Consider the following 576,716-nt stretch of genomic DNA (forward strand, 5'->3'; position numbering starts at 1 on the left):
AGGGTTTTATTTACAGAAATTCCTTATTAAGTTGAAAAAGTTCCCCGCGATTTCTACTTCACTGAGAACTTTTATCATGAATGGATGTGTGTGTTGCCAAATTCTTTTTCTCGCTCAGTGGAAATAACCATATGATTTTTCTTTTTCAGCCTGTTGTTATGTTGAATCACATTAATCAATTTTGAAATGCTGGAACAACTTTACGTACTTGGAATAAAAGTTCCACTTGGTTATGGTGTGTAATTCTTTTTATACGTTGTTAAATTTGTTAAAATTACTAATATTTTGCTGAGGGTTTTTTAATCTGTGCTTTTGAGAGATGTTGGTCTATTGTTTTAATTTTTGTGACGCCTTTATTTAGTTTTGTTCTCAGAGTCATGCTGGCCTCATGTAATGTATTAGGAAGTGTTCCTGCAACTTCTATTTTCTGAAGAGATTCTGGAGAACTGGAATCATTTCTTTCTTAAATGTTTGGTTGAATTCATTGGTGAAGCAATCCAGCCTGATGTTTTCTTTTTCAAAAGTTTTAAATTATTGTGGTTAAATTTTATTCATAGATACAGAGGTGTCTACATCTTTATAGGTTGTTTGTTTCTCCTTGTATGAGTTTTGGTTCTTTATACCAAAGAATTGACCAATTTTATATAACTTATGAAATTTGTGGACACAGAGATAGTATTCCTTATTCTCTTTTTAATGTCCAGTGAGATCAGTATTTACAGCCACTTTTTCATTTCTGATATTGGTAATTTGTGACTTCTCTCCTTTTTTCTTCATTAGCCTGGCTAGTGATTTATCAATTTGGTTGATCTTTTAAAAAAAAAATAGCCTTCAGGTTTCTGTATTATTTTCCTGTTTTCAATTTCCTTAACTTCCATTCTAATTTTAAAATTTCTCTTCCTCTTCTTCACTATGCTTATATTGTTTTTTAAATACCTAGTTTCCTGAGGTGGAAGCTAAATTATTGATTTTAAATCTTTCTTCTCTTTGAATATGTATATATTTTGTGTTACACATTTTCCTTAATTACAACTTTTACTGCATGCTGCAAATTTTGATAACATGCATTTTCGTTTCATTTAGTTCATAATATTTAAAAATTTATCTCGAGACTCCCTTTTTGGTGTATGTGTTGTGCAGAAGTATGTTTAATTCCCAAACATCTGGGGATTGTCCAGCTATTTTTCTGTTACTGATTTTTAATTTTATATTACTATCTGCACACGTACTTTGTATGATTTAGATTATTTTACATTTGTTAAAGTGTATTCTGTGGTCCAACATGTGCTCTGTCTTAGTAAATGTACTATGTGAGCTTGAGAAGAATGTGTATTCTGTTGTTATTGAGTGGGATGTTCAGTGAATGTCAGTTAGATCAAGTTGATTGATGATGCTGTTCAAGTCATTTACAGCCTTACTGATTTTCTGCCTGTTTGATCTATTAATTACCAGTGAGGATAAAGTGTTAACGTCTCCAGCTATAACAATGGATGTATCTATTTCTCCTTTCTGTTTTTAAGGCATGTATTTTGGTGTTCTGTTGTTAGATACATACAACTTCGGGATTCTTAGAAAGTTGTTTTATTGAAGAATTGACCCTATTACCACTATGTAATGTCCTTTTTTATCACTGATAATTTTCCTTGATCTAAACTCAACTTTATCTAAAATTAATATAACTACTTTAACTTACTTTTGATTACTGTTAGCAAGATATATCTTTTCCACTCTTTACTTTTAACCTATATGAATTTTTATATTTAAGATGGATTTCTTATACACAATGCAGTCAGACCTCATTTTATCAAAAATTCCATTCTGATAACCTCTATTTTAACTGGTGTATTTTACTTCAACCATATTTAAAGTGATTATTGAGATAAATTAATTCCATCATGTTTGTAATGTTTTCTATTCGTTGTGTTTGTTCTTTCTTTCTTTATTTATTTTTGGCCTCTTTAGTTTTAATTAAGCATTTAATACATTTTCATTTTATCTACTCTTTTTTTTTAAAAAGGGTGGTTGTCCAATATTTTTAAACTAATTTAAGTTTGCCTTCAAGTAACACTCTACCACTTTATCTGCAATGCGTATATTTTATAACAGAGCGCACTCATTCCTTAGTATCCATGAGGGCTGTGTTCCAAGACCTCCTCCCTCCCAACAAATACCAAAATCTTCAGCTTCTCAAGTTTCTTGTATAAAATGGCATAGTATTTGAATATAACCTATGCATTTCCTCCCATATACTTTAAATCATCTCCAGATTACGTATAATACTTAATACAATGTAAATGCTATGTAAATAGTTGTAAATTCAATGTAAATTATATGTAAATAGTTGCCAGCATGTGGCAATTTCAAATTTTGCTTTTTGAACTTTCTGAATTTTTTTTTTTCAAATAGTTTCGATCTGTGGTTGCATCCACACATATGGAACCCACAGATAATTCCTAATTGCTCACTCTCATACTTTTTGGTACGGCTGTCATTCATTTAATTCATCTATATGCTGTCATCACCTGATACGTTAACTATTATTGATTTAAATGGAGTTAGAGTAAGTTAAGCATAAAAAATTAAAAATTTTAATCTACTTTCCCCTATAATTTCTCTGATGTTCTTCTTTTCTTTATGTTGATCAAAGTTTCTGACCTATGTTCTTTTTCTTTTCACTGAAGCCTTTGTAGGGCAATTTGTCTAGCTGTAAATTCTGTCCATTTTTATTTGTCTGAGAAAGACTATTTGTCCTTTGCCTTCTAAGAATAACGCCACTGAAATAGAACTCTAGGTTGGTGGGTTTTTATTTTTTCTTTCATCACTTTAAATAGTTCACTCTGCTCTCTTCTTGTTTGCATTGTTCTAATGAGAAGTCCACTGTAATTTTTTTGGGGGGGCAGTATTTCTGATTTTTATTTTCCACACTTTTATTGATGTATTATTGACAAATAAAAATATATATTTAAGATGTAGAACATGATGTTTTGATATACACATACATTTTGAAATGACTACCACAATCAGGCTAAGTAACATATCCATTATCTCACGTAATTACCATTGTTTTTTGTGGTGAAAACATTTAAGACGCCCATGTTAACAGATTTCAAGTGTATAGTATGTTATTATTAATTATATGACTAGTTATGTATATACATGTATATATGTATAGATAATGTATGCGGTATATTAGGAAGCCAGAACTTAACTCATTTTACAACTAAAAGTTTGTGCTCATGACCAATACCTCCACATTTCCTCCATCATCATTCTACCCCTGTTTCTATGAGTTTGGCTTTTTTACATTTCACCTATACCTGAGATCATGCAATATTTATCCATCCTTCTGTGTCTACCTTATTTCACATAACGTGTTCTCCAGATTTATCCATGTTGCTGCAAATGGCAGAAGTTTCTTTTTTCCTCAAGGCTGAATACTATTCACATATATTTACATATGTATATTATATATTCTTTTTTTAATCTATTCATCAACACTTAGGTTGTTTCCATTTCTTGGCTATTGTGAATAATGCTGCACAGATATCTCTTTGAGATCCAGGTTTTCATTCTTTGGATATAGACCCAGAAGTTGGATTGCTGGATCACATGGTTATTCTATATTTAATTTTTTGAGAAACCTCTATACTGTCTTCTGTAATGGTTGTACCAATTTACATTCCCATCAACAGTGCACAAGGGATCTCTTTTCCCAGCATCCTTACCAACACTTACTATTTTTGACTTTTTGAAAATAGCCATCCTAGCTGGTGTAAGGTGACATCTCATTATGATTTTGGTGTGCATTTTACTGATGATTAGTGATGTAGAACACATTTTAATGTACCTGTTGACCATTCATATGTCTTCTTTTGAAGAATACCAATTCAGATCCTTTGCTAATTTTTTAAAATCAGTTATTTGTGGCTTTTGTTTTTTTTGTTTTGTTTTTTTTTTTTTTGCTTTTGAGTTGTATAAGTTCCCTATATATTTTGGATATTAACCCCTTTTAATATACATGGTTGGTAAATATTTTCTCCCATTCCATTGGTTGCCTTTTCTTTTCTTTTTTCTTTTTCTTTCTTTTTTTTTTTTTTTGATGGTTTCCTTTGCTGCAAAGAAACATTTTAGTTTGATATAATTCCACTTGTTAATTTTTGATTTTACTGCCTTTGTTTTGATGTCACATGCAAAAAATCATCTCCAAGATTAATGTCAATAAGATCTTCCCCTATGTTTTAATCTAGTTGTTTTATGACTTCACATCTTACATATCTTTAATATATTTTGAGTTAATTTTTGCTCATGATGTAAAATAAGGGTCCAATTCAATTATTCTGCATGTGGATATGCAGTTTTTGCAGCAACATTTATTGAAGAAATTTTCTTTACCCATTGTGTTTTCCTGGCACCTTTATCAAAGATTAGTTGACCATACATGCATGGGTTAATTTCTGCATTCTATATTCTGTTCCACTGGTCTGTGTTTGTTTTCATATCAGTACCATTCTCTTGATTTCTGTGACTTTATAATATAGTTTGAAATAAAACGTGTGATGCCTCCAGTTTAGTTCTCCTTGCTCAATACTGGCTTAGCTGTTTGGGGTCTTTGTGGTTTTACATAAATTTTATAATTGGTTTTTCTATTTTTGTGAAATATGCTATTGGAATTTTGATGGGAATTGCAATTGAGCCATTTGAGTATTATACATTTTTTAAGAATATTAATTCCTCTGTTAACATGATTGATTAGAAATCTGAAAACTTTCAAATCCCAAATGTTCTTCATGTGATTTTCTTTTTCTTGCAAGCTTTTGAAATTTCCTTCATGTATTGTAGTGTAACTCAGTGGTCTTTTTAAATCTGGAAACTCATTTTTTCAGCTCTGGAATTTTTATTATATTATTGACCTTACAAAATCCTCCTTTGTTTTTGTTCTTAAATTCTTCTAGATTGATCCTCTGGCTTTCTTATATTTTAATCTTAATTTCCATTTTGCAATATAGTCACTGGGAGATAGAAATGATTTACCAGAATGTTATTCCTCAAACTTGCTTATGAGGGTAATGGTTTAAATGAACTTGACCCCATTGTTTATTTTTATATACTTAACTTTTCAGTTATGTGGCCAACTGGGATGTTTTTGTTTCTTTTCTTTTGCTAGCTCTACAGTAGTTTCATACTTCTCATCTTGAAGTGAAGGGCTTGCTAAGAGTTTAAGTGCAAAATTCATTGCAGTAGAATAACTCAAAATTCACCTGTGAAAAGAAAACCCAGTTCTTGCCTAGTATGTGTTTCTCTTCCTTGTGTGTCTCCATTCCCTTCTCAGGGACACTTCATTTCTGGTCACTAACTGTATGAAGGTTTTGCCTCAAACCAAGCAATGCTCCGGCTGTCCTAAATTTAATTAAATTCTAACATTATCTACCCAGAGATAACAATTCTGCAAGTTGAGGGTTCAGTCCTACAAGACTGTACCCTCTCCCCTCACTTCAGATGCCGATCACAAGCCCAGGTTGTTACCTGTACTTCTGACCAAAAGGCTTTAAACCAAAGATTCCCATGACCCCTTCCTCAGGTTTGATTAATTTGCTAGAGTGGTTCACAAAATTCGGAGAAACATTTTATTTATTGGATCATTGGTTTATTATAAAAAAATATCTTTAACTCAGGAATAGCCTGAGTTATGGAGGGGATGCGTAGGGCATGGGGAAAGGCTGGAGCTTCCATACCCTCTTGGATTGCACCATTCTCCTCCCATCTTCATGAGTTCACAAACCCAGAAGTTCTCTGAACCTTGTCTTTTGGGGTTATTATGGAAGCTTCATTACACAGGCATGATTAATGAAATCATTGGCCATTGACAACTGATTCAGCCCTCAGCCCCTTGCCCTGCCCCAGAGGTCAGGGATGGGACTGAAATTTCCAACCCTCTAATCACTTCTTTGGCTCCATTGGCAACCAGCTCCCATCCTTAAATGCTTAAAAAACAGTCACCTTGTTAACATAATAGAAGACACATTTATCATTCTCCACACTTAGGGAAATTCCAAGGTTTTGGGAGCTGTGAGCCAGGAACAGTGGACAAAGACCAAATATATATGAGAAATATATTTTAATCATCAAAAAAAATGAATGGACAAATATATGTTTCCTATAAGCCACAATATCACACCAAGATATATGTTCACATCCATTTTTTTCCTTCAAAGCAGTGAAGTAAATTGGGTTGTTAGAAGTAAGGGCAAAGTGCAATGTAATATAAATTTAGAAAGTAGGTCAGGTCCTACATCTGTGTCAGGAATAAAAAATGAATCTAAAATTCAGAAAGGGAATATTCAGTAATTGACACAAAGAGAGAGCTCCCTCAAGTCAAAGTCATTTGTCATTTGGTTATGGAATTCAGGAACTCTAATCAACAGCATAAACTCCAGGGATGGTAACTCCAGCCTGTTCACTGTAGAATTTACAAGTGATAATAAGATTTCAGAAATACAGTCTGTAAGAGGGAAAAAGAGAGAGAAGAGAGAGAGCATGGAGCAATGGGGAAATCATTGGATTTGAAATGGAGTTTAATTCCGGTTCAGCTCTTGTGACCAAGGGCCAGGCAGACATAATATCTACTTGTGGCTCACAATCTGTCATAAAATGTGAGAATGAAATAAAATATGTGACATCTTGGAGAAGGGTATGTTTTATAAAAATTTAACAACTCTTCTGACTAACGAACTATTTCAATTTACAGTAGAATCTATGATACATTTTAATTGCATATTATTATAATAAAAAGGCATTATTTTCTTTGTCAGTTTTTTTTCAAATTAGAAAGCTGTCACGAAATAAAAATGAAGGATCTTGAAGTACATATAATAAAAAAAATTGTACCTTTTGGTCCATTAAACGTAACAAAATTTAGCTGAGAGTTTATGACGACCTGCTGTACATAGAAGAGAGCTGATGTCCTCAAAGGCTGCAGTGACTTTTTCAGGAATAGTTGGTAAAATATACGGTGAGTTTAACAAATTGAAACCTTAGGATGTTATTCATTGTGCTCTCGCTTGTCTATGGTCATGTAATCTTACCCAAGACAAGTAATAGATAGTACATGAACTCTGAAGATTTTTTTCTTGAAATAGTTCAGAAATAAAGGGAGTGTTGTTAGAAAATGGAAAATATTATTAGAAAGAATGTAAAGATTTCTTTTATGACTAATGCCCACTTGACTGGTATCATCAAGATGCTATATGGCTGCTAACAGACTGGCGAGGCAAACCCTGGGGAACAGTTCTATCTCTAAGAACTTATAATAGACGGTGAGTTAACCAGGACCTTCTGAACCATTCTCCAAGCAGAACATTATATTTAGAATATTAACGCATCTGTGATCTACACCTCTGGATCTTCCCATTTACTGTCGCCTCTGGAAAGTGTTCTTCCTTTCTTTTAACTCAATCTTTGCACCTTGAAAACCTCAGCATGTGTCATTCCTCAGATAAGCCTTTACTAATGCTATTTTTTATGTAAGTGTTGAGTCTCTGTGTTCTCATATCATCATCTGCATAGTACGATATTTATTACACTCAGAAAGTTGTGGGTCATTAATCTATGTCTTCTCCTGGACTATATGATTGTGTTTTCCCAGTTGCTAGCACAACAGTTGCTATGCTAGCCGTCCTCACTAGAGCAATAAAGTAAAAGGAAACAGTATGGAATTTATAGTTGAAAGACCTGGATTTGAGCCCCAGCTCAGTTTACTTCTAGCCACTGTACTTTGGGGAAATCAATAAATCTCTCAGATGGGGACAATAATAACTCTGTTACATGCTTTCTAAGATGTAAATGCGAGGTTATGTGAAGTAACATCACCGTTGTTACTGTTCTACAAAAGGAAAGACCTGTCAGCTCTTCTTGATCGTGTGGTACCAGATAAATGACATCAAATGCCTTTATATTTAAAAATCGCAAATCCCACTACAAGCTACAAATTTTAGTTTCTCAACTAAAATTACATTATTAATAATAATACTCAGAAGTATAAGAACTCCTTATAAACAGCCCAGGGAAAAGGGCATGCTTGGATGTTGGACGCAGAGGTATAGGGCAAGAATGGAATTAATCTGCAGTGTCACTGAAGAGGGGGAAGGAGAAAGAAAAGACGTGAGTGTATAAGCTTGATTTTACCAGTTCTTAAATGAATAATTAGAAAACACTCTCCTATAAAATGTACGAGTAAAGGAATTCTCACTCAGAAATCAGAAGAATAGGTGTTGTTGAAAAGCTAACATTCACAGAGAAACTGGTTTTGATGGTTTCTCTTAATGGTGATTGTCGATTAAAAACACCCAAGAACTATTAAAGAAGATGAAATAAATTATGGTGCATGGATTTTCCTTCCTTTTGAAATAAAATTATTTTGTCATTATGCTAAGAAGTCCTGAGTAAAAGCCATTGGGTATGTAGTCAGAGGGTCTGAAAGTCACTCCTGTGTAGAAGTAAAAAAAAAAAAAAAAGATGAATGACATTTATTTTATTTATATGAAAAGCCAAGTCAAGATTTCTTCTCTGGGATAGATGGAGAATTTCGTAGGAGACCAATGTTTCCACTGAAACCAACTAGAAAAGTCAGATAAAATTTTAAAAATTTAAAGATTTAACATGTCAGAGAATCACAAAACTGTGAGGACTACAGAGTAAAATTCAAGGAAGAGGAAACATTTAGATGGTGAAGTCAGGATGTTCAGCTCTTGCTGGGGACGTCTTCTGATTCTGGGCATGAGCTCGGAGTCTGGGCTCAGCCTAGGTTGTGAACTACTTCTGGGTTATAAAATAAGCAGCGGAGATTGGAGCAGTCACGAAGGGTTTGAGCAACAGACTTAGAGATGTGAAGGTCCTCAAACAGATGGCCAGTTTTCCCTTTAACACATCTGCTGAACTGCAAATCTACATAGGGTAGGAGACTAAAGAGCTAAGCCCAAATCCCAGAACAACCGAGTGGAATTTACCACAGCTTCCTGCTATTTAGAAAACAAACGCTTATGAGGGACAGGAAACCTAAAGGCAAGGGATGAGAACTGAGAACCCCCTAAAGAGTGGTGAACTGACATAGATGCGAGGCTCCAACTTCTATCTCCCTGCGGGCACTTGCAGACCTGATCCAGCTGAATCTTAGAACTCAGGCTTGACCTCTGAAAGAGGACCACTGCTGTAGACGGAGAAACCAGCAGAGCTTTTGTCATTTTCTCAGAACTGGAGTGATAAAATTAGAAACTGGAAGGACTTTAAACACAGCTGGTCTCCTCCTCAAGACAAGTGTCAAAGTGTGATGCTGTGTGGGATAGAAGGCTAAAGAGCTACGCTGAAAACCCCCAGAAATTAGAGCAGAAATTCCTGCAGTTTTTTATTGCTGAGGAGACAAAGATTTACAGTGATCTCAGTTGAAAGTCCTGAGCGGCCATGCCTTAGAAACAGGTACAAAACAGAAGCTGACTGAGTCTTAACACAACGGCAACTCAATGTTGGCCGAGAGAAGTCTGTGATTAGATTAACTCCTTCTAACTATTTAGCAAAGGGAAAGGGAAACCTCTCTAATGGTAGATAAAATAATTTGAAGCATCTACAAGTTTTTACCCAAGTATGTGGCATTCAATAAAACATTATTAAACATGTGACGAGGTAGTATATAGAGGGCCAAACCCTAAGACACAAAATAGACCCTAGAGGCAAACCAGCAAGTAGTCCCAGATATTGGAGTTAGCAGATGAGTTCTTTAAAATAAATCTGATTAGGGTGTTCAAGAAAACAGAGGGAAAGAGGGAAAACAGAAAGAATGCAGGATTTTAACATGGAATTGGAATCCATATAGAAAATCAAATGGATGCTATTGAACTGAAAAATAATCTCTGAACTGGTGATTTTAACAGCAAACTGAGCATAACAGAAGACAGAACAGCGACTAGGAAAAAGCTAATAGAAAAATAATATCCAAAACGAAGCTCAGAGAGAAAAATGAGCTCAAAAAATTGAACAAAGTATAAACAACACATGGGTCATGCTCAAAAAGCATAACATATACGTAGCTGGCATTCAAGAGAGAGAGGAAAGAAAATGAAAAGTAAGCAGTTTTAAAAGAGATACCAGCTGAAAAATTTCTGAAAGTGGTGAAAAACATCTGCCCATGTCTTTAAGCAGCTCAGGGAAAGCCAGATTAATACATATAAATTTTTAAATATCTAGGCACATCATAATCAGATTGTTGAAGACCAAAGAGAAAGAGAAAATCTTAAAAGAAGTTGAGAAAAAGGCATTTTATCTTTAAGGTATCAACTGACAGGTTGGTTTTTTACAGAACTGATAGCAGTCAGAAGAAGATGTAATGATACCTTCAAAATGCTGAAACCCAAATAATCACCAATCTAGAATTCTATACCCAGCAAATATATCCTTCAAAGATGGATTTAAAAATAGAAACATATTCAGAATAAAGCTGAGTGAACGGCAGGCTTATATTTAAAAAAAAATTCAATAGTGTTCTATAGGAATGATGAATGATTCCAATGAAAATATGGCAGTGCATGGAAGAATGAGAAGCACCGGAAAGAGTAAATATGTGGATAAATAGGGAGGAATGTTGTTTGCAGTAAGGAATATCTGAATGTCTTATAGATTTAAAAATGTATATAGAATTAAAATGTGTGACAAAAATAACATGAAAGGCATGAGAAATAAAGTTAAGTGTTATAAAGTTCTAGCATTACTGCAAAGTGGTAAAAGTAATATTTATGCTATCCTGTACTAATTCAAGAATGCCTGCTATAATATGTGGAGTGACCACTAAAAGAGTAATAAAACTAATGAAAAATTGACAAGGTAATGGGGTGAAAGGGAATAGTAAAAATCACATTTGAAAAAGATGAGGTATAAAAAATGGGAAAAAAGGAAAAGAAAACATGTGGATCAAATAGAAAACAATTAAAGTAGTCAATATAAGTACAATGAAATACATAAATAAGTAAATTAATGAAATAAATATATTTAACCAGATTAAACAGAAAGGTGTTAAATGAATTAAAATAAACAACCATGCTCCATGCAAATACTTCATACAAGAAAGCTGTAGTGGCTTTGTTAATTTCAAAATAGACTTTAAGAAATATTGCTAAAAATAAAGAGGTCTGTTTCATAATAATGTAGGGGGAAATCTGTCAGAAAGATGTTAAAATTTTAAATCTGCATGCCTCCAATCATGTATGTTCAAAAATTAGCAAAATTTAAAGGAGAAATTGACAAATCCAAAGTGCAAGACACAGCCTTTAACAAACTTATCTCTATAGTTTATAGAACAATTAAACAAAACTCAGTAAAGGAGTAGAAGATCTGAACAACACAATTAATAGATCTATTCTGATGGATCTGTACAGAATACCCCAATCAATCACAACAGAATTCACATTATTTTCAAGTGCACATAAGGCATTTACTAAAATTATCATATGCTACCCTTGAAGAAAGCTTTAACAAATCTCAAAGGATTATTATTATTCAGACTATGATATCTAATCCCCAGTGGAAATAAGCTACAAATAAATAATAGAAAACATACCTTGAAAATCTCCAACCTTTTGTAAATTAAACAATGCATGTCTAAGTAATTTATGGGTCAAAGAAGAAATTACAACTGAAATTAGAGAATATTTTGAATGAGATTACAGCAAAAATACAGTATTTAGAAAGTAACTTGTGAGATTCAACTTAAGTAGGGCTCAGAGGCAAATAGTTTTCTTTTATTAGAAAAGAAAGAAGCTAGTAAATTTAGAAAACAGGAAAACTGAATTAAATAAGATAGAAAAGAATAAGGTGAACAGTAGATATTAATAAAATGTAAAAATGTAGAAAGACAAAAAACAACAAAGACAAAAGTTGACTCAAAAAAAAAGTAGCACATTGGTAGCAACCTACAAGGAGTGATCAACCAAAAAGGAAGAAAGGAAGAAGGGCATTCAGGGAGAAGAAACACAAATTACAAGTAGGAAGAATAAACATCACCATGTATCCTACAGACATTAAAGTGATAAGAGGATGTTAGAAACAACTTTTTGCCAATAAGTTTGACAATTTAGATGAAATAGAGAAATTCCTTAAGAAAAAATTACTCAGACTGAACGTAATGGGGAAAATATCTCTAGTCTAATATTTAGTAAAGAAATTGAACCCATTGTTAAATACTTCCAAGCACAAAAAACAAAAACAACAATAAAAACTAAAAAAAATGCATATGTAATTTCTCCAATGAACATTCCAAATATTTAAAGGAAAAAATGCCCACCAATCGTAAAAAGTTATTCCAAGGAATAAGAAACAAAGGGAACATTTCCCTAATCTTTTTGAGGCCAATATAAACTTGAATCCAAAATTTGATGATTACATTGCACAGCAATCTTTCTCATGGACATAGATGCAAAAATTCTTAACAAAATTTTGGCATAGTGAATCCAGCAATGTATACATGATGATACATCTTGATTAAACTAATATTAATCCAGGAATATAAGCCTAAACTAAAATTTTAAAGTCAGCCAATTCAGTAATTCTCCAGATTAACAGGAAAATAACATGTGTAGGAAAATCACATTGTCTTTTCCCTTGATGCAGAAAAACTGTTGAGAAAATTCAACCCCATTCATGGATTAAAAAAAAGAAAAAAAAAAAGGAAACCTTTCAGCAAACTAAAAATAGAAAAAGCATTTTCCTATTCTGGTAAAGACAGATGAATTTCTCATTATATTGAGGTAAAAAAAAAGCCAACGATGAAGAATGCATACAGTGTAATTCTATTATATAAAATTTGAAAGCAAGGAAGAGTAATTTATGCTGTTACAAATCAGAATAGTGGTTACCATTTGTCTTAGTCTGCTTGGGCTGCCATACAAAATAGTATACATTGGGTGCCTTAAATGACAGAAATTTGTTTTGTTCTGGAGGCTGAGAAGTCCAAGATCCAGGTGTCAGAAAGATAAGCCTCTTCTCTTGGCTTGTAGGTGGCCGCCATCTTGCCGTCTGCTCACATGACCTCTTTTGAGTGCATATGTGGGCAGAGGGATCGAGGTCTTTGGTGTCTCTTCTTGTGAGGGCACTAATCCCTCCATGGGGGCCCCACCTTCATCGTCTCATCTAACCCAAATTACCCTAAACCCCATCTCCAAACACCATCACATTAAAGGCTAGGGCTTTAACCAATACATCTTGAGAAGATATAACATTGTTCACAACGTCATTGTTCAAGAGAAACTAGTGACTGAAGTGATGGTCAAGTTCTGATTCTTGAAGTCATCACTGCTTTCATGGATGGGATCACTGTAAAAATACAACCACTTACACATTCAAAGTCTGTGCACATTTTTGATGTATGTACTGTATTTAAAAAGAATTGCTCAGAAAGCATTACATGATGTCCTACTGTGTATGTTATAACTGCATGGTTTCTCACCTCTTTTAAGATTCAGGGAATGTGCCAAGATAATCTATCTCAACTTTGAACATTTTTCCCATCCTAATATTTATTTTGCATTTCTCAAAAAATTATCCAGCCTTCCAAATATGAAGCCTTTTTTTAACATGATTTATGAAAACTCAACACAAACAATAAATCTATTTACAGATTACAATGTTAAAAATTAACAAAGCAAAACAAAACAGAACAGAACTTAGCAGGAACCGAACTTTCAGTTGTCCTTTCTGCCAAATTCTAAATCACTCTGTTTCACGTCCCGAATCCCCGGAGTGCTCATAGTATTGTGGGGAAAGATAACTGAAGCCAGGTGACTGGGCTTGAGGTGTGATACTTCTCTTGTCCAGCTTTCCCTGGAGAATTGTAAGTAACTGCTGCTTTTATTGTCTTTTAAGGGGAAAGCCATGACTAGTGCAAATTTGTCCTTGGCCAGTTTGCATAAACATAAGAGAGAGAAATGGATGGAAAGTCTATCTGGGGCTGCTAACCAAGTGATTTTAAAACTGTAGTTCCCATAGAGAGCTGTAATTTTATTTTTCCTCTCAAGGAAGGCTCTCACCCCTTATAAACTAGCTACTGGTCTGGGGCTGTAGAAATCTGTCCCATTTCATAGCGGCTGACTCATGCAGTGTCAGAATGAAATTGTATTTATGTTGTCTCATTTTTAAAACAGTTGTTTATAAGCTTTGTGACAAGGGCTGCTAAATAAGTCCTCCTGCTTGGAATTAAAATAAAATGCAGCGAGAGAGGCAATTTTCTTTTTCTTAATGACTGTGCAGCCCATGAGTTTAAAATAACTCAGTCTATTAATCACTGATCAGATTTTCCAAATTGCCAAGTAAATATTTACCAGGGTGCGAATCCTGTATAATTGTGCAGATACCCATCATCCTTTGGGGAATACAAAATAATAAACCGTCATTAATATCTGCTTTAGAACAATGCTTTAACTCTTGCATTGCCAACGATGGTTTGTTTGCTATAGTTTGTTTGCATCTTTCGAAGTGATTCCCTCCTCAACAGCTGCCACTTTCTGCCTCGTCATTTACTCCCAGATGTTGGCTAAATCTTTCTCACTGGTCCTAATTTGCTTTCCTTTGCCCCCGGTCCCCCCTTTCCTCCCCCACCTCCATCTCCCAAGTCTGTCTTTATAAAATTCAGGTTTGAGCATGCCACTCTTTTCGTTAAAATCCTTCCACACCTCCTCATTACTTTCAGAGGAAAACTCAAAGCCTGGACTGGAATATAAGAACATGCAATCCTTGGCCTTTACCTGTTTACCGAGCTGAATGACCTTGGCCAGTTCATCATGATCTCCGCATCTCTGTTCACTCCTTTGCAAAACTGGCATAGTGAAGTTTCTACCTCACAGGGCCCTGGTGAAGATTAAATGAGATAAGGCATTTAACAGACTTAACCCAGTGCCCTGCAGGGAGGACGTGAGCAAGACGTTGGCTGCATAATTATAATTGTATAACAAGAATAATAATTATTAACTTCAGCTGTGCCCACCACATATAATGCTTTCAGTCTTACCAAACCTTGCTGGTTGCCACATCAGAAGTGCCTCTTTCATTTCCCCATGCTCACCTCCCAATAGCCAATTTACCCGGTACAATTCAGGCACCAATTCTAATGTGTGTGTGTGTTTGGTTTTTTGTTTTTGTTTTTGTTTTTACACACCAAGCAATTAACTCAGTTCGCTGAGGATGCTAACTGGGTGTCTCATAACCTCAAGCCCTATTCTGACACTATCTACCTGGAGACAGAGTAAGCAAGAGGCAAGTCCCACAAGTCTGCCTCCAGTTTGGATGCTAATCGTAAGTCCAGGTTCATACCTGTGCTTCTGACTTCCTATCAATTAGAGGTTTCCACACTCCATCCTTGGGTTTGATTAATCTGCAAGAAAGGCTCACAGAACTGAGGAAACCAGTTTACTCACTAGATTACAGGTTTATTACAAAGAATATTAAAGCTAGCAGCCAGATGAGTTCATACACAGGATGAGGTCTGGGAGAGTCCTGAGCTTGCGAGTTTCTGTCTCCATGGAGTTGGGGTGAATCACCTCTGGGTACACGGATATGTTCACCAACTTGGAAGCTCTCCAAACTGTGTCCTTTTTGGTTTTTAAGGAAACTTCATTACATGAGCGGCATTGATTGAATCATTGGACATTGGTGATTGCCACCTCCTTCCCCTCCCTGGAGGTCAGAGATGTGAGGCTGAAAGTTCCAACCCTCTTATCACAGATTGACTCCCTTGGCAACCAGCCCCATTTTTAGGTGTTTTTCAAAAGTCAAAACATTGTACAGAGTATTTCTGTTGCATGTGCCTTTCACTTGGCTTCCTTTATCTTTTCTGCACCATTCACGACGTACCTGCAGATTCTTCAAGGAGACGATCAAAGCATGTTATTGAAGATGGGGAAATAGAAACTGAGTTTAAATGTCTGTGGTTTTCTTAGGTGAAATTCCGGCACTAATTGCATTCTTTTTGTGTGTGTTTAAGAGGTTTATTTATTTACTTTTGGCTGTCTCTGTATTTTGCATCCTTTAATGGAACACAATGTTCCAAAGTGGCTCTTTTCTCCACAGCTTGACAGAGCCCTGTTCCCCTGTCACTGTCCTGGGGCACGCTGACAAGCACACCCTAGGATGTAGTCATCGCTCTGCTGGGATATAAAGAGCCAGATGGGAGAGTTCTCAGTCTTCAGTTCTAATGGATGGAATGGCTGTGAGCTGCACCGCAGTATTCGAGCTGAGGGGCTCTTTCCTGGGATGTGCAGGTGAGAATTTAAAGTGACCATAGCAGGAGTTGGGATGCATCTGAAGTTGTCCCTGGGTAACCCGACAGTGACACTGACAAACTTTTTCAATGAGGCCCAGAGCGCCTGGCATTTTTAAGTCATTGCTGCAAGGGAAGGCAAGTTTAATTACTGCAGACAAAATAAATCAGAAGGATCTCATTGGAAATGCAGGCACGCCAGACAGCCTTAACTGCGGTCGTCCCAGCCATCTGCCAATAAGGGTAATTTGTTTTAGCTTCTCAAGGAACAGGCTGCAGAGTCTGAGGGGAAATGGGAGCTGAAATGCCTGCACACTCTCTGTCTTTAAGGAAGCGATGGAGGCAACGCTGACGAGGTAGTGGGGAAGTGTATTCAGTTCCGGTACCTGGATACCCTCTCCGACCCTCTCATCTCCACCCACACAGCCTAGTTTCCAGCTACTGGAAACTTTAATTTTCACTGTACCTTCTATTTTATTTTGTTTTGTTTTGTTTTATTTTATTTGGGGGAGTGGGTAATTAGGTTTATTTATTTATTTTTAATGGAGGTACTGGGGATTGAACCCAAGACATCATGCATGCTAGGCATGCGCTCTGCTGCTGAGCTACACCCTCCCCCTCTTCACTGTCTCGTAAGCATGCTCATCACACCTGTGCACAAGCGATGACTGACTCTACCCCCACCTGCAATGCCCGTCCCCAACTTACCTGTCACTTCTGTAGCGTCCACGGGGCTGCGTAGGTCCTTCTGCCCCTGACGCATTGTGCCTTTATATTTGTACGTCTCCTTAATGAACCATAAACACCTTGATGCATACCTATTTCCCATTCTTATGAAGAATCTGAGTGAATCACTGAGGCAGGAGGTTGGGTCCTGCATCTCTCTCCATCGCTGGCAGACTGGCGGACTCTCTCTTCAGATGTGACCTTGCCCGAGTGATCTGCCTGCAGGATGGCTAAGGGGGCTTTTTGGGGTAGAGAACTAACCATCCTTTAATTGCTTAATTCTTCATCCTTTTTATCTAGGAAAAGGAGCAACTGGCTAGACGAGGCAAGGTGTGCGTTCAGGAGAATATAAGTCAGGAATAAGTTTTGATTGTTTCGTGATCTCGTAATCAGACTGTTTGTGTTAGTTTCAGGGAGGAACTTTTCCTTCCTCGATAAGCTACGTAACTTCATCTTCAATTCTGTGATAGGGTCCTCGGATTTTTAGCCACGAAACAATATAGCCATGATAATATTAATAGCTAACATTTGTTGAGTTCTTTGTTCCATACAGTTCTAAGACATTTGCATGTGTTAAACCAATATTCAAACAACCTACTATTATCGCCACTCTACAGGTGAGAGATGGAGGCACAGATGGGTTAACTACCTTACCCCTTTCAGTGGAGTTAAGAGGCAGTAGGTGTAATTCCCAATTTCTGGCTCAAAGCTGTATCCTCACTTCTAGCCCTGAGCACTCATCTGGAGCCCTCTGGACTTCCTGAATTTTCCTGGTTTACTGTGCAGCTGGACTAAGTCTGTTTCTCGAGTGTAATAATTTTGGCATGTAGCTTCCATCTTAAGTACAGAGTGATAGATGTGAAATCCGGAATTCAAGTTCCAGCTCCAGCTGTACCTCAGACTTCCTTGGTAGCCATTTCCAAACTGGAGTTTCAGCAGCTCTTGTCACACTTAGCCAGCACTTACAGGAGACTTTTAGTCATCTCGGCAACTGTGCCAGGGATCCCAAACCACCCTCAGGTTCAGTGATTTGCTAGAAGGACTCCCAGAGCTCAGTAAAGCTGTCATATTCGTGGTTAAAATTCATCACAAAATGAAATCATACAGATTAAAATAAGCAAAGGAAAAAGGTGCACAGTGCAGCGTCTAGGAGAAGCCAGGCTCAAGTTTTCTCGCAGTGGATATGGACAGGACTTAATTCTCCCAGCAGGGATATGGGACAATACATCTGAAGTACTGTCAGCGGGGAAGTTCAGCTACACTTTAGAGTCTAGGGTTTTTATGTTCGGTCAGACCCATAGGCATAGAGTGCCTGCAAGACTGACCTTAACTAACTCAGCCTCTAGCTTCCTCCTACTCCCCAGAGGTCAAACTGATGCAGTTTGGTCCAAGACCCCATGCAGATAAAAACATGTGTTCATCATAAATCACCTTGTTGGCATAAATCTGCTTATCTCCAGTCCCCAGGTACACAAAGATACTCTTATCATAGGCACTTAGAGGTTATCTCTCAGAGGCTAGTAAGGGCCAGTCCTTTCTCGGAACGTATATGCAGGATTTGAGTATCCCAAACTCACTAAATTAACCCTTGACCGCAAAACAATAGAACCACATCTACCTCGAACAGTAGAAAAATTTCACGGTCTAGCGTCTTCCAAATGTGTTCCACAAAAGCACATGCTGGAATACAAAAGCCTAATACTTTTGCATTCATATATATTTCTCAGATTATAGAACATTTAAAAAGATGAGTCATCTGATTTTGGCCACTTTTAGCTGAATATCACATAAAAATTTATTGTTTGCTTGTGGCTCATTATTAACGGCATGGGAGTCAATTTCTAGAACATTCTGAAGTGAGTAGCATTGCTTGCCACTTTATTAAATGACCTTCAGCCACTGTGTTCTTTGTTCCTCAGGCCTGTATTTTGCTCTGCATCTCTCTTTCTCATCACTGTCAGGGTTTAGCATAATTTCTCACTGCTCTGTATAAGCCTTCTTTTAGATTTAACACCTTTCACATTTTCTGGTTGTAGTGAATCAGGGACTCTAGAATCAAGGTCACTTGACTAGACTCTAAACTGAGAATATGTAGGTTCTAAGTAAGAGGCTTAGAGTCACCGCGTGCTCTGTGTCATATGGAAGGTAGGTGCTTAAAGGCCTTTCTTCCTCCAGAAGGTTCTTGGCTGTATTATTATTAGATAGATGCAATTAAATGAGCTAAGTCATTGGGGAAGATGAACTGTTCATGTGTACACTTAATTATGCTTTCTTATCTCTAAAAGGTATATAAGTGCACTGTAAGATTTATTTTATAATACATATGTTTGTAGACATCTCTGGTACAAGTACATTTTAGGATGGCCTTCCAAATCAGCAAGCAAAAGATTGATTAATCAATAAATGATAGTTGGGTAAAAGGCTAGGAATTTCAACACAGTAAATGTGGTTCCCTCCTTCTCAACTTGTCAGAAAATAAATCCAAGATTGATTAAAAGTGTAACTAGAAACCCAAGAATAAAACAGTAGCAAATATTTCATGAACATTATAGTGTCTCAGTGTGGCACTATGAGAAAAACTCTGCTGAAAAATGATGATAGTTTTGACCATGGAAGAGAAAAAAATCAACCATTTTAGCAAATAACAGTTACAATAAAGTTAAAAATAAAACTGACAAACCATAAAGTATAGAAATTATTCTTAAACTGTATGATAAAAAAAAAATTCAGTGTCCGTAGTGTATGGTTTCCAGGGGTCGTGATGGGGGGAGATGAATGGGTGAGGCACAGGGGACTTCTGGGCCAGTGAAAATTCTCTGTGCGATATCATAATGATGGATACATGTGACTATACAATTGAGCAAACCCATGAAATGTGCAAGCGCAAGCTCCAGTCTGAGCTATGGACTCTGGATGATTATATATTTATAGGTTTATCAGTTTCAATAAATATACCACTCTGTTGGCGGACAGGGATAATGGGGGGCTATGCACGTGTGGGAGCAGGGAGTATGTGCAAAATCTCTGTACCTTCCCCTCAATTTTGCTATGAACCTAAAGCTGCTCTTAAGAAAAAGTCTTAAAAAATACTGTGTATACGTGTATGTGTATGTAGGCAGATTAGATAGATATATAATTAGATGGGTTAAAATTTGCATAAAGGATGATATGATAAACAAGTGATAGTTTATTGCAATAACTGTGTTTATAAATTAAATTTTGCATAGGGGATTAAAAGCATTTTGGCTTTCTTGAGACAGCTTTGTGTTTTTCTCAATTTGTACAAAGATCAGCTGAGGATTAGGGGGAAAATGGCACATTTGGGTGTACAATTTTGCCAAAATAAGTAAGTTTGAGGCTATCTGCATTTTGGAACCCTTCCTGGGGATCCAGAAATACCCAATTATAAACATTATCTTAAGAAAGAATGTGATTCTATTGCTTTGTAGCTGCTTCTTGTTTCTCACCAGCTCATTGCAAATCACATGCGCCCCTAACTCAGGGGAGGCTGACTCAGAGGAGTCTCACTGTTCAGAGCAGGAGGGTGCAGACTTTCATTTTCCAAGAACTCAGCAGCCTTCCTTAACTGATTGTATCTGGTTAGCGGTAGAAAATTTACTGTTTCTATTTTAGCTGTTCTGAGAAAGACATTAGAGGGTTTCAGCTAGAGTGTGCCTATGAATATTCATAGACAGTCCGCTTCTCTATCAGAAACCACACCCACATCGCTGCAGTATGTGCGGCGTGAGCAAGGGCACCCTCCAGGATTCAGAGGGTGGCAGGAGAGCTCGCCAGCAGGCTGCCTGCAGAATGCCTGCTCAGGTCTGCTTTGCTGCATTGACTTTCAAAGCTACGCCTTTCTGATTAACTTTCCCGTCTCCTAGAAAGGGTTTTAAGCTTCTTTTATTTGTGTTGCATGAGTTGACTAATCACAAAACCCTCGTAAGATTAAAATTGCCATTTGCTGAAATCAGAGATTGATATGTAGCTTTAAAAAGAGTATATATATTTCTGTATTATTTTGGGACGTACAGTGAGGTGACATTTTGCATATATACATGGTAATGAATGTGGAAACGTGGTTAGATGTATAGACAAATATGATGGTTCTCCTAAGCGTTTCAATGAGACTATCATTTTGAATTTGAATTTGATATATGAACCAGGGGGCATATATAAGAGAGATGATATGTGAGTAAATACTGGCCACTTGCCTAAGATCCCAAAGCTAGCTGGCTAAACCCAGTGTACACGTTTTATTCATATATATCATGTACGCATATCTACACTATGTAACACAAGTGTCAGTTGGAACCTTCCCATCCCTGTGGGAAGTGGGGAGCCCCCTGCACAAAATTTTTTGACTGTTCTTGTGGGCTAGTCTCTCATGGCCTCTCTATTTCATACATTGTCTTTTAATTGTACTAAGCAAGCCAAAGTGGAAATCAATAGATCTTTGAGAAATGACTGCCTCTCCTCCCCACCCCATGCTTGTAAATCCACAACCATAAAGACATCAGTGGACTGTGGACTCACGGAAGTTTTCATCTGGGGACAAGAGCTTAAAGCTGAGCATAGAACATCAAATCTCTTTACAGCATCTTTCTTTCCTAACGTTCCTGCCAAGGCGTATCTCTCAGATCTTGCTACGCATCCTGCCTTTCTTTATGTGTTCTCTTTTTCTGCCTATTTTTCTCTCAGAAATTTCAGTTTTTCTTTTTTAACGTGCAGCGTAATCTGGCAAACTTGCCTACCCCAAATGTGCTTATTCTAAATTGTCAACGTGCTCTCTCAAAACAAGGCTCTTCTCATTACTGTAATATACCCAGTCGGTATTGTGTAACATAAAACATGCCTTTTTATTGGACACACGTTACTTTTTCTTAAGCATCAGTGCATCAAGTTTCCATTTTCAGTTTGCCTCCCGCCATGGTGCTTTTCCTGTATGCATACCTTTCCTTCTCCAGTATTTCAAACTCCTGTTTTTATTACCAGGATTTGCAAATTCCCATCTCAGCGTTACCTCCTCCTGTGCTGCAGACCCACACACAGATCTGCACAGTGGACGTCTAGATTTGCAAGTCCCTCAAGTGCCTTAAATTGAACATATTCAAAGCAAATCTCTGTCCCACCAGCAATTGGCCATTTTTCTTTGTGCTCCTAATACCACCACTATCATGATCACTTTATCACTCAACCCAGAGATCTGGAAGCCATTATTAAATTCTCCCTTTTCCTTATAATGAATATTGGAATACTAAGAGAAATCCATCCTCTAAAATGTATAGTTTCCTTTCCAGGCTCATTAGCCCCCCTTGAGATCATTATTTTTTCTCTTAGGCTTTGGAAACTACCAAATTTGCCAACTTCCATTCGGTCTGTGCCTATTCCAATCTATCCTCTTCCACTTGCGCCAGAGAACTCTTTCTAAACTACAGATCTGACTTTCTCTCCCCTCCCACCGTCAAAGGTCAAGTCCAAGTACAGGAAGTATTCAAGTACAATGTCCCTCACGTCTGGCTCCAGGTGACTACCAGCCTTATCTAGATCTGTTTCCCTCCAGACTCCCAATGTGGGGTCCAGCTTCTTCCTACACTTCTCAGTGAGCTGTCACATTTGATGGTTTACGTTTCTGCATATCTGTGTAAGTGTCGTTGCTTTTGCCTTAAAAAACCTTCCCCAATCTTTTTTTTTTTATTCCTAACTGGTAAGTGCCTCGCCTTCCTTCTAGATCCAAACCAAAAGAATCTTCCTCTGAGAAGCTCTTCTTGACCCCTGTTCCTTTCCCTCCCATCAGTTCCTTCTCCACGCCTGTGTTTGCACAGCACTTTCTGTATCCCTTTATTAAAGCATATGCTATATTAATTGTAATGATTAATTTAAACCTTGATTTCCCCACTAGAGCGGGAGCTCCCAAGTCAGGATTGTATCATATTCAAATATTTTCCCCTCCTTATTTAGCGCAGTGCCTACAGCAAGCTCAGTGGATGCATATTGTTGAATTAAGCAGTGGGTGATTCTTATTTAAATCTTGATATTTGGAGGCAAAGGGATTTCAGAAGGGTTCTTGAGAAGATCTGTTTTTGTGACCAAGGCTCACTCCCGAGACTTTAGTCAGGCTCCTCTGAGCCCTTTCTTTGACTGGGCATTGCTCTGCCTGGTAGAGTTTTAGCGAGAATCCTGCAAAGTCAATTTAGCAAAAATCTCCCCGTCCTTCCTGTCTTCTCTTAGTAATTTTCCACCCACTGACCCCTTAGATCTTCTCATTGACTATAAATCCAGCGCTGTCTTCTTGTATTCAGAATTGAGCCCTGTCTGTCTCCTCTGCTGGGATAATCCTGAAGCCTACTGCAACAGTCCCGAATAAAGTCCTCCGTGATATTTTAACTAGGGTCAGAAAACGTTTTTCTTTAACATATGCCACGTTGTTCCCTATGAGAGTGCTACCCTCTGCACATAAATGAAGATGTCTGACCAGTACGCTGATTCTTCCAGACCATTGTTTTTTATTCTACATAACTAAGCTTAATTAAATACGTTCTTCCCAACCTACATCATGGTTAATTCACGTCCGGAGAGTAACTTACTTGTATGCCAGAATCTGACTCTCTATATTCAGGATAATTTAATATCTCGTTAGCACATATATATGTTCATACAAGCATATGAAAGACTGGTTTTATAAAGAGTGCAAAAGAATATGTACACCGAAGTAATTGTTGACCACCGAGATTCTCTAAATCAAATAAAAATGCTAACAAAAGAAAATCACCAAGTGTCTAAATAATACTCAGCATTCGTTGTATGCTACTCTTCCCTATTTCCCTGATCAATGTAATATCCTTAAGCAGCTGTACACTGAACAGTGGCAGTGATGTTGACACTGATTAAAAGCTAGAAGTCTCTTCTGGGAATATATAAATTGCTGTATTTTTAGGAACAATCTTAATATTTGTAATTGCAGTCTAGCGTTTCTTAAATATTAAAATAAGCCATGCCTACCTTAAGTCAGAAGTTAAACAGCATGTTTCCTGGGCACTTTGTTCAATATTTTTTCAGCTAGAGGCTGAGACTATGGGGGAAAAATCCAGAGCAAGTTCTTGTCCTCAAGGAGTTTATGTTGTAGTGCCAGAGAAAGATAATAAACGAAAAAATATTATAAAGTCTACCAGATGGTGGTAAGAAATGTGGAGAAAGATACAGCACTGTAAAACAGATGAGGCTTCTGTAGAGGATGCTAATTTATATGGAGTGGTCTGAGAAAAGGCTTCTAAGAGGGTAATAATAGAGGAAAACACATGGGGAGAGAGAGAGAGAAATCATCCCGTTCAAACCCTGTACAAACACCCAATGCAAAGGTGGGGTGGGACGGTTGGATGTATTCAAGGAGCAGATGAAGGCGGTGGTGGGAGAGAAGGCAGACAGGAGGTGGTGGGGCCAGATCATTGTAGAGCCTCTGGCTTTTATTTTTGAGTAAGATGGGACCACTGGAGGGTTTGGAGGAGAGGAGTGACACGGTTGACTTCTTTTTAACAACAGTCACTCAAATTGTTGTGTGAACAATAGACTTTATGAGGACAGAGGCACAAGCGAAGAAATAGTGAGGATGTGATGACAATAATCCAGAGGGAAAATGACAGAAGTTTTGACCAGCGTTGTAGCAAAAGAAATAGTGAATGGAGGCTGGGTTGTGGCTGTCTGTTGAAGACAGGTCTGCAGGATTTGCTGATTGAGTCACAGTTGGGTGAAGAAAAAAAAAAAAAAAGGAAACAAGGCTGCCTTCGTGGTGTTTTTTTTTTCCTTAACAACATGACAAATAAGATTACCACTTACCAAGATAGGAGTGGTGGTTTTGGAAGGTGGGGGTTGGGTAGTGAGGATATCAGGAGTTTGCTTTTGAATGTGTTCAAGATCTATAACCGGCACTGTCTCTTAGGAAGGGAATCTGTTGCATTTTTTTGTTGCCAAGGTGGCAAGAGACTTAAGGCTGCAGTTGTGCTACGCGGTGGGTTGTGCACCTGGATGGTCAGACGTTGTACCGTGAGGTGGGCCACGTGCCTCCAAACCTAGTGAAGCTGAAGGTGGAAGTTAATGTCCCAATGCTACAGACAGCCTTTCTATATTTCACAAAGATAAAAGTGGTTTTCTAGTTAGATAATTAAGCCTCAGGGCAGTTTGGCTTGGATAGAACTCTGCCCGAATAAAGCCTGCATCTTTCTCCCTGGCATTACAGCTCAGGCTGCTTTCGCAGCTCTGGGGATTCTTCAACATATGGAAGTACCACGTCTAGCCAGGAGTCTTTCTGTGCTTGCTTATAAAGGGTGCTAATATTGCCTCAAAAATAAGAAATCACCGGGGTGGAGGGGTATAGCTCAAGTGGTAGAGTGCATGCTTAGCATTCACGAGGTCTTGGGTTCAATCCCCAGGACTGCTCCCAAAATAAATAAACCTAACTACCTCCTCATGCAAAAAGAAAAATAAAATAAAAAATAAAAAGTCATCGATGTTGTTCTGCCTGAAAATGGTAGGCAAGTCTGCAAGTTGAGGTAGACATTCACATCTTTTAGAACTCTTGCGTATACAGTATTTAATTAGGTGTCCTTGTGTGCAAAAAGTCTGTGATGTAGGTTGGACTAGCACAGTTGTCGTTGCCAGCTAAGAAATCAAAAAAAAAAATGAAGAAGAAGAATGGGAAAACTAAAATCTAGAAGTAGTAACTAGCAGCACAGGGTGCAAAGGTGATTTTATCAGAGCTGAGATGAAGAAAAGGTGTCTGAACTCCTGGTGCAGCATTCTTTCCACCACAGCACACAAATATGATCACTGAGCATTTCACTGCATTTCTTAATCTCTTACGTAGGTTTTCTTTTGGACCCAGCAGAAGTCCCTGCGGTCTAGTTTATGTATGAGTGTTGTTGGGAAATAATTCAGGGGACGCTATTGGCAAGTTGAGGAGGGACTTGCTTTTATTGAGTGATCATAAAATACCTTATATAAGCAATTGGCGACTGTCCAGTTCTTTCTGGTTGCAGTGAAACTTATCCTTCAACTCCTGGAAACAGGAATTTCAGACTCAACCAGTGAAGTGCAAGAAAATAGCATTACCTCATCAAAACAACGTTTCATTGGCTGTTCACTTTCCAAGTTGCTTAAAGATATTTTCTAATACTTTAACACTTGTGTTTATGAATCCTGCACATTGTAGTGCTGGAGATAACTCTTGATACAAAAAACATTCTATGTGATGTACATACGACATATGGTAGGATTAAAGAAGCAAATGCCACGTATTTCCATTAAAAACATATTACAATTCTAATGGTCAATTTGAGTCTAAAAAAGAAACCTAAATTTTGTTTTTTGCTGAATCATAATATCTCTATTTGCATGCTAGAAAAATATCAGTCCTTGAAAAAAAAGAGCAAAGAGAATCGCAAATGGGTGGTCTGCCACACGTACCACAGCCCGTAGCTTCTGAAATATCCAGTACTTTCCATGGATTATACTTTCTCATGCATTTGTCCTTGGCAAGTTGGGGGGTTAGTGTCGGGTTTAGGTGCTGGAGAGGGGAGGAGAAATTTATGTACGTGGGAAAAAATGATGGATAGAGCTAAGGGATAGAAGCAGCTTTAAAGAGATCCCGGGATGGGAGACTCGTATCATGTTTATATGAGCAGATACTTGCTCTTCTCTGTTATAGGAACTCCGTCCCCATCACCTTTCTTCCCAATCCTGCTGACCCTTTGGGCAAAAGTAGAACCCCATGTCTGCTGTTTATAGCAGTTCTGACTAGTGCTACCTCATGCCTTGACCTATACTAGCATTGTGACCTAGTACATTGTCATCTAACAATTCTTATCTTGTGTTGTCAATGAGATTGTGAATCCTATGTGATCAAGATTTACGAGTTACAATTTTGGGGGATTTACAATTTCTCTCTCAGAGCCTAGAACAATAAAGATCTGAAGATTGATTAATATAGTGATGATTTGGGTCAGAACTTGGGAGTAAGAACCTGAAAACGAGCATAATTCTTAATAGCTAATAAGGTGAGGAAAGTTCATTCCAGAAAAAAAGATCCGAGTGTTTTGCCTCTTTGGCTGTTCACAGACCTAGTTGCTCAGAGTTCGAAGGTGGCTGAAGGTGTGATGATCTTGGAAAAGAGCTAGACTTGACCCCTAGCTCTGCCACTCTCTGTATTGTAATTTCAGATAATCTATTTAAATTACATGGGCTTCAGTTTCCTTGTCTGTAAAACCAGGAGACAAGGAACGAGGGTTCACAGCTGTAAGGATTACAAGGAGTTGCACAGATCCCTCCACCTTGCCATCTTCTCTCCCATCTCCCCTTTACCCTGGGTAGGATTTATTCATTCTGGGTGATGAGAAAGAGAACTTTGTTCTTAGCAGGACTTTTTTGGTATCACTTCCTTCTTTACTCATTCCTGCTCAGCCATGAGATGCTGAAACCTTTTACTTGTGGCTTAAGTACCTTCTAAGTAAGTGTCTAGCCAGCCACCATCAAGACAGAAAGGAGTAAGTCAACAGCATCCAACGTCTGAGTTACTGGACTAAACTTGCTGTCGTTTCTCTGCTTCACCTCTGATAAACCTTGAGCATCTGAACATCACAGGGCTACAGCCTTCAGCTTTACCTCTGAAGGTTACCTCTTAATTCCAAATGGCTGTGTCTTGCCTTCCTGTTCAACCCTTTCAGTTCCACGATGAAATACGAGTCCTAAACTCTAACCTCGCCGTTGATGCTGGCACCTTCCTCTCCTCCAGAATGAGCTGTGCTATCGTCTCAAAGTATGGGGACTCGTGTCAGGAACCACTGGCTTGACTCGATTCTATGTTATCACTGCTGATAGTAACCTATGTGTCTTGATCTCTTGGGGAGCTTTATTTCGGATCACTGGGCAGCCAATTAGCATTCATGTCCTTCAAGACTGGTTGATGCATTCACTCTTTCGGCTTTTCCTTCATTCTCTCATCCATTTTCTGAGTGTATAATTCGACTTCAGATCCTTCCCTAGACTCTAGGATGCAGAGTTAAAAACACTAGAGTTAGTCTCATTGGTCTTGATCTGACCATGTCTCAGTGTCACCTCATACTGCACTTATCCCAGCATGACTCATAGCTGAGCCTGGATTATCCTTAAATGCTACCTTATACTATACTATTCATAGGAAAAGATGTTCAAGTAGGAAATGAAGAAGATGCTGTTAGCAGATCCAAATGCATATTGAATAGTTTGGTTATTTCCTGAAGTCTTTAATTCACCTCGGAGCAAATAAGCAAATGGTCTTTTCTAAGTAGAACTATTTACATTAAAAACAAAACAACAGGTTAGAAACAGAAACATCTTTAGAAGTACTTTAAGGTAACAAACTGTACTTGCCTAGGGAAGAGGCAGAGCATGGAACAAAACAAATTTAATGCAGGACACTGTCTTCTCAACATAATCTAATCTTAATCTTAATAATGGGCCGATTTGTTATAGTCCTAATACAGTAAATGGAAATGATCAAAATCTTTCCAAGTATTTCTTGCTTTTATTAAAAGAAAATCAATACCCAGCCTTCCATCAAATTGCAATGAAGGAAGCCAATATGTAGACTTTACAGAGTCTGCCAGAAATATCTATTTTAAATGACCTAATGCAAGGACAAATACCCTCATGTTTTTGTGACTCTCCAGTGCTTGATCCAGTGGCAGCCGGACTCCCGATCTCTCAGCCAGCTCCAGCAAGGACACGCGCTGCCAATGGCAGCTGCTTCTCTCCGGTTAGTCTTGGGATTAAGTCATACACTTCAGTTTGAATTTCAATGATCTATGGAGTCTCTTTTTCTGCCAGGTTGACCTTGGGTTTTGTATGTGGAGTTAAGTGCACACCACAGCCCGACTTGCAAGCCGGCCCCTAAGACCCCAACGTGACTTCCATGTTAGAGTTTTCTCTCTGGGAATTGTTAGCTTCTATCTGAAGGGTTTTTTTTTCCCCCTTGTATCCTATCTAGTCTCCATGATTAAGATTCTCTTGTTCTATGTAGTTTTTCAGTTCATTTACTTTTGCCACAAATGTTGATTGAACAATTACACTGTGCCAGCTAGGTACTGGATTGCAGCAGGAGCAAAGTGAGATTCCCCTACCCTCACGGGGTCCACAGTCTATTGCGGTGACAGATACTTAACAAGACGTTACTATAAAATGCAGTGAGTGTTAATGGGAGGCGTGTAATTCCTATCTCCTCGAGGGGTTCAATCTTGAGTTCTGCTTGACAAGGACACTTCCTAGAATCATAAGAACAGCTTACCTGATTGCCCAGAGTCCTGACCCCCTCTCCTTCGATTTCCCCACACTGTGCCCACCCTACCTGATTCTATCCCTCACCACTGATCACTCAGGGACTCAAAACTGAGTCCTGTTTTACGACTTCACCGTGCTTGGAGCTGCCTGGTTATCTCTCTGGCTGGCCTCAATGGCAAGGCTGGTTACTTCCGGAAGAGCTTTGGCATTTTGCCTCTGTGTCTTACTCTCCCACCCAGCTTTACAGGCAGGGGTCCCAGAATTCTGTGCATTATTGGCCGGTTAGGCTGTAAAGAGCTCTGCAAATATATATTTATGCGAACTTTGGTTTAGAACTGACTTTGTTGGTTAAACCATGTCAATGCCTTAAAATACAATGTTAATGTTTCTTTAAGGGAACTTGCGATCTCTAACAGAGTCTGATTCGTTTTCAGGCCATTGTTATACTTTATACTTCCTTAATGAGGTATGAACTATTTTCTCATGTGCAAAATGAAAATAATGAGTGTTGAGTTGAGGATCAAAAAGAGATAATGCATGGGAAAGTACTTTTAACTGCAATATACCATACTGATGTAAAATATTTTTACAATTACTTGCTAAGGGACACCCTGATACAGTGGAAAGAAGTGTTACAACCATCAAGATTGTTTGCTTACACCCGAGAGAGTAAAATTTATTCTTCTTTTGGGTACCAGTCTTCTCTTCTATTAAATGAATGACTTTCCAACATTAATATCGATTTCATGATACTATTTTTTAAATTTTATTTTATTGAGTTATAGGCAGTTTACAAGGTTGTGTCAAATTCCAGTGTGGAGCACAATTTTTCAGTTATACATGAACATACATATATTCATTGTTGCATTCTTTTTCACATTGTCTCATTCTTTTTCACCATTAGCTACCACAAAATCTTGTATATATTTCCCTGTGCTATACAGTATAATCTTGTTTATCTGTTCCATATATGCTTGTCAATATCTACAAGTTTTGAACTCCCAGTCTGTCCCTTCCCACCCTCCTCCCTCCTGGCAACCACAAGTTTGTATTCTATGTCTATGAGTCTGTTTCTGTTTTGTATTTATGTTCGTTTGTCTTTTTCTATTCTTTTTTTTTTAGATTCCACATATGAGTGATCACATATGGTCTTTTTCTTTCTCTTTCTGGCTTACTTCACTTAGAATGACATTCTCCAGGGACATCCATGTAGCTGCAAATGGTGTTATTTTGTCATTTTTATGGCTGAATAGTATTCCAACTTCATGATACTATTGTATCTTCCTGACACTTAAATATTTCAGTAAGATCAATTAATAGACAAATCCACTATCAACAAACATTTATTCTACAAAGAGAAGGTACAAGGAAGCATACTGAGTGCTTGGGGCATACAGAGATTTCACATCTTATCATGATTACTGAGGAACGTCTCCAAATTGGAAGTGAAGCAGCATATGTGGAAAGGTCAGAATGCAGTTATGTATTAAGTAAGAAAAAGATACCAGAAGTGAAGGATGGGAATAAACTTTTACCGGAAACCAGTGGTTTTCCATTACTTAATCCTCATCATAACTGCACGATTTATATGGGTTTCCCTGTTTTGCAGATGAAATATATGAGACTGAAATAACGTTCCTAATTTAACCAAGCTGAAACAGCTAGTAACTAGCAACCACACCTGTCAATTTTGTAACAAATTGTAGGTTTGTTTCACTCAGTCGAAGGCTTTGGGGGTTCAGAAACTGCAAGTTCCTTACCGCAAATCTGCCACCTGAATTGGGAAGCTTTTGAGAGTGAAAGGGGTACTGTTAATAGTTACTCTGAAACAAAATAACATAAAACAGGAATGACCTAGGCAAACTGGGATGTATGACCATCTTACCTACCATGTTTTATTCAAACTAGTTCACTGGGGGAAAAAAAAAGATACAGGGATAATTTAGAGCAGGATTGAAGGCAGATGCTCCAGTCAACAAAATGATGGAAGGGCCATCTCTTCGCTCTCCCACCATCTTCAGCTGTGGTCTCAGACCTCCAAGGGCTTGAGTTTAATATTCTTAACCTGCATGGCCTTGATAGCTTACAATGCTTCTTCCTTCAGAAACCCAGCAGGGATTTGCTTGAAACTTGCAGGGAGTTAATACTTCAACAATGATTTTGGGGTCACAGGATGGATCCCCAAATGAACCTGCGAGCTTGCATAGTTACCACTGTCCCTTACTTCGCGGTAGCTGCCTAATACTTGTTACATCAAACCAGAGGCATTTAAGAGTCACCAACTGGCCTAGCTTTGAATATCCACTTTCTCTCTCTAGTGTTTGATACTTGGCAAGTTACTTGTCTTTGCTTGAGTTTTCTCCTCAGTGAAAAAGATCATCGCAGGGCCTGTGTGACACAGCATGGCTGCCAAAAGTATTAGCTGCTTTTAGTATCAGTATTAGAAAATGAGAATGATCATTTCTTTCTACCAAGCAGAGGACGGGGTAAATAGCTCAATAAGTATGATTTACTGATGCTCGGCAAAGAGAAGCATTGGATTTGAAGTTGTTGAGACTTGGTTTCAGGTCCCAGAAACCTGGAATGAATGTTTGGGGACAAGTCACGTTACCTTTCTGAGTCTATAAATTGGAGCTAATGTTTACCTTCAGAGTGATGTCTCCCTCACAGGGTCATTTTGAGCTTCAAAATAAAATATTTTATGTTCTACAAAGTGCTACTTAAAAACTAAATGATTATGAGTTGTAATCCTTACAAGTTTTATTACAAATGATTTAAGAATTTATTCAATAAAATGTATATGGCACTTGGAAACTTTCAAGTATTTTTAAGTATAAAATAGTCTTAACTCTTTTATCACCTGTAACTTAACAGGTGACTTATTGGCAGTGCTGAATTAAGGTCTTAAACAAAATCCCATCATTAACAGTTCTGGATGCAATGAACTATGTCCAGAGTTCGCCTTTTGGACAAAAGAGTTGTCAGGAGAGCAACTGGATACAATCTGTTCGGTCATTTCCAAGGCTTTGAAGGAGAACAGACTGCATCCTCTGAAATACGTGGTCCACATTCCAAAGTTGAAGCATATTGTATATTAAAAAATACAAGGATGAAAACAGTACCAGGATTAGGGCTAGCTCTGCTCGGAAGAGGTTTGTGGTGCATTGCAGAGAAATATGAGTAGCAGTGCTGAATCCAATTATAGAAATCAGCTTCAATTTCTACTTGCTTCCTTGGTTAAGCAGCCAAGGAAACCAAGGGAACCAGAGTTCAACAGTGGGCCAGAAGCGATCCTTGGGGCAATTTTCCAGGGAAAGTTGATTAATCAAGTGAGAGAAGAAGGCTTCATCACAGCTTTAAATTGCTATAAAAATCAGATTAAATGGAGAATGTCCCAAGTGAAAAATCTGGTTAAAGAAAATAACAAAAAAAAATGTAATTTTATGTAAAATCTGTATTCTAGAAGGACATGCTGAGAATAATGTTCACTGTCGTTGAAAGAGATGTGAGTGCTTCAATCAGCTTTCCCAGGGCTTGTGTGGACGCTGCGTGCTCGATGTTATAATGTCATTACCCTGTTCATTTTCTCCATCAGGCAAGGCAGTTCCATCTTCCAGTGGGAGAAACGGATTACGTTCCACTATCCTAAGCTCACAGACTGGCCATTTCCAGGCTTGTTCTTTCTCGCTAGTAAACCCCACCATCATTCAAATCTGTCGAGCAGAGAAATTTTATAAAATGCACTTAAAACTTAAGTGCTTGAAAGAGCTCACGGTTGCCTAGCAACAGAGCTTCCAGAGGTAGGCAGTGCGGCGGGCTGAAGAGGTCTCTAGAGAAGAGAGGAAAGCTTCCAGCTGTGGCTTGCCTGCTGCATTAAGTGGGGAAAGCATTGTGGCTCTTGAGGGAACTCACGGAGAAAATGACGTGTTTGAGCTAGATGATCGCTCGAGTTCCTTAGTTTTATTGATGGTTGGGTGAGCTGTCAAGTTATTATATTCTCAGACCCCTGAGACCTGGCACCTGGGTTTAGATCCTGGTTTTATCCTCCATGACAGCATCTTTGACCATTTCCGGCCAAACTCCTTACTTACCTAACTCTGTGTAAGATACTGTCCTGTCGACATATGGTTCTTTTTGCCTGATTTACTTAAGGAACAAATATTTCTTGAGCAAGAGTAGTATGTAAGGCACTGTGCTTGAGCTAAGGGAGTAAGCATGAGTAAATCACAAACTCCACCTTCTTGAAGCTTGTAGTCGTGCAGAGGGTGCGAAAATGTACACAAATATCTGTAAAACACATGGAGAGGTCCATGAAACTTGGAGTGACGCTAGAAGTTACCTAAACAAGAGTCTTTTATTTGGCTCCTAAGACTCCCTAGAGATGTAAAATGCTTTTATTTTACGAAAAAGGTTATATTGTGGTGCATTCTGGGAAGCCTTCTGCACCTTCCATATCTTGACGAAAGAGGACCTTAAGGCTCAAGTTAAACAAGTTGCTCCAAGTCACATAGCTAGGAAGTGGCAAAGGTAGGAGTCAAACTGAGGCTTTCTGGTTACACATTTAGTATTTTTATGCAAATCAGGCCCATAATGCAAGAAGGAAATTGGAAAATTGAAAGTTGCACACAAGAGATATAAAAATAGGGTCCTGGTCTTTGAAAGGAGGGAGAAGTTGCATCAGGAAGGAATGAGGGGAAAAACTTCGTGGAAGTGGTGACACTTGAACTGGACATGATGGGTCTCTGCCTTGGTAGGAAGGACATTCTTGGCAGAGGAAATGTAATGGACAAAGGAAACAAAATATGGTTTGTAAGACCATATGGTTCAGGGACCTTGGTTTCATTCAGAAGGCAGTTGAGGAATGTTAACTTTTTTTGAGCCAAAGGGTGGTATTATCATATTTATGGTCTTGAAGGAGTTATATTTACCACAGGTATAAAATGCCTTTGCAAAGACCAGTTGGGTGGCTGCTAAAATTGTCCAGGGAAAGAAAGGAGGGTGTCAAACAGGATTGTCAGGGTAGGGAGGAGAAAATGAACTCAGTGATTTTAGAAGCAGAAAGAATGATTTTGTGGGATGAGGTGAGGAAATGCTCAAGTGACACATTGCATCAGGCCAGGCTGACAGGAGGGGACCAATGTCAGGGCTATGATAGATTCTGGCATCATCAGCCCACAGGAAAGTGTTACTGGAATGAAGGTGGATAGGCGGGCAAGGGAAAGATCATGTATTATTTATAAACCTGTAGTCTGCAAGTGAAGTAGCAGGGATTTTAATTGTAGGGATCATATTTTCATATTTTAATAACAGTTAATTACCATATAATATACATTCAGAAAAGTGCACAGATATTAAATGTGAAAATGTCTTTTCACAGAGCAAATGCAATAGGACATTATCTGCATTCCAGAAAATGCTCTCCTGTCCCCCCTCAGTCTCCTCCTCTTCACCCCAGAATTAACTGCTTTTCCCACTTAGTTTTGCCCTCTACATAAACACAATCATCTACTATGTACTCTTCTATCTGTGGCTTCTTTTACTCAAAATTATGCCTGAAAATTCACCTATAATATTTCAGGTAGTGGTAAATCATATTTTTTCATTTCCGCATAGCATTGTATTGTGTGAATACAACATAGTTAGACATTCTGTTGAAATGAATTACTTGAAATTAAAAATAACAACTTGAATTGTTAAATTAAAAAATAGCTTGAAATGAACAATAATCACTTGAAATTAAAAATAATACTGCTATGACATCCTTGTACATATTTTCAGATGCATGATATGCCTGTATTTTATTGGGCACAAACTTGAGAGTGTTGTTTCTGGATCTTAAAATACACACACACACATACACAGAAACATCTTAAGTATAACGCCAAAGACATTTCCAAAGTAATTACACCAGTTTAGATTCTCACCAACAGTGGGTGTGAGACTTCTGGTGGCTTTATCTCCTCATTGACAATTGCTTTATCAAGCCTTTTAAATTAGTCATGTCTGGAGAGTAACTTATTTCATCGTGGTTTCAATTTGTATTTCTTTGATGGCCAATGAAGCTGAGCACCTTTGTATATGTTTGTTGTTTGGCAATTTGTTTATCCTTGTTGGTGAATGCCTCTTTAGTGTTCTTGCCTGATATTCATTGTTATCTGTCTTATGCAAATTGATAAGTTGGAGTCCTTGATTTATTTATGATGCAAATATTCTTACATTTTATGTTTTGCAAGTATCTTTTCCCAGTCTGTGACTTGTGTTTTGACATACTTAATGGTATATTTTTTAAATTAAAAATATTTTTATATATATTTTTATTCAAGTATAGTCAGTTTACAATGTTGTGTTAATTTCTGGTGTACAGCACAGTGCTTCAGTCATACAGGAACATACATATATTCATTTTCATATTCTTTTTCACCATAAGTTACTACAAGATATTGAATATAGTTCCCTGTGCTATACAGTATGACCTTGTTGTTTATCTATTTTATATGTAGTAGTCAGTATCTGCAAATCTTGAACTCCCAATTTATCCCTTCACACCTTCTTCCCCCCAAGAAACCATGTTTGTTTTCTATGTCTGTGAGTCTGTTTCTGTTTTGTAAATAAGTTTGCTTGTCTTTTTTTTTTTTTCAAGATTCCACATATAAGTGATATCATACGCTATTTTTCTTTCTCTTTCTGGCTTACTTTACTTAGAATGACATTCTCCAAGTCCATCCATGTTGCTGCAAATGGCATTATTTTATTCTTTTTTATGGCTGAGTAGTATTTCATTGTATAAACGTACCACAGCTTCTTTATCCAGTCCTCTGTCAATGGACATTTAGGTTGTTTCTATGTCTTGACTAATGGTATATTTTGATCCAAAATTGTTCATTTTATTCCATTCATCCAGCTTTCCTTTATCATTCATCATTTCGTGTGTGTTTGTCCTTCTTAAGACATCTTTCTCTTCCTCGATATTATAAAGAGATTTTTATACATTATCTTCTCTATTATTTCAAAATTAGGTCTACAGTCTATCAGCAATTGATTTTTGTGTATGGAGTGAGATAGAGGTAAATATTCACCTTTTCCCAGAAGGATATCAAAGGACCTGGATGTATTCAATGAGACAACCACTTCACCACTGCTCTGACAATATAAGTGTGGATCTGCTTCTGAACCCTTAGTTTCTTTGTATTACTGTTTTTTCCCTATCCCTCTATATTTATAGACTGTCTTAATTCTTGTAGCTTCATAAAAATCTTGATGTCTTAATTACTGTGGCTTTATAAAATGCCAAATACCTGGAAGTATAAGTTCTCTGATTTTGCTCTTCTTCAAGTTGATCTGAGCCATTTTCCAATTCTTTGCATTTCCAGAGGCAAAATAATATTTAAAGTTAGCTGCTCTCTTCCATCCACACCTACACACCACACATACACACAGACACACACACACACAAATGCAAGGATTTTGTGTTTTATCAAATCTCTAGGTCAGTGTAGAAAGAATATAAATCTTTAAAAATATTGAGTCTTCCATAGAATACAAACTTGTGGTTGCCAAGGGGGAGGGGTGGGAAGGTATAAACTGGGAGTTCAAAATTTGTAGATACTGACAGGCATATGAAGAATAGATAAACAAGATTATACTGTATAGCACAGGGAAATATATACAAGATCTTGTGGTAGCTCACAGAGAAAAAAAAATGTGACAATGAATATATGCATGTTCATGTGTAACTGAAAAATTGTGCTCTACACTGGAATTTGAAACAACATTGTAAAATGACTATAACTCAGTAAAAAATGTTTAAAAAAATAACATATGTGGCCAATTAAAAACATATATATTGAGTCTGCAAAACTATGAACATGATAATGCCTCTCCATTTATTAGATCTTATGAAGACATCAAGATTACCTGTGTGTTTTAAAGACAAAATTAGAAAGTTTATTGCCTTATTCCTTTGGAAACAATTCCTTTTCCTCAGTAGAATGTGAAATTAAGACAGTTAAACCTCTAGTTACGTGTGAGACCATAGAACCTGAGCTAGTGCTGCCCGGGGGCAGCGGGGCGGGGGTGGGGGGGGGCTGTAGTGAGTTTGCATGAGGAGGAAGGTGCCGGCAAGTTAATGACCTCAAAGACAATGCTTATAGTAAACATCTTATGCCCCAGATATTCTAGTCAAAAAGAATGCAAACAGTAAGCTGCATTCCAACAAGAGAATTAGATAGCAAACCTGCCTTGGAGTTCTCTTTCCCACTTGTAAGAAGATGCCTTTCAAATTCCTGAGTTAATGAGTAATGCATTGCGTTTTATGAAAGAGCAACATTAAAATGCTTTGATTTGTTTGTCCTCCAGGACAGGAGAGCAACCCGGGGAATCGGGGTTGTGTAAGATGTTTATTCTTGCTCTTCGATTATGAATCATTGCCTTCACTTTCCCTGGCTCTGCACTGGACATTTCAGTATTCATAAATATCTTGAATAGAATATTATGGAAGAGAATAAAATAAGGGATCAGAAAGTTAACGAAGCTATTTTTAACTCAGTAATATTGATGTCATGTACCGACATTTTCTACGTGCAGGCTCTGTCCTAATTTTTTTTACGTATATTAACTCCTTTAATCATTATAACAACCTTATAAAGTGGGCACTATTCTTTTTTACATTTGAGGAAAGTGAGGCACAGAGCAGTTACAGAACCTGACCGGGTTTACATGGGTAAGGAACGTAGTTAAGATTCAAACACGGGATTTATGAGCTCAATCTAGACTGTTAACCAAACTGTGCTGCTCCTTAGCGACGCTGTGTGCTTCAGGCAATCAGAAGACCAAATCCTAAATTCTTCAATAAACCTAACTTCAATATCATCTATGAATTAGATACTGCTGTGCTCCACATCTGATAAATGTGAATAAGACACATGGTCAGTAGGGTAGAGAGATATATGCCCCAAACTACAGAGGTGGAAATCGGTACCCAGATTCAGATCTTGTGTCTAAGATTATGCCAAAGAAAATCAGTGCTGAACTAGAAGCAACTTCAGATTTTTCTAGCACCTGCCTTAGACTTTAGTCCCAGCCCCACAGATTTTAGCCACAATGTTTCCCAGAAGAATTTTCTTCCTGCAGCCTTTTCATACCTGCTCGTAAAATCCCTTTATGACGATTCCATTTCTTGTTTTCCTTTCTGCTTATGATCTAAATCGTCTTCCCCAGCCTCTCTTATTTCTGTCGCTGGAGGTAGGCGGGAAGACGAACTCCCACATCTTAGTTCAGCCCTGCAGCGCCTGAGTTCGCTTGAATATGCTGTTCTCAGCTGTTCAGTTCTGGGAACTCTGAGGCTGGAGTTTCTGGAGGTTTGTCATTCCTAAGTAGAGGTCAGTGCTGTGTAAGCCAGACTAGCATCTCTGGCCGTGTCCATGTAAATTTATGCAGCATACTCAGTAGAACCAAAGGAAATGGATGGGAAGGCGGTCACTGTGTTGACCACTGGATAGGAATGCTGTAACACAGTGGCACTGTCTCCCGCTCCCCGCCCCAGTGGATCTGTGATGGTAGGTGGCTGAAGGCTGTGGCTCATTAGATGACACAGAGTCATTGATTTCCAGTGGTGGTAATGAGACTTCCATAAATCACAAACATGAGTTTCTGTGACTCCCAAATCTATCTTTGTAACATGTTTCATTTTTTTTTCTTTTAAACAGAGAGACCTGTATTTTAGTGAATAGTTCTCAGCGGCAATTCTGTACCAATTGTGGACTAGAAACTGATGAGTTTATCAACCTAGGACATTAACAAAACCCAGGAAACTTTAAAAGTTGTAACCCTTCCCTGCCTCTGAGGCCATCGAAGTCCAGAACCATCACTGCTCAGGCCTGCTGCTTCTTCCTTTTTATTTTTTTTAACCACTATGACTTGCAAAAATCCCGTATAAAAAATTTCCCCATCGAGCAAGCAATAAAAAAGGATGCAAAGCTTTTGGGAAATGCAAAATGCTCTATAAATTCCAGCACAGTTCTGTTCATTGTAAACCCAGACCGATAAACATATGATAATGACCTTGCATGAAAGAAAATATTACTTTTGCTTAATTCAGGGGCAGAATTGATGCATTCAATTAGGGACAGAATTGGTGCAGTGTAAAAAGCATGAATTTGGGCTCAGAGAGACCGAAGTTTGCTTTCAGCTTTGCCACTTTCAGGATATGGGACCCGGACAGATGAACCTCTCAGAGCTTCAGCTTTCTAATCTACATAATAAAGACAATCACACACACGCATACACACACTCACACCCATCAGAGTTTTGTGAGAGCTGAATGAGATAAATAACAGGCAAAGTGTCCAGCAGAATGTCTGTCTTACAGTTTTCCTATTGTTTTAGATGCTAAGTCACCAGGGTGAGCAGTGTTCAATCCAAGACAGGCCAGCAAGTGGTGTGCCCAGCAAAGTCGCTGCAAAGGAGGAGGAAACACTACTGGTGTCTCCTTCTTTCTCATCCTAGTGGCTCTGTTTGGAATAAACATCCATGCGGACCAATAGTGTTGAACGAACGGATGAAACATTTCCTAAAATTGCTGCATAATGGGTCATTGTAAGTTCATTAATAATGAGGGAATTACGCTGAAGAAGGTATCAAAGAAGCATGGGATAGCAGAAGCAGCCCAGAACAAGGGCCGGGTGCTGAGGGACCCAGCTGCCTCCCGTTGTTGGCTGGCCGGTCACCTGGCCTCCGTGGGTGTCAGTTTCCTCCCCGGAAAAATAAGGCACGTGGCCCAATGACATTTGATAGCCTTGAGCCACTTTTTGAATCTGTGAAATGGAATTCCTTCATGAAAGAGAGATTTTCTGCAGCTCAGCAAATAAGCCAGCTGCTAAAGAAGAGCTCTAAGCTCTCAGAGCAGGAGAGAACTCTCTAACATCTCCTGAATGGGAACTTAGCGTCAGCCCGTCTCTGGATCACTGGCTGCTGGCAAAGCCCTGAGCTGTCACTGAGGAGTAAGGAACAAGGACCTTCTTCCAAATGGGAATGTTGCCTGTAGATAGAGCAACATTTTTCTAACAGCATCATTAATAGAGTTATTCCAGACCTTGACGATTTTACAACAAAGTGAAAAAGTGGAAAAAAAAAAAAGAGAGAGAGAAAGAAAAGGAACATTTCTTGGCTTCAACATCCTCTTTGACAAATGAGAGAGTGGAACAAGGCGATTTTAAAAGCATCTTCCATTTCTAAATCGTTTGTGTTTATTCTATATACATAATGAAATTGTTGATAATCTCACAGTTGTATTTGGACACTACACAGATTTAAGGGCAACGAAAATGACTTTTCTGCACAAAAATATAAAATGATTTCAGTGCCTAGATAAATTTCAAGTTCCTTGAACCTAGAATTCAAATCCTTGACAACATAGAATGTATCACTTCAACATGATATATGTCCCAGGGTGACTTTCAACATACATTATTTTGTATCTCTCTCTCTATATATATATGCAATTATAATATATGCAATTTTAGAAGATCAGTAGTATTTCTTGCTACAATTATCTATTCCTTAAATCTTTTTAAAAACTCCTTGAATAAGGAATTGGAGTTTTATTTTTTAATTCTTATTAATGCCTTGCATATAGGAGGAGCTGGAGTATATGAAAATACAAATGAATATATGACATCAAATCTTTTTTCAAACACACAGAATGAAGGAGCAAAAACATAAGGAAACACAATGAAAGTGTCAGGAAAGTGGATAGTCTTTAACTAGAAGCTTAATTTATATCAGAGAAATATAGGACTGGTTGCACGCAGACAGGGACTTAGTTCTGCAGCCTGTGTGTTGAAAATACTTGGGAGAAAATTGAACCTACTGGGTTGAGCATATTTAGATTCACGCAGGCAATTTCTTCTCAGTAATATCAGGTGAGAAGCACGTGAAAGGCATTGATTATTGAAGGTGTTGCAGCCTAATTTAATCCCCGGTGCTGTGTGATCGTGAGTAAACTTCTTCACACCCCGGGCTTAAAAAAACTGATATTAACATGAGGAAATGCAACAAACACAGGACAGAGCTCGACCCTTCTTAAATGTTTAGAAACCTGTGAGTTTCTCCCCCCTCCAACTAATTTTGTATTTCTTATCCTTCTTTGTGAGATTAAAAAGAAAAAGTCATGTGCAGCCATTTCGATGATCAAAAAGCACAGACCACCACATGACCTGTGATCTTACTGGAGTCCGGGCCAAACGGACGTGGCTTGCAGCCTGTCCTGGACATTTCCATCTCTTCGCCCTCTCCTACCGCACTGCTTCTTCCAGACTGCGAATCAAGCAACGTGGCATAACAGATGTAGCGTGAGCCTAAAGAATTATTATCAACTCATGTTTTAAGGAATGGAAATTAGGGAAACTTTCCTGGGTGGCAATCACTTTGGGGTGGGTTTCTGGACACTTTGACAGCTGTGCAGTTTCCAAGCTCAGAATTGCGTCCCAGGCCTATTTATCTGCCACCTCTCCGCTCCTGAGCAAAGATTTAGCAAAGCACCATAACTCTCTTAACTGAAGATTTCAGAATTTTTAAATGGGCCATTAGAGAAGAACTGGCTTGGCTTCTACTGGTTCCTGTATCTTCCTGAAAGTCTAATATGGTAATTCCAAAGACAGCACCATCACAGCTCCAAAATCCTATTAAATTAACCCAAATCACTAAAGCAGAATTCCTCCCAGTGGTCTGGTCATGCTTAGCTTATAGCTTCAATGTTTTCTCGTTGCTGACTACATCTAATTTAAATACTTCCACCTAGCTTTCAAATTCTTTTTATTTTAATATATACATATATTTTTATTGAAGGATAGTTTACTCAATTTCTTTTATTCAGTGCCTGCATCTACCCATTCAACCCCATCTTCCCTTGCTCCCCGGTACCGGCTGCCCACAATCTATTAATGGTCTACCTCCCCTACCTCGTTATCTTTACATCAATGTTACCTTCCCCTGATGCACTTAAGCTCTTTAGTCTCAAATCCTTTTTTTTTGTCTATCAAGCTCAAGTTGGTCTTATCTTGTCCATAAAAGCTTTTCTGATTAATCCAACCTCTGTCATTATGAATTTCTTCCTTTGCCCACTAACATCCTTACCCGCCCACCGTGCACACTTCTATAATCGAAGTTTTGCTTACATAAGTTAATGCCCTCTAAGCAAAGCCTTTCCTCTTTAAGCCCCCATCACCCATGTGTCTTTGTACCCAAGGGGTGCTGTGAATAGGAGGGGAGCCTAATGAGGAGAATGGAGAGAATGATTTAATTTTTTTTTTTTAGCCTGTTTCTTAAGTGTGGGAACTGAGTTTCATGAGATTTGGTGGAACTATTTGACATAACTAGATAAAGGCTGATCTGCTTTAGGGCGCATGTCATTGCACGTGGCACCAATGAGGAAAAAGGATGAACATTCTCCCTCTCTCCGCATGAAACTAAGCAGAATTTTGACACTGGAGCCAACAGGGTCTAAGCAGATCACAGATGTGAGTCTCAAGTGGGGGTGATCGAGGTGTGCCAGTGAAAAAAGTAGCAAGAGGAGGCTTTGCTATTTTAGACAAAGGTGTGATTAGGGTTTCAGGAGAGTCAAAAAAGACGGAAGAGCATCTAAGGTGTACTTAGTGTCTTCCCAAGCTGTTTCTTTTTTATAAAACTAGGATTTCTGGTATTAAATATTCAACACAGAAGCCACATTTCAGTGACAATGGTCAAATATCCTCGTCCTAAGTGCTTCTCCCCCAGGAGCACGCGGGGTGGGCTGGGAGCTCTGAGTCGCTTTCTTCTTCGGAGAGGAGGGGCAGTGGGGGCTGAAAATGCCCTTAACGACCCACCGTCCCCGCTGACAGCGGACGGTGATGCGATGCCCGCGTTACAGAGGAAGGTTATTTGTTCCGGTTCTGACTCTGTTTTCTGACATCACCAAGCCGTTTCTATGCTGAGAATGGAGATGGGGAATCAGGCATTCTTCTATCTTAAAAGCACATTTTTCTTTCTAAATTACAAAAAGTCAACTCCATTGGTCTTAACTAGTAATTTATGTAAACTTATAAAGAAGAATTTAATAATCTCCCTGCCTCTTTTATTTTTCTCTTTCTCGCAATAACCAAAGTTTAGAGCCTGAAAGACAGTCTTTCAGGCTCAAGTCCCCCCCGCCCACATGTAAGGTAGTTCACTCTGTGATCCTGGTCTAAGGTTAGTGCTTGCCACTTAACACAGGATTTTTTTTCTTGGCATGTTAGCCTTTATTCCCACGCCGACATAAGTGCCTTGAGAACAAGGATGATTTAAAGTAACTTTTGTTTCCTATCAGATACATCCTCACCTCCCAAGCCAGCCCAGCCTACACGGCACCAGGGTGCACTGCAGACCATGTACCAGGCTTTCCTACCACACTCTGGTTACCAGTGGAAATAATGAAATTGCCTTGATTATCATTGGCTTTATAAAAAACAACCTAACTAAACTAAGACAAAACTTGTATTTCTAGAATCTTGCCAAAATGCAACTGCCTTAAGGAGCAACCTTGTACCCCCTGCAACTATGAGAGAAAATTATATACTTAACAATATGCATAGATGCAAAATTTGGTAAGAAAAAGGGAAGGATTTTAACCACGGAATGCAAGTATTAGCATCATTGCCTTAGTGGATGTTAAAGTTTTTCTTGTGATGCAGCTACTCCTCTGCTAAAAACCGCTTCTACGTATGCATGTGTGCATCCTCTGACTCTGCAAATAAAAATTATTCTCAGTGATAAGAAGAAAATTGCACTGTCATCTTCTAAGTACCATATTGTAATGCAAGACAGTCTGATCACCACCCCATCTAATTAAAGTAGTAAATCACTTCAGAAAATCCTTGCATTGTTATTGAGGACTTGATTATTACAGTGCTGTATTAGCAGAGCCCCAAAGCAAAGAGGTCAGTAAAGCCATTACCCAGAATAAACAAGCCTTCAGTGCTAGGCTTCGTCAGGAGCAGGATGCTTGTCAAGTCGGTCAGACTGCCAGGGATGCTGTCATCCAGGGATGCTGTCTCAGCCCTGCAGCAAAGCAGGGTTTTGTCTCCATCACTCGCAGGCTGGTAATCTCAACTACTTCTTTAATTGAGGGCGGCTAACAGACGCTGTGCACTGACTTTCACAGTAAGAGAACAATTGACCTTTGTGTGTGTGTGTATATGTGTTTGCTCAGTTCTGGAGTCGTCCTTTCAAAGGACAGTCTGATGTTCTTCCCTCTCCATCCTCCTGCCTGGACGAACTCACACAAGCCTAGCTGCGAGCACGGGCTCCCATCTCCCTACTTATTCCCGACCACCTCCATTCCCACCCCTTCCAGCCAGTTCTCCCCAGACTGCCTGGCTCTCCAGCTCCAGCTGATTTCAGTGTGTGGGCTCTGGACGCTTCCTCTATTGTGGTTTAAGGACCCACTCTGCACAGGTCTCTTTGGCTCAGACTCTTTTGTCTCTTAGTCTCAATTTCACATCGTACTTCTGGGAGGGTGGTGATGGGAGAGTCTCAGTGCTTGTTGATTCAAGCCTGGATACACTTCCCCTCACGCCTGAGTGCTCCACTAGGGGAAACCCACTTGAAATATAGGGGAAAAGATCATTGTGAAGGTCAGAGAAATGGCACCTTTTGATGTTTTCAGTTAGAAAATAAAAAAAAATTAAATTTTCATCAAAACTGTTTAAGTTAATTACTCATTTATACAAACCAGAACTCTCATTTCTAAATTAGATTACGGGGTCTTATGATGGATAGCTGTCTTATCTCCTTTAAAAGTATTTTTTTAAATGAAAAACACAGATAGTTTAAAATAGCAAATAATAATACTCAAAATGTACAACGGAAGACAGGAGTCTTTGCTGCACACTTTGCCATCCTGGCTCCCCCTCACCACGCACTGAGCATCCATCCTGGGCGTTCTTTCCACTACCAGCCACCTCCGCCTTCTAAATAAGTCACTTGGGCTTCCATTTGTATATTTGACAGTTTTAGGAATTTTCTTACATCTTCCAACTAAGAATAAAGATTTACCACTCTTTTGCCTCCTTTGTCTTACCACTTATTTCCTAATCTTTTCAAAATTGTTACAGCACAGTTGCCTTAAATGTTGCTCGTATTTGAACAGCACAGTGGATGTGATTGTCTTTCTTTCCTCATGTCTGTTTTTTTTTTTCTTTTGGAGTTAAAATCGCTCCATTAAAATTGTTTGTGTTAAGCTCTCCAGGAAAGGGTTTTTTGACCTTGGAACTACTGATGGAGCGCTAAAGGGCAGGAGGCTGCCCTGAGCATCGCGGTGTGTTTGGACGCATCACTGGCCTCATCCTGCTAGACGCCAGTAGCATCCCGGTCTGGCTGCAGTTACCACAAATGTCTCTGGACACTGCCAGATGTTCCCGAAGGACAAAAGCTCCCAATCTGGGAACCACTGCTCCAGGAGAACTGGAAACCCGTCTTGCAATGGTCACTATGTACTCAACCAGGTCCATTTTTTGCATTTTTGTTTATTTCCTCTTGCAGACATCTCTTCTGAAGCTTTCTATCCCTTGTACTCCTCAGGACAGCGGTCATCCTGGGACCTCCCTTCACCCACATCTGGTTTTGCTTTTCTACTGTGTTGAATCATCTGTTCCCCAAATCTTTTGTCTTCTTATTCCTTGACTCTCTTACATTTTGAAGCGCCTCCTCTACTAACTTCCGGTAGGTGAAGAACAGGTAAAAATGTTGAGAACGTGCATGGATCAACGCCTTCAAATATCGAGGGAAGACGGTTTTTCTGCCTTCATACTTGATAATGAAGTTAGCTGAGTTTAGACTTCCAGTGTGAAAAACATTTCCCTCGATATTTGAAGGCATTGATCCAGATTCGTTTTCCCCATTTCCTCCTAACCTCCTGTACTGTGTTGAGAACATAATGACATCCCTGACTTTTCATCTTCCCCTTATAACCTGCATTTTCCCTCTGGAAGTTTTAGGAGTTCTTCTCTTTAAAACTGGGGATTTGAAATTTCACTGCACTATACCTTCCAGGGTGGTAATTTTTAACTGGAAACTCACATACTTCAGTTTCTATATTCTTTTCTTTTTTATTTACCATCCCCTTCTTTTCCCCAATACTGGAAAATATCTAGCCATCATTTTATAAATAATGTCCCTCTGTTCTCCCCACAGCTACTTCTGGCCTACAGTTAGATACAGGTTTAATCTTTTCACTTTCTCCTGCAATCTTTAAACTATTCTTTCATTTCCCACCCCGACTATATCTCACAATGCTGCACTCTGGATAATTTCTTTAAAACTGTCATCAAGCTCACTAATTCTCTCTTTGATTATAGCCAATATTCTGCTCATCACATCCATTTCATTGTTTTTTTTATATTCTGTTTTTCTTATTGAAGTGCAGTCAAATACAATGTGTCAATTTCTGGTATACAGAGCACAATGCCCCAGTCATATATATATGTGTGTGTGTGTATATATATATATATATTCATTTTCACATTTTTTATTAAAGGTTATTATAAGATACTGAACATAGTTCCCTGTGCTATACAGAAGAAACTTTTTTTAAAATTTATTTTTGTGCCTAGTGGGTAACATTTGTAAATCTCAAACTCCCAAATGTATCCCTTTTAGTTATAATTTATCTATTTTTAAATCTACAGGCTATTTTTATTTCTTATTCTATTTTTTTCTGGTCATCTTTTAACTCTGTAAGTAGAGTAAATGTACTAATTTTATATTTTGAATCTTCATCCCAACACTGATTATATTTGTGAATTTTAATCTGCTGTTTATTTTTTCTACTGTTTCTTCTTGCTCCTAATGATTTAATTCCAATTCTGTTTTGTAGTTTTCTAACATGTGGTATGCTGCTCATTGGATCCTTACTATGAGATAAAAATTGAAGTTGTGATTAAAGTGGCATTATTTTGCTTATATCTCTGAATTCATGCTGCTCATTATTTCTGGACTCTTGAGAATTTCCCTTGCTTTTTAAAATTTTTATTTATTTATTTTTTAATCAATGCAGCAATGAATCCAAAAATGTTAAAAAAAAGTTTTCCAGAACTTTTTGGTATTCTGTAGTATACTTCCAGTTCACCTTCTGATTAACACTATATTCCCTATGTTGAAAGATTGAAGTGGAGACATAGAAGATGCAAAAGACGCTAAACGCTGGAATTGTTCAGATGGAGAGATAAGAACTTTATGTTGCATAGAACCAGTTAAAAGTGTCCATCAAATAGAATGTCTCTTCTTTTCTGCCTCCCTCCCTTTCTATGCTTTTACTGGGCCTTGGAGTAAGTTGTGTTCTGGGCTTAGGAAGAAGAATCAGAGGATCTGTGGAGTTTGGGGGAGAACCTGGGGTGTAGCTTTGTAGTCTCTCCTGATCCAGCAGTGAGTCTGAGGCTGGGCAGGGGCCGCACATGTATCTAGGGAAACTGGGTCCTAATCCCCAGAATTCTCAGCATCTCAGTTATTTTCCACTAGTTACCTAACTCCACTGAGCTTTATTTTCATTACCTGTAAGAAAGTAACACACTTATTTGGAATCTAAACTTGTGTTTGATGAGCCTGTCTTGCATTCAACCCTGTGTTACTGGTCCAGGGTGCTGCTCGCGGGTCGTCAGCCTCCAGCAGACTCGTTGAGTAAACTGAATAAATATTTTTAAGTCACCATTTTGGGGGGAGAGGGGTGAAAACTTTTCTGGGTCATTTCCCCCAGTTCTCTCCTATTATCCTGTTAATTCACTATACATAATAGACAATTAAAAAGTGCCTCCAACTTAGCTTCTTATCACCTCCAGTCTAGCCTGGTTCTCCCCCTTCCATCCTCTTTCTTGGTGAAGGAGCCAGCGAGGCTTCACCTGCACAAGACAGAACCCTAGAAGCCAACATCAGCTTTTCCCTCTACCTCGTCCCTGTTCCCTCGCTCAGTAAGAAAAAGGTTTTGTGAAGCATCCTCGTCTCTCAGCCCCTGCCATCCCCAGTCTCTGTGCCGCTCGGTACCTGGACAGTGCAGTAGTTCCTCTCTAATCCATCCTCCATAATGATGATTGACTTTGTTTCCCCTCAAAGACAAGTTTGATCTTGCCACTTTTATTTAAATCCCTTTAATAAGTCCCATGGCCTTTAAGATAAACTCAGCACAGGACACTCTCTGCAGCCTGCCTTCCACCTGCCAGTGAAGGGGTGGGGAGGGGACAGGGCACAGCCACTGAAGGAAGGACACAGCAGTGGAGGACCAGACAAACTGGTTAGAACCAAGGTGGCGGAAGACTCGACTTCCAGGTGACCTTGAGCCTCACGGCGCACCCACAGGCACCATGACAGTTCTCAGGCTGACCATGAAAGGGCAAAAGCAGGCCAGTGGGGGAGTGTTTTCTGGAAGTCCTTGCCCCTTCCCCAAAGTGGTTGGCATGATCCTCCTACTCTTTAGCACGTGAAATTACGGAGCCCATAAAACCCAACAGCACACCTCGTGGTCGCTCTCTCTCTTGCCTTCCGAGACGGCCCACGTCCTGCCTATGGAGTGTGCATCTCCTAAGCTGTTTTCCCTTCTGAGTGAGACAGATCACACTCTGTCCATGGAGTGTGCATCTTTCTTAATAAACTTGCTTTCCCTTTACCACGGCTTGCTCTTGAATTCTTTCCTGCGCGAGGCAAGAACCCATTCTCCCCCAACACCATGACATCACGCTTTCCTCTGCATCCTACACAGCTGTCCTAACCGCTCACTATAAACAGACTCCCTACACGCCAGTGTCCACAGACCCTCCCTTTCCCCCTGGAATGCTCATTCTCTGCTTGGCAAACCTTTGCACATTTGTGAAGATCTGGGTAAAAATTTGCCTCTCCGAAGGCTGCTTCATTCTACCGAACGGTGCACGCCTCCTCTTCCCCTGGGCAGTCCCCTAACTGCCTCCCTCCTTTGCGCCTCCCATCACATTTTTTTATGACCATCCATTTAGAAGTCTGTTTTGCTTTCCCTTGAGGCTTGGGTTTCTGAGAGCTGAGCTCCATACATCTGTACATCCCCATGTTCCTAGAACAACAGCAAGTGCACAATGAACACGCGACGAATGATGGAGTAAGTGGATAATTAAACAAGCAGAACCTAAATGGTATCAACCCAGATTTGTTATTTATTTGGTGTTTCTTATTCCATTTTTTCCCCTCTGAAATCTGCAAGTATCGTTGGTCTCTGTTTCTAGTTTTTGCTGGTTTGCTTTTAGAAGAGTCATCGAAGGAGGGTGTGGAGAGGAGGATCCTAATGAAATAGATTATATTTTGGCTGCTCTGTGACGTTGTGTAGTCCTGCCTTTGCATCATTCTTCTGCGTGTTCTCTCGAGTGAACCCAGGAGGGGGAGTGTGGTGTGAGACTTGGCTTGTGCCTGACAGCTCATTTCTGAAGGTGGGCTATTGAGTGGCCGTGTCCGGCTGGTGACGTTTCCAGCATAGGAACCTGTTAAATCACCAAGGCAGCATTAATGAGACAGAGTGGACTGATTTCTATTCTGAATTGCTTGGCAGTGCCTCAGTACTGAGGCATCAGATTTGCTCAATGTGCTACTTGGAAGATTATTTCTTCCTTCCCTCAGCAGCCTTTTTAAGACTGTGGTTGACAACACTGTCTTACTCTCTGGTCCCTCTTCAGAGACAGCCTCACGCACGTTTCTGAGATCAAACTCATCTCCAGCTACTTTCCCCGGTGGACCTGAAGTAGCAGGTCCCTGAGCCAGGACCTCAGGTTTCTTCTTTTTTTAATTTCACCATTCCTGAGTCATCAACATAAACTTTTCTTTCAAGAGGCTGATCCTACTAAGGTGAGCGAGTGGAAGAGCTTAAATGTGGATGAGAATGAATTTCAAATGCTGGCTGATTCTCATCATCTGCATTTTTGTATCCAGTGGTTTCTTTTCTGAGTCCTGTTGGAATAGCAACAGACCTCTGAATATTTCCTTCCCCCGAATCATTGCTTTGAAGAACCTGGAGAAGATGTGAAGGTGAATGGTATCTGCTGCTTCATGGCAAAAATCCGGGCCCACACACTGCACTTCATTGGCCAAGCCTCAGAGCCATCACCTTTCCCAGGAATAAACTCTTAGGTCATTCAGTGGCCACCTGTGATGTCATTGTCACACTGGTGCGTCATTGGTCAGTCTCAGCCCCGGAATGGGTCACAGTTCAGATCGTGGCTTTGGTCAGAGGCCTATGATCGGATTTCCATTTTGCCATTTACAGCTTATCCTTAATTCCTTGTCTGCAAAATAATGCCCATCACAGAGTTTTGCAGTGGACATCAAATGAGAAGTGTGTAAGTGGCTAGCAGGTGCCTGAGACTGAAAGGGTGCTGTGCAGGTGCCCTCTCTTCCCCTGGCTGTTGCAGGTGACCCCTCCCCTGGTGCAGTCTTTATTTTGTTAAAGCAAGAAGCAGCCTTCGCCAGAGGGCTCTGCTTCTTTATTGACGCCTGCCGTCCCCTGACCCTCCGGCTGCTACAAAGTGTTAATAATTCTGCTGGTTTCCCTTCCCTGCACACAGATGGGGGGGAGGGGGCAGCATCAGACAGCTTTCCCAAGCTCAGCTGAACTCCAGCATCACCCAGGCAGAGCCCTGTTCTGTCGAGAAAGCATCTTCCAGAACCTGAAGTAGCTGTAAAGTGCATAGAAGATTCCAGGATCACAAGCGCCCCCTAGGGAGTGGCGGGGAAAGGTGTTCAAGCATCCCTGAAACACAGCGCCCCCGTGGACAACAGCATCTCCACGAGGGTCTGGCTAAATCGCGAGGTGCCTGCCGCCTGGCTTCCCTTCTCCCTCCTTGCTGTGTAAACAATTCGTAATCATAGCTCCTGTGGCTGCAAAGGTTGGGAATGTTTGGTAGATGGAACATGAGAACGGGAGTGAGCTATATTAATACCCTTTACATGAGTCTGAATCGGGGGGAGGCCTGTGCTTCTTCCCTAGCAAAATTATATTTCCCCCAGCAGCGTGGTAGCGATCGAAGGCATACTCTCTGAAGCTAAGACTTTCCGGGTTGATGTCCCAAGTATGTTATTTGATCAGCTCTCTCTCTTTTTTTGGCAGATTACTTGACTTATGATCTTGATTTTCTTAAACTGTAAAATGATGATATTAACATTTGTTAACTCACAGAGTCAAGTTCAATAAAAATAATACATACTGAGTGCTTAGAATAACACTTAACAAACAGCGTGCACTCAGTAAATGCTGTTTTCTCTCCTTGTAGCAAATCTCTGGTATCCACGAGCAAGAGCACTGGCTTTTGAATCCACTGATGTAAGACTTTGTTAGCCTGCTCCTGTGCAGTTCCTTCCCTGAGAGCACTCCTGTGATGCTAAAGGCCTTGTTCTCTATGTCTGTCATCCCCCGAGACCCCGGAGGTTTAAAGTTATATGTAACTTCTTTTCTTAGCAATCAATACCCATTACGTGTAGCTCACGATTACAGCTTTTCCTGGAGAAAGATGTTAATGGAGTCTGTCAAGACCACGAGGCAGCCACTTCCTTACATAACGGCTTGCGAGTTTCCTAAAAGCCCGACCTTCAGCTCGAAAGTGATCAGGAAGCTTCCAATAAGCCCAGGAGTCTCACCAACACTTCTCACTCCTGGGTGATGATCCATTGTCCTCAAGGGTCCGCCACAAAGCCACGTAAGCCTCACCGGCCGCGCCTTTTCCTGACACTTACTGTCCATTATGCGTTCTGGGGAAAGAGGGAGCTTTTTAAGTTCCCATGGCAGCGATGGCTAATCTGCTGGCCTTCGATTAAAAAAAAAAAAAAGATAATATACAATTTAACAACAGAAGCAAAATCTAGACACTAACAGTGGTCTTTGGGAGACTGGGTTATTTGGGGCTCTTGTCAACCTCGAGAAGACTGGATTTCAGAACTGAGAGTAAATAGGATGTATCTTTGCAGTTTAAAAATCTCCAGTCAAAGCTTTCAGGCTGCCGGTTTCCCTTTTGTTCAGGGATATGGTCCCTGTTTTTTACCTCAATTCATCACCCCTGGCAGAAAGGGAAGTGTGTCTTGCAAAATTCACCCAGGTACTTTCTTAATAATCAGGAGCAGGACTTTAACAAATTTCTTAGTAAGTTTATTTAGAGTCATGATCTAGACGGCCGATGTCTGTCTGACAAAGGGACGGAATCCTCCTGTTTTTTGTCTGCTCGGAGATTTAGTTTGCTATGTCGTCACCTAGTGGCCATTCTAGGAATTTACTGATAAATTGTCAGACTAAACTGCCACACGTTTGCACAGTGATCAGGCGGTTATGACCTTTATAACGACTTCCCAGTTTCAGCCCATCAGTGTGTGTGTGTTTTAATCCCATAACCACTTGTCTGTACCGATGCCTTGAGAAAAAAGCAAAATGGCTATTTGGAGCCGGTGGCATTTGAGAATACAGTCAGTCCTCTGTCTTCACGGGTTCCATCCGCATCCAGGGATTCAACCAACTACGGATGAAAAAAAAAAAGTAGAAATTACTTAAAGTGCACGGGAAAATGTGCATAGGTTATGTGCAAATACTTAGCCATTTTGGGTAAGGGACTTGAGCACCGGAGAATTTTGTATGTTCCGGGGTCCTGGAATCAACCCTCTGTGGATACCAAGACAAGACTGTAATGGATGCTGTATTGGGGGTGCTGGTTTGGTTTTGTTTTATTTTGGGTCACCGTCGCTGCATTCCTGGCAGAACTGATGTAAAAATATACTTGAGATTCCCTGACACCGTATCATTTATAGAATATATTGTAACAAATACAGACACTGATTTACTTTTTTGGAGAACTTTTAAAAGGACTTGCGGGAAATTAAACTGCCCTCCACCCCTTGCAATTACAGCTGCTAATGTCTCTGCTCAGTTGGACTTTTTCTGTTTCTGTTTTATGCCGTTTGCTATGAGTTTCCCTGGTTCTGCATCACTCAGTGGTCAGAGATTCGGGCAGAGGTTTTGTTCAAATGCTGGGAGCCCGTAAACCCCTGCCTTTCAGCCATGGAGCTGCGTGTGGGTCGGGGAACACAGTCAAAGTTCAGTAGGTTTCACTCCTCTCTGGATTTTCATCTGTGGTGCTCTCTCTCGGGTACTCAGCCCCAGGCAGCTGGGGAGAAGTGAGGGGCTCGTCCAACCTGCCCTGTTCCTCTCACGCCCACGTCCCCCTCCTCCCATTTCGGGCTGGTCCACTCTCACCCTCTCTGTGACTACCACCTCAGCTTTGCAAAGATGCACCTTGGTCCTATTTGTTTCCTGTAGGCACTTTGGCTGGTAAATGATTTGAGTTCCTGCTCCCCAACCCAAAGCAGCCCACTGAATGTCTTCAAAGAAATGTCAGTACAAACTCAGATTAAGGTCTTGGAAGGCGCAGTGCATATGATGGGTTCTGAAGCTCCAGCCCCGTAAGCTTCCAGATAAACCTGGAATCATGCGCAGAGGGCATGTGACCCAGCTGTGGGGGACACCCGGCTCCCCAAGACACAGCAGCCCAGGACTGTGGCGCACTCAGGCTACGTTTAGGTGAGTACCCGCATCAGGAAGGGTTACTTATTTGTGGCAGGGCAGCAAGGCGTTTGCGGGGGCCGAATAGGAGGCAGAGATGCTTAGACAGTGGGTCTAGACAGTAGGTTAGCAGGTGTGTCCGTTCCCAACAGGAGTCCTGCGAACAGTTGTAGTTTCAAGGGAAAGGATTCAAATCCTGGATAGTGACAAGAGTCAGAAAGATTAGGGCTGTGAATTCATAAGTGGCTTTATAACCAGGGAAAGAACCGGACCTGCGAGGGGACCACTTGTAGGGGTGGCTGTGAAGATGCTCCCTAATTGGTCGACAGTATTGGAAGAAGAGGATCTGGAAGATGTCGAGCAGCATTTGAAAGGAGGGTAGGGAGGGTCTCTAAGGCCTGGGGCAGGGGGACCCATGGCAAATACTACCTGAAATTAAAAGGAGGCTGACTATCAAAGGACCCCGGGGGTTATTTGAAGAACAGGGAGGTAGATGTAGGAGTCTAGAGTGATTGTTTCGGCAGGAAGCAACGAAGCAAGAAGACTTAGGGAATTCCAGACATATTCATAATTGGAGACAGAGAAGAAATTTGAAAATAAAAAATCACAAGAAATGCGTAGTCAGCTGAACATGGAGCCCAAGGTAGAGGAAGTAAGTGGTGATGGGGAGTTTTCCCAAGAAATACGGGAACAATAAGAAAAATGACAAATCCAGAAAGTGATTTTTTCATAGGGGGAATGAGATACCACCAAAATGTATAGCTTCATCAACACGTGTTGTCGTCCAGGCAAACAGGGACCATCCCTTCATTCTTGGACATCAGAGGGTTATTGTGTGGTTTTAATACGGAAATTCTCTTTTTTTTCAAAAATTTACATAAAATGTCTCAATTAGCATATTTTGCTTCAAGCGTGCATGTATCAGGATTCTTTCCCAAAGGTGTGGTTTTAATTGGAACAGCAGATGCTTATTGAAAGCAGACTGGGTTTAAAGTGCTGAGTCACGGCTGCCCTCGGCAGAGCTCAGTCTCTCCTCCCACCTGACTGTCAGCAAAGCAACAAAATTCCCAAGAACAGCCGGCTTTCGTCCTTGACTTGCAGCCTTTATTTAACTGGATCAGAACATTTGCACTTAGCATGTGGAAGTTTTATTTCAGTAAATGAAGACAATAACTGCATATAGCTTTAACAAAAAAGAAAACAGAGAACACAAGAGAGCATGTTGAGAAGCATCTGCATGAGAAACCGAAAAATGCTGAAATCGTTCCCAGGACAACCCCAGGCATCGTAATCCACTGACGGGGAGAGGAGGGGACAGGACAGCGCAGACAGGGCACATTCCGCGTTCAAACCCGTATACTGTAAGGACCTCAAAGCCCTTTGTGGGGATTGTGAGCGTTTCTTCTCTGCTGGCGTTAGTTTTCTGAAATTCTTGTAAGCCTCTGACATTTCTGTCAAGTGCTTAAGGAATTCTAAACGTTTCAGAACTCGGAATGAAATACTAGGCGTTGGGGATTACCAGGAACGTTTCACGTCCGCTGTTGTCACCGTCGCAAAAGTTGAAGAACGATTTTGTAGTTACGGTGACATTTATTCCACTGCCTTCACCAACAGGAAATGAGCAAGACAACCATCTACCTTTTCATTAACTAGTGGGGTCTGATGTTTCCTGCACGGACTTTCTTGTCATTTCTGCAGGAGAGAATTTCACTTAAACCATATTTAATGGTGATTATGTCAGGTTCAAATTAAGGTGAGCACTTTCCTGCTCCCAAAGAGATAACCTGTTATAAGAGATGTTTTTCTTCTTGAGGCTCAGGGGGGTAATTTGCTATCCTCCAAGTTTTGACTTCTTTTTTTAAAACTAATGAGATGAATAATTTGTAAGAAAATACTAGAGCAAGGAAACTTTTATTTTTGTATTAAGCTAAAGAGCATTGGGAAAACGACACGGTATTTTTTGATCGCATATGCCTACGCCACAGGTTGTGAATTCTACGGGTAAATATTACAGAATGATGCTGTTCCTCTTTGAAATTGTCTGCCTGGATAGAAAGAACATTTGAAAAACTACCAGTTAACAGTGCAGCGAATATGCAGAGAAGGTTGTGGAAATCTTGTATCCAGAATCTTCACCCCAGCCTTGCACAGCCATTTTGAATATCCAACTTCAAGCTCTAAATAAAAACAGATGGTTAAGAACAAGTTGTTTTCTGTAAAATCTATAAGCATGTGATAGTTCAGATACTCATTTATATCTATGAATTACGGTAGCCTGCCTGGATTCTGTTGTATATACTCCACGTAGCCACAGTTTCCCCAGATCTCCTCAGCTAATTAAGCAGTTATTATAAAATGGAAAGCTTATCACACGGAAAGAACATCATTCTGTTCTTCATTATGGGAAGTCAAATAGTTTGCTTGCACGAAGAAGCATCTCCCTCTGCTCTCCAGGATGAGGCAGGTTCATCCTTGCAGAATGGAAGGACCTGCAGAAATGTCTTTCTTTCTCCACCGCAACAGGGAGAGTGTACGGGGCAGGATTTCTTGTAAGGATGCTTTGTAGGGGAAAGTGTCATATAAGCTAGTACATTGCAGGAAGTCGACAGAAGTCGATGAATGGATGAAGGAAGGAATGAGTACAAAAATTCTGAAATGCAGCCAAACAGTGCTCGTTTTTGTCTCCCTTTGGCAAAAATTCACAATTTTGGGGTGCATTTTCTAACAGAGGCATAATAATTCAAAAGTGAAATCATCCCTCAAGTACAGCCTGTTACGGTTTTGTAAGTGGAAACTTTGCCATCATGAAAAGACTGTTCCATGAGAAAGGACACCTTTTCAGCAAAGACCTGGGACCCGCCCCAAGATGAAGAGCTCTGTGAGGCGGAAAGGAGGCTTAGAAGTAATAGATATTCGAGGAAGAAGAAACCAAAAAGGGTATATTATGTTGGAGACCAAGGACAAATAATGTTGCAAGGCGGGGAATATGACTCTTTCATTTTGTTGTTTTTTCAGCTTCATTGGGGTATAATTGCAAATAAAATTATAATGTGCATATATACATATATATATATGTATGTAAAGAAATACCTTTTCTGTGATTACCAGTACTATTCTGTCCTTTAAAATATCTCATGAGAACCCAAGTGTTACGTGTACTCTAGCCAAGAAAAGTTTGAGAAAGAGGCTTTGTTTTTGTTGTTATTCCTAATCTGCATTCAGACTCTAACACTGTTGAATACTAGCTTGCTCCTGCGGTCAGGCTGAAGACTCGTGGTCTAGAACAGTCACTGATGAATTACCTGTTAGAAATTTAAGCGTATCAGAGAAAACATTTCAACCATCCAAATCTTTTGAAATAAGATCTTGCCAATCAATGAGTAGGTAAAGAACACAAAAGGATGCTAGCTTTTGAAAAATTTAAAACGGAAGCAGGGAGGGGAGGATATAGCTCAGTGGTAGTGTGTGTGCTTAACATGCATGAGGTCCTGGGTTCAATCCCTGGTACCTCCACTTAAATAAATAAACAAATAAATAAATAAAATGGAGGGAACCATCTGTCCCGGGAACCTACCACTTTGGCACTTTGGTTGGGATCGGTGACTCCTCGTGGCTCTTTACTTGCAGGTTTCTATAATAAATAGATTTTGTTGTGTCAGGAACAGAACCAGATACCACACATAGACACATGTACATGCGCAGACCACCTCTTCTTGATCCATGAAAAGTCTTAGTTTGTAAATTGTTATGGGATGGGGAGGGGGGCGGGGTAGGACAGTTCCGGTTGAGTGAAGGTTTCTCAGAAACTGTTTTTCCTTGTTAGCCTTATTGTGATGCTCTCCAGCAGTGTATTTGGTGAGAGATTTCCAAACATTTTTCAAGCACTAGAGCTTCCACTCAAAAAGATCTCAGTTGGAATCTCAGTAAAACCAATGTTTGAAAATGGGCTATGCTGTCGAGCAGGGCCTGGGGAGACAGGCCCGTTCAGTGTCCCCCTCCCCCGCCCGACTGTGCAGCACATCCTGAGATCCTCTTGTGTGATCAGAGGCTTCTGTGCAGAACCACAGTTTGAAAACCATCTTAATCACACCCTTTGGGCCATTAGTAAAGAAAGCATAATGAGAATTGCTGATTTTAACAAAGATACAGTTGAGACTCGGTGCTCTCCACGCCTAGTTCTGAGGAAGAAGTGTTCACGGTGCCCTTGAGGATATGTAGACAAGGCCCCAGTGCTTAGGGAGATCTTAGACACCCTGTAATAGCTCCTGCTTTTGGCTCAGCCTCTAAGGCATGTGTGTGCTAAGTTACCTAAGTCGCTTCTGTTCCATCAATATTGATTCAGGGAACACACCTCCTAGTGGGAAGCCCTCCGCCGATGGAGGCCCCCGAGAAGCCATCACTGGGTTCGACCCCTGAGAACCTGGGTGAGAGAAGAGTGAGGCACCTGCTTCAGGAGCAACATTTAAGGGACACAGATAAGCTCTGTGGTCACAATGTCACATGTTAATGTGTTGTTTAAAAAAAAAATTGGTACCGTTCCCAAGAATTTATGATGAACATTTTAAAGAAAGACAGTATCCAACAGGGCAAACTTCGATCAATCACCGCGCTCTTTCTCACCCTAACCCCAGTGCTGCTGAGAAGGAGGACGCTCTTATTTCTGCCTCAGATCAGAGAGCTGTGTAATATTATTGGACCTTTTCGAGGAACCAGTGAGCGTCAGTGCGGCACCAAGATTATTACTGAGATGGACACAGACCAACACAACCGACAGAAGGGAGCCGCGGGACCGTACCAGCGTGACGTAGTGCGGGCTTGAAAACCTGCCTGGAAGTCCCTCCAAGGGCTCGGCAGTTCTTTGCTAGTGAGAAAAGGCACTATTAACCTGCATTTAGTGCTCAAGCAAATAGGACTATTTTCCAAGCCTACAAAATAAACGTTCCTCTCTAGAATACTGTCCTAGGAAATCTACAGATATTGAAACGCTCAGAGACAGTGTTCTTCGCTGGGTGGTGCTCCTGTGATGGACGAGCCTAAGCACTTGTCGATAAAACAAGCACACCTATGGGAGAGGGAGTGTTTCTTTATGTGGTTTGATGTGCGTAGCACAAGGCTAGTCTATCACTCTCCAACCCTAACGTCCCTGATTGTCCAAATCCCAGGAAGTCCACAACCAGCTCCATCCCTTTGGACCTTCGTGGTCTTTGACGGTTTCCAGAACTTCCTACTGTAATACTGATGGTCCTGGCTGAGCGACCCTCTCTGGAGTGCTTTCCTTTATCCCCGTGATGTCAGTACAATTAGAAAGTAAGGTTCAGAGGAAACAAGACCTAGGAGAGGCCCTGGTGTGAGAGCAAAAACTAACTAAGCATTATTCATGTAACAGGGGAAAAACACCAAATGCAGACCTTCCCCAAGCCACAGGTTTGCTGAAAACCAGCCTTAACTAACGTATCAAATAGGCCTCAGCTAAATCATCATTATTTATATAATTTTATACCAAATAATACAAACAACCTAAAAAAGATTCAAGGTTCCAAACTCTCCTATACAATCTACATTTATAATATATTATGGTATACTGTGAATTAAATTCATTCATATATTTAACAAATATTTATCAAACTCCTCGTCCAAGTTCCCTCATTTAACCAAAAGAGTCAAAAGCCCTTAAGGATTTTATTCTCTAGACGTGTAACAAGCACGCCGAGGGCCGTATCTGAACCTCTGGTTGGCTTTGGTGTTTGCTATCATTGATCACACCCTCAGACCCCCTTCACCTGACCCTCTTCTCTCAGAGCACAACTGTTCTGCATATTAATTGCAAGAAAATGTACTTAGGAAAGTAACTTCGACAGCACATGAAGCACAGGAGATAATTAACACGTATCAATGCTAAATATATACCAAACACTGTGCTAAGTGCATTTACATGCAGTTTCTCATTTAAACCTGATATTAGCATCCTCTGTTTTCGTATCATCAGAAAATCTCACGGTAAGCTTAGAAAATGATCACACAATATTTTCTGTTCATTTGAGTGGACAATGAAGACTATTTCTTGGGGTCACTACTGGCATAATAATAAGTACTACTGGGTAAACATGATAAACCATCATATAATCAGGGAAAAATTAACTGTCCCCCTCGAGGTAATTGATAAGACGTTCAGTAGAAGCCTTGCTGTTACATGTGTTTCTGGGGGAAGCCGGGGAGCACGCTCTGTAATATTGTGCAATAAAAAACGCAGGGCTTCTGAAACATGTAGCGTTGGGGCAAAGTATTCAAAACGCCTGGAGCTGTGCAGTGAGACCACCACCAACCACAAAAGTCCTGACTGTAAGAGATTAGCACTATTGTATGTTCACTGGCATTTGCGTCTAACAATGGTGAGTTCACGCATCCTTCGAGACTTAGGTCCTGGTGGACATTCCCATTGATATAATCTTATTGTGACTGCGTTCTTCATTGGTTTAACACTTTTTTAAAAAGGGAATGCCATTGTAGTTTCTTAGCACTCACGTTTTATTTTTTCCCAGTGAGCTGAATGCACTGGAAACCATAGCTAAAGGCACTAAACAAGCCACTCCTTGCAGGGACTCCTACAGGATTGTCAGCTTTTTTCTTAGGTTTTCACACATGGCTATGGGTGTTATTTTAATAAACTCTTCCTTGAATGTGAAATATACACAAAGAAACGGACAAAGTGGAAGTGCTGAGTTGGATGAATTTTCACAAATGGGCATGTCCGGGCAGCCAACCCCTCCCTAGAGCAAAACTTTTATAAAACTTGGCCAGCTTTTCTGAAGATCCTCTCTTCCCTGCGGTAATAACGACCCTGACTTCCAGGACCATAGATTCGTTTTGTCAGTTGGAACTTATATGAGTTGAATCGTTCAGTTTGCTTTTGGGTTTGGTGTGTTGTCTAACGGTACGTTTGCGACAGTCCATACATACAATGGTATGTTGTAGATGTCAGTAGTTTGTCCATCTTTCCTTCCCTGCAGCGTTCCATTGTTTCAATATATCGTGAATTGTTCCCCCCCTTTCACTGTGATTAGACATTTGTATTGTTTTCATCTTTTGCAAATAATGCTGTTGGAACATTATTGTGGATGATCTCTGATACACCCACGTATGCATTCCTGTTGGGTGTATTCATATGGCAATACGATATTCATATGGCAAAAACTGTTGGATTACAGGGAATGCCTAGGGTCAGTTTTAGTACAGAGTATCAATTTTACCCACCAGTTGTTCCATTTAAACTTTCATTAGCATTTATGAGAGTTTTCACTGTCTGTGTCTCCACTAATCACTGGCATTGTTCTCCTTTATTTATTTTAGTCATTTCATGGGAAAATACAATACAGATAAGAACGTGCATACAAAACAAGATCATGGCTTAAGGAACCATTTAACGCAAATATTCTTGCACTCACTGCATTGGTGAAGAAATAAAACTTGGTCATTTCGAGCTAGCTATCATTATTGCCACCCACTTCCTCCCCCCAAATCAGCTACTTTCCATCCTTAAACTAATGACCTCCTCCTTGCATATGATTATGTTTTGAACCTCAAATATTTATCTCTCATCACTGTAACTTGGTCTTGTACTTTTTTAATTTTAATTTTATTTTACAAGGAAAAGATTTTCCCAACACTTTTCTGATACTAATTTTTAAGATAATTTTATTTTATATCTAGAACGTATTTGGTATGACCCTGCTTCTTTTCAATTTATTAAGACTTGTTTTATAACCCAGACTATGGTTTATGTTAGTACATTTTTCTCGTGGAGCACATTTAATCTTTTATTTAACCAACACATTTGCTCTGATATAGTGTCTTGGTTTCCCTGGTTTCCTGCCTTCCTTTCCTTCCCCACGTGTTGACAGAGATTGTTGGTATTATCTTAGACTTTATCTTAGACTGTTCTTTTGCATCTCCGACCTCACTTAGCTTAGGGGATAATTCCATTTCAAACACACACATGACTACTTTTTATATTGGTTAATGAACTCCTGCAAATGCAACTTTCTTACATGTAGAGGGTGGATATCAGGTAAGATGGGCTCGGTCCTTGTCTGCTGCTCAAAGTATCCTTTGTTCTCCACTCCCAGCATCTCTCCAGGTGGGCTGCCGAGAAGGAAAATGAACATTGACATCAGCTGTGGGATAAGCCTGTGGTTTAATATCCAATCATCTAGGAGATTTTTTAAAAGACCAATACTCATGTTCCACCCTACAACAATTAAATCTGAGGGAGGAACCCAAATTAGTAAATTTGTGTGTGTGTGTGAAACATCCCCTGTGCTTCCAATGTGCCGCAAAGTTTGGGAGCCACTGGGAGAAACATTCGAATGAGAACAAAGTGTGTGAAATCTTGACTTACTACTCCTATTCCTTGGTCTTCAGTAAAAGGCTTATCCTTCCCCTGTCAAGCATCCTCCATGACCACAAAGCTTACACAGTACCCGTAATGGTCCCTTCAATGCATAGAAGATACAGACATACCTTTGAACGTGCATCGACTTAATACATTTTTTGTAACGAATTAATAACGTGACAACCACAACACTGGTAAAAACCAGGATGAGCACAACCACGAGGATGGAGATATCTGCAACGGTAAAGGACACGTGCTTCAGCCAGGACATCAAGGCTGGGACAGTGGAATGTTAGCATTTAACTGAGCGATTACAATCCTGCTTCTTCCTTCTTTAAAAGACTTTAATTCCCCCTCCTCCAGTTATTAAATAAACTAAAAAGCCAAAACATTGTACAAATTATTAGCAGATGACACTCCATCCAAGACTCCATTGTGTTCAAAAAAGTCACAATGAGCAGGAAAGTTTGATTGCAAGTTACTCACTGACTATAGAAAAGGCCTTACTGCATTATGGGTGCTTAGAAGAGCTAATCCAAATGTAACTAAAAGATACATTAATTCTAAGAAAGCGGGCGATTGTAGTAAATTCAAACTTGGATATTTAAATATGCAAAATAACAAAAAGACCATACAAATCCATACAGAAATACAATATATATGTAGTAGACTTTTAGCGTGTAAGCAAAAAACGTTCTCACTGGCTAGGCTTTTTAGATCTGCAAGATGTTATATTAACCGAGGATGCTCACTGGTAACATTTAAGGTTTCCTCCCAGTCCACAGGTGCCTTCTCTTCCTCACACTGGCACTCAAGTTCACCGCCATCCACCTGGAAGAGCCGTCAGTCGTATTACTTACCAAATGACTAACATATAAGTTGTTGTTTTGCACCTGATTTAGCTGAGTGTTAGCACTACATCAAATGCACACACACAAAAATACCCACACCCACACACACATGAATTTTTAATTGATTATTGATTAACTAGGCTGTTTACCAAAATCAATGTTGGGAAAAATAAGCAAACGAAAGACAAGGAGGAGGTATCTCTGAAGATGGCCTCTGAACAAGAGAATGATTCTGACAAATTCAAAACCAGGTGAGCCAGATGGTTTGACTTATCTTTCCAGAAGCCATCAATATTATTAAATGAAGAGCCCCTGCTAGAGTTGGACGTATCATAGCCAAGGAGGAGACTCCTCCCAGGCTTAGTAACAGCGAGATAATATTAACATGGGAAAAAAAAGTGATGCCAAGATGTTTAGTTCATCAAAGAGCATCGTGTAATGGTTAAGAACAGAGAGTCTTAATTGAGTGAAAAAAAAAGGTTTTTATTGTTTTTTCTCAAAAGCTTTAAGCTAATGTTGATATTGGTGAAATTTAACTGTAAATTATGATAGATCCAACTTTAAACTTTAGGTTTAGATTTCATAGGTGCATAATTACTGGGTTTCTAGGTTACCAGCTCAATGATAAGACATATACTTGTAATACTGGCATCATCTACGTGTATAATACTTGGTTTGGCTCTTTGGATCTGTATTATTGATGATACATGAAAAAAATGGATCTCAAATGCATATTTGATTTAAAAATCACTGTCTATACATATTTACATATGCACCCACACATACACAGGCTCAGGAAAGGAGTCTTATGTAACTAAATGACTGGCAAGACCTTAATTTAAAAAGAAGTCAAACCTTACAGCATTTTCGTTGCACTGAGATGAGCAGTTGGTTGAACTGTAGACCTTCTCAATCTCCACACATTCGCCATTGCTGCACACCTAGAAATGGAGTAACCGATATGAATTAGAATTCCTTGCTCTTAGAATTTGCATCATTTTTTCTACTCTGAAAAACCACATGTAGAATCTTCTGTGGGAGAAGAAATACTCTATGGATGTTCAATCGATATTTGAAAATAATGTAGTGTACATTCAACCACTGATATACACAAACCCATTAATTATTAGAATGTCTAAGTCCTTACTAATTCTTCAGATGTTAATCTATCAAAGATTCTCCCCTTGTCATGGCAGTAATTTCTCCTATCATTTCTGTCAGGTTTTCTGCTGATTTGATAAGGATCAATGTTTGTCATGTCACAGTTGCTGGCTGGGCATTTTGTTAATGGCAATTAATCTCCTTATTTATACTTATTACCACCATTTCTAAATTTTGCTTTATTTTTTTGGTAAGTTTTATGACCGAATTAGTGTTGTTTTTGTTGCTTGTGGTGATCGTATGGCTTATCTTTGCCCCATTATTTAATTGTTAGCCATTATGTTTATTCTTACCTATTTCTTTTAAAAAAGGCTTATGTCCAGAAATGTTTTCCCAATTCTATTGAGGTATAATTGACAAATAGCAATTGGTTATGTTTCAAGTGTATATCATGATAACTTATCTACTTAGACATCGTGAAACGATTACCAAAAACAACCTGATTAATACATCCAGCACCGCAAATATCTTTTTTGTGATGAGAACACCCAAACCCTGCTCTCTCAGCCAATTTCAAGCACACATTACAGTATTACTGACTAGAGTCACCATGCTGTGCGGTAGATCTCCAGAATTTACTCACTTTAAAACAGAAATGTGTACCCTTTAACCAGCATCTCCCTGTTTTACCTCATCTGTGTCCAGCACAGTCACTGGCACCATGGCATGTGCCCAGGAAATATGTCTGATCGAATCAAATAAGTGCAGATTGCATGGTTACTTCATAGTCCAATCAGTTCAAAGACAATTAAGTCTAAAGCGAACTGTGGTTACCAGGAGTGAAAGGGGCAGGGAAGGATTAAGAGTTCGGGATTAACAGACACATGTGACTGTATATGAAATAGATAAACAACAAGGACCTACTGTATAGCACAGGGCACTCTATTCAGCTTCTTGTAATGAGCCATAATAGAAAAGAAACTGAAAAAATATATATGTATATATGTATACATATAAATGAATCACCTTGCTGTACACTTGAAACTAACATTATAAATCGACTATACTTCAATAAAAAAAGGATAAAAAATTAAGTCTATAATTTCATTAAGCATCTACTGTAAGATACTAAATAAGTACATTAATATCATTACATAATTTATATAACAAATATGAAGCAAAATGAACCTTTATTATAGTGTATGGCTACTCTGCTCAATTTAAAAAAATATTGCCAATTTTTTTTTTCTGCTCTCCCATGTATAGGCCCTCTGGAACCAATAATAGGACCCAGTGAGGTTTTAGGGCAGCCAAACCAAGAAGTTTTAATAAAACAAAGGGCTTTCATCTTACCATTCCCTCTCTACACTTCGTTCCAGGAGCAACCAGACCGAAATCCTTAGAATTATGGTATAAAAAAAAGGTTTTGCATTCAGTGCCATTCTGCTTCAGAGGCTTCTTAAGGTGGTAGATCTTTTCTTCTCCAAGGACAGAAGCGTGCTGCCCACCTGTGCAGAATATCTTTCCGCATTTGACATCTCTGAAGGAAAGGAAGAGCGGTCTCATGCATGGGACCAGAAACAGAACTTCGGAGACTAGGCTGGCAGGGAAGGGGCCTGGTCACGTTTTTCTAGACCCAGACATGTCAGAGGCCAGGCGGGGAGCGCAGAGTAAACTGCTGGACAGTCAAAGTCCTGACTGTGGGCACTGAGATGCGTAGGGAGAGAGGTGAACTCACTGTATTTCTTCATGATTGCTTGTAATTCTCACAAACCAGGACTAGCTCAAGTTCACAGAAGAGGCTTTCTTATTAGAAACTCGAATTAGCCCACCTTTCATCAGGACATTAAGATTTCTTTCTTATTTCCTGCGTGCAGCACATCAGTTGATTCTCACCACAAACCCATGGATTTGTTATCATCACAACCCCCTTACGCAGATTAGGCAGCAGCTGGAAGTCAGGGAGGGGAAGTGACTGCCCGGTTTGAGTTAGGATATTTAGAAAGCAGACTTGACCTTGACTATAGGTTTTTATTGTTGTTGTTTTCAGTCCAAATCCTGTTTGGGGGCGCACAGAAAGCCTTGCCAAACGCCAGGAGCAAACCCGGAAGCATGGCTCCGCGCGGGCTTCGAAAATCAGATCTAACTTTCAGTTCTCCCATCCTGTCTTCCAGTGTCAGCGTCTACCTTTCTTTCTTTCTTTTTTTTTTTTTTAACATTTTTTATTGATTTATAATCATTTTACAATGTTGTGTCAAATTCCAGTGTTCAGCACAATTTTTCAGTCATTCATGGACATATACACACTCATTGTCACATTTTTTTTTCTGTGAGTTATCATAACATTTTGTGTATATTTCCCTGTGCTATGCAGTGTAATCTTGTTTATCTATTCTACAATTTTGAAATCCCAGTCTATCCCTTCCCGCCCTCTACCCCCCTACCTTTCTTGCTTTTTATGGCTTTATTTCTTTCCTTCTTTCTTCCTTTTCTCCCCTTTTCTACTTATTGCCTCCTTTCTCCTGTTTGCTTTTTTTTTTGTAGCTTCTTTCTTCCTGAGAATCTTACATCTTCCCCCTTTCTTCCTTCTATTCTGTTACTTTCAGTTACAAAACACGGAACATAAACACCAGTTAATTTCACAGGCATGTGTGCTCACTGCCTGGTTACTTCCTTTTCTTCCTAATCTCCTCCGTAAAAAAGAGGTTGGCAGCTGCCAGAACAAGAGCTGCTCTGATTTTGCAAGACACTTACTTTTCTTCACAGGGAATCAATGTCTGTTCCTTGTTTTTGCAGTATCCAAATTTATTTCCTTTTTTATTCATCTTGTAGCACATACCGGGACTGTCTTTTGCATCTGTATGGTATGAGAAAAGGAAACGGTATGAGAAAAGGAAAACAATGAACCCAAGAATATTACACATCATAAAATGCCTGACTTGTCTGTGGTAACTGGGACTTCCACTATCATGCCGTGGTGACGCAGGATGGGGTAAATAATTTAAAAACTAGCCTACTGCCTTTGGAGGATGTTTTAGGAAGGAATATGGGTATAAAAAAAGTAACAAACAGACCTTAACCTACATACTGAACTAGTCAATTAATATTACAGGTAATATCAATTAACATTAAAATTATTATTCAGAAGGATGGCAGGTAATAGCTTGGAAGGAGGCCACAAACGGCATTATCTCCAGTCTTGCCCCCAAATTCCTAAAGACCAATCAATAACAGAGAAATAATGACTGTTATCTTCACCAGGCATTCCCTGTAATGGTCCCTCACCATTATCGAATAATTCAGAGCATTGGTCATCCCGGGTGGGACATCTCCCCATGAAGCAGTAGCCCTTTGCCTTCTTGCAGGGAAATCCATTTACTTGGAACTGGTCCTTAGGACACCCAGAAGAGTGGCCAGTACACACTTCAGGAAAATCGCATTCGTCTTTTGCTGGTCTGCATATAGACCCTGCTTTTTTCATCTGTGGAAGGAAAACGAAGCCATTGACTCCTGGACACACTTAGGTGGGGAAGGTTCAGGAAGTAGGAGGAAGTAAGTAGGCTGACCCATTTAATTTATCCAGAAAAGGCTTTGAGCATGGACCAGGACTTCCTTCTCCATTCCATGGAGAATTGTTACCATTATTGACTTTTATGTAATTTTAGGACTCACAAGCCGGTGTTTTGAAATTTGATGTTAGAACAGCACTGGGGCAGAGTTGGAATGGACATAAAATAGAGACACGAGCATGTGCTCTGTTCATCTTGTCTTCATCTCTTGCTTAGGACGTCCCTTTCCTCCGTCCCCAGCCCACCACACACACAGCTGGGAGCCGCTGACTCTAACGAGGAATCCTCACTCCCAAGAAATCAGATCTCTCCAGATGAACTAAAATAACACCTTGGCTGTCATTGCTGGAGGGCACTATGTAGAAATACTCTCTCGTTCAGCCATTCAAGATGCATGTAATTGTGCTGGGGTTTTGGAAAGATTTGGAGATGAATAACACACACTTCCGTTCCTTTGTTCAGTTCACAATCCAGTGGTTTGGAAGAAGTGCCCATAAACCCCTGAAGAGAGGCATTTGGGTTTCTAGTCATCCTTCCGGGGATACTAGTCCCTGTCGCTTTCCAATTCCCATAGAACCCTTTTCCCCTTTTAGTTCACTGTTGCTGGAATGTCAGTTTTCCCCCAGCCAAGGTTAAATCGGTTGGTGATGGTTTACGAAAGAATAGTGTCATATAAATGTCACCTAACTCCACTCCTGAAAGTCCAAGCACTGCTCACCTGCTTCTCCACCCTCCAGACCAAAGCACTGCCCAGAGCTCAGAAGTCAGAGCATCTCAGAGAAGGCTCTTCTGGGCACCAGTAAGCGTGGCCCCAGTCTGGGATTAGTGGTGTCAGGTCATTCGGTGGTCAGACATCTCTCTGGTCCTAAGGATACTGAGCGAACTGAAACCAGAGAAACCCAGTCCCAGCAAAGGATCTCACCTGACAAGAGTCACAGCATTCTCCTTCCGCACAAGTGAATCCTGGCTTCAGCAGACACTTGAGTGCATCGCAGCAAGGATTAGCACACTCCTAGCAATAATGGAAAATTAAAGATCAGAAGTGGTCTGTAGCTTGGCTCCTGTTTGAAGAGTTGATGTGGTGTGCTTCTGTGTAACTTAGCCTTAACTGATTTTCACAGTGACATCCAACTGCATGGTCCTGAGCTATGATGTGTGTACACAGACTCCTGCTTGCAGCTGGTGTTTGGGACTCTTTTCCTTCCCTTGTGGCTGCTCCGAACTCCACAGCTGATGAATTCGCACTGCGAGCATACAAAGTCCAAAGCTGGTGACCTTTCCTTTTCCGGATGACTTCCGTTCTCTGGAAGGGTCCTGCTGCTTCTCATGTGGAAGGTTTGCTCTGAGATAATACAACTTCTGAAGATCTGATTTTATATTTCCCTCAAGACATTAAGTATTTCAGGCTGCCCTTTGGCTTTTTATTTTTAATGCCTCATTAGATGATAATAGCAAAGTGGGCATTTAGATCCTATCTGTTCATTGAAACTAAAGCTCCAAAACCCTTGTCTGCGTCTTGTCACGTAAGGTACTTCATGTGTTAGAACCAAACTGGAGAACCATTCCAAGGACTGCACGTGGGCAAAAGCATCAGTTTCCAGAGTTAAGATTCTCTTCCCCTTTAAGGAGACATTTGAAGACTAGAAGCTCTAACTTCTCGACATGTCAGGGTGCTCATGCAGTCTTTTAGCTGCATGATCCTCTTTGACTTCTGTTGAATCGCATGCTGTCTACAGCATGGCTACAAAACTGTGGTCCTTGGGCCAGTAACAGCAGCATAGCCTTGTAGGTTGGCAGGAACAGGATCTCAGATCCACCCCAGACCTACTGAATCAGCATCTACATTTTAACAGCATGCCCAGGTGATTTATAAGCGCTTGATAATTTGAGAAGCAGTTATCTAGGACACAGACCTGTACCCTGAACTCTTGAAAGAAATAGCTTCCATGCCAGAGAAAAGCAGATTAAGAATTAATTAATTTAACACAGCCTCAAAGGCTTATTGTAAATGTTCCAGAGATTGTAACTATGTGTAAATTTAGGAGGTTTCTGCTCAGCTAAGTTTTCTAATAATGTGATCCAACGAACTGGGATCTCGGCTAGCCTCAAAAGGCCTTGAGTAAAACCCAATTGACTGATTATGCGCGTTTCCTAGAAAACATTCCTACGGTGTGTGAGAAATCAGACTTAAGGACACCCATGGGCTCTTCTCACAGGAACTGCCAATTAATATATAAACCAGGCTAACGCGATGCTGTGGACCGAGGGCAAGATCATTACACACAATTCAGGACTCGGTAAGAAGCCTTGCAGTGAGGCAGTACCAACGGCTTGTTTCCAAATTTAAAAAAAAAAAACAGTTTTTAAAGCTTTACAAGGAATGTCATGGTTGATTAATGGCTGCGTCTCCACCTAGGTTCGGGCAAAGCATAAACTTTGCAATTTAAAGACCACATCATGAGCCAGTACCTGCACAGGGCCACAGTCACACTCCTCTCCATCATCCAAATTCTTGTTTCCACAGTAGGGGTAATCACTTAGCTTCTCAGAAAACGGGACGTTGAACATGCACGTTGGCTTGTGCTCCTCCAGGTGCTGCAGGTACTGGGTTCTGCTGCAGGTGCTGAATTTTAGTGCAGGGATGCTAGGGGTGGGACGAGTGAAAAGCGAACATTAATCACATCAAGGCATAGCGGTAGGAGAGCTGCGAAAGTTAGCAAGAAGTGAGGACAAAAAAAATATAAACGCTGGACTCGAAGTCCATTTACTTTCCTTACTCTTGCCTTACTGCTATAGCAGAGTAGTAACTGGGCTGTTTATTATACAAAATGTCTTCTTGAAACGCAGCCAACACGTGCTCTGGTAGCGAAAACTCTCAGAGTATATATCTTCCAGAACATCCTTCTTGAAGCCCACGATTTCCACTCACTGTGTCTGCTGCTCCCACGTCACGTTTTATTTGTTCCCCTTAAAATAATCTATATATTCGTCTATCATCCACGCAGGATGCCTCCTCAGAACAGTGACTGAATCACGTTTCAAATTTTTAAAAAATAAGGACCGATTTTTAAAAAACATTTTAGTCTACTGAAAAAACAGAGCTTGATATTTAAGGAAAAATCATACAAATATATTTACTATATAAATATTTAAAATCATCACCTAATACATAGAAAGTCAATAGTTTCATCTTTGAAACATGTACCTTATACATAGTAAAAAAATAATAATAACACAGTGCCTGGCACAAAGTAGCTCTCTCCAAACATTTTGGGGGAAAAAAAATCAATACTATCTTACACATCCCAGGAATGTGACCTACTTCTTTTTAAACTGAACCTCACCTCTCTCCCATCTTTTGTTTTGACTCCCTCGCCATTATTATTACTATTATTATTTTGTTTTAATTGAAGTACCGTCGGTTACAATGTGTCAGTTTCTGGTGTGCAGCACAGTGTCCCAGTCATGCATATAAGTACATATATATATTCATATATAAGTACATATATTTCATATTTTTTTCATTAAGGGTTATTAGAAGATATTGAACATAGTGCTTTACAGAAGGGAATTTTTTTATTAATCTATTTTTATACATAGTCCTTGCCATTCTTATTGATACTGTGATTGGATACAGATGGACTTTTAAAGTCTCGGAGACATTCAAATGGGATGATGGGCACCCCTCCAAGAGATTACTAATTATGTAGACAATGATGTAAAATCAGACATCAGCTAATTGCGTTCTCACCCTATGCCAGTCACTGCCCTCGGGTACTTCAGCTACTTTAACTCATGAATATACAGAAGCACTGATCATCGCCTACCATCACTTTTCTTGCTATGAACAATGCACTGTTTGTACTTCCCATAAAGGAGTTCAAAGACGTGCAGGGCTCAGGACCTGACCACACATGACTCACAGCACGAAGAGGGAATGCTGGGCATTCATTCATTCTGTAATAATTGATGGAGTACCTACTACGTGTCTTGGACTTTTCTGGACAGTGTTGATAGGACAGTGAACAAAACAGACAAAACCTTCTGACCTCATGAAGCTCCTCTTCCGGTGGGGGACTGAAATAATTCACAAGCTGAATTTTATGTAGGACACAGACCACGTTAGATGGTGATACGTACTAAGGAGGAAAAACAAAGCAAAGTGGGAGGAGGTGGATAACGGCAGGAGGTCTGTGTGAGGGGACTAGACTGAAAGATTGGAGCAGGTGGCCGGGAAAGTTTTGCTGAGAACAATTGAGTAGAGATTTGAAGGAGGACCTGAGAGCTTATCTCAAAGATGATGAAATAAGGCAGGGAGAGTGTGTTCCTCTCCTGAGCACCTTGCCATAAGACTCATTGAGTGTCATGCACTTTTGCAATATGTCCTGATGGAGTCTTAGAATTTCTGTCCCCATATCAAAAGGAGAGACACTACCAACCAGGCAGATTCAGCCCCAAATAGGAAAGTCCTTACCATGCCTGGTTTTATAACAGACCTTCCAGGTATGTGAGGAAAATTCCACATAATAACAACGTACACCCACAATATTGAGTTTTAATCTAAAGCCACTCCCCCAACATTTAAACACATCCTCTGTGCTCTCTGAGCCTCACCTGGCACCACTGTCCATCACGCATTTTCCCAAAGTACAGGGACACAGGTCATCGTCATGCTGCATCCCAAGGTTATGTCCCAACTGATGTGCCATTCTGTTTGCAACTACGTTTAGGTCGGGCAGAAGGTCCTGATACCAAAAAAGGTGTGCATGAGAAAATGCTGTCAGTTAGCACACAGTAGTACACAACTTGCTTTGAGCTGGTGGCTAAGACACCTGGATTCTAGCTTCTGGTTAACTAGCATTTTATCTGAAAGGTCGTGGATTTAGTTATTTTTTGCTCTTGCACCTTAACTTATTTAATTATATAATGAGGTTGGACAAATAACCTTCTGAATGTCTCAAACTCTAACATTTTGAAATGTTTTGTGTGCGTGGTGCAGTGATAGTCAGTGCTGGACTTACAGAGACTCATCCTTACGTGTGGCTAAAATGTATTGAAGTCCTACAGCATAAACTAAACATTATTGATTGTCTTCTATGACTAGATATTCAACTGAATTTGTTTCTTCAAAAATAAAAATACGTGTGGTTCAGGGTTTCGATTTATTCTCACACTGGGCAATAATGTTACATAATCACCAGGAGGGCGTTCCCACTATGAAGAAAGGCAGAAACTCAGTGAAGTAAAACCCAAGGTAGAGTGGACTGTTGTCTCTGTTCCTAGCTGCATTTCATGTTTTAATCTCTATATTAATGACAGCAATTAATTTCCAAAGAGGGGTGTGGTAGCAGGTTACTCTGAAGGTAACACACCCCTAATTTGGTCATTTCATCTTAGTCTTACGCAGTTTAAAATGTGTCCTGGATGGGTTATAATGTCATAACTGGAGTGGACAGCCTCGATGAGATTCATCTGACTCCATTATGCAAAATCCATGTGTCTCAAATACCGGGGGCAAAGAGATAATTATAAAAAGAACCCCAGGAATACTAGATCAGGCAGTCATCTCAGTAAGTTTTTAAGTTCAAGGTCTCGCAAGATGGGCGGAGCATAGCAACAACTAGGCAGAGATACTCCAGGAAATAAACCCAAACCTTGATGCTTTAAAGGATATCTGAGATAGAGTTGTTTGGCATTTCCTAGGAGCATGGCGATTTGGGAAGAGATCGGGTAAACAAGCAGTTTGTAGGTCTTCTCGCCATCCCGACAGGATACTCGAAGTGGTTTATGCACTTTCTTATCAGCACAAGAACAATTATCTTCACTTGCTAAACCAGACATCAAATTTTGTGCACATCGCATGTCCTTCTATGTAACGATATTTAATATGCAAAAGAGCTTTTCTAGTCTTTGCATGTTAATCCATATGTGATGTTCTTTTCCACTCTGAACAGCACTGTTTTTAACCTTCAACATTTGTCTGTAGTTTTTATAAAATATTTCCCATTCAATAAAGGAAACATAACAGTTTCATTGGGACATATCTTGGTGGGAATATATGATGGAACGCATCTGTGGTCCCTTTCGATAGGACATGGAGAATTACAGAAATTTAAAGTAAACTTTTTGATTAAGTAATGTAACATAAAAGTAAAACACAGCCCACCTTAACGACACTGGAGGAATAATAGGGCAGGCACATGCCCCCTAGATAGGACGTTCCTTGCACAGGTGTGTAGAGCCACTTCCCACTATAAACAAGATGCAAATAAGCTCTAGTTTAATTAACACAAAGACTGAATTGCAGTGAACCCCCACAGTGCCTTTGCACACAAAAGTGCCCTTTATTTTTTCTGGAATTCTGGAATTGAGGATGACCTTAGCTGCTTTTAAGCTCATTTTAAACACGTGCTATTTTAGAGACACTGAAAAAGGGAATGCAATCTTAAGCTGAAATCATAAAAAAAGTACTTTCTGAAAACAAAACAAAACAAAACAGAAAACAAGGTTAGAGTCCATTCAACGTGACTTTAGTCAGCTTTAAATAAAACCACTTAAAAGACCAAAAAAAAAAAAAAAGGTTAAAAGTGCTCAGAGGAGAAAATGCAACATAGTGAATGAATTCAATACAATGATTAATTTGCTGTGATTAAAGATTAAAAAAATTATTAAACCACAGCAACTCATAGAGGATTTGATAGCTATAATCAAACATTTGAAACACTTGTCGTGTGAAAACAGGTCTATCCTCGATTACCTAAAAAGACAGGTGTCGATATGTATATTAAAGGGGTCCAAATTTGATATGCTTTCAGGAAGAACATTTAGAGTTGGACCACTTTAAAGAGAGGTACCGTGGGCTGGAGGACCCTACTTAGAGCACAACAGAGAGGCTTCAGATACAAAAAAGGTGGTCAGGCTAGATGACCTTTCAGTCTTTAACTTTTCTGATCAAGAAGATATGCTGTATTTCTTTCTTCACTATTGAAATATTTCTGTCCCTATATTTTAAAGTCTTGGTATTTGACTACCCATTTTGGAAGAACGTAGCATTCTGGTCTTCCTAGAATGTGGAGATCTTGGGAGAACATCACCTTTGGAGATGAAGCACTAAAGAAAGTACAGTCTAGATTCTGACTTTGCTCATGGTGACTTAACCAAAAGTCACACCACGGCAATGCTATATACGGTATCTAATCCCTTCCAGATCTGTGTGAATATAGAGGGTAGACATATAAGGAACCCAACTACAGGTTCCAATTAGACATTTCGTACCATCTCCCCCAACCCCATCCCTGTTTGCAGACATACAGTTGGTATGTGAAGCTACTGCTCAGAATAAGAGACACTGACGGAAGTAAAAGACCGTCTACTTAAACTAAGTTAAATATTCCTAGACTGATTTATTAAGGATTTTAAGACATACATCCAAGGAATAAGCAAGGGGCTACGTCCACTAGGAAGGTCATGGTGATATTTTACTTTACCCCCTGCCCCCTGTAATTTGGGGGGCATACTAGTACATGAATTTCTGAAGCTAAGCCAGGGAAAACTTCCCTTGGAGGTATGTGTTATGGGCCATCCTGGAAGTGAAAATCAGAAATAATATTTGGAAGTCTAGTTCACTCATCTACCTGCCAAAGGCTTGGACTGACCTCTGACTTGGAAGCGTCCCGGTTCAGAGTTCAGACTGAAAGTTAATATTTAGGTAATGCTCTTAGAAAGCTCATTTGCAGGCTGTGTTTGTAGACCTTAGCAGACTCTCTGGTACTGTAGGTAGCTGAAGCAGGTTGAGTGGGTACCACTCTTATACAGTAGCTTTAAGGACGTCCAAAGGGATGCTAGAACACTCCATTGCTCCAAAGTTGCTCTTCCATAATTTCACACCCCTTAGGATGACAGGACTGTGTGAAACACGAAGCTGAGTCAGATCAGCTCCATAATAATTTATTTTTTCCCTGTAGGCTGAATAGGGTGCTAGGTATTTTGAAAACAAAAATGATTAACCCCCCCCCTTAAGAAATTAATGACCTTGTAGTCTAGGTAAATCCAACCCTTTACTTGGGAATATTAAAGCTGTGGCAGGTTTAATTTAGCAGATTCATTATCTGTTATCTTGAATATAGATGCTCTTGAAGAGCTGGTCACCAGATGGGGATATTTTGTTGAGGGAGGAGGACCAGAAAATGAAGAGCTTTCTCAGAAAAGTAGGCTTTAGTGGAGAACTGAAATTGCATAACATGAAAGGCTGAAGGGAGTCAGTACTGGATGCTAAATCAAGCAAGTGGATTCTAAACGTGCTTTGCTAACCTAATGGCGTTTGAACCCTAGCCAGGAATATGGGTATTTTAGGGTTATCTTTTCTGGTAGTAATCATTATTAGAAAGAAAGATTATTTACAAGTGCATTTGGAAATTTTCTATGTACCTGCACATAGCATTTTGTCTCTCTGTACCATCCAAAAGTCAATTGCTTTAAAAAGTATCTTGGTGGTTATTCATTTGGTTTCTTTTCTTTTTTTTAGTAATCCACCTAAGATAGGCAGAAAGATAAAGCAGCTACATACCTGAGTAACATAACATGATCAAAATTCTTCCTTTTTTTAAGGATCAGTTTTTGCCAGGCGGAAAAACGCAATAAGGTAGTTTCTATATTTGAGTCTATTTCTATCTTGTCTTCGTTTGTCCATATTTCAAGGCCAACCAACATCACATGAATGTCCAAGGTTTTATAAAGCTGTTTGAAGGAGAAATAATTTTTCACAATGTCAAGTTGTGGAAAGACCCTTTATCATGACTACATTCCTTTACATAAAAAAGTAATTTTAACGCACGAAGTACGTAAGCAAAAGTTCAGGCCTCATTTTATGAACAGTTCTGTACTGAAATGGAATGTAGGGTGAATTCTGCAGAATATTGGGTGACTTGCTATGACCAACAAAGAAACTTGACTAAAAATATCTGATTCCCCTTGAACTATCACAAGCTTTACAGGGACTAAGCTCAGGCTGTGTTTAGAATAAATAATTTAGTAAAGCTTTGAGATGATATCTGACCAAAAACGTGAGTTTATGAACAGTGGCACACAATGGAACGAATGCTCTTTACTCATCTCTCTATTTTAGGTCATGAGTTGGTTCTGTAGAAGGTTCTAGAGAGGTAATATTGTTTTCAAAACCCAGCAGCTTAGCTATCATGTTTGCTCCCTGTGTTTGAGTTCTGGAACTACTCTGTTGTATAAGAAATCCTATCAGTGATTCCTCAAAGCAGACAGAAACAGCCGTAGCCCGAGCCTTCTCACTTCCGTTTCCAACTGCTTTTGTAAACACCTAGTTGATAGATATTTTGATGCCAGGACAAGAGAAGACAGTTTAAGCAAACATTATGGAGATTTTGAGACAAAGAACTATGTGTTACATCAAGTTTATACTTCATAACAGCCAGTGTGAAGTAGATTGAAAAAATGAATGAATGACAAACTATGAATGATAAACTATGCACACTGAGTTAAAAACAGAAACAGAGAAGTCACTCAACAAGTATGAATAGAGAATGTTACTGGTTATGAAGAAGCTTAATATTGCACATCATTTCTATAACAATAACCTTGTGTTAATTTTTCACTTTTCTTAACCGGTATAATAAGAATATGAACATTGAATTCCAGGTGTCCACATGAGAACCCAAAAAGGTCCTTTAGTAACCATGAGAACTAGCTTCTTATAATGTCATATAAAATTAAAACTTTAGTTAAATCATTATCTCGTACTTGTACTAAATGTCCATTCCTTTTGGCTCTGATTTTATTGTGGAATAAACCTTATGAGTTAGGTCCCCCAGAGCAAGTTTTTTTTTTAACCTTGGCCCTTTTGGACTCTGTGTATTCATGAGTGGGCTTTCGGTTCATAAAACTGGATGCCAGTGTAAATGGGGACAAAAAATTGTCATTCTATGCATGTATTTTCTTCTAGTGAGAAAATATGCTATAAAATAAAGCCATGGTTTATCTACAGAATGCTTGCGTGGGTTTGGATATACATATTCGAAAGGCTGTCAAGAGTTAGTTCACTCTTCTTAGGAGAGAAGGAACTTTGGAATTTCTGAGATAAAAGGGGTGAAGACATCATGACAGTAAAGGGAGAAAGGATGCAGTGAAATAAGTTGGAGTTTGGGTTCTGTAGCGGTTAAAGGGCCAGTAAGAGGAGCTCTGATGGGAAAGGTCAGGCACTTTCTCACTGTGTTGCTTTAAATTGTTTGTGGTGTGAGCCCCCAGTCTGAACTGAAAGTCTTTTGTAATAAAAGTTCAGCAATGTGTAACAGTTTTGGAGATGGAAACCCAAGGAAAGAGGTTGAATCTTGTATTTGGATAAAGGCTGGTGTAGTAATAAAGACGATTGCAAAATATAAGAAACAGGAGAAGCAGAGCTTGAACTGAGAGATGGGCGCATAGAACAGAGCACCCCCAGAGCAAAGCCGGTACTCGGCTTGGATGCTCTCCACTGATGCCCAGGCAGGGGGATTCGTTTAGAAGCAAGCCTGGGGTAGCTTTCGGCCTCTCCAAACCAGAGAGCCTGTCTGGGAAACTGAGAGTGCCCTGGGGCATCTCCTTCCCATCCCGACCCAGCAAGGAGGCTGAGACAGCCCCACTCACTGTGGGGACTACTTTGCAGCCCTATCTGCCCAGCAGGGCTGGTGAAAACACCTGACAGCTGGGTGGCCCAGCAGTGCTGGAGCTGAGAGAAGGGTGGACAGAGACGAAAGTCTACAAGCAAAGCCAGTGATCCTGCTCGGCTGGGAAACCTGGAGGGTGGGTCAGCTGGAGTGAAGACAACAAACAAAGAGCTCCATCAGTTTTACAGAGCTGCCTTCTCCGGCTGTGCCCAGGCAGGGTACCTAATTTGTACCTTCAGTCCTTGCTGAATAGAGACTTCAGGCCGTCCAACCAGGAGTTCTAACCACGGGAAGCCACAGAGCCCACTCTACAGAAATGAGTACAGTGAAACTTGAACAGAGAGGTCACCCTGTGGCTTCCCCCATGTCTGCAAAGCAAAACTGGGTGGCCTCACCTAGCCAGGGATTCAGTGCACATTCAGGGCTGATTCAGAACCCCAAAGATTATAGTAAACAACTAGAAACAGATCAGATGTCCCTTAGCTGGTGAATGAAAAAACACTGACCTAGAGCAGTTTTTTCTTACAGTGTCTTTCTTCTTTAAAAAGATGTGTACAATTCACAGTATTGCTTCGCTGAATAGGCTATAGCTCATTCCACGTTAGACAAATGAACCCTCTTAGTGTGTTTTACTGAAATATTTACTGAAATAATTGGGCAATAAATTATAGCTTGAAAGACTTTTTTTTGCTATTCAGGGTCATGGAACAATGATTTAAGATAGTAGATTAGATTTATTTGTGATGGGCATTCAAATCTTTGTACCTTGCTTTATAAGTTTTGTGATTAGTGACCGACATTTGAAACTTATTTAAATATTAAATGTCACTTACTTAGAAACCAAAAACTCAGAACTATGATTTATTTATTTCTGTGACTTTTTTGAAAATCGAATTTTGCTAATTAGTTCTACTTGGTGAATGTTTGTGTTTTGGGCTGTCTCAATGTCAGGATTACCACAAAAATCCTGCAGAGGTCTGTCCTAAAAGTTTCTTTCCATTGTGTTTTTAGTTCGATTCAAACTGTATCATATCTTACCATGCTGACAAAATTGACCATTCCCCAAACTCGACTCCTCAGTTTATCGAGAGGATGATTATTCCTGTGATACTGGAAATATAAACATCAGATCAACATTTATCAATCATGAGTTGAATCAAAATTCAACACAATTATTCCCATCATGAGCAATTTCAAAGAAAAAAAATAATTGGCTTTCCTTTCAGTGAGCTCAAATATCTGGGCAACTTCTGCAAAAATACTTCTCTTGTTAATATAAAATGACTAGATAGAGCAGTTTCTAAAGACATGCTTCAGCTTGGCATTACTTTAAAGTTTTCTTTATAACTCTGTTCCCTTTTCACATCATAGTATATTGCACTACGTTGATTTATTAAACCAACCGATAAGCATCTTTTAGAGTCCATGTGTATCATGTTGATGAAACAGAACTTATTCAAACTCCATGGCAACCATTATATTGAAAAAAAAAAAAGGCAACTTTATCAGTCCTCCTGTGTCCATGTTGGTCATGATCATCCTGGAACCAGAAATGTGATGGAAGCAGGCAAGAAATTGTGGTTCCCCATTTTCTCCAGGAAAAGGTTAAGAGGACAAAGCAGAGTCTTCGCTCCAGCTTATTTAGTCTTTTGTTTCCTTTTTACAGATGGAGTCTCTGCTTGGGCTTGTTCTCAGCATTAGCAATTTAGACCTAATAAAACACACTTGAAAATAACATAAGATATCCTGCCGGAATAAATGCAAGTGGTCAAGCTTCTTTCGTAATAAAATAAAAAGAGACATGCCTTTTCTGAATCCTGTGAGTATCCTTTAGAAACATTCCATTGCTCTGCTGTCATCTTAAATGTCTAAATACCTCAAAGATATTACATCAGAATCCTTCCTACTTTCGTGTCCCACTCACTCCGCGACCTACTACTCATTGATTGAACGCCACTATTCCATTGAAACTATCCCTGATAGGTCTATAAATGTCCTCTTAATTATCAAATCCAGTGAATTACTAGAATAAACTTCCATTGTTATGCATACTTTTTTTGATACGTGCTGGACTGGGTTTGCAAGTATTTTTAGGAAATTTTGAAGACGTATTGGTAAGTGAACTTGGCTTGTAATTTTACTTTCTCGTCTGGATTTGTTATCCACGTCCTCATAGTTACAATGATGACCCTTAAGGAGTCACTCTGCCAGGTACTTACACACGTGTGTGGGTCTCTCCAACACCGGTTCCAGGCTTGGCCATGCTGGACTTACTTTGGCTCATGAGATGTTAACAAACTTCCTATAGGCAGAAGCCTGAAAAGCTCTTGTGCATTGAAGCCTGGACTCTCTCTTGATGTTTTGACGCCCGGCTGTGATGTGAAAACCACAGGCTTGCTTACTGGAGACACGTGGGCCAAACCCAACAGTACATACCAGACAAGTGGCAGAGGCCACTTTACACCAGCCAGCCAGCCCAGTGGCGCCTCCACATGGTCACCACTGCAACTGCATAAATGACCCACCCTAAGTTTTGGGTAGTTTGTTACACAGCAGTAGATAACTAATACGAAGGTTATAATAACTGTATAAAATGTGTGAAGAATGTTTCTCTTTTCCTATTCTTCAAGAGAATTCGTAGAAGATAGGGTTGTCTGTTATAACAAATTTTGGTAAAATTTGTCTTTAAACTCATCTGAGCCTAGTGTCTTTATTCGTTACTAGATTGTGGATTACCTTTTTAATTTAAAAATTTTGTTATACTCTTTTTGGGCTTTCCTACTTTTTCTCAAGTCAGTTTGGTAATGTTACACTACATGCTTCTACTCATAAATTTATTGGCACCAGGTTGTACATATATTTTTAATAATATGTAACCTTTATTTATAGTTTTATTTATTTACAGTTATATTTTTCTTTTATTTCTAATTTTATTTGTACTTCTTTTTTTTCTTTAATAAATAGTGTCAGAAGCTTTTCTATTTCATTTATCTTTTCAAGGGACCAGCATTTGGCGTTGTTTCATTCTAGATTGTGACTTTTATTAATTTTACTCACAGTTAAAATTATTTTTTTCCTTCTATCTTTTCTGGTTTTAGTTTGTGTTTCATGTTTTCAGTTTTCCAGTTAGGTTCTTAGTTTATAAAATTAATAATAAATAAATAGTAAATAAAATTTCTTAAGCAAAATTTTTTAAATAAAAGTTTTAATAAATAAAATTTATTTTTTAATAGAAATGTTTATCTACATGTATCCTTCTAACTACTGCTATGCCATCTGCATCTAAAAAATTTTGTCTATACTAATATTTTCTTTTTGCTCTTATAAATATCTCATAATGTCACATTTGACTTCTGTAGTAAATTAATATTTGACAATGTATTTTGCTTTTAGTTTCCAAACTGGTGATTTTTTTAGAAGTTTAGTTTAACAATTTTTTTTATCATAACTTATCATTTGGTTGTGGCTAGAAAGAAAAAGAAGTGGTCTTTATCACATCTATTTTTAAATTCCAATTTTTTTTTTACTTCCTTTGTGGTCAAATATCAGTTTAATTTTGGAAAATGTTTTGTTTGCATTTGAAGAGAATGCATATTGTCTATTTTGCGGGTGTAGGATATCCTATGAATTGATTAGATCAAATCTGTATTTATGTGGTTCAAATCTTTTCTATGTTAAATTTATTCTGAATTAACCTAAAATTTTCTGATAGAGAAGTTAAAAAAAAACAAAACAAAAAAACCCTTCTTACCCTGTAACCTCATTATTTTTTGTTGTCTGTTTCTCCATACCCTGCTGTAAAGTGTGTAATCTGAAACAGCACTGCCTCATTCCCCGGTCCTGGAGGACCTCCTTTCCATTATATTGCTTGAGTCTTCCTCATGTGATTAGTTTCATCTTGGACTGTGATTATAGCGTCTTTCTGACGTGGGGTCTAGCAATTTCCCAAATTACTAACCAGCTTTTGTGCTGGAAGCTTGGCTTGGCATTGCTGTATCTGAAGAAGAGCAGAACGTTGTGCCCACCTCAGCGCATGAGCAGGCTTCACAGCCTTTTGCTTTCTCATGCACAGCATGTTCCCTGCCCAGCAGTGCGGGCAGGCAGAACGCTTCCTTTCCCTTTGCAGTTTCAATAGAGAGCTTTTCCAGTTCTCTTTCCAGGGATGGGGCAGCCCTGGGCTTTACGCAATCTGTTCTACGTCTTGTGTGTCTCCAAGCCCTTTGGATTTTACTTACTGTTTTGGCAGATCCTCTCCCTCATTTTTAGCACTTGGAGATTTCCTGTGTTTTCTTTTGAACTCAAGCATAGATTGTGAACATACTTTCACTTTTTTGTAAGTTGTTCATTATTTCCATATGTTCATAATGGGGGCGCAGATTCTACTTTAGCTCAGTCCGCTGTACCACCAAAGGACCTCATCATCTCTTATGTGTGTCTGTTTTGGGGAAGCTAAAAAACAGGATGTTGAACCTGGAATGGAATCCTGATTAAAATACTATTTTCTCTTTCTTAAAATCACAACTATAGTTTTATAAGGCTGAATGGAGGGCAAATGTTTATCTGAAAACTTACCACGTTATTGTCAGCAACAATGAACAGTTCAATATACTTTTCTTTATGAATGCTCTGGAAATGCAGGGAAAACTGAATGAATTATGGTTAATATTTTTTATCTTCACGTTTGAAGTTAAAATCTCCAAGGTAAGAAATGTTAATATGATTGATACAGGAAGGTGAGGTTCAGAAGTATGTCTAATAATTCTAGAATTTTCTCTAAATAAAACCCACTCTATTAGGAAGACATGGGACCCCGTGCATCAGCTTTTAGTAAGCCTGAAACAATGTTCCATACTTTATTATCCTTCCATTCTTTGTTTAGTCTGTCAGGTTAAATATGAGTTGTAAATAAAGAATTATGAATCCAGTTTTTAACATTTAATTCTTTTTTTCATTTACAAAGTAAATGCTTACTAGGTAAGCTCATTTAAAAACCGACCCATCTACAGTTGAGAGCAAGGCTTAGGACTTTCTCACAGAACTGACTGTCTTCCTTCTACTCTTTTGTCTGCCAACCCCCCGCTTTGTGGCAGTCTCAATTCAAAGGAAATGTGTGAAAGTTGCTAATTACAGATGTTTCATTTTGTGAAATGCCAGTACCAGGAAGTGTTCAGCTGTCAGTGCCGTGCCCTCAGGTTACATGCATATTCTCTGAGTGTAAGGCAGAGACGTGTTGTTCAAATTTTTCACTCGATCATTCTTTTCTGAACTGAGCAATCATTGATTGACTAATTGATTCAATTAAAACAAATCTGTTAGGCACCTAGTAAATTTCAGACGCAGTCTGGACCATGGAGGTGTGAAAAAGATGACCACTCATAGATCTTAAAGGCTACATCTATTGGGAATTTAAGATACTATAAACCAGTATAGGAAAGCTTAAAACACAGAGGACTGCCACTGTGCAATCATTCCACTAGACGTCCCATCTTAGTAATCAGAATATTTGGCTTGATGAGAGGGGGGGGAAACTGACTTATCGTCAGCAACTCCCTCCACTGCCCCCAAACGTAGCAGGAAATACAAGGAAAGGAAAGACAGTATCTAGGAGGAATTTCAAGATGTAAATTTCATTCTTTCCAACCACATAGGGTCCTAATGCTATAAATCTATAGGTAGGGTGGTAAATATCTTCCTTCTTTGAAATTGGTGAGACAAACTGAGTTTTACTATAGTGAATGAGCTCTTTCTAAACAGATAACAAAAACGAAGGTTGGACACTTCAGATTTCAGACAATGAAGAGTCAGACTTGGCACATACATTTCATTATTTGGGCTCATAATCTGTCTCTTGAGATCAGAAAGAAATTAAGAGGGACTTTATCTGGGATAGAGATGACTTAAAAACAAAGCACTCACTTCCATTTTGGAGTCTTCCGTGGATTTAGCCTTACCCTCTGGAACAGCTGTCCTGGTAAAATTGAGCTCTGTACAAGAATGATTGACAGCATACAGCATCTTGGGGTCATATCTGAACACCAGATGTTCACCTTCGTCTGAATATTTCACTGGTTCGATGAGGAACCTTTGGTCATACACCCTGAAGAACCCCCTGCGGAAATTGGGCATACGATGTATATTCAAGGTCTATTCCATTTTACCACCACATTACTACACAGCATTATTCAGATTCCTTTTATGGACTTTGCCTTTTTAAGAAAGGGAAACTGTAAGGTCAAAGCCTTATGAGCATGTAGCCAGGTGTTCTGAGTGACAGAGAGATGGGATGGCATGTGGCCTTTGACTCAATAAATTTTCTGAGAGTCAGCTCATATGGATTTTCAGAAGTCTGACGGCCCAATCTCTACTCTGAAGCTTTGTTAGAGCAACAATTCCCACCTGGGGTTGAGGACCCCTGGCAAGGCTCAGAGTTCTGGCAGAGATTTTGTGAATGTTTATGTCCATCATGCATTAACCATAGAGTCAATATGCGAAAGTACAGACACTATTATGGGGTAATTTTGTCATTAAAGAGTTTCTCATTCTTCAGAATACTGGGAACCACCCAAACAAAGTTCTCATAAGTGAAGACGCAAGTTTCTTGTTCTTCCACGTCTTCCTCCCCACATCTCTCTCCTTTGTCCTTGAGTCCAAGACCTAGAGAGGACTTACAGAGGCTTCCCTTGTGACTTTTTTACTTTCTAGAGACTGGAAACGTCACCTAATTTAGCAACAAGCTGTGCGGCGTTGTGGTGTGTTGGGTGGGAATTCACAGCACTAGGAGTCAGGAGGCCTGGTTTGGGGACCAAGTTCAACCACTGGCAAACTGAATGCTCAGGAGCAAGTCTCTGACTGTGGTGTCCCGATCTGCACCACGAAAGGACAGGCTGGATGATTTCCAGTGGTCTCCAACTCTGAGTCCCTCGATCACGTACTGAAAAACCTGTCTTGCTTAAGGCTGTGAACTAGATGTCTTTGTGTCGAAAATGAACGTTAACAATGGACCAGGATGAATATACACAAAATGTTATGATAAATCACAGAGAAAAAAATGTGACAATGAGTGTGTATATGTCCATGAATGACTGAAAAATTGTGCTGAACACTGGAATTTGACACAACATTGTAAAATGATTATAAATCAATAAAAAATGTTAAAAAAATGGACCAGGATGGACAGTAATGCTGAAAATATAGCTTCTTTCCATTAACTTTTCTATTAATTTTCTATTAATTTTCCTATTAATTTTAGTTCTTAAAAAAAAGAAGTGAATGAATGCCTTTGAAATGTCATGGGAAAACAGATAAAGGAAGAAAAATCAGGTGCCTCACCTCAGACCTTTACATGTGCTGATACTGGCAGCGGAATCTAATTCATGTATGATGGATCCTTGGTAGAAACAGTGATCCTAAAATAGATGAAGAGAACAGTGACATAAGTACATATATCAATACTCCATAAATACTAATATCTACATCTTTTATGTTCACAATATATCATTATTTCATTTTCGCAGATTACACACATTCATTTATTCATTCGTTCATGCATCCATTCATTGAATTATCTCACTGGAGGATTTTGAAACGACTTTAGAATGCTTTTATTTTAATTGCATGATTACTTTGTGTAAAGCAGAGTATGGATTCCTCCCTCACAGACTTAACAGTCTGTTACCGGATGATGCGAGCTGCAGAAATGTGATCCTTTTTCTTGGAAATATTACTCCTTTAATCTGTCTTAAAATCTCTATCGAACTACCCCTCCTGTGCTGCTATTATAAATTTTCACCAGTTGCCTATGAAATCAAGTCGGAGTTTTTGATCATCACAAAAATCAGGTCTCACCCTCCACCCAGGTGCCCTCATGCTTTTCGCTCCTGCCTTCCTGCTTCAATCAAGTTGGTATCTTTATCACTCCCTGCTTGGTGCTTTGTCCATGTGATTCCATCAAGTAATTACTCTTTGCATCAATTCCATCTGTGCACTTCCTGCCATGTGTGACACTCTCCACGGCCCTGGACCTCAGACCCTCAGAGACTAACACCCACTCCCTGCAAGTAAGTTACCCAGTTTTCCCCTAGTTCTAGTTTACAAAGATTGCATGATGACTTAGATTTCATAGTTGACAGCTGCCTTAAAGAGAGGGAATACGTTTTTAAAAGTATATACTTGGTGAAAAAAAATCATCCTTGGCTAGAAGACTGCAGTGGGGATGTTCTAAGAAAGGAGAACACAGTTATAAAAATAGAACTTGTATCCACTGGAATAATGTTGAGGATAAATGAACCATGATTCATTTGGAGGATGAAGGAGAGGATGCTTCTGGTGCATCAAAGGGACTGGGCAGGGGATGCGACTCACAAGAGGGTCAGTTAGCTGGAGATTTTTAAATTGTTTCATGTCCTTAGGTTTAATCCTTTTGCTTTATTGTTCCTCCAGACTTAACACCCTTTGGGGTACATAGGAGTCAGTGCGGTAAAGGAAAAAACATCTGCTGATGTATCACTGATTTGCTTGTTAGGCAGTGGTCAGCCTTCTTTAGAGTTCAGAGGGCCACAGTCTCTATTCTAGGATCCTTCAGTGACGGTGGGCAATGCAGGATTAATTTCTGATGTAACCCGTCCTGAAGCTGCCTGCAAAGCTAGGGCGGGGTGTCACAGTCACACAAGGAAGTAATAGTTTGAGAGAAGAGACGTAGTAAGGTTCCGTAAGATACCGTGGTCTGAGGATGCTGGGTGATCGCCTCCCCTTTTTTGGAGTAGTACGTCTCACTGTAATTTGAGGCTAGGAACTCCCTGGAAAAGAGGGCAGAGAGGTCGAGAGATTTGCGCATTCTAATACAGTTAACAGATAAAACCTATTGTGTGAGAGAGAAGCCTCCAGGCGGCTTTCAATTCTCACCAAGATCCTCTTATGCTAATAACAGATAAGCAGAATCAATTCCACACACAGGAAAGCCTTTCTACCAAGATTTCATGGTTTGGTAAAGACTGTCGAAGAGACAGAAAATGATTCTGGCAGTTTTAGCAAGGCATCATTTTGAGAAGTACCTAGAGAAATTAGTATCTAAGTAAAAATGCAGAAATTAATGCAAACATTTGTGATATGTGCCTCATATAGAAATATGTATATCATATATATAATTTAAATATATAGCAGTTGTGTTAACACATGTCTACATGTATTATATATATATGATATACACATCATATGTATCATGAATATATTCGATACATACAACTACAGTTGACTTATATATCATATATACACATGATACATATGTCTTAACACATTAATTCAGCACCCATATATTTAGATAAAGACAATATGTATTAGCTACAGTAAATTTAGAAAACATAGAAAAGTACAAAACGATTGTCTTGAAATCTCACCATCAAGCAACATCCACTGCAAATATTTGCACATAATTCCTTATAGTCTTTTCTTGGCACAAGTGTTATCCTTTTGACAACATTCCGAGTAATCAAAAGAGCACCCTGCTTTCCCACATCCCCCGTATCAAACCCTGTGGGTACCTTCTGCCTGGGAACTAGCATTGCGTATTTCAACTGCCTCAGGACGTGAGTCCTCCAGCGGAGCAGAGGCATAAGAAAGGAAATGACTGGCTTTCCTTTTCCCCTGAAATGTCGACTTTGACAACTCACGGCAGAAACACTAGTCTTGAAAGTCTGCTCTGTTGAGCCTTCTCACTGTTAACACATAATAAGACTCTGTTTACTTGTTTTTGATGGTTTTCATCAGTATTTCATAGTTTTCAGTGTACAAGTCTTGTATATATTTCTCAGATGTATAACTGAACGTTTTATTCCCTGTTTTGAGTGATTGCAAATAGTGTTTTATTTTTTAGCATTCTTTTCTTATTGACATATAGTTGATTTACAATATTGTGTTAGTTTCTGGTGTACAGCATAGTAAATCAGTTATATATACGTGTATATATATATATATATATATATATATATATATATACACTTTTTTCGATACAGGTTAATATAACCTGTTGAACATAGTTCCCTGTGCTATGCAGTAGGACCTTCTTGAATTTTAGTTTCCACGTGTTTGTTGCTAACATATAGAAATTTAATTGTCTTCTGTATGATATATTCTGTGGCCTTGCTGAGCTCGTTAGTTCTAGGTGGCGTTTTTGTTTGCTTGTTTGTGTGTTTGGTAGATTCCCTGGGGTCTTCTATGCAAACCACAATCGTATCAAGTAGGAAATTGTTCTTTCTTTTACTATTCCAACCTATAGGCCTTATATTCCCTTTTCTTGCCTTGTTGCTCTGACTGGACCGTCTGGTAATGCGTGGTGGAATAGCAGTGGTGAGGCTGCACATACTTGCCTGGTTCCTGATTTTAGGAGAAAAACATTCAGCCTTTCATCATTAAGTATGACGTTAGCTCTAGGGTTCTATAAATATTCTTTATCAAGTTGAGGACATTGCCCTATATTCCTAGTTTTCTGCAATTTAATTATAAAGGAATGTTGAATTTTGTCAAAAGCGTTCCTCTACATCAATTGACGTGATATGTGATTGTACTTAGTGGAAAGAATAGGGAAAAATATGTCTTCTTGGTTTGTTTGGAAGTGAAAATCCATAGCCTGATTTTTTTTTTAATAAATCAAAATACATTAATTTTAAGAACTTATGTAGAATTATTTGGAATTCCATCCTTTAATAATTAGGTCTAATATCATTGTGCTGGGCCAGTAGACAATTGTCAGTTATGCTTAATGTTATTTTAAGTCTAAAAAAATGTGTATAACATAATCACAACACATTTATAATCATGTAGTATTTTTGCCATTGGTAGGACCCATTCAATCTAAGGACTAACCAAGATAACAACTGGACACCAGTGTTTCCCTCAAATGAAATATTTAAAAAAAAAAAAGAAGTACTTTGTGTGAATATTGAAAAGTAACATACGGTGTTTATCTTCACCTCAAATATTTTAAAACTGAGAAATCATTGTTAGCTTGAGGGCCATATACGAATAGGAAGTAGGTCAAATTTGGTTCACTGGTCGTTATTTGCCCACCCCTCAAAGGTCATCATGACTGTCTTTAAGTGTACCTGTGAGCTACTTTAAAGAAGGGACCTTTTTTTTTTAAATGTATGTTTCTCTGGTTCCTAAGACAGTATCTGACCTTTTAGCAGTGTTTAATAAGTAAGTACTGCTAAGAATAACGTAGCTGTAATGAAATTTGAGCTGCCATTCAAAAGACACTTCTCAGTTCGAGTTCAACAAAGTATTCAGTCTCCTCAGAGGAACACACAGAATACAAAGCCTTTACCCCATTTCATTTAAATTGTTCAGAACGCAATCTAAATTTATTCAACATATGAAGAAACAGGAAAATTTGAACTGTTGTTAACAGATAAGATAATCAACAAGAGATCTACCTCAAGATAATCCAGAGATTGAAATTTCAAGTGAGGATTTTAAAGCAGGTGTTATGTGACTGTGTTCAACAGGTAAAATAAAATATGCTTGAAATGTATGAAAAGATATGAAATGTCACCAGAGAAAAAAGAAATTGAAAATATTATAATTGAAAAGTATTCTGAATGAGAAGTTTCACAGTCTTGAGTTTAAAATAAGAATGGAGTTGATAGAGAAGGGTTAGCAAACTTGATGATAGATCGCAGAAGGATAATAGAAGATCACAGAAGGAATCAGTGAAATAAACAATAGAAATAATTAACAAATCCAAATTTTAGTTACTAGGAAAGATCAACAAATTGATAAACTTCTTTCGATTTGTCAAGAATAATAGATGGAACTTAAATTACAGTATTAGAAATTATAAAAGGGTTATCATCAAAGGTACTATGACATTAAAAGAATAATAAGAGATTATGAAATTTTTTATACCCAAACATTGACAACTTTCATGAAATATACATTTTCCTTGTAAATGACAGTTTAAAACTGACACAAAATGAAACAGAAAATCTGAACAACCCTCTCTTAATAAAATTGAATTTGTAGTCGTAAAACCTCTTCCCCACACAAACACACAAAAAAATCCTCAAGGCGCAGATTGTTTCATTCATGAATTCTATCAAACTTTCTAAAACTAACAAACATCAATCAGTGTAAATTACCATATGGACATGTCAACAGATGCAAACAAAACACTTTCAGCAAACTTCTCAGACAAGTATCTTAATCTAATAAAGTACCCCAATGACAAAGCCACTGGCAATATTATATTAATCATTCAATATTAACACTTTCCCCTTAAGATGAGGCATAAAGTGAGGGTGCCAACACGTACTATTTCTGCTCAGATTGTACTGGAGCTCCTAGCCATCGCAATAAAGTTTAGGAATAAAAGGAATAATGACTAGAAAGAAAGAAAGAAAGCAGCCAACGTTTGCAGATGAAAATCTCTAAGAAACCTGTGCAACCATCAGTAAATTCATAGTTAAGGATTGAAAAGTAGATAAACAGGATAAAACAGACAGCACAGAAATAGTCATTTGATTTTGGGCAAAAATGCAAAAGCAACCCAATCCAAAGAAAGACAGTTCAACAAAAGACACTGGAATGACTGGCTGTGAATACGGAAAACCAAGAACTTTGACCCGCCTGTAAATTAAACACACACACACACACACACACACACAAATTCAAGATAATAATAGACTGAAACTAAAAGCTAAAACCATGAAAACTTTAGAAGAAAACAGGTCACAGAAAGCAATTACCATAAAGGAAGAACTGACAAATTAAAATGTCTTCAAAATTATAAAATTTCACTCTTTAAAAGGCACAGTTAAGAAAATGAATGGAAAAGTCACAGGATGAATGTTCACAGATTTAGGAGGCTCTGTGATAGGCACTGAATTCATTTCCTTCATGGAGCCGAGGGAACGAGGGTGACGCTACCTGTTGGAAGTATCAACTTCAGATCAAAATGCTTTGCATGTCTGCAGTTCTGTAACAGACCACTCCAGGGTGATGAGCAGAATGAAAGATGGCCTTGAAGCCTGGGCAGCACGGGGAAATTTTGAAAGCAGGCAGATCCAAGCAAGTATATTAGCATCATAATGTGTGTTATGACCCTGGACAAGTTATTATTTCAGTGAATCTATGATTCTTCTGCAGTAAAATGGAAATAAAATAATATCTGCTTCATATGGCTATTGTAGGGATTAAGAGCTAACTTTGAGGAAAGGCACATAAGAATTACTCAATAAACATTCGCTTCCTTCCACCCGAGAATGTTAGAATGTGCAGATACTGAATAAATTATCAACATAGTTTGTTACTAGGTTTATTATAGTTCTGCATATTTGTCCAGTGGGATACTCAGAGTGGAAGGAGGGTTTCTTGTTTGTTTGTTTTGTCTTTTTGTTTGTCTTTAGCGAATAGGCCAGAGCCTCAATTCATCAACAGAGTTATCCTTCTGTCTTACTTAACGTCTGACAGTCCTTCACGATTTTAACGTTTAGGGCTGGGAGGCAAAGCGTTGTGTGTAGGAATGGCTCAAAGAACAGCGGAAATTCAGCAACAGCAGAAACAAAGGTCATGAAGGGAGTCAATGAAGAAAATGAAAGGCATTCTAATTATTTATCTTACACAAAATAACTTGATGAATTAAACTCTTCCCAGTCCTTAGCTTACTCTCCAACAGAACGTGGTATGGTATCTGTTTTCAATAACTTAGAAGTCACTTTAAAACCTATGGTTTTTCAAATTTCTTTTGTTTCACTGACTCACAAAGAAGTAAGGCTTGAACTCTCAGAGTGAAAACAAGAAGTTCAAAGAGCTCCAGGTATCCCAAATAAGGAGTCGTTTAGGACCTGGAGAACAGTGTCTGCAATTGTTGTCAAGCTGTTGAAATGAGATGGGCTTATATCAGAGGAGTAAGAATTCGGATTATGCACAGATAAGAAGGACTCGAAGAATTCACTTCACCAGAAGTTTTTTTATGGGATCCTGTAGACTCATACATCTGCAAGGTGTTGAATCATAATAGAACTTACCTTGATTTTAGAAGGTGAAGAATTAGAGTTTTTCTGTTTAGTCTGATTTCATACAACAATTCTTCTTCGTAAGTTTCCTGAAAAACAGCATCCATCATGTGATGTGAGCATGTGCTCCTTTACTGTGCGTTGCTAGCGTGGTGGGTGGAGGGGAAAAATCCCAGACTTTTCACAGTCTACCCAGCAGCCCAGACGTCCTTCCAAGGCAAAATAGTAAATACTGATAAAGCTGAATTTATCTGGAGGATTTTGCTTTCAAGTTATTTTTAATTAAAAATTTTAGTGGCTTTTTTTCCTAGTTATAAAATAAAATGGGAAAAAATGTACATTTCCCCCATATCCAGAAATATACAAGTTATTCTATGGCCCTGAAGTTCCACCCCCCACCCCCATGGATTTTTCTGTTCGTGTATTTTTACCAGCTTTGTGTGTGCTGTTTTATAGTATACAATTTCACATAAAAAAAAATGACCATGAGCACTTCTCATTCCAATAAATGTTCTTTTACGGTATGTATTTTATGATGCAAAGGCACAGTGTGAACTTATTTAATCAACATCTATATTAGAAATTTCATTTGGAGCATTCTCTATGGTTAGAATTGCATTGTCCACAGCATAGAAAAACTGCAAAGCTTTTGGTAAGTATTGCCAGATAATGCTGAAGAAAAGAAGTAGAAACTTAGAATTTTACCCAAAATTTATAGTGGTTCTTGTTTCTTTGCCTTAGACATTGCCACTAATAACAGTCTCTCAAATAAGGAAATGATAACCTATTGGGATAAATTGTCTTCTTTGATGATCATTGGAATTAATCTTTTCTTTTTGTTTATTTAGTTATTTTCACATTTGCATAGGAATTACTGATTTATGTCCTGTCACCATTTTCTTTCGTGGTATTTTATTGCTTTATGATTCCTAACAATTCTTTATAATTTAAGGATTCATAGTTATTAGTCATCTATCTTGGACATTTCTTTAGTTTGTTGTTTATTCATTTACTCAACAGCTGCTATTTCAAAGACAGTGATTATATACAAAGTACAATGGTGCACAGGATAGAGGTGCTCGTGTGGAAGACACAGATGAGCAAAGAAGAAAATCAAGCAAATGTAACTGAGTATTACAAGCATCATAGTATGAGAAATGCAGTGACCATGTCAGGGACATTGAAAGGATAAGTCAAGGGCAAGAAATAGCACATGCAAAGGTCCTGAGGTAGGAAGAAGCTTGGCACGTTTGAGGAACAAAGAGAAGCTCAATGTTGCCAGAAAATCAAGCATAAGTTGAAGAGAAGAGAGAAATGAAAAGTTAGGAAGAAGCCAAATCATACGTAGTCTACTAAGTCACTTAAGAGGATTAGAACTTTATCTTCAGTGTAAAAAGAAGCAAAAGGTCTAGGGAGAAAAGTGCAGAAGTACGTATGATATTTTAGATGGCTTACTTATTATGGATAATGGAGCAGGAGAACTCATGGCTGTAGGCAGAGGGAGTAGTAAAAAGTAGATAATTTCAAAGGATATTTACATGCTAGAATCTACAAGGCTTAGTGATTGATAAGGGAGGCAAAAGAGAAGAGTCTACATTCACCTCAGGTTTCTGGTTGGTTTAATTGTGTCACTGACTGGAAGGGGTGTCTTTTGAAGAGGGGCAGCTTGGACGGAGAGTCGAGGGCAAGTTTGTATTTGTTGAATGCGAGGAATCCATTAGTTTGGGCTTTTTCGATTTCAAGTTTAATGTACAATTAGGACTTTATTATAAAGACACAGAATTCACAGGTGGGCAGGCAAAAAACTAGGTGCTCAGTCAAATGCAAAGGGATGAATCACATTTACCATTTACTGTGCACGTCGGGATGTGTGTCAGTGTGACTAACAAGATAGTTTAATGGGACTTTTTTGAAATTTGAATGTTTGAATATGGATCTTAGATTAGCTAATATTAAGAAAGTATCATTAATATTGTCCAGTGTGTTCATTATTGTTTTTAATCTTGTCAATATTGCTTTTAATAAACAGAATTTTCCATTTTAGTTTCATTTCTGAATTCTATTTATTTTTATTTAATTTTTAAATTAATTTTTATTTTAGAATCATTCTGGATTTAGAGAACAGTTGGAAAGATAAGACAGAAAATTCCCACGGGCCAAATCAGGTTTCCCTATTGTTGACCTCTTCCTTTGCTGTGGTGTATTTGTCCCAACTAACGAACCAAGGTTGACATTATCAATTAAAGTCTGCATTTATCCACATTTCCATCGTTCGGGTCAAATGTCCTTTTGCTGTTTTAGGATTCCATCCGAGACCCCACATCACATTTAGCTGCCATATCTCCTTAGGCTCCCCAAGGCTGGGGTAGCTTCTCAGCTTCTTCTTCTGTCTGATGACCTTGACTCTGAAGAGTACTGGTCAGACACTGGTCAGGCATTTTGCAGGCTCTCCCTCAACTTAGATTTTTCTGATGTTTCTCTCGTGCCTAGACTGGGGTTATGGAAACTTGCTAGAACACGACAAAGTCAAGCGCCCTTTTCATCGCATCACATCAAGAGTACATCCTGTCACCATGACTTATCTCTGATGTTACCAGGGTTACCTAACGGGGGTAGCTCTTGTCAGCTTTCTCCAACATACAGTTACACTTTTTCCTCCTTCCATACAATTGTACTCTTTGGAAGGGAGTCACTGTGCACAGACCATACTTAATGTGTGGGAAGTCATGTTCCACCCCCTGGGGAAGGGAGTGTCTACATCAAGTCTCGGATTCTTCTCTATGGGACATTTGTCTATTCTCCCCCATTTATTTACTTGTTCAATCATTTATTTATATCAATATGGGCTCATGGATGTTAATTTATACTTTGTGGTATGATCAAACCTATGGTATTGACTTGGTGACTCCGATTCTCCCTTCTTTGGCCATGGGGAGATCTCTCAGTTGGCCTCTGTTCTTTCGACACATTCCCATCAATGTGAGTTTGAGTTTATCTGTTTTGAGAACTTTCTTACTTTCTAGGACTACAGGATGCTCCAAACTCACTGTGTAAATTTCCTGCCCCAGTCCAGGCTCACCTCGTATATTCATACTGAGACTTTTCACATAATCTTAAGCCAATGACAGACGCTGGAAGAGCCCACCAGCTTTTGTACGATGGGTGGCAGAAATCTGGTTTTGAATTCTTAGCTGAGTACCAATGTCCAACCAGTAAAAGTTTTGAAAAAGTGAGAAAAAAATTGGAGATCAAGAGAAAAAAAAATTTGCAAGGAGATTAGTAGAGATAAATGGTTAGACATTATTTCTAAACAGCACCAGATGGAGAGTTGCATTTTTAAAAAATCATCTCAAGCCATGGGAAAGAGGCCTCCATGGGGCCATTTGGAAAGTTGAAAGGTGTCTTACTTATGACCGAGAAACCTAAAAAGTGAGAGCCTGGAGGGCTGGCTCCTCTAATGGTGGAGGGAAGACAAGTCATTGCGTTAGGGAGGGTCTCCTCTCTCAAAGGAGTATTGGGGTGTAGCGACAGTCAGTATTCTCCATGGGTCAGATTAAAAACCTAAGGCTCAAAATGCAAGTGGTTGATAACAACTATCTAAGAACAGTCACTGAATGTCTTTTACAACAGTAGGAATAGAAAATAACCTAATTTTGGTTTCCTCCCTATTCGGTATATTATATATTTTCTATATACATATTTATTATTTTTAGAAATAAAATTTTAAATATTTAAAAATTTTAACACCTGAGTAAACACTCTTCGGAGCAATAGATCAATCAGGTCTTTCTGTCCCTGTGAAAGTTGTCCAGCTTTGCTGTAGGATCTCGGAGGCCTGTGTATCAGTTCCCTGGGAAGGCAAAGTGCTCAGAGATGACGTTCCACGGGCACCAGCTCAGAACAAATGAGGCTGCTTTACATCAGCCTGGAAAGCTGTCAGTGGAACTCCTCACTCAAACTGGAAGATTTTTAAGTGCCCCCCTCTAAAACCTAAGTTTTATGCTTTTTTGTTTCCTAATCCATCAAGGGATCGCGTTCTCGCCCAACCTCCACCCCCACCCATCCAAGCCCATGCTGCAAACTATACAGGCGTCAGAAAAATCGAGACTCCTCCTTTGTCTGCCTCTGATTGGAGACCGAGGCTGCTTTCTGCAAGCCTGTGAAAGCAATGCCTCTTCCTTATTAAACCAAAGCCTGTACCTGTATGTCAACATCATGGGTGTGCCAAACATCTCGCTTCTGGATCAGGGGAAGCCTTTTAGGATAAACCAGTTGTTGACCCTCTACTCCAAGAATTATCTTTTCTAAAAGGAAACATAAGGGGGAAAATACATCTGGCATGAACATTCACCCACAGTAACTGGATAACAGAGTTATTCTTGTAGAGTTCACTTCGTCCCAGTTAGCAGTCATTACCACAGCATCCCCACTTGACAGGTAAGGAAATTGAGACTGATATTTCCAGATGAGGAAAATAGAAGCAAAACTGGAAAGGAAGCGACGAAGCCAGCGTCCTTCAACTTCTCTCTTTTTACCTTGTTCTGCAATTACCACCTTTGTCATCTTTTTCTTCTCACGTTTGTCTCTGGATCCTGTCGAAGCCCACACTGGAATGGTCTATTGCAATGTCAGTTACTGATTTTATCTCCAAGGGACACTTACATTTGAAGTCTTAAGTCTCATAGTTAAATAGAAGACTTTCCTCTGTTAAAGGGATTTTCGGTACTTTTGAATCAGCGCTGAGCATGATCGTCTACATATTACGAATCAAGTTGGTAGCCATCTGTAGGTGAGCCTTGCCATCCCCAGTACCGAGCGATAAAGAAGAAAGAGCATAGGTTTTGGAAGCTGCTTTTTTACTAGTTTTATTAGTAGTATGGCTGTAAATAGACTCTCCCTGATCTGTAGCCATTAGTCTCAATTTCCTCATCTGTGATGTGGAGGTGATAATACAGAACTTTAAGCATGCTAATATTCAAGGTAGCCGATGGCTAACACAGTGTCGTCCACCTTGCAGATACACAGTAAGTCCATTTCTTCCTCCTCCTCACTGTCCATCAGAGTATTTAAGAATGATACAGCATTTCATAGACTCGTAGAATCTCAAGATGAGCCATAACCTAGTCCAAGTCCTATGAGATATTCTCAGCAAAATCGTCCATGGATATTAATGTTTCTATCATTTACAATTTGTGATGAGAGGGACATTGCCTCATAAAACCCTCGTAAAAAGATTAAGACATACCTTTAATCTGAGAAATGAGCACAACCATGAAAAATAAACTCCCAAGAAACATTCTGAATGATTCTGGCCGAAGAGGGACACATGCGCTTGAGAAGAGACGTGCACAGTTCTCGGTCCTTGCTTCCACCGCGAGGATGAAGCCGCTTGCAGCCAGACAGGCAGTTTTGATGCAGCACAAGGAAGTGTTCCTTGATGGTGTTACATAACTTGCGAGATGCTTGAGGCTAAAACCTGGACGATGGACAGCATGTGCTAATTAAAGGCAACCACAGAGAAGGTGGTGGTGGAGGAGGCGGGCTGGGCAGAGATCCCTCCCTCATGCCTAATATAAATATGATTCCAGAGGTATTAAAAATCCAAAAGTGAAAAAAGATCAGGTATGTCTTGGAAAAAACATTACTGAAGGATGTTTGTATAAACTTTGGTTGAAGAAGGTCTTTCTATGCTGAATGCCACATGTACGAACTGTCAAGGAAAATTTGATTAAGAAAAACCAGATAGAAATATTGAGAAATTTTTTTTCTAGCTAAACAAAGGTCTGGGCCATGTGGGCCATGGGGAGATCCATGAGAACCCAGAGAGTCACTGGGACAAGAGGGGGGAATGAAGGAAAATAACTACCTCTTTTTTCTTCCCAGCTTTATTGAGATGTAATTGACTATAGCACTGTATAAGTTTAAGGTTATTAATGATCTGAGTATAGTAATGAAATGATAATCACAAAATGTAAACAATAAGTTTAATTCACATCTGTCATCTCATATAGATACCCCCCAAAATGTTTTATCCTGCGATAAGAACTCTCAGGACCTACTGTTTTAACAACTTTCAAATTGTTCAACTGTCCTGTTCGCCACAGTCCTTGTGTTGTAAATTACAGCCCTGGTACTTACTTACTTATCTCATAACTAGAAGTTTGTACCTTTTTGACCTCTTTCATCCAAACTTATTTATGAAAACTTCTTTACGCCATAAATTGCAAATTAATTTAAATCGAAAGGCAAACAAAAAATCCAGGAATGTATGCCACATATATGATAAAAGGTGAGGGTATATATCCTTATAATATAGGACTCTTTCAAACGAATACTAGAAGGAAAACATTAATGGGCAGATCTGCACAAAGCTCTCCCTATGCCTGCGTTCTCTTGTTATATGAGAACAGCCACCTATCTGCGGTAGAATCCTTTTCTGTGTATGGGATTCTGTCCCCTCCCCAGTCTCACAGGATTGATTATCCTTCTAATATTCCCATTAACAGAACCATCTGTGGTCACTGGAAGCTTCCTTTGTTATTTAAATAACCTCAAGTCTCTCCCTTTCCGCAGGCCCCCAGCATCACCCTCTTTTTCATTCCCTTTGTAGTTCAACGTCTCACACAGTTTATCTGTATTTTTTGTGGCAACCTTCTCATCTCCCAAAACGAGGAAAACAGTGTGAAACTCAGCCGTTGCAGCGAGGATTAAACGGTAATTTAACTGAATCACTTAAAAGCAGTGCCTGCTGCGTATCAAAAGCTAGATAAGCGTTGATTTTTGAAGACCTATATAAATGTTGATCTTTGTTTTTATTACTTTTCTGAACCCACTGTATCCATTTTTCACCTTCCTTTCCTTCTCCAAGCTTCAGATTTTCTCTGATTGCCTCCCTTTACCGCAACGTGCCTCGTTGCTTTCTCCCGTCTAAGAGTCTCTGCAGACACTGGTCTCTCTGCCTCTGTCTGCTCTTTGTGGCCAGAATAATTCCTCCTCCTTCAGTTCTCAGTTCAAAGGTCACCTGCTCAAGAAAGTCTCCGCTAATGCCAGAGTTTAGAGCCAGTTTCTTCTTGGAACAAGATTCTCTTCTTTTCTGAAAACTTACTTCAGTCGATCACAAACTTATTTGCCCACTTATTTGATTGTCTGCCTCCCGCAGCACACATTAATCTCCGGAAAGCAAAGCCTTTTTCTGACTCTGGTACCACAAATCCAGCAGCGCCTTGCACGCAGACGCCATATTCAATATAAATCGGCTGAATGCAATAAAAGCTACTTTGCAACGTGATTATTACCTGGTTACATCCTCAAGTGTTTCTAAGAATTCTGACCATAATTGAAACAACTTTGATCCACATGATCACCCAGACTGGGAGAATTTCTGATAATCTTTCAGATCAATACAAGAGACAGTTGAAGACAGATGGGCGTTACTCAGTGTATTTGACGCGTCACCAAACAAACACTCATCCACATAGCAAGTGGGATTTTTCCAGCTTCACTCACCGTGACACTTAAGGAGCATATTTTGAATTAGGTGACAGGTAGGAACTATACTGAGCTCGCCTTTATCACTGTCAAAATTGTGGAAAATAGAATAAACAAATTTAAAAATGCCAGTTGTGGAATCTCGATTATTTACAGTGTCAGGTTAAATGATGAGCCTTAAAGGTGTTTGTCTGATGCCTTTAGTTATGGCTGAGCTAACGTCCAGGCATGTCTAAAATATTAGCGACACAGCATTACCCACGGTTAGTCAGCCCGCATGAAAAAGCCAAGGGCTTTCAAGGAAAGAAGAGTTTTTGTAATTTACTCAAGCTTCATAATCAGTAAGTGGGAAGTAGACATTAAAATAAAATTTCTGCCTGGCTTTGTGTTCTTTTTATGATACACTAGCGCTTTTTTGGAGGAGAAAACAAGCCTTATTTTTTTCTCATAATTGCTCTGTAATCAGTCATTCAAACTTGGAGAATTTTATACCTCAATTCTGAAATCTACGAAGTGACGAGTGTGGAAGAGAGCGATCTTATAATATCACTAGTTTATAATTTATTCTCACTCTCAGGTCACAGCTCTCTGTGTTTAAATTTACATCATCACTAAATTATATAAAGCTTAAAAAACAAACAAACAAACAAAAAACCAATGACCCGGAAAGCAGAATTCAATGTCAAAGTGGCTCTGTGAAGTGCAAATATCAGACAAAAGCAGATTTTCAAAGATTAGACAAATATGAGAACGTTCTGTTCCCTCTTTATTTCTCTGCTGCAAATTAGTGGAGCGACCTCTCCTAGAAGGTTCTCGAATCTACCCGCATCTTGGTTTCCAGGAGGGGTTTTGAGGTTGTGTCTCATCCTTATCGTCATGAGGGTCAACCTTTCAACAACAGCCAATCAGGAGTGTGTGTCTGGGAGGCCTCCCCGCTGTGTCTGGAGCATGTCTGCCATCTCCTGTTGCCTCCCTGACAATCCAGGTACCCCTCCAGGCTTGCCCTCCGGGGCCTCCTTCTCTCTGTGTCCTCCTCAATCCTGCTCCCTCTCTCCTAGCTGGCAACTTGGAGAGCCATCCCTCACCCCTTCTTAAGGACCTAGCAGTGTGAGTTCACAACAGTAGAGGCCTGGGAAGGATAAAAGATGGTCAAGAATATATTCTAAGTCAGAAACAAGAGGCTGCCCACTCCGCAGGCTCAAAATGCTTATTCATGTAACTTCTTTGCACAGAGAAACATGAAAAAAAAAAAAAAAGCCAGTGAACTGAAGTGAGTGAAGAGAATGAAGTGAATAAAAAAATATATCTTATTCAAACTATAATAGTAACGGCAAAAGATTCACCCAGAAATCCTGGAATAAAGATTAACATTTTCTGCCTGACCTTAAAGGACGTATCATTATAAAGTACTTCAACAGCACATTAATTAAAGGGAACTTGCAATTCTTTTTGTAGAAGCTAATGTCAGCCCATTAACTGTGTTTTAAGTGCGTTGAATAGAACACTAGATTCAAAATCAGGAACTCTGTGTTTGCTTGTGACTAATTCTGCTAACTTTGGCAAATCACTTATTTTCTGGGCTCCAGTGCCTTATTTATAAATTGGGAATGTTAGGTTATTTGATCTCTAAGATCTTTTTTTAACATCAGGATGCTATGTGCCCATATTTTACTGAATATTTTTCTGCTTTTCTAAGACCTTCTCCATTATAAGTAGAAATTTTGACTTGCCAGAATAGTGACAAATTTGGGCTTTTGATCACTATTATATTTTCCACAAATTTATTAATTAAGATGTATAGTAAATGTCATGTAAATGGAACAAGAGCCATAAAAATTGACTTACTTTGCCACTCAGAGGGACAGGATTATTCCTGGAGAATGGCAAACCCAGAGTAAAAAGAATGTGTAGTCATTTCATCTCTTAATTCTGATAATCACGTTACTTAGCTCGTGACATAGAACAAATTACTTAATATTCCTTGAGCTTTGGGTTTCCCTCGTGGTGAACTAAAGATAATCATGCTTTCTTTTTTTTTAACATTTTTTATTGATTTATAATCATTTTACAATGTTGTGTTGATAATCATGCTTTCTACACAAGATCACGGTGTAGATTAAGATAATTAATAATAATGCATAACTCATATATGACCCCCAATTTGAAGGGTTGACATTATTTCTCACCTTCAATTTAACTGTTTCTTAAGAACTTTTGGAAATACGCTAACTTCAGTAAGGTCAAAATGGTTTAAACAACGTGCACTTAAAGTCAGATGGTGACAGGGTATGAAATGATATGCAATTCGATTTTCTCTGGCTGGATAAGGAAGCCCCAGGTCCTTGGTGACCCACTTCCCAAGTCCCACTCCTACATAATTATGTCACACCACCTCCTCACTCCTCAACAAGCTGTAATTTTCATTTTTAAACAAATTATAGTAACCCTCCTGATCTCTGATGTCCTTCCAGCAACCTCAGTGTTTTTCTGATCCCTTTATAACAAAATCCTCTCAAGGAGTTATTCATAATCAGTTTCCAGTCCTTCATTCTCTCTTTAAGCCACTCCAATCAGGGACAAGAGACAATCTCTTTTTGTTCCCACTGCTCTACTGAAATCACTCATCAAGGTCACCAGTGGTCTCCAGATTTTAAATTCAATGGTTAGTTCTCAGTCCTGATTTTATTTCTTGGTCCTTATTCGATTTGTCATTTGACCATCTCCTTTTTTGATACACGTTCCTTACTGGAAAGGAAACAGCCCTACTTTTTCTCTGTCGTTAGATGCTCCTTTTTTTCACTTTTATTCACTCATTTCTCCGGGTATCCCAGACCTTTAAACACTGGAGGGTCTCAGGGCTCACTCTTCGAACTTCTTCTCTTTTCTGTCTATACTTAGGCCCTCAGAGATCCCAACAAAGCACATCTTAAAAACAATTGTTATGCTGTTGATGGCCAAATTTCTATGTCCCAGGAATACCTCCGTGACTTCCACCATCTATTTGGCACCTCCATTTTGATGTCGCTAGTGGCAGTCGCATGTTTAATATATACAGAAACACATCTCTTGATCTTCATCCCCAGGACTGCTCCTCCATCTTCCTCATCTCAGGAAATGACGATGATGTCAATGATTACAGCTGCTCAAGCCAAAGACCATGATGTTGTCCTGGGAACCTCTTTCCCTCACACTCCATACGCAATCTGTCAGGAAACCCTGCTGGTGCATCTTTCAGGATATGCTCTGAACCTAACCTCTTCTCATCCTTTCTGCTGCTACCACTCCGGGGAAAATCCACAATTGTCTCTTAACCTGGATTTTACAATAACCCCCTGATTAGTGGTCTCACTGTTTCTATCCTTGCCTCTCCCTCATAACTATTTCCCAAAAGTAGCTAGTGATTCTTTTAAAATGGATCAATGCCATGCCAGTTCCGCTGTTCACAGCCCTCCGATGGCTCGCCATCTAACAGGGAGTGGAAGCTGAATTCCATATGATGACCTCCAAGTCCCTGCACGCTCTGGTGCCCTGTTCCTCCTGGACCCCATCAGTTGCTCTTCCTCTCTTCAGCTGCTCTGTCCTTCTCCCTGGACCCAGAACAAATATGCCGGACCATTGTCACTTCAGGGCCACATCCCAACAGCTCCCTCCCTCACCTCTTCTAGTTCTTTCCTCAGACAGCACCTTGTCACTGAGACCTTCTCTGCCCGCTCTATTTTAATTGCATCTCTCTTCCTACGAACATCTAGGCGCTCCGTATGCCCCTTCCCCACCTGGTCCATGAAGGCATCTTAGCACCTGGTCAATGAAGACTTTCATTTATGGACTGGTTTCTCATCCTCTACCTGCACCAGCATGTAATGTACAGATCTTGTCTGTTGTTCGGTGCTGTGCCCCCAACGCCTAGAAGTGTGCCTGGCATGTCAGAGAGTCTCAATAATTTTTTGTGTGTAAATTAGCCATTTATTTCAGGACATTGTCCTCATAAGTATCATACCCAACCACTGTTTGCATCATATTTTAAGATCATCACCAAAAAAAGTGTAGGGACCTTACTGCCAACCAACTGGCCATTCGGCTGGATGGCCTGTCCGGGCCGTGGCACCCCTGCCCCTTTTACTGGCACGCCTGGCTGAGTTCTCCCACATGCTGACCCTCCTTTCATCTTCCTACAGTTTCAGCTGAACCATCTTTTTCAAGGTTAATTAAACAGAACTCAGACCACACTTGTCAGTCCTTTGTGGCTTAATCAAATTCTTCACTCCATACCACCCTTCACCTCCAACTTGACAAATATAATAAACCCTTCTCGGGGGTAAGGGGCCACCCCCGTCCACCTTTCCTGAACCTAACACACCAAGTACCACATTTTTCATGACATCCCGGACTCCTAAAACCCCGCCTACCTCTGCTCTCCAGCCTGCATGTTGGTACGTGAGCACCTTCGAGTGAATCCTTTTTCTCTGCTTGTTAACGGTAGACTAGACATAGGGAAATCTCCAGTATTTGAATAAGTTTATTAAAATACTTATTTGTTGGTTTGCATCTTAATTAAGTGGTATGTCTGAACTTACTCTCTGCCTGTCACTGCTCTCAAATAGTTGCAATGCCGGAAATGATCGGTTTTCACTTTATCTTCTGAAATACGTACAAGTCCTTTGGAGACAGAGACCACGGTGAGCATTTATGTCCCCTGCAGAGTCAAAAGCACCAGACCTTGCACGTTGTTGGCACTCAGTAAATAGTAATTTAAGAAGCTGATTATAATTTATCATGATGTTATTGTTACGCTCCATTTACAGAACAGATGATACATTTTATGGATTTACCGTGACTGAACAAAAACTCCCCAATAATTCTCATCTTCCTGAAAATCTGAGCTACTCTGGGTCTCTGTATAGCTAACCCCAGGCTGTTTAAAAGCCCCAGAGTCACCTGTGACTGAGAGCTATTCACGGGCCATCAACGACCAAGAGCTGAGCTCATATGACTATTTCTAATCGCTTGGGTATCCATCCTGCCTTCCTTCTGCAAATGGGAAAGGCTGATACCATCTCTACAGGCTGCCCCTTCCAGCTCTGTGGGTGGCTTTCGCCCACGTCGTACCTTCCGGCGCCGCTTGACCTTGACGTGCCTGTCCAGAAGCGCTCCATTAATGATGGAGCAGAGGCCGGGAATGGCCCTCAGGCCTGTGCCAGAAACTCCCCACGGCCAAGGTCGCCCCCTCACAGAGAGAGAGAGAGAGCGAAGAGACGGAGGGCATGCTGGCACCCAGACCTCCTGTAGCTCAGGATGCCCGGTCCCGATTCGGCCACGAGACTGACCCCACTGCTTGATGCTGAAGTCAGTATAAGTGATGCCGAAGAACGGAGTCCTCAAAAGATGCACTGAAAGAACATGTCCAGGCCCTGAGCTCCCCTCCCGAGAGGCAGACAGAGCTGCGGGAGGTCAGCAGCGCTCAGGCGGTCCGTCCGAGGTCGCGCAAAGACAAAAACCACTTCTGTGGCTGAGATTTGCCACAATGGACTTCCGTGTGCTGAGTTCTCACTGTGTCTCACCCTCCCTGCTAGAACGTCTCCGTCTCTAACAAACCTCCAAGAGACGGCCGCGGGGAAGCGTGCTTCATCCAGTGCCTCTGCGCCCTGGGCCTCAGCCACAACGTGCGGGTAATTTCACAGACGAGCGAGCCAGTCTCCCTTTCCGATTTCATACAGCCGGTAAGTGGCAGAGTAAGAATGTCAGCCACGTCTATCCCCTGCAAAGCCAGCGCTTTTCAGGATACCACACTGAACGAAAATCCCAAGCATCTATCTCTTGTCAAGATTTATGGTTCAAAGCAGTTAGCAATCCCATGTGGGACGGAGGGCACAGCTCAAGCGGTAGAGCGCGTGCCCAGCACGCGTGAGGTCCTGGGTTCAATCCACAGTTCTTCCTCTAAAAATGAATACGCCTAATTACCCACCGCCTCCCCAACCCCGGTCAAAATAAAACAATTAAAAAAAAAAAAAGCAACCCCATTTGGGTGACAGGAACATACAGAGGTAACTGGAAATAGATAATTCTTAAGAAACAAAAGTCTCATTAGCATTAAAAATCAGTATGTGTCCTAGACATACCTTTTTCCTAAAATTAGCTCTGATTCCATTAGGGTTGTTAAATATTAAAGGTCCCTTCTAGCTCTGAAATGCTCTCTTCCTAATAAAGAAACCTGACTTCAACAACGTACCCCGGGCAAAGAACACTTCATCTGAAAAGAGTAAAATCAAAAAAAAAAAAAATTTAAGTCAACCTAATGAGTTCTCTCCTATTTTGCAACAAAATATGTTGGTTCTCTCATTTCTGTGAAGCTTAGTTTAATTTCCGAAGTGGAAATTAAAAACAAAAAACAAAAAACGAAGTCACATTTTTTTTGGAGTAAAAATAATGGCTTTATTCTGCTAATTTGTCTTCTGGGTGTGTACACGGACAGGACAGTATGAGTAGGTATTTTATTCGAAAGAGAGAGTCAATTAACTAGGAGATTAGATGATCTCTGGGATTTACTAAAAAAAAAAAAAAAGGCAATTTCAAGGACTTTTCCTCGAGCTGTTTTCTCCTACTTTTGCAGTTCATATAAGTTTATGATCTAGCCATTACGTATCTGAAGAACGCAGAGAAAATCGTTTCGTGCTTCTGCACAAGGGTTTTCCGAATAAATTCTGCAGAAATTTCATACTCTGGTCTAAAAGCAAGCCTTGAGAATTTAATCTACACCAGTTAATCTACACTCCAGAGACATGTACCTAATTCCATGGGTATCATCTACTTTTCGAAGGAAAATGAGACCTGGGACTTGGAGACGCAACTGCAGGTCATCAGAGCCTGACAGCCTGTGGCACATCTGCCTTTGGCGTGATGTTTATACTCCGAAAGACTAGAGTGAAAACTCAGAATCTTTTCCATCCTGTCTTTAAGGAAGAGAGAGAAAGCCAACGGTGAGACAGCTGAGAACACCCATTTTCCCCCCATTCCTTGCTTAGGAAGTATCTGGCCACTCAATTAACTTTCCCACCTCCTTTTCATTGTGTTGTCTCAGGGTAAGACGGGAACAAAGGAGACAATACAGCTGCTATTAACAATACTAGGAACACATCTCTCTCTGATCCAGAATAGCTCTTATTCACACGGAGGTTAAAATTCATCAGGATGAATATTTAAAAACCCAAAGGTCTACTTTTTGTTCTCTATCTACTTCAAACTGACGTTTTCATCTTTGAATATTATGTATGATTATGTGTTCCCTTAACATTGTTTTTGTAACTGTGCAGTGTAGAAGTAAGTAGGTTGACACAGGAGGATCCAGGCAATACGCTTTGATACTCGTATTTACTAGCTTATGAGTGAGAAGTATCAATTAAGGGAGATATATGATTTTAAAAAGCTAATTTAAATCTGAGGGTAACAGACAAATATTTGACTGTACTAATTGGAGACCTCATTAATTTTCTTAAGGCAATGCATGCAAATGTGCCAATTCTCCATAGAGTTAAAAGCAAATGCTTTTCAGGAAGAGAGACTCCAGGCACACATTATCAAAGTAATTTAGTAAAACAAAACATTCTCACATACATTACAATGGCTTATGTCAAAGACATTAAAATGTCGCAGTATATGGCTGACATGTATATAGCTCTATACTTCTAAAAATACGCACCTCATAGATTATCTCTTGTAATCCTGGTGACACTGATGCAGGAAAACGGATGTGGGGCATGAGGAGGGCCGAGTCCCAGGTCTCGGCTGAGCCCCTGGGATGTGCCCCACCAGGTGTGGGTCCTTGGCTTCGCGCAGGAAAGAATTCAAGTGCGAGCCACCGTTGAGTAAAGATAGATTTATTTAGAGAGATACACACTGCATAGGGTGTAAGGCAAGAGAAAGGCCAGGAGAGAGGTGTGGGAACTGGGTGTCAGGTTAATACAAAAGTAGGTGCGCACTCCCTGGACAGAGTGCGGGCCCATCTCCAAAGGGGAGAGAGCGCAAAGGGCCACTAGGCGTGGTGTTGTCACTTTTTATGGTCTCAATAGCTTCACACGCCTCCAGGTGGGATCAATCCAGCTGCCCTGGAGAAGGGGCTGGGATTCCCAGGAGTTGGGCCACCGCCCATTCTTTGGCCTTTTGCAGTCAGCCTCGAGGCTGTCACGGCGCCTGCGGGCATGTTGCTTGATCACGCTGTTACAATGAGCATGTAATGGAGCTCAAGGTCTACTGGAAGTTAAACCTCTTAATCCTTAAGGCCCACTAGGAGGTGAATCTTCCACCATTTTGGTGTTAAATTGCTGTCATTCCTTGAGTGGCTGTGCCCTGCCCTCTTCCATCCTGTCTCAACGCTTTGTGAATTAGTAAGATAGAAATTATCCTTATGCCGTAAGCTATGAATAAGGAAGCTTAGAAAAAGTGACCAAGGCATTCAAACCAAAGTATCTAGAATTCCCGTAAAACAAACAGAACATGTTTACAGGCATTGCTTCTTTACAGGCACATCATTTTACTGTATTTCATTATATTGTGCTTCACAGATACTGTACTTGCTACAAATTGAAGGTTAGTGGCAATCCTGCATAGAGCAAGCCTGCCAGTGACATTTTTTTCAACAGCATTTGCTCACTTCTTGTCTGTGTCACATTTTGGTAATTGCAATATTTCAAACTTTTTCAGCATCATTCTGTTTGTTAGGGTGATCTGTAATCAGTGATCTTTGATGTTATTGCCACGAGAAGTCTCAGATAATGGTTAGTGTTTTTCAGCAATAAAATATTTTTTCATTAAGATATATACTTTTTTTTAGATTTAATGCTATTGCACATTTAATAGACCACATTATAGTATAAATGTAACTTTTATACGCACTGGGAAATCAAAAAATTCAGATTCAGCAGGCAGAACACCAACCAAGACATAGTTGAACTCAACAATCAACAGAATAGAGTTGACACATATAGAATCCTTCAACCAACAACAGCAGAACACACATTTTCCTCAAGCTCACACCTGACATTCACCGAGAGAGACCATGTTCTAGGCCATAAAACACACCTTAACAAAGTCAACAAAACAGAAATCATACAATGTCTGCTCACAGGACACGGACTAGAAATCACTAGCAGTAAGAGAGGGCAGCTCAGTGATTGTTCAGGACCTGGGTGGGCTTGGAGACGGATCGAGAGGAACGGGTAATGGAAATGTTCTGTACCTTGATTGTGGTTGTGCTGACAGTTGTCAAAATTCATTGAAATATATCCTTAAGTAAGTACGTTTTATTGTATGTAAATTACACCTCTGTAAACCTGTATTTAAGACATAGGGACAAACGTAGAAAGGGAACTAGAAACTAGAGAAGGATAACTTCCATATGCGCAAAGGATGGGTGGATGTCTGCAAACATCTGTCCATCTAGTGGTCACTGTCCCTCATCACCAAATCGTCAGGGGAAAAAAAAATTCGAGAGACACAGAGACAGACCCGGGGCTGCTTATAGTGTTTCAACACAAAATGCCACCTGCTTAATACTGGAATTTCAGTGGTCAGGATAAATGAGCCATTATTTGCTCACTGTCTCCTAGAGGTTTTCATATTCTAGCTACGGTCATTTCCCTTCTACAGGAAAGGCCAGCTAGGGACTGAAGAATAAGTTCTTTGTTTCCGACAGCAGGTGTCACAATTGCCTAACAAAAGGGAAGCAAACTGGAAGGTTTCTTACTGCCAAGGAGAAAGGCACTTGACATGTGGCTTTAAAGTACACGCAGCCAGTGTCATTAACACGCTGTGAATGATTGACATGGTCATGATAAATGACATGGTCCATTCCCGCCATTGACAAGCAGTGTACTGGTAAACTACAGCACTGATTTAGTAATAGTCATTGAGGGGGAAAAGGAACACTGCCTCATCAAATGTGTGTGTGTGTGTGTGTAGGGGTAAAATATAGACTCTCTCTCTCTCTCTCTCTCTCTCCCTATATATATATATATAAAATATACATCTATGCAGTATCCCAACTTCACAAGTGTTAGAATGTGAAAGCCTGTTACCCATAGCACCAAGGAAATACGGTAACTAACCACTATTTGCAGGTGGCTGGTGAGTCCCATCCCCACCACCGCTTCCCACTTTTTCTCTCAGACACCTGCCCGGTTCAGTTTCCCTCGCAGAGTCTAATTCTGGAGGGTGCCTACCGAGTCCCAGCACACCTGCTGGCTGATGCTTTAAGGAAACAACAGAGAATTTTGAGGCCACGGGGCTTGGGGGTGGTGGTGCGCACGGGTATTTGCTGATGGACACAGAAGATGGAGCCCTCCTTTCCATTTGCATTTTTGGGGTAGTTAAGAGGGAAATATAGAATTCTCTCTGCTTCTGTTTTGTAAATAAGTTCTCAATAGCTCATGATAACCTATATAAAAAAGAATATATATGTATACCTGCATCACTATGCTGCACATCAGAAACTAACACAACATTGCAAATCAACTATACTTCAATAAAAAAAAAAATCTCTCTGCTGTCTGTAATAGGACCCTGCAGCAAGTGCCTGCTGTTTTGGGTTGTTTGTTTGTTTGTTTGTGTGTTTACTTGGCCCACAGTAGGAGCTTAAAAAATACAGGAAAATAAGCCAGCTAACAGTCTCTGCCCAGTGACCACATGACCATCTCCACCCTGACGACAGACCGCGAGACACTCTATCTCCCAGCGCCCAGTGGAAGCGTTTCTCTTTCTTGGCCCACATTCTTAGGGAAGCCTTTGCTGGGCCCACTGACGTCCTTCAAAGTCCAGGGACCCCCATTTCTGGGCTCTTTGTCTGCCTGTGATCCCTCAACAGATAAAGCACATTCATTACTGGACGTGTTTCCCCTAACAGACGAATAGCCCCAGGCAATGCTATTATCAGAGCCATAAACCCCACCGCCCTTCAGGGACCCCAACCCTCCCACCTCACCTGCCACCAATCAGAGCCTTGCGCACCAGCCAATCAGGCACCTTGCCACCCGACCTTATAAAACACCCCAATAGCCGGCCCTCTGCGCTCACGCAGGCACCCCTCGTCTCTGTGGCCCACTGTTGTCCATGACAGTGTGCCCCTAATAAACTCCTTTCTATCCCCATACTTTATCTGGTAAATTCTTTTACCATCCCTGCGAGTCACCATGTCACCAACCAGCCCCCGTGGCATTGTGTCCACAGCAGCCTTTATCTCCGAATATTGTGTTTGTATTTCTCTGTTGTTTTTTTTTTAAGTAAATTAGCCCCTAGTTTTTCGTATAATACTTCTCTGTGGAACTGGGTTTCTTCTCTCTTCCACAGTCACACGTTCACATATGCTTGACCAGCACATCCCGAGACTGCAGCAAAGGCCTTCTCTGAGGGTCATAGGATTTACTAGGTCAACGGAGCATTTTGACAAGGGCTCCGCTGCTGTTCACATTGTGGCCACACGAGGGCGCACAAAGCCCTAGCTATGGTCCACGGCGGGGGAAGGTCGGCTCTGAGTCCACAAAAAGTGGCCCTGCCTGAGCCTCTCTCTAAGCTTCCAGACTGCAGACTAAAGCCTTCTCGCCAGATCCTGGGGCCCTCCGCTCTGTTCAGCAGCGCTCACTGGTCCCAGACCTTCTGATGCGGGAGAAAAGTAGAAGAGACCGAGGTTCAAAGATGGGGGAAGGCAAGAATCCTCGTCGCAGGAGGCCCAGCAGACCGCCTCCTTGGAGAGTCCCTCCCTCCCCCCCGGCCGTGTCACCAGGGCCTCGGGGCTGAGCAAATCCGCTGTGTGGTCCCTGTCACCCGGAGGAACTTGGCTCCTTGTCAGAGCGTTCCTGGGAAAGCATCTCCTGCGGAGACTTTAGTGGCTTTTCTGGAAACTTACAGGGAGGGGCCTTGCAGATGGTTCTTAAACGGGATTTTTAGGGAAGAGCAAGGACCCGAAATTGAGGAAGAATATTTAATAGGTGATACAATGGCATCCTCCGCGTGGAAATAAAAGCGGAGGGCAAGGGAACTGGGCCGGGTACAGGAAGATGTGCACAGTCCTCTGGGCGGGCGTTTGTCCAAAGAGCAGAGCGCCACACCGTGGCAAGACGGCGGTACTGACGCTTGCTTTTTATACCGCTGTTCACTTCTTCCCAGTATTAAGTCCACAGTCAAGTTAGCTTTTTCAAAAAGCACTGTGGTTAGCTCAGCTAAGGGAAACTCAAGAAAGAAGCTATTATTTTTCATGACGGAAGATTTGTGTGCAACAGGGAAGGAGTACCTCTATCAGGAATGGTCGTGGGGGCTCACGAGACGGAAGGTGAGCCCAGCCCGGGGGCACAGCTAGGGGCTGTGTGCAGAATATTTGAAGAGTCATGCCTGTTTCCTGGAGGGCGGATGCAGTTCCTTATACGCGTCCCCTCTAAAGCTGACTTAACTGCGTGGTTCTAATTTGACGAACAGCACTGACCTTTCCAACTTGATTCTCCCTCTCAGTTTCTTCCTGTCTGTCCACAGAGACATTATCACCTACCCTCCACCCTAATTCTCGCTGCCTTCTCAGGGCCCGTGGACTTTGCAGAACCTGAGTAGACGGCACTATTTTTACCCCCAAGATGGGGGGGGGGCTCTCTTCCTCTTACAGGTTATCTTTTCTTGATGATTGTCGTTTGCCAATGAAGATGCCAAAATCCCGATTAATTTGACTTCAGAAATCGAAAGTTCTGTCAATTTGAGGCTGTCACCAGGTGGCAGTAGACTTGGAGAAAGCAGAATAACTGTAGCTCTAATATTGTGATATTTTGGTATTTGATGGTCAAAATGAAGCATGATTTTATAGTGACCTGGACCGGAGCGGTAGCCACCTAGAAAGGGTGTTTTTGGATCCATCCATTGAAGAGTAGATTTCTTCTCATTCTCCACCCTCACTACCCCTCGCCCCCGCCCCCCAACCTTGCCTTTTCTCTTCTGGTGAGCTTTTTCCGAACGTCTGTTTTTAAGCCTCCATTTCTCTCTCAGAATTTGTTGACTAAGTGTGTGATCACAAGGAAGACAGAGAAAGGCGATGTAAAAACTGATTCCAACATTTCAAGACTTCCTGAAACATGTGTTTGAAAAAGAGGCTTTTTGGAGGAAATAGTGGCACATCCAGTCTCCAGTGTTGCATTTGAGATGGAAGCTGGGCTGCCGGCTCTGAGTCCCGGTGGCCTGCGGCTCAGAAGGCGGGTCCACGCACACTCGTGCCAAGGGTTCAGCGGAGTTGAACTGAGATTTGACACCTTCTAACTTAGCAGAAAGGGAAAAAAAAAAAAGGCTAACAGTGCACTTTTCGGAGTAGAAGTAGGTAAGGGAGAAGGGGTGTGATTATAGCATCATGCGTTATAAGCGAGAAGGGTTTCAAAGAGAGATTTGTAGTGTCCTCAGGTGCAAACAGTAAGACACAGATCAGAGAAAGCGGGTGTCATCTGGTGGTGAGGAGGCTGTCGGTGTCTTTGGGAAGAGGAGACTTAGTTGTGCACTAGGGTCAGAAACACGATATCCAGGAGCTGTGGAAGGACAAGGTGGTGGGGAAATGAGGCAGTGATTTAGACTCTTCTTTCTAGGTGTTACCTGAAATGGAGAAAATGTTCAGGGGACGTTCAGGATGGAGAACAATTTCTTTGAGATCAAGGAAACCACGACGCGCTACAAGTCAATGGTCATTGAAAGAGGGGAGCAAAACCCCAATACTACTGATCTGTATTGTTTATACAATGTGTCAATATTAACATTAGTATCTTATTTTTAAATGATTAAGAATTCATAAAAATAGAGCAGTGAAACTAAATATTTAATGCATGTCAAATGCACCCACAAATGTTGCAAAATGTTCTTTGGACACTGCTGGTTCCCTGCTTCCTTCAACTTCAGGGAACCCTCCATGCTGCCACCTCTGATGTAGCTGCTCAGGGAAGGTGTCATGCCCTTTGGGCCACATTTAGCAGCTCCTTCTCTCTGGGCAGGGGCTCAGAGTTACCCGCAGTTTAATTTCTTTCCTTACTCTCAGTCAGACCTGGAAGGAAGACTCTTCTCTCTGCCTTCACCATGAAAAGTAGCTGCTTGCCAAGGGTGATTCTCCCTTTGGATCTCTGTTAAGCAGCCCCGTTTTTAGAGGAGGGGAGAGTGGAGGAAAAGGTAAGAGGCGACTGGAAACAAAAGAGCAGCTTGGAGAGCTTGGGATGAGGTGTTAGAAATGGGGGCGGGCGCAGGAACGGGGCAGGGTTGGAGCAGTGACTGAAGAGAAGGCCAAGAATGATGAAGGGGGAAGCTGTTTGCTAAAGCCTCTTAAGGAGAAGGGGTCAGTGAAGCGGGGGTTCTCTGATGAAGCCAGCTTGGGAGCAGTCCAGAAGGGGGTGCACAGAAGAACAGAACTTGGGTGGAAGAGTTTACATCAGAAACAAGGAAAAGTCATCCTCCGAGGGCAACACTGGAGAAGGAGCAGATGGCCCAGGTGCCCGGGAGACCTGTCCTGGGAGACAGTGAAGCCAAGTTCCCCAAAACCGAGTTCCCCTGCTGAGTTTGTCATTAACTTCTCTGTCCAGAACTTGATCCCCACCCCCCCATTTTTATTTTTTGCCCCAGGATTTCCCTCAGGATTGAGGAGTATCAAAGAAAAGGTGAGGGGTGGAGAACTGAAACCGAGCAGGACCCTTTGGGGACGAAAGCCCCTCCGTGTCCACCGTTCCTTGTTTGTAGAGAAAGGCTTTAGTCTCCAAGGCCTTTGCCAGATTCCAAAGAACAGACTCAAGTCATTGCTAATCAGGGAGGGGAAGGAATGCAGAAACAAAGGAAAAGTGGTCAGGCAAGAAAAGCGCTGATAACTCCACCACAGTTCAGTGATGTGACCCAGTCCTAGCTCCTTCTCAGGGGAGCACATAATAATCGGATGCAATCTCTGAGTTGTCCTGCAGAAAATATGACCCCTGCCCAGGGAGACGGTGGTGACAGCAAGCTGACCACAAGCACGTAGACCTCAGACTGGTTAGAACCAGCAGTCTGATGATGATTCCTGAAACATCACCCTGTTGCCTTCCCACCAGCCAATCAGAAGAAAGTGCACAAGCTGCAACCCTCACCCTAAAAGCTGCCTTTAAAATCTCACCCCTGAAAGCCATGAAATGGCGACTGATGGAACTCCTGCGGGGTAATAACATCGAGAGGGAGGAAAAGGTCTAAAAAGTTAGAAGAAGGTGCAGGCAGGGGAGCCAGTCACATCACAGGAATGGGCAAAAAAGGGGGTGTGTGAGAAAAGAAGGCAGAGACACTCATAGCAGGCAAGTGCCAGTTTCAGAATCTTAGCAGGAAGTCACTTCTAATAGATGGCATCCAAGGCATTTGAGACGCACCGAAGGATTGCTCAAAGAGGTGGGATGAAGATGGACTTCAGTGGTCCTTAAAGAAGTCTGAAATGCACAAAGTTAAAGATGTCTGAGCGGTCGTTTCTGTTGCTTTTAAGAAGCAGAATGTAACACATTAAGGAAGTGGACACGGGGGACAGCTTCTTAATTCTCTGACATAGATGGAAGGCTGTTGGAAATGTCTAGAGCCCTGAGAGGTACATTGAGTGATGCTGTGAACAACACAAAAAAGGAAGTGGATTGAGATGGGACAGATGTAGAAATGGAACAGGGAAGAACAAATCTGAGTGCACGTTAGGGCTCTTCCAGCTCTAACCCTGTGCCCCGTTTCCTGGGCTTAGCCACGCTGGTTCTGCACCTTTTGTAAAAGAATGCTGCCTAGAGCCTGATGTATACAGGGCAGCCCGTTCTCAAGGTCTGACCTTGAAGGGCAGAACACTTCCGTTCACACAGAGATTAAAAAGTTGCGGAACAGGGAAGTGGTTGTGGCTGGTTGCTGCAGACTTCTTCTTCTTCTTCTTTTTATTTTTTTTAACATTTTTAATTGATTTATAATCATTTTACAATGTTGTGTCAAATTCCAGTGTAGAGCACAATTTTTCAGTTATACATGAACATGTATATATTCATTGTCACATGCAGACTTCTTGATATTGGAATGCTTTGTTCTTGCAACACTCCCCTTTCTAGTATAAAAGGGGCCTGAATTCTGACTTGAGGAAGGTGCTTCTCCGGGACATTGGTCTGCCATTTCTTCAGTCTGCTGGCTTTCCAAATACAGTTGTTATTCCTTGCCCCCAACTCCTCGTGTCCTGATTTACTGGCCTGCCGTGCAGTGAGCAGAACTGAGACAGGAGGGAAGGGGGCAGGGCACAGCCGTTAAAAGAATGGCACAACTAGCACCAAGGTGGTGGAAGATTCAACTCCCAGTAGACCTTGAACTTCAACACACACTCACTGAAATACAGCAGCATGCAGGTGCCAGGACGGTTTCAAGGCTGACCATAAAACGTCAAAAAGGGTGTGTGATGGCCCTGGGCATCCCAGCCCCTTCCCCACAGTAGTTGGAATATCCCCCCACTTGTTAGCATCTGAAGTTACTGAGCCCACAAAAACTAACAGCAACGCACCTCGTGGCCTCCTGCTCCCTCGCCTTCCAAGATGCCCTGTCTATGGAGTGTGTGTTGACTTTTACTTTACACTGAGCACCCAATCCCCACACCTCGTGGCCTTTCCCTCGCCTTCTAAAACAGCCTGCCCTCTGTCTATGGAATATGTATCTCTCTGAATAAATCTACCTTCACTCGGCTGTGGCTCACTCTTGAATTCTTTCCTGCGTGAAGTCAAGAGCCCACATTTGGCGGGGCGCATCCCAGGGACTCAACCAAGACCTGGGACACGGCCATCTGTGTATATTCACGTATAGGGAATAAATGTAAATTATATTATGTATGTTCTGTTTCTCTGGAGAGCTCTGATATAAGTTTTAATGTCATTTATTTAATTGTAAGTGTATACAGGACAGCTTTTAGTAATGGCTGCTCATACTATTCCAGATAATTCAACAAGCGATACTCACGAACCAGCGCTGGCCACTGGCTATAATCCTTGCAGCAGCAAGCAGTTTTACTACAAGAACCTTCTATCTGAGCATAAAGTAGGGAGAAATGTGCCTAAAGAAACCTTTCTTCCTTGGACGATGTCAGTGGAAGTTTGTATCAGACCAGTGGACAAGTGGAGATGCTGACAGGTCAGGCCACGGCTATCGGAGATACCAGCCATCTAGCTTCATGGTAACACTGGTAATGCCAAACCCACCGTCAGTACGAGGGCAGTGCAGGGGGAGACAGGCAGCACCGGTAAGCAGGGCGTTCTGGAAGGCTCTTTGTGCCAAAGCCCCATCTTTAGAAGCATGTCTGAGTTCCTGTTTTCCCGGCATAAGGATTCAGTGGAAATGTGAGCAACTGCTTTGAGTTATTGTTTAAAAGTATTTAAAGAAACTTGAAAAAAAAAATGCCTGGTCTTGTGTGACAGGCCTCAGGTCACTTCATTTTGGGCATTCAACGATGACACGAGTTTTCTCATCTCCATCGCCAGGCCTGGCTCTCTGTGCCAATACTGTCCATGACCAGAGGGAAAATTGCCTAATTACGTGAGGCTGTAACACCTAACACAGACCTACAACCAGGCTCGAAAACAGTCATTTTTTGAAAATGACCATGCAGAAAATCTTCAAAAAGTTGTGTTTTTATTCATTGACATTGTGGTTCATTAAATCAATAGATGAATAAGGCATTTCTTGGCGCTAAAACATACACGGTACAGACTTCTCAAAATTGACATTAAACGGGTTGGTGAAAGGATTATACGTGATAAAATAAAAAGCGTTTAATTGATCCTGAAGTGATACAGAGCAACACTACACGTCTAAGAGTCAGGTGCGCGGAACACTGAGGAGTCATAAATGACACATGAACTCGGATTTCCTTTCTTCCACTGAAGACTTTGCTCATCCAAGGGTCTTATTTTGAACTGTTTCAGTCAAAGTCTAACTTCTTTTTTTTCTCCAAGGAGCAGAGCTGAACACCAGCTTTATGATCCTTAAAGATACATGAATGATCAGGCTTAGAAGACAGGCAACTTCTCTAGGCACACCTATTTACCTATTGGCTGGAGTGGTAAAAAAAATATAGGATAAGAAATGACAAGTAAAAAATAAAATATATGTAAGGACAAAGGTGAGCATTTGCAAGGTTCCTGGTGTGTTTAGATTTCTTGAATCTTGTCCTGGCAAGTAGCATCTCAATGATGTAGATGTTTTTGTTTGATGCGCTGTCTGATCAAAATTTAAAAAAAAGTTTGGAAGCCATGGTTACTATAAAAGTATAAAATACTATGTAATACTGATGAATATTTTATAGGCTTTAAATGATCCTGACAACCCTGCTGAGAGACAACAGCGTTAGCTCCATTTTACAGGTGAGAAAACTAATGAAGCAACTTGGCTTAAAGTGCCATGGCTAGTTTTGAGCAGAACTAAGGAGTTTCCTGAATCCAAGTCCACGTTTCTTTCCATGATACTAAATCACCAATCTTGCCCCGTACTGGGGCGTGTCCTCCTATCATTCCAAGACTCTCAAGAGTTGATTTTTGTCTGATGCTGTGCTTCCTGGTCTGTGAGGTAAGTTAGAAGATGGGCCTAATTGCCAGCATCATCTACAGACTGGACCACCACAGGGCTTCGGCTGTGTGAACCAGTGCCTGGTGGAGAATGAGGATGCTTCTCATCTTATGACCTCACTGGTCCTTTCCTTGAAAAAGTGACGGTCCGTGGTCTCGGAGTCCGTTAGGCCCTTTATAACCTCTCTGCAGGTTCCATGCCAGAAAAGATGCAGGAAATTCAGGAAAGGTGAGGGGTGGGGAGAATGGCCCCTTTCGTGAAGTTTATCCTGAGCCTTTTCCCTGTTTATAATTTCTTGTTGTTGTTGCTGTCTTTAGATTTGGAAACTGTTTTTCCACTGAAAGGAATGTATCTGGAAAAGTTGGGTTTTCTAGCTCAGCTCATGTAGGAGTGTGCAAAAGACAAACATAGTATGTGGATTATGGCTTACTGAGGCAGTTTAAAAAGAATAAAATTGTCAAATCTTGTTGAGCATTCTTTCTTTTTGAATTGAAATATAGGTAGTTACAATGAGCCAGTTTCTGCTGTGCAGCGTAATGTCCCAGTCATGCACATACATACATAGATTTGTTTCTGTATGCTTTTCCATTAAAAGTTATTACAAGATATTGAATATAGTTCCCTGTGTTATACAGAAGAAATTTGTTTTATTATCTGTTTTTATATATAGTGGTTATCACTTGCAAATCTCATACTGCCAGATGTTATTTTCTGACTGCGAATTTCAACAATCAGCATTTAAACAAGAATAAAATTTGCTCATCAGTTGAAGCCTTCCTTAATAAACATTTCTGTCTGCTCCCATTACTTTGTATTAAACTCATCACTGCCTAATCTCAGGGATGACAAAGTAGCCACTTTGTCATTGGGAAATTAATATACACACAACTCCGAGTTATTTATGTTCATAATGGTGGCTTTTTGCATTTCTGAAATTCAGTCACTTAACAAAACATAAAATAAATTGTGTTGTAGTGTACTGTAGAACACAGTGGCACATCTTTCTTGAATCAAAAGTGAGTAAATAGTTGAGGACAAATAAAGAGAAAAAAGGTCTTTCTTACGTGTTATGGTTCAGTGTCATTTCCACAATCGGCTTCAGGTTTTGACGTACAGGTTGTGGCCTCACAGCAAGGACTGGTACATTCCTTTAAAGCACACACAATGGAAAAGTGGGTTCAAGTAGACTAGGTACACAGAATTCTGGTACAAGATGGCAATGAAATTTCACTTCTTAAACTAAATTACTCTGCTATACAAATGCCAGTGCAAGTGACCGAGGAGATTTAATAGTAGGAAAAAAATGCTGAATCATGAAAACTTCCTCTAAAAAGAACACAAACAGAATTACCCAAGAATCACCCCCAAACAAACTTGGCCTAGACTGTACTAGGTGTAAGTTAATGTAAAAGTTCAAGGGAGAACATTTCTATACTATTCAAACTGCTTGTCGATGGAGGAAAAAAGTTTAAATCCTCAATTCATTTTTCCAGGCTGGCATAATTCTCTTGAGAACTGGAAATGACTACATACACACATATACTGTTTTCATTTATGAATATACATTATAAAAATTTGAATAAAATAGTGGTAAAACACTAGCTTAGTAATACAAAAACTCTCCATTATAACTATGCAGGGTTTTTTTTTTTCCCACTAAAAATGCAAGGGTGTCTCAATTGTACAGAGTAAAGTATATAATTCATCATATTAAGAAATGGAGAGGAACTGTACTTCAATTAAAAAAAAAGAGAGATGGAGAGGAGAAAATGACTTATATTACTGTGATAGGTGGAAAAAATTAGTACATATTAGGTAGCCATTATTTAATTATTTAAGCATATATAAGTGAACTATGAACAGAATTATGCATCACCATGATAAAGAAAATCTGATGAATATCAGAAATATACCCAATAAAATAAAACTTAAGACAAGAATTATGTATAGACTATATTTTTATGTAAATTCTGACAAATGTTATGAGACAAAAAATATGTGAAAGTATAATAATTGGAAAGTATAATCACATTTTCATTGCTTATACGTGATACAATTTTTGACCTGGGAAAAGGAGAGGATTAACTCTAAAATAGTAGAGGGGTCGCTAAGATAGCTGTTTAAGTTAATAATAAAATAACATCAAAAAAAGTGATGAATTAAAAACGAAATAAAAAAGAAAATGCTACACATATTGATAGCAAAAAGAAACACTGAGAATACTTCAAAGTGAATGTTCAAGCTTCACGTACAAGAGCTACATGAAGGATTTTACATATAATAACCTCCCTGTAAAACCTTAATGGCGACTCATCTTTTAAGACGATACTTAATATTGTGAAAATGCCAGTGGTTTTCAGAGTGAAATATGAATGGAATGCCCTTCAGTCAGAATCTCAGTTGTATTTGTGAGCAAATTAATGGGAAAAAAAATACCAAGAGTTGTGTGGAAGAATGAACACTGAAGAACTGCTATACAGACAGTGCAAAAAATAAATAAATAAATAAACAATAGAGAAACTTTCCCTTAAAGATATTAAAGTGCATTAAATAGTTACAAGCATTGAAATAGCAGGATGGTTATGTGATAATATCTAGACAGAAAGTTATTATTTTTATAATCTAGAAAAAAACCTAAATATGCACATAAAATGATAAACAATACATAAGATCATAGAAAACTGGGTTTTTCACTGAAGGATACTATATAAGGTATATATACTAATTTTTGGATAAGAGAACAGTAAAACCTCAGTTGTTTGTAAACTTGAAGTCTCTAACTCTCTAACTGCACTCAACTACAGAAGAAGAAAATTAACAAGATATGGAAACAATATACGAGCTTGGTGATACACTTAGAGAATATGAGATGTTATACATCATATAGACAGTAGTTTCTCTCTCTCCTTCCCTTCCTCTTGTGTGTGTGTCAATATGTACCGAATACATGCCATTTACTGCTGAAATCAGAAGTACACAGGATTGTGAGCAGCTTTAATTATCTTCCACCCAAGAAAACATACAGGAATGTAAGGAAGTAAGAACGAGATGAATATAGGTCTAAAGTATCAAATTATTTGTAGAAGTCCATATCTCATTATAATTAACAGAACATTTGCAATATTCTTTGCAAATGATTAAGTTGCATCATATAACCTTCTAATATAATCAGGTAGCTTAAAAGTTCTGAATTAATAAACTCAGGCAGAGGGAGATTACACGCCTTCCCCATTGTTACAGAGCCTCTTAAAGTAATGGATAAATCTTGGGTTGCAGCAGGTTTCACCAATTACTAGCTTTGTATCCTTGGATCTAGTTACTTAACTTTTCTGAGTCTCACTTCTTTTCTAAATTGGGAAAATAATAAACCTATTTTGTAGGTTTGTTGTAATAAAGGAGATTGTGATTATAAATGCATTTTGCGGACTGACATGTAAAAAGTCCCTTCAAATAATAACTCATTTTCTTAGCCTTAAAAGTAAAAGAAGATTGCTAAGAAAATAGAATGCTTGCTTTTAGAAACCTAATATAGGATTGCCAGGAAACATCCTATCAGAGACATTCTTTAGAGTACAATGATGCCTTGAAGGGGTCAGATTTTTATAAAGATTTGCAGAAGTCTAGTAATTATCTTAGATATTCTATGTTAACCCACTTTCTATAGGTTTTTGTAAGTTTTTTTTTTCTCCTTGTGTTTTATCTACTGCCTCATTTACCCAGACTTGGTAAGAGAGAGCCAGCTCTCTCTCTATGGAGAGAACTTAATTCTAGATCTTTGTTGTTACTCAATAAGTGATCAACTGTGACTCTATGTGACTTAGGAACTTCCAATATATCTCAGACGATCAAGGGTGACATGTTAATAGTTAATGATTTAGTTCTTCACACTGAACTTCATACAATCGTGTCATAAGCGTATCCTAGCTTTTAAAATGTCTTTCAAAGGATGACTAAAATCAGTACCAAAAACAAGTGCAAGTCTACTTTTTCTATGATGCTAAGTTTGTCTTTAAAAAGAATTTCCAAAAGAACATTTTAAAAGTTGAAAAGAAAGAAAAGAGCATAATTCTCTGCCACAATAACCCTCCAGTGAACTGTTTTAAGCCGTGGATCTTTTCGTACCTTAGGAGAGCCACAGTCACAGCCTTCTCCTGCTTCCAGGACTCGGTTCCCACACTCTGGCTTTATTATCATATTTTTAGGAACCTGTGCTTGCAGCAGGCACCTTGGTTTTTTAGAGAACATGTATTTTTTAAAATGTGAGCGGCTGGTTGTACTGAAATCCTTTGGGAATTTTGAACTGCAAACAGAAGAAAAATCAAAAATAACCATGATACAGAGTGATAAATGAACATGAGACTCTGACTTGTCCAACTATGTTACCTGGTTCAATGAAAATTTCAAATTTAGCATCTCTTTAAATATGGAGAGCAATAGAGAATGCATACTATGCTATTTGGAAAATTCTTTATCTAGACACCCAGTTGTAGGGCTGGAGGAACTTAAATTCCTGTGTGGATTCAGTGCTGTCTTAGATGGCAGCAGTGATGAGCCTGGTCATTTGCTGTCATTCAGTCATCTCGCCATGGAGGGCTGAGAGGTAAGCGATAATAACAATGAACTAGTGAAAGGAAATAATTGCAGACTTAGAAGTTCTATGGATGTGTTTATCTTCCTGTTCATGAGCACTTCAAACGCAAGGTGCGTTTTATTCTTTTTTTTATCCCAAGTCCTCGCAAAGTGCCTGGAATTAAAAGGCAATTAATAATAACTTAGAAATGAATTGATTGATTGGTGATGGAGATAGGTAAGGGTGCTGCCATCACCTTAATTAGATAAACATTTTTAGAAAATAAAGTATTTAAAACTAAAATTGTTTTAAGTTGCAATAACATGATCACCATACTTATAAACTCTATTTGGCATATTTGGAAATCATAAATAAGGAGATAGCTGGTAAATCCTGTGCATCACGAAGCTGGATGGTGAATTAGTGGGGAACACAGCCCTAGGTAAAAAACAAACAAACAAAACAAACAAACAAACAAACAAAAGCCATCCAATGATATAGAGTGCATGTGAATTCTTTAAGATTTAAGAGGTATTTTTTTCTCGAGGGCGACAAGGCCTCACCTCAGATACTGATTCATCACACAACTCCCAGAGGGACACTTGGTGTCATATGGAACATCGGGCATACCAAGGACATGCCCCAACTCGTGTGACATCACTGCAACAAGAGCCACATTGTTCTTTCCCTTAGCCTGGAACAAAATGGAAATATCTATTACTTCTTATTTTATTGTTACTTATTAATTATTGCCAATATTCAGAATTACCAAAAAAAAACCAACCACCAGGTTGACAGATGAAAAATAATGAATCATTGAGCTTCTTTCCCTGTCCTTGGTTACTGTAAGATGTTGAATAAATGTTTGAAATGATTGGCTCCTGGGAATCTCACAAGTGAGCCAGTGCTCAATCATTATTTGCTGAGATAATGATGAATTCTTGCTAACCGTGGTTAAATCAGCGTAACTACATTGTTCATGGGAAGTACTGAAAGGCACTATATTATGTAGGCAAAGACCTTCGAAAACTATTGTCATGATGCCTGTGACATTGGTTTGGCTGCACAACGTGCACTTTGTCTGACCTCCTCAGCTATGGATACTAGATATAGTTGATCTGAAGTTGCCTCAGGCCATTGAGGGCACCTGGAGTTTCCTTCTGTTCCGATCTTCCTGTTCTGATTCTCCAACAGGGACTAAAGATTGAAACCTCTGGGAGGGTCAGTGTAAAGAGATCGTCTATGCCATAATTCAAGGAATCCTCAATGTAGCGATCTACCAGCAGGTTCTGCTTGTATTTACTGACTTAGCAAATGTACATTTTGCTAACTCTGAATAAGACACTGTACATGCCTTCGTCAAAGTTAGAGAACTTTGGGGGGCCTTACTGTATGTTTACAAACCTCAACAACAGCAACCGATGATGGGGCACACAAGGAGTTCGAGGCCGCCATTCCCGAGATTCGATGGTTGAAGCCAATTCCACTGTGTGAAAGGTACAGGTACACTGTCACAATCTTGAGTTTGGGGAACCATCCGCTTTTGCCAACTATGTTTTAGATTTCCCTTGTTCCCCTACCCTTTTTATATTCACTTAGCCCCAGAAAAGCTTCTGCTATTCTATAGCTTTATGATGACCACAGATGGCTGTCTCACATCCAAGAGTCCATTTGAGTCATCTGACACGGGTCTCCAACAATCTGACAGGCTGTTAGTAGAATCAGGGAGAGAGAACTGAACAGAAATCTCTGCCAAGAAACCTTTGGGATCACTATCTCCTCTGCCAAAACAGGCCTGGCCCTGGCCAGCGTGTGCTCACCTGAGTAGCTGAGCATGGTCGTGGGTCTCCATTTTCCCCAGGTTAGAACGATGCCAATTCAGGAAGTTGTTAAAGGTGGTACCCATGACGGGTACCACCTTTATCTTATCACTGTCAGACCAGATCTCCATCCCTACCAGGGTCACTTGAATGTCTATGGTTTTATAAATCTGTGGGAAGAATATTTTTCTTCATGAAAATGTTTGGGATTTCTTTAGTACTTCTATATATCTTGCTAGTGATGGATAAATGTATCCCACTTTGAAAATGGAATTCCTAGAAGTTGCCTTTGCTGCGGTATACGTGATTTTTACCTTGCTGTTGGTCCTTGTCTGCTAAATTTCCCAGACCCACTGACCTTAGCGATCGTGACTCTCCCAACTTCTTACCTGGTAAAAACATAGGGAAGCCCTAGGTTCCTAAGTGAAAATATGTTTATAGGACAAATATCTTACCACATTGAGTAGGTTCATCACATCAAACAGAAAGCTTCTTATCAAAGTTATATTCCTATTGTACATGTTATACTGTCAAATACAAAAGACAAAGTATAATTAAAATCACAAATTAAAGTGAGAAAGCTGACGGAGCAGGATTTTACATTTTAAGAGAACTTACACATTTCCCTTCATGTGAATAAATGTCTATTCATTCCATGTCTACTTTATATAAGAATTTGCGTTTCAACAAATTCTATTTCAAAAATTTTTCGGTAAGAGAAAAATTAGGCATTCATGTAAAATTCCAATTCAAATTAAGTTGAATACATCAAATTAATAATTTCAATGGTTTTAAACCAAATGAATATTCTTCAAATTTGACTATAAAGCAGTATTGGTTAGTTAGAAACATAGGTTCTAGTATTTTTATATATAAATGTAATTTGTAAAGTCTGTATGTTTTATGTTGACTTTATATTTACATATTATAGTGAGAATTTTTTAAAAAAATGAATAATCCATTCTTTCTTGTTTTTTAGTTATTGTGGTTATTTTACTGTAACTATCTGGCATTCAGTTTATTTCCAACACCTGAATATTTTGGCAGCAGATGGATATTAAAGGGGGTGGATGAGTGAAAACTACTGCTGGCAAGGCAGTGACAACGGACAACAGAATCAGGTGGGCAGGCTTTGTAGCTTCAGCTAAAATAGTTTACTGCTTGTGTTCTCTTGATCAGGAAACATAAAAGTTGACTTAACTGGCCAAGAAGCATGCATATTTCATACTCACAAAGGCATTATCCAACACCAAAAAGAGATCAAGGTATTTCTCAGCCTGCAGAAATTCTTCTTTCTTTAGAAAGAGTGAAAGAACATTGTTAATAATAGCTTCATCCTAAAAGAGTAAAAATCTAACAGAGATTTTTTTTTTCTTCAGAGGATAATTAAATTGAGAAGAAGTAAATAAAGGATGGTTTCTACTCATACGAGGCATGGCTGAGCACACGAGTGTGTTACACACCATTGCTGAGACAGGTGACCCAAGTGATGTTAGGAAAACCTCGCTCACCTCCGGATTTCTGGGTGACCTAGAGGTTCGAATCAGGCCCTGTTTCCTGCCAACATTTCTTACACCACAGGTGTGATCAGCTGGGTCTAGCTCCTCCTGGTTATTCACGAGGATGGCATGTTCTGCTTGGTCGGTGCCTTTCAGAGGCTTTATCGTATATTTTTTATTGTGATGTGTGAAGTATCCCCTGTGAGATACAGAGACTTATATTTCAGGATTCTCCGCCACGAACAGTCACGTATACTGAGCTGAGTGGACAGACACCCCTCCCTCAATCCCACGCTCGCAAAGCCACTGTCCGACACCAAAAAGAGGTCTAGGTATTTCTCAGCCTGAAGGAAGTTCTCTTTTTCAGAAAGAGTGAGAGAAAGTAGAATGTTCGGCAAAGGTAGACATTTCCATTCACAGACTTTGCAGCTAACTTTTGCTAATTTAAGTTATAATCAACATTTGTCCATCTTAAAATGGAGGCTCCTTTAATCACCCAGAGAATTCTGAACAAGAAGCTAAAGTAAAGCTACTCCAGAGAAGCTGGAATTTACACCGTGAGCTTATTAGCGAATATTTATCCAGAGTTTATTTATGAATTTAGCAAATATTTCTTGGCAGGTCCCAAGGATCTAATGGAGAACATAGTAAAGGACTGTTTAGATACCAAGAACCTTGGAAGAGAGAAAGAATGTTAGACAGATCAGTGAGAAGAACAGGCCGGAACCAGCAGTAACTTAAAGATCTTCTCTTCTTAGAAGGAAAAGTGGTTCAGAAATATAAAGCGAGTCCATATGGTGAAATATTAGGAAGCTAACACAGCTGTTAAAAAATTACATCTATGAAGATATTTTATGATATGGGAAAAGGCTTATGATGTCATGTGGTAGGAACCATGTTGGGAGAAAAATTATATGTATTTTATTTCATATTTCAATCAGGTAAGAGATACATTTGTCTAGATGCATAAAAGGCTACAACCTTGACAAGCCATTAATAATAGTGGTACTCAGAGGGATAATTTTGCAGTGGATAATTTCTTATCTGTGCTTTCTCATGCTTTCCAACTTTTCCCTAATTGGCAAGAAACACCTTAGTAAACAGAAATACCACACACACACACACACAAACACACACACACACACACACACACACAAACATCTAAAAGTTATGTTCAGGGCAGAATCTTTAAGAAAACAAAACAGAATGGGTTCGGGGTGGCGGGAGTGGTGGGAAGATAAACACGGAAATGGCTCTAGACAGCAAGCTCCAGGGTGTGGTGCTTGTTTAAAAATCGCTAAGGCTAACTTTTACTAGAACAGCAGATGATGAAATGATTACAAGGATGATACATTCTTCTTCACTTACCCACATATAGTCAGTATTTATCAATGCTGAAAATTTTACCAAGATTGTCAGATGACATGGTGTCCGGGAAGACTCAATTCTGTGTGACAAAATGGTGCTGGATGTGTAATATTTTTGCAAGTGGTTCTCACCTCAACCCATCACAAGTACTAATGCTGGCAATGGAGTCCTTTTCATTTAGGATGTGTCCTTTATAGTAGCAGTGTTCCTAAGGTTGGGGGGAAAAAAGTTTTTTTTTAAACTACAAAGATAAATGTATCACAGTTGTGGTGAAAGCTGTCATCTTGAATATGTAGGAAGGTTCTTTAAGCAGTGGGTGTGGCCAGACCAGCTCCCAGAAACAAAAAATAGTGAGAACTTCAGCGGGTTTATGAACGGATCCACCCCTGACCTTGGCAACTTTCCGTATTTGATGGCTGAGCTGTTTTTCTGACGCTAATTCACACTAAAGAAAAGTCCAGGGCGTTTGAACCTAAGTGGACCATGGCAAAGGTAGATGCTGCGTTTGGGAAGCAGCCAGTTTCCCGTGGGATCTGCAGCATTCCCCAAGAGCTCTCAGGTGTGAGGGCCAACTTTTGAGAAGTTGGTTCCCTTGTGCAAGCTCCACTGTGCATCAAATATCAATAAAATGAAGTATTCCTTTTTCTAGATTCTAGAGTCCCCTAGAGGCCACACTACCACTCCTGAGCCCCTCAGATTAACTGGTCCAAGTCATCATTTTAATTGGTGTATGAGTGGAATCTCTTAATCAGCATCAAAACACAGAGAAATGTCTACAACTAGAGCCTCAGACATGGTTGATGTTCCCATATACACGAAGTAGGGGGTCACTCATGTAGAATGATCCAAGAACGTGAATGGATAAACTCTTGTTCAGAATAAACTGCCTTGTCTCAAGGTCTGAAATCCCATCTGTGTCTTTCTTCCCTTCTCCCCTTCTCAAGAAACTTTGCCATCATAAGCATTTACTTATAGACAACTTGGAAAAGATACCACATTAAGATATCATTGGCCATTCACACTTAAGTATGAATTAACTTATCAGATACTTTCCCCAGAGGTCAATGTTAGCAAAAACCCAGACGCCCATGAAATTTTTGTCATGAGTTTTGATGTCAGAAGGGAACAAAGCCATTCTGTGGCAGAAGTCTTGTCTATTTTTTAGAGACACAGATGTTTGGGGTACCACGGAGGGTGGGTCTGAGAAACTCACTTAGCTTGGTAATCCTCCTTGACTGAACTTTTTATATTTTCTTCTTGTTCTTCCCTTGGCCTTGCTTCTCCTATGTCTGATATCCTTGGCATTATATGATTATATGATGATGGTTTAACCAGATTAAAAAACACACGCTAATTAAATAATTGATATTCCATTGCTGATCTCAGGATACATGCATATATCGTTGGAAAACAGTAAACAGCAACATGACATTTCAAGTACCGAGGGGAGCACTCTTCTAGCCTATTGACAAGATGGTCTAGGGGAAAGCAGACTTTCGGTTGTTTCTAAAAATGTAACACTTGGAAGCCTCCTATTATTGTTCCTATCTTTTTAAAAAGCTATGATTTTTTTCATCTGCTGTCTCATTGGTCACAGATGAACATCTTGCTCTCAAGTCCTTTGTTTTTTTTTTAAGTTTCCCTTGGACCTATGAACCTCAGAATACAAGCAGTAGATCCCAGGAAGACTCAGATAGCAGTCAGAACGCACCATGTTCTGCGGGCTGGTGGTGATCTCCTCTCCGCCGGGTGAGTAAAATGTTTCAGTGTAGTCTGGCCCCAGGAGATACCTGGAGAGAGCAGAAAATTGCAGGATACTCTCACGATGGTAATAAAGGCTAACATTCCTGATCTGATCTTTAGCACTAAAGGAGTGATCATGTCTATAGTGAGAATGAGCTGATATTCTGATCCACTGGTCCTTTTCCAACATTGGAAATCTGCTCCTGCAGGAAATCAAAGCCTCAGTTCTACCTGTTGGATCTAAGGAAGGAACTGCCTTCAAATATCGTTCTGATAGAGAAATCAGACAGGGATTTTTCTAATGTCAGTGGATTCCTTTGGGATTCTTAGCATCAAGGACACAGCCTCCGCGGGATCTCTGAAGGGTGTTGGGCCACAAATATGCATCAAGGACCAGTGCATTCAGGGAGAAGTTGCTATGAAGCTTGGTGGAGCCCCATCCCCTGGGATCTATCTCAAGGCTGAGTGCATTGAATAAGCCTTAGAAATATATCCCTTATAAAAGTAATGGGAAGTCACATCAAAGGTTTGAGTTTATCAAATTAAATATTAGAAATTATTTTCAGTAAATTCCAAGGAGCAGCAAGGAAGGAAGTCATTTGTGCAGTGTTCTTTCGTATACACTTGGCATAAAATTTTCTAGGGAAACATTAAACTTCTTAGATAATATTAGCACAAACTATAAGCATCTAACACTCCCTATGCTTCACGTCTTCTATCTCAATTTACACTATATAAACTCTAAAAAAGATTTCTTTTTCCACATTCTCTTAGTATAATGCAGTGATTAGACTTGCAGGAAATACAACTTACTTGGCTTTTTGTAGGTAAAGAATGATTTCTTCTCCATTTAATGTAATCTGATACCGAAGTTCAGGCTCATATCTTTCCTAAAAATATTTAATAATATAGTGATGATATATATTTCTGAGTCTATCTACAATAATTATAATATAATGCTACATGCAGTACATATAGAATAATAATTACAAATGCATGTAGGATACAAGTAGTTCTTTTATGCTTTTATAATATGAAAAAGAAAACATAAATTGCACATGAAGATGGGTTTCCAAAAAGGGCAATAACATAGTGGTAATACTAACAGATTAAAATTAACTCTAATTTGGGGGATAGAGACATATCATTTGCTCCAATGTAAGATATTCTGTTCTGTGTATTCTAATGGATTACTGATAAGGTAATAATAAGACATACATTTTTATTACTTTAAAACCAAACCAAATACACTAAAGAAAAGCAACCAGAAGCCTACTACAAATTAAAATTGAAAATTATAAAATGAGTAAAATTTTTGCAAAAAATGGAAGTATATCAGAAACTATAAAGATAATAAATATATTTAATCCATTGAAATATCTTGTTAATTAACGAGATAATTTGATTTCTCCATCATAGACAAAATCACAGAGGAAAAGGCAATTTAGTGGGGGGAATGGGCAAGGGTAGGGAGAAGACAGGGGTTTGGTGAGCTTGTCAAGGAACTTCTCCTAGAAATGACTGTCCTTCTTGCCCTCCTTTTATTTTTTTATTCTTGGTACAAACTTGGAGAAATGTCCAAGCTGCTTTATCCAAATGAGGCAGTTAACTTCGTTCCTGCTGCTTCATTGTAAACTCATTTTGAGAAATCCTACGTTCTCTCCTGGGCAAAGGAGAGCTGTTGTATATATGAGCTTCAAGATTATTAGATGTTGACTGTGACATTACTTCTATTAGTAAAAGGGTCCTTCTCTGTCTCTAGATGTTTGTAAAATCTCATGGCCATTCACATTGCTTACCTCTCTGCCATGATTCTCCACCTCGTTGTTCTGCGTCTCCTTTGTGTGTATATGTAGTTTTGTAGGACGAACTACTTCATAGGGCTCCAATTCAGGTGGTTGTGTTATGGCTATTGCTAGAGAAAGAGAGAGAATATTGATATAAAATATCTAAAGGTTTTGTTGGTTGGTTTGTTGAAATTGCGTAGCAGACTGAATTTCCATTGAGAAGGTAAACTTTGAGAAGAACGAAGTTCCAGTTCTCCACTTCAGCTTTGAAAACAAAGAACTTTTCTTTTGATTTCTCACCCTATTCTGGAAAGATGTGACCTCGATGAAATAATTCTTTGGCGCTTACCTTGAGTCTGAATGACAAGCCAGAGGACAGAGAGCCGGACCAAAGACATCCTGGCTACTCCAGGGAGCTGGGAAGTCCCACACAATGTGAAGATGTGGTCTGTCCAGTTGTCCAGTTTTATCTTCCTCTACTTCTCTTTAGAAATTGAAAAAAAAAACAAACCCTCAAACCTTCTTGGTAAGATTAGGAAATGTTTCTTAATGGTGTTGGGAAACCGCCAAGAGATTGCAGTGTCAAGATCATGAGAATGTTCCTCATTTACAAGAGGTGTTTATGCCTGTGGTTACAGCTTGCTAAGGATTCACATCTGGACAGCTGCTTTGCCCTGGTGCTCCTATGGTGCTGGGAAAGTACCCACTGAGACTGGGATGGCTGTGTGCTATTTGCATACTCATGAAATTCAGCCACCACTCATGCTGTTCAGGAGCCTTATAGACATTGATCCATAAATGTAGAAAATGGATCAGTAGTCTGTACATATTTTGAAAAACTGGCACAGAGAACACAATCTATAAAATAAGCCCCATGCAAAGTCTTGTAACCTCTCTGACCCTCAGTTCCCTTAGCTGTGAAAAGGGGATGTTGATAACAGTACTTGCCCTAAGCGTCTTTCAAAATTCATGTAAGGTAATACACACACATGCACGCACACACAGAAAACTAAGAAAATGTGCAAATGTAAATTCTCTTAACAGTGTTAGCGTCAACCAAATCATACTACATATAAAGTAGCTTTGAAGTGCACTATGAGCTCTCCTTCAGGAAAATAAGAATATTTTTCTGATTATAAAAATAATACATTTTCATAGTCATAAATATCAAACAAGTATATTGAGGAAAAAAATGTTGGTCACCTACCCAGTGGCCCAATATCCAAGAAGTGACTTCTGTTCACATTTTGACAATTTTATTTTCATCTCTTCTGGATGCACTAGTAAAAGGGAAGAAAAGAACAAAAATTAAATTTTATAAACATCAGTTCTTACTGTGTAAAAGGTTGTGGGAACCTGTTATTTTTGACCTAGCATTATAGCATAAGCATTTTCATGCTATTAAGTTGTAATATTAAATAAAATATTAAATATAATATTCTATATGTAATATATTATTAAAATATTAACAATATTTTAATGACTTTAGAATATTCCCTTGTGCGTATACATCATGTTTATCTCTGTGTGCATTTATTTCTTTGAATTTCTGATTTCTTCTCTTGGGCAATTTACTAGAAATGGTATTATTTAGCTAAAAAGGTAAATCAATTTGACATTGACCTGGGACTTCTCAGAGAACTAGCTCCAAATTACACGTCCATTTGTATTTTTCCCAGTCTAAAAACTTAAGCTCTTTAACTCTTGAGTTTACTTTTTACTGATATATTTGGGAGTTTGCTAGCATCAGACTGTCAGTTTTACAGTTACCTCTCTGTATCTATACTTCTTTTTGTTCTTCTACCTTCTTTTGAGACATGTAAGTTTCCTCTACAATTTTATATTTCTTGTGTTGGTCCAGAAGATCAGCATTCCATGTGCATCCCATAGTAGTTACCATTAAAATGTAACAGAATGCAATCTTAATTAACATCTCTGCCATCAAATAATACAAGACCCTGGAATAGTGTAACTCTTGTCAGCATCCCCCTCCTTCCCTACATGTTGCTGTCAGGTATTTTAGTTCTACTGTCATGTTCATCCCCACTGTAGTCATTGTCATTACGTTTGTGTCTTATACAGATGATTTTACTTGACATTACTTACATGGATACCACCTTCTTTGCTCACGGGTCCTTTTAGGATGAATCTTTACAAGAATATTTCTTTGTGAAACATGTGCTTTGACAAATCCTTTATTAAAGTTTTCTCAGAGTAAACACTACTGTGTTTTTAAATTTTTTTTTTCTGAGAGCATATTTATTTCACCCTATTATTTCATGGTAGTTTAGTGGGGAACACAGTGTTAGGATGACAATTAATGTCTCAGCATGTGGGAGCTCTTTTACTGTCTTTCTGGCAAATATTGTTGCTGCTGAAAATTCTTTCAGTCCATTAAATGGAAATTAATTTTGTTATTTATACAACTAGCATTGCAAGGTAAGTTAAATATTTATTGAGATCACATTACATTTGAGTTTAGACTAAATTAATACTACATTTCTAGGCAGTTCAAGATAACCCTGTTACTATCCTTACGATTGTGATATTCCTGCAATAAAGTCTAATAACTGACATAAATTTACAAATAGATACAGCTTATAAATGGTAAACATTATGACTGAGGTTTGTGCGTTATATTCAGGTAGACTTTAGAACACATCATTTGATAGGTGGAGAGAGTCAGATAATGTTAACTGGAAAAGAAACAGGGGAATGAGTATTCCGGTGAGAGAAAATGGTATGAGCAAAGCCATGGGTAGGTAGAAAATCATATGTTTGTAGAACTGTAATATGTTCTCCATGACTTGAATCTAACAGAAAAAGCAACAGGTAGAGGACATAAAGCTCTTGACATCGGAGAAATATTTAGCTCATAAAATTGTCACCCTTGTTAAATGATTGGATATACCAACTAAGGAATATAGAAAAATCTGGAATGAGTTCTAAGGTGCAGCTTGAGCAACTGTATGAATCGTAGAAATGTCATCTTCCAATTTGGTCAGTGGATGGGAGTTGAACTTATTTGTATCCCTTAAAGGCAGGGTATGTATCTTTTCTGGTGTACCCTTCAGGGCACAGCACCTTGAAGGTAACAGATGTTCAAAAAATTTCATGTTCACTGGAAGAAGCTTGTGAACTGAACCAACTGCCTGAGACACTGATGCTGTTTATTGGACAGCTGAGTATCAGTTTATAAATTAAAACTGTGGCAGTAACAGGGAAGAGGCTGTTTACTTGATGCATCTGGAGGGAACGAGGAATGAAACAAATATGTATCTGGACGAACACAATATCCGAGGGTTTACTAAACATAGGACTTAACTTATGGTCATAAAACTAAGTAACCATGACCAGCATCCTGACCTTGGAGAATTTTGTTCCCATAAATTTTACAACTTAAAATTCTGGAATGTTTCCTAATCAAGTATATCTGATGTTTGGGGAGGATGTTGAAATAGCGTCTAACCAGAAATGAAAATAGAACAGCAACATGGACAGAAATTACAATAATCTCTTAAAACGTAGATATTTTCCCATACATTCTTTTATTTGGTCATCATAATAGAGCGAAGGAGTCAGGGCAAAGATTATGATCCCCATTTTATAGATGACTCAAAAAGTGGCTTGATTTAAGTCATCCAGAAGGTCTGTCACTGAGGTAGCAGACGAGGTGCTTGAAAAATATTTCAAATATTGTATTGTGGGAGAGACCCAGGATGGTTTCAGTTGCTTCAGGGAAGAAGCCGATTGTGAAAATATGAGAGGACAGGAATTAGTGGGTTGAGTGAGATTTGAGATGAGAAGAGAGGGTTTTGAATAATTATTGAAAACAATGGAAGGGGAGCTGACTAAGGAAAAGTACAAAGATCGTTTAGTTAGTATTAATGAAATAAGGCTATAAATCATAGAAAGAATTAGATGTGTGAGTTTCACACTGGAGAATGGGTTAAGTACCTAAGTTATCTGAAATCACAGTAAGGCTTCATAACCACTAGGGTTAAAGCTGCCTGGTGGTAAGATCCAAGAACTATAATGCTAGTATAATTTTCAGTCTTTTAATACTGAAAGTTCTAAAATGATGGCAGAATTAATCCATACGGGGAAGTAACACAGTGCATTATCAAAGATATGAACAATCAAGACCAATCAGGATATTGGAATCAAATGACGGCTGAGCTACTCCCATTAAATCTTTGGTTCTTAACCAAGAGTACACATTGGTTTCTAGAATATATTAAAAATCAGTGTCTTGATTTCTTCCTCCTATGTACAGTTTCTGTTGGTATAAAGTGGAGACGTTATGATTTCAAAGTAATAAAGATGATTTCAGTGCTCACCTTTGGAGAAACATTACAGAGGAGCAAATATTGTAATACTCTCTATATACTTTAGTGAGCAAAAAGATCAATCCAACAAGCCTAGGAATTATTTTTTAAAAACGAAAAATAGATTTGGGTTCTCAAATAATCAACTGAGATATAAGTGTCTATAACAGTTGTGTAGTGATACAAAATGCAACCAGTATCACCTAAATGGTGTAAAGCCATTAGTTTTCAGATATTAAATGTCTTCAACTGTAAATTTAAATGTGCTATGAACGCAGTTTGAAAAATGTCTTTAAGTACTCTTAAAACAGGCTAAAAATACCTATTTCATTTGTTCAGTGATGATATAAGATACTAGCATGAAAAGGACCTATTATTTGGTTTCTCAATTCATGGTATATAGCTGAGTTAGAAATAATGACTCCAATACTGTGACAAGGGATAAAAGTCACTGGTGAAAAGGTTGGGCCAATGACCTAAACTCAGCCTACACATTGCTCCCTGTTGGGGTTCCTTTGCTACTGGGGGTCACTAGAGCAAGGTTTAGGGCAAGCAACCAAGAGTCTGTATATGTGAAATGCCAGGGGGCTACCAGGCTGAGAGCCCAGAAGAAGGGCAGAGTCAGGTTCTCATGTTGATCCCATCGCAGATACCATCATGACAACCTTCAGGTCTCAGCAGCAGGAAAAGCTGTGCTCCTTCTGAGCCACTGATTTTTATTTATTTGGTTGCTTGGCTTTGCTCTGTTTATGTGGTTTTATTACCTTTGTTGATTGCATGTTTGCTTTTAGTTTATGGTTGCTATAAATCTCCCATTGATTCTGTTTACTTCTCTTGTTCACTTGTTTTGTTTTCAGAGAGTTTGGAGTAAGACTTGGAGCTCAGACTAAGCAAACATGTAGGGCTGTATGTTTTACGTGTCACTGGTTTCGTCGCACCCATGGCTTCATGATTTCTGGAACTTTCTTGCTTGTTTTCTAGTTCCCTTAACTGTTTCTTTTTCTTTTGTTATACTCTTTGAAACCTTCTCAATTTGTGTATGCACAATCGTGCATGTTTAACGAAGGGTGGTATACGTAAATATATGGAGGGACTCATTAAAAATAAATAAAATGCTTTGCTTCAGTCTAGCCTTGATAAGTTTGATGAATCATGACCTCACTCGTTTTCTCCCTAGAATGCCCTTCTTCTTGTTTCCTTGTTAGCCTGACAAATCTGCTATAATTTAAGGTTTACATGACGCCTCCCTGAGAAACCTCTCATGCCCGTCCTTTGATAAACATTTCCTCTATGCTCCCTTGTGCAGGCGTTTCGATGATGACTTTATTTCTGTATTTATTTATGTCAGTCTTTAGAACAAGGCTGTGAGACCAGGGATAGCAAGGAAAGAGGTTAATCTTTCTATCCTCAGTGTCAACATAGTAAGTTGGAATTTGCAAATGTTTGAAAAAAAGAACAGAAGAAAACAATCAGGTAAGTGTAAATTGCATAATGCATAAACCCAGAATCTGGATGGAAGACTTTTGTTAAGGACTTTTTGAGTACTTACCATTGTCCAGGCTCTGTGCTAATCACTAGCCACTGGAATGGGAAGAAAAATTTGAAGTTACTTTCAAAGGGAGTGGGCAGTCAGGGGCATTTGATTCGACGGCAACATCAAATAAATTTTCACTGGTAACCGTGTAGAGAAGAAATTGTAGCTGGAGATAGTAGAATGTCCATACTTAGTACTATAATATTACATGTGCCTTCTTGTGCAAAACTGTCTTGTTGCAGGCAGTATGGTGGGTTGTGTAGAAGGAACGAAAAACCTGAAGTAAGAATAGTTGGGTTTGAGTCCCTATTTCAACCACTTACTAGCTGCGTAAGCGAGAAAAATAGCCTGTTCTCATTTTTCTCTCTGTCTTCTCATCTGTAAAATAAGGACAATGATTCTTTACATCGGATCGTTGTAAGGATTAAGTGGTCATTCATGCACACATACACACAGACTTGTATAAATCTATTTTGCTCTACAATGTAAACTTATGACTTTATCCTATGATATTCTCATTTTTTTAAAAAAATTACCAAATTTACCATCAGTTGTGATTTCATTTTTTCTAACAGTTTTGTGGATTCACTGCTTGTTGATGTCCGCCAAATATCAATTCAAGGTCATTTCACACGGCAACTCCGAATCTAGGACAGAGTTTGAATTTAACCCAGAAGTTCCAGCTAACACTTAGATTTAACATAAGAGGAGGAATCTGACTAGGGATGTGGAGACAGATTCTAAAAGCACTTTCTAGGCAGAAGAAAGCATCAAGAAAAATTTGAAGCTCATCAGTGAAATATCTACAAGTAATAAGTAACTTTGCCCTACTTCCTGCTCGCAGATGTGTGAAACAGTGGCTTGTACAGAGACGGGTCCACCTCTGACAAATCCGTGGATGGAGGCATCTTGTCAATAGATCCTTGTCGGATGGATGTTGTCTGCCCTTCTAGACCATGGACATCTCTCTTCTTTTCTCTTTTTCATTTGATGTCTTCATACTGCCTTTATCCATTTCTTTGAAAACTCTCTTTGAAAATTAGCAATTCATGAATTGTTCATTGCATTTCATAGGTGAGGAAATTTAAAGATGCCCAGAGAGTTCAAATTATGTACTAAGACTATAATGGCAGAGCCTGGGAACTGTCTCTGCTTTTATCCCTGTGAATTGTTTACCTCCCCCATGTAACTTTTTTTTTTCTTTTTCTTACCTTTTTCTGTACATTTCTATTAAATTTTCTCTGGACCTTCCCTGGTTCCCCATCTGACACTTGGCTTTCCACTGGATCTGCCCGGCCCTGCTATTAGCAAGTGGGACTAAAGGAATCTCTGCCTAGAACTGGCTCCTATAGACTTCATTCCAATTACAGTTACAACATGTCCCGGAAGACTCACACATCTCAGGGAGCTACTTCACAGCAGTTAAAGGGTTTAGAAGGCCAAAGTGGTGACACACATTGACTTTGAAAGGAACTGCTATACACTGAGTCACAGCACTTGGCCTGTGAATCTGGGGGTTTCTCTATGAGGAATGCAAAAATTTTTGCAGTTCAGAGGCTGAGATCAACCTGGGGCAACTGGAGGAGACCGTTACAGCCATACTGTCATCACCTTGTTTTTCACTTAGGCAAATTTATGGACTTCCTTCATGGTGGTACACCAAGGATTTTAACACTAAGCTCATGCAGATGCTTGGTAAAGCTAAGAAAGCAACCTCAGACATGGTTCTTGCTAAGAAGAGGACAGCAAGAACCCTGATTAAAAACCAAGTTCTACAATACTAAGAATATCTTGAAAAGCATGTTCACTGCCAAAGAAGTACGCATTAAAACAAGGAGTAAAAAGCATCATTTGGTTAGAAAATGAGCAAGTATGAAAACAATGAGAATCTGAATGAGGATGTGGAGCCCCAGAAATTGTCTCCAGCTGTTTTACACAGAAAATAAATATATTAAAATGATATTAGGCTATTAGTCTTTAAATGGAATGAAATTCTGACACATTTGACAACATGGATGAACCTTGAAAACATTGTGCTAAGAAAAAGAAATCAGTTACATGAAAGAAAAAAATACTGCATAATCCCACTTATTTCACGCACCTAGAATAAGCCAATTCATGTAAACAGAAGGTAGAATAGAGTTCATTGGGGGCTAGGAGTGCATAATGGAGAAGGCGTAATGGGAAGTTATTTAACAGGTACAGAATTTCTGTTTGAGATGATGCACAAGTTCTGAAAATGGATAGTGGTGACAGGTCCATACATTATGAATGGACTTGATGTCACTGAATTGTAAACTTGAAATTGGTTAAAATGGTAAATTTTTAATGTATATTTTCAAAAATCAGATTAAAAAATGGGCAAAGGACCCAAATAGACATTTTTTTCAAAGACATGCAAATGGCTATTAGTGGCTAATTGGTATATGAAAAGGTGCTCAGCTTCATTACTCATCAGGGAAATGCGAATCAAAACCATAATGAACTATCACTTCACACCTGTTAGGATGGCTATTATCAAAAAGGTCAGAGATAACAAGAGTTGGTGAGGGTGTGGAGAAAAGAGCAACCCTGTGCACAGTTAGTGGGAATGTTAATTGGTACAGGCACTACACAAAACAGTACGGAGATTCCTCAAAAAATTAAAAATGGAACTACCATGTGATTCAATAATTCCATCTTTGGATATTTATTCAAAAGAACTGAAATCAGGATGTTATCTGCACTCCTCTGTTCTTTACAGCACTACTCAAAGTACCCAAAATGTGGAAACAATGTAAATGTCCATCAGTGAATGAGCAGAACTTCTAAATGTGGCATATACACACAATGGAATGCTATTCAGCCTTTAAAAAGGAAGGCAATCCGGTCACATGCATGGGTGAACCTGGAGGACATTAGATTAAGGGAACTAAGTGAACCACAGAAGGACAGATACTACATGATTCCATTTATATGAGGTATTCAAGACAGGCAAACTCATGGAAGCAAAGCATAGAACTGTGGTTGCCTGGGGCTGGGAGGGGAAAACGGGGAGTCAGTCAATGGGTATCAAATTTCAGTTATGAAAAATGAGTAAGATCTAGCAAGCTCCTGTATAACACTGTGCCTACAGATAACAGTGTTTTATTGCACACTTAAATATCTGTTAAGAGGGCAAATGTCATGTCAAATTTTCTTAACACAATACAGTTTTAAAAATTTATTTAAAAATTAAAAACAAATACATGGCTTTCAAAACTAAGTGTGAGAGAGAAGAAGTTAAATTTTAACAAGGAGATGCTTTCATAGTAAATTACACACCATGATTTTCTTCTGCTTAGGGATTGAGTTTCCACAACAGTATTACTTACTTAGCATAATCATAATAGCAACACTGTGTTAGCGTTGAGAAGCGTAGCAGACTGCCCAGCGCTAACTGCTAAGCAACGTCTAAAGCTGGCATTGCCAAGGGAAGGGCTTTCTCTGGAAGCATATGTAGCGGTAATGATGAAGTGAAAAGCACGTGCCCTAATCATGGGAGCTGCTACTGTACTAGTCAGGAAGACTTCTGTTGCAAGTAAGAGCACATCTAACTCAAAATGACTTAAACAACAAGGAAATTTTATTGATCAGACAGCAGAAAGTCCCAAGAAAGTCCAGCAGTTTAGTAATTCACCAGTTCAATGACATCATTAAAAGACCAGGTTTTATTCACCTTTCTGCTCTATCGTATTCAGTATACCAGCCTTGCCCTCATAAGCACAATGTGGCTGCAGCAGTACCACATGGGATATCCAAATAGCCAGAAGGGACAAGGATACCTTTCCTAGACAGTCCCCAACACATCCCCTGTCTTGTCCCATTGGCAGAAAAGGGGGGAGGCAATTTATACACTCATCTTCAAATCAACCACTGGTAAGGGAAATCTGATTATTGTGATTGCCTCAGAGTGACAGAGATTTATCCAGGAGATGGAGTTAGGATTGTCTTTTTGAAAATCTGGAAAGCTGAACAAAATTAGGGTTCTGAAAAGGAAGAAGGGGATTATTTGGTACGCAACCTACAATGTTTGTTCCACCACCAGTCAACTAAGCTGATGGCTGCTGTGGGCGGGGAGATTCCAGTGCTGACAAAGCGTTTAGTTACTTTGAAAATGCTGGCGATCTGTATGTTTATGCAAGATCTTCTAATTTTTAAATATTGGCAATAAATTCCAAACATTTAAAAATACTTTGTGACCAAAATCATTCAGGCCAAATAAAATAAATCTGCAGTCCAGACACTTCCTGCAGGCCACTGGTTTACGTTATTAATTTAACTAAAATTTTTCCTACCTAGAAAGTGATGTTCCCTTTAAGCTCACCAGTAACTGAGTTACACAAATTTTTATGAAAAAAAATCACAATTTAATACAGTCTTAATCAGTTGTAGTGAACTTCAAATGACAGAGCTAATAAGGACTGCAGAAGATAAGGCAGAAAAAAATTACATAAACCAGAGAATGTTTGTATAACTTTCTTGGTAACTGAGTGTTCTGATTTGACAGGTTCATGGTTAAAACAATCAAGATGTTGCTAGTCATCTAATGATGAATACAGTTTCTCTCATCCCTCCCAGTTTCCTGTGATTTCTTGTTTTTTGCTTTCATTGGAGGGTGAATTAATTTCTACTGAATGAGAAAATCAAGGTGCTCAAAATACTTGAAAGAAATTTTAGTCAACATTAAAGTAAAAAAGCAAAAAAAAAAAGGAGGTGGGGTGGAAGACTAGGAAACCATCTAATTACAGATTTCAGCTTCAGAACTATTTTTTAAAAGCCATCTTCTTTCCCATGAGTATGGAGAATAGAAATTTTTAATTCATACGAAGATTATCAAGAGTATGTCTCTCTTGAAAGTTTGTTTAGCCTCTTCAAAGCATAATCTGAACCAAGAAATATTCATCTCCCTGGGTATCAAAGCAAATAATAGTGAGAAAGTAAGGATATTTCTCTTCCATCCAGATGGTCCAGTCTTCTGAGTTGATCATCCCCCCACCAATCCTTGCTCAGCTGTTACTTCAGGCTTTTGGACTGAAGCCCTAAAAAAGACAAAATTCTTAAATAATGAACTTTCCCCAAAATATAAATATTCTATCACTTTGAACTATTAAGCAATTAAAATAAATTCTCTGTAGTCATACTTTCTATTTTATAGATTAGTTGATACATCCCAGAGAAGGAGTGGAAACATGGGAGGGCAAGGAAGAAGGAGAGAAAAACATCCCACTGGGATCCAAATCTCCATCTGGCCACTTATGTGGGGGGGAGGTGAGGAGATTATGCGATGCCGAGCGGTCTTCCTGTGGGACATTTTCTCTGCCTCACTGCCCCCGGGTAATACCGCTGAGAAGATGAGGACTACTGGAGTCATCATCACTTTCTAGCTAAGACATTCGCAACGCTGTGCATTTCCCATCTTAGCTATACTGTTTCCTTATTTAATTCCTCCCTTACCTCCTCTTCATTTATTTTAAAATCTAACCAACTTTCAGGGTCCAGGACAAATTCCAACTACTTAGTCAAATGATCTTTCTCCTACTTTCACCACTCTGACCCCATTCATTTTCCCCTCACCATATGCTTCTCAGTGGTAACCCCTGCGTTGGCACAAATAATATAGGAGTTGAGCACTCCATATATACATGACTTGTTTTCCCACCACCAATGTAAACATTCTTGAAAAAAATGACCGTATGTTTTAGTCCTTTCTCCTTTACTCACAGTAGAGTACCAGGGATGAGGGAAGATGCTCAGGAAACATCGGAGTGAGTGACACTACCTTTTACTTGACAAGTGCCTGGCTTTTATTCCGGGTTTGCCTTTGTGTGGTCTGTTTTTCAGACCCTGCCTCCTACAGAAAACACTGGCTCCTATAGGCCTTGTTCCATCTATAATAAATATAATTTATAATACGATTTTATATCCTCCCAAATAAGCACCTAGAAACCACATTTTGAAGGAGACAGTTTAGCTCCTACAGCAGAAGTGTGTCATTTCTTAACAATAAAACAGTAGAACTATTTTTAACAACAAAAAACTAATACCCATGCTAATTTATAGACAGTTGAGTGGGCCTTTCTCAGATATTCCCGAGGGCTATGGCAGCTCAGGTTAGCTTACCACATCCCAAAAGGGAACCCATGGATTTGAAGACACTATTCACATGGGGCACAAGAGACATTAAAAAAAATTGCCAGTGACCATCTGATACTTACAAGGGAAGAGGATGATACAGATGTAGGAATCGGCGGTGGTGGGAAGTCTGGCTTTGTATTTAGCTAGTAAGAAGATTAAAAAGTAATTAGGAAGTGAATCCTTGAAAATGGGCGTGCTTAGTGGAAAGGTGTGCTGACATCATTTTCAGAAATGGAGAACTAGGAATCGTCTAAACCTGTTCAATTTAATTGCTTTCATTTAGGGGAGCCTGTACGTTCAGAAACAGGCTCAATGTCTACAGACAGGCGATGAAGGTGGCACTGTACGGAGCAGACCAGCGCTCTTCTATAACCAGTTACCAGCTTTCCAGACCCGGTAACTCAGGGTGATGGGTTCTATTTAGGAGCGTAACAGACAGGCAGACGCACACTTTGTATTTTCAAAAAAGTTCTGCCGAAGAATCTGTATTTTATATGAAATTCGCACCGATCTCAACATTCTTCTGAAGAGATAACTGGGCGTTGTGGCTTAACGTCTTGCACTAGCGTTTCCTTGAGGTTAGCCTGGAAGGGATATTTAAGAGAACTTGCCCACTCACAAAAGAAGCTGGCGGCTCACTGCCCTCTACTGGCAGATCAGGTGCCTGACGCTTCACCGGATTTGTCTAAAAAGAAAAAAATTATATTTAAAAATGGGATTATATGGAATCGTGCGTGTGGAACTTCTGAAAATTGTAAAGCACTGTCGAACTGAGAGATTCTTTCATTCAATAAAAATGAATAAATTTAAAAAAATGCAATGATCAGTTTCCTAATTTCAGGTTCCAAGTAAGAAGCCCCTTCTGATTAATGAGATCAGAAGTAAAATGGCACTAAGAGACTGGAGGGAACATCACAGTGGTCCCGCTGCTGCACTTTGCTGTGTCCAGAGCTATCAGAGGCAGATAAGTTTCCGTCCAAAACATTGTTACCAATGTCATTATCATTAAACAACTTCTAACATTTCTAAACTTGCAGGACACAACTAGGGAACTAAGGGTTATACATATTGTGTGTATTGTCGTACAAAAATACATATGGTTGTCATTATTGGGACATTTACAGAAGGAACGAGGAATCAAGGTAGCATCAGAGAGCGAGCACGTGTTCGAGAGAGATCTAGCGTCTGCCTTCCTCCTTCCCTTTATTCTCTTTGCATTTTTGTGACTCCCAGCAAAGCAGCCTCTGTGTTTTAGAGTGATTCTCTTGTATTTAACAAAAGGCAAAGGTGGACTCTCTGCATGTGGAGTTACAGAACCCAGAGTCCTTGCAACACACTAGTCAGGTGGATTTGTAAAACACTGCTGAGTAGAAATGATAGATGGGCGGTCAGGACGAGAGGGGGAGAAAATCACAAACTGGGGGCCGTTGTGAACACAGTGCCAATGGTGGTTCACCTCTTGCAGCTGACCGGCCTTCACTGTCTGTGGTTTCTTCCTCTGTTTGCGTGGCCCAGTGGCCCCAGCAGACCGTGACCTGCGTGTGAAAGCGCATCATGTAAACTGACTTAGCAGCTCCTTCACTGTGAGGGGGAAATTCAAGAGAGATCTTCTGCCCATTGTGACGTCCTTGGTAACTGGCCAGACTGTCGTCTGCCAGGACAGTCTTCAGGTTTCCTTGTCCTGTAACTCAGAATCGCCACCACTGATCTTCTTTTTGACTCACTCCAGAGCTCGGATTCCCAGTAACAGTGCTGTTGAATCCAGCTTTTACATAAATTATGCCATTTAATTAAAGATCTACTTCATTTATAAAGTATTTATTAAAAGCCCATTCTGGGTGAATAAGTCAGTCTTTAAAAAAACGCTAGAAGGATATCGTAGTGTTAAGATTATGGTTGATCTAGCTGCAACTCCAGGTTTCCATTCTTTACTTTGTAAGACTTTGAACACACTTGTTCACCTCCCTGAGCTTGTTTCCACATCAGGAAGAATGTGAAGTGCCCGACTTTGCGGGATTATAGTAAGGGTTAATATTTAACACCTTTTCATCTATAAAATGGGAACAATGGTTACCATCATTTCCTTGTGAAGATTTAGATAAAACATATAAAAGGACTAAGCATAGAGCTTGTCATAAAGATAGTGATCAATAAATTTTAGATACTGTATTTGTATAATGAGCATAAAAACTTTAATAATAAGTTATTAATAATTATAAACATTGATTAGAGAAGGAAAAAAAACACATGAAGGATTTCTCAATAAAAGGAATACCCAGCCTCTGGTCCAAGAAAAATGTATCTGTACTTATTTCAGCGTATTTAAAGTAAACCACAATTAAATTTGATAATTTGGGTCATATCCTTACATTTAAAATGAATTAGAGGCCAAAGAGTCCCCGAAGCAAGACAAAAACCTGCCTCCAGACTTTGTTCTGCTTTCCTCTGGTGCTCTGATGCCGCATTACTATGGCAACCACCACAAATATGACAGCCACAGGGAACAGCACCCCAACCACAATGGAGAAGTCTGCAACAAAGAGAACACGGGCCTCGTGAGGCTATTAGAAGTTCACAAATACGTATCTCACTGGCCCTTATTTCTTTATTGTCACAAATTCTATCCACTCCTTCCGAAGGACATGCATTCCCGGGAAAACCTCTCATAGCCAGTAAAATGAAAACACATTTTTATCATGATTATTGTAATATTATTTAGATAGAGGAAATCAAGAAGAAATCTGTATAAAACATTTTCCACGAGACAGGGAGAGCATCATACTACTGAGACTTCTCAGACGGGACGAGGGTTGTAACAGTTGGAAAATGAAGGACCAGGAGGTTCAGACAACAGGAAGTAAGGAGGATGGCAGAGGAGGAGGTTAGACATGCAGTGGTACCTACTGAAGACCAGCCTGGCGGAGGAGTCATCGCAGTCTGGCGGCATCCATCCTTCTTGACACTGACACTGGAGCTCGTGGTCACATACCTAGAGGAGCAGTGATTCTGTTAGTTTTCTCATTGGACTGACTATCCACCCAAAGGGCCTTTTCATCCATAATTAAGTCCAGTCTGAAAAAAAAAAAAAGAACCCCTGCTCTGTAGCCATTCAACCATCTCCCTCACATACGAATCAGTAATAGGAATTCCAGTACTATGTTCTTTGAGGGAGTTTTTTGTTGAACCAAACTACTGACAGGTTAGATAAACCTAAGAATGGTAACCAGGCAGTGCTGAAACGTTACCTTAACATCGTCAGAACTGCCTGACCTAAAATGACATAAGCTACAGCAAGCCTGGGGACATGTGGTCAAAACTCACAGCGTGTCCTTTGCACTTCCAGGAGCAATTGGCCGATTTGTAAGCTCTTTCCACATCCACACATTCTGCATTAATGCAAACCTGAAGGTGATGTGAAAAACACAAAGTTGACGCTCATGTTCAATGGTTTCAGCTCTGCATACTGTCAGCTCTTTGGGGTTTAGTCTCGTGTTTTTAGCCACTGTTATTATCAGACTTCTCTTTTTGTTGGGAAAATCACAGTGTTCTTTTGAAAACAGGAAGATGGAATCTAGGTAATTTTTATAATAAAATATTTAGGAAGCCCTCTTTAAACAAGACTTCCTTACTCCACATCATTCCTCATGGGTCTTCTCTTAAACCACCTCTTTAGTCCAACACTTAAGACTGCAGTTTAGCACTGAGCTAAGCACTGCACATGACACAAGGCACCCATTCCAAACAAAAATATTGTAGGAAATGTGTTAATATCACATCATCTCCAAAATTAAAATAATTACCACTTATGTAAAAATATAGGACTGTTATTATTCTCTTTATTATTATTATTGAGAACCTACCAATTTGGGGGCTATAATATTTACTCGAGTTTAACAATCTAGTGCTAAACACATAATAGCTACTTATTAAATAATCTTGAGGGAAGCATGCAGGCACGAATGCGTGAATGGCATAAACATCGCTTTGAAAACTGTGCTCCGGGTAACACAAAGAGGCTTTGAGAAGCAAACAAACAAAACAAACAAATGAAAAACAAAAATAATTTTTTGAGTAAAAGCCGCAATTTCAACTTACCTTGTTATCCCCACACTTGGTTCCCTTGGCTACCATGCCTAATTCTTGATTGATGTCTTCAGAATCAAATGTTTTACATGTCTTGAAAGTTATTATATCTCCTTTCCAGGACATACTATCTGACCCACCTTGACAGAACAACTTCCCACACGTGGCATCCCTGAGGAAAGCCCAAAATTTGCTGCAGTTATAATACCAGGATCCAAATTGCAGTTTTGTACAAATGTAAATCAGCTCCCTGACTATCAATATTGAACCAATGATATTTTTCCATGCGCAGAAACTCCTCGTTCTCTTTTATAACAACATCTCTCTTAGGCTTCAGTAATAGAACCGTTGAAGATTATTAGCAAGGCACACTGTCGCTCAAAAAAATCCTGCATTTCCCAGATTCCCTAATTTTGGCTAATTACCTAAATTCTTGCCAATCGGAAAGAAGTAGAAACTTAACTGTAGATTCTTGAAGTTGGTCTTATGTGAAGGTGTATGTCTTCTCCTCAATTTTTTTTCTCCTTTTTGCTTACTGGAATGCAATGATTGGGGCTGGAGAAGCCAACGTGGACCAAGAGAAACATTTGGGAGAGGCGGTCACGTGCATGATGGAGCAAGAAGATACAAGGAGGAAGGATTTCTAGCATCATGGAGGGCACCTAGGAAGTCTGTTTCTGTCTTGTTTCAGGTAAGGTTGCATATTTATTGTCATTAATTGTGGGAGAACAATTCTCTCGACTATAGTTGTGTCAGTATAAAGCTGAGCCTTGGGTGACATTCCAAGGTGTCACGTGGGGTTACTGAGAGAACTGTCTCCCTGCAAGTTCAGGTGAAACTGCTCAGCCCTCACTAAAGCCTTATGTCCAAAATACAGGGTTTTTTTTTTTTTGGTAGTATCTATCATCTAGAAAAATTAGTGTTTTTTAATAGAAAAATTGAAAAATCTGATCTTTTTCATTCAACCTCTTATTAGACATTAGTTTGTATGCATATAATTTGGACCAGGCACAAAGTTTAATCTATTATAATTTGAATGTTAAAAGTCATCTTAAAATTGCAGAATCAAAAAATATAGAAAAACTCGAGTTCATCACTTACAATATTCTCGAATTTTTTCAGAATATCAATACAAAGGGTCAAACCAAATCTTTAGGTGAACTGTCAGTCCTTCCTCTGACTGTCTTTCTTCTTTATGTAATGCCATGCGAGTTTAAAAAAAACCTGTACAGTCGCCATATTGCTTATTCCTCTGAGTAGATACATATTTCTATGCTAGAGTCATAATGAAAGACACTAAATGGAAAAGTATCTAAAGTAGACTGGAGAATCCATGAACACATTTCCAGCCAGGCCCATTCCACTGTTGCATGGTCCATCGCAAACATTCATTCTTTTTAACAACAGTTGTACTGAAGCATCCATTGTGAGGGACTGGAAAAAAGGCATCATTTCCTCCCTGTCTTTTTAACTCACTGTCTAGCCAAAATATGGCACATAATAGTCACTCAATGAATGTTTGCCAAATGAATGATGTCCAAATTGACTTTCTCTTTAAATGAGATAAATGAGAATGTGTGGCTGGAAGTGAGAAACTCCCCTGGTCTAAGAGATAGGGAGATTCAAACAAAGTCACTTACTTCGCTTTGCAGGGAAGGTGAGTGTTGTTCACTCTTCGGCAGTACCCGTACTTTGACCCTCCTTCATTCGTTCTGAAACATGACTTATCTGCAACCTGGGTTCCTGGGGCAAGGCGTGGTCAGTAGGAACATATTGGAAAAGAAAAAAGTAGTTGAATGCTGCCAAGGATTCATGAAATATAAAACTAGCATGAGGAATATGATTTTAGTATAATCCCATTGAGCATTCTCAGGAATATAGGCTGCAATAATTTGACATCAAGAGAGATGACTGGAATCAAACTGATCTTTTACATAGCATATTTTTGAATAATGGCTAGCTAAGTATTCGGAAACATCCAGATGATTTGCTGCAGGTTAAAAATCCATCTAAATATGAAGACTTAGCTGGAAGAGCCACAGTTACTGTGTTAACAACCCACAGGGAGATACTGGAACGCTGTCCTGCTGGAGTGCGCTGCCGTCACACGTACATGCTGTGTTGAGTCAGACTTCTACTCTGCCAGGCACAGTGGTGAGCAATGCGTGTTTCATTTCTCATGAAGCCTTCCTCAGATCCATGAGATGAGCAACAGAACACACTGGTGAAGTGCTCCGGCGTTAAGAGCTCTGTGATCTTGGGCAAGTACCTTAACCCCTTGATTTGCTCCGTGTAAAATGAGGATTACATAATAGTACACCCCATGGGGTTGTTATGCGGATTAAATGAGTTAATATGTGTGAGCCACTGAGAACAGTGCTGGGTCAACAGTACATGTAATAACCATTCTTATTAGCATTCCCATTTTATCAATAAAGAAGTGGAGGATGATTTGATTAATGTTACAGAAAGAGAGATGGAAAAACCAGACTTCACACCCAGCTTGATCCATCTAAGGCCTCTGCTCCTTCTCTGTGCAGGGATGCCTCCCCTTAAAGCTCAATAAGCAAGACCAGGAAAATATGAATCCAGCCTTTGAAAAAATAACCGTGAAGTTAAAAGTAATCAAAAACCTATGAAATATTATTCGTATGTGGAATCCAAAAAAAAACGGGGGGGCACAGATGAACTTATTTACAAAACAGAAACAGATTCACAGATATAGAAAACAAACTTACTGATTAACGGGGGCAAAGGAGATATGAAGAAGGGACACATTGGGAGATTGAGATTTGCAGATACCAATTACTATAAATGGATAAAATAACAAGTTTATACTGTATAGCACAGTATCTTGTAGTAACCTATAATGATAAAGAACATGATTACATGCATGAGTGAAACTTCATGCTGTACACCAGAAACTGACACATTGTAAACTGAATATACTTCAATAAAAAAATAAAATTAATACTCTTCCTTCCCCCTCCAAAACCTATGAGGATTCTTAAGTTATGCTTTTATTTTTAATTTGTTTCATGGGGCAATCAGAGAATATGACATCTAAAATTCCGATGTTCTGGACAAAATGAACATTTAAGAGCTTTCACTTTTCCTCACCGCTCCTCTGTATTCCCAGAGTCCTCTTTTTCTTTTCTCTCCTTTTCCTTACTCTCCGCCTACCTTCCAACGTTCTTGCTACCCCTACACACACGCACGCACACACACACAAACACAATTCCAAGGGTTTCATTGACTGAGAAGGATTTTGGTTAGGGTTGCCAGATAGAGTACAGGACACCTAGTTACATGTAAATTTCATATAAACAAAGACTTTTTCTTAGTGTATCTCTGACTCAAATATTTCATGAGATGTACTGATACTAAAAAAAAAAAATTGTTAATCTGAAATTCAAATTCAACCAGGCCATCTTTAGTTTTATTTGCTAAATCTGGCAACACCAAAGTTGACTACTTATGCAAGATTCTAAGCAGTGGCACAATCTCTAAGAAGAAAGAACGGGCCAGGACGCTACTTTGGCCATGATGAAACTCTGCCACCTAGAAGAATATCATCTTCCTCCGCATGCGCATAGAGGGAGGCAGGAATGCCAGCCACGACGCGGTTTGTCCTCCTACCTGGTCCCCACAGATCCGCGCACTGCTCTTGCAGAGTGGGGCACATCCCCATCAAGCAGTAGCCCTTCCCATTTTGGCAAGGGAAGCCATTCACTCGGAACCGATCATCAGGGCAAAGACCAGTGTTGCCGACACACATTTCGGGCAGGTCACACTCATCTTTTGCTGGTCTGCAGACCGCACCAGCCTTTTTAAACTGTAGGGAAGTAAAAATGGAGAAAAGGCTTTTTTCCACCTGACCTACCCTAAAAGCTCAAATTGACGCCAGTAACATTTTCCCTATGGACTTTTTTTTGAGGGGGGGGCAAGGTAGTTAGAGGCATCATTCTATTTCTGCTTACATTTGCACTGTATAAGCTAAAACTGTCTCCCATGATATTACTTCCTTTGACTTTGGCCAATGCCCTGAGTCGTGAAGGAATCAATATTTCTGAATATGTAGAGCAAACACTATAGAAATAACAATGAAAAAATACAGCAGAAAAACCAAGCAATATCTTAGATGCACAGAAGGAAGTTATTTCTCCCTTTATTGAACACAGCTTTGTCGAGTTTTTTCAAGGAGATTTAAATCTGCAGCTTCAGAGATTTCTTGAAGTGTATCTCCCATAGTAAGGAAGGTAAGTTTGTTTTCAAGCCCAGATCAGCATGCTCGGAGGCTTTCCCAGGCATCACGTTTCCTAATCCTTAATTCCTTTTATTGTATATTCAGATATTCCTTTTCAGCTCACTGCTTCCTATGGAATGATTTATCGTGAGGGAGAGACACGTAAATACTCATTTGACGTGTTAACGCTTTTGCAGCCTGTTACTGCAAATCTTGTTCTTATTTCCTCAGAGAAACCTTCGTAAAACAAATTCCGCCATTCATGCAAAACTGAAGAGGCCCATGTGGATACCGGAAGCATTCTCTTCCCTAGCTGAAGTGAGCAGGCATGTTCTCATACCATCCAAGGACTTTCAGTATCTTTATGCTGGTGATGGAATAAAACCCAAATTTTCATTGAAGAATATGAAACCATCCAAATACAGGCTGCCCTGCTTCTCTGACTTCTTCAATGCCCATCGCTGCTCCTCTTTTCTATGTGTGGTGAGAAAAGGGCCCTGAACTGGGATCTGAAAGATACAGGTTTGAATCTTGGCTCTGCCAGTGGCTAGACGTGTATCCTTAGCAGATGGCTTTAATCTGTCTGAAAATCCATTCCCAATCTAGTATTAACTTCACAAGGTCCTTTTGAAAGCTATATGAAAAATATATGCGAGAAGTATCACCCAAAAGCCATATGTCATTCTAATATCTACCTGAGCATTTAATCATGCATTACATTTTCATCTGTTTCAGGTATGTATATCACTGGGGTCAAATACTACTTTTTTAAAAAAATCACCTACAATCTCTAACAAATAGGACTTAATAAACACCTGTTGAATACTACTTAAGTTCTCAAATTTTCTTCCTTTTGGCCTCCTTTCTTTCTTTCCTCTCCCTCCAACATTAAAAAACAACAACAACAACAAAAGTGCACCTGTCCTAAATCCTACCTATAACTTGGTATGCCATCTACATATTTCTTTTACAAATAATTATTGAGCATTTTAAATGGATGCAATTCTATTAGGTGAGCATGAATCAAACACCAGACTTTAGAAGTCAGTCTAATTAAGAAGACATAAACAAATAATCGTAATACAGAATTCTCCGTAACACAGAATATAAAATGCTAAACTTGAAGAGAAAGTCAAAAAAGCCCTACAGAGACAATGACATAGCATCCTCACCTTAGGGCTTTTTTTCCTCTGAGATTTTCACCGTGAACTGACTTCAAAGGTTGAAGATAGAGGAGCCCCCACATTATTCTAAAAAAGTCTTTTCCACTAAACCATTATTAAATTGTGAAATAAAATTCATATTTTATGGCAAGACAAGAAAATTAAAACATAAAATGTTATCTCTGCCCTTTGGCCTCCTCTCTCCCCTCTACTGTGCATTGTGTCCTCGCATCAACTGAACTTCCCCTATCGGCAGAAATACCTGGTCAACCGTAAAGAGCAACCTTTTCCGAGCATCAGTAAGAAACTCCTTAAAGATAACATTCCTGCATGACCTTGTAAGGGACCACGATGATGCTTAGATCTGGATTTTTGTAAACTGTCATTACTATGCCATTTAACGCGGAGCCCTCTGCCCCCTACAGCTTACGTGACTGTGCTTTGATCTCTAATGGACCCAACAGTTCTCAGAGCTTTTGAGATGTTCTTCCCGGGTTATAATCCTCCATTTGGCGCAAATAAAATCTTCCATCTCTTTCTTAGATTGGCTGATTAATTTTGTGGACAAAAGGAATATGCCACCAATTCTCGTATTTGGTCCAAAAAAGCCAGGTAGCATTAGAAGCAGCAGCAAGTAGGAATGTAATCGGGAAGAACAAATCTATTAGATCTCTTCCTTTAGCTCTAACCCTGTGCCCTGTTTTTGTGCTCAGTCACTTAGTCACTCTGGTTCTGCATCCTTTGTAAAAGAATGTTGCCTATAGCCTGAAATACACAGGACAGCCCATTCTCAAGACTCTGGTCTTTAAGGGTGTAAGACTTTTCCATTCACGTAGAGATAAAAAGTTGCAAAACAGAGAATAACATTTGTCTTGTTGGAGGTTTACAGGACCTGCAACAGCAAAGGATTCTGACACCAAGAAGTTTGCAACTAACCACCCTTATATCACCCCTCCTTCTAGTATAAAAGGAGCCTGAATTGACTTGGGGAAGATGGTTCTCCAGGACATAGTCTGTCATCTTCTCGGTCCACTGGCTTTCCGAATAAAGTCGTTTTTCCTTGCCCCCATACCTCGTCTCCTGATTTATAGGCCTGTCTTGGCGGTGAGCAGAACAAGTCTGGACTCCCTAACAGTAGTAACCAGCGCTGGCTTTTGGAACATCGTTTTTGGAGTTTACCATTTAATGGCTCTATTATTTTGCACATTTTCTGTACTGAGACTCTGCTCCCTCAAAAGCAAAATCAAATAATATCAACCTCAAAGGACGTGGAGGATTAAATAGCCTCGTTTGCAAAGCACTCAGCGAGGACTTGATAAATGGGAGGTAACATTATCTTATAGACAGAAAAATGTTACTTTGCCTATTTCATTGAACATAATCCCTAAGATTTTAATACAGAACAAAGAGTAAGCATAACTATTAAGATAGAATAAAATAATAATCTTACGTGGCATTTTTCACAGCATTCTCCTATTGCACATTCAAAACTTGCTTTGATTTTACATGTTTTAGGGTCACAGCAAATGTTGGTACATTCCTAAGAAAGACCAGAAACAAATGCAACGGCCAGATTACCTTTTGGTCTCATTTCAGTGAAATTCACAATATAATTTACTCATCCCAGAGACCTTATTTTGATACAGTCTGAAAATGATTTTCAGGGAAAAAAAAAAACCCATAACATTAGCAATGTTGAGATTTTGCAGCAACTGGTGGTTTGTTGTTTATCTGAATTCTACTTACATCTTTTTTAAATTTAAATATGTTTTCTAGTTCCTTTAATCTCCCATAATAATACTAAAGATGCAAAGGGAGTTTTTTAAAAAATAAAATTCATCTAAATAGTTAAAGAACATAATTAGCTCAGCTCATCAATTTTGTATTTATCCAGAAGTAAATTTAGTCTTAAGAACATGTACTGAAAATCTAAAAATATAGTTTTTTGTTCAAGTTGGACATTTAATTCAAACTCTGTGAATCAGTATACTTCGTCTGGTTCTCCCTGCCTTGTTTCCAAGAAATGGGGCGCCTGCACGAGGCACCAGGGAAACGCCTACTTCAGAAACTTCTCCCTGTAGCTGCGAGATTCCCCAAGAGGAGCGATGTATTTAGAATTACACATACCCAGGGTTAAAACTCTTGCCCTTATTTCAAACAAAGCCATCATCTGGGAAAGACTCCTTTTTCTCATAGAAGGAATAAATGCGTAATCCTATTTTGAAGTTACTGAAAAGGCGATCGATCCCCTGAGGGCTTGGCGTGTTATTCACATTAGATGTTAATAACAGAGGGGCAAAGGTCCCATGCAGAACCCTGGTTGCCCCGTCAGGAGGGTGAGATCAAGCCAGGCACTTCTAATGGAAACAACTCCTGAGCCCCAAAGCAGTAAGAGAGGACCAATCCCAGGGCGGGGTGGCTGTAGGATTACTGAAACACACACCCTGAACCCAGGTCTTGGCTCCTCCATTTACCAGCTCAGTGACCCTGGGCAAGCCATTTATGCTCTCTAAGCTACCACCGCGCTGGGCCTGACTGCTTTGTGAGTCTTGGGTACGTGAGAAACATGAAGTATTCCTGCTAGAAAAGGAGGGATGAGGACACGAAGCCCAAGCGGGTGAGTGGAACTTAAAAAACAGGCGATGGAGAAGCAACCCTGAGACAGAAACCAGGAAGGCCTTAAGCGATGCAGAGGTTTTTGTCAGAGAGGCTGGCTTGACGTGGGTCTACAAACAAACACCTACACAATGTTAAAGCAGCAGGCAGTTTTTTAGTGACTCCCACATCCTTTGATAGTAATTGAAAAACAAACTAGATCTTTTTTTAATTTAAAAAATTTGGCAGGGAGGAGGTAATTAGGTTTCTCGCCTTCTTTACTTTAATGGAGGTACTGAGGATTGAACCCAGGACCTCATGCATGCTCTACCATTGACCTTTACCCTCCCCTCAAACTAGATCATTTTAGAAAGAACTTGGTACCTCGGGAGTCCCACAATCACATTCTTCTCCCGTCTCTAACAGCTGGTTCCCACAAACCGGGAGGGATATGATATCCCTAGGCAACGGAGCATTAAAGAGGCAATTTGATAATTTATCTTCAAAGAACTTTTCATAGCTGGCTCGGCTGCAGGAGCTGAAGTCCGAAGGGATGTAGAAGCTGTGAGGATAAGGAAAGAGAAAACAGACTACCATCACGCTGGGGATGCAGGTAGGGAGACATACCAGACACTGGGTGTGCTACACTCGAAACCTGACCCAAAGGATCCACTTAAATCTACTCATCAACTGCTAAATCATGAGTTCCTTTTTCATGCCTGAATTAGCCCCCTGGGTGGATATAAACACTTCCGGCTTAATGAGCAAGTATGGTCATATCTCAAAATAGCACATCCAGGTTTAATAAAATAAAAACATAACAATAATAATAAGGACACAAATGAGCTACTTATTATTTATAACTAAGATGATTGATTTCTTGAATATGACTGTCCTTTATGATTGGATTACCACATTCTGTTGATTATTATTTCGTAGTTGGCTTTTCCTTTGATAACTACGTTAAGTTTAAAAGGCTAAAGATCTAATCTGTTCTTAGAAACAATAATTACTACATATATGCAAGCTAAAAAATGTGCAATATACCGTATATATGTATTTACATGCAATATAATGTGTAAAATAAAATAAAATAAAAATCCTTCTAATTTATCTGGGTAATCCTATTCAGCTTAGGTCATTTTGGTGGTGAAGTCCTAAAGGCAGTAAAAATCATATTTATCTACACGTGTAAGAATTCACTTTTCCTCATAGGAATTTGTATTGACAGACTCTCTCGATTCCACAAATAAAGATGAGATTTGGAAACGCAGTGATATCTGGGAGGGATGACAGAAGATGCGTAACCGGCATGCAGCCGTACCCTCCTCTGTGGAAGGGCTTGGGAGACTAACCCGAGCTTGAGTCAGCTGGGAGAGGGAACTAGAAAAGAGAAATGAACATACAAAAGGGATTGTGGGGTTTCTGAAGATAAAATTCCAGGGCAATTTCACCTAAGGCAAGGCAGGAATGTGTAATCCCTTTTCAAAGATTCTTCATCTTCCTGTGAGAACATTCTTCTTTAATCAGATTTTTCTCCTAGAACTTTTCCCTAACCACCACCCAAGCTGAATTCCCTGAAAATTTAATAAATGCTAATGATTTTCTGACACTAGGTCTCGGGGAGACAAGATGACGATAAAATGGCATATCTCCCCAGTAGCAGAGACAGTGTGTTTAAACGATGTCTCAGTTGATGAAAAACATTACAGAGAGATGAGATACAAGGTGGCTTTGTATAGATACACATCCGTGATTATGTGCTATTGAGTAATTTGAAAGTGTGAACGTGTTGGCTGAAGAAGACATAAAAGAGGAGCATTGCCCAGAGTGATCCCAAAGTAGGGATAAACAGCATCTTCCCAGAAACGCTCACCTTAGTGCTCTGTCCATCACACAGTTTGTAGACGGGCACTTACACAACTTGGAGTTATGAAACATTCCAAAGTTATGACCCATTTCATGTGCCATGGTCCCTGCCACTCTAAGCACGTTGTCACTATGGTCCTGAGGAAGAGAATAGGGAGACAGAGCCTCTGGTTTGCAAACTGAATTATCACTTGGGGTGTAATCAAGTATTTTTTAAATATATTTTTATTGAAGTATAGTCAGTTTACAATGTTGTGTCAATTTCCGGTGTACAACACAATGCTTCAGTCATACATGAATATACATATATTCATTTTCATAAATTGAGAGTTCAATTTATCCCTTTCTACCCCCTTTCCCCTGGTAACCATAAGTTTGTCTTCTATGTCTGTGAGTCTGTTTCTGTTTTGTAAGTAAGTTTTTTTTTTTTTTAGATTCCATTGTGTGTAATGCCTCCTTTGTCAAAGATTAACTGCATAAAGTTTGTGGGTTTATTTCTCTATTCTGTTCCATTGATCCATATGTCTGTTTTTGTATCAGTATCATGCTGTTTTGATTACTGTAGCTCTGTAGTATTGTCTGAAGTCAAGGAGGCAGAAACATACAGTGGAATAAAGACAGTCTCTTCAGCAAATGGTGTTGGGAAAACTGGACAGCTGCATGTAAATCAATGAAGTTAGATGACTCCCTCACACCATAGACAAAAATAAACTCAAAATGGCAAGACTTAAACATAAGACAAGACAGAAATAGTCATCTTCTGAAAAAAAATGGAAAGAAGTCACTGACAGTAGACCTATATTGCAAGAAATATTAAACAAAAATTCTTCAGGAAGAAAGAAAAATTATGCCAGATAGAAACTTTTATCTCTGCAAAGAAATGAAGAATGTTAGGAATGCAGCCAAAGTAAGCAACAGGAAAGATTAGACAAATGTAAAACTATTTTTTTCTCATCTTAAATTGCATTGAAAGATGACTTCAAAAGAAAAATTAGTAACAATGCAGTTTATATTTATAGCGTATATAAAGTTAAACATCTGATAAAAACAGCACAAAGGATGGAAGGGAGTAATGAGAGATGTAACGTCCTTATACTACACGTGAAGCAGCTTAATACTATTTCAAGGCAAAACAGACAAGCAGAGATGTATAATAAACCCCAGGGCACCATTAAAATTAAACAAATCAATAAAAAGCGAATAATAGAGATAAATTATTTTTAAAATTACTCAATGCTAACGAAGGCAGAAAAAAACAGAAGAGACGGCATAGGAAACATCAAGCAAGAGGAAAGATTTTAGTCCAAAAAAAATCAATAATTACATTACATATAAATTATTTAAATATACCAAATAAGAGACAGAAATTGTCAAATTAGATAAAAAGTAAAAGCCAGGTAGACACTGTCTAGCAGGAAGGAGGAAAACTCCATGATCTTCTCAACAGATTCAGCAAAACAGCATTTGACAGACTTGAACTGCAGAACCAACAGTTTAAACAAACCTGAATGACGCCGACAGAATGATAAGGAGAGCACATTGTAGACATGAAAGCAAGGCCCACAGTCGTTCCAGAAAATTCTGTGGCCCTGGAAAAAAAGGAAGAAATGGATACAACATATGATTCTAAGTACACTTTCTGTAGACAATTCCTCCAGAACCCTGATTAGCGGAGAAACTCACCTTGTGAATCATCACTCCTAAGTATTTCCTTCAGTTTTTGAGTTTGCATGAGGCATTTTTTTTTATATGCACAATGGTTGTACCACCCAAATCCAAGCCTCTGGATGTAATCACTTTTAATAGTTTATATCTCTCATTATTATTGTATTTTTCATTGTGGAATTCATCCCTTGTTGGGAAATAAAGAGGGATTTTTTTTGTTGTTGTTCTAATAGATGGTTTGCTTTATATATATATTTTTTCTTCTTCTAATATTAGTGTTATCATATAAGCTTTGTTTTAATTATTTCCCTCAAATATTTCTACATATGTTTACATTTGTTTCCTTTTAGCACTGTTTTAGCTGTAGTTGGATTTGGAGTTTGGAGTTTGGGCCCCTTTGTGTTTGAAGCGTTTATGCAATTGAAATATTCATCCTGTTGAAGAGGGATTTGAGCCACCTGTAATTTATTGACATAGATGATATGTTTGGCCTTTTGTCATTTTAATTTCTTTTTTTGATTTTGTTTCATTTTGTTTTTCTTTCAACTGGTAATGACTCCACGTGTCTCTTGTTATTATGACTTTGCCATCTGTTCAAGACCCTGGTCCTGGTTTCTCTCTAGAAGTTCACAAGGCATGCATCATTCAAAAAATTCCCTTAGGAGATGCATTCACATAAAAAGTTGAATCTGTATTTTCCCACTTATCAACATCAAGAATGGAGGGGATTCATTTTTCCATGACACATGTGGAAGCTAGAGAATCTCCTCTCACTTTCCATTCCCTATGGAGTTTTCAATATCTGTTATTTTGAAATGATACTTTGTATCATACATGGTGCTTTAAAGATCTAAGGCATTTACATTCTCTTTTAAAATTACATTGTAAAACTACTTATATTTAAGTCTACATTTTTGTGGATTTAATTTACTATCAGCTCTTATATAAAAAATAAAATCTTCCCCTATTATGGAGTCAACTATATTTGGACTCAAAGGTTCATACCTGGTTATGCCTAGGTATAGGTATACTTTAATTTGTTGAGTAAATAGTAAGGCTTTCAATTTACACGTGAAAGAGCAATTATTTCCTCCTATCATATTCTGGTCCATTTAAGAAATCTGCTTGTGATGTTGTATGACCATTTTTTATCTATACATCTATCGACTTGGCTATGATTTGTATCTCTCTACCCTATTACTTCACAATATGAGATTCTACTGCAGTTTGAGCTTGGTCCTGGAACAAGTCTGGTAAGAGTTGAATTCCCTTACTACTCACTATCTGTGAGACCCTGGAAAATCACCAGCCCTCTCCAAAACTGAGCTCTGTCCCACGGTGGGCCCTTGAGTCTGTAACTCATGTTTTCACATTAAAGAACTGTGGTACCTGCCCTTCAAGGGAAACCCCGTGAGCCAGCCTTGCCGACTTCCTCGCCTGTGTGCTACCTTCCCTAAAACTGGACAGGTCTATGACTTTCTCTTCAACAGAATACGCCAAAAGTGACATGTGTGATTTCTAAGACTGAGTCATAAGAAGACTTGAAGCTTTGTCCTGAGCCTCTTAGACTGCTTCTTTTGGAGAAAGCCAGCTCCTTGCAAGATGTCCAGAAACCTGAGACTTCCATGTTGAAGGAAGTCCAAGTGAGACACATGAAAAGCTGTATGTACAAAGAGATGACCAACCAGCACCAGGCAAGAACTAGAAGTATAAACGAAGAAGACTTACTTTAAGTCAGGAGGTTGTAGGCTGATGTGTTATGCAGTAACAGATAACCAGCACAGAATATTAATTAATTTGGCCAGGACCCAGTCCACTTATTTCCCATGACATCCACTATTTTTTCAGGAAGTGAAACTCAAGTGATTTTAAGTCATTCTTTGCTGCAATATAAGTCCAGCCGCAAACTATCCAGCAGAATTTTTTCAAGGTCTGTACTCACCAGTCTTGTGTAATTTATAGCAGTTAAATTGATTTCCCCTGTTTTTTTTTTTTATTTAGTCACTAATCAGTCATTTCAACAGGATGGTAGAAGTATGGGATTAGGATATAATGTTCAATTTTCCTTCTATCCTAGAAATTTGTCCTGACTGGTGGGTAAGATGAACCAGTTCTCTTAAAACAATGAATCTAAATCTCTTTTGCCATTATGTAAACCCGTCTTTCCTCAGTGTTAGATTCAGTCAAAACAAACAAGCTTCTTATGAATTATTGCTAAATTATTAGCTTCTCTATAAAAGAGAGAGAAAAAAACCCAAATACTGGGAACAAAGTAAGAGCATGGTCAACGCAACATCCAAATGAATACTTTCTAAAATTTTAATGCTGTGTGTGTAACCCACTTCCTCTTACCCAATAGCCTGAGATAGCATTTGCTTTGAAAAATGTCTGTGCTAAATATCACAGAATGTACAAAGGGGAAGATCGATACATACGTGATTAGCTGAGCAACATCGTGACGCTGCCTTTTTAGGAGGACGGAACCCCTCCAGTTAGAAAAATAGTCCAAGGTCAAGCTTACATTTGGGGTTACCGGTATCTTATCCCCATCATTCCAGATTTCCATCCCAATTAAGGTCACGTGAGTATTGAGCTTTTTATAAAGCTGTTGAAAGAGAATACATGGCAAAGCAACAACTCATAATGGAGCTATTATTTTTTAATGTTTTCAAGGTACTTCAGATTTTTCAAACTTCTTTACAACGACACTGTGAAAACCTTTCCAAACATACTTGTGGAATGGGAGTTACCATCTTTTCTGGCAGACGTTAGCATCCCCATTTGCAGAGAAGGCAGACATTCTTAGATATTTCAGGCCTATAAACTCCTTTTTTTTTTTTTGAACAGAAGTCCTATTAAGGCAAACTTCTCCTTCTCGCAACCTCAAGAAATATTGTCATTTCCTGCTAGTAGTTCACTGTACCTATGTTTCCTCAAATGCTTGCAGCTTTCTCAGAGTCATACTATTTCAGAATTAGCAAGCTTGACTCCATGCTGGTTTGGGCACTAGAAAAGGAACACACTTTGTGAAAAAGTCCTGCATATGTGAGTTACAATAAAGGCAGTGGTCCTCTAAGACTGGACTGAACCAAATAATCTACAATGCATATAGAATAACCTTTAGAAACAACGAATTAAGCTTATGAGACAATGCATTTACTCTAAAGATAAAAACTTACATTTTTACAGTAGTTTATAAAACTGCATGGTGCTGGTCAAAGAGCACAAACTTCCAGTTACAAGATGCTGAAGTTCTGGGTATCTAATGTATAGCATGGTGATTATAGTTAATAACATTGTATTATATGCTTGGAAATTGCTGAGAGAGTAGATCTTTAATGTTCTCACCACGAACAAGAAATGGTCGTGATGGACGTGCTAGCCAATCCGTTAGGTTAGCTAACGTAATCATTTTGCAATATACGTGCATCAAATCAACACACTGAAGCCTTACATTTACACAGTGTAATAAGCCAATTATATCCCAGTGAAGCTGGGGGAAAACTGCACAGTTACAGGCTTTCTCATGGGGCAACTCCCTGCTGAGAAACCTGAGGAGAGATTTGTTCCCCCAGTAGTTTGGGAAACAATAAAAGCATTGAGGAATGCAATTATCATCAAAAGAGAAGTAAAAATCTAACCAGGTTCAAAACCTCTCCTTGTTTTTTTCCTCTCAACTTCCTCACTCCTTTGTTGCTTCATTTTACTCACCTGACAAAACTCCAATCCTGGTTAAAACCACCTCTGCCTTCTGTCTCTCCTCCCCCAAGCCCCAGACACAGACACGGGAACCACACGGATGCTGGCTTTCTCTTAGAAGCCACGACTGCTAACCTCAAGTGGTCTTTTCCATCCTCCAGCAAACCCGCCCCATTTCCAAAATCCATTCACTCTCACAGCCTCCTGCACATTTCTTTCCTACTTCCTCCTCTTTCTCAAAAATTCTGACACTTTCTTGGAAACCCTCACTTTAAGAAGATGGCCCCTGCTTCCAAGTTCACTGAAGGTTATAGACTCAACCGGAAGAGAACGTCCACAAGCTCCCACCCCGTCTACCCACCGGCCCAACACCTGTTCAAACACCCTGGGTTCCCCCTTCTTCCCTATATGAATGAACGGTCTGTGAGCCCAGGGCCAACTTCTCCCCTCATGCACGGGACCTGCTATTTCTCCCAGATCAAAGAGATTACTCCAGCAAGGCTTTCTATCTTCCTTGCATCATCAGGTTTAGCCTTCTGTGTGGTTTAGCATGAAAAGGTTGACTCATCTTGGCAGGGGGAGAATTTCTCTTTATGTCCTTCTTCCTCTGACTTAAGCCCCGTATCTTGGCTCCCATGTATAGCCAAACTTTTGGGGGGAAAAATTTCTGTATTTGCTGTCTCCAATTCTACTTCTCTCATTACTGGACTCCCTATTTACTGTTCCATGTCACAGAAACTTGCTTCATTCAGGTGACCAATAACTTCTATTTAAAAAAAAAAATTTTGTACTGAAGTATAGTTGATATATACAATATTATATAATTTGCAGGTGTACAAGTATATATACGATTCAGTTTTTAAAGGTTACACTCCATTTATAGTTATTATAGAATATTGGCTATATTCCCTGTGCTGTACAGTATATCCTTGTGGCTTATTTTATACATAATAGTTTGTACCTCTTAATCCCCTGCCCCTATAATAGAACCTCCATATTATTAAATCCAACGGCCAATCCCTGGTCCTCATGAGGTGGGAAGCCCCATGAAAAAGACCAGCAGGACCCCCAGCCAGGGCCATTACTCTCCTGCCAGCACCATCCGGTTCCCTGGCTGAGGGGCATTATCTCACGTTTTTCCTCTGAAATGGCTTACTTCTAGGAAAGTGGAACTTACCCCTAAGATTCTGTTGGTTTCCTGAGCTAACTCCTGATTGGCCCATTTCTACTACTCCTGATTGGTCCATTTCCCTCACTCCTGATTGGCCCATTTCTACAAAGCTTGTTCCTAATTAGTCACTTTTGTTATACCTTATTTGCATATGATGTTACAAAATGTTGCAAAGTCTAGACTGGCAGCCTATAAAAGCCTGTATAAACCAACAGACAGGGTCCAGAGCTTGGAGTGTTAACTCCTCTGGGCCCGCTGGCGTAATAAACCTGAGTTCTCCAACCCTCTGAGTGCTGCTTGGTTTCTCGCCCGGATCCAGACTGCTGTCACAACTGAGATGTAACACACTTTGCTGCAACACTCAGAAGCATCTAGCATCATTGATCATTCCTTCCTTTGATAGATTTTTGTTTCAAGCAGTTTCTGAAACAGCATCTCTCCTAGTTTTCTTTCAACCTCCCTGTCTCCTCTTTGATCTCGCCGCCACTCTTACCTCTTCTCAAAGAAGTTATTCAAGGGTTTATCTTTGTGTCTTTTTTCTACTTATCTACACCCACTCCCTTGGTTGGTCTTACAGCAGGGTTGGCAACCTTTTTCTGTAAAGGTCCAGATATAAAATATTCTAGGCTTTGAAGCCATGTGGCCTTGGTTGCAATTACTCACCACCTCTGGCATTGTAGCAGGAAAGCAGCCATAGACAATGTAAACAAATGGGAATGACTGTGTTTAAATAAAGCTTTATTTTATAAAAACACAACAGGCAAAAGTAGGTTCACAGGTGCCAGTTTGCTGACCGGTATCTTATGCCATCTATATGTACTGAAGATATAGATTTCTATCACCACCCAGACCTTGCTCTGAACTCCAATCTTGTATATCCAGCATTTCCACCTAGAAATCTTTATACAAAGAGACAGGTCAAAGTTGATGTGTCCCAAATGGAAATCCTAAGCTTCCTCTGATAGATTTCCATTATCCCCTACTATTGTTCCCTATTCTTGAAGTTGTCACTTAACTCCTCTCTTTTTCTTACATGTCTCATCTCCTACCCACCTCATAAACCCTGTCAACTCTATCCAGAGTTCAGCTCTTCTCAATAGGTCCCCCATCACTGCTTTATCTCAAGCTGCCTTCATCTCCTGCCCTGAATTATGACACAATCTCCCTACTTGGTGTTCCCTATCTAAGCACCCGAAATAGCTCAGTCTCTCGTCTCTCTTTTAATCCTGCTTTATTTTTCTTTATAGCACTTATCATCATCTTACATACTCTTTGACCTGTTTGTTTGCCTCCTTGAACAAGAATGTTAACTCCCTCCCAGGAGGAAAGAATAACTCCTTGAAAAAAGGGATATTTGTCAGTTTTGTTTTGTTCCCCATTTTAGTTCTATAATCTAGTACCTGGCACAAAGTAGGTGTTCTTGTGGCTCCTTAAGAGGAAGCAAAACAATTTTTGTGGTGCGATGAGCTATGACCTTGGTCATTAAATCCACCTTCATTTTCTTTCTATCCTTAGAGGATTTGCAGGACCACGAGTGACTCAGCTATTTCAACTAAGTAGGCTAACTATACATTCAGCTTTCAAGAAACTAAAAAGATTTCAACAGAAGGGATTAAAAAATCACTTTTTTTTAAAAAGTTTTTGAATAGTAGATGATAAAATCATGTTTAAAGGACAGAATCAACAATTGCACTGTGGAAATGGGCTTTAAAATCTAACTATTCCAAATTCAAATCTTATTGCTGTAATTTCCTAACTTTCTGATTTTAGGGAAGTTACTTTGCTTCTCAGAAGCTAATCCTTTAGCTAGAAATTAAGTTTAATAATATGGTAGGGTTGTCCAAGGATTAAATGAGATAATGGGATTGACTACCAGAGCTTGGCTTATTTTGTTTGTTGTTTGGTTGTTTTTTTCTGTTTTCTTCCTTAGATTGGTTTTCTATGGAGATTTGTTTGTCAGCATTTTCTTACTGGGCTGTAAGAAAACAAAAACCACTGAAATAAAACTACCTTCTATAACTTCATGGACCATGGAAAATAGTATGGCAAGTAGATAAGAAACATCTTTTTCATGTAATATTAATATTTAATTAAGACACCAAAGTTGTGGTCACCCTTCAAGAGCCAGTCAGTAGAATTAGCCTAAGGAGTAAGGGCTTTTCTTCCTGGCTTCATGAGCATCTGCAGAAACACTCAATGACACAGCCTAGAAAACTGTTAAAATTACACTTAATAAAATATATCATACCATGTTGATGTAATTGACCATTTCAAGCACCCTCTTTCTTATTTTCTCTGGGTCTTCATTGTATCTTTTAAACTAAAAAACAGCCAAGACAAAATATAGACATTGAGAGAAATGTATATAATTGGAAGTTTAAAAAAAAACAATTTCACTTTACTTGTTACTATAATTAATGATCAGTTATAAAAGTTAGCATTTAAACATTAGAAACAAAGTACTTCCTTGTCTTTCTAGCTAAATTAAAGCACTTTGGGAGAAGAGATGATGTTTTGTCCCCTGAAGGACCAGCTCAGTGTAAAGCTCTAAGGAATTATTCCAGATATATTTTCAATACCATGGTTTCCTAAGCTAGGCAGAATTAGTGTGAGGAAGTTTATTCACTTAAAAAAATTATGAACAGTAAATTAATTTTGTATAATAAGAGAGCCAAAGCTTTAGGGTCTGAACTAACTTACTCATAATAATACAAAATTTTTCCTTTTGAGATCACTCGTGTGGATCTCAGGTTCAGAACAATCGATGATATAAAAAAATCATAAAAGAAGATAAACAATGACTTTTACCCCCAAATTGCTTTTTTTGTAAGATTCTATTCATTACTCTTTTTTATTTACCACTCCCTGAGGAGCACAAACTTTAATTTATCAATGATTTAACTACTTAACAGAAGACAAAGTGACAAAGGAATTTAATTGGAAAATAAGTTTGAAGCTCTTAAAACAATAAGAAAGGAGCATTATAGTGCAAAAAAACCAGTTTATGCATAACACATTATGTGTACATTTTTTAAAAGGTGAAACCATGTTATTCTAATTATATGTCAAATTTCCTAGGTTTCAAAATAATTTATAAAAACAAATAGCTCATATTCAGGATTTTTAAAACCTTACCCATATATTTAATATCTCACATAATAAAGTTACGTAGAAGAGCATTTTAAAAAACACATTTATTTGATACAATTACCTCACTATTATCCAAGACCAAATAATATTCTATGTACTTCTTATGTTCCCGAGACTTCCGGTCTTTGGATTTCTGTAATAAACATAAAAAGGAAAATTACTAAGACAATATCTTTCTCTGCAAGAGTCATTCTCTAATTTGAAACGTGTAATTTTGTTAAGAGCTGGTTGATACCTGGGAATCAAGGAAAACAACACTACCATTTAACTCTAAATAACCAGCTAGACTCATCTATAGACAAGACTCAGTGATGACAGAGGTAGAAGAGACACTAGTGAGAGTCGAGTCTGGCCCCTTCATTTTACCAAAGAGTTTAAAGGATTACGCAAATAATCAATAAGAGTGCTAAAAATAAAGCCAAAGTCTTCAGATCTTTTGAAGAGTGGGTTTTCTCCACTATTGTGCCGTGAAACAGACATGTTAACCTCCTAGGGTTTTGTTTTGTTTTGCTTGCCTTTTATTCCTATCCCAGTGAAGACCCCCTCCTTTAACAATGATGCACAGCCCAGAACCACGACACCTAGTCTGTTTCTTTTCTTCTCAGAGCTGGATCTCTTTCCCACAGTCCAAGCTTTCCTATTTTCAGTCTCTTTCTTTCCACAAAACAAAACAAAACCAAAATACATGTTTCATAGTGTATTTGTTACTGACCTGTGGTCTTGGACTCTTTAATTAATAGAAATTGGTAAGAGGCCAGAGGAGAAATTCAGGCAAGACTTTACTGGGACTCATGTTGCAGCAGGAGGGAGTGAAAATGAGCAACAGGTTCCCTTGCTTGCTCCCCGAGAGGGGGAGCTGGTCTCTTAAATAGGATAAGGGTAGGGATGGACCCATGGGTCAGGCTGGAGGGGTGGCTTAGGTGGTTGGCCCACCCCCTTCAAGGTTCCATGTGCAGGGATCATGCCCAGTACTCTGCTTCTGTTCCCAAACACCTCAGAAGTGGCAGTTGAATTTTGGTCTTTTTGTATCTTATTGCTCACAATTTTCCCCAACAGGCATGCACACAGTCATTTTTAGTTCCTTATAGTTTCTTTGTATTCTGTTGCTCAAGGTGTAAGCACTGCAGCAAAGGGTCGCAGGTCCCAGCCTATTTCAGATTATCCCATTAAAAAGTATCAGATACATAATTTGTATCAAATAATAAAGCATCAAAGTTGATTATCTTGCATTTCTGGAAGTGTTTGGCTTTTAATAAGATTCCATTAACAAGAACCAATTACTAAAAGCAGACTTCTGGCTGTTGGCTAAATACACCCACCTTCCACAGGAGCAACATATTTATTAGCACTTACTGTGCACCAACAGTGCTCTGGGCACTAGGGGGAGGGGGTGAAACAGACATGGTCCCTGTGCTTCAGATGTTCACAGTGGATAAACAAACATGGGTCTATCAGGCGATAAGCAGTGCTATTCTAGGGATTAAATGCAGAGATGTGAAAATGAAGGCAGTGATGACAGAGATTTTTGTATATACTTTACAGTTTCAAACACAAGGTACAGTCAATTTTCTTCTCTGACTGGAGGCTGAATTCCAGGTATGAAAGAATATTCTATGTTCCTGTGGGCAAATCCTATATTGACTTTGCTCACTGCAAAGATCAGTTGAATGAATTCATTCATGAAGGCAGCAGAATATTTTATCTCAAAGCGATAATAATAATTTACACCTGGGTGGTGTGCCATAGCATCGTGAAAGTTGTCTGCTTCTAGACGGCCGTGTTATATCTGTGCATCTTTTTAACTCTTGCACACGGTTGTTAATAATAGTTGATCCATACACACTTATCAAATAAATCATCAATGTGCAATAAGGTTTTCATGTCTCTGTAGTCTACTAGCTTGAACAATGACTGCAAAGTTTCAGTCAATTGTAGCTGCCAAGACTGGAACCCGGGGAAGACAGGACAGGATACATCAGAGCACTGCAGTTAAAAAATGCAAGTAGGCATACAACCAGAAAGGTGACAGGTGGGGCCCCATTCCGATCAACTCCATGTGTCCACAGCATGTCCTCCATCCCACAGGTGTGGCTGTCAGTATTCTTTTCACTGGGATCATGCTTGAAGAGTGCGTGTTCCTGTTCGTCATGATTTGCAGGGCTTAAAGGTTCAATGAAGTAGCTGTGACCTCCCTGACTGAAGAAACCCCTGAAAAACACGGGAATCCAAGCTTCCTAAAAATATTCCCATTTTGAGCACTAAAAATTTATCGACGCCAAAAAGTTACCAATACCAAAGCACTCCAAGCTTGCAGGAGTAGAATGTAGTACAATATTAAAGCTGTACAGAACTTAGAGATTACTGAAACTTATTTTCTCTATGAGGAAATTGGACCTGTTGAGGAGAAGTGACTACTGCAGTCATTTAGCTAATCTGTCAGAACTGGCACTGGAATGGAAATTTCCTGACTCTCAGTCCAATGTCTTTCCAATTCCCCTGCCTTGCCTGCTCTAAAGGTACACTGACAATAAAAGAGAATTCAGAGACTTATAAATAAGGGTTAAAATTCTGGGTCTATCCCTTACTAGATGGGATACCGTGGGAAAATGACTTAAACTCACATAGCTTTAGTTCTCCCATCTGTAAAATGGAAATGATAATACCTGTTGTAAAGACTGAAGGAGATAATATGTAAAGCACATGATCAGTGGATATTAGCAATTTCTTCTCAACTCTCTCTGCTGAAGTCCTAAGAGTCATTTAACCATTACTTAGGGAGCACCCATCATTCATTAGTCATTGCAGCAATAGCAGAAGGCAAAAGGAAAAGAGTCATGGTCTCTCCTCTCATGGAGCTTATATTCCAATAAGGAAGATAAATATATATATGACATATACGTAATATCTGTAACTACAGCAGATAATTGCTAGCAAGAAAAAGTACAATACATATAACGGAGTCTGGACTAAGTGTACATGGAATTAGAAGACAAGAGTGGGTGTAGGGAGATTCGTTAGGTGATTTATTGTAATGGTCTGCATAAAGGGTCATGACAGTTTGGACAAGGATGTGGCAGGAGAGAGAGAATGTAGTGAACAATCTCAAGGAATATTTAGAACGTATAATCCATAGGATTTACCAATGGATTGAAAGCGGTTATTTGCGAGGCAAGAAGTCGTCAAGAAACCTAGGTTTCTAGATGAGGCGACTGCTTGATTGACTATACCGTTTGCTGAGATAGGAAACACTAGAAAAATACCACCTTAGGGAGAATATCACTAATATGATTTGGAGTATATTAAGATTGAGAATTCCTTAAGATATCCAGATATGAAGAGATGTGGAGATACAGAAGAGGAGATGAGATAATCAAGTCTGGGCATCAGAATTGATATCTTACTGGAGACAGATACATGGGGAGTCATAACACCCAGAAAGAAATGGATGTCACAGGCATGGATAGGACAAGCTAGAGAGAGAGTTTCAAGTGAAGAGAGAAGATAGAGAGGAGATCCCCTTCCCTAAAGATTCTGACTGTAAAACTAGAACTCGAAAACCTGTATTTTGAAAACAAGCGAACAAACAAAAACAACTCTGCAAGCAATTCTGATGTGTAATTGACAAACTGCTATGAAGAGAAGCTGTGTTAACTTCAAATTTCAAATTTTTCAAGCACTTAGGATTCATACTTAACTTTAGTATAATTCATTATACTTGAGATTCTTCCAGTTATTAAAACACACACCCACACGTGTACACACCATCATCACCGGTATGTACAAACCATTATGAAGGCTTACCTTAGACCCCTACATGTGCTAATGCTAGCATCAGAGATGTTTTCATTAACGATGTGTCCTTGGTAGTAACAGTCATCCTAAAGAAAAGGAAAAAGGGTTTTACAAGGGAAAAGTGTGCGTATATTTTAGACTCGCTATTAAATTTGAATTTGAAATTTTAAAACAAGATCTTTTATGTTCTCAAATCATTTTATGCTAAACAGCAGTCAATTTAGAGCTGTAAAAAAATTTTAAGAAGCATTTTGTGGTTAAAATCTTTAATATTTAGTTAATAATCCCCAACGCTTAGTGGACATATACTAAACGTTGTAAATTTTGTTGTTGCAGGAAAAGGGTAACAGGGGTGAATGCAGTCTGGAAGAAACCAACTCAGAGATTTAAGTTTAAAACCTGAGCCCCTGAAACACCAGACGTTCATTCTTTCCCGTGGCTAACTGCTCATTAAATTTTCCTAACGTGTATAAGCTCTTCCCAATGAATGGATCATCCAGATTGTGTTATTTCTTGATTTATCCGAAGAGTTCCACCAGACTAACTGGATTAGTCTAATACCCCTGCCACCACTTGAAGTAAAATGCTCACTCTTAACACTTTTTCATGTGGATGTGCTTTCTACCTTGGGACAGATGAGGTATTGGCCCACGTGTCATTGCTATGGAAGAGAATGCTTGAAGGCCTTCCAACAGAAAATGGAGCTCAGAAAAGATGATGATGATAGAACACCCCTCATACCACTTCATACTGTCTTCTTCTCTGAATAGGAGTCAAGAGTGAAAATGATTTAGGGAGAACATAGATTCTACAGTCCTACCAGCGAGGAAATAGTTCTGAGTTTGAGAGACTACACGATCTAGAACGTGACTGGCACTGAGGAAGAATAACAGATGCCTTCAAGTATTCACTTTTCTAATGAAAATAAGAAGCTCCTTCTGCCCTCTCTCCTAGAAGGAGTCCTTGAAGGCTGGAAAGGGGCACCACATTGTCAAGGAATGTGTTCTCGTCAGACTGTAAAGATGTTGGAGGATCTAGTAAGAAATGACTACTTCTGAAGAACACATCATTGCTCTGCTACTTCACTTTCTCTAATTGTCTGGCAATGACACTGCCTCTGGGTGTGTGGGTCACACCCCAATAAACAATGAGTCTAGGATACTCTGTTTTACCGTGATCTGCTGGCTCGTGGTGACCTCCTTTCCAGTGGAGTTATAATATGTTTCCGTGTAGCCTGGTGCAAGGAGATCCCTGAGGGGGAAAGAAGAAAAGTCATGTTTACCTGTGCTAATTGCAAAGTCCAGTGATCAAAGTGAGGGCTTTCAGTGGGTGTGGAGGAAAGTTTTGCCTCCTGAGCTCAGTCTCCTAGCCCCTCAAGACAAATCCAAGCGTGAAGGGGCTGCTGAAACTGGAGAGCTGGGGGAGGGCAGGGACAAGCCTGAGTAGTGGAACGATGTCTACTGCCTCATCACACTTGGCATGCTTGTCTGAGGACAGATTTGGGGAAGAAACGGAACTGAGGGCAAAGTGGATAAAAATGACTGAAAAGAGCAGTGCTCCTCACCAGCTTAGGGTAAGTACATTTTCACTCAGTCCTTGTCAGTTACCAGCGGCTTGTTGACAACTGCAGCCTGGGAAATGCACTGCAAATTGACTTGCATTTGGTAGTTGGGGCTCTGTCAGCATTTTCACTGTGCTTCTTAAAAGTTTTTCAATTACCCACCAGCAAACAGGAATCTGAATATGTATGTATGTATGTATTTATTTATTTATTTGGAACTATCAGAAAAATGTTTTTAATTTTTGTTTTTTTAATTGAAGTATAGTTGATTTCAAATGTTTCAGGGATACAACAAAATGATTTAGTCTTATATATATGCATATATATTCTTTTTCAGATTCTTTTCCATTATAGGTTATTACAAGATATTGAATATAGTTCCCTGTGCTATACAGTAGGTCCTTGTTGTTGTTTTTTTATAACAGATTTATTTTTTCCCTTTTTCAGTTTTATTATGTAGAATTATTACAGTTTGCACATACACATTATATTGCATGTAAATACATATATACAGCATACTTTTTTAAAAGAGGAAGGGCAAGGAGAAAAGGAAGTAAACTAGTATGATAAAATGTCTTCTCTATACTGGCCACTGAGTTAGACATGTTACGTAAATCATTTAGTCATTTCAACAATCCTACAAGATAAATATTAGTCTCCTTTTTTTTCAGATGAAATTAAACAGTTCCAGTGGCAAAGAATCACATCTAGGCCTGCCTGAATTCCAAGCCTGCATGATTTCACTTCCATTGTACTACACTGCTTCCAAACTCTAGTCAGTTGTGACTTCTTGCAAAAGGTGACAGTCTGCTTGAGGGGAAAAATAATTTTGCTGTCCTGTATTGAACAATGTAGGGATTGAAAAGAAGTTTGAAAGCACAGAATTAGGGAAAACTACTTTTGAAACAGTCTGGATATAGGATGATCAAGATCTGGGTGAGAGCTGAGGCAGTGAAATTTGAAAAGGAATGCTGACTCTAGGTGAACTCAGTGAAGAGAATGACAATGTAATGTATAAGAAACACGGAGGCTTAGCGGATGGGTGGGTAGAAAGAGCACTGGTGTTGGAATCAGGAGCCCCCAGTTCTGGTTTGACCACTGACTTGTTTTTTTGACCCTACAGTTTATTTAACTTATACACATTTTTTTTTCTGATGAAAATAGTTGCAATTTGTTTTAATATCTAATCTTTCAGTGTTAGAATAACAAAACTGCAACAATGCATGGGAAGGATTTAAAAATCTATGTGCTATTTCATAAAAATTGATAAAATTTATATGTCTGCTTGCACCTCACGCATTGTGTTTTACAACCAGAACTAACAATACACTGTTCTGTTACTCAGCGTGTCTCTACCACTTCAGTGGGAACACATACTCGCTGAGCCCCCTCGGGTCAGCTGAGAGTACAAGCGGACTAGCCAAGGTGCGCGAGCCGTGAACAGTAAAAGGCTGAATTAGCACACTTTCCACCTGCGCACCTGCTGTTGGGGAGGCTAATACTAGAAGTAAAGATACTTACTTGTTTTTTTTCAAATAAAGCACTGCAATTTTTCCATTAACTGTCATTTCATACTTCAGTTCCGTTTCAAATTTGTCCTGAAAAAAATGCACAAACATTTACTGGTAACTAAAAACACACACACCAATATGCTTGTGGCTGCAACCATCTGTTTAATCATTAGAAAGCAATGCCTGCTTTTCTTTGAACAGTAGTCTCTATAATTCCAAATGTCTGCTTCTGCGTCCTTTAACAAATAAAACACCTGCCAACTGAAGACGCAGATTATCTGAGACCTTTATACCAATCCATCTACCCATCCATCCATCTACACATTCTACAAATACTATTTGAATGCTGGGTATACGCTAGACACTGTTTGGTTCTGGAAACAGACTTCAAAGCAGGAAAAATTGGTACCTACTGTCAGAAAGCTTATAATCTTGTGGAAAGGCAGCCAATAAAAGTGAGTTATGTTATAGGGTAAGGGGTGTAAATACAGAAACAGGGTAGGATGTCTGACATCTTAAGGGCAGGAAAGGCTTTCCTGAGGAAGTAACGTGTAAGCTGAGAATTAGCCGGGTGAAGTGGGAGGTGGGGATGCGCGTGGGGGTTAGTTATTTTAGAGGAAGGGATAGTATGCACACAGACCCAAAGACCTGCAAGCCTCTCTCTGATGATCTCTGATCTGGAGATCTCAAGGCTAAGTGGAGGTCAGAATATGGGCAAAATAACAAGAATATGTAGCCCAAGGCAGGACGAGATCCTCAGGAAGAAAACATAGTCTCAGGTGTTTAGAAAGAGAAAAATGTCACCTCAAGTTAGTCATGTGGAAAAGGAGAACTATTATAAGTTCAGATTTATATGTACAGGAGGAGACAGAGAGGAGGAGACACGAGGATTTCAAAGAAGAGTGGTCAGGTACTGAATTCCGACTTAGTTCTATAAAACAGGGTTCGTTAACCATGGTTACAACGGTTAATACATGGCAATATCGACAAATTCACTGGGACATTGTTATTGTTATTAGTAAAGGGATCAACTATAGCGGACCGCACGTGACGAAGCACCACTTACTATGGACCGAATGCTTGTTTCCTCAGCCGTATTTCACCTAGGGCCAAGCCTTTCCTGTCTCCTCCCTCTCCTGGCCGGAACAGGACCCGAGCTCATCGAGGGACAACTGAGTTAGAGTCATCAGGTCAGGATATTGTAGAGGGATTTTCCGTCTCCAAGGTCAGTTATTTTAGTCCAGATTTCCTTTAAATTACAAGTTATTAGTCATCTCTGGTGTCAAAAATCCAAAACTATAAATATCCTACACTGTGGGTCGAGATGAGGGGAGGCTGCTGTAATTCAGTTCCTTTTCATGAATAACAGGAGCTGGAAAAAAGCCTGAGGGTTGAAAACAAAAGTCATGGGGAATCACTATAACTACGTATCGTTCAGGTTTAAGAAAGGCCAGAGAGAATGAAAATATTCGGAGGGGACAAGATATGACCTTCTATATAGAAGCACCTTCCAGGTATCTGTTTCCTGTCAGCAATGAATTTTAGTGGATTTTCATATAAAATACTATTTGGAGGTTGTTTCAGAAAAAACATCATTGTTTTGGGAGTGGAAGTTTCAGCCGACACTGGCATAGAGGTTATGAATGAAAGGAAACAGTGAGGAAAGAAACCAGAGTCTCTATGAAAAAGGGCCACCAGGGGACACTGTCACTGTGCTTTTCAAGCAGAAGTTCACGGTGGAGAGCAACGCCTGCTACTAGAATGTCTTACCTGTATTCTGTTTAGGGTCTGCACAGTGGGTTAGGAAAGAAAATAGGCACCTTGATTCAGAGAGCTTCCACTAGAAGGAAATGATCCGGAGCCCCCTGAGTAAGATTAGCTGGGCACAGGGATGTGTAAGTTAAAATTTCCTCCAGGAGAAACACCATGTGTGAGGTTTAGTGGGTGGACTGGGAAGGCCACAGCCTGGATGGTCCTGGGATGGAAGCAGATCTGTAAAGTCAAGACGGTGCTGGTGAGCGCACAAAGGACACTCTGGAGAAGCCCAGGGAGTTTCCTGATCGTAACAGCACTGCTGTTGTCCACACAGGAATCCGAGGCCTCGGGAGCCTCTGGTGGATCCAACTAAGGCTTGAAATTGTTCCCAATATAGGGGAGGCGCTGTGCTGCCAAATATCCCATTTTGTGGCACGGGCCAACAGCAAGATGGTTTTGACCTCTAAAGAAGGGTGTGATCTAAAGGCTGAATCCTAGGAACAGTGACCACCTTTAGAATGTACGTTTCAACATCAGGGAACTTGATTAAGAATTTGTTGAATATACATCTATGCAGGTAGGTAGGGGATGTGTTTTAGTTATGCTCACTCACTCATTTGTCCTTTTGTTCACTTATTCATTTGCTCACTTATCCAACAAATACTTATTCATGTCTCCTTATGCTATGTATATAAAATACAATCAAGAATACAATCATGAATAAAACATTCAAGATTCTGCCTTGGCTTTCAGTGCCCTCCCAGAAAACTGTCCAAAGGATTCCTTCACTCCAGCTCAAATCTTAAGTAATGCAGCCAGGTGTGATGACGTCAGAAAGATAGGGCCATGCTTTTGGGACACCTGACAGGTGATGCTGGTGTCTCAGTTCTCTGGTCCAGCAGAGGGCACAGTTGTATAATAATGACAAGAGTCCTCCTCTTCACTGCCTTGAGAAGTGATTTATCCAGGCTGAGATCTGTGTAGATACAGAGGTCCCCCTCTGACACATGCTAAATGTTTCAAGCAATTGCTAATCAAGTATTTGCCCGAGGAAGACCAACAGTCTCAATGCAGAAACCACAAAGATAATTTTGAAGAACTTAGCTTCAGTCTCAAAATATTCAGTGAAAAAAGGGAGCTGGCAGTTTTAGGAGACTGCCAGAAAGCATCTGAAGAAAGCCATATTGATGGGGAATCCAATGCATATGTGTCCTATATAAATTTAGTGGAAACATTTTGGTGAGAGACAGTTATTTTGGGAAACAGGGTTTACTATGGGTTCTGCTGTTACAAATGGGTTTGCTTTAGAAGAAATACTCTGTGAAGAAATTTGTCCATTTGGGGAATATGAGCTTCCAGTGAATTTCACCTTAAAAGAGATAGATGAAAAACTTATCATGTACGTCTCTTTTATTTGTACTTTCCTGGATTGCAGCAGCAGACTTCCAGGTGCAGGTAATTAGAAAACTGCTGTTGAGTGAATCACCGTGTTTTACCTTTTCTCTCTTGACTGAGAATGTGCGTTTCATAAAGTGCTAAGAATTCTACAAACTTTAATAGTCGTCTCTTTAGAAAAGAGAGGTAAATTTTACGTTAAACTGTAGCAATTAATCCTAATTTAATATGCATATATGCATGTATTCAGCCACAATATTTTATTTTTTACTTCATTTTAGTGTTCACAGTTCTGTTTGTATGTGTGTATGGCTAGATGCTAGGTAGATAAAAGAATTTGTATCAGATTTCTTTGGAAGTAACAATAAATTATAAATTACTATAAAAACACTAAAATTTACTCTCTGTGGGCCGTGGGCAGTTTATTTCAACTATCAGAACCTTAACTCAAAATAAAGCTTATAATAGAATGTTGGGTTATTGTGAAGATTAATAAAGGTAACCAAACACACACAAATGTGAATGTGTATATATATAAAAATATGTACCTGTATCTACATATTAAATATTGTTATATATGCATATCATATACACACATATATGTATATGTGTATATGTGTGTATATATGTATATATTTAAAATTCTTTATTAAATCAAAAGATTTGACTGTACCTGTTTATCTGGCTCCTTGATCTCTCTTTTATACAGTGGATGAAGTCTTCTGGGATAAACCACTTCATACTTTTTCACTCCAGGGAGTTCTTTTATAGGATTTACTGAGAAAATTTAAAAAAAAGAGAGAGAGAGAAGACTTGGCTAAGCAGAATTAACATAGGCCTTTCAGTAATGGTTATCTTGATTGCACTTCTGATGAACGATGTCACACACAGGGGCTTCAACTGAGTTATTTATTTTTATTGAAGTATAGTCAGTTTACAGTATGTCAATTTCTGGTCATCATTAAAAAGCCCACAAATGATAAATGCTGGAGTGGGTGTGGAGAAAAGGGAAACTTCCTACACTGCTGGTAGATAGTTTGGTGCAGCCATTATGGAAAACAGTACAGATTCCTCAAAAAACTAAAAATGGACTTACCATATGATTCAACCGAGTTATGTTAGAGAGTCACAAATGTGCAGATACCAGAAGAGATCAACAAAATCAGAAACCCGCTCTCCTTCTCAAATCTTGGCTTTAACCTGTATCTTCAGCTATTTCCCTGCTGAAAGTTTACCAGTGTTTCTCAGGTTAGTGAACATACTTCTTTTGAATTTTCCCACTTCTCTTTGCCACCCTGGGTCCCCTGCAGAGAAATGTAGCAAACGGTACAGGCAAAAGCCAGTACAGGAGGGCGGAAGCAACGCCAATTCTAAGAAGCTAATCAGTGTCAGAATAGTTGAGTTGAAGCACTCTGAAAACTACCCAGCATTATAAAGATGAAATAGCTAGTGGACACCATTTCAGATTCTGATATATTTTTCTTGGGGTTTCCAACAGCAATATTTTACGCTAATGAGAGAAACAAAATTGGTAAGAAAAGGCTCTGACGCCAGATCCATAGAATGGGCTGGACTTTTGCAATACAGACAAACTTTCATTTTTTTGCATACAAAACATGAAAAAAATGAAAATTAGAGAAGCAGACGATTAGAACACCGTTACTGGAAGCAAACTTTTTGAGACTGCAGTTATACAGGAAGAGAATTGGAAAGTTGTCTCCTTCAACCTTCTACCTGCGTCTTGAATTCTCATATTGATGTTGTTTCTAGAAGTTATTTTTTTAGAGAAATTCAGTTTTCTCAAAGCTAAGAGTGCATTTTTTATTTTCTTTTTTATTTGCCCACCTGGCCCAGTCCCTGCTCCGTGTAAAGAAGTGCCTGAGGAAATGTTAACAGATCAGATATTTGGAGCCTGAGGGGCCCGCAGGTCCATGCAGATTATCGATGCAGAACCAAAGCACAATGTATGGCCCCAACCCAGCAGCTGCCTAACTGGGACTGGAGAGAACTAGAAACCAGTCCTAACTCATTAACGTATGCAAACCTAAATTCCATGGCAATGTAAATCTATGTGCCTGTGGTTGGTCTTTTAACAAATAAAGACAGTATTTTTCATTAGTCACCTGGCATAACTGCACATACCCCAGGCAGAGGATGAATATTTTTTCAAACTTTCTTCAGATACTAAAGCAGAAACTTCCAGAAATTCCTAGTGAGGTCAATTTTCTATCATTTTTCAATGGCTTTCATTCATTTCACCATTCAAGAGCCATTTGCATCTAACATGGAAGAATTGAAAAAGTGATTAAATGGCTAAAAATTCATTGGATCAGAAATGTGGTGAAATGGCTTTTATTTCAGTGGCTCAAGATTTACTCTTAAAACACTTACAGTCATGGCAGCAACACTAGAACACCTTGACTTTGTGTTTAGCTTCGGTTTTTTAATTGTTTGAAAATAGGTGGTAGATTAAATGATCTCTAAAGACAGTTCAAGTAGTTTATGATTTTATGCAAATAAATACATAATCTCCTAAAATCTCTTTGAAGAGGTGATGATCATTTGGATAGAGTTTTAATCAGTTGGGATAAAATGTCTCATTACACAGACACACTTCAAGAATTATGTCACAAGTTCGCTCAGTAACTTACTTCTTGCTGTTACAGAGATAATCGCTGGGCATCTTTTATTTCTATTTAATTAATTTTGGGGAAAGGAAAATCATAACATTAATCTAAAACAGGTTCATAACTGAAGTTCAAAAGCCTAAAGGAACATTAAATCAGTCATTTTCTTCCCATGGAGTTAAAATTTTCATAATTATCATAATTATTTCAAAATAATAAGGTGCCAAGAGGTAAGAAAATTACTCCTGCCAGAAATTAACTGATGGTATTGACAATTCCCTGCAGCCTCCTGCTACTCTGTGTATAAGTACACCATAAAGCACCCGCATGCTGCCTGGTGGATTGTGTCCAATCAATGCAATTAGTCTCATTAGTATGGAGTTCAGGAAGCTACCAATGTGACAACCAGAGTAACTCTTCTAAAAACGCCGAATGAAAAATGGTTTTCATCCATTATACACATTATTCTGACAGGAAATATTAGTCCAAGCTGCCCTCAGGTCATAAAATAATAACTACCCAACTAACTCTTTTTTACAAAAGCAGAAGGTGGTAACACTTACACACTCCCCATCCTAAGTGCTGAGAAGGCAACAGGCCAGTCCAACCAACACAAGTTTCCTCTCGTTATACACATCAATCTCCAAGCCTTTAGACAGTATCTAAATCCTAACGTTTTATGAAATCAGAAATTACCAACTGACTCTTCAATATGGAGTCTAAGCATGTAAATTAGTGGAGAAATTTATTTCTAACTCTTTGTGTGATGGCCAAGCACTTCCAAATGGCAACCAAAACAATCAATCAATGCAATGAACCAGAATATTTTTTAAGAAGCCTCCAACAACCTCTGACTTTCTTCAGTTGGAAGGGAACAGATTTCACCTCTTCACATTCTTACAACACAGTGCATTCTCTAAAGAAAACAGACAGCATTTGCCTTCGTGGCCCTTATTTTTCTGAAACCAAGAAGGCTCCTGAAAGAATGAGATTTGAGATAAAGCAAATGACACAGCAGTTAAAGAGATGCAGCAGACCAAAATATTGTTTGGCTCATTTATTGTCAAGTTTGATGGAGACGGTGCAGTCTCCTCCCAGCTGAATAACATCAGGCTAATTATTTTGAATAATAGTGGAATAAACACAACGAATTGCCATCCAGGGATTATACAAGTCTGAGCTGTAACACAATATGCTTCTACTAATTCATTTTAAGACTCACTTTCTCTCTCCCACAGAACTCACGCGCTGGATTAGATTTGACAAGCAAAACCCGATCAACAAAAAGAAACCTGTTATTTTGGTTTGGGTGAGAGAATTATTTTACTGTTTATTAGTTTTTAAAACACGAAAGCATGTTGACAAGATTAATATAACAGGCATTAGTCTGGATGGCTACTTTAATTTTTAACGTGTTTGGAGCCATTTTAGATTTTAGCCCCTTTGCACATAATATTGATATTTTCATTTTTCTTCAAAACTGTTGAAAGCAATGTGTTTCCAAACTAAACACATGACGTTAAGCCCTGAATCAGGGTCTACGCAATGACATTGACTTAAATTCTGGGATTCTCTGTACCCCCTCGAACTACCTGGTGATTTTAAACTTCACATAGCGTAAGTGAGTACACGCACTAAGGAAAAAAGCATATCCTAATTAAGTCTATCATTCTGGCTAGTAAGATTAAATTATACATACTCTCAAGGGTCTTCTGGTCACCACATGAAGGCAAGGAAGAATTGCTAATTTGAAGTAGAATAATTTTAAAAAGTCGTGCATACCCTGGATATTCCACTGGAATATAATAAAGACTTTTTTCTTTGTCTGTGCACTTATCTCTTCACCCCCAAACACCTGTCACATTCTTTCAATTTTTTTCCTTTCAAATGAAATCCCATAAGTTATTTTTCTCAGGGGATCGTGAAGCTCATTACCAACAGTTGGCCTGATTTTACTTCATTCTTTTATTTCACGTATATAAGAACTGGGCACAGGTCATGGCTGGAGGGGCGCCTCTTTATCCTCTGGATGATGCAGGCAGAGAAACAAAAAAGGAGACGGGAAAATGGAAATTGCTTTACTGACATTCTGGCTGGGAAATAAATTAACATGGAAATTCTACCAGGGATATTTCACTGACAAAGGAGACACTCTTGAAAATGCCCAATGAAAGGTGAAAAGAGGGGCAGCTTTCTGTTCCAGATGGAAGATAAGGGGGGCAGCTTTCTGTCTGTCCCCTATTCTCACAAAAGCCACTTCAGAACCTCTGTCTTCTACCACCAAGTACTCAGAGATGTCACACTTTTAGGCATGACTTCTAAAAATGTTGCGTCTCTTGGGGCCATGTTGTGAACGCAAAGACAGGGGAACAGAATCAGTTGGTACGCCCAATGTCACCCAAAAGGCTGTATGTGGCTAGACCCCAGTGTTAGCTACATTATTCTGTTAATGGATCCAGCTTGGTCTTTATGCTGTTGGATAAGGCCAGGACACAAACAATTCTTATGTTTCGACCAAGTGAAGGGTCCCAGAGAGTTTTTAGTGATAGTATTTTTGGAGAACGTAGGGAAAGAAGACTCCTATTAAGTTTGACTCCAAAAGTAGGAATTCTTAAGTCAGTAATTTAAATGCCTAGCACAGTTTCTTATTTAAAGATATTAAGTAAAATGTTCCCAAGTCTGGAAAACAAATCAGAAACCAGGGTAAAAGGAAAATCACTTTTAGTGACAAAGTATTGAGTGGCAGCAAAGGGTGATAGAATCTTTCCCTCCCTAACTCCACCCTTCTTACTGATAATTTGTTCCCACACCTAGATCCCAGCAAACATTCTAAAACCCAAGAAAAGGTATAGCAGGGAGGGAGTCCCAGGCACAAAAGTTAATGTGCTGACTTAAATAACTCAAGAAGCAGAAATAAATTAAGGAAATGTGTTACCCAATCTAATTTAACCAAAATCTAATGGGAGACTTTATCAGAACTGGGGAGATCCGTCAGACATGATTTATTATTAGGAAGTAGAATTGCTCTACTTTAGAATTCTTAAATGTGCCAACTTAAAGTTGTCACTCGCCATCTGATGCTACAAGAATGAAGTCACTGGTTACTGAGGTCGCTGACCTTCGGTGCACATCCTGAAAGGAGTTCAGGGAGATCACAAATGAGACGCTCTGTGCTCTGGGAAAAAACCCGCAGCACAGGCCTTCAGAGAGTCAGATATTTTTAAGAGAAGATTTTCGGAATCTGTTCTTGTTGCATGAGCGCTCTGAAAAGCAGGGAAATGATTAATGGAGACATCCGCTCCTCGTGATCAGCAGCATCCTTCTTGACACTAGCAGTGACCTTCTGCCAAAATGTGTGCTTGATTGGACATATCCCCTTCAACAAAGTCTCATATATACTGACCTCCTCCACTACCCCCACCTTTTTTTTTTTTAACGATACGTACAAGCTTTCTTTTAATATATATACCACACAGATATAATATGTGTAGTATAAACAGTATCTACTACAACCTTACGAAAATGAAATATCTGCACATCGTACTCCTAACCCACATTAGAATAATTTCAACATGCTTCAAATAAAGCAAAACCTAACAGCTCAAAGAAAATGCTGGAAGGATTGAAAAAAATGACCTTTTGAAAGCTATTAATCACAACTTCCTCACCTTTTCCCACATTAATTAATTAGAATGCAATTTTACTTTAAGGATCCTGTCATTCTAAGTCATCTGTTCAAAAGGGATATAAACTAATTTACAAATTCTGATCAGTGTAATCTAGTTTTCTGATCCACAGTAAATTCAAATAACTTAAATCTTTACAACTATTGGTGGGAGCAGTTCCTCAGAGATATCTGAGAGGCTGTCTCCTGGCCCATAGTCCTCATTTTGCCCCAGATAAAATGACTCACAACTGTCATGTTGTGCTTTTTTTTTTTATCAACAAATGTTTGATGTAACCAGTAAGATGGAAATAAATTATCAGCGTAAGCTCAGCAGCAACATTGTTTTGATCTGGTAATATCACAGTGCTTTATAAATATGAAATTGGCCAACAAGCCATATTTGTCATCACCAATAATGAAAGGACTAAATAGAAAAATGTGCTCAAAAGGAACAGACAAGTTAAACTGGCCACAATAGTTGCAACAGATAGTTTCTGAAGGCTTCTGCACAGCGATCACCAGCCAAACCTGTGGCATCTTAACTGCTCTAAAAATGATCAGGTTGGTTTTGATGAATTCCATTCTTTGATTCAAAGATCATAGTCGCTATTTAAATGATGCTAAGTGAATTCTCCCCTTTGATTTCTATATATTCTCAGATCAGACATGGAAATATTGACTCAAGAAAGCTCCTTGCCCCTCCTTTACACTGAGTGTTTACATCAGTCAGAGCCTCCTGCCACAAAAAACAAGAAATTAAACCAGCCCAACGGGGTAGTAAAATTTGTTTTAAAAAAAAAACTGGGAGAAGATGAAAAGCAAGTAGTTCCCTGAGGTATTTACAGAATCTGAAAAGGAGTTAAACACCTACCCGAAAGGGGAGCAAGGAGGAAAGTGGCCATCAGAAGAAGCCCCTGGAACATGTTGGGTGATCTCACGAGCGTGGTGTCTGCCCTTCCTGCTCAGACGTGCACTGCTCTGTAGTCGGTCACTGCCTCCTCTCAAGTGAGACGATGAAAACCCAGGGTTCATTCTTGTCTCTGCTTCAGGAAGTGTTTAACAAAGGTGTTGCACAACCTCCAAGCTGTGATCCTGCCACAATGGTACAGCAGGTGCAAGTTCTGGCTGCTGCCTGGCTCTAACATTCCTTTACCCTAAGCTATTGTTTCTCTTTCTTCCTTTCCCATCTTCCCCCTTCAAAGGTAGTACATTTCCTACTGTATAGCACAGGGAACTATATTCAGTGGCTTGTAGCAACCTGTAATGAAAAAGAATATGTATGTGTGTGTATATATATATGTGTGTGTGTGTGTGTGTATATATATGTATATATATATGTATAACTGAATCACTGTGCTGTACACCAGAAACTAATACAACATTGTCAATCAAAATAAATTAATAACATGCAAAAAAAATGAAAAAAACAAAATAGTACATTTCCAATAATAAGCCACGATGAGAACGGCTTTGATGTATCTTAGTAAATATGTGTGTATTTATTATGTATAATAAAGATATATCTATTTATATATGTATTTGCTATGTTTGCAAAAAGTTATTGAGAATGTTATTCTTCTCTCACATGTATGTGTGGCTCAATGAAGCCACTTCTGATCTGATCCAATTATTATGTAAAATTCTCTTTTCCAAGTATCTTGTCTCCTTAGCCTCACTCTTAGAAGATGGTCATCTCAGGGAGCTTGAACTGTTATGAAATAAGAATGTATGACATACAAACGCAGGGTTTTTCAGATCCCCAAGGGTATTTGTATCATTAACAACCACCAGGAGAAGTTTGGGGGTGGGGGCCGGATAAAATTTCCAGGAAAATTTCAGGAGCTGTCACAGGTGGTAATGAGGCTGAGTCGGCATGCTCAGACATCACACTGCATAACTACTTAAATAGCGAATATTAACCAAGCTGCTTACTAAGTTCCTAGTCCTTTATACTTATTATTATATTAATTCTTATGATACTGCAGTGTGGTAAATACCACTTTACCTCTGTTTTGTATATGAAAAACACTGGGGTTTAAAAAGATAAAAAATTCAAAAGATTAAAACTCAGTTTTCCTCATTTTATAGACTAAAAAGCTTAAAGAGCTTGCCCGAAGTCACTTGTCTAGTGGGAGTGGAATTTGAACCTGGTTTTGTCTGGGCTCTTACACACCCTAATGTTTCCTGCTTACACAGATGATTTATACACCCAGTTACATTTCCGTTGAGAAATATATATATATATATATTTCTATTCCTATTAAAAATTCCTATTAAAAATCCTGATGGATTATTGCAAAACCCATTCCTGGTCCACTAAAATTATGCACCATTTTATGGATTTGGAAAAACATTCATTTAGTAGTGATTTCAGTGAAAAGGGGTATCTCTAAATGACCGTGTAGTCTTGGCTAACAGCCATAAGGGGATTTTTTCACCTAACTACGAAGTATTTCAGCCATCAGGATTAGGAAACTCACCGACTTCTTGTCTCTTCAATCTAATTCCTACTTCTCTGTGTTTTTCAGGGAATAGAAGGAATACATCCTCTTTTAAATTATTGCATGGTTTTTCTCCATTGATTATATACATTCATTAATACCTATTATATGTAAGACCCTGAGGTCACAATTTAAAATACAGTCATTTCCTTTGAGATGCTGTCAGTCTGGTGAGGGAGAGAGGCAAGAACAGCTACCACGAGGTTGTGAAAAGTGCATACCACCTAGGTGTCATAATGCATTGTGGTTAGTGCTGTGGTAGATCTAGGCACAGAGGTCAGAGGCAACCTCTGTGCCTAAATCGTAGCAGGGCAAGGAAGGCTTCCTGGAGGCAGAAACAATGAGGTCAATGAGGAATCAGCCATGAGAAGAAGTGAGGAGGATCTACCACAACACATTAGCTGATGGCTGGCAATATTTTGATATTGTTGGTGCAAAGAGTTTCTGGGGGAATGGGAAGAGACCCTACTAAATATAAAGTTTATGTTTGGCTTTGTCCCCAGAGGGAATGGGCACTACTGGTAGGTTCTAGTCAGTTCTGGGGTGCTGAGGTGGGCAGCACACCGGAAGTGAGCAGTTTGCATGGCAATGCATGTGGCATTTTTAAACTAGAAATTTTTTTCAGTTCTCTTCAAATCTCCTGCAGTCTTGATATGCCTTTGACTGCTTTTTCTTCATGCTACTGTTCTCACAAGTTTTGGCAGATCTACAGAGCATGGGGTTATATTTATAATCCCCTCGAATGTCAAATAACATATACTGATCTCTAAATAAATTCATTCTCTGCTTTCCTGGTTATCTACTTGAAAATTAATCAAGCAAACATAAAAGTTGAATTTTGACATCCAGCTTAATTTCCCCCTTTGTTTGTTTGCGATAGATGCAGATTTATCATTTCCTTTTTTTAATCATCATTATTGGTCAAATTCTTCGCAGAAACAGAAAATAAATGGAACAAAAAAGAGCTACATGAGCTGTATTTCATAATATAGTAAATTCAAAATACTGCAATAAAATGTGAAAAAACATAAGCTAGCACTTAGAGACAGTGATTAAAGTATATTTATCAATGACGTTTTATACACACACATACATATGTCGGCTACATACATGTGGGTTTATATATACTGTTTACTTATGTTATTTAAGCATAAATATATACGTATATACATAGGTGTGTTTATGTGTATATTACATATACGTACACATATATACATATATGTATGATATATGTACTATATTATATATATACACACACATACTTAGGATATTATCTACTATAGGATGTAACAGTATAATAAGGTATCAGAGCTGCAAAGGGAAGTGTGGACTAGCGTAATACTGGATTTGAATTTTAGAACAATTAGTTTGACACCATAATAGAGAATGGCTGAAGCCAGATTAGAGCAGAGCAAAGGAACCAGTTAGAAGTGAATAAAAGATTCAGTAGAAGCAATAGGCATAGAAAGAAGGGCACAGATTTGAGAAGGTTTATGAAGCAGAATTGGTAAGATTTAGTTATTAATAAGACTTAGTTACTGAGGGTGCTGAAATTAAGAAGCTTTGTTCATTCATTTTTTTATGTCTACTATGTGCCAGTTACTGCACAAGGCTTTGGTGATTAAACTTTGAAAACAGACAGTTCACAGATGCATGGAGCTTAGAGTCCAGTTGGAAAGGGCAGGGTGGATAACAAAATGCTATGAAGAAAGGGTGGGAAGTCCTGAAGGGAGTCTATTCGTCTTTCCTAAAGTTCCTTCCATGTGGAGGGGACTCGGCTGCATACGCTCCAGCCCCTTTCTGCCCCTTCTCTTCGTCTACTAGGGAAGTGGAATGACTTATCTGCCCGGCCCCTTCCCCTTCTCTTGGGAGCCAGATGTGGACAGGGAGAGAGCACACATCTGTTTTCCATGCCCGTGTCCAGGGGGCTGTGGAGACCAGTCCTCACATGGGACTGAGCACGTTCACCCTGTGGTATTCCTGGCACAGGTAGGAGAGCCCTCCGAATTCTAAGGATGAGTGTTAGCAAACATGGTTGCCCACAGTTAAGTCACATTTTCCTGTATTCAGCTTCATCGATTACAAAGAGGCTACTTATACAGCGTCTGCTTTAACTTTGTCTTGTTTCTTAGACGGCTCAGAAATCTGGTGGGGAATGTTTTTAGTTGATCTATTCTAAAGCCCAGCATAAAGGAACAAAGAGGCAGCAGACCTGGGGCTACTTCTGCTTTTCTCAGGAGGTAACACTATGCTAGGCTCTAAATGACGAGAATGCAGGCATGGGAAAATGTGAGGGAAGAGCACTGCGGCAGAGGGAATAGACAATGCGAAAGGATTATGGCTGAAGCACAGCTGACGTATCCAAGAACTAAAAGCAAGCTGGTGTGGCTGGAGGAACTGAAGAAGAAGAGAGGAAACTGGGGATGTGGGCAAAGGATCAAATAACTGGGCTTTGAAGAATCTTATATGAAGTGCAATGAGAAATTCTTGGTGGAACTTAAGATAAGTTGTGTCACCTTCCTAAAAGATTATTCACACAATAAAGAGAGTAATATAGTCAGAAAGAGATCGGAAAATGGAAAAAGAAATAATTAGGAAGCTACTAAGTCATGTTATCAAAGAAATAATGGGCCAGTATGGTGGCAGTAAAGATGCAGGTCAGAACTCAGGTGAAGGACATATTTAGGAAGTAGGGAATGATATTAACTCACCTGATCTTTTCATGGGAAACCAATTTTATTGTTCCCAGAGAGAGTAGATTCACCAGTAGAGCAGCTCAGAAGGAAAGTATTAGCTTGGTTTGGGAAGTGTTACATAGAGGCAGGACATCCAGCCTTTATTTAGAAACGTGGATCTGGAACTCAGACTTGAGATCTATTTCAAAAAATAACAGATTGCCTGCATTGAGCTTTTCCATGTGAATTAGCACTTTTTATCCTCACAACATTCCTACGGACTAGGTAGTAGTTTCATTATCATTTTAAGGAAGAAGGATACACCGAGGTAGAGAGAGGTTAAGTAAAATCCTGCCCTGATTCTGCAAAAGAAGCAAGATTTAGACCCAAGCAGCATGGGGCAAGGGACATCCTATTAACACCTACCTTATAGGTTCTCCAGAATTGCCTGGCAGAGCACACTCTTGAATAAGATTCTCCAGATGAATAAGCTTATGTGCTATCTTGTATTATTATTTATTCATAAAAATTTTCCTCAATTAGATTTCAAAATTCCTGGGGCCAATATAGTCATTGCATGATTCCCCCCACAAACCCTTGTATCCCAAAGCTCAAAGGATTTTTATTAATCTATGTTAATGAAAAGTTATTTCACTACAACTAATCCAGGGACCATGGATATCACACAGCATGTGATTTTGGGAAGTGATCACCTGCTCCTACAGAGCCAAGAACATATGGCGTTATCCCCGTGCCCAGGACAGACAGCGTCTGTTTGCTGTTCTTGCTCAGCTCACGTGACCTCACAACAGTTCTCTGGTTGGGGATGCAGTCGTCTGCCAACGGATCCTCATTGTCAATCCACAGAAATAACGTTTCTCTAATAGCATGATAAGGTAGTATCGTTCAGGAGAACAATTAGGTTTTCCAAATTCACACTGCAAGGTATTATCAGAATAGAAATCCAGACTAAGAAGGAATCTCTCCTTTAATAATACTGATAACAACTACAATAATAGTGGAGATGGCTAATTCTCTGAACTCTTACTAAAGTGCCAGAAACCTGACTTAACACTTTCAATACGTGATCTTCACTCCTCACAAAAAAAATCTGACAAGAGCAGCAGCAGACGTTGTGCTATGAGAAGGAGCACAGAAATACAGGTGCAAGTTCGTGCTCAGCCACCTGCCTACTGCACGGGGAATGTAACTTTCTCGTAAACCTTGACTATGGACAAGGTTAAGTTCCAGAGACAGACATATGACCAATTAACTCCCAGCCTTCTGCTTCACTGGAGTTTATGAAGATCAGATGATACTATATACTTGATATGCAATTGTAAAATGGTTGTTGTGATCTCTATTCTACACAAACTTCTCTTAGCTAAATGTCACCTAAAAGGATTCAAACAAAATGATCCATTTTTAATCATTTGATTGAATTCACTGAAATGCAGAGAGTTGGCACTGAGTGAATTAAATAGCTTGCAGAGATGCTATTAAAGCATATGCTGCAAGGAGTTAAGGAAGTCGGGTTTCAGCGTGGCTGGCCCTCCTCTCTGCTCTATGCACGCACTGTATACAGGTTGAAAATTTATCTGATCATGTTTCTATACAGAACAAACAAACAAAAAATACTTCGAGTTTAAAGGAAGACAGACTGGTTGTCAAATTTAAGATTTTTACACATTTTAAAAAATTTTGAACAAATAATTCCTCCCCTGAGAATCTAAGAAAATTGTCTGAAATATAAAATAGTTTATGCATTATCAAATGTTAATTACATTATTTATAAAGGATAAAACTAAAACTAAGTGTCCAAAAATAAAAAGATGGGTATATAATCAACTACATGCCTACTCAATGAAATATTAAACCACTTACAATGAAATTTAATTACAGGAAATTCTGACATTATAATATTGGAACAAAAATGAAGCCATAAATTTATATACAAAATGTTTGCAACTAAACAGAAACTTCAAAAGCCTATTTGGAGCAAAAAAGTAAAAACAAACAAACAAAAAATCTCAAATATTTAGAGAGGCTTTTCTGTATGTGCTGGGAAGACAAGTATTTTTACCTCTTTTCTTTCTGTATTTCTTAATTTTTAAGTAGTGGTTTCTATTATTCTTGTAATTTAAAAATTACATAAAATAAAGACAAAAATCAAAGTATTTTACAAAACTATAGACAGGCCTGTTCTACTCTAAACTGAGTTCTCCTTTAGGATAAATACTGGTCATTATTGCATCCCTAAGACTCCAAATTAGTGCTTAGGAAATAGTAACAAATGAATATATGTTTGCACACTGAATTAATGATCTGACAGGGGGTCATTAAAAAAAAAAGGCAGAGCCTCTGAACCGCAAGCCATAAGCATCTGAGCCTTAGAAAAAAAAGAAAAAAAAATGGCTGCTGGTCTTTTAAAACCAGAACAAATGTAAAGCCTTAGGGCTCCCTATTCTGTGGTAAGAAGATACCGTGACACAAAGGAAAGAAAGCTGTTTGCTTTTAAGCTTAGTAATACATTTTTACATAAGAAAGCACAGAGATTTTGTTATCATCTTTCAGGTCCTATATTTACACAAGATTCTACTTTCTTCTTTTACTATGAGGTTTTACTACCATTATCAGCCAATAATCCCCCTAGCCCTGAATTACTAGCTGTTGTTGAAGACATGTTAAGTTGCATTAAGTGCTTTGTACCAGAAAGTCCTCTTTCCTCTCATCATGCAGTATCTAAATTTAAAAGCTGCAGCTGATCAGCAGAGATTTATTGGAACCAATCAAACTGATGCACATTTGCAGACACGGCTGTCGAAACACTCTGCCTTCCAGGTGGAATAAGAATAGATACTGTCTGGCGGGGAGGGTATAGCTCCAGGGCTTAGCATGCACGAGGTCACGGGTTCAATCCCCAGAACCTCCTCTAAGAAAATAGATAAACCTAATTACCCTCCCCTCCTCCTCCAAAATAAAATAATTAAATAGTACAATTTTTAAAAAACTACAAAAAAAAAAAAGATGTTGTCCATCTTTACAGCTGTGATTCTCCTTCCGTTCCTGTGGTCCACTGCTGACCTCCACTCTCCCCACCCTTCACCTGGTATAAAAACTAAAGTTAAGATCCAATATTACGTGTGCTTTGACTTCAAAAAAACAAGAGGGCCTGGATTGACCTATCTAGGAATTTTCCTCCCTATTCTATTTTCCTAGATAAGGTCCTCTAGTCAAGCACTCATCCTTACCACAGGGACCAGGCGCAGTTTCTGCTTATCCCTGGGTGGTGGGCTTCAGTTCCCCGCCCACCTGTGGAATTACTCAGACAGGCCAATCACCTACTCCCATGGGAACCAGGGGACACCACATCCACCTGGTACTACTAACCCTACCTCCCACAGCTCCTGGTTGCTCACGCCACTCCCACGTGCCACCCTTGTGTGTCTGGGCGTGGAATACACGGCACGGGCATCCTCCAACCCTGGGCTGTGAGCCCATGTGGCATAAACTCTTGTCAACCCCATCTGTCCAGTCTAGGGTGTTGCGTGTTCAGCCATCCCCACAACACGAGGGGAATAATCTCTGTGTCACCAATGGGGTAAATTGGAGGCAAGTAAGTCACTCCAGCACACACACCTCCAGAACCAGTGACATGTCCCTGGCCTTAGGAGGCATTTTGTTTATTTCTGCCTTGATTCATTGTGAGTTGATCTCACAGTTCAACTCCCACAGGGAAATCTCATTCCTCTTATTTATAATCAGAGGTAGAGAAAAGTTTGTTATGTTTATTTTCATGGGTCTTTCTATCCATGAAAATCCAGATCTACTGAAAAATCTTCATCATCCTAATTAAACTCAACGCCACCCATTACACTGACTTTCGAGGACATACAGGACCTGTACTCTGACATTCTGTGCTCACCCCTCAGTCCCTTCTGGTCTCTGAGCTAATCCTCTTGCTCACTCTAATCAAGCCACACCAGATCTCCATATCCCTTGAATATGGCAGGCATATGCTTGCCTTGCCATTTGCTCGGACTCTTCTGCCTGAAATACTCTTTCCTCAGATATGTCCCTGAATGACTAACTACTTCAAGTATTTGGTCAAAGATGGCCTTCCCAACGAGATGTAACAGACACGCAGTTTTACTGGACGATCTTTTGTATTTCAGCCGATTTTTATTGATATTGGCAAATTGGAATGCAGTCTTGGATAGCTGGGCTGTTTATTGGGAGAGTGTATACATACATATAGATGTGTGTGTGTGTGTGTGTGTGTGTGTGTGTGTGTACCCAGCTTCAGCATAAACTAGTGACTTATAAATTAAATTATACACACACACATCAGACACTAAAGAAACTGCTTTAAAGAGGCTCACATAAGCTCCTAATGTGAGTAGTTTTGAAAAAAAAATAGAGCAAGGAGAGAAAGCAGTCCATCTACTCCATGATGATACTCTGAGACCACACATGACAAGTACTAGTAACATGAATTTGTGTAGGTCATACAGCAGTCTCTTGCCAAAGACCACACAGCAAATAACAAAATAAGCATGAGAATTTGGTTTTCCCATGCACATTGCTCAAGTAGAGACCATTTTTCCTCCCTGAGAATTTATAATCAAGAACATGAATATCATAAAATAAATGATTAAACAGCACACTACATATGGGAGAAGATGACAGAGGAGAGGCAACATTTTCATTGGTTATGTTTTATTTATTTTTTCTGTCCAAGCAAGGATAACTTCTGTTAAGAATAAACTCTGCTTAGAGAGGAAGAAGCAGGCTGAAGACATAAAGGGAACAGCTGGAATGATTGCCAATGACTTGGATATGAGATGAAGATGAAGAGAGAGAAGCCAGTGAGGAAATGAGAATAGGACACTAAGAAATTGGAACTAATTAAAGGTAGAAGGGGCAGGAACTGGAGATGCTAATGGTGGCAAAGTTAACTGGTTATGTGGGTCGTGAGAAGGTCATTTGGAGGAGAGAGAAGACAGAACCAGGGGAAGGAAAGATTGATCTGTGGAAATCAAGCCTGCTTTGCACAATACACCCGTGATTCACGAACCCCAACAGAAACGCTGCTGAACGGATCAGGGACCTGAGCTTCAGGACAACTAGTTAGGTGGACAGAATTTTTAGTGGGCCTTCTACACAAACCTACTTATTTTACTAGTAAGACAGCTGGGGTCAACAAAGCCAAGTTACTTAAAAAAAAAAAAGCCAGTATCACTTAATGCCAAAGCAGGAAATAAAGTCGGTTCTGTCTCTCAATCAAATGCTTTTTTTTTTTCTGTTACAAACCTTTGCTCCAGTTATAGCATTTCTCATGGGTTAATTTAGGCAGAAATGGACCAGGGCCAGGGCCAGAGATCTGTCAGCGTAGACTGTGAGAAGTTGGCATCCCCCCCACAGTGTGATAAATAAAAGATTTGAGGGCCTTGTGTCTGGAGGTAAGGCTCATGGGAGGAAGCACACTTGACACTTCAGAAGCTCATCTTACAAAACACATTTTTCCAAAGCCATCTGTTGCCACTATTTCTGGCTGGGAAAGAGGGCTATGTTTGCACACAAGAGGATGTGGTTTGCACCAGATTACCAAGTGAGTCATGATAACTTTATACTTTTCTTTCTCCTGTCTTGTTAATGCTTGATCTCAGTGAACTGTGTTCCACTCATGTCCTCTCTAAAAGCCCCACGTGCATATTAATCATGGGCCTCTGCTCCTTACCGTGGTTTTAGCTTGGTTTCAGCCTGTTAATGTCTACTTTGGGAAACTTCAGATGGCATTTTGAGCAAACAAGGTCTTCAAGATCAGAATGATACACTCAGGAGATATCAGGTAGGTAATATGAGCTCAGGCTACCCAGAAACCTGAGTTTTATTCTGTTCCAGCCTAATGAACTGTGGTGTCGCTCCTGTAAACCCAGCTCTTGAAATGAAGATCTCTACTGGTTCAGAAAGGACCCTGGGCCTGGAACAAAAGCTGCTATTCAGTTGCCCAGGATTCATCTTGGCAAAATCAGAAAGATAATGCAAATAAAAACATCCATTTAAGACCCTAATGAGGTATTTCAGCAACAGCCTAAACCATCGAGTAGAAATAGAGAGCTCTTCTAGGTGTTTTTCAATATTCTCTGAGAAATACGCGATTGTTTTTAGATATTAAGAGTCGTTTCTACCAAAAGAGGTGGGGTAGGGGTGGTCACTGACTGCACCAGTTAAGCTATGACAGGCAGGCTTTCTTTACTGAAAGACTTATCAGAAACTTTAATAAGTTACTCTCCTTGGTGACATGCCGAGACGCTGTATAGAACTGCCTGAAGATACTTAATCATTAAAGTATTTTTGGTGGAAGGATAATTACCTTTGTTTCAGTTATCTATCACTGCGTAACATACAATCTGACACGCTTTAACACTTATAAAACAACCATAGATGAGTACTGTTATCCCTCGTATTTCTGGAATTTGCGTGGGTTAGCAGTTTCTGCTTGAACCACCTGACAGTGGCTGGCTCTTGAAACTCCAAAAGGCACCCTCTCTCACATGTTTTGAGGTCGGCACTGGTTGTTGCATGGGACCCAAGTCAGGCCTCAGCGGGACCACTCTCTGGACTCTCTCCCTCAGAGCACTGCCTCTCAGTTCCAAGAACAAGCGTCCCGAGAGAGGCCCAGGTGGAAGTTCAAAAACCAAGCCTTAAAAACCATGCGGAATCATTTTCACCACGTTCTATTCATTAGAAGCAAGTCACTAAGGGGAGGGAAATTAGACTCCTTTTCATGGAAGGAAGGTCAAAGAATCTGAGGACATATTTTAAAACCATCCTGTTATTTCAAGTCACGTTTCTCAGAATATGGTTTGGGAAGCCCTCTTTCAGATATTTTGTGAACTAGTTTTAATAAGAGTCCAAAACCTAGAGCATTATAATACTGATACTTCACATATCAGTCTTATTAACTGTTATAACTAAATGAGTCTGAAAAGGGGGGAAATAACACATACTTAGGAGATATATTACACCCTGTAACCTACACAGAGAGAATGAATGTGAAGAGCTACTTCCCTGTAGGCTGATTTGAAGTTTCCCATGAGCTGATCAAACCTGAGCATACACTTGGACTCCTTCTTGTGCTCTGATCCCACATCTAGGGTGACCATACTTGCCTGGGACAGCCCTAGTTTACTCCTGTTGTCCCAGCCTAAGCATTGGTAGTACCACCTTTCAGTCTCAGATATGATCTTGATTTGAATGATAAAGCACATAGCAATTTGCCTATATCCAAACCCTCACTCTGGTACTTGCAAGACTTTCTGTGCACCTGTAGCTTTTATATCATGTTCATCCTCCCTTCTTAAATTCATTACCATGCCTGGACTTCTGTAACGTTCCGATTCCCTGAAGTCTAAGTTTTCTCTCCTATGGAACATTTTGTGTTTCTCATTTAGACTGATATTTCTAAAACATCACTTTCATGTTTTCTGTAGTCTTTACCAACTTCCCCTGCCTCTGGCTACCCCAGCCCTTCACAGTTTTACCAGTGTTCCCACAAATAGGTTCAATCCATCCCAGCACCTGCGTCAATGCTAAATAGCACAGGATGTAAGATGTAAACTACACCCAGTAAATCTTATTAGCAGGAATCGTTGCCCTTTATAGACTCAGAAATAAGCGGCCCAGTCACACCGGTTAGATTACTGCTCTATTCTCTGAGGCCGGAGCTTTGTGTTTCCAGGGAAGAGTTCTGCATCCAAGTTGTACAACTGATACAGCTCCTCCCCAGCCTAACCCAATGGTGGCCTAGACCACTGTCCTGTGTCTCTGATCTGGGTGTGTGTGTGTGTGTGTGTGCATGTGTGTGTGGAGAGCGAGGCATCCAGATGTCTGCCTATCACAGTTCCACCTTAAGACTTGAGCTCTCTTCTAGACCTAAGTCAGTGTGAAGAGTCTTGCCATCCATGAAGAATTCTCATAAATAACAACTACCTTACTTTCCCGCTAAAATCTAAAAACTAAACTTTGCTTGAATTCCCTACTATTTTGATCTGAATACCTGATTCACTGACCACCTAAATTGTTCACCAAATCATATAGTGTCTCCTCTACTCATCTGCATCTCTAGAGTCAGGCTTGCAGCCAAGTCACTTTCCTGAGCATCTTTTTTGCCATAAGTCCCCACAAACAGACCATGTTCCATACCTAAATCTGTAGAGACAACACTGTTATCTCATTGCTCAGCCTTTATTTCCTATAATTCCTAAAGAAAATCCCTTCTATCCAAGCTAGTACAACAGTCCTTTTCTCACATATAAGTAAAGTCTTAAAAAAAAAAGGTCCCACTCAGAGTAGCAGAGAGTAGAAATGGTAGTAACCAGAGGATGGGGGAGGTGGCAAGGGAAAAGAAGAGATATTGATCAAAGGGTACAAACTGACTTCGTATTAGGGAATAAAGTAAAAATTTTTAATTTTCAAAAATGAGGTTTTGTATGGATCATATTTTCAGACCACAGCATAATTAATTCAGAAGTTGATAAGGAAATAAAAAATTAAATACCCCTTATGATTGGGAATTTTAGAACATACTTCTACATACCTGAAGTTCAAACAAATTCAAATATAAAGAGAAGTTAGAATAGATAAACAAGATTACACTGTATAGCACAGGGAAATATACACAAAATGTTATGATAACTCACAGAGAAAAAAATGTGACAATGAGTGTGTATATGTCCATGAATGACCGAAAAATTGTGCTGAACACTGGAATTTGACACAACATTGTAAAATGATTATAAATCAAAAAATGTTAAAAAAAATTAAGAGAAGTTAGAGAATTCTTAGAACTGAATGATAATAGAACTACCCAGCTCCCACGGACCATGTTCTCTAGAAGACCATGTTCTCTAGAAGACCATGTTCTCTAGAAGACTAAATTCGTAAGCACAGGAAGAGAATTACATCCCACTTGGAATCATTAAAGTTGGCCTAAAAGAGGGGATGGCAAGTAGCCAAGGAACGTTGAGGACATCCTCTCATAACCAAAGCAGGAAATGGTTGGACGCCCTCAAACCTCCAGCTTAACTAAATGGAAGAGAGCAGATGGATGACAGCCTATGGGTCACATCCATCGCAGTTGGGAGTAAAGAAGTTTGAATATGTTTTCCTTGAAGATAAGCTCTGAAGAGGGGAGAAAAAGACTGAGGAGAGAGTACTGAAATGTAGGGAATGACTGGAACGGAATATTGGTAATGAAGGCAAAATATTACAGAAAGGAGAGGATGGAAATACTAAAGATAAAAGCATCAACTTTACAGTTTTGTAGTAGGATTTACTTCCTTTCAAAGTCTAGGTCAGTGATTTTTTTTTTAATCTTCTTTGGTTCATAAAACCCTTAGAAAATTAAAGGAAATCTTTGGACTTTACCTCAGGTAAATGCAAAAAACAAAAAACAAAAACAAAATTCTGCATAGATTTTCATGAAATTATTAAGAATAAACAAACAAACAAACCCATTTATAGATTCGTCCTCAAAGTCAGTGTTCTAGAATGTACACTGATTCCTGATATCAAAGGTAAGCTGTAATAATGTTGGCAAGGAGGTTGTTCCAACTCTGTTGTAACTGCCCTCATTACCCCCTCAAACTAACCATCCAGGAAAGAGTGAGGTTTTGCCTCTAACAATCCTCCAACACCTATGTTCTTTGTCAGGAAGACCCAGCTAGGGAGCTGGTTCTGGAACATTTCACCCATTTCCTAGAACACTATCTTCCTAAATTGCACTTACTGTTACTTTTCAAAGCCTGAGAAATTCACTAGGGATGGTGAGGAAGCTGAGAAAGTGAAGTAGACTTTGACTTGAGGATCTGGGTTCTGGCCTCGAGTCAACAGACTATGTGACTTTAGGCAACTCACTTACCCTCTCTACACCTCAGTTCTCTCAACTGTAAAATAATAGAGCCAGATAAGATGATTTTTAATCTTCCTCTCTTCAGTGTGGATGCCTTCAGGAGAAGGTGAGACCTGGGTTCGGAGGATCTGGTAGGATTAATAAACAGGGGAGAAAGTCAAGGGCTTTTGGTGAACCTTAGTAAGTCTCCAAAATGTGTTAAAAACTGGCTTTAAAATTTTCTATAAAGAAACAAGACATATGAAGTTAATTTTATTTAACAAGTTTGGGTGTGTTATTTTGGAGCAGGAATGCTTTCCATTTCTAATACTACATGGAACATCTACTGAAAATAGATGAGTCAGCAAGAATGTTTTCTTCATCCTATTCTCCTTGTAAGGACATACTCTCAGATAAGTCACATCAATCCAGAGACATTTCCGTTTTGTAGGGATCATCTCAGTGTGCCCCACTGGAGAATTCTGGGCTCCTTTCTCTCACTTTTCTGAATTTAACTCTTTATGCTTCCATAAAACAATAGAAACATACACTTGTGACTATTAAGGTAATTTAAAAATCATAACGTTTTACTACTTCTTTGAAAATTTCATGTATGTGTAGGATTTATATAATATATGCAACCGCATGTTAATATATTCACATATATTTATATACATAAATGTAAAAATATATATTAATACATTCACCTCTATATCTTCACTTAAAATATGCCACTTTCCTGAACAGATACAAAGATGGAGCAAAACTCCTTTCCTAGCACTGAGGAGCTTATAATCCGTCACGGAACTCAAATCTTTCCTAAACTGCCCTATATTGTCTAATATTACTTTAAATCGTATCTCAATATAATAAAACCTTCCATTTATTTAGCTATTTATCATTTTACAAAGTGTTGTTATTACCTTGTCTTCATTTAATTTGACTTAAATTTGGGATTTAAGTCAATTTGAGATAAGTGTGTGGCAGTGAATTCTGAACTTCGCCTTGTCTCTATAGGCTAAAAGAGAAAACACAAGTCAAAGAAAACGTTTCTGTAGGGTTTTTTCTTTCTTTTCCTTTTTTTTTTCTTATTTCTTCCCTGGCAAATATTCCACACATCACATATGAGTCTAAGAAATCAAATATCAAACTATCAATTTAAAAACTCTTGAAGATTTAAATCAAGTCTTCATATTCTAAGGTTTCTTAGAGTATGTTTCTGATTTTACACATTACTGGTGTAAGCGTTGCCCACACCAGCATATTCATTTACAGCAAATGACTGTATTGGAAAATAATTCTTCTTGCCATGAAGAATGGAGACTATCCCATTTACCCACTAAGTGCTCTAGGAGGGCATACACAGCATGCTGGCAATGAAAACAGAAAAACTGGATTTTATTGACACGCCCACATTTTTAGTCATGGTGCTAGAGCCAGCGCCAGCCAAACTAATGAAAAGGCAGTATGAAACCCACCAAAAGTCAGCAAAGATCAGTGCTTGATTCTGAGACAATCCAGCTCCAAAATAAAATGGAAAGTGCTGGAATTTTATAATTTTTTAAAAAAGTGACTTTGAGGCTTAAAGAGGAAATTTATGAAATTGGAAGTTAGTTTCCCTAAAATTTATGTTTCCATAATTCTTGGCTCAGAGTCCTATTAAATGTCTACATTTTGTTCAGTGGTTCTTTGAGCACCACTTCCAATTGGATTTCAAACACCAAATGGTTCCATAAAGCTCTGCTGGTCTTGAATCAATATTTCTCTTTATTAACTGATTATTATTATTACTGGTAATACTCATGTAGTAAAATTGCTCAAATTTTATAAGTGAGCTAATCTCATGATATTTTTGGAAGAACACCCAGAATGAACATTAAGCTAAATATGTACGGCTTGCCAATTGCAAAGAAAAAGATGGGCTATAAAAAACACAAGGTGGTACTATTGGATAGAAATGTGTGCAATTCTTGTATTAATCTTGTTGCTTACTGAAGATGCCACAGTAATGTCTAGGCTTAGGAAAAAAATACATAAATAAGCAAAGATTGCTTTCGCAACCTTTCAGCTCTGTTGTTAGCAATTGTCCCACCAGCCATTTTATATTTGGGGTGGTGTTTTGCATTATGCCTCAAGAACTTTGTGAATGTCTTTGTAAATTTTAGTGAATATTATTGATCACCTACTATATGTGGGCAAGTTCTAGGGACTATAGATGAAACAGAGATTAATGGGATATAATTTCTGCTATTACTTAACATTACAACCTAAGATATAAAATAAGACAAATTTAAAAATACACTAAAGGTGGAATGCAATTGTTATTGTAAAAGAGAGTCATGCCACACTAGATATTTGATTTGGTTAGTTCTTGGGCAATAGTTGCATGTCAGATTACAATAAATCCATTCTTTTTTTTCCAATAAATGCAGTGCCATCAAATCAGATTATTCCTAGTAACTCATTTCATACTTATAATAATTACAAAATATTTATACTATTCACAAAAATAAATGGCAACGAAGAAACATGTATGTCTATTTAGGAGAGTTTTTTTTGCTACATAGGCGAGACTGATTAAATGCTTTTTAAATATGAATCTAATACATTTAGACATTTAGACTAAATATGATTGAGTAGGTGGCTGAGTGAAATTGAAGTGCCAATATTACATAGTTCATAATGTCATTAATAAAATAAGCAGACTGGAGAAAAAGTGCTTGAGAGAAATATAACAAACTCAATATTAAACGTAAGTTTGGTTGGAGTAACCATCAAACAATTGAAAATGCAAAAATAGGACTCAAAAGCCTGGCAATGAACAAATTTGAGAGTTATGTACATGTTAGCATTTGTGAGAATGGCTAATAATCTTAAGGGAGAAATTCCAAAACGGAAAGATGGCTGTGGAATGGATTTAGTGTAAGACTGTATTGGAAGACAAGAGAGAAAAGGGAGTCAGTGGAAAGAGTGTGAGATGAAAGACAGGAGTGAGGACAGTGATTGTCACAGAGGCCAAAGAAGATGCTTGTGCCACAAAGCGGAAATGCAACTGAGGAGTCACAGAAAATGGGGCAAAGAGAAGTAATGAGAGGTTAAATATTGAAAGGGGAGTGAGGAAAAACTACTCACTTAAGAGATTTGGGATCCAAGAAAGAGGGCGATATCACAGGGCTATAAGGTAGAATCAGTTAAAGGATGATGAGGTTGATCAGACCTGAACGTGACTAAAGGCAACAAATCAATGAATAGGGAGGAAGAGGCTGGGCAGAAAGGGTATAATGACCTAGTGGGCTTCCTTGGAGCAGGAGAAGATGGGATTCAGTCAAGTTAACCTTGAGGAGAAATTTTAGGAGCAAAGAGAGAGAGGGAAGATGAAAGTTCAAGGAAATACCCAGATAAAATGCAAAAATGTTAAGGGGACCTCCCATTGGATGGACCCAATCATTCTTGATAATAGACAGAAATGAAGGAGAAGCAGAGATTTGAGGCAAGTGGAAAAAGTATGAGGCAGCCATTCTAGATAACGCAACAAAGAGACCTCACAGGTTCAGCACAAGAATTATGGGACATCACTGAGGCACAGACTGACGCTGAATATTTCAACACGATCGGCATATTTGCAATACTGCTCACACTGGGGGTTGTCAGGAAAAATAAAGAAAGTAAGCAATGCGAACTCTCCTATGTTGAGCTGTGGTAAGGTTCAGTAGCAGAAGTTTACAGTATACTTTCCCATAAGTTATTCTATTTTCTGCTCTAGTAAAAACCAAAGGGCAAGTATTATCATTTCCACTTTACACATTGGTGTGTACTAACAATTATTTTTCCTCTTATTAACCTTAACATAAATGTTTAATAAACTTCAACCCTGTACATTTTTGAAGAAAAACATTACTATCAGAATACTGTTTATAAAAAAAATTTTTTTTAAAAATACCATTTAATAAAGAGGCTCCATCCTATAGACCATATCTTCCAGATACTTCAGAAATCCTAACATTTAGGGTATACCTCTTAGAGTGCTTTTTGTTACACAGAAGTAGCATTGAACAATTTTTCAGACTAGGTCTCATTTTATGGCTTATTACACAGGATAACTGGGTAGAGAAGGGTTAGCTACACATGAAAAGACTGAGCTATTCAAAGAAACAAGTTGAGCTGAGACATCAACAAAGAGCTCTCAAAGAAACATATATACTATGATACAAGAAAAAAATGTTAGCAAATATTTCACATTTGTTCATCAAGGTACCTGAGAAAATATTACATCTTGAAACTAGGCCAGGTCTTTATGAGAGAGGAATAAAGCTCAAAAAGGGAACATTCTAAGGATGAAAAACATCAGCTTCACTGAAGTACAGCGGGGGCAGAATACATTAAATTGGATACGAAAGGGAATCAGCAAAGAAGCTTGAGAAATTGTCCTGAATTCAGAGGAAATGAGCTTACACAGAAAAAACAATAATAAAGAGGAACAAAGTACTCGTTATCTGATGCAAAACGAATATAATAGAAAATTGCAATGAATGTAACAAAAAAAGGGCACAGATATTTACCACAGAATTATTTATAATAGTTATAAATGGAAGCATAAATGCTCCTTATTAAAATATTAATTGAAATGTATAGTAGCAACATAATGGAATACCACAAAAATATTTAAATGACATTACAGAAGACATATAATACACAACATGGTATAATATGCACATTGTATTGTTAAATTAGAAATAAAATTATAAAATAGCCTTGTGTAAGCAAAATTTTATTAAAATTGTTATCTATTCCAAGGAAAAAAAATGGAAATACAACAAACTGTTAGTAGTGGGTCATTACAGATGGATGGAACTACGATAAAAGTTTTTCTTTTCTTTTCTATTTTCCTTACTTTTTATTTGCTTCCAAATTGTCTGTTCTGTGCTTTTAATTAAAACCATGTGAGCTTTTCTTTTTTTCTTTTAAGAGTATAATTCTGAGAGTGAAGCAACTGAAATAAAAATCAAATTATTTTCTGAAGACTCTGAATGGGAAAGACAAGTCCTCTTACTTCTGTCTGGTTCTCCCAGGATATTTAGGGCCATTACAGCCAGAAAGTGCCACCTCAGTAATTGTCAGGTATTAAATTAGAGATGTATGTAATGGTCTCACAGTTGGAACTGAAGGCAGAATGTGCGAGGGTGATTGGCTCTAATATAGTTTGTTACTGAACCATCCTGGAAGTATGTAGCTTTTTACTTTCAAATTGAGTAACGGAATATTACGGAACAGATGTCTATTTGCAGTGGGAAAAGAGCACATGATTATGATAAGTGCATAGAAATAAAAAAAATAACCACATTACAGGCTCTGCTCATTCCCTCAGTCCCTTGATCCCAAGCAAATTCATCTAAAACGTTCAAATCCTAAAAATCTTAGGAAAAGATTTGTCCTGTGATCTTTGAAATCCATCATCTGATGTCCAACTGACTTGCCAAAAATATGTTCCTTTGAGTTTTTGCCTCCTGGGCAAACAAACTTAACTGTGCTATAACTTCCTCACAATTCTGAGAATGTTTAATGTGCTTTTAATAACAACTTCTAAGAAAAATATTGACTCTCTGGCTTTCAAAGTTTAGTCCAAAGACAGAGCCATTCAATGAGAAATATTTTTAGCCAGAATTACCATTTAGCATCTTTTAAAATGGTGGCTGAACATTTAAAATAAGGGATTCTTGAGATCAACTGGAAAAGAAACTCAGATGTTATCCAAAGATATTATGAAAATGAAAAAAAATAATTGACTGGAATGAATACTAACATTTTTTCCATATGTTAAAAAAAACCTTTCTGTTAAAAGCAAGCAGTTAGAAATTCAATTGTACTTAAACCATACTACTTCTGTTGGATGTACTAATCAATTAAATACACGTTTGAGGGCTGTGTGTGAGGCACTGTTTGCGTGCTATGAGATAATTCAAAGAAGAAAAGTCCAAATGTCTACCCTTAGGGACTTTCAACATAACTGAGACATTAAGATGCAAATACAGATCCAAAGTTCGCTGACAATGCAGAGTGTACATGTATAGTGTAGTGTATGTTAAGGGTCAGAAGAATTAAATAGGCTCTCAATGCTCTAAGAAATCTGGGAAAGAACATTTTGCTCTTGAGGGTCAAGAAAGGCTTTCTGGTTCAAGTCCAAAGTAAACTAGGTGGTAGCTCATAGGTAGGAATGAGGAAACTGTGTGGACTGGGTGAAACAGAGGGTTCACAGGGCAAACTGGATGAAAATGAGCCTTGAAGATTGATGATCGTGAAAGTTACTGAGACTACCCAACTAGATCATTTTAACTTTTGCCCACAGATGCTGAGTAATGGAGGATGCTGTTGGAGCAAGGACGTGGTATATAATAAAGCAGTGAACACCCTTTCCTGAGTGTCTCACTCCATTCTGGCTGCGGTAACAAAAGAGCAGACTGGGTGGCTTATAAACAACAGAACATTTTTCTCAATGTTCTGGAGGCTTGAAGTCTGAGATCAGGGTGCCAGCGTGGTAGGGGGAAAGCCCTGGTCCAGGTCACAGACTACTTGTATCCCAGCATGGCGGAAGGGCTGAGCAAGCTCTCTGGGGCCTCCCTCATAAAGGCACGAATTCACCAGGTATGGAATACTGTTAGAATCCCTGGAGTTGCACGGTTACCTCATGCAATCTTAATTTTTTTACACCAAACCCCAAAGATATGATCCTAAGGTGCTGTGGGTAAGCTAATCTTTTTGCTTATTGACTCATATAATCCGTCACCTCAGAATCCAAAGATAGATATGATCCTAAGGTGCTGTGGGCAAGCTAATCTTTTTGCTTACTGACTCACATAATCCGTCATCTCAGAATCCATTGAATGATACACACTCCAAGCCTGCTTTTTAACAGCTCAGCTTTTACTTTTACATTTTCACATTATGAGCCTCTGTGTTTTTGTATTTAAATGTATGTACACATTACACTTAATATATAGCAAGGTCTCAAATTGATAACATTAAACATATTGAGATCAGAAGGGACTGTGGGACAACTATTTTTAAGTCATATATTACTGTAATAATTGACTTTTTTAATAACAGGAATGTGTTCTTAATACTAGGATAGTTTAAAAAAAACCCACGAAAGTGTGGTAAACAGAAAAACAAATAAAGATGTTTAAATCTTTAAAAGAAACCATGAATGGATCATTAGGAGACACAGGACATATGGACTGGGGGCAAGATCTTTTTTAAGCAGGAAGTCCATGGTGCATAATTACACCAATTCCTGAAAATCACATCCCTAGTATGTTGTAGCTTAAAAATCTCCAGCAGCAAGCAGTGAGAGAGGCCAAACCACTCTGAAGAGGCAGGGCAGTACCAAAATCACACACGCCAACTGTTAAGACGCTCCCCTAGGCTTGGCAATGACTCCTTCCTCGTGGCACAGATTTTACGGAGGAAAAAAATACATATACGGGATTGTGGTTGATTTTAAAAATTAATCTCCTCTTTTGGTGCCATGAGTGTACGCCAAGGGAAATACAGTAAGGCCCAGTCCAAATTGATGGAATCAGTGCTCTACTGAAAGCCAGCAACACACGCAGTGAGGACCTGGCCCCAGACTGGAGTACAGGAGGGCAGATGGTACAAATGAGGCTGGGTCCAGGCAGAACTCGGGGGCCAGCAAGGCGGGTGGCCTCTCACAAACTCTGTAAGCCTGCCCCCAGATGTGGCAGGATTCACACCTCCAAGTCAGCTCCTCACCTGAAATCCCCAGAGCCCAATTTTTAAACCTCATTGACCTTCAGAATCACCCGGGATGCCTTCCAAAAGGACAGATGCTTGGATCCCAATGTGGACGATCATCAGTGGGCAGATCTGTGGTGGGGCACGACATCGATGTTTTATACATTCTGCAGGTGATGTGCTGACCAGCCACGCGTGCGAGCAAACTGCCTTAAGCTCTTCCACCCTAGGTGTGTTCTGCGGACTTTGATATTTTGGGTTTCCTTTCTCTTAATGGCTGGTGGATATCCTCACGGCCACTTTTCAGACCTTGGACCAAGCCAGAAATGTAATTATGACTTTCTCTCTCATACCAGCCAGATGAGGCCAGGCAGGACTCTGCTTTGATTTTTTCCCCCTATGTTTCAAGGAGAAACAAGAGCAGCAACATGAGGATGTTCAAACATGAGTAGGTAAATAACCTGAAAGTCAGGCCATGGAACAAATTTAAGTTCAAGAACTGTATGAAGGGTGGATGAAAGGCCTGGCAGACAAGCAAGAACAAAGAAGTCAGAGCCACCTGAGGGGAGAGGCTTAGCATCCGATACTCCGGCAGCACACACAGCAGTTCTACAGGAAACGAAGACTACATATTAAGTGAATGAATGAGTGAATGAATGAGTGAACAACAAAGCCAAAGAGTGTACAGAGAACAAGATGAAGGTACAAAGAAACCTTCCGTAACTAAATCAACTTTTCAAGCCCCCAGTCAAAAGAATTTAACTCAAAAGAACGAAATCCTTCTGGTCTGCCCAGGCTGCTTCTCCCCTCGGGCCTGTTTTCCCAGCTCTGCCTCTGACCACCTCTCTGTACTGAACTGAATTCTACACCCAGTGGCTGGTTGCCAAAGAGGGTGATACAGGCAGGCCTGTCTCTTTATTTTCCAGATTCAGATGAATAAATATATCAGATTTTCTTCAAGGGTTAGGGAAAATAAACAAAGAATTACAACATAGGTGAAGGATAAACACTTAATATTGCCCTTTTATCTTCGTCTAATGGCAAAGCGCCCAAGAAATAGAACCCTTTTGTGCGTAGGCTTTGCATGCATTCGCCCTGGTACCTAAACTTGCCCTGGGGCTAGAATGAAAGAGGACCCTATTAATAGATATCTGGAGAACAGGGGTAAATTAGAACTTTACTGAGAACCCGGGATGTATGGCCCCCCCCCATCCATAGTTCTCCCATTTGCGCTTGTCTGCGAACTTGACTCTCTCCCCTAAGTTCTGCTATGTCACTCTCCACCTTCATTTTGGGAATCACCATGTTACTCACAACACACGTCCCTCTCTCAAGAAGCACACTTTTCCTAGTCTGAGTTATGTTTGGAAATTCCTGAGTGGCGAAACCCAGGGAAAGTATTTTCTCTAAAAGGGCTTAAGGAAGGCAGTGACATTTCCAAATCCAAGGCTTTTCAAAGTCTCGCCTTAGCGATTTACAGATATACTTCTTTATTCTCCCGAGTATCCAGTAGGTGGCTGTTTACTCACACACACACACATATACTGAAGGGCACACATTAAATCTCACAGATTGTAAAATATAACCCACTAAGAATGGAAAAAATATTTTTTTCTGGCCCATAATCTACAATGACACTCGAGCAGAGACAGGTAATTCTCAGTTGTCAGGGGCTGCCTTGCGCATTGTAGGCTATTGAGCCTCTGACCTCTAGCCACTGGATGCCAACGCCACCACCCTTCTCCGTTTGCGACCCCCCCAAGATGACGTCAAGCGTTGCCAAATGTCTTCTAAGGAGCAAAACTGTCCCCGATTGAGAACTACTGCTCTAGGTTTAGGACTTTACCTTCCTATTAAGAGCAAATTCAGTTCTTTTTCTTCATACCCAAGTTGACAGAATTTCTCTCCTCAGGTTTGAAGATAACAAGCAACAAACCCAATACAAACCAAAAAGCCTCTTAATGGACGTTATTTGAACTGAAACTGCGCAAACTGTCGCTTGTCAGCACCCAAGTAAATTCTTAGTCAAAGACCATCCTCCTTCCTGATCTGTCTGGCGGAGAGATGGCTGGTGATGGTCTCATTCTTCCAGTTACGTGGTGTTTCTCTACAGGAGGATACAACCCTAGGTTATGACCAGACCAAGTGGACAAAGTTACTGGGGACATCTGGCTGAAGTGGATGGGGGGCTTTCTGGAAGATTCATTTTAGTACCAAGCCCTCTTAGAGCTCAGGGAGGTGAGGGGCCAGTGTCTAGTTGAGCCATTCGGGTCATTCATGAGAGAAATGGGAACTAATTATCCGCTAGGCACTTAACCTCTGCTGCTCAGTCCCTCAAGCATTAAGCACTCTTACTGTTGATTCAGAATTTATGATGTGCCTAAGTCAGATGGTTTAGTAAATACTGAATCCAAGAGCCTACAGCAGATAGGACTTCTGGGAAAAGGTCTTAAAACTACAGAAAAATCTCAATTATTATAAATCTCATCCAAAAATACTCCAATTCAAAGAGAAGAGACAATTGTGAGTAAATATGAGGAAGTAATAAGTGGAAGAAACCTAAAAACTGGAGTATAATTTTCTGATTGCCACTCAAAATCCATGTCCTGCTTCTGCCAAAAGACTTTGGTGAATCCACACTGCCAGCATTCTCCACTTGGGACACGGGAAGACCAGCAATTTCCCAGCTGCAGGAATAGCCCCTGGTTATTTAAAGCCAATCAGCGAATCCTATCTTCTGCTCTGTATGGTTTGTTTGAAGAATAGTCATAATATTCTATTTAGGCCAAAGAGAAAAGAGAAATCCCCAAATTTGCTTGGGACATACTGGGAGAGGATCTCTCTCCAGTTTTGGAAGGTGTGCTGCAAAGTCTGGGGTTTGGAACCACAGCAGTGATTTTGCTAATCAGGCTGTTTTGGGGATGAGGGGGTTGGGACAGGAGTAAGGAAACACATTAACTGCTGAGGAGGATGTCAGCGCTGCAGCAGGCAGGGCAAAGGGAGAGAGAAAACAGAACCTTAGAAACACGATTTGAATGTCCAGGCTAAATCTCTTCTGAAGTCAGATTTGCACCTTTAGTCAGAAATCAATACAATTCCTTTGTTTTGTAAAAAAGGGTGGGCTGGATTTTCCATCACTTGGGATCAAAGAGCCCTGACTGTTATAAAGGGGGTGTGTGAATGTCGGATGAACAGAAATTCTTTATATCTCTAAGCCTTAAAAAGTTATTTATAAGTGATAGTTCCTGCCAGCACAATTAGAGCCATTTTATCGAAAACTATAAAGTAAGAGAGAGAATGTCTTCAAATTTCTAGCCTTCGGATTAATTGAGGTTCCAAGCCTTAGAATCTTAATTCATTTTTACCTCTTAGTCTAAGGGTATCTGCAGGAGAGCATTTGTTATATTTCTACCGAGGTAAAATCAACAAGGCAGAGCAGAAAGAACAGTGCACTTGGAGTCAATCTCCTTGGTATCAATTCCTGCACTGATGTAGTTCTCATGGAGTTAACCTCTCTCATCACCACTTGAATTATCTGTAAAATCCGTAAAACTGGCAGAGTAATTCCTGTTTCATCTATTCGTAAAGATCGCGGTAGAGTAAATACATGAAAGTCCTTTGAGAATTGGTAATAAACTGCAAACAGGCAGCTACTAAAGGTGTTTCGAAATGGCAAGAAGCAGCAACTTGGTTCAAACCGTTAGGCCAAGAAAAGCAACGCTCAAATACTGAATTTCTCTGGGCACTGACTAGATACAGAAAGCTTTCCCTGGACGATGGTATATGCTTGAAACCATCCCACACAATCCATTTACAGGTAAGATCATTTCTGGAATAATTATTATGAAATCCTTTACTCTCTCAACTATGAGGTATGGCACTAGAAATCAAGGTGACAGACGGATAAAATATTCCCATCAGGAGAATATCTGCGGACTCTTTGTACTATCTTTATACCTTTTCTGTCAACCTGAAATTATTCCGAAATAAAACAGTTTACAATTTAGAAAAATCACCATGAGTTCTATATTCTGTGTTCTAATTGGTAAAAACAAATACCCCTATAGAAAATTATAACTAAAGGTGAAGAATGATGATAATATATAAATTTTAAAATGCTAAAGGTAAAAAAATACATATATCCTCACCAGAAACTTGTGATGTAGCTACAGGAACAGATAAAGGAAGAATGAGCTGATCTGAATTGAAGGAGAGGTGGTACCAAGGGCAATGGGAGCACTGTCGATGTATATTGTTCATTTAGTAATATTTTTCACTAAAAAAAAAAAAGTGAAATTCCCAAATATCACTCTGAGAATCCTGTTGGGGTGGTCAAGGAGGACCTCGACAAGACAAAGTCAGAACTTCAGGATCCTTCCCTATACGTTGCTGCCACCTAGTGGTCACATCTTTCTGTGACTCACCAAGACAAGACAGATCTAATCATAAACATGACAGAAAAATTCAAATAAAACATGCCTGTTATAAAAGTAAAGGGAAATAAGTCAAATTCTCCAATAATATAAAGGAGAAACAAATTTAGAAAGTGAATTCAAAGTTCAGTTTACCTTATAAAGTCCAAACTTAAAATCTGAAAATAAAGCACAAAATGATATAGACAGTAGTAAGCTGTTAGCCAAATTTGCAAGTGAAAAAGATTTTTAAAATATCAATAATGTTAGCATATAACTTTGATGCAATGATAAAAGAATATACCATAATCAAATGGGCTATCAACCATCTCAGGAATAAACGTATGACTCAACTTTCATTGACATATTAATTTGTTAGATTATCAGATCCAAGGAGAAAACTATTTAACACAACTGGCCATAATCATTTAATTACCTTAAAGTATCACATTCCTGTTATGAACAAACAGGCAACTAAGTATAGAAAGCTATTTCCTAAGTATATTTGGTGGTGGGGATAAACACTTAAGGTAAAGACATTAATTCAGTAACAAGTTAAAACTGCTACCTAGAACCATAATTATTCACATTTTCTAGAATATCTAGCAATTTTTTAAAAGTAAAATGAATATGTAATATAAACCTTTGAAAGAAAATCTACTTAGTGTTATTTGCAAACAATAGGAAGAGTGATTTGGAAAAATCCATTAAAGCCTATAAAAAATAAATTGCTGCTTTTAAAAACCCATGCCTGGAACTTCATTACTGAAATGGCAGAAGCCATTAAAACAAGAATACTGGCAAAAATAGTTGAATTCAACTTTTTCAAAACTTTGAAAAGCAGCTAAAAGCTTGTAACAATCCAAAGAAGATTTTTTCCAAAAATAGTGGCTGAATCTCAGTAAGAACTATGATCCTTATGCCATTTTAACATGCTTAACTTCCATTTCCATTTCATTCCAAAAACTCTTTGGCTTCATGGTAGCCTTGAAAGCCAACAGCCTCACCATTTTATGGCAGTTGTGAAAACCAACAGCCTAGCAGCTGCTGGATGAGACAAAGTGGACTTGGAGCCCTCCCAACGCCCCATTCCCAGGAAATTGTCATTATTTGACCTGTCTGGATACTCCCTGAGAAAAAAAAATAATAAAGAGAAATTAATAGATGCTCAAAGACATTTGGGCACCAGAAAGTATTCCAAAGTATTACAATGGGAGTCCCAGGAGAAAAGGAGAGAGAGAACTGGGCAGACAAAATAGTTGAAGAGAGAATGCCCCAAATTCCCCCGAGTTTAAGGAAAATCATTCATCTGAACATCTAAAAAACGCAACAAACATTAACTGGGATAAACTTACAGAGTTTTACACCTAGAAATATCATGGTCAAACTGTCAAAAGTCAAGAAAAAGAATGGATCTTCAAAGCAGCAAGTCACTTTTGACTCATCATGTTCAAGGAAGTCCTAATAAGATTAACAAGACGTTTCTCATCAGGAACCATTCAGGCCAGAAGACAGTGGAATGATCTATTGAAAGTGCTGAAAGAAACAGACTGTCAACCAAGAATTCTACGTCTAACAAAATTATCCTCCAAAATAAAACGGTGAAATTAAAACACTTGTATATAACAAAAACTGAGAAAATCCTTTGCTAGGAGACCTGTCCTGTAAGATACCAAAGAGAGTACTTTGGGCTAAAATTAAAGGATAGTAGGTGATTTGACTGACCCAAGAAATAAAGAACAGAGCAATAAAATGAAATATGTCTACTCTTTTGTATGACTGTATTTTTGTTTGTAACACTTTTCTTCTCCTCTCTGTTTTAAAACAAATGTATAAAAAAATTATAAAACTTTGTTGACCAACTTTCATTTATGATAAGAACTCTCAACAAGGTGGGTATGAGAGAATGTATAAAAGCATAATAAAGGCTACATACGACAAGCCCAGAGTTAAATCAATGCATCGGTTATTTGTGGTCACATGTAATAAAGGGCCCATGACAGGAAAAGCTTGGGAGTCTTGAGTGGCCAATGCATGGAAGAATAAATGGGGCATGAGAATTTCAAAGGACTGGTGGCTTCTAGTAGAGACTGACAATTTAAAGAGAGGGAGTAACAACTTTAAAGTCCAAATTTCTCTGCTCAAAGCATAGATTGAAAAGCATCGAATTTTAATAACAATAACACAATTATAATCTCTTACCTCTTGCACCCCAAACCTGGGACAACTAAAGAAATAAACTTTGCAGGTTTCAGGAAGACAATAGACCATACTCCCATTCAATCATTTTCTATAATTATGTCCTTCAAATTTTCTTTGAAAACATGTCTTATGTTTTACTCATGATGTTTTCATTTTTCTTGATATTATAAATGGAATATTTCCCACTCACATTATAACTTGTTATTACTATAAAGAGAACACGTAATAATTTTCATATGTAGGTATTATAATCATGCATTTAAATCTCTTGGTTCTAAACAGTTGTCAAATAATTTACTCATTTTCCTGATAGGTACATCACCTACACATAATAATAATTCTCTGCCCTCTTTTCCAATATTTATATACTCTTACCCCCTAGAAAACACATAATGCCTATTTATTCTAATACATCTTTTAATTACAAGTGTCCTAAAATCACTTTCATTTATGAATAGATGTTGAGGTTTTATTTTTAAATACCTGTTCAGGATTGTTTGAGATTACCTAAATTTTTGTCATTTGGCCTATTAATGTGATAAAATGTGTTAATTTTCTATCAATGTTTTCCTTAGTCTGGGCCACAATATTTCATTAACAGCAAGTCTCCTTCTCAAGGGATAAACCAGATTGATTTAGGAAGAGTTCAGGAACTGACTTGAGTCCACACCTCCAGGTCCTTAGCACTTCCCAGTGCTGACACGGCAGGAAACAGAGCAGGAGAAATGATGTTTTCCTGTTTTCACTTAAACCTGTTTCAGGGCCAGAAAGCACATGAGCCAGGGTGTGAAATGAAAAAGAAAAATCATAGCCATTTAAGAGGAGAAAAACCACCAGCTTTGTTACGGAGGGCTAGAGTTTTATTGTTCCTTCACCAAATTAAGATCTGCGGTGATTTTATAAGGATCAACTACCTTCCATGTTACTTCTTACCTTATCTGTCTGAGCTTTGTTTCTTAAAGATGGCGCCTGACCCTTTGTTTCAGTCATGTTCCACCTCTTATATATGAAAAGCTAGACTTCCAATATAACAGACCCTGTTTCTTGGAACAGCTGACACCGGATGACTTGTGGTGTCTATTCAGGGCAGCACTGACCCAGCAGGCACGTTCCTTGCACGTGCCTGCCTGGCGGTAAGAAAATGTTCCCATAACTACACGCACTCATGTTTGAAAATGTTATACCCATTCTTCACATCACCAATCTACATATTAAAAACTAATTATTGGCTCAGAGTAAAGGTTAAAACTTAAATACATTTCAACGTGTAAATTGTGTCCTTATACCATATGTTGTAACTCTACATGGTAAAAATAATGTATCTATGGGAGCAGAATGGATTAATTTTTTTTCTTCATATCCACCTGTAAGACAGAAGAAGAAATGAATGGTTTTTAGTACCAGGTACTGTTTGTGTCTTCACAAACGTTCTTTCATTGACTGAGGAGTAAAGCCAGGGTCTAGCAACAGAGCTGATGATCCCAGCTGCTGGTCCTACTGCACACCACACAGCCTCCCGGAGCTGGGTTCAGGGCATTCAGTCCTGCCACTGAACTGATACAGACTTCATCAACCTCTGATTCTTTCTGTCTGTCCAACGTCATGCTTCCTCTGGGCTCAGCTCAGCTCACTTTGTTCTTTTTCTAACTCCTGAAAAGGTACTGGCCTTTCTTTCCTCTGACCAGCAGTAAAATTCAGACTAATTTATTATGTGAGTTTCAACCCTCAATATGTTTTATTATTATCCAATTAATTATGACACAGGACTTGACAGTTTTCAAAACTTTTGTCGATTGGATTAAACCTCAACCAGCTTCTTTATCCTGACAAAATCCAAACTCAAGCTGAGTATCTGACACTCAATTGTGTGTTTGATTAAATAGAATTAATCGTAGATTCATCAAGTCTCAAAAGCACGAAGACAGAGAAGAACCTTGGAAGTTCATCCCTGCTACTTTCCTGCCTTTGCGCACACGTTGATAACCGAAGTGAAAATAAAGTTTTATTACAGAGTAAAAGAAAAATTAAAAGTGTAGGAATCTGTAAGGAAATTAAACAATATTTTGAAACAATTTTAAAAGTTGGAGCTTAAGTAAACAATAAGGTTAACTAGTACAATGATTTTAAGACTGTGTTTCCTGGAGCTCCGGGATTCCCTAAGGTGCATGAAGGACTCTGGGAGGATAGAAAGGAAAGGCAACGAGGTAGTTTTGTAAAAGAATGGTTCCACTCCCACTTGTTTGACACTTTGGGCTTACACGGTATCCGTCTTTCATAAAAGAGGCTCAGCTGATTGAAACAACAGATAACTTTAAAAACCACTCATTGGGCTAAGTGCTTTTCTTTTAAGAATAAAGAAGTTATAGGTCAACTAGGACAAGTAATTATCTGACCTCACCCAGCCAGACAGAGGCTGACTTGAGACAAGAGACTCAGGAAACATTTATAAAGAACTGGCTGCCTGCTCAGTACCTCCACATACCCTCCCGCACCCACGGCGCAGCCTTCGTGCAGGGGAAGATTTTTCCCAACAACCCGTGGAGTAATCAGGTTATCAAGGAAAATATTTATTGTACCTATACGTTTCCGTTCAGAAGAGATTTTCAAATCTCTTTTCAAATATAGTAAAGACTGCCTGGCATTTTTATGCACGTAAATGATTTTGTTTAAAACATTAACCTAAAAGGCCCTACGTGCTTTTCTCATAGACCTTTCCCCCTTTCAGCTGGCCTGTTCAAGGGAATAATTTCTGCCATGAGGCTCCCTGGCTAAGTGACTGCTATTCAGAGGAAACCACTAGAGGGCACCAAAGGCATTGCTCTCAAAGTCTGCATCCGTTTGGAGGAGGCAATGCCTTCCATCTCATTGTAAATGTAGAGGAAGTGGGTGGGGAAGCTCAAGGTCTGGGAAAATGACCATAATAATAGTACCTTGTGTTTATATAGCACCTTTCTTCAATTAGCTCAGCATGTTTGGATGTGATTATTCAGCTGGGAGCTTCCAGTTGTGGGAAATGAGGCACAAGGCAAACACGTGGCCTAGGTGGGACAGAGGGTGAGACGAATTCTGATTCATTTCGAATGCCCATTCATTATTTTTACTCTAAAAAGCTGATATGTGACCTTTCCTAGCCATTTCCTTAGAAACAATAAGCTGAGAAGCCAGGGTCCCAAACTCAAATATATCTCATGGAAAGGCTCGTAAGTTCAACTAGGAAAAGAAATCACTCTTCAGAGCCAAGAAGGGAACTAAAACAGAAGTATTTTCAATTATTTTAAGTGTAGAGGTGAGAAGTTGAATGTACTGGTTCCAAATAATGTCATGAAAACAACATAGTTTAAATAATCCATTATACTTTTATTCCTCAAACGAATCTACTCAGATTTATATTGTAAATCATTCACCTTCTATCCATTTTGACCCAAAAAATTACAAAAAAAGGACAAAGAAAAAAATTGAGCTCGTATTTAAAAAACTAAACTCTTGTGCTACATAAGACAACAGCCCAGCTATTGTGTTAATTAAATGCAGTAAAGAAACATCATGACAGAGCATTTGATTAACCAACAGTTAGGTCTGGCTTCATCACCTACTGAGAAAATTGCTATAGTGGATGTTTCCATCGAGAGCATTTGCAATGGCTGACGTGTAATACACGATTAAGATCCTTTCTTCCTGTGAGTCATTTAGGGTCTCACCTGCTGATGTAAGGTCTCACATTTTCTCCAAATACTAAACATGTGCCTTTAACCTCTGAGTGAGGATGTGAACATTCACTCACACTCGTTTGAGGCTGACTGTCCCTTTCTTTATAGGCTTAAACTCAGCAGATTCACCCTCCAGGGTCATCTGTTTTTAGCAAATACCTATTTTTCTCCTTAAACTTCAGATGATGCTTTAATATGGCTTCCTTAATAATCTAAATGATCTTAAAATGCATCTGTTGTATAAAGTCTTTCTCCAAGGTGTTGGGGGACTAACATAATTGCAATATACAGTTCAGACACTCTGCATGTCCTGAAATGGAAAGTAATCAAATCATACTTCTTTCTTCCTTACTTCTTTCCCAGCTCCCCATTAAACTAAATTTGAGAGATGCCAGTGATTTATTGGGTTTTGTGGGAAAATATTTGTTTTTACCTTATTAATTTGAACACTTAACTCAGAGATCTACTTTTCGAGGACTGGTACAGATTGACTTCCACAAACTACCTATAACAATTGTACATCATGTCCATGCTCAGAACAACATAAATCTACAGAATCTGGCATTGAAGGTTAGGGGTTTTAAGGGTGTTAGACTGTCTGAACAGCTCAAATACACATAAACCTAAAAAGAAAAGTGGTTACTACCTTACACGTGTCCTTATCACCATCCCACTCCAATTTGAACCATTGATTCCTGGAATTTGAAACTTAGAAAACCAAGCCACAGCAAGGAAAGGTAACTTGCTCGTGCACAGTCAGTGGTAGCTCCAAGTCTCCAATCTAGTTCTTCTATAATAGCCCTTATTTTATTGTTTTCATTCATCTTTACATTCCACATGGCTTTTTTTACTTCTAGGTAATAAGTAGAATTTTTTTTTAAAAAAGCCAAATTTTCTTAAGATAGAGAATACATCAATATCAGTTTATGACATAAATATTTCTGAGGCACTACTCTGTGTAGTGTTCTGCTTGACACAGAGGTCAAGAGGTAGAGTTTGACATCCAAGTACTCGGAGCTAATTCTTACATTTTCTAATCGATTTAAGAAAGCAAAGAAAAAATAAACCTTGGCACCTGCAGTTTCAAATTTCTTGATTAGCAGTGTTTTCACAATCAGGAAAAATCCACATGCAGTGTTACATTAAAAAATGGCATGCCTTCGAAGTTTCCTTTTCATGACAGTTCTCCTCCAGAGCTCTTTCACGTAAATAGTCAAAAAGCAAATTTCACCTGAAAGTGATTAAGCAAAAGATTTTGTTCAAAATGTGAGACCTTTAGTCATTATTATTTATAGTTTATATGTAACTTGATGAGAATAACTTTGAATATGGTCAGATTTCAAGGTACTTAGTTATCCTACTCATCAGAATTAGAATTCCTTATGTTGCATATACCACAAATCTGTTAAAACAAGAAGCACATTTTTACTGAAAACTGTTTGACTCTTGCCATTTTAACTAATCTGTGACTTCCCTGAAGGGAGAGATTTTATCTTGATCATCTTATGGCCCATAGCACATATAAGACTGACAATAAATGGCTAGTAAATAAATGATGAAAGACTGGGCTGATATATGTGTGTTTAAATGTTACTATAGGGTCACTCAAGGACAGACAAAAGAGGTAACATGGGAAATGAACAAGGACAGAAATGTAAGCATCAGCTACACTTAGGTCACTGTGAAAAGAGAAGAAGTTGGAGGAAAATATGATAAATAATCAGAGAGCTAGGGATTTTGTGTCATGGAAAACAAAGAGGAAACTTTAGAAGTTTGGGTTGGCAATAGCGTTAAAGGTTAAAAATGATAGGAAATGTGGTAGTTATTAGAACTGTCCATAAATATTCCAGCCCTCTCTTCTTTGTGGTACATTAAAGATTGTGTTTCCCTGATTTGTTTTGGTTAATGCAATGTGATTGAAAGTGCTGCGTGTTGTTTTCTATTGAAAGTTTTGAGAGTCAATGAGAACTTCCCCGTGCTTCCTTTTGTTTCGTTTGCCATGGTGACCAAATGTTTGGATAATGGCTGCTTTATTAGCTTGGGACTAAGCATGAGGACATAATGTGCATCAGAGCCCCTGGCCAACCCACAAAGGGCGTGCAGCATGAGTGAGAAATACGCTTACTTGTTTAAAGACATAGATGGTGTGATTGTTTGTTACTGTTGCAAACAGGTAGCCTATCCTGACTGATAGAAGGAATAAGAAGAAGTAAGAACTTCATTATTAGGTAAGACTGATTAACATAGCCACAATTTTTAGTTGTATATTTTGAGGCAGGAAGCAGATTTAAAGGCTTAATAATAGGTTATTAATTTTAAAAATTATGGGCAAAGAGTAACAATTATTCATTTAAAACATTGAGTACAACAAGAAGAGTTCTCTCTCCTCATTCCTACCAAGTTTCTTTTTAAAAAATTGTAAGAAATAAAATAGTGAGAGAAAAAATATATTGACACTGAAAACAAAGGACTAGTTCCAGCCACACACCAACACTTTAAATAGTATTAAAGAAAAATATCTGAAATATACCTGTGTGTGAGACAGGACTTACTACTAATAACATCTTCTAGTATGAAAAACAAGGCACTAGAAGTGAAGAAGGCCTTAGAGAGAATTGACAAAAGCCTATTTTCTCTCCTACTGACCTTTCAGAGAAGATAGAGACTCCCTTTTAAAAGTCACACCTTTTCTGGGAGGTTTATAGTCTCTTGTCTTATATTTAAGTCTTTAAGCTATAAACCTCCTAGAAGAAAATATAGGCAAAACATTCTCTGACATAAATCTTAGCAATGTTCTCTTAGGGCAGTCTACCCAGGCAACAGAAATAAAAGCAAAAATAGACAAATGGGACCTAATTAAACTTATAAGCTTCTGCACAGCAAAGGAAACCATAAGATAGTCAAAATGACAACCTATGGAATGGTAGAAAATATTTGCAAATGATGCAACTGACAAGGGCTTAACTTCCAGAATATATAAACAGCTCATACAACTTAATAACAACAACAAAAAAACCGAATCCAAAAATGCGCAGAAGACCTAAATGAGCAATTCTTCAATGAAGACATACAAATGGTCAATAGGCACATAAAAAAAAAAAAAGCTCAAAAATCAAAACCACAATGAGGTTATTACCTCACACCAGTCAGAATGGCCACCATTAAAAAGTGCACAAATGATAAATGCTGGAGAGGGTGTGGAGAAAAGGGAGCCCTCCTACACTGCTGGTGGGCATGCAGTTTGGTGCAGCCATTATGGAAAACAGTATGGAGATTCCTCAAAAAACTAAACATAGATTTACCATATGATCCAGCAATTCCACTCCTGGACGTACATCCAGAGAAAACTCTTTATTTGAAAAGATCCATGAACTCCAATGTTCATAGCAGCACTATATATAATAGCCAAAACATGGAAGCAACCTAAATGTCCATCAACAGTAGACTGGATAAAGAAGCTGTGGTATATTTATATAATGGAATACTACTGAGCAATAAAAAAGAGTAAAATAATGCTATTTGTAGCAACATGGATGGACCTGGAGATCGTCATTCAAAGTGAAGCAAGACAAGAGAGAGGGAAAAAAATACCATATAATATGACTTATATGCAGAATCAAAAAAAAAGAAAGAAAAAAGAAGACACTAATGAACTCATCTACAGAACACAAACAGACACAAAGACATAGTAAACAACCTTATGGTTAACTGGGGGAGAAGCGGGTAGGAAAGGATAAATTTAGGTGTCTGAGGTTTGCAAACGTTAACTATAAAACTATTTATAAACATAGATAAAAGCAAATTTCTTCTGTACAGCACAGGGAACTATATTCAATGTCATGTAATGACCTTTAATGAAAAAGAATATGAAAACAAATATATGTATGTATATGCATGACCGGGACATTATGCTGTACACCAGAAATTGACACATGGTGACCGACTGTACTTCAATTTCAAAAAAAGAAAAGAAGCACTAAAAAAAGTCACACCTTGGAGTTGCTAAGTAAAGAATAAGCTAAATAAAATATAGCTAATATTCTACTGGCCATTGATGAGGTTAGCTAGAGAAGGGGTTTCTGGCCAAGTTATATTTAGGCTGCCATAACAGCCTTATAAAGGAAACCCTTAACACAGAAGCAAAAGCTGCCTCCACGAGATACAGCCCTCTGTTTTCACCAAAGGTCTTAAATATATGATCTGGCAAAGTTAAATTCTAATAAATAAATTTTTCCACCTCCTGTAGGGTATCAGTGACTTAAATGGGGGCCTGAACAATATCCCAAAGCACCTATTTCAACTTTCTAAAATAGAAAAAATGTGATCTATTAGATTAATAAACAGAAACATCACTACAAATAGAGGAGAAATCGGTAAGTAAAGATATCTTATGGAACACAGCTACTGAAAGACACAGAAAAAAACTTCAGAATATCTATGATGAAACTTTCAAAGAAATCTGAGCAGACCACTGCATCTATGAAATTAGAAAAAGAAAGAAAAACTCACTATAGAAAATAAGTTAAAGATGTGATTGCTAAAAAAAAAAAGTACAATGGAAGTAGTGAACTGCTTAAAATAAAACAAAAATTAGAGGACATTTTAGTAAGTTACTAAGAAAAATCAGAGTAAGGCAATAAAGACATAAAAATTAAGAGAGAAATGGTCAGAAACAGATAACAGAATAGGGAGGTCAAATGTGGTCATAGTAGGAATTTTTTAAAAAAATGAATTAAAGAGAAGAAATAGCAAAGAAAAGGGAAGAAAACGGTCCTAAGGTAAAGGAAACCTTGATATTTAGATGTAAAGTGCTCCTAACTAAAAACCAGATACTTTTAATGAAAAAGTACCCACTCCAACAATATTTTTGTCACTAAACATACAGTAGGGAAATTTTTTAAATTATTTCTAGACTAAAAAATATTCCATAAGTATTCTCAGAAAATGATATAAACATGTACATAGGAAAAGTTGAAAATAATATCAATCCTTGGTTTATGAAAGAACTATAAATAGCCAATAAACAAATGGAGATACAAGGATTTAAACAAGAGCAACAATTTCTTGCTTATCACACTGAAGAAAATTAAAATAGCATGAAGCTTGGTGTTATTAAAAGTACTTGAAAATGTGCACTCTAGTACTTTTGAGAGTATAAATTAGGATAAATTTTTTATATTATAATTAACATGTAGCTAATGCTTTTTGTAAACTCTGACAAAATTTCTATTTCCTAGAATTTATTCCCCCCAAAATCATTTATATGTGCAAATATCTAGCCATAAGAATATTCAGCAAAAAATATAACAAGTCTATATCATCATAAGCAAATATCTAAAGTTTGGCCTTTGGGTTAAGATAATTTAATCATGAGCAACACACTATATGCTTAAATGAATAGAAAAATATTCACAAAATTAAAAGAAAACATGTTTTAAAATATATCACTACTATGTTTCAAGTTTATGTTTATGTGCTAAGTTTATTGTTATGTGAACAATATGTTCACATTTGTTTTTTGGATAAGCTCCTTCAGCCAAACAACCCTCCTTATCATGGGGACCAGGCATAGTCCTCCTTATCCCTAAGCAGCAGGCTTCAGTTCCCTGCCAACCCACAGAATTATTCAAACAAGCCAGTCACATCCTCTTATGGGAACTAGGATTCCCTTCACCCTCTTGTTACTACAAAGCCTTCCTCCCACAGCCTCTGGCTGTTCACACTTTTCTAGGTATAACCTCCACGTGGCCATATGTCACAAGTGGTGTCCTTCTCAGGGCCGGGAGTATATGTGATTAATAAACTGTTGTCAAACAGATCTGTACGGTGTCAGGTGCTGTGTGTTTGGCCATCCCCATAACCTTACAGTAGGGATTCCTCCCTCACCAATGAGGGGAGGAAGAGGCAAGTATAACAAAAACAACAACAAAAAATAAAGGTATCAATCCTATGTCAGGACTGATGGAGCAATCTCCTAGAGCAGGGACAAGCTGATGGACTCCAGCAGATAAATTAGTTAATTTTGCCAAGAGAGGGCACTTCATTCTATTAAACAGAAGAAAGGGAGAGTAGAATAGGTGGTGATCAAACTGTGCCCTTTCAGGATAACTTGGGTCTTGTAAAGTAACAGGCAATGACATCTGCTGAGATCAAGACAGTAATACGTGTTGGGACTTAAGAAGTGGATCCATTTGGATATTTTGCTCTCTGTAATTGCCAACGAAGAGTAATTTTCTGGCAATTAACTATCTCACATGTAAGAAGCCTGGAAGCAGGAAATCGCAGGATGGGTTCAGGAGCTCAACAAATATTAGATACAAGTTTGTCATTTTCAAAACTTTCTCCATCTTCTGCTAAAAGTGGTAGGATGGCTGTTGCATCACAATTCACATGACCTCTCCAAAGAAGGGAGAAAGAAGATAGAAAAGAAAAACATCTTCTCCTGAATACAGATACATACATAGACAGATAGATATTATATATGAATATTATATATATGATGTTTTACAGAAGCCACTAGTATATATCCCCTAAACTCACTGGTCAATACTGGTCAATAGGTGACCATAAATGAGCAAAGTAAATGAGATTAGCAAGATTAGCTTAAAATAATCACAAATTTTACCCTGGGGTTGAGAGTTTTGCTTCCTGAATAAAAGTGGAGTTCTGTTAGCAAATATCAGTGGGAGAAATAAATCAGGTCAAATAGTTTGCAAAGATTATTCAGTGGAGTATGGGAAAGTTTTGGAATAACAGCTGTGGATAATGCCGTAAGAAATTCACAAAACATGAATGAAAGAATTATTGGGCAACTGTCAATACCACATTGAAGGTAGAAAATCATGATTTTATAGAGACTATGATATCCCAGATTTGAGACTGTCTTTGCAAACACATAACAGACTAGGAATCAGAAGTAAATATGTGGAGTATCAAAGGAATCAAGAATGCTAGGATTTTTATGAAAAAGATTTTGAATGCCTGGCCTGACCATGAGATCCAGAACTTCAGAAGTAAATGACCTAGCTATGAGTTACAAGAAGTAAAAGAAGAAAAAAAAAAAAGTACAGCTTCTGGCATATGGAGATCAGAATGAAAAAATAGAATGAACAGGTAGTATAAAGGGAATACAGAGATTTTAGTAAGAGAGACAGAATCCAAATTCACTGACATTTGGAATAATTTTGCCTCAAAGTGTAGACATGGCAGAGATAGTCTGATAAAATCGGGATATAAATTCAGTGGTTGTAAAGAGATTAAGAATATCAAAAGGATGTCTTTTGGTGCAGTGGGGAGAGTGGCAGGAATACTTTTCACTTTGCCTGTGTTGTTCTGTATTCCTAGTTAGACTGTATTTTCTTTCAGGCCAGGGAGCATATTTTACATTTTTTTCTTACCCTGATCTATGAAGAGGAGGGAGAGGAGTGGTGGCTATAATGGCGTTGGAGATAGTCCCCTAGGATTCCAAGATTTCACCTGGCTTCAAATTCCAGTGATCCCATAAGGCTCGCACAATTAGATTTTAAATACTTTTGTAAAATCAAGGAATAATTTCATATTATTAATTGAGTTGGCAGTATTGTATCTGGATATAATTCTTTCTCTTATAGCTTCAAATTACACGGTTATGTTATCTCCCAGTGACGCATCTCCTCCAAATACAGTCAAGGGCTATGCCTAGAAAACGCAGGTGCTTGTAGATTCAGGCTGTGCCACTGAATGCCAGTTACATATCCGGTATCACAGTGGTATTGATTGTACTCAGTTTAAAAACAGGAGGCTAGAAAAAATATCAAACAATAGTCAAGAGGTTGAATAAACTGTGATATTGTACAAAGGAATACTTTTAGCCATAACAGACTACTATTTTTTAAAATATGTATTAACATAAAAATAAAGCACAATGTAATTCTAAGAATTAATACTTGTACTCGTGTGAAATGTCCAAAAGTGTGGTTTATAAGAATGTGGGTGATTTTCAAAATGGTTTTTAGGATTTTATCAATTCTCCAAAGCAAATTCTTACACACTAAATAACAATAACAACAGACCTGATGCAAACTTTGTCCTTTAAAAAGAAAAGAGGATGACAGACTTGGAGGGAAAAAATAAGAACTGTTGAGAGCACCAGAAGGCTTTTTCTTGTGCAGTGGGAAATGTTCCCCTCCCCATCGCAGACTCCCTATGCCCTCCTCCTCTCCTTTCCTCTCTCTCTCTCCCTCTCCCTCTTCCTGCCAGGTAAGTAGTGAGATTAGCTTCTGAGTCACCAAATTCTTACAGCTTTATTTCCTGTTTGGGATTCAGGCCAGGAGATCTGAGCACGGTCTGATTCACCCACTGTTTTAAACAAGTACTACCCAAGGCTTTTCCGAGTCCTTCAGGCAGTTTCCCTTCATCCCTTCAGAATGTTTGTGCTTTATCATCGTATTGATGCCTTTAAACTGCCTAATTAAAAACACTCCACACTTAAGACTGAGCTCTCAGAAGGCTCCCCATGTTCAAACAGGACTGAGTCCACGACAGCTGAGGGGAACATCTGGCTTTAGATGGGGAAGCTGAAGGGTGCTCCTGGGGCTGGGCTTCCCGAGAAAAAGCACTTGCGAGAGTGTGCATAACACTCTCACAATTACTCCCCACTGGTACTGCGTGGCTGGCTCTTCTAAAACAGCAGTATGAGTGTGTGAATAATCATAAAGCAAATAAGCAAAAGCCAGGAATGATTAAACCATAGGGTTTTACAGCGGTTTTCTCTTCTGGTGTTTCTTGACGTTTTCTTCAATTTTCAGGCTTCTTCACAGGCCTTTCTTCTTTCGAAATGTCAGTAATTCTCAGGGGTCATTTCTATGTTCTAAACAGTCTGTCTTCATACCCCATCTACATCTTGTTCTAACTTCAGCAAACAGGTGGGTGAACTCCAAACTCTGGTTCTCTCTCCAGGTGCTTCAGTCTTCTGCCTAGATCCTTCTCAGATCCCATTTTCTTATTCTGTGTGCCCACCCCCAGGTTCTGCATGCTTTGTTTCTGAAGGTTTGTTTCAGCAACCCTCTTCAGAAGACAATTCTGGGGCTACTGGAGCCACTTTGCCTGGACATATGAAGAGCTTAAGTACCAGGAAGTTTGTCCCATGGGGTAGACCACAGCTAATGACTAAGGCAACAGTATAAGAGCCCATCTCCCTTGTTTTGAGCAGGACAAGTTAGTGGTGTGATTTATTCTCCAGAGTTGCTTTTGGGATTGGAGAAGGCTGGGACTTCACCCGAGACTTTGACTTCTCCCCCTTCCCTATTCAGCTTCCACTACTCTTGGAAGCATTTCAGTAAATCACTTGTACATGAATGCTTATCCCAGAATCTCCTGGGGAATCTGACCTAAGATGCTGCTGGACTTGACATTTATTTATACAACTGTCTATTAAACATAGTCACCTGGATGACCCACATGCATCCTAAACTCAATTTTGCATCATATTGTTGACTAATATGTTAGTTGTACCAATATATGCCCTCCAATAATTAAGTCTTTATTATTATTATCATCATTATTACATCACATCATCATCATCATTTTACACCATTAATGTTAGTTCATATTTTTCCTCATATTTACCAATTTGTTTATTTATCATTCTGTCTTGTATATCCTATCTTCCTTTTGATTTTTATTGTTTTTCTTCCAGAAGTATATTCTTCAAGGCTCCTTTAGCAAGAATATGTTAATGGTAAACATGTTCTTTGTAGAAAATTTGCTTTTCATCTCTGGTTATTTAAAGAGTCTTTCTTTCTTTTGGTGTTTTGAGGTTCCCTGTGATGTGGTGTAGCTAAATCCAATTTTATTTATTCTTCACTAGATTCCTTAGGCTTCCTGAATCTGAGCTTCTGAGCCATTTATATCTTCTTTTATTTCTGAGAAAATTCCACCCACTACTTCTTTAATACTGCATTCTTTTTATTCTGTCTTTCCAGTACTCCAGTTGGCAGCACTACTTGAACAATTGGGCAAGAGAGGTCCTTGGATCCCATATTTTAAAAGATCCTGTATATCAAAACACACACACTCACACACACACGAGTATTTTAAAACCATTGTCACTTGTAAATCAGTACTCATTATTGGTACATTGCAACCTAAAACTCTAAATACATGGTCTGACAAGTAACTTCTCTTTTGAATTCTAAGGGAAAAACAATTACTGTGAAATGCCATAAATATTTGAGGGTTGTGTGACAGTCATTGTCAAAGACAGAGAATGCTTCATAGTGAAGATAAACTGATCAACAGAGAAATTAGTAAAAGACTACATAATTTGTCAAATCCTTCTTTTCCAAGAGAATGAATGTAGAAGATTCTTCCACAACATAATGCACTTCCAAGTAGCATCTTGAATCCATTCTCTTGCTTCTCTTCTTATTTTTTATTTTATTCTAATTTATGGTTCATGAGACTCAGCAATTGGCTTGGTTTGAAACAGCTGCACATGGTGATGAAGAAATATTTTTCAATGTTAAATAATTCATGTTATTTGTAAATCTGTCTTCATGTAGCTCTAAATATACCAATCTTTTTTATTGCTGTATAGCTCTAGATATCACTTTACAAGACGGTAAAATGCATTATATGAGACCAATTCATTTTAATTAAAATACTGACATTTCTCTACAACAGTTATCATATGCATCCTATTAAAAAGTTTAAATGTGATGTAAAGTTCTTATGTCATTTCCCAATCTAATACGTATTCAAATAAAATTAATTTAAAATATATAAAACTACAGTAATTCACAGACAGATGTCTAATTTGACATTACTGTCATGGAAAAAATTACATGAAAATCTTGTTTCTAATAGTGTGATTATTGACTTTTTTAAATGTAAAGAAACATAATTTTAAAAACTTAGTACATTATAATATAATTACAAACTGTGTATATGTTTGCATATCATGTTTCCAAATATCATTGGTGCATCAAAATAAAATTCCAATATGCACACTAATAATCAGTCATCTTTGATAATCTGACAACTTTTAATCATATAAAAGTTATAACTTGACAAATTTTTATAATTAAGAAGGTATATTCTTAAGAAGAAAGGATGATATAAATTATTTGATAATTTAACTTCAGTTAAAGCTTTTAAATATTTACCCATATTTTATATACAACTACATTTAGCTGGGCCCTACAAATGTCTTCCAGGTGGAAAAAAATATTTGGCATCCTTCCAAATCAATGTTTTAAGCTTCTTTAATGGATTTAATAGGGAAAAAATTGTTTTGTGAATACGTGGTGAACATCTTTATATGTTCCTTTATTATTCCTTACCTCTTTAATAGTTTTCATCTCTCTTTTTTGTTAATTCCAAGAACTATTTTTAACACTATAGTGAGAAATAATTGCTATACAAAATATGCACATATTTGATGTTTACTATTTATATGTTTGGACACATGCATACACCATGAAACCAACAACACAATCAAGGTAACAGACATGTCTGTCACCTCCAAAAATGTCCTTGTGTACATTTGTTGTTTTTGTGTGGATGGTAAGAACACTTTACAGGAATTCTACCTATTTAACAAATTTTTAAATGCACAATATAATAACGTTAATGATTAGCACTATATTGTCAGGGAAATTTCTAGAACTTATTTATTTGCATAACTGAAATTTATTACCATTGAACAGCTACTCTTGATTTCTCTCTCCCTGCAGCCTCTAGCAACCCCCATTCTGTTCTCTGCTTCTAGGATCTGACTTATTAAAATACCTTATATAAGTGGAATCATGCAGTACTTGGCCTTCTGTGACTGGCTTATTTCACTTAGCATAATGTCCTCCAGATTCATATATGTTGTTGCAGATAGTAGCATTATCTTCTTTTTTAAGGCTGAATAATATTCCGTTGTACACATATACCACATTTTCTTTCAGTTAATCTGTTGATGGACACTTGGGCTATTTTCATATCTCAGCTATTACGAATAATCCTGCAATGCACACGAGAGTGCAGATATCTCTTAGAGACCCTGATTTTAAAACTCTTAACTATATATTTGAAAGTGGGATTGCTGGATCATCATTCTATTTTTAATTATTTGAGGAATCTCCACACTGTTTTCCATAGCTAGCTGCACCAAAGTACAGTCGCAGTGAACAAAAAGAACAAAGATTCCAGTGTCTTCACAGCCTGGCCAATACTTGTTGTCTTTTGTTATTTGGATAACAGTCATCCTAACATGTGTAAGGTGACATCTCACTGTGGTTTTGACTTGCACTTTCCAGCTGATTAGTGATGCTGAACACCTTTTCATATACCTGTTGGCCATTTGTATGACTTCTTTGGGAAAATGTCAATTCAGATTCTTTGTCCATTTCTAATTGGGTTATTTGGGGCTTTTGTTTGCTTTGCTATTGAGTTGTATGAGTTCCTTATATATTTTGGATATTAATCCTCTTATCAGATATACGGTTTGCAAATATTTTCTCCCATTTTATAGACTGATTTCTTATTCTGTTGACTGTTCCTTTCCTATGCAGAAGCTTTTTAGAAGCTGATTTAGTCCCATTTGTCTATTTTTACTTTTGTTGCCTGTGTTTTTGGTATCATGTTCAAGAAATCACTGACAAGAAAAGCAATGTCAAGCTTTTCCCCTATGCTTTCTTCTAGGAGTTTTACAGTTTCAAGTCTTACATTTAAATCTTTAATCCATTTTGAGTTGATTTTTATGTATGGTAGACAGAAGACAGAAATCCAATTTTATTCTTCTGCATGTGTATATCCAGTTTTTCCCAACATTATTGGCTGAAGAGACTATCCTTTCTTCATTGTGTACTTTTGGCACCCTTGTCAAAGACCAGTGGACCATAGATGCATGGTATTTCTGGGCACTCTTTTCTGTTCTACTGGTCTACTGTCTTTATGCCAGTATCTCATTATTTTGATTACTATTGGTTTACATTATAGCTTTGAAATATATTTTGAAATCAGAAGTGTGATACTTACAGCCTTGTTTTTCTTGTTTGAGATAGCTTTAGCAATTCTGGATCTTTCATGGTTCTATATGAATTTTAGAATTGTTATTCCATTTTTGTAAAAAAAATATCATTTTAATTTTGGTGGGGATAGTATTGAATGTGCACATTGCTTTGAGCAGTAAGAACATTTCAATATTAAGAAAGCTTCAGGGTTGTACACTTTTCCCCCATCTTTAGGTCCATGCTGGCTTCTGAGAGTCAATTGCCCATTTTCTTTGTTCTTAACTGCCCCCAGACCTTCACACTCAACACTTCACTCTGGGTGAAGTGAGACAGAAGTAGGTGTCCTGGGAAATGCCTCAGAAGACTACAGATATTGAATGCGTCCTTCATTCTTTCTCCCAAGGAAGACATCTCAGCCAAGGCGATCTCAGTGCTTACGTGCGACAGCTTGGGGGAGGGTCTAACATGGGTAAAGTGAAACTGCTGCTCTTACCCATTTCAGTGAGTTTGTTCCTCGATTTCTGCTCATCTGAGACGCTGAAACTCTTAACTGGATTCTGGATATTTTATAAAGGCATTTTAGTCCATACATCAATGTTAAATCAGTGGTTTTGTGGGAGAACAAGGGCTGGAACTTCGTATTCCAAGATCTTGCTCATAACCCCAAGAGTCACTTTCATACCTAGAGGTTCTATTTGATTTCTTTTAATTCTGTTGCCAAGTATTTTTATATCATCTTTTTTTGGGTTTCTGAGTCCTTTTTAATGTGTTTAATAGTTTTAAACATTTTTTACTTAATAGTAAAAAATAGTTCTGTCATATGACACTTTTGAAGGCCTAATTCTATCATTTCTCACTCATGGTAATTTATTTTCTGGTATATTTCATCATTTTTAGGCCATGTGTTCATTCTTCTAGGAGATTTATCAGCAGAGAACCTTTGGAACTTAGATTAAGAATGTGTACCACGATGGTTTTCATTTGATTCTGCCATGTTTCACAGAATATTATCACCCAAAACGTGTTTCTATCTTAACTTTTTGGCATAAGGATTCTTGTACCTAATAAAAATCCGTCCCCAAATTAAAATGAAGACAAATTCATGGTTATAAATTTATATGAAAGATTTCATGTTTCTATTCCAAGTATAGATTGAGTTAGCAAAGATGCTGTAATACTGCTGAGTGCACTTCTTCTAGCTCTTGGTTTATCTGAAATTCTTGCACTTGAAACAAGTGCCACGATTACACATTTTTGTTTCACGTGGATTCCAAGGTTCACCTCCTGACTTTCTGTAGGCATAGGTTCAATTCCCTCAGAGGAGGTGAAATTTCAGCTTACACATTAATCCCTCTAATTTATTTCCTTCCTTCTTTCATTCCTTCCGTCTTTCCTCCCTCTCTCCCTCCCTCTCTCCATCTTCTCCCACTTTCTCTTCCTTTTCTTGTTTAGGTAATATATTCATGTAGCATGAATTTTGAAAATACAAAAGGGTATATATGAAAAATAAGTCACCCCCATCCCTGAGGCCCCCCTATCCTGGTCCCTCATCAGATGGAACCCTTATTATCAGTTGCTCATGTACTCTTCCAAGAATATTCTATGTATATTTACGTGGAGTTTTTTTTTCCCCATCAGTGTGTCACCACATGATACATAATCTTGTATATCATCTTTTTTCTTATAAAATATATACTTTTGGCGCTCATTCCCACTCTGTAGATAAAGAGCTTTCACTGTTCTTCCTAATGAGGTCATGGTATTCCATTACTTGCACATAATGTCTGCTGTTGATATTTTAAGTCTTTTGCTTTACAAACAATGTACTGCAATGAGACCTTTATATATAATCACTTCTACACACAAGTGAGTACACTGTAGGCTAATTTATAGAAGTAGAATTATGATCTGAAGTATATCTGCTATATACATATTAAAAAGTACATGTTTAAAAGCTCATATATATGTATACATAAAAAAGAAATGAAAGAGTGTCTATTTTTCCATACTCTCCCAAACATAGCATTGATTTTTACTAATAGGTAAAAATGAAGTTTTAACTGAGATTTTCATTTTCTTTTATCTTCTTATGAACAAGACTGTTCTTTAATAAATAGTTTAAAGGTAATTCATATTTCTTTTTCTGTAAACTTTGTAGTTACATATTTTGGCCATTTTTGTGGTGGTTGTAGGAATTTTACTGAATCAAAGCTAAGCTTCCATCATATGTGCACATCAAGTAATAACATTATTCTACTCGGAGCCATTCTCGACACTGTTGCTATAGCAATTCATCCAAATAGTAAACTATGCTCCTGACCTATTTAGATTCCCCTGCTGGCTCTTTATCATAACAAAAAACTCAACACCATAGAATGATAAGGTAAAGCTCCCATCTTCTGGTCCCTATTTATCTCAATTCTCAGCTTGAGTCATCAACTATTTTACACTTTCACCAAATTGCTTCACACACCATGTTGCTTTCCCAATGGTGTATCCTATTCCTAAAATATACACCTCTCAGTCCTCATTTCAGTTACCAACCTCCCACCCTCCGTCTTTCCATAGTCACACCTTTTTCTGAGTTAACTTCTACTCATCCTTTATGATGCAGCTAACTATGACCTCTTCTGGTTTCTTAAGCACCACTCTTCTATATACTGCCATCGCCTATTACAACTATTAAAATTATCTGACTGTGTGACAGCCTTTCCACTGGACTGAGAACTTATCACAGACTCTGTTCTACTAATCTTTGAATTTTTAGAGTGTAGCATGTGCCTCACATACAACACGTATTCAATAGTACTTATTAAATAAATGAATGCACTCATCAAAGAAACTAAGATAACCTTCCCCAGGGACAGAGAATTGGAAACAACATGGGAGGACAAAGTGAATGTGACAGTGCACTCTTCTTTCTAACCATGCCCTGCCTTTCACTGAACACACTGCTGTTAGGTGTATTTGGCTTCAGCTTGCCCAAGAAGCAGGGGATACTATGACTCTGAAAAGGGGAATGTACACACATTAATGTGTGTGTGTGTGTGTGTGTGTGTGTGTGTGTGTGTTTTCAGGTGGTCACTGAAATGGTAGAGGACACACATAAGAGTAAACATCGAAAATTTAAAAGTGCATAAAATTGATTGCTTCAGAGTGTGACAAAGTATTATCAGAGCCTGGAAGGACTGTTGCCTCTCCAGAAATAATGAATATTCTCATCTGAGATGAATTAGTCTAATAAGTGTTGATTACAATCACCATCATCGCAATAATGCAATTGCTATTTTGAGCAGCACTGTTTTTTTTAAGTTTTTTTTTCCATTGTTGAGATGATTCAGTTGTTTCAGAAAACAAAACAAAGTACAAATGAGTGGGTGACTTTGCCCTGAAAGCCCTTCTTAGATGATTAAAGCCCCGGCTGTCTCAGTGCCAGTGTGATACAAGCCCCCTTCATAAATGCCGTTTTGAACAGTCAGCACTACACTGAAGGTCTGTCTGGGCTCTTCACCTGGGCTGAGAGTCCCAGAAAATTGGATTAATTCTCAGAATCGGTATGCTCCCTTCTCACTATACTGTCAGCATCATGGTTACAGAAAGGAAAGGAGCTACTTAATTTAAAATGCTGGACCTGAATCTTCTCTTTCTAGGTTATCTGATCTCATTGAACCCTCGCTGAAAGCAGATCAGAGGAAAAAGGAAGAAGAGGGTTTCCAGGCTCATAGCGGTGGCTATAGTTTCCTGCATTATAGACAAAACGCATGTCTAAATTCTAGCCTGAGAAACCAACCATTTTAGGTAGGACATTGGATTAAAAGAGACAGAAACCCAATTTAAAAAGAAAAGAAAAAAAAATCCTAAGAAAAAAATGTAGATAAGAGAGAGGTTTTGTTTTATCTGTTTTGTTTGAAGAGTACTGGGGGCTTATATACTCAAACAAAGAGTTAAAAAACCAACTTCAGAAAACAGAAAGTAAGGCAGTTCTGGTCCTCAGGCAATGAAGACCAGGGGTCCAGTGCTGTCAGCTCTCTCTCGCCCTCTTTCATCTCTGGTTTGGCCTATTAGTTTCACTCTTATCATAAGCCAGTATCTTCACACAGTGGGTGATTTTGAGTCTAACAGCAATGGGTTCACAACCTCACAGCTTCAGACCAGAGGAAACAGTTCTTTCTCTACAGCTCCAGTTAAAAATATCCTGGAAAGGAATCCAATTAGCCAGGCTCAGCTGGAGCCACATGCCCACCACTTGGACAAGTCACTATGACGAGGGGGTGGGGAGAATTACTTTTGATTGTTCCCAACTTAAATTGTGTCCACCCCTTCGACTATCACTGAACTTTGATGAAACTGCTGTCAAGGGTATGGAAGTTCTATGAGAACCACAGAGTGGGAGGTGGAAAAGGGGGTACTGTCAACAGCAGGAAAAGGAAGGGATTAAGGCAGAAAAAAAAATCATCAACCTCAGTAACCACCAACATAACATTGATTTTATGGGATGTTATGTTCTAAGTTCTAATAGTTCTCCTGATAAATGAACTTTGTGAACTTACAAGTTGGGGACCGCCTATATCTGAAAAATTACTCAAGGGGAAAAAAAGACAATGGTTATGGGAGAAAGTGCATCATGTCATTTCTCATCTGTTTTCCCCTTGAAGAACAGGCGTGGCTTTCCTTTGGGTTTTCAGTTGTCCCAATGAGGTTGCTTCCTTAGTTGTTAGGCCAAAGCCATTGACCTTTAGGTCAAGGCCCAAAGTCAGTCTGATTGTCAGCACTAACAAGGGATATGTAGTACAATCTCTTTTATCCTCTGTGGATTGAATGAGGAAATTCTTTACTTTCTAATAGAGTATAAAACATATAGGTTATCTTGTTCAGGTCAATTTTTATTACATGTAATACCAAAGTTTAGATTAACACCATGCAGATAGTATGTATATAATACTCTCTACATTTTACTCTGTTCCAAAATTCCTTCTCTAAAGTTCACATAGAATATCCCCTCTGATGAAGTTTCTGTAGGAATTATCCTTATACTACCTAGAGATGTTTTTGTTAGACAATTACTGTGTAGAAACAGTATGGTGTCTAGTGTATTTATTTTTTCTATATAAATGTCAAAATAATATGAATGAATATATCTCAAAAGCCATTCAGTGCTCACTTGGCCATATAGCCCTGCCCTAGGGCATCTGAGCAACTCATCAGATCTGAAGAAAGACCTATAGGAATACACTGTAGGAAAAGTTACTCAGAGATTTTTGGCAGAGAACGCTGGAAAGATTTTTGAAAAGTCATTTCATGGAATTATTTTACAAATGTTAAAAAAAATAAAAAATCAGGACATGGAAAGTTTCCAAAAAGGCAACATGCAAAATCCAACAATCAAAACTGAAATATAGTTCGTAACAGCTGCCAGGTTCCCAACAACTTCCTAAGGAAAAGCTCACAGAAAAAACAAAAAGTTAACTTCTTGCGTTTGTAAGGTAAAAAATGCCCCCTTCTTCTATTTTTTTCTTTTCTTTTTTTTCACTGTGGAAGAATATAAGATTTCATAACAACAGACATGCAGCTTGCTTTTGATTGAGTCACTTTATGCAAATGTTTCAGTATGCCCCCCACAAAAAAAAATGAGGGAGAAAATACTCTTCCATCGCTGGCATTTTTTATATACTCACTGGAGCATCTGAGGTGACAGCATGGTCTTCAGATGTCATGTTCTGTGATTTAGCCATAATCATTCACTTCGAGAGCCACTGAACTAAAGAGTTTTGCATTGGGAACACTTTATGTACCTAGTGTGAAACAGGCCAGACTTCTTCAAGTAACCTTCAACTTTTACTGCAACTGATCTCAGATTTGCAGCATAGAAGAAACAAGTAACAAACCTTGCCCTGTCTGTCTTTGACCTTTTAAAAATGCTTCTGTGAGACATGAATATTTTTGTTATTTTTTCAGCTGGTGGTGAGAAACCCACTGAGATTTGCATTTGCTCTGTTGCAAGGCATTTTGACAATTTACTTTGGCCCTGAATTATTTCTTTTAGTCAGATACATTTAACTGTCCAACTCATCCCATTGGCATAGATGGAGTATTAAGTGGAATTAAATATTAACAAGCTCAAGTGACTACCATTTCAATTCAAAGGGAAATTTGATCTCTGGGAAAAGAAAATGGACTTTCATAAACAGAGTTAGTGGTAACTCGTGATTTAACTTTGAATAACTGTCTAATATTTATATATATCTCCCCAACTTTTAGCTAGACTTCTTGAAATTCACAATTTCAGAAATTATGTTAGGAGAAGCAATGGCAAGTACCCAAAGAATGAGTGTCTTGAAATTCAGCAGTTGTATTTTTCAAGTGCAGAGAGGCAGTAATTGAGTGGAATCACCATACATGAAACAGCTCAGTGTTAATTTCTCATGTTTTGATATTTTTTTATAACTAGCTGAGAATGGACAGTGAAAGAAATGAAGTGAAAATTAAATCAAATTAGAAGTCAGAAACTTTTAGTTCCAATCCCAGCACAAAAATCATATGTCATCTAGAATAAACTACTTCAACTCTTTGAGATTCAATTCTTTACATGGGTATTCGTTAAGGATTGCTGCTATAACAAACAACTGCAAAAAACTCATCCATTATGTATTAATAAACCAATAATTATTACTACACAATAAAATATATCCTCTGATCAAAAAATTTAATGAAGATTTTCTTTATCAGGTGAGTCTTAAATGGCCCTTCTGTCAAGAAGTAATTCAGTCCCCTTCTACACTGTGGCTTTTTTTCCACTTTGGAGTTCTTCAAATTTTGCTCCACAAAGAGAGAGAAAGCAAGAGAGATCTTGGAGGGTGATTTGGGAGCCAGACCTCAAAATAGCTTGCATCATTTTTGACTACATTCCATAGACAAAAACTCCATGACATCCACGGAGTGAATAACCTACATTAACTCTGAAAATTAGTGGGAAAAAAGTGAATTCCCCAGATGGAAGATGAGCTGAAATGTTGGACATGTAGCATTGTAGCATTGTTCATTACAAAATATAAAATGAGCGGGGTTAAATGAGTTTTTCACACTTCTCTCCAAGGGTCCATATTTTAGTGGAAAAATTAAGGAGAAAATGCAGAGTAAGAGTCAAGGAAAGCAGAACTAAGTTAAAGTTGCAAAAAGCAGCATAAAACACTAGATTTTGAAACCTTGGGGAGCAAGACCCATGTGTAATATTTCTCGTCGTTTTTCATACATCTGCATGCAACTTATGGGCACTTATTAATGCTTGTTATTGATGATACTGGAGCTGCTAGACTTGAAGATGGGATGAAACTGGTGAAGAGAGCAAAATAAAGGTTGGATATTTTTTAAGACACTTTTTCGCCTCAATATTATTACCCAGTCTTGGCATGGACAAAAAAGTCACTATGGAACCAAACAATCCGCTCAGAAGAGAACACCCTCCTACAGGAACACTCCCCTTTACATGAACATCTCCATCTCTGCTGAAGAACCTGGGTCACATCCTCAGCCACGGCAATGCAACTGTGTATATCATAACAGCAAGAGATGCTTTCTAGGGAGAAGGACAGGGTTTCCAAGCTCCTCAAATTTTTTTTATTTAAAAATTTTGTATTGGGTTTATTTGTTGTTAGTTTTTTTTTTTAGATGAAAAACAAACACTTGTGGATCAAAGAGTCTTGTTTTTGTAGGGAGTTTTCCAGAATCCATAAACTATCCACGAAGATAATTCTTCAAAAACACAATGATTTCAACAAAATAAAACAAAGCTGTTGGACTTTTGCCTTAAGTTGTTAGAATCAAAGCCATGTCTCTTAATTAGAAAACCCTTTGCTATAGCCTAGCCTCACGCCTTGAAGTTGCTTGCTGATTTCTATCAGTTCTGAGGCCAATTTGAGCCTGGTCTCTAAATTCTACGGGACAGTGAAAACACTGTCTTAAAAAACACCCCCATACTCTCGCACCAATAGAGAAACAGATAAACTTCTGAGAAATTGATTAATAGCCATTATTTATTAAGTACTTAATTTGTGCCAGGCATGGTTCTAAGATGTTCGTATGTGTTAACATAATTAATCTTCCCTTTGAGAGAAAGTTACCATATTGACCTCATTTTACAGATGAAAAAACTAAGGAACAGCAAGGTGAAATATTTTTCTCAAAGCAACATACTTGGAAAAGAAGCTGAGCCAGAATTCAAACTCTCATCTTTTGACTTCAGAGTCAAGTTCTTAACTGCATCACATGTTGCCTGTGGTGACATGAAATATCACAGTCAGTCATTTCCAACCAAAAAAAAAAAAAAAAAACTGAACTAAGGGAATTTTGTTAAAAGAGGATGATGCATCCACTTTGAAAATTAGAGAATAAAGAATAAATATGCTAAAAGTACATGCTCTAAGATGTGTCTTCCAGCATCTCTGACATGTAAAGAGCTTGGAAGTCATCACTCTCATTTTTATAACCAGAAAAGAACTGAACCAACTAAAAATTACAACTCCTCTGAGAACTACCAGAGGACTGAGGGTGTATGGAAAACTGCCACGCCAAAATCTGGACAGACAGATGCCTCCAAAGAGTCACAGCTCAGATCTGCTTACCTGACGAGCAGAAAGCACTGGAACCATACACTGGTAGGAAAATTTAAATGGTGATTTTGATCAACTGCTGGAGACTGAAGCAGACTAACCTGTGGGAGAGGAAATCCTGGTGGCCACAGTCTTAAGGGAGCTCCAAACTTTCCTGGGCTTTACCTCCAGGACCCCTCCAGCTTCTCCTGGTGAAATGCTGAGAAAGAGCCCCTCCTGGTGCCGGCAAGGAAAGGGGAGGAGTAACAGTTGTGAAATGTGCCTAAAGCCTTCTTCATAAAGAAGGCCTACTCTTCAGGAAAAATAAAACTTCCCCAGAGCCTTGTCACACCCGCGATAAGGCCACGTCTCTCTCTTCCTCACCCTCTAGCTGTCATGATTCACCTGCAGAGGCGAGGCGTTCTAAGAAACACACGTGACGGTGCCCACTTGAGCCCACCTGGTGCCAGGTAGATGGTCATCATGAAGTTCAATCCCTTTGTGACCTACGACTGCAGCAAAACCTACAGATGCCACTTCCATGCCCCTTTGCCCATGTCTGCCCGGCTCAACAGGAGTACAATGTCTGCTCCATGCCCATTTGCAAGAATGATGAGATCCAGGTGGTCTGGGGACACTACCTAGGTTGACAAATTAGCAATACGGTGCAAGTGATGTACCATCTACATCAAGAGGGTGCAGTATGAGACAGCTAACAGCATGATGATCCACATGAGTATTCATCCGAGCAAGGTGTTTATCACTAGGCTAAAATCGGGGAAAAAAATTCTTGAATGTAAAGCTAAGTCTTGACAAGTTGGAAAAGAGAAAGGTTATGACATAAAAAAGAAATTATTGAGAAAATGTAGGATTAAATATAATCTGATGTGTAATCACAGTTTAATTGTAGATTTTCAGCTAGTGTGTATTCCTCTGGAATTTTTCAAGATGTCTCTCCAAAGTTTCATTTCGTTACTGTGTTTTTGCAATTTTGATTAACAATCCTAAAAATAAAAATTGGAAATGCTTCCTGAAAAAAAAAATTTGTGAAGGTCACAGCTCAGGGACACAGACCTACTCAAAGAAAGAGATTCAATCATACAATTACAAAATGGTTCTTCTCCCCCACCCCAAATTACCACCACACCAACAGGCCTCCGGTATAATAACAGTGGATTGCAGCTGCTGGTTTTGCAAGACACAGACTCCTTCTTAGGAGTAATATTTTGGAAAGAACAAAGTCAACAGGGGAAACAAAAACAAGGACACCAGATTCATCGGAAGACTCTGGCATCTACAGCTATAGTAAACATTAAACCCAACCCACTCCTACCCAGATTAACACAAACTTCACACTAAATGCTTATTTAGCTCGCTTCCTGTTCTCCAATACATGATGTCAGGCTTTCAACAAAAATAACAAGGCATGCTACAGAGCAAGAAAAGGCAGTCTGAAGGATCAAAGCGAGTATCAGAACTAGACTCACATATGGCAGAGATGTTGGAATTATCATATGGGGAATTTAAAATAACTATGATTAATATGCTAAGGGCATTAATGGAAAAAGTGGACACGATGTAAAAACAAATGAGTAATATAAGCAGAGAGATGGAAACTCTAAGGAAGAATCAAGAGGGAGTGTTAGAAATCAAAAACACAGAAATGTGGAATGCCTTTGATGGGCTCATCAGTAGGCTGGAAGTGGCTGAGGAAAAAAAATAAGTGAGCTTAAAGATAGATTAATAAAAACTTCCCACACTATCAAGGAGGTGGAAACATAATGTAGATCAGAGGAGTAAAGTCTACCAAATCACATTGTAATTAGTGTACTTGCACTAGTATTTAGTACTAGGATTTGTATCTAATAAGGAGTTCAACTCTTGATTAAAAACCTCTGTGTGACTTTTCACGTCTGGGCATTGGCAACTACAAAGGCTTTACCAGGCAGACGTCAGGTGGGAAAGTTTCCCTCCTCATATCGGACTTGGTGAAGAGCCGTGCACTGCAGTTTCTGAAGGGAGTGATGTAGTCAAGGACTCAAGCCTCTCTGGCTGGTCATGATCACGCTCTGTGCACATATTAATTCCTAGCCCCATTCCTAGCCCTGTGCAGATCCTCCCAGACACCTCGGCTAAGACCTCCTTATGTAGGAGAGGAAGGGAACACCTTGAGGACACTGCACCCAACTCCAACTCAGTACCCAGTACTTTCACACTCCTTGCCTTTACCCCTCTTCCTCCTCCCAAACCCATGGTCCATAAAACAACCAGAGACTTTTTCTGGGGGCTTTCTCAACAGTGAGACAAGCCCCATATCCTGGCTGATCCACAGGACTCTCAAGAGGTGTGTTGTTCCATGGGGAAAAATGAAACATGGGAAGCTGTACTTTTTGATGTCAGCCTCTTGTTTATACCATCTCAGTAAGTGATTAAAGGCTTAACTCTTTCATTTCTGCCTTGCTGCTTTAAATGGCTACTCTGACACCTGGCAGCTGTGCTCTGTCTCTCAGCTCAGCTGCACTTATGAAATCTAAAATACTTCCAACATTTTTTACAGCTCAATAATAAAACAACAAATAACCCAATTAAAAGATAGTCAAAAGATCTTAAGTTATTTCTCCAAAGAAGATATACAAATGGACAAAAACCACATGAAAAGATGTTCACCATCACTAAACATCAGGAAATTACACAACAAATGAGATACCACTACATGCTAAGATGGCTATAATAAAAATGATACATAATGATGAATTGACAAGGATGTGATGAAACTGGAACCTTCATCCATTGTTGATGTGAATATAATACGGTGCAACGGCTTTGGAAAACAGTCTAGCAATTCTTGAAAATGTTATAATAGAGTTCCCATATGACCAGCAATTCTATTCTGTTATACATGCAAGAGAGATAAAATGGAATGAAAGATAAATGAAAACTTGCATATAAATGATTATAGCAGCATTATTCATAATAGCTAAGTGATAGAAACAACCTAATGTTTATCAACTGATGAATGGATAAACAAACTGTGGTATATCCATACAATGGAATATTATTCAGCAATAAAAATAAGTTAAGTATCATTACTTGCTAAAACACAGATAAACCTTGAAAACATTATACTAAGTGAAAGAGTCACAAAAGACCACAAATTGTGATTCAATATATAGGAAATGTTAAGAATAGGCAAATCTGTGTAGGCAGAAATCAGATTATTAGTTGTCTATACCCAGAAGGTAGGAAGGAAGAATTGAAGAGTAATGTTTAAGGCATGTAGGATCTCATTAGGGACCAATGGAAATATTCTAAAACTGACTGTGATGATAGATGTGTTACTCTGTGAAGGTACCCAAAGCCACTGAATTTTATATTTTAGAGTGGTAAATTGTACTTTATCTAAATTATATTTTAATAATGCCATAAAAATAAGTTATACTTAAAGTGTTGAACACTGTATACAATTTCTAAATAAACAAAGATGAAATTATTTAGAAATGTCCCAACCATATCTCTACATAGTTTAAAATTCATCTAATATATTTTCATCCCTTTTGTACACAGATATCTTTCTAGTTCTTAAGATAGTATTTGATACATAGTGATGTTCAATAAATATTTAATTAATCAAAAGTTGCTGCATAAGTATAATTAGAATACCAGCAGGAGAAGAAAATGAGAATAGAAAATGGGAAGCATATAAACTAATAATGGTCCTGCCATTATTTTCCATCCAATAACTAACCTTCCAAGGTTAATGAGAGACATAGATCCAGGAAATTCAGAAAGCACCAAACAAGTTAAATACTAAAAAACAAGTGAAACCATATCTCTGTTAACATATTCAAACTGCAGAAAATCAAAGATAGCTGGGAGGTAGGAGAGTAAGAATTATAGCCTACTTCTTGTCACAAACTGTGCAAGCAAGAAAACAATGGGTTGAATTTTGAAGGGTTGAAGGAAAAAGCCAACCACATAGATTATCCTTCAAAAATGAAGGATAAATAAAGATCTTCTCAGACAAACAAAAGCTAAGGTCATTCATCACAAAGAGATGACCCTCAAGAAATATTAAACTAAGTTATTCAGGGAGAAGGCGAATAATATAGATAATTTTATGGGTTGAATTGTGTCCACCACCAAAAAAAAAAAAAAAAAGATAGCTTCAAGTTCTAACCCCTAGCACTACAGAAAGTGATTTTATTTGAAAAGAGGGTCTTTACAAAGGTAATCAAGCTAAAATGAGATCATTACGGTGTAAACCAATGTTATGAGTGTCCTCTTAGAAAGAGGAAGTTTGGACACAGAGAAAGACATGCATAAAGGGGAGACAAAGTAAAGATGTAAAGAGAATGTCATCTACAAGCTGAGGAATGCCTGAAGTTACCATAAATTTGGAGAGAAGCATGGAGCCTCTGCTCTAAATCAACATTGCCAGAATTTTGATTTTGGACTTCTAGCCCCTAAAACTGTGAGACAAAGTTCTGTTTTTCAATCCACTCAGTGTGTAGTACTTTGTTATAGCAGCACAGGAGACTAATACAGATGACAGTAGCAGTAAGTGGAGTGCTGCTGTAACAAATACCTCAAAATGTGGAAATGGCTTTGGAATTTGGTAATGGGTAGAGGCTAGAAGAGTTTGAGGAGTTTGACAGAAAAAGTGTAGGTTAGATTGAAGAGATTATTGTAGAAATGTGACTGTTAAACTTGCTTCTGATGATATCTTAGACAGAAATGAGGAATATGTTATTGATAACTGGAGGAAAGGTAGTCCTTATCATAAAGTGGCAGAGAACATGTTTGAACTGCATTCTGTTGGGCTGCAAGTAAAACTTGTAAGTGATGAACTTCAAAGGGAATGTAATAAACTGAAGAAAGACTGTTTAACCAGAATGTGAAGGTGTGGAAATTGTCAATCAATCCATATTGCACAGAATTAAGAAGCGTGTCCTGGAGACAACACCAGGGCTGTAGCTGGACAACTCTTGGCTAAAGAGACAAGTCATATGACTTGTGGATCCAACTGACCATCTCAGCAGAAACACTTCCAGCTGGACTGAAGGAAATAGAGATGAGATGAAATAAAGGAAGGGTGTCAGACTTCTGGGACTCTACAGGCAGGAAACAGGCAAATTGAGCTATCCGGCTGTGAACACGAGTTATTCTTTAAGAAAAGGGAAGAATGACCTCAAGGGAAGTTCAGGGGCCAGTGGGTCTATCATTGACATGAGAACTCTGGGGTCAAAGGCCCAAGGCCCTTCTCATTTCCAAAAGGTAGGGCCACCTTATGAATTCCAAAGGGTGGGGTTGGTTCCCAGGGATAGAGGAAGCAGAGTCACTACCCAGGGCTGCCACCCAGGGACCCAGAAGACAAAGCACAGTGAACCAAAGAGGATTCGCCTCAAGCCTTAAAATCTAATGAAATTTGTACTGCTAGGTTTCAGACTTGACTTATGATCCCCTTTTCCTTCCATTTTCTTAGTTTTGGAGAGGGATGTCTATTCTATGTCTGCCTCACATTGTAATTTGAAAGTAGATAGCTTGCTCGGTTGCATCGATTTCAGAGATGGGGAATCATACCCCAGGTTTCATCCACAAATGAGTCAAGTGATTTAGAAAATAAAGATTTTAGACTTAGAGTCGATAATGAAATGATAAATATTTGGGGGGACACTGGAAGAGGGTGAACAGATTTTGCATATGAGAAGAACATGAATTTGGGAGGGCTATTATAGACAGACCATTATGAGCCGAGTTGTGTCCCTATAAAAAGACATGCTGAACCTAAATGCCCATCAACAAATGAATGGATAAAAAAGTGTGGTATAGGTATATATAATGGAATATTACTCAGTCATCAAAAGAATAAAATAGTGCCATTTGCAGCAACATGGCTGGACCTAGTGATGATCATATTAAGTGAAGTAAATCACACAGAGAAAGACAAATATATGATAACACTTACATGTGGAATCTTAAAAACAGGGTACAATTTACAAAACAGAAATAGACTCAGACACAGAAAACAAACTTATGGTGACCAAAGGGGAAAGGTGGGGAGGGATAAATTTAGAATTTAGGATTAACAGATATACACTACTATATATAAAATAGATAAACAACAAGGACCTACTGTATAGCACAGGGAACTATATCCAATATCTTGTAATAACCTATAATGAAAAAGAATCTAAAAAAGAATGTATATTTATATATACATATATGTATAACTGAATCACCTTGCTGTATGCTTGAAACTTTGTAAATCAACTATACTTCAATAAAAAAATAAAAATTTAAAATTAAAAATAAAGACACATTGAAGTCCTAACCCTAGTACCTGAGAATCACATTATTTGGAACTAGAATCTGTGCAGGGATAATCAAGGTAAAATGAAGTCATTAGAGTGGGCCCTAATCCAATATAAATGGTGTCCTTATAAAGATGGGAAAACTGGACACAGAGACAGACACATACAGGGAAGATGATGTGAAAATACAAAGAGAATGCCATCTACAAGCCCAGGAATGCCTGAGACTATAAAAAATCTGGAGAAGGGCATGGGGCCCATTCTCCCTCACAGCCTCAGAAGAAACCAATTCTGCAGACACCTTGATTTCAAACTTCCACCCTCCAGAATTGTGAGATAATACATTTCTGTTGTTTAAGCCACCTATTTTATGGCATTTCATTACAGAAGTCACAGAGACCAATATGGATCAGAAACTTGGATCTACATAAAGAAAGAAACAGCAAGAGGGAATGAGTAAGTTAACATAAAATAAAACCTTTATATTTTTCTTACTTTTAATTGACCTAAAAGATAACTGTTTAAAGTGGTAACAGTAACAATGTATTACTAGTAACAATGCTAGTATATGGGTAGGTGAAATAAATGACAACAATGGCATAAAGAATAGGAGGAAAGAATTGGTAATTTTTTATTTTAAGTAAGCTGCACTGAACATGAAGCAGTATACTATTACCTGAAGGTGGAATAGATTAGTTAAAAAATGTACATTATAAACTCTAAGCCCAAACACTAAACACATTTTAAAAATACAATTAACATACTAAGCAAGGAGATAAACTGGAATCATACAAAATTCCCAATTAAAACCAGAGAAGACAGAAAAAGAGGAGAGGTTAAAAAAAAGAATAAATAAATGAATAAGAAAGTGCAACAAAAAAGAAAAGTTACAAACATCATTGATTTAATCCAACTCTATCAATAACCACTTTAAATGTGCATGGTCTCAACATAGTAATTAAAACACAAAAACTATCAGAGGGGAATAAAAAACCCCACTACCTTACTATCTACCATCTATAAGAAACCTACTTTAAATATAAGGATTCAAATACATCAAAAATAGGGGGTAGAGAAAGATAGATCATGCTATTCTAATCAAAAGGAAACTGGAGTAGCTATATTAAATTCAGACAAAGCAAACTTCAGAACAAGCAGTATTATCAGGGAGTAACTACTCTATAGGGGTAAACTTTGTTATATACGATGCTTTTTAGTTCACACTGCCGTGCACTGGGGAATAAATCTGGTTTTTTAGTTAGGTGATACGTAAGCGAAAAGTCCTAACTCAAACTGTCTTCTCTATTCTAGCATCGACTGTGTCAGGGGAAACTGCTTCTGCTATCAGATATGCAAATCCAAACCCACAGTGAGTATCTCTCCCAGTGAAGACCCACTGGTATCCACCACAGAGTCAGACATTCCCCTGCCAGCTATGGGTGGGCGCAGCTCACCCTGGTATGAGACCCCTGGCTATGTTTAGTCTCTCACGTTCCTGTCGACAAACATAACAATCTTTAGTTACCTGTCAAGTTTCTAAGTGAGACAGCTGAGTACAGCTTTGTCCTGCCCTTCAGTGTGATGCTTGAATGTCTACAGCCACTGACCTTCTGTATCCAAAAATCTACCCTCAAAATGCAAATGAGACATTTACTTTTTGGTTCAAGTAAGCTTAGAAATTGGAAGGGGGCCTTTTAATGAGCAACAATATGCCCCACTTTAGTTGTTCTGTTCAAGTACATATGGTTTTCCATAACAGAGCACCCTAGCTCAGTGTTCCTTTTATTTTCTAGTCATCTAAGCCCTCCTTTTCCAATTACATGACTGGTCCATTAGTCCTGGTCAAAAAAATCCTAGCTGTGGCCGTTAGGTGGCAGTAACAGACTTCTGCCAGAAGCTCCAGTCAGCCGACCTGCAAGTGGCAGAAATTTCCACAATTATCACCACCTTCCTTATTCAGGTCTCTTACCATGTACGAGTAACCTCCAGGATCTATCAGTTTTTCTAATAGACCTTAATGGACTATGAAAGAAGGAATTTGTGGTCACTGATATCACCACGTATCACAGATCTGCGCTTAAAGCCAAAACTGCTCTCCAGGGTATCCTATATTGTTTTAAATTAACCACTTGAGTGGACTAAGCTCATTCTGAAGTTTTCCCATCTAGCATGCCCGATTAAAGTAGGGGAAGGGGCAGACTTGCACAACATCCCTTTCCCAATTGTTTGGAAAAGGGAAAGGTCCCCATTCGGACATCACATCCATTACAATGATACATTCTGTGTAAGAGGGAGGCAATGAGCATAAGCAATTTGTGTTCATAAATCCCCACTTTGAACCATACTTTGACTTGCAAACCTTCCAAACTTACATCATCATATTCTCCCAATGTAATTACAGTGCCATTAAACTCTTCATGAGCAGGTTTAGGGACCAATGACCAGCAATCTTAATAGTTTTTTCACCACCTATAGGCTACTGGAGCCAGACCAATGCAACGGCCATGGGTCCCTCTCTGGGTCCCTGGCTTGGGCTCTCCCATCACTCAAAGTCTTAGTCCTCTCTTTGCTTTGTACTTTTTCCATTGGCATGGGCTCTGAAGAGATTTTAGACTCCGCTTTTGTGTAATACTCAGATTCTTAATCCATCAAGACTAGGATAAATTGAGTGACTTTCTGTCATTTTATAAAATCTGAGGAATTGGTGCTGGAGCGTGTGTAATCTTTTATAGTGATTCATTAACATTTAGTGACTACTTCATTTATCTCTTCCTTTTCATGCCATTTTGAATCAACCATAAGACATTTCTGCCTGGTTCAACTGCCCAAGGTTTTTTCCCCATCTCTCGTATTCTTACTGTTCCATTTCCTCTGAGTAATCCTTTTTTTTTTTATTCCCTCTCATTAAATCTCATTCAGGGGAGCTGAGCAAGGAAATCAGGGGCAGCTTCCCTCACATCCTCTTATCCCCCCAACAACGTAGGCATGGGAGGAGTCCATGAGATTGTAGCTCCCTTTTATCTCAGCATCGGTCATCACCTGAGTCAGAGTCACAGTGTTGGGTTACGCATCATCGTACAACCCATCTAAAGCTACAAGCGTTTCCAGCATTCCAGTAGCCTCAGAGTAGCCCACTTACCATCTAAGAGGAGCTGGGCAGTGTCACTTTTCAGGGCATATACCATATACTCTTGCCTTTATGCAGCTTAACAGAGTGGGAGTTTGCCCCTCTAAACACATCTCTGGGGAAGCTGCAAGACAGTTTAGGTCCTGAGTAAGACTGCACACGGTGTCACCTCTAATCCCTCAAATGCAATTTCCATTTCAAGAGATACTCTGAAAAACACTGCAAAATGTGTCTAAAAATAACTCGACCAAATTCCAGTTAACGCTAATGCCTTCTGTATACTCCATTCCTCCCCCTTACAGACAGTCACAGACCCTCGCACGGGGGTTATGGCAGCTTCCCTCTGCTTTCAGTCACTGTAGTTATAACAGATGTGAGCAGCAAGGCACCTCTTCTTGACTGACTTCCCCCAAGTCTGCACCTCGTTACCCGTTTAGCTACTTCCCCGGGCCCGGGATCTACAAATGCTTTTCTGCTCATCAGTGGAAGAAACATTTCTGTAACCTCAGTCTAGGAGTGAGAAGGGAGAAACCAAATAGAAACAGTGCCTTGCCTCATTTTTCTTTATCCTAAACAATGTCTTAGCCTTTATTATCTAAATTAAAATGTGGGGGAGGGTCATTTCAAATGTCCCATCTGGGTGGCTCACTGGTGTTCAGCTAACTGTATGGTGTTCACCAGTTTGGGTAAGCCACCCGACTGTACAGTGTACTCACAAAAGGCTTCTATTTAAAGGTAAAGGATGTGGGGCAGCAGGAGAAAGAGAATGTAGGGGAGCATCAGAGGTCCAGGTTCGAGAGCCATCATGCAGCCCAAACTCGCCAGGACCCTTTCTCTGAGCACCAGGCAATGGACTGAGCCTCTCGCTTGAACCAGAAGATCTGTGCATGGAATCTTAGGAAGAACCCCCATCCTCACCCGCACCAAAAGCTCTCAATGGTCCTTTAAGTAATCAAGCCAGGTTATTAAACTGCTTAGGCCAGTTGCAAACCATCAGTAAAGAAACTGACCTGGAGGTCACCAGCGGACTTTCCAAACTTAAGCAGCACATCATAAATACCACTGCCATTATCTTGGCTAAAAGTAAAACCAGACCAGGGGTCTCTGGAGATAAAGATCCAGCCATTTCCAGTCCAGCCTAAACTGCTCTCTCTCCACATACCACCTCACCAGAAAACTGAAAGCATTTATTGCCTATATCATTATTTAATTACTGCATCATTGTTAACTATTCAGTAAAAATTTTAAACTTTTATGTATATGTTTTGTCTCTCCATATATATCATGAGTTTTTGATGAGTGAGTCCACTTATTAATTAATCATTCCATTCACATTTACTGAATAAAAACATGAAAAATTATATAATTAATAAATGAAAAGTACCAATATGGTGGTAAATTAGAAATAAGTCACTACTAATCCAAGATGCTAAAAGGGGTTCTGTAGTCACCATGAGAGACCGGCCACCAGCCAGTTCCCATCTGGGGAAATGTAGCATCTCAAAATTTCTATCTGGGTTTCATATCACTTAAATATGGCCCCACCTGAGATATAGTCAATAACATACTCCAGATTCTATGCAGCTCAACAAAACAAGAAAGGTTGATAAAATAATTGGAAAGGAAGAAACACATTTTTTGTTTTAAAAAGACAATTTGATTTTCTACAGAGAAAACGCAGAAGAATCACAAAGAGCTTCTGGGATTTTGTCAATATACGTTTTTTTAACTTGTGTGTTGGTTGTATAGGTATTTATTTACTTATTCGTTGTACTGGACATTTATACTTTATTCACTTTCTGAATGTGTGCCATATTCATAAATTTGAAAACAAAATTTAAAAATCTATGTGAATTGATGAACTACTGGAAATAAGATATTTCCAAAACAATCAATACACTGAAATGGACAATGATCCTATAAAGTGGCAATAATGAATTAGAAAAGGTAATTAAAAGGCTAAAGTAAATCTTAACTTATAAGAAATTATTCCAGGGATTGGGAAGAGGGGCTGGAGTACATCATTCCTTATGTGTCCAGGCAGTAAATAAGACCCATATGACATCTGGGTTTAGCAGAGGCAAAGCAGACATTGAGCTAATAGTTGGAAATGATATTTACCCATGTTTTAACTATGAACTTGAGGAATTATCTGAGCCATTTTTTCCACCAAAACTTACTTCCCACTACCAAGGTTAGACTTCCTTTCCAAAATATTCCTGATCGTTCAAGGAAAATTTCCTTTCCTTGCATTAGCCAGTGTCATTGTCTAAATAAACCACGTTTTATCAAAAATGACATTCTTCTCTATACAAATAAAATAGAGAAAGAAATGTGTTTATATGTATCATCTCCTCCCAGCCTCCTTTACAGCCTCACCATCAAATACATGCAATGGAGCCATCTTTTCTTTATTTCTCTGTTTTTATTCTTTTTGATCAGGATATCAAGCCTTGGCCTAATTGCCTAATTTGGAGTTCATTCGAACCATGCCAGTTCAATTTCAGTAAATGTGGTAGTAAAAGTATAAAGTCATATAAAAATGTCCTGTATGAGAAAGAAATGGTCTGATTGTCTAAACTGTGGTTTCCTCCAGATGCTGCACTTATTTCTCTTGTGAGTTATATTTAATTTGTACACGTGACATGATATAGTCTCCCTATTAGGGCTCTTGCTCTTTAAAGACACATGCCCTCAAATTCATCTTTGGTGCTCTTGGCACACCTGGCCCAGTATCCTGACCATTCTAAGCATCGTGCCATCTTTTATTTTTTAGAACCAGCATTCAGTTATTCATTTATTCAAAATAAACACCTATAGTACAGAAAAAGTATAATGGAGAAAGCTGGGCGGCCTGTTTTTTTCCTCCCCACATTTTCCAAGTGGCTAAATAATTAATAAACACAATATGTCATATTACTCTCATTCTGGGGAGTAAGAGCAAAACTTGATTTCCTTTGTACTGTATGCTTTTCAAGTCATCTCCCCACGTGGAAATTTAATAGTACCAACTACTAGCTGGCTGAACAGAGGCAGGAGAACAAGTCAAACTGGACTTCAAGAAGAACACATGCAGTAATGGAGACACCACTGTATACATATATAGCACTCTGAAGTTACCAACACTCTTTCACCTTGAATCTTCGTGACAACCTTCCAGAGTCAGGCATTCTAAGAAGTATTACCCTCTTCCACAGATTAGGGAGCAATTTTCAGCAATGCTATGTTATTTGTTCAAGTGGCCTGCCAGAAGCAGGGAGGTCAAGATTGAACCTAGGGCTTTGGCGTCGGCTGGGCGTGCTTTCCACTGAACAACACTGACGTGCGCAGACTCGGGACGTGCACATGAAAAAGGATCCATCAACAGATAAGGATTTTGTTTCAAAATGTAAAGCAGCTGATTTAAAAATCAGGAACTATAAGTCAAATATCAAGTGACAGCTTAAGGAAAATAAAACGGAAGTATAAATAATATATTTTAGACAATAAAATTATTTTAATTTTTCTTTCTTCTCATAGATGGCTTTTTCACAGCTGAGTTAAATCAAAGAATATTTTTAGATTTAGCATTTTACTACCCTTTGTCAATCCAAAATGTAATAAGACTAAAAATCTATACTTGTAGTTTTTTAAAGCTACAATTTGTTGAGTGCCAGGCTCTATGTAAGCGTTCTATAATTTTCTTTAATCCTCACAATGGTCTTATGATAGAGGTAAGTATCAATATCTCCCTATTACAGGCAAGAAATCTGATAATCAGAGGGGTTAAAAATTGTCTAATGACACATGAGCAGTGAGCATCAGAGCTAAGGTTTGAACCTGGGTTGCTGTAGACCACGTAGTGTAGGCGCCTAACCATTCTGCTGTCTGGGCTTCCCACATGCAGAGGAGAGGAATTTCAGAAACTATCTGACACGTGGTTTTAACTCCTGCATTAGTCCGGGCTCAACCACAGAGGCAGGGTCACTAGGATATATACGGATTTGATACAGGGACTTACCTCAGCTTATGCAGCCCTGCGTCTCCGTGAAGTTGCTGTCTTTCCGTCCAACGCTGGAGTCTAAAGTTCCCAGGATGGGTAGTAGGGAAGGGAAGCTGGGTGTGGGATGAGGAAGAGTAAGATCAACCAGGAACCCGCAAGCACGAGCTGGAGAACGGTGTGACATCTGCATCGGTTCTCGTCACTTCTGTCCTCCACGTCTCCCATGGGAATCTCTCTTCTGGAAACGCACAGGAAGCGAAATTATGGGTGTGTAAGTCAGCCTAGCCACGTTGATATATCACAAAGCCGCCCCGATTCTCTCTCTTGTTTTACAAGATGTGCAAAGTAAGCCTTGAACAGGTGCTATGGTATGTCTAAGATCCCTAAGGGACTCAAGAGTAAAGCAACCCTGTTAATTTCCTGTACATTCTTCCTTTTCCTATGGACTGGATGGCATATGAATTTCATTTTACTAATCAAACATACAGATTGGTAGTGGCTACTTGAAACACTGAGCTGTGAAGGATTCTGAAGCTGGAGTTCTGTTACTGATTAGTGATGTCTGCTGTGGGCACATGAAAGACGAGGCATAATAAATACAAAACAGTGTGCCACCCTATCTTTTACTGTTTGGCCTTTCTTCAGAAAATAAGATTGTAAGGGATAAGGATAAATAAATCAATGATAGCACTGTATTTTTATTAAAAAGACTTAAAACTGAGGGCAAGGAACACCCTATATTTATAAACTAACTATCGAGAAGATAATCATGTGTTCTTACAAAACAAGGAAGAACAAGGGGCTAAATGAATGTTTCTAATATTCACTGAGAATGTAGGGTTGAATGGACTTTTGTAATATTCACTTTCTTATTAAAATCCTGCTTGGAAATGCCTAAAAATCAGCACCTATAAGCACTCTTCTTGACATGCAAATTATAAACATCAAACACTTGATATTCTGCAATCAATGACTTATAATAAATTAGTCGTGTTTTGATTGGTGCTAATTTGGAAGTTGGGTTTCCCACTGCAGCAGGCTAGAGTGGTGAGGGGTTGAGGAAGAACATGTTCTTCCACCTGGACACAGGGGTATTCTAATAAGTTTACATAGATCTCTCTGACTGGAGTCACACAAACATTTATGCTTTCTATGCATATTCATTATCTCACCGTGAAGCAGGCAGAATTCCTATTTTCACAGATGAAGAAATTCAAGTTCCCACATGTAAATTTGCTTACGGCCAGTTAGCTGGTGAGTAACAGTGTAACAGCTGTAATCCAAGTTTAATGCCTTCAAAGTCTGCTACAGATCTTTTCCTGATGACTATCTCAAATAAACGTGTTGACACTAGCAAGAGGGAAATACGTTCATTTTAAGATAAAATCAGGACGCGTGCACAGCAATCCCACTGTTGACGTGGGACCTGCACTCACTGACTGCTTGCACTTACTCCCATCGATGCCCGCTTGAAGCATGCATGCCCAAGGGGAATACTGCCCCCGTCCTTGACAGGAGACACACACACACGGGAAGGTATGGACAGAAGTCTAGTAGGGGATGCTGGCACATTTTTAGGTTTCTAGCAAATTTCTGATCTCAAGTATGTGCATCTATATTTATATTTAGCTTACTTAACTAGAATAGGTACCCCATTAAAGCAGGTGAAAACAGGGCCTTTCTGTGCTGACTGTGTGGTGCCTTGACAATGATGGATGTTTAGAAGAAATAGGAAATTGAGATTTATTCCTTTCAGATAAGCGAAAGGGGTAAAGATCACAGTGATTTGCAAAGGGAGCTAATATTTTCAGTTAGTACATGGCACTCTGAATCTCATTTAATCTTGTCAACCATGCTCTAAAATAGTTTTCATTATCCCCATTTTTATAAATGAAGAAGTTGAAAAAGCTCGAGGGAACAGTTAAAGGCTCCCAAACTAGGGAGATTTTAATTATTCTTATTCTTACGGGGTTTTTCCTTATTGTGGAGGAAAATTTCCTTCCTGTTCGATCTTTTGTGGCCACAAAATAAGAATTTTGTGCAAACAATAAATCTTTAAGGATGGGTAACAGGTGTAACTTAAAAGGTAGAAATTACTCTTTAGGATGACAATACAACCAAGAATGGGCTGCGATCAGGGATTTGGTTAGACTTATCTATACAATATTCCCCTTTCCCCAGGGCCATCCTGTTTTTCTTCTCAGTGACAAAAGTCATAATAACAGTAGCTTCTATGAACTTAAATTTGACAAAATGCTTCACAACAAAGAAAGAAAGTATGCATTTTTCCCTGACATTGTATATCTGGGAAGCTCAAGGATTAGAGTATACAAATAAATTTCTGAAAGTCATACAAGTACGGGGTAGAGCCTGGATTTGAGTACAGTCAGTCCAGTACCACCGGGGTGCTCTAAAGCACTTCATTCTATAGTCCACCAGTAAAAAATGTTCAGGTACAAAACAAAACAAAACAGAGGAGAAGTAAGACAAATCCTTTACTAAAAATGCAATGGTATTATTTTTCCACTTTGGGCTATTTTCAGCAGCTAGATAAGAAGCAATTAACCAAAAAACAAGTAAACCAAAAAAACCCAAAAAACAAACAAAAAAAAACCCAAACCACCAAAAATATGTTGAGAAAGTACGTTGAGGATTAACTGTACAGATTTTTTAATGGACTTTCTTTTTTGAGCAGTTTTAGGTTCCCAGCAGAATACAGAGAGTTTCCCATATAAACCCTGCACTCACACCACACAACGTCCTGCACCACAGTGATGTTTGTTACAACTGATAAAGCTACACTGACACATCATTATCACCCAAAGTCCATAGTTTATATTAGGGTTCACTCTTGATGTCGCACATTGTTTGGCTTTTAACAAATGCGTAATGAGATGTGTTCACCAATGCGGCAACAGACAGAATAGTTTCACTGCCCGAAAATATCCTCTGTGCTCTGCCTATTCATCCCTTCCTTCCCTCTAATCCCTGACAATAACTGATCTTTTTATAGTCTCCATACTTTCACCTTTTCCAGAATGTCATGTAGTTGGAATCATAAAATATGTAGCCTTTTAAGTTTGGCTTCTTTCACGTAGTAATATGCACTTAAATTTCCTCCATGTCTTTTTGTGACTTGATAGCCTATTTCCATTTAGTCTGTAGTATATTCCGTCATCTGGGTGTACCACAGTTTAGTTATCCATTGAAGGACATCTTGTTTATGACCAAGTTTTGGCAACTAGAGATAAAGCTGCCATAAATATCCTACTGCACATTTTTTGTGGGCATAAGTTTTAAATTCATTTGGGTAAATACCAAGAAGTACAACAGTTGGATCACATGGTTAAGAGTATGCTTAGTTTTGTAAAGAACTGCCAATCAAATTGGCCTCCAAAGTGGCTGTACCATTTTTTATTCTGGCAAACAATGAATGAGAGTTCCCACTGCTCCACATCCTCACTAGTATTTGGTGTCATCAGTGTTAACAGATTTTGGTCATTCTAATAGGTGAATAGTTGTATTTCACTGTTGTTTTAATTTGTAATATCCAAAGGACATATGTTTATTTGCCATCTTTATACCTTTTTTGGTTGGTATCGTCTGCCCATTTTTAAATCAGGCAGCACATTTTCTTATTGTTGAGTTTCAAGTGTTCTTAGTATATTTCTGTTAACAGTACCTTATCAGATGTGCTTTTGCAAATATTTACTTTCAGTCTGTGGTTTGTCTTCTCATTCTCTTGATGCTGTCTTTTCACGGGGCAGAAATTTTTATCTTCTATGAATTGTATAATTTTGCATTTTATGTTTCGGTCCATTATCCATTTTGAGTAAACATTTGTGAAGGAGGTAAGGTCTGTGTTGAGACGCTTTTTTTTTTTTTTTTTGGCATGTGAAGGTCCATTTGTTCCAGTATCATTTGTTGGGGGAAAAAAACTTCTCCATTACATTGGTTTTTTCCCTTTGTCAAAGAACAGTTAACTATATTTATGGAGGTCTATTTCTGGGCTATCTATTCTGTTCCACTGATCTATTTGTCTATTCTTTTGCCAATAACACACTGACTTCATTACTGCAGCTTTACAGTAAGTCTTGAAGTTGGGTAGTGTCAGTCCTCCAACTTTGTTCTTCTTCAATATTGAGTTGACTATTCCGAGATTTTTTGCCTCTCCATACAAATTTTAGAATCAGTTTGTTAATATCCAAGAAACAGCTTGCTGGGGATTTGAATAGAATTGCACTGAGTATGTAGATCAAGTTGAGACTAACTGACATCCTGACAATATTGAGTCTCACAATGCATAAATATTAAATGTCTCTCCATTTATTTAGTTCTTCTTTGATCTCTTTCATCAAAAGTATTAAGTTTTCCTCACAGAACTCAAACATAGTTTGTTAGATTCATACCTAAGTATTTCATTTTTGAGAGGTACTAATATAAACGATACTGTGTTTTTAATTTCAAATTCTATTTGTTCATTGCTGGTATATAGGAAAATGATTGACTTCTGTGAACTAACCTTGTGTCTTGCAAACAGGCTGTGACTGCCTATTAGTTCCAGGAGCTTTTTGTCAATTCCTTTGGGTTTTCTCCATAGATAATCATCTCATCAGCAAACAAGCACAGTTTAGTTTATTGCTTCCTTTTTAATCTGCATATGTTTTTTCCCCCTTGTCTTGTCTCACAGTATTAGCTAGGACTTCTAGTATGATATAGAAAAGGAATGGTAAAAGAGGACATCCTTGTCTTGCTCCTGATTTCAGTAAGCTGGAGTTTCTCACCGTTAAATATATTAGTTGTGGGGTTTTTTGTTTGTTTGTTTGTTTGAAAATGTTCTTTTCAAGCTGAAGAAGTTCCTTTCTTGTTCTAGTTTGATGAGAGTTTTTATCATGCATAAGTGTTGGATTTTATCAAATTTTTTTTCTCATTTACTGATATGATCATGTAATTCTTTAGCCAGCTGATGTGATAGATCACATTAATTGATATTTGAATGCTAAATCTGCTTTGACTATGAGAGGAATCCCACTTGGTCATAATTCTCTTTATATATTGTTAGTTTTGATTTGCTTATGTTTTCTTGAGGATTTTTGTGTCTATACCCCTGAGAGGTATTGATCTGCAGTTTTCTCATGTCTTTGTCTGACTTTGGTATTAGGTTAATGCTGACCTAGAATGAGTTAGGATTTATTATCTCTGCTTGTATCTTCTGGAAGAGATTCTAGAGAAATGGCATAACATCTTCCTTAAATATTTGGTAGAATTTACCAATAAAACCATCCGGGCCCAGTGCTTCCTATTTTGCAAAGTTATTAATTATTGATTCAATTTTTAAAATAGATATAATCAGATAATCTATTTGTTCTCGTGTAAGATTTGTCAGATTGTATCTTTAAAAGAATTGGTCCAGTTCATCCAGGTTACCAAATTTTGTGGGCATAGAGTTGTTCATAATATTCCTTACTATCCCTTTAATGTCCATATGACCTGTAGTGATGTCTGCTCTTTCATTTCTTTTATTAGCAATTTTCTTAGTTAATGTGGCTAAAGGTTTATGAATTTTATTTATCTTTTTGAAGAACTAGCTTATGGCTTCATTGATTTTTTTTCTCTACTGACTTCTTATTTTTAATTTCCTTTACTTCTGCTCTAATAGCGTATTTATTTTCTCCTGCTTACTTTGAATTTGTTATATTTTCTAATTTCCAAAGACAGAGATTAAATTATTGATTTTAATCTTTCTTCTTTACTAACATATGCATTCAATGCTACAAATTTCCTCCTAAGCACTGCTTTACTGTATCCCACAAATTCTGATAAGTTGTATTTCCATTTTATTTTAGTTCAAAACTTCGTTTAATTTCTAAATTCTATCAAAATTTCTTCTATGTTATTTAGAAGTGTGTTGTTTAATCTGAGTATTTGGGGATTTTCCAGCTATCTTCTTGTTAATGATTTCTAATTTAATTTCATAGCAGCCTGAGAAGAGACATTGTATTACTTTTGTTCTTTCAAACTTGTTGAGGCATGTTTTATGGCCCAGAATGTCATCTATCTTGGTAAATACTCCATGTGAGCTTGAGAAGGGTATGTATTCTGTTGTTGTTGGTTGAAGTACTCTATAGAAGCCTATTAAATCTATTTGATTGTTGGTGGTGCTGAGTTTAATTGTGTACTCATTTTCTGCCTGTTAGATAAATCCATATCTAATAGAAGGGTGTTTAAGTCACCCTTCTATAGCTATTATAATATTAATTAATCCAACCTGGACTGAGAATAACCAGAGTAATTGTTTTACTGAAAGAAGTAACTCATAAAAGGGTCAGATACTTGAGGAATTTTATTGTCTTACCTATGATATTAGTGTTACTGCTTTAGATGGTAGATTTGCAGAGTTACATTTCTGCTTTTTTTTTTCTTTTTTGAGCTGTATTTGCTTTAGTTTTGATTTTTCGTACTTTATCCTGCACTTGAATGTGTGGTAACAGTAGGTAGTAGGTATTTAGTTCACAAGGCCCAAAATGCTGTGTGTGAGCAGTAGATGCTTGAAAATGAAAAATATTACCATTTATTTACTTAATTATTATATGCAATTCTATCAAAATACAAGAACTACAAGGTAGGTAGAGTAACACTTGGGCAAAGCAACACTTAAACACTTAGGTACAGTCTGACTCTGTTCTAATTAATCTTTAAATGTCACAATCTCCACATTCCCTACCTATATTTTTTTAAAGTGAAATTCAGTTCTTCTATCAGCACAGTTGGGTTGGTGTTAAAATACAGCTCTTTGCCTTTATGTTTTCCGCATAGAGTTAAATTCATAGCTATAAATTATGAAAAATGTCCATTGTTGTTGCTGTTTGTAGTTGTTGTTTAGGCATTTTGTTTCTTTACGCTTGCTGTTGCTAAAAATGAGGTCTGGGACTCAATAAATTGTAGAAGACTTTGTAATTGAAAATTGTAAGCTTTACTTCCTTTGAGTTATTGAGATATACCAAGCCCGTTTAGACCTCAGGCTCTTTGTATGCACTTCTCTCTGCTTAGAACACTCTTTCTCCAGATATCCATAAAATGCATGTCCTCATTTTATCTAGTCAACTGTCAGAAGATCCTCACAGAGGTCTTCCCTGGCCAAACTATCTAATACAGAAGCTGCAATCACTGTCTATTCCTTTAAATCTGTTAATGGGAACTGATCACACTATTGAAAACATTGTCTATTTGTGTGCTCTCTGTCTACTCACTGGAAAATGCTCCTGGTCTCTTTTCTGCAGGGTTGTATGCCCATTGCCTAACACAACGTGCCTGACACAAAGAAAATGCTCAATAAAGCTTTGCATAATGAACAAATGCTTCTTACAACCATCTCTTCCAGTATGTTCACTGAGATAATGTCACATCATCTTTCAAATTTGGTGAATTCTAGGTGAAAGAAAACTACACTCATTCTTTATTCTTAGCTCAGCCCCTGGTTATTGGTGTACTGGAGGTCAGCTCTAGACATAAAATCCTGCTCAAATCTGCTATGTGGATTTTCTGTTTGGGACCATGAAAATCTACTCCAGAGTTGTTACGAGTACTTCTGAATTTATACATGATCAAGATACACTGATACCACTATCTCTAATCAGTGTAAAAACTTCAGTAATGTGAATAGACATGCCATCCAAATTTATTGCTACTATCTAAATATTCAAGGTAAATGAAAGCAAGCATTCTATACACAAATAGGATTGAAACTCTTCTTATATGCTTTATATTTTAAAATTCTATCAGTTGGTCGAAATATAAACATGTGCATGTATTACTGAGGGAATAAACTGCTTTAATTAATGACTGTGAAAGCTGATAACTTTATATATAAAAACACTTGCTAAAAACGTTCAAGTAGTTGAATAAATAGAGCAATAAATCTAGTTAGTTTTAGAATACTAGATAAATTATGCAGAAGTATCTAACGTGATGGAAAAACATGGTTCTAATACGGAGCAGGAATATTTATAAACAATCTAAATAATAGTAATCGGCAAAGAATACAAAAGTTGTCATAATTCTAATAATTTGAAGTACTCGCATTCCTAATATTAAGTAAAATAACCCTTAAGAATTATATTTTTAGTTCCTTAATTTCACCTAAACTCTAAAGCTTATTTTTAAAACATTCTATTTATGATTTTTTTGTAAATGAATTAAAAGCCAAAGTTTCATGAGAAAGAAAATTTCTGAAATTATATAAAATATTCATAATAAATTACTTTGATCTAAAGTAATTAAAGTATATAGAGTATGAGGAAGAGAAAGAATAGAATAAAATAAGGATACAAAAACACTATTATTTTCATTAATCAAATTTCTATAAAACAAATATTACAAAAGTACTTCAGTAAGATATTCTTTTATAGTTCTGATTCTAGGAAAGTAAAAATTAACAAAACACATCATCAATGGAACTGATACAGTTACCTACCCATTTTTAAACTTTAAAAGTTTGACAGCTCATTGAAGTAATGATGAATTCCTTTATGACCCTGATTTTCTAGCATACTAAGAGATTTTTGGAGCCCGCACAGCTCCAAACAGTATAGTGAACTTGTTTGAAGAAGCATTTATAGAATAGAAAATAAGTTTTAAACTGATGTCATGCAATTGATGTTGACAATGAAACAAACATGATATAAGCTTTAATTAAGAAGTCAAAAGCATACACTGCTTTCTTAACTCCCAGAAAGCAATTATAGCACAGAATAAAGTAAAAAGCTATGACTTTAGCAGGAATGTACTGGAGGCATTTATAACATTTTTTTTCAGGCAAAGACAAACTATATGACATTTAAGAGATTCAGGTGTTCCCTTATCATGTATTCATACAAAATATTCAAACAAGATGAATAGTGGCAATTAGAGGTAAAAAGGACTTCCTGAATAAAAGAAAGGCTTAGTAATTTATTTACGGATAACTATAACAATCTAGCAGGACCTATTAAATTAATAAGTTCTTACAGAAAATGTAGTGAGTTTGGTGGAAACTGATGAAGAAGGAACCAAACAGAAATGTCTTGAAATTTCACGAATATTTTACATTCTACATGCTGCAATGATCCTATTATTCTACTCAGATAAAATGCTAAAATTATTATTCATTAAATGAAGCCTGAGATACAGATAATAAGTCAAAGACAATTTTTTTTACTTTGAAAAACAATTACATTGCTTTGATTTCTAGATTTATGGTTTAAGGCTAATTTTTTCCAATGATTGTGTGAAAAAGCAAGTGAATGCAAAACTGTTAGAAATAAATTATGCACATAAGGGCAACAATCATGAGCTTGCTTTTGAGAATATTCAGAAAAAAATTTATTCAAGTACTGCACAGAGCTTTAGTTTCTGAGATTGTTTCAAAGAAAATGCATCACACAATCCTAATTAAGTTCAGTGTTAAATTCAGGAGATAAAGGATGAAAACCTTAATAACTTAGTGGCAGCATCACCATTTACTTGGGCACTTTATCAGGCAGAATGAGTAAAAAATGATCTTGCTCATTCACCAGTTTCAGTTGAAATAAGCATCTATTTAGTATGGCAGTTGTACAGTAGAGTGACAGAGCAATTTTGTACATTATAATCCCCCGGAACCTCAGAATATTTCCTTTTTTGGAAATAGGGTCATTACAGATGAAATTAGTTTAGACAAGCACATACTGGAGTGGGATGGTTCCCTAATCCAATATGACTGATTTCCTTAGAAGAGGAGAGATGCATTGAGAAAAAGCCATGTAACGACACAGGCAGAAATTGAAGGGATGCAGCTCCAAGCAAGGAATGCCAGATTGACAGCACCCCCAGAAGCTGGCAAGGAGGCAAGGAAGGCTGCTACCCAGAGTCTCAGAGGTAGCATGACTCTGCTGGCACCTGGACTTAGACTTCAAGCCTCTGTAACAACTCCAACACATTTCTCCTGTTTTAAGCCATGCAGTTTATGATACTTGCTTTAGCAGCCCTAGGAAGCTAATACAGGGGCAAGACAAAGGACCAAACAGGGTCCCCCTTGGTGATACAGGCATCTGGGGATAACAGAGAGGAGGGAGAGTAGAAAGTCCTGTCTGCTTCCCCAGACCTTTCTCTCCAGTAACGAGTTCAGAGATTTGGGAGCTGATCAAGGAAAAAGATATGACTGTGAGTTGATATTAGCAAAGGTTTGTCTAAGGAAGGGAATTCCCTCATAGCATGAGTTCTTCCAGAGACAATGGCACGGGACCACTACCCAGAAAGAGAAGAAAGGAGAGGGAAATTGGAGAGGGAACTTACGTCTAGCACAAGAGGAATCTCTAGGTCAGAGAACTCCAAGCCTGGGGTCTTTTATTGTCTCAGGATCTGTTTTGTCTATGTCTTCCAGATGGGTATAGTTTCATGGAATATGAAAAGGCAGGTTCTAAATGTCTAAAAATGTACTTACTGGGCTGTATTTTAAGTAATTGGATGAGTAAAACTTTGAGTTTAGCTCTGGTGGACTTTTCAGAATGGTCCCAGCCTGATGTGAGGAATTAAACATAGGGCCAAAAGTAGAGGCCAGTTTTGGCTCATTTATGTAACAATATATCCCTTGGCCCATGTTGTTATACAATCTAAGTGTATGTTATTTCATAAAGCCTGAACTTGGAGTCAGCAACAAAGCAGTCTAATGACTCAGAATCCTATATGTTCACAAACTAGGATTTCAAAGTCCATTTGCAGCCAGGCTGGCCAGTTAGCGGGGGGAATTCAGGACAGTAGGTCAGAAAAGGAGACGACTTTGATTTGTTTAATCACTTAGTAATAGAGTAACATTTTGGCTCTTTGGTACAATGTCTCTGGCTATCTGTAAATTTTGGTGAGTGTCATCTACAGGAAGATGTGTTAGTAAGTGCACAGACCACCCCCCTTCCTTCATCAGCCAGTGAGCCAAGGTAGGACTATGTGGTCGTTTAACACCATGGACCCTATAGTATGATGAGATTCAGCCATAAGTTCCAGTTCCTGGGCCATTTGTTCAGTGTGTGGATAACTCTTAGGACACACTTATCAGAACTTCTTTTAAATCCAGGGCATCTGTGGTCTCTTAAATTATTTACTGGTCATCACTGCCAGTAAAGAGAACTTATATTTTTTAGACACCCCCCTGAGAAACAACTGGGTGGACTCAAACCTCATTTCAGCCCCTTCTGGACCTGTCAAGTCATCATGCTGTAACACCATCTGTTGTCTGATAAGCTTACTCCAAATCCCTGACTGAGGGAGGAGATCTTTGGCCTCAGCCAGCATTTTCCATTGACAGTCTGCCCAGGCCATTATGAGACCTAGTGTAGGCAGAACAGTTTTCCAGGGCCTAAAAATCCACATCAGCAAGGTATTTGTGTACTGGTCCAAAGCCTCCTCTGTGGGTCATTCCCAACCTGTGCACTAACTGTGCAAGATCCTTTAGTAGGAACACCATTATTTTTTGCATCCAAAACTAAACATTGATTAACAATGATGGATGGATTTTGTTTTAAATTTAAATTTTAATTTTAACACCTTTACTTTGGTATGGTACCTGTACAGTAAACTATACATATTTCAGATGCACAATTTGATGAATTTTGATAGATGTATACACCAACACAATCAAGACAGCTAACATTTCCATCACTCCCCAAGAGGTGCAAATTTCAAATTCCCAATTTATGCCTTTCCACCCTCTTTACCCCCTGGAAAACACAAGTTGATTCTCTATGTCTGTGAGTCTATTTCTGTTTTGTAGATAAGTTCATTTGTGTCCTTTCTGTTCGATTCCACAAATAAACAAAGTAGTATTCCACTGTGCGTATATACCACATACTCTTTATCCAGTCATCTGTCGATGACATTTGGGTTGTTTCCATGTCTTGGCTATTAAATAGTGCTGCTGTGAACACTGGGGTGCAGGTGTCTTTTTGAATTAAGTTCCCTCTGGATATATGCCTAGGAGTGGGATTACCGGGTCATATGGTAAATCTATTTTTAGTTTTTTAAGGATCCTCCATACTGTCCTCCACAGAGGCTGCAACAGTTTACATTTCCACCAACAGTGTAGGAGGGATCCCTTTTCTCCACACCTTCTCTAGCATTTATTGTTTGTGGACTTTTTAAGGATGGCCATTCTGACTGGTGTGAGGTGATATCTCATTGTAGTTTTGATTTGCATTTCTCTAACAATGAATGATGTTGACCATCTTTTCAAGTGCTTGTTGACCATCTGGATGCCTTCTTTGGAGAGATGTCTATTTAGGTCTTCTGCCCATTTTTTGATTGGGGTGCTTGTTTTTAGGATATTAAGCTGCATGAGCTGTTTGTATATTTTGGAAATTAGTCTTTTGTCAGTCACATTTTTTGGCAAATATTTTCTCCCTTTCTGTGGGTTGTCTTTTCGTGTTGCTGATGGTATCCTTAGCTGTGCAAAAGCTTTTAAGTTTAATTAGATTCCATTTGTTTATTTTTTGCTTTTATTTCCATTACTCTAGGAGCTGGTTCAAAAAAAATATTGCCACGATTTATGTCAAAGAGTGTTCTGCCCATGTTTTCCTCCAGGAGTTTTATAGTATCTGGTCTTACATTTAGGTCTTCAATCCATTTTGAGTTTATTTCTGTATATGGTGTTAGGGAATGTTCGACTTTCAGTCTTTTATAATTAGCTGCCCAGCTTTCCCAGGACCACTTGCTGCAGGGACTGTCTTTTCTCCACTACTCTGTCTTCTAGCTCACTGGTTCGTTCTTCTGCCCTGTTTAGTCCATTCTAGGTTCCTTCTAGTCTGTCATTCATTTCAGTAAATGTATTCTTCAACTCCGTTTGGGTATTCTTTATCTTTCCTAACTCTTTGCTAAACACTTCCCTCTGTGTATCTATATGCCTCCTGAGTTCTCTGAACATCTCTGCCATCATTACTCTAAATTCTTTCTCAGGCAGACTGCCTATTTCCTTATCACTTATTTCTTCTTCTGGGATTATCTTGTGCCTTGGCCTAGAAGATATTTCTCTGCCACCTCATATTGTCTAACTTTCTATTTGTATTTTTAGGTAGGTTAGTTACATTTTTCAACCTTGGAGAAATGGCCCTCTGTGGGGGACATCTTATGTATCCCAGCAGTACACTTCTCTCTCGTCACTCAAGGGCCAGGGTCCAGCTGGTCCTAATGTAGAGTCTCATCTGTCTTTGTGGGTTCCTTCCACAGGCTTTGGGATTGTTGTTTTCTTATTTCTGGGATCTGCCCCTGGTGGATGAGGCTGGACTAGAGGACTATGCAGGTCGTCTTCTAGCAGAAGGAGACAGTGACCGCCCACTGCTGGATGAAGCTTGGTCCTGGCCCTCAAGTGGGTAGGGCCGTGCCCAGGGATGTGCCTAGAGGGAGCTGTTGGCTCAGGAAGATTGCTGATGGGTGAGCCTGAGTTCCTACCCAGTACGTTGTTTGGCCTGAGGCTTCCCAGCATGTAAGCCTACAGGCTATTGGGTACGGGGTAGGTCTTGTTGCTAATAATTCAAGCAAGATGTCAGCCTCCAGGAAAGTTCATGTAGATGACCATTCTCTGAATGTCTGCCACCAGCTTTTATTTCTCCATGGTCAGCCACAGCCGCCCCCTACCTCCTTAGGAGACTTTCCAATACCAGCAGGCAGATTTGGTGCATGTTCCTGTAAAGTTACTGCCTCTGTCCTTGGGCCCGGCGTGCGCAAAATTCTGTGTGCACTTCCCAAGTGAGTGAAGTCTTTGTTTCCCCTAGTCCTGTGGGGCTCCTGGAGTTAAGCGCCACTGGCCTTCAAAACCAGATGTTCTGGAGTTTCCTCCTCCCAATGCCGGAACCCCAGGCCGGGGAGACTGATGTGGGGCTCAGAACTCACTTCTGTGGAAGGGCCTCTGCAACTTAAATATTCTTCAGCTTGTGGGTTGCCCGCCCAATTATATTACGAGCACGCCCCTCCTACCATCCTTCTGAGGTTCCCTATTTATGTTTCCAGTTGAAAAGGATCTTTTTTTGCTAGGTTCCAGTCTGGGATTTTTTGATGGTTGTTTAGTAGTCAGCTGTGGTTTTGCTGTAGTTGTGAGGAGGGGCGAGCTCATGGTCCTACTACACTTCCTTCTTGACCAGAAATCCTATATTTTCTTTTTGTCTGTATATATATTTCTATAATATCATAACAAAGCAAATAAACCATTTCTGATAGATGAATATATGTGTAAATATATTTAATCTCCTTTATGCAGAGTTACTGTTTCTAAGAAAAAATTTTTAAAATTCAAAATATTTTTATATTTGACTATGTAAAATTTAAAAATATCTGAATGCTAAAATCACTGTTAAGAAAATAAAAGCAAATGAAAAAATATGAAAAATAAATCATTCTCATCACACATCATCCAAAATATTTAATATCCTTAGTATATTAAAAGGTCTTGTGAATCACTACAAAAAAGAAAAAGACTGAAAGGAGAGCATACGATCTGGCAAGAGATTAATTAAAAACAAGAGACATACAAATTACCAAACACATTTACCAAACATATTTAAGAATTGTCAGACTTAACAGTAATCAGCACGATTCATGCCAGTTAGATTTGGGGTATCTGTTGTGGCTGAAAGAATTCTAGTTGGTAAATCTATAAAGTATGTAGTGTGACTATGTGTGTTTATGTGGTGTAGTAACAGAGTAACAGAGGGATAGCAGTGGTTCTATCAGCTCTTTCTCCAAAATATATTCTCCATATCTACACTTTTCTCCACTTCCAACGTTAGCATGTTAATCCAAGTCACCATTACTCCTTATCGAGACTAATACAGCAGTTTCCTAACTGGTCCCTAGGATTCTGCGATTATTCTTTGATCCCCAAATTCTCTTCACCAGTGATTTTTCAGAGTCAAAATCAGAACATGTCATTCTCTTCAGAACTATCCAGGACTTCAGGACTTTATTTATACATCAAAGAAAGTTCAAGCTATCATATTGTCCTGGTTTGTTTCCTTTGTAGCACTTAGCCATACTGAAAAAAAAATACATTTGGGGGAAGGTAAATTATTTATTTGATTATTGTTTGTATGTAATATAAGTATTGTGTAATTTAGGACCTTGTTTGTTTTATTTGTAGCTATGTGCCCATCACTTAGAAAAGAGTCTGAAACAGTAGATGTTCCATAAAGATTCATGGAATGTATGACTAAATTAGGGAATGGATAGTGAATGATGGGGGGAAAGTGTTGTTAAGTCAGTAAGGTGAAATTTAAAGGGAGAAATCAGAACATTATCTCCATTTTACTTCACTGGAAGTTTAGATTTTATCTATTTAAAGATCATTCCAATGTACCATGATTCTCAAAGTAGGATCAAATATAGGTTTTGATTTAGCTGTAAGAATCAGAGACTTAAGTTGATCTCATTTAATATAATTCATAACTTTTCTTGTGCATAAGTCAAATGCTAGTGAAAGGTCAATATCAGGTCAATATACATTAAGTGAGACACACAGGAATTCTTCACAAAGTAATAGTGGATTTAACATTGATAATTCACGGAACAGCTCCTCTATGACAGAATTTTTAATAAAGAATTAAGCATATATTTTAGATTGACTGCTTCAGAAGCGGTTTCCTCTCTAATTTCTAGGGAATAGAATTTCTGTTTAAAAAACGAGAGACTATGAAAGAGGTGTCTGTACCCTCATGTTTGTAACATTATTCACAATAGCCAAAAGGTGGAAGCAACTCAAGTATCAATCAACAGATAAACAGATAACAAATTGTAGTGTACATATAATAGCATATTGTTTAGCCTTAGAAAGGAAGGGACTTCTGACACATGTGACAACAGGGGTGAACATTGGGGACGTGATGCTAAGTGAAATGAGACAGATGTAAAAAGACAATACTTGTTATTACACTTATATGAGGTACTTAAGCCAAATTCATAAAGACAAAATGTAGAATGGTGGTTGCCAGGGGTGGAGAAAGAAGGGAATGGGGAATTACTGTTTAACAGGTATATAGTTTCAGTTTTGCCACATGAAAAGCATTCTTGAGGTGGGTTGCACAACAAAGTGAATGTATTTAATGCTACTGAATTATACAGTGAAAAATGGTTAAGACAGTAAATTTTATGTTATGTGCATTTTAACAAAATTTTAAAAATTTGAAATGAGATGGGCTATACTTCCAATTTAACTAAATAAGATTCTTTCTAAATAGATAAAAAGTAAACAAATTGTTCAGGATCAAAGCTCGCTCTTTAGAGAATTAAACAATCTTAAGCAATGAACCTTTCAAAGATGTTTTATACCTTCGAACAACAGCGAAAGATTCCTACCAGGTTCCAATCACATAGAAAGTAACCTGGAACCTTCAAAATTCAGAAGTTAATGTCAATTCTTAAGAATAAAAGCTTAAGAATAAAAGCCTTCAGGGGCACCTGTTGTCTGAAATTCCACAAAGTCACTCACCAATTTTACACCTTACACATACCAAAGACTACCCTGAAGACATGTTCTTGTGGCTAAACTTAGATCCTCTAAATTAGTTTATTATATGTGAGCTTTTATTTGAATCAGTAGGAAGCTAATAATAGAATTAAACTGATAAAATATGCCAAGTGGTTTCTTTTGACTTTAGGATACATATATTACCTAACTCATATTGATTGATTTTGGATTTTTATGTCATGACAGGGAGCGGCAGGGCAAATTAACACTGCAATATTTTACAGTTAATTAATCAATTAAACTGTGGATGGAACCAGTTTTTAAAGTATCAACAATGTAGTATTAGGAAGTAATATTATACTAATAGATTTATATGCTCAAACAAAATTACAACTCACTACTAACTCGAATTTAATAAAAATGGCATGGCTTAATATGTGCTTTTTCTCGAAATATTTTTAGATGTGTTTTGATTCACATCAAATCTGGATTTGATCATTCAAGTTGTCAACAAAGTCTGGAATACTTTTAATTATGGCCAAATTTGGGGAAGGAAAAACCCACATCACAGGTCCACCTCATGGCTACCTCCCTTTCAGATTGTTCACCAGTGTTTCAATGAGTTGTCTGGATATATATTAACCCAGGGCTTTACTTTTAATACAAAAGCTAATTGTCCTTTCCTTTTATAAAGACTTTTGAATTCCTTCTAGCAAAATACCGAGGATCCACTAAAAATAATCCTGTCCACCAGTTTTAGATTAAGACCATCACAAGCAACATTGTAGAGAATTACTGTAAATGTGTGTGTAATGATTGCTCCAAGTTGTACCAGTAAATTACCATGAACATAATTTGAAGTATTATAGTTAAATGAAAAAAACAAGCTGCTTTTGGATGCAAAACCAACAGTATCTACTCCCCAAAAAAGTACACAGAAAATTAAGGAAATCATCTGGGTGATTTATGACCAAATTTCCAAATAATCAAGGCTCGAGATGTCAGATTATTCTGTCTCCCTCCCCTAGTTCCCAAAGCATGTATGGATCCAGCCAGAAGAGTTTTAAAGTTCATGTATTTCCTGAGTCGTGGCATTTCAGAAGTGAGAATACACAATGAGAATGCTTCCGGTCCCAGTGGCATAGGATGTTTCACAGAGCTTAATCACATCCATAAAAGTCTTTCTCAAAACAAAACGTATTGCTGATGGATGACGTCCATTGCTGTCTGACGTTTCTTTCAGGTGGTGACTTCGCAGATGAAAAATGACTAATGCACAATACCCCAAATAAATTATATCTTCTCCATCCCCATTTCCCATAAACTCCTTCACACACACTTGCTTTAAGTGAATGGAAATAAAGGCAAAACAAAATAGGCTGCCAAATTCTATTGTGTATAGAGTCGTCATTTTCATCCTGGGATGATATGGCAACCTCCTTCCCCCTGCCCTCACTAATGCCCCTGTCTTTAATTACAGAAAGCACTTTTCTTGAACTCCTGCCCCCAAAACTCAGAAGCACTTTTAAGTAGTCTTTTCATTGTCAACATTTCCTAGCTAGAGATTGTTAAATAGAGATTATTAAAAGATAACACTACACCAAAGGTTATTTCCATGTACTTGAGTCTTCTCTGAACAGAAAGATTGAAGAATTTACATACCGTAGCTCCTACACCTAGGAGACTATCTAAGTCACCCTCCTTGTGTTAGAGACCAGGACAGAGGCATAGACAAGCCAGTAACTTCTCATATCCTGTGCTAATCCTAGTTAGCTCTTAATCGAATGCCTTTTCCACTCTGCCAAACTACCAAGTTGCTAAAACAGCACAGAATTAGGGTTAGAGAAGGTGCCCAAAGCTACGTGGTTGCTTAGATCTCAAGTTAAATATTACAAACAGGAAGAACCAAATAGTGACTAAAACTGAGGGTTTTTTAAAAAGGAATCAGATAAGCACACAGAGAAAAAATTAACAAACTTGAATCATATTTCCTCTCATGTAATCCTTATTTCTTTTCTAGGAGATATTAATATCAAAAATAAAGGATTAGAAGAGTTTGAAGGAGAAAGGGATAAGCAAAGAGCCTGATGACTCCAGAAACAGAAAATTCATAGACTATCAATTCCAGAATCATCTATTAAAGTTGGTAAAAACCATGGGTCTCTCAGCCACTCTACAGCACCAAATAAATTCTTTGGTGAATTGAATTAAGTAAAAAATGGAGGATAAAATAAAATCAGACTAAGATATCAAGTGTACATATTTCATGCGGCCTCTTATCAGGTAGAGCAAGATTCATTTCTGTGAATCTTATTATGTATATTTTTTTCTCCTTGCTTTATTGGTTAGGAAGCCCAGAGCTAAAATTTCAACCTCTCTGTAGCAACAACAGAGTTCCTACTGTATAAATGTTTTATACTAATCTTAATTCTACCATCAATTTATTTTTTCTCTTACTTGTAAGTTATTTTAAATCCTTTTTAGAATGAGTTATAGTATAAATCAATTCTATAATCCACAAATCACATATTTTTTCTCATTTTTCCCCCCAAAAGATACAGTGTTTATAGGCATTACTTGGAAAGAAACACCCAGGGGAAAGATACTCCATATGCTGATAAGAATGCCATTTACAAAGCTTAATCAAGAAACAACATTCTCCTTTATTTCCTATATGTAAATAATTCCATTAGGACTTGATATAAGCTGCATGATAATATGCGGAAAAAAACAGGATCTTTCTCAAGGAAGCAGAACTTGGAAAATCAAATTTTGCTTCCTTTTCCAAGCACAAAATTAATTTCCAGGTGATAGCTCATTAAAATGAACACCAAGCACAGCCTCTGGGGCCAGGGGAGTGTGCTAGGAAATATCAGAACTTTTAGTCTGAAGTGGCTGGGGCAGGTGTGCGGGGGTGTGTGTGTGTGTGCAGGGGGGTGTGTGTGTGTGTGAGAGTGTGTGTGTTTGTCTGTGTCTGTGTCTGTGTCTGTGTGTAGTCATCTTCTCATAGGTATAACCAAATCCTTCTAGTCCAGAAATTGAACTCCATCAAAGAAAAGGACAAAATACCTGGGACTGCAGATGTCATATATACTCGAGTCTACTCTGGTCAACAGTATTCAAATAAAGGTCTCTTAGTTTGTTGTTTTTTTTTTAATGGTAGTAAAATATACATAACATAAAATTTACCATCTCATATATAAAATTTTAAGTGTGCATTTCAGTGGTGTTAAGTACATTCACATTATTGTGCAACCATCACCATCATCCACCTCTAGAATTCTTTACATCTTGCAAAACTGAAACTTTATACCCATTAAACAACTCCTCATCTCTCCCTATAGCTACTGGAAACCACTATTCTCCTTTCTGTCTTTAGGAATTCGATTACTCTAGGTACTTATGGTGAATAATGCTGCTATGAACATAGGTGTATAAAAATCTCTTGGAGGCCCTGCTTTCAGTTCTTTTGGAAATATCCAGAAGCAGAATGGCTGAATCATATGATAATTCCATTTAAAATTTTTTGAGGAACAGCCATACTGTTTTCCAAAGCAGCTATACCATTTTGCATTCCCACAAACAATGCACAAGGGTTCCAATTTCTCTGCATCCACAACAACCCGTTATTTCCATTTTTGTGAATTAGCCATCTTAATGTGTGTGAAGTGGTATCTCATTGTATTTCCATTAGTTTCTGAAACAGGATTTTCAGAAAATTGCTCTGTATTTCGGCCATTACATTTAAGAATACAATAGAGCATTCAACAAAAGATGAGTAGATTTATAAGTTATTCATAAGCGACAACAATCCTTACCAGGTAGTCCAACTTTAACTGTTAATTAACATGAAAACAAGACCTGTTCTTTCCTAAGCCTCAAATGCCTTGCCTAAGGTCTCAAGCCATTAAGACTGAAAACTATGTAATGGTGTAAATTACCAGGCCTGACTGGTTGTGATTAGTCATGACTGCTGAATTTCTTCTGGAACAACAATAGGTGGCAGTAAATAAGATTGTAAATGGGCCTGTCTATTTAAAGACAAGCAGAAGTTCCAATGTATCTTTTTTTGCTCTTTTTCCCCCAAGCATTTTGCATTTGATAAAACCCAAAACACATTTAGCTCTTAGCAATAACCACCCCCCCCCTTTTTGAAACACATGTGTGTCTCAAGAGAATGAATCCATATGTTTTTGATTCATTTACAATTAATTCATCAAAATGTTGTTTTGATGTCCAAGAAGCTTTATTGAGGCTCTCTCATGAGCCTTTTTTTCTTAGAAACAGGAAATCATGCCTTGCCAAGAGCCAAACTCAAAACACACCAAAGAGTTTTAAGCTGAGTTTGAAACACTGAGACTTCAACATCTAAGTGACTGCCAAACTTGGACAAGAACATCTCTTCATCTCCACATGCAAGCCAAACCCAGATTTAATATCAGATAAATCTCTGGCTCTTGAGATGCCCAGCATGACTTGAGCGTTTTTGTACAAGCATCATGAGATTTCAGGTGAGCAGCAAAGCAGTATGAAGATGAGAAGGAAGACCAACAGATTTTTTAAAAAAATTTATACTAGCAAGACATAGCGAGTTTATAAAAATGCTTGTAGACAATATATCCATTGATAACCCCTGAACTGTCTCCTTTCATCTAGTCTGCGTTCCTTCCCATTTGTAATTATCTCAAACAGGATGGCTTAACACCAGGTGATGTTAAACAGGGTAAAGTCCAGGCTGTTTTTAAATTCACATGCTCTCCCCACATAGCAAACTTTCCTCTTACAGTGATCAATGCCATTCAACTTCAGTGCTCTAAGCACTAACACTTCAGCCACCTCTAGGATTCTGTTACTCTTCTACCTGAATGCATGCAGGTTTATATCTTACATCAATCCTCCTCAAATTCTCCAATCTAGCCAAACAGATCAACTTTCTCCAAATCTCAATTTACGCCTTCAGATCAAGTTTTTGCTCACATCATCCCAAGTTTTTCTGCCTCTCTGAATCTCACCATCCTTCCTGCTTGAATCTTGCTTCCTCTCTAAAGTCATATATGTCAACCTCTGCCTAACGTCATCCTGTCTCCTTCAGAATGCCTAACATACTTATTCTCAGATTATATGCTTATTACCATGTATACCTCTGTAACAACTCTTCTACTGTAATCAAATGTATATTAAAAGGATGAATTAACCCGAATTATATAATTTTTCAAAGATTGTACTGCTTCAATCACTAGTGCTACCTACCTGCACAAGGGAGAAAAATGAGATAAAATTGATTGCACTTAGAGAATCCTATATGTGATAAAAAATATAGAAACGTATTTTAATTTATGCATGATCTAGTTTTGTAATCATGAAAGCTCTAAGATGATGATGACAGAAGAATTTCTAGGGAGAAAAAATTTAAGAAGGGATCAACTTGAGGTTTAATTCTGCTAAAATCAGATATATTAGGTTTATTCCTGAGCTGCCTTAAAGTCAATTGTAATTATCAGAAAGAAAAGTAAAATACTCCTTGCACTTTAATTCAGATCAACGGAGAATAACTGGTTAATGATATGAGAGTGTGTTATTCAGGGCTCTTCAGAGAAACACAGACCCAATAGCATGTATATATTAGAAAAATTAACTCACATGATTACAGAGGCTGAGAAGTCCTGTGATCTTCTGTCTGCAAACTGGAGAACCAGGAAAACCAGTGGGATAATGGCAGTCACAAGTCCATCCCTTCTCAATTTGGCATCCATATGCATCTCCATAAACCAAACTTAATCTCCTAATAAAAACATTAACAAGGTCATAATCCTACCTAATATGATACAACTACCCTGCATACAACCAAAAATGCACAAATTCCTTTCCTAGAAGAGGAGGCAAATTCCTTAAATCCTTAAAAGGAGTTTATTCTTCTCCTGATATCCTGTAACTTTAAAATACTAGATGTGAAATTAACAATACTTAAAACACCGATGTAAAATCAATACATCTGATGTTTATATGATAAAGGAATTAGATAGGAAAGAAAACAAAGCTATTTGCTTAATATATGTATATATTCACATGAATATATTCATAACAAAATAAAGAGAAAAACATGACGATTACAGTTCTCATTTGTGTAGGAGGTCACATGGTCATAGCTATCTACTTGTACCACCCATTCTGTGTTCCCTGTGCCTTCAGCAAGCACCTCAGCTGATCATGGTTCTTTACCTGCTGGAGTGACCCAAATCTGCATTTTTAAAGGGTCCAGGCCAAGTAGTTCTGCTTGGACCGAGCTGCCGGTTTCCACTGGGCTTTACCTCTTCTTTACCTCCATTACTTAGTGGTAGTCCGATTTCTCCAATCACCCCAGCCAGCACCATAACGCCCTGCTTTGTTGATTCAGAGGAATGAGAAGCCCAAAGTGGCCTGGTGGCTGTCTTAACTTTCAGTTCAATGAAATCATTGTTGTATCTCCTGGTGAAAGCATTCCTCCCTCTAGAAATAAGACCTGTGGGCCAACAGAGCATAAAGTCATGGAAACACGAAGTAGAATTTTGCTAGTGGGTTACGAGAGGTAATACTGAGTGACACTCCTCCTATTTCTACCCCTCGATCCTTGAACCCATGAATTCTTGCTATGGGAGGAACAATACCATATATTGGATACTGACTCAGAATATATACAGCCTTCTGGAGGCCCCAGCTTTGTAAATTACTTCACCTTAGCTGCCACTGGAACTGAGTCTTCAAAGGGCTATTCCATAATTCTATCAAGCCAGCTGCTTTAGGCTAGTGGAAACATGGTTAAGACCATGTTTGGGCCCATTGCCACACTTCTTTTGCTATGAAGTAAGTTTCTTAATCAGAAGCAATGCTGTGTCGAATACTGTGATAGTGGATATGGCATCCTGTAAGTCCACAGATGGTAGTTGGTAGTTTTGGCAGAAACAATGTGTACAGGGAAAGCAAATCCACATCCAGAGTATCTATTACAGCAAACAAACAAAAAACCAAAAAAACACAACTCTGCCCCTTCTATTTTGGAAGTGGCCCAGTAATCAACCTACCACTGAGTAGCTGGCTGATCATCCCAGGGAACAGTGACATATCAGGGGCTCAGTGTTGGTCTCTGATGCTGACAGACTGGGCACGTAGCCATGGTCATAGCCAGATTGGCACTGGCAAGTGGAAGTCAGTGTTTCTGAGTCCATGTATAACCTCCACCCATGCCACCATGGCCAGTATGTTCATGAGTCCATTGGGCAATGACAGGAGAGCCGTGGAAAGAGACTGACTAGAATCCAAAGAATGAGTATACTCTTGATTATTAAAATCTTCCTCTGCTGAGGTCACCTTTTGGTGGAACACAAATATCTTCATGTATTTTGCCAATTCAGAGAGGTTTATCCATATACTTCTTTAGCAAAGTTGTCACTAATTTTTTAATCAAGTTCCTTCTCGGTCCTTGACCATCCAGCCAAACCACTGGCTCCTGCTGATGAATCAGTATAAAATCGCATATCTGGTCATCTCTCCTTCCGAGCGAAAGTGTACAACCAGGTGCTCTGCCTCATGTTCTGCCCACTGGGAGCATTTTCCTTTACCACTGTTCTTCAGAGATTTCCCAGAGAGTGTCTGAAGGGTTACAGCTGTCCACTTTTGTGTGGTGCCTGTATATTATGCGGAAACATCTGCATAATAAATAAATAGTATAATATACGTGTACGTGTGTGTGTAAATAAACAGTAAAGGTACCTGAGCTCTCTCCTCCTCCGCTAACTATTGCAAAGAACTCCCTATGAGACCACAGGTGCAGGCTGAGAGGGAGAAGGCAGTATAGCAAGAGAGGGGACCATGGGCATTTGGACCACTTCATGTAACTTTCTTGTGCTTTCAAGGCCTGCTGGGGCCGATCACACAGGTAACACTTCTATTTGATGGAGTGCAGCTCTGCAAACTCAATTTTATGGCTTGGTAGGTCAGACAGCACCCAGTTCATGAAAGACAGCTCACATCGCATGGTAATTTGGTGGCCCATGGACAAGCCTTCAGTCTCTAGTAAGGGCTAGTAGCAGGCCAAAAGATGTTTCTTAAAAGAAGAATATCTGCAGGTGATGGCAGGGCCTTTCTCCGATGTCTGAAAGGCCTGTGCTGCAGTTCGCATATAGAGGCCTGCTAAAGTCTCGAAATAGCATCCCTATTTATCACTGACACTTCAAGCACCATTGGATTGGCTGGAGCAAATGACCCAACTGGCAGAACTGCTCACTCAGCAGCCTGGACCTATTTCACAGCCTTCTCTTGTTCTGGGCTCCACTCAAAACTAGCAGCTTTTCAGGTCACTTTATTAACAGGCTGAAGTAACACAGCCAAGTTAGGAAGATATTGCCTCCAAGATCCAAAGAGGATCACTAGGCACTATGCTCCATTCTTGGCTACAGGACGGACCAAATGCAACAACTAGTCCTTCACCTTACAAGGGAGATATCTAGCCTTGCCCTACACCACTGGACCCTTAGAAATTCCACTGAAGTAAAATGCTCCTGAAATTTAGTCCAGTTTATTTCCCACTCTCTGACAGCAGTTTTACCAATAAGTCTTAGGTAGTTGCTACTTCTAGCTCACTAGTTCCGATCAGCATAATCTCATCAGTGTAATCAACTAGTATGATACCTGGTGGAAGAGAAAGATGATCAAGATTCCTGCAAACTCAGTTCTGACATAGGCCTGGAGAGCTGATATATTCCTGAGATAGTACCATGAAGGTATCTTCCTGGCCTTGCCAGCTGAAAGCAAACTGCTTCTGGGGCACCTTATGGACAGATACGGAGAAGAAGACATTTGCTGGATTAACAGCTGCATACCAGAGGATGTGTTAATTTGCTGAAGAAATGAAAACGCATCTGGTACAGCAGCTGCAATTTGAGTCACCACCTGGCTAAGCTTACAATAATCCACTCTCATTCTCCAAGATCCATCTGTCTTCTGCACAGGCCAAATAGAAGAGTTAAATGGGGATATGGTGGGAATCACCACCCCATCTTTCAAGGCCTTGATGGTGGCACTAAATTGTAATTCCTCCAAGGGGGCAGATTGGTTTTCTCTACTATTTTCCTAGATGGAGGCGGATCTAATGGCTTCCATTTGGCGTTTCTCAACATAATAGGCCTCGCTCCACATTGGTCAGAGACTATTGTTGGGATTCTGCCAGCTGCTAAGTATATCTATTATAATTATGCATTACAGAACTGGGGAAATAACCACAGGATGGGTTCAAGAACCCTGCTTATAAGCTCCTACTCTGACTGTTGGGACACAGCAACTTTTGGGTTTCCTGGAGTCAGTGTTGGTTCGAAGTAGTGTCCAGTAGACCCCAAAAGGTCTGATTATTTCCCTTTCTTCAATGTACAAGGTACTTTGGTAAAAGATGTTAGGTCCTCTGGGGGAAGACTGAGAGAGAAATTAATAGTATAAATTTTCTGCAGTTTATAGGGGTCCATCCTCAAGGGGACCCAGACTCCCCCTCATTCAAGGGGTTCTGGATCTGTGAGCTGGCACAACTCTGGAAGCTGATTGTGAGGCCATGACTATCTGTTTGGATGATTCAAGTTAGGCTTTTGTTCACTTGACTTGGAATTTTTCTGCTTATACAGATAAAGTAAGAGTTTAGCAGACTTCCTACCATGATTAACTAGCCAACATTGTGGGTCTGTGCACATCAGACTATTCTGTTCTAACTGCTGCTTTGACTCTGCCGTCCATTACAGTAATCATGCTTACCTTGCCTTTGACAACTGAGTTCCACCACTTGGCTTCTGCCACATTTGGATCCATCTAGTCCCTTGCATTTACGTTTTCCAATTAAGTTGCTGTTGTTCCCACTGTAAGGTCTGATCTGCAAGGAAAAAAACTATTTTGGAGCTCGTCAAGGATACTAGGGCTCTCCTAACAAATTTATTTCTCAAAGTATTGGTGAGAAGGTCTTCTAGACCTTCTCAGTGTGGGTGAGTCAGTCTTAAATAACAAATTGACACAAATACTACAATCTCCCTAAGCCTCTCAATCTGTTCCTATACATTAAGCTATGAAGATTAGGCTTTTCCAATTTGCTCACAGTGGACCATTCATGTTTCAGCCAAGCAACCAATCAAACTGTTAGATCTCTTTCTAACTTTCCAAGTTGCAACATTAGATGAAGAATCTCTGCTTAGTGAGCTCATATCAATAAATGCTACCTGATCCAACTTCATTTTTCTTCTACTTTTATCCATTCTCATATATGTTCCTTTGTTTTCTGCTTGTATAAATTAGACAAATCAAGTAGTTCTTTTGTAGCACAGTGCACCTTCTTATGGGTCACACTTTGTACCACTTCAGTCTAGATATAAGTCTAGAAGCAACGAGGTGGAGTTGGGTCCTGAGGAGAATCAGCATTGATCTGGAGAGCAATGGCCTCTGGGGAGGCCATTACCATTTCCTTAAGCAATGCAGGGTTAAATCCTCGCAGGGCTAACCCCTCAGACAAAGGTGGAAAGTGATCATTTCAACCAACACTTTGTGATGATGAAAGGAAAAATTCTAAAGAATAAGAAAAGAGGAAATGTTTTTTAAAAAAAATAAGGCATATTGAACCTCATTGGTTTTTAATATTTAAGGATGGTTCAATATCTGCAAATCAATTTAGTGTGATACACTATATTAACAAACTGAAGAATAAAAATTGTATGATCATTTCAATAAATGAAGAAAAAGCTTTTGATAAAATTTAATATCCTTTTATGATAAAAACTCTTAATAAAGTGAGTATAGAGGGAACACACTCAACATAAAGACCATACGCAGCAAGCCCACAGCTAACGTCATACTCAAAGGTGAAAAGCTAAAAGAATTTTCTCAAAATCAAGAACAAGACAAGGATACCCAATCTCACCACTTTTATTAAACATAGTTTTAGAAGTTCTAGCTAAAGCAATCAGACAAGAAGAAGAAACAAAAGAAATCCAAATTGGAAAGGAAGAAATAAAAATGTTACCATTTGTTGATTATGGGATACCACAGAAAATCCAAAAGATGACACCAAAAAACTACTAGAACTCATCAATGAATTTGGGAAAGTTGTAGGATACAAAATTAATATACAGAAACCTGTTGTGTTTCTATACATTAACAACAAACTATAAGAGAAATTAAGAAAACAATTCCATTTACAATTGCATTAAAGGTATAAAATAATAATAATCTAACTAAAGGCGTAAAAGACCTGTACTCAAAAAATTATGAGACAGAGGGGAAAGAAATTGAAGGCAACACAAATAAATGGAAAGATACACCATGCTTACAGATTGAAAGATTTAATATTGTTAAAATGACCATACTACCCAAGGCAATCTACAGTCAGTGTAAACCCTATCAAAATACCAATGACATTTTTCACAGAACTAGAAAAAATAATTCTAAAATTTTTCTGGAAACACCGAAGTCCCCAATAACCAAACAACAGTCTTGAGAAAGAAGAACCAAGCTGAAAGTATCACACTCCCTGATTTCAAACTATACTACAAAGCTGTAATAATCAAAAAAGTATGGCACTGGCACAAAAACAGACACATAGATGAATGGAACACAACAGAGAGCCCAGAAATGAAGCCGCACTTGTGTGGTCAATTAATCTATGACAAAGAAGGCATGAATATACAATAGAAAAGGAAAGCCTCTTTAGTAAATGGTGTTGGGAAAACTGGACAGCTACATGCAAAAGAATCAAACCCAACCACTCTGTCACATGCACAAAAATAAATTTAAAATAGATTAAGGACTTAACGATACGACCTGGCACCATAAAGCTTCTGGAAGTAAATATAATGCATTTTTGACATCAGTCTTAGTAATATTTTTTGGATACGTCTCCTCAGGCAAAGTAAACAACAGCAAAATACACAAATGGGACTGCATCAAACTAAAAAGCTTTTGCACAGTGAAGGAAACCATCAACAAAACAAAAGGCTGCCTGCTAAATGGGAGAATACATTTGCAAATGATGTATCTGATAAGGAATTAATCTCCAAAATATACGAAGGACTCATACAACTTAACAACGATAAAACAAATAACCCAGTTAAAAGTGGGCAGAGAACCTCAACAGACATTTTTCTAAAGACATTCAGACAGCCAACAGACACATGAAAGGATATTCAACATCACTAATCTTCATGGAAATGCAAGTCAAAACCACAATGAGATATCACTTCACACCTGACAGATAACAAGTGTTTAAGAGGATGTAAAGAAAAGGGAACTCTTGTGCACTATTGGTGGGAATGTAAATTGGTGTGGACACTGCAGTACACAGTATGGAAATTCCACAAAAAAAATGGAACTATCATGCAATCCAGCAACTACACTCCTATTTATCCAATGAAAATAAAAACATAAATTAGAAAAGATATAGCCACTTCTATGTTCATTACCACATTATTCACAATAGCCAAGATATGGAAGGAACCTAAGTGTCTTTCCATACATGAATGGATAAAGAAGATGTGGTATATACATACAATGGAATATTACTTTACTTAGCCATAAAAAGGAATGAACTCTTATTCGCAACAAAATGGATGGACCAAAAGGATATCAAGTGAAACAAGTCAGAGAAAGACAAATACTGAATGACTTTATTTATATGTGGAACCTGAAAAAAGAAACAAATGAATCAACTCAACAAAACAGAAACAGAGTCATAGATACAGAGAACAAACAAGTGGTTGCCAAAGGGGAGGTGGGTAGAGGAAGGAGAGAAATCAGTGAGGACGTGGAGAGGCACCAACTTCCAGTTGCAAAATAAATTAGTCATGGGTATGAAATGTACTGTGTGTGAAATACAGTCAGTAACCATATAATATCTTTGTATGGGGGCAGATGGTAACTAGACCTATTGTGGTGATCATTTTGAAATGTACAGAAATATTGAATCACTATGTTGTATAACAGAAACTAACACAGTGTTGTAGGTTGATTATACTTCAAAAACAAATGAACAAACTCATAGAAAAAGAAAGCATATTCATGGTTACCAGAGGTGGTGGGTGGAGGTGGGGCTGGGGGCAGGGGAAATTGGATGAAGGCAGTCAAAAGGTACAAACTTCCAGTTATAAGATAACTAAGTACTAGAGATGTAATGTACAACATGATAAATATAATTAATACTTGTTATGTATGAAAGTTGTTAAGAAAGTAAATCCTAAGAGTTCTCATCACGAGGAAAAATGTTTTTCTATTTCTTTGATGTTGTACGTATAAGAGATTACAGATGTTCACTAAACTTATTGTGGTAATCATTTCATGATAAGTCAACACAGTGCTGTACACCTTAAACTTACACAGTGCTGTCTTTCAATTATATCTCAATTAAACTGGAAGAAAAATAAAAATTAAAAAAATAAATTAAATGTAAAAAAAATCTGTCTTTACAGTAATATAATGATAATCCTATGTAAATAGATAAGTAATAAACTAAACTAAATAAATAGCTAGCAATGAGGCAATGTGAGGACACTAATAGTAAGCTAAGCTTTTCAAAAGGACATGGGAGAAAGATGAAAAATATGCTGGAGACATTTTCCTGTCTATCTTAATTTGGAGAAGTAATTCAGATTCACCTGCCACTGGAAGGGCAAACAGGGAGTGAGACTACTCTGTAAGTATTCTTTAATCTTAGAAAGAGCCAAGAAGAAGACAAGCACTGCCCTTGAAAACCTCAAAACCACCGAAACCACCCCACTGACATCAGATGAAAGAGATCAAGCCAGGAATAACTCTTGATATCAATATGCTGCCAGTTATAAGAATAAATTTTCCCCTAAGGCCAAGTGATGCTAGGTAATGCTCAGTTCCATAAAGCAACAGGTTCCAGTCTGGGTGGAGGGAAGGTGAGTTATCTGAGGGAGTTTTTGATAACAACTGCTTGAGAGAGTTGTACATAATTAGTTTCCAGTTCTTAATCATCAGTAGGATTATGGATTTATGGTTCTAAAAGATAGATATTTGGTATTTAGGTGCAATATAGAGAATCGGACTGATCAGTCTTAGGATTCCAAATTTATAACATATAATTGAATAACTGATATTTTAAATTTCAAAATCTTATAAAGTTGATACATAATTACAAATTGAGATCTTTAGAGAAAAATCAATTTACTAGATTATAAAATTTACCTAAGAATTTAGGAAGATTTGTCAGAAAATTAAAATGCTTAAAATATATTAAAATAATAAATGCAGTTTGAAATATCTAAAAAAATTTAATTAACTAAGTTTATACGTGTTACTAAATAATAATCAAATGCCTCTTAAAAATGATCGCTAGAATTTGCTAAACTTATAAACAGCAAAATAAGGGGTGATGCCAGCTAGGTGGTGGAGAAGGAAACTCCAGATCCTCCTTTCACCATAGAGACACCAACTGAACAACAAATATATGGACCAATTCCCTTTGAGAGAAATTAAAAACAAAACAAAACATTTAAGAGGCTCTTGCACCCCAAGTGAACAGGAAACCAGTTGTATCAAAGCTGATAGGAAAATTCATGGCATTCACTCATCACAGTCCCTCCCACCAGCACAGTGCAGGGGGGTTAGGAAGAAACTCCTCCAGCCTTCCTCTTGAGGAGGAAAAATAAACACTGGACTGTACACCCAATGTTCAGGCATTTTGAGGGGCTACCCGAGGGACTAGCTTCTGTCTTGCTTGAATCTCAGTGCTGAAAGGAAAAGGCTCCAGCTTGGGAGCCACTGAGAACAAAGGTGGCATGCTAGGCCAGCATGCCCTTACCAACCATAATCCCTCCTCCTGGCTCAACCTGCAACAAGCAGGAGAAAACCCCTATCCCCCAGCTTCTCCGGGAGGTGGGGAAGAGTTTGAACATGCGTACAACATTCGAGGCTCTCAGAGGGCTGCCGGAGGGACCTGCTTCTGTTTCACAGATCCGGAGCACTGATGATAACTAGCATGCTCTAAAAGCCTGAGGGCTTGCTGAGAGAGAAAAAAAAAAAGAGCTGGGAGGCTTGCAGCTGCGCCAGAGCACCTGCAGTACCACAGATGTGCATGAGGGGGAGCAAGAGATTACAATTCCTGAAAGAAGAAAGAAGCAAATTCCTCAAATTGAGAATTTATACACAAATCCAGAGAAGATGCATCCGCAGAAAAAGGTTTGAGAGGCCTCTACTGACTCTAGCCAAGTTGACTGGTGAAGGTCTTTCCCTATATGAGGCCAGTTCATACAGATTGTGAAAGATGGCGGTTTTTCCAAATGTGCAAATCCTAACGTAAAGTTACAAGACACATGAAGAAACAGGAAAATATGACCCATTCAAAGGAGAAAAACAAATGTCTAAAACCTAACTCTAAACAAACAGCTGTATATGAATTATCTGACAAATAATTCAAAATAACCTTAATAAAGATGCTCAACAGGCTCAGGAAAATAATGCATGAACAAAATAAGAATATAAACTAAGAGATAAAATTTTTAAAATAATCAAACAAAAACAACTGAATTGAAAATTTTACTTGTGGGGTTCAACATCAGACTTGATCAAGCAGATGAAAGAATCAATGGACTTGAAGCATTACAGTCACAGGAGCAAAAAGAATGAAAAAAGATGAAGAAAGTCTAAGGTGTGAGACACCATCAAAAAGAGCAGTACATGTGTTATAGGAGTCCCAGAAGAAGAGGAGAGAGAAGAGGAGGCAGAAAATGTATTTAAATAAATAGCGGCCAAAAAACTTCTCAAAGCTGGGGAAGAAAAAGTACACTGAGTACCAAGAATCCTAATGGATTCCAATAAGGATGAACCAAGATTGCACACTGACACACATTATAATCAAATTGTCAAAAGACAAGGACAAAAAGAGAATTCTGAATCCAGCAAAAGAAAAGCAACTCATCACATACAAGGGAACCTCCATAAGATTATCAGTAGATTTCTCAAAAGATAAACTTGCATGCCAGAAGGGAATGGGACAATACATTCAAGGTGCTGGAAAAAACCAACCACAACAACAAATCTGCCAACCAAAAATATAATTGCTGGCAAAACTGTCCTTTAAAATAAGGAGAAATAAGGACTTTTATTGATAAACAAAAGCTGAGAAAGCACCTCACCACCAGACCTGCCTTAAAGGAAATGCTTAGGGGAGTCCCTCAAGGTAAAATGAAAGGATACTAGATAGTAACACAAAAGGAGGTGGAAGTATAAAGCTTTCTGGTAAAGGTAAATATATGAACAAATACAGAATACAGTATTACAGCAATGGAGGTGGACAAATCACTTTTAATTCTTGTGTAGAAGTTAAAAGGAAAAAGTATAAAAATAACTATAATAATAAAAATATGTTATTAGGCACACAACACAAAAGATATAAGTTATGATATCAATAATATAAAGCGTGGAAGGAGGATAATTCAAATAGTAGTTTTTAGGTAACTGAAGCTATTATCAGCTTAAAATAAAATGTTATAAATAAGATATTTCATGTAAGCAAAATAGTAACCAAAAAGTGAATACCCATAGAAGATGGAAAAAGAAAAAGGACTCAAAGAATATCAGTTAAGTATCAACAAAACACAAAGAAGACAGCAAGAGAGGAAAAGACGGCCAAAAAAGCTACAAGAGATATAAAACAATTAGCAAAATGGCAATTATACGAGCAAATGGAACCAACTAATTGGTAACCTAGAAGAAGTGGATAAATTCCTAGAAACATACAACCTCCTAACACTGAGTCATGAAGACATAGAAAATGTGAACAGACCTGTAAGTAGAAAGCGTAGTGAATCAGTATGAAAAACCTCCCAACAAAGAAAAGCTCAAGACCAGATGGCTTCACTAAAGAATTCTACTAAACATTTAATAAAGAATTAATATCAATCCTTCTCAAATTTACCCAAAACTTGAAGAGGAGGGAATACTTCTTAACTCATTTTATGAGGCCCGTATCACCTTGATACCACAGCCAGACAGACACTACAAGAAAACTACAGCCCAGGATCCCTGTTGAGTCTAGACACAAAAATTCTCAACCAAATACCAGTAAGCAGAACTCAACAGCACATTAAAATGATCATACATGATGACAAAGTGGGATATATCCTTAGGATACAAGGATTATTCAATATACGAAAACCATTAATAGATCAGAAGATTAATCACATGATCATCTCAATAGATACAAATACTTTCTGTATCAAAATTAACATACTTTCATGCTAAAAATTCCAACAAACTAAGAATAAAAGGAAATTACTTCAACATAATAAAAGCCATATATGAAAAGCCCACATCATCATATTTAAATGGGAAAAACTGAAAGCTTTCCTCTAAGATTAGGAACAAGTCAAGAATGCACACTCTCCTGAGAAAGCTGGAGGTGAGCTCAAGGAACTTCCTTTTTACAGATGAGGAGACTGAGGTTAAGGGGAAAAAAAAGAACTTACTTGACAGCCTACCTTATTTATTCCACAACATGTGTTACCAAATGAAATCATTCCATTTCTGTATGTTTTTATTACTTACTAAGCCCATAAAATAGACACATTGAGGGCAAAATTGTTTCTTATCTTCTCTGATGAGATTAATAACATGAGAACAGGAATTTTTGTCATTGTTATGCCCTCAGAGTTTGGATAAAACATATTTTATGTTTTTAATATACCCTTGATTTAAATAACAAGATTTTTGATGAGAAGAAACACGATATTAAGTATAGACATATATTTGAGACAGCAATAACAAACATTCATGCATACAAACATGGCTGCTATTTTACCATGTCCAAAAGCGTCTTTGTAAACCTTCTTCATATTCAGAGATTAAAGTCTTCTGAAGCTTTCTGCCTTTCAGTGGCATGTGAATCATGAGACCTGTAACTATGACCTTGATCTCTTAATTATGCTTGATCAACAATGTAATTTCATGGTATACAAAGAATCTCAGAATGTTTTCTTATATTTTCTATTTGGTTAAATTATTTTTCTGCATCTCCCAAAACTCATTCAGAAACACCTGACAGAAACTGTATTGTTATTTTGAATCTCATTGTATTTTTCTTGAAGTTTTGTTTGTTTGCACTTTTTGCATATCCATCATGGGTCTAATTTAAGAGACTTGACAGTTTCTACATGACTATTCTATATACCCAATAACTTGCTCTAAGATGCTGCCTCACAGCATCTTATGTTTTCATTAAATATTTCTCAAATGGGTGAATAACAGCAAGAAGAATTGGGCTATAATTCCTAATTCAACCTTTATCCCCACCGATCATGTTGAAGTGCATCTGTGAGCATAAGTTCATATGGCAGTGATGGGTCTTGTAAAATTGCTCTGTGCTCTGTGCTTTACATACCATAATACCTCAGATAGGATTTTAATAAAATGTGTATTAATATTAATCAAGAAATCTACAGGGTAAGCTTGTTGCTAATGACCTAATGAATCTTAATGTCAATCAATGATAAGACGGAAAAAACCACACAACTCCAACAAGTATACTTAATTCTTTCACTCTGAGTACCATACTGAAATAACGACATATCTCAGATTCTCGGGACATCCGTAAACTCCCCTCTTCCAAATAAAATGTGGAGCCAATAAATGTTTAAAGAGGGAGAGAAGAGGTAAAGGAAGGGAGTTAGGAAGTCAAGTTTCAGCAACAAAATGTGTTTTTTAAATTTCCTTGTTAATTTTATTGAAACGTATCATTTCCCATAACTGATTAATTTTAAGGTTTCTGGTGGTTGCCCGTTTCCAAATCATAAGGCTGACTGAAATGCAACACATTTCAGTATGGTCTGAATAAAGACTACAAGAACAGTGGGAGACACAGCGAGACACGTGAGAGGGCAAAAAACCAGGAAAATGTGATGGTGAACTCATGTGGCACACCAGTACCCATGCTGTCTCTCACAAAGTTTGGCTTAAGTCAAGTTGTTTTGAGAAAGCATTCCATGGACATACTTGTCTTCAGTTACTAACTGCCCCACATGGGCACTGTCAGGCCATCAGTAACTTCCAAAGCTTTAATTTCAGATGAGGAAACAAGAGGAAAGTATTTCAAAGTCACCCAATTTCGAAATGGAAGGTGGTTTCCTGGCTCTTGACTACTAGCACGAGGGTGCCTTTCGTGAACTGCTATCAGACAAGGGATATCAAAAGACTCGAGATGCTGCAAAACACAGATTTTTACGAGCAGAGCTTTTGACTTCTTTTAAGCGCATGTTATTGAAGCTCTGTTTCACTTTCTGAGAATCTCAAGATTTAAAATGAAGTGGTATATTTCCTCCCTTTACATCATTTTGGAGAAAATAATCATCTGTCCAAGTAACTAGCTAGTCTGCCAAAGGATGAAAGTAAACAATACAGAACATCCAAAAATGAAAAAATATATATTGAATATTGTAAGTTAAGTGGAGGGAGGCTATTAGAAAGGAACTCAGAAGTCTGCAGCCAGTCTGTGACAGTAAGAAGGCAAATACACCAACCTCTGTCATTTTGACATCAATTGACTAATTTGCTCCAGGTTTTCCTGAGGTTTCTTTTAGTGTATTTATAACCACAAAAGCATTTATTTTGGTCCCAAGATAAAAAGGCTTTTACGCAATGGTGCATATTTCTAAGGTAACAATGTTTCCATTGTCAAAACTGCCATCAAAGAGGAGTGGGGGGAATGCCACCTACCCCGTTTATTTTGTTAGGCATCAGCTTTGCCAAAGTACCCGTTTGGAACTTAACCTAATTTCTGTTGCACAGTTGCTAGTTGAAAGAGGGAAGGATGCTTTTCAAATGATATCATCTTTTCTGATATCGTGAAGAAGGAAAGTATCTTAGACACCAATGTCCTAGGACATTGTATTCTCTCACCTGGTACCCAGAACTCGTGCATGTGGAGTTAAACGCAAGGGAAGAGGCAGATGTCCAAAAGATAAGTGAACCCAGATGTTTTTCCTGCTTTTTATTAACGCTGTACTCCAGCTGTTCTATCTTTACACTGGTAATTTCTCAATTAGCACAAAGGATGAAATGGCAGAAGGTAGAGGTGTTCTGGAACACTCATGGGCCAAAATAATATTTTGTACAAAACTGAAGATTACACCCAGAGACACTGGGGCCAAAAATTTCTGCATATTGACAGTTTTCAGAAGACAAACTGGGCCTTATCCTCTTATTGGAACACAAGACAACAGTTTCCATGGCTCTGCTGGCCAACAGGCAAATCCCCAATTGTCCTCAATTAAGACTGTCCCCAAGAAAATACCAAAAGAGAGAGGGTGCAAATATGTGGAGTTTTTTAAAAAGCCTTTCTTTCTCATACACAAATGAAGTAGACCACAAGAATGAACAATGTTTAACAATAGCAAAACAAATTAAAAGTAGTACCAGCCTTCAATTTGCTGGAAGCTACATGCAGCTCGACGATGACAAGTTAAGATGTTCATTTTTAGCCTAAAAAAAAAAAATGTTTTCCTGGGACAGCTGGAGGGCATGGCTCAGTGATCTGAACATCTGGTTTGATGTACCTAGACTTCTTGGAGCCATGGGCTGGAGTCTTCGTGTGATTCACTTAACTCTTTATCTTTAGCAGAACTAAACAGAATTCCCAACTCTTTAGTGTGTAGTTCTTGGGAAGTTTGGGGAGAGATATACACACCCCAGCTCTGCCTGGAGATAAAAGAATTCAAAGGATTAAACTTGACACTTTAGCCCCAAGTTACTTTCCTTCTATTGTTTACCGCCACGGGAATGCCATATTTGCTGTTTATGTAGGGTCTTTCATTTAAGATTTCAAAGTACTCACTGACATGGTCTGATGGCAAAAATGAACAATGTTCATGTTTTAAGGATGAGAAAAAGGAAACCTCAGAATCCCACAGTAAGTTAAAGGGAAGGCAATAATGAAATCTTGTCCCTACATTGGAATGCATAGTCATTTTATATGATAGAGTTTTCTCGGGGGAGGATGAAGGTCAGACCAATGTGCATCTTGGACCATAAATGAGGAATTCAGGTTAAGTGAAATGCCTTAGAAAGATACTCATCAACCTGAAACAAAGTAAATTTAACAGCTTCCTTAAGATTTAGTTGTTTAATCTTCAAACTGATGGAAATATCGCCCCCCTATGTGGGTCCATGCAAATACAAAATGAAATAACACCTGAGAACGTGCTTAACACATCCTGGGTGACACAGAAATGTCACTCTCTTTTTCATACTGACCCACAAGGATGGCATTATAACGTACGCCTTAAGAAGTTTCTAGTCCCACCACAAGAGGTACGGAAGAGAATGCGTTTGAAGAGTCTTGGGGGCCTGAACCGAACAGTGTGGCCACGGCAAGCCTACAGGACTCCCTGCACCTGCGCTGTTCTCTTTCACACAGCATTCCCTCCACTCGATTTCCCATCCCGTCACACACTAAATACACCCCAAAGCACTTGTTATGTGGTGAGCACTGAGGACACCAAAAGCAGTAAGTCAGACCCTCACAAGTGGTTTAAGAGTCTAGTGGAGAGAGACAGATGTGTATACAAATAGTTGCAAGGCAGAAGGATGAATAACACAATAAGCCATTTAACAACTATTTAAAGACAACTAGTATATGAAAGAATTCCTTTTATTTCCCAGAGTATTCTGCTCATATCAACTATTCAGGATGATTTTACCCCCAAATCAGGTATTAATAACAATAGCTACTGGCACATAATCTCTTCTACATGCTGCACAATCGTTATCCTCATTGATCACAGAGGATTGCCGAAAGGATAAGTGAGTTATTTTACATAAAGCACTTTCCACAGTCCCAGCACATGCAAAGCACTCACTAGCATTATTATTATAATTAACATGATAATAATACAACCAGTTCATCACTATAGCAGCATAATCATAGCATCATTCTAATGTTCATTAAGTATAGAAAAGTATGTCCCAATAATCCTAAAAATGGAGCAAGGTCAGTGGGGATGACGATGCGGGCAAGGTCCAGTCCCATATATACAATCAAAGAGTCCTCAGGTAACCCACAGATGCTGGGTTTACTCAACCTCTACCCCAGGCCCAAGGTCACAGGAATCTGAACTAGAGCTGTTCTAAAAGATTAAACAGTCTCTTGAAAAGCATTTCAAAAGACCTCCCAGCAAATGCCTTCCTATTATACCGACTGCAGGTTCTTGAAACTCCTCCAGCAAGAAACTCAGCTTGAATATCCTGGAGAAATCAGCTATTTCTCTAAAGCAGAGGTCTTCAACCAGCAGGATATTCTGGTCCCACCTTCCCAGCAGATACCTGCAATGCCTGAAGACATTTTCAACTGCCACATGGGAAAGAGGGAGTGGAAAGAATAGGAGCGCTACTGACATCTAATAGATAAAGGCTAAACATCCTACTATGCGCAGGATAGCCCCTACAACAGCGTCATCTGGTCCAAAAACGCTGTAGTGTCCAAGTTGAGAGATACTGCCCTAAAGGAACACACTATGTATAGTTACTTAGACTTACTCGGACCTACTTAGTTGGGCATTCCTATTCATTATCTTTTTAACTTAGTTTCAAACTATGATGTAAATAATTGAGCTATACCTTCCTTGAACAAGGATAAGTGAGGTGATGAGGCCTGGAGAAAAAGTAATGAGCAACAGAGCATTTATTCTATAAGGAAGCATTAGAAAGGACTGTAAGAGATATGAAGATTTTCTTATTCCATATTTTACCCAAGGGCAATCTCAATGCCTTTCCTTGCAACAAACATATTTAAATCCCCACGCTATGACTGATTTCAACTGTAAATCCAGTTTGCATTTTGTCATGCCCCTGAGGAAGATCAAACCAGACTTCTGAAGGTTCAAGAGTTGAGCAGTTGGTTGAACAAAATATTCTGAGCACCTATTAGATATCACACAAGGTTCTAAATGCTTGAGATACACCACTAAACAAAGCAAAGATGCCTATTCTTGGGGGATTCACATTCAATTAATTTCAGGCAAGTTCAAGAAATTCTTGAACTGGAATGCCTCTACATATGGCATTATATTTTTTCAACTTATTTATCTTTCTTGAGTCAAAAAGAGAAATCAGTTCTCAGAGAGTTTTTATTTACATTAGAACTTAATCTATTTCCAAGGCAACAAAGCAAAACAGCCCGCAGTAGTAAGCCAGTCTTTTGCAAATTGCCATTTTAAAAATTAAGATTTACCACGTGTAAGAAATCAATCTGAGGAGGACATCCAAGCCTGAGTGTATTTCTTCGTTCTAGGTAAAAACGGGATGGAAGGTTGAAAAATCTGTACTTATGACTTGCCCTGTTTTAGGAGGAAGGCTTCCATGAGAAGACAACTGATAGCTTCTGAAACAGCCTGCCACAGTTGTGTTAATAACAAACTTCACTTAGGACGTTTAGTTTGGGTCTGCATTACACTTGAAGTCGCAGGGCTATTACCCTGAACTCTCCCCGATTAGCTTCAGTGATAGCACTTGGTCACTCCTCCAACAGTCCCAGTCTTAGAAGACTAATGACAACCTAGATTTGTCCTATTCCTGCATTATAAAGGCCTAGAAAGTATGCAGGTGGAAAAAATATTACTTGCTTGAAAGCTCTGCTGAATCTCTACCCCCACAAAGACAGCAATAGGTCTGGGAGGTTTTGTTGGGTCCTCCTTTCCCCGTGTTTTTCTTATAAATCACACATTAAATTTTTGAACTCCTAAGATGCATGGAATTCCATGAGGAGAAGCAAAAACGATATGTACTGGAGCGTGATGATGATGCCTTACCACTGAGACACGTGGCACCCTCTGTCCCTGTGTGCTGGCTTCCCACAGAGATGCTACAGATCAGTAGCCCCAGAAACCACTGGAGTCATCGGCAACTCTAAGCCTTTAAATTCTTTTTGGTTCTAGAACTCAGTCTGGGACACAAATTGAGCAAAGAATGCCACATTATTGTTGTTGTTTTACTTTTTAGTGAAGTGTAGTTGATTTACAATGTTGGTTTCAGGTGTACAGTAAAGTGATTCAGTTATACATATACATATATACATATATATACATATACACACACATATACATATACATACATACATATATATATATATATATATTCTTTTCAGATTGTTTTCCATTCCGTGTTTTTGCAAGAACCTGAATATAGTTCCCTGTGCCAGACAGTAGCTCCTGTTGTTGTTTATCTGTTTTATATATAGTAATGAGGGATAAGTCAGGGGTTGGGGATTAAAAGAATGCCACATTTTTATACTCACATTTATGCAGGACGATTCCTGCCTTGTAGTTCACCTATATACTCATTATATTCCACTTTGCAAACTAAATCAACAGAATGGTGAGGTCAGTGTCAAAGACCACTCGTATATCATTTTTTTAAAAAGGAGATGAGGTGACATCATGAGTCTTCTGACTTACAACAAAGCTTGTGGTACAACTGATGAATTCTAAGGTTTTACACAGGAGCTCTGGATACCCCTATGGCTATGATGAAATAGCTCCAAGAGGCCATCACTCAAGACACTCAAGTTACTAGTTTCTGTTCCACTTTCTGGCCTTCTCACCAAGGCAGAAAATTCATCAGGCATCTTCAAGTTTAAATTCCATCACATCTTAAAGCAAGGGATCAGAGTATGCTATGTGGTTTATGATCCTGACATGAGGTATTTGCGAAGTTAAAATAAATTAAATGCTTGTACCTCTTATTAAGATTTAATAGATGCGACTGAGAGATCAAGTCTAAATCTTAACCTTTCTGTAGGGAAGTTCAGGCTTTAACTTCTACCAAATACACCCAGGATGGTCAAGGTGCTCAATAAGCATGGTAGTCTGAAGGAAAAAAATGGATCTAGCAGTTAGAGCTTGAAATGAGGACTGTTAGTGGGAGATCAGAGAAAACTGGACAAACATTTTAAAAGGCTGGGTGAGGATAGGGATTGAACTTTTTTTTTTTTCATTTTTGTGGTTTAGGATGGACGCTCACTAGATAAATGATCATGAAATCAATTTAGTGGTGCACATACCTGCACTTTCCTAATGAAATAAGACAACTTTGAAGAACAGTATGTATGTGCGTAGTTACGGGTCACAATATAAAATATGTTTCTCCGAAATCTTTCAAACCCATTGAACTGCAGGTATGTTTACTGTGTGCACTAGAAGGTAGAAGAGGCTTTTAAAACTTTTCCTGAATCTCTTTTGCCACAAGTGAATATGATCATCACCTGGTCTGAATTAGCTCAGTACTCCGACCTCTAAAAAAGTCAAGGAGTTGGATGATCGGGTTTGCTATTCACTGGACAGTTGCTATAAGCCAAAGAGTGTTGCCATATGGCTTCAGCAAGTATCTTAAACTTCCTGAGTCTCAGTCTCTTCATCTATAAAATTGGGAATACTATTACCTACTTGGTAGCGTGTCAAAGCAATAATTAATGGCAAACAAAAAGCATTTAATACAGTTCCCTACACAGAGTAAGAGATGTACGATAAATGTTTCCTTTCTTTCCAGCTTTCATTCAAGGAAAAAGACACCTTCTTCCATTCCCTGTCCCCCTATAAAGAGACAGGGTCACCTTTCACACATTGCCCGGAGTTGGGACGCCGTGACATTGTCAAGTGCTTTTCTGCTGTCAAGTTAATGAAGGATTACACCCGCCCCCTCTCCCTGGTCAGCACAGCCCGCTTATGGAAAAATCAGAAAATATCTAAGAGCACTAAGCAAGAATCAGCTCTATATAAAAGCAATTTTCTCCAGCTTTATGAGTGAGAGCAGCTGTAAATCACTCAACCCATTTGCATTTATACTGCTTTAAAAAGGGGGTGGTGATGGGAAGATGGGAGGGATATTTACCCGATGAAAAATGTTACCCTAGGACAGAAGAGAAAATGTTTCCAAAATCACCCCCCTATTTGGCCAGTGATGGGCGATTTGAGCCAGAAGAATAGGAGGGAGGGTATAAAGAGGTTACATCAAACCCTGCCTCATGGAGTAAACCTCAAAATAGGAACACCTGATCAGAGAATAAATATATAATCATTCTCTTGATTTTTCTTTGCAGATGGAGGAAAAAAATTACTTAAGATAGCTTAATTGTTTTGTAAGGCTTGATACATAAAACCGAATAGAACACTCACACTGTTACTGATGGACCTCTTGGCTCTTACCATCTCAATGACATTTACTCCATCCCTGAGTAATTTCAGATAAGCTAAGCCAGCAGCTGGGGAGACCCCAGCTGTAACGAGGCCTGATGTCCTTGCTTCATCTAAGAGAAGGCCCATGGGGCTGAGTCCAAGCATCCAAATAGAGAGAAAATATTTTCCACCACCAAGGACAGATAATTTGAGCTATGTTAAACCCAGTCTCTGTGGAATTCTTACTTGAACATTTCTCGCTTGGAGGTAAACCGAGGTCGCTCAAAGAATGTCATAGGAAATTTATCGAGAAGATCCTTCCATTTTCAGTAATCATTTGACTCTGGAAATAAATGCATGCAGAGATAGCAAAAGAGGCCTGGTAGAGCAGGCTTGGCCCGTGCCAGTAGTCAGTGCTATGCTATGACCATAATTGGTGTTCCCCTTCAGGAATATTTCCCAAACAGAATTTATACCTTTCCCTAGGAAACACGGGAAATCATCAGATAAATCAAAAACATTATCTGACATACATTTCAAAAATTTTCTCCTAGAATAAATAAAAGCAAGAATAAACAAATGGGACCTAATGAAACTTACAAGCTTCTGCACAGCAAAGGAAACCAGAAGTAAAAGAAGAAGAAAACCTACGGAATGGGAGAAAATTTTTGCAAGTGAAACCGACAAAGGCTTGATCTCCAGAATATATAAGCAGCTCATACGACTCAATAAGAAAAAAATGAACAACCCAATCCAAAAATGGGCAGAAGACCTAAACAAGCAATTCTCCAAGGAAGACATACAAATGATCAAAAAGCACATGAAAAAAATGCTCAATATCACTAATTATCAGAGAAATGCAAATCAAAACTACAATGAGGTGTCACCTCACACCAGTCAGAATGGCCATCATTCAAAAATCCAAAAATGACAAATGCTGGAGAGGCTGTGGAGAAAGGGGAACCCTCCTACACTGCTGGTGGGAATGCAGTTTGGCGCAGCCACTGTGGAAAACAGTATGGAGATTCCTCAAAAGACTAGGAATAGACTTACCATATGACCCAGGAATCCCACTCCTGGGCTTGTATCCAGAAGAAAATCTACTTCAGGATGACACTTGCATCCCAATGTTCATAGCAGCACTATTTACAATAGCCAAAACATGGAAACAGCCTAAATGTCCATCAACAGGTGACTGGATAAAGAAGAGGTGGTATATTTATACAATGGAATGCTAATCAGCCATAAAAACTGACAACATAATGCCATTTGCAGCAACATGGATGCTCCTGGAGAATGTCATTGTAAGTGAAGTAAGCCAGAAAGAGAAAGAAAAATACCATATGAGATCGCTCATATGTGGAATCTAAAAAACAAAAACAAAACAAACAAACAAACAAAAACAAAGCATAAATAGGACAGAAAATAGGACTCACAGACAGAGAATACAGACTTGTGGTTGCCAGGGGGGTGGAGGGTGGGAAGGGATAGACTGGGATTTCAAAATTGTAGAATAGATAAACAAGATTGCACTGTATAGCACAGGGAAATATACACAAAATGTTATGATAACTCAGAGAGAAAAAAATGTGACAATGAGTGTGTACATGTCCATGAATGACTGAAAAATTGTGCTGAACACTGGAATTTGACACAACATTGTAAAGTGATTATAAATCAATAAAAAATGTTAAAAAAATTAAAAAAATAAATAAAATCATACTTTAAGTTTAGGTCAAGAGAGGGGACAACTGTTTGGAAAAGCAGAGTCCAACATCAGATCTCCTTGTATTTCTACACTCATCTTCCATGCATTGAGGGAAACAGGACTATCATGGCCATTTCACCATTTCTGTGTGAAGGTTCATTTTTAACTAATAGATTAGATCTCTTTTTTCCTTTAAACCAAGTTTCTCACATAAACATTCTACAGTTTTCATGTGCACTGTCTTCCTTAAGGTACCATTTAATTCTGGTCAGCCAAATTCAATTCTTTCTACTTATCTACCTATCTGTCATCTATCTTTATAAATCTAAGTCTTTCTCATTCTCTTTTTAATCTCTTGAGCCTCTCTTTATGCTTCTTTTGATCTTGGCTTCTTATTTATATAATTTTGACTTGTTATTATGTGATCTTACCACTTTGACCAATTTTCTCAACTGGAAAATGATGTCATAAAGCATATTTATGATTTTTCTTCTACTTCCCAAACCACTCCAGTTGTTTTCTTCCTTAACTACATCCTTATTTTCAATATATTCCTTTTCTTCATTCTTGATATCCAAAGCTAAATCTATGAAAATTAATGCCCTAAAGTTTCTTCAGATGCCTTTCTCTCTGTCTGGAATGTTTCCTTCCCCCTCCATTAACTTGGAACTAGAATTCAAATTCATTTCTTGAGACTCAGTTCAAGGATTGTGACATTTAAAAACTGTAAGAAGGAAATTTTGATTATTTTTCCATGTGAAGGGAAAATAAATATTTTTTAAACACACAGAAACTCAAAAAATATTATCTAAATACATTTTTGGGAAAAATCCTTGAAGAAGTGTATCAAATAAGCAAAACTGAATCTGAGCAATACTTCTACTTCATTAAGGGAGAAGACATGCATAACAGAAAGAGCGATAAGTCACAAACAGGTGAAGCTTAGAGTAAATCTAAACAATTGCTAGTGACGTCTGTGAAATTTACCGCTATTATTAGAAAAAAAATTACTTAAATACAAGTAGGAAATATAGTTAATAATAATAGCAGCAGCCTGAAGCTAAAATTTCAGATCATTTTAGCAAAACATACATTTTTGAGAAAAGACTGGGAGAAAAGCAAAGGAGGAAAGTTTAAAAAAAAAGCTGAGATCTTCAAAAAAGTAAGATTATTAATAATATAATTATTTATAAATTAGGGTTTTTTTTCCTTCCAGTTTTATTGAGATATAGTTGACATACAGTATTGTACAAGTTTAAGACTCACAGCACCACAATTTGTCTCACATACATCATAGAATGGTTACCACAGTAAGTCCAGTGAACATCCATTACCTCATACAGGTACAAAACAAAAGAAAAAGAAAAAAATTTGTGTTAAGAACTCTAAGGATTCATTCTCTTAACACCTTTCATAAATAACGTATAGCAGTGTAAATTACACTAATCACCTTTTACATTACATCACTAGTAATTATTTATAACTGGAAGTTTGTACTTTTTGACCACCTATGTCACTATACAAAACTATTACATTATTACTGACTATATTCCCTTACATTTCATCCTTGTAACTCATTTATTTTGCAACTGAAAGTTTGTACCTGTTAATTTCCCTCACCTATTTCACTCGTCCATTTACCCTTCTCCCCTCCGGCAACCATGTTTGTTCTCTGTATCTATAACTCTGTGTCTGTTCCATTACGTTCGTTCATTTGTTTTGTTTTTGGATTCCACATACAAGGGAAATCATATAATATTTATCTTTCTCTGACTTATTTCACTTAGCATAATATATTCTAGGTCCAACAATGTTGTCACAAATTGCAAGATTACATTCTATTTTATGGCTGAGTAATATTCCATTGTATATATATGCCATATCTTCTTTATCCATTCATCTATTTATGGACACCTAGGTTGCTTCCATATCTTGGCTATTCCAAATAATGTTGCAGTGAACACTGGGGTGCATCCATCTTTTCAAATTAGTGTTTTTGTTTTCTTTGGAAAAGTACCCAGAAATGGATTTACTGGATCATACGGTGGTTCTTTTTTCAAATTTTTGAGGAACTTCCATACTGCTTTTCATAGTGGCTGCACCAATTTACATTCCCACCAACAGTGCATGAGGGCTCCCTTTTCTCCACATCCTTGCTACACTGTTATTTGTTGTCTTTTTGATAATAGCATTTCTGACAGATGTGAGGTGATACTTCATTGTGGTTTTGATCTACACTTCCAATGATTAGTGATCCTGAGCATCTTTTCATGTACCTGTTAGCCACCTGTATGTCCTTTTTTAAGAAAAATGTTTATTCGTATTCTCTGCCCATTTTTTAGTTAGCTCATTTGATTTTTTGATGTTGAATTTTATGAGTTCTCTGTATATTTTGAATATTAACTCTATATCAGATATACCATTCACAAATATGTTCTCCCATTCAGTAGGTAGCCTTTTCGTTTCATTGCTAGTTTCCTTTACTGTGCAAAAGCTTTTTAGTTTGTATATTCTCATATGTTTATTTTTGCTTTTGTTTCCCTTGCCTTAGGAGACATATCCAAAAACAAGTACTGTTAAGACTAATGTCAAAGGGTGTACTGCCTGTAATTTCTTCTTGGAGTTTAATGGTTTCAGGAGTTGCACTTAAGTCTTTAATGCATTTTAAGTTCACTTTTTTTTTAACACATTGAAGTCAACTGTAGATTTTATTTTATTTATTTTATTTTTAGTTGAAGTACAGTCAGTTACAATGGGTCAATTTCTAGTGTACAGCACGATGTCCCAGTCATGCATGTACATACATATATTACTTTTCATTTCTTTTTCATTAAATGTTATTACAACATATTGAATATAGTTCCCTGTGCTATACAGAAGAAATCTGTTTTTTTATTGCTTGGGTAGACTTCCCTAGGAGAACATTTTTGAGATGTATGTCAGATAATGTTTTGCCTGTATTTTCTTCTAGGAGGTTTATTGTATCTTTTCTTATGTTTAAGTCTTTGATCCATTTTGAGTTGATTTTTGTGTATGGTGTGAGGGAGTGTTCTAGCTTCATTGATTTACATTCTGCTGTCCAGTTTTCCCAACACCATTTGCTGAAGAGACTGTCTTTATTCCATTGTATATTCTTGCCTCCTTTGTCGAAGATGAGTTGACCAAAAGTTTGTGGGTTCATGTCTGGGCTCTCTGTTCTGTTCCATTGGTCTATATGTCTGTTTTTGTACCAATACCATGCTGTCTTGATGACTGTAGCTCTATAGTATTGTCTGAAGTCTGGGAGAGCTATTCCTCCAGCCTCTTTCTTTTTCTTCAGTAATGCTTTGGCAATTCTAGGTCTTTTGTGGTTCCATATAAATTTTATTATGATTTGTTCTAGTTCTGAGAAATATGTCCTGAGTAATTTGATAGGGATTGCATTAAATCTATATATTGCCTTGGGCAGTATGACCATTTTTAACAATACTGATTCTTCCAATCCAGGAGCATGGGATATCTTTCCATTTTTTAAAGTCTTCTTTAATTTTCTTAATCTGTGTTTTATAGTTCTCCATGTATAAGTCTTTCACCTTCTTGGTTAGATTTATTCCTAGGTATTTTATTACTTTGGGTGCTATTTTAAAGGGGATTGTTTCTTTACTTTCTTTTTCTGTTGATTCATTGTTAGTGTAAAGAAATGCAACTGATTTTTGTACATTAATCTTGTAACCTGCTACCTTGATGAATTCTTGGATTATTTCTAGTAGTTTTTGTGTGAACTTTTTGGGTTTTCTATATACAGTAACATGTCATTGGCATATAGTGACACTTCTACCTCTTCTTTTCCAATTTGGATCCCTTTGATTTCTCTCTCTTGCCTGACTGCTGTGGTTAGGGCTTCCAAGACAATGTTGAATAGGAGTAGTGAGAGTGGGCAGCCTTGTCTTGTCCCAGATTTTAGTGGGAAGCTTTTGAGTTTTTCACCATTGAGTACTATGCTGGTTGTAGGTTTGTCATATATAGCTTTTATTATGTTGAGATATGCTCCCTCTATACCCACTTTGTTTTTTATCATAAATGGGTGTTGAATTTTATCAAATACTTTTTCAGCATCTATTGAGATGATCGTGTGGTTTTTCTCCTTTCTCTTGTTGATGTGACATATTACATTGATTGATTTATGTTGAACTATCCTTGTGTCCCCGGGATGACCCCCACTTGAACATGATGTATAATCTTTAAATCTATTTTATATATAGTGTCTAATATTTGTAAATCTCAAACTCCCAAACTTATCTCTTCCCACCCACTTTCCCCTGGTAACCCAAAGATTGTTTACTATGTCTGTGAGTCTGTTTCTGTTTTGTAGATGAGCTCATTAGTGTCTTTCTTTTTTTTAGATTCCACATATGAGTGATACTATATGGTATTTTTTTTCTATTTCTGGCTTACTTCATTTAGAATGACATTCTCCAGGTCCATCCATGTTGCTGCAAATGGCTTTGTTTTGTTCTTTTTTATTGCTGAGTAGTATTCCATTGTATAGATATACCACAACTTCTTTATCCAGTCATCTGTTGATGGACATTTAGGTTGCTTCCATGATTTGGCTATTTTATATAGTGCTGCTATGATCATTGGGGTAAATGTATCTTTTCATATTAGAATTTCCTCTAGATATATGCCCAGGAGTGGGATTGCTGGATCATAGGGTTAGTCTATTTTCAGTATTTTTAGGAATCTCCATACTGTTTTGCATAACGGTTGCACCAAACTACATAACCACGAGTAGTGTAGAAGGGTCTCCTTTTCTCCACATCCTCTCCAGCATCTCTCCACACCCTCACAAGCATTTATCGATGGCCATTCTGACTGGTGTGAGGTGATACTTCATTGTAGTCTTGATTTGTATTTCTCTGATAATTAGAAATATTGAGCATTTTTCATTTTGAGTTTACTTTTGTGAGTGGTGTGATAAAGTAGTCCATTTGATTCTCTTGCATGTAGCTTTCCAGTTTCCTCAACACCATTTATTTAAGAGGTCGTTTTCCCCTCATTGTATAGTCTTGCCTCCTTTATCATAGATTACCTGACCATATAAATGTGGGTTCATTTCTGGGCTCTCTATTCTGTTGCATTGATCTATGCATCTTTTTTTTTGTGCCAGTACCATACTGTTTTGATTAGTGTAGCTTTATAGTAATAGTATAATTTAAAAAAATCAGGGAGTGTAATACTTTCATCTTTGTCCTTCTTTCTCAAGGTTGTCTTGGTTACTCAGGGTCTTTTGTGTTTTCATACAAATTTTAGAATGATTTGTTCTAGTTCTGTGAAAAATGCCATTGGTATTTTGATAAGAATTGCATTGACCCTGTAAATTGCAATACATTTATACTGTAATTCCATCTGCAATTTTAAGGGGAAAATACAAATTTCATCTACTGCACCATTGTGAATATCTTCATCAATTAAGAAAACATATATAGTCATATCTGATTTATTTTTCCAATCATCACACCTCAAATGTTCTACCAGTAGAAAATTAAGTATCTTCCTGTGATGCTTCTCACCTTCTTAATTTTACATTCTGTAACAAAATCTGGGGATGGGGGTGTCTTCCTTAAGCCTGCTTCCATACACCAGGCAAAGTAAGAGCACTGGAAAGGCTGAATGATTCACTAGTATCACCACTTTTGTCCCTGCCACAGGGCCTTGCTCTTCAACACTGACCCCTACAACAGTCTGATGTTTACTTTTCCACTGCTGTATTTGTGCCCTTGCTGGTTCAGGGGTCTCCAAGGTTGCAGCCACGGTTGCCCTGTACTCCAAAGTAGCCAATCTGTTAGCACCCACACACATGCTCAGTTCTCATTCCCAACTCACAACACTTGGCCAGAGTGCCAGAGCTTGACGGACGTTCCAGACTCAGCTACAGCTGGTGTGAGAAAGAGCTCCCTACCCCTTCTTGCAATCCAAGATCTGCTGTGGAGCTCTGGTTATCAATCCAGAGGACCAACATCCACCAACCCCCACTCCCCCTGGAAACCCCCTCCTTCCCAGTGAGGACCCTTTAAGGTATCTTGACATCTTCTGATCCCAATAGATCTGAATGGGACTATCTCAAGTTATCAGAGAGTTGTAACAACACTTGACTACAAAAAGGAAGGGGTCAGTGATCTGGCTTTTCCTCCCATATATTAACTGAACAATATTCTCACCAGTAGCTATGCATACCCATCCACTACGATGAGGGGTCACTTACATTTACATTACTAATGTAGCCCACCTAAATGTTTCCTTTAATTAAAAAAAAAACCTTCTCTCAAGTGTCATGTTGTCCTTAATTCCAGACAAAGAAGAGGCTAGTGTACACATACACATACACACACACACACACACACACACACACACACAATTTGATCATAAACATGACTCTATTCAGTTCTATTGAATGATTTATTACTGTGACAATTACATATTGCTTTCATTATGATGGTTTCATAATACACTTACATATGATAGGGTATATTCATTTATTTTGATGCTGCTTTCAAATATACTTGCCTTTTTGTCCATTTTATCTGTTGTGGAACTTTAAAATCTGCTTGTTAAGCTTAATAAAATATCCTATTAGGGAGTTTAATTCAATGTCCCACTGAATTTTAAAAATGATTTTGCAATAATTGACATCTTTACAATATTGAGTCATTCTATCCACGAACATGGGATGTTGTCCTGTCTTTATTCTGTCCTTCTGTTGTTTTTCTACTGTCTTTATATAGATCTCCTACATTTCCTGTTAACTACTTTGTCACTTTGTTACTACTATGAATGGGACTGTTTCTTCCATCATATTTTCTAATTGGTTGGAAATATTGATTAGGAAAGCTGTTGATCATTGAGGTATTTTAAGCAACTTCACTGTTCTCTTTTATTCAAATAGCTTTTAATTTGACTCTGTTAAATGTTCCAGGCAAATATATTGTCTGTTAATAGTGAAAATTTGTCTGATTATCATTATCTATAGTTTTTATTTAATTATTCTCATATCATCTACATTGGATTTAAGCTCCAATACACCACTAAATAATACTGGTTATAGTGGGCATTCTTATCTTACTTCTGGTTGTTTCCGTTAGAAATGCATTCAGTCATAATTAATTCAACTGAAGTTTCCCTCTCTACTCAACAATTAGGAGTTCCCAGGTTGCTTGCATGGTACAATTGCTCAAGAGAAGTGTCAACACTGGATCAGGCTCTTTATATCTCTCTCTGCATCTTCCTTAGAACGTTGGGTTTTCCTTAGGCTCATTATTTATGGGTTGCAAAATGGCTCCTTCCCACTATCAAGGCTAAAAGATGAGAGGAAACTAAAGACAGTCAGGTACCTCCTTCTACAAAGAAAGCAAAAAAACTTTCTCAGAATGCACAGTGGACTTCCACGCACAACTAAGTGGACAGAACTCAATCCTATGACCATCTCCAACAGCAAAAGAAACTGAGAAAATGAGTACATAACTGGGTATTTTTGTACCCAGAAAGGACATTGACCTTTCCTTAGCAAAGAAGAAGGGAGGAATGGATGATGGGTAGACAACTAAGAGTGTCTGCCACACTGACTTTCTAGGGGACATGTCTAACGTTTCAGAAATCATTAGGATGTGTGCTGTCATTTTCTGATAGAGAGTTTTATCAGCCTGAGGAAGCTGTGTTCTATTCTTAGCTTGATGAGGCTTTTAAAATCAAGAAAGAATATTGCATGTTATCAAAACTCTTGTGGCATCTATTGAGAAGATAATAAAATGTGTTTGTTTTTTCAATTAATATGTTAATTCAGAGTAATAGATTCAAATTGTTGAATCATTCTTGAAATCCTGGAATAAACAATGCTTGGAATGTGGTTATTCTTTTAATCTATTACTCTATTTAATTTGAAAATATCATTCTCATATTTTTGGCTTCAATTCTCATAAATGAAACTGATCTATAGTTTTCTTTAGGCTACCGTTTGTTGACTGGCTATTTTCATGAGGATTCTGTAACCACATAGAACGGATTGGGGAACTTTTTGTCTCTCTATTAGAACATTTCAAATAGAATTATCTATTCCTTCAAGAGCAGGCAGGATTCTTTTTAGTAATATAGGCCTGTAGCTTTATTAAAGTGACTGATTTGTGACTATTTTCTGATTTCCCTTTGTTATTAGTATCTTGAGATATTCTGTCCTTATTGAAATACTGGTTATTTTTCTAGTTTATTGAGTGATGTGCTTTATTTTCAACTTTTTTCCTGACATAAATTTTGTTAAAAACTTGACTCTCAGTATTGTTTTGGCAATTCTGATGTTTTGCTCATTTTCATTCCTTCCCAAATAGATTGTCATTTCAACACTGATTTCTTCTTTAATTTGAGTTATTTAGAAGAATTTGTTTTAGAAAATATTCATGTGAATAACAAGGGGGCACTTCTTTTAATTTTCTTTTGTTGTTGTTATTATTTCCAATAGTGGGTGTTTTTTTGTATTGTGATACCTAGCATTCAGCCACCCCTCTAATTTTGAGGTAAGCATCTGTTGGATGAGTTTCAGTGGAGACTCCAGAGATGAGGGTAGCAGCAAGATTCCAGTGGCTGCAAGTATCAGATGATACCTGAACTAGAGTTTGGCCATGATTCTGATGACTTATCTGGCCTTCCTTGCATCTAATCTGATTCTCTAGCGTACAGTCAGTTTCGGAGGCTCTCTCCTATTCTTCCAATAAAAATTTTTATTGCTTACAAGAGTCATAGTAAGTTCTGTTGCTTGCAACCAAGAAGCACTTCTATTGGTAATTTGTAATTTCGTACTTTAGAGCTACAAAATGTCCATAAGAATTCTGCTTTATGGAAATTTTTTCTCTGGGGCCTAATACACAATCACATTTTATTAACAGTCCATTTTTGCTAATTCCCAGTTTATTAGATACATCTTATGTATCAAAGTTGTCTCTAACATAATTCAAAACTTTTTTTTTTCCATTTGGGTCACTAGCTTCTGAGATAAGTGGGTTTAAGCCTCACATTGTTATAATTCTGGCCAGGTCACTGACATTTCGTTGGTGGACTCCCAAGTGTTCGTATCTGTAGGCGTTTCTCTTGGGCCAGTTTCTCCAAAGAGTAATCTTCCATTCCTTTGCCAAGAGAGATATAAGGCTGGCTGCCAACATGCTAGCTGAAGAGTATCAAAAGAGAGCCAAGAATATCCCCACCAGATATGTATTTTCTTTTGAAATACACTCTTCTCAACTGCTTTTTATACAATGCTTAACCTCTGGCTGAAGACATGGTTCCGTAGTTATTTCTATCCTGCAAAGAAATAACCTCTTGTCCTCTGAAGTGTTGATGAAGGTGGGCAAGTAGGTGTTTCAGAAGGGGAAGTGAGGTGGTACTAGGGTTTAATTAATCCTTACACAGGCTTCCAACTCCAATTTTAGTTATGCCCCAGTAATCTAGGTAACCGATTGCCTTTCCAGGATTCTGTGATTCAAATGGCCTTACATCTCATTTGCATTTCTTCTACAAGCTCCTGGCTTTCAGCTTTCCCCTATATGTTAAACAGGTTTCACTCACCCAGCTGTTTCCTTTGTTTCATCTACTGACATCTCTGGTTGACAGCCTCCCCTTCAGCTCTCTTTTAACTTGTGAAGACTACACATATACTCATAATATATTTATATTCATATGTATGGGTATATAATGGATTTTTTAAAACAGGCTGTTATTAGAGAATGGAGATGTTTCTTTGATTTCGTTCCCTTTCTATTATTATTTTGGAATGATAGAGGTAGTATTATTTGCTTCTTCCATTTTTCTCTCTTTCCTAATGTATATAGCTTTTTTGCTGAAAGTCAGGCAGGTCTGTGAATGGGATGAGGAAGAGAGGTGCCTGAAGTACACGCAAGGAGGTACTTGTTCCCAAGTACTGACTGTGCATTTGCATGATGCTCTAACACTGTATCCCAAATGCTTCTTTTGCCTTTCCTTAGTCCTAACTCTGCTGAAGGCATTCCCTTGTCTGCAGTGCACTCAGAGCATAGAACTCAATCAGAAAATCATACCATTACTCGCCTCAGGAGTCAGGTGACAGAATTTGGAGGCATCAGAGTAGCTGGAAATTAATGGAGGATGTCACAGAAGGGGAGCTACAAAATTTGTGAATAAACTTCCCTCAAATTCTTTGCTGGTCCCTGAACAATATATTCCTAAGACTCCAAGTAGCCTAGTACAAGACTCAACACCCCTCAAAGGATGATAACAGAATCCAAATCCTCTACAACGTTCTGCAATGTGGAATCTAATATAATCTATAAATCTATAAATTTTACTAGATAAAACAAAGTATTTTTAGATTTACAAAGAAGTTTAAAGATGACTTATAATGAAAAAAAATAGTTATAGAAACAAAACTACAAATGTCCCCTACAAATCAAGTTTAATTAACAAACAATGACTTTGAGGTAACCATGATACATATCATATTAAAGAATCTATAGGGAAAAATGGATTTAATGACAAAAAGTTAGAGAGTTTCAGGGGATAATGAACTATATTGAAATTATATTTCATATTTTGAAACTATAAATAAAAACCAACGGAAATCTTAAAACTAAAAAATACAGTAACTGGAAAAAAAATAATTGTTGGGCGGTAGTAACAGCAAATTGGACACAACAGGAGACAAGGCCAGTAAATTTGAAAACAAGTCAACAGGAAATGTACAAATTAAAGCACAATGTTAAACATTTATTTTGAAAAAAAACTAAGAGTATGTAAATGACAAGCAGGACAGAGTTAAGTTGTAATGCATGTGTCATTTTAATCTCAGGAGAGGGGAAAGGTAATGGGAAAGAAAAAATACTTCAAAAAATGTTGGCTGAAATTTTTCCAAAACTGATCAAAAATGGCATCACACAAATACAGGATAAACACACACACAAATCCATACCTAGGTTCATCACAGTCAAATGCTAAAAACAAAAAAATAAAGAGAAAATCTTAAAAGAAGTCCAGTGAAGAAGGCACATTACCTATAGAGAAACAAGGATAACTTCTGACTTCTCAGAAACTATGGAGGTCATAAAAAATGGAACAGTATTTTTTTTAATGCTGAAAGAAGAGAACTATCAACCTAGAATTTTATATCCAGGTGAAAAATACCTTAAAAATGAAGGCAAAATAAAAGTCATTCTCAGATAAACAAAAGCTTAGAGAATTTGTCTTCTATAAATCTACATCACAAAAAAGTGCTAAGGGAAGTTTTTCAAATAAAGGTAAAATGATATCAATGGAAATTTAAATCTAGAGGAAGAAATAAAGAGCAGTAGAAATAATAAATATGTTTTAAAAAGATTAGTTTTCTTTCTTTTAAAAAATTCTTTAAAAGTCAATTGGCTCTTTGAAAAAAAATAATAACCATATATTATAGGCTTTATAACAGATAGCAGTAAAATATATAACAATTACAGCACGAAAGATGAGAAGGGGTATGCATAGAAACATATTGCTATAAAACTCAAGTGAAATGAAATGTAAAACTCAAGTAAAACAATGTTACATTAATTCAAGATGGACAGTGATAAATTAGGATCTATATTATAATCTCTAGAGCAAATACTAAAAAAAAAAAAATTTGTGTAAGTCCTAGAGAAATCAGAAAGTCACCCTGGAACCCAGTGTCAACTAGCAATGCTATGAGTAACAACAGTGTCCTCCCGAGCCACTAGGCCTGGACCCTCCTACGACAGTAATAGGCCATAGCCCAAGCCTTTCTCCCATGTTAGAGAGACCACACAGAAAGGTGTGTATATGTAAGGAGGTAGAGACATATGAAAAATGTGAATACCCATGTTACTTCAGTCATTCTATGAAGAATACCTTCCTTATGTTCAGATGGCCTTATGTGATCTGCATAACTGTGGTACACCGTAGTGGGCATGCAATTCCTGGAGGCAACTGGAGGAACCAAAGAAGTCTGGATGCTACTCCAGTGGTGTATATAGACCACTCGAGTCTACCCTGGGTAAGTTTGCTTAGTGGGACCAGCTCTCACCTCTTGGCTGTTAACCAGCCATATTCAACCACGTGTATGGGAGCAATATCTAGTCACGCACGAAATAGCTCAGGCACTTCTGGACAAGAATGAAGAAAATAAATAGGGATTCATATGGGACAAAATTTACCTAGCTAGCTAGAATTCAACCAAAGAGAATAATGAATCGATTATTCAATAAAAGCCCGAGATGATAGCCAAGGTTTTTTTGCAAGTAGATCAACAACCTCAGTCACCAGAGCCCTTGTTAGAGCACCCAACTCTTCTCCCTACATGACCCTGCACATTTAATCAATGCCCACGTGTTCCAAGGTCAATATTCTCCTCATGAATTGACTAAACTTCATTCTGAAGAATTTCAAATGCAACAAAAGCTGATCCACGGCAAAGATGAAAGAGCTGCTTAACAGCTGTGATAAAGGAAATTAAAACAATTGGACACTCTTTCTATTGGGAATTAAACTATTTTCACTAAGACCCACACACACCAGCACACTGGTAGAGTTGACAACAAACAAATTGAAATGAATGATGACAAAGCAAATCTACTCTTACATTTGGAACTTATAAAAAAGGCAAAATACTTGCAGAAAGAAGCTAATTTTTATTTTTTTAAAGGCTTACTTCTCTCTTGAAGAAAATCTATCACTCCAAAATGTCCTATACAACTGCTCTGTAGATTTTTTGGCATAGAAACACAATAATTTTATAATGTTAATTTGCATAGGTTTACTGGAAATTTTTTAATAAAATATAGTCAAAATCAAAATAATACTTGTGGACTAACTAGTCATCATAATTCGTTGAATTAGGTATATGTATCAGGCAGGGTTATGGCTCATCAACAAGGGTAACTGAGGAGAGTTTGATAAAGGGGCTAATTACAACATTTAATAGTCAGGATCCTCCTGAGAAACAGAACCAATAGAATGTATACAAAAATACACACACACACACAGAGAGAGAGAGAGAGAGAGAGAGAGAAAGAGATTTATTATGAGGAATTGGCTCTTGTAGTTACAGAGGCTGAGAAGTCTCAAGAGCTGCAGTCAGCAAGCTGGAGACCCAGGATAGCCAATGGACAGTTCCAATCCTAGTTCAAAGTCTTGAGAACCAGGAGGGCTGATGGTATAAGTCCCACTCTGAAATCCAGAAGGAACCCAAGAAGAGCTGATGTTTCAGTACCAGTCTGAAGGCCAAAAAGGACTGATTCTCCAGCTCAGTGGTCAGGGAGGAACAATACCCACTTATTCACGCCTTTCAGTCTATTCAGGTCTTCAACTGATTGATTGCAAGAGGGCTACCCACACTGCAAGAGGGCTACCCACACAGCAAGAGGGCAATCTGCTTCACTCAGTCTCCTGATTCAAATGTGAATCTCATCCAGAAACATCCTCACAGACACATTCAGAATGTCATGCATTCTTGAATCAACTTAGTAGCTGCTTTGGTCTGTGAGTTAAATCAATATAGTTGCTATAAAACAAAATGCAGATACTGAGGCCCTACCCACACCAACCAGATAAGAACCTCTGAGACCTGATGTCAGGCATTTTTAAGCTTCTGCAAGTGATTCTTTCCACATCCCAATTTAGGACACTACCTTGAAGGATGCTTGCTTTCACCTTTCACGAAAGTTATTTTGGGGTATTTCCAAAATAAGCTATGAGAATTATTATAAGAATTTTTTTTCAAAGATAAAGTATTTCTATGATGTTAAGAACTCATCTGACTTTTATTTTCACTGAGGTGGCTACACTGATCATTGACTTGTTATAATGTGTGTACACACAGATCTAGCTGTATCAGTCTAAAACACATGATGGTAGAAATAGCATATCTACATATTTTCTCCATAATAGTGATGTTCCCAGAACAACAGGGAAGAACCTCTACTCCCCTAGATTAGGAAGCCAGCATCAAAAGTCAATAGTCATGTTCAGGGAAAATTTCTCAATCTCATCATTCACCCTAGAGTCTTTAATCCTGAAATAATATCTTCTGTTAATTCTTTCCTTGATCCTATTTTTTTATTAAATCCTTTTGAAGGCTCCAATTTCATCTTAAACCTTCCAAGAAGTGAGATATTTTGAGAACACGCTCTTCACACACATGTGACAATGAGAGTCATAATGAGAGGATAAACAGCAGAGCACATTTAACATGCAGACACATAGATGGGTGCTTTATATGTATTTTCCATTAATATTTGCAACTATTCTCTGTAATAAGCATCATCATGGTATTTTTAAGATGATACATTTGTGAGTCAGAGAGATTAAGTAATTTGCCTGAGGTCACATAGTTACTGAAGAGCCAGACCATGGTTTTAATTATTCCAGAAACTGTGATCTTTTGGGCTTCTTAAACCTCTGCCCATCAAGTCAGAGGGCTGGAGAGAAGGCCACATCAGCCACTGAGACAGACTCTAGGACCTGGAAACCATCTTAAACATCTCCACACAATTAGATTTGTTTTACAATATCTGTAAGGGGTGACAGACGGGAAAGTTCTGTGTTTGAGACACAGCTGATTCCAAAATAGGTTTCATGAATTGCTTTCACTGGGGAACACAGCGTCATGACACAGAAAACTCCATCTACTGGGATTACACCTCAGTGCATCCCTCCAGCTGAAAAGGCCAAGGGAGATCCCAACTGCCAGGAAGAATGGTATGGTAGATCCTTGCAACATGGCAGGGTCAATGGGTGACAGGCCAAACAACAGAAGGAGAAATTAGCAAAAGCCACATCATTTCAGAGCAAGCATTTAAATATTTGTGTAATACAAATAATCTTTTAAAAATGCATGGCCAATTATCATTTTTATTATTATTAAGAAATAAGCGACCATTTTGAAGAACACATTGGCCACTGCCTCCTTAAAATCCTGCAGCACGTGCAGTTATAATACAATCATAGGTTTACAATATTTATCTTGACAAATAGTAAATGGCACAAGACAGATAAGGAATCTACAGATTTGGTCTGAGTCTTGATGCTCCCATTTACGTGCTATGTGACCTTTGAAAATTATTTGATCTCTCTGGGCTTGAGTTCTTTTATTTGAATAATTATTATAGTCACAAAAATAATTCCCATGACTGTGCATTAACTGCCAGGAGCTCTTTTAGTTGCTTTGCATGGATTAATCCATGTAATGTTCATAATAATCTTATCAGAGAGCTTGTTATTATTTTTAAAAGTTGAAATATAAGCAGTCTCCTCCAAAGTTTGCTCTTAACTACTCTTTCATTGACTAAATGTCTATATATACTATTTAGCTTGTGTAATTGTTAAGATAGTATTTTTTTTTATTTTTTTATTGATTTATAATCGTTTTACAATGTTGTGAATATAGTGTTTTAAATGCCTAACAATGACCAACAAAGGTGAGTTTCTTTTGGTAAAAGAATCTTATCATTGTCTTTCCTTACCACTCCCTTCATCCCATACTTTAAAAAAAAAATGAGGTTACTGTGCATTCATTAATTTCAAGTATAATAACTGGCTTTCAATTTCTAAGAGTAAGATCATATTTGGAGGGGGAGTGTATAAGTAGGGGGAAATAACACTTTTTCTTGCTGGTGGACATATTCTGGAGTAGCCTTTTTTATCACTGAAGAAACTGAATGAAGAAAATATCTTTGTGTCTTCATGTCATTAAGGTACACTAAGCCTCATGATACATCAAACAACTGAAAATAAAACCAGAATATTCCGCAGATTTCTAGTTCAAAATGACACCTCTTTAATAAGTTCTGGTAAGACTTCAGGTTTTTCACACTAATAGCCAGAAAGATACAAATACATGAAAAATCACAGCAACAACAAAACTGAAGGCTGATAACCCACACTGGAGGCAGAAAAAAGCATATGTAATGCTGTAAAAAAAATGATTTCAGTTGTGTGGAGTCAAATTAGCAAAATTCACAAAAAAAGCTAAGAGGTCTAAAGGTAAAAAACAACCAAGGGAAAATGGTAGAGATGACAGGCTCAAAATATCAATGCCTCTGAAAGATATACAGTCAATTCTCACTATTTGTGGTAGTTATTTTCTATAAAGTCACTCCGAACACTGAACTAGTGAATCCTGGACCACTGCTCCCAGGGGATATATAGAATTAGGTTCCTGTGAGCTTCTAGACACAACATTTCATCAACTGATCAATACATAACCATTTTAATGTGCATTTTTCTTTAAAGAGAGCTTAATTAATATATACTGTTGATTACTTAACACTGAACTGTCAGCCAATAGCACTATAACTCCTGCCTAAACTAAAGCAGCTTATCTAACTCTGGTTTTCTCTAGAAGGCACGTCACGGTCTTCCTGCTGCAGGAACACTAGACAGCACTATGCTTGGGGGCCATTTTAAACAGAGGAATCACCAACAAAAAAAGCAAAATATATATATTTTTTAAAAAGTGGCACTAAGTACACTATGAAAGTATGAGAGCTGGAACAAGTGCTGCCTTGGCTACCTCAGCTGAGAACTTACACAGTATGAGGAACTGAGAATTTTTTGCTGCCCTCTGCATACGAATGTCCACAAACGACCACAAAAGGGCCACAAGCACTGACTTCAGGGTTACAGATGTATTTTAGTGAGGAGGAGAATTCACAAAAACTGCCTCCATGAATCACGAGGATCATCTGTATGAGAACGTATGGAATCTAAGTAACAAAGATAAAATCGAGTGTAACTTTCTCAAGCGAAGCCCTACTATGTGAAAGCGAGAAAGCTCACCACACCCCAGGTGAAACCAAAGACTGGCTGTGTAACACATTCTGGCAAAATAGCCGAGTTACAGTCACAGAAGGAGCATCCAAAACAGCAAAGAGAAACAGATTATCATAAACAGACAAAACACTACGAAAAAGTAGCCCCAACAGAATAATGGGCAAAGTACATAAACAGGATGTCCACAGGGAAAGTGTGTAGCCAATAAGCATAAAGTGATTCAAACTCAGTAGTAACAAGGGAATTCAAATGCTCACAGCGTTTTCTATTTTATATTAGTATCACAAGCTAGCAAGGCTATGGAGAGGTAACCAGTCCAGTAACTTTTGGGTTGGACTGTCAATAAGAACAATAGTTTTGGTGGACAATTTGAGGATATGAATCAAAAAACACAAAAACCTTTGAGCTAACAGCATTTCTTATAAATTCCTACTGTGAATGAGCATAAACCTATCAAGATATCAAGACATTATTTATTTAAAAAGATCAGAAATTCTGTAAATACCCAACACTGAATTAGAATATGAAACAGAATTAGAAACAGAATCATTAGATAGACTATTATACAACCATGAAAATGATGCTGTACAGCATTCATATATAAATATATCCTAAACGCAAATGTAGTGATTACACACAACAAAAGCATGAAATATATATGCACTGCATATTGGTGTATGTGTGTATGTATGTGTATATGCGTGTGTGTGTGTGTGTGTGTGTGTGTGTATATAGTCAAATATACTATAAATATTGCTCATATAGTAGATATATACAAAAATGCACATATCAAAATAAGTGATTATTTCTAAAATTTGGGTAACTAACGATTTTTGTTTTCTTTATGTTTTACTGTATTTTCCAAAGTTCTAAAGTAAATGTATATTACTTTTTAAACCAAGAGGAGACATGTTTAAAGAGGGTCAGTCATAATAAAAATAATTTGGATTTTTAAGGAAAAAAGTTGGACTGATATGAAACTGTTTAAACTTCATCCTCCTCTGTAAGATGATCAGTTTTTGTTTTTCTTTCTTTCTTCAACTGCCCTGTGTGCTCTTAAAAGTAACACCAAGCCCAGCTCTCCCACGACAAAGCTCAAATATTAAACCATTCTCAAATCATTCAGGTTCGCCTTTGTTCCACAGAAAATGGTCCTACCAGAGCTACTAATATGTTCATAACTATTCATGTCCCCTGCCATTCTTAACTGATTTAAGACTCCAAATAAATTGCTCATTGTGATATTGTAACTGACTTGGAAAGACCCACAGCCTCGGCAATCTACTGACATTGTCAAATCCAAATTGACTACCTTAAGCACAAGTCTGTGTGGGGTTAGGGGCAGGAAGGTGTATCCTTGGGACTAAGTGGGGAGGAGTTAGCATAAGAGAAAGGAGGGTATGCAAAGCCATCTTTAGAAGGAAGACTAGATTCATGCTTATCAGATTTGAATACACACACAGGCACACTGTCACATATGACTGATCAAGAAAATGAATGCTTGGAGTAATAGGTAAGTATCCCTTCAAAGAGAACTGCTTTAAAAAAGAATAAAAAAATTGGGTCAAATCCTGATCTGCAGCCATAGGCAACAGAGACTTAGTGTGTGCATGTGCATGCGTGCATGCGTGTGTGTGTGTTAAATTTGAATTTTCCTATGGTGGAACACCATAGACTATGAGAGTGTGGTTGGGCACTTGTCCCTAGGAAGTCACAAAGAGGTGAAAAGCAGCTCTGTTTCTGCTGGAAGAGTAAAGAAGGAAGGGGCTAACCGCCAGGGAAATAAGCCAGGCTGTGGATATTAAACCCAAAAAAAGCACAAACACATGTCACCCTGAAAATAGTACTGGCTGGACAAATGATGGACTGGAAGAGCCTGTTGAGAAAGAAATCACTGAGGATATTTTCATTTTCTTCAACCAGTTGACTTCTGCCATCATTGTAAAAACCACAACAAAGGAAGGAAGGCTTACTCACTGTGGGAGGGAGCCTGTGCAAAGGTCACCCTCACCCCCCACTGATGGAAGTTGTGCTACTGAACGTACGGTGGCCTTAATCTATTATTCTTCCATAAGCCTAACGAGATCCCCCGTCACCCAATTCTACAGCTCAAGACCTTTGTAAGAGGAAGACCCCCTGGATTGTTCACTTGCAAACACAAACAGATGTCCCTGTCTCCTATCTTGGGGTCAGTGTAGCTCTGCTCACTAATCCAGTGACACAGAAACGTAAATCACCCTTGGATTCTGGCTTAGGAGGTCACGAGATCTATTCTAAGGAGTCTGATGACTGGCCCCCTTTTAAATGTTCTCTATACCCAGTGAATTCAGCACAATGCTCTCATTCTTCCCTCTGCCTACTTCTCTGCCACTTGATTACTTGAGGCACAAAAAACTTGAAAAGGCATGGGCTCAGCTGGAAAAAGGACAGACAAGTTGGGCCCCAAGTCCCACAGAGTATATCCTGGACCAGGTGGTTCCTCACAAATGTTTACTGATAGTCTCTAATGTAAGAAGAAAGCAGATGAACAATTTATATAAGCTTTACATATGGATGTAAAATGCTTATCAAGGCATAAAGGGTTTAATTCAAAGTGTATGAAAACTAATCTCTAGAACAAGAGAGAATGAGAGATTAATAAAATACAAAATTTCTGGATCACTCTAAACTGCTAGCCTGTTCTTTTTTCATTCAGGCATTCTTTGTTTCTTATATATATATTTTTTTTTAATTGAAGTGTAATCCGTTTACAATGTTGGGTCAATTTCTGGTGTACAGCATAATGCTTCAGTCATACATGAACATACATGTATTTGTTTTCATGTTTCTTTTTCATCATAGGTTACTGCAAGATACTGAATATACTTCCCTGTGCTACACAGTAAGAACTTGTTATCTATTTTATATACATATATTAGTTAGGTATCTGCAAATCTCAAACTTCCAATGTATCCCTTCCCAACCCTGGTAACCATAAGTTTGTTTTCTATGTCTGTGAGTCTGTTTCTGTTTTGTAAATAAGTTCGTCTGTCTTTTTTTTTTTTCAGATTCCACATATGAGTGATATCACATGGTATTTTTCTTTCTCTTTCTGGCTTACCTAACTTAGAATGATGATCTCCAGTTCCAACCATGTTGCTGCAAATGGCATTACTTTATTCTTTTTTATGACTGGGTAGTATTCCATTGTATAAATATACCACAACTTCTTTACCCAGTCCTCCACTGATGGACATTTAGGTTGTTTCCATGTCTTGGCTGTTGTAGATAGTGCTGCTGTGAACATTGAGGTGCATGTATCTTTTTGAATTAAGGTTCCCTCTGGTTATGCGCCCAGGAGTGAGATTGCTAGATCATACGCTAAGTTTATTGAGGACTCTCCATACTGTTTTCCATAGTGGCTGCACCAAACTGCATTCCCACCAGCAATGTAGGAGGGTTCCCATTTCTTCACACCCTCTCCAGCATTAATCACTTGTTGATTTTTGAATGATGGCCATTCTGACTGGTGTGAAGTGATATTTCATTGTAGTTTCGATTTGCATTTCTCAGATAATTAGCAATCTTCAGCATTTTTTTCATGTGCCTATTGGCCATCTGTATGTCTTCATTGGAGAATTGCTTGTTTAGATCTTCTGTTTATTTTTGGATTGAGTTGTTTGTTTCTTTATTATTAAGTTGTATGAGCTGTTTATATATTCTGGAAATTAAGCACTTTTCAGTCTCATCTTTTACAAATATTTTTTCCCATTCCATAGGTCTTTTTGTTTTGCTTATGGTTTCCTTTGCTTTGCAAAAGCTTGTAAGTTTAATTAGGTCCCATTTGGTTATTTTTGCTCTTATTTCTATTGCCTGGTTGACTGCCCTAGAAGAACATTGCTGGGATTTATGTCCCATAATGTTCTGCCTATGTTTTCTTCTAAGAGGTTTATAGTGTCTTGTTTTATGTTTAGGTCTTTAAGCCATTTTGAGTTTATTTTTGTGTATGGTGTGAGGGAGTATTCTAACTCCACTGATTTACATGCTGCTGTCCAGTTATCCCAACACCATTTGCTGAAGAGACTGTCTTTACTCCATTGTATGTTCCTGTCTCCTTTGTCGAAGATTAATTGACCAAAAGTTTGTGGGTTTATTTATGGGCTCTCTATTCTGCTCCATTGATCTTTATGTCTGTTTTTGTACCAATCATTCAGACATTCTTAACGCTACTTTCTCACCAAGTCAAATTTTCACTTGGGAAGAGAATAAAGCACATAGGGACTACTCCTATTTAGGGAGAAAATTTCACTTTAAGTAATCACATAGCATTAACAAAGATAAGTGTGTATTCATCAGCAAGAGATAAGCATATTATAAGGAACAAAGTAGAACTGGCCATTTAGTTGGGATTATTCAGAGCATTGGTTATGCCTGTGTGACCCAGAGTGTGCACAGTCATTTGAATGCATGTCATATCCATTATGGAATAAGGCAAGATTTTCTTTCTTTTTCAATTCATTACATTCTCACAAGGGATGTTACACTAGACAATTTATATTCAATCCACAAAAAGGACTTTAGCATTTTTCATAGACACGGCATACACACAGAAGGGGGTTGGCATTCTCAACACTCTTTCCAATTGCTAAGATAATTGTTTTTCAATCGCACGCCTGCTACACTGCCCTGAATTTTTGGAAATCATCATGCATTAAGCAATTGTAAGAATTTTTCCAACCAAACTCTGGGGGAAAATATGTCTTCAAATTCTTGCCTTACCCGTACCTTCATCTGGGTAGTTCTCACTCTCATGACTAATTCACAGCAACAGATCCCTCTCTGGTTTCAGTCTTTCTCTTTCCCAGCAAGCATCAGCATGACTGCCCTGCAGAGGGGCACCATGACAAAAGCACGGGTATGTGGCCATGTGTTGGAGATGGGCAATGGCAAATCTCTTCACGAGTGTACATGGCTGATTCACAGATAATCATGATTCACTGGATAACAGACTTTCCAAAATCGCAATTTTGAAATATGTAGGGAAATAGAAATTGGGAAAATGGTATTGGAAAGTGGGGAAAGACTGTATCCTTACTCTCTCTTACTTTCTTGTTATGCTCACTTGGCAATCCTTTTTTTAAACTGCTTATTTGTGCTGCTCTGTAAACAGGAGCCTATAGCATTTCCTGTGTAAAATCCAAACACTTAAAAGTTGGCCTCAATACCTACTAAGTCCCACCACTTTAATTTGTTTTGACAATATAACTACATAATGGCAGGGGGAAATCAGTTTTTAACCACCATTCACAATCTGATCTTCCCAAATAAATTATTTTACCTTTTCATATTTTCTACCATGTTTGTACCTATTTATGCCACACACACACACACACACACACAAGACATTTTTAACAGTGAATGAAATGATACACTCTATTCTATACCTATACAATTTATATGCACATATTACATGTATATTATGGACATATAATTTATATGTCTTGATTATTGTAAACATGAACATTACCCATGTGTTCATTTAGAATTTGATGTATGGCTATTTAGCTATCAGTTATTTCTCTCACTACTGTGACCACAATTGCCACTCATTTTGACTTAATCAGCCAAACTTTCTAAATCTCAATTACTTCCCTGTTGAAAAAAAAATCTAAATAATAATATCCACTTAACCTGCTTCACTGGAACATCAAGGAACCCTTTAGAGACTCTGAAAACTCTGATGAGATAAAGCCTCTGAAATGCAAGGTGGTATGGTCACTGCCAGTGAGTCTGTCTCTTACACTCCTCTCCAGGGAGAGGTTTCTTCTCTAGGTGAAGGGTTTCTGCCATGTGTTCACATTCCAATAAGCTATATCTCTTATCTCAAGACTCAGCTGACAATTCAAACTCTGCCAGAGAGGCTTTTAAAATGCATTCTACTCTCTACTGCCTACAACTTCAAAAACTGCCTTTGTTTTTGAGGGAGGAGCTTGATGAAAAAGGGCTAAATTTCCATCTTTTATGGTGAAAAGCCAAAATACAATGCCTAAAACTATAGAACAATAATTAAAATCAAGCATTAACATTATAAACGTTATTCAAGACATGTTAATACCAAGTATATCGTCAATACGTGCAGATGATGTGGCAATATATATATTACCAAGTGTAAAAGCTGAAAGAATGGAAAGCTATTGCCTGTGAGGATCAGGTGATGGAACCAGGTAGGGCAGAGGAAACTGCTGATCTTATAATAACCTATGTAGAAGGATCTGACTACTTATCCTATACTCATATATAAATGTTATAAAAGTACAAGCTTCTAAAAAAGTTTCAATTGGAAAAATGTTGATAGAATGTCTTGCAAAGCACCTGGTACGTAGTTCAGTATTTATCAAAAGTTATCATCTGTTTTAAACTAGACAGTGCTGCTTTAAAATAACAAAACAGAACAAAACAAAACTGAAGCCTGAGACGCAGACCCCTAATTATTCTCATTGTATAATGATCAATTGATCAATCTGACCTTCTTGATCATGGCCTGTGTCCCAGTAACCCAACACGCATCAACTAATCCTAACACGCTAGCTGAGAAGGAAGAGCCTGCCCCTATTTCTCTTAGTGGCAATGTTCTGGAATACCACCATTCCACGGCCTCACCCTATACTTTGATGAATTGCCTAATTTGTAACTCTAACCTTGAACTCTGCTGGAATCTCCAGGTGCCTGTAACGTGCACTCTAGGACTTCACTTGGAGGTCTCGGAAGCTCAAACTCAGTGCAACTGAAGCTGAGCTGAAACTCTTCCCTCAAACCTGCTTCCTTCCGTGTAACCAAGTCAGTAAATGGCGTCACCAAAAACCCAGCTAGTGTTCAAGCTGGAAACCTGAGATTCAGCCCTGACTACTCCCTCCCCGGCACTTCTCACACCCAGTTCAGAACCAACTCATGTGGCTCCTGACTTCAATACATCTCAGAGCCGTATACTGCTCTCCATCACCTCTGCACCAAATTAGTCCAGCTTGATTACAAGAGCTTTCTAACTAGTCTCCTTGCTTGTATGGTTTGCTCTTCATGGGGCTTCCACACAGCAGGCAAAGTGATCTTCATAAACATGATCTGATCAAGTTATTCACCTGATTAAACCCTTTAGTGGGTTTCCACTGTCCCTGCAGGTCCTTGTAGGCTTCAATATCTGGGAACCGACTCTTTCTCTTCATCTTATACCATTCTCCCTCATGTTCACTATGTCCTGCCATCCTGGCCTTGGTTCAGCTTCTCAGATGCACTGAGCTGTTTCTCCACTGCGGGGACTTTGCACACGAGACTACCACTGACTAAAGCATGTATCTATGTGTCTGACAGCTAGCCAACTCCCACTTCCCCTTTGGGTTTCAGTTCAAATGTCCTTTCTGAAAGCGTCTTTCTCTGATGCATTAATGTAAACTAACACCTATCACAGTTTTTACCTTTATACTTATTCGCGTGAACATGTGTTGGTCGATTCCTCTTCTAAACTATGTTCTAAGAAGTCAGGGACCACCCCTATTTTGCTAATCAATGCTGGCACCTTGTAGGTGCTGAAGCACTATTTTAAAGCATCTTCTATAAAAAGGTTAATTCACCAAAGAATTACAAAGTTAAAGAGACTGCAAAGAACTTGCCCAGGGACAATCTGTAGGGCTCTTGCTGGAAGAAAGCCCTTGGAAAACGGCTCTCCTCACCCAACCTTCCAAACTCCACAGGTCGAAGGCACAGCAGGATTCCTGATGACTTATACACACTCAGCTCAGCTCAGGAGTGCCAGACCTTCTTCTCTCCTTGGCTCCACTTTCAAATAATATGAACATTTCTTATTAAAAAGGAAAAGAGCATCTAAGGTATTTTATTCTGAGTATTTGTTCAGTGAAGAGAAGTTTACACAGCTTGTGGAGAATTATTCAGCAGGAAATTAAACCTCCGTAATTCTGAATTTTCACTTTGCTTTCAATTGGCAAAGCTTCCTGGCAAACCGCTCTCCCCTCTAGAACATTTGTAATACCACATCCGCCACCAAAATGTGCTTTCTGAGCCAAATCACAAAACAGGTTAGACAGGACGACTCTCTGGAGGTCTAAGATACTGGGTCGTAGATAGGCTATGAACACACCACAAGGACGTTCAGATATGGCTGGGAATTAATACATAGGTTCGGCAAGGTAATTTGAAGCTTACAAAGTACTCACATAGAATAACGGATTAACAGAGATATTTCCCTTGTATCATCCAGGTGAATATGTTATCTGATTTGAGACTCCCAATAATTTTTGAGACTGATCTTAGAACTATTTTACTGATGGGACAACTGAGCAGCTTGGAGAGGCTTAAAAGACTTGCCTAAGGTCACACAACTAATGCCCCAAACACAGAACTCAAAATTAGAGCTTTTGACAAATTTTTTTTTTAGTATCCCTTGGTGCTTCTCTTCAGCAGGAATCATTGTTTGGCTGTTCCGTTTACAGAAGAGATTTGCCTTCATCTAGAAACAAACAGCTGCAATAGAGAATGTATTTGTATGTTAAACAAACAAACAAACAACAAACAACTAGATCTTCTGGGTACCAAGGAGAGCCAAGTTGATTTTTATTTTTTTACGTTGTTCCACTTAAAAAAGAATGGCAACTATTTTTGTAATCTCAACCAGACTAGAGACTGTAGAAGGCTTTTGCACAGGGAATAATTGGAAAGTTATTTGCTGTATTTCATTATATATAAGACATGGTCAATTGTTTCCCTCACCATTATTTTTATGCATTTTGAAAGAAAAAAAATACTGTGCCAATTTAATCAGCATAGACCAATGACAAGATGAATCCCAGTTTCAAAAATGTTTTTTTAAAACTCTATGCATTTAGAATCTATGAAACATACAAGGTAACTTAGATCAGTATGACAGGAAAATTTTTGTCCCTCACATACCTCTTTAGAAATGTGTATCTCTTTTCTGTTCCTTCAGCTAAAATCTTAATTGTAGCCTTCATCATTTTTTTGCCTGGACAATTAATATGCAAAACCAATTGTTTTTCCACCTCATTTCTCTCTCCAATCTATTCTCAGTATTGCTGTCAGACTAATCTTCCTAAAATACAGCTGTGACAGTGACCTGCACAGATTAAAGACTTTCGTTGATTTCCTACATAGAGGATTAAATCCTAACTCCTTATATGAGAATCCAAGACACTTTACAATCAGCCCCAAACTACCTCTGCAACTTCATCTCTCTTCACATTTCAGTGGATATTTCACCCACACACTTTGCGATTCTATGTGTGAGGTGAACATTCTGTTTTCACATACACATAGAGGTAAACATTCTGTTTCCTCTTTTAGTATTATTCTTTCTCAGTATTATTATTGTCTTTCTCAACCCTAATTCTCCTTTGATAGTATAGTCTTTTGTACACATCAAGACTCAGAGCAAGTGGAATAGCCTTATAAAGCATTCTCCACCCACTTCTAGGCTGCTGAGAGAGCTATAAGGGAGAACTGATTATCACTTAGCCCAATCACCCCTTTTACAGATGAGGAAACAGAGTCTCAAACAGGTAAAATATTTTGTCCAACATTATAAAGCAAGTTGACCACAATATTAACAAAGGAATTCATGGCTTCTCAATCCAAGTCCACTTTTTCCTGAACTTACATGGACGTAAATGAAAGCACAGAGTGAAGGTAAAAACCTAAGACCACATCTGGTCAGCAGATCTCCACAGATAACCTCCAGCAGGTCCAGCAGACCACCAGGAGGCAAAATGATGATCTAAGAAGTAAGTCAATTACAAGTAGCGTCAAATCTCTATGCCCTTCTTTGGGTTACTTTACCCCTCAGAATAATAATGCCTACTTCATAATACACTGAAGATTAAATAAAATTTGTGTATTTCAAATGCCTATCACAGTAACTAACATAATTAAGGCTCAATAAATGTTAGCTCCTTTACATACATCCTACTAGATGAGGTCTAAATATGGTTGCTTTTAGGTTAAATCCATTGTTAAACCACCAATGTAGTTAAGGAAAATTTTACTTAATATATCTGAAAAAACACACAGCGTTGGGATAAATTCCTCTATGAGGGTAATGTCATCCTGTTTATATAATACACACATGTGTTCACTTTAAGAATAGGGTGGGTGGCACTGCCACCAAATGTCATAGCTTTTGGTTACTGACCCCCAGCTGAAAAATGGATTGATTAGGCAAATAAAGGAAGCAAACAAATGTACAACTACAAATACCAACACACACACACCCAGAAATAGAGAGAGATCAAAGGCAGATTATAGCTAAGCAGGAGAGACACCAAGAAGATTCGCATTGGGGCAGCAAGATCAAGGCACCGAGAAGACCTTTCCAGGACTTCCAACCATATCTGGAGAGAAATCAAAGGCTGAATCCTTGGCTATTGCATTTCAAAATAAATAAAGACTCCTCTACTTCCTTCACAAAAGATCAGCCAAGCTAAATTTATGCTCTAGAATATTACCCCGGGAGCTGTCCCTGGAAGAAATCATTTTAACCCTAATACTGCTCTTTGTTTTGAATCCAAGTCTTCTGCCTTTGCCCACACAGCCATTAGCAGACACATTTAAAAAGCATCCAATTAAAAAATATTTATTGAGCAAAATGATGCAAAGTGCTGTATGAGGGGAAGTGCCAGTCCCCAGAAATTACTGAAACATCTCCCTTAGAGTATTCTAAACTCCCTCTGTGATTAGTTTCTTCTGTAGGTTTAGCACTGCCTTCTTCCTTTAGAAGGGCCTCCTTTTAAGTGTCAAAGTCCCTGGTGTGAGGATAAGACATTCAATTGACAACGTCTTTCCAGAAGAGAAGAACTGCTGACATCTGAGAGCACAGGGTGGAAGAAGACATGGAACATATTAAAAGAGAAGAGGAAAGAGAGGTAGGAAGAGAACCAAGAAACAAGACTTCTTACTTGAGTGAAGTTATATACTGTGTGATATTGAGCCAAATTAAAAACAGACTTTCTTTATGTGCTAACTTCTATCAATGCATGTGAACCCATTTCTGTACAAGGGAAGAGAGCTGGGGTGGTGGTACCCATAATATGTATTTTCTAACCTCACTCTAGGTGAAGGGCACAGTGTTTGGAGCCAGAGCATCTAAATTTGAATCCTGGCTCTGCCACTCAGCAAGCTCTGTTCCTATGTATACCACTGCACATCTATGACACTCAGTTTCTTTACCTATGAAAACAAAACACAGTAAGATTACAATTGGTTAGGGTACAGTTGCAAAATACTTAGCCTCTGACTAAATTAGAGATAATTTGTTATCAAATGAAGTGGCTTACAAAACCATAGGAAAGCTGGAAGAGCCAGCTCTAGACTGACTTCCTGAAACACTTTGCAGGCCCCAGCATTACAATGCTTCTGCCATGATGGAGGAAGAGCAGTCACCAGCAGTGAAAGAAGGTGCCCCATCATGAAGCCACCAACTGGAAAACCACCATGCCTGTGTCACAGCCCTGCTCAGCAAGAATGTCTGCTCTCTGCTGTTTCCCCTTTTTAATCCAGTTCTGAATCAAAATCTCCCAGGCATACCTCTCATGGCTACAACCTAAACTCACATGCAGCTCTCCAGCTGCAAGGCAGTGTAGGACTCTGAGATTTTGGACTTACAGCACATCTAGTTTAGGAGGGCACAGTTAGTAACCAGATGCCCCTCCAGGAACAGTACTACGTTACTTCAGCTGCTGAGATCATTGGTAACTGACATCTCTCAGCTGAGTCTTTCTCTGGAACTGATCATCTATTGCAGAAAGCTGCCTCGCCCAACATCAGGTCCACTCCCAGGGGCACGCTGCTTCTAATTACTGATCCACATGAGGATATAAAGAACCAGACCTTTGCCTCAAGGCAAGATGTCTCTGACGGTCATTCCAGCGCCTGAGATTCTCAAATAATTGATTAAGTCCTTCACTGTGACTGCCTGGCAGCTTAACTCCTTTCTCTGTCTAATCCTATGCCCTTTATTCCCCACAGCCATTGTTCACTCAAATATCACTTCCTGAACACGAATATTCACCTCAGAATATGTTTCCTGAGGAACTGACCAAAGACAGACATGTTAGAAGTAAGTGGAATCAAGGTTGAGTAAGCCAACCCTCAACATTCACCACAACTTTTATGAGTATGAAATGGTACAATGTATATGAAAAAATCCCTAGGACCTCCTGGACCTGGCCCAAGGTGAGCCAATATATATTTGCTTAATAGTAAGATATGGCTAAAATTTATTGAGCACTTACTGTATTTCCAGATGCTCTTCAAAGTTCTTTGCATAAACTATCTAATCCTCATACTAAGCGTAGGAAGTACATACTATCATTATCCATTTTACAAATGAAGTAAGTAAGGCACAAACAGGTTAATTTCACTATTAAATAGACTGTAACTGGCAGAGTTAGGATTTTAACCCAATAGTCTAATTTTAACCTACAGAGTTTAAGTCTACAGAGTCTGGGGTCTTAAGCACTTTTCTACAGTCTCTGCTTTGACATTTCAAAAATGTGATGGGAAGAGAAAAGGGGAACTAAGGGTTTTTATTAGGGCCTGTGGGAGGCTAAATAATGGTTGCCTTAAAATGCCCATGTCTACACCCCTGGAATCTATTACATTATATGGCAAAAGGGACTCTGCATATGTTATTGAGTTAAAAATGATGAAATGGAGAATTTATGCTGGTAGGCTTTAAATGTAATCACACACGTCCTCAAAAGAGAGTGGCAGAGGGAGATCCTACTGCAGAAGAGAGGGTAATGTGTTGATGGAGGGAGAGATTGGAATGATGCAGGCACAGGGCAAGGAATGATGGCAGCCACCAGAAGCAGCAAGAAGCAAAGAGCCACAGAAAGGAACTGGCCTTGCTGACACTTTGATTTTAGTCCTGTAAGACTCATTTCAGACTCCTGACCTCCAAAAATGTGAGAGAATAAATGCATTTGCTTTAAGCCAGTATATTTGTGCTAGCTAATTTCAATAGAAACCAAAGACTAATACAGGGCCATAGAAAACTGTAGTCTTTGCAGTATTACGTGGAAGCATTTATTGAAAAATTAGGAGTTAGATCTGCTGAGCAATTATAGATTAACAGGTAGACTCTAACTAACTCTGAAAATACTGGCCTTGGGCTTGGAGACTCCCTACCACCATCTACTTCAATATATGGGACAATTGCCAGGTGGGGAATGAGATTGAGAGATATAATAAATGTGTACTTTGCTCATCAGTATTAATAGCTTCTTAATATTTAATTTCTGGGAATTATAAATTGCACATAGGCCAAGTCAACTAGAAAATAAGACATGGTAAGATTCGTCCTTAATTTTCAGAGTAGCTTTTTGTGTTCCACCTGATAAGCAGCCTTAACACATAGTCAAAATATGAACCAGAGTTGAGGCCCACATAAACCCAAGCAAGAGACAGACAAGACCAGCTCCTATCTACTAATCATCTGTCAGAGGATGGGAGAAGGATAAGGGGGCCCCCTACAAAGGCTATTAGAACCGTCCTTTGAAAACAGAAAACGTCTTCCAAATTTAGAGAGCCTCACTCCATCCATCTCAGCCTTCTTAGCCCCTGAGCCAGCCTCCTTTTAAATCCTTTCTGGAACAACATGGATGTAGTAAAATAAATATAATAAGTAGTTGCTTTTATCTTCACTGTCTAGTTATAAACAGGCTTGGCAACAAGTATGATGTGAGTCAGGCAATGGAAGACACGGTCAGTTTCTCAGGACCGTTAAAGAACCATCTCAAGGAAAACTGTAAACAAAGTGATCTAGAACCAGTGTTTCTCAAACTGCCAGTGGTGAGAAAACAGTTTTATTTAAATCTTCCAATCCATCATGGTCCAATAACCTGGTAAACCCAATCAAAATGAATTACTGGAAAAATGAAATGGAAAGAAAAATATACAAAATGCAAGCCCAGTTTATTTCACTTAGTAGATTCTGTAAACATAAAATTACTCTTTTGAAGTGCTATTAAAGCTTCTAAAAAGTGACTCTTAATTTCTGTACTTATTCTGTCACCAACTGGTAACAAACAGTTTAAGGATGGGCATGGTGCACGGAACACACTTTGAGAAGCACTGGTCTATACCACCAGTCTTTAGGTTGAAAATTTAAGTAAAGTTACCACTAGACTCAATATGCAAGGTGCCTTTTTCTAATGTCAGTTGTACTCCTATGTAGCTTTAGTCAAATGTGTCTCTCATGTACTTATTCTGCTATCTCTGAGCAGTCTCCATAGATTTCTTGAAATAATTGAAACATTTCTGTACTTCCTAAGTAAGGATGTTTGCGGTTTCTACAATTTTCAGATTACTCTGGCTTCATTCTTAACTTCAGAGCATCTTGAACTCCTTGGAATATGGAAATTGTGGAAGGCTGAAATAAGGATGATTGAAAAAATTGAGAATTGTTGGCCAATAGGGCAATTTTGGGAAAAGCAAGTGGAACTGAATATCTCAAAGACCTCCACATCAAAAAAATTCTGTTCTCCAACTGTTTCACAAAATATAGTATAAAGAAAATCTACCTGAGATTCACCTCATGCCTGCTTAAAAGGGACACTGCAGGGGCACCATCCCAGCCCACTGATTCAGAATCTTTCTTAGTGAAACCTAAGAATTCACATTTTAAATTAAGCAATCCATCTAATTTTTAGATGCACAAAAGATTAAAAAGTACATTTATAGCATAAAATTACTGTCTTTTATTAAAACAGAATTAAATTATTTTTTTCATTCTTACATTCTTACATCATATTCATGTTAGATCTAATGTTTATACATTTCATCTTCTTTCAATTAAAGTAGCTTCAAATATTTTGAAAATAAACATTCCTTTCATATTTTTGTAATCTTTATTACAGAAATTGGCAGGAAAAATGTGACACACATATCAGAGGAAGAGGTGTAATGACTGGCTTTAAGGAAAATGACACTTGTGCTAGTATAGTTAGAAATCATTTGGGATTTATTTAGTTCTGGCTTAGTGGGAGAGCTAATCAAATAAGTATGGAAAATAAGTTACCAGCACCAAGCATCTACAGGGTAACCAGTTCTGGAAATTCAGACTGATGGGGGCATTAAGTCACAGTATAATGTCACCCTACTTTTGTGAGATCCCATGATCCAAAACGGTATGTCTTTATGTTGACATCCCAAATTCTCATGTCACTTGACTTTACTGGGAAATACTGAGGTGGGTTTTTTTGTTTTTGTTTTACCCTTTCCTTGCTTCAGAACAAAATGATTACATAAGAGTTGTATCTTTGGGATCAAGATGGCATGATTTTCAGGGAAGAAGGGGGATCAAAAAAAGAATAATTAAAGCATTTTTTTGGAATGCCTATTATGTATTAAATATTTTATATACATTGTTTTGTTTAATCCTCATAATTCTACAAAGAGGGTATTAGGATCTTCATTTTATAAATAAAGGAGTGGAAGATCAGTGAGGGTAAAGAGTGTTAGTAATGGTGTTTTCAGAAATGGGGAAGCAAATTACACAGAGCCATATTGCACTAAATGCAACGTGGTATCCTGGCTTAGATCCTGGAACAAAGAACATTAGTTGATCAACTGATGAAATCCAAATAGAATCTGTAGTTTAGTTAATAGCAACCTACAAATGTTAACATTTTAGTTTTCACCAATGTACCACAGTTTTATAATATGTTACTATTAAGAGAAACTGGGTGAAGGTTATATGGCAAGTCCACTATCTTTGCAACTTTTCTATAAATATAAAAGTATTCCAAGCTAAAAAGTTTATTTTTTTCAAAAAAAAGTACATATTTATTATAGAAAATTAAGGAAATATAGATAAGCAGAAATATGAAGAAATAATAACTCAAAGATGATTTGCCAAAATTTGACAAGTCCAGGTATCTTTAATTCAACTGCACATTATCTTCAAATATGGTTGTTACTTAATAGTATGTGGTAAGTCTATTTGCCCATCAAATATTAATTTAGAACATGTATTCTTTCAACATTTCAATCATATGGACAAAATATGTCCTATGAGATGCCTATATGGGATTTCTTTGCTCAGATCTATCTTAAAATATTGGAACGTTAAACAGCTATAGAATTTTTATGTTGCTATTTCTTATTATTTAAAAATATGCTGTGAAAATATATCAGGACCACATATTTATTTACAGTCATAATTATTATCTTAATAATAATTCTCATAAAATTATTTGGGTTAACAGACATGCCAATTTTGAAAAGAAGTACATGTGAATGCTCATTTTGCTGTATTCTTTCCTACACCAAGTATCATTATTTTAATATGAAATAATTTAAAAACACTCTTTCATTTAAAAGGCAAAACATGGTATATTATGCTTTTAACTTAAATTTCTTAAAAATACACGGAGGTTAGACATATGTTAGCTATGCTTGCTATCCATTTGTACTTTTTCTTCTGAATTTTCTAGCTTAACCTTTTCACATTGTACTGCTGGAGTGTTTATCATTTTGATTTTGTGTGTATAAATATATATACATATATATATACTTATACATATATGTACATCCCTTTGCCTAACACGTATGTGATAAATATTTCCCACAGTATCCTACTTGTATTTCACTTATTTATGATTATTTTGACATGTATTAGTTGTTTCTGTCTAAGCAAATTCATGTTCTCCTTTATGCTTTCTGCCTTTATCATGTTTCAAAAAATTCTAACTCACATCAAAAATATATTTACATATATATCTTTAATACTTCCACCTGGAACTTATTTAAATGTGTAAGAGAGACAGGGACATCCCAAAAGGTAATCCCAAAGGAACAATCTAGATTAATTTGAAATATCACCTTTTGAAAATACTAGATTCTTATTTTACTTATATCTGTTTTTCAACTTTTTATTGCAACTTCACTGATACATCTATTGAAATAGTTACTGTGGGTTAATAAGTTTTAATAATTTATAGTTCTACTTTCTATATTTCATTCTCTCTTATCAAAATGTGAGTCCATATTTTCATGCTTTTAAAGCATCTAGATGTAGATGACAAGCATTTTATCAAATTTCAATGAAATCTTATCGAATTTTGATGAGAAGTGAATTAAAGAAGTAAAGCAGTAAGAGCAGGATGGACAGCTTTACAACCTGAATCCTCCTGTCTAAGATGACAATATGAATCTCCACTTTTTTCCCACATCTCTACTAATGTCCTCAGTACAGTTACATATTTTTCTTCATATAATTCCCAGCCAGTTTTAAAATCTTTCCTCATTGGCATGAATTGGATTTTTGCCCATTTTATTCATAACTATTTCTATTCCTGTCCTCATACAGTCTTCTCTTAGCTGGCAGCAATAGAGATCCTTCGTAAAGGAAAACCAAACCATGTTACCTGGAGCATGCTCAACTCTTACCATTAAAATGAGCAGGAGCATTTAAAATACTAATGCCCAGGCCTTACCCTGAACCCACTACATCAGAGCATCTGGGTGTGACGTAGGGTGTCACTGTTTTTTAAAGCCCTTCACAGTCTACCAATGGGCAGCCAACCATCACCGCCAAGTGAAAGCTTAAGTCTTACATCAACCAAGCTTCTTAAAATTTAACATGTCTGAAAATTGCCTGAGGACCTTGTTACAATACAGAATGTGGGTCAACAGGGCAAGGTGAGATTCTGCATTTCTAACATGCCTTCAGTGTGCAACTGAAGCTGCTGGTCCTGACGTCACACTTGAGTGGCATAAGGCCTCCTGTGTCTGACCCCCTGTTATTTGTCTAATGTCCCCTGTTGCTCTCCCCTGACTCCACGTCAGCAGCTTCTCATCATTACACGAGCAAGCCTGTTTGCATCTTCGTTATACGCACGCCCCTCTCCATTCTCAGCATTTATGCTAGTTGTTCCCCCACCAAGAGATTCTCTTTATCCGGCTGCTGCTTATTATCAAGCACCACTGAGGAGGTGAGTAGGTCCCAGGTCCTTTTCACCTCTTACCTTCAGTCATCTGTGCACCAGTTAATTTTGGTGCTTACTAAGCAAATTGGACTACATACTCATTACTGAATTTCATCTGTCTTTCTCTTCATCTATCTTCCCTCTGCTGAAATACAGAATCTATATTACAATGATTTGGTAAAATAAACAGATTCAGTAGCATGGCCATTGTGTTTCCTTTAATGTTTCCCAGAAAATCATAAAATTTTCTGGACCCAACACCCTTCTACAACATTTTCAATTTCTTCTGTAAATCAGAGCTCTTTTCCTTGTCTGTTTGTGTAATGGCTGGGTCTCCTTCTCGGATCCTAACACTCAGAGGGCAAGCTGATTGGCAAAGCTGCCAAACCAGTCCTCAGTGCCTCATCACTGTGCACTTCTGCTTCTTGTTAAGTTTATACACCACTGAGATTTTTAAAAATTGGAGCTGGAATTCCTCACCACCCTGTCCTTTTACAGATCCCATTCTCTGTGACCTCTTTTCTTCTTGAAGGCTGTCCTTAACATTGGTTTCTATCTAATATTTCATGCCTAGAATACTTGGGGTGAAAAAGAAAATACTTAAGATTTACTAAGGGTTCCACATGTTGGTAAGTCATTTTCCTATTTAGCAGCATCTGTTTAATGTATAATGTACAGCACTAAAATGCATATCCTGAATGCCTATTATGTTTTAAACAACGATGGTAGGAAAACACAGGATCAACAGGGGTCAGTAAATCTGCTTTCTAGTTAAATAGTGCATTTGAGATAAAATGATCAATGATCTCATCTGTGAATTTTAATCATAAACATAAATACCTACAGTTGTCAAGTAATCTTGAACACAAAGAAGGCAATTAAATATTACTTAAGTCTAAGAAGGAAAGCTAAAATCACCAGTAGGTTAACCTAACACTCAGTGCTGCTGATTTCTCTAACTTGACTGAGAGAGCTGGTTCTCTTAAGCCACCCATCTGCATTGTGAGCAGCGGAGGTTCAGAGAGAGGTTTTGTGTAAATTTAACCATAGTGATTCTCCCAGAAGCCCATAGCATGAAATAATTTAGAAATTCTCTTTTCCGCTCTCAAGGTCCACACTGCCCCTAACCCTCTCCCCTGCGCCAACGGGCCGGGCATTTTTTTCTCCACCAAAAGATCTGCAAACATTGAGTCATTTGTATGGATAATTTTCCTTACATGTTATTTTATTTTTTTAACCAGGAAAAAGTAAAACCACAATTTAAACCAGTAGCAACAGCCCAGAATTAATGAAAAACTAAAGGAGAAAGAAAATTAGGATATGAGAAAATCTGCAGTGACAAATCACCCCACACAGAGTAGAGGTGAAGGGACAAGGATGTTATGAAGGATGACAAACAGAGGTAAGAACTGTTTTTAAAAGAATCTTATGAAACACCTTATAATTCATTTCAATTGCCTCTAAGTTTAGATAAGAAGTCAACATGAGCTTCATGGCATTTTGGTCAGAAAATTGTGTGGGAGTCAAGTCCAATGAACCTGGACACATTCCATCCTTAATTTAGGAAACAAAGATATGGACACCCACACACACACTTGATCATGTGACTGTCATCGTAACAAAACATCATAGCCAAATTAATGAAAGCATTTATTTTGGTCCACTGAGTTTTTGGAGACTAGGTATACATTGTAGATGTTGCAGGGACTTATGGCTCAAGATAAAAGTAGAAAGTAAAGTCGTAAAGAAAGTAAATAGTTAAAGTGTTTCCACGTACTGGCAGTAAGAGAGATCAGTGTCTGTTTTGCAACCCACTCCCACAACAACAGTCTGAGATAGAGAATTACTCAGCCTCTTCCCGTTCTACAAGATCTCAGAATGAGCACATTAAGTTGCATCTCATGAAATTGTTTATGAACTACTAATGTTTTTGATTTTCAAATGACAATTCCATACAATTCAACCTAGTAAGTTGGGGTAGAGGAGGTAAAAGGTGGAACACAGGATGATTTGGGGGGGTTATCACCTCCCATGGCCACCCCAGGGAACCATAAAGTACATCAAAACTGTTTGGCTGTGTCAACAGACAGGGAGTTCATCACTACAAGCAGCAATCAGAAAACATAGGAAGCAGGCTAATATCACAGTAATGTAACTAGTGCCAACCCTAAGTAAAATTGTGAAACAGGAAAAGAAGATCAAGTGTGATCCTGGCTATTGGAAAGCTGATAGACCTGGACTGAATCCTAAGTCCTAAGTCTGCAGTAAATGTCCATGTTGTGTATTTCTCAGTCTGTGCCCAGCACCTCACCAGTGCCTATCTACCCCACCTCTTTACAGCGGCCTAGAGTAAACCTTATGCCCTCCCAAATCTTTCAGTTATTAGCCCCAGCTGTTCATTAGATGCACCTTAGGATTTGATCAATAAAATCTTACTAATTATAGATGAGTAACAGGAATGCCGTTTGCCCTTGAACAACATGGGTCTGAACTGCACAGGTCCACTTACACTGCAGATTTTGTTCAGTAGTTAGCAGTACATAACTGCATGACCTGGGGTTGGTTCAACCAGCAGATGCAGAACCACAGGTCTGGAAGAATCACAGACATGGAGGGACAACTATAAATTACAGGTAGATTTTTTTACGACACGGCTGAGGATCAGCGCCCCGACCACCACACTGTTCAAGAATCAACTGTTTGCCTTGAAGGAATATTTGCATTTTCTGCACTAGTTGCACTAGTTGATACTTTGATAGATGAATCTAACTTACTCCTCTTTTCCCGTCTCTGTATCAAAACCTCGCACTTACATTTGCTATTCTAATTGAGACACCCACTGCCCACTGAAAGGCACTGGCCTCCTGGAAAATGAAGTCATCCGAGATAACTTGGCATGGCGTGACAAGTCAGTTCAGATCTAAGTTCTGCTGAATACTAGCTGGACTATCTTGGGCAAGGTAATTAATCTCTAGACAGTTTTCTCATTTTTAAAACGGGACAGTGATGCTCAAAACAAGCCATGTAGCCACACTAGGATGGACCTGCTCAATCTCAGCCCTGTTAATCCTCTAACTTAAAAAATTACAGTGAAAATTAAATGAGAGAATTATGTAAGTAAAATTGCTAAAAAAGTAGAGTTGTTTAGTAAATTAAGATCCTCGTTATTGTCCTGTTAAAAGTACACATAAAAGTCTGATACTCTATAAGCAAAGATACAATTGAAGTAAAATTCCTGTAATCGTAAAGTTATAGAATTGAATATTCTTAAGGCCAAATGTCGTTAAGCTAACTGACAAAGAGATAAAATTCCTATTTCTTAAAATAGTGCTAATATTAATAATGGTGTTTTCAGAAATGGGGAAGTAAATTACATAGAGCCATATTGGAGGGTCATTTTCATAAGACATGCAGAGGAGGGAAGAAATATCGGTGCCTGCCAATTGCTTTGAATTTTTATCAAAATTGGCAAGGAATTATTCGAAAAGAAAAAAGACATAGCATCAAGTAAATTTGTGGTTTTAAAGAGAGAGAATAAGAGCAAAGACAATCTTGTTCATTTTCCTGGAAGCTTAATAACTAATTTGGCTCTTGGTTTGTATTAGAAAAAAAGTACTAGTTAAATACAAGGTAGTTCATATCTATGAGTCATAGGAAGTTCTGTAGTTCAGGGAAATTATATCATGTAGTTTTATGATCTGCTGGGCAGTAATGCCATTTAATAAAGACAGATGTATGCTTTGCCACATAGAAAAAGTTTTCAAGTGTTCTCATCATAACTTTGATCAGTTTTTAGACTAGTTTTTCTGCTCTATTTTTCTTCAAACCCTACAGCAAATTAATCTTTCATAGGATAAAAAATGAACTTTATGGAAAAGCCACTTTACTTAGTTATCCAAATTTGTAGCCACTTCCCAGAGCTACAATCCAAGCCAGAGAATCATATCAATTGAGAGAGAAAGATTTTTAACAACTAGGAAAACCTCTTGGCTCTAAGTACTTCGGTTCATAGAAGAGCAATGTCTAAGTATCCCATTTGGGAAAGAAAGTAGTGTCTTCTTTACTAGAACTTGTAAAACCAAATAAAACACCTAGTGAAAAAATATACTATACTGTGACTTTAATTCACTAGGGTAAACAATACGCACCTTAGGGAATAAAAACACATTTACTCAGAATTACACTATAATACCAAAAACAATAGCAACATGAGCAATTAAACCTCTATGACCACAATTTTCACTTTTACCTAAAGCAGGTAAAGGGCTTGTAAGTTGTCACCCTCATCCGTACAACAACTAAATGATAAACAAACTGAAAATCAGTGTCTTTTCCTGGATACATAAGACAAGTTTCATGGCAAACTGCCACCACAAAACCTGGAGAAATAGGCAACTGTAGATAATTACAGCTGATACATACTTGATATCTGGAGCCATAAACTGGTAGGAATACTTACCTGGCAACTTCGATAAATTACTGAAAGCTAAATGTAGGCTAGCATGAAAGAGAAACACTCCTGGAAGCCAGTCTTAAGGGGATGCTACACTTTCCTGGACTTTATTTTCAGGATACACACAAGGTTCTTCATGTGAACCTTCAAGAAAGATGGCTATATCAGAGGTAAAGAAAGAATAAACATTGTGAAATACACCCAGGGCCTTCTCCTTAACAAAGATTATTCTCCAGAAGGAAAAACTTTACCAGAGCTTTATCCCCTGTAGAGTAAGGTCGTGTCACTGACTCAAGCTTCCTCTAGATTTACTGTCTAACCTAAAAAGAGAGAAGCTAAGAAACACTTGTGAAAGTCACAGCCCAAGGAGACAGACCCACTGAAAGATGGAGATTTAATCATAAGACTATGGAGTGGTTCTCCTCCCCCATGCCTTATACAATACCAACATGTCTCTAGTATAGTAACAGTGGCATAGTGGTATAATACAGCTCAAAGAGCACTAAGACATAGACTTTATCTAAGACAGAGTTCTTAGGGAGACCCAGAGAAAACAAAGGAGAGATCATCAAGGACTTCGAAGCCTCTGGAAGTAACAGCTAGAGAAAATAATAATCACAATCCAATGCATACCTGGGTTAACATAAAAGCTCACAGCAGAGGCCAATTTTCCTAAGTTTCTATTACTAGACAAGTTTCTGGCTTCCAACAAAAAAATTAGAAAGCATGCTAGAAGGTAAGAAGAGACAGTCTGAAGAGAAAACGTATGCATCAGAATCAGATTCAGACATGGCTCAGATTTTGGAATTATTAGATAGAGAATTTAAAATAACTATGATAAAAAACAGGCAACATATAAGAACTGATAGGTAACAAAGAGATGGAAACTCTAAGAAAGAGTCAAAGGAAATACTAGGCATCACATAAATGCTAATTAAATAGAGAATGTCTTTGATGGGCTGATTGGTGGACTGGACACAACAAAGGAAAGAATCAGTAAGCTTAAAGATAGGTCAACAGAAACTTCCCAAACTGAAATGTGAAAAAAAAATAGAGTATCAAATCAGATCTAAATAAATGGAGAGATATTCCATGTTCATGGACTGATAGACTCGATAGTATTAAAATGTCAAAAAAAATAAATAAAATAAAATAAAATAAAATAAAATGTCAGTTCCTCTCAACTTGAACTATAGATTCAACACAATCCCAATCCTAGCAAATTATATTTTAAGTATCAACTGATTTTAAAGTTTATATGGAAAGGCAAAATGCATAGAACCAACACAATTCTGAAAAAAATAATGTTGAAAGACACACACTACCCAATTTCAAAAATTACTATAAAGCTACAATAATAAAAAGAAAAACAACGTGGTATTGGCAGAAGAACGGGATCACTGAAACGGAATCAAGAGAGTAGAAAGAGGCCCATACAAATATAATTAATCTTTGACAAAGTGCAAAGGCAGTTCAGTGGAGAAAACATGGTCTTCCGACTAAGGCTGCTGGAACAACTGGACATCCTTATGCAAAAATTTGAAAAAAAAAAAAGAAACATAGACAAAGACCTTATACCTTTTCACAAAAATTAACTCAAATGGATCACAGATCTAACTATAAAATTCAAAACTGTAAAATGTGTACAAGAAAACAAAGAAGAAAATCTAAGTGGTCCTGAGTTTGGTGATCTTTAGGTACAGAACAAGAAAGCATGGTCTACTAAAGAAAAAAATAGTAAGTTGACTTTATTAAAATTAGAATTATCTGCTCTGTGTAATATAATGTTAAAAGAATGAAAATATAAACCACCACCTGGGAGAAAAAATATTTTCAAAACAAATATCTGACAAAGTAGTTGTAGCCAAAATATGCATAGAACTATTAAAATCAACAATAAGAAAATAAATAATCCAAATAAAAATGGATGAATGATATGAACAGGCATCTCACCAAAAAATGTACAGATGGCAAAAAAGTACATTAAATATGCTGAATGTCATTTTTCATTTGGAAATGCAAAATAAGAAAATACACCTATCAGAATCACTAAATTCTAAAATAATAAAAATACCAACTTCCGGCAAAACATGGAGCAATAGGGAATCTCATTCATTGCTGGTGGGAATGCAAAATAGCACAGCTAATTTGGAAGTCAGTTTGGTAGTTTCCTACAAAGCAAAACATAGTCTTACCATATAATCCAGCAACTGCACTCAAAGGTATTTATTTACCTAACTGATTTTAAAACATATGCCACAAAAAAACCTCCACACAAATGTTTACAGCAGTTTTATTTGTGATTTCCCCAAACTAAAAGCAACTAATATGTTATTCAGTAGGTGAATGGATAAACAAACCGTAGTGAATCTCTACAATGGAATTATCTTCAGTAATAAAAAGGAACGAACTATGTTTTTAAACATAGGTTTTATTACTATCCAAGTATAGCAAAACCAACAGATTAGGAGATGACTGCTATTACAAGACAGCTTGTCATACAGATCTCAAGAGGAAGGGTCATGTCATGGTGGGCCACGTGAGTCAGTTAGGAGGCAGGAGGAGCAGGGGGAAAATGTGAGCAAGAGCCTCTGCTGTGGTTTCCACAGGAAGGAATGAACAGGCGAAGCAGTTTCGCATTAGCTAGTGTGAATCACTTCAACAGGCTCTCGTGTGGAAGTCAGGCCCTAGCTGTCTGGTACCTGGCCCTGTGTGATGAGGGCAAGGAAACAGCGGCTTAAAGGTGAAGGCCTAACAAAGAAGGCATTTGGGGGTGTGGGCTCTGGACTGGTTAGTGTGCTTATGAAAGGCATGTTCATAGGTAATCCGTTTGCTCTCTCTAGGAGTTAGCTAATCAGGAGGGGCAATCCCCCAAGGGTGAGCAAGGACCCAAGATGTCAAAGTATCAAATAGGAAAACTAGGAAATCTAGTTATCACACTATGAAGCCCAACAAAATCATGAATGATTCTTGAATGCATGTTACTAAGTGAAAGAAATCAGTCTGAGAAAGCTGTACGATTCAATTTATATGACATTCTGGAAAAGGCAAACTATAGAGACGGTTAACAGAGCAGTAGTTGCCAGAGTTTCTGAATAGGTGAAGTACAGGGGAGTTTTGTCAGGGCAGTGAAACTATACAGTCTAATACTGTAATTGTGGACACACGACACTATGCGTTTGTCAAAATCCACTGAATTTTACAGAACAAAGAGTAAACTCTGTGTGTAAGCACTTAAAAATCACATAGGATGTTGAGGAATCTTAGGATGGAATATAGACTGTGACAAAAGAATCTAAATGTCTTATAAATGTATGAAATAATTCCTTCATTGAAGGGCATGGGGGGAAGTGCTGATCCAAGTAACTGTAAAACTAATGCAAAAGAAAATGTATATAAGCACTGCACTTCAGTTGATAAACTTGTTGGCAGTGGTAAGTCTTGTTGATCTCTGTGTATCTTTTTGAGAAGATGTGATAAGAATGGTGTTTTACTTCTATGGTCCTCACATAAACTCAACCTACCTATGAGAAAAAATATCAGACAAATTCCAGTGAAAGGATGTTCTACCAAATACCTGAGACATTCAAGGTCATCAAAAACAGATTCTGAGAAACTGTCACAACCAGGAGGAGACTAAGAAGACATACCAACTAAATGTAATATTGAATGCTGTATGGGATCCTAGAACAGAAAAATGACAGGAAATATGAAAAAATATGGGTGTTAGCTAATAATAATGTATTAGCACTGGTTCACTAATTATGACAAACGGACCATACTAGTGGGAGATGTTAATAACAGAAGAAACTGTATGTGAGACATATGAGAACTCTCTAAACTATACTCTCATCTTTTCTGTAAATCTACAACTATTCTAAAAATGAAGTTTACCTGATCACATTCATTCTGTATAACAGATACAAATTACAATTTAAAGAAAAACTGAGTAATTTATCTGGGTACCTAAGGGTATCAGTATTTATATAAACTATCATATATATTCAATCCATATCTTTTACCTATTCATACAAATGAGAGATTGTCCCATTTATATTTATTGGCTAATTCTTTGTTCAAGGATTAATTCATCAAATTTATTGACTGACCACATGCTCAGGGGTTAGGAGGACTGTACAGACCCAATGGCTCTCTTTGTTATTAGCCTACATCTTAAGAAATGCCCTAAGGATTTTAGTTGATAGGAAACTCAAAAAAAAACATAGAAAATAATAAAAGAACAACCCACAAAGTGATCAGAAAAAGCAATATGAATATGTCATTGACAAGGAGAAAGTTGAATAGAGCTTTTTCCAAAGGCTTCATAGGTATCTATAACCTGTTGAATTTTTAAAATCCAGTTTTGTCCATCTAGTCTGAGCTCAGGAGATTTTTTATTTGTGAACATACTGAGTGGGGCACAGAATAAGAAAAGTCTGTGCAACCTGTCCAGGCTGTCAAGCAAACTGCTGTCAGTCAAGTTATATGATCCAGCAGACATGATGGTATCTGAAATGTATGAAGCACATAGGCATGCTGCAAAGAGTCTTGGGCAGAATCTCTAAGTGACTTACAGTGCAGATTTTTAGGATTATGGAGCAAAGCTATGCCGTCCTCTATCAATAGCTTCTATTTTGAGCAACAGCTTCTGGCTTCTGAAGGACCCTGGTGTAGACTGAATGCTTAACCACTGGCCATTAAGATACCATGTGACTTGAGCTGCTCATGAGTTATTGGGGTTGTCTCACCTACAAAAGCAAAAAGTCTACACTGTATCATTCCCTAATCAAATGAAAGTGATATAAAAAAGAGGAAATTTAAGCATATTCTGAAGGCATAGGGAGAGATGGCCAGATACACCTGGTTTATGGACAGTGATTATTGGTTTAGCTGGATCAACAGGGGCTTCCTAGGAACAAGATTGGAAAATTGGCCATAAGGAAATCTTGGGAAGAGATATGTGGAGAGAACACCCCAAATGGGCACAGTATAGAGATATCTGTGTCCCATATGAATGCTCACCAATGGATGCCCTCAGTAGAGGGAGACCTTAATAAACAGGTGGATAAAACTATCTTTTTTTACAGACATCAAAAAGCCTCTATTCCCAACTACCAATTTCCTTGCCCAGTGGACTGATAAAGTAGATATGGCAGCATGATGTGCATTATATGTGTACTTAACAATGTGGAATACCACCCACTGTAAAGGTTATTTTATGTGTCCATTTGACTGGATCATGGGGTACCCAGATATCTGGCCAGATATTTCTAGATGTGTCTGGAAAAATGTTTCTGGATGAAATTAACAGCTAAACTGGTGAACTGAGTAAAGCAGATGGCTGTCCCCAGTGTGGGAGGCATCACTCAATTCCTTGAGACCATGAATAGAACAAAAAGATGGAGGAAGGAAGACCTTGGCCGCTCCTACTTGATTGCAGGAGCTGCAACATCAGTCTTCTCCTGTCCTTTTTGCTTCTGGCTCTCAGGCCTTCAGACTCAGACTAAATTATACCACCAGCTTTCCTGGATCCACAGCCTGCAGATGGCAGATAGTGGGACTTCTCAGTCTCCACAACTGCATGGTGATTTCCTTATAATAAATTACTTCCCATAAAGATATCTTATTGGTTCTGTTTCTCAGGAGAACTCTGACTAATACATTCATCAAGGCTCATCTGGTGACAGTGTCCAACCTGCCAACAACAGAGACCTCCAGCATTGCATTCCCAGAAAGGATTAGCCAGCTACCTGGTAGCCAGCTACCAGGATGATTACATTGGACCACTTCCATCGTAGAAGAGCAGCATTTTGTTCTCACTAGAAAGTAGACACTTATTCTGGATATGGATTTGCCATTCTGCCTGCAATACTTCGGCCAAAACAACAGTTCATGAACTTAAAAAACACCTCATTCGCATTCATGATATTCTAGATAGCATAGCTTCTGACCAAAGAAATCATTTTATAGTAAGTGAAGTGTGGCAATGGCCCTGTACACAAGGAATTCACTGGACTTACAATGTTTCCATCACTCTGAAAGTATGATAGAATAGTAGAATGGCCTTTTGAAGACTCAATCATGGTGCCAGCTGGGCAACACTTTGTAGGGCTGGGGTAATGTCACTAGAATGTGATGTATGCTTTAAATCAGTGGTTAATACATGGTGCTATTTCTCCCACCACCAAGATTTATGGATCTGAGAATCAAGAGATGTAAATGAGTATGGCTTCTCAAACCACTACCTCTAAAGATCCATCCATGAACAAAATATTTGCTTTCCATCCTTATGACTTTGAATTTTGCTGGACTAGAGGTCTTCATTACCAAAGAAGGAGTGTTTCCACCAGAAGACACAGCAATAGTTTTATTAAATAGAAAGTTGATACTACCACCTGGCCAGTATGGGCTCCACATTCCAATGAATAAAAAGCTAAAGACGGAGGTCACTATACTATCTGGGGTTATTGATTTTAACTGAAAGGGAAACTGATTTGCTACAACATAACAGGAATACTGGGGAATATGCCTGTAAAGTAGATCCCCTGGGAAGACTCGATAGTCTTCTCATATGCTAGGATTAAAATCAATAGAAATGCTAGTAATTTAATAGAGGCAAAACTGCTGGGCCAAACACTTCAACAATAAAGGCTAGGGTCACCCTACCAGTAAGGAACTACAACCAACTGGGTTTATTCTTGAGGGCAAAATGGCTAGTGGAAAATAACTTATCAACACCAGCTATGAATACATGATTCAATGCAGAAATGAGAAGTGCAATTAATTATGATATTTCTTTCTTAGTTTGATGTGAAAATAACTGTGTGTATATTAGCCACTTCTTTTCTTCTTCTTTCTCATTTCCCTTCCATCTAACTTAAGATGTATCAATAGAAATTAATCCATATATCAGGATGAAAATTCTATGATATCAAAGGCGGAGTAGAATTCAGTTAGAAAAAGAATTACTATAAAAGAATTTTGTATCTTATCTTGGGGACAAGGTTGGTGTATTTTCAGTTGTATATGAGACAGCTGCATCATGTTCAGTGAATGCATAATTTTTCTGTTGTTTTTATTTCAAAGTGAAATACGGTTAAAATAAATGTGTATGGGTACCAAATGGGAGATTGTGGTGGCTTTGAACTGTGTCAATTCAGCTAAACTAGAATTACATTTCCCAGAATTCTTTCCTTATATGACCTTGGGTAAGGATTGGTCGATATTTGCACAAGATTTGGGAAGTAGAAGTGGAGCCACATTCATTTGGTTACTCTCTGAAGGTTGGTGAGTGCAGCACATATATATTGTCAATGATAAACAATTTCACTGATCACCTTTTTCACATGGGGCAACACCTGAAACCACAGCAACTCTTGATCCTGCAAGATCCTCTGTTTCTCCTAGTCCTACACAAGGATATATACGGTCCACAGCAACAGGCTTCAGCTTCTTCTTGTTCTTATGGTTTCATCCTTTCTGGTGCCAGTTTTCCTTGTTTCTGCACATGCCCAGCTCTTCTTCCTACCTCAGTATGGTTGACTCACAATGGTTTCAAGATCGACCCAGACTCAGAGACACCAGCATTTCACAGATACTTCTAGCAACTCCCACCACTGAATAAGGTCTAAATCTTATAAATAAATCTCTTATCCTTTATCACTCATAGTTCTACTTCTCTGAATGAACCCTAACTGATACACTCTGTCTTATGCTTCAGTCTAAGAGGAGGAAGGTAATAATCAAATACCAAAAAAGAAAAGAAAATCATGTATAGAATGAAATGAATTAAACTATTACAAAATGACATGTCCGTCCTTTTCTTCCCCCCATGGCCTAGAAACAAAATTGTAATCATTTTTCCTCAATACAGCCCTTGTTAAAACCACATGGCATGCTGGAAGTTTCCAGCCAAAAGGAGAGAGCAAGCTGGGACTAATTTTAGGTGAAACCAGAACACATTTCCTAGGAAGAAAGGATTGTTCCCATCTAGGAAAAGAACATCAGTCCAAATCAACCAAACATGAACCTTATCTGAAATAAGCATCTATTGGGCTCATTGAAGGGTCTGGTCCAGAAACAGGCAACAAAGGCTGCTGGTCATTTGGCAACACTGGTAACACCAGCAGATGCTTCAATTATAGACTAAGGAGACCAATATGGTCTAGACGTGGAGAAGAATCAAACACCTTTGTGCCTATTAGTTGCAAACTTTAATAATAGCCATATCCTTATTCTTAATAATAGCCACATTCTTATTCATCTTTGTATTCTCTGTACCAACAACATAGCAGGTACTTAGTCATATTGTTGAATGAAAAAACAAATGAATGGTTTTTACCAGCCAGGCTAGAGACAGGCAGGAATGGAAAATCTTAAAAAGTTGTTGGCATAAATACCTGCTATTAAGTAGGGCAACTCAAAATGTGTTTCTTAAATAATGTAAATGATATAATCCCCTCTATATGTACACATTTATATACATATATCTTTATATGTAGATATATATATAACTTTTATATGTATGAAATTTTTAAATTTATGAAACTAATAGATATCACTAAGATCTCTTCTAGCTCTAGATTTCTAGCATCTAACTCTAGATCTCTCTCTATATATACATTTACCTCTGTATATAGATAAATAAATAGATAGTATGACTTTCTCTGTATATAGAGATACATAAATATAAAGAGATCCCAGATCATAAATGTTTAGAGCTAGAAGAGCTCTTACTGATATTAATTAATTTAACCCTTCTGTAAGATAGACAAAGGGAAGTTTTATTTTTCACAGGAAATTATGACCAGAAAAAATGCAATCTAAGTAAAAAATAGAAAATAGAATGATATAAAGGGAACACAGATAATAAACATGAGGAAAATTAGATATTCAGGTAGGATCCTTTTTTTGTCTCTTGGCATGGGAGTTAGTGTCAACTTCTGACTGTCTCACCTCCTCATCTGCAGGCCCAGACCTGGTTAGTTTCTAAGCCTATCTCGAACTGGAAAGATAACAGATCAGCAGTAGCCACTGAAAGGAGTCTCATTCCCATAAAATTGTACCTAATATATCTGGGGAGTTTTGCTCATATTTGTGCATTCTTCCCTTCCTCCAATCCCACTGTATGTACACAGTCTTCCCCTAACCCTAGCCCCCACTGTGCTGGTCCAACCCTGGATATTTTGCTTCTGGTTTCCTGACTCCAGCTTACCCGTATCTTCAGTAGCTGGTCATCTGACTTCAGATGTCCCTGTCCCCTGGACTTTAATGCTAATCCCAATCTGCTGCATTAAGCCTTCTCAGATATGGATGTCTACTACGACTATGCAGTTTGCCCATTTAATGTTGGATTTCCAGCCCATGTGGAGCCAGCAGCACGATTTGGTCTGTTTCTTCTCTCATCAGTCTGAATGTACACTCCCCAGCACACAGCCCACCTGGACATAAAGTGAAATAACAGCAATCAGACGCATTTCAGGAGGTTATTAAAGAACAAATGCCAGGATGGGTGAAAGATCAGATTCACCATAGAAACGTATTATGTTCTTGTGATGAAACAGATTCCATCTCTTTAAGTGATTTTTAATCCAGATGTTGCTGCTCTGCACCCTCATCCTAAAACTAACATTCTGGAAGAAACCTGAGCTTTTCTTTTTACCATAAAATTTATACTGTACCAGGGTTCCAAATACATATGTAAACATAAACACCTTGACCTATCTTCCGTGAGAAACCATTCTCAAATATACTAATGTCCTCACATGAATTCTGTTGCAAAACTGATGCAACTGGCTTTCTCATTACTGTGCCCCAGATGGAGGCAGACTACGTTAATTGATCACGCCCAAAAGAAGAAAAAGAAATCGGGGACGAAGGAGGGAAAAGGGAGCACAGTAGTTCATAATCTGACAACAGAAAAAATTGCCTGAAACAGGTCCTGAAATTATCTGGTGGTCCTTTCCTACTAAGTTAACATCTGTCCATTTTAGATGACTAGTAATTAAGTAAGAAATTCTTTCTTGCCACAAAGGAGCTAAAAATGCCAATCAGACCTCCAGGGCTAAGAATAATTGGAAATATTTTTTCTAACTACCCAAAAAATAGAATATTAAAATTTATATTTAGAAAGAGCTACTTTCAAAACATATTTAGAGCAAATTCAAAGAAAATTAAAATAATGATTTACTCCATAACATCAAAAAAGGCAGAAGAAAATCAGCAGCTCAAAAAAGAAAATAGCACCATGGGGTTTTTTGTTGTTGTTAGTAAATAGCAAATAAAGAGTAATCAGTCAAAACAGGAGTATTTTGGTGCATTGTGTGATAAAGATTTAGAGTATTATAACCAACGTATTCACTAGGAAGTCATTGCACAGCTAGCTAATTGCTCTATTGAGCCCCTGAGCATTTCATATATAGCTCTAATACTAGAGATAATATGTGCAGTTAATTATTTGCATGTCTATATTCCCAGCCAGAAACTAACATTCACAAAGATAGGAAATATGTAAAATCATATCATCCTTATAATCTCAGTACTTAGCACAATGTAAAATACCGAGTACATATTAACGGACTAAGTGAAGTGTTTAGTCGATACAGCAGCTGTAATACCTCACAGTATGTAACTCCAGAAGGTTTTGAACTTGCTCAGAATTGCTGACTCTGTATTCCTCTTCAGATGTAGACCCTCCCATCCTTTATCTTCTAAGTTATAACCAGGCTAAAGCAACATAGGGGAAGCAGAAACGAGGACCAAGATCATCAGAACTATATAGTCCACATTTACAAATATCAGAGAAGTCTTACCAGATATTGTTCACATGGCATCAGACTGAAACCTAGAGCTCAGTGACAACTCTGTTCTGTCATCTAGCTACAGACATCTTGATGGGCCAAGGGCCTGCCCAAACGTTGTAGTAGATGTCATCTGTGCGTGCAACCCCACGTTACATGTCAGCCTGGTGTGTCTTCTTGTCTCGGTTTGCCACACACTGCTACTCTTTTCATTTTGAGTGATATAAGTTGTGCCAAAATCCTCTCAGCCTCCCTCCTTCTCAGTCTTAAGCAAGGATTTTACAAGAAAATGCTACCTAACAGGAAACGTCTCTTAATCAAAGTCACTGATATGAACAGGAAATGGTAAGTATCCAGAGCAGTTTCAGCAGAGTAAGTTCAGGTATGGGCATGTGGGGAAAAAGTGACAGGTGAAAACAAGGCAGAAAAAATTTTCTCTAACATTGAAGGTTTTTACAAACGCCACAGTAAATGATGATTTACAAATTCTCAATTTAGAAGTGAAATGTACAAAAAGGACTAAAAATGAGTAAAATCTCCATTTAAAGTTAGACTGTATCCTCTTGGCATCCTGGTACAAAGACAATGTGAATATCACGGAGACTTTGTAAGTAAAAAGGACTTAAGGAAGGTATGATGGAGTAATAGAGACCAGATTTATACACCTGTCTTAAAAACAGTCAAAATATACAAATATAATCTGCTAGAAGTAAGAGTTTTCAGACACTGGACAACAGGCGAAATCATGACAATGATTCCCTAAGAGTCAAACCATTAAACCAAACTACAAGGGCCCTGTGATTACCCCAACTTACTACCTGGACCGAGTCTAAACAACATGGACGAACTTAAGCAGGACCTGGCAGGCACCAGTTGGAGAAACTGAAGAAGCAGAGATCAGGGTTCACGGAGGTTATGCGTTCTCAAATTTGTGAGGCAGACGACTGCACAGGGTAGAGTGAGCATCAGAGATCATCAGAGGGTTTCACTCAATTCTTTTTTACAGAGGACTGACGTCACACGCATGTAAAATAACTCCTAGGACTAGGAAATAAAGCACTAGAACATAGCAGGGGGGTGATCTGTAGAGCTCACAAGATGATGGGAACGGCTCATGTTCCCAACAGTCCGAGTGGAAAGACACCCTGACACGCTCTATCAGTAAAACACAGCCACATGCCAAACGTGGCCTGCCGCTTGATTTTTTGTAAATCAAATGTCCTTGGCACACAGCCACACTAACTTATTTACATATTATCATACATGCATATTATGCTTTTGTGCTACAATGGTAGATTTAATCATTGAAATGAGGAATATTTGGTCCACATAGTATAAAATATTTACTGGCCCTTGAGAGGAAAATGTTTGCCAGTTCTTGGAGTAGAGACCTCAAAAGTGTATTGCCTCAGTAGTTGAGACAAATTAGCCCTACCCTAAAAGCTTCTCTCAATCCATATAGGAAAGCTAAACACAAACTTCTAAGCAACTTACCTACAATACAGATCAAAAATATTTAAGAAAATAAAAGAAAGTCTAAAACCCAAGAACATAAAATTCACAATGCCTGAAATAGTTACACTTTACCAGTCATGGAAAAAAGGAGAAAAATATGACTATAACAAGGAGAAAAGTCAATGAAAAGGGACAGAAGCAGAAAGAACAGAAATGATAAAATTAGTGAGTAAGGATGTTAAAATAATTACTATAAATATAACTTAATATGTTCAAGAAAATGGAGGAAAGCAAGAGCATGATTAAAAGATTAATGGAAGACTCCAAAAGATATAAATCGGACTTTTGGAAATGAAAATATAAAGTCTCACATAAAAGCATCCCAACATGATAAATTAGACATTACAGAAGAAAAAAAAAATGAACTTGGAGACATAGCAAGAGAAGCTATCCAAAACAAAACAAACAAAACAAAACAAAAGACTGAAAAATAAACAGAGCAACAGTGAGCTATGGGCAATATTAAGCAATGCAGCAAATGTATGATTGGAATCCTAGAAGAAAAGGAGTAAGAAGTGAGACAGAAAAAAATTTTGAAGAAATAATTGCTAAAATTTTCCAAATTTAATTGAAACTATAATCCCACAGATCCAAGAAGCTCAAAAACCTACAGTAAGAATAAATATGAAGGAAACCACAAGACACGTCATAACCCAACTGTTGCCAAACAATGATTAAGAGAATTTTTTTTAAGTAGCCACAGAAAAAAGACACATTACACACAAAACCACAAAGGTAAGAACAATGACAGACTTCTAAGCAAAAACAACGCAAAAGCCAGAATTCAGTGAAGCAACATTGTTAAAGTACTAGAAAACAAAGTCAACCTAGAATTCTATACCCAGAAATATATCTTATTCTCTTATTATAATATGCACTAAAATGTATATTGTTGTAAGTTAAAGCTTATATGTACATGTAAACTCTAGATAAACAAGGCAATAAATGAAATAAAAATCAAGTTATGAAAAAGCATTCAAATTGATCCAAAAGATAGCAGAAGAGGAGAAAAACAAAGGCCTAAAGAACAGATGGGGCAAATAAATAACAAGATGGTAGATTCGAAGCCATGCATATAAACAATCACATTAAGTGCAAATTATATAAAGATACCAATTAAAAAGCAGAGTTAGACAGATTAGATGAAAAAAGACAATCAATCTGTTCTTTTATCTATGAGACACTGACATTAAATATAAAGTCATATGTAAGTTATAAGTATTAAAAATATGTCATGCATATGCACACACACAGAGTAGCTAGATTAATATCAAACTAAGTATAATTAAGTATAAATATAATCAGACAAAACAATTACCAGTGACAAAGAAGGGCATTTCATAATGATAAAGGAAACATTCAGTTAGCAAAAAAGAAATAAGCATCCCCTCAATTTTTTCACTTATTAACATGGCTTCAAACGCATCAAATAAAAGCGGAAAATGCTAAAAAAAAAAAAAATAATAATAGTAGTAATAGTTAATAATAATAATTTAATCCACAATTACTATTGGAGATTACAATTTTTTTCTGTCAATAATTGATAGAAAGAAATGGAACAGACTCACAATCATAGAAAACAAACTTATGGCTACCAGTGGGGAAGCGGGTGGGAAGGGATAAATTGGGAGTTTGAGATTTGCAGATACTAACTAATACAAATAAAATAGATAAACAACAAGTTTATACTGTATAGCATAGGGAACTATATTCAATATCTTGAAGTAACTTATGGTGAAAAAGAATATGAAAACAAAAAGAAATGGGTAAAAAGTCAGGAAAGTTATAGAAAAGTTGAACAATACTATCAAGCAACTTGACTAAATTGATATTTATAGAACATTCCACCCCCCACAACCAGTAGAAAACACATTCTTCAAGAAAGCACATGGAATATTCTCCACCATATACCACATTCTGGGTTATAAAACATAACTCTATAAATATAAATAAGTCCCAAATGCAATTTTTTTAAAAGGCAAAAGATTTAAAATCAAAGATGGCAGATAAAAATATGAAAGATATTCAAATCATTAGTCAACAGTGAAATACAAATTAAAACCACCGTAAAACACCCACTTGAATTGCTAAAAGTAAGAAGACCGATCACAACAAGCGTTTATGAGGATGTGGAACAGTGGGAACTTGCATGTCCTGCTGATGGTAACAAAGTAGTACAACCATTCTGTAAAACAGTCTGGCAGAATCTTAAGCACGTAACTACGCTATGATATAGCATTCCCACTTCTAGAGAAATGGAAAATTGAAGAATTAAAGTCTATTTCCACACAAAGGCTTGTTTGTACACAACTGGCCACTGGAGATTTATTTTTGCTTGAGATGATTTATTAAAAGCTATAGAAGCTAGGAAACAACCTAGATGACAAACAAGAAACTCAGTAAGCTGTGTTATAATTATACAATGAAAATTTACTTAGTAATTTTGAAAGGGAGCAAGCTATTTACACATATAATAACATGAGAGAGTCTCAAACAGATACACTAAGTGAAAGAAGCTAGGTACCCGTCTCTCACAAAGGTGTATATAATGTATGGTTCCATTTATGCATTCTAGAAAATGCAAATTAATATATAATAACAGAAAGCAGATGAATGGTTATTTGGGGATGTGGGTAATGAAACAGTTGGTCTACAAAAACTTTAGTTCTTGGAAATGTTTGTCATTATAACTGTAGTGATGGTTTGGTGAGTATACACATATGTTAAAATTCATCAAATTTCAGTATGTGCAGTTTATTGAGTATCAGTTATATCTCAATAAAGTTGCTTTGAAAAGTGCATAGGGAACCAAACTGGGTAAAGCCTGTTTTTTTAAAGTTTGAAATTCATTCTTAAAAATCTCAGGTAGAAAGAGAATGAGGCAACGAGAATGGGAGGAAATTCTAGGCTAAAGAAATAGCATGTGGAATCAAATCCCAACATATCTGAGAAAATGGGTATCTTTTCCTGCTACTTCTTTCTGACAGGAGCAGAAAGTTACTAGGTGGTGATTATGGCATAGATAAAGTTCTCTTTCATCCTTCATTTTATTTAACATCCAGCACATAAATCTTCCCACTATCCTTAATATGGAGAATGACTCAATATGACAGAATTGATGCTGACACATCTGCTTTGCTTTAATAACAAGCTAATTACTACATCACATTAATTATCTGCATTACATGTAAACTTTACGTGTGCAACAGGATATCAAATGAGATGATTTCTCACCATGTTAATTTTGGCTGATACCCCAAACTTGAAACCAAAGGGTAATGAGTACCCAAAATTCTAAAGAGAGATCTAACAGATGGTCTGGCAAACAGGCTTAGCAAACACTGGGCCACCTAGAGGGCATAAACAACCAGGGATGCTTGACAACTGGGGAAGAGTTGTTAGACAGTTAGTATTTCTTTAGTAAGAGCATTTCAAGATACTATCTTTTCCCCCACCACACCCCCATTCAAATAAACTGGATTTCAGAAATTTTGACATGTATTCTCTGAAGTTGGGGTGGGGAGCTGGTACCTGACTTGTAACCATCTCCCACAACAACAAAAAACTTTTAAAGGAAAGAAGCTGTTCAGAGCAACCTGGCATGGAAGAGAATAGATGAGGTCACATTTCACTTTAAGAATTTTTAGAGTTTCAAGGACAGAAGAGAGGCAGGCACTGGGGAGGGAGACCAGACATGATTCAACTCAAAAGAAAATGTGTTCAAAAGGTAGATTTGGAAGGATAAGTCATCTTCAAGAAAGTTATCTGGAGTAGATAGAAATGGATTGAGGGAGCTCTTAAGCAGTCAGCTGTGAAGACTTAGGAAACAGCAGATAGAAGATTCCCAGAAATAAGATCCTCTGAGAAACATAAAAAAGAGCACAAGAAAGAAATAACCCGTATTTTCCTTCATCACACTAGAAAGGCACCATTACCAGCTAAAACTATGTTAGCAAGAAAGAACTTTTCTGTCTTTCATGTTCTTCCCTTCTCCGGGCTCCACCCTGCAAGAGGAGTGGCGGCCTGGTGAGTGGGGGGAGGAGAGGGGAAAGAGCACCATGGGACAATACTGAACAAGTTCACCAGAACCTCCTCCCAACTATGGTTTTCCTAACCTAAGGCACCCCCAAGCCGGGCACAGGAAAAAGCTTAGAATTAAATGAAAAAGGAAAGTTTTGAAATTAAAATGGACTGGACTTTTTGATACCTGAAAAAAATGAAAGTATATATTAACATTTAAGAATGATCAGAAAATGTGTGTTTATCTGCCTGAGATTTCATCCAGGGGAAATGAAGGTGTCAGCAGAACAATTTTAAAGAAATGATGGAAACAGCAACAAAAAAATTTAAGTGGCTCTCTGCTCATACTCTATTGAGTCCCTAATGTTCAGTAAATGAACTACACGTAAGATACCTTATGTAATTGTCATGAAATCCTATGAGTAACGTGTTATCATTTTGATTTTGTAGATGATTAAACCAAATCTGGCAAAGGTAAGGTAAATTGTTGAGAATCACCACCTAGAAGGGCAGATTTAAAAACAGATTTGCCTAACTCGAAATCTGGCATTTAACATCTAAGGTATTTTGCCTTTTCACTATGTACATTGGAAACTTAAGTTCCCAATATCATGAAACACACCTGTCTGTAAAGATTCTTAATATTTACTTAAAACCCAAAAAAGGATGATAGAGATATGAAAAGAAAGGACTAGAAATAGCTAAAGGGTAAAAAGCATATGTTATAATTGGGCCAGCAGTAGTTTCACAAAATCCTCCTGTTTATTACTTAAGATATAGATCAAGAATATTGATTTACAAACATTTATTGAGTCCCTCCTAAGTGCTGGGCACTATGTTTGGCAATAAGGACACAAAAATGAACATGGTTTCCACTCACATGCGAATAGAGGAACAGTGAATATTACAGACAAACAGTATGTTGTTTCACTATAATGTAAATGGGCCAGCACACAGAAGGGGACCCGACCCTGACTTGGTGGTCAGAGAAAGCTTCCCCGAGGAGGTGACTTGTAAGCTAAGACCTGAAGACTTGAATGCAAAGGCAAAGCAAAGAGAATGTAGAAGTGTTTTCCCAGCAGAGGAAAGAGCACATGTGGAAGTCTGGATGTAGGGGAGGATATGACAGGTTCAAAGAAATGGATGAAGTTGAGAAGTGCCAAGTCACATAGGGTGAGGGGAAGATGGTGAGAGATGTGGCTGAAAAAGGAGGAGAGACTTTAGGGGCCACATTAAAAGGATTTGGACTTTATTTTAAAAGAAGTGCAAAGAAAAGGAGGCTACAGCAAACAACTCATGGGTTTACACAAATTCCTCAAATCATATAAACAATTCAACTTCTGAAAAACCTCTCCCTCTGAACTCAGTCCAAACCATAGCTCTGATCCAAAAAATGGGGAAAATGGGCAGAATGCAATGAACTGAACTCAATCACCCAGTTCATAAAAGCTGTTTTTTTTTTTTTCCTAATCTGCACCTTATGCTAGCACGTGCTCAGGAGAAGGTTCAGTTCCGTTGAAAGGATCACACTGCAACTGATCCATGCATTTAGGCATCAAAATTGATACAGACTAACAAAAATAAAAACCAAAGAAAAACATCTGGTCGTTAAAATTTCTAAAATTATTGGAGTTTAAACTGAGATACTCTTTCCATTTTGAATCATAGAAATAATTTATTTTACCATGTTGACTATAATGCAGACTTACTGGTTTAAGTATTCTGCCATGCTACTAAGCTTTTTGTGTTTCTATTTGTTTGTTTGTTGTTGCTGTTTGCTTTGTTTTGTGTAGAAACAGAAAATTGCTGAACCGAAACACAGATCCAGGACCCTCCACTTCATCATCAGTTCAAAGTCAGAACAGCTAGTCTCTCGTTATTCCTAAAGTGCTTCCCTTTACTTCTTTCTTTTACTTATTCTTTCGGGCACTAAAGGAAAAGAAATGGGCTAAGGGAACTTGCATTTATTAATAAACAATGACAAAAACAATAAAACTGTCATTTATTGAGCTACCACTCAGACAGAGGCACAATGTTGAAATGTTTTGCATATATTATCTCGTATAATCCTCTCAAAGACCCTGTGGCATAGGTAATATTATCTTTATTTTACAGATGAGGAAGTAAGGCTCAGGAAGATTTACTTAGAGGTCTCGCTGACTCTGGGCATTCATTTTATGTTCTTAGTTACACTAGCATGGTTGGAAATACTCTTCAGTTCCTTCACAGTTTTATTCAGAGCCAGTCTTGGATTGGACAGAAGCAAAATAAGGATACTGTTCTTCAAGACATGGAATGTGTTAACTTCAGACAATATCTGCAATATTCAAGAAAAATATGCAAAACTACAACCTTATTCTTTATCCATATCCTTAATTTTGATAAAGGAGAAAATAAAAATTCTCTTTCACTCAACAAATCTATTTTTCATTAAAAGCAGACATTCCCTCAAGTAGTATTAAACACTGGGCAGGCAATCAAAATATATTGCCAAATTCCGTTCTTAATTTGGTCATGTGAAACTATTTCTAATTTTCTCTGACAGAAAGTTTTCCAGGCTGACAATTGCTCAGCAAAATTGCATTTTGAAAAATCCCCCAACTTAAGAGCTTTTGCAATAGCAAAATTGAAAATTTCAGAGCTGTATCTCATGAAATATTTCATTTTAAGGTTAGACACAAGCAAAGAACTACTATAAAGACTAACACAGACTGAATATTCCATAATATTTGCATTTCTAGAGATAATTATCAAATATTCAGGTTTTGCTTTAGAGATTGTCTCAGTGTACATAAGTGGCCTCAGAACAGAATTTTTTGTGAGATATATGTCAATTTGAGTGTAAAAAGGCAGGCAGATGTAGATAAACTGAAATCCATTGCTTTGTGGATTAAATCTCTAACACTGATGGTACTGCCTTGTTAATCTCTAAATTTTTTAAATAAATTTAAAATTTATGATATTCATCAAATAACCTAACAAGCTTCAAACCTGGGACTATCTTAGAGACTGGTAGAAAAGAAAGATTTAAGAATCTAGATATAAATCTAAGTACATAGGATCAAAAACCATTCTCCTCTCTGTTTCTGATTTTTTCTTAAGTAGACAAAAGGAAATAAAGGGAAATCTATATGATGACAGAAAATAAGAGCGCTATACAGGAAATAAAAGCAGAGATGGAGAGTTGGCCAATCTCAGACTAATCATAGAGGAGGGTTAAACATTCACTGGGAAAACAAATGGAATAAAGCACCAGAATGATGCCTTTGTTACACAAAATTTAGAGTGGTAAGTTTATGGCGTAGCTGTTTGGGGCAAATGTTGATATTTCTAAGGTCTTAAAGACATATCAAAGAAACCAGAGTTTAGAAAAAGTAAACTTCCTATTCCAGGGATTACTTCTAGTCTACCCTAGGCATGGATGGACTGCTTGCTAAACATGATAGAGGGTTGGCAGGGATATATTATAAGAAGAGCAGTTCTGGCTCTTAAAGAAGGATACCATCACAAACACGTTAAAGAAATAATTTATCCCAAAGACAAAGATTTATACTTAGATATTACTAGTTATAGCTCCCTCTTTACTCCATAGCCATAGATATATTCCATAGCAATATGTAATATAGCTATATGAACCTATATTCCAACAAAATAAAGACAAATTTTATTTGACAGATTCCAATAATAAATCACATAATCTCTGACAAAACTCTCTCAATAAGCAATCAAACCATCTTAGACCCCTTTTGTCAGTATGAGTCAGGCATAAGAAAATAATGTTGCATTTTTAACTAAAGGACCACTCCAAAAAATTAGAACTAGTATTTCCTTTATTAGATAATTGCTTTAAAAAAGAGAACTCATAGAGTATCTTTAATTTTTTTCAATTTTTAATGAAATTCAAGGAAGTATTAAAAATCTTAGCAGATGGAAACATGATTTAAATGAAAAAATATTAGATCAAGAAATACAGTTTTTGGAAATTTAACAAAAATTAAGAACACAATTTTGAAAGCATAACTGGGACGATTAAAAGCTAATTAATTATTATAGAAATTACACATACAAATAAAAAAGAAAAACTTGATATTCTCTTAGAAACAACAGGAAAGGATAAAGATGAAAACGGTATGAGTCACTCAAGAAAGAGGAGCCCCTCATCCCTCTCCTCAGCTAAGTGGCAGAAGCACTGGCTCACAATAAGTGCCAGTGCTTTAACTGCAGCAAGCAAAGACCTTAAAACTCATAAGTCCTGTCCTTAACAGTAAAAAAAAAAGAAAAAAGATGTTGGACAAAATAAAAAGCAATGAGTTTCCTTGAACCCATTACAGATTTAAGGTTGCATAGTAAACCGTCACCTCAAAATCTTGAAAGAAAAGTACATCCAGAGCGTGGCTCTGACAGGGGCAAGGGAAGAATAATCACTGTAAAACGTGTCCAGATCCTTCTCCATTGAACAGGCCTACTCTCCAGGTAAAGACTTTCCCAGAGTCTTAGGTGGAGGATTGGGCACTCCTCCTGCTCTTGTCCCCTTTAGCCTTCCTGCCTCACATAAGTGGAAAAACTAGTTAACATGCCTCAGGGATTCAAGGAGTTAGACTGGGAATGCTGCATCCATGGGAGGGAAGAAATAACGCCTGAGGATTTCCCAAAACTAATGACAGACATCAAACCACAGATCCAGGAAGCTCAGAGAACACTGAGCAGAATAAGTACTAAAAATATCTATACTTAACGCAAGTTGTATTCAAACTGCAGGAAATAAAAGACAAAACATTTAAAGAAGTCAGGAGTGGGGGTGGGGAACTTACTTATAGAGGAAGGGGGACAGGAACCACAGTGGATTTCTCATCAAAAACCATGCAAGCAAGAAGAGAATGGAATGAAATATTTTGAGTATTTTTAAAAGAAAACCAACCTAAACTTCTATATCCAACAAAATCACCTATCAAAAGCAAAGGAAGAATACTTTTTCAGACAAACAAAATCTGAGGTAATTCATTGCTGTCATATATACCCTGCAAAAAAATGTTAAAACAATTTCTGAGGCCAGAAGGAAAATAATATAGGTCAAATATTGCATCCATGTAAAGAAAGAAAGAACGTTGGAGAAAGAATAAATGACAGTAAAATAAGTTTTATTTTTCATATTGTTACTTTATCTAAAAGATAAGTATTTAAAGTAATGATTAGGTTCTCAGTGATGTTAGCATCATCATGGTGTGAGACCTTTTTGTCCTCAGTTTTAAAACTAATTAGGCATCCATTCATGAACAAAAATGCCTCTGTGGGAGTTGTGGGATCCAGCACGCACATGCCAAGGGGCCTGGGAGGAATCTTGCCCACCTGTGCATCTAGTTCTAAACAGTCAGACCTCAGTTCAGGCTTCAGAGCCAGCAGAAACTGGCAACCTTGCCCCAACACTTCTCAGCCATTGTTGGGGGAAATTTGGAAGTGTTGACTCAAGAAGACGCTCACTGATGAGAAAGACTTTATAGAAGCCCATTAATTCTCCATAAGAGAATATCCCAGCATGCCACTGGAGATATGTATGTGTGTGTGTGTGTGAGTATAGTGTGTGTGTGTATATATATATATATATATATATATATATATATATATATATATATATATGAGTTTGAACACATTTTGGAGAAGTTAAGGGGAACTTTGCCAGAACTACCTCTCCCCAGGGTGACATACCACATGGCTGAATTAGCCAGAAGGAACCTCTCCTGAGGGGGAAAGTAAAGTGGTGAATGAGTGCCCAGCCACCCTACCTGTACAGGATGCTGCTGGAGAAACCCACTTCTCTCTAGCAGCACCCAGAATACTGAGGTGGGAACCCCATGACTAGGGGAAGAAAGGATATTTGAAAAGAGGCAGATAATATCAAAAGGCATTAAAAGGATATAGTTCCTGCTGACTGCACCTGCACTTCTGCAGGAAGCCCACCCACAAGCCTCTGGGAGAACTTCACTCCCCACTCCACTGGGCGTGCAGGCATCCCCAAGACCTCAAGTGCTAGATCTACACCTCCTCTCACTCTGCAGCCAGCTACTTGCTAACCCTCCTTAGTGCATCAGTGAGACAGGTTTCCAGCAGCTAGCCTGGTGAGTTGTTGAGAACCAGAGAAGACATAAAAATTTAAGAGTTTTGCCACAAGAGGGAGCAAGGAGAGAGGAACAGATGTAACCATATAAGGCTGGAGAAAACCCCAGATATAATAGGACAAATGAACAGTTAATTATTAAAGGCAACTACTAAAGATATGAGGCGGTATCTGCTGTGTCAAATGTGAAAGCAGCAACACAAAGCTACAAGGAATGTGAAGAATCAGGGAAATATGACACCACCAGAAGATAATAATAATCCTCCAGTAACCAAAATCAGACATGGAATTTTGTGATCTAGCTGATAAACAATTCAAAATAACAGTTTTGAGAAAACTCAATGAGCTACAAGAAAACAAAGAAAGATAATTCAACAAAATCAGGAAAATAATACATAAACAAAATGACAAATTTAACAAAGAGATAGAAATCATAAAAAAAGAACTAAACAGAAATTCAATTAATGGAGCTGAAAGATTCAATTAATGAAATAAAAATGCAAATTAGAATCTACAACAGAGTTGAACAAATGGAAGGTAGAATAAGTGAGCTAGAGGACAGGAACTTTAATATAATTCAATCAGAGAAGAACAAAGAAAAGGAATAAAAGAAAGGAAAGAAAACTTATGTGATCTATGACACTCCATCAAACATACAAATATTAGAATAATTGCATTTCCAGAAGGAGAAGACAGGGAGAGGGATTCAGAAAATCTGTTTAAGAAAATAATAGCTGAGAACTTTCCAAACCTGGGGAGAGACACGGACATCCAAGTTCACAAAGCTAAGTAGATCACCTTACCATCCTAATGCAAAAAGACCTTCCAAGAGGTATTATAATGAATTTTTTAATTGAAGTATAGTTGATATACAATACTATATAAGTTACAGGTGTACAATATAGTAATTCACAATTTTAAAGGTTACGCTCTATTTACAGTTATTATAAAATATTGGCTACATTTCCTGTGTTGTACAGCATATCTTTGAAGCTTATTTCATACATTAACAGTTTCTATGTCTTAATCACCTACCCCTATATTGCCCCTCCTTCCTTCCCTTTCTCCACTGGTAACCACTAATTTGTTCTCTATATCTGTGAGTCTCTTTTAAATAGAAAGCAAAAATTTAAAAATGGGGCCTAATTAAACTTAAAAGCTTTTGCCCAGCATAGGAACCTATTGTCAAAATTGAAACACAACCTACCAAATGGGAGCAAATATTTGCAAATGATATGACCATTAAGAAATTAATATCCAAGATATATAAACAGCTCATACAACTCAACACCATAAAAAAATTAAAAAATGGGTGGAAGAACTGAATAGATACTTTTTCAAAGAGGACATGAAGATGGCCAACAAGCACATGAAAAGATGCTCAACATCACTAATCATCAGAGAACTGCAAATCAAAACCAGAATGAGGTATCACCTCACACCTCTCAGAATGGCTATCATCAAAAAAGAACACAAATAACAAATGCTGGCAAGGACGTGGAGAAAAGGGAACCCTCGTACACTGCCGATGGGAAGTAAATTAGTGAAGCCACTGTGGAAAACAGTATGGAAGTTTTCCAAAAACCTAAAAATAGAACTGTGAACCTGTGACACAGCAATTTGACTCCTGGTCATATACCGAAAAGAAACAAAAACACTAAATTGAAAAGATACATGCACCCCAATGTTCAGAGCAGCATTATTTACAACTGCCAAAATATGGAAGCAATCTAAGTGCCCATCAACAGATGAATGAAGAAAGAAGATGCAGTACACACACACACACACACACACACACACACACACACACACACACACAGGAATACTACTCAGCCATAAAAAAGAATGAAAATTTGCCATTTGCAACAACATGGATGGACTTGGAGGGCATTATGCTAAGTAAAATAAGTCAGACAGAGAAAGACAAATACCATATGGTATCATTTATATGTGGAATCTAAAAATAGAACAAACTAGTGAATACAAAAAAAAAAAAGAAGAAAAAAAAGCCTTGACTTTAGTTAATCTACATGTTCTCAGATATCTTTCTAACTCCAGCTTTATTTCAAATTACTTTTTACTCTATCTTCCTTTTTCTTTAAGGCACTCCTGCCCTTCCCATTTTCACAAGTAACTTGAATCAGCTAGGACTATTAAGGATGCTGGTTTGCTTGATTTTGCTTAAGACTGCTTAGAAATATCACTAAGAACTTTAGCGCTTCTTTCTAAATATCTCCATGAAAATATTGAGTTAGAAATTTAGCACTAATTTAAAGGAAAACAAACTTACCCTTCTTCCATAAAATTATACTTTGTCTTTGTAATGAAGTCAAGTACTGACCTTATGATCAAAAACGAAGTCTGGTAAGGCTGGTATGGATAGGGGTTTAGAGCCTGGACTTGCACAGCTCCTGAAGTAAACATCAAATGAATTAAAACACTTATTTAGTGATGAGCTGGCTTCCTTCCAAATAACATGGTTGCATTCTGGATTCCAGCAAAACTAGGTTTATATCTTTGATTTCTCTTTCAATCTCCTCCCCACACCCATACTCACCTGCACACATACACACATACTCTATGTAGTATTTATATGTAAGATGGTGGGAACAAGGTGGGTGAAAGTTTCTTGACTTTTCTGCTGCCTTCTTTATGCCTTCTAACGCTGTACAACTCAACTGTTCGTTACTTACAAAACATTATGCTTATTTTAAAATTTCTATGGCTCTACTGCACAGGCTTATTTCAGTAAAATATCCCTTAAGATGAAAATCTCTGAGGTGTTAACAAGGAGATGGGTATTTTCAAAGCCAAGATTTTAAGTGTGTTGGTGGAATCCGTATGAATTTAAGCTTGGAATTTTGTGGACATCTATTCATAAATATGTTTGGAAATGGCCCCAGAAAGAAGAAAAAAAAAGTTGCATTTAGATATCATCACACGTTAAATGAAAATCTTGGATTACATGGTCTCCAAACAATAATCTAACTTCAATAATGTAGCAATCTAGATGGCATAGCTGTGAACTGATGACATTTTGTTCTGGGAGAGGAGAGAATGGAAGGGAAGGAAATGTTTATTGATGCAAGCAGATCTTTTTACAAGCCAGGGCAATGGAAAGACCAAAGATTGTCCATGTTAGATGCTGTGCCAACTAACTGTATATAAAAATTTTTTCATTGGTGTAAAAAGGAGACATTCTATAATAATAGAAAATGCTTTTGAAGTTATATTCCTCAATTTTTAACTAGAAAGTTAAAGATAATCTTTCCAATATTTCTTAATTTAGCTGAGTTCTTCACTTAAGCAACTCAAGAATCATTTGGTTAGAAATGAGTAACAGAAAACAGTGTCAAACATCATTATCTAACTAAGGACATCATTTTTATTTTAAGAAAGGTGGAAAGTTATGCAATTTTTTAAAAAAAGCACACAATATAATTTCCAAAGTGACCACATCTATAGTTATTTTATCTCATTAACAGTAAGCATCAAGTGTGAAATTAATCAAAAGATGCTTCTGAGCATAGTAAATCTGCTTTAATGATATGGCGTATTACAAACAAAGGTGATTAAACTTGAAAAACTGCTATAAACTTCCCGAAGATTAATGGAAAATTAACGGCCACTTTGTCTTCCTGCTTGTGCGCTAGGCAAAATTACATTCACAGAAGAGTCTAGGATCCCTTCAAACTCCAGTGAGTTATTTTCTAGGAAGGGATATGGATGCTTGAAGCCCTCCTACCCTCTCAACCTCCCCTCCCCCCAGCCTTTGATGTGTTCCCAATGATAAAGGTTTAGAAGTTCTCAGGCTGCCTCATGCTACCCCTCCCCCAAGCATCTGAGTTGTTTGTGCCTTCCTTTCCCTGTGATTTCACTGTGTGTTTAGCCCTCCCGGAGCAGCAGTTTCCTTAGCAACAGGCTTGCCCTTTTAGAGGCTCAAACGATGACGGCGGTTTATTGGACATGCGTTCTCCCAGGCCTCCTTTGCTGCCTTGCTTCTGTCTCCCTCATGAATGCTCAAAGGTCAAAAAGTAAAGTCTGTGTTGTTTCACTCTTCAAACAAAGGGCAGGAAGCTACAACAGGTTGGGATAACATATTTGCACTGGGATCGCTCATGTAGAAGTCATATTCTAGGGTTCATATGAAAAAGAACTATTTTCTCTGAACGTGAGGATGGAGAGGTGGAAACAGAGATTACAAAGAATTGAACTGGAGGGCTGGCTACGTGGGAAAATACAGACTGGGAACTCAGGATGACTTCGTGGGAAAATAACATAATCTACTTCCTCTTTCTCTAGTTCTTAGAATCTCAGAATTACAAGAAATACCGGGGACCAGCTCAAGAGCTGTTATAATAATCGGGTCTGCAATTTAGAGTTCTGTGCCTTACACTTTGAAACTTTTTATTTAAAATTCACCTTTTTAGGTAGGTTCTCTTGTTAGCCACATTTTAGTAATAACAAAACTGAACCACAGAATAACTGAACAGTCCAAGTTCATTCAGCTTGTAAATGGTGGAGCTGAGCTGAATCTCAGGCTCCTAATCGCTGTGCCATTCTGTTTCTCGCATTCCCTGACCACAGTCCTTGACTCAGGGATGGGCACTGGAAAAGAGAAACTCTCTTGCCATTGGAATCTGTGGGTCAGAGGAACATACTGTGACCATGCATAAAGAGTGTGCCTGGAATGAAGTAAAAAAAAGAACAAAACAGAGCTAAAAAATAATAAATGACATCATTTGAGCACTTAGATCTAGCCATGCCTGAAACTGGCTAATCTTAGATTTTTCAATTTCACAGTTCAATAAATTCTTTCTTTTGCTTAAGCCAGCTAAGATTTTTTTTTCAGTCATCACTTGCCTCCAAAATCCATTTATCGTTTTGTCTCCATGACAGCACACACCTCAATTTTTTCATACCTCACAGGCCCTTCTTTCTCAGCCTCCATGGCTGATTCCTCCTTTACAAATTGATCATTAAATGCCTGTGTTCATTAAGTATTAGGGTACAAACCTCTCCTCCTTTTTTATCTCTACCTTCTTCCTGGGTGAGCTAATCTAACTTCATAATTCTAAAGGTCAACTATATGTTGATAACTCCTAAAGGCATATGTCAAATTTAGTTCTCTCATGAATTCTAGGCTCATCTGCCAAATGCTACCTAACACTTCCAGCTGCATGTCTAACAGACATCAGAAACAAACCTAATTTTTACCCAAACTCTTTCTACTGCAGCCCTCACTGTCTCAGGAACCGGCACCACAATCTGCCTGGTTGTTCAAACCAAACATCTAAATCACCTACTTTGTCCTCCATTTCTTTCACCCTCTTATTAAATCATAATCCTTAGGTTCTATTTCTAGATATATTTTTCTCAAATTTCAAGCTCATTTGTTTATGTCCATGCCCATTGCCACCATCCTCGTCCACTTTTGACCCTTTTCTAATTCATTCAGCCCATAGAAGCCAGAGTAATTTTTTTAATGATATTCCCTTGCCTAAAATTCTTTCATTGGTCCCCTTTGCTCTTGGAATAACTGCCAAACCTTGTTTCTCTGTTCTTTGAGGCTCAACTTGATCTGGATTATCCTACCTATTTCACAACATACAACATTGCCCTAACTCTCAGTACACAGCTACACTGTCTTTCAGTCCAAACACATCAATCCTTTCCTACTTCTTGACCTTTCCACTTGCAATCTCTTCTGCCAAGGATGTACCTGTTCTAGCTCTTCAGATGGTGGCATCATTTTCATTCTTCACGTACTACTCAAATGTCATCTTCTGGAAGCTGTGGTGGACTTCATCATTCCCACTCACATCCTCTCACCTTCATTGTGCAACTGCTTGCATTTCTTGAGCTAAGGGTTTTTCCCTGGGCACATGTGCAGCAGGGTGGAAATGTCAAGGAATACCCTCTTTATTGACCTCCATCCACAGCCACCCTCAACCAATAACTGACAGTAGTTACTTTATAAATATCCCAATCCCTACTCCCCTCGGCTGGGATAACTCAGAGACCATGTTCAACACCATTTCCAGGAGTTTCCCAGGGAGATTCAGCTACAGTTGCCCAAGGGATAACCTGACTGATAAACATCCTTGATTGGCTCTTTTCCCTCTTTGTCTCTCTTATCCACTGCCCTTCCAGTGATTCTTAAGATTACTTCCCTAATAAACTACTTGCACTCAAATTCTCAAGAGTCTGTTTCTGGAGTAACCAAAATAAAAACACTTCAGCAGGGAGGGAATAGCTCAAATGGTAGAGTGCATGCTTAGCATGCATGAGGTCCTGGGTTCAATTCCCAGTATTTCTCTAAATAAATAAATAAGTAAACCTAATTACCTTCCCCACCCCAAAGTTTAAAAAAAAAAAAAGCCTATTAAAAAATACTGACTGTACTTCAATAAAAAATATTTTTTTAAAAAAAGACAATTTTCATGGCAACTCTCTCTACAGAGGCCACCCTCAGTTACTCAAACGCATTATCTGCTTTATTTCTTTTATAAAAACTACCATAATCCCTGAAAGTCTTGTTTGCTTTTTGTTTACTTGTTTTCTATTTGCTTTACTGAGACTTTGCCTATCTTCTCAACTACTGTGTCCCCTGACCTAGTCCAGTGTCCAACAGATAATAGACACTCAATAAATATTTGTTAAATGAATAAACAAATTATTGAATCACTATTACTGCTTCTTCCTTGTCATGCCATGATTGTAACTATATTTTTATTAAAAAGACATGTAAATTGTCCTAAAGAAGATTTTTATGCTACTTTCAACTATGTCAGACAATCAGAGCACTGAAACATTCTGAAATGTTCTGGTAATATTAATGGAATAATACAGAGAAGGACTGCAGTCCAGATTTTCTAAATCCAAGTCTACTGGGATTTTTTTTTTACTGCACTGTTACTAATCTTGTAGAGTATAGTTTCAAGTTTCCTTTTCAGGTATTGAGATGGATTTGTATCAAAATATACTCAGCTCTTGCTTGCCTGACTTTCCTTATGTCAAATGTTATGCGACTGTCAAGTGGTAGCCCAAGGCCACAGGTGTAGCTGTGTCCAAAAAAAAAAAAAAAAGGCATTTATTATAAGAGACTAACTGGACTGAATGACAACTAAACTTTTGACCATGGCTTTGTTAACCTATCCTCCAAATGGGCAGCAACCAAAATCTGTAATCCTTATCTTTTTATTTCTTCCTTCCATTTTACTTAGACACACTTTGTGTTTCTAGTCTGAAAAGTGCTTCACAAATTCTGTCCCTCTTATAGGTGTGAATTTTATTTCCTTTCACATCAAATTCATATAACCATTGTCCCCAGGACTCACAATCCATCACAACCAGTTTATTTTTCTCATCTTCACGGATAAGAAAGTCACCCACTAATCTCCAAACTAAAGTATCTTTCCATATTAAATTGCCTACCTCCCCTGGTTTTCCTGGTATTTTTGTTTTTGATTACACTGCCAAGGTGAGTACATTGTTAAGTACTCAATAAGGATCTGTAGTCTGGCTACGAGAAAGCTCCTGTCTCTGGGGCTACATCTCTGTCTCCTTCACTGTGTCTCCATCCTTATGGAAACATTTCCCAAGGTTGTGTCCTTAGTCAGAACCTTTGAAGCTCAAGCAGTGACCACAGAACTAACCATGGGTAGTTTGGCTATAACATGTGCTACGTGAAGAGACATTTATAAGAGAGATGGATGACATAGCTGATGAACTTACAGAAAGCCTGAAAAACTAGGCCATCAAATGTGGTCTTGACTGTATAAGCAAGAGGGGCTGCTGATGGTTCTCCATGTACACAACAATCTACTGAATGTTATGGGAGTCTAACGGATCTAAACCTACAATACACACCCCACGCACAAACACACCCTCACAATCATCCATCTACTAGGGAATCTTTACTATACCGTCTTTTCAACTTCTTTAAAAATGTGAATCAAACTCTTATCATGTGGGAAAAAGTGTGGAAAAGACAATCTAAATCACATAGCTGGAGAAACTTGATTTATAATTATATCAACTACCCTTTATCATTAGCGTAATAGATCAAAGGCTATTTCTAAATCACTCAGTGCTTTGTAATGCTGGATGAAATGCTTATCTTAGTAAGGTAAGATCTTTTGCCTAGTAGGTAGGGTTTAGAACACAAATTCCAATGTTAGGCTGATTTAGTTTCTGTCTTGAATCTGCCACATCCTACATATATAACCCTGGACAAGCCATTTAATTTCATAAAGGTTCACTATACATATAAAAATAGGTGTTGTAAAAATAGGGATTCTAAGTCTTTTTTTATAGCTTTATTGAGCTGTACTTCACATACCATAAAATTCACCAGCTTAACGTGTACAGGTGAGTAGTTTTTGCTATATTAACAGAGTCATGGAACTATAACCACATGCTAATTTTAGAACATTTTCAACAGTTCAAAAAGAAACCTCATACACATTAGCAGTCACACTCTGTTCCTGCTCCCCAGCCCTGTTCCAAGCCGAGACAACCATGAATCTACTTTCTGTCTCCATGTATTTGCCTATTCTACACCTTTCACAATACTGGAATCATATAATAAGTAATCTCAAAAAACAGCCAGGTCTTTCCATTATCTGCAACGCTACCAAGTGTTAGCTACCATACTACTGAGCTGTGGAGGGTGAGGGAAAGGAAGCAGCTCCAAGCTAAAATCTCACAGACCCCAATGTTTTACTGAGTTTCAAGAGTTTCTATTGCATAGGTGATTTGCAGTTTGTCCTATGGCTTTGATTATTGCCGGATTTCTGCAATTCATTTTAGCTTTTTGATTTTAGTTGTTTTATGTTGTTTTAGAGGGAGAGTGAATTAACTGAAGTCTTTGCCATTCCAGAAGTGCACTGTCAAGTGCATTTTTCTTTCAATTGTTAAAAATGTCTGTCTCGTTGTACTGTTTGGCCAATGAAAATAGCTTTCTCCTCGGTGTTGTTTCTTGCATCCAAAGTGCAGGTCTGACAAATTCTGTACATTGTAAGGGACCACTGCAAAAGTGAGTACAAAAAGATCCAGAGAATTATGCTGAGTATGTAAACGTGTACCTACATATGTAAATAAGTAGGTAGGTACGCTTTCCTTTCTTTGTTCTAAAAATGATTTGAAATAATAAAGGCTGTTTTATTATAATGACTTCCATTGACAAATTTGGCTGGAATAATTTGGCAGCTAATAGCAAACTTGGACCAAATGTTATATAATTTTTCAAAGACAGAGGTGTTATGGAGATAATCGTAAAGTAATTTTATTTTTTCTCACACAGTTCCTTTAATGGTATCCAGGAAGGATGCTAGAGTTGTTTGTTTGTTTTTTTCCTTTTCTGCCATGAGATGAAAATTCAGTTAGCTCTTCTACATATTTTATGGTAATAAAAAGGCTTATCGTCAGCTTGAGTCACACTCTCTCAATGCAGTAATCAGAATTATCCAGCCTAGTAATCTACACCGATCAAAAGTAAGACTTCTTCCCACACCTTTCCCAAGCGAAGCTTTATTGAAGTCAGAGCATCTGCCTATAGGAAAGGGATTGCAGGTAACTTTCCTCTGTCTCTCTCATCTCTACCCTTTATACACCAGCTGCTAATTTTGACTCCCTCTTATGAGGCTGGAGGAAAGAAAGAGAAAAGAAGTAATATGAACAGAATGTTACTTGACTAGCATCATCATAAGCTACCTTCTGGCCAAGAAATAATTAAATCTGAGTCTTTTTCCTACAAAGCGTCCAAGTTTGCTTGGGTTTCATTTTTGTGATACCCTCACTCCAATGCTTATACTCAATAGCCAGCTGTTCCTAGGACCTTTTGCTAAAGACTCCAGCTTCGCAAGAAAACCTCCGGAGGCCACTTGCACTTCTACAGCGGCACCACCCCAAACACCCCCACTTGCCTAACCTTGCAAGCCAGCTGCTACGGGTGACCAGCTGGTATTACTACCCTTCCCTACTGTGTAGGCATCGTTCCTTGACCCCTGAATCAGACCCTAAGCTTCTTATAGTCAGAAATTATGTTACCTATTCTTTATAACCCTGAATCAGCTTTATTGTTATCAACATTTGAGTAAAAACAACATGCTAGTTGCTGTAACAATAATGAATGTAGTTAGGATTTACTGAGCACTTAGAGGTATTGCCCAAGAATACATTTATTTACTTCACATATATTATCATATATAATCACGTTATAGGGTAGTTCCCTACACCCACAGAGTAGGTAACAGCTCCATGTTATATATGAGGAAGATGAGTCCCAGGGAGATTAGGCAAATTGTTCAGGAATATATAGCTAATGAGTGGCAGAACCAGAGTCCAACTCCAAAATCCACATACCTACATCCTTTGATATTTGGTCTCCCTAATGTCCTAGTGGCCTTGAACAAGTTGTCCCATCTTCTTCATCCTCAATTTCCCTCTCTATAAATTACCAAGGACCACATTCCTGCTCTGTCATTCTAGGGTTCAGTGAAGACACCCTCAACAACATCCTCCCTGTAAAGCTCTGCTCAATCTGTCACATACTAATTGGCTTGAACAACAGTCTCTTCTTTCCATACCCATCTCCGCACTTCATCTTTACAGCATTTCCAAGCGATTACTGAATATCCAGGAACAGAGCCTCAAACACAGGTGCTAACACAGGTGCAAAACTAACACAAAAAATGCTGCATTTTGACTCTTAAAAACTTGAATATTTTAATGTTTCCTTGACCTTGAGATAATTGGATTCAGCACGTGAACTTATGTGGCCTCGCAAACCTAACAGCAGGACCAGAATAAATAAGAAAGAAAAAAAAGTGTAGAATACCATTATCTGCTAGCTCTTATTAAAAAGAAAATTCCTCCCTATCACTTTCTCAGGACGAATTTTCTTAGTAGTTACATTTGCTCTGCCCTTCCCCCACCCTTCATCCTGCTCCTCCCCGGTTTCCCAAGTTCCTCCCTTCTTGATAAATAAACAGATTTGCATTAGCCTTTAAAACACACATCCTATTGTGCTTGTCTGAACTTGACACAAAACCTTTGTTTGTGAGCTGTCTGAAGAGGACTAACAGAGGACTCGTCAATAAATAAAAGCTCAGCACGTACAAGTTTGATTTTTATGTGAAGCATCCCAGCATACAGGTGTGACATAAAAAATTTCTCAAGTGTGGCGATGCAGGCTTATTTCTCTAGAAAACATAATTTAATCTCATCAAATTATCACTTGACAATAGGTTATAAATCAACTATGGAGAGGCAGGGGAGCAGCTTGGATCTGATGCTGTCTTCAAAGTCAGCATTTAGCCCAGGACATAACCAGCTCTATAGCTCACTGTCACTGGAGGTCCATTGATGGGATTTGTGCATTTGTTCAGTATCTTGCACCAATCTCAACAGTTTCTGGCAGGGATATCCATAACAAGCTGATATGCAGCAAGGCCAACAAACACAGCTGGTGGACGTTTGGGGATAACAAGTACAATGAAATGTGTCCATGTGAGACAAAGAGCCTCACTTGGCCCCAGAGATCCAGACCATATCTTGACCAGCCATGTCTGTGTATTATTAGCATTGAAGGTCGGGGACCTTCACAAGCTACGATGAGAAAATAGTACTGGGTTTGCATAATATGATAAGCAACTCAAGTTTGAGTTTATAGACAACTTCGGTGATTCATTACAATCAGAGCATGCTGTGCTTAACCAAAAATTAGTTCAGTTTGGCTTTGGATTATCTCATTTGTCAAATGGATGAAGCAAATTAACCTACTGTGTCCACAGTTACACAGTTAGTCAATGATGGCCCTGAATCCAGAACCCAGGTCTTCTGACTTCCATTAAGATTATCTTGCATTTTTATTGGATTACTTTCTATTTGTCAGCAAATTCCAGCATTTGACAGAATGAGAAACAAAATAGATATGGTTCCACAGAAAGGAAGAAGATATAGACCTAGGGTTCTCAGGAAAGTTAGATCCTATTGAAGGCAGTAATAGAGGAGAATAAGGAAATTGGCTAGAATGCACCATGCGGAAGGAATAAAGCATGTCTGCTAATTGTTTTAGTTATTTATTTAGCTATTATTATTTAACATTAGTCACTCACATAATGGCAAGACTTGACAAATCAATTTATTTCTTAAAATGCTGTAAGCCAATGAGTCATATATGCCATTCTTGTTTATTACCTCACACAAAACTTAAGTCTGAATGTGGGGTTCTGTCACAAAGGTTCATATAAACCAACTCTTCAACTGTACCTCTTGCAACAACTTCCTTTGGAAAAGCAGATACAGCTGAACTGGTGTGGCTAGTAGTCTAAAGCACTTCATGAAAGACTTTGAAGTCAGCAGAAAACTTTATCACCATGTTTCTTTTCTAAAGATTTCTATGCTCATGAGAATAATAAAGGCCAGAATAATTAGATCACATTTAATAGTAATGCATGCATTAGAAACTCAGCATAGTGTGAAAAAAAAAGATTGCTGATATTCACATCTTAGTAATTATAAAATAATTTTCCCACCACCTGCCATTTGATGAGCCTCTTCCTCATTTATCTATTGGTTTTTTAATCTCTGACAAGAGCTGCTGTGGAAAAGAAAAAAAAAAAGAGAAAAAAAAAAACTGACCACTTCTCAAAATTTGAGAAGCTTATTAACACCAACAAATTTCACACTTGATTTTTTTTTATCGCGTAAGTATTAAATTTCAGTGGAGTTTATTAATTCAGTTCAAAAATGTTTCCAGGGACACAGGTTCATCCTCTCTTCTGGCACTGAATCTTCAATCTGTTTTCTTTCAACTTTATGCCTGTTCCTCATCATCACAAGTTAGCTGCTGCCATTTCGTGCATTGCAGTGGCCACAGAAATATTAAGGGATAGAAGAATAAAGAAATAGTTCCTCCAGTGTGAATATTTACCAAGGAGAAAAGGCCTGCCACAAATCCTTCAACAGAACTCCTCTCGTGTCTCATTTGCCAAAATTACATTAAATGTCAATTTTTAAATCATTCACTGTCAAGGACAATGAAATTACCTGTGATTGGTTAAAACTCATCAAGACTCAACCCTTCCTTGCTGGGATAAAGCCAAGCATGCAACCCCACCCGCAATAAAGACGTAAAGAACAGCTAATGGTGCCTGTTCATCTGATGGAGGAGGAATTAAAAATTCCAAACAGCAAGACAAGATGAAAACCCAAGAGGCTGGGAGTCATAGAAAATGCATATGACCTGAAGTGTGTAACAGAAGCTGAAATGGCCAAGTATGAAATAATTAAAGCCATCAGCTGCAGCAGTTTTTTAAAGTTATACAAGAAACACAGATACAGCATTTCCTGAGACCAGATACCACTGGCAAGTTATTAGTGTGGAAATGTTATCACGTGACTGTGTTTAAATAAGTTAATAACCTGCGCCTTCATGCACCGTCACTAGTCTCTCTCCCCCAACCCTGAAAAGACTCAAACTGGATTTGCCGTATGTCACCACTTTTAAGAACATTAAGATACATAAGTGCAAAATTTTCTTTATTATAAGATGGCTTTGCATTGAAAATGGTGCTAAACAGCTCTTAAACAACATTTTTTAAATAAAATTGACATTCACTGGGGTGATCACCAACTGCCACAGAGGCTCCAAACCATGGATCAGACATTTAACTTGGAGCAAAAAGAAAAGAAATAGAAAGAACAAGAAAGAAAATAAAAACAAGTAAAAACATTAAGATAATCAAAAAAAACACATCAACAACAGGTTTATCGGCACAGGCGCTGCGGGCATCCAGCGCAGGCTTTTGGAAAATGAATTATTAAACTAACAGGTTTTTTGATAGGCTGTTCATGATGGTTGAAAGAACTTTAGATTTGGAATCAAACTCAGGCTTAATCCCTGGCTTTACTGATCACTAACTTTAGACAAATTACCTAATCTTTGTGATAATCAGTGTACTCATTGCAGAAGAGGACAATAATGCAGGATTCTTGGATGACTGGAAAAGATGTAGAGAGAATGCCTAGCACACTGCTGAAATCACAGCCAAGAGCTACGAGCAGTGGTGAAATGGAACAGTGCTGATGGCAGCAGCGGCTGGTGGCAGCGGCTGTGTACTGCTAGAGGTGATGGCAGTGGGAGTGAGTGTCATAATGCCATCTTAGCGACCACACAGAGCATTTGTTTACATATCACTGACTATACCGATGTAATATAGTATCAACTGAAGAATGGTCTCCATATAGCAACAAGAATTATCCTTTTGCTAAAATGTTCCTCTTGAGAAGCACCATGAAAGGGTAAAGGAAGAGGGGAGTACCTGCACAGCCTCTCGGATGATCCCATCAAAGAAGCAAGAGACCATTCCTACATGTAGTTTCATGCAGCTATGGAGGGAGGTCACCAAGCCTGTCACTGAAATCTGTACTAAGGCTTAAGAAGTATAGCAAGTTGTGACATGAGAGATGAATTAGAGATGCGTTTAAAAGAAAGAGAAGTCTAATATGCAGTGCAGCGGAGGGACTGAGGGAAGAGAGCATGAAACCAAGAAATATTTGTTCTTTTCCAAGCAAACTTTTCTCAAGTCTAAAAGTGATATTCTCCACTAGACTCATTATTACTTTCTCCACAACTTATTAAATTCTCTGCCTCCCAGCTCTGCGCTCCTCACTCCAGTCATTCATTAACAGTTATTAGACGCAAGGTTGATGAGTAGAGCTGCTTTTGGAAAGCTTTATAGCAAGTCACTGCTACCTGAAAGAGTGGGATGGAATAGCTCAAAAGAACAAAGCTGCAGAAATACAAATTGTGAAACAATGAGACTATGTTCTGCAAAAAATATTGTGCTTCATTTTACAAAATTATTATGCCATCTCCAAATTTATATTCTACCATTTGTAGCTTGAATTTCTTGTTTTAGTCAAGCTCATTTTCACTGGACTACTTCTACCAAATCCCAGAGCTGCCATCCTACTCATTCTTATTTAATTAATAAAATTCTTCTTTTGGTAAATCCTTCTTTTGAGTTCCAAACTCTTCACAGAGTCTTTCTTGGTCACTTCAATCTATGCTGATCTCCCCTCAGTTCATTTTGTACTTGGTATCTGTTCTAGCCAGTAGAGTTTTACCACACAGATTTCTTTGCCCTATTATAATCACTTTTCATTTAAATATGTTCCATATTCTCAAGTAAGTGCCTTGGGGATGGGGTCTACATTTTAGTATCCCTCACGTCCATCACAGTATGCCTTTCCAAATGCTATGGTGGAGATGACCCTCAACCAAGTAACAACTTTTGATTTAAACTTTAACAAGTCAAGGGGCAGAATAAAGATAATGAAAATTTATGTTGTAAGGGTCTTAAATCATACATGAAGTGATAGTCTGTGATAAGTTAAAGAGTCATATTGTAAACCCTAGAACAAGCACTCAAAAAATAAAACAAGAGATATCACTAAAAGGTCAATAGTGGAGATAAAATGAAATCATACCAAACACTGAATTAGTCCAAAAGAATGGAGAAAAAGAGGAAAATGGGACAAAGAACAGATGAAACAAACAGAAAGCACAGTAAGATATTAAATAAAAGCCAAACTATATCAATAATTATGTTAATATAAATATTCTAAACATCCCAATTTAAATATTAATTTTCAGGATAAAATAGGAATAAAGGATAAAGGATTTTCCAGATTAAAAAAGAAAACTCAACTATATGTTGTCTAGAAGAATCTCACTTTAAATATAAAAACATAGATTAAAAGGAGAGAAAAGGGTGTAAATACTAATCAAAAGAAAGATGCAATGACTACATTAATACCAGGAAAAGTAACCTGAAAGCAGAAAATATTAGCAGACATGTCAATAATTATTATTTTAATGACTAATGTGAATCTCTCTATAGATTCAATAATTCCCATCCAAAATCTCATGGGTTTTTTTGTCAATATTGACAGCTGATTCAAAATTTCAGATGGAAATTGCTGGGCTTTGAGGAAAAGATTAACCTTAGACTGGAAGTGAAACTGTTATTAACTATAACAAAAAGAGAGATTAGGACAAATGCACAAAAATACACTGAGGAGCATGGAAAAAAAATCATCATAAATCCCACGTGATGGCTACAGGCAATGAAATCATCAGCTGAATGAGCAGCTGGACAGTAGTCTGAAATTTTTTAAGAGGGGGTTAATATGTTGGAATAGCCTCTGAGTTTAGCGGCAGAATAAGTAGGTTAGGGGCACATAAAAGGGTTTTTGAAGGGAGATCTGAGACCTGAAGTCAGGCTTAAAAGTATGTATTTCTAGAGACACCATTTGGTAATTTATCTCCAATAATTCTGAGAGGCTAGGGTATTGGATGGTTTAGATGATGGTAAAGTTTTGGATTTACAGAAAGGTTGTCCCCTCCAAGGCCCCGATGGACATGTTCATAGTGATCAGGAATTTGGTAGATGATGACAGCAGAAATAAAGGAGTGAGGAAGGTATGTATAGCAGCATGAATGGGCATCCAAAAGCATTAATATTTTCTTTTCCTGAGCTTGGAATAGACAGGAAAGTGCTGACTTCTATTTATGGAATGATCTCTCTCTCTCTCAAACACACACACACATGCACACACAGAGAGACACACATGCAACTAACTAAACGCTAGTATTAGATCTAAAAAATCTTACTTTGGAGTGGAATCAGCTAGAGGGTCCCGTTGCTAGAAGATGTCAAGCCTCTCTTTCTAGGACCTATAAGCAGATAATATTAGAAATACGTGAGGTTTTAGAGTCCGTGGAGATTAACCTTCCATGTTTACAAATGAGAAAGTTACATTCGAAGGAATTTTCCACATGCATATAAATCCATCTATCAACAATACTGGAAGTAAACTGCACTAGTTTTTGGAATCACTTGGATCTATTCAAAATAATGGCTTACATTTGGGGTTTTTTAAAAGTGAGCAAATAGAATTCTAGCTTGGGATTAGTCCCAGCTTGAGATACAAAAAGCTGTAAAAGAACACTGCTTTCACCCTTACAGCAATAACAACGGGGAAAAAAAAAAAAGTCAAACAAACTGTAAACGCACGACTTTTTTATGAGTCTATCACAGAGCTAAGGTTTTCGGGCAATCAACCAACAAGAATTATAAAGAAACTCAGACACTTGAAAAGCATTTTCAGGGAGAGACAGGACTGTAGCCCTACTTACCTAGGGCAGATACAGCCAGACATATTTAAGAAGAATTCAGACAAAGCTGTCAATGTTAACGTCAAATGTGACCTATCAAGAAAATACAGAATCACTGGGGCTGAAGATATAAGGAGATTTGCATTAACTGCCAAGCTCTTCTCCACTGTCTAGCAATCCCATCCAAAAGAAATAAGAACTTATGTTTACCCCCCAAAGCTAAATGAGATTGTTTATAGCAAGTTTATTCACAATTGGCAAGAACTAGAAACAACCTTGATGTTTTTCAACACCCAAACAATGGAAGACTACTTAACAATAAAAAGGAACAAAGGGTTGGTACAACATGATAAATTTCACATGCATTTCTTTAAAGGAAAGAAGAAGGGATAGGCCAATAGGCTACATTCTGCAAAACTCCCTTTATATGACGTCTGGAAAAGCCAGAATTATAGATATGGAGAAGTCAGGGGTTGCCAGGGCCTGCGTAGGGAGAGAAGTGGACTATAAAATAACTTGATCAAACTTTTGTGTAGAATATCTGTCATCATTCCAATGAACTCACATTCCATTGAATCATTTTGGAAAATGCTGGTGTAATAAAGAGAACATTGGTTTTGGGGATCCAAGACACTCAAGTCAGAATCTCTATTCTTGCTAGATTTTGAGTAAATTATTAGACATTTCTGAGTCTCAGTTTCCTCATCTATTAAATGTTGTTGTCAGGATTAACTGAACAATGAAAGTAAAACACTTTAAAAAATATTGATTCATTTCCTTTCTTTCCCTTGCTTGTTTTGAAAGGTCACTCCCAATGTCAGCAAATCCTGGCATTATGAGCAGTCCCCTTTCCTTCCAGACATCTGATTTGCTGTTTCCATGTGGTGTGCAAAGCCGGGTAATACCACACGTTAGAATGTGTCTAATACATTATTTCCTATGTTTAGATTGAAGGTCTGAGGTCCTCTTCTATGAATAAATTATGCCTTCTTTTCTGGGATTTATGTTTTGTGGAAGTGATCAATGGATTTAGCTGTGAGGCGCTTCTGAAGCAAGAAGCAGGGTAAATGAGCAGGAACTGAAAAATCTTGGATATTAAAAATAACCCCCCAGAAGGCAAAATGACCTCCATTTGTTTATTCTCTGAAGCCCACGCTGAACAAGCTGCCACAAAGAGCTTTATTATACAACTGCAGAGCAAGATGATTTGCCCCACATATTGAATAATGACTTGGAAATTTAAAAATGAGAAAGAAAAGCTGAAGGCAGTTTCTCACCGTATCCTTGAGTCTCACACAGAGAGGAAAGTAGTCAGGAAGCTACTGCAGCAGCAGGCGTGAGAGTGAAGAGCTAAACTAGAGAGGGAGCGAGCAGACACAGGGGCATACCTGCGAGGGGACCAGAGGAGAAGCATCCTCAGTGATGACCCTGCCTCAATGCTGCCCTCTCCTTGGTCCTGTGCATCCAAGATGATTCTGGTGTTTCAAGTGTGGCACCTTGAACAGAAATGGAGAAGTTGGGAGGAAGTGTCAAAGGATGGAAGAAATTGAGTCATTTGGTTCAGGCAGGTTAAAATGTAAGGTACCAGTGTGATTTCCATGCAGAGATTCCAGAGGACAGTCAGAAATGGGAGACCTGGTGAAGAACTGTGCTCAAGAGATACGTTTGAGAGAAATTCCCTTAGAAATACTAGTTGGAGCTCCCAGATACGGTTGAAATCACCAAAACGAGAGAACAGACAGTCAGGGCAGGAAAGAGAACAGGTTCAGGCATTTGCAAAGGATAGAAAGCAGAGGTCAGGGTGGAGGCTGAGAGAGTAGCATTCATCAACAGGATCCAATACTGCCACACGGCCAGAGGTGAGGCTGAACCACGGAAGTGTGCACCTTTCTCTGATTCCACAGAAGGCCTAGCAACTAAAAATGGCCGCTGATGATGCTCCTTCGTTGGGTTGCTCACTGCAGCATAATGAGCAGAGGGGCAGCTACCCCCAAACTTAAACCTGGGTCTCACACAGAATAGCAAGTTTAATGTGACAGCTGCTGAGGTGAGGTAAAAAAGGAAAATCGAGCCAGGTAAGAAAAGAACAAGAAATCTCTGCTTCTTCCACTTTCTGAAAGAACTTTACACACCTGAGTCTTTTCACCCTGAGTCTTTTATCATCTCTTGGGTAGATGTGGAAAAAGCATCAGGTAATACTAACTTGATTCAACAGATGTTACTGTTTACCCACTAAATACAAGACTCCATGCTAGGTTCTAAAGCAGCAGTTCCCACGGGGGAGGGTACAGCTCAGTGGTAGAGTACATGTTCAGTACGCACAGTGTCCTAGGTTCAATCCCCAGTACCTCCACTAAAAATAAAAAATAGATAAATAAACCTAATTTTTCCCCAAAAAATAAAAATAAAAAAATAAAGCAGCAGTTCTCAACTTCCAGCTGGCCTCAGAATCACTTGAATGACTTGTGAAAACGCAGATGGCTGGGACCCACCTCCAGAATTTGTTTCAGTAGGTCTCGGATAGGACCTGAGAATAATAATTCCTAACCAGTTCCCAGGAGGTGCTGCTACCGCTGCCCTGAACCATACTTGAGGATGATGGATCTAATGGTTCATCAACAGAGAAGGAGCTATTTTTAATTCAGAAAGAAAAGTAAAGTAGAAAATTCTGCAATATACCATGATCATGGGACGGATCCCTTTCAAACTTAGTAAACTCAACATTCTTGAAATGAATATCAAAATCAACCTTCTCCATCAGAGTTCACGTATGTCTCACCTTAAAAGAAAAGGTCTGGAGCAAAATCCACTCATATCACTTACAGAATGAAAATCTACTCATACTCCCTGTAGATGAAAATACGCTCATACCACCTGTAAATTTAAAAATAAAACAAATAAGTGCACCTACATCTCCTTATCTATTATGTCCTCAATCTTCAGGAAAAAAAAGATCTCTACTTTGTTGGTTAGTTGTTTTTCTCCAAAATCAGTATGACCAGATCTAATTTACTGAACTATTTCTCACATTTGTACCTAGCCTTTTTTCTAACTCACTTTGGATAGTGACTTTCTTGAGAGCAAAGATCGCATTTATTTAACTTTATACACCTGGTAGGAGGCACAGGATGTAACCTACTTTTTAACTGAGGAAAGAAGGAAGAAAGAGGGAAAGAATGAAGGAAGGAAGAAATGGAGGGAGAGAAAAAAGGAGGAAGGGAAGGAAAGAAGAGGGAAAAAAAAGGAGGAAGGCAGGAAAGCAGGAATAAAAGGAGGAATGAATCTGATTTAATTCCTGGACTCTCTCCTCCAGTTACACGACTCATTAGGCAGTTCATCCTTGGCACTGTTCTCTCTCTGTCATCAGGCCTTGCCATTGGACAGTTCACCTCTGGGCTGGTCTATTTTCATTCTTCAACTTTTACTTGACCTCTCCATCCTCCTTCCTCCAGTGTGACACCTGTTCTAGCCATGAGCTCTCTCCCAACCCACCCCTTCTAGGTGAATTGTCATTTAACAATCTTAGTCAATACCAGGTCCATATTTTGAACTTCCCATCACTCTCCCTATGACCTAGGCCCAAATCCCAGTTATCTTTAAGTTCTCCATCTCTTCTCTGGCATATTCCAGGCAGTCCCCAAGGCCTCTTAATTCTTCTTTGGTGTGATTTCTCATCAGTCTCTTCTTTCCCAGACTCATTAGTATTATATTTACGCTTAGACTGTTGAAACCACCTTGCAACTGGGCTCTCTATTCCACTATTTTCCTCCTCCAACTAATCCTACACACTACTGCCACATCAATCATCCTTAAATATTATGTCCACTATCATGGGGGGGCAGTTACTCTTTATTACATACTTAATATGTGTCCAATGTAATGGAAGACATTTTATATGTATTAAGTCATCTCATTCTCACCTCATAAAATGTATATTATTATCCCCATTTTAAAGATGAGATAACTAAGGCTTACTCATCCATAAAGACTTGATTAAAGCACTGTTTAAGGCCTTCCACAATTTAACCTTCACTCCTAATGCTTTCTCTCACTCTTCTTCTCTTCAAAACGTCTGCTCCTGACAAACTGGTCTGCGGACACTTCCAGATACACCCTCACCTCCCCACCTCTGTTACTGAGTACATCACTTAGAGCCAACTGAGACTGCCAACCACTCAAGTGCAGGGCCTACTGAAGATTCACAAGCCCAGCCGTGAGAGCTGCTGAACCTGGCTCCAGCTGCACTGTTCACCTGGTCGCATATAACCAAAGTGTAGGTATAATTTCCTGGAGCAGTGAAAAGCTTCTGTAAGCTCTCCTGGCCACTTAAAACCTGCTTAGCCTATAGACTGGAACAGGATGGGGCCCTAGACAGCAAAGGATGGTGACGAGACATGAACCTGTCCCATTTCATGCCTACTGGTGGGAGGCTTTTTTTAAGTAGAATAAAGGAAAAGTAGAAAATTGAAAGGGAAAACAGAGCACACACGATTCAAGCTTCCTCAGAAAACAACAGAGTTTTCTTAAGGATCTGCCTGATTTCAAGATAAAGTTGAGATTTGCATGTCACTCTCTCCCCAGGCCATGGCCACCAGTGTATTCCCATATTTTCTTTATACGCCCATGTAGCAAAATGCTATCGTTTCAGGACATAATGATGACAAAATAATTGGTGGTAATGCACCCTGTCCTGAGCACATAACAGCTGTGCAAACCTTCAGACAGACCCAAGGGAGACTCATGGCTTCAGTGCTTCCGAGCAAGTTAGGACACTCTTTAATCAACCCCAGGAAGCCAACACCCACCTTCTTCAACGTCGCGCTCCCAGGAAAACCACAGATATATCCATTTCAGGAACATGCTAGCCGAGGTACAAGGTGGATAAGAGAAGAAAAGCAAAAAAAAGCCCTGATGAAAAAGCAACAGGGGGCTGGCCGCCAAATACAACTGCCCCTTTCTTAACGGGTGTTTGTGCAGGTGTGAGGCCAGCCACCTCTAAAAGGGGGGCTCCCCCTGGGCCTGCCCTGGCCGCATACAGTTTGGCCATGATGCACCACAGCTTAGCCAAAGACAAGCACGGTGGAAAAGCCTACTTCCTTACCTTAAAATTAAAATTTCTCCACTGTATGTAACATTGCTCCATGTTTTGTTTGGTTTTGTTTCTTACTTTGTGATGCCTGGGGGGGGGGCTTTGAGGTTTTTGGGGGGTTTTTTGCTTTGCTTTTTCTCTTACCTTTGTTTTTTATAGAATGAAGCCTTTGAAAGTTACCAAGGCAACAGAAATACAGGCAAATAGAGAATGGTGTGTAGTGAAGCTAAAACAAATCCAATCAATCATTGATTTGGCACTTATACATTCAAGGCACCAAGCGAATGGACACTTAGAAGGACAGGACAAAGAATTCTAGAAATCAGGACCTTTTCTCAATGACAGAGCTTTTGAAATTTATTCTACTACCTAGAAACGAAATAGTGACAATTAGAAGTTTTAAAAAGACATCTCTTCTTTAAAATTAGCTTTCCAATGAAAATTAGAGGGAAAGTGTTCCAGAAAAAAAAAAATTCCATACAGTATTTCTATCTTTTGTTTGCCCCATCTAGATCCACTTTTTACCCATTTTCACTGGACTCTGGGCCCTAAGATACGGGTCTCTAAAGGGATCTAATTATAATAAGAAATCTTTTGTCCACAGGCTTCTGGTTGTATTTGGCCTATGGGAGGCTCCGGTAGGAAACTGGAGGGAGACGAATGAGGTTGGGGTATTTATTTCTCAGAAATCTTCCTACAGAGTCAGTTAAGACTAGCTCTGTCACTTGAGTGATTCCTCTTAAGTTGACTCTACCCATTTAACTCTTCTGGATTCCAGAAACTGCTCAATTCCCCCACCTCTCTGCCCCGTCTGTCTGCTGGGTTTGTAGCTTCTCTGCAGCCTGCTCACAGCTTTGTAAATACAGCTGACCCTTGAACAACCCAAATTTGAACTGCGCGGGTCCACTTACATACAGATTGTTTTTTCAATAAATGCCTACTGTGGCACTACAAAATCTAGTTAGTTGAACCCATGGATGTGGAACCAGGAACCCAGAGAACCAACTTTTGACTGTGCAGAGGGTGGACACCCCTAACATTTCCTCGGCACCCCGCCACCCTGGAATTGTTCAAAGGTCAATTGTACTCACTTTATTAAGCTCTCTTCAAATTATCCTGTCTGCTTCCTGTTAGTACCATGCCTAATGCATATCTCAGACCTGCTAATGGAGATATGAATCACAATGAGAAGGAGCCAGTGGCAGTGGGAAGACAGAAAATATGGAAGACAAAGCAAGAAATGTGTGATACGACTTTTATCTTGGGTAGAGAGAAGAGTGTGAGTACAGGGTTCAGTCATAAGGACTAGTCTTGAACAGAGGTATCATCTTCTTGGGCTGCAGGAAAAGAGATTACAGTAGTTGCAGATGTAAGTCTATTTGTCAGTATGTGGGCAGGATATTAAGGCTGTTTATACCTTACAATCATGATTTTTTTTAGCGAGGTAGAAGTTAAAGTCATTTGCTGACAGCAAACAAGACAGGAGGAAGATAAAGAACTTGAGGGTTGTGCTGAAAGTCTGGAAGACCTACTACTGGAAGGGAAAGAGCTTTCTGACCAGCTGCATGTAAACTGGATTCAAAGAAAAGCCCAGGTGATTCTGGAGACCAGGATTCTGTTTCATGGCGACAATCACTGTGGTGATTCTTCTCCAGCAGTAATCAGAAGTACCGATATAAGTGTACAAAAAAGGGGATGACAAAAATGATCCAAGGGGCAATTTCAAGGCAGGTGAGAAGAAACAGCTGAGGTGTTGGCATAGTGATTTAATAGAGTAGTGGTTCTGGAGCTAAACAGAAACTCAGTGTAACTCTTCCCAGCCACATCACCTGAGGCAAGCTGTCTTACCTTTCTCAGTTATAGTTTCTGCGTCTATAAATTAGAGATAATAGAATTATCTAACCATCGAGCTTTTTTTTTAGAATGAAATATAAGCATCTATGTAAAGTGGTTAGTAATATACCTAAACATGCTAATAAATATTGTTGTTATTACTAATAAAGTATTGAGAATGGTAGAAAAAATAATAGTTAAATAATGCAACGGAGGTCTAGGCCAAATGCGAAAGAAGTCAAGCCATGGAGGCGGCTAATGGACCAAGGAAATAAAAGGAAATGAGATATGAGATCATGGTGAGGCCTGAGCCCAGGGTACTGGGGTAAGTAGAAGGGATAAAGACCTATAGAGTTGTGGGTAGAGAATGATTATTGGAGTTTATGATTTCAGAGGTGATACACAGCTAGTCCAGGCTAGTGTTGTCAAACGTAGAAGGTACAATGCTCCCCTCCATAGTCTGAAGAGAGCATACACCAGTCACGGCACACAATCCCATTGAAGATGGAAGAGAACCATGAGCCAGGTGACAATATCCTTGACTAATAAAGGAGAATGCCACAAATTCAGACAATAACAGTGGTCAGATTCGCAAAGGGAAGGAAGAAATTGTTGGCGGCATGTCTGTGCCCTGTAAGATGAGGGGACAGCTATCGCTACTCAAGGGAGCCACAAGAAGATGGCATCCTTAGGAGAAGAGCTAGGTTTCAGTTAAAATGTAAAGTGAAATAATCCTGAGCATCAGGCATAAGTGCTTCCTTGATGAAATAATATATGATTAAATTTCAACTTTTCAAGTTTCTAAAACAAATGTGTTTTAATGTACAGTAAATTAAAAGTATGCTTTATTTTTTAAATGGAAAAAGTTAAAATATACATATGATAAAATACTTAAATATATATGCAATAATGAATAATCTCTATTATACATATAAATTTCTATTTTTCTCTTTCTTGTTTCATGAATCCAATGTAAAGTTTCATTTTATAATATGAAGTTTAATACTATACTGACATAAGCAAAGAATTTTACTTGAAGGCACTTCTTTATCACATACCACTCAAAAATAACTAAGTGAATTCTAAACTCCAAAAACAGGTCAAAAGAACTATGAAATATTGCAAAGGGGGCTCATAATTTTAAAATGTAGTCAGGTTAAGCAAAGTTAGACAAAGATGTTAGAAAGAATTTTGTAAAGAACTAAAGATAAAGGAAACTTGAAACTTGTTGATGATGTCCCGGAATGGTAAGCAAGAGGGCAGCCATGAGAAGAGTGACGTAGAAAAAGAGCAGGAAGTGAGTGAGAAGACCGGGGACTAGAGAGGCTGCACTGTAGGTGACATGATGACAGAGATTAGAAGCAAGGTTGGGACTTACTGGACTCAAGGTTTCACTGGTGGCAGGCAGAAGCTTCCAGAGGACCAGAGGCATAATGAACTCACAGAGGGTGGCCTGGCCAATAGACCACAAATTTTATTTGCTCTGGAATCCATACAAAGCTCTTACGAGGTGTTATTTTGGTTACCCTGAGGAGGCACATGGAAATTGTAGTAAGTGTAAGAACCCACCACACCTGAAGGCAGATTCTGCATAGACAGTGGAAATAGCTCCAGGGGCCAACACCTTCTGGTAGAATTCAGTATGACTGCAGTGATATGGAGGTCTGAGATTCATATCATGGCCCTAGAGAGTGTCAGAGGGGGACAGGGCTCTAAAGAGGATGCCACTGGCCACAGGTTAAATAAAGGAGATTAAAAACAAAAATCAACTTTCAATGCCTTTCAAATATCTGTTAAAAACAAGGAAAAGAGGTTTTTAAAAGGTATAAATCTACAAGCACAAAGAAAATAGAAATATATAATTCTCCTTCCCACCCCAGCCCTAAATCAGAAGACTAGATGCTTCTTAGACAGTGGAGTAAGTTTGGCTTAAAGGAACACCAAACTCAGCTGAGAACCAGAGGCCTGATCAGGGACTACAGGAAAATTAACATACTGAACAGTGAGACACACAGTTCCATTCTGTTTGATTCCTAGAATAAAAACAGCCAGTTCCTAAACCCCCAGCAGAAGATGAAAAGACTCTTTTCTGAAAAAACTGACCAGCCCAGTGAAACAGCCTGGCCCAGTAATCCCACAGTGAACCCACCAGCTGACAAGACTTGCACAGAGGTTACCTTTTTAAATTTCACTCCCAAATATTAAATACTGCCACAGATCATCAGATATTTGAGGAAAGCCTAAAAAACGATGGACAGAAACCAAAACAAACAAAAGGCCCTGAAGGAGAGAGTGGGAAAAAAAAAGTTTTAACTATGATTAACGTCCTCATAGAGATAAAGAGAAGACAACGAATCTGTGAAACAGAACATGATGCTATTTTTAACAAGGAACATTCCAAGAACAAGAAAAATTCTTGGAAATTAAAAACAAGAGAGCACAAGTTAAACACTCAATATAAGGAAGCTGAAAGAGAAGAAAAATATTTTAAAGAGTAAAACAAAGACAAATATATTTAAAAACAGAAGCTAAAAAACTATGAAATTTGGAGAATCAGACTAGTGTGTTCAATATCTAAACATGTTGGTACCCAGAAAAAATTAATTTATCAGTAGTACAAAACAGTCACAAAACTACAGATCATGACTTTCCAGACTGAAAGAGTCTACCAAGTGTCCAACATAATAAATATCTTTTAAAACATTCCCACCATAGCATATCATTATGAAATTTCACAACTCCTAGGATAAAAAGAACCAAAACACTTTCCAAGAGAAAATACAAATCACATCAGGGATAGAAAACAGAGTGGCAATGAATGGGCTTCTCAACGGCAACTCTGGAAGTTATGAGGTGATGAGTCAATTCCTTCAAAATTCTGAAAGAAAATAACTTACCTGGAATTCTATACCTAGCCAAAATACCAACCTAGAAACTAAAATAAAGATATTTCCAGCCATGTAATATGCTGGAAAATGTATGTCCCAAGCTATGGAGTAATACTGTCTGCCAAAACAGTGGAGCACCCCAGGAGAGAGGATAACTCAGAATCTAGAAAGTGTAATAGCATCAGGAACAAAGAGAAGATCCTCAGTCTCAAGAGTTAAAATTTATAAAGAATCAAGAATCAAAGTATATCAGCCTTTTAAGAGCAATCATTCACGCTAGAAGAAAATACAGCATTTAAAATTCTTTAATTTCAACTAAGAATTTTTTATGCAACCAAACTATCAATCAAGTTAGAGTTGGTAAAGACTGGTTTGTGCCCAGGCTATACAGGGTTAGATGCTGAGACTGTCGCTTCTTCCTGTGGCTATGGGAAAGCTGGGGCTTTCTACCACACAGCCATAGCCTAGACATCACCGCTCCCTACTTACACCATTTGCAAGCAGAGTTACTATAAATGGAACAAACTGTGCACTGCACAAGTAAGGGAGGTAGAAATTGGAATTAACATAAAGCATGACGTCAGTGCTGCTCTCTGGAGCTCTTCAGTTTTGGAACTTGTCACAATCATATCAAGTAGGAAAAGATAAGCTTCTAGCAGTTTAGGTTTGAAGATTACAAACTTTTGAAATGATATTCAGTATCACATGTTAAGAAAGCACCAGACAGAAATCTGCCACTTAACAAATAAGCTCAGTTATCATAATTATAATGCTGTGGATCTATGCCTGCTGACTATTTCAATGTATACGTGCTGATCATGTTTTCCCCTTTTTTTTTTAACAGTCTATCAATTCTCAATAAATGTGGAAAGAGTGTAAGCAATGGCTTTAGATGCTTCAAAGAATTACTCATTCTGAATTTTAAAACATCATCAAAACTGTTATCTATTATTCATTAGGAAAAGCACATGCTATGATCTCTTTGGGTGGGGTAGGGATTAAAGAATGAAGTACAATGTGGGAATCACTGGATTGCATTTCAGAGGAAGTCTCCGGGTTTGATGTCTGAATTAGCCAATCTGAAAGTGAAAACCACAAAGCAAAGCACACACCAATTAAAATTCAAAAGAAAAGCAAGTAGAAAATATTTCATCAGAGAACTTCAAAACATCAGAAGATATTACAAACTGACTATCAGGATACTCGAAGGCCTTAGAGGCCTAAATAAGAATTTAGAATATGACAGTTATTTTAAACAGCATTCAAGTACCATCACATTTATGCTTTTTCCAATTATTAAAATCTCCTAAATATATCTTACATATTTCACCTTCTCCACCTTTTCATAAATCTGACCCTTCACCTGAAGTACCTTCCCTACCACCCAGACCCTACCCAACCTTCAGAGCCAAGTGAAAAGATCAATAGATTCACCTAAGCGTTTCCTGACCTCCCCATCCCATAATTTTTGCTCTTATCTTTTGCAGCACCATTTATCAGGGTATTGAGGCATAGCTAATGAAGTAGCAGGTCTTATTTCTTCATGGAGGCTTTAAGCTTCTTGAGAGCAAAGCGCTTACCTTGGCTTCTATGTATCCGACAGCACTTAGCTGAGTGCTGGGATATATCAGACGCTCAGTACAGCCTCACCAATTATTTTTCTATGTGATATAAGAGAAAAAGGGATGTTCCCTTCTCTATCAGGGTAAAGTATTTATTTAGAAGCATGATATACAACCATAGATTATTCAAAATACTGGATAAAGAAAGTAGCTCTTGCCTAAAAAGGAATATAAAATTCCGTAATCATATTTTTACATACATTTACATCATTTTTAGATTATAGCATAACAATATAAAACGTGTCTAAAATATGGCTACAGTTTTACCATAGAAGCTGCCTTTGAAACTCTTCATCATGACACACTCATTTTCCACGACGTTACACTCTCTTAGTTTTCCTCCTAGCAGTCTAGCTATTCCTCTTTTTTTTTTAATTGAGATATAGTTGATTTACAGTGCTGTGTTAGTTTCTGGTGTACAGCATAGTGATTCAGTTATACATATTTATGTACGTATTCTTTTTCTTATTCTTTTTAATTATGTTATTACAAGATACTGAATATAGTTCCCTGTGCTGTACAGTAGGACCTTGTTGTTTCCTCTTCTGTTTCAGTTAGGAACTCTTCATCCACTTGATCTTGAAAAGTGAGAGCTCCTCTAACCACATTTTTAGGCTCACTTTTTACTCCACACTGTTTTCTAGGCCATCTTTTACCTAAGCCTATGGTCTCATATACCATGACAGTTCTACAATTTACCCCTACAGCCCAGACATCTTTTCTGAGCTTGAGAATTATACAGCCAACTACCTCCTCTCTTTGAATGCCTCACAAGCACTTCAATTTAACCTACCCTAAATTGAACTCAAGATCTACTCTCCTTCTCAAAATAGAATAAGCAGTTGTGCATGGCAGAAGCCCTGGTTTTAGAATGTGGTTAATTAATTCCAATGGAAGTTATCATAATTCTACCTTTGGGTACAAGGATGAATCAGCCAACAGATGTGTGTGGTAACTGTTTCATCACCTGCCCTGCAGTTAAGTTTCACAGTGAGTCACTTTAACAAGAACTGGAGTCAGGAGTCAACTTAGGGTAGAAAACCAGGGAGAAATCCTGAGTCAATAAGAACGAACTCTGGGACAGTATATGTGACATGACACGTCAGGGGGAAAAGAAGAGTTGATACGAAGGTTTTGAATATGAAGTCAGTACAAGAGATGGCTGGAGAGAAATGTATGAAAACAGAAGCTTAATGTCAAAAAGAGAGAAACCAGAGATGAGCTGTAGATAACTCTAGAATAGACCTCAGGGTTGGAGGTAGTAGGAATACAAGGGTTAATTTTGCTAGTGCTGTACTTAGAAGCCAGTGCACTGGGGGCCATGAGGGCTCGCTCACAGGGTTTGTTTTAGAGGCTTTGCTGTGAGGTGCTCCTGGAACTGCTCTTCCAGTCCTTTACAGTGCTGTGACTTTTCAATGCCAAAGAACAATGTGGGCAGCTGATAAAAGAAAATATAGGTCTTGAGCATCTATTACACTCATTTGTTGAAACAAACATCTTGGCTCATTCACAATCAAAATCACCTCCCTTTTTGACAGGGAAGTCGAGTACCAGGATTTTTTTTGTTAATCAAAATAACCTGAGTAATAGTCTCAGCTATTCTCTCCCTTCGTGTCAAAGGCAGGCTGAATGCAAGAAAGGCATCTGTGACTAATCAAAACAGGTTCACCACCACCCCTACTCCTCCAGGCCCAAACACGTAACTGGAAGTTTCTCTGGCTGTGATGGAGCCTAAATCTCATTACAGAGAGTTTATCCAAGGCCTCCAAGATGAGGAGCATGACCCATGGCCATTTTAAGACAGCAAAAGCGGACATCCAGTAACCCATGAATAAACAGCACTCTCTTAGGCATTCATCTTTAATTCTGTGTCCACATAAAACCCTGAAAAGGCAGAGAAGAAATTGATGGTTGAGTACACATACTATTCGGAGATCAAGTCTCTCCCTGCACTTATTTTAAACCTAGTTAAGAGTGAATGCTACAGTGACACTGATGAGAAGGAGAAGAAATCTAGGGTTTGAAAGACTTCAATACTAGATGGGAGGAAAGACCACGGGGTCCATCTCCTTCAAATGCCAAGGCCCACAGAAACACTTTCACAGAATGTTCTCTATGCATCTTACATTTTTAGCAGAGTGCCAAGCCAAGTTTACTCTCCCAGCCGAGTCAAAGGCTGAGCCTGAGAGCCGAGCTTCCCCTCAGTAACTATACCACAAGGATGGGAACATACCAGAAGCAGCAAGTTCCTGGCTCCAGGCCAGCTGCTCTATTACTTATTAACTTATTTCATATAGCCTTCAGCATGGCAAGAAAAGCTTCCTTTAATTATCAACAGGAATGAAGAAGCCACAAGGGGGAATCTGAGCCCCAGAACTGCGGCTGCGCTGACTACACCCGGGCTCTTATCAAAGCTGACATAGGGGCCGGGCTGTGCACATACAGCGCTGGGAGCCGCGGGCTGTGCGCGTGCGCGAACGGGGAAGGCATCACTCTGTGCTGGGTAATTGTACTGGAATGAACTCTCAACCAGGATTTTTCAGTTCTTCTTCTGTCCTCTTCTTCCAGTTCAGGCCATTTGAACACCAAAGTCACCAGAGACAGAACAGACAGACAAGATGCAAACTTTACGTGCAGGTGGTCAGCATGGCAGGGCAAGGAAAAGACCGGGGGGTGGGGGTGGGGGTGGGGGTTGGTAAGCAGAGGCACTGGCTAAAAGGCAGCCTCAAGACTTGATATAAGTACTAAAAATTACCATCAGAGTCCTCTTATAAAGAAGCAGAGGAGGGAAGATGGGCTGGAGACCACTTGGGAAACCCTGCCCCTGATCAATCCTGTCTGCCCCTTGGGGTTTCACGGTGTCTAAGAGATCAAAGTTGGAGGATCACATCCTGTACTACCTTCTCCCTGAAGTTACTAACACCTGCTCATGAATGTGTTTGTCTCAGTTTTACCTGTAAGAGCATTTTAAGGAGAGAAGTGGAAAGAGGTACAGGAGAATCTTCAAAAAAGATGTTGGGAGTATTGACAACAAATCACTCACTCCCTGATTTCCCAGTCCATAAAATTTCCAGAATCAGGGGATCTTCTGATTTTGTGTTACGGTACAATTCTGTTGTGAGAAATTTGTTATGCATGCCTCCAGTTAACCACCCGAGAGAAGACATACTTAATGCAAGGCAAGGGGAGTAGGTAACAAGCAAATGTGGGGAGAAGGTGAGAAGGACCTGTTTCCATGGGCACCTGCAGAAGAAAGTAAGCTCCCCTGTTTGCAGAAAACCCTGGCACACATGAAAAGGCCACCAGGACCTAAAAAACCCTCACGGCACAGAACTAAGATGTTCTACTGGTGGGAAGAAACACTCTGCCAAGAGTCAGGTCAGGCTCTCTCATGTGATGGCATCACAGTGAAAGGTAGATGGTGTGGAGACTGTCTACGTGTCAGATGGCTGGTGAGAACTTATGTCACTCTGGAGAATGAGAAAAGCCCCTGCTTCAAGCACGCTTGTAGGAAAGAGGTGAACTATAAAATTTTGACACTGAAAATTTGGAGAAACAGAGCAACATTTGTCAAGCTGTGTTGAAAGAAAATGACCAGCTGGGTCAGGGGGTGACATTCATGATCTTTGACAGGACAGATCCTGAAACAAACAGGCATATGTGGATGGGACCTATACTAGGAGAATGTATTAGGGGAAAGAGAGAATGAAAAGAAGAGAAAAGAAAAGAAGTATTTTTTTGTTTGTTTTTACAAGAACCTAAGTTGTAATGGTAAAAATGTTTAGCTTGCTGGACAGAGAAAAATAACTACCAATTTGTATAGCATGTCAGTGGATTTATAACAGGAAATACCTGTGAAATCAAGTATATGGAAGCACTGTGACAAAATGTTATACATGTTATTAATACAACTGAGTATGTCCCCCTTATTTTACATTTTTTTCTTTTTTTTTTGCCCCTTTCTTTTGGGGCTTCTTTCCATTTTCAGACATCTTCTGAACTTCCCTGTCTTAAAAATCATCTCAAACAATATAAAAAATTTTATATTTTAGTGTTTTCTACTCTTCGACCATTTCATCTTTCATTCCCCTGTAATAGTCCAAAAAGCTCTGCACACATGGCCATCACGTGCGACCTTCAGTTTCTCTCCATGTCCTTCTTCCTGCCTGCCCTCACTTCCTAATCCCCAGCTATCTGGCTTTTACCTCTTGGCTGCTACTGAAATGTATTATATTTCCATGGGGTAATAGTGTCCTTTCAACGACCCCTACACCCCTTTTCAGGCTTTGTCCTTTTAGTTTCTCTGCCACATTTGAAACTGTTGAAAGCCTCATCCATCTTGACTTGTCCTGGGATTCTCCCCTTTCTCCTTTGTTGTGTCTTCCTCTGCATGTTAGTCTTCTCTGTGTACAGCTATTACGCTTCTTCCTACAGTATGGCTGGCCCGTGAACAGCGTGGTTTGGAGTACACCAGTCTGGTACTACAAGGATTTTTTTTCATCAGTAAATACTGCAGTTCTGTACAATCAGGGATTGCTGAATCTGTGGATGTGGAACCCTGAATACAGAGGAACTACATACAGGGAGGGCCGCCTACAAGTAATACAAGTAATAATAAAAATGGATTTTTGACAGGACAGAGGGTTGGCATCCTTAACCCCTGTGTTGTTCAGGGGTCAACTGTATAGCAGACCAAGGCCATCCCTTTGAGTCTTATGCTTTGGAGATACATTTCTGTTGTTTCTGACCCAGAGAAAACATTTAAGGACACAGAGCTTGACCAGGGTCCAGGGAAACCCTTAAGTTCTCATGTTGCTATTGTTTTCCTCAGCTTTACTAGGACCGATATGAATCACAAAAACCTAAAAGATGCATTTACTCTGATCAGCCTTGATTCTTTTGTCTCAACTTTGTCTCCACAAATGGTGTGGCTTTGTAGATCGTGTAGCAGATGGCTGGGAGACAGGATTCTCTTAATTACTTCCACTCTCTGTTCCCTGATTTTTGAAAGCAAACAAGTCCTGAGTTTTAGTCACCATCATCTATGTAGGACGGACCATCAATACACACCATATCTACATCAGTACACAAGACAAAACCAACAAGCAAACAAAAATACTTTTGACAGTAAATGCCTCTTGAGGTGGAGGGGGCAGGAAAATCAGGTCATTTGGGAAAAGGGGCAGGAGAGAGAGTTACTTTTCACTAAAGTTTCTATATCTCTTCTCCTGTGAGCTGTGTGCATGCAAAAGTAATTTTTAAGGAGAAAATGCATAAAATATGCTAGACATTGCTGATTTAAAGAAGTAGAGGTTCCTGGTCTCAAGGGGCTTACAACATCATTAAGGAGACAGAACATCATTTTAAAAGAAAAGAACAGATATTTTATACTGGCCCCTCCACTAACTGGCTGTCAAATATTAGCCAAGTTATTTAACTATTCTGACTTTCATTTCTTTACCTGTGGAATGAGGAGACCGAATAAAATAACAACCTGTTTCATTCATTATCTATTCAGGAAATGTTTAGTGAGCACTGTGTTAGTTGGCTTTTGCTCTAAAACTATCCCAAACTTAGTACCTTAAAATACCAACTATTTATTTAGCTCACAACTGGGCAGAGTGGCAATCTGGGCAGGGCTCAGCTGTGTGGTTCTTCTGCTAATCTCGGCTGGGGTTCTTTCATGTGCCTTCAGTCAGCTGTCATTCAGCCAAGGTGGCTCTGCTTCTTGAGGGGTGGCTGGCTGTTAACTGGGTCAACAGAGGGCAGCATGTCTCTTATGTGGTCAGCGAGCCTGGACTTGTTCACGTGGCAACTCAGAATTGCAAGAGTAGCAAGAGAGCAAAATCTCAATGAAAAAGCACTTTTTGAGTCTCTGCTTGCATCACGTTAATTAATGTCTCATTGACAAAAATGGGACATTGACAAAAATTCAGCCCAGATTTAAAGTGTGGAGAAAGAGATTCTAAATGTGATAAGAACTATAAAATCAATTACAAGGGGCTACAGAAGAGGGAGAAGAAGAATTTGTGGCCATTTTTGCAGTCTACTACAATCATCTTTTTTGTGCCAAGTCCTTACCTTCAAGGAACTTACATTTTATTCTTTCTGCCACAAAGTTTCTACTTCTAGAAAATAATAATTAGAAAAATCTGGGATGAGAAGGGTCATGGGGCAAATCTCAGAAAAGAAATTAATTCCATAGAATTATTAAGGTTAGGTAAACAAAACCTCCCTGAGAGACACTATTTTGGCCAGACTTTCCAAAATGTTTATTCAGCTTTTTGTTAAATTTTTGTCTAAAAAAATCTATTTACCGACCAAAATGACAGCATTACTGTGTTTGGATTCTTTAAGAGTTAAGGGAAGCAGCAATTGTTAACTGATTTCCCTTATTGGGGCTCACGGATTTTTTAAACTACAGCTTGCAGAGCAATAAGATATATGACCACTGGGAATGGCAGGAATCAATCAATTAACAATGAGTTCTAAACACACGCAGTGTTCCTAGCGCTGGCCAGACACTGCAGGGATAAAATGAGGCAAAATACCATTTCTTCCATCTGGAAGCTTGGCATGCAGTTAGGAAAAAAAAAATTGAGACAGCCAAAGAAAGATAACAAACACTACCAGGTAGCAAATGAAATGAAGATGTTGAATCCACAGTCCCCTCCATGTATATAGTTTCTCCAGGTGTTCCAGCTGTTCTTACTCTATCTACTCCCCCATTTCCTGCTGTGTCAAGTGTCCCATAGTAAATTACCCTGTGCAGAGGAAATGTTACTCAGCCTGACATCACTGTGCTCTATCACACCCTCTCACACACCTGCTCACAACCTCACATCCCTCACAGACCTGTCATCACCCACAAAACACTCCCCTCCTCTAGCCTGTACATCAGCCTATAAATTCACATCCTAATTTTTCCATGTAAATAGGACATTCCTCCCAAACGCACAAACCCAGAATGGGGAAGAGATGTCACTTTAAAAAAAAAAAAAAGGAATTGTGGGAAATATGTACTAGGAAAAATTTCTACTTTTCCTCCTTTACAGTAACTCTGAAGAGAAACCAAAGTCTATGTGGATAATGACAAAAAGGGCAGAAGAAACTTCAGAAGGGAGGGCTGCCTAATGGACAGAACATTTTCCTAGGGATCAAAAGCGCTGAGTTCTAAAGATGAGGTCAGTATTTTCTTATGGATAATTTGGGGCACGATCATTGTGACTCTGACTTACCTTTCAAATGAAAGTCATGAATATTACATCTCCCCCATTTACCTCATAGGTTGTTATAATATTCCAGTGTGATAAGTATGTAAAATCATTCTATAAAATGTAAATTACTGCATCAGTAGGTTAATGGCTCTATCTAAAACCAGGGATGATACTTAAAATATTTACTGACTGATGTGACGTTGACATGGCCTCATCAGAGAGGATGCATAGCAGTCAGAATAAACACTTAACCAGCAGAGTGTCAGCCTTGTCTCAGCAGATCTACAGGTAACATAGTGGGGAAAGTGGTATAGCCAGTAAAATATGCACATGGACAAAATCTTCTGTGGGGCCTGCCCCCTTTAAAAACAAGTATTTGTTAAGTCCTACATAGATTGCTAACAGTAATATAATTTTTTTAAACTTTGAAACTTTTATTTTGAAAATTTTAAAAAGCATGAGCAGAATAAAAATTAATAAAATGAATCAAAATGTGATTTCAGTAGTCACATCGCCACACACTTTTAAGCACCGTTCACCATGTAAAAGCATAACAACCATCTAGAAGACTTCCACATACATTCACCTCTAAACCAGCTACACGGCAAACGGCCAGCACCTGCCGTATAAGCACCCTGTCCTCGCTGATGCTGGATGAAGCTTTGTTTCCTTCAGGCTAATGATCAAAGAGGTTTCAGAAAATATTACCTACCCATCAGGAGATACCCATCAGCAGCATCTTTTTGCAAGTGACTATAAATCAGGTATGTGGCACTCAAAACCAGTAGACTTCAGAGTAACTAATATGTGAGATGTGTTCTCATAGGAAATTTAAAAAGCCTGAACTTAGGACCCATAAATGCCTAAAAGCCCCACTGCTGGGACTGGTGCCTATCTAGGCATGTCTGGCAAACCAATGTGGTAAACTTGCCAAATGTCTATTTGAATGAATGATGAAGAAACCTCCCAGGGGAGAATTCATTCCAAGGGAAGAGAAGGTCAAACAGATAAGAATGGCCAATGGGGTCAGGGAAGGGACAACCCTAATGTAAGAGTGGTGCTGTCACTAAACTCTGAATCCTGTGGATGTGATCGGGGTAGATGGCTGCAGGAGGGAGAATTTGGAGTTTTCAGCTGCTACATTTGGGGCCATAAGCTGGACTGCTTTGGTAAACCTCTATGCCCCCCACATCATCACCCTCCCCACCAACCTCTGAGACCTCACTCACCCAAGACAAAAACAGCTCTGCAAGAGACAGCATTGTGGCATCCAGAGGGTGCAGGTGTACCCAGGAGAAGCCCCACAAGTGCCCAGCAGATGGCAGTGGTGCCTGGCCCAGGTGGTGGGGTCTGTGGATGTCGTGCACACCAGAAGAAAATTGCTCAGTGCCCGGCAGACACCACATGGCAGCTCACTGGACTCCAGAACCCGGGCTGGAAGCAGCATGAAGGAAAGGGGAGTCCAAGGACCCAGAGTACACATCAACCATTGAGAATGTTGGCTTGTCCCCTCAGCTCAGGGCTCAGGCCTGGGACTTAGCCTCTTTTCCATCTCCTCTCATTTTTAGGTGGTTTTTAGAGGCCATCTCAATGCCAGCGACTTCAGTTTTGTATCTCCATCCCAAACCTTTCCACTGCCCTCCAGACTCATATATGTAACTGGCTGCTGGGTATCTCCATGTGGACACCAAACTGAAAATATCCAAAATAGAACTCCTAATCTTCTCCCCTCAAACACATCTTCAACCTGCAGCCTTCTGTATCCAAGGCGGTGGGGCCTTCCTCCTCCAAAGCCATCAGACCAAAACTCTTGCAATCATTTTTAACTCCTGTCTTTTCCTCACCTTCACATCCAATTCGTCAGCCAAGACTAAAATCCAGTAACTTCTTACTGTCTCTGCAGCTTCCACTTTGGTCTAAGGAACTACATCTCTTACCCGATCACTTCAACACACTGAAGCATGAAAATGGAACTCAAAGGCTTCTCTCTCTAGTGCCAGAGGACAGGGGGAAAAATAGGGCAGCAATCTGGTTTCAATTAAAATCCTGAAATCAGAAAACTCATAAAGTGACCTCCATGAGGACATGAGTGTTAAAACATCCCTCAAGTAGAATTAATGGCACAGGATCCCTCCCATCAAAATCTTGCCATTGCTCTAGGACTCAGCATACTGCCATCCTCATGTGCAATGTTTCTGAACAACACTAGCCTGTAAGGACCTTTCCTGGGCCTGAAATCTCACAGAGCTTCGAGTACGTATATTTTGTCTAGCGTTTGATTACAGTCTGTCTTGGATTGTGCGTTAATCTTTCCACGTGTTAATCTTGCTGCTCCAGCTGGATAGTGAGGCAGAGGTTCGGCTGGAGCCAACAGTGGGATTCGGATACGTCTGAGCATCTGGCCTGTGTGATGACTGATAGCTGCGGCCACCATAAGTTACTTGCATAGGAGATCTTTGCTGAAGATTTTGAGCACGTGAGTGTGTGCATTCCAAGGTGGGTGAGGGTAAGATTGGGAAATGGAGAGTCTGGTGTCTGACTTCAGATATCAGTTCCCTTCTGAGCCTGAGGATTCAGGTCTGAGCCCAGTAGAGAGATTCGCTAGCAGAGCTAAGGGAATTTTTTTTCTTGAGGCAAGGGAGCTAAGCTACTCTGCTCTGATGCCCATGTGATAAAGAGAAGCAGAGAGCAGGCACACTGAGCACGCTGCCTGCTTTTCAAGGTCTCAGCTCAGTAGGGAGGTTCAGGGAGGGTCAGGGCTGCAAAAAGTGGATTTGGTTCCTATTAAAAAAAAAAAAGAATCACAGACCCCCTTCAACGACAGGTGGGCTAAGCTATTTACTACCAGTTTATATTGGCAGTTCACATAGTGGGGCTGATTCCTGGCTGAATCTCCAAGTCCAATCATTTGGCCCAGCTTCTCCCCACTTCTGCTACTCTGGTACTTGCTGGGTTGGTAATGCTGGGATAGAGCAAGGGCACCCAGAAGGGCACGATGGCAATAGCAGAGGTCTGGGGCTGCCCTCAAATGATATCAAGCACATGGGAGTTATTGAGGGTAGCAGGGAACTGAGTGAGGTTGTTTAAGTTTCCACCTTTTTCAGGGAGTTAGCCTGATCTGGAGAAATTTAAATTATTCCTTTCACAGTGTCCTCCTTTGAATTCACAGGCCAGTGAGGCACAAAGCTGATGCAGTCAGTAAGTGGAAAGTCCAAGCTGTTCACTTCTCTGGAGCTTCAGAGACCATTAACACAGTGGCTGCTGAGTGCCTTTGGGAGGACACATTCAGGCACAGTGTCCAATACTGCATCTGGGGCCTCCAGCAACTAACTTCTCCTTAGAGTTCTAATTCCAGATGATGCTCTGGAACCTTCATGTTCATGTCACTCAGTCTCTCACTCCGTTCTCATGTGTCACTCTCCCAATCACGACACCTAATGGACTTTGCTCTGGGCCTTCCTTCCTGAACTCGGATTTCTTCCATCAGGAGAGACACTGTGTCTTAGATACCATGTCTTCTGTTTCTTAGAGAAGAGCTGGCCTAATGGCTTTTCCTAATGTTATTATTATCCTATTTTTCAACCTAGGGAAATCAACTCCATCTCATAGTTTGGTTCTGGCACAACATAAAGAACAGGCTAATACCCTGTCCCCACCAGGAGTTTTTCCTGACCTGGTCATTCAAAAATTGTGGCATAATCTGATAGACATTACAAAGGTCTGGAAAAAGCACATTCCACCCTACATTGACTTTTAATTCTTATTTCTTTTTTACTGGTATATAATTAACAATAAAATGGACAGACCTTAAGAGAATTCAGAGTTTTGACAACTGAATTCACCACATAACCAGCTAAAACAAGATATAAAATTACGGGTATTAGAGGAAATCCATCAGCATCACTGAGGACAAAATGGTCAATCTGGGTTCTACCTAGGTTCTGCCTGAACTAACTTTTATGGCACACAGAGTGGATTTCCTGAGTAAATGATATTTGAATAGATTCGTAGAGGAAAGAATCTCAACACTGATCCTGTCCAAGTCTGACGCTAATTTGGGGTTCAGGCATATAGTAGATTCATATACATCTTTAGATATTTTCTGATTATAAAGGTAACATGTTTATTGTAAAAAAAAATCATACAATACAAAAAAATCTAAAAAAAAGGGCTATTTTATAAATTCAAAATATTATTTCTTTGTAATACAAAGAAAAAACTCATCTATAATCTTATCATCCAGACAAAAACCAGTGTTAGCTTTGCGTTTCACAATCTTCTTTGAAATAAACATTTTATAGATTAACAGATATGTGTATATGTACTTTTTTTAAAAATGGGATCTTACTATGCATACTGGTTTATGTTGTTAGGTGAAATAGAGCTTCTGACTTAAAGTTCAGCACCCACAGCCCAGCCTCTGTGCCTCTCTCTGCAGGGACTCTAGCCCACTGGAGAAGACAGGCTTAGAGTGGCTCTCAAGCGCACCTAGTCCAGGACCCAGCGTCAGGAGACGTCTGTAGCCAAAGCCCGTCCAGCATCTTATAAACTGTCTGGGAAACGGACAGGAACATTCTGAATGTCAGATTCAAGACTCGTAAAACATTGCAGGAAATTTAGATATTAGGATGCAGAAGTCTCTGTCCTGTGGCCAATTATCAAGCTCCCTGTGTGAACAAATGCTTCTCAGCAGTTCCTGGCACGAGACACTTGCCGCTGATACCCTAGTTGCCTGCCTGTGAAGATCAGTGTGGGGTTGTGCGAGTCCTTCTAATCCTGTCATGGAAACTCAGTGTGATTCTGAGGCTCTGCACTGAGAAATTGGTTTTCTAAGACACAAACGGCTACAGTATAAACCAGTAAGATGAATTTCTATGGGCAAATATATTCAAGGTCATTATTTAATCTGTTTCTTTGGTTAATGTTTCCACAGATCTACAAATTCCATGTTTCCAATTTTCTCCAATTTGATCTGAAATCCCTTTTTGAACTTCTTGCAAAGAAACATTAGCTTTTTAGTCTTCAAGTAACAGCCTTTTCCCCTACAAAATATATATACATATATTCCCCCTCTTGAACAGAGCATAGATCTCAAGAAAAATGAAGTAACAAGAGATTCTCTCCAGGCGATATGTAAGTGAGGGGCTGTGTTGACAAAGGGTTGGGAGGAAGAAAAGAAAAAAAAGAAAGAAGAAATGGATTCCAAATGAATTCAGCAAAAGAAAGCCCTGTGATTCAGCAAAAGAAAGCCATAGATGATCATGTGCAGCTTGCAGACACATATAACTGCAGCTGGGAAAAGACTGCTCCCTCATCTCAATCTTCTCAGCCTGCCAGAAGCAAGGAACATTACTCATAAGCTATTCTTTCTTTCTTTTTAGGAAAGCAGCGGCTCCAAGGGGAAGAACCCAGGCTGTCTAAAAGCAGCTCCCTATGAAGAAAAATGAGAACAATTAAGCCCTAAACCTGTACAAGAAACTTTAACAGCTGAGACTCTCAAACGAAAACGGAGATGATGCTAATGATTATGTTTTATAGCCTCAACATGCCTTACATCTGGAAGAGTTCCAAAGCCCTCAGCAGGTCGTCACACTGATAGAAGGGGCCCCTGCTGAGACACAGCTGCTTCTGGGGAAGAGCCGGCATCTGGAGAACAGCTGCGTATCAGTCCCCCCAACTCACAGAGCAGGAAGGCAAGAGAAGCCTTCTGCAAGGGCACCCCTTCCACCTGGAGCCTCCCTCTGCGGCTCCCAAGATTCCGGCAGGCTGAGGCATCGTATTTCCTAACTGATGGAAATGCAGTAAAAGCTTAACTATCTGTCAACTTCGGGGAAGGAGGCAGTCTGGAGAGCCACCCTTTCTAGTTAGCTGAAGGGTTTTTGACACATTTAACCATTACAGATGAAAACTTTTCTAAAACGCATCCTTGCATTCCCTGCCCTTGTCAATTCAAATTAACCATAAATTCCTAATATTACACCTTCAGTTCATCCAATATCCATTAACATGAAAAGATTTACGGTGTATCAGTGGGCTTTTGTTATAAAGAGGCTTCCAAAGCATCCTCTGTGTCTACTGTTGTGCGCATGCTTACACACACGTGCACACCCCCGCTCACTCACACACACGTACTCACACAGGCTTCAGGGGTAGGAAGGAGGAAGGGAAGGGGGGAGAGAGAGAGAAGAAATGACACTGGCACAGGAATTTGCAGACTATATTACTAGTTCCACCCTTCCATTAACTAGCAGTATGACCTTGAAATAGTCACCTCAACTTCCTGTGCCAAAATGAGGGCGGAATCACTAGACATACTTTAAGGTCTGATCAAATTTTAATCTTGGTGATTCTTTAACAATTATATTGCTCCAAATTCATTCCTTCTTTCTCCTTCTTTCTCTTTCTATTCTTTTTTTTCTTTCCTCTTTCCTTCCTTCCTCCTCTCTCTCAAGCTCTCTCCCTGTCTCTGTCTGTGTCTGTGTCTCTGTCTCTCCTCTCTCTCTCCCCTAGTTGTTCATTATTTGACGTTTTATAATACATGACCCAAGTAAATATGAAATGCAAGACAGTCAAATGATCTCCAAGGTATCATATCCGTGTCTGACACTAGGGCGTGAATCTTCAATAAGATGGCATGGTATCTGCCTAGGGATCTTAAATCTTGTCAAAACATTGTCATCACACTTTTTAATGATCACATTTCCTCTGTTTCCCCCTTGTATTTGGAAATTACACATGTTGGGAAGACAGGAAAGGGAAAGATTACCATGGGCCCAAATAGCCTGAGAAGGCTTCTTAGCAGCAGTGGATGAGACACCTAAGATTTGGATTAGAAAAAAAGGGGTAAGGGAAAAATACACTAGCTGGGGCTGCAACACGCAAGGCAAAGGCATAGGGCCGAGAACAGACCTGGTCTGCACAGGGCATTGGAAGACCCAGAGCAGGAATCACACCCTTGGATGCCCACGGGCACAACAGTCAAGAGTAGTCCAAACTGCAGTGAACTCCAGAGTCCAAGCCCAGCCTCAGGACTTCAACTTACATTTTATAAAATATTTATTGAGCAAAACAAATAGGTCTCCAGGCAAGATATGCCCATAGGATGACAATTTGTGACCCAGCATAGTTATTTAAATGGCTTGCTGTTTTATCTTTCCAAAAAAAAAGTAAAAGAAATAAAAATTACATGGCCTTCATAAAAAAAAAAAGCATCCACTTAAGGTCTTGATGAATAAAATGTGATGAGGTTAATTTTAAATCCCTTTTATGCTATCTATCTCCTGAAGAATTTTTCCATTGTCCTTGTACAATAATGTGAGTTATCACACTAGAGATTTTTTTTTTTTGGCTCATCTATAAATAGCTCCTTCACCCCTAACCCAGGGATGACAGCTCACTTTTATTATTTAAGCATGTCTCCAACTGTGAAAAAGTTATTTCCTGGTAGTCCAAACTGCCACAGCAATACTGCTGTCAGTTAGCCTGAGATGCATATGTTGGGCAAATGTTGCAAAAGAGACAGTTTCTGTCCTAAGGCTTTTTTTCTGATTCAGCAAAAGAAGAAAGAACGAGAAAGAAAACTGGCATCATACGGCTGGGAAATCTTGGCAGCCAGTGCTAAGGATAATTACCAAAATCAGGAGCCAGAAGGGTTCATGTTTTTTCTTCAGAGTGTCCCCAGGACTCAAGAAGGGCCTAGAGATAAACCAAACCATACTCCAAAGATCCATATCGACAAACTACGTTTACAGTTAAAGTTATCTGCTCCTGTGAATTTGATTATCACCTCTGTGAGAAACCTAGCCTAGGAAAGACGAAGCTTTAGCCATAAGAATTTCAAGATTTTCATTCTAGAGTGAATTTATCACTAAGACAGAGCTGGAAGCAAAGAACAGTAGGCTGTAAGGATTGACTATGTCCAGTTGTGCTGGCGAGGTCAGGACATACCCTGAGGCTTAATTCCAACCACCAGCCTCCCACTGATGGCTGCATACCATGAGCCATCTTTGACATCTCAAGACCCCAACAGATCAAGCTCAAGGCTGGACCTTCCACTAAGAAGGGCTTGTGACTAGTAACAGATGTGGATTTGCAAATATCTTGGGTTGGATTGTGCATTTAGTTCAGCCTTGAAAAACCAGGCATCTGACCACCGAGGTGCTGTCTGAGATCGCCTTCACACACAAGGTCGGTCCCCCTCACCATGTCTTGGGAATCTGTTCCCAGCAGCCTCAGATTGATAGCCTCTCCTCTCCCTGGAGCCTGCCCCCAAATCAAAATAAACTAAAGCTGAGAACACACAATTCATCCAGAGTGAAGCGACCTCCTTCCAGAGAGACTGGAGTCTCCACATCCCCCAGAGGAGAGGAATCTCTCACAAATGCAGTTACTCCAGGTCTTAGCTGGTTTATTCTGAGGCTGCTCTCTACTTTCCTCGCCCCAGGATGGGGATTGAGAGCTCAGGCTCCAGAGTCCCAGAGCCTGGGGTAAAATCCTGTCCTGCTGCTGTCTAACTATAACAGCTCAATTCATTTCTGCCTCGGTTTCCTCATCTGCAAAAAAAGACAATATAGTACTAGTACCTCCTCCTAGAGCTACTGGGAGAGTGAGCTGAGGTCGGGCATATGAAGCACTCAGAAGAGGGCAGGGCATACAGTCAGTGCTCAGTAACCCTGGCTGTTTTTATCTTCATCATCTGTCAGGGGGCTGCCAGGACTTACTCTTTTGGAGAGAGTGTGGCTGGCTGCGCTCACCATGTCTCACAACCCTGATTATCATCCCAAACACTGACCTCTCCATCATTTTATCCTAATATAGCCAAGTGCTTCTGCTCCTCTGACCGCTCTGCCAAACGTCCTTCCCCTTCCAGACCTTTCTGCCATGCCCTCTAGAATCCCTCTTCGGTGGTTTTTCTCCCGTCCCACATCTGCCATCACCCTGGATTGGATGGCAGACTTAGGATGGGATGATGTAAATAACTCTATGAATGATGGCACATCCCAACATCAAGTCTAGGATTGCAAACTTACATGTCAACCAGAGCAAGGCAGAGAATGTAGATGAATAAAACAAGCCAGTCAAGACAGCGTAAGTGAGACAGCGAGCAGGACTTTGCACTGGTAATGGCACTGGTATTAACTGTGAGTAGAGGGGAGAATGGTAAACTAGGGAGTGAACAGCCTTCAGAGGAAGGCAGCCTCATCTCAGCATCAGCAGGATGTGCCATAAAGATGTAAATTTCTAGAGAAAGTAGAAAGCCAGGACTTTTAAACACTGGCAACTATTTCATTTTTTAAAAAAAGAAAAGAGAATTCAAGCCAAATAAAGTAGGTCCACGGGCCAGACTCTGCTGATGAGCAGCCCAGCTATCCGTCTCCTAGGCAGCATCCTTTTTTCCTGGTTTCCATGTTATCCTTATGCTGGTTTCTATGAATCTCTTCTAACCCCATTTTCATCCTAATTCTTACACATCCTCCAGATCACATCTTAAATTTTACCCCCTGACTCCCCATTTCCTATTGCTAGGGTATTAAGATTTTCTATTTTTAACTTCTTGTTGACTTAACTGAATTTTCCTCTGGGCTGTAAGCAGGAAAAAGACATCACCTTGTTAGTCTTACCCCATATTCCCCCACTCAGCTGAGCGCCTGGCACATTGGAGATGCTAAAATTACAATTCTAATACAAATCAAAAAGTAATTTGTCAACTCCTGATTTGCACTCCAATCTCAATCCTGAGTTCCACAGGCACCCTTCCTAAGGTCCACCAACTGTCTTCACCTAGACAGACTCTCAGCAGCTAAAACTTACATCTGCAGTGGCTCTAAAAATACATCCACAAATTCTCCCTTCAAGGGAGGTGGAACTTAACTTCCCTCCCTTTTGATATAAGCTGGATTTAGTGCCTTGCTTCTAACAGAAGACAGCAGGAGAGCTGGTATCAATTCCAAGATATAGAAAGGCTGTCTCAGTCTGTTCTGGCTGCTGTAACAAAATATCACAGACTGGGTAGTTTATGAACAACAGAAATTTGTTTCTCACAGCTCTGGAGGCTGGAAGTTCAAGACCAGAGCGCCAGCACGACCCAGTGAAGGTCCCCTTCCAGGTGGCAGATTTCCGGCAGTATCCTCACGTGGTGGGAAGGCACAAGGAATCTCCCTGGAGCCTGCTTTATAATCCCATTCATGAGGGCGTACATCTCCCAGAGGATCCACCTCCTAATACCATGGCTTTGGGGGTTAGGTTTCAACATATGAATTTGTGGGGCACACATACTAGGACCACAGCAAAGACTATGGTGTACTTTTGGGGCTCTTCCTCCCACCCTCCTTTCCTCTTTCCCTCTTTCCCCCCTTCCGCTTCCTCTCCTTTCCCTCTTCCTTTCTCTCCTCTTCTCACCTCCTGTCTCTTTCTGCCTCTTTCTCTTTCATCACTTGCCCTGGAGCAAGCCATACTGTGAGAAGCCCACATGGCAAGAAACTACCACCTCCTACCAACAGCCCCGTGAGTGAACTTGGAAGGGGGTCCTCCAGACCCAGTCACCTCTTTGGATAACAGAAGCCTGTGCTGACAGTGTGAAACCTCAGGAGGCATCTTGAGCCAGAGCTACCCAACTAAGCCACTCCTTGATTCCTGACCTTGAGAAACTGAGTGATATAATAAATGTTGTTTTAAGTCACTATGTTTTAGGATACTGTAACACAGCAATAGATAACTAACAAAACATCTAAAACTTGGATTCATTGTCATCTGTCCTTCCCCACTCCCTCCCTCACTTCCCAACTTAATCCTTCTCTGAAGTCCCCTGGTTCTATTAATGGCTGAATCTCTACAAGTCACCAGGGTTTATAAAGTCAGGCTTGTCTTGGAATCTCCTCTGTACTTCCTCGCACCCCCATTACTTAGTTGTCAGGTTCTACTTACAATGATACTGCCAATACCCTCTGCCCAGTCCCCTCTCCCCACTGCCACTGCCATTTTCCCACTTTGCACCCTCCTTACTCTTTTCCTGGGTTTTCTAACTGATTTCTCTGGCTCTGGTTTTTTCCTCTCTGATGCATCAGCCAGATTTGTAGGTAATTTTTTATTCAAATAGGTCATTCCCCTCATCAAGCTTTAATAGTTTTTCATTATTAATGGAAAAAACCCAAGTGTCTTAGAATAATACAGTCTGGCCTGAATTCTCTTTCCAACCTTACACTCCACTACCATTTTTCATATATTCCAAGCTCATGCAGCAGACACTTCTGGAACAGATTATGGCTTGGTGGTACTTGCTCCAGTTATCCACTGCAGCTTAAAAACTACCCCTTCCCCCATACAACTCAGAAACTTAAACAACTATCTCTGTTTGATTACAATTCGATGGGTCAGGGACTTGGGAATGACTTGGTTGGGTTGTCTCTGATTGACGGAGCATCAACTATGCTGGGAGATCTGTTTTCAAGGTGACTTTTTTGCCTACACGTTAGCCATCTGAGTGCCCTCTGACCTTTCTCCCCACATGACGTCTCACCTTCTCAGGCTTCTCCACATGACTTGGGCATCTCCCAGCAGGATGGTCTCAGAATAACCTAGTGGTTATCCTCTTTACATAGTGGCTAGTTTCCGATGGGGAGTTTTCCAAGACAACCTTCCAAAGGATTTAGGAAGAATCATGAAAAATTTTTATGACATTCTTGGGAGTCAAGCAGCATCACTTCTCACTGAATGAGTTTCAGGGACAGTCCAAGATTCCAGAAGAGAGGGCTATACAAGAGTGTGACTAACATGAGGCATGGTCCTTTGAGGGTGCGAGGGTGCCTTTGAAGACTAACTACCACTGTACTCTACAAATGGAGGAGGTGCCTTAGGATGATTTGAAGATACTGAGAAAGGAGTTCCAGAAAGAAAGACAATGGACAGTTATTAATACACACATAAACTTTTCTTTCCCTCAGAATTCAAAAGCAAGAAGGGGTGAAATGCACACACACAAAAATGTTCTTTGATTAGAGGGCAGAGGGAAAAAGCACAAGAAATGGAACTGGGTGTTAGGAAAAGAAATTAGAGCCAGAAATACAGCAAATTCATCAAAGGTGCATACTTAATCCACCCACCCACATGCTACTTCCACTAACTAAAATTTCACTTTAGATGATAACTTCCAAAACCCAATTCATTTATACCTGGGATAGAAATGGACCAAAATCTTCCTATCTATCACTAATCCAAACCTAATTACTCTTCAAAGCCAAATGAGTCCCCTCTCATCCATCAAGTCTTCCAGGGACACCCCCAGTTCATTATGATTCTTCCACTTCTTGGAACACATACAGTTCATGTCTCATTCTCACAGTAGGTTATAAATCATTTAGCACGTTGTCTTGTGCTGAGTGGAATCAGAAAAAAAAAAAGATCTAGAATGGGAATAAAATATTATCCAGGCCAATTTTTATTTTCAGTTGGGAACCTGAAGGTTAAGTGACTTGAGCAAGGTCACACCAGGATCAAAGGGCAGAGCTGATCTCCAAGCTCCTTCTCTAATTCTCCGTTCCCATCAGAACATGTGTGTTTATCGGTCTTGTTTCTCTAGGGAAGGTAAAAATATTTTCAAGAGTTAAAACCTGCCTTCTCTTTTTGTCTGAGAGGACAGTATGAGCTCAATATGTATTCTGTAATTTGGAGGCTGAGGGATAAATTTTCCTTTAATCCAGCTATAAAACTGGTTTAAAAAAATGAGGCTAGAGTTAAACCATGTTCTCACATTCTCCCAGACAGGTAAGGGAGAATAAAGATCCCTGAGAACTGAATAAAACAGAATCTAAGGAGCAAAATGGTTTCTGTGAGCAGACCTATCTCTAAGATGATGGGTCTTTCTCAAGCAAAGGGAAAGCAGCAGCCTCTCTACGGAGTCCCTGGTGGGGGCCATGGTGGCAGTCACCAAGACATGGCTGTCCCTAGCAGACCAGGAGCCCACAGGTGAGGAACCCATGGAAGGTTACACAAACACATGAGGGGAACTCTCAGAGGTGTGGGAGACACTTAGGGTAGGATGGAAAACTGATTTCCCATGCCAAGGCCATGGATATCTGTTGATTATTATTTGAGTTTTGAAAGGCTGAATCATGTTCTAGATGGATGCTTATAACCACGATTCACCTCGTCCCTATTTGACTGCTCAGAGTGAATACAGATTTCAAACCAGTTATCCAATACTTAGGACTACTGATCAGCTTGTACCTACGGTACAGCAGGACCAATTATTTCATGCCAGCACCTCTTCTGGTTGGTCAGTTGCTTACTGTTACAATCTGGTGAATTTGACCCATCCTTCAGTCATCTGCCACGTTGGGTCTTATCTGCGTCCTTATCCTATGAGATGGAAAACCCGTTGAAGGCATAGAGTAAGACGGCACAGCATCTTCAAGAGTACCCTGCAGACTGAGAAAAACTCAAATCATCTTTGTTTAGTTGAGACAGTACAGTCAACTACAGACAGACTTGGGTTCAGATCCTGACTCTGACATCTAGTACTGTGTGCCTGTGAGCTCGTTATACAACCTCTGTCCACACTCCTCTTCTCCTCTGAAAAATGGGGTAGTAATACCGCCCTCATAAATTTGTTTTGATGATTAGATGAGAATAAACACATGGAAAACACAGTGAATAAAGCATAAAATCCAGTGAGTAAATGAAGCTATTACTATTTGGGGCTTGTTGCCTGTTCACCACAAGCCAGAAACCCCCATTTCCTCCTGCCCCCAGAGGTGGATTTAATCCTAAAAAAATTTAGGGACTGAGAACATTTCTGGCTCTCTAGCACCAAGGGCCAGAGACTGGAACCATTATGAACTTAAATACTCACATTACCATTAATCCTTCAACTGGGCACACTATGAAAGACATACCTCATGCTCCTAACATAAATCCACCACTATCATGGCATGAAGGGAAACCACTCAAATGTGTTTCCTACATGAGACCACATGTTGGCTGAAATCTTCCAAGAGCTCTATTAGCAGGAAAAACTCTGCATATCCTGTCAGCAAAGAGATCAAGGGATGGAGTCAAGGGAGGGACACATTTGATTCTCCATGTCCCGGGCTGGATCCTTCTTGCTCCAGCAATTCAGACGGTCTCCAGAATTCTAACTTTCCACCTCCTTCTATTCATAAAGATTTTTTCTTTGCCTTTTCCCCACTGTACTAGAAAAGCCCTGAACAAACCTGAGCAAATTAACTTCCTCCTGAGGCTGTTGGGACTGAACACAGAAAGGTTCTCCCAGTAGTTGAGTTTCTCCAACCTCGTCCTCTCTTGAAAACAGTCTACTTCTCTGTATACGTGGTATATGCAGCAGAGCTTAGCAGCACTAGGTCACTGGGCCCTCCAAAAATGCCTTCCTCAGTGGCTTCACATTCTTAACCACCCCAACCCTGTAATTTTCCAGATGACTTGAGGTTTTGAAAGCCAGTGAAGCAGCGAAACTGCTTCAGCTGCTGAATTCTTCCTGGATTCATGGAGAAACGACAAGAAGCTGTCATAGAAGGTGATTTGGGTTTTGCAGACACTTTCCTTCGATTTTCCATACAAGGTCAGGAGCTGATCCCAATTTCCTTAGAGATCAAGATCAGCTCCGCACTGAGGACACATAAACAGATGTGAAGTCCCTTTTCATTGGGCCATAACCAGATAATACTTATGTGGCATTTTGTAATTTACAGGGCACTTTCACAGACTTTAAACTCCTTTGATCGACACAACCAGCCTGTCAGGTAGGACAGGCATCATTATCCCCACTTACAGATGAGGACACTGAGGCTCAGGTCTTGCCCAGTCTAAGAGCACTAGTATAAAGCAGAGCTGAAACACAACTTACACTTTCTGATTTCAAGAGCAGTGCCCTTTCCAGTATAACACAGTTGCCCAGAGGTTCAGATTGAAACTCATGTCTCCATATGATGGGCCCACTTCATTTATAATTCTTCATTTGTTTATCTGTAACTCCCTCCATCTTCCCCACTGGTCCCAGTTTTGGATATTCAGATATGTGATGTTTTGTCCAAATTGATCTCTTAAAAAAGATACTAGGTAGGTGTTCTTTTAATCTTAGATACATTCAGATCATTCAGCAAACCTCATAGCATACCAGTCATAATCTTTCCTTTAAGCACAGAGTGGCACAAACTCTAACTCCTCTTAGATGAGAAGGGAAATAGTGTCTTATCTTGTCAGATATATGCAAAAAATGGAGGCGAGGAGACCAAACAGCATCTGAAACAGCTATGAAAAGAACTGATGTGATTGCTGCAGGGCAGAAAATCTGTCTACCTAGGAGGGGTCAGACAGCACAATGAGATGTCCCCATTATTTTAATATGAACTGTTCTTTTATGCCATCTCTGAGATGTCTCCTTTAAGGTACAAGCCCTTCGGGTCTGGAGCAACTCAGCCCTAAGTATCATCAGCCTTGAAGAGGGGTGCCCCTTGTTGCCTCTTCCTACTTCCCCCTACCTAGTCCTTGCACCTGGACACTTGAGGCTGGACAAAGGCCATGGGATCGTCACCTGACCAGTTTCCTAGGAGCCTCAAGAATGTCCAGACACATTAATAAGCAAATGAACAACAGCCAAAATGAAACGGAAGGTGACTCAAAGAAGTCTTATCTCAAATAAATTAATAAGCCTAAGGGGAGTTCCTTCTTATTTAAGATTTCTCTGTGATTCAGCCTATGCTTAAAGACACACAAATGATCATTGTAATTTTATAAAAGATAAGCATAGTTCCCAGCCGTAGAGTGCTTACTCTTTGCCAAGCATTGCTTTATGTATCTTATCTCTTGTCCTCATAGAATCCTGAGAAATGGATTTTACAGATGAGGAAACTGAGGCCACAGAGGTTACGTAACTTTCCCAAAGTGATACTTCCAGTAAGCAGCAGTGCCACTCAGAAGCCAGCCCTTTCACTCAGGTGTATACTTGGAGGTGGAAATGGGGGCTTATGGCTGTTGTGATCATTTTAGGTCAGTTGGCCTATTCCTCAGCTGGTAGAGTGATATGGCTGCCAGTGATGAAAAACAGAAATATGGTAGGTAGCTGGCCCATTAACAATCCTGAGGTCTCTTTCTAGCACAAGTTTCACAACCAATCATCTTTGGGAATAATGAAAGAAGAGATTAGGCCATTTATTTGATTAAATCAACCTACTTGCTTTTTCCGAATGATTTATCCAGTAGCCCTCATAGACAAAGACAAATGAATAGATTAAAAAGATATGTTTACCCCTAAGTGTGCCCCAGGAGTAACTGGGGAGACATTCAATCCCCTCAGCAATCTTCAAGCTTCTTTGGAAACATTTTTCCCCTATGGATATGTAACCAAGGGTCATAAAATTTCTGAGTGAATGAAGAAACTGAAATACAATCTGAAATTTGCCATCTGGCATTTGCTTAATAATGAGTCTAGGGGAAGGAAAAAGAAGTCGAATTTTTAAATTTTTCCCAGACAAACCAACCCAATAGAGAAAGCTTTATCTCCAGCATCTATGTACTGCAATTTGTGGTATAATGGCCATGCCCTTCCTGCATGGCACAGCCAGCGGGGAGGTAGATGGAAGGATCCTTGATTCAGTCTCAACTCTGGTCCTGATCAGCTATGAGATATTAGAAAACCAGCAACACTCACCTCAACTTCTGTATCAGTACAATAGAAAAATGCATTAGATTTGCCTCTCCCTCTGTAAGTACAACTAAAAGCACAAAGGGCTAAAATCCTTGCTTATTCACACATTTATTACTTTCTTGACAATTTTTGCAAATGAGGTGAGGCCAAGGAATCACACCTGGCATGAGCTGGCAGGTCCATGTGGACAGACACAAGAGAATGTTACAAGGAACAAAGACTTTTCTAAAAAGGATATTGGAAATAACTCAAGTGGAGGAGGACAAAGAACATAAAGATGGAGAGAGAGACCACCATAGTCAAGGGCACTACCAGTACTGAAAAGTTAAGAACGAAGCAGAAGAACCTGATTAGAAAATACCAAAGCATAAGGCAAAGAAGAAACTTCGGCACTGCTGAACTGCCATGACAAACCACAAGAACTGGGCCTGAAGAACAAAAATGAATCCTCTCAAGGTTCTGGAGACCACAGTCTGAAATCAAGATTTTAGTAGGGTTGGTTCCTTCTGGGAGCTCCAGGGTAGAAGCTGTTCCAAGCTTCTCTCTCAGCCTCAGTTAGTTGGTTACTGGCAATCTTTCCCATTCCTGGACCTATGACAGCATCCCTCTAAACTCTGCTGCTATCTTCACACGGTCTTTCTTCTTATGTGTCTCTGTGTGCCCTCAGAGGACTTAAGGCCCGCCCTAATCGGGCATGCCTTCATCATAATTACCTCTGCAAACACCCTATTTCCAAATGTCATGTTCTGAGATTCCTGCTGGATGTGAATTTTGAGAGGACATCACACACCTCACTACAGCAACTAGACTGTGACACTCTTCTTTGTGTTGGATTTCACTGGGCAGTAGCCCTGTGAAGGGCCACAGAGAAAATCAGAGCAGCCCTTTTAGGGTCATATTTCCTAGCATTCATCATTTACTCTGTGTCTTCTCCGACAAACAAAGAGTTCCTTAATGGCAGGGACAATTTCTTATTAGTTTCTTTCTGTATTCCTGCATCTGGCGTATAGGAGGCCGTCGATCCACATATGTTAAGTGAATGAATTTTTCACAGGAACAGAATGTCTAAGCCCTCCTTAGTTCACTGAAATTTCTGTGTGAACCTGAGATCAACGAGTTCTTACCACTTTGATGGCTGGAATTACTCAGATCATCAGAGGAGTTTCCTTTTTTTTTTTTTTTCTTTTTTTCTTCAAGGAGGAAACAAGGAACATGAATCAGTCCATGGGAACACCCCTCTGGATGGCTGAGACCAAAAATTCACGTGACTCAATTGTGGCAATAAAAGGAAGGTCTTGCAATTTTAAAGTAAGTTCTTTGTCCCCCATTTCCTCTTTTCTTCCCGGATATCTATTTTGGGCTTTCCACTCCATTCCAGGAACTCCACCACAGCCTGCTAAATTGTCTGAAATCTCGTCGTGCTTGGTGTTAATGCTCTCTTCCTTTTCTTGAAGGATGTTTGGGTGGGAGGTAGAAGGAGGAACTACAGATGTGTCACCAGGAGGAAAACATATTCCTTATTCATGTGGGCTGAGTAGTACAAAGGAAGAGTTAAATTCAGGAAATACAATAACTTAATTCATGCCTGTTTCTAATGTTGCCAACAAATATGTGATTTAGGCTCAAAAAGGTTACTAGGGAGGTGAAAGAAAAGCTCCCATAGGCACAGGCCATGGTCAGAGTATCTTATCTCTGCTGTGCATCCATAAGCACAACACGGAGTCTTGTCAGAACCTTGTGCAAAACCAAAAACTCCAGCAAAAAAAAATTGCAAGTTATTTTACTGATTCACTCCAGGCTCAAGTGCTTGGAAATCAGTCCTCCTCTCACTCCAACTGTGAGGCTTCCTGATAGGAAAGGACTGGGCCCCAAATCAAGTAAGGCAGCCGAACTGGTCCTCGGTTATTCCTACCTCACCTCCCACCTCTCCCCCTACCCTTGGCCAACTCTCCTTCCCAACCTTCCAACCACACAAATCAAAACCTGCGCTCAAATACCACGGCTGACCTCAGTAATAATGGCCTGTAACAGTTCAAAGCAGTGCCTTTCGGTTCTTGTGTGCACGAGACTCTTCAAGGGTACTTGATTTTTCACTGCAGGCCCCCAGGCACTGCCTTCAGATATTCTGACGTAGCATCTGAGTAGGCCTGAGCATCTGCACCTTCCCTATGTAATTCCATGGACCCCAACTAAAGCTGCAGACTTGGGGCAATAAAGCCTCCCCATCATTCCTAAAACCATAACCCCTCCGTCTCAGCAAATCCCACCTATTTCCCATTGTAGCAAGTGAGGAAAACTTTACAAAGAACAGCCACTGATGAAATGTGACTGAATTTTGGGGGGGTTTTGTTTATTTGTTTTCAGTGGAGGTCCTAGGGATTGAACCCAGGACCTTGTGCATGTGAAGCATGTGCTCTACCACTGAGCTATATCCTTCCCCTGAAAATTTCCATTCTGATAGAGCCTTGACCCAGAAACTCTCCAAATCAGCTTCACTTTTAGGGGAAGACGATTTTAAAGAGATTTGGGAACACAGAAGTTCCCATGAAGTCAACTTCTCTCCAAGAAAGAGCACCCTATGAGCTTCAAAACTGCTGACAGTTCAAATCACCTACTGTGTGCCAAACCCCGGATTGGAATCTCCTCATCTTAATTACTAAATTAATTACTCCCTTTAATCCTTACAGCAACACTGAAATGACAGCCCTATGAAGTAGATGTTGTCACCCCTATTTTAGTACATAAAGAAACTGAGGTTCAGAGGGGTTAACTGATCTGCCCAAGGCTAGTGTTGAGAAGTGGCCACATCCAGTTTTATTCCAAGTCTCCTGACTTGAAGTCCCCAGTGTGTTGTATTTTATCCCATGGCTGCCCCAAATCGCTGGCCCAAGCATAGCTTGAAGGCAGTGACCTAGGTACCAAATCACTGAAGTGAATTAGAGTTGAAATTAGACTGCTGGATGATTGACAGGCCAACTCCAGAGGCTGTGACTTGTTTTCTAAAGTGCAATTCCTCAGCGTCGTTGCCTTTGACTTCCTTCCCCAGGAGATGGGGATACGACCATCCTCCCCTTCTCCCGTAGAACCCACCCCACACACAGAGATGTAGTCCATACTCCAAATCCCTGAGCAAAGACTACAGGGTTCTAAAAAAAGATGGCTGAATCGTTTATATCAACAAGCCCCGAAACATCCCTTCATCCATCACTCAGGGAACATTCCAGCAGAATCCTTCACAGATAGACTCTGGATAGTCTCTCCTACAACAGCTGCCCTTGAAGCTCTGTTAGCTCCCACCTGTATGAAAGAAAAAAACGAGGGGAGAGAAGAGCACAAAATGTGATTTTTCCCTGAACCCCACACCTTCCAGAAATAGCCCTGATCTCAAGCAATAAAAGTAAAGATAACATTTTCAAGGTCTGGGATGGGGAAATAAGTAAAAAATAGAAGGTTTAATCAATGCAAACATTCTTGGAATCTGAAACATCTGGGAGAGCTGGGGGGAGTGTGTGGGGAGCCGGAAAATGGGGGAGGGGTGGTTAGCGGCTGAACATTCTTATCCAATGTTTATCTAAAGCAGGAGCTGAATAACCTGCTCTCAACTGCCCCCCAGGAAGCCCACGTGGTCTCTGTTAATTTTTGTTACTAAAGACAAGGATATCTCTCACTTTGAGAAAATCTGAGACTCAACCATCTAACTTTACAAGACAAATAAAATTAGGGACTGATTACTCATATATCTTTAGAACTGCCTAAACATATATAACTCACAACTGTCCGAGTGGGTTTAATAAGGTTCTTTTTTTTTTAATTTACATGTTTCTTCTTAGGAAACCAACTGCTGTGCAAATAAGGCCTCTCTGCACGCTGGAAGTTTAATTCAAAGACAGCCTTCCCTGCAGGCCAATGACAGTCTTGTAGGAATCTCAAGGTTAACTGCATAGACATCCACAAACTGACATAGTAGTTACTCCCTCCATCCCTGTTTTATACCACTCATCCCCAGAATACTCTTGATGGTAAAGAAAAATATAAGATGAAATACATAAGCCAATTTATGTGAATTAAGTGAAGATAATTCTTGTTATGGCCCATGTTTCTTTTTTTTATTATTGAAGTATAGTCAGTTTACAATGTTGTGTCAATTTCTGGTGTACAGCCTAACATTTTGGTCATACATGTACATATATATTCATTTTTATACTCTCACTACAAGATATTGAATATAGTTCCCTGTGCTACACAGAATGAACTTGTTGTTCATCTATTTTATATATGGTAGTTAGTATCTGCAAATCTCTAACTCCCAATTTACCCCTTCCCACCCTCTTTCCTCCTGGTAATCGTAAGTTTGTTTTCTATGTCTATGAGCCCATGTTTCTTAACCTGCCATCCAACACAGATCCGGCCCCAAGCTATCCAGGTAAAAAGTAGATGCAGTCCAAGCCCCAGGAGAGCCATGTTTCACTCTAACGTGTGCTGCAGCAGACTTGACCTTCTCTATGCTGCATGGACTGTCCTGTTCTCTGCTAGATCACTGGACCCTAGCACACAGGAAGTGAATCACTGAAAGAGTAGGTGCTTAATAAATGGATGAAGAATCATCATCACTTTCCTTTTTCTCCTCCACCTTGCCCATACGTTATCTCATTGATCCCACCTCAGTCCTAAGAAGGTCCTAGGTATTATCATCTCCATTCTACAAAGTTCCAAGGGTGCAGTAACTTGTCCAAGGTCACACACGAGGGAAGCACAGAAGTGAGATTTCAACCCTGATTTACTAGTCACACTTCTAGGATTACACCATGCTATGTTTCTCCCATCACACATTCTTTCTCCTTGACCTTTGCCCACAAAGTCATGACCTGAAGCTCTTCTGTCTGGTTCTTGAATCTCTAAGCCAACAGCTCTTCTCACAAAAATAGGTCATCTTCATGGTAAAGGAGCAGCAATAACGTAGGGGTTGCCATGTTTTCCTCATGTTTGTGCTGCTCTACATCTAGCACAATATACTACACAGAGTAAGTATAATAAACAGTCAATGAGTACCATCAGTACCATCAACTCAGAGATGAGAGCAAAGGGACAGAGAGGTTAGGGAAATTGTCACTGCCTTGCTGGGAGGTAGTGCTATCTCTTTACCCTGAGTGTCCTCACAGCCACTGCTCAGAAAGAGCTCTGCCTCCCCCGAGCTCTGCCCCTTCAGCTGGTCCACTGCTGCCCCCAAATTCTCAGCAGCCAACAGATGCACCTGGCCACCAGAAGACTCTCTATTTCCATCACGACATCACTCCTATAATCTCCTTATTGCATTTACATAAAGAGACTGAGAAACAGTGGACTTTGTAGGGGAAAAATGATCAGTGCCTTCCTCTCACTAAGGCTTTCCTCTTACTAATCTGTGCCCACAGAATGAGCTGAGAAGTATATCTGTGCTAAGTAAATCTCATTTCCCTACTGTTTCTACTTTTAAAATGTGTTATGACTATAAAAGTTTCACACTAAGCTAAATTCACAATATTTGGTGTGGAAGGGGTTAGAATTTTGCCAATTGTATGGTATGTGAAGTGTGTGTCATAGTAGTAGAGTTGCCATGACTAAAACTACAGCATCAGAGATTTGCAGAACTTTCCTGTTCAGCAGTTAACTTTCCCTTTGCAGAATTTCTAGCGACTCCCAACTCTTTCCTGACTCCGGACATTTGCCATTCATCCGCTTTCCCAGATCCTCATATTTGTTCTCATAGTGGGAGATTCCCTGACTCTATACTACAAATTCCCAGAACTGGAATTTTGTTTCCTTCTTTCCTTTGTTTAGATATTTTTAATATTTGCTAGAACGTCAATAAGGAGCATAGGTTCACATTATGTTTAAAGCTTAAGTTTATGCAAAGCAAAAAATTCACTCTAGTAACAGAGTAAGTATGACATTTACTTGGAATGGAGGCTGCCTGTAAGAGTGTTACAATTTTATTTTATTTACTTGTATTAAGATTCTCTCCGTGATTAAAAATGTCACTCTGCTTAAACATGACAAAACATCTAGACTGTTTCTCCCACCCTGAAGTGTCAATTAAGTCACTCCCAAACCTGAGAGTCATTCCTGAGAAATTAACTCACATCCAAATGTGCAAGTAAACCTCAAAGTATTGCTAAATTCCCAGAGCAAAAAAACCAACATGCGGCTACACATCTGGGAGAACAAGTGTGGTAAAATTGTTATAAGGTGCCAACAGTGAGAAATCAGTTCTAAAGATGAGAGGGGTAAGTGAGTCCAGTGCCTGGTTTGGAGATGGCAGGAGGGGACAAGGGACAGAAGTAAGAGATGGGCAGGCTGCTAGATGGCTGGGTTCTCAGGAAAAGCAATAGGCCTTGGGAGGAGAAGAGAGGCATGTGCTGAAGATAAACCCGGCTTTCTTCATATTTGTCCTGAAGACCAACTCAACAGAAAGAAAGAAAAAAAAAAACTGCTTTCACAGCAAATGAAACCACATTGCTGCTTCTGACTCATCTACTACCTGAAGTGACTTCAGCTTTAGGAGAAGAGTGTTCAATTAGGTAGTAAGTGTGCAATTTAGGGGAAATGGGATCTGCTTCTTGGAATCTATGACCAAGCAAGGCCCCTGGAGCAAAAGTCTGGGGGTGTTTCTTTTCTTCTTTTTTCTCTTAATGGGTCACCCAATGGGGCCTAAACATTCCCATTACATCTTTCCTCAGGCAGAAGAGCTGCTAACTGCAGAGAGTGACGTCAGTCCGGGCTTGTCACGGTGCAGCCTGGGGATGGGCACGATCAAATGCTGCTCAGGATGATGTTTGGCTCTCACTGGCCCTTTCATCTGGAGCATCTCGGAGCACTTTACAGGAGATAGTTAATTACGCTTCCTGAGGCTTCGGGCAGGAACATGCATCACAGACCACACTTACTTCGGTGACTGTGTTAAGAAGAAATGCTCACAGACTAATTACTTTGCATTTGTGTGTTTCATCCCCTTTCACACGGGATCTCAAGGCAATTTCCCAAGGTAAGTAGGGGGGTTAACTGCTTTGTTCCTGGGAGGTCTAGAGCCTATCTGGGACAAGACGGTCTAGTCACAAAAGATTTCTTCCTGTGCTCAGGATGACACAAGGGTCCTTGAAACATGAGAACCCAGAAGAAGAAGGATGACTAAGAAAAAGGCAAAGCAGTCCAGGGATGGCTTGTCATGGAATCATAGAATGTTAGAGCTGGATGTGCCTTCAGACATCACCCTGATTCACGCTGTTCAATATGGCAGCTGCTGACCACGTGGGGCCACTGAGCACTTCAAATGTGCTGGTGATATGAGATATGTCAAGAATGTCAAGTACACACTGGACTTTGAAGAGTTCATACCAAAAAAAAAGGATATAAAATAGCGCATTTATAAATTTTACATTGATGACCTGTTGAAACTGTAATAATTTAGATACATCAGGTTAAATAGAATATGATAATTTTACTTGTTTTTTTACTTTTTAAATGTGGCTACTAGGAAATTTTAAATTCCATATGCTTCTCATGTTCTGTCTCTACATGACTGTGCTGCTCTAGATTACGCCCTTCATTTTAAACATAACTGACCTAATACCTAAAAAGAAGAGTCTAATTTGCCTACAACGAGACTTGTCAGTAGAGCCAGGACTGGAACTCAAGTCTCCTAATCTTTTCCTTAAGTCAATGTACTGCCCATTACTCTTCAACAAGCCATTGCCCCAGCTTCCCCAACCCATTTCCTCTTCCTTTTATCTCTCTCTTTTTTTTTTAAATTATAGTATAGTCAGCTTACAACGCTGTACCAATTTCTGGTTTACAGTATAATGTTTCAGTTCCACATACACATACATATATTCCTTTTCATATTCTTTTTCATTATGGGTTACTACAAGATACTCAATAGAGTTCCCTGTGCTATACAGTATAAACTTGTTGTTTATCCACTTTAAAAAATAGTAGTTAACTAGTATCTGTAAATCTCAAACCCTCAATTTATCCCTTCCCACCCTCTTCCCCTCTGATAACCGTAGTTTGTTATCTATGTCTGTGAGTCTGTTTCTGTTTTGTAGATAAGTTCATTTTTTTAGATTCCACATATAAGTGATATCATATGGTATCTCTCTTTCTCTTTCTGGTTTACTTCACTTTGAATGACAATCTCCAGATCCATCCATGTTGCTACACATGGCATTGTTTTATTCTTTTTTATGGATGGGTAGTATTCCACTGTAATATATATACCACAACTTCTTTATCCAGTCATCTGTGAATGGACATTTAGGTTGTTTCCACATCTTGGCTATTGTAAATAATGCTGCTGTGAACACTGGTGTACATGTAACTTTTCAAATTAGAGTTTCCTCCAGATGTATGCCCAGGAGTGGGGTTGCTGGATCATATGTTAAGTTTATTTTTAGTTTTTTAAGTAATCTCCATACTATTTCCCACAGTGGATGCACCAAACTATATTCCCACCAACAGTGTAGGAGGGTTCCGTGTTCTCCACACCCTCTCCAGCATTTATTGTTTGTGGACTTTTTAATGCAACCCATCTCCTTTTAAGAGTTGACACCATGGAGTTGCTGACAGGGTTTGGATGCCCTCTCCTTTAATCAGAAACAGCATGGTCTCCAATCTATCCCAGTGCAATAGACTCTCTAAGAGCAGTTTACCAACTATACCTAGCAAACCCCTGACCAGCCCAGCACACTCTGTCCTACCCCAACCCATACCTGGAAGCAGGATGCAACTCAAGGCATCTCCAACACAGAAATTCTAGAGTCAATACTGCCTTCTCTGGTGCCCCCTTACTCAACCAAAGTTACAGTCCAAGAGCTCATCTGTCACTAACCAATCACTATTTCAAAAATCAATTTTGCATTGTTTCAGCAATCTAAACTTTCCAGAACAATGTCACAGGAGACAAAAAAAAAAAAAAACTTTCCTTCTCTCCTTCTCTTCAACTCTGCACACCAGCCTTATATCAAAGGAATTTGCAATTGAGCAATCCCCTTTCTCTATTACCCAGTTCTCTTCTTCTAGGTCATCCAAAACAAGGAAAGGTGGCAGTTGGGCCAGAGACAGCTGTTGACCTGATAGGCCCAGACGTTCAAAATTCCACTGTCTATCTCAAGAGCAACCTCATTTTCCTAAGTTTGTATTTGTGACCAGCGGGTTAGTGCACTCTGCTGTGTTCCAGGAGCCTGAGGTAAATCCCACACAGTCTGAAAGGAAGCAACACAGTCCTCTTTCATTATTAGGTGTACTTTGACAAGGAATCAGTTTTTACCCAATTTTTCACTTGGAAAAAATTGAAGTATTTGGGTCACTGGAGCAATCAGTATCATCCATGGCTGTCAAGCCCACTTAACTGATAAAAAGAACAGGAAGAAAACCAGCCCGTACTGAGAACCTCTACCTCTGAGTCCCCTAGAGTTTACCTGTGAAAAACCCACCAAGCAGGGAAACAAGTCTTCAAATGTCTACCTTCCCCTTCCACCCATTTCTCTCTTTCTGCCACTTCCAAACCCATCCTCAGTTCATCAGTGTCTTTGTGTTCGAGGTACCATACTTCATGCTTTCACTTTATCTTTGCTATCATCTCATTAAATACTATAATACAGATCCACTTTATAGAAACTTCTCATTTAAAAGCACTCCTCAGAACCCTCGTACACTATTGGTGCGAATGTAAATTTGTGCAGCCACTGTGGAAACCAGTGTGGAGGTTTCTCAAAAAATTAAAAATAGAACTACCATACAGCCCAGCAATTCCACTCCTGGGAACATATCCAGAAAAAACCAAAAATACTAATTCAAAAAGATACATGCATCCCAATGTTCACAGCAGCATTATTTACAATTGCCAAGATACAGAAGCAATTTAAATGCCCATCAATAGAGGAATGGGTAAAGAAGATGTGGTACATATACACAATGGAATACTGCTCAGCCATTAAAAAGAATGAAATTTTGCCATTTGCAGCATTGTGGATGGACTTGGAGGGTATTATGCTAAGCAAATTGTTAGACAGACAAAGACAAATACTATACGATTTCACTTATATGTGGAATCTAAAATATACAACAAACTAGTGAATATAACAAAAAAGAAACAAACTCACAGATACAGAGAACAAACTAATGATTAACAGAGGGAAGAGGGAAGCCAGGAGGGGCAAGGTAGAGGATTAAGAAGTACAAACCATTATATATAAAATATTATGTAGAAAATAAGCTACGAGAATATATTGTACAACACAGGGAATATAACCAATATTTTATAACAATAAATGGAGCATAACCTTTAAATTTTTGAATCACTATATTGTACACCTATAACCTATATCATATTGTACATCAACTATACTTCAATTTTAAAAATTTGAATAAAAATAAAAAATAAAATCACCCCTTAACCCTGAGTGCCAGACCCAGCATCTCGAGCCCCTGACTCCTACACCAGTAGACTTCACTTACATTAAACCACTACCATGATCCTTCCTTGGCTCTACCCAAACTTGCCCTCCAGATAAGCTTGAGCATCAGTTACTTTTACTCATGCCTGAGACATTATGCTGCATGCATCCTGCAGGACAATCATTTTTGAAGCAGTGTCCCTCATTTTGAAATAAAGGGATTCACCCACAGACACAGGAGAGAGATATGAACAGAGCATGAGTAAAGCATTTGGTTCAGGGCAGCATGGCACCCAGAGTAGTTTAACATGGTCAGGAGTAGGGCACGAGCGTCTCTCCACAGATGACTGTATTAGACAGGGAAAACCACCCAAAAGGAGGAAGGCCCCCCACATCCCAGTCACGGTAAGCTGAGTGCATCATCTTCGGCTGCGGGGCAGCCAAACCCTCCCGCAACCAAAGCATGAGTTATACAAGTATTCACAGTTGTACTTTGCTTTCATTTCCCACCATGATGAAAAACTGGTTACCTTTTACAGAGTCATCCAAAAGATTCATGACAATTTATGAGACTGAGTCCATGTGATTTTTTTTATAGTCTTGTAACGTTTCCAGCAATTGCAAATACTATTCTCTGTGAGGTGGTGAGCACGCACCCTTCTCCCAGGGCCCTCGCTTACGCCTGGTGGACTTTTATGAGCTCAGGCCTGGATTAGGAGCCCCTCTGAAACCCCACAGCTTTGGCAGCTGAGTGCTCTGCACCATCCTTGGAGAAAGTTTCTGTTTCCCCCTAGGCAACAGGGTAATTGCTTGCCTACAAGTTCCCCTCCTGTCTGGAGAAAGGCTTCTGCTCATTTCTCATTGTCAGTCATCCCCTTTGGCTTCTGTTGGGTCTCAGTAATTGTACTGGTTTTGCAACAGTTCAAGAACACTAGGAAGATGGTATCACTTATATGTGGAATCTTAGGGAAAAAAAAAAGTCCAACTCATAGAAACAGATGGCCAGGGGCTGAGGGCTGGGGGAAACAGGGAAAGATTGATAAAAGTGGTACAAATTTCTGTTCTAAGATGAATAAGATCTGAGGATCTAATGTGACTATTGTTGAAAACACTGTATTTTGTATTTGTAACTGAAATTTACTAAGAGAGTGGAACTTAGATATTCACCATCATCATCATCATCATCATCATAATATAAATAGGTGAGACAATGAATGTGTTCAATAATTTGATGGGGGAATCCTTCACAATGCATACATACATCAAATTATTACATTGTACGCTTTAAATATCTTACAATTTTATTTGTCAATTATACCTGAATAAAGCTGAGGAAAAAGAGGGGAGAACACTAGGAAGGATTTCATCTGACTCCCTATTTTGACTTTGAGGAAATAACTTAATTGGCTGGAGTTTCAGTTTTCCCATCTTTAAAATGGGAATAATGATGACAATTTTACAAGATTACTTTGGGTGTTCAATGAAGTTACAGACATGAAAGCCTCAGATATAAATCTTTATATGTAATAAGCTTTCAATAATTACCCACTGACCCTCAATCTGAATTATTTTGAATCTTTCCAGCCAGATTCGGTTTATTTTACGTGAGATAAATGGATCATTAATTCTGATTTAAAAACCTTAAGATGCTGCTTTTTTAAGGTTTTTTAAAGAAAGCTTTCCCACACTATCAAAAAGGTACTATGTTTCCTTAGGGCCTTTTATTCAGCCTTACAGTATTAGAAATGCTTTTCTAAAACCTGCCATATTTTTATCCATCTTCCATTGTCATTTTCGCCCTCATTTTCTTGAATTTAATCCTTATTTAAAAATAATGAAACAGCAGGGGAGGGTATAGCTCAAATGGTAGAGTGTATGCCTAGCATGCATGAGGCCCTGGGTTCAGTCCCCAGTACCTAATTACTCTAAAAACAAATAACCCTAATTGACTCTCCTGCCCTCCGCCAAAATAAAATAATTAATACAATAAATAATTTTTTGAAAAAGCAATGGAACGAAGTACTAGGACTCATTTCCCAATCCCTGAAACGCATCTCTCAATTCTCTCATACTTGTGTGACCTCTCTCTCCCTCCCGTTTTCTCTAAAGGAATTTGTGAAGTGCACAGACCTGCACATGCAAGTCAATGAATGTCTCTGAAAAACAGAAGAAGAAACAAAATTTACCATTCCCTGGTGCTCAGACATTAGATGTCCAGAGGAGGGGTGATGTGACTCACCCACACAGGGGCATGTGCACCTACCTGTAGAGCTGAAGGACCCCGCTGAGAAGAACAGATTTGCTGGAGATGTGTCAAACCTGCTCTGCACAAAAAAGGTCTACACATCTTCTCAACATGTGAAATCCCCAAAAATATACTGTCACATGAAGGCCTGATGGTCTAGAATCACTCATAGTGAGAGAGGCCATGAGCATGTGACTCCAGGTAACTGCTTGTGTCTGACGGGGAGGAGGGGAGAGAGGCAGGGCAGCTGGAGCCATAAAGCATGCTCACTGAAGGAATAAGGAGGATCCCCCGCCTTAAGACAGGTGGAACCATCAGGGCAAAAGGAGAACATGCTCTAGCTGTGATGGGATCTCACAGAGCTGGAGTCCTAAGAGCAGCAAGTTGATTGGAGTCCCCCGTGGAGAAATCTGGACATCAAGTACGGAATGGGGCTACATCCAGTGCTTCTGCATGGGGGGTCGACTACTCACAGGTCCCTTCTCACCCAGAGAAAGAGCAAGGCGAAAGCCTGATTTTATGGGATTGAAACCTATTGTTGACCCACAGAACCTCTGCTTTCCAAGACCTGAGAAGCTGTGAAAGCTAACAAAACCCACGTTTGTGAACCACGGTTGGTATGTGTGTTTTCATCTGGAGGGAGGGTTGTGGAGAGAGGTGCTGAAGAATTTACTTTTTCTGCCAGAAGAGAAGACGGAATCTTGCCATCTCTGGAAGGGACCAGAGAGGGGACAGAGCAGAAAGGGACAGTCACAGAAGAGCCCTGACATAAGATCAACAGAGGGTGGGGCAACAGAGCGGAGAGGACAAAGGTAGCACTGAGAGGGAGGCTCGCAACCAGGATGGGGAAAGATAACAGTCGATGAAGGAAAATCCCCCCAGGGACCTGCCAACAGAACCTGCACTTGCAGCAGCAGCCCCTCCAGCAGGAGGCACTCTAACTGGCAGACCAAGGGCCTGATGCAGAGTGCAGAGGCATCAGGTATGACACAGGTCATGCACAAAAATCCCACAGGAGTAGGACTTAAGGAGGAAACAGCCAGGACATGGTACTTGCTTTCGTGATGTGTGCAGGATTTTCTCATACCGCTTTCTGCATCACAGCCAGCTCTTTGTTTTCTTCTTTAACGTAGTTTAAAGGAATACCTGGGCCTCTTTCCACTTTCCTTCCTGTTCCTTGTTCAAATTCTGAATTTAGTCATTCTGGCATCCAGCTACCCTTTCAGTGTTTCCCTCTGGACTAGCATTTAAAGGATCAGTAGTATCCAGCTCTCTTAAACAAACTCTTCATTTTATAATCATTCTCTTTTTCACTCCTTTGAATTTGAAATAGATGTTTGCTTTATCATCAGTGTTATTTGGCTAGTAATATTATCACGTGCTAGAGGATCTTAACAGCTACAATAAAGTTCTAAAGAGATATCTACCACATGGGTCTGGGTGTCGAGGGATTTTTTTTTACTACAATCAATAGAAACAAACTTTGACTGACCTAAGGAAGGGGAAAGATGTTTATCACATGAACACAGTAAAGTTCACAGATGTGGAGGAAGAACTGAACAAGCAGGGTCGCAGGTCCACACCTAGATAAGTACTATGATTAACTGCTCCTCCTGAACATGAGGAATGGAGGTAGAGATGTTCCCTCAAACTTCAAGGGGGTGATACTATTAGAAAATAAGAGAAAAGACGTTGGCAGACCAAAACAACACAGGGACACAATCCAGTCAAGTTCAGACTCTTCCTAATTAGCAGGGATTTTGCTCCCTAAAAAGTGCCTTAGTTAATACTTCTAGCCACATATACTAGACTATTTAGATAGAAAACTCAAAGGGCTTATCGCTCATTTTCAAAGACAATGCTCAGTAGTCATCTCTGCCTTTTTCTTCTTTGGATTTTGTCTTATCCCCACTTGTTTTCCAAAAGCACATAGTTCATAAGGCTTTAAAAAGAAAAGCAGTTCAGTGTAAAACACTGCTTTCAAAAAGAGAATATAGAGCAGTTTTTTCTCTTTCCTTTGGCTCTCCTTCTAGCTGTCCTCCCACCCCCATACATCCCATAATATTCAACCTGGGGAGATAGAAACGAGAGATAAGATCGAATGGAGAATCTTTAGATCTCTTCTCAATCTTTTCTTTCTTAGATATCTCTCTCTTTCTCTTTCTTCAGTATGTCTTCAAAATCTGTTAAAAATATTTTCTGAGAAAGTTGAGACAAGGAAAGAGGTTAGAAGTCAGATTTAGCACTATACTCATTTTGATGCCCATTTTTATATTTCAGGAGAGAAGATCAGTATCCACAAATGCTACAATATGTTATATTTAAAATGTCAACTTTTAACAAAAAATTACAAGACATGCAAGCAAACAGGAAGTTGTGACCAATACACAGAAAAAAAGCAAGGAACAGAAAATACCTATGATGGGACCTGAATATCTGACTTAACAGACAGTACAGTTGACCCCTAAGCAACACAGATTTGAACTGCATAGGTCCACTTATACAAGACTGTTTTCCAATAAATATATTGTAAAATTTTTTTAGATTCACAAGAATTTGAAAAAAATTCATAGATCAAAAATTCATACACAGTCTAGAAATACCAAAAAAATAAGAGAAATTAGCTATGTCATAAATGCACAAAATACATGTAAATATGCACATAACATAAAAAACATATGTTAATTGATTATTTGTGTTTCAATAAGGCCTCCAGTCAACAGTAAGTTATTTAACTAATAGTAGTTAAGTTCTAGGAGATTCAAAAATTATACACAGAATTTTGACTGCATGGGGGTCAGCACCTAACACATTGTTCAAAGGTCAACTGTACTTCAAAGCAGTTTTATATATATATATATATAGAAAGAACATGTGTGTGTGTGTGTGTGTGTATAAAGAACTAGAGAGCCATATCTAAAAAATTAAAGAAAGGTGCAATGAGAGAGTACCAATATAAGATAAAAGTTATTTTTAAAATAACTCAGTGGAAACTCTAGAGTTAAAAAGTACAATAACAGAAATGAAAACTTTACTAAAGAGGCTAAATAGCAGGCATAAGCTGGCAGAAGGAAGAATCAGGTAACTTTATAATAGATCAATGGAGATTATGCAACCTGAAAATAGAAAAAAAAACAAAGTAAAATGAGCAAAGGCTCAGATAAATGTGGGACAGTATTTAAGTACTCAAATATACACTAAATGGAAGTGTTAGAAAGTGAGGAGAGGGAGAGGAGTATTAAAAAATATTTAAAGCAACAATTACTGAAAATTCTGTAAATTTGATGAAAAACAATCTACACAACCAAAAAGTGCTAAGAACTCAACATAGGATTAATTCAAAGAGATCTACACCAAAAGACATCATAATCAAATAATGAAGACAAGGAGAAAATCTTGAAAGCAGCAACAGTTTATTAATTCAATATATGGAAAGAAACCCCAAGAAGATTAACAGCTGACTTCTCATAAAATGACAGTGGAGGCCAGCAAGTCAATGGGACGACATGTTCAAAGTGCTGGTTTAAAAAAGTCAACCAAAATATCATATACAACAAAACCATCTTTCAATAATAAAGGCAAAATAAAGAAATTCCAAGATAAAAACTGAAAGAATTCATTGTTAGCAAACTTGTCTTAACCAAAAAAAAATAAATAATAAATAAAGGAAGTTCTTTAAGCAGAAAAGAAGTGACCTCAGATAGTGATTCAAATCCACAGGAACAAAGAGTACCAGTAAAGATCACCACATAGTTAATTATAAAATACAATAAAATATTTTCTTTATTGCTTCTTAGAACTGATTTTAAAAGAAATTGCATAAAACTATACATACAATGTAATTTATTGTTGGCCTAAAAAATATAGAATTTAACATATTTGTCAAATATTTATAGGAACAAAGCTGTGTGCAAGAAAGGAAATGATACAAGATGGTAGTAACTCAAATTCACGGGAAGAAATTTTAAAAACCAGAAATTGTAAATAAAAGGTAAATATTTTTAAGAACTATAAATATGTATTTACTCTTCTCTCTTAGCTCATTTAAAAGTAAGACTAAAAATAAAAAGTAAGACTAAAATACACAAAGTAATATTATCATAAGGTATAGTTGGATTTGTAATATATGTATTCGTGATATGTATAAAAACAATAACTAAAATGTGAGAGGGGAAATAGGGCTATACATGAGTATATTTTCTCCATCTCATTGGAATTGTTTTAGTATAAATCTGATTTTGGTATGTTAATATACATTTCTAATAAGTTAACATACATACTGTAAGCCCTACAGTAATCACTAAGAAATTAGTTCAAAAATACAGTTTTAAAAATTAAAGCTATTACAAAGTTACACTAGAAAATATCCATTCAATCCAAATACATAAATATAGAAAACAATAGGAAAATGGCAGACGTAAGTCAAACCATGTCAGTAAGGATACATGTGAATGAAATAATCCAATTAAAAGGCAAAGACTGGTAGAATGAATAAAAAGACAAGAGCCAACTATATGTTGTTTACAGGAGACACACTTTATATTCAAATATATAGATAGTTTGAAAGGAAAAGGATAGAAAAATTATATCATGCAAATTACAACTCTTAGAAAGGTAAATTGGCTGTATTGTGTTGACACAGTGCAACACAGTGACAAAATTGACTTTTAAAAAAGGTTACTAAAAATAAAGAGGGATATTGAATGATTTTAAAAGACTCAAGCCATCAGAACATATACCAATTATAAATAAATATATGCATCTAATAACAGAGCCCCCAAAATACATGAAATGAAAATGAATAGAATTAAATGAGAAATAAGCAATTCAGCACTTATGGTTAGAGACTTCAATACTCTACTTTGAATAATAGATAAAACAAATGCACAGAAGATCAACAAGACTGTAGAAAATATGGACACACCATAAACTGACTAGACCTAAAAGACAGCTAGCAAGCGCTCTACCCAACGCCAGCAGAATACACAGCCTTCTTAAGCACATACAGAATATTCTCCAGAACAGAATATATGATGGGCTATCAAACAAGCTGCAACAAATTTAAAAATATTGAAATCATACAAAGTATGTTCTCTGGCCACAATGAAATGAAATCAGAAATCAGTAACACTGAACTTGGGAATGGTACAAATACACAGATATTAAACAACACACTCCAAAATAACCAATGAGTCAAGGAAGAAATCACAAGAGAAATGAAATACCCCGAGACAAACGAAAACAAAAATACAACATACCAAAACTTACGGGATATAACTAAAGCAATGCTTAGAAGAAAATTCATGTCTGTGAATCCATATTCTTTTTTAAAAAGAAAGATATCAATTCGGGGGAGAGAAGCAAGATGGCAGAGTAAAAGGACACTTGTAGCTCACCCTCTCCCACAAATACACCAAAACTCACATCTACGGACCCACTTAGCCAACAAGAGCACCTGCCAAACTCTGACAGAACATCGCCCTCTTCGAAAGACAAAGACGCCAAAAATCTGGTAGGAAAAAAGAAAGAAGAAAAAGCAAAACAGTGCGGGACCGATCCCGTGCGGAGGGAGCGGCAAAGGAGGAATAGCACTCATTCGCTGGGTCTGTCCCCTCCAAGGGAGAGGCCAACGTGATGGAGGGGAAGCCTCCAAGGCTCAGATCTGCCCCAAGCATCCCTTGACTGACAGAACTAAGTTAAACGGGCACAAAGGGTCCCCACAACACCCAGCCTGAGACACTAGCCAGCAGCTGGGGGCCAGGACAGGCTGCCCGAGCTGGGCGGAGGACTGGGGCAGCTGCACTGAGGCAGCCCCGGGGGACTGCAGGGTGCTGCGTGCCGTGGCTGGGAGGGGATACAGAGCAGAACAACCTCGGTCCCCCATAAATTGCAGAAAAAGCAAAGCAACACGGCTGGTGTGCCCGAGGGGGAGAGGCACAGTAGCCTTTGTCTCCTCAGACCTGCGGTGCCATTACTGGAGCTTCTCGCAAGAAAAGAAGCGGGGGCGCAGCCACAGCCGCCATAGTCTCCTGTGCCAGTGCCCAGGAGGGAGCGGGGGTGGGGCCGAGCCCTGAATCCGCACCCAGGGGCTCCGCAATCTCCTAGGCAGGACTGAGACTTGTTTACAGCCCAAGGCAGATAGGATCTTTCTGCTCTGGCACCTCAGAGAACTTGCACGGCCAAGACAAACAAGGAGCTGAGATTTGGCACAGAGCAGGGGCAGGGTTGTTCTGTGGTCTTCCCTGAGCCCGCCTCCAGAGTGCCGACCCAATGTGAAGTGGGCAGCTGCACAGGGCAGCGGAGTAACCGGTGCCGGAAGAGGGCGCGCAGCCACCCGCCTTCCTGGCAGGAACGCAGCAACTAACCATGGTGCTGGGAGGGGGCACAATCCACCCACCTGCCTCACCTGAGCGCAGCATCTGACTGTAACATCGGGAGGGGGAGTGACCCACCCACCCACTGGTGCCAGAGAGATATGAGCAATATGAAGAAGCAGAGGAACCACTCCCAATTAAAAGATCAAGAGAAATCCCGATCAATGAAATGGACATTGTTGGCCTACTAGATTAAGATTTCAAAAAAGGACTGATCAAAGTACTGAAGGAACTAAAAGAAATAGTGTTTAGAGATATAAAATATGTCAAAAATGAAATAGAAGCTATAAAGAAGAACCAAGTAAAATTAGTAAACTCACTTGCTGAGACGACAGCTGACCTAAAGGCTGTACAAAGCAGGCTAGATAAGGCAGAGGAACGAATAAGTGACCTAGAAGACAGAGGACAATAGAAAGCACCCAATCAGAATAGCTGAGAGAAAAACAAATAAAAACAATGAAAACAATGTAAGAGACCTATGGGATCATATAAAGCATGCCAATCTATGCATAATAGGGGTTCCAGAAGGGGAAGAAAGAACAAAGGGGATTGACAAGGTATTTGAAGAACTCATGACTGAAAACTTCCCAAACCTAAAGAAGCAATCAGATATCCAAGTACAGGAAGCTCAGAGGGTCCCAAACAGGAAGAACCCAAACAGACCCACACCAAGACATATCATAATCAAGATGGCCAGAGTCAAGGATAAAGAAATGATTCTAAAGGCAGCAAGAGAAAAACAAAGAGTGAGTTACAAGGGAACCCCCATAAGGCTCTCAGCTGATTTCTCTATGCAAACACTACAGGCCAGAATGGTGTGGCAAGATATATTCCAAGTCCTGAATGAAAAAAAGACGCAGCCAAGGATACTTTATCCAGCAAGGCTATCCTTTAGGATAGAAGGAGAGATAAAGAACTTCACAGACAAGCAAAAACTAAAAGAGTTTAGCAACACTAAACCCATGTTAAAAGAAATATTGACAGGTCTATTCTAAATAGAAAAGAAACGGGATGCTACAAAAATGAGAAACTCATAACTGGAAAGGTGATTACTACCATGAATTACAAATAGAATAAACATGAAATTGTAAAAGAAGAAATCTAAATCATTAAGAATGGGAGAGGGAAGCAAGAAAATATAGAGTACTTTTTTTTCTTTTTTAAATTTTTTGTTTTCGGTAGGATGGGTTCGAGATATAGTAATGGGCTAATAGACTTACAGAAAAGGGTAACCACAAGCCAAAAACTTACAAGGGAGTCACAAAAACTAAATAAAATCCATGATAATACAAAGGAAAATTACCAAACCACAAAAGGAAGAAGAAAGGAACAAAGAGGATATACCAAATCAACTACAAAGATAAGTTCAAAATGGCAATAAACACACATCTATCGTTAATTACTATAAATGTTAATGGACTAAATGCTCCAGTCAAAAGACATAGTGTGGCAGACTGGATAATAAAGCAAGAACCTTCAATATGCTGCATACAAGAAACCCACTTTAGGGAGAAAGACACATATAGCTTGAGAGTGAAAAGATGGAAAAGGATATTCCATGCAAATGGAAAAACTAAAAAAGCAGGTGTTGCAGTACTGATTTCAGACAAAACAGACTAAAACAAAGGTCATAAAGAAAGATAAAGAAGGACACTTTATAATGATTAAAGGAGTGATACAAGATGAGGATATTACACTCATTAATATATATGCACCCAATATAGAAGCACCTAAATACCTAAAACAATTACTAACAGAGATTAAGGGGGATATTGATGGGGATACAATCATAGTTGGAGATTTTAATACCGCATTAACATCACAAGACAGATCTTCCAGACAGGAAATAAATAAGGCAACAGAGAAACTAAATAATACAATAGAAAAATTAGATTTGGTGGATATTTTCAGAGCATTACACCCCCCAAAAATAGGATATACATTTTTTTCAAGCGCACATGGAACATTTTCTAGAATTGATTGTGTACTTGGGCACAAAAGAAACCTCAACAATTTTAAGAAGACAGAAATTATCTCAAGCATCTTTACTGACCACAATGCCATGAAACTAGAAATCAACAACAGAGAAACAAAGGAGAAAAAAAGGAAAGCATGGGGATTAAACAATATGCTATTAAAAAACCAATGGCTCAATGAGGAAATCAAAGCTGAAATTAAAAAATACCTTGAGACAAATGAAAATGAAAGCACAACCACACAAAATTTATGGGACACAGCAAAGGCAGTGCTAAGAGGGAAGTTTATAGCAATATAGGCCTTCCTCAAAAAAGAAGAACAATCTCAAATAAACAGTTTAATCCACCAACTAAAAGAACTAGAAAAAGAAGAACAAAAAACCCCAATAGGCAGCAGAAGGAAGGAAATTATAAAGATCAGGGAGGAAATAAATAAAATAGAGATTTGAAAAAATCAATCAAACCAAAAGCTGGTTTTTTGAAAAAGTAAGTAAAATCAACAAACCTCTGGCCAAACTCACAAAGAAGAAAAAAGAGCACAAATTAGCAAAATAAGAAAGGAAAATGGAGAAATTACAGCAAATAAAATAGAAATACAGAATATCATATGAGAATATTATGAAAAACTATATGGAACCAAACTGGATAACCTAGAGGAGATGGACAAGTTTCTGGAAACATACTGTCCACCAAGACTGAATCAAGAAGAAACTGACAACTTGAACAAACCAATCAGTAGAAATGAAATTGAAATAGCAATAAAAAAAAACCTCCCTACAAATAAAAGTCCAGGACCGGACGGCTTCACCGGGGAATTCTACCAAACATACAAAGAAGAACTAATACCAGTCCTTCTCAAACTCTTCCAGAAGACTGAAAAGGAGGGAATACTCCCAAACTCATTCTATGAAGCCACCATCACCCTGATACCAAAACCAAAGCCACTACCAAAAAAGAGAATTACAGGCCAATATCACTGATGAACATAGATGCCAAAATCCTCACCAAAACATTAGCAAATAGAATCCAACAACACATAAAAAAGATTATACATCATGACCAAGTGGGCTTCATCCCAGGGACACAAGGGTAGTTCAACATACGCAAATCAATCAATGTAATACATCACATCAATAAGAGAAAGGACAAAAACCACATGATCTTCTCAATAGATGCAGAAAAAGCATTTGATAAAATTCAACACCCATTTATGATAAAAACTCTCAACAAAGTGGGTATAGAGGGAACATATCTCAACATAATAAAAGCTATATATGACAAACCTACAGCCAGCATAGTACTCAACGGTGAAAACTCAAAAGCTTCCCACTAAAATCTGGGACAAGGATGTCCAATATCACCACTCTTATTCAACATAGTCTTGGAAGCCATAGCCACAGCAATCAGGCAAGAGAGAGAAATCAAAGAGATCCAAATTGGAAAAGAAGAGGTAAAAGTGTCACTATATGCTGACGACATGTTACTATATATATAGAAAACCCTAAAAGGTCCACACAAAAACTACTAGAGCTGATCGAAGAATTCAGCAAGGTAGCAGGTTACAAGATTAACGTTCAAAAATCAGTTGCATTTCTTTACACTAACAATGAATCAACAGAAAAAGAAAGTAAAGAAACAATCCCCTTTAAAATAGTACCCAAAGTAATAAAATACCTAGGAATAAATCTAACTAAGGAGGTGAAAGAATTATACACAGAAAACTATAAACCATTGATGAAGGAAATTAAAGAAGACTTTAAAAAATGGAAAGATAGCCCATGCTCTTGGATTGGAAGAATCAATATTGTTAAAATGGTCATACTGCCCAAGGCAATCTACAGATTTAATGCAATCCCTATTAAATTACCCAAGACATATTTCACAGAACTAGAACAAATCATATAAACTTTATATGGAACCATCAAAGACCTAGAATTGCCAAGGCATTACTGAAAAGAAAGAAAGAGGCTGGAGGAATAACTCTCCCAGACTTCAGACAATACTATAGAGATACAGTCAACAAGACAGCATGGTATTGGTACAAAAACAGACATATAGACCAATGGAACAGAATAGAGCGCCCAGAAATGAACCCACAAACTTTTGGTCAACTAATCTTTGACAAAGGAGGCAAAAATATACAATGGAATAGAGACAGTCTCTTCAGCAAATGGTGTTGGGAAAGCTGGACAGCAGCATGTAAATCAGTGAAGCTAGAACACTCCCTGACACTATACACAAAAATCAACTCAAAATGGATCAAAGACTTAAACATAAGACAAGATACAATAAACCTCTTAGAAGAAAATATAGGCAAAACATTATCTGACATACATCTCAAAAATGTTTTCCGAGAACAGTCTACACAAGCAATAGAAATAAAAGCAAGAATAAACAAATGGGACATAATGAAACTTACAAGCTTCTGCACAGCAAAGGAAACCATAAGGAAAACAAGAAGACAACCTACTGAATGGGAGAACATTTTTGCAAATGAAACCGACAATGGCTTGATCTCCAGAATATATAAGCAGCTCATACGACCTAGTAAGAAACAACCAAACAACCCAATCCAAAAATGGGCAAAAGACCTAAACAAGCAATTCTCCAAGGAAGACATACAAATGATCAAGAGGCACATGAAAAATTGTTCAATATCACTAATTATCAGAGAAATGCAAATCAAAACTACAATGAGGTATCACCTCACACCAGTCAGAATGGCCATCATTCAAAAATCCACAAATGACAAATGCTGGAGAGACTGTGGAGAAAGGGGAACCCTCCTACATTGCTGGTGGGAATGCAGTTCGGTGCAACCACTGTGGAAAACAGTATGGAGATTCCTCAAAAGACTAGGAATAGACTTACCATATGACCCAGGAATCCCTCTCCTGGGCATGTATCCAGAAGGAACCCTACTTCAAAATGACACCTGCACCCCAATGTTCATAGCAGCACTATTTTCAATAGCCAAGACATGGAAACAGTCTAAATGTCCATAAACAGATGACTGGATAAAGAAGGTGTGGTATATGTATACAATGGAATACTATTCAGCCACAAAAACTGACAACATGATGCCATTTGCAGCAACGTGGATGTTCCTGGAGAATGTCATTCTGGTGGAGTAGGCCAGAAAGAGAAAGAAAAATACCATATGAGATCGCTCATATGTGGAATCTAAAAAAATTAACAAATAAATAAATACAAAACAGAAACAGACTCATAAACATAGAATACAAACTTGTGGTTGCCAAGGGGGCAGGCAGGAGGGGAAGCAACAGACTGGGATTTTAAAAATGTAGAATAGATAGACAAGATTATACTGTATAGCACAGGGAAATATATATAAGATCTTGTGGTAGCTCACAGCGAAAAAAAAAAAAGGTGACAATGCATATATGTATGTTCATGTATAACTGAAAAATTGTGCTCTACACTGGAATTTGACACAACACTGTAAAATGACCATAACTCAATAAAACAATGTTAAAAAAAAGATATCAATTCAATAGCCTAACCTTTGATATAAGAAATGAGAAAATAAGAGCAAACTACGCTCAAAGCAAGAAGAAAGAAAGAAACAACAAAAGAGTGGAAATAAACGAAGTAGAGAATATAAAAACTATAGAGAAAATGAACAAAACCAAAATACACAGACTGGCTGGCTTAAACAACAGAAATTTATTTTCTCACAATCTGGAGGCTGGAAGTCCAAGATCAAGGTGTCAGCAAGTTTGGTTTCTTCTAAAGCCTCTCTCTTCAGCTTCTGCGTCCTTGTGTGTTAACCCCTCAGTCTGTGGGTTGTCTGTGTTCCAATTTCCTTCTTTTATAAGGACACGGGTCATACTGGATTAGGGCTCATGCGTATGAACTTGTTATCTCTTACTTAGCTTTTAAAGATCCTATCTCCAAATCCAGGCCCTATCTCCTAATCCAGGGGTTAGGACTTCAATGTATGAGTTTCAGGGGCACACAATTCAGCCCAGAACAGTGGTGGTGATTGCACAGCTCTGTGAGTATACTGAAAACTATTGAATTGTGCAGTTTAAATGGGTGAATTTTATAGTATGTGAATTATATCTCAATAAAGCTATTGTTTAAAAAAAAGAAATAGGGAAGGTTTTGATGATTTTCAAGAAGCAAAGTAAAATGATCCATCTGAATTTTAAAAAACATCTTCCAGAAGCCATCTCTTAGATGAAAGTAAAAGGAAGCTGGAGGTGAAATGGACAATAAGGAGACTGTTGCAACAATCTGGCTGGATGTCCTGGGAATCTTAACTCGATCACGGGCACTGAAGTGGGAAAGAAAAGAGAAGACAGGAATGACTTTGCCTGGTTAAGTATGACCCCTTAGCAAGAAACACTTTTAAGGGCAGGCTACAAAGCTGAGTCCATGGGCTGACTGCATGGACAGCTGGTGTGGTGAGCAGGATTCTGAGAAGTCTTGGGGAACCTTGAAGAACTAACCAACATCAGTGCCTAAAACCTCCAAATTGGTTTGTTTTAAACTGCATATAATGCTTCGAATGAAATAAAATACTAGCTTCTATGTTACTCAGAAGGAGCAGCCCATTAAATCATCAGCATTCACTGACGTGTTTAGCCCAGATGGTTCTGAAGGATCAGTGGTCACCTGATAGGCTCTGAGGGCCGTGACAGTCTCATAGGCTCTGTCAGAGAGGAGGCGATGATGAGAGATGCAGAGCACATGTGACGACGGGCTCACAACAGGCTGCCTACGTGGACACCAGGAGGGGAAGTGCACGAGCAGCTCAGAGAGGACAGAAAAGGGCAGGGGTGCCGTGTCTCCTGGGCTGGCATGGACTACTGTATTGGGTATTGGTGTAACCCTGTTTTAATAGCAAGACAATTCATCTGTTTATTTTCTATTATCTCTTGCTTAGAACTATATTCTCTTATCTATTTCACTGCAACAGCAGGAGTTCAGGGCAACCAAGTTGAATAAAAAGGTACTTCTATAAGGTGATGCTCACACAGTGTTCAGGTGTGTATGTGTGAGCATCTCTCTCACTTCTCTCTCTCTCTCTCATGCACACACACTCACACTCACACTCACACACACACACACACACACACACCTGCCGTAAGAAAACTTGGAGAAACGCATCTTGTCTCTGAGTCCCCAGTCTTCCCCTACACTACCATTTCTCTCCTCTGTCAAGAGCTCGCCTCCCTCCGCTCTTCTCTTCCTTCCCCCTCTCACCATCTACTTCTTTAAATACTGGATTCTAATCATTTAAAGAGAAAATTCAGCCCAGTGCAATGAAAAAGAGCAAGATGTCCATTTGATCTAGCAGCTCTATCGTTGACCAAGTGTGTAACCTTGGGACTCTTACTATCTCTGACCCTTGTCTTCCTCATCCATAAAACAACTGTAACAACTTCACCTGCTTCACAGGACTGTTATAAAGGTCTAATGAGATCATAGGTACAAAAGTACATGCAAGGCCCTAAATAAATATGAGTCATTATTACTGTTCCCCAGAGTATTAACACCCGAACACCTTTATGATTCTGTGGCATGAAAAGTTTAGCCCTGAGCCAGGAGGCGGAAGAATATTTGGGGTGAGAGTCGAAGATCTCCCAAACTCCACATGTAGGGAAGTGCCTCCTTTCTGCCTACATAGACCCCTTTACACAAACACACACACACGCGCACGCACATGCATGTGCACACACACACACATGCGCACGTTTTTAATTCCTAAAGCTACTCCAAACATTCTAGTCACATCTCAAGGGTACATTTTCACACCTTCCTAGCTGAACTCAGAAGTGGAAAATTCCCAGAAACAAAGTCCTCTCCTCAGTTGTCCAACTTTGGATTTGATAAGCTGAAGAGTCCACGAGGATGACGGGTGCCTTATTTGTTTTGCACCATCTGGTGGACTGTGCCTGGAGGTACAGGGTCTGCGCAGGAATCGCTGAGCAGCTGCAGAACCCGCCTGTCATGGCCCCAGGGCAGAGGGGAGGGGGGATGAGGCCCTGGGAGCTGGCAGGCCAGGCAGCATCAATGGGAAAGAGGCTGTGCAGACAGTAACAGAAGAGACCCCAACTCATCTTTCTTCAACAATATGTTACAATCTACAAGTAACTGGACAGGCCCCCCAACCCCTACACCCTAAAAGGCTGGCTGGCAACTCCTTTCTAGATCGTGCTCACCCTGGATCTTCTTACCAGAGTGTAAGCCTCTTGAGGGGAGGACTACTTCCTCATAGCCTTTGCATTTTCTCCTTCCCCTTCCACTCCTATCCCTGCACACACACACATACTCTTTCTCTCTCTCCCTCCAAACTAGACTGAGGGTAGGGCTCATTAAATAATACTTACACTGAGTTGAGCAGGCAACACCTCTTAAGCCTCAAAGGAGAGGTTTTTACATGAAGCTCTCTTAACTACCTGAGGTTGTGCCACCTTGGAGTATACGGAGGTCCTCCTTTCCCTTTTCTATCCCCAATGCAATGGAGACACCAACACTCAGTGATAATGGGACAGGTCACAGATGTACATCTAAGAACAGGTTTTGTTCAGAAGCCAACTTATCCAACCGCAGACATTTCCTGAGTGTTGCGTGACATGCTGAAGGCTAATGGGTAGGGCAGAAGAGGGAAACAGAATAAAACCATTGTGCTCACACCTTCCAAGAGCTCAAAGGCTTGACTAGGAAACAAAATACAATCACAGGACAGGACATAAACGCAAACCCAGAACTGTGAAGAGTGGACAAGCTATTTGACCGTTATCTCCACACCAGAGAAGAGACTAGGGTGGCCAGGGAAGAAGACGTGGAGGAGGTGTTCGGGCCTCCAGTCACCCCAAGAAATCTCACTGTAAAATCCTGCTGAGTGTAGCATCTTTCAGAATGGCCTGTGGCTTCCTAATGGGACTTGGTAATGCTGCCCCTGAACAAATCATGTGCTCCTCCAGGCCTTTCCCCTGAAGATGCTTTCCCCTTTCATCTCTATCTTCTCAAACTCTATTCATTCCTCTAGCCCTACTTCCCACATCCTAGGAAAGTCTTTGCTAATCACCCCAAGCTCAACGGTGTCCTCCTCTTCTCTAAATGCCAACAACACCTTAAAATCTGTATCCCGTGACAAAGTAAAGTATTATAATCTTGTATTTTCTGACACCTTATACATATATGCCTCATCTCCTCAACTTAAGATTGTTAGCTTTGTTTTTTTCAATTGATGTATAGTTGATTTACAATGTTGTATTACTTTCTAGTGTTCAGCATAGTGATTCAGTTATACATATATGTATTATTTTTCATATTCTTTTTCATTACAGGTTAGTACAAGTTATTGAATATAGTTTCCTGTGGACAGCAGGACCTTGTTGTTTATCTGTTTTATGGATAGTAGTTTGTACTTGCTATTTCCATACTCCTGATTTATTCCTCAGATTGTCAGCTTTGTAAGGGAGGAGTAAAGCTGTCTCCTTTGGCAACCCCAGGGTGCCAAGAAGAGTGCTATACACATAGGATGGACCCAGTACATGCAGATTCCACCTCCCCCAGGTTTCCAGCAGAGAAGAGAGGTGCCCCCTCCTGGCTGGAGAGGTGGCTGTAGTTCAGCTTTCTGGGCTGTGACTCAGGAAGTCAACAGACAAGGAGAAGGAAAGACCTTTCCATCTACATTAATGCAAGTGCAGCCCGTGCTAACAGGCCTTAAGTCTGACCCTCCTCCATTAAGACACTTCCCCTCCTAAATTAAAGATGATTTAAAGAAATGGAAAGATATCCCATGCTCTTGGATTAGAAGAATTAATATTGTTAAAATGGCCATATTACCCAAAGCAATCTACAGATTTAATGTGATCCCTATCAAATTACCCAGAACATTTTTCACAGGACTAAAATTTTCACTTCCCTAAAATTTATATGGAAAGACCCTTATCACAAAAGACCCAGAATTGCCAAAGAACAAAGCTGGAGGAATAACCCTCCCAGACTTCAGACAATGCCTCAGAGCTACAGTAATCAAAACAGCTTGGTATTGGCACAAAAACAGACATATGGATCAATGGAACAGAAATAGAGAGCCCAGAAATAGACTGACATATCAATGGTCAATTAATCTTCAACAGAGGCAAGAATATACAATGGAGAAAAGACAGCCTCTTTGGCAAGTGGTGTTGGGAAAGCTAGACAGCCACATGTAAATCAATGAAATTAGAACACTCCCTCACACCACACACAAAAATAAACCATTTTTCAAAATGGCTTAACAACTTAAAAATAAGACAAGACACTATACTCCTCCTGGAAGGAAACAAAGGTAAAATATTCTCTGACATAAATGTTAGCAGTGTTCTCCTAGGGCAGTCTACCCAGGCAACAGAAATAAAAGCAAAAATAAACAAATGGGACCTAATTAAACTTATCAAAGGAAACTATAAGCAAAATGAAAAGACAACCTATGGAATGGGAGAAAGTATTTGCAAATGATGCAGCTAACAAGGGCTTAATTTCCAGAATATATAAACAGCTCATACAACTCAGTAACAAAAAAACAAACAACCCAATCAAAAAATGGGCAGAAGACCTAAACAAACATTTCTCCAATGAAAACACACAAATGACCAATAGGCACATAAAAAATATTTAATATCAGTAATTATCAGAGAAATGCAAATCAAAACTATAATTAGGTATCACCTCACACCAGTCAGAATGGCCATCATTAAAAAGCTGACAAACGATAAATGCTGGAGAGCGTGCGGAGAAAAGGAAACCCTCCTACACTACTGGTGGGAATGTAGTTTGGTGCAGCCACTATGGAAAACAGTAAGGAGATTCCTTAAAAAACTAAAAATAGACTTACCATATGATCTAGTAATCCCACTCCTGGGCATATATTTGGAGGAAATCCTAATTCAAAAAGACATATGCACCTCAATGTTCACAGCAGTACTATTCACAATAGTCAAGACATGGAAGCAACCTAAATGTCCATCGACAGATGACTGGAAAAAGAAGTTGTGGTACATATATTACAGTAGAACATAACTCAGCCATGAAAAAGAGTGAAATAATGCCACTTGCAGCAACATGGATGGACCTAGAGATTGTCATTCTAAGTGAGGTCAAAATATCATATATGATTTATATGTGGAATCTAAAACAGTGACACAAATGAACTTATTTACAAAACATAAACAGACTCACAGACATAGATAACAAACTTATGGTTACCAGTAGGAAAATGGTGGTGGGGGCATGAAGGGATAAATCGGGAGTTCAGGATTTTCAGATACTAACTACTATATGTAAAATAGATAAACAACAAGGTCTTACTGTATAGCATAGGGAACTGTATTCAATACCTTGTAATAGCCTATAGTGAAAAAAATTTTTGAAAAGGAATCTCTCAATCACTATGTTATACATCAGAATTAATACAACATTGCACACTATTAACTTAAAAAAAAAAAGATACTTCCTCTCCTATTCCAAGCTGCATGGTTCTAGGAATTCTTTTCCCCTTCAAGGAAAGCCCTACTACCCACTTTAACTGGTATTCACCTAGACACCAACAGAAGAGAGAAAAGACATCACAATTTTGTTCCCTCAGGCTCCAGAAGGCTTATCCTGAGACCCAAAGGCTTCAAAACGAGTTTCTGTGGAACTCTCTTAAGGGCTCTCTCCCAAAGCATGCTTCACAAAATACTGGTTTTGCTGGAATGTTAAGACACAAAAAGTAGTCTTAAGTCAAATATGTTTTGAAACTCTCAGTTAAAAAGAACTGAGACAGAATTTTGCATTTTCTTTTGCTTCATTTTCCTGCAGAAAGTTCCAGAGCCCTTAATGGGTATTAGAAGTCTCCAAGAAGGGGCTGGAGCACATCATTCCAAATATATTTGGCTAGGAAACACTTTTTCCAATACCGCGTCCCACAGAACACTTTAGGAAATGCTGTTCAGAGCTTCCCTTTCAATCTTTTTGAAAACTCTCCGCAAAGTTTTCAGAGCCACTTCCCTCAGGCATCTTGTGTCTTTTAGAAATTGCGATACAGATATGTATGCATACTCATAAAATAAATTTCTCTGAATATCAAAAGTAGGACATTCATGACAGAAAATTTGGAGAATGAAGAAATATACAAAGAGGAAAATCTAAAACCATGGAAAAGAAAATTGCATTTCAGTCCTGAAAGCATTTTCTATTGAAAATGAGTTAATCCTACAGAATTTCCGCTATTTGGAAGGACATTTTCAGATACAACCTTGCCTTTTTGTCCCACACGTCGCAATTGTACCTCCTTCTTCATTTCATCTATTGAATCCTGTTGAGCAAAGATCACGTGCTCCTTACACAGCCCCATTATGCTCTAGTCCTCCCCAAAATCAACACCCTCAGACACGAAAGCAAATATAAAATCTGAATAGGTGCTGTCAACATAAAGAAATCACCAACCAGTTGGAGGAGAGTCCAGGGGTTCATGATGAGGGTGGTCACATTTCACCAGGGACCTCCAAGTTACTCAAATAACACTTAAATAGAGCCGATTCACAGAAACCAAAAGATTTCCAATGTGAAGAGAACAAGGAGATGGAAAGGGGGGTTGACTTTTGGTTTCCTTGTGGGCAAAATGAAGAGATTAGATTATACAATATCTGAAGTCACTTCCAATTGGACTAGTCAGCAATTACCATTGCTAAACTATTAGACCAAAATTAGTATCTTGGTAAATGCCGAAGAGAAAGTAGCGCCAATGGTGTAAAGAAGGCCAGATCGACCTTGTATCTCAAAGCAACTAAATTCTCTCTCCTTCCCACCTTTTCATATACTTAACCCAGATGAAATCATATTTTCAAGCCACGTATTAAGAGGATAAAGAAGTTACCAAAAGGCAGGCCAGGGCAGGCTGGAGAGTCTGTAAGAGGAGAAGCACACAGAGCTGCCCCACTTTGCTTGGCACCAGCTGCCTGCCCTCCTGCCCATGCTCTTCACTATTTCAGACTGCCTCCCAACTAGGATTTTCAGCTGATTATACAGTAACATTTAGGAAGAAAAATATTAAACGAGATAATATGTAAGTGCTAAGAAAAAAAATAGTCACTGTTATTTTAAGTATATGGTTCCAATAAATTATAATATTCTAAGGCTTGGAAATCAAACAAAAGGAAAAATGCAGAAAGAGTGTTTGGCTTTAGTAACATGATGACAAAGGAGGCTGCTCTATTTAGCCACCAGGTAGGTTCTCTCTGCAAAGATCCACGCAGGATGTCATTCTAGAAAGGCAATAGCCAGGAAATTACATACTAGCACTGCTACTCTTCAATTCCTTACGCCCCTAAGACCAGTCTATTTTCTTTAGAAGTGTCTTTGAAATCAGTTCTTTATAATTTTCCTCCCTAGTGGTCAATGTATGCAAGTTTCGGCTCATGGCTGCAATTCTAGCAGTCCCTACGATGCTTTCTGCCCTCAGCCTTCCTCAAGCCTGCCCAGTGCGATCAAATTGACTGTCTTAATTTGCCACTTTCATTTTTGATCATCTTCGTCCTCTACCTAAGAAACTTCTGTGTCTCCCACTAGGTATAGAATTAAATCCAAACTCTTCAGCCTAGCACATGCTATTCTCTGCAATTTAATATTCCAGACTCCCACTTTCCTTTCACTGCCAGCCATCAGCTGGACCCAATCCAAAACCAGAAGGCAAGACACACCACTAATGCAACCCACTCCTGCAGTGCACTGTGGCGCAGAGCAGCTGGAAAAGGACAGGAAACGGGTCTGGAAGGGAAGATGGCGAGTAGCCAACATAATCACTAACACAGTTTTTTTAATGTAGAAGCAGAAAACTGCAATCCAAAATGCCTGAAAAAATTAGGAGTTAATATTAATATCGCCTTCAATATAGGTGTTTCTAAGCATGACCAACAATGGCAGAGCTTGGGTTAGACCCCTATTAGTTTGTCTTCAGAACCATGGCTTTACATATTTGTTCATGTAAATATACACAGATTAAAATAAAGAGCTTTTACAGGTTAAAAATCAGTAAGTATATTGTAAAAATCCAAAAACTATTCAATTTCAGTAATAATCCAAGAAATTTAAATATATATGTGACACTATTATAGTCAACCAAACTGGCAAAGTTTTAAAATAATTTGGCACCTCTTTTCACAAGTATGACTCAATGGGCAGAAGTATACTTTGAAACAACTTTCCTGGGGTCATTTGGGCAACAAACATCAACTGTTGAATTTTTTGCACACTTAGACATTGACCCTAAGGAATAAATTATGAATGTTCTCAAAGACTTAGCAATACCTAGAGCAGAAGTGTTTAAAATGACAATGTTTGATATAAATTTAATATCCCTTAAAAAGTAGTTAAATAAGTTATGATATACTTATATAACAAAATACTATGGAACCATGAAATATGATATTCTAGAAGATTGATATGATGGGAAAAGATACTTAGATATATTGCTGAGAGTAAAAAGAATTCCAAAAATATTGTGAACAGCATAATACTTCTTATGTTAAAAGATGCATTTTTAAAATTGTAAAGAATAATATAAAATGTTATCAGTGGGTATCTTTGGGTGACAAGATTCAAGTGGTTTTTTTATGTGCTTATTTGTTGCTTATCTGTACATTTCAAATTTTCTGTATGAAATACTTTCATAATAAGAAAAGCACAATAAAAACATTAGAAATCAATAGAAAAATGCTTCTTTTATGTGCAGAGTGATTTTGTACATGATCCTGAGCTGCCAGGTGATGCCATCCACGCTGTGTGCTATACAACTAACTCCAATAGGCACATTCTCTGGTAAGTTAGCACTTCTTTGCAAATAATATGGAAAGGAATAATAGTTAATAATCAGCTATAACTATAACTCAAGATGATTTTCCCAAGTGCAGAAAAGGGACAAGAGGTATAAGTGACTTCATCACATCAAAACCTGGCAGCATGAAGCCAAAGACACTGACTTCTTCCTTTACCCTTCTAAGCTGCAACCTTTATACCATGCTACTTTGTACCAAAACTTTCAGTGCCCACAAAACCCTTTGTGAAACTAAACCACAGAAAGAAAGAACCCTTGTCTAGGAGCTAAAGGCAATCTGCCAATTTATTTCCATCCTTCATCTAATTCTCAGTTGGCCAGCTAAGTGAAAAAGGTAACCAGAGACAGGGGAGAAGGCCACTGATAAGAATGATAGATAAGTAAATAAAACATTCATAAGAGGCAGTTCTCTGTCTCTCAAACCCATTTTATGTGACTCTCAGAGAATGTGGCTGTTTAAAGAATCAATGTTGCACGACCAAATAAATGGAAAAGGGGACAAAATAATGACACAGAATGCAGATGTACATATTATAAAACGTGGAATACGAAATGAGGTGGATATAATTAGGGGAGGGCTGCTCCTTGGCTAGACCAGAGTCTTCCAGTCCCTCAAGAACAGAAAATCGTCTTTTGCTATTTAGGCCAGCTTTACCAGGGTGGTAGGATGCTTGCATCACGTTCCTACTGTGATTTACACTGGCCAATTGATTTATATTTGCTTTACCTTTGCATTTAGGCCAGTATTTTATAGGTAGGAGGCGTTTGCATACCTATGTTAAATAGATTTCTCTCCAAAATGTAAAAAAAGATCACTTGAGGCTAAGAAAATTATTTCTCCCTTTTGGTGTTCAAGTGCTATATGCTCCAGCAGAGGTCAGCCTCTCACAATTGATTCAAGGACACAGAGAAGCCCCTCCCTCTCGACCTTATTACCCTCAAAATCCTCCCCTTCTAGCTGACGGTACAGTGGAAAGAATCCCACAAGTAGAAGTCACCACATGATGGCTTTGGGCAAGTTACTTAACGTTTCTAAGCTTCAGTGTCCTTATCTGTAAAAGGGGGAGGAAGAAAGGAAAGCATTTTTTAAGTAAAGCTTTATGTAACGGAATTTAGCATAATATCTGACACAAAGTCCATACGAGTAAATGGAGTTTCCTTCCTTTTTTCCTTCTTCCTTAAAAATCTCTCTATTCTACCATCTGAGATAAGACAAATACCCCAACTAGGAGTCCCGATTGGCTGACGTTCACAGCGAGTTATCAATCACCAAGAGTAGATATTTTCTTGAAAACTTTCTAAAAGGAAGAGAGAACTGGATGCCAGTAAGTGATAGAAGACAAAGAGGAAGGAAATATGGAGGGGGTAGACTAGGGCAGGAAGAAAACCACGATATGGAAAGCTAAACCAACACCACCTAGTATTACCAGAGTCAGGTGAAAACAGATTCAAGGAACTAGACTTGTATGTTGACTTCTAGTGGTTACATAAAATACTCTTAACATCAAAATCATAAAAGACATTAGAGGACAGGTGTTGGGAGCCTTGGGACACTGTCACTGCCCCCCAAGTCCTGCAGAAACCAAACAGCACATTTGTTAAGAGCAACAAATCTGGGCACATGGTTCCAATCTCCATCCTGCCATGGAAGCTGTGAGTCCTTAGACAAATTACCTCATTTCTCCCATCAGTAAAATGGGGATAACAATGACTTGCTGATGAATTACTGAACAAGATAAGATAATAAATGTAGAACATTTAGCATAATGTCTGGCAGTTTTGTGAGTGGATAGTGAGATGCCTAAATTACGAAGCCCACCAAAGTGTGGGTCCTTGCCACCAGCTGTGAAAGAATTAGCATCAGAGGAACAAAGTGAAAAACTGCCCTATTGCTCAAAAGATGAAAAGGAAGGAAAGCATTTCAGCAGGGAACCATCAGCCAAGATGTCCAGTCAAGACAGCTCCAGCTCTAGGACAGGCCACGAGGACTTTTATAGGAGGCTTCTGCCATCCTGTCCTTGTTCCCAGTGTGCTGGAGCCAATCACCTTTTTTCCCATTCTTGTACGGGCTTTTCTGACTGTTGTTATGGCAATCATCGACTGTCAGGGTGGCAGGTGTGTCATCTAACATACTAATGCATTACAATGAGCGTATAATGAGGCTCTAGATTTACTGGAAGGCAAATCCTCTACCATCTTGAGCCCAGTTGGTTCCAATCGGGTCTTGTTTGCTCTCTTTGCAGCTTCCTCCTAAGACTTAGATAGGAGTAACTGGTTGCTATTCAAGGGAGGGGAAGGGGTATGATCCTTGGGGCAATAGCCTTGGTAACAGTTCATGAGATTACTGAAGGGGAGGCTAGGGAAGAGATCTGGTCACTGGTAAAATGACTCAGGAATGTGCATCAGACAGTCAGTCTGTGACTCTATTGATCATCAACTGCATATGCCTGCTCTTTTATGACTCAGGGAGGCCTGGGAGACTTCAACTTTTCTATAAACAAGAGGCAGGGGTTAGCGGGGAATCCACAGGGTCCTGTTTGGTCTCAGTTTCAGTTCTCAAAAAACAGGAATCCCTATTAATTATCTGAATTATCTGTGTGATCTCAGGAAGACACCTCCCCTCTAGACATTAAGTTCTTCACCTCTGGAAGTGGGGGGCAAGGAAGTGAAAGATGACCTCTGGGGTCCTTCCAAAACTACAGCTGGCCTGATTTGTGCAGAGGCCCAGCCTCCCTCGGGTCAGCTCTATGGAGGAGCCAGGCAGTTGGAACTCAGAGACAAGGCCTACAGGCCACAGCCTGAGGCCTGTCAGCTGCTTCCATCGGGCAAAGCAAGAGGACAATGTGGCCAAAGAATCCATGAAAGGAAAAGATTCCATCTAGGCCAACTTGAAGGGAAGACTTTGTCAAGATCATTTTGAAAAGAAAACGTGACTTCCTCTTTTTTTGTTTCAGGTCAAGAAAGGAGAAAGGCTACCAAGCAAAGCTTAGTCTCCAGAGGCTTCTGTAGGATCACATGTCCCCTCAGAAATGCCATTTTAACTGATGTAAGTGTGAAGGAGTTGGAACCCCAGGGATTAAATTTCTGCTGAAATACACATGTTTTTTGGAGGAGGGGAAGACAGAGCTCTTGACCCAGGGAATGCAAAGCTTTTGGGAAACTGCTCTTAGCCTGATATGGAGGGTATCAGATGCCACTGGCCTTTCAGGGCTCCCTTCATGTCATAGGTTAGTGTGAGCTCACACCTGGCCACGGGGCCAGAGGAGGGGGAGAGGGGGACACCTGTCTTAGCTTGTCTCACATATACATACACACATTCCTAGGCCTGGGAATTTTTTCCCCCGACAATGACATGTTTTATGACTACATTTGTATTTTTATGACAAAACAGTCCTACATTTGTCTGAGAGGAAGTGGGGTCTCAGGAGCCTGGGAGACTAGACCCCTGGGATCTGCCAGCCTCGTCCCGTCACAGCTCTGTTTACCTACTTATGGGCTGCCAGGGTGAGGCTGTCCCTCTGCAAGCTGGTTGGGATGGGGGCCTGCCAGCCCTCCTTTTTTGAGAGTCAGCTGTAGTGTGCAGCAAAGAGTTTCTGACTCTCACTCCCATTCCCAGACAACTACAGGATCTACTGTCACATTTCCTTGAATTTTCCATAAATGGAATCCTACAGTATGCTCTCTTTTTTTGTACAGCTTTCTGCATTCAGGATAATTATTTTGAGATTTATCCACATGCTGTATGTCCATAGTTTGTTCCTTTTTATTGCAGGGTAGTATTCCACTATATGGATTCACCACCATTTGCCGTTCATTCATCTGCAGATGGTTAGACATTTTGGTTGTTTCCAGTTGGGGACAATTACAGATAAAGCTTCTATGAATATTTGTATCCAAAATAAAAAAGAGTATTTGACTCTCAGAAAGAAGAGCTGGATGTCAGTGCTGCATGTTATCTCACTTCTCTGAGCCTCCGTGTTTTCAGCTATCAAAAAGGTACAACAAGGCCCCCTTCCCAATTATGGAAAGTAATTGGTCTACAGCAGGCAAAGGTTTTTTATAAAGAACAGTATGTATGCAATATTAAGATTCTCCTCAATCATTACTCATTCATAATCAAGTAACTGCTGGTTCAGGTAATGGGTTTTGTGAGTGTGAGTGTGTGTGTGTGTGTGTGTGTATAAGAAAACACTCTGCACAAAAAGAGTGGACTATAAACAAGGGAGGAATTCAGTTCTATCACCCTCCCAAAGACCCCACCATCCACCAGGGGTAAAAGTAGTGAGCGCCTGAACAATGAATAAATCACACTAGACACCAAGGTGAGAAGATGTCCCAGAGAAGCACAGGGAGGGATTAGCACCCTGGATAGTTAAACCAGAAAGTCAGAAGTGTTAACTGCAATAGTCAGGAAGGCTTCATGGAGGATGTGAGAATCATCCAGGTCCTTAACGCAAGGCAGGAAGGCAATGGTGGGTAGTACTTAATTGGCCAGGGATCTGCTCACATCCTGTTGTCTTGAGTAAGTGTGTCAAGTGGAGCCAAAAGAAGGTCCCTGGGAGTGCTCATGTCATAAATCCTTCTCACTGCCATAGGATGAGTACTTACTAACTTCCTACAATATCTTTTCCAATTGAAATAGGCCTGTGCCACGTGGTTGCTATGCCTGCTCGTTTTCAGCCCTGACATGGCAGTACAGGCAGCCCCAAAGAGATGTGCTCACACGTCTCCCTGCTTGAGGGAGAAGGCTGCTCCAAAGCCACAGCAGCTGGTGGCCACAGGAGCCTCGAAGGGCCAGAGTGAGGAAGAGGGAGGGAAAGAGAGGCACTGATTGGAAATCCGTGTACAGAACAGATAGATTCCCAGATCTACCCCCTCCCCAGCCCATACAGCCAAGCATCTCCTACCCTGGCAGAGATTGGGAGACTTATTACTCCGAACAGACTAAACAAAGAAGCTCTGGGAACATGAATATTAGACACAGTTATGGGCAGGAGTGAGACGCTGCATAAAACACAGGACTGAGTAAGGAAGCGTGGGTACCACACCTCCACCTTTCCCTCGTTAACTCTCAGAAGAAGCCATCAGGCTTACAGCCCTTAGGCTGGTATCTAAAAACCTGTGGTTCTCTAGGCGGAACCTGACAGGTCCAAGGATGGTGGGGTAGAAGGGGACAAGAATATCCATAGATGTTCCTGTTTAATTACCAGCAATTACCCAGATTCTTACTTGAACATCCTCCAGTGAGATTCAGCAACCAAAGAGCCCTGCCCGCCCCCCCCCCACACACACACAGCCAATCCCATTCAGCCTGCGAGCACTTCGTCCTTCGTAAGGATGACCGATCGTGTCCGAGATGTGAGGAAAGCCTGCAACACAAAAGGCAGCTGCTCGGGCTGGGCCTTCACCACAGCTCGGACCACATCCCGGCGCCGCCAGACACAAGCGCCGCCAACGCCAGGCACGACAGAGCCACACAGGAACAAGCAAGGCCCAAAGACGAGAATCCAACAGCAACCCAAATCAAGCCAAAAGAAGCGCAAAGCCCTCCACCCACCCCGCCCTTGTCCCCGTCACAGCCAGACTCTGCGAGTCCGCTCCGGGCCCGAGCAGAGGGGGAGCCTCGGCCCACTGTGGCGTCACCGCCAGCCCCCCGCGCCCCCGGGAAGATAGGGGGGAATCCCGCTGACAGGATAAGGTCTCACCTCTTCTTTTGAGCGCAGTCCGGTTCGCTGGCCTCTAGGGGTCCGTGTGCAGAGGCCTCGCACCTAACATGTCGCCAACACCTGGACTTGACGCCTTGAGGAGAAGCTGCTCAGTCCAACATGGCGGCGGCGGGCTGTGTGCAGAGATGCGGCCCCGCCCTTCAGTCTGAGGCACGGTGAGCAGCGCGCCTGCGCCAGACTCGCGGGACCCCGCCCCTCCCGCCCCGCCCCCGCCCTCTGCAGTCTGCAATTCATAAACCAGCCCCACTTTTATTAAAAACTACTTCCCTTCAGTTTTCTCACGCTATTGGACATATCGTCTGGCTGCAATAAGACTGCCAAAAGAGAACCTTTTAATAATTGCCTAGTAACCCTAAAGCTATGTTTTTGTGGGGAGGTGGGGTGGCAAAGTGCTGGAGCAGATCAGAATCTTTGGGTAGATTTTCCTACCCCCTCATCACTGAGATCTAAATATCACAGTGGAAAGCTGGTAAATGAAAACTCACAAGCTACAGAGGAAAATTCTATCGCTCACCTAGAAGCACACAGCATATCCTGAAATTTTATTTTCCCAAACAACTGCTGTCATGGAATATTCTTAGGAGCTGAATAAGAATTTGAATATTGTTGGTGTAATGAAGATCAAAAGAAAATGGAGAGCACATGCTTTTTTTTTTTTTTTTGGTAAAAATAGCTTTGAAATTTTGCCTTGGAGTGACCCTGGTAACCACAGATGCTTCTTAATAGTTTAAAAAAGAAAAAACCTGTTTTAGAGTCTCATATGCAGTTTCTGCTACTATCTGGTCATGAAGTATAAAAATTTCTATATTCATAGTCATCTTCATGAATTAATGTGACATAAAGGTTGAAAGTTCTCACTAAGCAAACAAGTATAATCTCATTTCAATGATTCATTTTGAATTAGCCTTTGTGTGTAGCTTAAAGTAGGGTTGAGATTTTTTTCCCACATGAATATCCAAGGCTTCAGCACTACCTGCTAGACTATCCTTTTCCTCGTGGAATTAACTTGGACCCTTGGTCAAAAATCAGTTGACTATATTTGTCAAAATTATTTCACCATACATGTGTAGGTCTATTTCTGGATTCTCTTTTGTGTACCGTTGATCCATGTGTCTATCCTTTTGTCAATACCACACTATTTTGATTATTGTACTTTTATAACGTCTTGAAATCAGCTCTTGTAAGCCGTCTTTTGTCTTCTTTTTCAAAATTATTTTGACTCTTCTAGGTCCTTTGCATTTCCGTATAAATTTTCTGTCAATTTCAGCCAAAAAATCCTGACAAGTCTATGATTGTGATTGCATTGAGTATACAGATCAATTTGGGGGAAACTGGTATCTTAACAATATTGAGTCTCCTAATCTTTAATGTGCTACATCTCTCCATTTATGTAATCTTCTTTAACTTCTCACCAATGTTTATTTTCCTAGATACAAATCTTACACATATTAATATTCTCCCTTTTTTATGCAATTGCAAATGATGTAGTTTTTCATTTTAAATGTTTGGTGCATCTAGAAATGTAATTGATTTCTGTACTGAACTTATATGACTGCTAAATTCATTTATGAGTTCTAGTAGATTTTCATAGATTCTTTAGAAATTTATACAGATACAAATCATGTTAGCTGTGAATAAAGATGTTTTCAAAAGCATAGCATAAAAGACAGACTAGACAATAAATGTAGTAAAAGACAAAATTTAAATATATTTAATATAGCATAAGAGATATAAGAAAGGATGAAACAAGATCAGGATTTATGAAACAGAGTGCTATTTCTGGTTGAATAGAGTGCTGTTTAAGAAAGAAGACAAAATGATTACAAAAGAGGTCTTGAAAAATTAAAAATACATTAGCAGAAATTTTAAAACATAAAAGAGTTAGAATACAAAGTTGAGAAAATCTCACAGTAAGCATCACAAGAAGAAAAAGAGATAAGAAACACAAGATAAGAATATAAAATAATTAGACAATCAATTCAAGGGGTAAACAAACAAGATACATAATGAGAATCCTAGAAAGGTAAACAAAAAAATGGAGGGGCTAAAATTACCAACATAGGAATGTAAGAAATTTTCCTGAAACTGAATCAAATTTCCAGATCAAAAGGACCTACCAGTGCCTAACTCAATCGAGAGAAATATCCACCCAACCATACTTCAAGTGCAAGTTTATAATACCACGGTTACAGCAAAGATTCTAAAACTTCCAGCAACACCAGTAGCTGGAAGACAACTGTGCCAGTTTTCAAGTTGTTGCTCTCAGCCCCAATCTACCCACAGCTGGAACTCTGCCAACCTCATTTCTCCTTTGCTAGCTGGCTTCCTATTGGAGTCTGTCAATAGTTGGCAAAGACAGAGACTGGAAATCGGGAAAATGGGCAAAGCATGGACATGCTCTTGTATCTTTCTAGTCCTGTCAGCATCCTCTCTGTAACAGCCCTTTCCCTGGCTGTCTCAGTTGATCACTCTCCAGACTTTGAGTATTTTATTCTTCTGGAACTCCAGAACCAACCTCCTGCTACCCCTTAGAGATCTCAGCCCTAGCTGAAAACACCTCTTGGTCTGAGGTCTGGATCTTAGCATCATGAGGCTGGTCCTTCAAGATTCTGGGTCTAATGATCCCAACTCCTTCCCTTTGTTGCCCTAATTACATTACCACTTCCTGCAATTACTATCTTTGTGTTTCCTTCGGGTCCCTTTTTCACTTTCACAAGTCTCCAGCACCCATGTAATCTTCCTTATATTAAATTATCTCTTTAAAATATAAGATGTGGTTTCTCTTTTCTGACTGAACCCTGGTGGATATAGTACTTGGTACTGGGAGTGACCCTTGGAAATCAACCCTCAGAGAATTCTGGGATTTGTTTGGTACTATCTTCATTATCAATCAAAGACGAAGGTGGAATGAGGACATTTTCAGAAATAAAAGGTTTCCAAAATGTTATCTCTCAGGCACCCAGAAAACACCCCATGACTTACTCTATTAAAACACGGGAGGGGTGGGGGCTGTAGTTCACTGGCAGAGCACGTGCTTGGGTTACACACGGTCCTGGGTTCAATCTTCAATGCCTCTGTTAAGAGGAAACAATTTTAAAAGTAAATACATCTTTTCGAAAAGGGAGAAAACCGTGAAGAGAGGAGACATGGGCACCAGGAGGCAGACTCCAACACAGGCAAGGGATCAAGGAAAGTTGAGGGCAATATTGGAAAGAAGTCTTGGGATGGCAGTTATGCTGCAGGAGAGAGCAGCAAGTCCAGATTGGAGCATCCAGTTAAAAAAAGAGGCGAGCGATGAAGAGCCCCTGATGTACTTATCCACACTGAGAGGAGTTTCATGAGTCTGGAAAGATTGAGACTGACTTGGTGAAGGGCAGCTGGAAAACTAACAACAAACACAAATCAAAAATGGTCTACTCCAAAGAAAACATAGATTGTTCAAGATAAGAAATGCCACTGTAGTATACTGCTACATGGCTCAGCTGTGAACAATATTTATATAATCTTAAAAAAGGATGTCAACACAAAACTCTAGATGAACAATAGCATTCGATTAATCCATAATGAATGCAGGTGCTAAAGAAGGCTGAGTCATATCATGCAAAGATATCAGGCCCTAATCCCTGGATCCTGTAACTCTTACCTGATTTGAAAAAGAGAACAGTCTTTGCTGGTGTGATTAAATTAAGGATTTTGTGATGAGGAGATTGTCCCAGATTATTATCTGGGCCTTAAATGCAATCACATGTACCTTTATAAAAGGGAGTCAAAGGGAGATTAGACAGGCACACAGAGGAGAAGACACAGTGTAAAGATGGAGGCTTAAATCGGAGTGATACAGTCACAAGCCAAGGAGTGCTATTAACCACCAGAAACCAAAAGAGGCAAGGAATGGATTCTCCCTTGAGCCTCTGGAGGGAGTGCCACCTTATCAACACCTTCATTTCAGCCCATTGATACAGATTTTAGACTTCTGGCTTCCAGAAATGTGATAGAATACATTTCTTCTGTTGTTTTAAGACAGTAAGTTTGTGGTAATTTATTACAGCAGGAAATTAGACAGGAAACTAATAAGGGTGGAGGGAGGGGTGGCATATAGGAAAAGATGAAAAAGAGATAAATTCACGTCTTCTGTAGTAGAAAGTCAGTAGATGTTGTCTCAAATGGAAAAATCAACCAACAGTAATAAATGCAAGAGGTAGCCATCAAAAGAAAGAGTTACTAGAACTGACCTAGGGACTGGAAATCACAGGTAGAGGGAGCATATTGTTTGTTAGAAGACTTATTGAACTCCCTGGTTTTGCAAATTATGTGAAATTTAAACTGTATTAACTCAAAAAAAAATTAAGGGGAGGAAATGATCAATCTTTACTATTTTCAAAAAGTATTTTGTAAGCCCTTCTTTCTAGACCTAGTAGAGAGGAAAGACGTGAGGAAAATAAAAATAAGGGAGTTGAAGAGAGAGAAAGCCATTTATTTAGGACCCCTTCTACATGCAGGGCTTCGTAGAAGGCACCATGCAAACAGCATCGCCTCTCCTCCTCGAGCTAACCCTGTGAGACAGGTGTGAATTTCAGAGACAGAGGCACTGAGGGAGGTGAGTAACTTTCCCCAAGGTCGCACTGCTGGGTCTGTCTGCCTCCACGCTCTGCCCTCTACATTCCATCACCTATCCTGTGGAGACACGGGAGAGCTGGTGCTACGGAATTTAAAGGAGGAGATTTCTGCCTGAGGACACACGAAGGTTTCATAGAAGTTGTGGCTCTTGAGTTCCATAAATGAGAGAATTTTGGTTTCTTTGAGTTTTCACGACTTGGTATCCTAGGAATGTCTTAAATGCTAAAGACCAACCTGCCAGCGGAGTATTGTTTTTTCATACTCTCCACTCTACCAAAGGGAAAGCTAAGGCTTTGAGCAGTAAAGTTATCTATTTAAGTAGTAAAAGCAGTTCCTGAACCCAGGTCTCCGGCTACCACATCCTCTTCTCCTGCCATCTCCTTAGGGACCTAATAAACACTTGCTGAATTGAGCTGCACTGGCAATAAACTTGCAGCAGTGCCTGCTCTGTGGTTAGGAGGGAAAAAGCCTAGGACAATGCTGACAGCAGAAGGAAATGAGCTGGAAAGTAAAATACGGTCCTGGAGAATTCAGAGTCAGATGATGAAAGTCGCCTGTACTCCCATTGCCCCTTTCACTTACCCAAGCCAGTATGAAATCTTGAGCTACAAACTGAAAAAAAAAAAAAAAAGCATTTCAAGGCAAGCAAAGTCCAGCTGGGAGCAGGACAGTCTGGCTATAAGCATTGAACCAAAGCCAGAAGAGAACAGAAAAAGTTTCCCATCAGACAATCCACCCATTTCAGCCTGATCTGCCAAACCGGGGCTCCTTACCCTCCCGCTCCAATTAACAGTCTGCTTCCAGCAACAGACATGCTGAATCACCCTCCAGCGCCACAGCTGACGGCTCATAAAGCTTTGTGCTCATCTAATCCTCCAACAGCCTGGGGCTGTATCACTGTCACAGTAGCAAGTTCCTCCCAAATTGGAACTTAATTATTTTACTGTACAAAAGTCAGCAGGGTTCTTGTTGAAGGAACTGCAAACCATTGGTTAACCCTTTCCAATCTTATCTCCCAGAACTGCCATCAGAAAATAGAACATCACAGAAATACCAAAAGAAAAGAAAAGAAAAGAAATACCTTTGGGTCACATCCCCTGAAGCCTCTGGCACCAATGTGGGTTCCTAGTGGGAGTAATATGTTAGTGAGTTGCCCAGTCTCTTCTTGCCTTCCATGACAAATTGTATGTTGCTTTTTCATTTTTTTTATTAAAGTACAATCAGTCTACAATGTTCTGTTAATTTCTGGTGTACAGTAGAGTAATTCATATATATATAGTGTGTGTATGTATATATATTTACACATACACACCTTTTCATATTCTCTTTTTTAAAGCCATTACAAGTTATTGAACATAGTTCCCTGGTACCTTGCTTTCTTAACATTAACTATGTGTGATATTGCAATTTATAATAGGTACATTTTTTTCAAGGGATTATATTTTCCAATTTAATTTTTTAATTGGAGTTCAGTTAATGTACAATATTATAAGTATATATTTTTGTCTTTGTACATGGTTCTTAGCTCACAGTTCCCAAAACCCTTGGAATTTCCTAAGTGATAAGAGTAAGGGGAACATCTTTTATTATAATATTTGGTCTCTTGTCCTCAGTTCCTTAAATGGCGTCAGAGCCATAAAGGTGAAATAGGTGACTTGTTAGTCATAACAAGAGCTTTTTGACCACAACTGACTTTATGTTAATGAACTGACTTTTAGAAATTCCCTAAAGATAGAGGGGTGGCTGGTTACCAGGGGAACCAACCATGAATAAAGAGTTGGGGCTTTCAATCCCACCCCCAGATTTCCAGGCAGGGAAGAGGGGCAGGAGGTTGAATCAATCACCAATGGCCAATGATTTAATCAATCATGCCTATGCAATGAAGCCTCCGTAAAAACCCAAAAAGAGGGATTTCAAAGAGCTTCCAGGTCAGTGAACCAGAATTTTTCCATGTGGCACAGAGTCGGGTCTCCAAACTCCGTGAGGACAGAAGCACCTTTGTTCAGGACCTTCATTTGTATCTCTTCATCTGACTATTGATTCTTGTCCTTTCATATCCTTTGTAATTAGCCAGTAATCTAGTGACTAAACTTGTCTCCTGAGTTCTATGAGCTGCTCTAGCAAATCAACTGAACCCAAATAGGGGGTTGTGGGAACCTCTGATTTATAGCCAATCTGTCAGAAGCACAGGTGACAACCTGGACTTGTGATCAGTCTCTGAAGCAGAGGGCAGTCTTGTTGCCAAAGGATCGGGCCCCTGTCCCTGGCAAGCCGAATAGCCCAGAGACAAGGTCCTGGAGCTTAGAAGGAAAGAGGCAGCTTTATTACTTTGCCGGGCAAAGGGGACTCACAGCAGGCTGAAAAACTACTTCCTCCAGAGACCAGAACTGTGAACCCACCTTGGGGAGGGGGTGGGGTGATTATACAGCCATAGCTCAAACAACAAAGCAACAATAACAATCAACAGAACCATTTTCTCATCAGAAGACTTAGAATGGCAGCATGATGCTGCCAGGTGATCAATTCCATAGACGCTAGCGGTTGTAACTTTTTCAGTCTCTTTATCTCAGAAGCACCCAAGGCGTGGTCTTCTTGGTATTTAGCCTACTTTGTAAGGTTACAGTTCTGTGATCTTCTCCCTGGAGATAGACTCAGAGACCAAACATGATTATAGCTTTTGACTACCGGAATAAAGTAGAAACAATAAGATCAATAGCTTTAGATTTAACAATGGGCCTGGAGCTGTGAGTAGCAGTCAGTCAGGTCAGCTGACCATTTTAAGGGCAAGCATAAGAATAAGCAATCTGTTAGCCTAAATGTGGCCATTTTATTAATCCTCCTTCAGTCTTGTAGGACTGAGCTCTCAACCTGTAGAATCTGATGCTCTCTCGGGGTGGAAAGTGTCAGAATTGAGTTGATGCTGTGAAGGGAAAATCCCACATATCACAATGACTAGAAGTTTACTATGTTATAGTCACATTGACTATATTATGTGGCTACATTAACTGTGACTGCAGTTACATGGAAATATATAAATATACATAGGAAAAAGGAGGAAGAAAATGTATAAAAAGGGGAAATTAATTGTGAAATAAGTTGGCTTGTTATTTATCTCTATTTTCCAAATTTTTGTAATATAAAGAAATAAAAATATAATTTATATCTTTAAAATATTCTTAAATGATTCACTTTCTATGATGTACAATGCCTGATGGTACTTGGTGGTAGATTGTGTGGCTATATCCTGGAGGATGACCAACCAGTTTAACAAATGCTGCTGTAACACATGTCCACATGGCCTGAGGGAAGGGACATAGAATCTTCCAGGTCTCATGAGCTAGCACTGACCTGAATAGAGAGGACCAGTTCTCTTCCTTCTATTCTGATTTGGTAATAGTTCAATCACTGATGAATTCCTTGTATAAGTACATTCCATGGGGAAAAAGTGGGGGAAATAGCAGAATAAATGGAGAGTTTTTTACCACCAAATGCTCTGATCTCCTATTGGGAAGAAAAAAAAAACAACACCTTAAGCCACATAAGCTTTTTTCTTATTTTCTCAATCTAAGAACTACAGATATAAAGAATTATATGATTTTTCAAGGTGCCCCTCCATAATTATAAAAACTTGTTTCCATAAGCCCAAGAAATAAAACAGAAGCTGAAGAATTCATTAGCTGCAAAATATAATGCAAAGCTCATCTTTCCTTCTGTTCCCAATGTCTCCCGAGAAGAAACCTAAACAAAAAGCTTGAAAACCAAGTGTAATTTTAGAGCCAGAGCTGATTTACATGTGAGAAGGACACATATGCAAGATCCAGCTAACTTGGAGAGTTCATTCAAATACAAAAGTCAAAGTGTAAATCTTTAACACCTGAAATCTGGAGAGAGAGGCAAATTCAGAGACTCTTGGCCAAGATCCTGGAGCTGAAGCTGCTGGAGCCATAATCTGGTAGAAACACTTAAATGGTAATTTGAATGAATTGCCCAAGGCTCAGTGTGCACCAACTTGAGTGAGAAACTCTTGGGAGCATAGTCTCAGAGGGACCCATACACTTTCATCAGCTTTACCTCCAGGGATTCCACCAGTTTCTTACTGTGAAGAGCCAAGAAATTTCCCAGCAAAAGGAGAGGAAAAGTAACCATTATGAAATATACCCTGAGCAATCTTTATAACAAAGGACTGGTCTCTGGAGGAAATCGTTTTTCAGAGCTTTATCCCACCTGGGGAAACAGCATTTCTGAAATCCAGCTCTTTCTACCTTTCCTGACTCACCTAAGCAGTGCAACAAAATAAAACCAACCAAACAAACAAACAAAAGCTAAGAAAAAATTATGACGGTCACAGCCCCAAAACACAGATCTACTAAAAGACCAAGATTTATTATAAGATTATAGAATGTTTCTTCTCCCTCAAACTACACTAACAGGGCTCTATCATACTATCAGTGGATTATGGCTGTACAAAATTCAAGATGGAGACTATCTGAGAAGGAGTTCTTAGGGAAACCCAAAGACAAGAAAGGAGACAAAAACAAGGACATTGAGAGAGTTTAAAGCCTCCAGAACCTACAGCTGCAGCAACATTAAATACAGCCCAACTCCTAGACAGATTAACATAGAATCTCACACCAAAGTTCTACGTAACTCAACTTCTATCACCCAATACATCATGTCTGGCTTTCAACACAGTAACTAGAAGTCATGCTAAAAGGCAAGAAAAAAACAAGTCTGAAGAGACAAAGTAAGCATCAGACTCAGACTTGGATATGACAGCAATTTTGGAATTACCAGGCAGGAATATTAAAACAACTATAATTAATACGTTAAGTGATCCAAAGCCAAAGTAAAAAATAAATAAATAAAAATGAATTAAAAAAAAAACAAAAACAAGAACAGATGGATAATGTAAACAGAGGGGTGGACACCCTCAGAAAGCATCTAAAGAAAAAGCTAGAAATCGAAAATAACTATACAGAAATGAAGAATGCCTCAATGGTCTCATTGGTAGATTGGACATGGCCAAGGAAAGAATCAGTGAACTTGAAGATAGGTCAAATAGAAACTTTCAAACTGTCTCTTTTCCCAAGAAGAAAAAGAATTTAAAACATAAGAACAGAACACCCAAAAACTGTGGGACAGTTTTGAAAATGTAATATACAGGTAATTGGGATACCAGAAGGAGACAATAGAGAGACTGGAGTAGAAGAAATATTCAAGGTAATACTGGCTGAGAATTTTTCAACATTAATTACAGGTATTAACACATAGATCAGGAAATCAGAGAACACTGAGCAGGATAAATATTAAATACAGAGAGAGAGGCAATATTATATTGAAACTGCAGTAAACTGAAGACGAAAACAAAATCCTTGAAGATGCAAGATAGGGGAAAACAACTTACCTATAAAACAACAAGGATAATAATTACAGTGATTCTCTTCAGAAACCACAAAAGCCAGAAGAAGGTGGGTTGAAATAGTAAAGTGTTGAAAGAAAAACTCCCCACCCCAGCATTCTGTATCCAACAAAATTGTCCTTTAAAAGTGAAGGAGAAATAAAGACTTTCTCAAACAAACAGAAAACTGATGAAATTCATTGCTAGCAGACCTGCTCTGTAAGCAGTATTAAAAGTTCTTCTCCACATGATATGTCACAGGGGAAATGCACATTGAAACATTAATGAGATACCACTACCAACCTGTTAGAATGGCTGAAATCCAGAACACTGAGAACATCGAACGCTGGTAAGGATGTGAAAAACAGGAATTCTCATTCATTGCTGATGGGAATGCAAAATGACACAGCCAATTTGAAAGAAAGTTTGGCAGTTTCTTACAAAGTTTAAAATACCCTTAACATACAATCCAGCAATCATAGTCCTTGGTATTTATCCAAAGAAGCTGAAAACATATCCACGCAAAAACCTGCACACAAATATGTAGAGTAGCTTTATTCATGACTGCCAAAACTTAGAAGCAACCAAGATATCCTTCAATAAGTAAGTGTTCTACATCCAGACAATGTAATATTATTCAGTGCTAAAAAGAAATGAGCTATCAAGCCATGAAAAGACATGGAGAAACTTTAAATGCATATTTCCAAGTCAAAGAAGCCAATCCGAAAATGTTACTGCATGATTCCAACTATATGACATTCTGGAAAAAGCAAAACAATGGAAACTGTAAAAAGATTGGTGGTTACCAAGGACTGGGGATAAGAGTCAATAGGTGGAGGACAGAGGATTTTTAAGGCCGTGAAACTATTCTGTATGATACTATAATAATGGACTCATGACAGTAAACAAACAAACCCACAGAATGTCCCACACTGAGAATAATATGCACCTTGTGTGATAATGTTGTGTCAATGTAGGTTCATCAATTGTAACAAATACACCGCTCTGGTAAAAGATGTTGGTAATGGGGGACGCTATGCATGAGTGGGGTAAAAGGGCATATGGGAAATCTTTTACTTTCTTTGCAATTTTGCTGTAAACTTAAAACTGCACTAAGAAATAAAGAATTTTTTTAAAAAAGAAGTTCTTCACAGAGAAGGAAAATAATACAAAACTGACATCTATATAACTAAAGAAAGAATGCTGAAGAAGAAATAAGTGAAGAGATCCACCCTTAGTTGGCTAATCTTTCATGAATCCTGTATCTCTATAGCATAGTGCAGCCATGATAGACTTTAAATGTAGGTGGGGTGTCTCTCTATGAGTATTTAAAAGTGAAACCCTTATTTTAAATGCCCCTGATGGAGGTTTGATTGTCTCCTTTCTTGAGGTAATTATATTGGAAATAGTATAATACAATCTGTATCTGAAGGGAAACTAGAAACAGAAAGAATTATCTGATAAAATAAGAAAAAAAATGGATAAACTCGAGATCCTGGATCTTATTAAGCTGAATGGTAGCTATTGGATGAACCACTCATGTGTTACGTCATTTAACACTTACTTACTCAGAATTAAAAGCAGAAATCTGTTGGGGCAAAAAAATGAAGAAGGACCAGAGAGACTGACTTCTCCAAAGTCACACAGCTGTTAAATGACAAAATTAGAATTCAAATACAGCTCTTACTTCACATTGCCGTGATTTACAAATAAATTATAAGAACCCAGATTTTTTTCCCCCAAACACGTAATTAAGGGGAACTTCTATAACTTGAAGAGCTAGACAGCAGAATGGTACTTTATGACCTTCAGGAATTTTTGCAGTTTACCAAAGGATCTAATTCACATCCAGGAGAAGTTAAAAAAAAAAAAAAAACCAGGATAATCTCTGACAGTTGTGTCAAGCTGCTGGTCATTGAATTACAATACAGAGTCCACTTGCCAACACTTTTCTAGAAAAGAAGTCAGACTGGGGCTTTTTCACTGGAGTCAGTTTCCTTACTGCTGGAATGGCGAAGTCAGCAGCACAGGCCTCGGAAAACAGACCCAGCTCCCATCCCCCAGGGCATCCTCATGCTGATTAATCACAACAGCTGGATCACACCAGCTGGAATACATCCCTCCCTCCTCTGAACTGGCCTAGTGTCTAATGTCTATACCATTCATCTGATATTTAACATACACTCTAGTATACTGGTGGCAATATTTTAAGTGCATTATTCTTGTTCAAATTCTAAGCTATCTGAGGACAAGGACCTACACGTTATCTTCCAAAGCACCCAGCAGTTTGCAGGGTGCCTGCAAACTCCGCCAACACTGATTGAATATTTATCTACCAATGAAAGGACAGTTGTCTAAGTATTTAGGGTTGAAACAGGCCTGGAGTTGGTAGTTTGGAAGCATCTTAATGAGCTGTAATGAGGTGAGGCTCAGATTACAACAACCAGAAGTAAAGCACTTTAAGAGGTCACTCATTCCTCCATCTGACAAACATCTCTGTACCCGCAAAACCCTACACAGATGGTAGGTTCCTACTTGGAAGAATGTGACCATAAAATACAGAATTAACCACTCTAACCGTCATCTTTTATTCAGATTAATACAGCATCACTGTATTGTTCTATCTAGTTGTTCATGTGTTTCTCTATCAAGAATATGAACTCCTTGATGGCAGAAAATAGTTAGTTACCCTAGACCAGTATACTTCCCTTCAGTGTATGTGGTTTATAATTTATACGTTTTATACCTAAAATATATAATTTATATTTACATTTGTCCAGTTTCATTCTACAATTAGTGACCATTCTTTCCCATTTGATAGAAACCACCCCTTTAGAGAAACTTTAAGATTCCTATTCATTTAACAGAGGTGCAGACACTTGTCCCAGAAAATCCTTAGTACCTGTATTTTATCTGACAAGCCTTCTCTGCCTGATTTTTGGCCCTGAATTGGTAACTCCTCTATCTAACTCCCTGGTCATGTCCTCATTATTAACATCACAAAAAGCTTTGGTGTTTTAACAGTCTTTTTGCAACATCCTGATTCTTTAACCCACCAACAGGTTTTTGGTTCTACTTTTCACATTCTAGCATTGAATGTGCCCATGAACCCTATCTCCTTGACATGACTCTGATAGGATGAGTGTTTATTTCCTTCCAAAGACTATGAGGATCCTAGAGACACAAAGATGAACAGTCCTTACTATCAGGTCACTCAGTCTTTCCGCAATGATGGAGATCTGTACCCGTGCTCTCCAACATGGTAGCCACTAGCAATATGTAGCTATTGAGTGCCTGGAAAGGCAAGTACAACTAAGGAAATGAATTTTTTATTTTACCAATTTTAGGTAACTTAATTTTAAGCAGCCACAAGTGGCCAATGGTATCTGTATTATACTATGCAGGAGAGAGACAAATACATTACAATTGGAAAAAGCAACTTGGCAAATTTTATACTAGTAGCGTGAACAAAATACTACATGAGCACAGAGTAAGGGACAATTAATTTTGCTTCAAAAGACTGGGGGAAATTTAGCAAAATGGATGGCATTGAAATTGTAATTTGAGCAACAAATACGATTTCACCAAACACAGAAGTTCAGAAAAGCGTTTCAGATGCAGGAAACAACATGAATAAATGCCAGAGGAGAGAAATTATTTAAACCTGAGTTTCTAATACCCAGTTACAATATGTGTGTGGAGGGGGAAGGGGTTCCCACAACACCAAACAATTCTGTGACACCAGCTGGAGGTCCTACAGTTCAAAACAACTTTGTCTACCTGGGGACCATATCAGATCCCACAGGTTAAGGTCTCAGTCTTACCTGCCTATTCCTACCTTCAGATACCAACTGTAAGTCCAGATTGTCACCTGTGCATCTATCCTACTGGCTATACATTGGAGATTCCTGTGGCTTCCTCTTTGGGGTCAATTAATTTGCTAGAGTGGCTTACAGAACTCAGAGAAACATTTACTTACTAGATTACTGATTTATGGTAAAAAGATATAACTCAAGAACAGCCAGATGGAAAAGATGCACAGAGCAAGGTACGGGAAAAGGACACAGAGGTTCCATGCTTTCTCTCAGGGCACCACTTTCCCCAGATATCCACGTGTTTACTGACCCAGAAGCTCACCAAATCCAGTCCTTTTGGGGTTTTATGGAAGCTTCATTACATAGGCATGGCTAATTAAATTATTGACCATTGGGGATTGAACTCAGTCTTCAGCCGCTCTCCAGTTTGTGAAGGGGAGAAGAATTGAACATGGTGTGCTCCACTGGCAACCAGCCGCCATCATTAGGAGCAATCCAAAAGTCACCTCACTAACATAACAAAAGATGCTTTTATCACTTGGGAAATTTCAATTTCACTGTGCAGTTTTAAGAGCCCTGAAACAGAGACAAAGACAAAAAATACATTTCTTGTTATAAATTACAATATCACAATCCACTCCCTAGGCTTTGAACATAATCTCTTACAGCAAAACAATCATAAAAGCCAAAAGATACTGGCACATAGCTAGTATCCCATTCAGTCATTAGTAATTATCCATCCCATCATCAGATCCTATGAAAACATCTCCCAGGGCAAGGCTACTCAGGTTTGCAGGCTTCCATTTGATCTTATCAGGTTCCAAAAACAGAAGTGAAGTCAGCAGTACATAGCTTTACCCTTTCAGGCATCTAGTATACTCCAAGAGACATTATCATCTCTTGTTTTGACCCTTTTTCGAGTAGTTAATATAATGTTGGACTTCCCTCATTACATAACCCATTTATTTACTACCATTTTTCCTTCTCTCCATTTATACCCAAACTTTTCCACCTCTGGAAAGATATTAGGTTCAGCCTCTGTACTGGTCTAGATTGTAGGCATCAACACTAGTCTAGCAAGTTCCATCCCCTAAGTCTACTTCTGATCACAGTTACATAGGTACAGAACTGTCTTTACTACCAGGCAATATAGCTGCATTCACTGTTAATCCCAGTTTTGCCGGTTGAGGCGAACTGCCCCATCAGTTCCTTAGGAATTTTGACATGAAGGTTAAAAAGTTATAGGGTTGGTTTATTTGTTAGTTTGTTTGTTTGTTTTGTTAGTTTGCTTAAGAATCATCCCTGCCTTGTAGTTGCAGCCCATGTCCCACAACCACTGCTCAGGTAGAGTAAAAGAAAAAGTTAAGGTGATTTGGGGAAGAAAAAAATGCCAGCACTTTTTCCACCCTCTTTTTAAACCACAACATCACAAAATCTAAGGAGCTTAGAAGTACAAAGGTAAGAAATGAAACCAGAAAGAATGATTGCAACCAAAGATTTCTAGAGATGTGCTATCAAATATGGTTGACATTAGCAACATGTGGCTATTTAAGACTGAGTTGTTAAATTAAATTCAATTATTCAATTTATCAGTTATACTAGCCATTTCAGGGATTCAGTAGCCACTGTGCAGAAATAGAACATTTCCATCATTGCAGGAAGTTCTAATGAACTGTCCTGCTCTGGAGTTTTACTGTTGTTTTTAAAAAAAAATTTTTTTTTTTTACTTATCTTTAATCTTCTAATGGAATAGGGTGGGGAAAGATGACGTATAAAGCAGTGGAAATTGTGAATAGGTCAGCTAGGATTCCATAGAGGGGAGAATTAATCAAAAGGGCACCTGTTCTTTCTAAACAATGCCATTCCTTTCCAGACAATATCATGGTCTTGCTATGGTCTGAATGTTGTGTGCCCCCAAAATTTATTTAATGAAATCTAACTCCCAAAGTGATGGTATTAGGAGGTGAGGCCTTTGGGGATGATCAGGTCATGAGAGTGAAGCCCTTATGACTGGGATTAGTGTCTTTATAGGAGATGATGCAGGAAAACGGATGTGGGGTGTGAGGAGGGCCATGTCCCAGGTCTCGATTGAACCCCTGGGATGTGCCCCGCCACGTGTGGGCCCTTGGCTTTGCACAGGAAAGAATTCAAGTGCGACCCACCACTGAGTAAAGGTAGATTTATTTAGAGAGATACATACTGCATAGAGTAAGGCAAGAGAAAGGCAAGGAAAGAAGTGTGGGAATTGGGTGCTCAGGTTAAAGTAAAAGTAGGTACACACTCCACAGTCAGAGTATGGGCCGTCTCCAGAGGAGGGAGTGAAAAGGGCCACTAGGCGTGGTGTTGCCATGTTTTATGGGCTCAGTAGCTTCACATGCTTACAGGTGGGGTCATTCCAACTGCCCCGGGGAAGGGGCTGGGATTCCCAGGGATTGGGCCACTGCCCATTCTTTGGCCTTTTGCGGTCAGCCTCAGGGCTGTCACGGCGCCTGCAGGCATGTTACTTGATCACGCTGTTACAATGAGCATATAATGGAGCTCAAGGTCTACTAGAAGTCAAACCTCTTAATCCTCAAGGCCAACTAGGAAATGAATCTTCCACCATTTTGGTGAATCTTCCACCATTTTGTTGAATCTTCCACCATTTTGGTTAGATTGGTGTCATTCCTTGAGTGGCTGTGCCCTGCCCACTTCCCTCCTGTCTCAAAGAGACTCCAGAGAGCCAGCTTGTCCCTTCCACCATGTGAGCACACAATAAACAGACAGTCATCTGTAAGCCAGAAAGCCCACATCGAACACCAGATCTGCTGGTGTCGTGATCTTGGACTTCCGCAGGTCCAGAACTATGAGAACTAAATGTTTGTTTATAAGCCACCTACTTGGTGGTGTTTTGTTATAGCATCCCAGATGGACTAAGACACCCCTTGCTGAAATTTGGGTCAGCACAGTTTCTGTACCATTTGGCAGTCCTAACCCAAATCCTAAGCCAGAAAGTGGACATATGAGGATGAGAATCAGAAACTACAATGAGAGAACATTGAAAAGATGAATATTTACCTAACGTTTTATGTATGATTTGAAAAAGACAAGTAAGAATTAGACATTTGAGGATTCAGGAGGGGGAAGGTAATTCTTTCAAATGCAGGTTTTTTTCCTGTTGTTTCTCCCCTTTTTACCTTTAAAAGGCCTCATGCTGATTGATGACTATTAGGTGTTCCTAGCCTTCCATGAAACTTATACCCAGGCCAGCAATCTTCCACAGAGAGTCAACTTAGAAGCACAAATGAGCTACACCCAGCTGAATAACCCTCTCTTCCCGACCAGGGTAGTTGTCTCCAAGTTTCCCTCTGCTTGCCTACTCAGATAAGCTAGGGCCAGTGATGTAGAAGCCTCAAGTCTCCCTTATGCTTCTCCCTTAAAGATTAAAAAAAGGGGGGGGGGTTGTCCTGAATACTTAAGCTTTTCCTTTCTTTCCTTTAATCCTAGCTCAGTTCCCCCTTATCCAATGGTTTTCAAACAACCAGCAGCTCTTTCAGGAAATTCCAAGATGTCAGAATTATTCTCCATAGTATTTACTCTTTTCACTCTTATTCTCCCACAAATATATAGAGGTATTTTTCTCATGCTGCATGATGTGTGACGATGCCATTGCTCTGATCCCAAGTGAATATGTATTTATGTGTTCTTGGGGTTTTCAGAATTTTTTTTAAGTTGTAGGTTTGGACTATAAACATGTGGCATGAGGTCAGTTTGTTCTCAAGACTTCTACTGAGATTTTCCTATCTTCAGTTATACCATCTATAATCCATGCTATCTCCTTACCACCCAATAAATTATTTTAAAATCCTCAACTGTTCTTCATATCTATATGGAAGTACAAAAAAAAAAAAAAGGAATATAATTTTGTCTTCTTTTGCAAAATGTTTTTTTAGTTTTTAAACTTTTTAAGTTTTACCAGAACGTTATTTTGGTATGTAATACAATTTTATTTTAAAATAAATAAAAACGTTTTAAAAATGTTCTCCTTGTATTTTAGGATAAATTGTTGGCTTAAAAGAGGGGAACAGAGACTTACTTATTGAGTAACAGTTGTACTGTCTACCTCTAAAATGCTGAAGAATATAAAATTGACATATCAGAGAATTATTTTACTTATGGAAGGCAAGAAACTACTCCAAAGAAACTGGGGGCAAGTGTAATAAAAAATAAAAATATAATGAAACTATCTTTTCTTCAGTTTTATAAATGATAATAATTTGCCACCTAAATTATTATGTATTATGCAGCAGAACATTGTTGAATAGTACTTTGGTGTCAGTTAAATGGTGGCATCTCTTTGAGATTCAATGTCTAAAGCATTGGCTGGAGAAGTAAACGCAGTAACTGAGACTTTAAGAAAACTTCTACATTTGACATTTGCTGAATGCCTTCTGGATGAAAAGTTGTTTAAAGAAACCATGACACTGCCACTTCCGAAAATACAGTCACTTGACAAATTATTTAGCTGTAAACATGAAAGATGAGTTAGTGTCTTATCTGCATAATTGCATTTTTGCTATAGATAAACCTATAGATATGGCTAGACTTGGAGTTTGGCTTGAATTCGTGTTATTAGCAGTAATTAATGAACAAAGATGTTCTATGTGAGTTCTTGGCAGCAAACACAACCAGTACTGAAGTATTCAAAATGCTGAATAATTTTAAATATCTCACGTTTTCTCCTGGACCAACTATGTTGACATTTGCAGTGATGGTGCAGTAGCAACGGTAGATAAAGCTGCCGACTGACATAAATCAAAGAAGTGACACCAAACTCCACCAGGAATCAGACTCTTCAACCCCACATACTTGCAGGGAAACAACAACAATAAAAAAAAAAAGCTGGTTTCACTTTAGAATATCCTTGATGAAGGACAGGAAAAAAGTAGCATTGCTATTAAATTTTGACCTGAACGCAAATCTTTGTAATATTCAGTGTGACAAAATGGGCAGTATGAATAAAGCACGTCTGGTACAAACTAAAGTACATTGGTCCTTTCAAGAAAAAGCCCTTGTATGATTGAACTTGAGCTGAACTATCTGATTATTTCATGGAGCCCCACTTTTACTCGAAAGAATGACCAGCCATAATTCAATCGTTATTTAGATTTGTGTATTTGGCAGACATTTTCTTACAAATAAACAAAATAAGCTGCCACTTAGAGAGAAACAGTGATTAGTATTTGTGGCCAATGTGAACCCTCAAGAAAAAAATTAAAATATTGGAGAACGTGTGTCTGCTATTATGAGTTTGAGAGCTTTCCGACACTTAGAGACTTTTCGGATGAGGTTAGTGATTAATGCATGCAATTTTTAAAAATGAAATCAATCAGCATTTGGAAGATTTGCATGACTCAGTGAATTCATTCCTTCCAAATAACCAATGTAGGAACATTACAAAATCACACATGAACAAAGATATATTGAAAGCACAAGATAGATCAATAGATTTCCATTTCACAAGGCACGAAGAGTGCATTGATAAGGCTTCCCATTCCACATGTTAGTAACCTTTAAGAAACCACCATTTGGTAAGCTTCGTTGAAGTATCAAAGAATATTAACAATTATCTGAAACAGCTTTTCCAACTGCATGTCTGTATGAAGCTCCTACCAAATACACTTCAACCAAAACAGTATATTGCAACAGACTAGAAGCAAGAGCAGATATGGAAATGCCACTGTCTTCTAAGCCACACATGAAAGAGATTTGCAGAAAGAAAAAGAAAAAAAAAGCCACTCTATGCATTAAATTCTTGAAAATATAGTCCTTTTCACTAAAATATGTTAACATATAATGTCATAATATTGTTACTATTAAATGAACTACTAAATATTTTTAAATTTCCTCTGTTTTAATTTCTGCCTTAGTAAGTATCAGTAAATATAACTTGCATAAACAAAACACCTTAAGGTTCCACAATACTTTTCATGATGAGGACCCTAAGACCAGACCGTTTCAGAAATGCTACTCTTGGATATCCATAGCCAAAAGTGCCTTTTCAGCTGAATGCATCCTGGGCTGAAGTCTTAACAATGAAAGAAAAAAGAAAAGAAAAAAGATCATTGCCTTTTGACCTTCTCCCCCAGATTCTCGAAAGAGTGTCCTTCTTCTTCTCTCCTTGATTTGTTCCCCCTTCACTTATCTCCACGGAAGTGCCACCCTCTGCCGCCAACTCTCCACCTCTGATCCTGTAATAATGGAAAGAGAATGGAGAGGAAAGGGGTGAGGGTCTTTTGTTATTGTCTCTGCTTGTTAATGTCTGAGCATTGTCTGATTTCTTCCCAACAATTTCACTCTATAAGTGTCCTTGATTGTGACTCCTGCGTAGAGAGGAACTGTGATCTACTGAAAAGGGCTGGCTAGGTTTGAATCCTGGCCCCACCCCTCACTCTCTGTGTGACTTTGGGCAAGCCATTCAGTATCAGGGACACACAGCTGCCTCTTCTGTAGAATACAGAGAGAATTAATTAACCTGTAGGCTTTTTGCTAGGTTCTCACAAAGAAAGTCCAATTACTAAACACAGAAGGCACTCAACAAATTTTAGTTCCTCTTCCCCTTTCTCCCGCTATCTTACATTCTTGAATCACACTCCCACTTTCCAGGGCATTGAGGAAGTCAAAGAGATCGGGGGAAAGATGGGAGTGTGGTCTAAGAATATTTATCCACCCCCATCTGGAATGGAGATGATAATTCTTGCCACCATCTCCAGCCTCTGTACGGGGCAGCCTGGGAAAAGATACACACTTTCCCTATGTCTTATCCTTCATAATCAAGTGATTCTGCTTTTTTTTTTTTTTTTGAAGGAAGAAGATGATAAAAGTGATGCCCCAGGAGAACAGTCTGAGCATTCATGCTACGAGCAAAAACATCTCTGGTTTTTCAGCCTGAGAAGCATAATGTTGTTGCAAGACCCCTTCAGCTTGGGACCCAGAGATAAACTGGTTCCCTTTTGAACAACATGGGTCATGTTTGAGAGAAGAGCATGGTGACTCCAGCAGACATTCAGATGTGTGGCAGAAAGTCCTGGATTCTATACATAGGACACCAGGAGAGATTTGTATTAATAAGTTGTTGTTTTTGTCTCTCAAAGTTGTCTGAGTGGCCTACACCGTGGTGGGGACATGACCCCATTGCTTGGGCGGGGCAGAACGGATTGGAACTGGAGCTGTGCTGGAGACAGGATTTCCAAACCCATGAAGCTATAGCAATAAATGGTTTTTCATGGGAGTCTGTTCCAAAGCCTTGTGTTTATGATTTCCTCTCCAAGAGCCCCTCGGGGAAAAGGGTCATGATTTCATGTGGCATTTTTCAACCTAACAAAGCAGCCCCTTCCTAGGCCATCCTGACCTTGGGCTTCTTTCCAAGGCATTAGCAAACCATCCCTTAAAGAGGCCACTCTTGCTGCAGCTCTGGCATTTCTGCTGAAATGGTGCTCAAGGCCTGGAGAGGCTCTTTTTTAATTTTATTGTCTCATTGATCATTTCTCTATGCTTGGAGAAAACAAGTGAAATTTGAGATACCTCATACAGTTGGGGCAAAGAGGAATTAGCAGAAAACTGCTTTTATAAGCAATACATAGTGTTATAAATTTTAAAACGTACTCCACCTGTCTGCTTTTCTGTATCTCTCAGTGGGTCTTCCATCATTAACAAGATCTACTAGGCTGCCTCTTTCTAACGAAAGTGGAACTGCCACTCAAGGCATTACTAGCAGGGATTTCAGCCAGTTGTTAAATTTATAACCAAATATAAACTTACGGTACTGTATTAGTCAGAGTTGTCCAGAGAAACAGAACCAATAGGAGTAGGTAGGTAGGTAGGTAGGTAGGTTGGTAGATAGGTGGTAGATAGATAGATAGATAGATATGTAGTTGGAGAATAGATTCTTCCCTCGTGCAGGAAAGAATTCAAGAGCAAGGCATGGTAAAGTGAAAGCAAGTTTATTAAGAAAGATACACAGTCCATAGACAAGAGTGGGTCTGTCTCCCTCAGAAGGGAAAACAGCTTAGGAGATACACACTCCATAGGCAGAATGTGGCTGTCTCAGAAGAGAGAGACAGAGAGCAACAGAGCGAGAGCAACGAGTTGTTGGGTTTTACGGGCTCCGTGGTTTCATATGTTAAAGAGTAGGAGGAAACAGATAAACAAGATTACACTGTATAGCACAGGGAAATATACACAAAATGTTATGATAAATCACAGAGAAAAAAATGTGACAATGAGTGTGTATATGTCCATGTATGACTGAAAAATTGTACTGAACACTGGAATTTGACACAACACTGTAAAATGATTATGAATCAATAAAAATGTAAAAAAAGAAAAAAAAGAGTAGGAGGATTATTCCAACTACTTTGGGGAAGGGGCAAGGATTTCCAGAAAACGCCCCGCCCCCATTGCCTACTTTTTGACCTTTTATGGCCAGTCTAGGTGCAGTCATGGTGCCTGTGGGTGTGCCACGAGGCTCAAGGTCTACTGGAAGTCGAATCTTCTGCCATCTTGGTTCTGATCAGTTTGTCCTGTCCTCAATGGCTGTCATTCCTTCAGTGGTTGTGCCCTGACCCCTTTCCTTCCGCTTTAGAGAGATAGAGAGATAGGTAGATTTCTTTACTATGAGGAGTTGGCTCACACAGTTATGGAGTCTGAGTCCCATGATCTGCTGTCCACAAGCTCAGGACCCAGGACAGCTGGTGGTGTAATTTCAGTCTGAAGAACCGGAGAGCCTGAGAACCAGGGAAGCCAAAGCTATAAATCCCAGTCCAAGGGCATAAGACCAAAGTCCCAGCTGACTCAGTCAGGTAGGAAGCAAAATTAAAAAAGTGAATTCCTCCTCCTTCTGCCTTTTGTTCTACTCAGGCCCTCGGTGAGTTGAATGAGACCATCCACACGGAGGCAGGGACCTACTTTACCAAGTTCACCAATTCAAAGGCTAATCTCAGCCAGAGACACTCTCATGGACACATCCAAAAATAATATTTAATCTGGGCATCACTTGGCCCAGTTAAGATGACTCATAAAATTGACCATCACAAGCCCCTGTGGGAGAGTTTTCAAAAAGAAATACACTGCATGTCATTCTCCCCTACCATCATGCTGGAAGGCACAGTATCCAAAATATCCTAACTGAGAGGGTTGTGTTAACAAAACTTGCTCTCATCAAGCAACCCAGACAAAAGAGTCCTGGATTTGCAAGGTAATGGAAAACTATGTCAAAATTAAGGGTTAATGCAGGCTTTTGAATGAGGAGCCACTGCATGCACAAGGAACTTGAGACTAATTTGGACCATACCAAAAACACTCTAAGTACTACAGGACAGCGGAGGGTCAGATCTCATAGGGCTTTCAAACTGGTGCCCAGAGATGCTCTCTAAACAGAGTCCATTGCTCAATTAGAACTTCTCAAGGAAGGACAGATGGCGAACTGGGAGCACTGACAGCTCTGGACAGTGAGAGTACTGCCGGAGGGAGGAGAGAGGTAACTTGCATTGTGTGTGTTATACATTAACCTGTTTAAGAGGTTACAGGGTATGCTGCCTTCTGTAACAGAAATGTGGGAAAATAAGAATAGATATACCTGTCTGTTTCCTTTTTATGAAAAGGAAAAGTAGGCAAGATAAATCAAGAATGATGAATGAAAATACTTTCACAGAACTAGAACAAATAATCCTAAAAGTTATATAGAACCAGAAAGGAAGGAAGGAAGGGAGAAAGAAAGAAAGAAAGAAAGAAAGAAAGAAAGAAAGAAAGAAAGAAAGAAAGAAAGAAAGAAAGAAAGAAAGAAAGAAAGAAAGAAAGAAAGAAAGGAAGGAAGAAAGGAAGGAAGGAAGGAAGGAAGGAAGGAAGGAAGGAAGGAAGGAAAGAAAGAAAGAAAGAAAGAGAGAAAGAAAGAAAGAGAGAAAGAAAGAAAGAGAGAAAGAAAGAAAGAAAGAAAGTTGCCAAAGCAATACTGAAGGAAAAGAATGAAATCGGAGGCATAACCCTCTCAGACTTCAGACAATACTATGGAGCTACAGTAATCAGTGTGGTATTGGCACAGAAACAGACATATGGATCAATGGAACAGAACAGAGAGCCCAGAAATAAACCCACACACCTATGGTCAATTAATCTTTGACAAAGGAAGCAAGAATATACTATGGAGAAAAGACAGTCTCTTTGGCAAGTGGTGCTGGGGAAGCTGGACAGCCACATGTAAGTCAACGAAGTTAGAACTCTCCCTCACATCCTACATGAAAGTAAACTCAAAATGGCTTAAAGATGTAGATGAGCATGATTAACTACGGAAGGCTGGGGGAACCGAGTGGAGGAGGCAGTAGAAAGCAATGAGGTTTCCTTGAGAATATCTTTTTGTAGAGTTTTGACTTTTGAACCAGATTAAGGTCTACGTATTCAAAAAAATAAAAATCACAAGCAATGTAACCAACAAACTCAAGAATTGATACAAACAAAAATAAGTGATTCTAACCATATATCAAATTTAAAATGCATATATAGAGAGAGAAATAATTATTTCAAGTAATTTAAATACAAGGGGATATAGTGTAAGAAGAACTGCAAATAAATTGTGGGATTTACAACCAGGCTTGCTGTTCTCAGCGATACTATTGTTGTCATTTCAAAACTGTTTTGTTTGTGATGTAATGTAGAGTAAATGGATAAATAAATTAATGTTGCAGGGAGCCTAGATTTTTACTGTGAGGGGAGGGAGGTATAAATATGGAATGAGGAATAGCCGAGGATAAATTCTGTGATGTTCTATGGGAATTAAGTGTATAAATATGAAATGTGTGTGTGTATATTTCTAAATACTACTCCTCACAAGATGAGCCTAACACACCTGGAGCCCGAGAGTGAGCAGGTGTTCAGAGATGGATGGATATGGGTCAAAGGAACACAGGCTAGGTAAACAACAAGTTTCTTCTGTAGAGCCCAGGGAACTATATTCAATATCATGTAGTAACCTGTAATGAAGAAGAATATGAAAATGATTATACATATGTATATGTATGACTGAAACATTATGCTGTACACCGGAAAATGACACACTGAAAAACTGACTATACTTCAATTAAAAAGATAAATAAATAAAAATAATACAGGTGCTGTCTTGAGGGGCTCTTCTTGCTCAAAATTGGGATGGCTAGGGAAAGAACAACAAAAAAATGTGTAAGTTAATGAAGCTACTTGAAAAATAGGGTAGGGGAGGGGAAGGAGAGAGGAAGAGTGGTGAAAAATAAGAACGAAAGAGAAAATTTTTTCCACAGAAAAAAAAAATGCTAACTAGTAACTGTAAGATTAGAAAACCCACCAATGTCATCATTGATTGAGGCAGAGATCATCAACATACGTTAAAAACAAAATCTCAAGGTATCACCCCACAAATTACTTATTTTATTTGCAGGATGGGGTGGGATTTGATTTTCAATGGAGAAATTTGGTGGTTGCCACCTTACCCAAATAGTCAAGGTGGCATCCTCGATGGTAGGACAGCTGACATTTTGTGACACAGTGAGTGCACACAACGTCCCTTGTGTGGTGTTCTTGCTGTAATTGTTGACCTAATTCTTATCAGGAGGCAATTGTCAGACCAATTTCAGACCCTTCGAAAGCTTCGATGTCATTAAGACCAGAGAAACACTTGGGGTTTGTACTAAATTAGAAGAAACTAAAGAGACATATTAGACAAAGCAACAGCAAACAGTTACAGAGGACATTTCTGGGACAATTGGGAATATTTGAGTATGGACTATTTTGGGGGACGATGGTATTCAATTCATGTTCATTTCCTTAGGTTTGCCAATGGTGTGGTTGTGTTTGAGAATTCTCCTTTTCCAGGGAGATGCACGCTGAAATATTTAGGAGTGAAGCATCACGATGTTTGCAGCCTACTTACGAATGGTTTAAATGGTTTGACACAAAGGCTGTGTATTTATATATAGAGAGAGTAATACGGAAGTGGTGTAGCAAGATGTTAGCAGTTGAAAACTCTAGGTGAGGAGTATGTAGTATTCACTACAATTCTCAAAAAATTATAGTGTTTTTCTTTTAATTTTCTGTGGGTTTCAATTTTTTTAATAATAATTTAGATTTTAAAAATAAAGAGTTTTGCCAAGTTACCACTCGGGGCTTTCCATGACCTCCATGGACCTCATCTTCAAAGGGAAGAATTTCTTTGCCACGATCTTAATGTGCTTTGGGGGAGGAACCATGAAAGTCACCTTCATAAAACATCTCCCAGCCTAATACCTCCCAGGATGCTCTGCTGAGAATGGATCCTTTGAGCTTCCAGCAGTAACCTTTAACTTCGATAGAATGTATGTGCTGGAGTGTGCATCCATTGCATCCTTGTCAAGACTCCAACTCAATCTTTCACAAATACAGGGTGTTTGGCAATAAAACTGTATTAATAGAGCACCTGGGGTATTGATTTTTTTCTAGGCAATTAATGTGGAAACCCCCAAAAACATTTTTACAGCATTTCTCCCCCAATCCTTTGTGCTGATGCAATTTTTTCTGGATTTATTTTCCAGCTTGGCAAAGTCAGAGTAACTCTGTCCAGGAAAACTGAAGCAACCACAAGCTCTAGGATCATTTGTAACATATACCAGACGGTTCCAGCACCTACAAGAGGTGTGGGATTCAGGACTGACCCCTGCAAATGTCCTGGGACTTCCTTTCACAATTAAATCCCTTCATGAATTTATTTTCCTTGCCATTTCTATGTTTTCTATTAAACAAGATTATAGCAGTTCCAATGAGTTTCAGTTGGTTTCTTTAATAACAGACTCCTGAGAAGGATTCTAGAATACATTTTGTCAGTGCCCCAGGATTACATAGTCATTTTCTAGAATCAGGTGGGTATTTCCTAATAATTTTAGGATTTGGATGGTTATGAATATCTCGTATTTTAAGTGCATGTGGGGACAATTTAATTAGGTAATGGGATTGAGAAATATTTAATCTTAGATAGCTCCTGCTATTTCAATGCAATTTGGTCACTGTCATAACGTTTTTTTAAGTGTTTGAAGTATGATTTCTGAGATTGGTTGTATTTTCTTTTTCTAGCTTTATATGGTACTTTCCAGCAAGATGTTGATCCCCAAACTCAGCAAAGCCCATGGCAGAAAGCCAACAGTATATGTATTGTCATCTAGAGGTGAAAAATGCATTCCATTGTTTTTCATTGTATTTCTCAGCCGTGGAGGTTGTCCTATACACTGGAACAACATCCTTGGCCCCTAGCCACTAGATGCAAGGAGCATCCTTCACCCCAATCAAAATGGAGACAATCAAAAATGTCTCCAGACAGGTGGACACATGACAAGGAATGTGTGACATCTTGGAAACTGAGACCAACTCTTAGCTGACCATTAGTAAGAAAACAGGGACCTCAGTGCCACAAATGCACAGAACCGAATTTTGCCAACAACATAAATGAACTTGAAAGCCAATTCTTTCCCAGAGCTTTCAGATAAAAGCTCAGCTGACCAGCACCTTGATTTCAGCTACGTGATAACTAAGCATAAATTCCAGTTGAACCCCCTTAGCTTGCCTCTGCCTCCTGGTCTCAAGCTTCACCATTCTCACAGCGCCTGTGGATGTCCATACGGGGCCAGAGGCTGGTGAGAAGGAAGCCAGTCCTCCATCAGGCCGTGGGAGCACTGAGGTCCCATACCAGCCATGTGACCTTGACATTCATTCCCTTCACTTCTCTGGGTTCTCCTACAAAGCACCAGTAGCTCCTCTACCTAGTTTTACCCGTGAGCCATGGTCTGGATTCCCAGGGCACTTCCATGAGCTAAGGAATGGTTCTGACAACAGAGCAGAGGTCCCCTGCTCCCCCAAAATTTCACCATCCCCAAAACTAGAGCTACTGAGTGGTCTTTTGTGGTGTGAGACTGAGAGAACATGGGGGATTCCCCTGCCCCAAGTCTATCTGAATGTCTGTCTACTCCCAGCTTCTCTTCCCAAGACTTCTCCTAACTGCCATCCCCTGAGAGAGATGACAAAATGAAACCACTAACATGGGCACCAAAGCACAGGTCATCACTGAACGAGTGTGAAAGGCAGAGAGGAAGGGCTGGGATCAGCCCTGCACGCAGGACCAGGCGGAAGTGCGGTCTTCACCAGCACAGCCCACTGCCCCATCAAAGAGCTCAGGTCCCTTCCTGAGGCTGCAAGATACTGCTTTTGGGGGAAAGAAACACTTCTGCCCCAAGAACTGAAAGACTAACATCCTAGACCCACTGCACTGCCTATCTGGCTGCATGACCTTAGGGAAGTCACCTCACATCTGGGGTAAAGTTCGTTTTCACATCTGGGATGTTCTTTCCATCTTTAAACTGAGTATGTAAGATTACATAAAATCTAAGGTCCTTCAAGCTTGAATATTTTGCAATATTTTTGTGCTACTTTCCTAAGGATTCTACCTTCAACACAAGAGTCTCTACCCCGTACCCCCACCCCACAGGGATGCACAATGTGGTAGTGTGAACAGTGGGTTGTTACATCTGTTCACATCAGGGTTCGTCTCCCTCATCTCAGCTGTAAACTGCTTGAAAGGAAGGATTTTGCTTTATTCCTTTGTCCCCCAAGTGTATCGCCTAGCAGAGATTAGGTATGCAATCAATGATTGTTGAAAAGACATTTCAAGTATAAAGCTCAACACAACTATAAGACACTATTTTTACCTTCTTCACCCTAACTAGCCATGGGCCACCCTTGCCAAGGCCTTTCAGAGATAGTGTGGGAAACTCCAGAACTGAAAATCCAGCCCTTGCAAAACCTGTTTTGTTGTTTTCTCTTTTAAAAGAACATATTGCCTTTATTATTTTTTTTTAAGCCAAGAATGAAATAAAAGCCCTTTCTCAAGTCCCCAGCTAGAATTCAACGTAGAGGGGACCAAACTGAAATGTACTAAAATCAAACTGCCAAACAAAAGCTGTATCCGTGATGAGGGAAATGGGTACCCTGTAATCAAACATCCTCCCCCGTGCTGTCTTGGCCCCACCTACTCCTGTGCTTTCGGCCCAGAGTTCTCATAAGGCTTTTGTGGTTCAGGCTGTACCATCAACAATTAGAGAAAGCTGCTCTTCAGGTGAATTGCATTTGAGTTTATACAAAGCCTGGAGCTTTGGGCCCCGGTCCAGGGAAATCCAAGCTGAACGCTATCAACCTTCTTCAGTTCACCCATCATCAGTCAGCCTCTGCCGTGCAGCTGATTTTAAACAATCCAGGAAATTTGTACAAGGTCATTTCCCAAGCAAAAGGAAAGCAGCCAGGTAACTGACTAGCAGTGAAGAGGAACCGTAATTAACAATAGCAGAGTCTTCAAGCATGAAGGTTTGGATTGAGTTCAGATAACCATCCAAATGTTGAAAGACATTATCAAAACCTTATGGGGTTCCAAATTTAGACCATCATTTGGCCAAGAACAAGTTGAATGAAACTTCCTTGGATAGAAGCCATAATTCCTGTTCCAGTTTGGACCCAAAGATAGGCAAAAGATAAAAAAAAAAAAAGGGTAAACTCTAGCAGGTAGGATTGAGTGAATGGATTCAACAAAAGTTTGGAATGATCAATGGATAGATCTGTAAACATATAATAGAGAGGGAGATGTCTTTATTTGTGTGATAAGTAGCCATTCTGGAGCATTCTTGTTTTATGACAATGAATAAATCTAGCTTTTACAGCAAAAAGAGGAATTTGGATCAAGAACCTCTGCCACGGTTAAAAAAAGAAAACAAGGTATGGATAGATCTGACAGGCAGAGAGAAAGAGACTGAGATCATTCCATGGCCCCACTTCCTGCCCATAGAGCAGAGTCAGTCCTATCAGAGGCAGAGGGAGCAATCAAATGACCTATGGAGGTCACAGTAGTTCAAGACCCAATTGTTGAACACGCCCTTCCTAATCCTCATGCCGATGCAGCTACCTTAGAGCAGCATCTACCAAAAAAGCTTCTGCCCGCTTGGTCCACATCTACGGAATGTGCGCTGCCATCAAATATAACACTGGGGGAAATGCTTACTTACAGCTGCCTTTTGTTTTCAGTTGAAAGGAAGACTTTAAAATCATTCTAACGGTCTCTCATATTTTATACTACTTTATGATAGACCAAACACCTTATCCCTGGCTATCTTTCTTGACCCAGCCACCTTATGAAACAAGCAGAGAAGGTTTCTGTTTTGGGTTGGTTGATTGTTTTATGAGTATTTTCCATTTAAGAGACAAAAAACCCTGAGTTCTAAGGAAAGTAAGTGTCTTGAGTAGGATCATACAGCCAGTTAGAGGCAGGTGGGACCAAAACTCAGATCCCCCATCTCGGTCTGTTTCTATATCCATCATCCCATGCATGTCCCATCGAATGCTCAAAGGGGTCCACGGAACACCACATTTAGAAATGTCTGACCTGGAAGCTATGCACAGAAGGGTTAGAAGCATGCTTACATATATTTTGTTTGTTTGCTTGTTTTGTTTTTTTACGTACCATGTAATCTTCACCAAATCATTTCCTTTGCTGTGAAACTTAGGCTTCTTTTCCAGTGATTTCCTCAGGAAAATACAGCACGTACAATGACAGAGCATCACAAATATGAGGAAATATACATATCCTTCCCTCAGGTTCTGATTGAAAAGCAACTCATATCTAATGAGGGTCAACTATATGTCAGGTGTTACTAGATATCCTTTGTTATTTGATTCCTGCAGTGAACTCAAAATGTAGATGCTAATTTCCCCATTTTACAGAGGAGGAAACGAAGATGCAGTGGTAAAGTTACTTGCTCAAGGGAGCACAGATACCAACTGCCTTGTATTGTTAAATCCTAGGGTGAAATGAACACAATCGGTAACATGATCTATAGCAACCGAGAGGGAGGTGAAATCTTGTCCACTTGGAGTGGTTCAGCAAGGATGTGCTCAATATTAAAGCACTACAGAGGCGACTCCTAGCAGCTTGAAATTAGGCAGGACAAAGATCGTGCCTCCGGTCCTCCCCCGTTGTAGGAGGGCGTGGAGCGCCCCGGCTGTCTTTGGGGATTTTCACGTGCAAGTGAGGACAGAGTGGCTAGTGATACAGAGCTCAGGAAGCCAGGATTCAGGATTGCTTTACAATAGACACGGCCAAGGAGGAAGAGACACGACAGAGGGAGGAGACGTGGGAAAGCAACTAGCCAGTGTGGGCTGGGTTTTAGGAAGAAGTTTTGTGAAATTTTGAGAGAGTGAAACATGAAATTAAAGACAGCTGCTTTGCTTTGTGAGACAATGCAAGAGCATGAAGGAAAGAAATGCCTAGTGCTCTGTAAGGCAGTCCAGCGTGCTGGTGCCAAGACTCACTGCCAGGGTTCAAATCTTGGCTCCCCCACTTACACGGTAGGAAATCATGAGCACGATTTTAACCCCACTCATCCTTTGGGGTTAAATAAGCAATACTAATACAAAGAGTCATGGTGAAAATTAAATGAGACAATCTGTGTAAATTACCTAAGCACTTAAACTGGTTTAGGGATTCACCACCGATGGGGAAAGGGAAGAGGAGAGAGGCAAATTAGGGGAATAGGATTAAGAGATACAAACTACTACATACCACGTATAAAATAGGAAAGCAACCAGGATATATTGTATAGCACAGGGAATTATAGCCATTGTCTTGTAATAATTTTGAATGGAGTGTAATCTATAAAAATACTGAATATGCTGTACACTTGAAACTAATACAATATTGTAAATCAAATATACTTTGATAAAGATATAAAATAAAATAGACTGTATTTTGCTTTCTTAAATTTGGGACTTATGTTTTCTCAGGATGCCAGGTAGATAAGATTAGAAAAGAGTTGCTGTTTTAAATGCGACCATCTGGGAAGGGCAAAAATCAAACCAAGATACAAGGGAAGTGAAGGAGAGAATTAGGCCAGTGACTGGGGCAGGGCGGTGAGGGAGCAGATTCCACGAGATGGAACATCAAGTTCAACGGTCCTTATACACGTTCAGGGAATAGCAAGAAGCCCTTGTTGGCAGAGAAGTGAGCAAGGGGAGGAAGGGTGGGAAATGAGGTTGGGCAATGGCCAAGTATAGGATCAAGGAACACCTTTAAGCTGTGCTCAGACTGTAGATACCATTGTAAGCGCAATGGGCGGGCAGACACTACAGAGTTTTGAGCAAGAGGGTGGCACCTGTTTTACATTTTAAATTCCTCACTCTGGCACCTGCACACATAATCGATGGCAAGGCAAGGAGAGTGGAAGCAGGGATACCAGGCAGGAAGCTGTTGAGTCTTGGAACAGAAATAGTAGGGGCTTGGACCAAGGGTAGCCATGGAAGCAGAGAGGTGGGTTCATATTTGGAATCATTTTTAAGGGAGAGCAAACAGAATTTACTGATGGATTAGATACAGTGTATACACAAAAATTAAAGTAAAGGATGGCTCCAGAGATTCGGGCTTGAGAAATTAATAGGGTATTACTATCTTTGTGATGTGTATAATCATCCCCCTACACTGAACGTTCAGATTGTTCCCAGAAGCTTGGGTATTTTAAGGCAATGATGCAATAAATATCCTTACACATTTATCTTTTAAAATTAGTAAGCATTTCTGAGAAATAGATTCCTAGAACTAAGTTTCTGATCAACAGGTAGACATCGTTTGTATTTTTAAGAAAGATTGCCAATTTCTAGAGAGGTTCCAATCATCTATAATCCAAACAACTATGCATGTCCCCCCACTCCTCTGTCAGTAAAGGATGTTTTAATGGTTTAAATAAGTCTTTCAGTTTGTCCGTCTGATGATTAAAATACAGTATTTCAGTATGTTTGTATTTTTCCCTAACTCCTGATAAAGATGTGTGTCTTTCTGCATGTTATTGACAAATTGTATCTCCTTTTCTGTCGTTTGTTCTCACACTCTACCTATTTTAATAGGTGATTTTTCTTATTAATGACTAAAAGCTCTTGACATACAAAGAATAGTAACCCTTTGTACATATTACACATATTTCCTCTTCCTTTGTCATTTTACTCTGAACCTTATTTGTACCTTGTGCCATAATAAATTTTTAGATTTTGTGTCATCAAATCTGTTCATTTTTTTTAAATGATTGCTGGATTTCCTTAAAAATTTAAGAGAACATAGTAGAACTATATACACCAGGACCTTGTTTTAGAACTAGTTCTTTAAGGTTTTTTTCCCAATTATTTTATGACTACTGTTCTGTCTAGTTATGTATTTCTTCTTGAGTCAACTTGGTGATTCATAACTATAAGAAAATCATTCATATGCATAGTATTTTTAGAAGTATTGACATAAAGTTGCCCATAACATTTTTACTCTTAAAATCACCTTTCTCTAGGGTATATTCTCTTTCTTATTTCTCATATTAAATATTTGTATTTTCACTATGTTTGTAATTTACATTAGCCAGAGTTTGTTTTATCTTACTATATTATAAGAAATGCCTGTTAGATTTATTAATCCATTATATGACATTTAGGTATTCTAATTTAATAATATCGACTTTCAAAATTTTCTTCTTCTATTTTCTCACCTCCTGCATTTCTCAGTTTAATTCTTCTCCATTGTTATTGGTTATTTCTAAAAACATGGAGCACAGTGAAATTTCCCTTGAGCACAACATTGGCTTAAGTTTGATGTGTAGTATTTTCATTGTTGGCTCTTTTCTAAGGAGTCTATTACTGCCATTCTGATTTCTCTGTTAGCCCAAGAATTATTTAAGGTCATTTTTCAATTTCAAACTTTCATTGTTAATTTTAATTTACATTGCCTTGTGGTTCACAAAACTCCTTCTCTGGTTAAGTCCATGAGAAAGAGCATTAGAAGAAACCAAATATGTGAACAGCTGTGGGCAAGGCATATTGGAAAAAAAAAATTGATCCACCTCTTACACTCTTGTATCCCTGCAGCAATTGTCAGCTGCACAGCTGCAGGAATTCAGGAAAGACTGTTGAGGATGCTCTTTGAAAAGATAATTTGAGAAACTCAGATAACTTCATCTGTTCATTCGTAAAAGAGGCACATGGGTCTGGTTGGCTGTCTCCTCTTTCTGATTGTGCAGGAGAGAAAACCGAGCATAGACTCTAAGCTAGTGACCCCTTTCCAGCTCTGTGAGATCCATTGCCAGCCTAGCTCCCCAACTCTCAAAGGGAGAGGAGGTGGCGATGTTCAGAGCAAATAATAGTTACCAAGGACAGCGGCAAGATGCCCTCAATGCCTGGAAGCCAGTGGAAGCTGTCACGTGTATATATTGGGATGGAGGGCAAGAGAGAGAAAGGCAGTGGTCCAAGTGCCAAAAGTCAGCTTCATGTCTGGACATCACTGGGATTTGCATAGACTCCTGGACAAGGTGACCCAAAATGGCCTTCTGGTATCTACAGTTTCCCCTTGAATTTTGCCATATCCCTTTCTAAGGAAACAAAAAAATCCTGGCAGGATATCATTTTAAATACATGACTTTGCACCAGGCTCAATGAGAGCATAAGCCAGCAGTCAACTGAGGGCCTCTGCCCCTTGCATTCTAGGCTGAAACTTGAATTACCGCACCCCACACACATTGTTTCCAAGATCTCAGTTTCCATGGTCTAGAGGAGTCCAGCTGGTTTCCTATCCATAGGCCTCCCTAGGTTTTTGTGAAATCACGGAGCCTCAGTCTCAAGATCTGCCTTCCCATCTACTCACAAGCAGAATCAGCCTTTCACCTGGCTCCACAGGGAGCCAATCGCTCCAGGCTTCTCCCATTATTGGGATCTAGATAGAGGTCATCACGTGGAGGACACAGCGTTCTGCCATCAGGCTCATCCTGTCTGCTGAGTTCTTTCCCTCCCCTCGGGCCTCACCACCTTCCTCCTGAATCATTCCCTAGCAAATCTTCTCCCCTTCAGAAACCTCAGTACCAATGGCTCATCCAGGCCCTGGAGGCTCAACTTCTACCCTGACTGATTTAAGAAGGCATTTTCCAAGGAAAAAGGCTCAGACACTCTTAGAGGACTTCTAGTACCGGCTGCTAAGGGGGAGCATCTTTTAATTAAAAGAAAGGCATCAAGTTGAAGAAGCAGGAATCAAGCAACTGTGTATTGAGTTTCTACTAGACTCAGAGAGCGTTGTGGGGGGCTAAAGCAAGACAGGATGCCTGCCGCTACGATGCATACTGTCTAGGTACGCAGGGTCCGAAGAGGAAGAGGTCACTTCCCTCTGTGAGCTGCAGGATGAGAAAGAGGATGGTTGCAATTGTGCCATGAAGAAGGAGCCAAGGTCCAGGTAAGAATCCCAAGTCAGGCAGCATCTAATCCTTCTCAGTTCAGCTCAGATTACTCTACGCATAGGTGAACAGGCAATATTTTTCTCCTGAATGAATCATCACCATCCTTCAAAACAAACTGGGAGTCAGCTTGACAGTGAAAAGAGGAGAGAGATCAGAGCTGAAGAGCAATAGCAAAAGACTTAAGGGAATGATAATTAAGGGTATGTGAAGAAGCAGACCCAGCCTCCCTGGAAAAGAACCACCAGTCAGAGTTAAGTGACCCTGCGGGTAATTGAAAGGTTGATAATGCTGGGAGCTCAGCCCGTTTTGTCTTGAGAGTCTTTCTGGATGAGTGTAGCATGGGACATTGATGGGGTGGTTAAGGTTAATTGGACATCGTATCCCACCCTCCTCCCAAACCACATCTAAGAGCAGCAGAGATGGAGTTAACAGTAACTGTAACAGATCAATGACTCCACGTGTATTATTAAATTTTCACCACATGTGAAGTAGGTATGATTGTTTCTCAGTTTGCAGACTCGCAGAGTGATAGGTCCCTCACCCCAGATCGTGGGGTAACCAAATGATAAAGCTGGATTTCAGCAGTAGAGCTGCCACCTTCAGAGCCTTAAAGCCTTATAATCCGGTGGGAGAGGTAGACATACACATAAATAACTCAAAACCAAAGCAGACCACTGTCAGCACGCAGTGAAAGAATAAACAACAACATGGGGACAGTAGGAGAGGAAAATGTTAATCTTGCCCTTTCTCTGCCTCATTAAAATTTGCGCTGACCATGTACAGACAGTATTAAGAGAGAAGATCTATAGCCAGCAGGAAGAAGAGCAGAGATTGCACTATCAAGAACAAAAAGCAAAGGGTAAACGATTCACATCCACATCAAAACTGCGATGAGAACTATCTCCCTGCTGGTATGTTTGTTATTCAGCGCAAAAAGAGAAAAGCACCCTCAGTGCATTAAGACGACATGCAAGCGCACTGCCCTGGGAGTTAGGAGAACTGAAACTCCAAGTTGCTTTCCCATTAACTTGAAGTGTGGTCTGGAGCAAGGTACATATGACATGTGGCCTCTCTGGGCCAGTGGCAGCACTTGAAGAAGACTAGATGATTAGGCTGGATGATTTCCAAGTTCCTTTGCCCGCCAGGAGCACCCAGCATTTCAGCAGGATGCCTCGGGCGCCACAGACAGTAACAGGGCGGGAGACTGCCCCTGAGCGTGTGTCCGGATACAGGACCTCACAGAGCAAAAATACCTCATGTATTTTTTCCACCTGACTACATCCCAATCGGCAGGGTAGCGCCATTGTCAGGCTGCCCATCAGATAAAACATTCCACCTCACAGGTGGATGCGTTTCAGTGAGTCGCCAATAAACTGCAAAGAAATCCCTGCTTCTAGAATCAGATAGTCTGAAATAGCAGACGTATTCACAGACTTAATTTTCGAAGCAGCTCCCCTACGGAACCAAAAGTAAGTGAGAATTCCCTTGTGTGTTCAATGAAGAGTCCCAAGTTTGGTATTTAAACTCCAGGATCCTCTGTGGCCTGAGTAAATGTTATAATTAAAGCTAGGTTTTCCCATACTGGACTTAATTATCATTCACTCAGTGATGGCAATAATAATACTAATAATAAGTTCTTACGTCAGTACTTTTCAGCTTTTCAAATGGGTTTGACATGCCTTATCTCACTCGAGCTTAATAAAAACCATGCAGCATAAATAGGGCAAGTATTATTATCGCCATTAATACTAATAATAGCTAACATTAGGTAGCGCTTTGCATTTATGAAACGCTTTTGTACGTATTTTTCCGTTGTGCTAGAGGCGGACTTCCTGGACACCAGGGCTGTGTCTGGTCCATCTCTTTACCCTGCAGTGGTCAGCACTGGCCCCTGGCACAGAGAAGTCACTCAATATATGTGTATGACATTTTTAAATTAATTTGATCCTCATAAAAACTCCATCAGGTTGACAGACAGATATTTTTAATCCCTTATTTTCAGATAAGGAATAGTTGAGGCTCTGAGATTTTCAGTGACATATCCAAAATCCCACAGGAATGTCGAGACCAAGAAAATAGAAGTTTCTAAATAATTCCAAACTCTTTGTGCTCTTTCCTCCGTACCAGCGCTTGTCAACTTTTAACACGTAAATGGACTATCTGGAAATCTTGTTAAAATGTAGACTTCATTCAGTAGGTTTGGGGCAAAGCATGAGATTCTAAATTTCTAACTAGATTCCAGGTGAAATGGAAACTGCTGGTTTGAGAATCTTTTTTTTTTTTTGCATTCATTTTATAATTTTCTTTTTTTCCCCAGGTTTATTGAGATGTAATTGACATACAGCTCAATATTGACAAAAGCACTGTGTAAGTTTCAGGGTAAAACAAGATGATTTGCTATAGATATATATTGTGAAATGATTACCACAACAAGATTAGTTATAAGATAAATAAATTCTGGGACTCTAGTGTATATGGCACGGTGACTAGAGTTCACTATACTATATTATATACATGACAGTTGTTAAGAGGACCCCTTTTTGAGAGGCAAGTGGACACAGGAGGCCAAGAGCAATTAAGTGACTTCCCCAAGGTCATCCCCTGAGTTGAAAGTAGAAATAGAATTAGCAGCTATGTACTGACCCCCATTCTACTCTAGACTTAGTTCTAGGCACGTACCCTCGTGATTCAATAAAATTGTACTCGAAGAGTATTTCCTCGTTTATTGTCATCTCATGCGTAGTTGGCAAAAGCTTTTGAACCTCTCACACTTAAAAAATACTGAGTCTTAAAGTCAGGAAGAACATTTTACTATTGTTTAAGGAGCACAGATCAGGAAGTAACTTGGGGTGAAAACTGCCCTTCAGATAACCTGATTGGGTTCCTGTTGTGACAGTTTACTGGCTCCCTTCAAACCATCATGTTCTATGGACTTTATCCTTACGTGTTGCCTTCCAGATCCACTAAGCAGAGACTTTCTCTAGCAAGAGATTGTCAGAGAAGCCTCAGACTCCCTGTTAGTCTCGATTATCCCTTCTGGAAGACGTGGACAGAGCAGAATCTGGCCCTAAGTCAGGACATGCTTGAGTGCTAGAAATTCTGATCCCACCAAACTGGAAATGCAAGACTGGAATTAGTAACTGGGCGCCAGAGAGGGCCACATGAGCTGGTTGAACAACCTCTCTCTCTCTGAATTTTATGTCTGTATCAGTTATGCTGGCCAACCACCAGATCTCAGGCAGAGCACAGGACAGCGCAGAGAGACCAGTTATATTAGTCAGGACTCTGCAGGGGAACACAATAAATAGACCTATAGAGAGAGAGAGAGATTTATTATAAGGAACTGGCTTATGCAGTTTTGGAGGCTGTAAGTCCCAACATCTATGGGATGAGTTGGCTGGAGACCCAGAAGAGCTAGTGGTTTTGTTCTAGTCTGAGCTGGAAAGCCTCGGAACCAGAAGATCTGATGGTGAAGTCCCAGTCCGAAGGCCGGCAGGCTCGAGACACAGGAGAGCTTCTGTTTCAGTCAAGTCCAAAAGCAGGAAGAAGCTGACATTCCAGTTTGAAAGCAGTTAGGCAAAAAGAATTCGTACTTCGGAAAGGGTCAGCCTTTTCGTTCTACACAGGCCTTCAACTAATTGGATGAGGCCCACCCACACAAGGAAGAGAAATCTGCTTTACTTGGACTATCAATTTAAATGTTAATCTCTTTTAAAAAAAAACACCCTTGCAGGAACACCCAGAATAATGTTTGAACAAATACCTAGGCACCCTGTGGCCCAGCGAAGTTGATACATGAAAGACACATAGAAGTAACCATCACACCAGGGTAGCAGCCACATCCCTATGCTGTCCAATTTCAGAGACAAAAACCCAGCACACTCTGATACCTGCCACTACACATTTCCTGCTTATAGGATCTCTTCTTCTTTAAGAAATTTTCTCAAAATGCTGATCTAGTTACAGCCTGTGGACCTGCTAGTTCCCATTACCAGAGGCATATTCAGGAGACAGTGGCCCTGAGTGACTGTTGGACAACAGGAAGTGGGTCTGAATGGCATGTGCCCAACACAGGGTAGCTGATTTCAGTACGGAATCCTTTACAATGTTTAAGGGCTAGTGCAGAAAGAAGAGCTCTGACCTTCTCTCCAATCCATTGTTATTTTTCAATTCTAGCCCTTCATCCCTAAACTCAACTCCCTCTTCTTCCCATAGCTCAGGAAAGTAGGGATAATTTCTCAAAAATCAGATGGGCATTCAAAAATTAACAACAATATGGGCTCAGGAGCAGCGGAGCAACCTCTGGATGGGAAAGCAACTGCAAGAGCAGGCATAGCCTCCAGTCAAGGGAATCTCCTTTGAGGTAAGACATCACAGAGTGGCCAGTTCCCAAAGCTGATGAAAATATACACTGGAAGACTGTGTTCCAAGAAAGCCCTTCTTGGCCACAGTGCACTCTAGTCTACACTGTCTGACGCAGAGGCTTTGACAAAACAATTGCCAGGTTTCCTGTATCCAACAGGTGACAATAGAGGGTTCTAAAAATAAGGTACATGCACTAGTGGGAAAAAGGAAAAAAAGGAGGTCAGCCGAGTTGGGTCCAGTCATCAGAAGTGGAGAATACAATACTCTCTGGGAGAAAGAAAAGGTGACTCAGGTATTCTGCTCTCAAACCCTCTTCCTGGTTCAATCCTGAAACGGGCTGGCAGGAATACTAACAATGGCCACAAGTTTGTGCAAGGCATATGTGCAATAAGTCACCTTCAAAAACATGTCCGTTATATGCCAGGCATGTACTATGTACTAGAAAAAAATACAAAATAACACATTAACCTGTTTCATTTGCAGTCAGCTGTATCATTTCCCATATACGATCTCATTTAGTCCCAATCACTGATTTCTGAGCTGTATATTGCAATCCTTATTTATATACGAAGTGACTGAGACATAGAGAGTTCAATACTTAATATGAGATTGTGTGAATGGAAGGTAGCAAAGTTGGTATAACTAAAACAAACACATACTTAGTACGCAAGGAATGCTATGAAGATCTCTCCCATAGTGATCTTAGAGAGACACAGACGACTTCCTAGCCTGACTAAGACCACACTGGAGTCTCCTGCATCCTTTTTCTATGCCTTGCTCAATTAATCAAGCATCCAGGACTTTGATTCTCCACCCTAATTCTTTCACCACCATTCATCAAAGATTACTCTCAGAAAAGTTCTGATATAAATTACAAGACCATTCATGGTGAGCGAACATTGTTTTGTGAACTTTCCCCAGGTTAGTTACACATTGTTTTCTTCATAAGAGCAAAATGAAGGTCCTTGTCCCCAAGAAAAGAAAATATGGTCTTCCATCAAGAATAAAAGAATCAGAGAGCTGTTGGAAAAGGTATATAGAAAATCAAGAAAACTTCCTCAAACTAGACCAGACCAACATCCACCCTATATGCAGGTCAAGACTCCAAAAATATGTATATTCAACTATTTTGATTAGCATTCATTCTTCATTTATTCATTCATCAAGAAATTATTATCTATTATATGCCAAGAGCTGGGAATTCAGAGATGAACTAAGACATTGGTTCTGCCCTCAAGAACCTGTTGTCATACTGAGGGCTGGGACAGAGAGAAAAATACAAAGAAGCAGACAACACACTCAAGTTCTACAACAGAATTATGAGCTGTAAACCTTTAGGAAGGAGTAATGAACATGGCCTGAGTGAAAAGGGTGAAAATCAAGCTGACCATTGAAGGATAAGATGGAGTTTCTAAACAGAGAAGGGGAAGAAGAGTGTTTCAGGCTAAAGAAGGTATATGAACAAAGGCATGGAGGTGTGAAATGCGAGAACATGGTGGCAAAGAGTAGAAAATCTCTCCACACTTTTTATATTATAGCTTGGTTAACAGAGGGTCTGCTATGTGCCATATGTGTCTGCTATGGTACATAACTAAGTCTTTAACTCCGAAATACAAACTGATACAATATTAAAGCACAAGATACACCAAAAAACAAAAATCTCAGAAGAGATTTACACCAGCAGTTATCACGAGGCAGTAAGTTTATTAATGTGAGATGGACAATAACTTCTAGGAAGTCAGTGGCATTATTCATATTGAAACCACATCAAAACAGGACCATTGTCTCCAAATAGAAAACATGTGGAAGACGACAGTTGAACATGGAGCTATGGGTCTAGGAGACACAAAAAGTCAAGTTGCACAACCCCAGATGACATTCTTTCAGCCATCCATTGTCAAGTTCCATATGATGCTCCATGTGCTAAGCACTCTAGTAGGCACCACAGGATAGGCATAATGAGTAAAATGCTTGGTGTCTTCTTTCCAAGAGCCTGCCCTTGAGTTAATACACATACTTGAATCAGTATTGGTGAACAAACAATCACAATGTGAGGCAGACTAGAAATGTAAGTGAAGCTGAGAGATAGGAAAAGTCAGAAAAGATGGCACGGAGGAGGTGGAACTTGAGCTGTGCTTTGAAGGAGTGGAAAGATTTAAGAAGAAAGGACAAAAGGACATTCCATGCATGAGAAGCAAACTATGTCAAGACGCAGAAGAGGAAATTCTGTTGGCAAACACAGCGTAAGTGAAACAATCAACCTAGGGCAGAGGTTTTGTGTTGGAAGGTGATAGATGGGAGAGTGGTCATGAGGCCAGATTTTGATAGGTCCTAACTCACAGCCAGAGGAGTCTGGAAATGACTTTGTGGGAACTGGGGAGTCACTCTAGGGGCTTCTCAGATTCAGGTGTGAACTGAGCACATAGCTTGGAGAGGGTGGCCGAATTATTAACAAAGAAAGGATGAGCTGGCCCTTGCCTAGGTGACCTTTTGAATAATATATCTTTATACTTCGGTAAGTTTACTAGTCAGGATTCTCTACAGAAACACAACCAATGGAATAGAGACAGATAGTAGATGATGATGATAATGATGATGGTGATGATGAAGATAGATAGATAGATAGATAGATAGATAGATAGATAGATAGATAGATAGATAGATAGATAAAGATTTAGTTTAAGGAATTGGCTCATACCAGTTGTGGGGGCTGGCAAATATGAAATCTACAGGACAGGACAGCCAGCTAGAAGCTCAGAGAAGAGTTGACGTTGCAGCCCAAGTCCAAAGCAGTCTGGAGGCAGAATTCCTTCTTCCTCAGGAGACCCCACTCTTTTTTCAGTGAAGGCCTTCAACTAACTAGTTGAGACCCACTCACATTGTGGAGGGTAATCTGTTTTACTCAAGGTTTACGATTTAAATGTTAATCGTATCTGAAAAATACCTTCGTGGTGGCATTTAGACTGGTGTTTGAGCAAAATTCTGGGTACTGTGGCCTAGTGAGGTTGACACATAAAGTGAACCATCATGGTAAGGAAATTGGAATCATTCTTATCCTTCCAACCCTGCCTGGTGGCTTGGATTCCTGAGCAGTTCACAGCCTCCTTGGAGTGGATGTTCCATCTTACTTGAAGAAATATTTAAAAACAAGCATTCAGTCAACCTAATGTGGAGCCAGATCTTCCATCTCAGCAGGAGAATCTTCCCTGTCTTCCTAAATCCACTCTTCTTGAGGCTTGCACCAGCTACACATCTCCCATTTGGCAGAGTAGTGTGGACCTTTTGCAAACTCACTGCTGGTCTGCAGAACTGCCTGGCGGAACATTCAACATGAAACTCATGCCATTAGGGCTGTGTTTTGTTTTAGTCTGGTTCACAAAGATTTCTGAACCAGCTTTCAAAACTACATTTAGCTTATAATTCAGTATGGTTTGACATGTCTTATGTGGAAGAGTGGGATGACTTTCATTTAATATTAACCAAGCAGCTTTCCAGCACTTCCTCTTTTCCATTGTTTCATTTTCATAAACAATGGATTTAACAAGTTGTTTAAAGTTGGCTGGGCTCTGAAGCATTCTTCTCAGGATTCTTCCTCACACATGACCTGAAGATTTTATTCAACATCTGTTTAGCAACACACACACACACACCAAACGCTTAAGACCCAAACAAACTATGCATTGTTTCTAAGTAGTGGTCATAATGTACTAGATGTTTCTGGAAAGTGAAACACTAAGCAAAAAAAAAATTGTTTTCCCCCAAATTATTCATGCTGAACGGAAAAAAAAAGACTGAAGTCAGAAACATTAACCCACAGCTGGTAACTCCCTCTCTAGCTGGAGAGAGATCAGTGATTAAAAAAAAAAACAAAAAACCAAAAACTCCTAGACCTTCTTGGTTAAAATGGCACCTGACTCTACCAAATTTACACTAAAACTGAGGGTATAGAGATATATGAATACTTACTACACTGAAACTTAAGGCTTAGAGACAATGTAATATCAGACTCTGTTAGTCATTTCCATTGAGGAGAGGTGGATTGGAAGCACTCAGTCACGACTTCTCCTCATGGTAAAACCAGGCTTTACTCTTTGAAATAAGTAGAAAAAAAATCTTGCAGAAATAAGTGGGTTGACAGAAGGAAGGGAGCAGTTCACTGACCTCCAGGAATGAGCCTAAAGCACTATATGCTGAAGAGAGATGAGAGTAACCCTACAAGCAGTGCATGATGGGAAATTCCGTGTTCCCCATCCTCTGTCAGTTCAGTGTACAAACCTAAAATACAGTGATCCACAAAGTTCTAAAATAAAACAACAGGCAAAGATTTCCCAGATAAGTGACAATAAATAAGCTAGAGATAGCTATGTCTATGGTAGGCAAATTAGAATTCATAACCAAAAGCATACAACATTCCAAAGAAGGCAATATGTTGGTGCTAAAGGGTGGTATTCATAATGAATATGCAAATGGATTGCTAGGTATTTAGAATTAAGCTGAACAGTAAAGTGTTTTAGTGCCTTGCCTTTACATTAGAAGTAAGCCTACTAGACACATAAATGTCCACTTCTTTAGTCACTTAAAGAAATATTATGCTGAGAAAGGACCTAAATGTTTCTGATCATTGATTAGCAGGAAATAGGGACAAAGTTGCTATTCTAAGACAGCAAGAACCATGCTTTCCGTGATTCTTAGTTTGAAAGCTTGGATCTATCTAAAGATAAAGGGTAGACACTTTTGGTTCTGGGAGGCATTTCAAGGTGAGTCTCATTCATCAGGCAGATATATTTTGTTAAAGTACCTATTCTTTAACTAACAAAGCTCCGGATGCTGGTGAAGTCATCGTAATTCAAATGCCTCGATATAATAAAGGCCATATATGGCAAACCCACAGCTAACATCATACTCAACGTTAAAATACTGAAACCTTTATCTTTAAGATTAGTAAACAAGACAAGAGTCCCACTCTCACCACTCCTATTCAACACAGTACTGGAAAAACTAGCCAGAGTAATCAAGCAAGAAAAGTAAATAAAGGCATCAAGATTGAAAAGGAAGAAGTAAAATTGTCTCTATTTGTAGATTTTCAGATATGGAAAATCATAAAGACTCCTTTAGAAGATTTCCTTACTAAATAATAAAGCTTTCAAAATTTCAGGGAAAGATCATTCCTGTACTGTTTAAAATGTACTAATCCATAGAAAACAATGGTAAGTTACTCGATGATTCATCATACTTACCCTCTCTGACAGCCGACCACTGAAAAACACAGCTGCGAAATGATCTCTCTGACAAAATATATAAGCAAAACACTCAAATAGAGTAGTAGTAAATAAATTCATCAATTTTCAGAAAAACATACTTTTTTAATAAAGTAAGTTTTATTCCTGGAACTCAAGAATGATGGTAACATTAGAAGTCTATTAATAGAACTTAGTGGGGGAAGGGTATAGTTCAAGTGGTAGAGTGCATGCTTAGCCTACATAAGGTCTTGGGTTCAATCTCTGGCACCTCCTCTAAAATTAAGTAAGTAAACCTAATTACCCCCCACCAAATAATGAATGAATGAATGAATGAATGAATGAATGAATGAATGAATAAATAAATAAATAAATAAATAAATAAAGTCTATTAATAGAATTTAGACTATCAGTGGAGAAAATTAGAGTCTGTATCCTTTGATGGCACTGGTTTTGACTTGGTTACCTGAAAAAGCCCTTACTCTTAGAGGAAAAGAGAATGCAATGAATTTAGATGACATAGTATGACAAAGAGTAACCCTGATAAACATCTCAGTGGGGGTATAAGGAAGAAGAATATTTTAAACATTAATAATGCAATCTCTAACTAGGTTAGGATTACAGGCCAGGTCCTTCATGCTCACCCTTCCAGTTTCATCAGTCACCACTTCCTGGTCACCCCATCCCTCACTCCACCCTCTTTTTCTCAGTATTCAAACCAGGTTAAATTACTTGGAATGTTGTGAAACTGCCATGATGTTTTCCATGGCATTCTGGATCTTCCTTTTCAGAAAGCCTCCTTTATCTGTCAACATTCTGCTTCTGGGAAACCTTTCTAGCCAATCCTCCAACATTGTCTCAGATGCTCCTTCTAATGGCCAAGTATCTCACATGGACCCCTTAACGTTTTTTATGTGTATTGTAAATGTCTGTTGCCTCTTCTTCAGCTCTTGAGGGTGGATACTTACTGACTCAGGACTCTCATTTAAGGTTGTATCCCTAGCATGGCATCTTACTCAGCGGACTTCCAGCCTCCAGAGCAGTGAGAAATAAATCTGTTATGTTAATAAGCCACCCAGTCTGGGCGGAATAGGAATGGAATAAGACAAGCACTTCCTGGTGAGAATTAGTAGATTCTAAATAAATCTAAGCCTCTTTTCTCCATTACTGTGGCGCTGGTCCAATGTTAATTCCACTATTACATATGATGCACGATAACTAGCTAATCTGATATGATCTACAGATCTGTTGGTGAAAGTTGGAAGTAGTTACATGAACCTTTGATCCTGCCAAGGAAAATATTAGCATTTTTACTAGGACTATCAAGAGACAATGCTTTATTCCACCATGCCTCAAACTTGAACAATACAAACATCCCTTTGAAAGCCCATGAGAAAGGGAGGACCATTCCAAGTGGGGGAAAGCCATGGTGTGGGACAGGCTACCTGGCAATGGCAGCGGAGAAGCGTGGCCCACAGGCACATGGAGAAAAGCACTGTGTCCAGAACTGCAGCAGGATGACATCACCTTCTCGGGACATGAGTTACCCCAGGTCCTGAACCTTCTGTCTCACACCCACTACACTCTCAGGTCTGAAGACGTAAAGGGTGACAGTGATCGTACCAGAGTTAGGGGAGGTGGTGTCACTGATATCACTAGCATCAGAGAATTTGCCCCCTGGGACCATATTGCTGGAGCTAAGCACCCTCGGTACTTATGGGAGAGTCCACCATTATCTTTTTTTCTGCACTTTGGTCTGTGTGAGTACAGAGAGTTCTTGAGAGAAATTTCCCGCAAAGGGAAAGGAGCTGAGACAACAACCCTCTTCCTCAGTATTTCCAGAAATGCTGCAGGCCAAGTACTTACCTTCCCTGGATAAAAATAAAGATGAGAGAAGCCCCAGAGGTCCAGATCTGGGAGGTGGGAGTGTGGGTAGCTCAGAGGTAAACACAAAGCATCCAGAGAGCCAAAGGGTCCAAATTCCACTGAAAGTGGGAAAGAGAGGCTGAAGGCATCATGCTGTTTTTCGGAGCCAGATGGAGTTATGAGATAGAACAAACACACCAGCCATTCTGGATGTCTCTGGTGATTTCATTGCTTATAGTCCATCACTATCATCCTGGGACACTTGAGGACGTAGTCAGGTGACTGGAGCTCCAGATAACAGGTTCTTGGCTTGAAACCCCTTAAGAGAAAACCGCCCAGAAGACAAATAGTAAATTCTGGCACAGACAAACCGAATAACAGCAATCTCATCAACTGAGAAAGATGAAGTAAAAAACATCCACAAAGTGCCTCAAGAGCTAAAAGGGGATTTGCATTATTTATTCACTTTTCAAGCCAAGGGATTACATTATGATTAATATCACTTGTTATTGTTTGGGGATTTGTTTTTAATTTTGCAAATGCAATATTGCTCGATTAAAAGGGTAACCTATGTATTATCACAGGGAGTTGTTAAAAATTGGTTGAAAATGAGGAACTGACACCCATATTTTATTCAAAGACTTTTCTTTTTTAAATTTTATTTTATTGTGGTAAGAACAGTTAACATAAGATCTACCCTCATAACAGATTAACACAATTAACACAATATTATTGGCTATAAGTACAGTGTTGTATAGCATATCTCTAGAACTCCCTCATCTTGCCTAACTGGAACTTTATACAAGTGTTGGAAAGGATATGGAGAAACTGGAACCCTTTGTACATTGTTGGTGGGAGTGCAAAATAGTGCAGCTACCATAGAAAGCAGCATGGAAGTGCCACAAAAAATTAAAAATAGAATCACTATATGATCCAGATACCCTGCTTCTGTGTATTTTTCCAAAAAAAAAAAATTGAAATCAGGATCTCAAAGGGATATTCACATTCCCATGTTCATTGCAGCACTAGTCACCATAGGCAAGATGTGGGAACAATCTAAATATATTCATTGGCAGATGATTGGAAAAAGAAAATATGGTAGACACACACAATGGAATATTACTCCGAGAAAGGCTTTCATACACACCAGCAACAAACAATTAGAAGATACAGCAGAAAACATGACTTATATGAAAAATACCACATCGAAGATGTACCTAGATATGAATTTAACAAGAAATGTGCTACTGAGTGATGCAAAAAAAAAAAATACTTAACTAAATGAAATGACAATATGCATTCTTGAATTCAACGACATCACGAAGATAACAATTCTTGCTAAATTAATTTATAAACTGAAGAAATAACAATAGGGATTTTCAACAATACAAATGGACTCTAATGTTGACAGTGCAGCCACTATGGAGAACAATATGGAGGTTCCTTAAAAAACGAAAAATAGAATCACCATATGATCCAGCAACCCCATCCCTGGGCAAATATCTGGAGGGAACTCTAATTCAAAAGATACCTGCACCCCAAGGTTCATAGCAGCGCTGTTTACAATAGTCAAGACGTAGAAGTAACCTAAATGTCTATCAACAGATGACTGGAAATAGATATACATAATGGAATATTATTCAGCCCCAAAAAGAATGAAATAAAGCCATTTGCAGCAACGTGGGTGGACCTAGAGATTATCATACTAAGTGAGGTAATCAGACAAAGACAAATATGTGATATCACTTACATGTGGAATCTTTTTTGATTTACAAAACAGAAATAGACTCAGACATAGAAAACAATCTTACGGTGACCAAAGGGGGAAGGGAGAAAGGGATGAATTTGGAACTTGGGATTAATAGATACACACTACTGTATATAAAATAGGTAAACAACAGGGGCCTACTGTATAGTACAAGGAACTATATTCAATAGCTTGTAATAACCTATAATGAAAAAGGATCTGAAAAAGAGTAGATATGTATATAAGTAGAAATGAATCACTTTGCTGTACACCTGAGACATTGTAAATCAACTACACTTCAATAAAAATGAAAAGTAAAAAAGCTTAAAGTCAAAATAAATAAAAATAAACCTACAACTGACAAATTTAACAAAATTCCAGATCTCTAAAAGTAAACAGGAAAGCTAAAATCGTTCAGAAAATTAAAAAGTAACTAACCATGAATGGAATGAAAATCAAATAGGCATCAGACTTCCCACCTGCAACACATGGCACTAAAAAGTAGTGGAGAAAGTTTTCCATGATCTAAGAGAAAGTTACTTTGAACATACAGTGCTCTATCTGACCAAACTATATTAAATGAGAAGGAGAAAGTAAAGAGGTTCTCGGTACGTAAGAACTTGGAAAATTTATCAGAGGCTCCCCGTGACCTGAGGAAGTATTGCTACAAATCAACCAAGCAAAATAAAATGTGCCTTAAAAAAAGGAAAGTAAAGGACGTGTAAATAGTCATTACTGGGAAACCCTATAAAACCTATAATTACAGCTAAATATGTATTGACCATAACTTTAAAATATTAGTATGAATCTGGATCTACAATCACAGATGGTAGCAATTTGGGACATGGTAACAGTGGAAAGAGCAAAAGCAATTTCAAAGCAATGCTAATGTTATTGAAGGAGAATATGACACTAGTCATCATTAGAAAAAACATGACCCCAGATATGTTTTAAAATATTAGTGGTATCATTAGAAAACTAAAACTTATCTAAATAATTACTTATTTTTAAAGGGAATCCAAAATGAAATTATAAATTGTTGAGAAAAAAATGATAAAACTTTTACAGAGTGGCCAAGTATAGCTTCCAGGGAATTATATATATACTTAAAGCATTATATAACAAGAAATTTTTCAAATAAATTAACTAAACTCCTAATGCAAAAAGGCTATAAAATTTATAGCAAAATAAGCATCTTGAAAATAGGAAGAATAAATTAATAAAGATAAAATAAAAATTCATAATCTACAACATAAAACTAGAAGACTTTTTTAAAAGGTACTTTGAAAACGATATAATGAACAAATCTTTACCACGTCTGATTAACCAAAAACAGAAAGAAAATACAAAGAAATAATATTAAAAAGCCAACAAATGATCAATCACAGGTACAGGGGATATTTTACAAAGCCAAAGGGAATACCATGTAGAAATTTATACCACTATTTATACCAATATTTATAATTAAAATATTGATGAATAACTTTTTTCTTAGGGAAAACAAAAATTGCCAATATACTCCCAAAAAAGAGTAAAAAGTCCAAATAAAGTAGAAAATGAAAATAAATTTAAAGTAGAGGAAAGGATTCACTTTAAAAGACATAGTAGTAATCTAGGAAATAAAATAAAATGACAATTTAATGTCACCTAATGTCATCTAAGTGCTGCCCGTCAGCACTGGTGGGTGTTTGGATGAATTGTTCCCTCTCACGGTCTTTTCAAAGAAGTAGTACAAAGGAGGATGATTTTTCAACCTCTATAAAATTTATGTGCTTACTCTTTGGCTCAGAAATTTCACCTTGAGGAAAATATTCCACAGAAAGTCTCACTTGTGCCCAAAAAGGCATTTACAATGTTGTAGAATAATTTGTAATATTGAAAATACCGAAACAAGCCAAATGTCCCCCACTAGGGAGTTGGCTATATATTTTGCACATTAATTCTATAAAACAGCTTTAAAATTATGTCCATCTGTGTGTACTTAACTGAAAGTGTCTACAAAATGTTTTTAAAGGAAACAGAACAAATTATGGAGCAATATGTGCAATGTAATCCCGTTTAAATTCTAAAACAACGGGAACATTGTATCTAGCAGGGTATTTATCAAACTTAAGAATAATCATATTGAGGGGTTAAGGTATATGGAAACTGTATAAAGGGACAAAGATGTGAAACAAAGTAAGACTTAGTTTTTATTTTCTGATCTTCCATAACTTCAAATTTTCACAATGTGAGAAGTTATCCTATATAAAGCAATTTAACATTTTAAAAAGAAATGTCAAAACTTGCTGTGACTAGAGAGGTGATTGTTTTAGGTGAGTGTCTAAACTTGATGTATTTTTAAATTTCTGTTTTCTAATAACATACAGGAGACCTATGAAGAAGGAGGAGGAGGAAGTGGGGAGGAGGAGGAGGAGAGGAGGAAGAGGGGGAGGAGGAAGGAAAGGAGAAGGAAGAGGAGAAGAGGAAGAAAGAAACCCAATGGACAGTTCTCTAGCCAGAATGGTGTAGAACAGAAGAGAAAACATATAAGTAACCAAAAACATCAGTGAGAGAGGTGACATCATTACAGATGCTACAGATGCTTAAAAGAAATAAGGGAATATTATGGACAACTTTACATTAATAAATTAGACAAATTAAACAAAAGGGAGAAATTTCTCAAAAGACAGATACAATCAGTGATTGCCTGAGGACTGGACAAGGAGAAAGGGCTATAATAGCAAGAAAGGGGAGGAAATGTTTACAAAGGATCACGAGGAAACTGGTGGTTATGGATATGCTCTTTATCCTGATTGTGGTCACAGTTTCATGGTACACTTTTAGATGTGTAAATGTAATGCATGTCAGTTATATCTTAGTAAATATGTATAAAATTTTTTAAATTCCGAAGTACAATTCTCAGCACTTTCTTGTGTTGATATACTTGACGTTGTTGGTTGCCCGACCTACATCCATTGTCTTCCTCATCATTCCCAAAGGAACTTCAGTTTTGTGCCTCAAGAGAAGATAATTCCATCCCTATATCCTGGGATTAGCCTTTATTTATACCCACTCCCTTAGCAGCAATAGTTTTAGGAATCACATTTAACTCATTAAATGTGACATATTTTTCTGGTCAGGATTTGGTTCAGGAATGAACATGCGACTCCATTCAGTCCAATACTGAGCCAGAAGGGTGTGCCAAGGCTGTAAAATAAATTTTCTATAAAATAAATTTTCTCATTCTCAACACTGAGCGAGTGGAAGAAACAAATTCTCACTTCTGGACATCAGGAAGTACTGATAAGAAGCCAGAAGGAACTATAATTAATAATAATAATAATCTAAAGATAAAACCAACCCACAGATAAAGGGACCCCTAAGGGAATCCAGAGTAACGAAGGCAGATCCATTAGAATAAGGTGACCCTGAAGTCTTGTATATGTCTTAAATTCCAGTTAGAAGAGTTGATACATATCCTGGTTGTTTAAGCAAGTTTGAATCAGATTCTCTGTTGTTTGCAGCTAAAGATGTCCTACCTTATACCCTTGGTCACGCAACCGCATTTAACAGTTAACTATTCCTCTTCATGAAACATTCTCTTCCCTCACTTTTGATGATTGCAACCTCTTATCTCTCTGGTCTCTTCTTTTAAATCTCCTTTGTAACCTCCTCTTCCTCTACCCAACCATGCGACATATGATTTCCACGAACGTCTTTCTTTGGGGGACTTTGATTCTAACCCAAGGCTTTCTTCTAAATAATCTCAACCACTTCCAGGGTTTCCAAACCCTGAAGACCACCAAATGTATAACTACAGCTCAGATTCAGCCTCTTGAGCCCCAGATCCATATATCCAGCCACCTCTCAAAATCTCCCTTTAGGTATCTTAGCATCTTAATTCAGTCCAAACTGAGGTCATGATTTTGCATTCACATACACCAGAAATCTCTCCCACTAGTGTCTTATATCTCAGCAAATGTCACCTCTTCCATCCAGTTCAAGACAGATACCTAGAAATTATCTTTGAATCTAATCTCTCTCTCTCCCCTTACTATCCCCTACCTCAAAATATCAATCACCTGATCCCATTAGTCCAATATCCTAAATGTCTCTTGGATCCATACATTTTTCTCCAGTCCCAGTATCACTGTATCCAAATATCATTCATTATCATTCATCTCCTATTAGTGTGCCTTTTCTGCCTCAATCCTCAACCAATCCCTCCTTCATACAGTAATCTGAAATAAAATACATCTTAAAATACAAATCTTACCAACTATACTTGCTTGCTTAACTTCCTTTAATGGTCTCTCATTCCCCTGTAGGAAAGAGCTGAGAAATCTTAACATGGAGCACAAAACCATGCTTGATCTAGCTCCATCCAACGGCATTGATCTCATCTAATATCACTCTTCCTTTCCCTAAGTTTCACCTGCTGTACACCTTTCCGTTCCTCAGACCCACCACACTGCATCTCCCGATGGCCAGATATGCTGTTCCTTCTCTCTGGAACCCTCTCCCCTTCTCCCATTTCACATGCTTCCACGTCAGGGCTGACTTACTGGAGGTTATCATCACACAGACTAGGAGGGCTAGGACTGGTGATCCCGAGAGTTGCGTAACCCAAATGCCCTGCCCCCACTGTTGCCAAACTGCATCTTGATTATTGTTGAGATTTCAGCTTAAACACCTCCTCTTTTAGGAAACCTTCTCTGACTACCCACCCAGGCTCAGTCTGATTACTGTCTGGAGTTTGTGAGTTGTAACACTCGGCACGTCCATGACTATTTGCTTGCGTTAGCCTGTCACTGTCACTTAGCCAAACTAGTGATATTAATGGAGAACTGAACATAATGGTATACACAAGAATGTGGTTGGACTTTGCCCCTCATAACATGTCAAGGGCCTAAGTAATATTTAACAGCACATATTTTCTCCCTATCCCTGCTGACGTTCTTGGCTTAGAAATAGTATGAAAGAAAATAAAATAGAATAGCATGGATAATGCTTTCCATGTCAATACTTTGGCTTTTAAATGTGCCATTTCATATAGCTATGAAGCCTGGAGAATATATATGTGCAAATTTCTGTCCCATCAGTGCTCAGTCCCTGCAAAAGAGGCAAAGGAAGGCTATTACTGTACATACCTTTATAGACAGACGAAAGACGTCACATGAAGAATCAACACTGGGATGGCACATAGATGTCCATCTATGAAAGAGGTGCTTTAAAAAATTAGATTTTGTAACATTTACCAGGTGCACATCCCTTATACTACATACAAGTAGGGAAAGGCATAAACTTAGAATTTCTCCAGCAGTTTTGAGGAGCGAGGACTCGGAATCCCGCAAGTGAGCAGCGGTAATAGCTTTAACCCTAAAAGTCTTTCTTTAAGTAGAGAGAAAGCCAGGACAGCGTTGCATTCTCTCAGACCCATCAAAGCCACCATTATGCTCCCCCTCCCCTTTTCTCCAGACAGGAAAATTACCCTCAATCAGAGACTGAGTCATTCCCCAGCAAGAGGCAAGAACAAATGCAATGGAACAATGAAGGAAGTAGACCAGGGCAAACCAGACAACTTTGTTTCGCTGCAATGTTTTAGTTAGCTGCCAGCAAACACAGCGGTGATTATCAGAAGCAGCAGTGTCCAGGGACAGCCAACGAGGAGGTGAACCAGCAGGTAAATTCCAAAGCAAGCAGCATTTCTAAACATCTGAGTGCAGCCTGGCCTGACCACCCTGAATCATTGGTAGCAGCAGAGAGAATTTTCAAAGCTGGAGAAGAAGGACCACTCAGGAAGGTCTGTGCTCCTTCCCGCTCTGCTCTGCTCTGCTCCAACAGGCAGTTTGGAAGAGTTTTGTTCAGTTGAAGATGCAGTTTCCAGAAATCTAAAGAGGAACACTCTTTCTATTGTCTTCCTAGGTACACTAACATCTGAATTAAGCGTTTGAGTTTTCTTCTGTAGAATCATTGATTAGAATCATGCATTCTAGACTCAGACAGGCCCAGTGTTGAATCAAGACACTAATTCTTCATGACTGTGCTTCTTGGAGTCTCGCTGTCTTTGTAGGCACCATATTCCTAATAATACCCATGTTGCACCGTTGTCATGAAGATTTAAAGAGATACATCAAGTACCCAAAGCTCTGTAGACTTTCAGGTAAAAGTAGATCTAATTAGGACTATGGTTGTAAAGAAGGGAGCTTGAGGCTGCAGGGATAAAAGCTGGTCCAGAGCAAGACCAAGGTAAACTCAGAGGAGGTGAGTAGGAGCTAACTGGCTTAAAACTTGAAGCATTTCCCAAAGTTAGTTCCAGGGATATTGGAGCTAGCCCGGCAGGATATTAATAAATCCTGCTTATTTAAAATCTTTCTTAATAATTCACTTGGGAAACTTTGGATTAAATAACTTAATAGCTTTTCTTGTTGTAGGATTCCTGGGTGATTTTAACATGCTAGATGTTCATCGCAAACTGCCCCCCCAACACAAAATGGATTTGAGCACAGAGTCCTTTTTTCAGAGGGCATGTGTTAGGACTATTACCTCTTGGAACACAGTCTAGGAAATGTTGGCTTAAATGAATGGGCCTCTGGGTCCTGTCTGATAACTCTTCCTTAAACCAAAAGCTCAGAACCAACTTTTCCATTATGGTGCCCAGCGTCTGGGAGCTCTCCAAGGGCTTAAAGATGATGAAGATCTAGGGAGAAATTTGCTGGTTCCAGAGGAAGAAAAAAATACAATAAGAAAACTGCAAAAAAAATTGAGACAGATGCTTAAGTAAATGTCTACAAAGTGTAGCATCATTCCATCATGTCAACTCCTGTTCAACACATTGTATATAATTACATAAAAATGTACTTTTTCTGGAATGTGGGTGCATTGTAACAAATTTGCTATGCTGTGATTCAGGGGATCCGTTAGAGTAAGAGCCCAGAGTTTACAAAGGCTGTTGGTTACCTTTATAAGGGCCATACCTTTAAATCATGTAGATACATCGTATGATGTAGATGCATTCACGTGTGCATACACACACACACACACACACACACACACACACACACACTTACCCTGGAGCTGGAGAACGTCCAACCAATTAAGAACCAAAATTATACACCAAGTTCTTGGCGCAAAAGCAGCAGTCAGCTTCAGTCCCTTAATAGTGAGGTGGGTTGGAAGTCCCCCCTCCCCACCCTCCATAAGCCGGCAGTGCCCAAGGACTCAGTAAGGTTTGGATTCTCAACCACGTAGCAAATCCTTTTTGGCAACAGCCACAGAGGCTGCAGCCAGCAAGGCACAGCTTTCTCCCCCTCCCCATGCAGAGCCATTCAAGGCACCTACTTTACAGCTGATGGCTTTGCATTCACTGCTTCTAAAAGCAGCTCTGGGCTTTCAATTCTTTCCAATTCATGGCAAAAGGCAACATTTTAAGGAGTGAGTGGGGGAAGGGTTCAGAGAGGGGCTGAAAGAAAATCTCATCGCTTCAAAGGGCTTCTAAAGAAATTTTATTTGTTGGGAAAGACTCACAAGGAGAGGTACAGATTCTCAGAGCCTCATCACCGTGGGCTCAGCCATCTTCATCCTGCTCCGTGCCAGCCTGGGCTGAGCTGGGAGCTCGTGTCTGCAGGCGACACCTGAGATCATAAGAGAAGTGATTCTGTATCCCTGCACCTCTCTCCATGACCTGCAGACACCTGGGCTCATGGAATAAGGCAAAACTATCCGTCAGCGTCTCTACTTCTTTGGGGAATAAAGAGAGAGAGAGAGAAAGAGGGAGCAACTCTGACTTCAAAAGCCCCAAATATTGACCCTTCCTTCAAATCAATCTACTTTTCAAAGTCTGTTTATTATCATGTTGGGAAATACTTTTTTTCTCACTTCTAGCGTGTAATTTTAACAGAGTGGCTCATCTTTCCTTGTTTTCCATATTCCAAAGTCTGCCGTGAGTGATTGAAACACCAAGTGAAGGGTAAAGTGCCCTCAACACACACACACACACACACACACACACAGAGGAAGCTGTCCTTCCTTATTAACCTAACAAGAGAAACAGTACAGACAATCAAAGCTGCGTGAAGACATAATTATAAGCACAAATATGAGAAGGAGCAATGAAAATAGAATGAAAATGTGCTGTCTGAAAAGACTAATTTTCTGCTGCTCCAGACTTGCTTGAGCTAAATTTCTCTGTCTTAGCGCAGTGACTCCCCAGTGACATTTTTGCCCTTAAGGACTTCGCCACTTCCTCCAAAGCTGTAACTTTTTCTCTCTCTCTCTTCCTCCCCCTTCCGATTATTGTCACCGGAGAGTGCCGAATGACATGTTGAAGAAAATGCTTGCCTTGAGGCCAGAGTGTGTTTCCTTTGCACTTGGATTTCCATTTATTCCACTAAATTTCCTTACAATTAATTTTTAAAGGGGCTGAGAGAGTTCATTTCCCAAACAGCTGACAAAAACCGTGTTCCGTGAAAGCAAACAAAATGGCACTTGGTGGCCATTTTTTGCTACCACTGTAAAAGCCCTTAGAGTATAAAATCTGACTCTGAATTCTGCACTTTATTACTCTGATATAGCAATCCGAATATGTTGATACTCCCATGATACCCATGCAGAGCCAGGAACCGGTTTATCTTAATTGCACTTTAGCCTAAAGCATGTTAAATGCAACTTGATTATAAAATGCATTTGAATTGCCATGATAAATTTCTTGGCAAGATCTCCAAACAGCAAGTAAAGAAATCTATAATCTCCTAGTCTGGCCCCTTGGCTAACTTGCAGGGTGACTTGGTAGAAAGGCTGCCCCCTCTCCACATCCCCCTTTCTCAGCCAATAAATTCATAATAATAGATTTGTCTAGCACTCAGGAATGGCTGCAAGACACTTCTTTATACTTGGACAGCATCTTGCAAATGACAAGCTGGCTTTAGGCTACATATGTCAGAATGATGCTTCAGCACGGGTTGTTGGCGTGAATTTTTAAAATTTCTACTTCACAAACCCATTGGCGTCACCCATCAGTCTCCCTCGTTATAGCTCACAGTTTAACTCTGTGTATCTGCTGCCTTATACTCAGGTCCACGCCTCCACGCCTCGCCCCACACTGCCCTGTCTGAACTTGCACGGTGCGAGCACCATTCCAGGCACAGAGAGCTTGAGGAATACACACCGATGGATGGATGAGTTGCCTGCAAGTGGTCAGCCTTGGTCTCTCACTGGAGGGGTTTGCGTTAAGCGCTGGGTGAAAGGCTTTCTCAGACTTTGCGCAGCGTGACAGGTCTGTCCCACCCCTTGGGCATTCCCACATCTAACAGAATACGAATGAAGCCTTTGCAAAGGTGTTTGAGGGCAGGACCGAGAAGCAGAACCCTCACACACAGGTTTGCCTCCACATCGACCTCCCACACACCCCTGGATGATTTCCAAGCAGTAGGATAGGTGCAAAAAAGGGTCAGAAATTGAGTGAAATGTTATTCAGCCTCGACGTCTGTCTGCAGACCATTGGAAGAAAGAATGCGAAGCAGAAACAAAATAGGTCAAAGAAGTTCTGTTTTCTTCACTAATGGGGCGTGATGTTCACTACCACCTTGAAACAGAATCCCGCTTTAAAACCAAGGAGCTCAAAGTAACACCCATGTTATCTGATGTAGCTTCTCATCTGCCCTGAACCGTTAGGTACAGATGTGATCCACCCCCTTAGCACCAGGGTAGAATAGTTAAGAAACCTATCCTGCAACTTATTTCCCTATTAGGTAATAATAGGATGGCATACAGAACGGTTATATTACAAAATTTCTTTTAAATATGTCTGCAAGTTCACCGGCTAAGTCACAGGTGAATGACCTAGACCACAAGCAGACGTTATCCCCCTAAAAAGCATCCTGATGGCCTGAAACAATGGTCAATCTAACACAGCCAGGATTCACAACTTTTCTTGTGATGTAAAAGAAACATCTCCCTGTTGGTTGGTTCGGGCGCCCTCATGTGTCTCAACAGAGTAATGACCCTTTAGGTCTCCAAATGGCCATTGATCCTGATAGATTCAATGACACGCACAACCTCTTCCTACTTGTTTCGGAAGCCTCATGTGAAACTGGAGATTCGCAGGCTGCCCCAGGACTGTGAACTTGTGCACCCTGATATAAAGTGGCATTGTAACTTAGACGTGAAGGAATGAGATGCCAGCGTTCACAGCAGTAGAGGCTCATTTCAACCTGCCTGTTCTGGTTTCAACGTGTTAGGTCATCCTGTGTTTTTCTTGTACCTCCCCCGCCCCACCCCAAGGGGCAGCGCACCAAGTATGTGCACTCTGTCCTCCACTGCAGTGGTCGCAAACTCGGGATCCCCGAGCTCCTTCTATAGTAAGTAATCTCCGGTGACCTAGCTCCACCATCCACTCTATGACCATGCGTAAGACATCTTCTCTCTGGGTCTCGGGTCCTTCCTCTGGGAAAAGAAGATAGTGGGATTTGTTCTCACAGGTCAGAAGCCTCAGCAGCAATGCCTTAGAGCAGATGGGCACCCAGTAAATGTTAATTGAAACTAAACCTGTGAACTCTGCTCCAATGCACTTGCCACATTGTATTTCCAGAAAACAGATATTCTTCCTCAAATACAACATTCGCGCGTTAAGAAGTAGCTTGGGAATTCGTGGAGCAGAAGAAAAGGTCAGACATTTCTCTGCACTTCCCCCAACACCTGACCTGGTTCCAAGCCCTCAGTATCGCTCCCTAAACCAGCAGGGGGTGGGGGGAAGTTTGCCCCCTTAATATATTGTCTCTCTTTCTTTCTTTGGCAGAGTTTAAAGCCATCAAAGGCAAATTATAGAGGCAAAGATTCACTCAAGACTTTGAGACTGTCTGCACAGAAAACCTGGTATCTTTATAGAAGGATGAAAGAACTCCGGCCCTGAATCTTTCTCATTTTCCTCCTCTCCTTCTTTTTCTTGAGGTCAGGAAGGCATGAATCAACAGTCCAACAGAGCAGTCAGGCTTAAAGTTCCCACTGAAGAATGACGATGACGCTCCAACTTGGGTCACCATGTCACACCAACCTCGATGAGTCTGGCACCCTGTTAATAACAAAAGAAACATTTACCAAGAAACCATGCTCCTGGGCTGCTCTTCCCAAAAGGCACAGAGTCACTCCCTGCTCAGTTCTAAGCTGCCAAATCCAACAAAGCCCCAGAGATCTTTGACTTAATCTTCTCATTGAACCCATGCCAGCCTCGCACGGGCAAAGTCAGGGCACCACCACCCAGCCCTGCGTGTTGGCAGCTTCCCCCACCTGCTCCTTTGCACTTTCCCTGCTCGGGGGCAATGGCAAAGGCTCCCCTCCCCAATCCCAGCCACTGCACCTGGGAGCACCTCCAACTCCCGCAGCAGCAGCTGGCCTTGGGGAGGCTCCCATCTACCGCAAGCACATGAGTCCTCTTGTTCGGTAAGTTACTACCTTAACAGAATGTCAGAAAGTGCCTGCCTAACGGAAATGCTGGTAGTCTCGTCAACTAAAAATCACAACCAGTAAATGCAGAAGGGAAGACCCTGATGTACATTATGTCCATTATTATTAATCTGGGAGAAAGATTTTTTTTTCCAATTAAGTACTTAGGATAATTGATCATTTCCATTGTATTTAAAAGACCTCTCATAATTTCCCCTCTTCCTTCCCTACTGCTACCATGGTTGCCCGGGACCTCATCAACACAAAGGGATGCTACCAACGAGTCTTACCACCTCCGCTCTTTTCTTCCTCCAAATTATCATAAATATAATCAAAAGATCTTCCCCAAACACTAATTTCCACACATTTAACAATCCCTGCTCAAGAACCCTTGACTCTCTGTTGCTTCCAACATAAAATTCAAAATTTAAGATCTGATATTCAAACTCCCTTATATTCTCTCATATCCTAGGAGACGTTACCAAGGAGCAGGACATGACCTCCGGTGTCCCCAAGGCCCTTCTATCATTGCCATATCAAAGGTCAAGACAAGAGCTCAGTGTTGCGGACATTCAGATGTCCTTGAACTCTGGGGAAGGAACTTTACATTGGGCATTTCTACTTAAGCTTCAGCTCCCGCCTTTGAAGTTCTCAAATGCACTGATGCGCTAGTTGTGCATGAACCAATATGGCTGCCCACTATTGGATTTCTTCAGATGACAGCTCATCCGGGTCACTGTGAGACACTTCACACATCCAGCTAGGATCCTCCAGGCACATGACAGTGAGTGAAATAAGGAGGAACAATAAATCAACATCAGGGAAAACACAAAACACATCCTGACCTGTGTGAGACAGTCTGTTCTGGCAGGGAAAAGAATGTGGACGGTGGGAAGTAAGTCATCACCCTACAAAGCCAGTAGGTCAACCCAGGGGAATTCTAACAAGAGACACAGCACTGCCTTTAGCAACAACAGCAGCAACATAGCTAAGAAGGTAGAGAATGCTGAGGGCCAGAAATCAAAATCCTTGGGAAGAACATGCCTGTATCATTCCTCTTGTTCTCCTTCTAGAAGAGAACACTGAACTACGACGTCACAGTGCCATATGTCTACCACTCCTGCCTAAAGCAATAAACACAACCTTTGAGCTTTCCAGAACACAAACATTTAAACAAATGGAATAGCACAGCTTTTTCCTAAATTCTTAAAAATCAGAAATAGTATTTCACATCTTTCCTGCGCTGACCCTTCCATGAAGCCCGCCCCACGCCTGCAGCCAGTGTTGACCGTGCCCCTCTCCTGCCAGGCAAGGGCCTGATGGCCTGAAACTTTAGGAAATATGACTGGGCTTGACCTTCTTCCCAACTTGACTACAAGCTCCCCGATGACAAGAATCGTCCCTTTTCCTCCTTCCATCTCTCTTCCCTTTGACCCTCCCTGACTCATCCCCTAGCTCCCAGCCTAGAAGGTACTTGAGAAATACCAATACTGTCAATCAACACGCACATATTATTTAATAGAAATTTGAAGATTCCTTTTCTTTTCATTAGATACTCCCTCTGTCCTTTATTTCCTCTATCCCTTTTTCCAGCAAACTTCATGCTTCCCAGACAACCATTTTTTGCAAGGGAATCGATAATCACTCCCCAAGCTCACTCCTCACACACACATAGAGCTGATTCTTGGTTGGTGGCTGGTAGACTTGGTGTTCTGTCTTCAGTCTTCATTTAAAGATTGGAGGATTTAAACTGAAGCCACTGGCTCTGTTTCCTTGCAAGATCATCTTGCCCCTGTCAGTATGAATCTCCAACCGCCCTTTCTCAGTTACCTCCCCCAAATGTTTAGAGGTTGTCTTTCTTAATCCCTTTGCTTCAACCCAGCCCTAAATGACCACCTTTCTACCCTCAATTCTTGCCTAGATTATTAGCCTCCTTCACAAGTTAGGGGCAAGTCTCCGTGTTGCCTGCAGCCCACTTATAAAAAATATGAGCTTCTACCCTAGGCATGTTTGTAATGTTCTGTAATTTTCTTATTATGTCTAGAGCTTATCATTCCTCTCTCCTACACATTCTGGTCTTCTCTCACCCCTTTTCCCTGTCCGCCCCCTTACACCCCCCACCCCCGACAAGAGATGAACTGGTTTGCCAGCCGGTTTACTCTTGCTTTGGTCAGCTTATTGTTTCAACCTAATTGCAAAGTTACAGGGCTTGAATACACAGTTTATTAATTTCGAGGCATTCACGATGTCTCCCTGTTGAGTGTAGTGTGTGTAGGTGCGCATGTGTGTACCTATGGCAACTAACACTCTTGGAGTTTGCAGTCCAGCTGGTAACTAAAAAGATGGAGTCGAGGTTAATTTGTGCTACTAGAGAATCATGGTGTTAGAGGCATTAGGAATTCTAGACTCTGATTTCGGCATTTTACAGACTTGAAAACAGGTAGCCCAAGGTCAAAAAAACTTGACCAGGGTCACAGAGCCAATCAACAGAGGGACTGGGGCCACACTGTCATATCCCAATCCATCAGGACCCTTCCACTCCTATATGTCCCTTCTCAAGGACGTCCACATACAACCAAAATGCCTCCCAGACCTGTGAACACACATATGCTGAGAAGATGGGGAGGTACTGTGCATGTAGCTTACAACCCAGAGAATGTGCTGTTAACATAGCAGTAAAACTACTATAATGAGGTCAATTAGAATCCAGAGAGACCACACTACTTCTCCTGCCTCCGCTGCCTATTCCTCCCCATATCACCTTTTAAAAAAAGGAGAAAAAGAAAAAAAGAAAGGTGGCTAGATTCCCCAAAGCACCCTGTTGAGATACCCACATGACTTCCCTTTGGTTTGATCAATACAAAGTTATCCCTTAGTTCTGTGAAAATAGCTTGTCCACACATCTGTGCACACACAGTCACATACGCATATAAAACATTGGCAGCAGGTACTTTTAATTTGCTGGAAAATATTTCTAAGAAGTCAAACGGCTCCAGCCCAATGAGCATGCCCTCCGATTGGCTGGCCAGACCAGTTGAGGGACCTGATTGGTCCCTGATCCTCAGGACCGATAAGAACGGCTATAAAATCCCTGGGTGCAGCTCTTGGGCCCCCAGTTTGCAAAAGCCAGAGGTGCAAGAAGCAGCGACTGCAGCAGCAGCAGCAAAAGCGTCAGCAGAAGCAGCAGCAGCAGCAACAAAAAGCCCTCATCAGATCCTCACCTAGGCTCTCCGTGTATCCAGATCCACATCTTCACTCAAGCCGGGAGAGGGAAAGAGGAAAGGGGGGGAGGAAAAAAAAAAAAAAAACCCAACAACTTAGCGGAAACTTCTCAGAGAATGCTCCAAAACTCAGCAGTGCTTCTGGTGCTGGTGATCAGTGCTTCTGCAACCCATGAGGCGGAGCAGAATGATTCTGTGAGCCCCAGGAAATCCCGGGTGGCAGCTCAGAACTCAGGTAAGCGGCAAACCCGGGACCGGTTTCTCCCCCCAAAGAGCTGTCCTCATTTGCCTCTCGCTTTTGCAACTGTGTCTGTGACGGCTGATCTTGATAATAAACGTGCTTCATGCCTGGTGGCAATAAACTGCCAATGTAATCCAGTAGCCTTAGGAAGTGGGGCTCCTTTGTTTAATAAATTGCATGCAACTAACGAAGAAGCTAAGCGCTCTGCTGAGGGTATTTCATTGCATAAGCCTAGCCTGATTGCCTGAAATCTGGCACGTACCCTCTTGGGGGGAGGGCGGGGAGGGGGCGGGGGAAAGGCTTGAACGTTGGCATGCTTCAAAGCACTCTCTATACTTCCCAGAAGCTGGAGCTGATCTTAAGGTGAGACGTGACTTGTCTGATGCGGTCCCTCCTCCTTCACCCTTAAGACCCTATAACTTGACTTCCCTGCCCCTTCAGAGAACGCAGAGGAAGCTCCCTCTGCGGACTGATTTACGGAGCCATAGTCCTCAAGTCTGACAAATCCAGGGCAGATTCAGAGGAAACCCTACACATCCCACCCCCCACCCGCCTCGACACTGCTCCTTCTGTCCCTCCCGGCTCTCTCGGGCTCCATTCAGTCCCCATGCAGCCCCGTGGCCAGAGAGCCCCTGGAAAAAAAGAGTATTTGTGAAACGTAGCGGCAATTTCTCCAAGGGGGAGGTCTCGCTCTCGTCCTGACCCCGGGAGCAGTTAATTGTGTGTTATCTTGGCCTCTAAGGGAAAAGAGTCCTTAGGAAGCCGGCATGGATACCTCTGCCTTTCGACTACACTTGTGCTGCTCACTCCCCTCCCATTCTTGCCCTCTGTCCCCCAACTGTCAGCAAAGATGGGTTCGCAGGTGTCCAAATGCTGCAGACGCCGCTCCCCTCGGAAGAGCACAGGTCCCTGCCGAGAGGAGAGCTTTGCTTCACTTCCTTTTGTACTTAGTTGCTATAGAGATGCAGTGATTCACAATGCGAGCTTGCCTAAAACAATAGCAATCCTAATGCATATTAAAACTGCTTAAAGCAAAGTTATAATTTGAACCCGTGGAAATATATAATTAGGGAAATGACTTGTAACATCCCAGAGGCTGCGGGTGGGGGGAGGGGGAGGGGGAGGGGCCGCCCAACCGAACCGTGCTTTTGATCTCAGCGGAGAACCCTACGGTATGAAGGCTGCAGATCGTTTCTTGCCGAGCTGCCTGCCAGAACACCCCCCTTCTGTAGGAGAGAAATTACTTTTATGGAAGATCTTATCCAGAACGTAGAAAGCCTCATGCAAGTTCTTTGCGGTTTTCTTCCAGTCTTGCACAAGGGGTGCCTTGGCCTTGTTACTCTACACCTGTGTTTCTCTTTAAAAAAAAAAAAAGAAAAAGAAAAAATGTCTTTTAATATGAGAGAGATTATGCATACCTCTAAGCACTGTCCTATAGTGGGGGGTTGGGATGGAACAGGAACAGATCAGATTTCTCCCTGCCAATACGAAGGTAAGTTAAAGGCCCTAAATCAGAAGGATCTCCAAGTGGACCCCTGGCCAATTCTTCTCTGCCATTTAGACTAAAATTCCATCCTGATTAGTCCAGAGTATATTTTTCCAAAGCCAAATGGACTCCCTGGCCCTTCCTCCTCCTAAATTGGACCATCAGCCCCTGACTTCTGCCTCCCCACGCTTTCAGGCTTCAAGTGATGCCCTTTGATTCTGCAGGGCTGCTTCCGAGCGCCATGCATCCCGCAGACTCCAACCTTACTCTTCCGGCCGCCGACACTGTGTGTGATGGTGAGGCCAAGAGAATGCATCTCATAGGGAAGACACATTCCCTCTCCTCCATGGCCTCTGGTTCTTCTAAGCAAAAGGGATCCACCTCTCCCCTCTCTTCCTCGCCCTCACCCCGCTCTGAATGGATCTGTCTGCTCGCCCCATCACACGACTTCTCGGATAAGTTCTTCTGACCCCTTGTCCTTGAATTTTGCCACCCCACCAACTTGATCCCTCCAAAGCGCCCTCACTGTGTGACCCAGATTGGATGCATTTGTCTCTTTCAGCCGAAGTGATTCGCTGCCTCAATAGTGCTCTGCAGGTTGGCTGTGGAGCTTTTGCATGCCTGGAAAACTCCACCTGTGACACGGATGGGATGTACGACATCTGTAAATCCTTCCTGTACAGCGCTGCTAAATTCGACACTCAGGTAAGAAGACCTTGACCCTTGCTCCCACTGACTGCTTGTCTTTAACAGTGTATTAGACTATTGTTCTTAAGAACCAGCATTGTTGGGAACGGCTCTCGGCTTCTCAGCCTCCCCATTCTAAATTCTCATCTCCAACATGTGTGTACACACTCACTTTCGGCCAGGAAATAGGTTCTATATAAGACTCCACCCACGTAATGCACCATTGTAACATGCTGACAGAGGCTGTCTTGTAAGGGGAGGGGTGATGAGCAGAAAATCTTTGCCTCTTCAAGAGGAAATAAAAATGTTCTTCTAACAAAGAAGTTCATACTGTACGACCGAGCATACTAGCTTGTGATTTGAGTTAGCAACTCTCAGTCTTGAGAATCCAAAGCCATATTATGGCTATTTTTAGGCTGAAGGGTGCTTGATTAAGGCTCCTCTCTTTTTCTCGTCTCATTTCATTTCTATGGGGCTTGATTCTCAAGGGAGTCTAAGAGAGTAGGGACTTTTTTGTGTATCCAGGGTGCAGCAGACAGTTTTCCCATTGCAAGGACATGCAGATGGCTGTGATCTCAGTGCCAAGACGAGCCCCCTTAAGCTCCACCTATTCGATGCCCTGTCCTCTCTAGTGTCAATTCCAGCTAAAGCTTTTCCTCCTACCCGCTTCCTCGGCAGGGAAAAGCATTTGTCAAAGAGAGCTTAAAGTGCATCGCCAACGGGGTCACCTCCAAGGTCTTCCTCGCCATTCGGAGGTGCTCCACTTTCCAGAGGATGATTGCTGAGGTGCAGGAGGAGTGTTACAGCAAGCTGAACGTGTGTAGCATCGCCAAGCGCAACCCGGAAGCCATCACCGAAGTCGTCCAGCTCCCCAATCACTTCTCCAACAGGTACAAAACGAGTCCACTTTTGGGCAATTAGCAGGGGAGGGGGGAGTGGTTGGCTGGCAGAGCCAGCCACGGAAAGGGGGTTAAATTGCCACAGTCATGCTCTTATTTTAGCTTGCAGTCTTCCCAGCGTTTGCAGGGAAAAAAAGCTATGTTTGTGATTGGTTGTGACAGCTTAAGCAGCCTGGATTTTTTTTTTTTCACACTGTTATAGGAAAAGTCTTTCCATGCAGTTAATAGAAAACTTCATCTGCAGAATCCCTGGGTGCATTTTCTTTGTCAGTTTCCTTCCATAAGCCTAAAGGGAACTGTGAAGTTTACGGAAATGAGCTTTTGAGATGTCAAATTTGGCTGAAATCATGACTCTGCACAGCACAGTTGGCCATTAGAAAACCCTTGGTCAAATGTCATAATGCAGACTTTTAAAACTGCATGTATTTTGAGTCAGTCCTCAGGCCAATCAGATATTTCACTCGATAGCCCAGAGCAAGCCATCTCCCTTAGCTGGGACTCCGGTTTCCTTTGTGCAAAATGAAATGGCTGGACTAGATGAGTCTCATGTTCCCTTCCAGTTCTGTGTTATCCCATCCTCCTAGTCCAAGAATTCCTGGAGTGATGATCTGGTGACTACCTGGGTCACGTTCTCATCTTGTATTCTAAAATGATCTAAAGCCACTGAGCTGGTAATATCTGAGCATCGTGCCTTTCTGTGGCCCTGCCCCACCGTCTTTACCAGCCAGGAGTGAACACGTAATAAGTGAGATGACAGGCATCCTCATTCCATGGCCTAGAAAGTTTCCCGGTAAGACCTGGGCTGCCCCATCTGTGATGGAGTTCAGAGAGGTGCTGTCAGGGCTGGCATGGCGGCACGGCAGGAGTGGTCCAGACTGGTCACATTCAGCTACTGTGATGTTCCTACTCTTAGTCCTGAAGGGCTGTGATTCTTTGACTCTCCAGCCAAATTCTCAAAGATCAGACTTACCTGATAAATTTCCTAGCCAGGTGCTGTCACCCTTCTTCACATAGTGGTGACAGCCTAGTCCTTCTGGGGCTTACCAGTGAGTTAGTCATGTACATACGTGCAGCTGGAAAACGGGGAAGTAGTTCCTCCTTTGGGAAAGGTTGAGGCCTCTGACATTAAACTTTGTGAATTTCTGATTCACTCTTAACTACAGATCAGTGCTCTTCAGACCCTCATGTCAGTTTGTAAAACTCGTCTGTGCTCCTTGGAAGTGGCTGTCATGGTCCTAACTGATTTTCTCAAAACAGGAAAATCAAATCCAGCATTTATCTCAAATGGCCTGTGTCTTTAACATTGACCTTGGTCTTAATATTCTCTTAGGAAGAATCTTATTACATCTGGAGAGAGAGAAAAAAAAAAAACAAAAAAAACACCTGGCTGATTGTTGGAGACTCCTTTCAACCTAAGAAAAAGAAATAAAGATTCCTAGGTTTGACAGGAGCTAAGGACAAAGGATGTGCTTGTGAGCTAGCCTGGGGGGGTGGATGTTAGCAAAGTCATTATGATAGCGTTAGATCTTTAAGGATCCAGTGACCATTCATGATCTGTACTAAGGCATGTAACCAGTTTTGAGATGCTATTGATGCCTCTATTTCAACTGAGGTAGCATCTTCCATTATGATGGGAGCGGTCCTGCAGAAGGGAATATATGGAGATTCCGGAATCGTGATGCTTACCTAAGAAGAGACAGGTTATAGGAGGTTCTAATCAAGCCAATATTCCTTTCCATAAGTGCCTTGTTTTCACCACTTTTAGAAAATGGTCACAAGAAGTCTTATTATCTCCCTCTCTCATCGTAAAGGAATCACACTTATTACGAAAGTGAGGGAAACGATCCTCTCTTGAAGTCCAGAATATTCCATGCACCTCTTACCTTTCTCCAGTTACTTCCCTTCAGCTGGCTAATATTATTCCTGCCCAGGACTGGAGATTTCCGGCTCCAGGCTGGGCTTGATTTGCTCTATTTAAGCTCCTCGCTCTCCTGAAACATCCTGCTTTCCCAGCCTCTGTCCCACCAGAGATACGCGCTAAGTTGTGCCAATTGGCACAGAATTGTGAAAGGAAGTAGTTACAGGTTCATTCCGCCTTCCTGTGACTTATCTAGCATGAGATTCGGGCCTGGGAGAATCCAAAAGCCTGTGACTGGACCAGGAGCCAGAACAGGGAGGTTTTCCGTGACAGAAATGGTCTTGGAGGAGACAGGGTAGCCGAACTGCCCCTCTGGCTGAATCTACAAACTAGACCTTCAATCGTGAGGGAAGCAGGCAAAGCTGATCAGGCCACCGGGCAGTGTGAGGCTTGGGAAGAACTGAGACCAATCCAGATCCAGAGCGGGAAACCTGACGAAGCTTTCAACTCTCTAGGGCATGGATGGGGAACAGGAAACAGAAGAATAATATTGATCAAGGGAAACAAAGGACTATTTATAAACCCTCACACAGAGCGTTCCTAGGCAGTGTGTGTGTATTTGGGTAAGCATGGCTGAAACAGTACCTACGGACAATATCTGATCTTATTCTTTACCAAGAAAAAAAGAAAAAGAAAAGAAGTCAGGGATGGGATTTTCAGGGGGGGAAGAAAGAAACATGCTTTCAAAGATCCTTCCAGGTTGGGTGACCAGAACACTTAGCCCACCAAGTCTTTGCAACACACTCCACTCCCCTCCATAAACATAAAGCAACGAATCTTCTTAATTAGTAACCCTTCCTGTAAAAGATGGGCCTTAAACAGAGCTGCACTGATTTTTGTTAAATTGAGGAGGAACAGAGGTATCGAATCTCTAGAAGCATAGAATGTCACAGCTGGAAATGACCATAAAGTTTATCTAGACTAACTGCTCAATTTTACTGATTAAAGAGCAGAGGACCAGAGAGAGGACTGACCTGCTGAAGGTCACACAGCCCTTGAGTGACAGAGTCGGGCCTAGAACTCATGCAGCCCTGAGCCAAGCTATTTGATTTCTACTTCGAAAATGGCAGCCAGTAATACCGGTAGGAAATTGCCGGCATCCAAATATGGAATGCCAATACGCCCCACCTGGCAATCAACAATTAAATCTGTGTACATTCCTTCCCCAAAAGAAAGCACATCTCACCAACAGCTATAGTAACATTGACACTTGGTCCAAGACAGTGATCAAGAAATACATGACAATTGCTAAGTCAACTTTTGCTGGAGACACAATCTCTTCAGTAATCTCCCTGAGGGGCTTAGAGATAAGAAAGGTCTGTCTCATTAACCCACACAATCCCAGAGGTCAAGGCCATGTTCCAGCCCTTAATGGAGAGGCACGGGGTTAACCTATTCCTCACTCAGGCAAACAGTGTTGACGCCAAGGCAGCCCGAAAGGTTTCCCACACGTCGGGGAGCTGCTGCTGGAGCCAGAGATATTTTCTACGCCAAGGAGCTCTCTTAGTCTGCCCTTGCTGTGAGCAAAGGTAAGGGTAGATTTAGGGGGAGTCACTAAGAACAGTCAAGCTGGCAGGAGTCATTCTCAAGAAGCACCAAGGACAGGTGGTTCATCAGAGCCAGCAGAGAGAGCAAGAGTAAGGGCAGGTGCTCTCAGAGATGGAGAGGAGGCGCTTTGACAAAGTGGGGCCAGAGGAATGTGTCTGGCCTCAAAGAGGTGAAGCTAGTTACAGAAGCTTCGTTTCCTTTTTAGTGCTAGACTTCTTCATCCAGGCCAGAGCTTTCAATGTTGGTCTAAGGAAAGGCTATCTTTCCCAGCCCATTTGGAACATCATTTGGTGTGAACAGTTCTTTCTAGAAGTAGAAAGATTCACTTCTAAGTTACGGAGTTCTTGTTGGGGGGCAGGAAGGCAAGGGGTCAGAAAACCTCGTTCTCTAGGATCTAATCAGCCTGTGAAACAGACACGGAGATCCAGGGAGCCACGTCCTAGCAGAGTCCAGGCGTTAAGAGATGCCTGAGGATTTATGTGTGTGTGTGTAGATGTCTGAAGCTGTTGGTACAGAGTTTATTCTCAGTTTTTCCAAAACCATTTTCCTCCCTATTTCCCCATCCAAGTGGGATCTGCTTTGATTCATGTGCTCTATAATTCCAAAGGGTTGGAAAATGTGTTCCTGTGCCAGGGAATCCCAATTTTAACAACGGCTGGATATAATCCTCCCTCCCGGGAAGGGTAGAGCCAGGACTGTGTCCAGGATCCAGACTCAGCATTGTTCCCTCCGTCCCCAGCTTCGCGCTGCTCCCTCACAGAAGGCGGGTGGCTGGGCATCAGCATCACACTCCACTCCATTAACTGTCCATCCTTGAAAGGACCTCTCTGGGGGGTTAAGTTATTCTGGAAAGATGTTTGATCCTGTCCTCTGTGAGGTGAGTTAAAAATAAACAGGTTTCTTTTCATGAAAGATCTTGTGGCCCAGCGGTCCTCGGCCTCCTCCGACCAAAGGGTCTCTCCACATAAACACTGCAGATCACCGTCGTCAGGAGAGTCTCCAATTAGTGAACACAGAGCTCGTGGGTTTTGACAACTGCCGGCTCACGAAGGAGCAAATGCATCCCACCTCACATTGGAAAGTACCTAACCAGTCTTCCCAAAGAATAGGACGAGCAATTTATATGCATTAAACATTAGACAGTTTAATGCTTTCTGAGCATAACATTTAGCTGCAGTGTTCAGGATACTTAAAGAACTTGCTCCAAAGATGAAGGTAGTGTTATCCACAAGGCTTTTTTTTTTTTTTTGGTAAAACTTAACCAGAAGATCTACAGATAATTTTTCTTTGGGGAATTGTTACTTACTGGAGAGAACTCTATTTTGAAAGCTGCATTTCCTCAGTGGCCACAAAATAAATCAACAAATCGATAGTGAGTGGGCAACATAGCCTCATGACACTGGTCCATGAAGGATGCAAAGAATAAGGACACACACCCTGCCTTTGATAAGTTTACAGTCTCATCAGGGAAACAAAAGTATCAATGAATCGTCAAACGCTGACCTGTGTGACAGTAATCAAATATCTATAAAAACATCCCCAAAATGAGGAGGCCAGCAAAAGCTAGAGCAGTGAGAGAGGCTTCTTGGAATTACTGAAGCATGAAGCATTAAGGATCACCAGTCTTTCCATTTAAATACCCCATCACCTGGCATTTGGCCCTCTGACTGCAAAGATACCTCTACAGGAAGACTGAAAAGGGGGCCAGGCAGTATTTTCAGAGAGGCTAGCCGAGTGTATGAGAGGGAACTTAGATTGAGTAGAAAAATACATGACACTGAAGACAGATCTCCTTGAAAAACAGAAGTGCAGTCAGAATGCGTACTCACAGGGACACACACCTGCACACACACCCCCAAGACAAAGGAAAATGGCAGAAGCATCAAAATAACTGCAAGTGGCCACCTTCGTGTGACTAATATGTCATTAGACATATTAATGACGATTAAAATGGGACAAGTGTTGCTCACTATTTGACTAAGTCCTGCTTCTACCACTAGCCCATTGTGTCACCTCGGACAAGGCATTCAGTTCTCCCACCTTAGTTTCTTCTCTACAAACTGAGATGATGGAGTGGTCATTAAATCTTCTCCGCAATTCCATCTAGCTCCATGATTCTCAGTTCCCCCAAATTTTAGACATCGCCATGAGTCTCCTCTTCGAAGTATGACCTCACTCTTCTGAGCTCTACACATGAACATGGCGCTCTCTTGCATTGAGTGGTCCATCCAGGAAGTACCTACACTCACGCTAAGAAGACACTGCAGAAAGGTTCAAAGCCAAAGCTGGTGCACCCTTTGTGTTTGATTGGTCTGGCCGTTCGGGATGGGTGTTGGCTGGAGCTGGGAGGAAAGCCTGGGTCTGGCCTTGTGCTCATGGAATGACCGTTGCTTATCTTCTCTTTGCCAATGCAGATACTATAACAGGCTTGTCCGGAGCCTACTGGAATGCGATGAAGACACCGTCAGCACAATCAGAGACAGCCTGATGGAGAAAATTGGGCCCAACATGGCCAGCCTCTTTCACATCCTGCAGACAGACCACTGTGCCCACACACACCAGCGAGCTGACTTCAACAGGAGGCGCGCCAACGAGCCACAGAAGCTGAAAGTCCTCCTCAGGAACCTCCGAGGTGAGGTGGCCTCTCCCTCCCACATCAAACGCACCTCCCACGAGAGTGCATAATCGGGGAGAGGTAGTCACAGCCTCACCAAACTACTATCATTTTAAGGGTGTTCACGCACCAACTTTGAGTGTACTGTGCCTGGTTTGATTTTTTTTTTTAAGTAGTTCCTATTTTCTATCCCCGTTAAAGAAAATTGCATGAAACTAGGCTTCTGTAATCAATCTCTCGACATTCTGCGATGATGGCATTCCCACAAACGGAACATGTGTGATCTTTCTGCCTCTCCTCAGGAGAACGTAGCCTCTTTTGTCACTTTCCTCCACCATGTCTTTCCCCAGCTCCCCTCCAACAACTCTCAAACACAGAACATTCATGGAACTCCCCAGTCATTGTAATCTGAAGACGTGGAGCCCTTTAGAATGGTTGCCCCAGTAGAGTTAGCAGATAAGAAGCAACTTAATTTAAATGCATGTCTTAAACACTCATAAAGATGTTAAATGGAATTCGTGTTATGAATCTGTGCTGGCCATGGACGAATATGAATGTCATATTTGAATTTTTGATCTCTCATGAGCTAGTGTCTTACGGTCTTGATCCTCCAATGTCTAATTTCCTTCCCAAGACATTTACCAAATTGCTCAAGCCTGGCTCTCCACCCAGACTTTGAGCCTGCATCTTCTTGCATCTAGCGAAAAACAGAAAGCTAACATCTCTATGTACTGTAACTGCTCAGAGCTTTAAAAGTATCTTTAACAATTGTCTTAAAACCAGAGAATCTTAAGGTCTAACTGTGGAATATAAATAGGTGAAAAACTAATGTACTGTACATAAATTCCAGAGGACTCTGCTTAAGCAAAGCAGTATATAATAACTTTATTGCATATAGATTTAGTTTTGTAACTTAGCTTTATTTTTCTTTTCCTGGGAATGGAATAACTATCTCACTTCCAGATATCCACATAAATGCTCCTTGTGGCCTTTTTTATAACTAAGGGGGTAGAAGTAGTTTTATTCAACATCAAAACTTAAGATGGGCCTGTATGAGATAGGAAAAACCAACAGGTTTCTCTGAAGGACCCCAGGCAAGATGTTAATCTCCCAGCCCACCTCAACCCAGAGGCTACTCTTGACTTAGACCTATCCTGCAACAGCTCTGTCACATCCAACTGAGAATTACAGGAACCAAAAAGAGCATCTCTTTGGGCTTGGACCACCTAGAATGTGATAAGGCCTGCTAAACCTTGGGACGTGGCAGTTTTCCACTCACCACCTTTCATCAGAGCCTGGAACTCCTGGCAACCTGATGATGGGGTGGGAGACTTTCCAGTAACTCAATCAGGAATGAGTCAATCAGCCTTTGGGTCTTTAGTTCGGGGGACTTGGGGCTGAGGGGGTATAAATAACCCTGGGCGGTCCAGCCTTAATAGACTCCTCTTACATTTCTGTCCTGTAGCACGCTGCCTGCCAAAGTAGTCCTGGCAGCTGGGCCATCTCTGTAGGATTGCAAAACAAGAAAAAAGAAAAAAATGAAAAAAAAACTGAAAGAGAGGGAAAAAGAAAAAAGCTGGCGATTTGATCGTTTCTGCCGTGATGTTTACAAGATGGCGACCACCAAAGCCAAATGACTAACCTATCTATGAACAACAGTAGTTTCTCAGGGTTACTGTCCTTGAACCCAACAGTCCCTTAGGAGCATCACTGCCCACCAAAGGTCAATGTCGAGAGAGGAAGAGGGAGGAGGGGTAGGACTGCAAGGGCCACTCCAAACTCGCTTAGGTAGAAACCATTGGTGCTTGACTCTCACTAGGCTAAACTCAAGATTTGACCAAATCGAGTGATAGGGATCCTGGTGGGAGGAGGGCGGGCACATCTCCAGAAAAAACGAAAAGCAATACAACTTTACCACAAAGCCTTTAAAACCAGTAACGTGCTGCTCAAGGACCAAGAGCAAATGCAGCAGACCCAGCAGCAGAACAGGCGTTGCTGCCTTTGTCCCCACACAGCCTCTGAGCGTGCTGACATCAGATTGTTAAGAGCATTTTTATACTCAGAACTGTCCCATCTCCAGGTCCCCAAACATATGGACACTGCCTTAGCCTCTTGGAAATCAGGTAGACCACTCTCTAAGTTGACTTCTCCTCTCCCTCCCTCGCCCATCCCTCACCCCCAGGCAAGGCTGGCTTCTCCAAACCAGAAAAGCTATCAAAGTGTGTGTCTTTTTCCATTTTGCAAACCCACTAAGCCAGGACCCCAATGCGACAAGTAGTTCACGAGTATTTCTAGCAAAATTCTCTCTTACTTCCTTACAGCAGATTCTCTCTCTCTCTCTCTTTTTTTTTTTTTTGCTGTGACCTCTTCAAACCGTGGTACCCCCCTTTTCTCCCCACAATAATATTTATATATGTATCTACAATACATATACCTACACATATGGAAAGAAGCAGTTCTCACAATGTTGCTAGTGTTTGCATCTTTTTTCCCCATCCTCCTCCCTCCAACTTCCCCTTCAACTTCCAAAGCTTCGTCTTGTGTTTGCTGCACAGAGTGATTCGGGGGCTGACCTAGACCAGTTTGCATGATTCTTCTATTGTGATTTGGTTGCACTTTAGACATTTTTGTGCCATTATATTTGCATTATGTATTTATAATTTAAATGATATTTAGGTTTTTGGCTGAGTACTGGAATAAACAGTGAGCATATCTGGTATATGTCATTATTTATTGTTAAATTACATTTTTAAGCTCCATGTGCATATAAAAGTTATGAAACATATCATGGTAATGACAGATGCAAGTTATTTTATTTGCTTATTTTTATAATTAAAGATGCCATAGCATAATATGAAGCCTTTGGTGAATTCCTTCTGAGATAAAAAATAATAAAGTGTTACGTTTTATTGGGTTTTTTTTCCCCAATGTCTTTCATTGTTATTCTTTAAAAACTTCTGGAATGAGACTTTCTGAACATGAAGTTAATGGCTCATTAGTTTCTTTAAAGTCACTAATTAAGCACCAATATGTAAATGAATACAGTGTAAATCAACATTTTCCAAATTTCCTTACAGCCATTTAGTGGCTTCCATTACCCTCGCAGTAAAATTGCAACCCAAACTCCTTACAACCCTAGAAGCTTTGTGGTCTGACACTGCTCAGCTCTCCAGCCTCAAGACTCCCCGTTCCTTCTGTTCTGTGAACTCTAAGCTCCATCCAGGAAGGAGTTCTGGGAAGGACAATACCCTCTCTTCCTTCCACGCCTTTATTCATGCTGTTTCCACTTTCTAGAAGACCTTGCCCTCCACCCTTTGCCCAGACGGGAAGAATCTCTGTTCATCAGTGCGTTCCCAGCACTGGAAAAGCACCCAGGTGGCAGGATACCCTCAATACTCGAAATCAGTAACTTAGAAAGAGTCGGAAGAGAGAAATCAGTGTGGCAAAGGAGGCAGATAGCTCTGTGGTGATGAGGCTCCAGCTCCGCGGTCCGACTTTCAAAACTTGAATTCTGGCTCGGCCATTTACTAACGGCACGATGTCAAGATAAGTTACTTAACGTCAAAATATATCAGTTTCTTCCCCTGTAAAATGAGCAGAGTGATAACTATCCACAGGGCTGTTAGAAGGAGATAAAATAAGTGAAGTGCATACAACATGTTCAGGACACAGTAACATAACAGTGTCAGCCCTTATCGTCACAAGTAGAGGGGACGAGGACAAGAGAAGAGGAATCTCCGTCTCGGAAGACGGGGAGACAATTCACAGCAGAATGACTTGTAACTGGTCTCGAAGGAAGATTCCAAGCACAGAAAACGGGGACTTGTGTAGTTGTTTCAAGGAGAGGTCTTACATAGTGGTTTTTTTTTTTAAATAGTGGACTTTCTCCATATCTTAAATTCAAATGGGAACATGTTTCTCAATATCATTCATTTCTAGCTCCAAATCTCATTTTCCCAAGTTCAGATATACACCAGACGCTAACAAATACTACAAGAATTGTCCCTCTGAGGCCAAAAATGCATTGCATTTGCTTTTCTCTAACTTGGCCAAGGAAAGAGTACACTTATTTCATTATGACCCTTTATCCTTAATCATGTTCTATCAGTATCTGTTTGTGCAGAGAGGCTGTACACTACACTATAGTTGAGTGTTTAAGAACTTAGACCTGGGATTTCCAGGAACCAAGTTCAAGTTCTAGTTTCCCAGTTTCCTCTGTGGCCTTGGGCCAAGTGTCTGACATCATCACACCTTGATTTTTTCATCTATGGCAACATTCCAATGAAATCAAGATAAATAATAGCTCCCACCACCAAGAGCAATCATGAGCATTTAACGAGTTGTATATAAAGCACTTAAAACAGTGTCTAGCACATAACAAGCATCCCAAAGTAACATTTGTTGAGCACTCAACACACGTAACCATTACCATATACACAAATTGTATTAAATCGACATTAGGTTCTCCCACCCCCAACATGAGTCTCGGGTACCATTTTGGATGAAGGTTCTTGCTCTTTTTCCTTTTGTCGATCACTCAGTGCTACTGCTTAATCAAGACTTCATGAATCTGAATGATAACTTATTACTACCTACCAGAAATGCATCCCATCACCAGGCTTAAGAAATAAAATAGCACAGACAGAATTGCCTCTTGTGTGTGCCTCCCTGGACCCATTCATACATTAACAGCCGTGACAAAAATGTTTCCAAAAGCCATGGCTTAAAAGGACAGAATCTCTTAACTATTGAAATACGCTTTAAATATTTCTATCAGCCTTTTCAAAAACGGGCATAAAAAGATCATGACATGGTTTGTGAATCTGTGCTACAAGAGAAGGAAAAAGTCAGGTCATTCCTCCCATGGGTCTTACCTGAGTGCCTTAAGATCTATCGGTGTGGCTTCTGATTTACTGTGCGTACAAATCACCTAGGAATCCCGCTTAAATGATTCAGTACCTCTGGGTGGGGCCGAAGAATCTGCATTTCTAACATGCTCCCAGGCGATGCTGATACTGAAGCTGATGCTCCACGAAAGATAATCTGAACAACGAGGTCCCAGAGTTTGGACATAATTGAATCAACTCTTCAATCCTAGAGACCTCCACACAGCCACACAAGGATGTTGCTAAAGAACAAATACAATTATCTCACTTCCTTGCTTTAGTAGCTCCCCTCCGCCTAGAGGGGAAACGTGAAGCATCTTGACTTCACAGTTAAGCCCTTGAAAACCTGAACCTTTCCTTCCAGCCTGCATTTTGTTAATGCGAACTTCTTATTCTTCCCCAAAAGATGCCATGACCTTTTCTGCCTCATTACATTCACATATTACCTTTGCACCTATCATTCCAGCTGATGAATATTCTTCTCCTCAAACTTCTTTTCATTCGCCAAAATCCGTATCACCTGGGAAGCCTTCCCAGTGTACCCAAGCTTGTAGCAAATTGTGCTGAAGGCTGGGAGCAAAGAGAGAACTTGTCATCTTTGTATTCCCGGTGCTTAACACAAAGCCAGCATGTGCTAAGCATTAGTGAGTAGGGGAAGGAAGGAAGGAAGGAAGGAATGAAGGAAGGAAGGAAGGAAGGAAGGAAGGAAGGAAGGAAGGGAGGGAGGGAGGGAGGAAGGAAGGAAGGGAGGGAGGGAGGGAGGGAGGGAGGGAGGAAGGAAGGAAGGAAGGAAGGAAGGAAAGGAGGGAAGGAGGGAAGGAGGGAGGAAGGAAGGAACGGAGGGAGAGAGGGCTACTTTTGACTACCAACAACTAATCCATGACTCTTTCTCCAGTAGGATGCTGAAGACCCAGCAGAATAGCAGGATATTCTGGAGAGTGGAGGGCATGTCGCCATGCTGAGTGGAGAAACTAGTTCCAGGCGCTATGTGGGTACCCTTAAGTCTGCCAGCATGTAACACCACATAGTTTTATATCTTTCGAGCACTAGCTTTGATAAAAGCATACATTTGCTGTTCCTTTTTCCTGATAACCTGACCAACAAAACACTCATCAACAAACGTGTTTAGATATTTGCTAAGTCTGTGCAAGGCATCGTACTGGAGAGCTGGAACATGGAAAGAGTATGACCACTTGCAATTCAAACTGCATCATGCTTCCATGTGTCCTTAGCTATTTTGTCATGGAGTTATTTTTATAATACCCTTCAGTTCACAATTTTTCTTCTCCATATTCAAGCTGTGCCATAGACTGTGTTCCCCATGGTCCTTTGATTTTCTTCCACCCCCAAGGAAGAATTTGAGGACCAGAATGAGACACTGGCTGAGCCCACCCTACCACTCTACTGTAAAATATGGAGAGCAACACACATCACTCCACTTTGCAAATGACTAATTGAAGTCCAATTATTGGATTAGTATTTTCTGAGGACCTATGTGTTATTTGACACTGTACCTGGAGGCAGCATGCAGCAGGCTAAGTTGAGTGCTCACTAATTCAGACCCTTGCTGGCCAATTAAATGCGTCTCTGCTCCCCACTCTGCACTAAGGGGTTTGTGGCTTCCAGTTGAGGATAGAATGCTATCCTCAACTCTAACACAATTAAATCACACTGCAGGTGTACTCTGCTGTAGGAAAACCAGATACAGTCTATGTCCCACAAGGGACTGTGGGTGTTTCCAACATTTGGTCGAAATCTTGGAACCAGTTCCAGTGACAGTCTGCTCACCTGTCTTGGGATTTCTTGGAAGCACAGTCATTCCAGGCCATGGCTCACTCTTTCCACGCTGGCCTGAGCTCCAACTCTCCCCACTCCCTATCCATCAGGAGACTGCTGGGAGTCATTAAGTGGAAATCTGGCAGTTTGTTAATCACTCCATGCCTTATATCCTGGTCATTCAAAGACATCACTCAAGATCTAAGCCTCTCTGACATCTAGCATCCTCCTATCTGGACACTTCCGTATTGCTTTATGTCTTTCCTTCCTGAGTCAACTGCTCTCCTCCTTCCAAACTCTGCCCATTCCAAGTTAAATACAGTCTACTGTATCTTCATCCTGTCTTTCTCTCTTTTTATATCCCCTCCAGTTTCTGTCTTAACTGAAACCTGGTTCCTCAAAGCACATTGTTCCTTGCAATCTTCCCAGATCTTTGCTTATTCTCCCAAATTGCAAGGTTGGAAAGTGGGACCCACATGCCTTTCTTCCAACACTGCTTCAGAGTATGGCTCTGCTCCTGTTCTATAAAGATTCTGACCAGTTGAGGCTTAGGCTGCTAAGGCCTAAATATTTGTGTCCCCTCCGCCACCCCCACAAAATTCATATGCTGAAATCCTAACCCTGAAAGGTGATAGTATTAGGAGGTATAGCCTCTGAGAGGTGATTAGGTCATGAGGGTGGAGCCTCCATGAATGGGATGAGTGCCCTTATAAAAGAGACCTGCAACAGCTTCCTTGCTCCTTCCACCATGTGAGGACACAATGAGAAGAAGATGGCCATCTATGAACTAGGAAGCAACCCCTCACCAGATACCAAATCTTCCAAGTGCCTTGATCTTGGACTTGCAGCTTCCAAAACTGTGAGAAATGAATTTCTGTTGTTTTTAAGCCACCCAGCATGTGGTGTTCTGTTACAGCAGCCTCACCTGACTGTGCCACGTCCCTTCTCTATCACAGTTACCCAGCCCACATTACCTCGGCACGGTATGGACAAGGGTTACTCCTCTCATTTATTGGTGATACTGGTAACAAGCTCATGGTTTTCCTTTTCATTCTCCAGCCACATCTGGAAAAAGATTCAAGATTCATGGGAATGCTTTGTCCACCGTTCAAACTCTTCATTCTTCCTCAGCTCTACCCCTTACTCACACTCGGGAATCAAAAGGCACACAGCAGGATGACTGAGTATGATTTACAATGACTGGCCGTTGTCCATGTCAGACCAGTTAAATACGTTGAACATGACCCTTTTCTGAAAATGGTACAATTCTGAAACCTTAAATTCCAAATCTCTGCTTCCGGCCGCAATGTCTTTCCGTTACAGCTCTCCTATGCATTTATTTGCACTACACCAGTCCTTTAACTTTTCCCCAACCTCCAAGCCCTTGACCCATCTCCATTCTCCTGGTCTTTCAGCCCCTCTCCTGTCATCATCCTCTCCCTGCCCAGCCTTGAACCCATGGTTAATTTCACTTCAACCATGCAATTGCTTTGCCCTCAAATAGCTTGCCCCATCAATCTTCTGTCACAGTCAACTGGAAAAAAAACCCAAACCTGAAGTCTGTCCTCTCAGCTAGAGGGAAAAAAATCATAAAGCCTTGCACAGATATAAGGTCAATTAAAATTGTCAGCTCCAAGCTCAGCAGGACCCTCAGTGCTGCCTGGGCATCTTCTTATCCATCTCTGTTCAGCTCCCTTTTCTATTCTCCATAGCAACAACTAAAACCTCCAATCCAAACCTCCCATCTGACCACCTCTCTTCTAACACCAAGCAGAAAATCTTGCCTCTTACTGCACAGACAAAATAGAAATCGTCACATGGAAAATCCCTCAAGTCCTTGCCACCACACCCATTTATACTATGCTTACTTACTCATCCTGCCACAAAAGGTGTAGAATCTCTCTTCCTGACTCAGAAGAATGAGTGCTCCTGAGTCCCAGACACCAACCATTTCTCCCCCCTCATCTCAGGTGTTCCCCTGTCTCCTACATCAGCAGCCTCTCCCTCTCTGCCTCCTCCCAGTGCCAGCTGGTCTTTCAGTGACCACCCCATCTCTCTCATCTCTACAATCAATCTTTTAAAAAAAGATATCTGCATTTATAGCCATCATTTCCTCATCTCCCATTTACCTCTTTAGAATCTGGCATCCACCTCCATTGAAATGGCTCTAAACTAGGTCAAAATATCTCTTGCTGCTAAGTCCAAAATCCTTATCTTCTGTGATTAAGCGATACCACTTGGCACTGATAAACATTCCATTCTCCTTAAAAGGTCTTCAGTGACAGAAGTTTTTCTTTCTCTAAATGCTCCATCTCAGTCTACTTCTTTCCACCCCTTAAATATTGGAAATCCTCAGCTTTCCATCCTGACCCCTCTTTTCTTCTCATTCTGTATACTCCTCTTTGAAACTATCCTCTACTCCCATATTTCAATTGTTTTATATGTGTTAATAACGCCAAAGCTCTGTATTTTCCTTGAAAACTCTATTGAGCTTCAGATCCACATATCCAACAAGATACTTCCACTTTGATATATGATAGCCACCAAGAGCATAACAGATCCAAAACTGAATTCTCCAAATGCCTTCATCCACAAAGAAACTTGTTCCTCTTCCTCATTCCCAAACTCACTGAAGACACCTCCATCCACCCCAAATATATAAGTACCATCTTTGACTCCTCTCTCCTCATCCCGCTCAGCAAATATTAACCATTCACTTTCTCCCTATTATTTCTCTAATCTGTCCATTTATCCACGTTCACATCGCTACCATCTTAGTTTAAGCCCTGTTCTCAAGAGTCTCCTAAACTCTCAGACTCCAGTAATGCTCTGCCTTTGCCCCCAAATTCATGCCTTACTTTAGAGCCAGAAGACTCTTTCCAGAGAGTAAATCTGATTTCATCACTCCACTGCTTGAAAATTATCAATGGCAAGCCTAAAACCTCAGAAAAAGTTGCATGCTGCTTAGTATGCAATATAAGGTGCTAGATAATCTAGCTGCTTCTTACTCCTCTGCCTCATCTCCTGATAACCAATTCAACCCCTTTCTGGCCTCTCTCCCTGTGAGCTCCAGCCACGCATGTTGTGTATGCAATTCCATTTACCTTGCTCTCCTTGACCTTTGTTAGTGCTACTGCATTAACGATGCAATAACACTTTGCTAGTACTATTCCATCACACACACACACACACATACACACACACTTTCATGTCTGGCCAACTGCTATTCATCCTCTGAGGCTCAGTGAAATCATCCCTTCCTACAGGAAGCCATCTACAACTACCTGAGACAGTTTGGTCCCCTTTTTAGTGTTTCCAAAGCTTCTAGTGCTTATTTCTCTATTGGAGAATTTAAATTACCTTAGACTTGTTTTCCTTCCCTCACTAGACTGTCTGTTCACTGAGAGCCAGGTCAGTGTCATTTTCCAAAACTGTATGCCAACTGTCAAGCACAGTGCCTGGCACTTAATAGATACTCAATAAATACCTGTTTAATTTAATTGAACAAGAATGTGGCATAGTTAAGTTAATTAAAAGTGGTCATTCTTTCTCCAAGAGATTTGGCTCTGGGACAACAGCACAACACATGTGAGACCCACAAATGGCTCTTAGCATCTATAAGCATTAAGACTCTGGTAGGTAAAGTGGCAAAGGAAATAAAAGCAAGTTCCCAAAGAACAAATGCAATTGGCCATTTCAGGTGCAAAAGGTTCAGGATGTGCACTTGGACACCTATCTAACCGGAAGGATTCTGTAAATAACAATTTCCAATGTTTATCAGAGAAGAAGACAAAATTCTCAAACACTACTGGTAGTAATGCAAAATGGAGCACCTTTTTGGTGACTATTTTATCAATGCTTGTCCAAGGACTTGAAGTTTTTCAAAGGCTTTAAACTCAAAATTCCACATACGAAAATGTTCTATGAGAAAATATCTACATACAACATTTTACTATGGAGATAGCTATTACAAAAACTTTTCTGTTACCAAATAAACAAAAATAATGTGTATGTCCAGTAGTATATTGATGAAAGCAATTGTGATGAAATCATAATGTCATTAAAAAGGATACAAAGCATATTTACAGACAAAGGAAAAAAAATCAAAATACATAAGTAAAAAAAAAACTTAGAAAAATTCATGTACAACATGATTTTATTTTTATTAAAATATGTAGATATGTGTATATATACACACATAGATGTGCATATATAAGACTAGAAGTTTATGTAATAAAATGTGGATAATGATTATGTTTGTTTCATAGCTTTACTTGGATTTTTGGCTTTGTTTTTTGGAGGTTTTTCTGTATTTTTGTATTTTTGCGAGGTACTGTTCTTATTATAGGACAAAGCAAAATTTTAAAGAATCAGAATCAAAAAGTAGGTCTTAAACAGTCACGTATTACTGTGAAACTACCCTATTTTGAACTTAAAGTGTCCAAAATATCGATACCATAGTCTCACCATATTATATATTTATCATATTTGTAATTAAATATATTTATATAAAAGTCCTCTTTAAAGTAGCACACTCCCTTGTCATATTTGATCACCAGCTGTTCACAAACACATCCAATGATTTTAATTGAAGAAATCCATGTCTTTTCCAAGAAAACTGCGGAATCACACAACTCAAGGTTAAGGCAGTTTATACATCGCACGGCCTCATTGTCCAGCTCCTACCAAGCGCCAGGCGCTATGCGCATCACAGTCCAGGACTAACAGTACCTTTCACCTCTACAAAGTGATAACAGTTGGTGGGTTTTTTTCCTTATTGTTTTAAGGAAAAACACTCCCTACCAGGGAACAAATATGCTGTCCTTTCCACTTGAGGATGAAGCCATCAGGATGGCACATACTTCGAGCTGTTTTCCAAATGGAAAAATAGGTTCACACCTGACCGTGGCCCCCTCCTCACTGCCCCTTTGGCTCTGTGACCAAACCATTTGCAAGGTAGCTCCCTGTAGGGGGCATTCTGTCTGTGCTTAGGAACCAGAGCAAAATCAGCTGTCACACTTTTGACCAAACCCATTCCTCTGTCCTCATTATTCTAATGAATAACAAACTATTCTAACATTCTAATGAATTGAAAGCACTTGCCTCATCAGACTCCAGAGGGCAAGCCGCAGACCTGGAAGTGAAGTGGTACAGAACCCAAAGCCACTCTGCGACAAACGATCAGAAACAAAGCACGAGGGCCTTCAACCCCTAAATCAGGAGGCGTGGTTTGGTAAGCAGGTTATGCAGTCAATGAAGGACATTGGGAATCTGCACATCTCATAAAATCTTGGCTATAAGAACTACTCCTACACCCAAAAGAGCTACTCCTACCACATCCCCACCCCATCCATCTTTCAGGAACATTCAATCTCCAACAACAAGAAATAAAATGGTAAGCCCGGGATTCAGGGCAAAGAAATGGATTTAGTGATGGTGCCTTGCCCTAAGGCTTCTGCCAGTTGCTTTAAGGCCCACCTTCCCAGCTCTGCTTCACCTCTCCTGGCCTGCAAGAGCCTTGCTCTGCCAGCACATGCCCTTGACCTCGGGCTCAATGGCTCTGGCATTTGTGTGTATAATCTTCAGTCCAACTTCTGTTGAACGCTCTGACCCTTCTCCACAAGTCCTGCTGGGCTCCAAAGGAGGCCAGTCCTGATCATCTTTACTGTCGATTCTCTTCGCTGACTTACTACCCGCCTCCCCTGTTCTCCTGGAAGATCAACACATTACATAACTGGGCTTCTGAATCCTGTCTGAACAATGGCAGACTCAGTAGACTCAGAGAGAGGAAATGATCTCCCTGTAAAATAAATTCACAGGGCCATTTAACAGAGTAGCTGAAGGGGCCTGGCTGAGAGCCGGCACCTACTGCAGCCAAAACCTAGTCTCCCCTTATCTTCCCTTTTGTTCCACTTTCTTTTCAGTTAAGGTTAATGTCCTGAGCCTTTCAAAACAGGTGACTCTAGCTATGTTAATAAAGCAAGGTGTGATAGCATCTTCCGTGACTTCAGATGTCAAACACTGAGAAGAAGAGGGAAAAGTACTTTTAAATAACTATATCCTCTTAATGACATTCCAAGAGAGACTACTTATCTTGATTTTAATTTTTCAGTCTCCTTTCATCTCTTCCTCTAAAAATATGGCTCAGAGAAAGATCACCCATGAAGCACTTACTGGAAAGACATCATTGACATTTATTGGGAGCTGGAAGGAGGATGGGGCAGATTAAGGGCAAGGACTGGAGTGGGGTAAAAGTGACAACGGTACCTAATGAGAATACGCTGTGTGTTTTATAAGCCCAGACACAATTCATAAACACAGACTTGAAAAAATTCAAATTTTAAAGTTATTTGGCAAATCATGGCCTGAAATTCACCTCTGAGTTTCTTCTGAATAAAGAGCTAAGCAAGCAAAATGCTTAGCGTAGAAAAACTTCCAGAGAGACTGTTTAGCTTACTTAGGAAATAAAACTGTTTCCAGTCCCCAAAGAAGCTCTGACTTGAAACAAATCATTCTCACCTGTGGCTTTAAAGATCTATTCGCCAACAGGATGACATTTCCCAATGTATGAACGTCAGACTTCTAGAAACTTCAGTGTTAATGTTTTTCAGAGTGAATGATCCATCAGTTGCCTGTATCAACTCACCTGGGGTTCTAGGCAGCTCTAGGTTCCACTTCTCCTTCGCTTTCCATCATCCCAGCCCCTTCTCTAACAAATCTTCTGAATCAAAATCTCTGCTGACTCAGAATTAGAGTTTGGGGTCTAGAAGTACTTCCAGCCCCAGGGCATTTCTGGCAGGTGGTCAGGAAGATTTTGACCTATAACAGGCTTGGATCCAGGGACTCGGCTAAAGATAGAATTGAAGAATCCTGGATATCCAATATCAGGCACTGAAGTATTGGTACCTAGACAATGATCAGTAGCACTTTGAGTTACTAAAGAGAAAAGACGGAATCTGATGAAGGGTCTACAGTAAATGCAAGGGGAAAACGTAGGAATCAAAGAGCAGGGACAATGATCTCATTTTGTCAGCAGAGGTTTAAGTCCTAAGATGGAAATCCTGGAACAAAGAATGGAACCCAGAGGCAGAACAGGCAGTCAGTAAATACAGAAAGAGCTGTAGTTAGCAGCAAAATGGATCTGCCAGGATGCTAAGCTCTTCTAAGGAAGGAGTTTGTGACAAGGCACCTTTGTTCTTGAGCTGGAACATGACATGTCCTCATCTGATTAAGAAGAGCAAATGAGTACTAATTAAGAGCCCAAGCTACTCCCAACATCAGGTCTCCCTGAACTCAAAATAAATCAGGAGTTTCCATAACAATGCCTCGTGTTAAAGACACAAGGCCCCCAACGGCTAGAATTCATCATCACAGGCAAGGAGGAGGAGGAAAACAAGGCACTTGGGTAGGGAAGGAGCTGACATCACTTTACATCAGCAGGCTGAGTTTTAACAAGAGCAAGAAAACTCATCATTAGCCCAGTGTGCAAGTTCTGTCACTCAAGACCCTCGAGCCTGGGCCTAGGGGAACAGGTGCATCCGTGGAGGAAGCATTCCCAGTGCTCAGCATTAGGCACCTGACCAGGCAAGAGCTGGACCAGAAACAGGAGCCTTCCCCTCTCTCTGGCTTTCTCCAGCCTCCCTAAGCGAACCAGCACCTCAGACAGCATGAAATGACATAAAATCCACATTTTTGAGAACATACTAGGGACACTGTGCCGGCTACTTTCACATGTACTATTTAATAGTCCCAACACTGAGAAGTAAATTATGTTATCCTTACTTTACAGAAAAGAAAAAGCGAAGTCCAGAGAAGTTAAGGGATCTGTTCAAGAACCTTCCTGACAATTCCTCACACTCAAAGCACCAGTCTACATTTTTCAGAAGTTGCTTTTTTTACAAGGTGTGATATACAGGTAATACTTGATAGGGGCTTCCTGTGCATCCCTCATACACTGCGTATACACAGAGGATCTAAGATACACACAACCCAAGCGGAGAAGGAAAGACGTGCACATGAACACAGAGCACGTAGTCAGCTGAGAGCAAGACGGCACTGAGACTGCAGCCGGGAGATGTCCGTGCTATTTCTGGCTGTCACTGATTTTTCTGCGATGTTGGCCAAGTGCCAAAACCTCTCTGTACTTTCATTAATTCATGAACAATATGTCTAACCCCTGTCTCATAAGAATGCTGTGAAAATTAATGAGCTTATAAAAAAACTAAACAAAACTGATGTAAAAGTCCTTTGTATACCCTAGAGATGCTATAAACACCAGGTGATCTAATTTAAAATACAGATGTGTATTTCCATGTATGTCAGCCAATGTAAGAACGTTCAACTTTACAAAGCAAAGGCTATTTAGTAATTTTTTTAAGTGGGGGAAGGGAGATGGGCAAGGAGGTTCCTAGTTTGAAAACAGAATATTCTATAAATGGAAGGAAATTAGTGTTGAGGACTTGGTTCAAGATTTAAATATCCCTAACCTTTATTGAGGGCTTACTATGTGCTAGGCACCGGGCTAAACATGTATTATCCGATTTAGTCCTCACCATAACCCACTGAAAGCGTTATTACTATCTCTCTTTTCACAGATAAGAAAACAGAAATTCAGAGAAATTAAGTAACCAGCCAGAGTTGACGTGTCTAATCAGTACTGGAGACAAGATTTGAACCCCAGAACTACTTGGTTCCTCACCCATTCCTCTTTCTATTAAACTACACTGCCTACCCCAACAAAAAAGGTGGACCCCATAGAACATGTAATGTTTGCAGAGTATTAAATGCCAAAAAAAAAAAAAAAACCAAAAACCAAAAACAAAACAAAACCTGGCAGAACAGCTAAGGGAAAAGGTTTAGAGATCCAAATGCTCACGACTGGGAAAGACGTTAAATAAAATAAATTATCGCTAAATAACAAACCACTAGGAAAGTAACAGGTGATACCTGAAATTCTTGTCGATACTCGCCTTTCCATTCAGTTCATTCTAGCAATCACATTTACGACAGACTTCCGGGGGGCGCGGAATTCAATGTTCTTCCACAGAGAAGGGCATCCTCGCCTGGGACCCACTGGCCCCAGCACTAACGTTCGGCACGGCCTCGGGCAGGTCATTTCCCCGCTCCATAAAATCCAGTAAGAGTCAATAAACATTGACAGAAAGCCACTCAAACACTAGGCACCAGACCAGGCGGTCTCTTCCAGCAAGTTCCACGGCTCGAGGAAAGCCCTACAGAAGGGTAGAGGGCAGTGCCTTCGCCTGATGTCAGTGATAACTTTCAGGTTTTTCTCTGCACCTAACTTATCGCTGAGGAGGAGAACTGAAAGGGACTCTAATCAGTGCTAAACTGGCTCGTCATCGCAAACCTAACCGTCCCCCCTCTAACTTTCCTCTATCTGCAGCCCGACATTTGGTGACCCGATGATTAACACACCAGCCTCCAAAGGGAGCAATCACCTCCGGGGCCCCAGGGGGAGTTGGTGACCCTGCGCTTCCTCCAGCCCACGTGGTGTCCACCTGTTTCCTCTCTCTCAGCCACGCAGTTCTCAAGACACCACCTAAAGCTCAGAAGCAGAGAACAGTGCAACCCTGAGCCCTGCAAGCGGAGCTGAGTTGAGTCAGCCATCCAGGGCCGAGCCGGAATCCTCCCGTTCCAGCTTTAAGAGCCAAACCGGAGACCACTGGGGCTCCTCCGAGCCATCTGCAGACTGCATCTCACGTCCCAGCCAGGAAGTACAGCACGGGGCCAGGGCGGGGGGAAGAGGCATCTCACTCCCCCAGAAGAGAACTCTAGAGGAAGTGAGAAAACCAAAATATGAGCATCCACGGAGCTTGTCACACCTGCATAACTTTCTCGGAGGCCAGCCTCAAGCTTACGGAGAAGCTGCCCACCTGGTAGGATTTTAGGGATACTGAAAAGGTCCTCCTGGAATGACAAAGACTGCCATCCCCACAAACCTGCTAGTGCCTAAAGCCCTAGGCTGCCAGCTCTGCTCACAGGCTTACAGTCTTTGTTCCCATCTTGTCTGATCCTGTTGCACAAGCTGGGGTGAGCCCCGTGGAGCTACTGGCCAAGGTGGGGTGGCTGTCCTGGGGGCTGGATCCGAGTCACGTGTGAAAAGGTCATTACCAGCAGAACAGGTCCCGGAGGGAGGGTCAAAGCGTGGCCGGGGAGTGCCCACCCCATCCTGTGCCCTTGCACCAGGCCGTCCCTCCCACCAACTACGAGACCCGAAGACAAAGCATAAGAGGTTTCAGGCTCTCCAGTTTCACTCATCATGATTGTCGTAAACTTTCTAGTTCTCTCCTTGCCTTTGCTGTTTTCTTCTGGCTGCTTTGTTTCAGTGCCTACTCAACTTTCAAGCCTTCTACTTTTCTCTGTCATTTCTGGTCCCTCCCTTGCTACCTTGGATGGGACACTGCTTCCGTGGTACCAGGGCAGGGAAAATACCACACGTAGACTTTACAACCAGGCACGTAAGGCTGGAGTCCCAGCTCTGCCATTCATTAGCTGTATGTGCTTGACTAAGTTATCTTAAACTCTCTAATCCTCAGTTTCTTCATCTGTGAGATGAGGTCACTAACACAGGCCATATCAGGTTATTGAGAAGATCAAATAAAAGGAAGTATGTAAATTTCAGAGGCTGGTAAGACCTCAGGAATGGTTGTGATCATCTTTTGGCTGCTCCCAGTACCAAGCACTTGAAGGAGCTGCCCCAGCACAAGTCAACCCAGCCCGTCCTCCGTTCTCAGCTGGGCTCATCCTGACACAGCTGAGGATGAGGAGACAAGGAGAGCAGTCAGGCAGTGCTGGGGAAGAGATAGATGCTGTCATCAGATCCAACGTGAGTACAGACACAGAAAGACGAGGAAAAGTCAGAAACCTGTGCCGGGGCAGGGTCCACAGCTTGGGCTGAGAATGAGGTGGGGGCGGAGGGAGGGGTTTGGTAGTGGTGCTGACTACATGGTTCTTCAGGGAGGTATAGGAGTACAGAGTGAGGAGCTACACAGAACATGCTTAAAATAACACCCAGGGAGTGTAATAGTTTATGCTCCCCTCCGTTATGTATACCCCAGGCTGACGAGGTTTCCCTTCCTTTCCTGAGAGCAGAACTTTTGACAGAGAAGCAAGGATGATGGCACTGGACCCCGGGGGAGGGAAAGGAGAAAGGCATTGGGGAGCAGGAAAGGCTCAGAAAGGGGAGGATTGTACTGAAGAAACCTGCAGTTCTTTCCAAAGGAACAGGAAACTGAGAGCCTGACCGTTCATCTTGAGGCTGCAGCTGATGTCGTGGTTGGAAGTGAAGATGCTGGAACCAGCCTGTATCAGCTCAAATTCTGGTTCTCCTAGTTGTACAAATATGGGCAAAGGATGAATCCACTCTGAGCCTTGAGTTCTCCATCTGTAAGGTGGGAGACGGCAGTTCCTACCCCATTAGGCTGTCGCCAAGGTTAAATAGCTTAATACATGCAAAGTGCCTACTTGATAATAAAGGCTTTATTAATATAATAGACAATATATAAATTATTAATATCTACTTCCAACTCCTTCTGTAGTCTGAGAACTGATTTTGGACTCTGCTCTGGGTTTCTCTCTCTCCAATAGATTAGACTCATCTCTCTAGTGGATGGCCTGGTGTACACATCACTTCAGTATAAGCATTATCTGTTGCCTTAGGTAAGAGCTGTTGCCTCTACCAGCAACCTACTTTCACTCCATCAAGAGCCCCAACCTTGCAGGCAGGCTCCACAAATATTAATAACAACGGTGCCTTTAATAAGGGAACTTAAATAAGACTCCAGGCAGCAAATTTTTCCCTGAAAACTATTACATGCAGAGCACTGATGCTCAACCACTCAGCTGTAATTTCTTGATCTGTAAATGGGAGTGTTGGAGCAGACCAATGGTCCCTAACTTTTTCTGCTTTATGTGCACATTTGAAAAATCTGATAAAAGCTATCAACTCCCTTTGAGTCTCTAGAATGAACGCGAGCCCCAAAAGCCCTCGACTGGATGATTTCCGAAATAAATTTTCAGTTCTAAAACTATGTAAACCACACACTTGTAAAGCAGGTTAAGAAAATAAGATAACAGAGAGAGAAATGACATTCATCTGATATGCATTGTTGTGTCTATGCAGACTGTCACAGCTCGATTCTGCACATGTCCCAAAGCCCTCTCACCTCAGTGCCACTGCTACTCTGGCCACTCTGGCCCTTCCCCTGGACCCTAAAGACTTCCTCATCATCTAGCAATTAAAGGCAAATACCTAGCACAAAAGGAGTGCCTTTGGAACACCGTGTTAAAGCTATGACCAGCAACCATTCTGATCAATTAGTGTCCACTGTGTTGAACATCATTCTGGGTACATAGTAAATCTTCAGTAATGGTCTAGACAAAAATGGCCTCGGAGATCAGAGGATGTCGGGAAAGTTTCAGAGAGAAATGACATTTGAGCTAGGACTTGAGATGGTTTAGGATATAGAGGGCGTCCCATTCCAGGAACAGGGATAGACTTAGAAGAGGCAAAGCATGAAGAGGGTTCAGTGGGCAGAAAGGGAATCAGTCTGGGTAAGCAGGCGACACTCATCAGGAATGATAATAATGTCCACCAGCAGGTGGACATTAACCTGTGGAAGACCTTAAATGGCCAACCTAAGGGGTCTGGATTTGGCCCTAAATGGAGAAGCAGCCCAATCCTAAAGGGATAAAGAACTCGACTCTTAGCTAGGATACTCTCACCAACCTAACAAACTCCATTATTCTGAAACCTCTCAACCTCACAGAGCGAGATGATAAATTCAGACAATAAAAGAAAGTGTATCATAACGGCAGATGGTCATAAAGCCTACGGGGTTTGAGTTTTGTCCTGACTCTACCTCATCCAACATCTCAGAGTCTCCAATGCCTTTTCCAACTCCAAAGTTACATGATATTAAGACAGAAAATTTGAGCTCCCACGTATTTATTATCTCCAAAATTTTTAGATTTGGAGGTCAACAAGGGGAGTTTCTTTGAGTAGCATACAAATGATCATCTCATGACCCTCATTTGCTATATTTTCCCTTAGTATCAGGATCAGTAAAAATCTCCTATTCAAGCAGCCAATTTATTCCATCCTTACCTCTAGGCAGTTGATAAGAATGTATTGCTATTGTGTTGTATGCCAGAAATTGACACAACGTTGTAACCTGACCATACTTCAAAAAAAAAACATACAAACAAACAAATGAATGTATTGCTAGTAAGGACATCTTCATGTCTAGGTCCTGGGCACAACTGATATGAACTGGAAAAGAGTGAAACATATTACCGGATGGAGATGTGCCTTCCATGTTGTAGTATGGTCCTTATTTCCATTCAAATGGCTCCAAATTGGTAAGACAGAGGCAAAAGAGAGGTAGGGAAAGAGAGGCAGAGGGAGAAAGAAATGGGGGAGAAGGCCAAAAAGAGAACAAGAGAGAAAGAGAAGGAAAACAAATTAATAAAGTTAAAGTGCTGAATAAACATTTGCTGGCAGCTTAAGAGATAAACAAACGTTAGAGGCCTCATGTTCGTGAACTTGGGTTAAGTCAACACTTAGAGCAAGTCCCCATGAAGTTTGCTGCCCGGTGTCTGGACTGCGCAGTAGCACTCAGACTGAGAGGTAAGTGGATTGCCGCACAGCACACGTCTCAGAAATGACCAACAGACCAGTTTGCAAAAGATCTCTAGCTGATGGGCTGCTGCCAAAACTCTCTCACAGCTCAGCATTACCGTCCACCTGCTTCCTTCAAAGCCCCACCCTGGCTAGAATGTCGGCTCACCAAGTCAACAGCAGGCTGGGGTCCTGGGGGCCGCTGGAGCTCAGTCAAGGCGGCAGGACCAGGAAGTACCGGAGGCTGAGAGCAAGTCAAATTGTAGCTCAAAGAAGAAAGCACAGAAACATGAGAACCTGAAATTAGCCTCTGTGGATCCAGATATGGGAGATAACTCCAAGAGCTAAGAGGCAAAGAGAGTCAGTAACAGAAGGAGAAGCGAGAACAAAAGAGAAGTGAGCACGACCCAAAGACTTCACCGGAGCTGTGACACCCAAAACGGACTTCAATTCCATTTCAGCTATGAGATAGGGGATGGGAAGTGTGGCCTGGTTTAAACTCACAGGACTAGGCACCTATTAAGCAGATTAACCTCTTCCTCCCTTGCTAGGAATGTCAACACACTCACAACTATTTGTCCACGTACACACACACATGCACAGTCTGAACCTTGGCACCTTTGTTTTAAGATTGTCAGCTCCTCTACAAGTAGGGAAAAAAAAATATTTCCTAGGTCTTGATTAAATACTAATCCATTTGGGGAATTCAGAATAGTCTCTTTTCTCTAGCCCTTGGGGGTTTTTTGACTCTCAAACTACGGCTAATGTGAGCTGAACTTCTGGTGGTTTGGAGGATAAAGTGAGAGAATGCATTGTGAAAGGACTTCGGAAGGCGTATGTGTTGGATCAATGGAAGAGATCATACTATTAAAACAGCTTTGGGGCTTCTTACTTTTCAGTTCTTTCTTTGGGAGCCAGGCTAATCCCAAGACCTAAGCCAATGACAACCCATTTATGATTATAGTCAAAACATGACTTTCGATTCCTAAATCAGCTCGCCCTGACTCGCTTTCGGTTCTTCTCCCAGTTTCACTGAGGAGTTTCATCCTAGAGTTGGCAGGAAAAAATACAGGCATCCAGTTGAATCTGAATTTAAGATAAACACCAAATAATTTTCTTTAGTTTATGTATGTTAATCACACATAGGACATACTTATACTGAAGGTTTATCCTTGGTTACTTTAAATTCAAATTTAAATGTGCCCTGTATTTTTATTTGCCAAATCTGGCAACCCTATTTTATTCACACATTGACCTCTTGTCTCCTCCTAAACCCCAAAATTGTTGATGTAGTAATAGCCTTGGCCAACCTTACAGCAGAAAGGGAGCTATCAGCTGACAATTTTATTCTTCTTGAAAACATAGAGCGTCTTTTTATTCTCAGCTAAATCAGCTCGCCCTGGCTTGCTTCAAGGGAAGCAAGTTTCTCATTTTTCTCAGAATGGGATTTTTGCCTGTCTGTGTGATCTTCTCCCTCAAAGATCACAAACTGATGACTTATGGGCTAAACACAAACCTAGATGTTTTTTGTTTGCTTGCAGTATATCTTTTTAAATTCTCTATTATGTGTCAATATTCAACAAATGAGCAAAATGATGTTCAACTGCTACCCAAGAAAAAGTAACAAAGACTAGATTTAACATCCTGCCTGAGACAATCAAACCAAGAAAGAAAGAGAGAAAGAGAGGAAGAGAGGAAGGAAGGAAGGAAGGAAGGAAGGAAGGAAGGAAGGAAGGAAGGAAGGGAAAAAACTTTTCAAGAAGCTGGACATCAGGAAATAAGGGACAGTGATCCCTGAAAGATGGGGTGGAAATGAGGTAACCTTAACCATTGCCCCAGTATATTGCTTCAAGAGAGTTTCCAGGCCATGGCACGGGGAGAGGGGAGCCCAGGTAGAGCCCAAATGACTCCCTGAATTTAGGAGGCTGAGCTGACTAAGATGGGTATAATCCACAGGACAACATCAGAAAGGAGAGAACTGCGCAGGGAAAGAACCTCAGACATCTGCGGAGGGTCCTCACTGAGTACTCAACAGAACACTGATCAGCACGTGCTTGTGAAAAGACTAGTAGGTTTAATTGTTCCCAGCATAAGGAGGGGCCCTTAAACTTAAACCATCATAACCTGGTGTTAGCCATATAAATCCATCCCATGCCTGAGGGAGGTTATACTCTTTGACTGAAATTGCTTATTGCTCTGTTTGAGCTTAAGTAATTTAAAAAGAAAATTCGTATTTATGGCTATGGTCAGAGCAGGCATGATTGACTGGCCCAGTGAGGGAGTCCTGTCTAGTAATATCAATAGGGGCCCCAAAACAGCTATAAATTCTTTCTTCTAGAATGAATTTCCTAAGGGCCATCCAGTTGGAGCCTTGGAAAGAAGAAATCCCCAAAGGTAACCCAGAAGTATTGGCTATAGGTAATTGACCATAAACCCAACCACTGAATTAATTTTAAAACTCTGCATAAGATTGTGTTTATGATAGAAAAAACATTTGATTCACATGAAAAATTCTGAGAAATTAAGAAAAGACTATAAATTTCTATACAGGTCAACTCTGACATCTTGGGGTAGCTGTTTGCTTTTGATGCTGTCTTCTTCTTCTCCTGAGACGGAAGTTGTTTTCTCCTTTGTTTGAGTGTCATTTTCGGGTGATTTTGAAGTTAGCAGTCTTCTCTATAGACCAGTCTGGTGTAGAGGCCTTTTCTAAGTGGGAAATAAAAATCCAAAAGTCAGTTCCCTTCAGTTTCACTGTGCATGAGCTGGTGAAGAGTGTATGATAAAGGTCCTTCCCTCTAGGCTGGAGATTTAGTTCTTTAAATGATGTCTTTCCCAGTATGCATAATCTCCCAGTTGCAGAGTCACGGGGCATCTGATTTTCATGCAAAGATAGATTACTGTGATAAGTGTCAGAAATAAGTTTAGAGTCTCCTTTTCATAACTGAATTAAAATTTACAATAATGTAACATAGCAACAAGGAGCGATCTGGGAAGTGAGTCTTAAGCAGTAAATATCAAGTCTCAAAGATAATTAATTATACTAGAACTTAATGTCCATCAAAACATAATTTTTCTCTCTAAAATTGCCCTCATTTCTATCAAATATAGTCAAATTAGGACTAAATTTTTTGAAGGATCAGTCTGGTTTCAATAAACTTGGCCTGATTACTTATGTAAGTGTAATAACAGGATTTTTTTTTAAATTTGCTTGGCTGGAAATTTTCATAAGGAATCTCAGATTAAACTTTTAAAAACACTCTCAAGGCCAGGAAAGCCACACCAAGAGCTTGCCACAGATTCCACCTGTGAGAGCTACAGATTTGGGTGAATTTTTCTCTTCTCAAGGTCCCCGAAGTATCTTGCGAATTCTGCACTTGTGAGGAGATTACTTTCCTTAATCACCTGATAAGACTTCTGGTAACCTAAGAGCTTCCAATTTCTATGGAATCAGGTAGAGAGAAAAGATAAACGTTTAAATGTTTCCATCCTGCTTACAAAGGTATAATTTACCAAAATGCTGTAAGTCATAATTAGCTTAAGTGGAGAGGTTTTATATCTAGAGAACATAAATTAAAAGCTAATAATACATAAGACAAAAAAACATAAAAATTGTAACTATATTTACCAGTTTGCTCAGTCCTATGTAACTAATCCTTCCTGTTAACAGTTTTAGAAGTCATCAGGTTTTCCACTAGGATTCCTTAATGTCTTACCCAGTTCAGCAGTGTGATTTGAAATTTATCTGAACTTGTCAAAAAAGTCCCTTCTCTCAATCTTATAATATCCAAAAACATCAATGTTTTCCAGGGTTCAGAGGGAAGAAGAGAAGGTTGCGTGGTGATGCACAGGGGACTGTTTTTTTTTAGAGTGGTGAAATTATTCTGTATGATATTTTACTGGTGAATACATGACACCATGCATTTGTCAAAACCCATAAAACATTAATGAATGCAAGTTTAAAAAATCATTTAGGAGTTTGGGGGGCCACCAGAGTGTAATCTGACAAAACAATCTAACTGTATTACAAACATGTGACACAATCACATTGAAGGGGGTGGGGGAAAAGATGCTGACATTATAGACTTTGGAAATGGAGTCTAAAATCAAATGTAAAACTGTGCATAAGCTCTGTACCCTAGCTGATGAAGTTGTTTCTCATGGTGGGGGTCAATTAACCATTTTGATACCACTGTAAATGTATGCTAGAATTGAACAATTACATTAATGGAAAGCAGATGGTGGGAGCCAGGTTCCCACTGTTGAAGTGGGAGGTTGCAGATAATCAAGGAGAGGTAGCTAGAATGATTCACTCGGAAACAGATTAGGGTTGGAGACATCAGTGTGAACTTACGTTTAGCTTAATATAGATACAAATGGTTATGTACAAAAGTATCCATAGATATGTGTATGGGATAGGTTAGAACAGACATATTTATTTTCTTGCTTTGTCAGCTGGCAAGTCTTAGAAGCAGCAACGCTTTGGTAGCAACATCTGCACCCAGACCCTTTCTTTTGATGACCCCCTTCCTACCTCCCTCTGGCCCTCCATTTCTCTCTCCACGTGTACCTTTGGGATAATCCATTTTAATTTCTTCTTGTTTTGGGATTAAAAAAAAATGAGGTCCCCAAAAGATTCATTTTCTAAAATCATATAGACAATTAATAGTAGGGTCACCTCTAGGATCCTTGTGGAACACTGATTTTCATTTACAGAATGATTCCCAAACTATGGTTATTGCATTTTTTTAAACAGGAGAGTTCGCCCCCCTAAACATTCCCCATCACCCTTCTTAGGGCTCAGAAGCAACGCTGGAGATTAATTTGCTCTAGTTCCTCTCTGCATTCATTTTAACAAAAACTGATCACAAGACATTCTTTGACAGGTGTTGCATTTTCTTATGAGTATAAAGGAAGAACTGAATGGATTAGAGTTTGTTAACATTAAACTCTTTAAAATGAGTAAACAGAGGACGTTTCAACTTGGCCCAAAATCAAAGAAACTGATTGACTGATGCTCTTATCTACTGGTTTTTTTTTTTTAAGTTTCATTATATAACAAGGGGAAAATCTTCTCAAATTTTCCTGGCCCTCACCCTTCCTGCTTCTCTTTGCTTTCTTTATAGTTAAGTGAAGACACAAAAAAAAATTGGCTCTTAAAATTGTCTTTAGAAAATGTGCCTGCTTGTGAAGTTGGTGATGCACTTTGTTTCCTGCTTTCTCTAGAGCTTCCCGGGCATTAAAACTCAAATTTCATGCAAATGGGCGCTGTCTTAATCATTCCCTTTTGTTTTGCTTGATTGAAAGTAATTGCAATAATTCACAATGGTCCATAAATCACCTTTTTCCAGTGGCGTCACCATCCTCTCTCCTCCACACGTGCATAGTGTAACCTGAGAATAATGTTTTTTCCCAAGGTCTTGCATCAGCTGGGGCCCTCTTTAACCCCATCTTATTCGCCACTCATATCCAGCACACCCTCCAGTTCATTCAAGCTAAAATCTTTCTCACTCTGTCTCCCACGCCCACCCCAACTCACTCATACACACACACACAAACACACACACACACACACAGGTACACATACCTACACCTCTGTACCTTGTTCACAGTTGTATTTCCAACCTAGATGCTTCCAATACTCTGTGTATGAAATTCTACCCATCCTCCAGGCCTTGCAAATGTTTCATCTTTCCCCAAAACACTCCATAATTTGGCTGGTACTGTCTGGTAGGCACTGTTAAAGAGAAAGATGAGTTCTACATAACCTCCATCCCCAAAGAGCTAGTAATTTTCATTGATCCCATCTCAGAATACCGGACGTTTCCTCTCACTCCAAGTAACTGATTATTCAGAGTAAGTCTTGTTATTCTCCACCTCAGCAATAGAGTGTTAGAACATATATTACATATTACACTTCGGTATCTTTGTCTCCCTACCCCAATTTGGGGGAGGGGTGGGTGACCGGGGAAGGAAGATGGGAAGACAAGAGCCCAGGTAACAAACTCAACAGCCTTCAATTCTACGCCTAAACCTAATCAAATAATGGGGACTCTAGGTCTCCTCAAATGAAAGGGCCTGGGGCAGAAATCCAGATGAAGTCCCACGCACCATATGTTTAAATATTTTCAAATTCTCCACCAACCTAACAAATTGTTAAATAAAATAGGGCCCTCTCCTCTTACCTTGATGAATTTACCCCCATAACAACAACAACAACAAAAGACAAGAAATATTTGTAAAGCTAGGATTTTATAAGTGACCGAAAGTCAGAAAAATGTTAACGATGATTGAATATAATTATTATTGTCCTTATCTGGTGTTCTGTTGCTGGACCAGCAATGACCAACAGTAAAGTCATACATGACTCATATTGTTACTTACTTATTCCACAAACTTTATTTTCCTTGCCTTCATGTCAGTAAAACCACTGTTGCTACAACTGAGATCTTTCCATGTTTTGGAATTTACTGACAGTAATCATATTAAAAAACAAAATATAATTATGTTAAAGGTTACAAAACTCTAATATATATTCAATAAATAAAATTATAAATGTCAAAAAAATTGTGTTCATAATATGTTACAAAAAGTTATGTCTTCTAAAGCATTCAAAATGATCTATCCAAACTAAAAGACAAAAAAATCAAATTATAGTTAAAAAATACCAAAGTTTAAATCAAAATTATTTAAGTAAAGCAGAGTTTTATTTCATTTTTTTGAAACTGTAATTACATCTTACCATGACATATTTTATAAAAACAAATCTAGTCCCAATTCAATGTCCATCCAGTTGCCAATGAATAATTGGTATCCCATTTCACAATGTTACGTCTAGACCCACACATACACAAATTTCAGAGTAGTTTTGTTTAAAATTGCAAAATGTCCTTCAGCTGCTATGCGCAACTGTTGGCAAATATTATACTAATCTGTGAATAAATCTGAAACCACAATTTAAACCTGAACAGGAACAAGAAATGAATACTAGGTACTATTAGAAAGTGATACTTTATTATGCAAAAATCTATTGCAACCACACTCTCTGAGAAAAGGATTTGACAAATTAATTGCTTTTATATTTACGTCGGTGCCCCCATCACTCACATCCTCCTTGTTCACCTAAGCAGTGTCCTTCTCTAAATCCTTCATGACACCACCCACATACCTTCCCAGCATTTAAAGACAGTTCCCTTCAGCTTTGAGACTTAGGGCAGGAGATGTGAATAAATATTTCCCTGGAGTTAGTCATGAAAACAAATGTTTAAGTTACATCTCATGCCCAGCCTGAGCATACCAAGGACCAGAAGCATTCATGTGTTCTTTAGCAAATTTGTTTTTGTTTGTTTGCATGTCATGCCCAGGACTCAGATCAGTAGTTTATGACCGGGATGTTCCAAAAAATAAAAAAAAAAAAATTGAGTCCATGAAACAAGAACATGATACTATCGAAAGGAGAATATTCAGAATACAACAAAGAACTCTTGAAAAGTAGAAGCCCAATAGCAAAAAAAAATTTAATTCAGCAAAAATATCGGGAAATAATTTTGAGGAAAAGATACAAAAGTAGAACAAAGAGAGAAAGAGAGGGAAACTTGCTGAAATAAGTAAGAAAAATAGAGGATCGATCCAGGATATACAATGGCCAACCAACAGGAAAAGAAACTAGAGAAAAGAGCAACAATCATACCATAATAATAACAACAATAATAATAATTTCCAGGACTAACAAGGTGTATCATGTGACATTTCTGAGTACCGGGGATAACATAAGAACCAAAAATGATGCGGAGAGTAAAAACGTGTTCATCTACAAAAGATGTAGCCACGTCATTAAAGTTCTTATTAGCAACTCTGGTAGCTAGAAAGCAATGTAGCAGTAACATCGAAATGGGATAGAAAATTGATTTTAACCTAGAATTAAGGACCTAACCAAACTATCAATCAAGTGTGTGGGTACAATAAAGACATTTTGGACATTCAATCCACCCCCCCAAATTGTCTTCCCAGGTACCTTTCTTGGGAAGCTGCTGGATGACCCACTCCCCCAAAGAAAAGAGTTAAGCAAGAAAGAGGAAGACATGGGATCCTGGTAACAGGGCTCCAGCACAGGGGAGAGATGGAGGACCCCATGGAAAGCAGTGACAAGGAACCCAGGACGACATTTCTCCAGGAGGCAAGAGAGAAACCAGCCGGACTGGAACAGGAGAGGGAGGCTCCCTGGAGGAGGTCACCAAGAAGGGATGAAAGGAATAGAAAATATGAAATATTCAGAGGGGCTTTTCTGATCCATTACAGAGGAAAATTTGGGAGATTTAGTGATGGAGACATGTAAAATTTGGCAAATTAAAAAGTGACAATAATTAATTCCAGGGGAAAAAATTAAAAGATATGTTTTTGAAAAAAAAAAGAAACAGTGCCCTGGCCTACTGAAACTCAGTTGTGAATATTAATTATATAGTAATAGTAATGTAAACACTGAGGGAATGATTCAACTAAATCTTTGAAGAAAACCGTATTGGAAAAATGAGGGAATAATGGGAGAGAAATCGTGTCTGTGTGTGTGTGTGCGTGTGTGTAGAAGGTCAATATATCATTGAAAAAAGAAGAAATACTAATTTATAATCATGATACTGGGGGAAGGAAACAAAGAAACAGGTGGAAGTGTTGAAAGTATCACTGTAAGGATGTGAGAATTGGAAATGGAGAGAAATTTGGCAAAGAACTGCTGTTTTTTCATTATCTATCCAATATTATTTGTTGACTTTTAAACCATGTACATGATTTACTTTGATTAAATCCAACTAAAAATTAAGTTGCTTGGGAGGGAGTGTGTGGGATGAAGCTGTTTGCAACAGATTATGAAGGGATTCTAGAAAAGTGAGAGAGTGGGGTGACCAGAGGTGAAGAAGATTGCTTCTCAGCATGAAAATGTCCACTTTAGAGTGAACGCCATGATTTTAAGGTGAGACTACCGAGCATTAACTGTATCTCTTCCTCCAGCTACATTTCTGCAAGCTTAGGTGCAGGTGTTAAGCAGAAGAGTTGGATTTAATCAGGATTGCAATGTGGTCAAGAGAATTTGACAAAGTAAAAGTAGGAAGGGAATCAAGGTATTTGGAAAGATTACAATCATTGAATATGCACCTTAAGATAGGTGAAGAGGGGATGAGGATCAAGGGAATGAGAGGCAGAGAAAACATGGTAGGACCAATGGATTGGAGGTCCTGATGGGACAGAAAGATTTCTTGGTGTTGGGCTAAAGAATAGTGGTGTTGGGGGGAGCGTGGGATTGAAAGCAAAGAGATGTCGCCATTATTGGTGATGACAAGGTTGAAAATATAAGTAGGGGACTGAGTGGCTGAGGATGGATAAAGGACAAGATACAGAAGAAAAGAACTCAAGGAAGTGAGGGATGAGGACTCACTTTGGATAAGTGACCACAAGTAGTAAGGAGACAAAAGTAGGGTTAATTGTTCACATCATAATAACGGGTGTCACCTTCAAATTTTATGCCTGTGATCTTTAGGCACCTAAGTTTACAAATTCAGGGCTAAAAGAGCTGTTTTGCTTAGTCTACAATAAACACTGTAGCACGTCTAGGGGACAGAAGTGGAGTGTATTTTGAAAGTCCTTGCAGACAATGACAAAAATGTCTTCAGTTCAGAGGTTCTCTGATGGTTTCTAATGTCCTAAAGAATAAGACATTGAGTTGCTATCGTTTGTTCATTTCAAGGGACCATTGATTAAGTTCTATTGTGTATCCACTCCTTCCTGCACCCAAAATTGGCCAAGCCCACCCACAGTACCCGTTGTTAGGACATGAACACCTAGTGCCATGTGCTGTCTTCCGCACTCATTCAGACTCACCTGGGTTTCTTTACTCCTTTCCCTTGGCTGTCCAATCTTGTGTTTCTGTACCTGAGATCCTAATTGCCATTTCGGGTTCTTCTATCCAGGCCACTATCTTGTAACTCTACAGTGTACTTCTATCTATCTTGATTCTGAACCTGAACTGTGACCTACCTCCTATTCTGAAACACCCTCAGTTTCAAATAATACATTCCTACTGCCCTTCGTAGTCCTACGGGTGGGCCAGGACACTCATCACATGAATCACAGCAACAGTGAGTCCACAACCTGTCCCAGACCCTTATCTTCTCTTCACATTCTCAATAGACAAGGAAGATGTGTTGAAAACATAGTAACTAAGGGGTATATACAGTTCCACTGGATTTTAATTCCATAGCAGCATCTTCTCTTCTGGGGATGAAGATGCAGACGAATGATCCAATCTTCTTGCCCCCAGGATATGCATTCATGTTCCACGTCTCCAGCCCCAAATATAGTCCATTGCTTTTCACCAAACAGTGTGTACCAGTCATCTAGCAGGGACCTGGCACCATGTTACAAAATTCAACAGGATGTGGTCAAGCTTTCCACTAATCCTTTAATACTTAAAAGATTACAAATCAGTTTTAGCACTGATTTCCTTTGCTTTAGAATTGAAGTCTTTGTCCACTAAAACAAAGAATAACTTTTTCTACATACCCTAATTTGATTGAAGTAATGAAAAATTCAATCGGATCAAAAAATTCAATCCAATCAAAACTTTACTGTCAATGATCGCAAAATCTTTCTACCATTTTCCTATTAGCTAAGGAATATATACAGCCTAAAAATAAAGTTTGAACAATTATTTTAATGTTGAATTTATAGTTTTTTTCCTGGTCTTTTAAATTATTTTTTCCAAGGAAACAGGATTTACCCAATTAATAGGCTCTTTTTAAATCTTTCATTGGTTTAACTTTTCATGTATCTGATATCCCCAGCTAGGACAGGGACAGTTCCTAATCCTCCGTTAAATCACTTACAACTCCCAACCTCATGCTGGATACACAGAATGACCCTCATACACATGTGTCTGGGGATTTGGGCAAAGGGGAGGGTGCTTTGTTTTGTCTTCTTTGCAGTAGTGTACTCTTTAAGAAAGGTACGGAGAATATTTGTCTTCTTTAAAAGTTGCATGACTTCTCTAGTTACTACACTATAGTTACGTAAGAGAATAGCCTTGCTCTTAGAAAATGCACACTGAAGGATTTAGAAATAAATGTCACAGTGTCTCCAACTTACTTTCAAAAGTTCAGGGGATAAAAGCATAAAAAATACACATGGGGAGAGAGGGAGGGAGAAGTGGTAAAGCAAAAAAGGAAATTGCCAACAGTTGGTGAATCGGTGAAGCAAGGTGTATATTCTTGCAATGCTGCTGAAATTTGGAAATTATATGAAAATTAAAAGTCACCCTAAAAAGCCAATATCTAGAAAGAAGTAAACCCAAGAGTGAAAAGGTCTATCTTGCTGCGCAATAGAAAGCAGGAGGGGAAATTATTTTGAGTGCTGAGTCCCAGGTGATGGATAAGGTGGGAAGCTCACCGTTGTTTCAGCAAGAAAGAGCCCCGATGGTAAAGGAATTTTCGCTTCTGCTGGGCTGGGTCTGGCCCTCAGGCAACGCATCAGTCAGACTTTGGGGACCTCTGGGAAAATCTCAGCACACATGTTTGAGCCCTCTCTAGGACTGCTTCTGGAAGCCCTGCCCTGAGACAGGTACACCCTTGAGACCCTGTCCTATGGAAAAGAAAGTCAGTGGAACAATGAGTTATAATTACAAGGGAGACTAGAAGGCTGAGAGGCTGAGAAACAGCTGACATCTCTTCACTTCTGAAAGTAATTCAAGGTTAGCTCCCAAATGCTAGAAGGGCCCCTGAAACCTCAACTACTGCCTTCTCTCCCCCCGGATAAGTCATCACCAAATGCCAAAGTGCATCAGCTGATGCCCTGCAGCTCCTGTGTGCTGATGGGAATTTGCAAGGCGGAGACCAGCCTCTGGGCACACTCTGCAAAGCATCCTGCCATCCTGGCTCCCTGCTGATGCAAAGGGCTGGGCTCCTCTGCAGTGACCTGAGAAGCCCAGGGGGGGCTTACTGTACACGGGCAAGAAGTTAAGCCAAGAAGCTTCGAGGGGATGAACAGATGCTCAGGGAACGCAGGGGAGTGCCGAGGCCTGATCACAACTGAAATGTCTGAGTCAAAAGTCAAGAAGTCATTCACATGCCAAGGGCCATTTCCTCCATCTCGCCCCCACCCCGCTACGCTGGAAGTCAATTCTCCACAGTCCGTGGTGAGTCAGGCATGAGTACTTTGATTACGCCTCAGCTGATGTCATTCAAGAAAGCAGGGGGGTCATCCACTGCATCAGAGGAAGAGACATTTGACTGAGACAGGTCCACCCTTCAGCCCTCTGGGGAGCCTGACATTTCCAGGACACAGAAAACAAACTTCCTTTTCAGAGGAAATATGCTTTCAGTGTGGGAAAAAAAAAGACAGAGACCCAGAGAGGGTCAGTACGTGCTCGCCCTTGGCTGAATGCCCACAATCAGGGAAATTTCTGTCCTTTCAGAAAAGGTGAAAGCATCAAAATGTCCTCTGGTTCAACTGCAGATCCAAGTCACTGCACGTACGCAGAGAAAAACTCAATCTTGACTCAACAGAGCAGGCTGTGCCAAGTAATGTTCCAACTCTGTTTCATCGGAGTCCTTTTCTCTCTCAAGAGTGAACACTCTTTGTACGTGTAATGGGTGTCTGTTCAGAGGCTCCCAAGATTTGGCACCTGAGCCGTCCTTTGTAGGGGAAAGAGAGGCTTCAAGAGACAATAGGGCCAATAACATAAGCTCCTGTTGCTGTCACAGCTAACCCTGAGTGCTCTGTCCTGCCATTTACTCTACATAGATTATCTCATTGCAGCCTTGACAATCTTGTAATGTAGGTACTATTCTTTCCTCCACTTTATAAATGAGGAAACTGAGACACTGATAGACTGAATAGTTTACCCAAAAGCACACAGCAAATGAGAGGAGGAGCCAGGGTTTGAACCCAGCCAGTCTAGACCCATGCTGTCCAATAGAACTTCCTGCAATGTTTGAAGTATTCTTTATTGCACTGTTCAACATGGTAGCCACAAGCCATACGTGGTTACTGAGCACTTGAGATGTACCTAGTGCTACTGAAGAAGTAAATTTTAAATTGTCATTTACTTTTAATTAAGCTACATTTCAATAGCCACATGTTAGTGGCTACCATATTAGACAGGGCTGATCTGGACCAACTCAAAACCAATGTACTTAACCGTGTGCTAGATAACAATATGGAGGAGTGAACGTCACTCTATTTTAATTCACGGGAAACCAAGTTACAGTGAGCATCAGCATCATCCTTGAAGGGGAAGAGTGTGGTCCTGTGTCTGTAGGGAGTGTATGGGGGAAGGGCATGGGCTGCAGGTGCCAGGAAGAGAATGCAGGCATGCCCTGTGCTCTCATCCAGGCACTGAAGACAAGTGTCTTTGGACGTGGTAAAGGCAAGTGTCTCACCAACCTAGCTATCTCCACCGGTCACCCTTGTCCCCATCCAACCACCAACAGCCTTCCTACAAGTCTGGCTTCTGGTCCTGGAGCAGGGTCAGCTGGTCCTGGGAGCATGGGTCCCCAGGATGCTCCTCTTTGTGATGGCACTGTGTTCAACACCAAGGAAGATGCCAGAGAAAGATCTACACTGGTCACCTGCTCTCTATTAGCTCATGCTCCAGAAGGCAGAGACTGACAAGCCTGACTGAGCTCGTCAAGGTACAATGCAAGATGGTGTGTGAGTGGGCACAGAATGGATTTCAGGGGAGGGGATAAAAGAGGATAGTAAATTTGGGCTGGATGAACAGCTAAAGGTGGTATTTTGGAGGAAGAGGGACTTGAGCTGGGTTGCAAAAAGGTGGGTGAACTTAGAATGTCCAAGAGGAGGGGAAATGACATTTGAGGTGGGGGGGGTCCATGAGCACAGAGACCAAGGTGAGTGAGCGCAGGTGTGGTGAGGGGCTGTCTCTAAAGAGAGCAGCAGTGCAGGGTAAGTTTTCCAGATGGAGTGGTGGTCAACTTTCTGACTCCTCCCCTCCTCACCTCAACATTGGGAGCTCTGTTAAAAACATCTTTGTTCTCAAAGAGCCAGAAGAGAAGCTGGGAGATTATTTAAGCTGCCAGTTGGCCCCAACCTGCAGAATTTATTTAAATATATAGATTTAAAGTGCCACCCCTAGGGATCCCATGGGATTAGGGTGTGGACACAGGGGTCAGTTTTGTTTGGTTTTGTTTTATTTTGTTAACTGGTGACTGAGATCATCTTGATGCTTCTGAGCCCTCAAGGATGTTTGAGATTCACAGATTCCAGCCACTCCCTGTTCCAGGCAAGCCCGCACTCAATTGTCAGACGTGAAGGAGGATTTACCCCATTTTCAAAGCTGTCCAGGGAGCATTACCCAGACTCCCTGGGGAAGCCCTTCTGAGAGTTTATAAGCCTACCCGAGGAGGAGGACCAGTGAGGGGCAGGGGGAAGGAGGGTCTGGAAAAAAAGCAGCAGCAACTTCAAGGGGCCACATTGGAATGAAAGATTTCCTTGAAGAAATTGTTGCTCTGATTCCTTCATTTTACAGTGGCTTAGTGAGGAGAATGACTCGTCCAAGGTCACGCAGCCGTAAGGCCGTGAACAGCAGGTGAACACAGATGCCCATCCTCCCAGCCAGTGATCCCTGATGCCTCTCATCAGCCCCACCCTGGACAGAGCAGATGTCTCCCCCCAGCATTGACTCCATTGTGCCAGTCAAAATAGAAGGCAAAACCCTTCCTATGGACCGTTTCATGCTATTTTCATTAAACCATTTCACTTGACCAGCAGTTCTTTATTAAAAAGCAGGCACTTATCTTTGGAGGGCCATGTCCTTTGATATTATCTCAGTATTTTCCAAAGTCTCAAGGAGATCCAGGGGAAGATAAACATCTGCCAACAAGATAAATGTTAGCGTTTATTAAGAGGGAAAAAATACGAAGCCCCTGAGTCTTTGCTGCCCCTGTGGGAGGAGAACATAAGTGAGCCTTGTTTTCACTCTGAATTTCCTCCTGGTGAACGCAGGGTCATTTTTGGTATCCCAGCCAAGCCAACACTTTTCCCTTTCTCTCTTTTTAAACAATCCCTCCTCCCGATTCCACCTTTCACCCCCTCTCCCCAGCTCTGGTGTCTCTCTGTGTCCATCAGAGATGGATAAGACGCAAAGGCATCACTCCCCTCTCCGCTTTTGGTCGACACCATCTTGTGCACATCTAGTGTGGTGGGCATCTCTCAGAGTCCAGACGCCTTGGAAAGATAGAAAATGCAGACCCCAGACATCTCCACGCACGATAATGACGTTTTCCGTTCTCCTGGGAGTCGCCATGTGTTATTTCCCAGTTGTGCCTCCCACGCCCACATATACACCCAATTGCAACCACTTTATAGGATGGAAAGGACCATGGAGGTTTGGAATTTTAAAGAGCATTCCATTCATCTGCCCCATCCTTGGAGAAACGTGAAGAAAGGAGGGTCAGGAATTTTAAGTGATCTGTTAAAGGTCACACTGCTATTTAGTGGCAGATCAAGAACCAAGCGCAGGTCTCCTGAGGTTTTCCAAGGAGCGATTTGTTCCCTATTATCACTCGGGAACACTGCATTAGGGTTTTGGCCCTGACTCTGCAGTCGACTTCCTGTGTTCCTGAGGCTCTACATGCTTCACTTCCTTTGTCTGGAAAATCAGGATTAAAATATCTATTCCACACAACTCACAGAGATGCTAAGAAAATCAAATGACACCGTGAAATTGAAAATGTTCTAGAAAGTGAGAAGTATTAATTTCTAATTTTTATTATACTTTCCCCATTTCAGACGTATCTTCTAACAACCTCCCAAAAAGGGAAGTGATTTTTTTTAACGTACTTAAAAAATAACCTCTTAGAAAGACACTGAGGCAGGAAGACATGTGCAAAGTCCATCTCGCAGATTTATTGGGGTTTTTTTTTTTTTTAATCTGATGGAAATGCCCAGGTTGTGACCATGTGGATCATCAGTCACAACTGGGCTTTTTCTATTAAAAAAAAAATCACCTTAACATACAAGAGGAACTGAAAACTCATTCCTCACTTTCAAGCTGATTTCAAGTTTGTGATAAAACACGAGAGAAACAAGGAGAATGTTCTCCATGTCACACTCTTCGCTCCAGAAATGGAGGCCCAGGCATTTCTGATGTTGTTCTGTTTTTTTCCTTCCTTTTCATTCTGTAGAAAATGACTACAATCAAAAAGTAAAGATCCCTGAGAGTCATTCTGATGGGCGTGGGGGCCAGGGGCAGGGCTAGAAGACAGAGTACAGGCTGTTCCAAATGGCACGCGAGGTACATTGAACTGGCGGTCCTAACCCTGCGTTCCTGCGCCCGCTCCCAGACCAACCCCAGCCTCACAGCAGCAGCGTGGTTGATGCTTTTTAATAAATAAATACTTCTGGAGGCATTTACTAGAGCCAGGGCATGTGACCCATTTGTTTGGAGCCAGAGTTTTATGTAGTATTTTATTATTTTCCTTTGTAAGATTTTTTTTTTCCCCTGGGAGAAGAGTACTCATTAATTTCAAACATAGCCCTTAGGTATTTTGAAATCGTCTTCTCATATTGGCTGTCACGTAACCTAAGTGCGAACACCAATCTTTTTCTGAAAGCAAATGTTGGTGAATACTAAAATCGAATTGGTTCCTCGGTGAGGCATACTCCAACACCATCCTGGAGGCTCTGGGTTCTTGGGTGACGATATCACAGAAATAGGTTGGCACTGAGGCCCCCTAGGACAGTTCTCCCAAATCTAGTTCTCTCCAGAGGGCCCAGATTCTCCATGCTTGTAAACTAGGGTTTGTCTTATGTGGATCTGTATCTAGCTACTGGGTTACTGAGGGTTAGGGTTAGGGTAAGACATGGCAAGTAACCTGAAGACAGTCAGTCCATTCCTATAGCGTCTGAAGAGCCCAGGACAGTAACTTTTACAGAGTGCATATGTTCAGTAAATAACATGAGCTAACACATATTGAAAGCTCACTCTGGAGACTCCAGGTGCTTGGGTGATAATGTCATAGAAAGAGGTTGACATTGGGACCCCCGGTGCAGTTCTTCCAGGAAAGGACCCAGAGGGTCTAAAAAACATAAATAAATAAAGGAAACAAGTGAACTTATTTACAAAACAGAAACAGACTCACAGACAGAAAACAAAATTATGGTTCCCAGAGGGGAAAGGGGGAGGGGTGGAGGACTAAATTGAGAATTCGGGATTTGCAGGTACTAATGATGATAATATAAAATAGATAAACAAGAAGGTCCTACTGTAGAGCACAGGGGACTATATCCAGTACCTAGTAATGGCCTATCATGAAAAAGAAGATGAAAAGGAATATATACATATATATATGTATGTATCTATATAAATGAACCACTATGCTATTACACCAGAAATTAACACAACGTTGTAAATCACCTATACTTCAATAAAAAATAATTAAACAAAAAAATAAGAACGCTCACTCCACATTAGGCACAGTTACAAGGGCGTTCCGTCTGTTATCTAATCTCCCTCAACACGTCAGTGACAGAGTCACCACTGATATTTCCACTTTACAGATGAGAACCTGAGACACAGGGGTTAAGTAAATTGCTCATAAGTGGTGGATCGGACATACACACCCTAGCAGCCAGACTTCCAAGTCTGGAGAAAGCACGTTTGTCTTCCAACTGCTACACTCCACCACCTCCCAGTCAACAAAAGACATCCCCCTTCAGATGAGACATTACACAACCTTCAAAGAGTCGGCTTCTCTGGGATGACTTTGCAAAGTTGGTTGGTGTGTAGATCAGACTAAGTTAGGTTATGTCCCAATAACAAAAATGCCTCTGAAATCTCAGTGGCTTAACACAACCAGAATTTCTCCTTGTGACTTTTGTTCAGCTCTGCCAAGAGCCCCTTGACCAGATCTATTCATGTATCCCCAGCCTGACTCCTGGGAGATGTAGGGGAGCACGTGGAATATTTGGTGAGCAATGACCATGGCCACCACTGGGACTATCTTTCTTAAATCCTCAGGGACTTTGCAGGAAAGGTTCTGCTCTGAAGGGTGAGGTTCTAGTTTCAGGTCTTCCATCAACCCACACAGAACCTGGCAGACAACTTCCTGTCTGAACTGCAATTTCCTCCTTTCTCAAAAGATGCAGATACACTATTGTCTCTCAAGGTCCACGCCAGCATGTTGTATCAATCTGCCAGTGAACGTCCCTTACAAAGGACACACACCAAGACTGCACTGGCACCCTCGGGAGGATATGGAAACACCTCTCTCTGCGATGCGAGGCAAGGCTGTTCCGTGGCACAAGTCAAGTTCAACGTTTTGCTTGGATGGCGGACTTGGGGAGACTGTCTGCCAACCTAACGGGATGGGGTCAGCGGTTCATGGCGACTCCCAGGACTTTGGGGATGTTGGGAGCTTTTTTGTTGGTTTTTACACCTAATAAAAAGCAATTTCCTCTTTTCAAAAGGCACTTTTTTTTTCTGTTTTGGAAGATTAGACGGTTTGGGGTTTTGTTTCATTTTTGTTTTTAAAATTAAAAGGACATCATCTTTCAAGGCTGAAGATACTGGTAACAGAAAGGACAAGTCTATTAGCCCAGGTCACACAGCAAGACAAGCACAGAACAAGGGGTAAAGCCCACTGCCTCTGGATGGGCCTCATCCCTCGGCAGGAAATCATTCTTGGATAAAAACTCTCGCCAAATGGTCCATGATGAATGAGTGTTAATAAGCCCCAAACATGGATTTCATATCCCTTTGAACACACGAAGGAAAGGGAACTTGGTAGAGTAGATTTTGGCCCAATCTAGCACATAAATAATGCCAATTGAGACACACCCCTGAACCAACCTGGGGGACGGTGCCTCTCTGGCACTTTCTGGGAGCAGAGCAATTTTCCTTTTTCTGGAAAGGGGATTAGGGGCAGGTATGCAGGGTGAGTGGTAACACAGTGGCAAGTTCCCCTTCCTTCAAAGCCACATGCTATCTCTGGACTAGAACAGCTCAGATGCTGCGCTACGTCCTTGCTGTGTTCTTATTGCCCATCACAGGGCCCCTAAAGAAACATTTGTACGCCACCAGGCCAGCCTGGAAAGGAAAGAAGGAAAGCTGCGGCAGTCCCACCCCCTGGCCTGGCAACAGGAGTAACTCCCAGGTGTGTTTAAAGGCCAAGCTGCTTAAGCCACTTCCTTCTCTGTCACCCCAAGTAACTGCTTGCCATCCAGTCGAGTATAGTTTTCAGAGGTTGGAGGGACAGCCAAATTGACCCCGCTGTCCCCCAGGGGCCCTGACAGTATCCCCCAAAGTTTCACAACAGCAGAAGCTCAGGGATCAGGGCTCCTCCTTTCCCCAAATGTCCCCCTTATGTTGCACAAAAGGAAAAGACCCTATATTGTACCACCCTTGATGATTTAAAACTGCTTCCTCAAAAAGAGAGCCCTTCTACATTGTCGGTGGGAATGCAGTTTGGTGCAGCCACTGGGGACAACAGGATAGGGATTCCTTAAGAAACCGAAAAGAGACTTACCCTCTGATCCAGCAATCCCACTCTTGGGCACATATCCAGAAGGAACCCTCCTTCAGAATGACACCTGCACCCCAATGTTCATAGCCGCACTATTTGCAGTAGCCAAGACATGGAAGCAACTTAAATGTCCATCAACAGATGACTGGATAAAGAAGTTGTGGTATATTTATACAATGGAATACTACTCAGCCATAATGAAGAATAAAACAATGCCGTTTGCAGCAACATGGAAGGACCTGGAGATTGTCATACTGAGTGAAGTAAGCCAGAAAGAGAAAGAAAAATACCATATGATATCACTTATATGTGGAATTTTTAAAAATGACAGAAATGAACTTATTTACAAAATAGAAACAGACTCACAGACATAGAAAACAAACTTATGGTTACCTGGGAAGAAAGGGGGCAGGAGTGGAGGGATATACTAGGAGTTCGAGACTCGCAGATACTAACTACTATATATAAAATAGGTAAACTTCAAGTTCCTACTGTCTAGCACAGGGAACTGCATTCAATAGCTTGTAATTGCCTAGAATGAAAAGGAATATGGATATATACGTATAACTGAATCACTATGCTGTACACCACAAACTAACACAACATTGCAAACCAACTATACTCCAACAAAAATAAAGAAATAAATAAACTGTTTCCTCAAACATCCAGTATCTTATCGGATCTTTACAACAAAACTTGGGTTGGGGAAGGGGTAGGTGGGGGGCAGTGGGGGTGGACAAAGATTATCGTTCTTGTTTTAAGACAGTGAACCTGCAGCTCATAAAATTTTCAGCAGCCAGCCAGGCTCACTCTGTGTTCCCTGAAGCTCACAGGCACCGAGGGTCAGGGCAAGAACTTGAGCTGAGATGTTCTAGTTCCAAGTCCAAGTTCTTCTGCTTTTTGTGTGGCATCTACGTCGCTCCTTGGTTGGGTGTCATCAGCCTGGCTTTCCCCTGCTGAGTGGCCTAGGACCCCGATGTCTAAACCTGCCCACAAGTTCCATAAACAGGGGCCATATTTCTCATGTGAGGGAGAGGGCTGCCTGGAAATGATTAGGAGAGCAAAGGAAACTGAAGTCAGAACAATCCTGACCCCAGGTCACATCAAGCGCTGGGACAGGAGGATGTTCTGGCTGCTAATGACTCAACACTGGTGGGAGGCTAATATCCAGCCCACCTACTGGATCATCCAGGCTGTGGGGGACCATTTATTTGACCAGGAGAAATGCAGGCTCTTTGTCAGTGGTCAGATGCACCAGGACTCTCATGGTCAACAGTCTGTTTTCCCAGGTCTCTGTGCTATCAACACCGGATCCCAGGACTTGATTGGTGACAACTGTCTAAGAAGCTCCCACAGGCCTTGGAGCTCCCCTCCCCTACAAAGGTCCACTGGCCTCAATAGGAAAGAGTCACGGAGCTGGCACAGGTACACAGACACCCACCAGAGGAAAAACGGGCAACTCTGCCAACTGACAGTTATCTGAACTCTGGTTATCGGACAACACCCAGAAAGTTACAAAGCAAGCTAGAGTGGAAAGACACAAGAATGCTTCTTTTTGCAAGAAGCTGTAAGGCTCACAAGGACACACACACACAGGTGACATCTCACCAGATCCCACAACCCCTCTGGAGAGCGGGAATGGCTATCCCCATTCTAGAGACAAGGAAATGCGTTCCAGAAAGACGGATTTGCTCCTGGTTCCAGCGCTGGCTGGGAGTAGAACCACAGTTAGAACCTGAGTCTCTTAACTCTCCCTTCAGGCCACCTGCTCTTTTTCCCCCATTCACCTGTCCATTCAAGGATAAGGTGCGGGACCCACCAAAGCGCGGGGCTGGCCTCAGGAACCCTGCTCCAATACGAGGCCATGTCCCTTCTGATTGGTGATGCCTGGACATAAGGAGAGGGGACAAAAATCATCATCATCATCCTCACCACCTTATAAATCAGAAAGATGAAGGGAAGAAGCAGCTCTTAGCCAAATCGCAGCACAGCGAGGTAGCTGCTAAGTTGTTGTCCTGACACGAAACCCTGGGTCATAGAGTCATTTCCACGAAACCACAAAAGCTTTTCTTTAAACATGTCACTTCCCCGGTTCAGAAACACTTGGCTACCCCCTATTTCCTGTTTTGTTTTGTTTTGGTTTTAGCTTCTCTGCTTGCCTCTCAGGGGCCTCCTCAGCCTCTCCCCCGCGGGGCCCAGACAGAGCCCTCCCTGTTGCCAGGCCACCTCCCACACAGGCCCCCCTCGGTCCCATCTCCGAGCCTCGCTCGCGTCCTTCCCGGACCTGCAGTGTCCTCCCAAACCCTTCAAGGCGAAGTTCATACCCATTCTCTCCAAGAAGCTTCACCCTGCCTCTCCGGTGCCCCCTGAAGGCTCTGTCCTTTGAGTTCCTACAACACCTACAGTTTGGAGAATATAAGTTTACACTGCTTTGTAGTCTTATTCATCATTTCATGCCTGTTGGTGGTTCCTTCTCAGTTACCCAAAAAGGACAAGAATCCATCCTCAGCCTTCTCCTTGACCCCCAGAGCACCACGGGAAGGCTTATAACCTACAAGTGGAACAGCAATGGCTTGTCCGCTGAAACAGCGCCCACACGGATTGTCACCGCTCCGCGGGGGGCCCTGGCTGGAGGGCTTCCACCCGTCTCTCTGAGACCCGTTGTGGAAAACACACTCCACATCTGAGAGCGTATTCATGCCGGTGGCTAATGCCACTCCAACCCCACAAACTGCTAGAAGGTCCAAAAACCTACTTTTAAAAACCCAGTGGTTACCGAAACCACCAGCTCTGCAGATGGTCTTGGCTTATAGTAGAATAAATTCATTGTGAAATCGGCCTGGAGGAGAAAAGCTAAGACCTGCCTTTTCTGTTCCTGATGAAAGGATTAGCACCTCGTTCCCTCCTCGCCACCAAGGAGAGGGGAGGGGGCAGGGAGGGCTGACTCTTTCTCTTTCTTTCTTCCTTTCTTTCTTCCTCTCTTCCTTCCTTCCTTCCTTCCTTCCTACCTTTCTTAATCCATGGAGCCTCAAAAGAGGAGGAGTCTCCTGTGTAGACGAGAAGGTGAGACCAGAGGTTGTCCATGTGCCTTCTCTTTGAAAAAGGCTTGTGCTTAGGTTTAGCAAGTCTACAACCCCGTCCGAGACAATGAAAAGGATGTCTGACCGGATTCAGCAGAAGCTGATGGTCTCAAAATGTCAAACAAGAATAAGGGCCCACCTTTAAGACATCAAATCATCGGGGGAAAGTAGGGGGGTTGCTGAGAACAGCAGGAGGGAAACAGCCACATTCTGAGTGTCTCTTTAGAAATGGAGAAAGGCACCGGGAGGGACCCGCGTGCTGGGGTGAGCTGCACCAGCATCATCTGAGAAACCTGCCGAAAGTCCAGCAGGATGGGGCCCATCCCAGGGCTTCTGACTCGACAGGCCTGAAGGGACGCCCAGAAATCTGCATTTTCAACAAACTCCCCAGAACACCGTGCTTGGAGAAATACCATAATACAAGAGGGAAAAATAGAGAGACAGGGAGGCTTACTGTTGCAGAAAATACTAGACTAATCAGAGAATTGGGAATGGCAGCCACATGGATGGGCCTGGAGATGGTCATACCAAGTGAAGTAAGCCAGACAGAGAAAGAAAAATACCATAGGATGTCACGGACCTGCGGAGAGGCGGATAATCCCCATATTCACATACATACAGAAACGATCTTCGGCACGACCACGCCTACAGGAAGCACACCTTCCTAATCTAGGGTGGTTTACGTATGGGGTCTGTCCGGCTTGGCTGGGACCCACGCTGTGCTGGTTGCTGAATATTGCGCACATCACCACTGCACTGGTACATTCAAAGCAGCTGAATATCAGCCAGAATAGACCTTGAAAATAGTTAAGAGCCTTGTATTTGTAAGTGACAGATACACACATATGCAGACCGGAAGGTGTTACGTACAAATGAAACTGTCAGGAAGCTGTTTAAAGGGTCACAGGAGCTTTTGTCTGTCTCTATCCTTGCTTCCACTGAAATATTTGGTGACTTACGAAAAGCAAGAGAAAGGAACAGAGGCCACGATGTTTCTGTCTAAAAAGCAGGAGTAAATCTCTTGCTCCGTTGTCCGTGTTTGAAGTAAATCCAGCCATGGTGTCCCGGCTGCCCCACTCACCAAGGAATCAAAAATCTCTCTGTGACTTGCCTCACAACCTGGGCCCCCCTGGGGTGATGGAGCTGTCCTAGTGCCTGGCCCCGTCTCTCCCTCCTTTACTTAGGCCTCCACCCACCCTGCTCTTCTGCCCCGGCTTTGATCTGACCCTCCCTTAATCACTATGGGTCTGGTTATCTAAACATCACTAGGCTTTGGAGAAATTACACTACAGAAGCCAGAGAGATAAATAAACTCTGATCTTAGACCTCAGCTAGATCAAGCTTATTAGTCCCCTGGGGATGTTTATCTTGGAGAAGTGCAACTTCAGATCTGGGTTCATTATTTGGGGAAGCTGCCAAATCAGTCCATGGTAAGGCCACGGAGAAAAGGGCACGTGGGGACGGTGCTAATCCGGGGCTCAGGTTGAACAGAACCCAGAAATAGCATCTCACTCGCCTGAGTTCTGGTCCGTCCAGTTGAGAAATGAGTCAAAACCTGTCTGATAAGACACTAAATTATCACCCTGATTACTGATATTTCTGATAAACGTGATAGGAGAGGATGGGACTTATATATGGAACAAATGGGCTTCTTGGTCCTAGATCCCAGAATGACCCAGGTTTGACCAGCCAGTCACAGAAAGAGACTCCCGCAGACTGTCCCCAATAGCATGTGGTGGGGGTGGGGCAGACTGCACTTCCTGTGGGCAGCCCCGTCTCGAGAGGAAAGAGAGAAGAAGGCTTGGGCTGTGGTGCCCAATTTCTCCTTCCAGTCACACCAGTCAAATTAAGTCCCTTGAGGACAAGACTATTAGGCTGGTGGGGCTCTCAGCTCATGGAAGGAAACATCTGGAGGAGGGGAAACACGTTACTTTCCAACACAAAATACAATAGATATGACCAACACAAATGTAGCCTCAGCAATCCAATAGGATTCAGTTAAAAGTCTGAACTATAGACTAATTTGAAAAGACATGTAATTTTGTGAATTTCATGCAACTCAAACTAAGCCTTTAAAGTATCATTTAATAATAATCATATTGTTTAGTAAAGCTCACATGATACAGTGGTGGCCTGTGGTTGGTAAGGCCATATGATCAGTCCTCACCATTGATTTGTGGGCAGAAGATGTGTTATTTTGGGTCTGAGCAGTCAGCCTCCAGGGCGTGGACACTCAGAGCACACTTTCCACCCTGTCGCGGTTACCAGAGATGTTCCAGTTCGTGAGTGCTCTGAGGAAGGATGACAACAGTGTGGGTGCAGGGTCTCGAATAGCCCTGCCACGGACATGCAGCATGAGTTAGAAACAAATATCTTGGTTGATATTTGATCAAAATTTGGAGATGTTTATTACCACATCATTACCATGCCTATCAAGACAGTACAACATGCTGCAAACATGAACAGAAAAAAGACTGGAAGGAAATGTTAATACTGACTGCCTCTCCGAGGAAGGGTCTTAAAGTCTTTCATTTCTACCTCTTTAAGTTTTTTTGTCCTTCCAAGTTTGTTTTATTGAGTTTTTTTTTAATTCATGATTTAAAAAATTCAAACAAAAAACAGATGCTTTGAAACCACCTGCTTTACCAAGATGGAGTGCAATGCTCTAAAAGAATTTTATCACTTGTTTCTATGCAAACCACATGTCATGATACTAGTTGGAATCTCAATTTTAAAACATTCTTATTTAAATTCAGCTCAAAATTTTGCTCTCTGTCACACATAAAAGGAAAAACCTTCCAAAAAACTTCCTGACTGAGATGCCTTATAAAATGTTTTGGTTGCTAAGGAATGTGAAAGCTCTTTAACTGGTTAAGCATAAACGGCCAAAATTTTCCCATCAATTCCCAACCTAAAAAAGAATTCAGAGACGTTTTAACTGTTCCTTTTAAAAAGTCACCACGGAATCTACATTTCGAAAGAATAAAATGGCATGAAGTGTGTGCTTCTCATCATCTAAGATTTTCTGACCGCTGTTCTCTTCCTCCTCGCCTGTGATACGGACAAGGAGAGGGAGGAGGAGGAAGAGAGCTCTTTGGAGGAGCAGGAACTACAATTATTGGGCAGTTCCTCTAAGAGCAGACTGTTCACAAAGCTGGTGACCAGGGTTGTCAGGAAGATCTTGACAAGGTCACATCACTAGTAAAAGGCAGTTTGCTGAAAATCTCCTACTGAGCAGTGTACACTTATCTTTCTAACTCAGAAAGAGTGTCGGATCTTCAACGCTGCTTGGAAATTCCTTTTTAAAAATTTTTTTTCATCGAGATATAACATTGCTTTAGGGTTAGGTGTACAACACAATGATTTGATATATGTATACAATGCAAAATAATCACAATAAATTTAGTTAATATCCATCACCACAGTTACTTTTTTTTTTTTTTTTGGTGATGAGAACTTTTAAGATCCACCTTCTTAGTGACTTCCAAATGCATCATTAGTGCTGTTAACTATAGCCACCATGCTGCAGATTACCCCCAGCACTTGCTCATCTTATCACCTGAAGGCAATTCTTTTTAAAATTCAGTTAGTTCTCTCCCTCAGATTCTCTGCAGTCTCTCAGACTCACTCCACCCTCTCATACCTTGGATCCTACCATTCCTTCCTAAACGGTGAAAGCTTTTGCTTCCAAGAGAAGATAATCAGGTGGGGTTGCAGAGTAGTGTTCGCACAGCAGGTTATAAAAAGTCTATTGGAGAAAAGCTTTGGTGAGGAAGTGCCGAATCATGTTTGGTGAATAAGAGCAATTGAGCTTATTGTGGGTTAGAAACACAAGAAGACTTAGAGCCATAGCCACCTGGATTCAAGTTCTGGCCCTAGAACTATCTAGACCCATAACCTTGAGCAAGTTAGTACGCCGCACTGGGTCTCCTATCTATAAAAGCAACACTACTTGCCATATTGACAGACTGCGACGATTAAACGCAGTAACGCATACAAAATGCTTAGTGCCTGGAACACAGTGTTTAATGTAAGTTACCTGCTGTTACAGTTTGCAAGCTGCTCCATTACATAACTTTTAAGTACAGGAGTCAGTAAAACACCATCTGCAAACAGAGTTATTGCTATGTCGAATACTTTTGACCTTTTAAAGTTTTTTTTTTAAAGGAAAAGGTGAGTTTGCCATTTTCTTAAATACTTCCATGTCCTTCTGCTTGAATTCTCTAACTACGTCTGAGATAGCACCACTTCTGGGTAACAGAATCCAAAACTAGTGTTTCCCTTCCTTCCTTCCTTCCTTTTGTTCTTTTGTTTACATGGTGAAAAACAGTACACTTCTTTAAAGATGAAAAATGATATCCCGAAGTACCAAAGTGAAAGCACGTCTCCAAGGTGCCTGCGTGGGCTGGCGAGCAATTCCTCTTGCTCAGATATCTTAAGCATTTCTTTTTCAGTCTCCTTCATACTATTTATCCCGATTCTCCATGAAGAATAGATTTTCTAAGAAACCATTGCAGCAGTCTGGCCCCCTTTAAATATCAAAACTTTCCAATGATTCAGGCAGAGTTAACTAGCTTTGACTAATGATACCAGTGGTACTCATACCATTCATGTCAACACTTTTTTTCTTGAGCACTTGGGTTATCAAGGCAGACAGCCTGACCCCAGGGAAGATTTATGAATTGTTGGTCTTCCTAAAATATAGGTCCTTTTAGTTAGCTTACGTAGAGTGCACTCAGACAGATGATTTAAGGAGCCCATTATTACTCGGCAGATAAAAGGGTAAGTTGCCATGGGATAAGGCAAGGGGAGAGAGAGGTAGGTAGTCTTGGAACACGGAACATGCCAATTTATGATGACCCTGCTTGAGCAAGGAGGCTTGCAAGTTACAGGCACCAACCAGGATAGAGCGACGTTGTGTTGCTGGAAGTAAGCTTTCCTGCCTCAAAACTAGACACCCATGATCATTCAAGAGCATTCTCCTTGCAGCCTCATCTTCTTCTCTCCCACCTGGAACTTTAAAGAGCAACAGAGCTGTGCTACAGGGATTCCCCACTAAAGACCATTACCAGTGGTATTTTCACTTAGATCATGTGATAATCTACCAGATGACTTTGGTTTGGCTCACCAGGTGTGTTTCAGAAATGATGTCCTCAACAGTCCATCACAGACTCTGGGCAGCACACAACAGCACGGCTGCATGGTGCTAACCGGACGCAGCCAAAAGCAAAGACTCCTGATCCTTTTTTCAGCCTGGGTAGCTCTATCACAAGTAAATTATGATTTCCAGGAGTTACTTTTAAATATTGGAAAGATCTCATGAATCCCCAAGCATCTTAGAGCCCATGCTAAATTCCATTTTCTAGTCTAAGTCTGTCACTGTGTGGATGAGCTAATTTACCCAAGGTCACACAGCTGGTAAGAAAGCCAGGTTTCACCCTCCTCATCTGGTGCTCACTCTGCTCCATCCACAAGGGAAAGAATGGACGCTCAGACAAACTACCAAGCTGAAGAAGCAGTCGATTTCAAATGGATTCACCTAGGTCTCGCAGCATTCGTCAACCGACCCTTGGGCATTTTGGATAGCAATATAATCCTAGAGAAATAGACCTTAATGCAGGCTTGCCCAGAGCTATGCCAGCAAATTCTGCGGAAACAGATCTTCGTACATCTCACCTTCAACTGGCCTGACCCCTCTCAGGGACAGTGGACTTCAGAACTCTGCTTTGTGGTTCTTAAACCTAACACAGCATGTTGGCCATGGTGCCTACGAATGTCCTAACAACTCCCAGCCACCCTACATTCTCCTTGCTCTTGACCCCGTTGCAACCTTCCTCAAAGGACTGATGCTCCAACTCCCAGCCGAGGCTGCAGGAAGCAGTTAGTCCAATCCAAAATAATTTTATAGCAGCTCATTAACCCTTCCATGTCAGTCCAGGGGAATCTGAACTCACCCAAAGTGAGATTTGGGGTTGGGGAAGGAAGTAATCCCTATTTCAGCTTCATAACTTCCATCCTTTATACACATTTTTAAAGCTGAGCCCCAGACTCCTCAGCATAAAGATTAATATAGAAAGAAGATGCAAATTTATATGTGGGGAGTTCTTTTTGTCAGGGGAGGGGCATACTTTCTGTATCTATATAGGTTTTTTCTTTGGGTTTTTTTTTTTTTTGTAAGAGATGGGAAGAGAGAGAGGGGTGCAGAGAGGAAATAGGGGAAGGGCCTTGATGGAGCCCAGAAACATAAACACGGACAGTTTGTGCCTTAAGATAAGCAGGAACTAACTTGCATGATGCTTGTAAACAGTGACCCAGGCAGGGGTCAGTTTGTGTCTGTGATTATGATTAAATGAGGTGTCAATTTTGGCCTCACTCTGCATATTGAAAAGTGATTCTTTATACAACTTGATAACAAAAAGAAAAGTATGATTTTAAAATGGGCAGAAGACCTGAATAGACATTTTTCCAAAGAAGACACACAGATGGCCAACAGGTACATGAAAAGACGCTCAGCATCACTAATCATCAGGGAAATGCAAACCAAAAGCACAACGAGATGGCACCTCACACCTGTTAGCAGAGCTGTTATCAAAAAGACAAGAAATAAGTATTGGTCAGGACGGGGAGAAAAGGGAACCCTTGCACACGGTTGGTGGGAATGTAAATTGGTTCCGACAATATGGAAAACAGTATGAAGATCCCTCAAAAAGTTAAAAATAGAACTACTACACGATCCTGCAATCCCACTTCTGGATATATATCCAAAGGAAATGAAAACAGGATATCGAGGAGGTATCTACACTCCCATGTTCATGGCAGCACTACTCACAGTGGCCAAGTTATGGAAACAGCCTAACAGTCCATCAATAAATGAAGAAGATGTGGAATATATACACAATGGAATATTATTCAGCCACAAGAAAGACGGAAATTCTGCCATTTGCAACAACATGGATGAACCTTAAGGGCATTATGGAAAGTGAAATAAGACAAATACCACATTGTGTCACTTATTTGTGGAATCTTTATAAAGGAAGGAAGGAAGGAAGAGAGAGAGAGAAAGGAAGAAAGAAAGAAAGGGAGGGAGGAAGGAAGGAAGGAAGGAAAGAAAGAAAGAAAGAAAGAAAGAAAGAAAGAAAGAAAGAAAGAAAGAAAGAAAGAAAGAAAGAAAGAAAGAAAGAAAGAAAGAAAGGAAGGAAGGAAGGAAGGAAGAAGAAAGAAGAAAGAAAGAAAGAAAGAAAGAAAGAAAGAAAGAAAGAAAGAAAGAAAGAAAGAAAGAAAGAAAGAAAGGAAGGAAGGAAGGAAGGAAGGAAGGAAGAAGAAAGAAGAAAGAAAGAAAGAAAGAAAGAAAGAAAGAAAGAAAGAAAGAAAGAAAGAAAGAAAGAAAGAAAGAAAGAAAGAAAGAAAGAGAAAGAAAGAGAGAGAGAGAGGGAGGGAGGAAAGAAGGAAGGAAGAAAGAAAGAGAAAGAAAGGAAGGAAGGAAGGAAAAAAGGAAGAAGGAAGAAAGAAAATGTCAACCTTAAAACAAAGAGTATAAAAGTGGTTGCTGGTGCTGGGAAGGAGGGGAAACAGGGAGAGGTTGGTTTGGTAAAGGACATAAACTTTCAGCGATAAGATGAGTAAGCTCGTCTTATTGTAAAATTGGGTCTAATGTAAAACATGGTGACTGCAGTTATACACAACATGTGTATTTCAAATTTGCTCAGAGTGTAGAATTAAATGTTCTCACTACAAAGAGAGACAGAGACAGAGAGAGAAATGGAGGTGATGGGTGTATTAATTAGCTCGATGGTGGCGGGGGAATCCTTTCACAATGTAAACACATGTCAAATCACCACAATGTACACCTTAAACATCTTACAGTTATATTTATCAATTATATCTCAGTAAAGCTACAAATTTTGTAATTAAATATATAAAAAATTTTTAGTTTTGGAAAAGATTGATTCTTAAATCTGCCACTTGTTTTATACCTTAAGCAAGTTTAAGCAGATCTGTTCAGAGAGCACAATGGGAAAGCAGGATACTCATGCTGTTTAAATTCACCACGAAGGAGGAATGAGTATTTGTTCCCGTCTTGGCCTGAGAGTCAACCACCAACCAGACAGAGGAACACTGGAATTCTTCACTATAAAATTATGAAGGTAGGATTTGAATTCCATCTCAAATAAACCCTGAGCTGAAACCTGTATTTTCATAATGAACCAAAAAGCACAGTTTACTTTAAAAAAAAATCACTTCTTGGAGAATTAAGAGGGGCATAAGGAATATGTTTGGGGCTCTGGGGGTAAAAAAGGGCTTATCACGGAAGAACAAATTGTAATAACTAGAGAGCTATAAAACGATCCATTTATGTCCAATAAAAATCATTTAAAATTTAAAAATCTAAGTTTTTTCTGAAGGTATTGCCACAAATATATAATAAGTACAAAGTTCAACTGAAACATATGGCATTTTCCAGCCTAAACCAGCTGCCTGGGACTTCATTTTCTGGGCTAAGATGCAGTCAGCACTGAAGCAGAAGCCATCTTACCTCAAGTCCAAGGTCATGGGTGAACACCAGGAGATACCTAATTAGGGCAAAGGTGCAAGCCACAGCTCCAACATCAGGGTTAACTTCTGGTTCCTGAGCCTGGTACTTGCTCCTTAAAACTCATAGGCGTGACCTCTATAAACCAGGGAATACCCTCCCCACATTTTATTACTTCCAGCATTCTGAGCCTCACCTTCTATGATGCTTAATTTTATGGGTCAACTTGAATGAGCCATGGATGCCCAGATACCTGGTTAAACATTATTTCTTGTGGGAAATAGATCCTAGTGGCAGATGTGTAAAGGATATACTTAACAGGGACAAAATTAGAGGCAGAGATAAGACAGGAAATGTACAATATTAAGTTGAAAATTAATAAAGACACAAATTAGGATGCTCGTAACATGAATGAAGGTGACAGAACAAACCCAAAAATTAATTAGAAAGAAAAATTGCCAGGTGTTGGTGATTGTTTAGACGTGTGTGACATGGGGCACATATGGCATTCAAGTCCCCAGGATTAGAGCTGGCTTGAGATGATGAGTCAAGTGTTGAAGATGTTAAGTTGAGAGGTCTGGGGGACCTCAAGTAGAGATGCAACAGAATATACATATCTGGCCCTCCCCAGAGAGACCTGGAGGTTGCTTACATCCAGGTAAGTGTGAGCTCTTCCAGGAAGAAGGGCAGTGAGCCAAGGACAGACCACCAGTGAGACCCCCAAACACTGGAAAGGTGGACAGAGAGGCATTCCCAAAGAAGGCAGTTAATAAATGATTGGAGAGCGTATTAGTTAAAAAATAAAATAAAAATAAGAGTCATCCATAGTTTCAGATTCAGAAGAAAGCTGGAGAAAACCCAGATGGAACATACAAAACTCCCCTCTGGATACAGCCATTAGGGAGACACTGGTCTCCAGAAAGAACAACTCAATAGTAGACGGAAGAGAAGGGAAGTGGCTAAGGGCATGAGGGACCAAGGGAGAGTTTGGAGGACCGTGGCATTTTTAGAATGGGAAAGAATTGACTATGTTTGCAGACTGAAAGGGAGGAATTGTTAAGAGAAAAAAGACTGAGGCTATTAGTCAAGACGGAGAGGAGGCGGAGGGGTTGATTAAGGCAGCAGCGCCTGATGTGATAGGAGGTGTGGCCCAAAGCAGAGGCAAAGCGGTCAGGCGGGAACATAAAGAACAACCTGCAGGAAAGAGTAAGGACAATAAAGCTGCAGAGAAGTTAGAAAAGTCGATAGGAAAGTTTAAAGATATTGAGCAAGATCATGCCTTTTGACCTCAGGCTTTCGTGACGAAATAGGAAGCAAGCCCTCGTGAACTACGGTGACATTCATCCACCCAGCTGGGTGATTAACTCCAGCAGCCCTCAGGAAGCAGGGAATGGGGTGGGGGAGGCTGGGATGCGGTCAAGTTGAGCTGCAGGAAACCCTAGAAAATCCTAAATGGGACGAGTCAAAGAGAGTCCAGGTGGGGCGGTCCCGGGAGAGGACAAAATTCGTGTTACTGGAATCCCATCCCAAGAAAATACCGGCCTAAGATTCCCAAACTGATTTCAGTCCTGGAGCAAAACAAGGTTCTTAGACATCCCCCTGTCCTCGAATCAGTTAAGCTTAATCACGCTAATCAGAAGCTGCTAGCTTTGTGTTCTCCATTTAAAAAGTATTAAACTGGGAGAACCAGTAGGGCTCCAGCCAACTCACAGGCACAGGGATCTCCCTCCTCTCGGGCATGTGTAGGACTTGTTTGTTTTCCATTTTGGATGCTCCTAAGGGCCAGATTTAGGCAGTGAAATAGGCCTGGTCCTTCTCCCCACCTCACCTGTTGGTCTCTCTCTCTCCCAATAAAAGAAAATGTTTCTCCATCAGAGTTTTTAAATCGAACCCTTAAAAATCGGTGTTCCGTGCCTCTCATCTCCTTGACCTCAGTTGACGACGCGTGCCCCCTCTGCTTTCCAGGTGACTCGTCTGCTTTCTGCTAACCTCCCTCCCAATATTCTCAAACTCTGCAAACCCCACGCAACTCTGAAAGGTGCTCCCTTATCTGAAGCTGACCCTTCCCCAAAGACACCACATCCTTTATAGCCCTGAAGAAGGTGGAGTTCATGTATTGCCAAGTCCCATTTTCTAGAGCAAGGATATTCCCCCAGTTTCGCATTTGCATTTTTTAAAGTTCCTCCCTTTTGACTCCCATGCTGTCCGGGTCTACTACTCTCTGCCTTTCCTCATAGCACTTATGTCTGACCTCCTGATAATTCTACCTCCACTCATCAGACTTTGGCACCTGGCACACTAGCTTCTCACCGTGAGCGCTGCCCTCGTCCTTGAGGACAACCCTACCAGCACCCTGGCATCATTGCCCCCAGGTTGGCTGTCCACCCTGGAACCACCCCACTGCCAAATCTAAGCCTCTTAGACTCTAGAGTCCACCTCCAGTGAAAACATCCTGTCCTTCATCTCCCTTGCTCTTTTTTCCCAAGCCCCTGAAGCCTTTTCTCTCATTTTGTTCACATCTCTCTGCTTCATCTGCTCCCATGTCTAGACTAGACTCTACGCAGCAGAATGTCAATCATCTCTCGACATCGTCTGCAGCTCCTTGGTCCTGTCCTTGTGCTACGATCATCTAACAAATCCCTAATATCCCGACCTGCTTGTTCCCCAGGATGGCAGAGGTGCCCAGAGAAAATTCACAGCTGGGAAGATCTGCCATTCCACAAGCAGAGTTACCAATCTCAGCTGAACTCCCGGTCTGCTCGGGTACCCTGTTATCTGCCCCAGGTCAGCTCTCTGTCCCTAGTCTCTACAGTGATGATTCCAACTTTAACCCTCTCCTTAAACTGCCTCCCTAACAATGTCTTCACTCTTAATTTCACAAAGAAAATAGGAGCCCTCAGATGAGAGCTCTCTCAGCATCCCAGGTGTATCCGTGTCTTTTCCTACCTTCCTTTTCCCGACCTCTTCTCTGAGGTTGATTCATCCACCAGCCTCTGCTTTCTAGCCTGCCTTACAACACTAATTCTCTTATTTTCTGGATCTTCCATCTCTTTGTTCTTCCTCTCAGATTTTAACTTATAAATGCAGCTGATCCTCTCCCATCCTTAAAAAAAAGTCACTGTGACTCCAGTTTCCAGTTCTAGTTGATGGTCTTCACAACCCAGCTGTGCAATAAACCTTCCTCACTTCCCATACTTTTCATTTTAATTAAAGTCTTGCAAAAAAATATTAAGGGCTGAGCTCCCTGCCTAGTGCATAGTGAGTAAATGCTACTCCTCTTGCTCCACCAATTCCTTCTTCATAATTTTATTCTTAAAACAGTATTGTTTCCTGTCAATAAAAATGGAATGCATATCATCCAAA

The 576,716-nt window shown here is 39.5% G+C and overlaps 4 protein-coding genes, 3 long non-coding RNA genes and 1 pseudogene across 33 annotated transcripts; 4 read left to right on the forward strand and 4 right to left on the reverse strand.

The window, feature by feature from the left end:
• Positions 1-54,968: 54,968 nt before the first annotated feature.
• ADAM7 (ADAM metallopeptidase domain 7) lies at positions 54,969-97,893 on the reverse strand. 2 transcript variants are annotated; one of them, XM_072952646.1, is made up of 22 exons: positions 97,705-97,893; positions 96,660-96,763; positions 92,472-92,548; positions 87,170-87,248; positions 85,783-85,859; positions 84,370-84,562; positions 83,026-83,079; positions 79,492-79,563; positions 76,350-76,519; positions 73,950-74,034; positions 72,398-72,528; positions 70,253-70,427; positions 68,706-68,795; positions 67,500-67,695; positions 66,969-67,071; positions 65,568-65,754; positions 63,974-64,054; positions 63,015-63,093; positions 62,391-62,496; positions 61,919-62,012; positions 57,448-57,504; positions 54,969-56,050 (listed from the first exon to the last, which is right to left on the reverse strand). In XM_072952646.1, the coding sequence occupies exons 1-22, from the start codon at positions 97,754-97,756 to the stop codon at positions 56,006-56,008; spliced, it is 2,307 nt and encodes a 768-aa protein (XP_072808747.1). In that variant the 5' UTR covers positions 97,757-97,893; the 3' UTR covers positions 54,969-56,005. The 2 variants fall into 2 exon arrangements, with proteins under 2 accessions (XP_072808747.1, XP_072808746.1); XM_072952645.1 differs by having other exon boundaries at positions 61,919-62,015.
• Positions 97,894-117,588: 19,695 nt separating this feature from the next.
• Positions 117,589-132,585, reverse strand: ADAMDEC1 (ADAM like decysin 1). The gene is made up of 15 exons (XM_006203296.4): positions 132,512-132,585; positions 131,654-131,788; positions 131,317-131,432; positions 130,331-130,407; positions 129,486-129,564; positions 127,906-127,982; positions 126,419-126,605; positions 126,140-126,202; positions 125,363-125,434; positions 124,908-125,077; positions 124,492-124,573; positions 123,651-123,781; positions 122,640-122,817; positions 119,582-119,665; positions 117,589-118,006 (listed from the first exon to the last, which is right to left on the reverse strand). Exons 2-14 carry the CDS (start codon positions 131,700-131,702, stop codon positions 119,585-119,587), a joined length of 1,362 nt encoding a protein of 453 aa, XP_006203358.1. The 5' UTR covers positions 131,703-131,788; positions 132,512-132,585; the 3' UTR covers positions 117,589-118,006; positions 119,582-119,584.
• An 8,163-nt stretch (positions 132,586-140,748) lies between these two features.
• On the reverse strand, positions 140,749-449,660 carry ADAM28 (ADAM metallopeptidase domain 28). 23 transcript variants are annotated; one of them, XM_072952683.1, is made up of 32 exons: positions 449,502-449,660; positions 406,563-406,701; positions 374,127-374,189; positions 359,781-359,850; positions 277,628-277,742; positions 274,176-274,355; positions 273,497-273,638; positions 251,416-251,635; positions 188,484-188,646; positions 184,143-184,529; positions 177,651-177,754; positions 173,838-173,914; positions 171,928-172,006; positions 170,765-170,841; positions 168,976-169,171; positions 167,025-167,096; positions 166,062-166,133; positions 161,379-161,548; positions 158,783-158,867; positions 157,286-157,416; positions 155,794-155,971; positions 154,265-154,354; positions 151,045-151,240; positions 149,046-149,148; positions 147,418-147,577; positions 146,644-146,724; positions 146,227-146,311; positions 145,744-145,852; positions 144,779-144,857; positions 143,942-144,007; positions 143,403-143,465; positions 140,749-142,226 (listed from the first exon to the last, which is right to left on the reverse strand). In XM_072952683.1, exons 10-32 carry the CDS (start codon positions 184,192-184,194, stop codon positions 142,206-142,208), a joined length of 2,346 nt encoding a protein of 781 aa, XP_072808784.1. In that variant the 5' UTR covers positions 184,195-184,529; positions 188,484-188,646; positions 251,416-251,635; positions 273,497-273,638; positions 274,176-274,355; positions 277,628-277,742; positions 359,781-359,850; positions 374,127-374,189; positions 406,563-406,701; positions 449,502-449,660; the 3' UTR covers positions 140,749-142,205. The 23 variants fall into 23 exon arrangements, 3 of the variants coding, with proteins under 3 accessions (XP_072808784.1, XP_072808781.1, XP_072808783.1); XR_012066058.1 differs by lacking the exons at positions 140,749-142,226; positions 143,403-143,465; positions 406,563-406,701; positions 449,502-449,660 and adding exons at positions 374,652-374,723; positions 376,019-376,126; positions 377,410-377,504; positions 391,643-391,714 and having other exon boundaries at positions 143,969-144,007; positions 145,692-145,852; XR_012066063.1 differs by lacking the exons at positions 140,749-142,226; positions 143,403-143,465; positions 406,563-406,701 and adding exons at positions 374,652-374,723; positions 376,019-376,126 and having other exon boundaries at positions 143,969-144,007; positions 145,692-145,852.
• On the forward strand, positions 238,461-282,840 carry LOC116286100 (ribosomal protein uL24-like pseudogene; annotated as a pseudogene).
• Positions 446,770-447,727, forward strand: LOC140690682 (uncharacterized). The gene is made up of 2 exons (XR_012065941.1): positions 446,770-446,842; positions 447,569-447,727. It is a non-coding gene; the product is annotated as an uncharacterized lncRNA (long non-coding RNA).
• Positions 449,457-470,621, forward strand: LOC140690762 (uncharacterized). Its single transcript, XR_012066074.1, has 2 exons — positions 449,457-449,677; positions 470,199-470,621. It is a non-coding gene; the product is annotated as an uncharacterized lncRNA (long non-coding RNA).
• A 38,102-nt stretch (positions 470,622-508,723) lies between these two features.
• LOC140690686 (uncharacterized) lies at positions 508,724-512,579 on the reverse strand. Its single transcript, XR_012065947.1, has 2 exons — positions 512,527-512,579; positions 508,724-508,934 (listed from the first exon to the last, which is right to left on the reverse strand). It is a non-coding gene; the product is annotated as an uncharacterized lncRNA (long non-coding RNA).
• Positions 512,426-536,398, forward strand: STC1 (stanniocalcin 1). Of its 4 annotated transcripts, none has more exons than XR_012065945.1 (6): positions 512,437-512,761; positions 514,816-514,958; positions 515,619-515,830; positions 521,720-521,937; positions 527,701-527,793; positions 536,371-536,398. XR_012065945.1 is itself a non-coding variant. In XM_006203222.4 (4 exons), exons 1-4 carry the CDS (start codon positions 512,644-512,646, stop codon positions 521,988-521,990), a joined length of 744 nt encoding a protein of 247 aa, XP_006203284.1. In that variant the 5' UTR covers positions 512,426-512,643; the 3' UTR covers positions 521,991-524,835. The 4 variants fall into 4 exon arrangements, 2 of the variants coding, with proteins under 2 accessions (XP_006203284.1, XP_072808687.1); XR_012065946.1 differs by having other exon boundaries at positions 527,704-527,793; XM_006203222.4 differs by lacking the exons at positions 527,701-527,793; positions 536,371-536,398 and having other exon boundaries at positions 512,426-512,761; positions 521,720-524,835.
• Positions 536,399-576,716: the final 40,318 nt, after the last annotated feature.

Source organism: Vicugna pacos, chromosome 31 (genome assembly GCF_048564905.1).
Source record: "Vicugna pacos chromosome 31, VicPac4, whole genome shotgun sequence".
Lineage (NCBI taxonomy): Eukaryota > Metazoa > Chordata > Mammalia > Artiodactyla > Camelidae > Vicugna > Vicugna pacos.

Bases quoted from the DNA above. Each gene is read 5' to 3' on its own strand.
- ADAM7 (XM_072952645.1), bottom strand. From the start codon at position 97,756: ATGTTTCTTGGGAGTTTATTTTTCATGGTTGTGCTCATTTCTCAGATT. The intron at 85,860-87,169 runs GTATCTTACGGA...CATCTATTTTAG, and splicing joins CCCAGCATCCTCAGACCACG to GATCACTGTTTCTACCAAGG. The intron at 64,055-65,567 runs GTAAGATGAAAG...CTCCATTTCTAG, and splicing joins CGAAGTGTAGAGAGGGAATG to GTGTGCAGCAATGGCGAATG.
- ADAMDEC1 (XM_006203296.4), bottom strand. From the start codon at position 131,702: ATGTCTTTGGTCCGGCTCTCTGTCCTCTGGCTTGTCATTCAGACTCAA. The intron at 126,606-127,905 runs GTGAGAACCACT...TGTATCTCACAG, and splicing joins AGTACTTGTGATGGGTTGAG to GGGATACTTCACACATCACA. The intron at 124,574-124,907 runs GTGAGCACACGC...CCTTTCACACAG, and splicing joins GACCATGCTCAGCTACTCAG to TGGAATTGGCTTCAACCATC.
- ADAM28 (XM_072952683.1), bottom strand. From the start codon at position 184,194: ATGTTCCAGGGGCTTCTTCTGATGGCCACTTTCCTCCTTGCTCCCCTT. The intron at 144,858-145,743 runs GCAGGTTTTTGT...TTTCACACGCAG, and splicing joins AAGCAGAACAAAGTCTGGAG to GTCACGGTCTGCTGGGGCCA. The intron at 143,466-143,941 runs GTGAGTGGGCAA...TCTTCTTACTAG, and splicing joins GTGAGCCGCCAGCTTCTTTT to CTAAATACAAAGCCAGACTT.
- STC1 (XM_006203222.4), top strand. From the start codon at position 512,644: ATGCTCCAAAACTCAGCAGTGCTTCTGGTGCTGGTGATCAGTGCTTCT. The intron at 514,959-515,618 runs GTAAGAAGACCT...CTTCCTCGGCAG, and splicing joins CTGCTAAATTCGACACTCAG to GGAAAAGCATTTGTCAAAGA. The intron at 515,831-521,719 runs GTACAAAACGAG...TTGCCAATGCAG, and splicing joins CCCAATCACTTCTCCAACAG to ATACTATAACAGGCTTGTCC.